This window comes from Gambusia affinis, linkage group LG01, assembly GCF_019740435.1.
Source record: "Gambusia affinis linkage group LG01, SWU_Gaff_1.0, whole genome shotgun sequence".
NCBI lineage: Eukaryota > Metazoa > Chordata > Actinopteri > Cyprinodontiformes > Poeciliidae > Gambusia > Gambusia affinis.
The window spans coordinates 37,872,466-38,449,181 of NC_057868.1; the positions used below are offsets into that span (position 1 = coordinate 37,872,466).

The 576,716-nt window shown below is 37.7% G+C and overlaps 33 protein-coding genes across 58 annotated transcripts; 14 read left to right on the forward strand and 19 right to left on the reverse strand.

Moving 5' to 3' along the window:
- Nucleotides 1-49,030: 49,030 nt before the first annotated feature.
- zfp64 (zinc finger protein 64 homolog (mouse)) lies at nt 49,031-54,589 on the forward strand. The gene is made up of 6 exons (XM_044120761.1): nt 49,031-49,323; nt 49,446-49,613; nt 49,695-49,841; nt 50,576-50,638; nt 50,732-50,983; nt 51,068-54,589. The coding sequence occupies exons 1-6, from the start codon at nt 49,302-49,304 to the stop codon at nt 52,399-52,401; spliced, it is 1,986 nt and encodes a 661-aa protein (XP_043976696.1). The 5' UTR covers nt 49,031-49,301; the 3' UTR covers nt 52,402-54,589.
- A 33,882-nt stretch (nt 54,590-88,471) lies between these two features.
- sall4 (spalt-like transcription factor 4) lies at nt 88,472-95,481 on the forward strand. 2 transcript variants are annotated; one of them, XM_044110751.1, is made up of 4 exons: nt 88,472-88,673; nt 90,589-93,024; nt 93,108-93,412; nt 93,498-95,481. In XM_044110751.1, exons 1-4 carry the CDS (start codon nt 88,607-88,609, stop codon nt 93,936-93,938), a joined length of 3,249 nt encoding a protein of 1,082 aa, XP_043966686.1. In that variant the 5' UTR covers nt 88,472-88,606; the 3' UTR covers nt 93,939-95,481. The 2 variants fall into 2 exon arrangements, with proteins under 2 accessions (XP_043966686.1, XP_043966694.1); XM_044110759.1 differs by having other exon boundaries at nt 88,666-88,966.
- A 2,224-nt stretch (nt 95,482-97,705) lies between these two features.
- Nucleotides 97,706-138,324, forward strand: LOC122832511 (probable phospholipid-transporting ATPase IIA). The gene is made up of 28 exons (XM_044119334.1): nt 97,706-97,927; nt 102,418-102,562; nt 104,771-104,884; nt 105,069-105,177; nt 106,049-106,107; nt 107,473-107,524; nt 108,456-108,550; nt 109,185-109,265; nt 110,342-110,417; nt 110,799-110,875; nt 111,231-111,391; nt 111,484-111,626; nt 112,767-112,879; nt 113,790-113,999; nt 116,469-116,630; nt 119,168-119,260; nt 119,388-119,471; nt 121,408-121,578; nt 122,786-122,884; nt 124,753-124,842; nt 125,111-125,255; nt 125,513-125,577; nt 127,296-127,451; nt 129,771-129,835; nt 129,990-130,098; nt 130,204-130,261; nt 133,573-133,776; nt 136,358-138,324. Exons 1-28 carry the CDS (start codon nt 97,860-97,862, stop codon nt 136,492-136,494), a joined length of 3,141 nt encoding a protein of 1,046 aa, XP_043975269.1. The 5' UTR covers nt 97,706-97,859; the 3' UTR covers nt 136,495-138,324.
- A 7,102-nt stretch (nt 138,325-145,426) lies between these two features.
- nfatc2a (nuclear factor of activated T cells 2a) lies at nt 145,427-172,033 on the forward strand. 3 transcript variants are annotated; one of them, XM_044120567.1, is made up of 10 exons: nt 145,427-145,753; nt 149,314-150,226; nt 150,306-150,474; nt 153,712-153,914; nt 153,999-154,171; nt 155,809-155,949; nt 159,338-159,393; nt 159,592-159,724; nt 159,804-160,517; nt 169,502-172,021. In XM_044120567.1, the coding sequence occupies exons 1-10, from the start codon at nt 145,696-145,698 to the stop codon at nt 169,555-169,557; spliced, it is 2,616 nt and encodes an 871-aa protein (XP_043976502.1). In that variant the 5' UTR covers nt 145,427-145,695; the 3' UTR covers nt 169,558-172,021. The 3 variants fall into 3 exon arrangements, with proteins under 3 accessions (XP_043976502.1, XP_043976493.1, XP_043976486.1); XM_044120558.1 differs by lacking the exon at nt 145,427-145,753 and adding an exon at nt 147,767-148,259 and having other exon boundaries at nt 159,804-160,511; nt 169,502-172,033; XM_044120551.1 differs by lacking the exon at nt 145,427-145,753 and adding an exon at nt 147,797-148,259.
- Nucleotides 172,034-195,891: 23,858 nt separating this feature from the next.
- On the forward strand, nt 195,892-212,027 carry kcng1 (potassium voltage-gated channel, subfamily G, member 1). The gene is made up of 3 exons (XM_044121853.1): nt 195,892-196,025; nt 206,392-207,231; nt 210,851-212,027. Exons 2-3 carry the CDS (start codon nt 206,449-206,451, stop codon nt 211,628-211,630), a joined length of 1,563 nt encoding a protein of 520 aa, XP_043977788.1. The 5' UTR covers nt 195,892-196,025; nt 206,392-206,448; the 3' UTR covers nt 211,631-212,027.
- Nucleotides 212,028-216,523: 4,496 nt separating this feature from the next.
- Nucleotides 216,524-252,874, forward strand: src (v-src avian sarcoma (Schmidt-Ruppin A-2) viral oncogene homolog). 4 transcript variants are annotated; one of them, XM_044123514.1, is made up of 14 exons: nt 216,533-216,913; nt 239,925-240,159; nt 240,239-240,335; nt 241,257-241,274; nt 241,856-241,954; nt 242,885-242,911; nt 243,417-243,520; nt 246,727-246,876; nt 246,955-247,110; nt 247,898-248,077; nt 248,177-248,253; nt 248,362-248,515; nt 250,183-250,314; nt 251,130-252,874. In XM_044123514.1, exons 2-14 carry the CDS (start codon nt 239,934-239,936, stop codon nt 251,336-251,338), a joined length of 1,629 nt encoding a protein of 542 aa, XP_043979449.1. In that variant the 5' UTR covers nt 216,533-216,913; nt 239,925-239,933; the 3' UTR covers nt 251,339-252,874. The 4 variants fall into 4 exon arrangements, with proteins under 4 accessions (XP_043979453.1, XP_043979449.1, XP_043979452.1 ...); XM_044123517.1 differs by lacking the exon at nt 242,885-242,911; XM_044123515.1 differs by lacking the exon at nt 241,257-241,274.
- Nucleotides 252,875-253,893: 1,019 nt separating this feature from the next.
- mical1 (microtubule associated monooxygenase, calponin and LIM domain containing 1) lies at nt 253,894-280,511 on the forward strand. Of its 3 annotated transcripts, none has more exons than XM_044123529.1 (25): nt 253,894-253,997; nt 257,370-257,423; nt 262,073-262,381; nt 264,152-264,359; nt 264,827-264,934; nt 265,038-265,133; nt 265,276-265,431; nt 266,739-266,839; nt 267,085-267,342; nt 268,075-268,190; nt 268,727-268,853; nt 269,098-269,173; nt 269,311-269,458; nt 269,837-270,012; nt 271,411-271,517; nt 271,706-271,768; nt 271,881-272,133; nt 274,452-274,519; nt 274,612-275,374; nt 276,129-276,244; nt 276,328-276,435; nt 277,067-277,160; nt 277,861-277,954; nt 278,143-278,216; nt 279,430-280,511. In XM_044123529.1, exons 3-25 carry the CDS (start codon nt 262,124-262,126, stop codon nt 279,621-279,623), a joined length of 3,762 nt encoding a protein of 1,253 aa, XP_043979464.1. In that variant the 5' UTR covers nt 253,894-253,997; nt 257,370-257,423; nt 262,073-262,123; the 3' UTR covers nt 279,624-280,511. The 3 variants fall into 3 exon arrangements, with proteins under 3 accessions (XP_043979464.1, XP_043979481.1, XP_043979472.1); XM_044123546.1 differs by having other exon boundaries at nt 253,901-254,011; XM_044123537.1 differs by lacking the exon at nt 253,894-253,997 and adding an exon at nt 255,177-255,310.
- A 5,506-nt stretch (nt 280,512-286,017) lies between these two features.
- On the forward strand, nt 286,018-298,194 carry camk1gb (calcium/calmodulin-dependent protein kinase IGb). The gene is made up of 13 exons (XM_044123558.1): nt 286,018-286,205; nt 287,795-287,897; nt 291,269-291,394; nt 291,479-291,553; nt 291,641-291,779; nt 292,376-292,499; nt 292,585-292,660; nt 293,418-293,530; nt 293,625-293,703; nt 293,791-293,878; nt 295,656-296,005; nt 296,652-296,738; nt 297,402-298,194. Exons 2-12 carry the CDS (start codon nt 287,812-287,814, stop codon nt 296,698-296,700), a joined length of 1,305 nt encoding a protein of 434 aa, XP_043979493.1. The 5' UTR covers nt 286,018-286,205; nt 287,795-287,811; the 3' UTR covers nt 296,701-296,738; nt 297,402-298,194.
- Nucleotides 298,195-304,266: 6,072 nt separating this feature from the next.
- On the forward strand, nt 304,267-310,662 carry taf8 (TAF8 RNA polymerase II, TATA box binding protein (TBP)-associated factor). The gene is made up of 8 exons (XM_044123572.1): nt 304,267-304,462; nt 304,742-304,895; nt 308,404-308,502; nt 308,589-308,651; nt 308,736-308,860; nt 308,968-309,115; nt 309,392-309,534; nt 309,992-310,662. Exons 1-8 carry the CDS (start codon nt 304,415-304,417, stop codon nt 310,130-310,132), a joined length of 921 nt encoding a protein of 306 aa, XP_043979507.1. The 5' UTR covers nt 304,267-304,414; the 3' UTR covers nt 310,133-310,662.
- Nucleotides 310,353-314,553, reverse strand: LOC122834972 (protein pitchfork-like). The gene is made up of 5 exons (XM_044123587.1): nt 314,273-314,553; nt 313,817-313,912; nt 311,554-311,684; nt 311,369-311,486; nt 310,353-310,535 (listed from the first exon to the last, which is right to left on the reverse strand). The coding sequence occupies exons 1-5, from the start codon at nt 314,429-314,431 to the stop codon at nt 310,470-310,472; spliced, it is 570 nt and encodes a 189-aa protein (XP_043979522.1). The 5' UTR covers nt 314,432-314,553; the 3' UTR covers nt 310,353-310,469.
- A 615-nt stretch (nt 314,554-315,168) lies between these two features.
- LOC122834979 (V-type proton ATPase subunit S1-like) lies at nt 315,169-321,795 on the reverse strand. Of its 3 annotated transcripts, none has more exons than XM_044123600.1 (10): nt 321,556-321,793; nt 320,201-320,321; nt 319,565-319,639; nt 319,290-319,483; nt 318,355-318,392; nt 318,176-318,261; nt 317,848-318,077; nt 317,725-317,757; nt 316,738-316,969; nt 315,169-316,111 (listed from the first exon to the last, which is right to left on the reverse strand). In XM_044123600.1, exons 1-10 carry the CDS (start codon nt 321,675-321,677, stop codon nt 315,899-315,901), a joined length of 1,344 nt encoding a protein of 447 aa, XP_043979535.1. In that variant the 5' UTR covers nt 321,678-321,793; the 3' UTR covers nt 315,169-315,898. The 3 variants fall into 3 exon arrangements, with proteins under 3 accessions (XP_043979535.1, XP_043979550.1, XP_043979542.1); XM_044123615.1 differs by having other exon boundaries at nt 315,174-316,111; nt 317,848-317,945; nt 321,556-321,795; XM_044123607.1 differs by having other exon boundaries at nt 315,175-316,111; nt 321,656-321,787.
- Nucleotides 321,796-323,784: 1,989 nt separating this feature from the next.
- On the forward strand, nt 323,785-334,991 carry gdi1 (GDP dissociation inhibitor 1). The gene is made up of 11 exons (XM_044123748.1): nt 323,785-324,109; nt 326,237-326,344; nt 326,446-326,545; nt 327,892-328,026; nt 328,132-328,330; nt 328,426-328,557; nt 329,708-329,807; nt 329,892-330,063; nt 330,845-330,989; nt 331,094-331,148; nt 332,752-334,991. Exons 1-11 carry the CDS (start codon nt 324,065-324,067, stop codon nt 332,902-332,904), a joined length of 1,344 nt encoding a protein of 447 aa, XP_043979683.1. The 5' UTR covers nt 323,785-324,064; the 3' UTR covers nt 332,905-334,991.
- Nucleotides 334,992-335,244: 253 nt separating this feature from the next.
- itih6 (inter-alpha-trypsin inhibitor heavy chain family member 6) lies at nt 335,245-348,691 on the reverse strand. 2 transcript variants are annotated; one of them, XM_044123638.1, is made up of 17 exons: nt 347,590-348,691; nt 347,076-347,111; nt 344,744-344,898; nt 343,610-343,720; nt 343,245-343,492; nt 341,997-342,166; nt 341,802-341,918; nt 341,515-341,686; nt 339,901-341,430; nt 339,462-339,491; nt 338,881-338,898; nt 338,746-338,793; nt 338,638-338,661; nt 338,463-338,507; nt 338,272-338,385; nt 337,059-337,442; nt 335,245-336,305 (listed from the first exon to the last, which is right to left on the reverse strand). In XM_044123638.1, exons 1-17 carry the CDS (start codon nt 347,695-347,697, stop codon nt 336,058-336,060), a joined length of 3,558 nt encoding a protein of 1,185 aa, XP_043979573.1. In that variant the 5' UTR covers nt 347,698-348,691; the 3' UTR covers nt 335,245-336,057. The 2 variants fall into 2 exon arrangements, with proteins under 2 accessions (XP_043979573.1, XP_043979561.1); XM_044123626.1 differs by having other exon boundaries at nt 338,463-338,558.
- Nucleotides 348,692-349,263: 572 nt separating this feature from the next.
- LOC122835012 (6-phosphofructo-2-kinase/fructose-2,6-bisphosphatase-like) lies at nt 349,264-429,971 on the reverse strand. Of its 6 annotated transcripts, XM_044123701.1 has the most exons (15): nt 363,661-364,129; nt 358,604-358,684; nt 357,801-357,926; nt 357,595-357,691; nt 357,118-357,184; nt 356,790-356,864; nt 355,769-355,825; nt 355,571-355,692; nt 354,961-355,168; nt 353,516-353,662; nt 352,635-352,739; nt 351,579-351,708; nt 351,416-351,478; nt 351,272-351,336; nt 349,271-349,785 (listed from the first exon to the last, which is right to left on the reverse strand). In XM_044123701.1, the coding sequence occupies exons 1-15, from the start codon at nt 363,680-363,682 to the stop codon at nt 349,726-349,728; spliced, it is 1,425 nt and encodes a 474-aa protein (XP_043979636.1). In that variant the 5' UTR covers nt 363,683-364,129; the 3' UTR covers nt 349,271-349,725. The 6 variants fall into 6 exon arrangements, with proteins under 6 accessions (XP_043979626.1, XP_043979636.1, XP_043979652.1 ...); XM_044123691.1 differs by lacking the exons at nt 358,604-358,684; nt 363,661-364,129 and adding an exon at nt 362,720-363,573 and having other exon boundaries at nt 349,264-349,785; XM_044123717.1 differs by lacking the exons at nt 358,604-358,684; nt 363,661-364,129 and adding an exon at nt 429,928-429,971.
- Nucleotides 367,414-371,086, forward strand: LOC122835120 (UDP-glucuronosyltransferase 2B17-like). Its single transcript, XM_044123880.1, has 2 exons — nt 367,414-367,643; nt 369,364-371,086. The coding sequence occupies exon 2, from the start codon at nt 369,366-369,368 to the stop codon at nt 370,953-370,955; it is 1,590 nt and encodes a 529-aa protein (XP_043979815.1). The 5' UTR covers nt 367,414-367,643; nt 369,364-369,365; the 3' UTR covers nt 370,956-371,086.
- Nucleotides 371,346-375,401, reverse strand: LOC122835077 (P2Y purinoceptor 1-like). Its single transcript, XM_044123812.1, has one exon. The coding sequence runs from the start codon at nt 374,159-374,161 to the stop codon at nt 373,175-373,177; it is 987 nt and encodes a 328-aa protein (XP_043979747.1). The 5' UTR covers nt 374,162-375,401; the 3' UTR covers nt 371,346-373,174.
- LOC122835002 (UDP-glucuronosyltransferase 2A2-like) lies at nt 380,297-392,341 on the forward strand. Of its 2 annotated transcripts, XM_044123654.1 has the most exons (3): nt 380,297-380,660; nt 382,962-384,375; nt 392,002-392,341. In XM_044123654.1, exons 2-3 carry the CDS (start codon nt 382,964-382,966, stop codon nt 392,180-392,182), a joined length of 1,593 nt encoding a protein of 530 aa, XP_043979589.1. In that variant the 5' UTR covers nt 380,297-380,660; nt 382,962-382,963; the 3' UTR covers nt 392,183-392,341. The 2 variants fall into 2 exon arrangements, with proteins under 2 accessions (XP_043979589.1, XP_043979600.1); XM_044123665.1 differs by lacking the exons at nt 380,297-380,660; nt 382,962-384,375 and adding an exon at nt 388,545-388,690 and having other exon boundaries at nt 390,588-392,341.
- On the forward strand, nt 396,291-404,988 carry LOC122835004 (UDP-glucuronosyltransferase 2B17-like). The gene is made up of 2 exons (XM_044123680.1): nt 396,291-396,548; nt 403,040-404,988. The coding sequence occupies exon 2, from the start codon at nt 403,042-403,044 to the stop codon at nt 404,632-404,634; it is 1,593 nt and encodes a 530-aa protein (XP_043979615.1). The 5' UTR covers nt 396,291-396,548; nt 403,040-403,041; the 3' UTR covers nt 404,635-404,988.
- On the reverse strand, nt 409,774-412,033 carry LOC122835084 (P2Y purinoceptor 1-like). The gene has a single exon (XM_044123826.1). The coding sequence runs from the start codon at nt 411,048-411,050 to the stop codon at nt 410,064-410,066; it is 987 nt and encodes a 328-aa protein (XP_043979761.1). The 5' UTR covers nt 411,051-412,033; the 3' UTR covers nt 409,774-410,063.
- LOC122835100 (P2Y purinoceptor 1-like) lies at nt 413,663-415,198 on the reverse strand. Its single transcript, XM_044123850.1, has one exon. The coding sequence runs from the start codon at nt 414,788-414,790 to the stop codon at nt 413,813-413,815; it is 978 nt and encodes a 325-aa protein (XP_043979785.1). The 5' UTR covers nt 414,791-415,198; the 3' UTR covers nt 413,663-413,812.
- LOC122835070 (P2Y purinoceptor 1-like) lies at nt 414,780-419,699 on the reverse strand. Its single transcript, XM_044123799.1, has 2 exons — nt 418,566-419,699; nt 414,780-414,857 (listed from the first exon to the last, which is right to left on the reverse strand). The coding sequence occupies exon 1, from the start codon at nt 419,575-419,577 to the stop codon at nt 418,576-418,578; it is 1,002 nt and encodes a 333-aa protein (XP_043979734.1). The 5' UTR covers nt 419,578-419,699; the 3' UTR covers nt 414,780-414,857; nt 418,566-418,575.
- On the reverse strand, nt 421,265-423,771 carry LOC122835091 (P2Y purinoceptor 1-like). The gene has a single exon (XM_044123837.1). It carries the CDS (start codon nt 423,601-423,603, stop codon nt 422,617-422,619), a length of 987 nt encoding a protein of 328 aa, XP_043979772.1. The 5' UTR covers nt 423,604-423,771; the 3' UTR covers nt 421,265-422,616.
- LOC122835113 (P2Y purinoceptor 1-like) lies at nt 425,406-426,973 on the reverse strand. The gene has a single exon (XM_044123872.1). The coding sequence runs from the start codon at nt 426,755-426,757 to the stop codon at nt 425,756-425,758; it is 1,002 nt and encodes a 333-aa protein (XP_043979807.1). The 5' UTR covers nt 426,758-426,973; the 3' UTR covers nt 425,406-425,755.
- A 2,223-nt stretch (nt 429,972-432,194) lies between the features above and the next one.
- Nucleotides 432,195-435,113, reverse strand: LOC122835108 (P2Y purinoceptor 1-like). The gene has a single exon (XM_044123863.1). It carries the CDS (start codon nt 434,887-434,889, stop codon nt 433,882-433,884), a length of 1,008 nt encoding a protein of 335 aa, XP_043979798.1. The 5' UTR covers nt 434,890-435,113; the 3' UTR covers nt 432,195-433,881.
- On the reverse strand, nt 434,573-442,283 carry LOC122835050 (P2Y purinoceptor 1-like). 4 transcript variants are annotated; one of them, XM_044123786.1, is made up of 4 exons: nt 441,642-442,283; nt 439,010-439,044; nt 438,851-438,938; nt 434,573-434,654 (listed from the first exon to the last, which is right to left on the reverse strand). In XM_044123786.1, exons 1-4 carry the CDS (start codon nt 442,068-442,070, stop codon nt 434,616-434,618), a joined length of 591 nt encoding a protein of 196 aa, XP_043979721.1. In that variant the 5' UTR covers nt 442,071-442,283; the 3' UTR covers nt 434,573-434,615. The 4 variants fall into 4 exon arrangements, with proteins under 4 accessions (XP_043979721.1, XP_043979704.1, XP_043979694.1 ...); XM_044123769.1 differs by lacking the exon at nt 434,573-434,654 and adding an exon at nt 438,037-438,391 and having other exon boundaries at nt 438,473-438,938; XM_044123777.1 differs by lacking the exon at nt 434,573-434,654 and having other exon boundaries at nt 438,039-438,938; nt 441,642-441,835; nt 442,206-442,263.
- Nucleotides 442,284-443,387: 1,104 nt separating this feature from the next.
- Nucleotides 443,388-445,798, reverse strand: LOC122835125 (P2Y purinoceptor 1-like). 2 transcript variants are annotated; one of them, XM_044123893.1, is made up of 2 exons: nt 444,737-445,798; nt 443,388-443,524 (listed from the first exon to the last, which is right to left on the reverse strand). In XM_044123893.1, the coding sequence occupies exon 1, from the start codon at nt 445,742-445,744 to the stop codon at nt 444,743-444,745; it is 1,002 nt and encodes a 333-aa protein (XP_043979828.1). In that variant the 5' UTR covers nt 445,745-445,798; the 3' UTR covers nt 443,388-443,524; nt 444,737-444,742. The 2 variants fall into 2 exon arrangements, with proteins under 2 accessions (XP_043979828.1, XP_043979835.1); XM_044123900.1 differs by having other exon boundaries at nt 443,404-443,524; nt 444,935-445,798.
- Nucleotides 445,799-446,884: 1,086 nt separating this feature from the next.
- On the reverse strand, nt 446,885-449,306 carry LOC122835136 (P2Y purinoceptor 1-like). Its single transcript, XM_044123914.1, has one exon. The coding sequence runs from the start codon at nt 448,980-448,982 to the stop codon at nt 447,990-447,992; it is 993 nt and encodes a 330-aa protein (XP_043979849.1). The 5' UTR covers nt 448,983-449,306; the 3' UTR covers nt 446,885-447,989.
- Nucleotides 449,307-451,238: 1,932 nt separating this feature from the next.
- si:dkey-78k11.9 (P2Y purinoceptor 1) lies at nt 451,239-453,444 on the reverse strand. The gene has a single exon (XM_044123925.1). The coding sequence runs from the start codon at nt 453,235-453,237 to the stop codon at nt 452,245-452,247; it is 993 nt and encodes a 330-aa protein (XP_043979860.1). The 5' UTR covers nt 453,238-453,444; the 3' UTR covers nt 451,239-452,244.
- Nucleotides 453,445-454,177: 733 nt separating this feature from the next.
- Nucleotides 454,178-463,669, reverse strand: ccn5 (cellular communication network factor 5). Its single transcript, XM_044140987.1, has 5 exons — nt 463,551-463,669; nt 461,857-462,073; nt 460,451-460,699; nt 457,758-457,861; nt 454,178-456,122 (listed from the first exon to the last, which is right to left on the reverse strand). Exons 1-5 carry the CDS (start codon nt 463,608-463,610, stop codon nt 455,835-455,837), a joined length of 918 nt encoding a protein of 305 aa, XP_043996922.1. The 5' UTR covers nt 463,611-463,669; the 3' UTR covers nt 454,178-455,834.
- Nucleotides 463,670-476,444: 12,775 nt separating this feature from the next.
- On the forward strand, nt 476,445-498,245 carry ada (adenosine deaminase). The gene is made up of 11 exons (XM_044123942.1): nt 476,445-476,650; nt 482,715-482,776; nt 486,149-486,271; nt 490,036-490,182; nt 490,264-490,379; nt 491,629-491,753; nt 493,319-493,390; nt 494,055-494,156; nt 494,587-494,654; nt 494,736-494,865; nt 496,808-498,245. The coding sequence occupies exons 1-11, from the start codon at nt 476,504-476,506 to the stop codon at nt 496,910-496,912; spliced, it is 1,197 nt and encodes a 398-aa protein (XP_043979877.1). The 5' UTR covers nt 476,445-476,503; the 3' UTR covers nt 496,913-498,245.
- Nucleotides 498,246-499,021: 776 nt separating this feature from the next.
- Nucleotides 499,022-529,051, reverse strand: pkig (protein kinase (cAMP-dependent, catalytic) inhibitor gamma). The gene is made up of 3 exons (XM_044123955.1): nt 528,668-529,051; nt 502,963-503,144; nt 499,022-499,670 (listed from the first exon to the last, which is right to left on the reverse strand). Exons 2-3 carry the CDS (start codon nt 503,114-503,116, stop codon nt 499,588-499,590), a joined length of 237 nt encoding a protein of 78 aa, XP_043979890.1. The 5' UTR covers nt 503,117-503,144; nt 528,668-529,051; the 3' UTR covers nt 499,022-499,587.
- Nucleotides 529,052-531,883: 2,832 nt separating this feature from the next.
- Nucleotides 531,884-538,057, reverse strand: ttpal (tocopherol (alpha) transfer protein-like). Of its 2 annotated transcripts, none has more exons than XM_044123975.1 (6): nt 537,940-538,057; nt 537,136-537,362; nt 535,685-535,928; nt 534,278-534,471; nt 534,079-534,189; nt 531,884-533,901 (listed from the first exon to the last, which is right to left on the reverse strand). In XM_044123975.1, exons 2-6 carry the CDS (start codon nt 537,343-537,345, stop codon nt 533,623-533,625), a joined length of 1,038 nt encoding a protein of 345 aa, XP_043979910.1. In that variant the 5' UTR covers nt 537,346-537,362; nt 537,940-538,057; the 3' UTR covers nt 531,884-533,622. The 2 variants fall into 2 exon arrangements, with proteins under 2 accessions (XP_043979910.1, XP_043979901.1); XM_044123966.1 differs by having other exon boundaries at nt 537,821-537,949.
- A 4,113-nt stretch (nt 538,058-542,170) lies between these two features.
- Nucleotides 542,171-572,566, reverse strand: hnf4a (hepatocyte nuclear factor 4, alpha). Of its 4 annotated transcripts, none has more exons than XM_044124005.1 (10): nt 572,426-572,566; nt 551,754-551,928; nt 551,571-551,665; nt 548,801-548,907; nt 548,573-548,728; nt 547,041-547,128; nt 546,813-546,965; nt 545,559-545,795; nt 544,626-544,748; nt 542,171-543,732 (listed from the first exon to the last, which is right to left on the reverse strand). In XM_044124005.1, exons 1-10 carry the CDS (start codon nt 572,472-572,474, stop codon nt 543,590-543,592), a joined length of 1,326 nt encoding a protein of 441 aa, XP_043979940.1. In that variant the 5' UTR covers nt 572,475-572,566; the 3' UTR covers nt 542,171-543,589. The 4 variants fall into 4 exon arrangements, with proteins under 4 accessions (XP_043979940.1, XP_043979924.1, XP_043979931.1 ...); XM_044123989.1 differs by lacking the exon at nt 572,426-572,566 and adding an exon at nt 554,945-555,119; XM_044123996.1 differs by lacking the exon at nt 572,426-572,566 and adding an exon at nt 553,153-553,446.
- Between the last annotated feature and the right edge of the window lie 4,150 nt (nt 572,567-576,716).

The following is a 576,716-nucleotide window of genomic DNA, read 5'->3' on the forward strand; positions in this document are numbered from 1 at the left end:
GAACCAGGGGCAAAACCTGGAAGCTAATTTTCAGAGACAGAGGATGAGCTGCTATGCAAAGATATCAGTCGCTAGTTACACTGAAAGTCTTTTTTGTCCATCCTTTTCCTTCACAATTATACATTATTTGGATACTCAAATATAGAATTCATATTAAAATACATAAATGTTTAGGGGTTCTAATGTGACAAAATGTTTAAAAAAAAGTGACCTCAAGCCCAACTTCCAGCTGTGTTACTGTGTCCCCAAATTGATTACATGTATTCCAAACAGACCTCTCACAATTCATAGCAACATAAAACTCATCATTCTGGCAGTGTCACATAACAGTTGTCCAAGCGGCCCTTTGAATTTTTGACAGATTTTCTGGCCGGACGATGTGCTCGTGTGAGAGGAATGTCGGTGTTTACAGAGGAGACAGGCGAAGCGTTCACCCACGGACAGGTCGGCCCTCGCCAGGCCCGCTCCACATCAGACGCCCGTCACTTCTGAAGCCAGCCGATCTGTCTGTTCTGTCTGGAATCTGTTTAGGTCACTCAGATGTAAATGTTTACACTCGACAAACGTCGGCTATGTTTTTTTTGTTTTTTTTTTATGATCCTGAAATATGCGTGTGCAGCTTTGAGTGCGTGGAAGGATGATGGCGCTTAATTTACCGTCATCAGCAGGAATGTGAGACCTGTCACAGACACCAAGTATTGGTTTTAAAGCTCGGCACCAGGTTTATCCTTTCAGCTGTGTGAGCTGGTTGTGGCTTCTCCCACTGTATGCTTGTTTGCAAATGCCAGGTAATGTTAAATATATTTGCAAGTATTTTTTTCAGTCAGTTTTCTCTTTTCCAAAATTGCAACGAACGTCTACAGATTGCTTCTGCTCTGATATCCAAGAGGGAGTATGATAATCATAATGGGAAGCTGGACATGTTGTTATTGCCTTTTTTTTCTTGGTGAAGGGAAGAGGGGCAATAACACCTTAAGGCTGAGCACTGCAGTTTCAATTTGTTAAAGCCATTGTCCTGAGCTCTTTTCAGCAGACATGCTATTTATCATTTAGGCGGCCGTTATTTTTAATGAGTCTGTTATCATTCATTTTAGGGCATCCCACCTTTCCTTGACACGGATAGTATTTCTTTTTATATAGGACATAGGATTTATGTCTCCTTCTCCTCTCAGCCTCCCGTCCTCGCTCCCCCAGCAGGGCTGGGAGCTGTCAGCTGGATGGCAGTGCAGGAGGCTGCAGCGGTGCACCGCCTCACACAGTCCTGCACCCTACAACCGCTTGGCTCACAGAGCTTACACCACAGCTTGCTGTGTTGTTTTTTTTTTTATACTTACACAGCAAAAGGTGTAGCCATATTATGGCTTAATCCTAATCTCAGTTTTGTCTTTGTTGAAATGGTGCCACTTATTCACAATTAAAAGAACACTGGGAATTTTGAATCCCTGTTCTTGGAGGATGTGCAGCAAGTTGCTTTTTTGTTATTATTGTCATTTTTGTAATGTGTTTTGGGCAAAAAACAAGCAGAAAGGGACCAAAATGAAAAACCACCAGAAGACAAATGAAAGACCAACAGGCAGAAGCAGTTGTAAATGCTCTACAAAAGCAAATCAAATAATTATTTAATACTGATGGAAAAGTGCTTATTCCATTGGCTGAACATTTCACTTATGACATGGGAAAAATGTCTTGTTACAAGTAAAATAATCCACCAATGGAACTAGAACTTTTTCATCAAAATTAAGAAATTACTGACATTAAAACAAGCTCCCAAATTTTGCTGGAAAGTTAGGTGTCAGTTAGTTTTGTCTTATTTCAAGTGTACTACGATATTTGCACTAGAAATTTGACAAAAATTAGTAGGTAAGATTTTGTGCTTTTGCCATGTGTTTCTGACCACATGAAATCAATGGAAGAAAATGTGAATTATACCAATAAATGTCATCTTTAACACCTGGCATGCAGAAAGCAAAGTTCCAGTGTGCTATGGAGAAGCCATTTTGGACTGTGGATGATTGGATGAAAACGGGACACTGTAATGAATCCTGAATTTCTATTGGCCAAGCAGAGGGTGCTGGAACGTTTGTTTGGTGCCATCCCAATGAAACATAAGGATTACAGCAATTTTCCACAGTCACTGATGGATGTCAGGTAAAGGAGCAGGGCAGATGGCAGTCATTACCTCTGCAGGAAGCGCACAGGTGGACAGTGAAACTTTAGACACTTTTCATTCCATCAATCAAAAGTAAATTTGGTGATGAGCTCATTTTTCAGGATTTTGCCATCAAAGAAAGAGCTCTAATACGTTTCTTCCGCTCTGGTCAGCAGTTGGGCTCTTAAGCAGATACTGCATGACAAAGCTCCATCCTGTACAGCTTATCTGTCAGCTGCAATGCATGAATATGGGAATCTGATTGATGAAGGGTATTGTTTTAACAAAATCCAAACTGGAAATAATTCAAACCTTGACAAAAGCCACCGAAGCAATGATTGTAATGGTTCTGTTTGTCATGAGTACAAATACTGTAGTTTTAATTCATTATCCACATCTGTTTTTCTTTAGTCAATCTGATAATTTCTTTTAAATTCATAGCAGTTATTGAATTCATTCAGCAGTTAAAAACAATTATTTTGTTCCACATTTGTGATTGTGGGTTTTGTGAATACTGTTTTCCTTTTGGTTGGTGCCCAAGTAAAACTTCTAAATAAATCATCAATCACAAATATTATATATATATATATATATATATATATATATATATATATATATATATATATATATATATATATATATATATATATATATATATGTTATTTATTTATTTTTTGAAAAACTTAAAACAGTGAATGTTCAAAATCTGTGAGCTGAAAACTGAAAATTTCTCACCAGCTAATAAATACAAAGCAATTAAAGAATGGAATTAGATGAGTTTATCTTTTCAATTCTTTTTTTGTCTATCTTTGCAAAATCCCTCAATGTTTGTTTTTGAGGGAAATAATGCCCTTTGAGTTGCTTTCATTACACTCATTAAAATAAATCAATTTCTAAACAGTCGTGAGAAAAAAATATCATCCATTATTCAGTACTTTGCTTTTAAAGGGAGCTATATTAACTACCCAATCTCCAGAGCAACACTTTGCTCAGTGCAGGTGGCATCTGTCTCAGTGTTTTCTGCTATATTTATGGTCTATGTGTGATGCAGTTTGGTCAGCATCTGCCACGTTGTTTACTAGATCGTTTTATGTGGACTTGTTGTTTAGGTGCCTCGTAATTTTGGATAAGACCACCTGTGATGCTCTTAAAGAGACACTGTGGTGGTTTCAGTGACTTCTGGTGGTAAAGTTATAAACTGTAACCAGTTTGGCAATTGCTGTGTTTTCACTAGATAAGAAATGCAATTTAAATCCCACATGAATACGTTTGTTCATGATAAGTCATTAAAAAACATGCTGCACCAGGATCCTCCAACTACTTCCTGCTGTCTTCTTATTCGTGCTTTGCACCAGTGGCAACATTTATTGACCATGCGACTGGTGTGATGTGAAAAAAGTGTTTCCATTCCAGTTTTGCAAAATAAGCCAATTTTGATTGTAGCACCGAAATGTTTCATCAAAAAAGAGTATTTTGAAAATTGCTGTGTTTCCATCAAGAAAATTTATTTTCCAAATCTCAAATTGCACAATTATTTGGTCAATGGAAACTATGTAAATAGCCAAAACAGTTTAAGGGGTCTGGTCATGTGTGTCCCAGAGGACGGTCAGAGAGTCTCCAGCTGCTTTCAGGAAACACTTCAGGCTGAGACTCCTTCACTTTCTGTCCACTCTGTCACTTAACTTCTAGTGTGTATTGCTGCTGCAATTCAGAGTAGAATTGCGAGGATTGTAAAAAAATTTAAAAAAAAATAAAAAAAATCACCAGAAAAATCATAATAAAAACATAGAGTAAAATTTAACCAATTTGACAAAATTATATGACATATTTTCCACATATTTTGTTGACTTCTAGTCTTGGATTCTCTTTTGTCTGTCCTACATGTAAACTTGTAAACTACTCTTTTCACATTTTGTTGTAGTAACCCCCAACTCTCTGCAAACAAATCCTAAATTTGAAACTGTTATTATCTCTCCTGTCTGATTTGGTCAGTTTTGGTTCTTACATAAACGTGTCACAGTATCATCCAGTGTGTGCACCTCTCAGTTTTGCTAAGAGCACCTGGGTAGAGGTGCCTGTCCTCCAAAGTGTCGATCCAGGCCATATGTACAGCTGGCAGCAAACTCCAACGGTAGGTGGAAGAATGTGCACTTGGCATCTTCCTCACATGCAAGTTTGCACACGGTTCCTGCAGCAGAAATGAGCCGACAGGTTTTGCACAGCAAGGTGCTTTCTGCTCTACTACACTTCTGGGTGGTGGTACCAGGAAGTCCACTCGGCGCCAGCACTCCTTTCCTCATGTGACATGACTATGTTCTAGTTTTCCCAGGTGATGCTTTGAGCAAAGACCTTAGATGCAAAGTGGGATAAAAGTAACAGACTGTGCCATGCGATAGGCACAGCGCCCTTCATTGAAAGTTATTGCCAGGCAGTCTAGGGTAATTCATCACTTTTTTTTTTAGGACAATACGAGGAAGCCCAGTCCAAGTACAGATGCATCATAGTTGCACAGTGAGCATTTTGTAACAAATAATGTTGTCATCAATTTTCATCTTTTGTTTAAACATATTAGTCTTTTGGACAAGATAGGTCATATTTCAGCAGGTTGATAAATTTTCTCCCCTCTCCTCTTCACAGAATGTGCACTTAATTAATTACACAACCTTTAATTGGACAGATTATTCCTAATGGTGGTACAGTGCTAAATGTACAAACTCTGAGAGGGCTCACAAGTAATTATTTTAATGCCACTTTCTCGGCTAGCCGCAATCAGTATATTTCAAGTAATTGGTATTTTTCACAGGCAAAGGTACAGATAGTTCAAATTAGACAAATTACCTTTACATTTCTGTGTTGCATTTTCTGCAGCTGATGCCTCATCTACTGCATCATTTCCATGCGCTGAGGCTGTGTGGCGTTAAGGGGCGTATGATCGCCCCCTGATATTTTACGATATCTGGCAGTATTACCTCCTGTTTAATTACCTCGGTAATGTGCATTGATGTACATGATGGATTTTTACGGAAGCTCACTTCTTAACTATCGGATGCGGCGACATGAGTGATCATCGCTGCTGAAAGTGGTGCTGTAAGATAAATTAATAATTGTGGCGGAGGAAGCAGGATACAATTAGCAAATGCATCTGCGGCCGGCTAAATAAGACAAACACGGACTCACTAACGTGCTGTTGTATCATTTTAACTGTAGATATTACAGAATAATCTTGTTCTTTTCTTATTTTAAAAGCTCCTCATAATATTTTATGTATGTAGCGCAGAAAATAAGTTGGCAAACAAACTTAATTTACCCCTGTGTGCCTTCTTACTCTACACCGCTGTGGAGGTGGAGCAATTTAGAGGAGAAAAAAAAAGAAAGTGAGAATGATAGCAGTGTTAAAACTTCACAGCTTGACTCTGAGATAAGGAGAGAGTGGCTGAACTAATGGCTGAGGCCGTGGTTTGCTGGTGCTGAGGCCTCAAAGTCGTATAATTCAAAGCATGTATGTCAGCCTTGTGCTCATTACCATGACTGATCGTACTGTCTACCAGTATCCTGCCCGCCTGGCACCCAGGACCTGCAGGTGGTACTTTATCTAATGTCCGTGTCAATTTTTCACAGATTTTTTTTTTTCTTTTGCTTCTAAGCTGTCTTAAATCAGCGCTTGGCAAGTAACAAAGGAGGGAGAAAAATAAAGGCATTAAAATGAACATCTGAATGCAGCTTCTGTTAGTTCAAGCTAAAGGCAAAAACAATGAAGCTTCACTGCGGCGCAGTACCCTTCTCAACTAGTCACACTCCTGGTACTTCTTCACATTACATTTAACTGCTTTATTAACCATATAATTGCACAAATTGATACTACAAAAAGAAATTTGCTTGATGAAAACCTGCCAATTTTGAAGTCACGTTTCTTTATGCTTTTGCACAACACTGGTCACGTGATCAACAGCCACTGGCAAAAACCACGAAGAAGATGACAGGAAGTCATAGGAGCATGATGGTTTGTTTCTGTTTTCTCTCAAACATTGTGCAGCTGACCCACCAGCATTCATAAAAAGTTGCGTGTCATTCCAACATGTTGAATCCGCAGCTCTAATGTAAAATCACTGACTACAATTTTATTTAAAAAACTGTAGCATAAACAAATCGCAGCATACCTAGCCGCTCTGAAGTATAAGGCCCTAGTTGCTGACATCTGTGATTTTAATTTAATTTCTTAATTAATGGAAACACTACAATAGTGAAATTGTGAGCTTTTTTAAAATAGAATGTCAATGTCAATTTTATTTACAAAGCATTTTAAAAACAGATATTAACTGCACCAAAGTGCTGTACAATATTCATAAAATACAGACAAACCACATAAGAATAAAACAAATTAAAACAGACACGGCAAGTAAACTACGACATAAGCACAATATAGTAAAGATTTGTAATGGAAACACACCTACTGTGTTTAAAAATATTTTATGTGACTGTCCAACATAAATTAGTGCAAAATTTTGAAGTGTAGAAATAATAATTTAACTTTTTTAAGACATAAAAAACTCTCTGCCCCCTCTAAGCTGCTATACCTAAATGACATCTATTCCCACCATTTGCCTTTTCAATTTGTAAATACAGTCTCCCTGTGTGAAATTTAATATCAGTACAAATATACCTTGTCTGTACAGGCCTGAGAGGCTTGATAGCAGATATCAAGCAGTATCATGAAGACCATGGAAGACAGCAGACGGGTCAGGGAGAAGGTTGAGGAGACATTTAGAGAAGGATCCAGTTGTAAAAATGTTTCCCAAACTCTGAAAGTCTCACAGAACAATCAGATAAGTGAAAATAAAGAATGAAACTCCTGCACGCGTACAAGACCTGGTCGTCAATAGACCAGGGAAGGAAAGCATTAATTAGGAGGAGCTGCAGAGACCAACAGTCTACAGGAAAAACACGTTTCCAAGACAACTAGGAGTTGTGGACTCCAAAACTCTGACCATTAGAGAAGCGGGAAAAGTACAAAGGCGTTGCTGAATGAAAACCATAAGATATTCAAGAGCTTAGAGCTAAAGCTAAGCTCCTCGACTTGAAAACGAATGTCCGTGGATGCTCTCCATCCAGGTGGGCTGATCCTGAACTGTTTGGCAAAGAAAAACAGTTCAAAGAAAATTTTTATATCCAGTTATGTGAGGCATATAAAGACTTTCCACTAAAAATGTTCAGCTATATTTCCTGAAAAAGGATGTCACACCTTCTTCGCGTAGAAACTTTTGGAAACAATGCATCACTTCATTTTCCCTGCACAGCTAATCACTACTTCAGGTTGGTCTATCTCGTAAAATCCTAATAAATTACATTGAAGTCTGTGGTTGTAAAGTGACAAAATGGAAAAAGGTTAAATCCTTTGAAGGCCACTGCATATCACTCGTGTATGAATTTTGAATACTTTTCAGTCACAGAAGAAAACACAATAGAAAGAAAATCCACTTCATTTTTAGATCAAGTTTCCAAACAGCACACTATTATTCCATTTTGACAAACGTCTTGGCTCAAAAATCATGCGTCACCGACTATCATTCGTCTCTCCCTGGTATTGATGCCCCCACCCATTTCTTCTTCTCCGTTTTTTTCTTCCTTTTCCCTCATTCTACCCCCTCTCTGTCTCTTGTCCTTCTCTTTTATTGCTTTGTACAGCAAAGCACCATTACTGATCCCTTCCAAAGCACAAACTAAAAATCTATCCCGTTGTCATTTGCCGCACCGTGCCATCTATCATCGGGGGTGCTTGGCAGCGTCTCCATACGAGAGAGGAGGTGCTGGAACAGGAGGCAGAGTCAAGGACTTTCACGCGCAACAAAAAACTTGTCACAATTATTTATGGCTCTTGCTGGGACACATAATAGGACACATCAAACTGCTGTTTTTTTGTGTGATGAGCGCCCTCACATCGCTGGCTCCCTTGTCGAAGTGGGTCACAGGCATCTCTTGCCTTACACATACAATTTCCAAGACAATGGCAGAGCACTTGGGGAAGTGACAGTGACAAATACTGGAGCCCCCACGGAAAGCTGGGCAGGCTGTTACATGAGTGATTGCGCCAATAATCATGCGGAGTCGTCACGTGTCTGTGGAGCAGGAGGGAGATGGGCAGCCGGGGTTGCAGGGGGTGGGAAGAGACACAAGGCGGAGTGTATGAGTGTGTGTGAATAGGATGAGGAGGAGCTAGTCGGGAGGTGGGGTAGAGGCAGGGGCTGCAAGCCTGTGTAGAGAAGTGTCTAACAGGTCCTGGCAAATCATTTTTTATTTCCTTATCATCCATCTCCCACTTCCTCCCCTCAGATGAGTTGCTGCTAAATGACTGTCACTTTGGACGGCGCTGTGATATGTTCTGCTGTTGCGCCCGTAATTGGGAAAGGGTCACCAGTGCCTGTTTCTCTGCGTGACCTTTCTTAAACTTGGCCGCCCAGGGAATTGGACAGAGGCTCAGATTAAATTACTTCTCCAGCGCCTCGGCCCTTCACCTTAAGTGCTGGCACTTGGCTCCAGTTCATGGGAAAGAGGCTCTGTGTTCTCGCTTCAGCACTTCAGGCACCAAGCACAGACTTGCCCAGTTTGCCAGCCTGAGTTAACAGGAAGGAGGCCTTTGGTCTGAGATGTACATATTGTGTTTAAATCTACCGGAGCAGTCACTGCATTCAAAGTGAAGGACCAGCTGGACTAAGATGTTATACAATGTACTGAATAGACAGCGACTTGCTCACTTCTGTTATATTACAAACACAACTTTTGAAGTATTTTACCAAGGTTTTAAGTGGTAGAATGACACAAAGTAGTAGTCTTTCAAGCCTTGACACTGATTCCTAATTGGAATTAGGTCTAGACTTGGACTGGGACACTCAAACTCGTGACTATTACGTTTTTTTTCTTCCAGGATTGCCCTATACTTAGCACCATGCATCAACTCTGACAGGTTTCCACCTCCCTGCCTATGAGAACATGATACTGCCACCACCCTGTTTCACTTTGGGGGGAAGTACACTTAAAAATCAAAAACTTTGAGCTAATTTGTTACAAACACACACCTGGCTGCCACACTTAGTTTTAAGCATTAGTAATAACTATAATAAATTTGTTTTCCTTTCAGTGTTGGTTCCTTCTGTAGGAAAACAACAATGCATAGCTGGATGGTAAATCATCATCCTGCTGTCAACAATAAACCCCCTCTCCTTCCTCCCGTCACCACTTAAACATGGCACATTGACCTGACACAGCGATGTGCGGAGAGAGGCAGCTATTCACTGCTCTGTTAGATATGATATAATGAGACGCACAGCTCTGAACGTCTGACAGAAGAAAAACCACCACGCAATTGTTCCTCCAAAATATTGCGGGGACGTCTAAATAAAAATGTCACATTTTGGCTCACTATCATGCAAATTAATGGCACATCTGGCTGTAAAATAGACATTACGTGAAATCAAATCATCTCAGAAGACATAAAAATGCTCTGATCAAGTGTTCGTCGTCCCCTTTGAGAACCTTCAACGGCTCGAATATCTCCTAAATTACTTTGGGTGTCAACAGACGGCAATCTGCAACAAGGCCATGTTTTCCTACATAATGACAACTGATAGCTGGTGTCAGACAGGTTATGCTTTTCAATTTGTGTCTGGCAATAATAACAATTACAGCTCATGCAAGTCCTCATTACCTTATGGTATGAATTGTGTTTGCTGTGCATATTTCCCAAAACACTGATATCCATACCCATCATCGCAGACAGTCAGCAGATAAGAGATCAGTAAACATGATATAAATGTTTTTTCTGTTTGACCCTTGAAACCAACCTCTCATTCCCTGCTTATGTAATATTGTCTTAAAGCTGTGGGCTCCATAATTTACATTGTGTAGATTTATTCAAAAAGTTCACTGAACCTGAAAGAAGATGAAATAAATATGCCACAGCACAGGCTTTGCTCTCCTGTTTGTGTAAAAGACATTATTGTTGTTGTGCTAATTATACCATGAGTCTTTATTTCAGCCTCTCTGCAGCTTACAACAATGGCAGTTTAATACAAGGTTCTTGGCAATGCGGGTTTCTGGAAAACAGGTGGTGTGACTTGAATTTCAGGAGCCGCCATGTTGATGCATCCGGCTTAACATTAGAAATTAAAGCATCTGATAGAAACCGAGAAGCTAAAGATTGAGGTTTTTATGTTTGAAGGCTGGGAACATTACAAAAAAAAGTATTTTTCGTTTAGTACCTAATGCAAACGTCTTAGAACACTTAAAATAAAGCTAAACTAACTTACAAGTAACTTTTCAGCATGAAATAGAAGCTTGATTTAAGTCAATAATTCATTAATATTTCTAAAACATACAAGTTATAAGTGAAATAATCTGTCATTGGAACAAGACATTTTAGCTTATTATGCAAGAAAACGCACATCCAGATCTTGACAGTAAGATGTAAAGAGCCTTTTCTTCCTTTGTGTGCTCATATTTTGTCACAAAGTATATTAACATGCATATTAGGGTCGTAAGTGAATTAAAAAGAAAATTATTGACCATAATTGTGACACATCTCAATACCTTTGTAAAGTGTTGTTTTAGTGTTGGGATGGACAGTAAACCTGTGTATGCTCTGTCACTTCTCTGTTGGTAGCTAGGACAAACAGCAAGCTACAAAATCCTCACAGCAGCAGCCTGATTTATGTCCTCTGACATATTTTGTCCCAAAATCCCCTTCTTGTAGGTAGAGTTTGTAACAGTAAATAAAGAGCTTTCAGCCTAGACAAATCAGAAGGGGAAAAGAGTGAACCAACCTGGTCGCATAAATATGCACCAGTTTGGTTTTCCTTTTAGATTCCTTTTAAATGAATCTAAAAGGAAAACCTTTTTAGATTCATTTTCAGCATCTAATCTATCAACACCCCATATCCTGACTCGGCCTCAGAAGACTTAAGAAAATGTCACACATTTTCACAGAATAGGAAAAATACTCATTTGTCCAAAATTATGTAGAAAGCAGCTGACTTATGACACTTTTGACAGTGAATTGAAAATGCTTCAACAGCTTTTATTAAAGGGTGTGCACATTTTTCCAACCAAGCTATTATACCTTTTTTTTTTTTACAATTCTTACAGATGATTTGTTATTTTTTATTTGAAATAACAAGGTAAATGTAACATGAAATGTGAAAAAAAAAATAAACAATTCATCATGATCTCATTTTATATCACAAAATCCTAATATTTTGTACAGTGTAACATCCACTGTACAGCTTAATTTCACAATACGCCTGCAGCAAGATTACTTTTAGGAATACCAGAAATTTAAACGCATAAATGTGATTTTTCTTCAATCGCTTTGGTAAAACCTTGTTTAAATGAGGGTAAACTGAATCCACACACCTTATTTGTGCAGCAGCTCAATTTGAGCTGAAAATCTCCCTTTGGAAAACCTTCATAAATCAAACAGGAGTTGAAAAGTCTTGTTTGTACAGTGTACGCCGTTTGCTGATGAACACATGTACATGAAGTGAATCAGCTTAAGTGACTTTTTAAACAAAACGGTACATGCTTGCTGGGTCTTGCTTCGGTGTCAACTGCATCTCAGAGATACCCTCTGAACTAGCAGACAGTGTTGTGTCTGAAAATTCATTTAAAAAGCTAGACCAAACACATCTGTGCTTACTCATATGTAGCCAGCTGCATTTCTAATTTATTCATGAGCTAGCTGCTTAAAGCTTTAGCAATGTTTGTACTGCTAGACAAAATAGTATTAAACCTTCCAATTACTGAGTATTGGTATAAACTTTGTTTTCAGTGAATTGTTGATCTTTCTGTAAACTGGTACAAGTTAGACGAATCAAGAAATGTTGCTGCTTATTTCTGGATTTGTCGAACACACTATGCTTCTTTTTCTCCTTTTTATATACATGATTTGGATGTTTCTTGTTTTACTGTACTTTTAGCTATAACCTGTGACCATGAGTCACCATGCAGTTCATATTGTTCTACAGCTCCTGTATGCAAAGAATCAAGTGGCCGATTACAATAATTTTTTTGGAAATGTTATAATAATCATTAATTAACACAACACTTTTCTCTCTGTATTTACTGTCATTCTACGACAGTTCAGAAACCTTTCTTATAGTATGAAATTTTGTCAATGATGAAATCTCTGTTTGTTCTAAACTTCACAGCTTAAATCTAAATCTGTATCTGTTCAATAAAAATGATCCGTCTCTGAAGCAGGAATAAGCTGCTCTGGTCCTAACCTTTCCAGCGTTCCCATGAGGAATACTGCCAACTGTTAATCTATGAGAAGATGATGTTCTAAAGTGGCAGACCGGCTTCAAAAGTGGGTCATTACAGCAACCGCACATCCGTAAACAGTAAAAGATGGTTGAGTTGAGGGTCATTGCTTCTGTCACCATGCTGCAGTCTTTTATTTTCCCTTCCTGGCATGAAGCCCTATAACTTGTTGGCCTCAGTATTGAGACTGTTTTCGCATACACAAAAAAAGACAGACAGGTTCCTGGGAGTTAATCAAAACTAAACCTTCCCTTACTAAATGTCTGTCATTCACCCGTTCTCCATCTCTCAAAGGTTTCCAGATATGGAGCTTGGAGGCTTTTGTTTAATTGTGCTATAAAAAGTGCTAACAGCACTGGTCACATGTCGCAGTGGTGGAGGAATTAGTGTGGATCACAATGTGCAGCTCTGACTGTTGGGAACAAAAAATGTGACCTTAAAATAGCTCTTCTTGAAGAGGGTTTAATGAAATTACTGTAAACTCTTGTGAGCAGAATCTGAGAAGAAGCTCATGTGACACATCTCAGTACCTTTGATTTACACACCAAATCAATGATTTACAGAATGCAGAGAGATTTATATTAGTCTTTATGGAAGAAGAATTTATACATAAATACATAAAACATCCTTTTGTGCCTGTTAAATTGTAGAATAAAACTTCTCAGACATCTGAGGAAACTGAGGAACCAAAATAATTATTGGGACATTGTAAAAGTATAGTGGTTTGGTGTTGTCTGCCCATAAAGCAGTTTTTTTTCTGGTTAAACATGAACAGGATAATACAAAGGAAGGTTGGTGCAGCTGATGAACACAACATTAATTTCTTGACTTGGACTGCAGTCTTAAAAAGTCCTTGGAAACTTCAGATGGGATTTATTTGACAGCAAAAAATAGACCTTTTACTTTGAATGCTTCTTGTTTTGTTTTTTTTGTTGTTGTTTTTTTATTGTAGCCTCTTAAATTACTTTGATGATGAATCATGGTTTAGGAGCTGTGTGACGGCCCTGCTGTGCGGTCCGGTTGGAATGTATGCTGTCAATTAACCTATCAATTAAGGTCCTCGAAGTGGGAGGTGCTTCCATCATCCGGCCACCTGGGTGGTATTTAAGGAGCGCCGTTCCATTTACGAAAGGCTCTCGTCCTCCGCAAGTTCGCCCACTGGTAGCGCGTCCCCAGAAGCAAGCCCGCCGCAGACAGCCATCCAGTCCAGCTTGGGTTGAGGTCCGGACTTCCTGGTGTGGAGGGACCGGGCATGGTCGCCCCATCCAAGCTGCCATTTGATTCCGACGCCTAGACATCTTTGACCTTTTTAAATAAATGCCTTTTATAGGCTTAAACACTGCCTGTTTTCCGTGTCCCCCCAGTTTTTTGTTGCGACCAGTCGAGCCGGGTCGTAACAAATGGGGGCTCGTCAAAAACTAAATTTACAAGTTTGTTTGTTTGACTACATGACGTGTTTCATTCATCTTGTTCCTATTTTTAGGAGTGAGCAGTGACATCACCGTTGTGGGTGGGGCACGGCTTTGTTAACCAGTTTGTTGTGAGCAGCTGTGGCATGTTTGGTTGAGTAATTCAATATGCAGGTGAGTGAAATGTTGTTTGGGGCTTGTGCATCAATGTTGGTCCTGTTTTAGTGACTGTGTCTCCTGCTAGGCTAAGTGGTGCTGTCGCTTTAGACTTCACCTGTTTGTTGTTTTGGTAGTGTCGTGGAGGTTTGCGGTTGGCGTTCACTGCGCAAGCAGTGATCTCGGGGGCAATCCGTGAGATTAATTTCTTACTGGTTTGGTGCTTAATAAACCCGCCGCCGATCCACGTGAAGAGCCAGGAATCAGTTAGGCAGGTGAGTCGTGTCAGGCAGGTAAAGTATAGTGGGGAGATGGTTGCTTTGGGCCCGTTGTGCACTTGTTTCAATTTGCTTTCACTTTACACTGTTTTTGCTGTTTAGCTTAGGTGTTTTTTCCTGTGGCGCTTGACTACAGTTTGGCTTAAAAATGGAGTTTGATCTCGATGGTTTTGTAGCTGAACCTTCTTTGGAGAAGTTTAGTGGTGCTACTAAAAACGATCTCATAGCTATTGCTGCTCAGTTTGAAGTACCTGTGGTTAAACAGGAGAAAAAGGAGATTATTAAAAGGCGACTGTATGCCGCATTGGTTGAGCAAAAGATTTTGCCACCTCCCGAACCAACCACCCAAAGTGAAGTTGGGGCGTCTAACGCTGAGGTGCGTAAAATGGAGTTGGAGTTGGAGATGCGTCGTTTGGAGCTCCGAGAGAAAGAGCTGCAGCATCAAGTTGAAATGCGCAAATTGGAATTGGAGGCAGCTGCCAGACGCGATTCTGTGCGCGTTTCTGTTGATCAGGCCGGCAGTTCTGCTGGGGCAGAGTTTGACATTAACAAATGTATTCGCTTGATTCCACCGTTTACTGAATTAGATGTAGATAAATATTTCATCTTGTTTGAACGTGTGGCAAAGACACTGAAGTGGCCTAAGGAGGTTTGGTCGCTGCTTTTGCAGTGCGTATTTACCGGAAAAGCGCAGGAAGCCTATGCCTCGCTGTCACCTGGTGACAGCTTAAATTATGACAAAGTGAAGAGTGCAGTCGAAAAAGCTTATGAACTTGTGCCTGAGGCATATAGACAAAAGTTTCGCCGCTATAAAAAAGCCGACTATCAAAGTTACACTGAATTAGGTCGTGTTAAAACTGCTTTATTTGATCGGTGGTGCTCTGCACAAGATGTTAAAAACTTCGATCAGCTCCGCGATCTCATTTTGTTGGAGGAATTTAAAAATGGCTTACCGGAAAATATAGCAACCTACATTAATGAACAGAAAGCTAAGAACATCTCAGAGGCTGCAGTGTTGGCAGACGAGTACGTGCTGACTCATAAGGATTATTCGAGTCCTGTGGTTTTTAAACAGCATTTTGGTCAAAATGTGAGCCACAGTGATCGGGTTGGTATCGCTAAGCAACTGGAGGTGAGACAGTTTAAAAATCCGCTGGTTCGCGATGATGAGCGGGTTTGTCATTTCTGTCACAGACGCGGACATATTAAAGCAGATTGTCATCGGCTGAAAGTTGAAACTAAAAAGTTTCAAACTGCTCCTAAAGGAGTAGGTTTGGTTGCGCCGGTGCGGAGTTCTTTGGAGGACACGAAGGAAGGTCGTTCTTCTGAAGTGGGTGTCTCATATTTGCCTTTCATTCGTGAGGGTTTTGTGTCACTGCCAAATGGCGAGGAAAAGTTGAGTAAAGATCCTGAGAGATACGGGAGCGTTTGACTCTTTCATTAGAGCTGACGTGTTGCCGTTCTCGGCTGAGTCTGAGACGGATGCCTGTGTCCCGATTCGGGGAATGGGATTAAATGTAATGTTTGTTCCGTTACATAAAGTGTCTCTAGAGTGCGAACTGTTTACTGGTGTCACACAATTGGCTTTGCGCCCTGCTTTGCCAATTGAGGCGTTTCTGTGATTTTGGGAAAGCGGTTTAGCTGGAACGCGTTTGTGGGCGGACACTGTGCCGTTGGATGGGCTGGTTACATCGGACCCCATTGACCAAGTCATTTCTCAGACTGATGAGAATAACGGAGAATTCGCAGATGTATTTACCGCATGCGCGGTTACTCGAGCCATGGCACGCGCTCAGAGCGAGAAAGAGGACAAATGTGCAAGGAAAATTAAATTGCCTTTGTCCAGTTTTCCTGTCTCTCAGTGAGTTCGTCACAGAGCAGCAAGCCGCTGTTTCTTTGAAGAATCTTTTTGATCAGGTTCGCTCGCCGAGTGAAATAATGGACTGTGCATGTGGATACTTCCTGCAGGACTCGTTGGTGAGGAAATGGTTACCACATGTTGACATTGTGGGGGAACCGGTGTTTCAGATAGTGGTTCCCATTAAACTTCGTTCCGCAGTGTTAAAAATTGCTCATGACGAGTCTGGCCATTCTGGTGTCGTGGGCGTATGACAGAGTTTTGAGACATTTTTTCTGGCCCCGTCTGAAAAAAGACGTTTCATCTTATGTTAAAATGTGTCATGTCTGCCAGGTTATTTCCAAGACTAATCAGGTTTTGAAACCGTTCCCTTTGAGCCCAATTATTGCCGCATCTGAGCCATTTGAGCATTTGATAATCGATTGCGTGGGCCCGTTACCCCGCTCAAAGGTTGGCTCATCATATCTGCTTACTGTGATGTGTCAAACTACACGTTACCCAGCAGCTTATCCATTACGTACAATAACAGCTAGGTCGGTGGTACGTGCACTCACTCAGTTCTTTTCGGTGTTTGGGATCCCTAAAGTAATACAGTCTGACCAAGGCACTAACTTTTCATCACATTTGTTCACTCAGGTTCTGAAACAGCTACGAGTGCGACACAATAAAGCGACAGCGTATCATCCAGAGAGTCAGGGGGTGTTAGAGCGCTTCCACCAGACTCTGAAGTCTCTCCTGCGCGCTTACTGTACAGAACTGGCGGGTGACTGGGAGGAAGGATTGCCTTGGCTGATGTTGGCCGCCAGGGAGGTAACCCAGGAAAGCACCGGGTTTAGTCCAAATGAATTGGTTTTTGCACACACCGTGAAGGGTCCATTGTCTGTGGTGGCGGACGGGCTGAAAGAGCCTGTTCCACCGAAAAACTTGGTGGATTATGTTAATGGTTTTAGAAGACGCTTGTATCTGGCACGGGAACTCGTTAAAGAGAAGTTGACTGTGGCGCAGAAAAAAATGAAAAGCTTGTTTGATCGGCGTGCGGAGGTGCGCACATTTCTGCCGGGTGATCAAGTGTTGGCTTTGTGTCCAATTGTGACTTCTCCTTTTCAGGCAAAATTCACTGGTCCATATACAGTTCTGGAGCGGGTTTCCGATCAGAATTATTTAATATCCATGCCAGAGCGGAGAAAGAAAACCCAGTTATGTCATGTCAACATATTAAAACCATATTACGCTCGTGATGATTTATTTCAGTCACAGTGTAATGTTGCCACGCCTGCATGTGCCGTAAACAATCTTGCTGGGAGAAGCGAGACTTTCAGCACCACGGACAGCGCACTGTCACCTGTGGGGGATGACAGTGACGTGAATGTGTTGGACAGCTCTCTGATTCATGGGCGTCTTAAAAATTCTGAAACTTTGGGCAAATTGGACACGTTGTTGGCTCACTTACCTGCAGGTCGTGCTAAACAGTTAGCAGAGTTGATAGGGGATTTTCCATGTCTATTTTCGGACACGCCTGGTCGCACACATTTGATCGAACACGATGTGGATGTGGGTGACGCTAAACCAATTAAGCAGCGGTTTTACAGGGTGAATCTGGAGAAGCGCAAGCACTTGGATGCTGAAGTGGATTATATGCTTCAACATGGGATTGCAGAACCAAGTATGTCGAGTTGGGCATCGCCATGTATTCTAGTCCCAAAGTCTGATAACACTCTACGTTTCTGCTCAGATTTTCGCAAGCTTAATGCTGTTACAAAACCAGATTGTTTCCCGTTGCCAAGAATGGATGATTGCGTCGACCAGGTGGGTTCTGCTAACTTCGTCAGTAAATTTGACCTTTTAAAGGGTTACTGGCAGGTGCCATTGACGAAGCGCGCACGTGAAGTGTCGGCATTTGTTACACCTACAGGCTTGTATTCTTACACTGTAATGCCGTTCGGTCTGAGAAATGCGCCGGCGACGTTTCAAAGACTAATGAATAGAGTGGTTGGTGACATGACTGGTTGTGCGGTTTATTTGGACGACGTGGTGGTGTACTCTGACACATGGGAGGAGCACGTGGAGCGCATCCGGGAGCTTTTCACTCGTTTGGCGGGGGCGAGGTTAACTGTCAACCTGGCCAAATGCGAGTTTGGAAGAGCGACTGTTACCTATTTAGGCCGTGTGGTTGGCCAAGGTGAGGTCCGCCCTGTTGCAGCAAAGGTTCAGGCGGTAGAGCAGTTTCCTGTTCCAGCTACAAAGAAGGAGCTAATGCGTTTTCTTGGGCTGGTGGGATATTACAGATGTTTTTGTCGAAACTTCTCATCTGTGGTGGTGCCGCTAACAAACTTGCTGCGCAAAGATGTAAAGTTTGAGTGGTCTACCCTTTGTCAACAGGCTTTTGAGCAGGTGAAAAGGCTCCTCTGTGCTGCTCCTGTATTGGCTGCACCACGTCTTAAACATCCTTTCCAACTTTACGTGGATGCCAGTCACGTGGGGGCTGGAGCTGTCCTTACACAGACTGATGATCTGGGTATTGGCAGGCCGGTGAGTTATTTTTCTAAAAAGTTTAATAAGCATCAGTTGAATTACTCCGTGATCGAGAAGGAGACGTTCGCCCTGATCTTAGCCCTAAAACATTTTGATGTTTATTTAAGTGGTGGCGCTAACATCGTGGTGTTTACAGATCATAATCCGCTGACGTTCCTGTCTTCCCTGAAATGTCCAAATCAGCGTTTGATTCGCTGGTCATTGTTCCTGCAGTCGTACAATCTGGATATTCATTACATTAAAGGAAAAGACAACGTCATAGCTGATGCGTTATCTCGCGCTCCACTCTTGTAGCACGTGTTGTTTTTTTGTGCTTGTTTTTGTCCCTGTTTCTTTTCTATGTGCCTTAAAGACGCTTCTGAGTGCACCAGTTGCTGGTCTAGAGAGTGAGCAGAGGGAGAAACCTGTACATTAAACAAATCCGGCTGAGTATAACGTGGGTAAGAGCAATATGTTAAGGGTGGCTGGGTTTACTGTACACGTTTGGTGAATTTGGCGCAGGGTTCCGTATAGAACCTGCTTTTTTATGGGCGGGGGTGTGACGGCCCTGCTGTGCGGTCTGGTTGGAATGTATGCTGTCAATTAACCTATCAATTAAGGTCCTCGAAGTGGGAGGTGCTTCCATCATCCGGCCACCTGGGTGGTATTTAAGGAGCGCCGTTCCATTTACGACAGGCTCTCGTCCTCCGCAAGTTCGCCCACTGGTAGCGCGTCCCCAGAAGCAAGCCCGCCGCAGACAGCCATCCAGTCCAGCTTGGGTTGGGGTCCGGACTTCCTGGTGTGGAGGGACCGGGCATGGTCGCCCCATCCAAGCTGCCATTTGATTCCGACGCCTAGACATCTTTGACCTTTTTAAATAAATGCCTTTTATAGGCTTAAACACTGCCTGTTTTCCGTGTCCCCCCAGTTTTTTGTTGCGACCAGTCGAGCCGGGTCGTAACAAGCTGTAAAATTCCCCATTGTACTATTCCAGCATTTGTCCTATCTTGCATATTTTTAGTCCCATATTTTAAGAGTTTTTCATCCTCTTCAGCAAATCTCTGAATTGTAAGTACAAAAATTCACAATGAGCTTAACCTCTAGAACCCGACGGACCCACTGGTGGGTCCGTCGGGTTCTAGAGGTTAATGCACAGTTTGTACGAATGGTTAGACTTCAAATATGGAACCTGTGAAAATGCTTTTCAAACATTTCCAGAATGAAAAATAAAAATAGCAATTCTGCTCATTTCTCATCTCCCTTATGTACGCGTTCTGTGATTTCTCCCATTGAGCTGGATTTCTCTGGTAGAATTTCAACTGGATCTATGCAGAAGGAGAAGTTGTGAACAATAACATCAATTTTCTGCCCTGTTTTAGAACTGTCTGTCTGTACTTTGGCAATGGCAGAGGAGCAAGTGAACAGAGGCCTTTAGTTCACGGTCTTCCAGATATTGAATAATTGAAGTCGAACCAAGAAAACCAAGAAAGCCATTTCATTGCTGGCAAGATGTTGTTCGGTTCGGTTCTTCTCTCTTTGCAGTGGGACGCGGTTGTTTACAACAGATGCAATTTCTGGTAAACTTCATAGTGTCGAACCGGTGCATTATATATGTGACAGCCAAATCTTAGCAATTGAGAAATTGGGTAAAATGAGAACCATTCATTCAAACTTCAACAGACTCTACACCTCACCTCCAGGAAGCAGCCGAGGGTCTGGAGTCCGGACCATCTGTATGACGCAAAGCACAAAACAAAGGGCTGGATTTTACCAGGCTATGTATTTTGTGTTGTTTAAAAAAACTTAAAGATATTTCAATATCTTGGTATTTAATCTTTACACAGAGAAAGGTGTGTAGAGCCCTAAAAAAATCACATTACCACAGTATTATTATATCTTATCCTGCCTTTCAGGCTTGAATTGGTGAGTCAACATGGCCTGTTCAGAGGTAATTTGTGCATAGCCTGACTGAAGTCTAGCATTAGTGGGTGCAACAGATCTTTAAAAGCTTAATTTTTAGAAACGTTCATCAGTCTATTACAAATAGATTCTGAAGGTTAGTCTGAAAGAGACATTTTTGAAGTCGTGCAAAATGATTCACTGAGTGAATGTTGAATGGAGTTTGAGGGATTTAACACATTCCTCCAGCGTCTTTCTTAATTCCAGATGACATCTTCTTGTGGAGGGGTTGCATTGCGCTGGCATCCGTGTGTGTCTGCTCCTTTTAAACGTCACCCGTGTGTGGCCACAGCCCCTCTTGACAATGACGTGGAGCGATGCTACCTCAAAAGCAGAAAGAGAGAGAGGGCAAGAGAGAAATCTGAGATGAATCACATCCCGTGGAGGGAAAATGTGTTAAATAGTACTCGGACACTGCAGCATGATAATTTTCTATCACAGCAGCCTATAAGTATCTGACAAGCCCTATGCTGACTCGGCAGTCTGTTACAAAATGGCAGGCGTGCCCTTTTATCTCGGTACATGTTTCACGGCAATTGGACAATCAGCCACTGCAGTGAAAATCCATAGTATCGATCGGCCTGTATCTTCTCTATAATTCTCCTGCAGGAAATCCCTGATGACAAATTATATCTGCACCAGTTTTTGATTGGTGCTTTGATGTAAGCGATCTCCAAGGGCAGACAGAGGAATTGGTTGAGGGTTTATTAACAGAGTCTAACCTGACTCTTCCTCGTCTCACACCTGCCCAAAGTCCGACCTTCTGTCAGACAGACTGCATGCAGCCAGTCAAAACCGCTTCAGTGACTCTGATTTTACAGCTGCGCACACAGGCCACCCAGCACCATCATCCCTGCAGAGAAACATGGGCCGACTGTTCAGAGGGACAGCAGGCTGTGAAGGTGACTGTCTGCCTGCTTTGTCTGGACCTCAACAGTTCATGCATACAGCTGTGTTAAAAGATGACAGCAGCAGGTTTAAAAAAGTAAGAAAACTTGAAATATTCTTCTGATAGTTTTTCAATTCCATACTCTGCACATTTTTTTAAAAGTGTTTTACTTTTACAGCAAGTAAGTAATGCTAGGCTGTTCAGAAATAGCAGTTTCCGTTTTTCCTAGTATTGCTGGGAGCATCCTTAAAGCTGCAGTACGTAACTTTAATACTTTTTTACATATTTGTTGAAACTGTCACTATGTTGTGACAGTACAGTACAAGACAGATAATCTGTGAAAAAACATAAAGCTCCTCTACACTCTCCCAGTGCTAACTAAAAATAACCAATCAGTAGTCAGGGGAGAGTCTTAGCACTGTCAATCATACTTGTGCACACGCTGCTCTCTGCTACGATACAACTTCCTGACAACAAAACCTGTTGAGAATGCTCAGGCTAATTAGCATGACCATGGTGAATAAACGGTTTTCCTGTAAAGGTAAATTGTTTCTCTGCCATAGAGATATGTAGCAGCAAGTACATGAGCATGATTGACAGCAATAATCCTGGCTCTGACTGATTGTTTTTGACTGGGAGCAGTGCATTTCTTCAAACACCAATAGTAGCTCAGGGAGGAGGTGGAGCTTGATCTTTTCTCAGAATATCTGTCTCATATTATACTGTGGTGATAGTTTTAACAAATACATAAGAAACCTTTTCTTTTTAATAACAGTTACATATTGCAACTTTAAAAAATTTAATTTGCTGTTTCCTACCAATATTTATGAGAACTTCTTCACATCAGTTGACCAACTTACGGCATGTTTTTGCCTCAGAAGCAGCTAAGACTGTGAATCATTTTGGGCACAAAATCCCCGCCCCCCCGTTTCCTTCTTGATCGTTTCTGTCTTTCATTCTGATTTAGACCATGTACCCTGACTTTTTTACAGGTCTATCCCAGTAATTTATCCCAGTAAATTTGCAGCCTTTTACTGTGCCTTCGTAAATTGTGCTGCAGTGTTAAGTTTCAATTTACAGTTAATGTAAGCAGTCATCTCATTCAGGCACAGCTCCCTTTGCATCTGCCATAATAACCCCGCTACAGTGGAGCTAGCCATCTCCTCCAATCTGCTGCCTGCGAACACAGAGTCGAGAGGTAGAAAAGGCAATGCAACTCAAATTAAATGTGATTGTGTTTTCAACTGATTCTAAACAAACACACACGCGGTTTCTCACTCTCTAATTTCAGCACTTGGTGTGTATAACGAGCCTTATCATTATGCTCTGTGTACTGCTGTACAGCTGATAACTGACCACAATGCACTGCTGAACACACACTGGAGTTTACACATCAAGAGTCCTCCTCTAATCCTGGCGGGGTACTTAGTGAGCATCGGAACTGGCGAAGAACTTTTCCGAAATCCACTGTCATAAATCCGATGATTTTTGAAAGGAGAAGAGGAGAGAGAAAGCCCTTTTATTGGGGAGTCGAGTGCGTGTTAGGGAAGGAGGGAGAGGGTGGATAATGTTGGACATAATCCAGTCTCTGACAGAGGAGGAGGGGGAGCCAGCATCGTTTACAGTGAGCCATATGCTCCCCTCCCCTCACACAGACATGAACTACAGCAAAGCAACCTTTTACGAGCCAGTCAGAGAGGGATAATCTTTCCCCTCGTAGCACAATGCAGGAGATTACATGGAGAACATGTCAGTCTGCACTGGATTTGCTAGACACTAGACCTCTTGTCCTTATCGATTTGCAGGCTGCTCATTCATGTTTTCACACGGGTCTCACAGCCGTAGGGGCCAAAAGCGAACGGTTGGGGAAGCAGACGTTCTCTTCTTTCTGCTCTCCTGGCCTCTTTTTCTTTTTTTGTATCACTGGGTGCTTTGCTTTGTGTGTGTCTGCGCGCTTGGAGCATTTACACATACATGATCACATCGGTGTCAGGGTAACACCTGCTCCCTGGAAAATGCATTTTGTAATCACAGGACAAGTTAACCTCGACACCACAGACTGCAGATGTTGTAGTCCCTGGTGCTGTTCTGTCGCTGTTGATTTGCTTTGGCACGACCACAATTGACGCCCTCATTTTTAGGGGTTACAGTTTTCCCAAAAGCTTTGCATTATTAATTTGTTATTACATTGCGCACCCTAATACAAATAACAGAAGCTACTGCAGTTTACACACTGCTGGACCCATGTGGTTAGGACTTATAGAAACAGCAATGCTTCCATGTGTGTGTTGTTCAAAATAATCCACAGCATTAGAATCAATAAATCTATGTTTTTATTTTAAAGTAGGATTACAGGAGATTTTGCTGATGTTTGAAAATGCAAATTAAGTTTAGGGTTGGGGACCACTGCTACCCAGAAATAGCTTAGTCTATTTTAACTATGGACAAAGCTGAGGAGATCAGCTCAGCGGAGAGAATCTGATGACAACAACTGGGTCTCCACAAATCTGGCATTTGTAGAAGAAAAATAGCTGCTGAATGAAATACTGAAAGCACCATGAACACATGGTGGCAGCAGGATCATGCTAGTCATAGTTGATGGGGAAATGGATAAAAATAAACACAGGCTAAACCTAAAATTAAAATATTTTAGGGTGTTTTCACACCAGATAGTCCAGTAAACTCAGTTTGATTTGGGACCAAAGTTACAACATTTGTCACAGTTTCAGCTGGTGTTGTTTCATTTCTCACTGTCCTGTGTCAAACAAGCCAAACCCTTTGAAAAACATGTTTATCCACTCGCCTCTGGTGGTGCTGAACCAAGAACTGCTGAAGGAAATTACACAAAAACCTCAGATCAACCAAAGCGCAACTAACTTCTTCACAAAATTAGTAGCGAATTCTAGTGGTTGTAGGATTTCCCTTGCCTTTGGTGAAGACAAGGGAATGGCCACGAGCCATTTCTCATGCGAGCATTAAACTTTCAAGGTTTTTTTCCTCGTATTTAACCAGAGTGCCCGGCCCTATAGTCCACTTCCTGCTTGTGGAGTGATCTTGGGTCCGCTTTCATCCACAAATGCATTTGAATTACAGTAGCGTTCACTTAAATCTATCTGAGACCTAGGTTTTTAGGCAGACCAGAATTTCCTTTTTTGGAATCCCCAAATTAATCAAACTTTCTTGGCAAATGAACAATGATTTGATTAAACAGGGTTATTGTGAATTCACCCTTATAACATAAAGAAGGCATAAGATGGTGACAAAAATTGTCTGTTAAGAAGAACATCTAAGTTACAGGTTTCTTACAAACTCAAGCCCTCAATTTCCAATGTCCTGCAAATTTTGGATGCATCGCTGCTCCAAACCAACTGAATTGGAAGTCTGAATTTCCCCACTGGCATTTCAGCAAGTTTTGCAAATACTTGGTCATTAACCATTCCATTTATTAAGGTGTTTTGGAGCAGGGATGCATTTAAAAGCTGCAACTTAAAGGGCTGGAGTTGCAGACTCCTGATCTAAAATCTCTCAAACTCTCCTTTCGTCTATAGATTCACAAAGCTGGTAAAGACATACTGCAAGTATGGTCTCAAGTGGCCTGTTACAAACAAATGCTTCAATTTTCAGATTTTAACTTGTAAAAGATTTGCAAGCCATGTATCTTTTTCTATCCAGTTGATAATTGTAGACTACTTTTGTTTTGGTCTACCATATAAAATCCAAATGAAACAAATTAAAGTTTGTAACTGGAAGGTGACAAAAGGCAAAAAGTGTCAATGGTTTCTGCAAGAACAATTCTTCAGTGTTGTAAATGCAAATGCAAATTTAGCTGGTTACCTCAGTCGCAGTGTAGCAGGGTTGTTAAAAGTTCAAAGAAGAAAGTTGCCACCTGAACCAATTAAACAACCCATAAAAACAGCAGAGCAGTGAAGTGAAAACAGAGGTTATCTTGTTACAGGGGGAAATGTAAAAGGGATGGGATATATTCGGAAGCACGAATACAGTCAATTCTTGGAATTTCAGACGCAGAAATAAAATAGTGAAGTCAGGGATTTGAGTGACTTTGACAGGGACCACATTGTGATGGCTTGACAAGTGCCTTGGAGCATTTCCAAAGATGTGTTAGGTGTTCCTGCTATGCAGGAGGTTAGTAGCTACCAAACAGGGATAAAGAAACGACAACTGGAGGAGAGACGTCAGGGTCATGAGCATGATAGGGTTTCTGATGTGTATTGGCAGAGTTAATGTGAAAAATTGATGAAAACGTTTACATTGGCCCCCACAGAGAAATGTCCCAGCAAAATTTAAATTAAAAGTAGACTTTTTTTTTCTAAAATGTCCAGGTTGAGATCATGCTGTTTCAATAATAGATGGATTTGACACTGTGTGGTGCAGGACTTCAGAAAATACAGAAGAACCTTCAGTGGAAGGTAACTAATGAGCATTTAGTCCTTTGTACACATCAGAGCAGCAGATTCTCATTTCTTTCAACAAATTGGAAAATATTTTGGACATGCCTGCTTTCTTACAATTCTTTGATTTGTATATGCTTATGTCACAAAATTAACTAAATGTATGGATGCACAATAGTCATTCCATATGAAACTAAATATCCTCATTTTATTGCTTGAGCCATTACAAACAAAAATGTTGAACTAGTTGTCAAAATATGTGAATTTACTATATTTCTCTGTCATTCTTTTCTGATGGCAGGTAACCCTCAGCTTTAACAACTGATAGTATTGTTACATTGGTCTCCACAGCTTTGCCCAAAGGGTTCTTCTTATATTTCTCGTAAATACTAAGTTACTACATTGCTTTTCTGCAACTCTGTGAACAAATTAGAATTGTAGCACATCTACTTCACTAAATGTGCAACTTACAGTAAGTTAGATTTTATTTTTAGCCTGCAACAAGGCAGTGTGTTGCACAATCTGACAAAGGATAAACTTGGAAGCAGCCTGTGTTGCGGCGCAGCTGCTGAAGGAGCCCAAACCTTCAGATTTTTCATTTTATAAACCTATTTATTTCTATAGGTCTGCTAGATACATGCTAAAAATTACTTGTAGCAAGCAAAACGTATTGCTTCCTTGCAACAAGCAGCACAGATACGTACAGGTACATTTTGGAGGTGTGCACCCGTTTGGCTTTTTCCAAACCCTAATATGGTGCATCTGGCCTCCTGTCTACTAATAGTTTGGCCTTAGGCATTTGGCCGTTTAGAATGTATAAAACACCCTTGTGGAATTTAACTTCAAAGAGTCAAAAACATAATTAGATAGATCAATAAGAAGAAAGAGGTTGATATGGTTCTTGGCCCTGAATGACAAAAGCTCTCTGTATTCTATGCAACTTTGAAGTGGGCAAATTAAGGACCACTGCATTGGACTTTGACAGGAGAGTCCGGTGGACTCACAAAGCCCATTTTAAGGAGCAGAAAACCAAAAGTCCTCACTCAAGCGTTCCTCGGTGATCAATATGCTAACTCGGGGAATGCTAAAATCGAGGCGGATGCTTGACAAAGATGGATAGATTTGCACCGTCCGTGAAATGTCACTGATTCAGTGGAGGATGTCACCTCAGGATCGCTCGGCTGTGTGATAAGCCTGACACATCAGCTCAGGGTGGAAAGTGGCGTTGTGCCACTCTCTCTCTTTCTCTCTCTCTCTCTTTTGCTGTCAGCGCAGACGGATGACAACGACCACCGCTGCTGCCGGTCCAGTGGGACCCAGGTAAAAATGAACACAATTAAAAAAATGGACGAGTTGCAATCTGTGGAGAAAAGTCAATGTGTGAGGTTTCGGGTGGTTAGCGGCGGAGTGGTCCCAGAAAAACAAAATCATTAATTTCAAGAGAGGCTTGTCAGTCTACATTTGATAGAAACACTCTGAGCTGAAGGAAAAAAAAAACTTCTCTCAGTATTTTCTGATTAACTGTGTCTGAGCAACTGTTTATTTGCAAAGTGGGTTTAAATTTCAGCTTGTTAAATTTCTGCAGGCGGACGCCCTAACAGTCAGATAGACCCAGACTGATGTACATCACTTTCAACTTCAGCACATCAGACACTCCCTGTCAGAGATTTTACTGATAATGGGAACAAAGCTCTGTCATTTTCCATAGATAATGTAATTGCCATCAGGGATGAAGCCATAAAGATGGCAATAAAGCTTTTAATTTTACTGCCTCCTCCAGAACTTGACCCTATGTGATGCCCATATTTCTTCATGCCCCAAGGCAGGTGCTCTGAGACTCGGCTCTCTATTTGTTCGAGATCAAAGGTCTCTCCAACAACAAGCAGCATTGACAGCGTGTTTTGGCATATGTTGGGTCCATCTATTGTACCACTGGGAAGGTGAGAGACTGAGAGCTTTCTAGCTTTCTGTTTTTTCTCCTCGCCCTGTCAGAGAGGCTTCTCCCCTGAGACTCCAGGCCAGTTTGTGTGGTCAAAACAAGAGTTACACTGGAGGGAAACCGCAAACAACACAACAGTACTTGAGATTGACCCATAGTTTGCCCTTATGTCAAATCCTCCACTCTTTTTCCTGTTCTGATTTTCCCTTTTGGCTGACTTTGAGCAATTTATTTTGTTTTGCTTTGTTTATTATACAGGGATTATATCTCAAGTTGTCTGCCAAACACTTTTGATTGTAATCCTGTTGCTTTCTGAAGGAAAAATACCAGAAGCTGACAGAAGACAAAGCACTATTCATGCCCAGGATCCTGGATAACAAATAGCCCAGGTCAAAGTCTGTCCTTTTATTTATAATCCTCACCAGGATGAAATATGAACGGTAGGATTGAGATGCATAACTTCAACCCCTATTTTTGAAGCAGGAAGCCCTCAGACACCAAAAATGATGAAAAGCTTTGGCTGAGAGATACACTATTAATAGACTCCTCTACCTGAAACTGTCACCGTGATCCCTGCTCCAAAAGCCCGGCCTCCAGACCAGGAGCACCTTTCAGGGACCTGGGAAGGACTTTCACATACACTCTAAAAAATACTCAGGGGCTTCATTTATAAAGCTTAAAATTAGTAAAGCTCGCGCTAAAAACAAAGGTTTGCAGCAAGAAAACATTTATCTGAGTTACTAACTTAAGTGTCAATAATAAAAACCAAAAAACCTTCAACTTATGAATTTGAAGATTGTTTTGACTCATTCTACAGAGAAGTCCAAAGGATGTTGAACTTATTTTCCAAATAAACCCCCAAAAATATACAAATAATAGGAAGATGGGGACTTCTTTTGCCGTCAGACTTGGTTAATGCCTTGTTTTGAAAAAGTGCTTTGTTTCATAACTGTTAACTGAATTGGAGAACAGAGATGCTTACTGCATATGATTAAAATTTAACTGAGAAATATTCTAACTGTGATGTAGCTCAGATACTATACGGAACCAATTTAGCTAGCTTGCTAACTACTTACATATTTTGTCTGTAAGTTTGATTTCTAAGCTATTTATAAGGCTTTGGAGTTGTAAATGGCATACTTTAATTCTAATAAACTGTATTGTATGAAGATGTACGTTTTGAATAATCAAGTAATAACATAAGAAATGTAATACAAATTTTATTAGACTAGTAGTCATCATAAAAACCTAAGAAATGTTAACCTAAACATTAACTCAAGAGCAGCCAAATTGTAAAAGTCAATGAATTTTCTAAAATTGTATGCTGAGGTGCATGCAGCAGCCACCTTACAGAAGGCACTCTCATCCCGACACCAGACTGGTTTATAATTGATAGCAGCAACTCAGCGTTGTGAAAGCAAAGCGTGGGCATGCAGAAATTTCACTTTGTGCTGATTCTGGACGTATAACTGCAAATCTGTAACAAAAGCCTTGAAGTGTTGTTGAGTCAAACAGAGGATGATAATAAAACAGGAGCAGGCTGCATTTTTCATGGCCAACTAATTAGCCATTTCCCCCCCCTCTCCTAAGAAGCACAATGAGAGCTCTTGCGTGTGTCACTGCCGTCTGCTGCGTTTGTTTGAAATATTTTTGGGGACAACTTTTTGGCATGTAAATCAGCCGGCAGTAAAGTTGTGTCAGAAGAAAAGTCACTGCCGGCAGCAACCACGTTCCACAAATGATCATTCATTACCAAAGACTATTTTTAAAGGAGGAATGGCAGCCTCTCTTTGTCAAATCTAACAAGGGAATAGCTTTCAGGTGCTTATACCGCTATAACTCATTTCAGTGACCTTTTGAGCAGGAATTAGGGCACTTTTATCCTTGCTCAGATGCTTGTTGGAGTCCATTAGCATTTTTAAAAAGTGCTGCAGAGTGTAAAGAAAACAGGGAATCTTCCATTAACGGCCCTTCTGAACTTTGAGTAAATTATGAATAATTGCACAATAAAGCACGGGTGCAGACTTCACCTTTAAAGCACCATCTACCACTCGCAAGTTTAATAATTTGTTTTGCTTTTTTCCCCCCCTGCTCTGCCTCTCTGTTTTGCACTCTATTTTATTCTAAAACCTAAGATCCATGACATCTCCAAGCACAAGCAGCAATCATGGGTTCATATTTCCGTGGCTTCGACTGTTCAGTGCCACTTTTATGATTATTCCTGCATTCAGCATGCTCCTCCTTCAGGGAAATTACAAACCCGACCACCTGATCCCAGCCGTGGTGAGTCCTCTTCTGTGCTAGCAGGCCAAATTAAACATCTGTATGAGATTGCGAAGAGAGACAGAACAAGCAGTCTTCCAAGCCGTTATCTGGTTTTTTTTTCTGCTTTTTTTGACGCTTCTAAATAATTCATAGATAAAACAAAACAAAAAAAAATACCTTGAGACATGCGCTACCCTGTGAGTTAATCCCTCAAAATGAAATAGAACTTTATCTCGGAGCTTAAATTGAAGCAATACTCTGATATTAAAGTGTGAAAGAGAACACAAACACTGCAACAAATTACAAAATACCAGGGGGACCAACAACAGTATTACAGAAGACAACCAAATACCGTTTCATTTCAGAGTCTGAGGCCAGCAGTTCAATATTATCATTATTGTCGATAAATTGTAACATGCAAGCTAGTTTGCGGTGAGCATCAAAGCACGCCCAGGCTGCCTTATCGGTTTATATTTTCCACGTCTGCAAAAAACGGAAACATGATGCAAGAACAGCAAAATTAAACAAAAGTTTAGTTGGAGACAACCGTGTAAATTTCTCTATATTCCTGATGCCTACTGCTGTCTGCCCCCCGTGTTGTATTACCGCTTCCTCTTGATCAAAAGCATTAATCTAAAAAAAGGCGATATCTGAGTGCTAATATCATCTTTATATAGCCATTACTTATTAATCTTTAAGTTCATTCTGAGGCCACTAAGTCATGTCACCTAGATGTCCTCTGAAGGCAAATGGCCCCGACACGCGGCATTGAATTACATGTTCCCCAGTTTACTGGAAAAGCAGGTCTTGGAGATAACAAGAAAGGTGATATTTACAGTAGCCTGCAGCTGTGTGTTGTGTCCTGCCAAATCACAGCTCAGGTAGGCAAAGTAGTGCATCCGTGTTGAGAGGTTTAATACTGCCAAAGACACACACAGAGTGGATGCAACAATAAGTCATAAATAGGTTTTTCTACACCAGCTTTGTCTACACTGTGCATTTAATGCTAAAGTTGATAGTAGCAGTGTAACAGTTCTAGGAACAAAACATGAATAGTGGCTGCGCTGCATTCAACTACCTCATTTCGTGGTCGAGTGACAAAGTGAATTTACTTTCAGTGCTGTTAAAATAAACACATAGACAAACAGGCAAAATAACCTGAGTTAATATGAAATTCAAACAATGACTTTCTTTATTTGAGGGAAAAGCAGCTATTCAAACCAAAATGCCCTTTATGTAAAAGTAGTTGCCCTATAAACTACCCTCGGTTTAGGTCATAACTCAGCATTTGAACTGGTTTTAAATTCACACTCTGACCAGCCCACTCAGTCTGGGGTAGTCCCTGTCGTATTATATAATTGAACTCCTGCAGGACTCTGGTGGAGAGCAGAATGTGTGATTTCATCCAGAAGAAGCAAAGCATCACACTACCACCAACCTCTATGTTTAACTTTTCTAAAAGTTCCACTTTGGCCTCGTCAGACCAGGAAAATATTTGCTCAAAAGTCTAGGGTTAATCTAATTTTTTTGGCAAATATCAGACAAATAACTAATAATAATAATAATAATAATTAATTAATTTCTTCTTTGCTGATTGTGTTGTTGCAGCCAGAATCACCCTGGTGGTAGTCTGGCCATTGTCTTCAGTGCTCTATCTGGGATTTCTCCCATTGAGTTTGATTTCTCCAACAGAATTTCAACAGGGCCAATCAACGAACAGGAGAAGCTGTGAATGATCACACTGCCGGTAGGTTTGCCAAAATCAACAAATACTTGAGTCTCAGTCTAAAGATGCCTATAATTGTCTATTTTAACAGTAAAGACACTAAATATACTTTAATATGCATTAATACATATAGTAGAAACCACCTTGGCTCTAAGATAACATCCACAATCTTCCTTATCTTTTAGGTACAGCCAATCACCATCAAAGAAAATGAATGGTACCTCTGGATTGAATGTTTTCAAACATCAGCCAATAGCATGTCAAACAGCACTGCATCTATCTATTTTAACTTCCCAAGCTGTATTTTCTTTCAAATACCTTAGACATGCTCGATGAAAAAAATCCTCAAACAAGCAGCAGTCTACTGTACTCAGAAACTGAAATATCTTCTTTTGATGTCTAATTTGAAGTACTGCAATATGTCATATTACTATTAGGTATTGTTACGAAGCTAAACTTTGAGGCGTGTTCTGATGCGTAACACAGTTAAATGAATCAACAATTTTTAACTCGTTCTTGCCATGTTTGATATTGTCAGTAGATAATCTAATTGCATTTAAACACCTCACGACATTATATTTCTGATCTTATCTTGCATAAAAGAGCATAAAATGACTGCAACTGTGTTTACAATTAAGGTTTCAGTGATGACTCATGATGTAGCAGTTTCTTAAATCAGCATCTTGTTATATGGTGAGATATTTTAACCACTACCAGAGTTAAGTGCAACGGGTTAGGAGGAAGGTTAACTCTAGGAAATGGGATTCAGCTGTACTGAGTTCATTGAATGATTGATTAAAAATTCCTGTTTTTATATTTAGTTAATCTGCAAAGTAACGGTAAAACATTTTCTTAATAGTCACAGTAGATGACATTTGACACGGTATCTGCTGAAATGATGAATGACTACACGATGCTCTGTTCCCAGCAGAAGCAGAGACAGCGGGCCAAACGAGCGAGGGCCCTTTATGGTTAATAAGTGTTTTGATTATCATATACAGGACTCGGGGAAACAGGTGCAGATGAAACAACTGGAACACATGGTGGAAGCCAGAAGCTCGGCACACCTGTTCCCTTCCTGCAGAAACAGCCTCGCAGTTGATCGTCTCTGGAGCACAAAATAGCTCCTATCTCTCTGTCTCACACCCATACACACATATACATACACTGAGAACAAATCTCTCCAATTCTATTGCGCAGAGATGGCGAACAGACATTTGTCCCTTTTAGGGCCAATAGCAATGGTGACAAATGAAAGGAGGACTCTTTCTCTACGCTGCTGGAAGATCTTAATGTATTTTCCTGTGCAGACGCAGCCCTCCACAGGGAAGGAGGAGAGGATAAGTAACTATAGGAGGTGGTAATGGTGTTGGGATCGGCTGGTGTTGTTTGCCCTAGCTGTATTGAAGCGGCAGTCCCTGAGGAGCCTGGCACAGGGAGCTGGGTTTGTCAACCTTGTCTGGGGGACTTAATATGAAAACAACACTAATGAGAACCATTTCCATTGCTCTGTTTATTTTCAGAGATGCATTGAGCGGGGCGTGCGCACGGCTCAGTGATCGCACGTTGCATTGCATTCATTACGGGGCCCTGGATGGGCTACTGATACATTACACACACACACTTATAATTGCATTTTTTTATTGTTCGCTGCTACTTTTAATGCCGCACTGAAGCAAAATGGGCTCCGTCTGACCAAACGCAATCACAAGGTTGTGCATCTGGCTGGCCTCCTTTATCCTTTCAGAAGATTCTGGCAAAAAGCTGGAAATTAGAAAGCATTTTATTTAATGGGAATTCTACTGGTGGAGCAAAAACATTAAATCTATAGATCCTATAGAGTCTGAAGAAGAATTCTCTTCATCAATAAATGACAAGCTTCAGCAGACAAGTATCATTTCCTCAAGCTAAATGAATCCTCCCGCGTCCATCTATTCACTCACAGACATGCCATTTTGAAAATCTCTCTAAAGTAACATTACTCCAGAGATTGAAACCACTATTTCATTGAGCAGAAAATTGCTATTGAATTTGGGGCTGAATAATTGGAAGCCATGTTCAAATGCAAGCCAGAGAAGAAGCCGGAGAGATATGTTTTATTGTCACACTCAAACCAATGACATTCTGAAGCTGAGCGGCACAAATGGTATGGGTATTGTTGGACGGGACATTGCTCTCCTTTTGTATATGAGCCATATCAAGCACGGAGCTTGAGGGCAATTTGGAAAGAATGCAATTCACTTTGAGTTGATCTAGGGCCATGAATGCCACGGAGAAATAAATATCAGCATTTTAAAGGAAAAGGTGTAAGTGTTCAGCAGGGAGCCTGCACTGTCTGTGTTTGTCTAAACATATTTTGAAGTCTTTTTATATGAAATCCAACATAAAATATGTTTACTGCATCTTGCAAAATTGTTTATAGTCGTGTTTCAACCACAAACTTTAATATATGATACTGGGAATCTCTGCGATAGACCAACACAACATTGTGCAAAATTATGAAGCTGAACAAAAAGGATTCACGACTTTCAAAAGTGTTTAAAATGTCTGCCAATTCTTCTAAGCTCAAACTTAGTCAGACTTTTGTATTCTTAAGTTTTGCCACAGAATCCATTTAAGTCAGAACTTCCCAGGCTAGAGGTTCTCGAAGTCTTTATAATGACTACTTTCTTGAGGAATATTACTTTTCTAGTACCATTATCATGACATGTATATCAAACAGTGGGATTTGGACCTTTTTGGTTTTGTGCTTTGTAATGTAGAACCAATTGAATAATGCTCCTAACCACTGACACTGTGACCGGTTGGACATTTCCGATCTTCAGACATTAGCTGCGTTTCCATTACAAATGTGCACAAAACTCTGTCAATATTCTGCTAATTGTCAAAAGAAAAACACATTTGTGCAATTGCGGATTTTCCATTAAATAAGAAACACAATTAAAATCACACGTGAACAAGGCACTTCACACTATAACTCATTAAAAAACATGACGCGGCATCATTCTTCCACTACTTCCTGCCGCCGCCTTCATGGCATTTAAACCACTCAAGTTTGTAGCTCAGGCTGTACGTTCAGAATCATTGACTTTAGATTCTATAACACACAGGTAAACTGTTTTCTACTTATTTTAATGGAATATTTATGAAAACAATTTTCAGAGCAGTACTATTTTGCTTCTATTTTACAATCATCTAGTACTTTGTTAATCTATCGCAAAATCCAATTCTAATAAAAATAGTATATTTCCATATTTTTGTTTTTGAGTATAAGTTGGATGTATTATTTTTTCCAAGAAAGAGAAAAACATTGCCTTTTTTACATGTTTATATTTTAAATATCTTCATTAATATCAAAGAGGAATTAAAGTCAAATTGCTGGTTTGTGAGCACAAACTTGCCAAATAAAGATGATTCTCATTCTGATTAGAAAATACATTGATATTTAAAGCTGTAATTTAGCATGTTGTAGTCTGTAAATATCAAAGCTAAATGAAATATTTTTACATAAAAGTGTTATCACTGTTACCTGTATCAAGTAGTATACTACAACTTTTAGCATGGCAAACAGGTCATCATTTAGTAAAGGAATAACTGCTTTAACTGCTCTCTATTTTCTGTTTTTTTATTATTTTTTTTGCTCTGATTTTGGTTTCACCATCTCCCCTCCTCAACCCCTCCTTTCATCTGGTGATCGTTTTGTGAACCTGTTATCCTGTCATTGGTTTCGAGACTCCAAATGACCCTCTGTTTCTGCAGAAGACTAATTCAACCCTCTCTTGGCCACTGGCAATACTGATGACCACCAGAAACACACACACCCACACATTTCCTTCACACACGCATAGACTCTCCATACAGATGCTCACAGCTACACATACGGGGACGACTGCTGTGCTCGCTGGTGTAATGTGCTTTGTTGTGTGAAGGTATCAATCAGAGGGGAGCAGATTATTAGAGTGTCTGAAAGAGATCAAACAATGTTGCCGTCTGCACCCACACATGGCTGATTTACAGGCAGGCTGATAAAGTACTGCAGCTCTCTGTCAGGGGCTACATGACGGCTCGCCGCGCTCTTAGGATAAATTATTGCAGAGGCCCGCAGTAATGTCTCCCCACCTAGCAACCAGCCAGCCCAGCCGCTGCCAGGGGAGCCCTGCTTCGTCTGCTGTAATGGCACTGTGTCCGGGGTCACTAGTTACTGTATCGTAGCAGGGTGGGAGGGATATATATATATGCACATACAAACACAAGCACACACACATGAATGCAAGCACACATGGTTTTGAGTACTGCTTCTCATTTGTCTCTACACCTGCCACGGGAAGCAATGCCAAAAGACACTCAGGGATGACTACAGGAGGACTGAGTGGACACGGGGGAGGCACTGATGTCTCGCTACAATTTTGCAGCAGAGCAACGTTTTGAAATACTGACACCAAGGTTCCAAATAAGATGGGGCTGAGAGAGCAAGGGGCGACAGAAGGGGGGTTGCCATTATCAAAACGAAAACTTGGCAAGAACAGCAGAGGAAGCCATTACGTCTGATCGCGCACGTGTGGTTGGCCGAAAGGCAACTCTGTAGACACATTATTCCATCCAATGCTCTGTCTAACTGTCCCCTTTCCTGGTAGTAGTATGCAGAGTTGCACAAAATAAGCCCTTGTTTCTGACAGATGCGTCACATGAACGTCTATATGTACTGAGGATTTTGTTGCAAAACACAAAATGCATGTGTGTCACACTTTGCTAAAGCATGAATACACATTCTAAACATTGTTGCGACAGACTTGAGCCACAAATTTCTTTGCATTTGTTACAAACTACTAGATTTGGGTTATATTTCCACTAGCTCTGCACATCTAAACACTGATTTTTCTAGTGCATTCTTCTGTGAACCACTAGACTGGCCATTGCCTTCCTATGCAATTCTGCCTGATTTTCATCTCCCTTCAGTGCTCTGTCTGAAATTTCTCCCAATGAAGCCGACGTGTTTGGACCAATTAGCAAACCGAAGAAGTTGTGAACGATATATAAATAATACATCTTCCTTTTGTACCATGACCTTTAAACCACTGTACAAAAGGCTGATTACGAACTATTGATGTAACCAGCCTTTTACATGGCACAGTTCACAATATAAACTACATGTTTTTAGTACCTTTTTATTCTAATTTTAACCAAGACAGGTTTTTATACTTGTAGCTGGGCTGTTTTTAACATTCACCAGTATATACAACTGTCAAGTTCAACAACTCACAGATTGCAAAGTACTAACAACATATGCATGATGGCAGGATTAGCTTTAGCTTTAAACATTCTCACCTTTAGAACCAGTAAAACATTCAAACACAATTTACACAAAGTCAGGATACAAACTGCAGCTTGTATAACTTAAAACGTAGCTTTAAAGAAGTATAAATCAAAACAGCGTCCGCGGCAACGCCCTGACTCCAGCTTTTTCTGTCTTTTCACATAGTTCAAAATGTAACAAAATGCAGTTTAACAACTGATGGAAACCCAGGTCTTGGTTGAAGTCACAGAATATTCTTTTCGCTTTCAGATGATGAATTAAAAGGTGCTTCACAAAATGTTAAAAGCTTGGAACATTATTTTATATCTATTTCATTTGGGCACATGAAAGATGAACACAAATGCATTGAATGCTTTTCAGATTTTTGTTACTCTTCCCATTTTGTGATGGGGCTCTGACAGAAAGTCCACCCAAATTTGCTTTAAATCCTGTGGTTCTAACATTAAAAAAATGTGAAAGGTTGAAGAGGGATAAATACTACTATAAATAGTTGAAAGCACTGTATCCATGTGGGGAGAAAAGGAGAAAATAAAAAGAGATACATGGACAGAAATCTGAATGAATAAGTTACCAGTCAGAAATGGATTTCACTTTAAGATGACACATAACTATTTCATATTCCGCTGAGTTTCTGGCTCTTTTATTTACTCAAGATGGATTTTTGTTTCTGTACACTGAGCAAGGTCAGAAAAACTAAAGACTACCCAAGAAATAGGCAGGAAAGACAGAGCTGCAAAAGGAGAGTAGACAAACCATCCTGAGATGCTAAAAGATAGATGCTGTCGATTGAGTGTAATGAATATTTTACTCCTCCTTTCTCCATTAGAGCTTTTCAGGACTGTCTCAGTTTATAAAAAAGGGAGGAAGGTATGAAATAAAAACACAAACAACTGAAAAATACATAATTTCACTCTCTCCTCAGCAGAGGTGGCACATGTGGTCAAAAGTTCAGAAAATGGCTTTGGCACACTGTCTGCCATTTCAGCAGTGACTGGGTGATTGCCTCCTCCCTGCCCCCCTCCTCTGTGTTATCTCACTCAAAGCAGTGCCATCCCTCCATTGTAATAACGCAGCTTCCCAGCAGCCCTTGGAATGACCTTTCTTTAATTAACTGCATCTTGATGAGCAGATCTACATAGAATGTGAAGGTTAATTAATGAAGTATCACTGCTTAGTCTTAAAACCATCACCTAGTGGATGACAGCCGGCTCACCACTCTCCATTTTACCCCTGATCTCATTAGCAATGGAGGACCAATGGACAGCTCAGCTCTGTCCAGCGGATCTCAAGTAAATTGTATCAAAGACGGGTCCTTTGATATGCTTCATACAGCTACGTACAACCATATTCTGAGGACACTTTCAATTATAAAAATACACACACACACACACACATCTTCGTGTCGCACAACGTGTCTGTGTTTTCCACCGAGGTATGAACCTACTAGAATCTCCATAAATAATTCAAATGAAGGTAAAATAATATTTCAATTAGGATCCATGTAATCTGTTTCCTGCAAACAAATACATGACGGATGGCGACGGATAATTTTTGTATTATTGCACAGCTTCATCTTGATAAGCCTTCGGTTTCCGTGTGATTTCATTTCAGGGTGCATTTCACCACAGCTTATCGCTGCAATTTGGAAAGAAGATCCACATTAGCAAATGTTGACTAACTGCTAAAAGTGGCCTTTTGTGGCAGTTCAAGCTGGTGAAGATGGATAGATGATGATGCTGGAAGGTCTATGATTACTGAACATTTCCCAAAACTGACTGAGCTCACACTCTCTTCTTCTTGTTTATCCTTTATCTGCCCATCAGTAGGGCAAGAGTGGAGCTTTCACCTTTCAGCACTTAGAGCACAAACCACAAGTGGACATGCAATATTATCCAACTAAATATCTCCTTCTATATGAGCCCACAAGTAAGCCATGTGGGCTCATGCAGATGTTTCAACATTTCAAAGCGTCTAGAAATGTTTTGTATGTTTTCCATCAATGATGGGAAACCATTCTGCCCAGGCTGACTCTACCACCATTTTTTATCACAGGTCCAAAGTTTCTTTATTTAACATTTGTATTTTAAAGGGGGTGTATTCTGTAAAGTCTACTGTTTTGAGTTTTTCATGATGTTGAACATGAATTGTGGCCTTGATTCTTAATCTCCTGTGGCAACCATTCACCTATGGATGGGTGAAATGAGTGCTGCCTTCGAGTCGCAGCTCCATCTAGGAACTGCAATTTCTAAGCTTCACAGAGCACCAGTGACTTCCCCGCTCCACTCCTTCAGACTAGCTAACAGCAATTAGCAAACTACCTGGTGGAACTGCGCATCTGCTCCGCTAATCATAGCAGCTACTTCTCAGAGGGACACTGGTAGAAATGCTACTAGGAGTGATGTTGTGATGACTTCATGAAGGCGAAGTTTCAGAAAGAGCAGGAGTTTTTAAAGAGACGAAGGCCCAATTTCAGGGTGTTCCATTTCTAAATCAAATTTCTTTTAAGTCATATTTGATATACATATATATATATATGATTTTTATAACAACTGAAGGTAACATAGTTGCGCCATGTGAATTCATGACCTAAAAAACTCACCCAGATTGTAATATTCACACCATGATGTGTCACAGGATAAAATGTTTTATGTTTATTTTGCAAATCATTTTAAAGTCTGATTTAGATGTAATGTAACTCATGAACATGTTATTTTGTTTTACAGAATTTTGCTTAAAGGTGCGGTGTGACGTAAATACTGACATCTGGTGGTTAATTTGGAAATAGAAGCAATTTACAATTAGATTCCTGTTTGTGAAATGGGTATAAACTACATTAAGCTTCATTTACAAGACAAATAACACATCAACATTGTTCCCTACTAACTACTTTTTCTATTTTTTATTTACTGCTTACTTCCTTGTTTTTGTTTCCTGGTCAGGGTCAGTTTTGTGTTGCCTGTGCAGATACCGTTTCAGTTATCTGCAACTGAAAAAAAGCTTAAATAAATTGTTATGTACACTCAAATATCTTTCTGACAGTTAGCCTTGTAGATTGCTTTTAGTCACCTTTAGCATCCTCCTCTCTAGGTCCTCATGCACTCTTCTTTGTCTAATTTGTTATTGTTGTTCAAGTTGTTTTAAACTTTTTAATTGGTTAGTTAAGTTTATCTAATCAACAACAGCACATAAGATAATGTTACATGGTAAAATATTGCAGCTGTTATTATTGAGATTCTAGACGAACAGATATGCATAAATAGCTATTTTCTTGCAGATTTACATGAATGGTATTTTCTTTTGTCGTTCCCATTTTGAAGTGTGGAAACCTGAAAACAGAAATGTATAGATGCCTGATTTATAAATCCAGAATCCAAAAAAGATCCGGTAGGAACAATATTGATAAATTAAATGTGATAGAATTACATTAACTTCTTTGTTAGTTACTGAATGAATGTACTCAAGCTAAAGTTTACATTTTATCAAACCATTGCAATAAAACATGAATTTATTTCTAAGCTTTTATATATCTACATCAAGGGTCTAAAAAGATTTGGAGGGCGGTTTATAAAGTACTTATTGATTGTATGCTTGTATCCTTCATTTTATTCCTCTTCACATCTCTCAGAATGATGTTCATGCTTTTTGATGCCGTAAAAGGATCCTATGAAAAATAAATTTGAATAGTTTATTCTCAAGTAATAAAACAGCATCACGAATGACTGGGGAGATCAGTTAGATACAAGCTGAAAATTTGTATTAAATAAATCTTTTTTCCCCCTATGAATGTTGCTTATTGTTGCACCATAACTATAAAATATCGGAAATTACTATTCCGCTTAGTCTATGGTGCTGTAAATATGTTTGTATACGCTGCCTGCAGTTTCAGTGACAGCTAAATACTTATCTGTGTGACTCTGTTTGCTGCTGCAGCAGCGCATAAACAGTAAATTTGCATGTAAATCTCCGTCAGGAGAGTCTCAGCTCTGAGAAATGTGACAGAGGTTTGTCGATGTAACCTTGTTCCAGCCCCAAAGTCACAGCATTAATGCATGGCCTGGCTGCTTGTTGCACAAAACAACTTTCACCAGACAGCAGAGTTTGACAGGCGCATGTTTGTGCTTATTATCCAATATCTGCAGGAGAGTAAAAAAATAAAGCATGAATGATGCACCCGGGCCATTTGGATACAGATAACCCACGAGCAGAAACCATCAGTCTCTTTGTGACTGTTGGTTCTACAAAGTTATTGATTCTTATCATTTATCAGCCACTTTCTGACAGCAGACGCACACGCTCAAACTGACGTGGCTGCCTACAATGACAAGCAAACAAAGAGTGATACCCCCCCAGCTGTCTCAGAGCTGTCTGTGTTGTTCTAGAACTACACACAAATGAATAAAACAGAACAGAACAGTCTCGACTTGTGTTATATCTAATACCTAATTTGTATTCAGATTGACAATGATTTCAGTGCCTCATTTATGGATCAAGTCGTGCAGGGAGACGAAGCAGCTCTCCATTTTGCTTCCCATAAATTGTTAAGACTTTGCCAGCCTAAACCCGATCCCTAATTGGTGTAGCAATTGCTACCAGTGATACAGTGTCACACCTTCAGTGACGACTGTCAGGTAAACTTTCCCGCACAGAGAGTTTTTTTTCTCTTCCTCTTCCGTTGAAGCGTCTATCTGATTTCCCTTTCAGCACCTGGAATGACACCCCACTAAAAGATGGCACAATACGCTCCCCGCACACAACGCTGTCACCAAAGACAATTCGGCAGAAGCGAGTGTTTTGAGAGTTTGAAACAAAATAGCTGGTGCAGCATTTCCCCATTTCCGTCTGAAATTCTTGACACCAGAGGATTTACAGTGAAGCGAAGCGAAGTGAAGTGAGGTGGGTGCTGTATGGAACGAGCTGTGGGGGCTGATTTAGTGATGGAGGGTGGGATGAGACAGAGGGTGTGGGGTGTGGGGGTGGGGAGGGTGTACCCTACACTCATGCTGACAGGGATCCTCCCTGTAGCGCGTGCTTTTTTTTCCCATTAGTTTCTTACTCACTCTCTTGCCCTCCAGACCCACAGAGTGAGGAAGATTTAAGTGGCCAGTCAAGTGAAATCCCCAAGGTTTGGCAGGTGTGAGGTCTGGCTTCATTATCTACAGACACCTCTGTCCAATTATGAGCCTTGCTCCCTCTGTGACGATGATGATGCCCTGTGTCTATGTAGGTGTGTGTATATGTGCATGCACATATACGTGTGTTTGGGGGGCATTTAAAAAAAAAAAAAACGGGCTCCCTAGTTACCTGTCTAAGTATCAAGATTTCCTCCTCCATCATGACATCACTGACAATTTCACAGGAGAAACGTGAGCACATTCCCATTCTCACATCACACACAACTTATCTCTTTAGATCTGTCCAAACCCCTAAATATTCAGCCCATGGCCTAATTTCCAGCTCTGCACTGCTGGGGAAAAGAGGCAGCACCTGAAACCTGATTCTGCAGCCACATTAAAGGACAGTTCTGGATGTTTGAAGTAAGGTTCCACAGAAAAGGAGGTGAGTAGTTAATATCTCGCCTGCTTTAGATAACTCTCTTGGTGTTTTAATTTTGTCTAAGTGGAGCTAACAGCTCATCTGAGAGGGGTCAGGACCAAAGTGATAGGGTTGCACTCAGAGAGTTAGCTAAGTATTGGCGAGACTGAGACCACTAATCATGTTGGGACACCAAAACCAAAAGTCATAAATGGATTTTTTGAGTTTATTTAGCTATCATGCTGTGAAAAAAATTTGTTTACACTCAAAATTAGGATTTTAGGTGAAAAGAAATCCATACAAACAGCTTTTCTTTGCAATTTGCAGCTTAATATGGAGCAGAATTGATGGTTTCATCATTTATGGGAATTCGTCCAGGTCCTGAAGAAGTCAGGTACCAACTCTGACTGTCAGACTGAAATTTGAAGTTTTGTTTTAGTTTTATCCCATACAGAACAGGCAAACTTTTAAAAGGTGTTCCACTTTGATATTATTCTTTTTAGAAGAGTGAGTTTTCTTTACAACTTGGATATCAAATTCATTCAGCATCTCTTTTTTGTTTTGTTGTTGTTGATGCACCCTTGAAGTAATTTTGGTCAGCATGTCAACCTGGAAAGGTTCAACACTGTTCCCTTCATTTGTGTTGGGTTTTGGTTTAAACTCTTTTCAAGCTGAAAAAAGTCAACTTCTTCTTATCTGTTTTTTTTTTATTGTTATTTTGGATCTAGGAATGATGTGTGGCTTTCTAAGCTCTTTTATAAGTCATATAAGTATGAGGGCCATAGTAGATGGAAAAAAAATTCTTAATTGCCCTACAAATCACAGGAATTTTTAGATTAGTTTCAGAAATTTTCTAGAAGAAACTTTGAAATTTCTGAGCTTGAAAAGCAGAAAACAAAAAGAAAACAGTTTTCACAGTGAAGGAGGAGTTCTGTTTTACTACTGCAAATGAAACCTGTGAATGTCTCATTAACCTCATGAACCTTAAAATTGCACAATTTGACATTTCAAAGCTAAATTTGCTTAATGGACACATGCAAATTTAAATAAAAACTCCCGTTTGGCAATAAAAAGTTTTGACGCTCCAATGAGGTGTTTATTAGGAGAATTGGTTTATTTTTCAAAACTGCAATGGAAACACTTTCTTCACATCACATGAATCATGTCATCAACAACCAAATGTTAGTACTGGAGGAAATGACAAAGAAGATGACAGGAAGTGGAATGAGGTTTTTTAATGACTTATCTCGTGAACAAGCTCATTCACATGTGTTTTTAATTGGATTTCTTTTATAATGAAAACATCAAAATCACAAAATTGTTTCTGTGACTTTAATGGATTACCAACAAAGTTTTGTTTACATTTCTAATAGAAATGCAGCTATACGTGGCTCAACTGAATTGTAAACAATGTTGAGGTTTATGAGGCTACTTTTGTTTGAAATGCTTCAAATTTGGTGAGAACAAGATGTCATCAGATTTATCTCAAAACTCTGAAATGGGGATTTTTGCTTAGCATTTCATAAATAAAATGTAGAAAAATTATGCAACAAAGTCTGTGATTTGTGAAAAATAATAATGCGATTGAAATAAAATGTTGCAAACTGATATTTATCTATTTTCTGCCTTGTTGAATCACTGTTGATAATTATGAGAATTAATGAATGTGATCAGCATCTGTTCATAGATAAATCACTAATCATGGAGTAATTAAAAATAAAATGCATCACACAGTTAGCCCTTTGCATTACTCAGTATCAAGTAGCAGCCCTCAGTTGCTTTAAGCCATGCAAGTGTGAAATCTGTAGCTTTAGAAGAAAAGTCTGTTGATTTGACACATTATGAATATGCAGAAGAAAGAAGAGGCATTATAGAACCAGGACACCAGGCATCCCAGTGGAGAAAGTTGAGGTAAAATAGAAAAATAGTCATTGTGTTCCTTTTAGACAATTATCCAATCCATATGTGCCAACGGATTAAAGTTTGCATAAACCGCAATGACGTTTTTGATTGGAGCTCTAAATGAGAAAAAAGCATTTTGGTCTTTGCCCGCCTTCAACTTGCCACATATTTCAGCTTTCAAGACCAACTATAATAGATTTATACCAAATGAAGAGATGAGAGGAGTCATGTAATGGAAGTAAGATATTAACAACTTTAACCTTTTAAAACCTTAAGAAAAAACTCAGAACTAGCCCTTTAACAGTCACTTCCAGCAGGAAGAATTAGGTCTGAGTGTAAAAACAAATGTGTGATCAAAAGTGTGCCGCTGCTTTTTTGATACATCTCTGTGGCTTTTCTATTTTGCTGACCCACTGATTCCAAAATGTCAGCTATTACAAACTGGAGCAGTGGCTGCTCTAGCTACTTTGAATATTCTCAGTCTCGTTTTCCAGCTTGATTTTGGACACCCCCTGCTGACACTAAAGGAAAAATACTACATTTCTGAAGGATCTTCCTTTTCAAGCACAGCTCTTGTTTTGGCAAAAGCAGGACAAGAACTTTTATTCTTTATGATTTTAATGCCCCCGAATTGGATTTTATGCCACAAAAGGGTTAAATTTCTGTCTTAATTTCTCTCCCAGCATGTATCTTTGGATTGAATCCGCTCCTCCTGAGGCTACGGCTCGCTTTATTCAGTGAAAGCCACATGTACTCTCTCTCTGGTTAGCCTGTACTCATCTGCAGCCCTATCATCTGCATCAGTTAGCACATACAAAGAGCAATGTGCTGATTTGCGTGTGAGCATGTGCCCCTTTTGTATGTGTGAGCACTTATGTGCTGTGTCTTTTTTTTAATGATAAAGTGGGACTGTCAGGAGGCTGTGACTGTTGCCAGACTTCAGCTCTGTGTTTATCTGATGCTAAGTCGGCAGCTGTTGACCAGAGGAATTCATACATGTGTATAATTCATCTTATGACTCAAAACAAATAGGGGATCATTTCTACTCGTTCATTTTTGTACTACACAAATACAAAAACTTTCCCTAAGTTGGCCACACAACGTGACGCACATTTTACATCTTTTAAATTATTGCCACTGTAGATTTAAAGGTTAGCATTAAACCCATTTATTTTCCACCTCTTAATGATAATAATATTTGGACTGGCACTGGTGAAATTAGCCTCTCCTGAAATGTAAAAAGGGGGGTGGAGGGATATATGAATTAATAATAAGTAGAATTACTCAAACTCTGCACACAACTACCCACAGCAGCACGGAGAGCCCTGCGCCCCAAGGTGACAAAACCTAAATATTTTATGTCTAAATATGATTTTTGGAGGTCTCACACCTGCAGTGTAACAATCCAGCTCAGATCTTTGCATCACATGGCTGAGCTTTAAGGCTAAAAGGAGACTTGGAATAAACATGTGGCTCTCATCCTGACAGAGACAAAACCTTTAGATCAGATTTTGCAGATAGCTCGAGAGCCTCCGTGGCTCTAAGTGAGTGGACTGTGTTGTTTGGGTGCCCTCAGGTGGAAGCCTGGTATAATTGCTGTTGACAACCTACAAGTCATTGTGCAATTAAAGCATCTGCCGCTCCTGTGTGGCAGCAGGCTGTGATGCCTTGTGACAGCTCGTGGCCATTAAGCAACTGTAAGCAGCTGGCGTGCCTCGGTGGGGGGAAATAATGTGACAGAGGCATTGCCCCCCCTATTGTTGCCCTTGTCTCATTGGGAAAAAGAAGGACATTACATCACTCACTGGAAACGCGGGTGTCCCGGTAAATGGGTTAAAGGTATGCCTTGGAATTGGACACAGCTTGATATCCAAAAGATACTTTCCTTTTGACGTCAATAACTAATTGGATCCTCTTGAATAATGTCAGAAGATGACTTGACTGGCTTTGGAAATGCTTAAGTTTCTTTTAATAAAAATTCTTCAACTCTCTTTGTGAAAGTTCCTTCAATTGTTTTCTCCTTTTTCTTGAAAACAGCGTTTCTCATTTTGTCACATTAAACTATAATGCATTTATTTGGATTTCATGTGACAGAAGTTGAAGGAGAATATTAATGCTTTTCAATCTTTTTAACAGAAATCTGACAAGTGTGCAGCGCATTTGTATTCAGCTTTCTATACTTCCAATGTTACTAGGGTGCTAAATGGGGTTCATCAGCTGCTTTGTGAAGGCCACGCAGGTATGTGAACAAACATTAGTGAACAATGGCATCATGAAGACTAAGGAAGACAGTAAAATAAAGTTGTGGAGAAGTTTAAAGCCATGTTAGATTATACGACAATACCCAAGCTTTCATTAACTCACAAACTCTCATTTTATCAAAGAGAGTTTGATGCAACTGTAACCAAGACATGGCCGTCCATCTAGAAACATGATGGTGTCCTATTGTTTTCAATCCCAGTTAAAATTCATCTGAGTTTGTTGTAGTGCTACAAGATGAGGAACAGTTCAAGGGGTGCATACTGTTGCAAGGCACTGTATCTTATTCCTACTTTGGGTTGTTGGTAAATGAGTCACAAACCAAAATTGAAACCAAAGGCACAGTTTTCCTGAAACTATTAAAATTCATCTAAACATTCAGCCTGCTCTCCACAGGCTGCGGTCGCCGCAGAAAAGGGGTGGGGACACGTCTTGAGTCTGACGGGGATTTACTGTATGTGCACAAGATTAGCAAATTCAGGACAGTATCGAATTATTTCTTTAATTAGCTCCTTTTCATGTCATTTCTGTGTCATCACATTTCAAAACTGCAAATAAAGCTATTCTTGTAACTTTGACACAAACAGTCCCATTGAGGTATCTGAATATAATAGTTGAGTATCCTTACGGAATCTTGTTCAAAGAAGACGATTATCAGCTTGTCACAGTCATGAAGGCAGGCCATGAAAGGCCACGCAGTGTGGGCGTGGGTGTGTGTGTAAGCCTTGTATGCATGTGTGTGGATCTCCTGTCTGTCTCGAGGATTTGCTGTTTCAGCAGGGAAGGAATCAGTCCTGTGCCTTTGCTGTTCGGGAAAGTCAGCGTAAGGAAATTCCTCAGCTTCACAGTGGCAATCAGGCAGTTAAGGAGCTGCCACTGAAAATGGAGCTGTGTGTCACTCACTTTCATGGCTTATTCACACCAGCACAACTGCTCCGGCATAAATAGAGGCCTTCTCATTCCCTCACCCCAACGATCCCAGTAAATTGTCTTTAGTTGAAAATGGCTGTTTGTTCAGCAAGGAGCCCAACAACTGCTGGTGTGTCTGAAGGCTTACACAAGAAATATCTTTACATTCCTGTAACAAGTGTTAAAGCTAGATTTAGCTAATTCAAGTTTACTTTTGAGCCAGTTGTTAAAATTTAATACACCACATAGTATACACATGGCTGCTAAGTGAAGTAAACATTTTTTCTTTGCCATATGAATCAGCAAGAATTTTCAATATTCAGTCCAGACATGAGATACTTTTGAAACTAGGTCAGAAAACATGTCATTTTGTGGTTAAACTATATTGCAGTGGATTATCAGTGGTAACAATAAATGAGTAAATAGAGCTATTTCCAATTTTTCTATGGCAGGTGAAATGATTTTTGCCTCATATCTTTTTTGATATATTATGCATTAGGATTGTGTGTGAATAATGCATCTTTATAACTGATTTTCCTTTGTCTTTGTCAAATATTCATCTCAGTGTTTACCTAGAAAACATAATGGACTGGTGATGTAACAATGAAGAGGTCTACAAGAAGGGACAGAGGAGACCTTACTTCTAGGGGAGGCTTAGGTATTTCAATGTTTGCAGCAAGATGCTGCAGATTTTCTATAATTTTGCTATAGATAATATGATATCTTCTTCCATTATTAGTTTGGGTAGCAGCATTAGACTAAACAAGCTAATATAAAAGCTGGTTTAAAAAAAAAAGAAAAAAGAAAAAAAGCTGTTCTGGGGACTTCTCTGCTACCTCTGGAGATAACTGTCCAAAAAAAAGGATTGTTCATGAAACAAAAAATATTATGAATAACTTAGAGCATCCTCTTTATGATATTGCTATGCAACAACAGTGTCTTCACTTTGACGGTTCTTTAGAATCTCAGTAATACATATTGCTATAAGAGATTCTTCCTGGCCACAGCTATCAGATTACAGCAACTCTTTGAGATAACTTATAATGTGAATTCTAAAATTATATTTTATATTTTATATATATATATATATATATATATATAGAAAGAAAGAAAGAAAGAAAGAAAGAAAGAAAGAAAGAAAGAAAGAAAGAAAGAAAGAAAGAAAGAAAGAAAGAAAGAAAGAAAGAAAGAAAGAAAGAAAGAAAGAAAGAAAGAAAGAAAGAAAGAAAGAAAGAAAGAAACTCTTTTTTCCCACAGCATTCAATGCAACATGGTATGTAACTTAGATGCGCAAGCCGCAAACTGTAGCGATAGTGTCGTAAAACCTCAAAGTGTCGGTGTGTTTGAAAGAGTGAACTGTTAATTTTATCGGTGGAAACTAATCTCCATGGAGCTCACAGTTGAAAATGTGCGGTTTTATTGATGGCCGTATTTTCATTTGAATCGCTTTTGTTTAACGCCAAAATGAAGCATTCGCTCGAACACAGCAGTCGAAAAATAAGTTGAGCTTTACCAAAACAACCTCGAAAATGGCAACATGCAACAACGAAGGTAAGACAAAGCAACTCCTAATCGGCACAGAGTTGTTGTTGGGTGACAGTACAACAAATATAAAATATATAATATATATAAATTCTGTGGTGAAGGCATTCTTTCCTATTTTCGTTATCTAGTAAATGCAGGATCCTGTGCTGCGGTGGAGGTGAACCCAGACATCCACATCTGCGGCTTCTGCAAACAGCAGTACAATAATTATGAGGTTTTTCTCGCCCATAAACAAAACGGATGTTCCCTTCCCTCTTCTCATACCGCGGTCAGCTCTGTATCAACTTCTCTTACAGGTTCCAGTTTTATACTTTAATGGAAACTCGCTTGAAATCAGCCGTTTCATGCACGTCTGACATGGTTTCCTCCATCCTTAGGTTCCAGCACAGAGTTTGTTCTTGAGGATGCTTATCAGGTCTGTGTGGTGAGAGGCGTCAAGAAGTCATTGACCAAAGCACAGAAAACTCCATCCAAGAAACTAAAACCTGCCCTGACTTCCAAAAGACACTCCTGCTGTTTCTCAGGTTGGTTCTGTAAAGTTACTGATCCTCAAACCATAAATACCGATCTGAACCAAACAGGTGTTTTAATGCCATGCAGAGAAGGAAATACATCAGCAATGACCTTTTAAAAAATTAATTGTTACTATTTATGAATGTAGGGAAGGTTTAAAGTTATATTCAGATTAGGAAAGTTAAATTCAGTTCATTTATGTAGTGTCTGGATAAGCATCTCTTGAACCTGGCTCAAGAGACTCTGCCGTGATTGCACGGATATGGGAGTACTTTATATGTAAATGAATAAATAAATATGTAGTTACACAGTAATAACTTCTAAAGTGGTTTCATCTAAGAGAGAAATGCATCGTAAGCAGATAAAAAGAGCACATTCACAGTTAAGTGCTTTAAAATCTCAGCCAATAGCTTTCTTTGAGAGACAAGGTAAATGCTAATCTCACAAAGTTTGCTATTCTACAGTGGTAAAGGTTCCTTCACCACATGAGTTGGCATGCACTGCCAGAAAGAACATTATTGCCTCATTTTTGGTGTGTAGAACCCCTCTGTATTACTAGAGCTGCATAGAAACAAATGTTTGCAACTATTACTAAATTAAAGCAAAGTTGGGAAAAAAGGTGTGAGCCAAAATTTGTTCACACCAATTGTTAGGTCAGAGAGAACATCTATTTTATTGTTTGCACAACGTTGTACTAAAAGCTTCTAAATAATTTGAGTGTTTGGCTTTTCTTCCACGTTTACAGGTTGCACTTTTAAGACACAGTATGGCCAAAAAGACATGGAGCGACATCTCAAGACTCACACCGGTAAGATAATCCCTTTTAATACTGAACGTTTTTGAGATGAGCTGCAGAAAAGCCCAAGGAGTTAGCCCACTTTGTTCTTCTCTCAATGAGCAGGTGAGAAGCCGTTTGAATGTGAGCTTTGCCACAAGCGCTTCAGCCGGCGTGACAAACTGAACATGCACAGCCGCTCCCACACGGGCGAGAGGCCTCACAAGTGCAAGCACTGCTCGTACGCAGCAGCGGATAGCAGCAGTTTGAAGAAGCACCTTCGGATCCACTACGACGAGCGGCCGTTCAAATGCCAGATCTGCCCTTACGCCAGCCGCAACTCTAGCCAACTCACTGTGCACCTCCGCTCTCACACCGGTAGCTTCCTTCAAATGCTAATTCAATGTTTACCTGGTTGACCTGGGGACACAACCCTCATTTATTTTCTCTTTCTCTTTCAAGGTGACGCACCTTTTCAGTGCCAGCAGTGCGACGCAAAGTTCAAAATCAACTCCGACCTGAAGAGGCACCTCCGCATTCACTCCGGGGAAAAGCCCTACAAATGTGACTTCTGTGAGTACCGCTGTGCTATGAAAGGAAACCTGAAGTCTCACACTCGCATCAAGCACGGCACTGAGAACTTGTTTCAGTGTGAACAGTGCGACTACAAGTCCGCCAGCAGGTCGGCTCTGCGGCAACACGCGAGGCAGCACCTGCCCGCTCGGCCCTTTCAGTGCTCCAAATGCACTTACTCATGCTCCAGCAAGGGGGCGCTCAAAGTCCATGAGCGGATCCACTCAGAGGAGCGCCCCTTCAGATGTGATTTGTGCAGTTTTGCCTCCAAGCGACTCAGCTGTCTGGTCACTCACAGAGAGCAGTGTCACTCGGATAAAGCAGAGAGAGGAAGAGTCAGGAATGCCGGCAGAGGTGGACGAAACTCTCCTAAACCTGTCAGCTCTCGATATCGGGCCAAACTGGATGCAGCCCGGGCCTTCCACTGTGATTTGTGCGATGCATCGTTTGTGAGGGAGGACTCGCTGCGCAGCCACAAGAAGCAGCATAGAGACGCCCAGGACATGGTGCATCTCCAGCTTTCCAGCTCAGCAGACATGGTCAACCTGGTTCCCGTTACAATGCCGCAAAGCAATGCTCAGATTGAAGTTCCCTTCCCATCTAGTTCAATGGTTTCATACAATAATGCACAGATTAAAATCATCGTCCCACAGCCTTTGGGTCAGCAAAGCACCTTAATCCCTGCTGATGGGGATGGAACAAGCAAAACGAAACTGGTCTTACTGGAGCCAGATAACCAAGACGTCGTTGTCAATCAATCTATGATCCAACAAGTCAACCTGCTGGCAGCTGTACAACCTCTCGGGTCGTCTTGTAGTACTGTCAGGGCCGAACCCCAGACTGTCCTGCTGACAAAGCTGAGCTCAGACAATAACACCCCTCAGGACTCCAGGAGCACACAGACTTTGATCACCTACAGCTCTGATCTGGAGGGCCTCAGCACCTTCATACCTGATGGGGGCACAGAACTAAGAGTCGTGACAAAAAAGAGCTCACCATTGGTGACAATAGCAACTCCACCGGACACGGTTGTCTCCAAGCCTGCTGAGCCTTGTCAAGAAGCTGGACTGGTGGTTCCAAACATTGGCATTGGTAGCCAGAACGTGGTCATCCAGGGCGTTCCACTGATCATGTGCACTCAGCCACAGCAGGGCGCGGTGGAGCAGCTCTCACCACACACACTCTACACAGATTCACACACACCTGGAAGCATGCTACAATGAGTGAAATGAAATGTACTTTACATTTTCAGTGAGAAGTTCACATAACTCATCATAGGAAGCAGGTTCTATATTATTTTGGAGCTTTTTATTATTTATTTGAACCTTTCATACAACATACGATGAAAGACTTTTTAAAAACAAGCATCGGGTGCAAAAATTAAAATTTGAATGCATTATGAATTATTCACATCATGCACCTCCAGTAAGATTTGATTAAATGTTGCTAAGCAAGTTTTTCTTTAACCAAATGCTTTTAGTTAACATCAACAAGCCTTTTTATTGAAGATTTGACCACTCTTTCACTTTAACTTTGCTTTGCTTTTAACCATTGTCAATAAATTTTTAATAGGTTCAGTGGGTGAGCCAATGGGAATTGGTCACCCATTATATCTACTTAAACATAGCCCGTCCTGATCTTTATTGTTGCCCTCAAACCTGTGCATGCTGCTGTTCTATGGCAGGTTTTATGGGATATGTAGAATAGCCAACTCCCCAAAGATGTTCCCAATCCAAGAAATATGGTCCCTCCAGGGTGACCTGGGTCTACCGCTGGGTCTTCTTCTAATAGGAATTCCCTAACCTCTCCAGGGAGGAGTCTGGGAGGCTTCCTAACCAGATGCCCAGTGGCTCGTCTCTACTCTGAGTCCCTCCTGGATGAAGGAGCGGCTCATCCTATTTCTAAGGGAAACCGCAGACACCCAGCGGAGGAAACTAATTTCAGACCCTTGTATCCATTTTCTCATTCTTTTTGTCATTACCTTAAGCTTGAGACTATAGATGAGGGCAGGAACGTAGATCAACTAGCAAATCGAGAGCTTCACCTTTCAGTTCAGCTCTCTTCACCCCAACAGACCGATACGTGTTCATGTCACTTCAGATACCACACTACTTTTCCTGTCGATCTCCCACTCCAATTTTCCCTTTTTTTGTGAACAAGTTAAACGGCACTACTTTGGGTAGGACCTCGCCTCCAACCTGTTGAAACACTCTATCCTTTTCCAGATCAGGAACATGGTCAAGGTGCTGATCTGCATCCTGGCTGCTTCACATTCTGCCTGATGCCTCCAAAACAGATTCCCTCAACATCTTGGCATTGCCTAGAAATGCTGTCAAGAAAGGTGACGAAGGGAAACCTTGGAGTCCAGCTCTCATTGGAAAAGTGTCCAGCTTACTGCCGATAATGCAGACCAAGATCTGACCCCGGTCATATTGTTACCCAATGCTCCCAAAGTACCACCCACAGGAAACCCTGAGGGACACAGTTGAACATGTTCTCCTATCCCACAAAATTTAATTCCTTTCAAAACTTTTTCCACAACTAAATGGATATTTACTCCTTAAAATTGAAACCTACTAACTCTGTTTGAAGAGAAATCTAAAATTAATAAACTTAATTGGAAAATGGAGGAAAAAAATGGTTCAAATAAAATTAATATAACAACTTGACCATGATGAGTGTAAGTTAACTTGTCACAGGAATTGCAGAATTAAGTGAAACTATACATAAGCTCTTTTAATTGTCTGGAAGAATTGGGGAAAACTGCTACAATATCAATACTGAAGCTGCTGTTGATTGCTGAGAAGTCTGACATATGAATGACATCACGCCAAGCTGAAAACATGGAGGTAGCTGCAGTGTAAAAACAACAAATGTTGCCAAGTATTTCTGGTCTAGTTTCTGGTGCTAATATTTTAGCTTTCTCCTATTTCAAGTGATCAACTTTTCTGTGAGATATAGAACGTTTTAGGTCAATAACTCTTGACTGTTGATTAAAACTATTAGTTCCACTGGCAGATTATTTTTTTAATTATCACAATATATTCTTTCCACATAAGTGAGAAATATCTTACAGTGGAGCTAGTAGTTTTGATAAATATTAAACAATTTATTGACTTGAAACAAGCTCCTACATGTTTTGGAAAAGTTACATATGACTTAGATTTGTCTTATTTCAAGTGTTCTAATATATTTGCACTAGAAACTAAAAATACTGGCTATGATTTTGTGTTTATTTTAGTGTGTAACTAGCAGGTAAAGTGTTACAGTTCCTCCAGTTGAAAGTTGCGTTTACAGGCAAAGTGAATGACATATACTGACAGGAGTGATGACGAACTGCAGCATTTGTTTACACAGTGTTTTCCTGCTCACTGATGAATACCAATTTCAATAAATTTGTGTTCATTTGAATTTAGTTTGCTTTTATTTATTTGAGATTCGTTTTAGCTGAGTAATGTCCTGTAAAGTGCTGAGGAGCAACGACTGGAACCTGAAATCAAATATGTCAGGCCCATGCATTTTTTAGTTTGTCCAAAAGGGGGCAGCAGAGTGTCAAGAGTAAAGGTTGAGGTTAACTTTGATATAATACGTTCTTTACTTACTTACTCTGTATGTGCATTTTTGTTGAAAAAATGCTTCCCAGTCCTCCGTCTGAATCAACAAATGTCAATTGTAAATAACATTAGTTCAACCATCAAGGTCTTTGATTCTAAAAGCCAAGCTGCTCCAGCAATAGATTTTTCAATAAAGTGCGTGTTTTGCTTGTTGCCATCTATTATTCTGGCCATTTTTACACACAGATGTCAGCCCTCTGTATTCGTAAGCAAAAGATGTTTCACCTGAATAGGAGGCTCCTGTGAATTGATTTCTTCGTTCCTCGTCTCTTGCATTCTGGCACTAATGGATCCACTGAAGCACGCTGCTGCATTTACAGGCTCAGCATGAGCACAAACTCAAGCAAAGTTACTTCCTGATGAAGATGTCTGTCAACACCAAGGGTTCACATCAGAGTTCGTTTGCTTTTGACAAATGGAAACATGATTGTGGCCCTTTAGTAGTTTCTGATTTAACTGGGAGTCCTTTCATCTTTTCTGTGGAATGATTATGGAGGGTTTTGAAGTGCATATTGGTAAAAGCCTGTGGAGGTGTGAGACAACTGTTCTGAATTGGATGTAAAGTTTCAAACGACAATACTGATAAAACTACAAACAGTGAAAATAGTTATTTAAAACTGCATGTTATGTTTAAATTAGGTGTGAAAGGTGTGAAAATTGCTAAATAAATCATAAAAACCTGGAACTAAAAATCCCAGGTTTTAGTTCCGTGAAGAACTGAGAACAAGAGGAATTAACACAACACTTTTTCATTTTGGGTAATGACTCTTACTAGCATTGTCCATTTTGACTTGGTAATATTTGCCCGTTCCTCTCTGCAAGAACACTCGAAATCTGCCAGGTTGCGAGGCCATATAATGCGCACAGCAACCAGTATTCTAATGATCTGGATGTATACTTTGTGTTGTAGTGAAAGATAGAGTGACCACACATTAGCTGACAGAAATCCTAGGTATAACTTTTCGACTGTGTCCGATCGTGCCGTGTGATGTCCAACAATGGGCACAAAATAATGGCTACAAGTCCAGTTAACTAATTTTAAAACCAGGCATTAATCAATGCTTTATTACAATCTACCTGCAATGCATGTGGCTCCAGTGTCAGTCCTGACTGAATGAAAATCATTCTAACTTATTTATGTCACGTTAACGAAGAACAGCTGAAAAGTTATCGGGTTTATCAACTGCGTAGCAATTTCGCTCCAACTATATTCTACATTCTTTGCACGAAATGTTTTATTAACATTAATGTTGTTTCCACATATCATCTCCAATGTCCGCTGTACTTCGGGTTGCCCGTGTCAGCTGTTTGGGATTCCCCTCAGAATGCAAAGAGAGGAATCCGCGCTTTCTGATTGGCTGTCTGTCACATTCAACAGGCTGCGTTAACCCCTGATTTAGATCGGAGCAGCCACGACAATCTACCGTAACACACCACACACTACAGGATGATCGGTTACAAAATCGCAAGCGACAATCTTAGAACGATCAACATTCTAAGATTGTCGTAAAAGAAAAATTGGGGCAAAAAATAGTGAGGTGTGAACTAACGTGTAGTGTGAATTATTTCATCAGGTAGTCGATGTGCCCATCTTCTTTATTTAAATCTCATGATTATTGAAGGGCAATATGGTATACAGACTTCATAATCTGCACTTCTTTGGTTGAATGCAGTATTTATTTCCACTTTGGCTTTATGTTGTTTAGGTTTTATTCAAGTACAGTTTTGTTAATGGAGACTGAGAATCCATTTTATTTTTGTTTTTGGTTGTTTTGTTTATTTTGTTTATCAGTTCCACTGTTAAGTGTTCTTTTGAAAATAAAGTGTTTCTATCTTTGGCAGGAAATCGCATGAATTATTATGTCATTTCCATTAAATCAGTGTAAAAAGGTCTTCAAACAATATTATCGTTTATCGCAATAATTTTTGAGACAATTAATTGCTCAGCAAAATTTGTTACTGTGACAGGCCTAGTTCCTCGTCATCTTCAAAGTTCTAGCAGAAGCCCACAGGTTGGGTTTGGTTTCGGCATTAACTGATATGTGGAACTCTTCATGATTCCTTCTACCTAAATCCTCAATTGCAGCTGAAGAAAAGCAGCTCTAAGGCATGATGGTGCCACCACCTTGCTTCACTGTGGGTATGGTGGGCAGTTTGGTGATGTTTTTACACCAAACTTACCTTGTGGGAAAAATTGTCTGAAAGGTCAGCCTTGCTTTCATTATATCCTAACACTGTTTTCCCACCATTGGGACTCTTCAAATGTAACTTTGCCAATTTTTTCGAGGCTTGGAGGTTTGTTTTTGTAAGAACAATCTTCCGTTTTTGCTATACAGTTGAAACATAAAATAAGTGGAATAATCTTGTGCAGCACTTAGCTGCAGAAGATGAACCAATTATTTACAATGGTCGATAATTATTTTTGTGATTGGATTTCTTTTTTCAAGGGTTTCGCATCGTTTTGAGGAATAAAAGAATCTGCCCCTCCTCATAACGATGAGTGTTTGGTAGAAAACGCATGGAGGGCTCTCTCCGGCGTATCTCTTTGATCTATTATCTAACATGCTTCCAGGCCATAATCCTGAGAGCTCGTCCCACCAACACACATCCCCCCCAATCCACTCATTTCCCTCTTCCACATGTGACATCAGGGTTGAAGTCGGTGCTCTTTCTGTGGGGGTTGGACCCCTGTAGAGTCTTTAAACCCCACTGTATGGCTGCAGTAGGAGCATGGCTGGATAATTATGGGAGTGTTCAGTCATATTGATTGTTTTCATACAGCAAAAGCCTCCTTTGCTATATCAGATAATCCTAAATTATGCCTCAGTTAAAGGGCCTGTCTTGCGGAAGGCAGCAGGAGTTTAAAAACAAACCTCTTTATACTGTATGGCACTTCTTCTGTTCCTTCCTTCCTGTGTTTGAGATGTCAGCCTTTGAATGGGGCCATAAACGTCCCTCCACCCCGCCACCCCAAAAAAAAAAAAAGCAATTTCCACTCACAGCTGCTTAAAGAAATCGTAAGTTGTGGAGTGCTTCTTTTAAGCAGATCCAGAGAGGAGTTTGTTGAGGAGAGAAACACCGACTCCAATGGAAAAGCCTTGATTTGTATCAAAACAGGCCGGTGGAATTAGAAAGTTGTCTCCTTTTATCATAGGCGTCTAATCAGCGACTTGGCGCATTTTTCTGCTTCTCTGCACTCCTCCAGGTGCAATCTGTCACTTACTTCAACAATACTTTACTGACCTTTGCTTTGTTTGCACACAATTTGCTATCCCATCAGCAAATGGCATTGAATGCCTTAATGAAATTACCTGATTGGCAGAGTATTGATATGGATTTCTGGGTGTTTTTTTTTCAATGCAGGCATCTTTTCGGCGTGACACTATTGACGTTTTGAGTGAGTTTAGATTTGTCAGAGCACTGCAGGCTTTTATCTTGTCTCTGGTCAATTCTTTTTGTCTGTGTGATAGAAATTCAAGATGATAGAGCTATTTGATCAGCAGTTTGCAGCCAGCTGACAAAAAGAAAACCTATGTAATTTGCCTTTCTGAATGCCATGTGATTATTTGCTGAGACATTATTAGTCTGCATGTGGGATCCATTGAATCACAGAGGGGCAGACTCTAACTTGAAGATAGCACTGATTTTGTGGAAGGTTTTATCTTTTCACTTACATGTTTTTGTTCTTTAATCATTGAAATATATATTTAAGATGTGAAAAAGTTCTAGAGACTGGGAAATTCTGACACCTGTGGACCTTTCTGTAAATAGTTTGAGCTACATATATGAACATTTTACTGAAGGTGTGCGACCCTGCATGTTTTATGTTTGTATTGATCTTATACCAAGTACAGGACCCGTAACGCCGATACCAATAATTCTTATTGAAGTTTGACCTTTTGGTGTTCTTGTGGTTTTTATTTTGAATTATTTTGTTCAAAACCTGAAACAGCATTCTACAAAATACTTTAAGAACATATTAACATGATTTATGTGCATTTTTATGAAATAGAGTGCAAAATATGATAATTTAAGAGCAAATAAAAACAAGTAGAGTTACAAAGTTCAATACAAAATAGAATAACATTTCTAGATGGAATCTGAAACTAAATGATCAACCTCAGCATGCTTATCATAATCTGATACTTACTATTGATATTATTGATATTTTGCATTGATCTGCTCACCTCTACATTTTACCTTCTGTGGACATGGATTTTAAAGTTTTCATTGTTTTTAATTTTTTGGAAATGATACAAACTAAAAATGTCTCTCGTGAAATTGTCTCATGTCAGGAAGTAGTTCACTGTTGTTTTCTTAAATATTAAAAGTTAATCTTTCAGGGAGCAGAAAAATAAGCAGGATTTCTGTGCTGATGGAGGAATGCTACAGTATCTGAAGCCACAGCTCGTATAATAACGGCCTTTATTCCCTTTATGACAATGTGGGTTTCACAGTTTAGCAGCGAGTGTGATCCTCTGAATGCAAATAAGCAGCTATCAGCTTTTGTGATTCGGTAACAAAGACTTTTTGGCCATTGTTTTCCTTGTCTTGTTTCTGTGCCACCAACTCTAAACAAATGCGTGTTTGCATGGTTTTGGCCGTGCACATGGTGCCGTGTATTGAAGGGAGAACAATTGCTCAATTGTTTTCACTTATTCCATATTTAGTAGGATGCAAGTTATGTTGGGAACTCCTGCTAAGTATGAGTCTTAGGCCATCACCTTTGGCTCTGTAGTGATGAGTTGTTGTTTTTTTTTCCTTCTTTTCATGCTCAGTTTTGTGACGGCTTTCGATCATTCCCACACGTCAGCATATTGCTTTGTGTGTCCTCCGAATGCACTCTCACAGTTTACAGAGCAGGCCTGTCATTTTTTGCAAGGTTTGGCTTTTTTTCTTATTGACCCAGCCACTAAAAAGAGAACTGACATAATTTAAAACCAAAACATAATTCAGATAAATAAGATTAAAAGTGAAATCTAAAAATGTTACATTTTTCAGGAAACTTGAGGAAAAACCTGTTACTTAGTTATTATTTATGATGGTGTTTTAGATAACCAAAATGTACTTAAGGTCACAAAGTAATGCTCACATATTTTCCATTGGTCCTGTAGTACTGAGGCAGGAAAGTAGCCCAGGCCATCATACTACCACCACCATGCTTGACTGTCATTATGAAGTTGTGTTTTTTAAAACCGCTGAAAACCCAAACACAGAAGGACTAAGAAAAAAAACATTCAACCTTGTAGCAGATTTTGGTTTTTGTAAGGTTTTATGAAAATGAAATATTAGGTATAATATAAAATTATTCTGCATAAAAATGGCAGTGTATGGACAAATATTCTAGAGATTGTAAAGGACCACCCATAAATTTGTAAAGACACTTCATGAGTTTTCTTCTCGATACATTTGGTACTCAGTCGAGGTTTTTCTAGTTGTGTTGGTTTGTGACCATGTGAGGGAAATGTTTATACAAATGTTCTATCCAAAAGGATTCCAAGAACAAATAAAGTTCAATGTCTAAGTTTGACTATAAAACAAGAAGAAAAGTCCACATTGTTTGAAATACTGATGTAATAAAACCACTGTGAGTCTTAAAAGGTTATACGTAGAAGATATAATGTGACAGACACCTTTAAAAACAAACACATTTGTGAATCCTTTCTCAAAGATTTTCTCAAATGTCCCTAGAACTTCTGAAGAAAGATTGGGATCATCAAGATGTTCTGATGGTGAATATTGATGGTCCATTTTGTTCTATTTGGTCAGCAATGGTTTGGCCTTTGGTCTCTTTCTTATTGTTGAATTATAAAAAGCCTACAGTGTTTTAGACGCATCTGATTCCTTTGTAGCCTTCTGGATAAATTGCTGATAAACTTTTGGGTTAATTCTCCTGGTCGGTCCTGAGAAGGTTCACCACTGCTCCGTGTTTTCTTCAATAAGAGCCAATAACCTGAGATTACTTTGTGATTTCTTTAGAGGCGACGACTGCAGCCAGAAGTTTTCTGAGGGGTTAAAGTCACACCTGCAGGCACACCAGTTCCTCCTTTTCCAACTCTACATAACGTCTCTGATAAACGGCCCTCAGTCCATAAACGTAGAGACGATAAAGTAGCAGCAGAATCCCATCTTGATATCTATTTGCACTGAACTTTCCTCCCAGTAACAACAACTTTTGTTTCTCCTGGGAAGGAGCCACGGCCCGCATCATCACACTGCCTCCACCAGAAGATCTTTGGAATTGGCAGAGAAGATTTGGCAAGAGGTAATGTGTGCAACCCACACACTGAGCTCTGCTTGTGACATGGAAGCAGCTGTTCCAACTGGGAAAACATTTAAAGGGAAAAAACATTTTTTTAATGATCTTTAGATTTAATCCATACTTTTTGTGCTAAACTTAGATAATCAAGACTCCAGGTTCACTCTAATACACAAGTTTTCTATAGAATTACAGTTGAAAAACCGACAATAATCCCGGCCAGAATATTTATTTTTCAATATTATGATATTTTAAGGAATCCAATTTTTCATACATTCTAACACATTTCCAAGGGCCTTTGGAAATGTTTTATCTGACCAAATATTACAAATATGTGTGATACATGTGACAAATATTGAAATTGATTCTAAAATTGATCAAGACAGGAGTTTCTTTTTACTTCATATTATAAATCAGTCAATGCTAAACCTAACTTCTGTGTCTAGATTAAAGTGGTTTCACAAGCGCTCTGAGCCGTGCACAATTTTGCAGATTCCACAAGTTTCGACAGATGGCTACAAGCAAGCAAACTGTTTTCTTTGTTCGCACATGCCTTATCCTAAAAAAACAAACATGATGGAAATCTGATCTTTACACATACAAGCCATTGTTCTGCGGGTGTGTATGGGGGAGCGCGTGCACACACATGCATGCATGCGTGCATTCTTAAGTCTGTGTTTACCTTTCTTCTTCCAAAGTGCTTTAATGCATAGAGATACTGCTGCCACATTAATTCTTGTTGAGGAGATAAAGAGGATTTGGAGCTGTCTGAAAGCACTTTGAGGAATGTGGGGTTTGTAATGATTGATGTTTTTTTCGTTGGTTGCTTAAAATTTTCTTTCTCTTTTTGCTTCCTTTTGTGGACTTTGGAACTTTTTCTTCTAGCTTTCCAAGAGTTTCCTCCAGCAGTTTTTTTTTTTTTTTTTTGCCCATAGAGGATTTTTATTATTGTTGATGAGTCACTTCAACAATGCTATCAGTCTTTGTTTTGTCACAGGGAAGGCTCTTGTTTTCATTTTGATACAAAGTTGTGTTTTCTCGAGAATGGAGCTGAATGAGGTTCAGAGATAACAGATAAAATTAAATCTTTAGAATGACATTGAGCTTAATTAATTAAACACGGCATAACTTAAAGAAAAGAAAAGAAAACGGGGCCTTCATCCCTCTTGAGTTTTCTTTAAAGTAGGCTCCCTTCCTGCCACCATAATGTCCACTCAGCCTCATGATCCAAGTCATAGCCTGTCCATATTTGATGTTTGTTTGACCCCATAAGGGCATGAACCCTGGCTGATCCTTCATCTGAGGACAAAGCTTATGTTTGCAGTGACATCATAAATGCCTGTGCAGAGACAACAATGGCTGATGATTTTCAGCGGGAGTCGGGCACACTGGACAGAGAAGTATCCCGAAACTTCCAGTGTCATGGAAAGTTTTACAGACAGGCGACCCACACCTTGGCCAAACAATGCCGAGTGCTCCGAAAATGAGAGATCAAATTGCCATGGTTGTTTTAGAGGCAGTGGCAGGGAGGAGGAAGAGGCAGAGGGGCGGGGGATGCAGGGATCATCCGGTTATAACACTAAAATGTTTCTATGAAGCTTTGTGACTGTTGGAGACAGTCAGAGATGGGCCACTGCTCCTTGGGGGGAAGAAAGACGCTTTGTTTTTACAGGCCGCCTGGAATGCGTCGAGGACTGTGGACATCTGCTTTATTAGCATATGTGAATGCACCCCCAACTATGAATCTGCTGGTGGTCTGATATTGGTGTCATACTGTCACTGATATCTGCAAAGACAGCAAGTTGAATGACCAGTTTGCAATTTTTTTTTTTTTTTTTTTTTTTTTGCACCATCCAGTTAATGTATTACCTCTTTATGTTAACTGTGTGACCTCAGCACAGGAAGCGCGCTTGGGGGAAATGCATGTCTTTGAATGCAACATGTTTTGTTTTTTCAGTTGCACTCACCAGAGATGATAAGTGGCTGTTTTTAGCCGCGCTCTCCTGGAGCTTATTGGTGTGAAAATACCTCTGAAGCATTCTCACACTCATTCTCGGGTCATTTCAGATGCATCCCACCCATGCACTCATACTGGCTCATGGATTACCATTTCCTTTGTTAGGATAATTGCATTATTGTGTCTCCTTTTACAAACAAAATCAAGCAGGGGGGATGTAAGCCTATGGGTGGATGTACAGTCACTTATGAATGAGATCTATTTTTTTAAAAATCATAAATTGAAAACAATTTTTATACGTTTTTTAGATGTTAACATTCCATAAATATGACTATTTGGCTTATTCTAATAAACTGTTTTGTGTTAATTTGATGTCAAGGAAATCAAAAAATTTACCATAAAATAGTTTTATTTTGCTTACCTGAAAAGTTTTTTTGTACTGCCAAGGAGAAGTCAAGCAGATTTCCTTCACAAGTGGAGCATTACGACTTTCACTCTAATGCTCCACTTGATATATAAATGCATAAAATATCCATATATCATGTTATATATATATATATATATATATATATATATATATATATATATATATATATATATATATATAGAGAGAGAGAGAGAGAGAGTATCATTTTTCCTGAAATAAGTGGGCTTATTTCAAATGCATTGGACATGGAGAAAAGACACCATGTTTTGGTGTTTTGGTGTCAGCCTGCAACACAACAATCGAAACAAAACAAATTGTTCTGCGAATGATGCACCATTTCTCACAAGCTGACAGATAAAGATCACGTGGCAAACTCCCCTGTAGACAGATATCCTCTATTAAATGCACCAGGCTCATGTAACCTAACACCTTTAAGGGAATGCACTCAATCAGGCCTATTGTTTCTGCTCACATACAGTCCCCTCTGAGATAAGTATGGCCTGGACATGATGATAAGAACAATGCCTTGAAAGCGTGGATGAAACCTTCAGTGTCAACACCTCCTTCTGCAGGATTCCCACCCAGATTTACAGCACCTTGAAAAGCATTCTTGTCTTATTTTGTTGTGTTGCAACAACAAATTAGTTTTATTAGGGTTTTATCTGGCAGAATTGTTCACCATTGTTAAATAAAAGAGAAATGATACATGGATTATTCACTTTGTACAAGTAAATTCCCAGAAAGTGATGCATATATCAATATTCATCCTCCTTTTGCAACAAATTGAATTAATCTCAGAAGAAATGAAGCCGTTCTTAACAGGTCAGGGATCAAGTTATGGATAACTTAAAATATTACACAAGGTTATGAAACATTATGCAAACCTACAAAGTATGGGACCTGTTTTAACTTTAGAGACTTATTCAGTTTAACTGACCTTAATTAAAATATTTTGACAAATTTGACTAAAGTTTTAGTCTTTTGATGTTTAACGCAGGAGGAGATAAACCCCCAGAAAGCATGCAGTAGTTTCAGTCGGAAAGTTTGAACACTTTGTTGTTTGTGAAAAAAAAATAATAATTATATCTCATGATCTCATGAAATCCCAATAAATGCACTGAAGTTTGTGCCTGTAATGTGATAAAATCTAATTAAGTTTAAGGGGTGAAAAACATTTCCATGTCACCGTATCTGAAAGCTCAGTTCAGACAAGCACCTGCAAAAGTGGTAAGGATTTACTTGTTAAATAAAAGTTTTCTGAATCTTTTCCTCTAATATCCCAGATTATGATTGGGATGATTTGTCTGGATATGATGAGATGAACCGGTGCCTGTGGTGTTTTTATTAGCAGCAGTCTAATGAGGACAGCTCCTCAATGGGCCACATAAATATTATGGCTCAGAGGATGTGAGTCAGGACAGGCAGAGTCCAGCTCACTGGGCCATTAGTCAAGTTGAAAGGAAGAAGAGGAAGCTGGTTTCAAGATTTGTCACCATCAGATCTCTGTGTTTCAGAAAGAGGGGGTGGTCTCTGCATGGCAAAGGAATGCGAGTTGTTGAAATGCCCCCCTCCTTCCACATATAAGAACAGTCACGAGACTGTGTGTGTAAAAGATCAGGTAAAAATACATTCGATCACTGTTTCTGTGTTGCTTGATTCTCAGGGTTATCAAGTGATCCCCGTTTTTTTCCTTCTTCTTCCTTTGTAATATTCCACTGGAACTGTAGTGCAAATCATCCCTTTCCACTGAAAACTGACATCATGTCTGACAAAACTCGTTTGCAGAAAACTATGCATTATGTACGTCTTGAACAACAGGTTCTGTCAGCAATGTGTCGAGCAACAGGTAAATCAGAAACTGACCCTTTTCTCTGTCGCCGGCTCACCCATGCTCTGATGGACCTGTTGTTTTATTGGTGACATCACTGGTGATGGGAGGCCGATAAATCCATCTGCGCCGGCAGAATGGTGCTAATCCTTGACAACTGCGCCCCTGTGACACCATATCCGTTGCACTGCTGGTTGTTTGATACAATAGACTCCCCTGCTTTGTCCTTGAAATTGTTTTAATTAGGCTCACAGATGGGGGCTGGGGACTGACTCAATAGGATTGACAGACTCACATGAGCATGATAGCACAGGCATGAAGATGGCAGATATGTTTGAAGAATAAAACTGGTTAAGGAAACAGATATGTGATAAATTCAGGGGTTTACGTCAGTGTGGTGGAGTTAGACAATCATCAGTTTCAGGAAGTCGGTTTTGGGAATTAATTACTCTACTTCCAAAGTTGTTGGAAAGTTTTCTAAAAACATCCCATCAGCTCAAATGTATTCAAAACAGAATTCAAAATTTATGACAGACATAATCAAATTTATTTTATATATTATTATATATTTATACATATTGATTTTATTGCACGGCTGAAATAGAGTTTTTCATATGTTTCCTGGTTCTGGTGTGATACTGTTTCCAAAGTTGCTGTGTTGCTGTGGGTCCCCGGGTCTAAAGTTGAGGAAATAAAGGAGATTTTGTGTAGCATCAAATCAATGCAATGCCCTCAAAGCATGTGTGTGTATGTTGCTTTATTGCTCTGCTGTACACAGTGTTATGCTGTACAACGCCTGGGTATGTTACTTTTCTTTGCTGTCACTGTCCTGTTTTATCGTTTTATTTTTCTATTTGAGGATGAACTGATCATTTAGCAATTCAATTCCAATGTTCTGTTAGTCAAATTAATCAGACAGGAAGGAATAGTGAAAGCTTCACTTTTAGTTTTAAGCACCCAGGATCCTGAGACGAGTGAAGCGTCTGCATAGCATAGTGACAGATTAAGTAATGTCATTAGTGGATAATTACTGTGACAATTCCACTGATTCTGTAGCAGTGGTGCAAACCATTCATGTTGTGTTAGAGCTCCTTATTTGACAGACTTTTTCCACTTTTCCAAAAGTGGGAGCCATATTTTTCATCTCCTCCAAAGCCATATAAATGACAGGCTTAGGATGTCACAGATCTGTGACATCACTGATTAAAGTTGGGAGAAATCACAGTTGGCAGTGAACTGTTGAAAAAACTCAGACTCCTATTGGAAAACATGCTAATCCCTGATATCCAACTACAGATAATTGTGTTTTTCTCTCTGGCAAGTAAGTGTAAAAAGCCTTAAGATAAATACAACATTTATTTCAGTAGTATAATCTTGATTATCTCTTCAAAATAAATGTAAAAAAATATCTTATTTTTAAAAAATGGAGTCACTAAGTTTCCATAACAGCAAATAAACACCATCTGCTGCACATAATTGATCACATGATTATTCTCTAATCATGTGATCATGAAAAATGGAGGCAGTAAAAACTAATAACATTAAACCATCACTAAATTTACTTAAAACAACTGTTTCTCTATGTTTTTACATTAATAAGGTTTATTTAGATTACAGGCTGGATTCATTTTATAAATTTATTGTGAGATTAGTACATGGGAATTAATTTGCGTACAAAGGCAGCTGATGGACAACAATGACAAACGTTTACCATTCACACTATCTACTACAAAAGAACATGGTGGTTCTTATCAAATGATAAAAATCATATTTTATTGTTCAAACACAGATATAATAAACTGCTTTGTGTCACTTAGTCCTCTGATGAATGTGAGCTATTTATGAAAAGTGTAACTTGTTTTTCTCTTCCTCTCGTTAAGCATGTCTCAAACGTTTTGGCATAACATTGATTATTTTTCAAGAAATCTATTACAACTTAAACCAACATCTTTAGGAATTAATTTGTTATATAAATGAAGTGATAGTATTAAATCAAAATTTTGCCAACAATAATATCACATAAAATGTTGGCGTCTTACTTTGGCTGTTAGTAGAAATGAATAGTTTTGACATATAAGCTGCCAAAAAGGTTACAAAACACAAAACCCCCCCGAGACAAATTTTCCTCAAATGTCACTTGCAGAAAATTTTCACAAAACCCTAAAACCTGTTTGGCCTGCTGTCTAAACAAATTGAATGTAGGTGTGTTTGAGTGTGTGTTAACAAGTAAATGTAACTGCTGTCCCACCACACAGCCCTGGTGGCAAAAGCGTCAAATCCCAGACTTGATCCGAGATCCCGGGGAATCATGTGATCTCTAAAATACAGCTAGAATCCAGTTCTGTTGTCTGACTCACTTTGGACAGTCCGAATATTTGTGGCTCAATTTGGAGAGTAAGTGTTTATTGGAGAGCAGAACTGAATTTACAGAGTGGGGGGAAGTGGGGAAAACTTGCATTGGCTATTTATGTAAATACTCACACCCCCTTCCAAATTCTGCTCTCCCAAGTCAAACACCCTTCCCCCCATGCTCTGCTCCTCTCCTCTTCGTCCCATGGGAGGAGGGGTAGAGGAGAGAGAGGTAGAGATCCCAACCATCTGAATCCCTTTTTAACTAAGTGGTCAGGGAAGAGTAAGAGCAATTATTCCACCATGATTCATTCCTTTTCAGTATCACTGGAGTGCTATGAGGGATTAGAAGCATCTTCACTTTGATTACAAAAACTAAAATCATGTTCTGTATATCAGAAAATACCCAAACAGGTGTTTCCTAATGTAGTGTAAGCTCTATTGCCATATGTAATAATATATCTTAAAAAATAATGAAAATTAGTCTAATCCAAGAGCATGTTCATGTTAAATCATCTGGAAAATAAACTGATTTCAACATCTTTATTATGCAAGATAGAGCAGTCATTAACAGCTGCAGGGAGTACAAATACTTTTTTTAAACTTAAGTCAAAGTGTGACTGTAAAAGTAAACAGAAGAAGGAAAGGAAGCACATACAGTATCTAAGAGTTTTAATACTTTGCTTCAACAGATTTAATGTAATTTTATGTGACACACCAACCCAAAGTGGAACATTATTGCATTGTGTTATGTTTATTTAATTACTTGTGCTAGTTTTATTGTTATTGAATTTGTTTGAATTATTGTTCTGTCTTTGTTGTTCTGCAGCCTTGACAAATCTCACCCAATAGGAGACAAATTAACTTATATTATCATGTTATTGTTAATGTGATGATTTTCACATTTAATTAACTAACTAAAATCTGAATTAACTTTTCTCTAATACCTCTAAATAAAATTCTGTGATACCAGATCACCTCGTTATGACCTGTGTGTAATTCCATCTCACCCTGGAGGCCAGCCTCAGAGGTTGTCTTAGAGAACATCAGTCAACACAGCATCATGAACACCAGGGTGGAGATGGTTAAAGCCAGATTAGTTTATAGCATAACATCCCACTCTTTGGACATCACACAGAGGATTGTGTAATCCACAATTGAAAATAGAAATACCTTGAGGAAGCATGAGGAGCAAAGATCAGAGAAGTAGCCAGAAGGCTCGACGTATCTTTGGAGGAGCTGCAAAATTCCACAAAACATGGCGGTGACAGCATTATGCTTGAGGAATGCTTTTCTTCAGGAAAGCAGATCACTAGAAGATTAAAACTGCTGCAGGCTTTCCAAGATGTGAGACATGAGAACTTATTTACGTGTCAGAATGGCCTAGTCAAAGACTTAATGTCCATTCACTCTAACTGAGACTGAGCTTTTTTCAAGGGGTATGAATGTTTTTCAAGGTACTGTATTTCTCTGAAAATAAATAGTTGATGAAGTTCATAAGTCAGGCTAATGCTACACGTATTTTCTGGAAATTAGAGCACAAATCCAAAACCCAAATAGGGCTTTATGAACTCCTCGTGTTTCTTGGACTAAATTCATCGTTTCTTCCATTTTCAGTCCACAAATAAACAGAAAAAAAGAGCCAATCAAAGTTCAAAAAGACACTTAATCCTGTTTTCTCATTCTGAGAACAACAATATCTATCACTTACTATTTAGGGCAGTTTCCTGCCACTATAAACAGACGCTTAATGATGAAAAATACAGCTGCAGACATTTGAACAGAATAGCCTACAATTAAGTAAGATTAATAACAGCGTGCAGTGATGAAGCCCCTATTGGTGGTGGCTCCCTCAGGCAAAAGTTCTGTGAGAAAAACACTGTTTGTTTGTTTTCACCTTTCATAGTTAGCCTGATTGTAAGAAATGCAGGAGCATTAGTATTCTCATCTGAATGTAATTTGAGGAGTCCAAACCCCCCATTTGTTACCTTTTATCTTCAAATCTCTATAAATAAATAAAAAAGGAGGCCGGCTGCTCATATCTGTTTCTTGTTTTTTTTTTTTTTTTTTACATAGCCAGCATGTGGATGATGCGCGACTGGTTATGAGGGAACAACTCACTCCTGTTCATTTCCTTTGACTATTCCAAACCCCATCTGAAGATTGTGGAGTGATGATTGCTCCTGGGAGCAATGTAAGCCTTGTTTCTTTTAAAAGTGGCATTAAATGGAGCTTATCCCCCTCCCCTACTACTAATTCTTTCACCATTTCCTCTGAAACTGGACACTGCCATCACGTATCATCCAGCAACACCTTTTTTAGGAAGTGACTGGAGCATGCAGCGAGAGCTTTGACACGTCTTTTAAATGGGGACACAATGAGCATAAGACAAATCTCCAGCCGAGTATCTGTGTGGTGGCTAAGGTTTTCCCACACTCATAGGAGCTGTCATGGTCATTTGTTTAACTTTTTAAGATGGGATTGAGAGTGCTCGGGTGGAGAAACCAAACACATTCTCAAATCTGTGTAAAGATAGATGCATGTTCTCTTTCACCTCCACCAACTCTGGAAGACAAATAAATCTCTAGTGTTTTTTCCTTTTATAGGGCGCCTTTTATTATCAGTTTACAATAATAACTCTCAAGTCTGCTTTTAGTTGTCATAATAACTTTTTTGGCTGCGGTGAAAGCCCCAAAATATTTCATGCTTTACCTTATCAACGCCAATATTATGTTACAAAAAGATCAGTTCCAGCTTTCGTGCCTGCAGGATTTTCATATCTTAGCCAGTAAAGAATTTAACCCTTAATAATTTTTCAATTTCTTTTCCTATCTCTTGAAAGAGAGTCATGCTTTTGGGATGTTATTTGTCTGTTTTTGAGTGTAGGTCAGGATTCCAGACAGGTCTGTCCAGATCCCAAACTCAGACCTCTGCCATGCTTCAGTGTTTGCAGAATGTAGTTTTACAGCATTACTTTAAATAAAGGATGGAAGAGAATAAATGAGAGTGCTGCCAAAAAGTAAGTAAATGCTTTCCTTATCTTTACTTATGTTTAACTGTCTTCAAAAATTTAAGAAAGAGGTCTCAAAGACTCCTCCTTGATAGCAACCGTTAAGCTAACAGCTAATGTTCAGTGCTTGCTCTTCTCTAAAAGCATCTTTGCATGCCTCAGCTGATGTAGTTAGCTTAGCATCCTGAGACAGTTAGCTTTAGCCTCCTGTTTACTGTACCAAAACGCATGTTGTATATATTTTCTTACTCCCAGTGTCTGCATTTAAATTTTTTTTCTTAGCTATTTGTCTTAGCAGTATAGTTATTAGCTTTTATTTTTTCAATCTCCCCTGATACTTGTACGATGGCTAACAATGTGTTGTTTGCATAAACAGTAAGCTATGTATCTCAGCTGATGAGCAGTTACTGTTTGTCTGTTATTTGATGTATTTCAATGACTCCAACAAATATTCTTCACTAATCTCCTGAACAAGTATTTTTTAAGTCTACATGTCAAAGCCAGTCCCAGATTTATCATCTCAAACTGTGTGGATCTGTGTCGTGTTAGCGGGCAGATTCTCTGTGCTGTCACGCAGACGGCTGTCAGCTGAATGCTTCTGTGAGATAAGTCCAGGCCAAGCCTTTCATCCTCTGGACATTTGGACGGAGACGCAGACAGGTCAGGGTTAATGACAGGGTGTCATTGCACCTTTAATGTACTATGTGTTGAGTAAAGAGTGTTTACTTAGCCACATATGGAAAATGGTTTTAAACTGACGGGAAAAGCTGCTGCACACCTATCCAAAGAAGGATGAGAATATTGTTTGACAATCAAAAGATAATCTCATATGTCTTCCAACGTACGCCACTTTCAAGGTGCTGATATTATGTATACTCAGCGTTTCCTCTTGCCTGTGCAGCGTGTCATTTGGAGGAAGTTTGACTGTAAGGGAATACTTGTTAAACCAGAAGAATGCACTTTAATTTGTCAAAGAGATCTGAGCTGACAACTTTAGTAAAGTCCACTATAACAACCTTTCAGGGCCCCTGACCTAGGGAGGGAGTGACCCCTGACCTTATTTGGGCCTCTTTTATGAGGACTTTTTTTTGGGCTCCAGCCAGATGGCTGAACTATCAAAGGGTTTTTTTATGAGAAAAATCTGCAGGCAAGAACAGAGAAGTATATTTATCTCATTGTGTGCCGGACCCAGCCTCTCCAGCTTCCGACTATGGGTGGATGGAGGAAGAATGGAAGTACAGAAGGGAGTCCATCAAAAATAAATAAACCAAAAATCACTAATTTGTGTCAAATTTCAGTATTATTTCTCATTAATAATGTCAAATTTGGCAATGAAGCGTAAAACTTACAATGTGATCTAATTAGATTTTTTCCAGAGTGCTTTGACTCAGCTGTCTGAACAAAATAAAAATTCTTGTTGTCTCTACATTATCAGCAGCTTTCTATTGACTCAGTCCTCCATCCTCCACCAGCATCAGCAAACAAGAAAAAAGAACAATATTGATTTTATGTCTCGACAACTCAAAAGCAGCTGTGCGTAACTCGACAGCCAAATGAAATGGACGATCTACCGCTGCTCTTCTGTCTTCTGGCTTTTTTACAATATTGCACAACCGTTGAGTGAATAGATGTCAAAGCGCCAAACTGTACCTGGCCTGATGGTCGATTGAGATCACGGATTGGACACAAATCAGTGGAAATGTTCGTGTTTGGGAAAGGGAAGAGTTGTGTGTCCCAGGGTCACTATAACTTGCTGGGCTCACATCAGTCAGGTGACATATTTATGAGTGATGGGTGTTGTTGAATTGTTTCTGCAGAAACATTTAAGGCCTCTCTACAGACCCTTACAAGACAGAAATAAGCAATAAAAGTAAATATTAGAATGTTTGATGCAGACCTGTGTGTGTTTCTGCATAAATTAACAAACAAAAATCACATAACTCTTAAGAGCTAAACTTGTGAGCTTGTGTTTTAGCCCAGTCAGCAGTTTTTGTCCCGTACTAACACGAAGAGTCACACAGCTGTTGGAAGCATTACCTGTTTTGTTGTTCTCCTCAGCTCAGCTGCTCCCTGTGAGCCCACTCATCATGCAACTTCCGCATAAATAGGAGCAAAATAATTTCCAGGCGGACGTTCTGCATGAGTGGAGAGGAGATGCACTAAAGTTTAAAGTGACTGTGGCACCAGATAAATTACATGCAAGCATGTAAAATGGTATAACCATCGAGAACTGTCCCAAAAGCCAAAAAAAGAGACAGTGATCAATTATTTCTGTGGATTTGTAGCTTTTGAAGCAACATCTAATCCTTCGCAACTTGGGCAACACGAGCTGTCACTGGTGAGGTTGTATTTAAGGTGGCCATTCCTTCTCCTGATTGTATTCAGAAGTTGAGGAAGATCTAAAGTAACTGGAAGCAGTTAGAATAAAAGGGGCTTAGCATGTTTGGGGTTAATAGAAAAGATGAAATGGAGAGTACTGGCAGATTTTATCTTTAATAATTTGGGAACAATTTCATTGATGATTATTTGATGAGACTAAAATATGAAGTTTAAGTTTTGGAGATGATAGGGATTGTTTTCCCCTTCAACTTAAAGATGCTATCCAGTACCCTGTTTTTTTTTAATCAGAAATTCACGTGTATTCTCTTACAAATCAAGAGAATATAAAGTGCTAATTTTAACTGCATAATTTAAAAAAAAATGTGTTTGTTTTTATTTGTACTTGTGAAAGAAAGCTAATTCTGCTTTGTTGGTTCTTTGGGTTAATGACATCACAAGAGGCACATGAATAGGACTAGGAAAACAGTTGTTGGTGGTAAATATTATGGGAAATGAGACTCATTTTACAGATTATAACAGATTCTGCAGGAATTCTCAGAGTTTGATCTCTGATCCGGAGCGCACTGTAAGTCAGTCCGAAACCAGTCTGCACATTATCTTATGAAACATTTAGAGATAACTGACTGGTACATTGCAAGACCTTTACAAAAACATTCAAGTAATGTCAACATATTTGGGGGGTTTTTCAGCTAAAATGCTGAAATCTTACATGTTAATTATATCATATGTTTTTTGTTGAAAATTAAATTAAATTCATAAGGTCAAATACTCAGATTGAGGAACTTGTCTTTCACCTGCTTTTATCTTTGGGTGTCTGCAAAATTTTCCCATTTTGTTTGATGAGTCTTTTTGTAATTTGCATTGCGTTTATTAATTTTGTTTATTCTTCCATAGAAAGAGAAGCAATTTATTTGTTCAGGCATGAAATTTTGCCAAGCTTAGTTGACATTTTGCATAAAATTACACCACTAACCGTCAAAAATGATCTTAGATTAGGATCAGAAACGACTGCACTGTAAAATTTGCAATGTTATTTGCTTGGACATTGCAAGCAAATGTAATATGAGGAATTTGCTCACTTTTCCTTGTTCCATGTCTTATCTAGATATCCGACATGGGCTCTTTAGACACGAAGTGAGAATCCCTGCCTTTATGCCGTCAGGTTTCATTCCAGTCTGCCAAGTTTTTTTTCTGTAGAAAATTTTTTCTGAAATCCATCAAGGGTTCTCAAACATTTACATTTAAAGACCTAAAAAAAATTAATTTAGCAAAAAATAAATAAATAAATAAACATATGCCAATTAAAAAGTTAAGATAAATAACAATTTTAATAATCCAGTTGACTGCTTTACACTTTGTGTAATGTCATCAGATCCATATAAAAATTTGTTTTTGGGGGGATAGATTTCTATTGATTTCATAATATTTTACATGAAAATAGCATTACTGCAGATAGAAAATTATATCTTATGAGACAAATTTTACTGAAAAATGAATTGTAACTTTAAATAGCAACATGCAGCACACCTGTGGATAAATATCTGTCCATTTGAAACTGAACAGAGGCGCTTAGAACAAATACACAATATTAAAAGCAGGTTAGTTGAAATAAGCTGATAGAAGCAAAAACTTAAACTTGGTTGTTGTGCATGTGCAAAGTCAGCGTCATGTTTGCTTTCCCTCGCAGGACAGCCGCTCAGCACGTGGACACGCCGTCACACACACACACACACACCCGCATTCAAAAATACTGATCCGCATGCGTGCGTGCTCCACATAGCTGCCTCCACCCACTTTCATTCACAAAGAGCAGCGTGGTGAGGGGAAGAAGGCGGAGCTGAAGTTAACCCAAACTTGTTTGAGTCATGAACACACCAGGCAGCTGCTGTGGGCTGCAGAGGGTGACACAACCCAAACAAAATCTCTCACAACAGTTTCCGTTTCCCAGTTTTTTCCTTTGACTTGTGTACCTTGCAAATGGTGAGGAACCAAGAGTAAATGAGGAAGATTTTCCTTTGCTCTGTCCTGCAGTTTTCCCTTTAAATCTGAAGTCTCGAGCACAAAGGGCTCTGAGTGCAGGCCGGCCCACCCTGCAGATGGCCAGGGGATCAGAGGTTGTCAGCACGCTTAAACGAGCCAAGAGTCGAGGCTTCAGCCCTGCGGGGGAGGACAGAGCATGAATGGGGTATTTCCACTGGCCTCTATAGCCCCCCACAGGGCATTTGTAAAATGATTTGTGGCAAATTTGTTTAATCAATATGGATGTAGGGCTTTGGATGCCTTGAAGTTTGAAGTCTTTCTTTTCTCCCTTACCTTCTTTTGCTTCAAAATGCATCAGCGGTCACAAGATTCAGGGACCACATGTTTTTTTGTGTGCATACGTGTGTGGGCGTGTGTGTCGGTGTGTTGGGGTGTGCGAGTACAGTGCTGAGTACGAGAGAGAGAAAGAAACTTATTGATCCGGTCTGGGTTTTGTGAAGAGCAAGCAAGTAATACAGGTTTGGTCTCTGCACAGCAAAGAGTTGCTGCCTAAAATGTTTATTGGATTTCTGGTGCGAAGGAGCCGCTGACTTCTGCTGCAATTGCTTAACTATTTTTATCTGACTGAAAGGAGTGTAGATAAGAAGTGTTTTCTGCATACACTGTAAAGCTAAATAAAGTGGCTTGAGAGTAGACGTGACATTTGCAAGATCTTGTATCTTGCAAAAATATATATATTTTATGTTGTTAAGACACATAAAAGGACTGTGTCCTGTGTAAAAGTGGCTTTTCCAATTCTTCCGAGGCTACTGCCCACAGGGAATCAAAAGACAAAGGAACCATAGGGTTCTTCTTTTTGTCCAGCCTATGATTTACAGTGCCACCCCCAGCCACACACCCAACCCTATTTACTGCCAAACACACATGCACAGACCTAAACTTTTGCACAAACCAGAGACAAAGAGGACTGAAGTGTTCTTCGTATTCATTCTAATGATTATTTTTAAGATATATTTCTGAAATGCAGCAGTACAAGTGAAGTTGGAGCTCTGAAATCTGAATTTCTGGGCTTCTTGGTGAAAAAGCTGGAGCAAAATGGTTAAATTCAGCCTCAGAGAACTGACTGCATCAAAGGTACTGATCCTGAAACCTAACTTGTAAACCTTCTTCATTGTAAATTACAGATAATTCCAAAAAAAGTTAGTTTGTGTCAAAATTCAAAATTTAATCACTCAGCTTTTTGCCTCTGTGTCGTAATGCAATGCTAATTACAGCCAGTCTGGTCAGTGGAAATGAGCAGAACCCACCAGTTTTCCAACCCACAGCTGGAACGTGGTCAGTTTGGGCGTGACGTCATTCTGAAGCTTCACATCTCCACTTCAAAGGTGGCTGGAATGCTGAAATATGGGCATTTCCCACAACCTTACTGACACAGAAACATATGGTTTGCCTACACCCTGACAATCCAACTGAAAAGTGGACAATCACACACACACAAAAAAAATAAAACAGCTAAGGAATTTTCATATCAGTCTGTTTCCTCAGAATAGGCATAATTCTGGTTTTTATTCGTGGTCAGAAATGCCCCTTTTAATTGATTCCAGGATACAATGATTAAGCAAGATAACAATTGAATATTTTTTTTAATTTTGAATGGTATTGTGCCCATGCAGTGACAAAATAATACATGCAACCTTGAATGTTTACATAATCATTAAAGTTGGGTAAATGTTTCTTTACCAAGGGGTGCTCTTTGACATCAATAGACATCTGTTTTATGTCTGATTCTATATTTATTAACTCTTATCAGAAATGGTTGAGTTAATTTAAATTAGCATAACCCCTGATTTTTCAATATTGTTACCTTCCTAAAATTATGGCCTAAGTAATTTTTTTGCCAAAAAGAATTTTTCTTTTAACCAAAAACGTCTTTTGGTAAAAAAAAAAAAAAAAGAAAAAAAAGAATGACTTTAGGAAGGTGACAATATGATTTAAGTTCCAGAAGCTTAATATTAGCTTACTTTATCCATTGTAAAACCAGTTCATATGTTCATTTGGGATGACTGCTCTTTTGTAGCACATGGTTGTGTCAACGTGTCAATTTATTGTTTTTTTTAAACAAAAGTTTGAGAATTTAGACATTTTCCTCCTTTTTCTTAATTTCTTCAAGCTTGTTCTGTGAACCAGTACAATTGCCAGTGTGACAAATCTCATCATGATACCACCAACATTGTAGTTGGCAGTTTGAATGACAATAGGTCTGAAAGTCTCAAGGAGTGAAGATTATTTGACTTAAATGTGTTGGTCATTCTGTCCAAGGAGCTCAGTGTTTTTCTTGACCATGATAATTTATTTTCTAGAAGGTTTTCCATGTGAGTAGCTGCAAATTCCAGTCGAATTTGATAGTGTTGATTTTGGAAATCAACACTATCAAACTGTGTTGATAGTGTGACTTCATTGCTTTGAAGTCACAGTTGGCACCTGTGACTTCAAAGCAATGGTTTACTTTTGACTGTGTCAACAGTGACACAGTCAACAGTATCACTGTTGACTGTGACACTGGAGTTCCAGTATCTTCCAGCTCATCTTAAATTTGGTGGCTCCTGGATGGTTCGTCAAAATCCTGTCCAATTAAGTTTCTTTTGTAGTTGACAGTTTGGGTAAGATGGTTTAAACCATTATTGCTGGATGCCACAACAAGATAACTTACCCAAACGAGGATCCAAACTGGTTTGTGATTGGACGAAGCTTGACCCAAACTTCAACCCAATTAAAACTTTATAGATTAGGTTAAAGGTCAGGTTTGTGTCAGAAAAGCAACCAATTAAAAAAAAATAAGCCAAGAAGAAGATTAAATTATGCCAGAATCTTGTCAATTGATACAATATATGCTGGCGGGTTTTTCAGGAACATTGAACCAAATGTTATTGAGTATATGCATATTTTTGACCTTGTTTGTATAATTTTAGCTGATATAGAATGTGGAAATATTGTATTGTGAAAACGTATATTGCATAACTTTCTACACTGGAAACGAAATTGTTCAAATGCTTCAGTTAAAATCCAAAATTAATAAGACAGGCATATTCAAGATGAATGAACTTCTAAGTTTTTTTTTTATCATTTTTCAAGCCTTAAAATATCTCAATCTCTGCTATTATAAACCTAGGCATCCATGCAGAAATTTTGTCCAGTTCTTTTAAAATCATGTGTCTCTTTATTCTGCATTTAATATCCCAGAGCCAGGGCAGATGCTGACTTTTATTCCCATTCAGTCTCTCATCCACTTAGCTTTAATGAAAGGCAACCAGGTCAGAAAACAACCAGAACAACCCATAAGACTAAATGTTAAGGTAGCAGATGTGGTTGTGGAGAGGGTAGCCACTTGTTACCCCCTAAAAAGGTTTGACTATTGTTCAGTAGAGCAGCCTAGGTTGTTACTATAACAACCACAATACACTCTTACCCATGCCGGTACTTATAGAAATACTTACTCTTTAAGCTGAATTAACTGGAAACCAGACAACACTCCAAGAAATATTTCCAAATCTTCATCTTTAAAGGTTTTCCGTCTAGACAGAGTGATTTATGAATTTCCTCCTGTATAATCAAACGCTCGTCAATACCTTCATGTCTCACTGCTGTTGCTGTTAGTGCCTGCTGTAAACCTACATTAAAACTCCTGAAAACCCTCCAGGTGTCTTTTTGTCACGAGCCCCACATGAACCAAAGCATTTACCATCAAGTGTCATATGCTGCATGGTTCCTTTTGTGTTCAGAAAAGCTGTCTCTTTTAACACCAAAGGGCACCATTCATGGCTTTATGGTAATGTTAATAAAAAGATTTAGGGGACGTAGTAAAATATTACAAAGCATTTACACATTTTGGCACACCGTCAATACAGACACGTCTCTGCTCCTTCCTTTTGGTAAACATATATACAAATATATCCAGTTGAAAATATATATTAACATACACCAAATGGCTGAGTTTGAATTATCTAAATTATTTATTTTTGATAAATGCCAAAAATTAGAATATTTTTTGTGATTTTAATTTTTTTAATTTTTTATTTTTACAAGTTTTATTTAATTGAACAGTTTACGTACTTTTGGTGGTTATCAGGGATGAAGGTATTTTAAAGTGCATGGCTTGGTGGTAGCTTTGATCAAGCACACATTTCTGTATTAATTTATTTCTTTATCTGTGTTATGATATTTTCCTCATTATTATTTTTCATTTGCTGTATGTGAAAATATATTATAATAAAAATAAAAGCTTCAAACATAATGAATCTATATGTGTGCCACTTGGTGATTTGAGTTACTCAAACAAATGTTTCAATAACATTAATAATGCATAATTTTCATAGTCAGTGGTTTTACTTATTCCTGTATTTTTCTGTGGAACATTTCTCCAAATCATTCAACTACATTCGCCCATTCGTGGATTTTTTTGGTAGTAGAGCATATCTAAAATATTCAAAAGAAACTGCAGCTAGTGAAGTTAAAATATTTAGAGGCAATGCTAACTGACAAGCTAGTGCAGTGTTCTCATATATGGCTCAAATATTGTCCTACAGTCATAAAATAAAAAATACAAACACTTTAGGAGGAGAAATGAAGGAATGAAGAGGATAAACAACCAGAAAAGTACAAACACACATGCACAAAATAACTTTAATCTGTTATGTAATGTCGCCAGTCACATCTGTATGCAAGAAGTTTGTTTTTTGGAAGAAAGGTTAAATAATGATGACGATAATCCTACAATGAGATAGTATGCTAAATCCAAAAGCTAAACATGATGTGTTGGTTTTCAACAAACAAGCATTAAAACATCAAACATACATAGAAGGTTTTTGTTGTCTAAGTCTCACACAAGACTTAGTGTAAAGTTACAAAGCAAACTCATAACATATTGGGGGCTTTCTTGTTGTTGTTTTATTATTATTATTATATTCCACTGGCAAACTATAATAACGCTAATATGCGATCCATGTCACACAAATGATTATGCATACATGATAAAAATAGCATAATGATTTAATGGTTTTTATGGTAGTTAGAACACCATCAAAACGTGAACAAAACTTGAACAATTCTGTTTCCAACCTTGATTATAATCCCAGCTGGTTATTTCTGATATCAATAATCCATCATCACTTGATGATGATTCCTACAAATGGCTACCTTCCTAAAATAATAGCCTAAGTAACTTTTAGCCAAAAGTGATTTATCATTATTATTATTTATTTTTTTTTTGCCTATATCATCTATTGGCACAAAAAGGTTGGTGAAACTTGTAACAAAAACACTTTAGCCAAAAAATGACTTAGGTCGTTATTTTAAGAAGGTGCCAGTATACTCTCATGAATTACAAGCTAACTTAGTTGAAATCAAAAGACATATGTAATTCTCCAGGTGTTCCTGGTATACATAACAAATGCTATTACACACAGATGTTCAGAAAATGGTTCATGAATCAAACCTTAGCATCTGTTTAGCTTTCACTCACCAACAACAAAACGCTGCAGTTGGCAGTTTGCTGTTGTATAAGTGTTACATTCTCATAAGCTAATTAGAAGTGGGAGAGGAGGCCTGATATCCTGCAGCCCCCTCTGCTCAGCACTTCCCACCCTGTAAATGTTTATGGCCCTGACCCAGATTGCATCTCAGATTTGAGGGATTGGCCCCCTGTTGACTCACAGCTTGATGGGGACTACCGAGCTCTCTCTATCTCTTTGTTTATTGTGTCTCAAATTCTTCCAGTTTGACCTCCGCTGCAACCCCCACATTAAAAAGAAAAAAAAGTATCTGCTTCTCATCACAGAGGATTGCAAATTAATAAAAATGTAAACTTTTGCACTAAATAGTGACTGAAAGCACATTCCTTGCTGGGATTTCCTTTCTCTCTAATGTGTGACTTTAACTCTCCAGCTTCGTTATTGCCCAGGATCATCATACGCTTCTTGAGTGCGTGGCTGATTACAAGTGAGAGTGAGAAGTAGACACAGTGGGGTTCCCTTCATACAGTGAGTCCTTTTTCCCCCCAACACTCTATTGTTTATTGATGGAGGCAGTTGTCATAGTCGTGCAATAACAAAAGCCCGACTATTGCTGTGTTTACCTCTGCACAGGAACTACTGGGCAATTTTCCATTAAATTACAGCCATGTGTGGGCCGGTGATCTCTCCCCTCACCCGCCTGCCACCACACCAGAGACACACACAATCATGCTTGTCACACACTCAAGAGTGCAGGAGGGACATTACACTGCTGCCATGGCCATAAACCTAGACCTAAAAAGAAAACAGGACTAATCAGTAACTTTCTTTGTCAGGGCCTTCATCTGCAAGGAAAATGACCAAAAAAAGAGAAGGAAATGCAATAATGTGACAGTGATTAGCCCCTGAAACTAAATGTGAGGGTTTCATGACCAGAGCAGAAGTTGTTTGTGGAATACTTTGGCACATAAATTCCTCAAGCACCAACCCCCATCCCCACAGCCGCTGGTGTGAGACAAATAAGCACCCATCTTTCTATCACAGGCAGAGTCCATTATACTTCCTGCTTCAACCAGGTGTTACAGCCATTTCCGGCTGAACTCTTTAAATGCAAATGATTCTGTTAAATTTCATCCTTGGCATAACTTATCATTTGTGCTGTGAAATTTATGCTCACTGACATTTTCTGGGGACATTTCTTTAAGATAATGCAGTGCAACTCTTTCCCAAATCTGTAATTTGGAAATTTATTAACATAAATATAAAAGGACGTTTATATTTTCTTTCTGACCAGTTCCTTCACATTTTTAATTTTGTAACATCACTATTAGAAAAAGTCTTTTTTGTGTTTGCTTGAACTTTTTAATCTTTCTAATTGAGCATAACAGCTAATCAATGCAGCTTGAAATAGAATAAAAATATTATTCACTATCCCATCATGGAAAGATTCAGATGTAACAGCAGCATCAGGGCATACAGGTTCACACACAGATTAAAAAGGTAATACAAATTTATTAAAACAATCAAAAAACTAACAACATAATACAATAAGGATAAGAATAGAACATAGAAATATTGCAAAGTTGTCAGAAATAGCAGAGTCCAATCAAAGGCATGTGTAACTGAGTAGGAACGTTTGTTTTTATTATTCACATAATGTGCGCTGTGCAAACAACAAAGATGTGTAAATAAAAGCAGAAATCTTGTTTTGAATGAGTGAAACTGTCCAAACAGTCAGGATGTGAACACTTACTGAGTTTGTTGGCTACAGAGTCATAAAAGGATTTCCTTTAATTCATTTTTGTGCACATAGGATATAATGAATATGTACATTTTTGCTGGATATAATATTTTTGCATATCAGATAATGGACTTCAGATAAGCCAGATATTCACTTTTGCCTCAAGCTGAAAATAGAAGATTTATTTTAATGTGTCCATTGTGTACTTCTGGATTAAAGCTGGTAGGCACAGAGTGTTTGCCCACTTTTGGGTTTTTTATATTTCTTTATGTGATTAAAGAAATATAAAGACAGACAATTATCACCTAAGTAAATAAAAAAAAGCAGTTTGAAAATGTGACATAATTGATTAGGCTGTAGAATCAAGAGATTAGAATCTGTCTGACAACAGGAAGTAGGTTAAAATATTGAAAAAGCAACACACCAGTTTCAACAACCCACTGTCTGTACCAACTTATCCTGTGGGCTGTGGAGGGGTGAGGGTCTGAACGATGGGGGGATGGGGAGGCACATGGACAACTCATCCAGGAGTCCAGGAGGAAAGAGACTGCAAACAAAAAACATCTCAAATTTGCTAAAACTAAAAAACAGGAGATTTGAGAAAATATTCCATTCACTGATAAAAACAAAACAAAATGAATGAATGGACGGATAGTTGGTAATAATCTACAATAACTTTATATGTATGTAAAGCCAGGAAGGCATTCAGAACCTGCATCTCAAACACTACAAACATCAGATTTTTTTGTTTGCCTCAAAACAAACTAATTTCAGTAAAGTAAAAATGTAAAATCAGAAAAATGCTTCAAAGCTACACCTGAACAGGCAGGATCCACTGTACACTTTTTAAACTTCTTGATTATTCTTTTCCTCTCTGTAAGTAATTTGACTTTATCCACAGTATTGAATGCAAGGGGGAAAATCTTTCTTCCCATTATGTAAAATTTACACTAATTCTGTGCAAACCTAACAATATGCAAGCAATTGCTTTTGTTAGAGCTCTTTGTGCAACATTTCATGTCATATATTACTTAAAGTCTGTCTGAGCTGTTGCTATATGCTTCAGGGTGCATGTATCTAATTAACAATATTTACACAGCAGAAGTACATCTAATACCTTTCAACTTTGACGCCACCAAACAAAAGAACAATATGAATGTTGCTGAAAAGGAGCATACTGGGAAGGGTGTGTTCTGATCAATAATAAAACAGTCTGACACTGTCGTAATTGCAGTCAGGTGGCATACTTGTATTTTCTAGGTAATGTCATGTCTAGATGATTGAAACCAAAGGGGTGGTGTAGAAAATTACTGTATAATCTTGAGAGTGCAGTCGTAGAAATAAGCACATTGATTGCAAACGATCAAAACCTCTGGTGAAATGACAAATATGAATGAAAAAAAATCCCAGTCAGTTCAAGGAACAAGAAAGGTCAACTCAGATGTTTTCATTTGTGTTTGTCTATCTTCAGCGCTGCTTACCCTTTGTACAGGAATAAAGGCTTACCTTGAAAAAGCCTTTTCCTTTGTACTTTGTATAAATTTGATGATGTTATTCATGGGTACAATGTGGAATGTCCTGAAGGACTCTTGAAGAATGTGATTGGGGCATAAAATAATAAAACAAGAAGCACATCAAATAGAAATAGGGTATTTCTGGTGTCATTGTTCTAAGAAGGTATGAACCTGGCTTTGCATTAAGCAAAGGTCTAATCTTAAATATCATGTCATCAACTGCAATAGAAAATTCATTATAATTAAAAGAAACAAAGGCTTAAAACATCAGTTTGTGTGTAAATAATCCATATAATGAGTTTCAGTTTGTGAATTGAATTACTGAAATAAATGAAGTGTTCAATAATATTCTAATTTATTAATCATAGCTGTCTTCTGTTTTCAACAAACTCTCACTCTGGTTCAGCTGACAATGTTTTTATGTGGAGCAGTTTACTAAATTGATAAGTCAAATCTTTTTTGGAGGACATGGGAGATGATTCATTCCTTTTTTTTGGTACCTGATATTTTACAATACAATTCCAATTTTTTCTATGAGGACAGAGTCCTTAAAAATGCTTTCTGCTTTTCTAAACATAGTGCTTTGCCTTTGATTGTCATATATTTTAATAACTGATGCTTCAGCTGCTCTTTGTTTGGAGTTGGCAGATCTATGGAATAATTTGCACAGCCTATAATATTTTGATACTTAAGCAGAATCACATTACAACAGAAGTCAATTCCCAAAAGTTCTTAGAAATTCCCAGTGGAATGCAGTAATCGCAAAAACCATAAAGTATATTGTAATCTGATATTGTAAGGTCATAATAAAAGCATGAACTATATCCTGATAATATATAATATTGTATAAAATATTAGAAAAAGATATAAAATAATTTATTTGATGCTTTTGCCTAATTAACATTTCTTGTCTCTCCATCATCTATACATAACAACAGTGAATCGCATTTTTGTTACCAGAGACTATAAGTTTTGTCTTAATTACTAAATGTCTTAGAGAGATAAATGTTTCAGCTCTTGACATTTTATTACATGAGAACCTCATCGTGTGGATCACATATTTGATTTTGCATCAGATTGATTCACCTGTATCACATGTCAGCTTAGACTTTGCAGCTTCCTCTGCAAAGGTTAGACTTTCCTTTTCAGAGGATAGGTTAGACTTTCCTCTGCAAAGAAGAGGAAAGTCTTCTTTGCAGAAGAATCTGTTTCTTACTCAACTGATTCTAGCCTCCATATTGCATTATTACTTCCAAAGTGGCTTATTGCTTATTACTCATGAATGTTTAAATCTTAGCTTAAAGAACCCATTTGTTAAGATCTATATACTTCTATATATACTCTTCTAAATAAAGATTTAGAAGAGTCAGTGACATCAAAGAAAAAATAAGGATGACTAAAACCAAAACTATTCCCAGAAATCCTGCTTGTTTTGTCATCTGCACTGATTTTCACACTGATGTTAAATTGCTCATCCTTCCTTATGCCTTTCATCTTTTATTGAGTCCTAAAGAGACACATGCTCAATTCCCCAATTCCTCAGCAAGTGCCGGGGTCCTATTGTTCATCCGTTGAGAGGACCTGATCGTAAAGTCAGACACACATGACACACGAGAGAAGGTCCAAATGTCACTGCAAACAAGGAATCAAAAGGATGGGGGTTATTGTTACTGGGTGGCTTTCAAGTAAAACTTTAATTGTTAAAAGAATGACAGCATCAACAACAAAACAATATATATAAATGTATGTTACTGACAAGTTAAAAAAGTCCAAAAAGTGGGTCTGGAAGTCAATCGTTTCCAAGTTGATCTCAGCGTTAAAATAGAAAGCTGTAACTTTATTTTTTTTTCTAGTCACTATATTGAGTTCATTATTATTATTTTATCTGTAATTACCCAATTTCCAAAAGAGGTAGCTGCTCTCACAGCTGACATCCGGTCTGGTTCCCACAACTGCAGCTTTACGACTGTGCACAGTTTGACTTGTTTGGGCTGAACACAGAAGAAACACTTTATTCAAGTGTAGCTTCTTATTGGGGCAATAAACTGTCTAGACAGCACTCCCCTCTTTTTCACCTTCAGCCAGACCCTCAAAGAACATTTGTTTATCTGAATATATTGGCATGTCTTTGTCTCCTGCTTATCGACAGTGGTTTCATGTCACATGTGCTTAGGCATTTCAAGTTTTGAAAAAGGCCAATCTCTCATATGCGTGAGATTCCCTGAACTGTACATACAGAAGTTCATTTCAGGTCATACTCTTGGCCACGATGTTTTACATTCCTCTGAATGGCACATTTCTCTCCGACTTGGTCAATCCAGCTTCATAATTGTCTTGTGTTTAAATGCAAAATCCAAATATCCAAATCAAATCTCACATACCAAATTCAGAGGCAGTGTCTAATATTCTCCAGTTAGCCGCAACAACTTAAAGATTTTTGACAGGGATGGACTAATTTATCTGCATCGATTTACTTAATTTTGGGAAATCAGTGATCGGGAGATCTTATTGTCCAATCTTACCTACCTTGCCAAAGGTCAAAAAATAAACCAATATCCCCTTTTGCTCTGCTGTGAGAGAGGTCTGACTGACAGACTGGCCCACCAGATCATGTCTGCACTTTTGGAGTTAACAATAGTTGCCCCACTGCTACCAACTCTGCAACTTTCTTGCTATGTTTAATGACATTTCAGACAAAAGAAATTGCTTATCAGGCTTTATAAAGATTGATGATCGGCGATCATATAGAAAATTGCAATTGTTGCACCCCTAAATTCTGATTTTGAAAGGTGTAAAACAACAGGATCCTAACAGTTAAAGTTTGTGATTTATTAAAAGCCACCCCTAAATAAACTATTGTCTTTGCACAATTCTTTGTGATCTGCATTCAAAAGTTGTTTAAAGCCTTCCGGTTGAACGATGTTTTGGAAAATACTTCTCCATAATAGCACTCCCTTCTCTCCTATTACCTTTTTACATTTCATTTCGCTTCAGTGAGCCTTCCTGTCTCCACAGTTTTAAAAGCTTGGTGAGAAAATCCCAAAGCAAAAAAGAAATAAATTCTGTTTAAAAACTATCATTGAGAAACCAAAAAGATATATGATCACCTTTTGCTCTGTTTGCACTGAACTCATCAGGATTTTTAGCTTATAGTTCTTGAAATGTGACTGCTGGTAGGTTGTCTTGCTTACTGTCCTATGCATGAGGTGCTACATTAATAACGGCACCCCTCTCTTTGTTGTTTCTCCCTGGTGTTTTGCAGTGAACTTCCTGGAATGCTTTAGGCACACAAACTGAGCCAACAATGTGAATGTAAAGCAGGGCCAACAGAATTTATCCAACCTCCATTTCTGTAGAACAAAGCAGCATGAAGTCAGACTTAAACTGAATTAACAGGAACAGATAACTCACCAAACACAATCAGAGCTGCAGCATACTTGCTTGTTTGTATTTACATATGAATTTCTATATAACCAATGAAATGACAAAGTATAAAGGAGTTGCATATGAGTTCTAATGATTTTAACATAAGCGGTATCTTATAGATAAACATCTTGTTTATGCAAATGTAGTTTTGGCACATTTTTTTCCATAAACCTTCTTTGACTAGATGATTGGAACTATATGTAGTAATGCCTTGAGAAACTATTCATTGAAACTATTCAATGCAAATTCTGCCCATTCTTCTTTCCCAAATTGCTCAACATCATTTAGATTAGATTGATGTCATCTGCCATTTGTTTTCAAATCTTGTCACATTATCATATGGATTAAAGACTGAACTTTAACTGATGATTCTTAGAAATCAATACACACGTTGATCTAGACTATTTTATTTTAGCTCTGGATGAATGTTCTGGGTCATTGTCCTGCTAGAAGTTGAACCTCCACCTCTATCTCAAGTCTTTTGTACTCTCTAGCATGTTTTATCTCAGTATTATCATGCCACCTTGGTCATGTATCTGTAGGTTTTAAATGGTATATTCTTTGTATTTTTACTTTGTAGAACTGCTGAATTTCTACTAACAGGTGGACTTTGGATACTAATTTAGTGACTTCTGAGAGCTGTGGATTTCAATTCTGAGTAAACTCCCTCAATACTAATTAGCAGCAGTTTTTAGATTTTGGCAACTATAACTGTGTTAGTCTATCAAATAAAATCCCAGTAAATTAAACTTTGATGTGGTAATGCAATATATAAAAAGATTCATCCTCTGTATCATAGAAGACGCTTTTTGTCACACTGTAATTGTAATTTAAATGTTTGTATTTGAGCAATATTTTCATATTTTATTTAATATACATACCATATTATATATTGTGCATATCCATTATTAGCTGAGTTTAGCATGAGTACTTCAGGATGCAACTGTTGTGTCACGTTTCAGTGAGAAACTGCTCCTCGTGTGAAAGCCTTTAACACGAGGAGCAGCCCCTCGCGAGCCCCCACAAATTGGGTGATAATTTTAGTTGCGTTAGGGGAAGGAGTAATGTCCACTTTTAAGTGCTGTAAGTTGAAGACCATTTAAAATGAAGAGACTCGGCTGGCCTGTGTTACAGTAGCCTACATATTTCATGAAGGAGGAAAAACAAGAGCAGAAGTTGGATATTATTAACCCTGCCTCCATCCCTCCGCCCGGCCACTAGCGTGCCTCCCCACGCCCCCTTCGGCCACACCGCTCCGCTCATCAATAGGGAGCGGATTTGAATAATGTGTGAGCGCTTGGACTGGAGCCAATCAGCTGTCGGGGGCCTGCGATAAATCGCAATGCATTATTGATAATAATAATCACGTTGACATGCGCATTTCTACTGGAGGGGGGTTAATTTTTCCAAGGCGAAGAATTTGTAGAAGAAGCGGAGGAAAATTGCCTGCGACTCTTTGCTCCTGATGGTTGCACCATGTCGAGGCGCAAGCAAGCCAAGCCGCAGCACATCAACTCTGACGAGCCCGGCTCAGTGGGAACTGGTGAGTTTTACACGCGAGATAAGCGGAGGAAACTGGGGCACCAAACTCGCTCCTTTTATGAACGAGTCCCACTGTCTTTCTTTTCCAAGCTCAAAGAGTTGGATTTGTTTCTTTAAAAAAAGAAAGAAAGAAAAAAACGTCGTCCTGTCTCACTGTGACCTGTTGCTGGTGCTTTGACTTGGTCGAGGTTGGCCTAAACTTAGCCGCGGTCGTGGGAAGAGTCTCGTTGGAAAATAATTTTGAACACATACAGGCACGCACACAGGTGTCTCGCGACTTCAAAATGCAGCATTGTAAGTTTTTACTCTTTGAAGCGGCCGACTTAAGTCGCTTGCTTGTAACTTTTTGTGTAGCTCAGTGCAACCGCATCTCATTTAAGTTAAAATTGTAACGTTAATTTGAGTCAGATTAATGTGCTTGTGAAATATTAATCCTCTTATTTTTCGTTCGTTTTATGTTTTTTAATTATCCAATTAGATTGCAAATTCTGACTTTTTTAAAGAATATTTGCAGTTTTAGTAATCTAAAATCTGTCATTGATTTCTTTTTTAAGGGGGTTACTGCGCATTTTTGCCCTTCCTCATTGCTTTTAACAGTTCCCCACGGTTGTGGTTTTGTAAGCTTATTATTCAGCTGTAGCCATGCATTTTACACAATTATTATTGAATTTTACTTGTTTCCAAATATGTTTCATGCCCATATTTCAGACAAAGGTATCCAAAAACTATATGAAATGTGACTGGTGTAAGCTGACCTATAGGCAATAAATCCCCCAGTTTAATGCATGACTGTTTCCTTTAGTACATATGCGGAGAGGTGGGGGATGGAGCAGCAGTCGCCTTTTTTGTGGAGACTGGGTGGGGGTGCGTTTTTTTTTTTTCTTCGGTGTTGCCATATGCAATCGCACTTATTACTTTTTTTTTTAGATTTGTGAAACTGAAGTTAAGATAAGATGGATAAGATGAGGTTTGTTGCAACAGAATGTCGCGTTACAGGAAGATTTGCGTGTTGGCTCCCATTCATTTTGAGTCTGACCTCGTGTCAGATCCCAGTAAAGGTGATCAGATACAGGTCATGCGCCGTCAACTGCTGAACTGCTGCTTCTTTCTCGTAAATGTGGTTTATAATAGATAAGTATTCGTTTCATTCAAAGATTGCCACACACGCTTGTACATACTGTCAATTCGCAGGTGTTTTCGCCGCTTAGGTTAAGAGCGGTCTAACTGTATAATGTGGGAAACCACACTCACTACTCCCTCTTGGACCTTTTTTTTTTTTTCTCTTTTTTTTTTTGTGACACCGCTTCAGTGCCTCCTGGTGAGCAATTAACAAGGCCAAAAGTTTCAGTGGGCAAATTCAAACAGGTGGTTTGCCTTCTTTCTTTGGGAGCATTTGCATTTAACAATGCACCCAGTTGTGAAATGGCCTCTCAGTCAACAGATAAATTAAAATGCACCCTTTAAGAAACAATCATTCTGTCCTTGTGTGTAAAGAAGTAGTTAATGAGGTTGTAAATACATTCTTGCATTGTTTTATATATATATTTTTTGTAGAACATAAAATAAGTGGTTTTAATTTTTAGCATTAGAAGTGAGCCCAAACATTTTTTTTTCTTTCTTTAAGTAATTTTAATTTAATAAACGGGGAAGGGAACTAAGTGAGAACAACCTCCTGCTTCTTTGTCTTTTGGGCTTTGTTTTGTCAAAGGTGGATGATTGCCCTCTGCTGGCCCTGTGGACACTTGGCAAATATGCTTTAACTGCTGTGATGTTACAACATTTTAACTTCGATTTTGAGATTTTGTTTTTTGGTGTTTTTTGTAATTATTGCCCTTTTTTTAAATGAAAATTTGTTTAGTTATCAAACAAGGCTATATAAAGTGCATTCATGTAAATCTCATGTTTTCTACTTAAAGGTATTCCTCGAGATGATCAAGCTGAAGATGCAGAAAATGATGTAAAAAGGCTAAGGATGGAAGGAATCAAAGTCTGCAAAAAGTGTTGTGCAGAATACTTTGATGAAGCAGAGTTTCTCGAGCATGAAAAAACTTGCACTAAAAGTCAGCACGTTGTCATCATGAAAGAGGGAGATTACACTGAGGTGCCTGAGGAATATTCACAAGGGTCTCCTGAAGGCCTGAACAGTGACCATGATGATGGTCAGTCAAGCAATCATTCCAATGCAGACCAACTTGAACGGGCGGAGGAGGAGTCGAGCATGAATGCAGAGGACTCTGCACAGCAGGATCAAGAAGAGATGTCTAATAGTCCTGAGAGAGCGTTCCAGCCTTCACCTAAAATCCAGGATTCAAATGTCACTCTTCACACCTTGCCTGATACTAAAGTGGCTGTCTCCCAGCATTCTTCAAATGCACCCCAAGCCTTGCCACAGGATGTTTTTCAAGCTATCCCCATCATCTTGGAGCAGCTAGTGTGCCTTCAGCAACAGCAGTTACAGCAAATCCAGCTCACTGAACAGATTAGAATCCAGGTTGCCATGATGACCCCACAGGGTCTGCAGCCATCAGTGGGTGCAGCAATGGATCCCCTCAAAGCTCTGGGTGCACACTTGTCTCAACAGCTGTCTGCAGCAGCAGCTCTGATAGGCAAAAGGACTGGCAGTCAGAGCCTTTCCATGGAGTCAGTAAAGCAAGGTAAATTACCTCTTCCCACTGGAATTCCTAACTCTCTGAGTGCAGGTTTGGGATCGTCGGCCTCTAAAACAGACATTTTGAAAGGTGTTCCGGATCTGGGGAGCCGTTTACAACCACTGCTGCCCCAGTCTCCAGGTGTCATGAGTTTCCCTAGCAACTTTAATGGTATCCAACCAGGGATTGACCCTTCTAAAAAGCTGAAAGCAAAGATGCTAACCCTCCCATCAGAAGCAAAGAATGGGGAATTATTGTTCAAGCACAAATGTAAATACTGTGGAAAAACCTTTGGCAACGACAGTGCCCTCCAGATTCACCTCCGTTCTCACACTGGAGAGAGACCTTTCAAGTGTAATATCTGTGGAAACCGCTTTACAACCAAAGGAAACCTCAAAGTGCATTTCCAGAGACATAAAGATAAATATCCTAACATCAGTATGAATCCCCATCCTGTACCAGAGCATCTCGACAGTATCCCCACCAGCAGTGGCATTCCTTTTGGTATGTCTGTGCCCATCGATGAGTCAAATCTGACAGAAACTAAACCTGTCATAAGTCATCCAGCTGCTGGGTTCAATCCACAGTCAATACCAGGATTCAAACCCATGTTTGATGGCTTTGGGAGGGACCCGTTCTCTCAAAAGCCCTCCCCATCAACGAGTGATAGTTCCCCATCCGTTTCCACAGTGTTTGTACGAGACCCGGGGCTTGATCCAAATCACAAGGAGGCTAAAGAAATGCTTGGTGCATTCCATCACATGAATGGTGGTGCCCTTCCAGGAGAATCAAGCTCTGGAACAGCAAAACTTCAGCAAATGGTTGATGGACTGGAAAAGAGGACCAATGATCCCAATGAGTGTGTGATCTGCCACAGGGTGCTCAGTTGTCAGAGCTCTCTTAAGATGCATTACCGCACACACACTGGTGAAAGGCCATACAAGTGCAAGATCTGTGGCCGTGCGTTCTCAACAAAGGGTAACCTCAAGGCTCACTATGGAGTGCATAGAGCCAACACTCCACTCAAAATGCAACACTCATGTCCCATCTGCCAGAAGAAGTTCACAAATGCTGTAGTTCTGCAGCAGCACATTCGTATGCACATGGGCGGGCAAATCCCCAACACTCCTATGCCAGAAAGCCAGTATGAAGCAACAGAAGCAATGGAGCCATCCCTACCAGAGGAGAAGTCTGTGGACAACAGTGGTGTTGAAGGAACCATGGAAGGTCATGAACCAGAGCTTCACTCCCAGAAGCTGACCGACTCCTTAAACTCTCTCCCATCTGCCACTGAAGAACATCCGCAAAAGCTTGCAGCCCCTTTACCGTTCTCCAGCCTAGATGTTCTGAAGAATCTCACCTCTGCCCTCGTCCTGAAACGACAGAGCAGCACCGCTTCAGAAAGCGAGGGAACACCCAAAGGCTCGCCGCCAATTCAGAAAGAGCAGGAGTATCAGAATGGCCGAAGCCCAGCCATATCTGACTCAGCCGTGTCATTTCACTCCTCTTCCCCAATGAACATCAGCAGCAAGTCCCCTGAGTCAGCAGGTGATGAATTTACTCACGCTCTGACCAAACAAGAACCTGATGGACCACAAGATGGAGGCGAGTCAAGTGGAGCCCTTGACCTCACCGCTTCTAGCAGCTTTAATACCAAAGTGATTAAAGAAGAACCTGGTGTCCCGTTTACAAATGGGGACTATGGTGAGTTTTATCTATGTTTAAATGTTGAAAGCTGTCAAATAACAGTGCATTGATCTAATTTGTCCTGTCTTTTGCATTCACAGCTCCCAGCAACATGCCTTTTATGAAGATTCCTCCAAGTTTGGGCAGCCTAGAAATGAAGATTCCACCTGAAAATTCTCTGGGCCCTCATGGATTATTCAGCTCCCAAATGGCTCCGGGAACAGCTGTACCCTCCTCTATCTCCACGGCACCTCGGAGATCCACCAAACAGCATATATGTAACGCCTGTGGCAAGAACTTCTCATCGGCCAGTGCTTTACAGATTCACGAGCGTACGCATACTGGGGAGAAGCCATTTGCTTGCAACATCTGCGGCAGGGCTTTCACCACAAAGGGAAACCTGAAAGTAAGTCTTTCGAAGGTTTGTGGGAATTGCTGAGGTCAATTTTGGGTATCGGCTTTTGACTAGGTTATTTATTCTCTTTTTAAAGGTACATATTGGCACCCACATGTGGAACAATTCATCTCGCCGTGGCCAGCGTCTTTCCCTGGACAATCCCATGGCAATGGCAATGGCAATGGGCTCTGAGGCTAAGATTCTCCCTGAAATGTTACAGGCACCCAAAGAGCTGGGTGCTCCACAGATGAGCTTTGACCCATCTATCTGGAACCAGTACGCTGCTGCTGCCTTCACTGGTGGCTTGACCATGAAGACCAATGAAATTTCTGTCATTCAAGGAGGTGGCATCCCGCTGCCTGGGAGCCCTGCCGGGGGGCCACTGATTGGCTCTACCGGAGGCCTCTTGAAGATGGATGGATCTCACTCTGGCTTGCCCGGTGCAATGGCTGAAATAGAAAAGAACAGTTCAGAAAGTGTGCCAAAGTCACAGTTTCCACATTTCATGGAGGAGGGCAAAATTGCAGTTAATTAGACTTTTTTAAAATGAGCAGGTAATCCCTTCCCACCCATCTTCAATTTGCAAATGTTTCCCTTTATATTTGAATGAGGTACAATCAATGTTCAGAAAAAAAAACCTTGAAGAATTCCATCTGGATTGGCTTGAGAGATTATTTTCTTTTACATTTAATTTAGACATTCTCTCCCCTCCTAATCTAAATGATTCTTGAGTGTTAACCTTAACTTGATTTATTACTACTGTAGGATCTTTTTATTTTATTTTACATGAACACATATGCGGGTATTTTCTCATGTGACTTTTATTTGTTTTGCTGTTTATCCAGAAGTTTGAATGTATGACTTACTTGAAACTTGCTTTAACTCAGATTGTCTCCTTGAGAACCTCTTGAAGGATTACGACTTTTGTAGGAAAAGTTAAAGGACATGAATTTTAAGGACCCCAGTCTGACCGGGCAGGGCATGGTCTCAGTGTTTAGAATTAATACTATGGCTAACTATATGTATCATTTAGGACTACTTTCCCTTCTGTTGTGTGCCATAGGTTTTACGACATTGTACATTTTTCTAGTGATAATTGTCATTAACTTTTTCTCATTGTGAAGGGCCTTTGATCAGATTGGCTTTCATCTAAAAAAGTCAAACTTCTACAGTTTCAGATTGTAGATTATAAATGCATTTTTATTGTATTGGTGCCAAGATACCGATGTTGATTCATATATCCAAGTGCCTGATCTGATCTGAATTAAACCGGCATTTTAAGGCACTGTTGGATTATTACAAATACTCTTGGACTGAAAGAAATGGTGTTTCCCGGTGTAGTGTGGCATACATTTCATAATATTTTCATAGTTTACTCAAGTTGGTTTTCACCCACATACTCGTCTCTGAAAGTTACATTGGCACATTTAGTAGGCTGAGCTCAGAAGGCCGTCTTACGCATAGTGTTGTCATGCCTGCACTTTATTTCAGGTTCTGCTTATACATTTCACTGCGCTTGTAATTGAATGAAGAGGTGACAAATTGTCATTTTTGTTGACCTTTCTTTCTGCAATGATCCAAACTAACGGTCAATATTTCCTCTTTTCTTCTTTGGTCTTATCAGTTTGTAGCAGAATTTATTTATTTATGATACGAAATGCTTGAGTTTAGGGGTAAAAGTTTCTACCTCATTTCGATATTCGTTGTCCCTCAGTGCCCCTCACACTCAATGCAACGTTCTGTATATTTTCTTTCTGTGTATGCTATGGAAATCTTCACTCTCACCCTGCTGAGTTGAACAGTAATGAATGTATCACTGGACACTTTACACAACTCAGCCTGGTCCGAGTACTTTGTAGGCTCCTGCTGTTCATTCCTTTATCGATATGCATTTGCCAAGTTGTGCCTTTCTTTAAGTAAACCAAGTCAAACCTGTTCTCAAGTTGCTTCCACAGTTCAAGCAACGTGGAGCCAATTTGGTCCTGTTTACAGTGTAAATGTGTGTTTTTCTTTCAGTTTCTTTGATCTAAATGTTTTCTGATTTTTGAAGAATAAAATCAGGGTGACTTTTTTTGACACTTTTTCTGTCATCTTTTTTTCCAAAACTAGCTAACCTGGGTTGTAGTTACTTTTCTAGTTTGCCATGCAAGCACAAGAATTCAGCTGAGCTTTAGGTTAATTTTTGACTCCAACAATGTCCAACATTCACATAAATCCCTAATTTACATCAACTCACCTTCAGCAGACTCTATAGTGAAATTCTTTCTCCTAATTCTCATTTCCCACCATCATTAATCCAGTGGCATTTTGCATTCTCAACGAAAACCCATTTGCATCCACAACCGAAGCATGCAATCCATTTTGTGTCAACTGTACATTGGCCACTTCCTCTCCAGTTTTAAATGAGGCAATCATTTGCATAATTGACCTTAAAGGAACCAAGCAATTCTTGTGGAGAGCGCTTACAGGAAGGGAGACTTTAGAAATGATGTAGTCTGTACAAACACCAAATCAGTTCAGATGTCAAGAGCTGAAGAAATTTTCCGTTTACTGTATATCTTGCTTTTGGGAGATGGATTGCTGTTTTTGACATGGGCAATACAGATTGCAAAGCCTTGTTTAAAAAAAAAAGTCAACCATGATGTGTAAAGAAAAGTACACATAAGATGAAGAATGACCAGGTGTCATGCATAGTTGAAACACTATACAGGATGGAATCATGAAAGCCAAGGCTGATTTCCATAGTGGTGGCTTCCTAAATCATGATAACAAAGACTAGTTCACCTCTGCAAATGTTGCAACACTGAGGCCAAAGTGGTGGCATGCAAATTTAATTATTGTAGGCATTACTCATTATACAAATGGTGCATTTTGCAACAAAAGTGTACAACCACCCAATGTTTGATTTACATTAATAAATGTTTGCACCTGTTGCTTTGTGGATTTATAATTAATGCTGAGGGGTTCAACACACCCAGCCACCTTCAGGTCACAGATCCAGGTGAGTTATGGGAAGCCTTGTGATCACTGAATATTGAAACTTTGCCATAGTAACTTTTCACTTACTATTAATCCACCGACATATTCTAGGAATTTTCAATTACAGAATATTCATCCTCTAACTTTGTTCACATTTTGTCATGTTACACCCACAAATGTAATTTTATGTGTTGAACTAACACAAAGCAGTGTACAATTATGAAGAGGAATGAAAATTATCCATAGTTGAAGGTCTCTGAGTCAGAAGAGTTTAACTTTTACAGCTGCATGTCTATTTACACACATACAGGGAATGTTGCCCATTCTTCTCTGCATGACATGTTAAGCTCAGTCCAATAGTGCAGAAAGAATTTGTGAACAGAAATTCCAAAGCATTATTTGAATTTAGTGTACATTTTGAACTAAATCCTTTCATGATACCTCTGACTCCATGTTTAGGGCTTTTATATCACTGGAAGGTGAACACTGACAGTCTCATGTCTTGTTTTCTTTATTTTTTTAGCCTGTAACAGGTTTTCTTCCAAGGGGCACTATTTCACATTTTAATAACCTTATTAATTTTGACCATCTTCTTTCATCATTGTTGTGTCATTTTGAAACTGACACAACTATTTACCTTTGGGAGACAACAGTGTTAAAAATGTTTATGTTTGGCAAAAAGTTTGATTCTGAAGCCTATTTTTTACACAGCAAATTGTCAGCTAGACTTTTTATGACTTTCTTTCAATTATGTTTTTTCTTGCAATCTTAGTCATTTCTTTATTTTATTGAATGAATTAACATCTGCAGCCATCCTGGTCCAGGTAGGAATTTAATAACTGTCTTCTAAACCATTTAACTGTAGCTCTGCCTTTACAGTCTTTTTCAATAAATTAGAATATGTGTTCCAGTGAGGCTTGTTTGACAGATTAAAAGTACCTTTAGAAAATAGCAACTTTTAAGCAGATATTATTCTTACATTAAGGCCACATTGAAGCATGTTTTATGCTTTTTTTTTTATAGGATGTAATATTCAACTCTTAAATGCCATGCTTTCATTACCGTAATCAGAAAAGGCATAATTAACAGAAATAAAGGCTTGAAAACATCAGTGGCCGGCCACCATTGATGCTGCCACTACCATGTTTCACAAAGATGTATCCAAAGTGAGGTAGTCTTTATTTTTTAACAAAAACAACATAAAAACATAAAACATAAAAAATACTAACCAGTATAAGTTACTAGTTTGTGTTTGTTTATTCTTTATAAGCTAATCATGTTAAAATAGCATTATAAATATAGTTACGTCCTCTGTCCGCCCGGTTGTTTGTCCCCAAACATCCGGGCTGTCTCTATCCCCAGCACCGCCACCCTACGCGGTGTCCTGAGTGACAGCTAGCAGCCTCCGCCCAGGCTAGAACCGCTACAACCAGGTTGACTTCTTCCAGCGCCTACCCGCTACCGGGAAGCCGCAGGAATGACCGACAGTATCCCCCTTCAACCGGTGCGGCGACAGAAGAGACACGACAGTAAAAACAGGAATGGGTAAGGGCGTTGGACAGCTCCGTAATGTTAATGTTATGGGGTTTTTTTTCTTTTTTTTACTTGTCGGGTTCTGCTGTTGTACCGTAAATTGTTTACACCTCCGCGTTGACATTGTGTCCGAGACCTATCTGAATCTATGCTAGTTTTTCTTGTCTTTTAGTGGTTTAAAATGGCTAAAAGAGTCATTCATGCTTACATTTAACATGTCGCTATTCATTGTTGCACTTTAACAGCTAGCGTTAGCTAAGCTCCATGAGAGACATCCTTGTTCCGGGGTGCAGCGCTTGTAGCAAGTGCATTTGACGCCTATGTCAATATTTGCTTAGCTAACATCACTTCAGACTTGCTAAAGAGCAAAAAACAGGAATAATTCGTTAAAAAATAGTCTTCAGTTCACAATTCATCAGAGCTATTCTTTATCAGATTATTCATTGTTGTAGCTAATCTAAAAAGGGCAGGCCCCATTACTGATGATGGAGAAGCAGGAGGCAGTGCTGACATGCTTCCCACAGACTGATGAGGCTGTCATGGTGATGTATATCTGTGAATTAATCTGAAAATACAAAGACTTTGTATTAATTCAGTGAATGGCTGATCTGTAAATGAAAAGGCTTGTTCAGCCTGGTGCATCAGGCTAGCTACCCACACAAACAATGACGGGGAGGTTTACCATGGTGTCAATATGTTAGGCTGATATTTTCCACAATTTTTCAAAATCAGCTTTTATTTGTAGAGCGAAAAAGAAATGAGGTGCTTTGAACATAAAAAAAAAGCATTTGATCGTTTTCCATTTGTAAACATGTATGAAGAGTTTCTTATTTTTCAGCTTTCTTGCCATTTTGTATTTCTTAAAGGACACAAATCTAATAATACTCAATAAATTCAGTCCTTTTTGACCTAATATTAACCTTAAATGATAGGCCCTTGCTTCATATTTGATATATGGAATATCTGCTTTTGGCTTTCCTGATTTCTTGATGTTGACATTCAGCATAGAAACAACCTTAAACTATGATTTTTGCCTTGGCCACCCCTATGTGGGTAACTCATAAATGCAGGACATGTACTATGAAATACTTTAAAAACCCAAATGGTAAAATAACATAAACTCCAACAGAATATAGACATAAATCTGAAGACTGTGAATTAGTAGAAGTCACTATATGATGTGTCTGTCATCTAAAACATAAAGATTATTTAATTCAGTTAAAAAATGCAAAATGAAATTAAATATTGTAACTCATATTATCGAAGTTTCTTCAAACAGTTGTAGATGATGGTGGTGGTGGACAGAAAGGACTTCCTGTAACGGTCAGTCTTACAGCCATTGTAAGTAAAACTCTGATCAAAGACTGTTCTTGCCTAACAGTTTGATGACTGCCAAAAATCAGCTTTTCAACTCTCTCTTACAGTTTATTTTTCACTATCAGTGCCGTTTGTCCTGTAATGTGTGATTTGTCCTCATTCATGTGCTAAACAATGCAGTCAGAGCTGCTCTGCTCGACAAACGTGTTGACTCCATTTTGAAACTGCCCATCTATCTCTATCTGCAGTAACTTCTGTAAAAGCTACATGTTACACCTGGTAAAGGCATTGTTTTAACCTCTTAACTATCATGATGACACTCTTGGTCCTCATGGACATGCAAGTGTTTTGAAGGGGACAGTTAAGAGTTTAGCCAGTGAGTCATCCTGCTAACTGATTGTAAGTTTATCTTTTAACAGCAGAATTTTGTTGATGTGATAAAATGTGTCCTAGCATGGTGATAAGTACACAACAAAGAAGCCAGTTCTCCACTTGAATACTGACTGTCATTCAAATGAAGCTTTAAATTATTTGTTTTTCTGTGTATATGTTTAAGTTATTTATTATAAGCTGTTATCTGTAAATTCAGTTTCAGGGAGTTTATGGCCTTGTTTTGTTATGATACATTGACAAACATAGAGTAACTATTATCAAAAGTGTTGGTGAGGCAATACAGCATTGTAGGTTATAATACATTTCAATTCAGTTTTCGAGGCACTAAAAAATTTTTATTAAATGATGGATTCAATTTCAGTTTATTCTGACTGGTCAAAACATTTTCTAAGGAAACCCATCAGATTGCATGAATCCACTGACTTGCCGCACTCACTCCTGGATGAATTTGTAGCGACGGGACAATTGTGTTTTGTCATTGGTTGCAATCCCTCATACTGAGCATGCATGTAGAGAGAGTGGAGAGAAAAGATTCCCTTTTAACAGGAAGAAACCTAGACTTCTTCAAAAGAAAAAGTCTGGCTTATGACTTAAACTTTAGGTTAGTTAGGCAAGGATTTCAATGATTTCCTGAAAAAAAAGCATTTCATAGGAATGTTTAACATCTTTAGATGTGATGCTCAACTTGTTCTGTTTCTCCTTTTGGAATGTTAGCATTTCATAACATTAATTGCATTTTTCTGGCTGATCACCGATTACAGATCTTTAAAAAGCCTGACCTGCAGATTCCAATTTTGATTGAAATCAAAATCGGATTTTGTTCTTGTCTGAAATGTTGCTAAATATAGCAAGAAACTCACTGAATTGACAACAGTGGAGTGACCATTGTTAACTAAACATGTGCAGACATGACCAGGTGTCTGTCAGTCAAACTTCTCTCACTGCAGAGCCAAAGAGGACAGTGATTGATTTTTAGACCTTTGGCAAGGCAGATATGAAATAAAGGAAATCGGCACTAATAAATCGGTTGGCATGTAAATTGGTTCACACCTCTGCACATAGCCTTTATTTGCTAAACATTTGGTAGAAAATTTGTCAGTACTTTAAGATTAAGAGCTACATCGCAGTGCATCACAGTCATTCATATTTTATAGTCTGATATCTCACAAGATGTTACTTCAACTAAGACTTGCAAGCTCGGGTCATAATCTTTGTTGTGATAGTGTTGGAAATGACCTTACTTCTGAGATAAGGTTAATATTTATTTACATGGCTCTTAGCTCTGTTCAGTGCTGCTCCTTCTCCATGTGTCCGGGTGGAATAAGGTACATATTACAAACAGTGGAGCATTTACGGTGAGAGTTTCTCTGAATTGTAAATGATGATGTGAACACTTCCAAGTTTGTTAGCCTAAAAATAAATAAATTTTTGTATTAGTTAACCAAATCTCCCAGGGAAACATTCAGAAACTTCTGAGAAGTAATCCCTGGTTTCCTGTTTTCCCTGGGGAAGAAATATGATGTGGCACAGAAACTTGTTTTTCCTAACTATTGACCGCAAGGACCGGACAAGGACTTATAGGTGTGTTTCAACTGCAGGACCCTTTTCCTGGAACCAGAGTTGTTTTGTTGGGCTATTATTAACAAAACTGCTGTGTTTTCAGGGGTCAAAACAAATTACAAGCAGTAAAAACTTACCCCATAAACGGTGGTTGTAAGAAAATCCTACTTTTCATTTACAATCATCTCTTGAGTAGAGTTTTATGGAACCAGAACGAGGAGCGTTTTGAAATGGTTGAATCTTTCAGTGTCATAATTCAGTCATATCAGTTTGACCTCATTGGTTTAATGGGATGGGTGTTAACATTTTTCAAATAATTACAAAATGTGGCTGTACTAAAATGTTGTTTCCTCTTTTCAGTCACTTTAACACAGTTTTCAAAGGAACCTTTAGATCCTATTTACATAATAGCTGGTTCTTTGAGTCAGGACAGGAAAAAACCTTTTCTGTCCTATCGTCACCAAAGTAAATATGCAGAGTTGACTAAACGTTACTGAGACTTTAACATGAACCGTATGTTTGGTCAGATGAGATGAGCTTTTCTGCAACAAACACTTTAGTTAGGTCTGACATAAAACAAGGGAGGAACATGTGGAAAAAATAAAAGAAATTCTCTTAATCAACCGTCTTCATAACCATCTCTGTCTACATATCTAAATTCAAAAGCAAACCTTTAAGTTAAGTTAGCATAAGAGGTAATATTATTAGAGGTGATTGTGCAAAGAAGAATTCTTCATGAAATGAAAAGGAACATGAACAATCTTGAACATTATCTTCATCAGACTGTTAAACAACAACAGTTTCTTCAACCAGAGGTTTCTCTAGACTCATTGTAATACAGGCTGCTACAGGAAATCCTTCTTGACCACAACCATCAGTAGTTGCCTTTTGAATTAATAAAGTATTTTTGAATTGATTAAAATAATGCAGGACTCCGGACATTCTAAGGAGACTGTAGAAAGTAGATTGATCAAAGATCCCTTTCTTTGTGCTGTGACCTTGTGAAATGTTACAGGAAAAGTCTAAGAGCTCTCCTATTTGCTGACGAGAATTTTACGAACAGCAGGCAATGATTGTTTCTTTTCTGAATTCTTTCCTCCACTGAGAAAATTTTCTGAAATTAAAGATCAGATTTTTCTTATTTTTTCAGGGAGAGATTGCGATAAGTGTGGAAGATTGCTTTTTAAAAATATATATATCATGTCTTTTCCTCCCTCTCTTGTTGCTTTCAGATGCTGCCCATGGTCAAGTTGCTGCGGCATGGGGGACTTCCGTCCCCGCACCGTGTGGCTCGGCCACCCAGAGAAGAGGGACCAGCGGTACCCAAAGAATGTCATTAACAACCAGAAGTACAACTTCTTCACCTTCCTTCCAGGGGTTAGTGTCAGTCAAAGGTCGCCTCTTCACCTTTCCTCTGTTTTAACTCGCCCACCTCCTTCAGGCAGACATGAGTTTACTGTCAACTTGTTGGACATGTTTTAAAAGAATTTGTAGTCCTTAAATGTGCTCCATCTTTTTTTAGCTTTTCTTGGAGATTTTACTGGACATTTCAGCCACTCATATGCTCACTTTGGTCACATCAGAGCAGCAGATGTATGATTATTTTTTATTTTCAGTGTTTCAGGATTTTTAAATACCTATGAAGATAACTCTTAAACCTTTTTAGGACCTGTAAAATATTTAGTAATGCTGCAAAGAATAATGGTTGAATCTTTATGTCGCCTAGTACAGCTGGTAGTTAACTCTGTAGTCATGGCTTAGCTTACGCTCCAGTTTAGATAGATAAAACCTAAAATAAGAATTTTTCATTAAGACTGCACTAAACCTTTAATCTCTTGTTCTGTTTTTAATTAATTGTCATTTAAATAATAAACTTGAGTGCAGCGTTTGTGTTGCATGTAGTTTTCTCAGAGGAAAGCTCAATAAATCCTCCTTTAGCAAACACCTGGTGTTGATAGAGAGGCCTATTAGTTTGCATTAGCCATATTTGGACATGTGGACTTGGACTCCTATGTCTAAGTCTATGAGCTGTGTTTTGGATTATGGCATTTTCCTTCCCTGATTTGCATATTCTCATTTGCTTTCTGGGCATCAAGTTGTCTTAAGATATTTTTTTTCTGTGTGTTAATGCCGACTGAAATTGAAAGTAGCTCAGATTTGTTTGGGAAGCAAGAGACAAGAGCAAGAAGTTTTTGCATTGCAAATCAAGATGCTTTTTTGTTTACTCTGTCTCATGTCAAGATGTTGTTTCCTCCGGAAAATATGGCAAGCTTTATGCTGGTTGCTGCGCTGCCGGCTCTACCAGTCAACATCTCTGGAAATGCCATGAAGCAGCAGCATGAAGGCACAAGTTTTCTCCTAGTTGTAATCTTGCACAGAGGTGGTAATGAAAGTGGGCAAAGCTGGAGTCTGTGTGTTAAATTTAGGATCACACACTGGGGGATGAAATGCAGATATTTCCAGATTGCTACATGCTTATCAACCCACAAAGAGCATGATCTGGTTCAAAATCTGTGAAAATGTGGAAAATTAAACACATTTAGATGCATATTGCTACTAAATTACTAATATTGTTGTTTTGATTTCTGCTATTATGTCTGGATATGAAGTCGTATTCAACTAATTCAGTTCACTTAGGGAACCAGACAAGAAAAAAAAAAACCTTCTTACAAATATATAAAAGTCATTTATTGGCTATTCATGCTGTTTTTGCTGCCATTATACTTCTGTTTTATTGACACAGTGGCTTAATCAACCAGTGGGTTTGAGTGATGGGTCTCTGCTGCTTTATTTCGTGGGCCAGAAGTTGAAAAGTGTGAGAGCAACTTTGGGACATATTTTAAATTAGAATTCTTTATAATATGTACGTCTTTGACATATTTATAGATTTATTTTGAAAGTGTCACATGACTGGAATAAAGGGTTAGACCTCATTACTTTAATTTACTAATGTAAGCATTTTGAGGTACAATTGCATAAGTAGAGTAACCGATTTCCAGCTGGAGAATGGAATAGACCACTTATCCTTCCATTGTTACTCATCTGTGATTGGTCAAATACTAATCAATCTAAACAAACAAATTCACAACTACAACGTACTATAAACAAAAGTGACATTTTTCAGTTTAAGTCTAAACAAACAACAAACCAACAGCTTTTTATTTTAACCCAATTTTGAAAATGAAATTGATGCATAAATCTTCACCATCTTCTGTTGTGTTCAAAGCTACTACCGCTATCAAAGAACCCACAGCATGCCTATTCTCTACTACAAGTCAGAGCTCAAATTAAATTGGCATCGCCAGGAAAAGCCTGATTGTAAAACATGCTGTGGAAATCTTTTTAAAAAGGAAGGAAAAAAGTCACTTTTTAATAAGAGAGATTATGGTATTTTGGAGTAGAATTTGACTAGTTTTTGTAATGTTTCAAGTAAGCAAGTAAATATTTCTCACTATGATTCTGAAGCTGAGGTTTTTAAGATTCTTGTGAAAAAATTCAAGCGTCTGCAGTGACAAAAGAAGCGACTGTGATTTAGTAGATGTTAAGTGTTTCACACGGTTCCTTCTCTCTGCTCTGTGTCCTCAGGTGCTGTTTAATCAGTTTAAGTACTTCTTTAACTTGTACTTTTTGCTACTGGCCTGCTCTCAATTTGTCGAGGAGTTGCGCCTAGGTGCCCTCCACACCTACTGGGTCCCTTTGGTATGTTGCATTCCAACAAATGTTAATCATTGTAGTCCCTCCACTTCATTTCCTCACACATTATTTGTGTTTGCTGCATTTTTCTGGTTAGTTTATATTGTTTAAGCTGCTCTGCTCTTCATTGAATTTTGAAAAAAAAAAGTTTATTCTCCCTCTAATTGTGGCATTTCCCTCTCCTGTCCAGGGTCTTGTTTTGTTTATCACCATCACGAGGGAGGCAATTGAAGAGATAAGGTGCTACCTTCGGGACAAAGAAGTAAACTCTCAAGTTTACAGCAAGCTTTCTAAAAGAGGTGAGAAGGAAGCCTAAACAGCTCAGCTTATGTTTGTCTGTGCTGATATCTGTCTGTTATTTGTTCCCCTGGATCAGTGCCTTCCACTAACTGTAGGAGGTTGGTCCTATTAAAACTTATTGGGGCTAGGGGAAATGGTGGGTAATTCAAAGCAGAGATTTAAAAGTGTACATAAGGGGCCTTGGAATAAAGTGGTAGCAGCAATAAAAAGCAGGGGACCTCTTGTGGTTTCCATCACTTTGCCCCTTTGATGTGGCAGCTTGTTTTAGCCATAAACACAATGACTGGTTGCCTCCATGATGGCAACCCCTGCGCATAATTTGTGGTTTTATAGAAATTTTATGGTGTCAGTACTTTGTTAACACAGGAAGAAACATTGTTGAGATTTTTCCAAGTTTCGTTAAATCCAAAGTTTAGGAACATGAATAGATGCAAGATATATATAAAAAATGAAATTTTATTAAAGCGGTACTTTTTTATCAGGTTTTTTTTGTTGTTTTTAATGTTCAAAGCACTCATGTGAAGTCCTGCGAGTCCAAATGCATAACAATATTAATGCACTTTAATGTCTTACATATGCAAAGCCAAGAGGTCACAGCACGGTTCAAGGGTCAGTGATCTCCTCCAAACAATTTTGCCTGTTCATTCCAAGTGGAATGAGAGAAAAAGGCTCAACCCCCCCCACACAACATTCTTTCAAATCTGCATGGAGAGCTTCTTTGGCATGCAGGACACCAGTTCACCCAGAGGATACTTTCATGTCTGAATGATATTTGATAAAGTAAAACCAATCTGCAGACCAATCTGCAGACTTTCAAGGTGTTGCTGTATATAATAAACTTCCTCCTCTTACTTTTGTTCTGCTTTACAGGCACAGTGAAAGTTAAAAGCAGTGGCATTCAAGTGGGTGACCTCATAATCGTGGAGAAGGTTTGTTGGAGATTGTTTGTTGAAGGTTTGGATGAACATCTGTGAATAGTTGGGGCCCATCAGGACCGTTGAGTCACCGTTTATGTGACGGCCAATAACAAGCCGGGTTGTTAATCATCTGCGCCCCACTGGTGACTGAAGGGGAAGGAGTTAGTAAAGATTTTGTAATCTTGTGATCAATTCTGAGCCCCAGCCTGTCAAATCTTAATACTTACATAAGAGATGTGAACCTAAAATGGCTCTAATGAGGTTTGAGTACAAATTCAATTTAGTTAGATTGATGTTAATTTCTTAGTTTTTTATTTTATTTCGGACATCATTTATGATTTGTTTTCTTTTTGCCAAAGCGTCAGAAAAGGGTTCTCTCAACTAGCTTCCATTCCAAGTCTTTTAATTCAGTTATTTCAATTTGTAGATTGAGAAACATCACCTATGATTTGGAAGTCAATATGGTGTCAAAACGGCAAACCTTGTGATTATAGTAAATTAATAAGCGTTGTTGAAAGAAATTTGTCCTCAGACATCTGAGTAGCCTGCGGATATTTTGAAAATTAATTTGCTCAATGGAAATACTGCAATTTTGAAAAAACTTTTGTTTTTTGATTAAAGGTTTTGGTGATAGGATGAGGTGTTTTATGCTGCCTGTTTATTTCGCAAAACTCTAATGGAAACTCTTTTTTTGCATCACGAGTCACATGATCAACAACCGGATGTTGCCACTGGCGCAAACCATAAAGAAAAAGACAACAGGAAGTAGTTGAAGTTTCTTATTTAATGGAAACACCTCTATTGTGAAATTGTGTTTTTTTTTTGACAGAAGTGTAATATTCACAAAGCTTTTCTAATGGAAACCCAGCTATAAATTTGACAGTTGTCCAGCAAAGAGGTCCCGTCCAGAAAGAGGTTATTGCTGAAGAGTGTTGTATCCAAGCTTTATGATGTAAAGTTAAGTGGAAGGAATAAGTTGTACCAGCAACAGTGACAACCTTTAGAAGATTGGGAAGCAAAGATCAGCCAAGAATTAATTAATTTAGGGTTTTAAATTTTCACCATAATGAAGTCTGACATTGAACATACTGAAACATTTTGTAGTTTGTTTTTTTTGGCATATGTAACATTTAAAATTGTAATCCAACTCCTGAATTGTTTGACAAAGCAGTCCAGATGAACCTATTGTGTGTAGTGTAAAAGGCTGAGTGAAGGGTGATTTTTCTGGAAGACTTATGACTGACTGTCTGTTGCTAATGTGGCACACGCAGAGCTTAAAGTCTTGTTTGTCTTTAGTTAAAGGGAAAAGTGGAGGGATGGAGAAGAAAAAGTAAAGTGATATTGAATTCTTGTTTTTCTTTCTGCCTTTCTTTCTAGAACCAACGTGTCCCCGCTGACATGATCTTTCTGAGGACTTCTGAGAGAAATGGTAAACATCTGCTGGTCATCCTACCAGTTAGCCACAACACCCCGACTTAGCTGTCTGGACTGGGAAATGATGTGTTTAAAAAAAAAAAAAAAGGTACAGAGGTGCCAGGATTAACCTGGAGGCACGACAGGAAGCCTAAATGGAGCTAAAGTCTTACTGAATTTTTAGTAGGTTGATAAAGTAATGGGCCAACTAGACAAAACAATGTACCATCTGCAATGTCTTGCCTCACTTAATTTTTGTCTTTCAAATGAGGAGGTAATGAAAAGGAAAATCAAGGGATGCACAAGATGAAATGCAAACAGACAACAAGAGTCAGGCGAGGAGGATGCGTCACCGGCTCATCTGAATAATCAAATATGGATAAGAACAAGCTCCGTCAGTGATGACAAATGTACTGAAGGACAAAACATTCTTTATTTAAAAAAAAAAAACAAAAAAAAAAAAACACTTGCGGCACACAATCTGTATTCTTTTTCTTCTGACGAAGCTAACTGGCTCTGTTTGAAGGGCTTCATGTCTGTTGCATCTTCCTGTTCCAGGAAAAAACAAACTTTGTTTTACTGGAAATAGTTGCTGGTTATCTCTCTTCCATGTGGAGGCCGTTAGGTCAATTATGAAGGGCCTAAGCCATGGTTGAGAGTTTTGGGCAGGATGACGCATGCATGTTAGAGGAGGGGGATGGGTTCTGGATGCCTTTCCTTTCCCTGCCAATAATAATGGGTAGCTCTCACACTTAACTGGTGCAAGAATTATATTATTTATAAGTTTGCATCTTGAAAGTTAATAATCAATATGAGATTTGGTCAGTGTGGAGTTTTTTCAGTAGTTTTTCTTGTAAAGTGAGGCCAGAGATATTTCTGCTTTGACTAAATGTCTATGTATGGTCGCCCTCTAGAGGTGAGTTTGTTTAATATTGCATCTCTTCCAGGATCCTGCTTCCTGCGAACTGACCAGCTGGATGGAGAGACAGACTGGAAACTGCGCCTCCCTGTGGCCTGCACGCAGAGGCTGCCAACTGCCGCAGTGAGTGAGAAGAACACTGGAGAAAAAGTCGAGGATTATGCCTTTGTTTAGTCTCGTCCTTACCTAGCTGATGAACACAGGACTCATTGTGAATCCAGATTGTTTTCTCAGTGCAGCAGCAGGTCTGTCATTACAACAAGAGTGGTCATTTGGGTCAAGAGTAGGATGGCTGGCTCTTCAAATGACCCCATAACTAAAAGCCCGGACTCACCTCAGGCCTTTACTTACAGGAAGGTTTTCAGTGTTTGACTCAAGATTTTTCAATTCTGAAAATAGTCGAAGCAAGCTTGGTTTTGGTGAGTTGCAGGTAATTCTAGAAACAGATGATTTTATAGACATTTTCCTTTTAGATATCAGCTCTGGCCTGATGGTGCTTACTCACATCATGATAGCTTGAAAGTGATAATGATCACTTTTGATCAAATTGTAAAAGGCTAATTAGTGTTGCTGGAAATTGAAGTAGTTTTGTTGTTTGATCAATTCGGTACACAGTCTTTAGAAAAATACGTTGGACATTTTTGCTATTTTTTTTTTGTCTCCATATATTTAAGCAAGTTTAGCAGGAGTGTAAAATAGAAAATAAGGCACGAGTCAAACTGTCTTCAGATGTTGAACCTTCTTTGTTTTCTCGCAGGACCTTCTTCAGATCAGATCGTTTGTGTATGCAGAAGAACCAAACATTGATATTCATAACTTTATTGGAACTTTCACCAGGGTAAGTCTGTTCTTAATGTTTGCTTACTTGATTGTAATTTTATTTAGATATTAGTCACTCTAACAATTTTAATTTAATCTCTTTTTACCTAATGGATCAATAAACATTTTGTGACTTGACAGATATAGTTCCATCCTTTAGTAAACTCCTGTGGTGGGGACTGTTAGCTAAACTAACTTTAAAGCACTAATCACAAACATTATTTCCGCTAATGTAAGATTTTTATACAAACATGGCATTTAACGGAAGCTAATGCTAAAGCATGAATTCAACCATGTTGATATCCAGCATTGTGTCAGTGACACAATATATGTTACAACATAGTGTATCAGACTCATTAGGATTAAATTATTACTGCACATCCTACCTTTAGAGTTTGAGTTTTAGGAAGGGATTTTTTTTTAACAGATCAGAAGTTGTAAATTAATGCTTTAAAATTAATTTAGCAAAGTGCGCTTAACATTTTCAAAGTTAGCAAAACCTCTAAAGTGCTAAATGAAAACTTTGCTCCAATATTAGTTCATTAGCAGGTCAGCAGAAGTGTACTGGTAAACTCACATCTTGCTCCTACTGATAATGTTTTTTATCCTAAGCAGCCTGCTGAAGTGTTGTGCTAATGCTAGCTTGTTATGCTTTGATTTGATACGAGTTATTAATAGATCTACTCAAGATATATTTGGTTGGAGTTAATTTTGTGCAGACAACACTTAAAGATAAAGGTATTGACCTACTTCATAAAACTTAAAAATATCTGCTTCTGTCTGGTCACATGACACAAACACACAGGGAACTGCAGCAGTCAATACACCCTTTTAGAGGAATCTATAGGAATTGAGTTGAGTCTGGGATTTTTACAAAATCTTAATAAAGCTTTGTTACAGTTCAATTGCATTATAAAAGTAGAATAGGATTTTATTTGTTAGTTTAATTCCATTTGTCATCTATTTTTGTTATCTTTTGTGAACCATAAATTAAAGTAAAGAAGAGCATTACTGAAGATGTTTTTGTAAGCTCTTTGTTTTATATTTTAGAATGACTTGAGTATTCCCTCACCATTTTTTGCTGAACCTTTCCAGGAAGATGGAGACCCCCCAGTTAACGAAAGTCTCAGCATTGAGAATACCCTGTGGGCCAGCACAGTTGTTGCTTCTGGTAAATGTCTGACTCATATTACACCAATAAAACTGTTTTTCAGGAAATTAACTTGCTACTTCTGGGACTGTTGATCTGATATTTTGTGAAAAATTACTGAGACAGAGCTTTGTTCATTTATAAATCGCTCAGTGAAACTTAAGTAGAATTGTTAAAAGTGTTTTTTTTCTCTCCTGCAGGAGAGTAAATCCTCCTTAACCCGCTTTAACATGTGTTACCCATTATGCAATTGGAAATCTGACTTTCTTCATTTTAGAAAAGTCTATTCATGTCAGGATTATAGGTCTGGAAAGCATCTTTCTGACATATTATGGTTGATGCTGGAGCTTTAGTCTACTGACCTGGGGCACTTTTTGGCCTTTTTGTCTCCCCTCACCCCAGGCACGGTGGTGGGGGTTGTGATTTACACAGGCAAGGAGCTGCGGAGCGTCATGAACACCTCCAACCCGCGACACAAGGTACAGTAGGGTGCCATAAGTGGAGTACGACTTGAGAACAACTTATAAACCTTACTGATATTCCGACTGTCAATTACAGACTTAGAACTGCATTTAAGTCTGCATTTAAGTTTTCACACCCCTTGAGCTTTTTCTCACATTGCAACCACAAACATTCTTAAAACTTATCATGCTTCTTTCACTTCACAACAATGCTAAACTTGCTTTAATCTATGAAGTAAAATAAAGTTTGTGGTTGTAACATATCAAAATGGAAACAAAGTTTCAGGATTATGGATACCTTTACAAAACACTGCTTTACAGATGCATAAGTTTTTTTATGATCCTTAAAGTTTGTTTCTTTTTCTCCTGTCAGGTGGGTTTGTTTGACCTGGAGGTGAACTGTTTGACCAAGATCTTGTTTGGGGCGCTCGTCGTTGTGTCACTGGTCATGGTGGCCCTTCAGCACTTTGCTGGCCGTTGGTACCTCCAGATCTTCCGCTTCTTACTCCTCTTCTCCCACATTGTGCCCATCAGGTCCAAAATAATATTATCTGAAATATTCTTTATGTAATTTAGTGGTTTTATAATAAGCTTATCATCCTTTTTTAACATTTTTTTTAATACAGTTTGCGCGTTAACCTGGACATGGGAAAGATGGTTTTCAGCTGGATGATCAAAAAAGACTCCAAGATTCCAGGGACGGTGGTGAGGGCCAGCACCATACCGGAGCAGCTCGGACGGATCTCCTACCTGCTTACTGACAAAACAGGTTCCACTGCACTACATACTCTTTGTTCTCTCAGCAAAAGATTTACTGAGGCCAACAAGTCGAGCTCTAGAATGGGAGCTTATGGTAAATGAGTTTAGTGTTTTCCTTCCCTGGGGGCGATGCTCTGTGGTGGGGTTTCTGCTACCTATTGAAACCTTAAACCATAAAACGAGACCCCAAAGTCTCTCATCCATACACACATTTACAGCCCAGCAGCCTTTACCACTGCACTTCCTCAGGCGTGAGGTGTTGTACGTCAGATTTACAGCCCTCATGGCCAATAAAATGATCGGCCATTTCCACGTCCAGAGCGCGATTAGGCCAGCAGGGTCCGCGGGTCAGGCTAATGTATGTGCATGGCCCCTCAAGTCTTTTTGATATACTAGCAGAAAATGCTTTTAAAGTAAGCGTGAGGATTCAGAGGTTGTGTGTCGTGTCAAGGGCTTCTGGCTTTCAGTTACCACATGTCAGCTGCAAAATCTGCTTCAGATAACTTGTTTGTTAATCTAAAGCCATCAAAAATCCCAAGGATCAATTTGACTTGGCTTCCTGTGTAGAAATGCTTTTTTGTCATTTCTACACAGAAATGACACTTGAACTGTAACACAATTGAGATAGGCATGAAAAATCAGTTAAGAATAGAAAATTACATTTCGACAGCAATGTCTATTTAATTTTGTAAAAGTTACATTATTTATCTTTCTTGTGTCGCTTTAGGGTTTAAATGTAATATTTCAGACAAAAGAATTTTGTTTTTTAAGTTTTAGATTGCTCAGGTGACAAAGCATTAAAACAAGTATTTATGTTTTTACAAACACAAGAAAGGTATCGGAGCTCACAAAGTTTATTTTAAAGAATAAGGTGCTGGAATTTGAGAAATTCAAGCTTCATATATTTTGATTTGGAAATGATCTGGATAAGATTAAGCGCCCTAAAAAGCTGTGATAAAGTCCTTTTAACAAATTGTTGAATAAGAATCCGACTTCAGTGTTGTGTTTTCTTATGATTTTTAAAATGATCTGATGAAAAAACTCAAAAAATAACCCAATTTAAGGTTCATACTTTGTGAAATGTAGAACTCTTGGTCTGGAAATAGAAAATAGAAAACATGTACTAACTCTGTTCTTTTCTTTTTACCAGGCACCCTTACCCAAAATGAAATGGTGTTCAGGCGTCTCCATCTTGGAACCGTGGCTTATGGGATGGACTCGATGGATGAAGTACAGAGCCATGTGTTCAGCGCATACACACAGGTCAGAAAATACAGAAACTAGAAAATAAAAAAGTCAAGAACAGGTTGGGAAAGGACGAGAGGAGAAAAAAAAACATGCAGCATTGTGGAGAGGAACTTTTGAGTTTGGGATTATTGTTTGGTTGAATGCTTCCTAATTTCATATGACACTCTTTGTCCTCTTGACACCAGAGGTTAGTGAAGCAGGAAACAGGATCAGCCCACAAGCGAAGCGCTGACAGGACTTCTTTAATGACACCATCATTAACCCTTGGCGCACACAGACTTCTAAAAATAGCAGCGTCACAATGCAAAAGCAAATCATTCATATTTACTCTACACATCTGGTTATGTTTATCGTCTATCAAAGCAGTGACTGAAAGATCCTTACTCTTCTTGGTCCTCTTTTAGAAAATCCTTGACAGGAAATTAAGACTCCATCTTCAAGAGAAGGTTTATATGAAAAAGTATAGGGTCACTGGGAAAAATCCTCTTTTGTAGGGTTTAACTGGTTTCTTTATGCCCTTGTTTTAAAATTTCTAGTAAGATTTATTAAGTGAAAATTCTGAGAAAAATGTTTAAATTCTGAGGAAAACGTCTGAATTCTGATATAAATCTGAGAGGTTAGAATTCTGAAAAAAAAAGATCAGAATTGTGAGATTAAAGTCAGAATTGTGAGTCACAATTTTCTTTTTTTTTTTTTTGAGTGACTCTAATCCTCTTCTATGAAAACTGTTTACTTCATGCCCTTATCTTGAAATGTCTATAAAGACTTTTTGATAATTTCCAATGCAGCGGTGTTGACCATCTATGACAGTCGCATCGGCACTCCAGCTTATTTTCATAATCAAACAGCCGGAAACCTTGCTCTTAATTTTACAACAGACTTATTTTGTTATTTTAATAACAGTGCATTCTGCATTTGTCCCCAGCCCACCCATGACCTTCCGGCCTCCAGGGCTCCAGCAGCCACCAAGGTCCGAAAGACCATCAGCAGCAGAGTTCACGAGGCTGTGAAAGCCATCGCCCTGGTGCACAACGTGACGCCCGTATACGAAGCCAACGGTGTGACCGACCAGGCTGAGGCAGAGCAGCACTACGAAGACACATGCAGGGTGTACCAGGCGTCCAGCCCAGACGAGGTACAATCTTCTTCCTACTGCTGCACTGAGAAAATTCTGTTTTTGCACCCCTCTTCATTAAGAGGGGGAAATTATTATTATTTTCTTTTACAGTTAAATCAAGCTTTTAGAGCTATAAATCATAGCTCTAAAAGAAAAACTGTAATATACTGTAACTTGAGGCAAGGATTTAAGACAATTTTGCCAAAATGTGTAAAATGTATTTCGCGTACAATAAATATTTTGCTAATTATTCTGAACAATACATGAAGAACTCTTTACAGTGGGCCCCTTCGCGGTTCTGTATTCATGAATATTTTAGTGGAATATAATTTAAAAAATTTTAATTTTTGAAGAAAATTAGTTTCTGTATTGTTTTGTAACACATATCTAAAATCTTTGAAAGGAAATGCACAAATACTGTGTAACGCAAACCTGCTTTACATGGTATTATCTGGTGTTTTCAAATTTCTAATTTCAATTTCCTCTGCGCCAACCGGCTCTCTCTCCAAGAGCGGAGATAGGGACACGGTGGATGCCATCTTCTTTAGTAGTTTCATGACAGTTTCCACTGCGCATATTAAGGCATGTTTGTTGTTTTCACCATTAAAATAAGCAGTTCTGACCATGTTTTTATAGGGTTTTGAATAGCACATTTCTTCAACAAGGCGGTTCAAAACGCTTTACACCATAAAAAAAATAAATAAAACAGTAACCAATCATAAAACAAACAATAAACATTTAATTTAGTCAAATGCCATCGGGTTAGGTTTATATCAAGAAATTATATCAATCAAGTTATTATGAATCAAAGGCAGTTACAAATAGGTGGGTTTTTAGCCTTAAATTAAAGGTACTCAGTGTTTCAACCGTTTTTCAGTTTTCTGGAAGTTTGTTCCAGATTTCTGGTGCATCGAAGCTAAATGTTATTTCTCCGTGTTTGGTTCTGGGGATACAGAGTAAACCGGAACCAGAACACCTGAGTGGTCTGGAAGGTTGATGATACATAAAGCCTATTCTCTGAGCTACAGGGAGCCAGTGTAAGGACTTTAGAACTGGGTAATGCTCTTTATCTTCCTGGTTTTAGTCGGAACGCCTGCAGCAGTGTTTTGGATCAGCTGTAGCTGTCTGATTTGCAGTAATTAATGTAACTATAGATAAACACATGGATGAGTTTCTCTAGATCTTCTTTAATCCTGGAAATGTTCTTCAGGTGATAGAAGGCCAACTTTGTAATTATCTTTACATGGCTCTAATGTTCATCACTACACCCAGATTTTGTTCCTCATCTCCAGTTTCTATCTTTGATAACTGAATCTGCATGTTGACTCTAGATCATTCCTTTTCAGGTCCAAAGATAATAACTCCCACTTACTTATTGACATAGGATTTCTTTCCTTTTTAAATACATTTTTCAATGTGAGATTATGCCACCATAATAAAAGATTTGTTTATTATTTATCTTGTTATACGTTGCTACCAGGACGGTTAGTAATTGTGGAGTTTTTGTTATCATTTATAGAATAATCAGATTTATATGCACTGATAATTCAAGATGTGTTGTGTGTGATTCATGTCAGCGTGGAGTCAGCATTGCAGTTTCCTTTGCCACTGATTAAAAAAACAATCCCAGCCATCTGGTTTTTGAGTCAGGCTGACTAGTTTGAACGATTTTTCGGTCCAGCTAGAAGCGAACAGCTAACCTCAATGTTGGAGGTGCCTTTGTGGCAGATGCGAAATCCAAGAATGCTCCCACGGCCAGTATTTCTAGACTATGACTAAGCAGATATCTTCTTAACTCCCTGGACGATCAGTCTTGTGTTAGTCAGAGCTGAGCTGTTGTTAAAGGGCCGCTGGCCAGGCCTTGTTTGACTTCCTGACACACATTTGCAGTAGAAATAAGCTTGAAACAATATGTATTTTTGTTTCTTGGTGTCATAACATGAAAACCAGAAACCTGCTGTTCTTCACTCGTCTGTATCTGCCCATCGTCGCCCATTTTTCCTGCCAGAGGACTGACGGTGACTTGGATGTGCCATTTGGCGGCTGGCCTGATAGTTATTGTGAAACGTATTTCCCCCCAAAGCCCCTCTCATGCTGCCATTGTATTAATGGATGATGTGTCCTTCAGAAAGAATTGAGCACAACTAAGGTTTTCTCTTCATAAATGGACATCAGTCAATAACCTTAAGTGCTGAACAGGATTGCATTATTGATTGATTCTTTCAGTGCTCACAATTCTTTGTCCAAAAATGAATTTAATTGCTTTTCATCAGTCTTAAAAAAATAGAGTATATGTTGACATAAGGGGTTTATTGTGAGGTTTAAAAATCTGAGCAGAGGTTAATGATCACAGATTATCTCCATTCTGTTTTATTTATAATATAATAAACTAAATTATCAGCTGATGGATAAGAAATGCAGCAAATTCATATTTCTTTTATGTACTAAGTCTATTATTTGAAAGCTTTTTCACTGTGATGTTGGTAGGTGTCGCTGGTGCAGTGGACAGAGAGTGTTGGGCTGACTCTGGTGGGAAGAGACCAATCCTCCATGCAACTACGGACCCCTACTGGTCAAATTCTGAACTTCACCATCCTCCAGATATTTCCCTTCACCTACGAGAGCAAAAGAATGGGGATTATAGTGCGAGTGAGTGTGAAGATGATATTGATATTGCTGTTCATTTTACTTTCTGATGTTACTTTTGAAGAATGTTATATATTTTGTTGTTATTTAAAATAGGAAAAACAAAGTTAAATTTTGTCCTTAAACAGAGAAAACTACAATCTGTTGTTTATCTTAAAAAATAACAAGAACAATGATGATGTCAAGTGTTTTCACTTGACAGAAAAAAGTATTTTTTAATCCTTTAAAATTTTACTTTGCAGAGTCGCAAGTGAGAAATAGAACAATTATAGAAAATCCATCATTTCACCAATAAGTAAAAAATTTATGTTTTTTATGTGTAAGTAGTGTTAAAAATATAGAGTCTTGTACTTTCTAATTTTCTAGCAAAAACAAAAGAGAAATTTGTACAAAGTGAAGGGCTCTTCTTGTGAATTTATTTTATTTGGGGTTTTATTCATAAGACATTATTTTTTTTCCCTTTTTTTTTCCATTTAGCGTGTTCAATTGAAACTATTACTTAGGAAACCAATATCACAATCTGGTCAACACTATATGAGCCCAGGACTATCTACACTAGGGGTCTCAAACTCCAGACCTCGAGGGCCGCAGTCCTGCAGTTTTTAGATGTGCCACAGGTACAAAACACTGGAATGAAATGGCTTAATTACCTCCACCATGTGTAGATCAGTTCTCCAGAGCCTTAATTATTCTATTCAGGCGTGGTGCAGCAGAGGCATATCTAAAAGTTGCAGGACTGCGGCCCTCGAGGACTGGAGTTTGAGACCCCTGATCTACAAAGTCCACTGTCACATCCTGAAATGTGACAGGAAGCTGTAATACTCGAGGAGGAAATAATAACAGAGTCATCTGAGTCCATCTTTTTGCTGTTTTTTTTTTTTTTTTTTGTGTTTGTTTTTGTAAAATAAATGCTGTGCTGGTGTAATTGAAAGCTACAACAGTCAGCCACTATTTCACTGGCATTGCTAGCAGGTGTCACTGATATGTAAGGAAGAATCACTTAATAGACCCGTAAGTAGAAGGTAAGCATTTGAAAGTTGTAGACAGCAAACATTGCCACAGTTTTTTTTTTTTTCTGAACATATTTCAGACATCCTTGAAAAAAAAAATACATTTACCTAAATTATTTTTGTTTTTAAATTTCATTTTGATCTGCAGTGTTTATTTTCAATATACAATTGAGAATTATATGGAATATAATTGCTCCTAAATGGCTGACAGTAACTAGACTTCCCTTGATGTTTAGTCTAAGTATAACTAAATTTCTAGGCATTTATTGAATCACAGTGTACATGGGACAATGTACCTTATAAAAGGACATAATTATATGTATGCATGTTTGCATTGAGTTGTATTTAATCTGATAAATGACATTTGCGTGTTTCAGACGTAAAGCTCTAATGGTTGTTGTAATTTGAAGCATTTCAAATTCAGAAAAACAATAATCTTTGCTACTTATATGCTAAATAAAAGTTATTAGCTGTGGCCTAAACCATTTTTGTTCCTGGGGGAAAAAAAGGAAAGAAAAACATTGTGGAATTTAAAGAATCAAAGCTCCCTAATTTCTATCTTTAGAAAAAAAGAAACAAGAAGAACAACCCCAGAATAGAGGTTTCTATCAGCCTGGCCCTGTTTTTAAAAGAAACGTTGGCATATGTGATCAAACTGACTGGAACTGGAGTCCATTAACCTGTCCTGTGTCGACACATATCACCATGACGTGTGTGTGCGTGTTGGCGTGTGTGTGTGCGCACTAAGGGCCCCTGTTGATGCACGCTACTGGAACAAATACATATTAAGATGCAAAAATTAATTTGGCCAAAAAATACAGACATATAGTTAAGGGAAACCTTTATTTTACTTTTATGATTAGAAACAGGTTTCTAAATCAAGTTTTAAGAGCCACAGACTGCAGACCTCGTCTGCACTAGACATTACTGTGGCTATGAAAAATGAGAAACTGAAAAATATGTAAATTTGTGAGTGTCTCTTTGCTAGTCCACATACTAACTATATTTCCAAGGGATTGCTTTCAAAACCTTCTAGTTTTCCCTTTGCCCTCCCCCTAATTTTCAAAGCAGTTGGGACACCCCGCCCTTTAGAAAAATATTGTTATAGGCTAAGGATTAAATTTCTTCTGTCTGCAAATAAAAAACCTAATAAATGACAGGTCTATTGGCTTTTTTATTATTATTTTTGATGTCAAAATAGTAGGTTGTTGGCTGTTGTTTTGCAGCTAATTGCTACTTGACACAGGGCCAGAATATAAAAACAGAATAACAGAAGCGTTTTGTCTGAGAAAATATTCACCTTTTGTCCTGTGACTCACTCTGGTGACTAACATCATTTTTGTTGGCTGATCTCTCCCTCAGGAAGCCTGAGAGCTTTAAACTTGACTTGATTTCCTGATAAAAGTGACATTAAATCCATCACAATTACCAAATACATCCTGCATTTCCAAACAACACAGACATGCAGAGCTCACGTTGCTCAGGAAAACGTGTCCTGCAAAAATCAAGTCTTTATCCGGACTTTTTCAGGACGAATCGACAGGAGAGATAACTTTCTACATGAAGGGTGCTGATGTGGTGATGGCAGGCATTGTGCAGTACAACGACTGGCTGGAAGAGGAGGTAAATGTCCTTTTTATTTTTTGAGTATTCATGACAGACATGGTGTTATTTTTGCTAGAAAGTCCTCTTACACTGAGACAGGCTTAGTAAGTTGCTGAACCCGAATGTTCTTGTCTGCTTTTCCTAGTGTGGAAACATGGCGAGGGAAGGCCTGAGGGTCCTTGTGGTCTCCAAGAAGTCGCTGACGGAGGAACAGTATCTGGATTTTGAGGTAAGTATACACTTATAAGATTAAACCACAGCAAGGCAGAGCCGGGGGTTGGGTCTCAGAGGGACTTTCTGCTAAAAGACGAAGGATTTGTTTGACCCAAGTCGAAGGAAGCCTGCAGAGCTTTAAGTCGGTGCTCCAGAAAACTTAAGTGCTCCAGGCACATCAGCTGACGGACACTACGGATACAGATTGATATTTTGCCCTGACAAGTAAAGCCTTTAAATGTCAAAGTGTGTTATTTGGTAATCAGACTAACCTCTGACCCCTATTGGAGCCGCATCCACCCCGTCCTCCCACACAAGTACACACACACATACAAGGCCCCTCTCATTGTTTCAGCAGGGCAGGGCCGGGCCTTCTCCCCTGCAGTTGTTAGCCCCAGGCGCATTTCTGAAGAGTATAATTGAGTGAGCAGAACTGGTGGGCAGCAGTGAGTCACCATCTGAGTCACACACAGAGTTTGTGTTCCTCTGTGAGTCATGGCCAGATTGTTTTTGCTTTATTTCACTTGCAATTTGCCCTGGAGCTGGAGCGTTAAAGATGGGCGTTGACCGATTGATCATGTCTGCTCCGAGTGTATGGATTTGGAGCACTGTAGTTTTCACAATTATGCGACGGCAAGTTCAAAAATGTACATTTCTGCTGTAAATATGTTTACTATTAGGATTAAAGAATGGGGGTCAGTTTGCAGACACGTATAATGGTGGGGTTCCTGTTCAGTCTGGAAAAGTTTGACATTTTATTAGGATTCTCTAAGTCTGGATCAGATTAATGTAGAATTAATTTCCTGCTACATTTAAATGGTAAACAGCCTGTACTTGTAAAGCGTTTTATCAAGTCAGAGGACTCCAAAGCACCTCACACTACATTCAGTCATCCATCAATCCCTTTATTGGTCCATCCATCCATGGATTTGTCTATTCCTTTCTTTATTCATCATCCATTTCTCTGTTTATCATCCATCCATCACTTTATCTGTTCATCCATCTATTCCTCTCTCTGTCTATCTGCCCATCCATTCTTTTGTCGGTCCATCTACTCATCCGTCCATCCTTCTCTTTGTCCATCTGTCCAGCCTTCCCTTTGTCTGTCTGTCCCTCCATTCAAGCCATCTATCTATCATCCATCATCTCTTTTTGTCCATCTATCTATCTGTCCATCAATCATGTGTTTGTTCAATCGTCCGGCCGTCTAATTGTCCACCCATCCCTTTGTCAGTCAGTTCATCCTTCCCTATGTCCGTCCATCCATCTAGCCATGCGTCCTTTTCTCTTCCTTTTGTATATCTGGCATGTTTACTCTCACAGAAACAGGAGCGTTACTCTCTCTTTTCAACTCTCTCTCAAACATCAAATCCAGGTTTGTTCTTTTTTTTAACGCTGATAGCATCAAAGCTTATCAACATCTCCTGACTTTTCCTGTTTCTCCGCCTCATTGGCAAAACTAGTGGCTCCTCTCCAAACACACTTACAGTGTTATAGTTTTAACCTTACAGTAGCAGCTACTATTTTGATTCTCAGCCAAGATTGTAGAGGTGGGTCCCTGCAAGGGAGGGAGGTGGCAAAGTGTGGGGGTGGGGGTGTGTCTGAAACTTTGCTGTACAAAGTTGTTTGGCAATGTGGGAAAATCAAGTATCTTCAAAGTATAATTTTTTTGTATAGACTAAGTAAATACATCAATTACCTTGACCTCTCCACTTGGACATGTATAATGTAAAAACACCTGACTTAAGTTATCTGTCGTTGTGGTAACAGTTTATTTTTCTCTTCATTCTTTTGAACCCTTTTTGTTGCAGACTAACATTTCCTCTTCCTTTTCTTTGCCTTTAACAATATTATGCTCTTGTCACTGCTTGCAATGAATCACACTGTTTTTTTTGTTTGTGTTTTTATATCCACCCACGTGTGATAGCTCCATTGTTTGTGCTTCTCCCCAGGCGCGGTACGTTCAGGCTAAACTCAGTGTTCATGACCGCTCCCTGAAAGTAGCCACAGTGATCGAGAGCCTGGAGATGGAGATGGAGTTGTTGTGTCTGACGGGGGTGGAGGACCAGCTCCAGACCGACGTCAGACCCACCCTGGAGATCCTCCGCAATGCAGGCATCAGGGTGTGTGGGGCTTTTCAGCTTACAGTGGTATTAAAGCATCGCCATAAAAAGTAAAGAAGCAGACATTTGATTTGCATCTTATCTGGTTGCCTCCATAAATTTTCAGTGAATTGAATTATATTGTTTTCACCATTAGTTTGAATTATTTCAATGAATTCAAAGCAAATGTATTTTTGAAACACAGCAAGAAGACAATTCACAGGGCTTCAATAAATAACAAAAATATTAACGACGTAGTTAAGGCAAAGTCATACTACAGTCTAAAATTAAAATCCTTTCAACTAATATTATAAATGGAATAAAAGCAGCTCTAAACAAAGGGATGTTTTTCCTTAAGAAACTCAGGGTTTCAGCAGTTTTGCAGTTCTATGGAATGGAAGTTTGTTCCAGATTAGATTAGAGGAGTATAAAAACTGAATGTTGCTTATCCAGGTTTAATTCTGATTTTAAATATTACGCTAGTATCTAAATTAAGTAAGTTCATCATACTTGAACTGCATTATCTAAATAGTTCTTTGTCATATGAATAAAGCATAGTTAATGCTTATTTTCTTATCAGTCACTCTAAGATTTTGCAATCTTTTTTGATTTTTTTTTTAAAAATCATTATTCTTTTTTCACTGATTTTGTGGGGCTATTTTACAAATATTTCCGAGGAATTTTGCAGTCTTTATTCTTCTTTAAACCCCTTCCAAAATCTATGTGGATTGGACACAAAACATTTTTATCCTTCAGCTAATATCAGCCACAAATTATAAATTTGACCTCAAGTAAGGCAGAGACAGCAGTATAGTAGAAGTAAGAAATACCGCTACCTGCAGATGGAAGTTAACAGTCACTAAAAGCCAAATTTTTTTTACAGATTTTGCGACAAACTTGCGATAAACGCACAATTATGAATTAGCATGAAAAAATGTTAGCATCTATTTATTTGTGCATGAACTTCCGCAATCAGGGAATGGCGAAAAACTGGAGGAACTGACTTCAGTTTCAGTAGTCAGATTTTTTGAAACACACTTAACTTAGATAACAAAAAAATTCTGATTTTGTCACTTTTGGCTGTAGCTATAATGAGTCTAAGCTATATAATATATATATTTTGATCCTATTCTGTAGTTTGTATTTATCTAATTGTATCAGTGATTATTAAGTGATCTGTTCAAGCATCAGGTTTCCTCAGACGTGGTTTCTTCTGGTTTCTAATCAGGTTTGGATGCTGACGGGAGACAAGCTGGAAACTGCCACATGCACCGCTAAGAACGCCCACTTGATCACCCGCAACCAGGACATCCACATCTTCAGACAAGTAAGTGCATGACAAGGACGCATATGCCTTAAGTGCATATGCAGCAACATTGCGATGCAGTTCCTGTCAGGACAGCTTTGACAGCTTCTTTAGACGCTCGTCATCCAATCATTGTCCACTCCCTCTGACCAACACAGTTTCGCTAGTGGTCAAAGAGCCCCATGCAGCGCTGCATGGAGCTAAAGCCAGCATCCGCAGCTGAATAAATCACCTCCCACCAGTGAAAGCATCCAAAAACCACTGTCACAGAGAACAAACAGGCCTTCCCTCAAGCAGAAAGGAGAAACCAGCTGGACCACTCCCAGAGGGAACATGCAAAGGGTTCACTTCCTAATTTGTTTTGCAGGTTTCAGGCTCTCGGGCAGCTTTGATAGACCCCCTCTCTGCCTTCCTCTCTGGAGCAGTGCCAGAGCAGAAGGAGCCCCTGCCATGTGGGAAGGTTACAGCTTGCGTACAACTGTGGTTACTGGAAGAGAATAACAATGGCTGGCACAAGTTGAAAACCTCAGTCCCAGTGGATCGGGGAGTGCTGACTGGGCCTGCAACACATGCATCTGGATTGGCTTCCTGGTGGCCACCAATGGCCCAATCTGAATTGACGTATGAATAGTCAGCAGTTGAAGGATGTTCATGCCAGAGCAAGGCTCCTGCTGACAGATTAACGCCATGCCTTGTTTCTGCTGCACTTTTGGAGTTTATATTCAAAGTTGTTTTAGGAATTTGTCGTATAGCATACCTTTTCTTCCCAATTTTTTACTTACTTTTAAAAGCGGAAGTCAAATATTGCACACATTAAATGGCAAACCTTTGTTTGTCAGGCCCTGGTATGTTGTCTCTCATTAATGTATTCTAGACCAGTGTTTCCTAACCCTGGTCCTGGAGGCACACTGCCCTGCATGTTTTAGGTATTTCCTTGCTTCAGTCCAGCAGATTTCAATTGATGACTGATTAACAGGCATTTGTTGAACTGCAGTCAGTTTAATCAGGCACATCAAAGCCGGGAAACCTCTAAAACATGTAGGACATTGTGCCTTGAGGACCAGGGTTAGGAAACACAGTTTTAGACATACATCCCACTTCTGAATATGGATCGCTTCTAAGCTTATAAATTATGAAATTGTATCTATAACTTATACATATGGGCCTTAACGATGTATTTTTCACTACAAAAACAATGTCGTGTCATGCATTTTTGTGCAGTTTCTGAAGCAAATATCTTGGTATTCTGAAATAAGACAAAACTAACTTATATGTAACTTTTCAGCAAGATACACAAGCTTGTTTTAAGTCAATGTTCCTTAATATTGATTTTAAAAAGTACTAGTTTCACCTATGGAACGTGGAACCAGTACTTATCCAGTACTTATCCACCAATAATAAAAAATTATTTACTTAAAACAAGTCCCTGTATCTCTTGAAAAGTTACTTTTAAGTTAGCTAGGTCACATTTCAAGTGTACTAAGATATTTGCACTAGAAACTAGAGAAAAAAAATGCTTGATAAGATTGAAGTAGACATGGACTGTGTGGCAGAAGTAGATCTGTTATGATGGCTTGTTTCAGCTGGCATTCCTGCTCATGAAAAGGGATTCTGCTATGTTTAACATTTAGAAACTTTTTGATAGATTATTTTTTTATGTCGCATCTATCAGGTTTTGTTGCAGAATTTCTAAGTCAGTTATTAAGTTTCTCCGGCATTTCCATACACTACAGGTGCTGCCATTCTTCTGCCTGATAAGCACCAAACAGACAAAGGCTCACAGATTGCCATCTCTGTTAGGTTTCCTCTTATGCACATTGTCTGTGCGTTGCATGTGTGAGGACATATACATATGCGTTAATTTATAAATGTGGTTGACCTTGCCACAGGTGACGACAAGAGGGGAAGCCCACCTGGAGCTCAACGCTTTCAGGAGAAAACATGACTGCGCTCTGGTGATATCGGGGGACTCGCTCGAAGTAAGCTGGCTCTCGCCTGTCTAATTCACATCCCACTGTCTTATCTGCCTTTATGAAACTGTGACATGTTTTCAGTGTGATGCGTGATAATATCACATCCACTGAAGCCTTTCTGGATGTGGCCTCCGTGGTCATAGACACTTTCTAAACCGCATCTGGAGTTTAACTGTAACTTGGGTAAAGGCATCCGAGAGCCACAGCTCACATCAGTTAAATGTGGTGGCTTGAGGTGCTCACCTGTCCGCTTTTTTTTTTCTTCCTTTGGCAGGTTTGTCTGAAATATTACGAGTATGAGTTCATGGAGCTTGCGTGTCAGTGTCCCGCTGTGGTTTGCTGCCGATGCACCCCTACTCAGAAGGCGCAGATAGTCCGGCTGCTGCAGGAGCGAACAGGCAAACTCACCTGCGCAGTGGGTGAGTAATAACGATCCCATCCAGTCTATCTCTGTCAACCTCAAGACCTTAAATGTCTCAACCACAAACTGCTGTAACCATTTCACATCACTTCTAACAATTGCAAGGCTGCATTTGTGGAGTTTTTTTTGCATTTATTTTATTTCTGTGACCGAGTCATCTTGTAATCCAGCTAAATTAAGATTAAGGGCATGTCTTGGTTGGTTCTGGTGAGTGATGTGAATCCTGACACCTCCATGACTTTTTTTCTCTCCCAGGGGACGGAGGAAACGATGTCAGCATGATCCAGGAAGCCGACTGTGGCGTGGGAGTGGAGGGAAAAGTAAGACTCTGTCCATCTCGTCGCCTCTCATCGACGTGACGCACCGACAGATATCGCGCTTCCTGTAAAGATATCTCCCACATCCAGAGAGTTGAGGCCGAACTTGCACACAGATTATTCCCTTTATGAGGATCTATTGTCCAAGCAGAGGAAGCAAAGATGACAGGAAGGTTTTAGTGTTTTGGGGAGTCTCTTGGCAGCCTCTTCCAGAGTTTTCGTTGATCATGACCCTGCATCCGCTGTGGATGGAAACTTTAAGCAGAACTTGTGTTCAAAAATTAATTGCAATGATTATTAAAGAATAATCATTGCAAAATCAAACAACATCTTTACAAAATGGCAGAAGCACATGCTGCTTTTAACAAAACAGGTTTTAGTGTTTACAGATATCACCAATTAGATGTTGTGATATTCAAGGCATTTTTAATTTATTTTTATCCTGATGATTGTGTTTCTGCTGTGATTATATTGAAGTTCAGTTATATTGGCTGTGTTACAGATTAGTTTTATGGCCCAAACCAGAATTATTTGCTTGCTGATGGTTGGGTCAGGGTTAGGCTTTTGTGGTATGTTTAATAAGCCTGCAGCACATACAGCACAGAGAAAATCAAACAAGAATGAATGATGTAAAGTTTGATTAAAGATGCAGGATATAACTCTTATAAAAAATTATTTTTACATATTTGTTAAAACTGTGTCCATGTTGTGACAGTGTAATATAAAATGGATAAGAAAAGATCAAACTACTCCAAGTAGTCCCTGGTCTATTATTGCTGTCTGAAGAAATGCACCGCTCCTACCAAAAACAGCCAATCAAAGCCAAGAGGAGGTTCTTAACGCTGTCAATCAACCTTGTGCGTTGGTGCCCATGCTAACTAGCCTAGTTAGCCCATGCAGCTTCTTCCTGCTGCACTGCAGAGAGCAAGGCGTCACATAAAGGGTGATTGAATGCGCCAAGACCCTCCTACATGCTCTGATTGTTTTTTTTCCAGTTAGAAAAAAAAAACTGATTATATGTCAAATACTATACTGTCATGACATGGACACCTTGAACAAATATGTAACTGCGGTATGCAACTCTTCTGAGAGTCACATACTGCAGCTTACTTGTTATAGTCTAAATCATGGGTGGGCAACTCCAGGCCTCGAGGGCCGGTGTCCTGCAACTTTTAGATGAGTCAAATCATGAGGTCATTAGCAGGACTCTGGATGATCTGACTGCACTTGGGAGGTGATTCAGCTGTTGGATTCAAGTGTGTTGGACCAGGGAGACATCTAAGAGTTGCAGGACACCGGCCCTCGAGGACCAGGAGTGCCCACCCCTGGTCTAAATGGAAGAGTATAATAGATAAATAGAAGAAAGTAAGTAGGGTACATAAGTTAATCATACTGTAACAAGCATAGCGTACTGCATCCCAGATGATTTGGAACTGACTCACTCTGCGGTTACAACAAGCAACAAGATTGAGCGGGAAGACATTAAACAAAAGCTAAAAATGAGAGAAGTTACACTGTTTACTCAAATTATGGTCTGAAAACGACACCAGTAAAATTGTAATTAAAATATATCAGGTTTACTTCAGGCTCTGGCCTGTAATTAAAGTTAATTGGTCGGTTCAGAATTGGCTCAGACACAGTGTCTATAGGGCTGGATTTCTTAGGCCCGATCTAAAGGTTTAACTCTTCGTATTCTCACAGGACTCTCCTTTTTTCTGCAGGAAGGAAAGCAAGCCTCCCTGGCCGCCGACTTCTCCGTGACTCAGTTCAAACATTTGGGTCGACTCCTCATGGTCCACGGTCGGAACAGCTACAAGCGATCCGCTGCCCTCAGCCAGTTTGTCATCCACAGAAGCTTGTGCATCAGCACCATGCAGGTAGCGCTGAAACATTGAAGCATTTTTGTTCTTTTTCTGAGGATTCTAGAAAACATTTTAACCTCTGAATACAATGGGTTGGAAAAAATTATGCAATCACTTGAATTTTTTCACATTAGAACCACAAATTTCACAGTAATTTATTTTTTGGGATTTGATTTATTATGGTTAACGAACAAAAGTTCTTATTTGTGAAATGGAAATAATGTAGTACAGTTTTCTTCTGGTCTTTATTTTAACAACAGCCACTTATCACTCCATAAGGTTGTAATGGGTCCCATTTACAGTTTTACAGACCATGTAGTGGGTACAGTAACATGTGATGTGAAGGAAGCTGCTCCAGCCAAGTGGGACCAAACTGAACTGTTTACCCTACATGTGAAATAATACACTGCAAAAACACAAAATCTTAAGAGTGTTTTTGGTTTAGTTTCTAGTGCAAATATCTTAATACACTTGAAATAACACAGAATTAACTTTTTAGCAAGATATAGGTGCTTGTTTTAAGTTAACAATTCCTTAATATAGATTTTTTTTAAACTAGCTTCACTGGCAGATTATTTCACATATAGAAGATATCAGTGGAAGTAGTACTATATTTTTTAACCAATATTAAGAAATTATTTACTTAAAACAAGCTCCTATTACTTGCTGAGAAGTTACTTAAAAGTTTGTTTTGTCTTATTTCAAGTGTGCTAAGATATTTGCACTAGAAAGTGGACCAAAAGTACTTGGTAAGAGAGGGGACTGCTTTTCTCAGCAGATATAGGAAAGCTGGTTAAAGTCTTAGGAAGATGGATAGAGCTTACTATGGTGCAATTTATTTATTTATTTAAATTTTTAAACGGAAAAGATTAAACGAAAACGGGCCTCAATTTGCAGAACAGGGGAAAAAACACAAAGATATCCAACATCTCATGATATAAATATGCACTGTAGACATACAGACACAACACTTTACACTTAACAGTGATTGCAAAGGAAGATGTTTAATAACAGATGAGTATTCCTAAAAAGTGCCAGTAGGCTGCCATGTAGAAAAAAATATTTGCAGGGTAACAGTTTTTAAAGACTTATATAGTGGTGGGCATTTATTGCATCATTTTCTTTTCACAATACAATTTTGGTTTATTGTTGTCATGATAAATTCCAATTAATGTGTAAAAAAACCCTAAAATTGTATTTTTGGGACTGTTTAGGTGTATCAATAAATATCAATACATTTGAAAATATGATTAAATGTGTGCATTTCAGGTGATACAAATTACACTTTTTTTATCTGACTCGTGTCCTAAATGGGTTATGATTGCTGTGCCATGCAGAAACAGCCATACATACCTTTAAAAAAGTAATAAATAAATAGTTCTTAAAGTTATTTGTATCATTATCACAGTAGTATCACAAAATATCATGATAAAACTTTAAGTTCATATCACCCGCACCGAGCTGGTAATGGCAAGTGTTGGTTTTGTAACAGACCTAGCTGAGCGAGTGACCATTTCCAATGCTGGAAGCAATGCTGGTTTGGAAGCCGCAAAAGAATACAAATGCACACCAGACTTTTTCAATTTCTGTTTGTATATATGAAAAACAAAGTATGATTTTTCTTCTGATTCAAAATTGCCTGCTTGGCCTTGACACATATAATCTCAATAGAAGACAGTGAAGTTTGTGGTTGTTCGGACAGAGCGTCGGCCTTTGCAAGGCGTGTAAATAGAAATCTTGTCTGTCCAAAAATAAATCTGCATACCTACAGACAGACAGGCAAATGTCTCTGGGCATTTGGGAAGGTGGGGTGGGCGATGACTCAGAGGACGCAGGCAGTGGTGCCCTTCTGAGACAGCATTCCCATGTCCCAGTCCAAACTCAGCCCCCAATCTGGAGGGACATCCCATGACTCACTGGACCATGGACTTTATGGCTTTTAGGAGGCTTTTCTCCACCTCCCTCAGATTAAAAATGACCACAGATGGAAGCTGAATTTTTGGTTGGCAGCTTATGTACTGGAATCATTCATCTCCCAAGTTTAACTGAGAGGCTTGAATCGGTTAGTGTTCATTAGTTCCCTGCAGCTGTGGTGGGGTGAGGTACAAAATGTATACACCTGCTTCTGAAAGCTCATTGTGCTCCCATCTGATTTAGTTTTTACAAAGCTGTCTAAATGTTATGAAACACACTTCTTTTCATTTGTATGTTAAAAATAGCTCAGGAAATGTTCTCACATTCCTGTTCCCAACTCACTGCCATTTAGCAAACATTAAGTGAAATAAAAGAAATACAACTGAGTATTTGTTTTCTGCTTTTTCTCTGTTTCTGCAGGCCGTTTTCTCCTCTGTTTTCTACTTTGCTTCAGTCCCGCTCTACCAGGGATTTCTGGTTATTGGGTGAGACACAAGCTCTCGGAGTACTGATGACTTATTAACAGAATATTTAGCTGACTTTGTTCCCTGGAATTTTCTCTCTTTTAAACCCAAAAGGAAATTGGAGAAGAGGAAAAAGTGAAATTATGATACATGTTTTGTAAATCTTCTATTGCAGTTACTCCACCATCTACACCATGTTCCCCGTCTTCTCCTTGGTATTGGATAAGGATGTTAAGTCGGAGGTTGCCATGCTTTACCCAGAGTTGTATAAAGATCTGTTGAAGGTATTGATGAGTAACACTCTTCAAGTGTTGCTATGCAACTTCGTATTGTTGATGACACAGAAACAAAAGAGAAATACTCTTTTTCTTCTTTTTTTACTTCCACAGGGCCGACCGCTGTCTTTCAAGACTTTTCTAATTTGGGTCCTTATAAGTATATATCAAGGTAAGATTTAATAGTTTGATGACTTGATTTTCTATGAAAATCCTCACTGAAGTTTTTTACATTTTATTACACTATAATTAGCAGTGCACTGATCCACTTTTTTTTTTATTTTTTTTATTTCCGATACAATAAAGATACCTGAAGTTTAGGATGGACTGATACGATATGGTACTGATATTGATATTGGATTGGTACATCTCTAATTACAACTACAAGATCCATTGTCTTTTGTAGTGCGTCTCTGCCAGTGTCACACATCAATATTTAAGCATTACTACTGACTCTTGATTTGATTTTAGTCTGTACTTTGACTGGACCATTCTAACACATGAATATATGCTTTGAGTTTGACTCATGGTTTAGGGGAGGATGGCTTTGTCTTAGTAGGTTTGCTCAAACATGGAAAGAGTACAAAAATAATGTACTCAAGTAAATGTACTTGAGTAATGTGCTCAAGGAATGAACTTGATTCAAGTAATGTACTTGTATTTAAGTAAAATTGACAAGCATTTCACTTAAATACAAAGAAAGTTACTCAAAGAAAAGTAAGAAATACCTCATTAAAGTAAAATTTACTTAGTCACCTTTTTTTTCTTTATACTAACCAATCCAAATGAGTAATGATATATTTTTTTGTATTTTTATTCATTAACTGATATGATTTCAGATGTAACTGAGTGAAATACTTTACTCAAATCAAACTGAAGTAAAAATTCAGGTTTTATAAACAACTTGAAGAAAAGGCAAAGTACAGACAGGTTGTACTTAACTACAGTAATGTGGGTAAATGTAACAAGTTACTTTCCACCCCTGGGTTTTCTGTAGAGGTCTCCAATATATGAAATGAGAATTTTGCCACAGTAAAAGTGACAAAGCGATTAATTTATCCTTGCGGTCTTTGTAGTAACATATCTGTCACTGCCAACACAGACACCAATATTGGTCCAGCAATGAAACTTACCCATTAATAAACTTAAGTACATCAGTGTGTATAATTGGAGCACAAATTAATACACAAGCAAGTTTTCAAAAAGAAATGATGTTTATCCTTTCCCTAATGGAACCAACAGTGAAAAAACAATAGTTGGACAACAAAGGTAATGATCCGAATCAAACTGTCAGCATTGGGGGTTTTATTATGATCATTTTATTTTCTCAGTGACAATAAACAAAGCAATAAATGCTCCTCCCTAGTTTGCGGTTGTGCCCTACTCTGAAAGACGGCTCAAACAGAGCTGAGTGAGATGTTCAAAGAGTAGAGTTTTGTTTTAGGATTTAACGCCGCTTTAAACTTTTCTACAGCTTTCTCCATTCATCGGGTTTCTTCCTCACTGGGCAAGAGACATTTATTTATGGTGCATATTTAGGTAGTGAGACAATCCAGAAAACTTAACATGATGGAAACATGGGACTACAGAGTGAAATAAAATAATGATATTTTAGTTCATATTAATGTTCTTACTGGTTTGCAAGCAGTGGCTTTTTGTTTCAAACGTCTGGTTGTTGATAACATCTGGTTATCAATTTTTAACCAAATTGCAGAAAGTTTGGTTTGTGGAAAGTTCAATGATGCAATTTTTGCTGTTTTTAATTAATAATTGAATTGAATTTCCACAAAAGACTAACACTAAATATACCAATAATATTTTTTTTGTGATTTTCTTGAAAACTGAGATTTTTTCTGTACCTTTTCCTCTACTATCCTTTTCAACTTATCGTAGAAAAAACCCGAGTCCGTTTAGGTTTTTTTTATATACAAAAGGTCAGGTAACATTTCTGACTTTAAAGTTCTATTTAGCTTGAATAAGGCCAAAAATGGCTCCTTGGAGAATAAAAGTACACACTTTGACTCCATAAGGTGACTTCTCAGTACAGTTGTTTGCTGTGAATTTATTTAGGGCTTTCAGAGTAAACAGGGATGAATACATTGGCACGCAGCAGTTTTCAGGTTTATAATTTTATGAATTGAAAGCCATATATAATATCCCTTTTTCTGTAGCTTTGTTACTCTAACAGAAACTTGAGGAGAATAATTTTAATTTATCATGTACATGTGGAAGGTTTCTTGGACTACGTGTATTTATGCAGTTGCGTTTTGGTGTTTTAAAAACATCAGACAGTAGAAAATGTCGACGTTCAGGTAGGTTGAGGATGTTCCTACCAGACGGCTGCATCGCTCTACCTTAATCACACATCACTCTTTAACAGCCCACGCACTTTAAAAGCAGAGGGAAGTTTCCGACATGCACCGTTGGCCATGAAAAGCTGTTTACCGTCGCATAATGAGCTACACCCTGAAACTTTTTATCTATTTCTAACAAAACAGGAGTTTCCCTTTTTACCAGTGGGCTTAAGCTTGTTTGCAAATCATTGCTGCGTGTGTTGCTTTCACTTTGTCTCCTGTGTTTTTCCAACGTACAGCATATATTTGAAAATGAGGGAAGAAATTGTCTTTTTCAGTGAACTGGAACTATGCATTTTGAATTAAATATTACAATTGCTTGAATAGAGCAAAGTGAATATCAGAAAAAAAATTCAGCCCTACTTGTGATTTGATTTGCATCATTTTAAAGTAGCTTCTTCGTTAGAATAAATTATAGATGCATTTTCTGTTTTCCCCATTTTTATTCCTGCTGGGCATGTTTACATATTTTAAAGTGTTATATTAGTGCTTTTACAAAACCAATTTGCAAATGTAGACACTGTTTTTATATGTAAATAAAATCTGATTACATAATGCATTTTGGGTCAAAATGTCAGACCTTCTGCGGACCTCTACCTCATATGTAATTAAGAAACTTTATCTAAATCTGAGTTTCTGCTGTTTGATGTCTTTTAACATCAATGTTCAGGAACCTAAAAGCTGCTTTTGCTCCAGATAATTATTCAAATACAGCTTGATCTGGAATGCTGTCTGCCAATCAGAAAGCTCTACTATAGACATAATTTTACAAAAACAAAATGCAAAATATATTGCCACTAACATTGATATCAGTTGATATTAGTCATGTTTTTTTTTAACATATTGGTATTGGTTCCATAAATAGAGCTGGGTTGATATGAACAACTAATATTTATTTTGATATCGTTGCCATCTGTTACTTGCCGCTTTTTTTCCCCAAAGATGATAAAACGTTTAAGTGGTAAATATCAGTTATCAGCCGTAACAGATTTGTAAATCGGCCCAAATGTTCCTTTTTAGTAGTAATGCATCCCTCCTTTTAGTGAGTAGGACCTTAAGCAGCAGCATCCCCAGAACATGAAAAGCAAAAAGCATTGTTTTATTTGTTCTGTTCTGTTCTCATCCACAGGGAGCATCATCATGTACGGAGCCATGCTGCTCTTCGAGTCCGAGTTTGTCCACATTGTCGCCATTTCCTTCACCTCCCTGATTCTGACCGAGCTGCTGATGGTGGCCCTGACCGTTCAGACGTGGCACTGGCTCATGATAGTTGGCGAGCTCCTGAGTTTGGCGTGCTACATTGCTTCACTCGTGTTCCTGCACGAATTCATAGGTGAGTAATGTCCTCATCGCTCCTGACTTGAGCTACTTTAAAAATGGATCGTTGTGTTCCAGAAAACAAAACAAAAGTCTAATATAATTTCACTCCAGACTGAATTGTGTTTTTCTGCTTTGGCCGGCCTTGAAATAGGACGTCAGCATGCAGCGGTATGAGGGGGTGGAGGGTTTGGTTTTTAACGTGTCTCCTGTGTGCAGTAAACTGTGAATGTATTGACAATATGACCCGGCGTGTCTCAGGCATTCTGTAGCATCAAAGAGGAAATGCCACCAGTTTGGTTGGCTGTGTTTTGAAAAAAATGCTATATAAATGCATTGCAGAAGCAAAATGACCATTTACATATATGTATTTTGGGGAATAATCTCCCTTTATTTTGTTGTTTGTTGCCAAACTGTTAAGCATCTATTTACACCGGCCACCACAAAATAATCCAGTTTTGCTTTTTCCCCATATTAAGAGTCCTGTAATAGTGAATGCCCTGACCAAAAGCTCTCCAGGTTTTTATTTTCAGCTTTATGTGAGGCGTGGAGTTCCATTTTCAGCCTGCAATCTCGACCACTGAGGAGCATGACTGGCATGTGGTCAAGTTTACCCTTTCTGGGCTTTTTTTTCTTCTTCTCTGTTTTCTTCCCTCTTCAAGTCGGACTGAAATAGACTTTAGATGCTGTTTTGTTGCATGTGCAGTTTATACATTTCAACTGAGCTTTTTCCAACATTTCTTTCCCTTCCTTGCATATTAAGCTGTCTGGGTCAATGTCGTTCCCACTCTGGGAGATTCCAAGGAAAAATAATAAAGACAAGAAGTTATTGTTAGTTAATTATGAACATGCTCAGCAGTAAATGTTGCGCATGTCTTATTGAGATAATTATGTTTTGAAACCCTCATCGCCCTAATTAATGTCAGTGAGGCGAAATGCACAACATACCCAGAGCTTAGTGTGGACAAACTATTCTTACTTTACTTACTTGTAAGCTAATTACATTACCAGACGTCATTTTGTTAGTTTGCTTTTAGGCCTTTTAATGTGATCAGCTTGTGTAAAAGGATTTGTGAACCTTACTTTGTGGTAAATGTAAATTACTGTACGACACATGCTGGGCATTATTATTATGTCTACTCATTTTTACTTTTTTATCAATTGCTCTTAACAATTATTCACAGTTCAAAACATATGTCATGGATTTAAGGGGTTTTTTTCTACAGAAAATGCTACTGAAACCCATTGAAAACCTCATTATTATTCCACCAAATATTGATTTCTGAAAACTTCCTGAGTTAGAACTCAGGAAGAGTATTGTTCTTTCTAAATGAAAATGAACTTGTCCTCTTGCATTATTTGAGAAAGCACTGCATCTTTTTTATTATTTTGACCATTTGTCACTTCCTGCAAATAATTGCAAAATCTATGCTTGGAATTTCAGTAGTTCTTGTCAGTAGTTCATAGAATAAGAGTGCAATGTTCATTTTACTCAAACATTTACCTATAAAAAGTAAAATCAGAGAAACTTATTATTTAAAGTGGTCTCTTAATTTTTTCCAGATTTTTTTTTTAAAGGACTTGTGGTCTTTATTTGCAGAAGTTCAGACGGAAAATGAGGACAGAAAGAGGTCAGAGTGCAAAAAACAACTTTTAGAAAATGTGATAATAGAGAAAATGCTAAATTCCTGAGTCCTTTAATTCAAAGCTTTGTTTAGAGTTGCCTTTTTTCTGAATTACAGTCATTTCCTCCTAATTAAAGTATCCAAACTGTTTTCATCTTTTATCTATTACCTGTCACTTTATTTGCTGAAGTTGTTGGCGTGTAGAACGATAAATAGAGGCGGTGGTTACCAGTGATGTCAGTAACGCGTTAATTTGTAACGCGTTACTGACGTCGGACCACTTTTTTCAGTAACGAGTAATATAACGCGTTGCTATTTCAAATCGAGTAGTCAGACTACAGTTACTTATCAAAATCACTGTGCGTTACTATCTTTTGTTATTTAATCGTATTTCCTCTACTCGTCTTGTCGAGTGACCGACGTCTCTATGCGACAGAAATGTAAACAATGGAGTGAGATGCGCATTTTGTTAAAGTTACTTTTAGTGTAACTTAGTTACTTTCCAAATCAAGTAGTCAGTAATCTAACTAAGTTACTTTTTCAAGGAGTAATCAGTAGTCCGATTAAAGTTACTTTTTCAAAGTAACTATGCCAACACTGGTGGTTACTGACTTCCGGTGAATAAAGACTCGGTCTCCCTATATGTTCACATACTGACCATACCATGGTTTCCATTGTGCTTCCAACTGTGTTACCAAAGAGACTCTTAAGCTCACGTTTGCTGTCACGGTTAAGGAACATCCTCAGCCTACCTGATAAGCAAACAATCTTAGCCGGATGGGGGGTCAAATGAAGCCTGGTGGCCCGCCAGGCTTGTAATAAAAAAACTGATACTTGCCTTTATATTTTAACATGAAGAAAAACTGAGAGGTCTAATGTAAACTTTTAGTGTTTCATGAGTATTGATGAAATCTTTACCACTCAGAATTGCTGCTCTTCGTCAGTCTAACTTTGACTCTTCCTCTGTAACAGACGTGTACTTCATCACCACGGTGTCGTTCCTGTGGAAGGTGACCGCCATCACGCTGGTCAGCTGTCTGCCTCTGTACATCCTCAAGTACCTGCGCAGACGCTTCTCTCCACCCAGTTACTCCAAGTTGACCTCCTAAAAAATATAAAATAATAGAACAAACTCTCCGGCCACGTTTCTTGAAAAGAGGAATCTCACATCTTCACCTCTACCAGGGATCCAAAGACACATTTACTCCTTTGTAAATTCTGAAAAGCTCTTTGATGGGACAAATAGTTTACTGAGAGTGATAAAGCAGTGTTAATTGCTCTGTGGTGTGTTTGATGCATGGCTGATTGATGGGGTTCTCTGTGTAGTAAGCTCCTGCAGTAAGATTAAACTGACCTGATTCAACCAGTTTTATGAAACATATTTATTATCAGTGATCAATTCTGCATTTAAAATGTTTTCAGGACAAAAATAGAAACATCCACACGCCACGAGACAAATGAAAGCTGAACGGGACCCATTCTGTTTCATAATGTTCCCAGGAAAGGAGCAAGAAAAGTTGGCATCTGGCTCCAAATTCCTGCCGAAGCAACACGCCTACTTATTTGGAGAAAAAGTGAGATTGACGTAGATTTCTCTTAGGAGTTGATTCACGTTCTCCTCAAAGAGCAACTCGTAATTCAAGGTTTAAAAGTCTAAAAGTGAAACGGTTTTACAACATGGGCTTTGCTAAATTGAGACATGATAAACTAGTGTATTCGCTGATGCGTCACCCCCAAAGCTACAGCTCAGCACGACGGAGGTGGCATTGCCTCCTTTTTTAGCACGACCTCTGGTGTCTGATGTTAAATCTGTCTTGCCGTCTTTGTTTGGACTGTGACTTGTTGGTGTTTGTGGAGAGTGGTCCGAACGCCGGCGAGCCTCTCCGCCGACGAGCCTCTCCGCCGACGTGCACCCTGGCGGAGGGCTACACACAACCTCTAATGTGGCGGGCCGACTGCGGCCGCGCACTCAGCCCTGCATGATGAATCAAAGCCATAGCTGAAAATATACTCTAGTGACTGAGTCGCTGTCCTTTGGGGTCCCACACTGCAAAAACACAAAATCTCACCAATCATTTTTTTTCTTCTCTGGTTTCTAGTGCAAATGTTTTAGAACACTACAAATAAACAAAACTAACTTGCTAGTAACCTTTCAGCAAGATATGAGCATGTTTTACGTCATCAATTCCTTAATTTTAATGAAAAAATACTAGTTCCACTGGAAGATTGTTTCACTTAGAACATGGTGTTATAGGTGAAATAAGTATTTAATCAATATTAAGGAATTATTGACTTGACAGACTCACATATTTTGCTGAAAATCTACTTCTAAGTTAGTTTTGTCTTATTTCAAGTATCAAGGTTGTTGCACTAGAAGCTGCACAAAAATGCTTTGTGGGATTTTGTTTTTGCAGTTCATCTACTTTAACATCTGTGAATTAACAAAAGGGATCAAGTAAAGAAACAATTACTAATACTGCACTTTAACAGAAACTAATGTGATGCGAAGCACCTCAGATTCATTTCACTCATGTCGTGATGAACTGTAAATATTTCCCACCTATCAGTAACATGGCCACACATCGTTTATCATGTATTTATTTTGCGTATTTAAAAAAAAAGGGGAACTAAGCATGAAACTTTGTACAAACTGTGCCATCTTGAGTCTTTATTTTGCTATGTAGGACTGGATTTTTTATTATTTGTACTAAAACCTGAATTCTTTAATCTGTTTGCACATTTTTAACTTCTCTGGAATATTTTTATGTTAAAGTGTAAAGCATTAAATGATGCTGAAAATGGTTTGCTTGTACATGCAAGGCTTATGTTTTATTTAAATTTGTTTGCACTCAAGGGAACGGAACAAAAACAAACAAAAAAAACTGAAATGTGCTGATGTCAATATTGTGATCATTAATAAATGTGGGTTTTTTTCTTGCTGTTTTTGTGGATGATTTGATCTTTTATTTATTTTTTTTATTTTGCAATTATTTAGGTAAATCACATTTCAGTAAAACAATATATCAATATTCAGGTTGGATTTAGCTCGTCATTGTGAGACGGATGGAAATGAGGAATAATTTCAAAAGTTGTATATATTTTTAAGGCTTTGTAATAATTTATTTCTGGGGTGTCCAAACTTTTTGTCACCTGAGCCAAAATTGTTAAGTTGCTAAGAACTAAAAAATGGGCCTAAAACTGTAATACTTTTTACAATTCAAAACATTAAATCGTAGGAGTTATCGGATTTGTTTATTTTTTACTTACAATAAACTAAGCATGCAATATTTTAGTTAAAAATAATAAAGCTTTCAGTTGTTTTACAGGGATGGGGTATGTAAATTGTTGTACATCCCAAACTTAAGAATGATTGGGCTTGTTTACATTAATAAAAGAAAGCCAATTATTTAAAAGTAACAAAAAAAAATTTGCATTTACTGTAGTCTATTCTAAGCAATTAGACCAGGATCTATTCTAGTCTTTATTTGAAACTGTATCTTGCTGTATTTGTTCATTCATTCATTACAAGCCAATCTGGGAGCTCCAGAATCTGCTGAGTAGATTCTCTTTTGCAATGAAATCAAGAAGAAAGTAGAAATCCTGATTACTTTCAATTTCCATCCCTCCATCCATTTTCTAACACCCTTTTCCCCAGTGGGGTCGGGACGGGTACTGGTTCGTATCTCCAGTTAACGTTCTGGGCGAAAGGCAGGGTTCACCCTGGACAGGTCGCCAGTCTGTCGCAATTATTTTCAATTTATTTGCAATAATTTTATCCTCATTAAGTATAAAAAAACCTCCATCTGCATAACAAATGTTTCATTTGAACAATGAATTTCCAGTAAGAAATTTCTACATTCACCCAAACCTTGTAGAGAATGATTAAGGTCCTTGAATGTTTTTTTTTGTTTGTTTGTTTTTATCTCACCCAGATCCATTTAGCTACCATTGGTAACCATGAGTAAACCTGGTAGCTTCACACCATACTTTAACTAGTTTGGTGTCTTGTTAATGAATGAGAGAAGAATGGAGCAGGGGATCCATCGGTGGATTGGCATGAGTGTTGTGGTGAAAAGGAGAGCTGAGCCAACAAGTTTAAATGAGCTTTCCACCATCCAGCTAGAATTACCGAAGCTGTTTGAGGTTCTTCTTAGTAAGAAACATTTAACCAAACATTAGTGATGCATGTGTGGATTAAAGAAAATTCACAATAAATTTAAAGTTTGGTCTAAAAACCTTTAGAGTTGTAATCATTCCACCTCAGTTTAGATTCAGCTGAGTCTAGAAAAGAACCACATATTTGACAGATCATAAGGCCAGAAGCATGCTATGGGAAGGTTATGAGGAAATATTTCTTTTCTGAACTTCTCCACAATGATTGCGTCCCGCAGCCAAGTTTGAGCTGACACCATGTCAATAACAGTTCTTGTGCAGTAGCTGCTCCTTTTAATCTGATTCCACTTCAGTTTGTGATGAGGTGTTAGTTACAGATGACGGTGGAGCAGAACGAGGAGCCTGGATGTTTGGCTTTCTCTCACCAGAGGAGGGAGGCACCGGTGCCAAGAGACTTGTTCTGAATCAGCTTCAACACTTAGGCTGTGCATTTCTTAAATTTACTGTGAGCTATAAAATACTATTAATATTTTATTTTGTTTTATGTTAATAGAAAATCTCTCTATTAAACTTGTGGTTGGAGAGAAAAGTGCTGATGCTTGCATTGCTTTTTTAGCCAGGAGAGGATTGAGGTTCAGTTTGATTTACAGCCATAAAACCTCCTCTTTTTTCTATGCACTCAAAATATTTCCTGTTTTCTTTAATACTACAGACTGTCCTCTTTGCTTCCCTTTCTTCCACTGATGAAATGCATGTTTTCATCAATAACAGACTCTGCAGAAGTAAATCAGTCCATGAAAATAAGAATGTCACTTCTTATTTCAACAGAGCTGGCCTCTAACATCAAAATTCTGTTGTTTTTTTTCTTGTATTGAGGGCAGCTATGCAGCCCTGGGTGGTTCAGTGCCATCAGTCTGGTTCAAGTCAAAGTGATTTCTGCAATTTACTTTCCTTTTTACATGCATATGGGGTTTGAACTTCAAATAAAAACAGATTACGTTTTTTTTGTAGCATATTTAGTCTAATTATCGCAATCTCGGTGCATTTTATCTCCAGCACTTTAAGAGGGGAATCTATTTTTCCAGCTTGGAAACATCACACATCAGGTTTTCAGTAGAACAGCATGAAAAAGAGAGGCAGATTATCGTGAAGCTGCTTCACATCGCACCACCCACTGTCACAACAGCCAGAGTGCATGGAAACATGTTGCTAAAACCAAAGGCTTCCACCGTTTTCACTGAAAAAATCCTAAAGCATTTTTAATCCTGAGCTCATCTTGACCTGACCAGAGTAAAGGAGGGAAATTAACATAAAGGAAACAGTCAACACTGTTGAAGTCTGCCTCTAAACCTGCAGAAAGAGAAAAAAACAATGACTGAAGAGGTCAAACACGGTAACAGCTGTCAAACATGGCGGTGGATCCTGCAGAGGTTTTGTTTGCCTACAAGTTTGTGTTATGCCAGGACCTTGTTGATGCCTACAAACGGTCTGTCCAGATATTAGAGGCAGATGTGTGTGTAATATGACACTATGTGAATTAAAGAAAAAAAGAGAATAAAATCCAATTTGGGTACTTAATATCCATCCAATATTCAACTGCTTTATTAAAATTATTGTGTTCCATTCTGAAAGACATTGGAGTTATTGATCTTAAATGCAATTCTCAAAAGATTTGAAAAGGTGGTTGCCATCAAACACGGGGTCACCTGGGTCAGGGAAGCCCTGGTGGGAGGACCTAATGAGAGGAACGTGTTTGAACACATGTATGATCCAAACGCCCTCTCAACGCAGCCTGCATAGATGCAGAAAGATGTTTTGACATAACAGAAACCGCTGAAGAGAGATGTGGAATGACACCAAATAACGAACAAGCCGCTGCAAACGAATTGTTTACTACACAGTCTTATTGCTCTGTGTAAACATTGGATTTTAGCAGTGACAAGCCCTTCACAAAGCATGAACACACACCCTCCTCTGGCTCTATTTATAGCTCAATGGGCCTGGAATGCTTTGATTTGTCTTAACACCCACGAGTCTTAAAAAAGCACTGGGAATGTGCTTCCCTCCCTGTCCCTATGATCCCAGATGATACTAGTTAATGCCTCCAAGCCCAATTTAACAAAGCCGCCCATAGCACTTAAAGACGGCCTGGATTAGATCCATCTTTTTCCCCCTCGATTTGAGTAAAAGAGAACACGGGTGTGTTGAGATTGTGGAGCCTGAAACGCAGGCGGTTGTTATGAATATAGTTGTAATGGGAGGGGTCAGTTTTGCTTTAAGCTGAAATGCTGAATAGGGTTATTTTAGTTTGTTTTGACTACCAAATATAGCCTCTGTGCATCCACTCTGAACTGATTATACATACAGAGTGATGGTGCAGTTTTGAAATACAGCAAGACTGAAATGGGAACCTGAAAACGACCCAATGAAGAAAACAGTGTTGACAAGTGGAGGTGGTTCAATTTCATGGGTTTGTACCCACCAAGGAACACCCTATTATTTTGTGTACCACGACACTGAAACTAAACTACAAACATTCTGGATCTTGTTAAATAAAAAAGAAGGTCCTCTTGGCTAAGGATGCAAGCACTTTCTATGTTGGTGGAACCTATTAGTGCATTAATAAAATTTGGAAAAAGAAGAGACACATTTTCCAGAGATCTCAACTTGTGGCAGGAAGGAAATAGATTCCTCATTGCACAATTACGTGCCACCGCCGCCCAAACTAAGACCATGTCAGCAAGTCCAAGCTGCCACCATAATGCCCTCTGATGAACTATTCAGAAGTATGTGAAAATAATTTGTATTTTATACAATGTAACACTTGTTTCAAATGCATTTAAAACAATGCCTTAAAACAACAAAGTGTCAACTTCTACTCAATGCAGTTATGCAACATTGATTCTTAGGTTATTTCTGATACTCGGGGTTATTCTGGATCTCCTTCTCCTATAGTTCTTAAACTGCACACAAGTTAAAAACTACAGTAGAAAAAGAGTCAGTCTCTGTCATTTCTACAGTTTGCCATCCATCCACTTTGGTCCATCTGGGGTCTTAAATGTGCTTCATAAACACATTGACTGACTTATTTCTCACTAACTCATTCTAGCTCACAGGTGGTAAACTCTGGTTCTCAAGGGCTCATATCCTGCAACTTTGAGACATTTTCTGCTTCAGCGTGGTTTAATTGAGTAATTAGGAATGAGAAAATGCTGCTAAAATACTTCAGACCAAATCGGATAAGACCGCTAGACAATGAGATCTCAGAGGACCCATGTTCTCCACAGACGACCTCTGAAGAAGGGATGTCAAGCTCTTTTTTATTGTAGGCCATATCATGATCATGGATATTCTCAAATGGCTGTTTGTCCCCAAATGTATTGATAAAACCACAAACTGCCAAAATATGAATAAATAGCTGTTTCAGGATTCGATAAGTGCTTCTTAACATTAATATATCAAACATCTTTCCACATTGATGATCTGGCTGTATACAGATAAAAACAGATTTCATTTGATTGATTGAAATATAGTTAAAGAAACATCTGTTATCTTGAGGGTTCTAGTTACGTGTCCGTAAAGAGTCTAGAGGGTCATTTTAAAAGCCATGTCGGTCCTCATTTGGCCCCCAGACCCTGAGTTTGACATATGCTATAAGGAATACAAATTACTGATATATTTTTTTCTGTCTTTATTGTTTATTTGAAAGTGTTAAATATAAGCAAATAATAAACACTAGAACATTTATAGCATTGGTTAACTTGCAATGCACTTCCTCTTTAAGATGTTAATGAATACAATGAGATCATTTATGAACCCACTTGTTCTCAATTAAATTTTTTTACTAATTACATGTGTCATTTCCTGTAAATGTCAATGTTGATTCACAATATTTGTGTCTGTTTGTGGAGACGTACCAACAGACTTTTCTCTTTAATGCTGAAATGAAATCTAAGATTAGACCAGAAAGCATCACATTTAAAAGTTGACTCTTCTCTTTGTCTCTTGAATTTCTCTCCATGTGAAAGTGGGTCCTTTTCATATCAAGCTTCCACTCATAGGATTTACAATCCTTGTTCCTCCTGAAGAAGTGAAACGGGGCAGAGCTTTGACCCAGACGGGTCTACCCCAATGAACTGTTTTACAGTGATGGAAAATCCAACATGGGATGTCTGAAAAGGCAAAACCTCGACCGTCTGGACACCAGCAATTTTCCTTTCTCAAGGGTGATCATTTTACTCATTCATCATTTGAGTTGCATAAGTGCTCTATAACTGTGGAGGAGTTTCCATCTGGTAGACTCGGCTGCTGCGAGGTTCTCCCCAACATTTCGGGCTCCGGCCCCTGTGGTTTACAGGCTGACTGCTGCAGCCCTGTTCGCAGGCTCCCCTCGCTCGGACTAATCCATGCCTCAGTCTGACACAGATCCTCTGATTGCTTCCTTCAGTTCACACAGAAAAACCTGGGACTGAGAAAACAGACGTAAACTCAGGATCAGCCGCCGTGGTTAAAGTTTTGACAAAACAGATACGGAGATTACTTCCAGTTCTGCTTGTGCGGTTGAGGCTGGGCTATACATGTTAGTGAGCCATTGTTTAGCTGCTTTTCTAGAATTGTCTGTTCTGGAAGCTGGATATAAAAGTAAAACCACATCAATATGTGATAACCTTCCCGTTAAAATAACAGAAACAAATCAAAAACAGAGCTGTTCATCTGTAGACACATGCAGTGCCCTTCAAAATGATTCAGACAGACAGACAGATAGACACATAGACAGATAGATAGATAGATAGATAGATAGATAGACAGACAGACAGACAGACAGACAGACAGACAGACAGACAGACAGACAGACAGACAGACAGACAGACAGATAGATAGATAGATAGATAGATAGATAGATAGATAGATAGATAGATAGATAGATAGATAGATAGATAGATAGATAGATAGACAGACAGACATCAATAATGTTCTCTTGTGAACCCAAGGTCTTCAAAGAATAATAGTTGTATTTATACAGAGATATAAATCACACGAAGGTTCACTTTGTTTATTAATTAGATGATTTATGAAAAAAAAAATTTATTTTGGGGTATCAAAGTAAAAGGGGTCTGAAAACAATGTACACAATATTGCAGAATTGTATGTGTAAATGTGTAATATTCCTTTAATTTCAGAATAATGTGTTGTTCTGGATTCTATGTACCTGATTAGGTGGAAAATGAAAAGAAATGTTACTTTAGGTGTGTTTGTTTGCAGCACTAAGGCAGCTACATTTCTTGTCAAATCCGGCAAAACCTCCAATTCAATCGGAAATGCCTTCATTCCCATTGAAAGTCGCATTATACAACATTTTTTATGTGTCCTCTTCCTGGCTGGGGTCAGGTCTTGTTCAGGTTTTATTCCAGTCCAGTATTAAGATGATTTCCAACACGGTCATGGAAAAAAACATAAGTTTTTCCTTGAATGGAAACAATCCAAAGCTTGTTGGTCAGGCTTTACTTTTATTCAACATTTCAGTTCTGTTTGGACTTTTACATTCACAAAGGAAAAAAAGGAAGGAAAAGAACTCCTAAAACTTTGTGATGATTTTATATCGTACGTTCCGTAATCAAACTTCTTTTTTATTCTCTTTCCTTCAGTGTCCTCCTAACAGTAATTTCTTCATCTCCTACAATGAAGTTCTTGTGTGCTACTGTCTGAGAGAAGCCACAGAAATGCCTTGGCGCGGGAGCAGGAGACGTCATGGATTCCTGAGTGTGGGGCTTTGCAGGAAAGCCCTGAGTCTCGGACATGGACCGGCTCCAGGTTTCCATGGCAAACGCGCACAAACAGGAGGAAACACTGAGGGAATCCCGTTATTTTACAGCATGGGAGCATTATAAACACCCAGAGCGAGGAAGGAAGCCGCTCTCGATGCTTAAGTAATCCTCACAGAGCTCGAGGAAAGGGGGGACCTCAGAGCAGAACCGCTACTGAAGCCGAAGCGGACGCACGCTCTTTAATTCTGAAAGGGAGTTTTGCGCCGCTTTAAGATTTTTAAACAATAAACAAAGATTTTTCTTTCTCTCCTCGCAACATCTAGCCGAAGAACCTCTTCTGTGCTATGCTTTTTCAAGGAGAGTAATTTTTACTGCTTATATATACTTTTTTTTTTTTTTAGTATTGTTCCCTTTTTCCGCTTTCTTCTCCAGATGTTTAGAGAGAATTGGAGGCTGGCGCAGTACCACATGATGAGGTCCATGGATCAAGGTACTGCTGAAGTGTTGTGATTATCTGGTAATCAATCAATTTGATTTTTTTTTTATTGTAAATGCAGCTTAGCATGACTGAAGTGATGAACTGGAACTTGTTTTGTATGAACATTTTATGGCTTAAAGACAGATTTTCTGCTTTTAACTAACTTTGGAGATAAATTTCGTTTTTAATTGTGCTTGTATTTGCACAAAATGCTTCAAAATAAACCAACATCAATATAAATGAGAATATTAAATATGAGTATATTCATAGATATGAGTTATTGCTGACAGAGCACATACCTCTGCAGCCATGAGTGTTAGGGGTGTAGCTGCGCGTTGTTGCGTCGTGCGTAAATCCGGGGATACCCCGAGGAGAACCCGAGATTCTCCTTTGTCAACAAGGATCGTCTGACTAAGAAATCCAATCCAGACGCAGACATTAATGTTTGGAAAAGTTATGAAACTGAAAAGTTTTAAGGTTACGACTATATTTGTGGGTTGTAATACCCTTACAGATGCCTTTTTAGTTTTGCAACAGATGAATGACACGCGATAAGCTCCGCTGATAGCCGCTGCAACGCGTCAGACACCCGGGGGCAGCACCAGGCCGAGCGTCGAAAGGCGCAGATCGCTCCTCTGGTGACCAGAGGTGTTAATTCGTTTCCTGGTGTTCTGTGTCGAGCAGAGTTCAATCGTTCAACCTTTTGCCCACCAGCCTGAATCTGCCGTCAAAGTCCTTGCGCATCTAGACGATGTTTTATAACTGCAAAGGGATGGTGCATTCAAGTACACCTTGCACATAATCAATTTAAGAAGAGCTCTTAAATGGTTTGATCGACTTTTATTACCAAATCTCAACAAGGTCTCAATCAAGCTTTTTAATATTCTTGATCATTTTCAGGCAGTTTTAATGCTGTAGATTGGCTTAATTAAATAAAATCTGAAACATCAATCAGTTCTATGATTTAAAAAAAAAAATCTTTTTAAAAATTGCTTTTTTACTGTAAAAGTAAAATATAAAAATTTAATCAGAGTTATCAGAAAACTCCCATTTAAGAAATCCTATATAAATATTAAATGAAAGCACATATAAATTGAGCAAGCCAATATTTTTGTTGCATTTCTTTTTACTATGAAGATTTATGTGGTTCTATTTTGGCACAGTTACCATGTCAACAAAGCTTAAATTTTATTTAGGATGAAAAAATATCACAACATAAGAAGTAAATCAGCAGATCGCATTATATTTTCAGTAATATTCAGTGTTTATGTTTCAGGCACAAGGTGTCCATTCTAAATCAATAAAGCAACACTAATGGCAACAATAGTTGTCCATGCTCAGTTCTTTGTTTTAAAATTTTGCTTAAAGCGCTGTAGATTACAAACATGTTAAGAGTTATTATGCAGTATTTCAAGTGTAACTGATTTTAAACAGTGACCTGAATAGACAGTATAATCGCTGTTTTAGATATATTTGATCATTTAATAAAACCTAAAATCTCAAAGTGCTTCACATGAGAACCCATTGGTATGGGGAACCATTCTCTATGAATGCAGAAGCCCTCTGATAGAATACAATGAGCTCTCCAAGTCAATAAAATACAATTTACATGCACTCAAAAGCAAACAGGAAGTCATATGTCAAAACTTGTGGAAATTTAGTTGGAAGCCAGGCAGCAGCATTTGGATTAAAATGTAAAGTTTTACTTCAACAACATGTGAGAAGTCCATTGTGATAACCCAATAGTGGAGAAAAACAAAAGTATGAATAATTATTTCCAGCTTCCTGCTTGTAGAGCTTAGTTTGGTAATATTTTTCAAGGTTATAGTAAGATTAGAGCAAGATATATATCACATATTATAGCTAAGAGTGTTACGTAAGATGTGCTGAATACCATTCAATTAATTTTTCTTATTTGAAATGATGTTTAATAATTTTAAGGCGTTTTAATGTAGAGTCCCCCAATGTTCGGCTTACTTTGAATGCACCATCTCTTTAAATATTACCGTAAATCACAGAATAGACGCGCATTTCGACGGGGAGGGGGAAGTCGGCGCGACACAACACCTGTTTGCACTTTTGCTCTTTGCTACTCGACGCATCTTCTGAGGCGGGGGTGGCGTGATAGGGGCCTCGGTGATGCACTGAAACTTAAAAAAAAAAAAACCTCACACTCTGTTGCTCAGTCAGTAAATAGACCCGCCTTCCTTCTGAAAATAACCGCGGAGAACTGAAACAGGAAACTTGTGCGCTGCTTCACCTTTTTCCAGCTCACCCGATGCGGGATTTGACGCTCAAACACCAAATTGGCATCGGCCGCGCACATCCCTAGCTCTGCTCCCGGAGGAGTCGGTAGATAATTTAAAAGAAATATAAATCAGACAAATGACCACCTTCTACGACGAAAGAGATCTGGAGGAAGACCTCAGTCGAGCCAATTGCCCTGATGAGGATTTGCAGTTTGAGTACTTGTTTGAATATGAACCGCCTTGCAGTGACTTTTCAGGAGGAGATCAAGGTTTGTCCGATGGTTTTTGTTGACCTGAACTGACCTCAGCTTTTTCTGGGGTTGTTTTGCTTGTGACTGATTATCATATGGCCTGTAAAGAATGTTCATTAAAATATAAAAATAGACCAGGAAGCAAATTTGACACGCTTGTTGTTGATGTGGGGTCAGATAAGAAGCCATGTGAGAGAAAATACCAGAAAGTTCTCGTGCTTTCAGCTGATAAGTACACATACATGTATTCAGTTTTTTTGCTTAGTTGGAGAGGAGGAAATATTGTATTTTTTGGTTTTTCAGAAAAATAGTCTGTTTTGGAAAATATATAATATTTGGAAAGCATGTATTACATCTTCCTCACTGCTCTCTTTTTTCTCCATCACTATAATCCTCCCATCCTGACATTTAGCATCTTATTCACAAAGATTAAGTATCAGCTGGCCAAATTTACTATTAGCAAGCAGAGTCTGAATGCACACATTAAATTTATTAGTTACTATGGATGGCATAAGGCAGGCAAGCTATTACTCATTAAGGCAGCAACTAACATTCTCTTAGGAACCGATTCATTATTAGATAAAAAAATGGGCACAACTGCAGATTTTTCATTTAATCACTTAAGCTTATTTCGTACAATATTAGTAAAAATACAACAAAACAAATATTTCAATTCCTTAATAAGAAAGTAAACATTTTATATTCTAAACGGCAATAACTCAGCATGCCTTTAGTGTTTGCTTGATCATTCGAGATTAGTTGAAGCTTAAACTATGCCACTTGCATTTTGCATTTATCTTATCTGCATAATGTATAGATTTTTTTATACTTTTATATAATTTTTGGATTAATTACTGCTCTGAGCTTGTTGTTCTTTGAGCAATTGACCTTTTATTGAGTCTGTAATATGATTAGTTGACAATGTCAAGAATTGATTCACCACCATAAATTGTTTCAACCCTATTGCATATTTTAATACTGCAGTTAAGATTAAAAGTTAATAAATTGTACAGCTCTCATCCGATATTTGTTTCTGCTTGTTCTTAATATCTTGTGATCCTTTTTTCTCCAGATGACCCTGGCCTTGCCACTCACAAGGTCCTCAGTCCTGAATCTGAGCAGGTTTTCCCTTTGGATGAGCACTACAGGATCAAGTCCTGCAACTCTCCTTACTCCAACCTCAACCCCGAAGTTCTCTCAGGGTACGAAAACCAGGAGGCCAGAAACTACCTGGACAACACCCGGCCCCCAGGTCTGGCCCTGAGCCCCCGGATCGAGATCACCCCATCCCGAGAGCACTACAGTCATGGCCGGGACTCGCTGCCGAACCAGCACCTGAACCTCAGCCCCAGACCCACCCTCACTGTGCCCGGCCATGAGAGCCTCGCCTACCGTGAGCCCCAGTGCCTGAGTCCTGCCAGCAGCAACTCCTCCACCAGCTGGCACTCTGAGAGCTACTCTCCCTGGGCGTCCCCCTGTGTTTCACCCAGTAGCGGCCCAAATCCAGCAGATCTTTGCCCCCGCATGCAGAACATCCACACCGGTTCACCGCGCACCTCCCCGGGCACCTCCCCTCACACCAGCCTCGGAGAAGACGGCGGCCTGGGAGCACGCTCGCCCTCGCCCCGACCGCGCTCCACCTCCCCGCAGGGCAAACGCACCTACGAAATGTACCGGAATCCGGGGCTGATACCTGGGCAGCGGTCCCGCAGTCCGTCCCCGCACAGCGGCCAGGAGAACCCCAACATGGGAGCTCATTTCACACACGCCGGCCTTGTTGAGGGCGTGAATGGATTTGGCAGCAGTCAGCCAGGCATGGTGCCCACCAAAATAGTCAAGACCTCCAACCAACTTTATGCTTTAATCCCAGAGAATCATGGAGACGGGAACTACTGTGATCAGGACATTAAAACCAAACCTGCTGCAGAGCCTTTCTATGTCATCCCATCAATCTGGCCCAAGCCGCTGGTTCCCAATCTCTGCAGGTAAGTTGGTGAAAAACCAGGAACCTTTGGAGCTCATGTCTTTCAACATGAATAACTAATCATCCTTGTCCATTTGCAGCCTCCCATTGGCTACAGCCCCGCCACTGGAGTGGCCTCTTCCCAGTCGCACAGACCAGTATGAGCTCCACATTGAGGTGCAGCCCAAGCCGCACCACAGGGCTCACTATGAGACAGAGGGAAGCAGGGGCGCAGTTAAAGCCCCCACAGGAGGACATCCTGTGGTGCAGGTATGTCCCAAAGCTTGAGTACATCAATACAACTCCGTTAAGCAGAAAATATTCAGAGTGAAAGTGTTTGTTTTATTTTTATTTTGCTTTATGTAGTGCTCTTATTTGAAGTAAAAGGACAATTATTTTTTAGATTTTTATTTCAGATTCAACCTGTAATTTAAAAATCAAACAGTTCTTTGAGCAAAGCCTTATCATGGAGACCAGAGAACACATCAGACTACCATTTGGCCCTCAATGCATCTTGGGATAGGGTGGGCAACAAAGGACACACCAGACCCGACCTTCAGGTCTCTGTGTTTGTGGAGGGCCCTTCAAATTTGGAAAGCCATCCTCGCCCTGGTGTAACGAGTCTTAAATGCAACCGGGATGCAGCCCCTGAATTTGTACACAACCATGGCAACCTAAACTGGCAGCTTGGACAAGGAGAGCATTTATCGGGGAAGAAACCAAGAGACTCAAGGTCTCTCTGGAAGAGCTGCTGAGGTCCATCCCAGGGGGAAGATTTTGTTGACTTTACCTTCAATAGTCATGCACTCCACAAGGTTGGCCACCATGCAAGAGTCACAAGATTGTTGAATTGTTGAAAGAAAGCCTTAAAAGTTTCTGTTCCCTGTAGTTTACCATTAGTAGAGGATATAGCAAACATGTGGAAGAAGGTGTTCTGTTCCGTTGTGAGTAAAATTAAATTTAACAACTTGAGCAGGAAAATTACCAGTGCACGTCACCTTGAACACATGGGCCCCAACATTAAACATGGTGGCACTATTATGCTGTGATGATGCCTGTATTCATCAGGGAAGAGTTCAAAGGAGGTTCACCTTCCAGAAGGATAATTATCCCTAAACCTACAGTCAGAGCTTAAATGCAATACCTAGATCAAAGCTTATTTATGTGTTAAATTGGCCTAGTCAAAGACCAGACCAGAAGTCTTATTGTTTACAGTTAGTTTTTATTCAGTCTGACTAAGCCGGAGCTATTTTAAATGAAGAGCAGGCAAAGGTTTCAGTCTGTAAATGTTGAAAGCTGGTAGAGACATAAACTGTAAAAGATGTGCTGCTTATCACAGCTGGAGGATTCTACCCAGTGTCGGGTCAGGAGGGCTGGGTATAAATGCAAAAAAAATTCAATGTTTCCCTCCACTTTGCTGCCATGTGTTATTCCTTGGTCTAAAATCTAAAAGAATTAACTGAAGTTTGTTTCTAACTTGCCAAATTGTGAACAAATTTAAAGGAGTTTAATCTTTTTTTCAACTTGCACAACTCTTTAGTTCAGTGTGTTTTTACTTCCTACTTCATGATGTTGTGTGTGTTTGTGTTTATTGACCTATATGAGCAATGTGCGACTCAGGCAGCGTTGCTGTGACAACTCGTTATGCATCAGTGTTGCCCAGCTGTATGAAAACACAAGATGCCATTTCTCACTTCCTTAAACAAATCATAGATGGACACTCTAACCTCAGATACACAGGATGACACATAGTAACCAACTCAGGACAACCCTCACGACTGAACCAAGAGTCTGTGTTTCTCACTGACCTGAATTCTGCTTTTTTTTCTGCTTTCCGGCCTAAAATAGCTGTCTGTGTTGCATCCTCGTCTCAGGGTTTTAACCACACACACACACACAGATCTGTGTTTATGTAGTTCTGAGTTCCTCTTCCACACTGTTTCATTTACTGTGCAGCTCTTGTATTAGGAAGCAAAGTTGAGGTACTGGAAAGCTGTCAAGGCATGAGAAAATAAAAAAAGAAGAAAAATACAGAAACAGTTCCTGTCGTTAGGGTAATTGCAGTTCAAGAGGAAAGAAAAAGTTTGCTTAATGTCGGTCACGGTCCTAATGCTGAAGGAAAACACAAATTGGTTGTGGCACAGTTTCAGCCGGCCGTAGTGGCCATAAATAGCTTCAGCTTCCTTCTTCTTTGCGTTTCTGTGGCAACTTTTCTATACTGTTTTGCTCCTTTTCCATTTTCTGCCCAGTCCCTGAAGAACTCGCCTGAGGTCAGAGCTGCCAGGTTTGCCAGGACAGCCGGACCTGACTATCCGTGCCCGCACACTTTGCCTAAACTTTCCTTTACCTCTCTTCCACTCCTTCTGCTGCCTTTTTCTCTGAGCAGTCCACTTTACTTTTCCTCCACTCACTCACTGCTGTGACTCTACTCCTGCCGCTGCCATGCCAACCGGCCGACTCCTCACGCCGTCCTTGGTGTTTGCAGTTCACTCCTGCACGCCGTGTTGTGTGTCCACCTGGAGATGGAGGGAATGCGCACTTTCACGTTGCCATAGTTTCTGCAGACACTGAACCCCTCTTTGAAGTTTCATGGTTACAACCACCAAAGCAAATGGTAGTTTGGAGAGATTGTTTCTAAAATTAAGAGAACTTGAAATAAAACTTTTCTTTTTGGTTTGATGAAATTTTCTTGTAAGGCAGCTTTGCTCCAACATGTAGAATCTAGTTCACTCATTCATTCTGCAGCAAGGGTCATGCTCTATGCAGTTTGCACAAAAACAGCATTCTGATGCAAGTTCACACTTTGTGGTTTTTGCAGGTTTCCTCAGAAAATACTCATGTTAAAAGTAGCATCTTTGTCAGTACATTGTTCTCTACTTTACCAAGTCTGCAACTTAGGCATGGTTATGATAATGTTTATGATCTTGTTACATCTGCCATCCAGTGTAAATAACTTAAATGTAAGATTGGAGTCAAAGTACACATGCAAGTGTAATTTCTCGCTATTCTTAAATTTTAATAAGCATCGCAACATGAATAATTTAGGTAAAAGAACAGGTAGTGATCAGGTACAGATTAAATGCATTGATTAACAAATCCCTAATTAGAGGCAAAAGCATGAATTATAGCAGCCTAACACAATGCAATAACATCAGATCAGTTTAAAAGGGTTGTAAGCAGTCACCTCATACCAAATACCAAGCATGGTGGTCGATGGATGGTGGTTTGAGCTTGTTTTTCAGTGACAGGACTTCAAAGTCTCATTATCCAGTAAATTGTGAGGCCATCTGGCAGCTGCAGTTAGATGCAAAATTGGCCATCAAGAAGTCACTAATATCAAACATGACAACAGATCTGCTTCTCTTTATTGATAAAGGCTTGCTATCTCATCATAAGAGGGAAAGGAACAATTAAGCCCAGATGTTTTCCTGTTACTGTTAAGTTTCATCAGTTAACAGAAGAAGGGGCAATGGTTCATTGCTGACTGTGTGTGTTTTGTGTCTGTAGTTGCACGGCTACAGAGGCAAAGATCCAGTTGGCCTCCAGATTTTTATTGGTACCGCAGATGATCGCATCCTGAAGCCTCACGCCTTTTATCAAGTTCACCGGATCACCGGCAAGACGGTCACCACCAACAGCTATGAGAGGATCATCAACGGCACCAAAGTCTTGGAGATCCCATTGGAGCCAAAGAACAACATGAAAGCCATGTGAGATGAACCCAACAATATCAGTGTAAAAATGCCTCCCCCAGGTCTGCTCACAATGCCGTTGTTTCATTTTTCCTCCCACAGAATCGACTGCGCTGGCATCCTGAAGCTCAGGAACGCCGACATCGAGCTGAGGAAAGGCGAGACGGATGTTGGTCGGAAAAACACCCGGGTCCGACTTGTGTTTCGCGTGCACATATTTCAGCCTGGAGGTCAGGACGTCTGTCTGCAAGTGGCCTCGCATCCCATCGAGTGTTGTAAGTTATCAATAAATGTATTATTTATACTTTTTATGGGTTTTCTGCTGGTTATTAAAGCCTGCCCAGTGAGGTATAGCTAAAACTTAAAGTAAACCTCATCACCGACATTCAGATGAAGTTGGATTGGGGCTGATAGCCCAGAATCCTGAGAGTAAAACGCCTCTTTATGCAACCAGGGCTGCCTTCCATCTGCAGGTACCTGTTTGTATTTACTCAGTTCTGAAGTCTGTGTTTGAGTACATTAATGCATGTGTACACAGAGTTATTAAGGTGCTGGATGTAATCTCAACTCAAACAAAAGGTCCCCTTATCCACCTTTGATCAACAACTTGTCAGGTGTGATGAATTGCCTGCGATATGCTTCTGTTGCTGACAAAAGTCATGACTCAAAAATTTCTTTGCACTGCTTGCGTCTCATTTTGTAGAACAATTGTTACAATACTGTGTTTGCTGCAAAACATATGAGGAGTGATGGAGCTGCATGAGTCTCTTCTTTAGTCAACTTCAGACCACCTTCTTCTTTGTACCTTTTTTCACTGAGATTGCTTGTAGCTTCTCTGCAGATTTTGTTTATTTGCTAAATAATGTGAGGAAAATCCTACTACAGCCACTGAATATTTTTATATCAGATTAATCAAGTACTCTGTAAGAGATAGTGACATAAACAAAATGCACTACTTATGAGTATTAGCTTGGGGAACGGGCCTTTTCAACTTTTAAGATTTGTTTTTCATTTAAGCTGAACATAATATTTTTACATTAACTGTAGAAATTGTTTTAAGAGGATTTATTTTATTCTCACTGAACAACAAGACTGTGTCAGAAGTTAAATATAAAGAATATATAGTTTCTAAACTAGAACCTAAGCTAGCCCTAACTAAGCTAACTTAAAAACTACTAACTTATCAGACTTACAAACAAAATGCACTTCTGCAGATTTTTGCTTATGTTTTTTTTTTAAAGATTTTTATTTTTTTCATTTGAGTTGTACAAACTATTTGTGACATTAATTGCACAAATACTGCTAAAAGAATGTATTTTTCCTCACTGGGTAACCATGACTGTTAGAGGTTCAATATAAAGAATATAAAGTTAGGCAAGTGTTTTTGTGCAGCGTCTTTAGACTTTTTAAAAAGACTTTCTGTAGCCCCTTCCCATAAAACAGCTTAACATCTAAACTGTTCACATCTAAGCTGTAGTGACTCCACAAGTTGTGATTTGACTCATTTAAATTGCCAGCAGTAAGATGGCTTTGATTATTGAATGACTCAGCAGAATCTCTTTATTGTAAAGCCCCACCATTTCTGGGTAAATCTGTAGTTGTCCCCTCGTTAGAAACCAGCATTGAACATGTTAAAATACAGCCATTCAGATCACTAAAGAAAGAGTATTTTAATCAGTAGTTGATGCTTAGATTAGTTTATAGTACACTGCATATTAGTGTGGTCAAAATTAATAAAATAAAAATGCTTTCTTCAGATGTGCTCTCATGTTTGATCTGTCCACAGACATGAATGATATTTAATATGCAATCATATAAATCAGGGAAGCAAAGAAAATCCTCCCACTGGAGAAAGTGACTGTAGTGGAAAGGCAGTAAAAGTTCCACACCACCCCTCTGTGTGTCCCTGCAGCTCAGCGTTCTGCACACGAGCTTCCCATGGTGGAGAAGCAGGATATGGACAGCTGCTCCGTCCTGGGCGGCCAGCAGATGATCCTGACTGGGCAGAACTTCAGCTCCGACTCAAAGGTCATCTTTCTGGAGAAGAGTCACAGTGAGTGTCCGAGAACACCAGCTCCGTGGCGGAGTCTGTAAAATCTTTACAGCCCTTCTCTGTGCTAGTTACACAACGTTGTGTCACAGTAACGCCGCAACCAGCAAGCATAATTAACGAGTCATTGTGTTTGTGCAATAAGTTCCTCGCTGTTGCATTTCTTTTCATACCCGTCGTTGTGTAAAGAATAGCATCAGTTATTTGCATGTTCATGAAGATTACGCTGCAGCCTCATTTCCTATTACCCTTCAATGACTTCCATGATATTTTATCTCTCAAAGGGGCCTTTTGTTGCACGGTTCATGATTCTGTGTAATGTAAAACCCGCCATGCACATTTCTGATAAAAAGGATTTCAGTTGGTTTTTATGAGCAAGGAGGATCAGTTGTAATGTCATTGTTCCCTTTACTCTAACAAGCAGCAGCATATGGTTTGAACTTTGTTTAGAATTTGGTTTCCTTGTTTCTGCTTGCATTGCTCTGGGCTGTATCTCTATTTAGCACAGTCTGTTTACCTCTAGGTGATTATAGAACAATTTGCAGGTCTGAACAGGAGTTTACATACTGTATGTTGATCATTGTTTGATTGTCAAATTAAAGTTGGTAGTGTTTTTACAATATATTTGACATGTTCTTGTTTAAAAGCACATAATTTTCTATGGTTTTAGTTGTAAATCAAGTAAGAGTTTGATAAGCAGGTTTAAATTGATGGATTTATTCCAGACTCTCTCAAACCTAAATCCTACCCAAGCAAGTTGTACTTTGGTTGTCAACTTTTTGTACCCATAATCAAGCTTTTGAAAGAGTCCTGGCTCGAAAGCTATGAATAAGCAGAACTCATAGTTTATTGAAATTATGTTGTCAAGTGATGTAATTCCATATAGCTTCCAAGGAAACAATTTCACCCAGAAAGAAATCCAAGAAACATCTTCCAACCAAAAGCTCCTCCACTGGAAATCAATTGGATGAATGACAAATAGGCTGACATGTTACGTGTACACATTCATTCATTTTGTTGACTATGCTTAATACATTTTTAATTTTTGCAACAAACCGAAATGACTTGAGAGGACTCTGACATCTAGTCAAAGTGATACCAGTAGCTTGTCAAAAGGCATGCAGTTTAGTTGCAACTTCTTACTGGAAAGTGAACCAAAATGTCAGGTGGGTGTATTCATAATTTGAGCCCGTTGTGTTTTATAGAATTAATCAATCGTGCAGTTTCTTGTTGTAAAACATTTTTGCAATTAGTTGCAGATTTTTTATTCATACCTAGAAAAAGTAGTCCTCAGTGAACACCCAAATTAATATGACATCCATCCTCATAATAAGTCTACGTATACTTCTGATTTTATTTTTTGATTATTTTAGTTTATCAGATTGCTGTGGCATGTTTTTATTATTTTTTTTGTCTGTTGGTTCTTTTACATTCAGTAACTTTTCAGCAAACCTTATGTCCTACTTACTGTTTTTCTCTTGTCTGGGAATCCCTTGTCCTATTTTGCAAGAATCCACAGAAATTGTGAGAGGAAATCAGAAGAGAAAGCTTACAGAGAGGGATTACCTTTGTTTTGGAGACTTTCTCTATGACACAAAGTTCTGAACAAGTCCAGCTGTGAAATCCTTCTGAATGAGTGACAGCTGCATCTGGCTGGAGCTCCCCTGACTCTTGTCTTTGGATGGAGAGAGCTTTATATGGGAAATAACTACATTCTGAGCCAAGCCAAAGCAACTCAGTCTCTTTCTCCAGGTCCGTCAGCCCTCCTCCCATCAGAGGTAATTGTTAGTGGAGGAGGGAAGGATCGGGGTCTCCCTTAGAGAAGAACTGCAACAGAACGTAAACAATTCCCAAAGCCAACAGAGCAGTAGGGTCATAACATTTTGCAGAAGAAATGGAGAAAGTTTCTCATAATAAAAAAAAAAGACCAAGACAAAAAAGTTGGCAGTGTGTGTGGAATCCCCCTCTCTTGCTGACTCATTTAATCCATGTGTTTTCAATCTGTAGCTTGAGGGTTTCCCACCTAAACCTGCAACACTTCTGTGTGTTTGCACTCAAATGCACCACTTGTTTTATAGATTAAATCTCCTGTGTAAAATCAACTGTTACTACATTAAAGCCTGCTAGCAAAATTTTTCTTTTTTGCTAGCTCACGTTGGCAGCAAACAAACACATCTTCTTTAGTCATATTGCTGAATGAGTGTGTTTCAGATTACCTACAAATTCTGCTTCTAAGTGTTCTGGTTGGTGGGACAGGAAGTGGTTTCATCTATATTTTATCTACAAGCACAAGCTGCATCTTCAAGCGAACGTTTAACCAAAACAATATGCAGGTTTTAATGGAGGATTTTATTTATTAAGGGAAAAGAAAAAGCTTTCCAAACCAACTTGGTCCTCTGTGGAAAAAGTAATTGTCCCATAAACTTAAAAACTGGTTGTCCCACCCCTGCAAGCAGCAACTACCATCAAATCTTTACAAAAAACTGGCAATTAGTCTCACTATGGAGCCATTTTGGCCAATTTTTCTCTGCAGAATAGTTTTAATTTGACCACATCAAGGGGGTTTTCCAGCGTCAATGATTTTTTGATCTTTTTGAGATGTTTGGAGGTGGATTTGCTGGTGTGCTTTAGATCCTTGTCCAGCTGTACAAGATTGAGCTTCAGGTCACAAACTGATGGCCAGGCTCTTCCTTCCCAAACTATCGCCACCATTTTTGATTCCTGGAATGACTTTCTTATAGTTTTATGGAAGACATAAATTCTTCTTTAATCTCAACAGTCCACAGACTGCCATTTAGATCATCTAGATTATTTTTGGGAAATGTGTTTCTTCTTAGTGGTTTTTACTTCAGACCTCCCACAAGGACGTTATTGTCGCATCACGTTTAATGTTAATCATCTAACCTGAGTTTAGATGTCGTTTGGATTATTTTATTACCTCACCTAGTTAATTTGGCAAACCAACCAACCCAGGGGAGGAACACCACTGTTATATATTTTGTTAATTTGTTGGTAATTCACTGTGGTCCACTGGACTCCCCAAGGGGTGGAAAGAACTTTGTAATCATTTCCAGACTGAAAAATGTCAATGGAATTGTCTTGAATTTTCATAGATTAGGGCATAAAGTGTTTTCAAAAATGTGTCATTTAATGACATAACAAGAAGGGGAAGCCCTTTTTTTCATATGTGGCCATATTAGTTTTGATATCTTTGTCAAACTGATTTTTTTTGTATTTATTTGGTTATTTGTGACTTATGTGTAATATTAATTTGATCTGGAACAATTAAAAGTGATCAAAGAAGCAAATGTATTTTTTTCCCACCACTGTAGAACCACTTTTCAGAAAACAAACCTCTCAAACTCTCTTTTTACTTTCTCTTCTGTCCCAGATGGTCAGCAACTCTGGGAAATGGAAGCAACAGTGGACAAAGACAAGAGCCAACCTGTACGTATCAAACATCTGTTAAATAAATAATTTCTCCGCCTATGGGACATTTTCTGTTGGAGCTCAGCTTAAATATGCTTGGCATTTAAAGGGATAGTGCACAATTTATGAACCATCTGGATTTATGCTAAAGAAAGAGACTAATAGACTCGTCTACCGTTGATAAAACATTAACAGTATTTAAAAATTATTTTGCAGAGCATGCTGTTCGTGGAAGTGCCATCTTACCATGATACATCCATTTGCCAACCTGTCAAAGTGAACTTCTATGTTATTAATGGCAAACGGAAGCGCAGTCAACCTCAGCATTTCACCTTCAACCCACTGACATGTAAGGATCTGGGGCTTTGGGGTCTTTTCTTGTTTTGAAGACATTTCTTTGTCTCATTTGTTTTTTCTTTATCTTTCAGCTCCTGCTATAAAGACAGAACCTCTAGATGACTATGAAGCACAAAATATGGGCTTTGGTATTCCTCAGATCTTGGGCTTATCGCCTCACTCCTACTACCACAACCCTCGCGGCATCCTTCACCCAGACAATGGCCTAATGTCCGGCATGGCTTCCTGTCAGCGTTTCAGCCCCAACCTTCCAAACCAAGACGCGCGTTTCCAGCAGCAAAGCCCGGCTATTGTCTACTCTCGAGGTGGGAAGAGCCTCAGTAGCAGCCCAGGCACGTGGCACGCCAGCGGGGTCATGCCTGACCCCCACCGGTCGGTGCTGGTCCACACAGGCTCACCAGCTCAGTCTGTAGGTCCCATCAGTTCAGGCCAGCACCCATCTATCATCCAGTTCTCCCCTACCAACCACCAGCTGCTCAGGGCTGGAGACGCGGAGACTCTCCCTCCTCCTCAGCCTGATAACCAGCAGATCCTTTTCTGCGATGACTACCCTCCGCAGGCTGGATCCCACTCACCTGGACACCCCCAAGCCCAGGCAGCGGTGACCCACCAGCAGCCATGTCCCACCGTCATCCAGCAGCAGCAGCAGCCGTTTGGGCAGAAGGAGCCCCAAAAGGTACGGGTGTCACCCGGGACACAGCCGATGGAGGTTACCGAAGACGAACAGAGGAGGGTGACAGTCAAGGAGGAGAACTTGGACCAGGCCTACCTAGATGATGGTGAGTGTAAGTTATTGCTTTTACGCTCCCTCTAGGGTTGCACATTACTGCCAGAAAAACAAAGTGTGTCATGTCTGTCGATATCATTAATTATTGATCAGTTTTTTGTTTTAAATATTTAAAATACTACCAACCTGGTGGCGTGATCTTTCTTGTTTCATCCAGTTTTCCATGCTGTTGTTTATTTTTAAGCAGTTATAAGACAAGGTGGCAAAACCTAAAACTCCCACTGCACCAGTTATGCAACAAATTGTTGCTAGGTAACCAAAGAGTGAGCGACTTAGTTGATGCCACCCACCTACCTTTGTTGGCTGTGAGAGGTTGAGCAACTTTAATCTGCCTACATCCCCCAGAATGCTGTGTGGCTCTGAATCAGAATTCAGTGAAATTATTGAAAATTTTATTGATATTGATTATAGATTGATTGTCCAGCCTTTTGCTCCCTGTGAGTGTTGTAATGAGTAGCTCAAGTGAAAATGATGCAAGCGGACAAAGTGTCTGAAAGAAATGGATGATAAGAACCAGAAGCAGCGACATGAGTTCTCTTAAGAACAATTCAAGGATATTTACAGTATCTGCGCCATCTGTCGCTCCAATCTCTGCTCCATAGTATCCTCTGAACAAAGCCAAAAAAAAACAACCTGTTAAATCAATCCATCCAAAGTGGAAATAATGGCGGGTTTGAGTCATATGTTTATACTTACGCTTGTCAACCCTGTTTCCCTCTGACTGAATTAATGTCTGGCCACATCCAGCAGCAGGCAGAAGGTGGAGCCTTTCCTGGTTTTGGTGTTAAAGGTTCATTATCTTTGAAAGTAAAGTGTCAGGCTCTGAAAAGCAGCACACCATCTACTTTATTGCTCAGTTGAGATGGAAAGTGTTTTAGTAGGAAGACATATCAATCTCAGTCAAAATGAGAAACCAAAGCAGATAGATCAGGGTAGGATTATAAAATACTTTAAACATTCAATTCAATGTCAAAGATACTTTATTAATCTAATAGGAAAATTAAATGTTGTAACTCAATTTTCCGTTAAAGAGTGGTTGTACGTTCTGATGGCTGTGGATAGGTAGCAGTCTGTGTTACATTGATTGTAAATAGGCATCTGACTGAAGACACTGGTTTTGCAAAACAGCCTCGTGAAAAGGATGCTTAGGGTTGTTGAAGCATGTTCTGCATGGTTACGTAAGAAGAACTGCAACTTGACGGAAGACTGGCAAGCCATGTAGGTTCTGTCATAAGTGAGCAGAAGGAAGTCCTCTGGAAAGATGCAAGAGGGGAAACACCAATGATAAATTAGTTGAAGAAGAATGATGGAATTATACTGAAGGAAATCAGTTGAAGGCTGCAAAAAACTCAAGTAGCCATTCAGAGCTACGATGGATGGTTTAGATCAAATCAAATTAAGCTCTAGGCCTAAATCTAATTTTTGGCAAGTCTTGAAAACTCCCCATTCATTACAAATCTTGCAATTTTGTAAAGAAATGTTTGTATGTAAATATATAAAACTGGCATAATAAAACACACTTTTTGTTTCTATGATGTATTAAATCAGGAAGTTGAGTCAATCACACTTTTTGAAACTATTTAACATCTTTGTCCCCCGTTGAAATTATATTTTTTTTGTTGTCCACAAATAATTCTAACATCTGCTGTTATTGATGTTTGTGGATGCTGAGTGCTAAAACATATTTAAGTAACACTTTTCGTTTTTGGTTGCCATCCTCCACTGATCACTCTGCTGGTTGCACCGGTTCGCCTGACACCAAAACACATCAGGTCAGGAAATTCTTTTACTTTTCTAGCCAAAGACTGAGCCATTGGGAGAAAAAAAGTGTCACTCTGCTGACCGCCTGGACATGTTGACACTGTTATGAAGTGAAAAACAACTTCCATGGCAACCATTGTCAAACAGTGGAACGTGCTGCCTGGGAGAACTGGGGAAAGCCTCTCTGTTTGTTATAGTTGGCCCGGATTTCTCCTTGGCCTTACGCCCCTCTGTCCTGTGGGGGAGCCCACCAGAGAATTAGCTTTTTTTCCGACCACAGGATTCTGCCAATCTGGCACAAGAAATTCTTATTTGCAGCTGCTGCCCTCTCAAAATCCAGGCCGTTCCCTGTAAGATAGCGGGGAGGGCGGAGGGTGGTTTGCAGTAAAAGGGAAGGAGCTGTGTGTATTTGTGTGTTTCAGTGGAAAAAATGAAACGGCATTAAAAAAAAAAAAAGAAAGAAAGCCAGCAGTGGAATTTGTATTTTTTGGATGGGGCTTGCAGGGCTTTCCTCCACAGTAAACAGCAACAGAACTGTGAGCCTGTGAATTAACAAGGAGTTGGAGAAACCGTAAAACTGGGTCTCCCATTTGATCTTTCCATCTAATTTTCCAAAGCCTCAATTCCTTCCGTTTGACTAAATTCATAAAACATTTACACCTGTCCTGGAGAACTCTGGAAAACTACTTCTTAAAACAGCAGCCATAATCAACAGGGCAAATAACTATTAAACACATCAATATACTCATAATCTTTGCACGAGTATATTGGTACCGATCACAGCAATATACTCATACAAAGATTAAGCTGTGTAGTTAAGTATGACACAGGGAAATAATTATTAAACACGCTTGCTGAAACATGTGTAATACTTTTTTTTATATTATTTTGAGTCATTCTTCAGATTTTTTGTTGCTTTCATATACTTGTAATGGGATTCAGTTGTGTGGGCCGGTCGTTGCAGCTGCTATATTTTCTTGCTCTGAAACCAGCTCAGAATTTCCTTGGCTCCATTTGGGATAATTGTCTTGTTAAAAAAACAAATCCCAGGACATTTCTCCAGTTCCAGTCTGTCAGAACCATGTGCTAAAACACCACGATGACCCTGGTCATGTATGCTGCTGTAGGGGGGTTGTAAGAATTTTTCTTCTGAAAAAATGATGAACCAAAACTATAAACCCAGTATTTCATGGGTTTATCATGGGGTCTGCTGTTAGCCTTAAAAATGTCTTTTCTTCAGGAGTGGAGTCTTGCGCAGTTAGCATGTAGAGCTAAAATGATGTACTCTCTTTTGCTCTTGGCCAACGCTTTTGATTAATCTTTTCACTTTTCTGTCAAAAACCTGGAGAGAAGAACCTGATTATGGTTATGATTATAGTTGCTCTGGATTTCCATATTATTGCCCAAATGAAATACTAAGATGTTTATGCATAGGTCAGTACCCACTGCCATAATTTTTTTTTGTCTTATATCAGTTTCTACTAATAGGGTTTAGATCTACATCCTACATGCACACTCATTTAATCTGTTTACATTTTATTTTGTTCAAGTGTTTCACTTTGTGACTTAAATATTGATTTTCTGACTAATTTGGTTTCATTTTGTGTGAATTTCATGTTAACAGGCCCATTAGAAATCTATTTACTGAAAATACTTGTCTTCCTTGCAGTAGGATGACAGTATATAGGTGCAGCCATCCAGATGGCTGCACCTTATCTGTCAGTGCTGCTTTAATGAGAAAGATAAGAGGGACTTCCCAATATCAAAAACAATAATCAGAAAAATCCCCTTCTGTTTGGCCAGAAGGTATCAAGGTTTGATCCTAGAACCATCAAAGACGTTTTCACCAAAGTGAAATTGTCAACATTGCTCATCAAGACAAGTGTCACAGCCTTTAGTCATTTTAGAAAGAGAAAAAAAAAGACAGCAGAGATGCCACATCCTGGTACCGTCACAATAGTGTGGTCGAAAAACTGTCACTTCTCCTTTGAGCCTGATTGTGATTCTTAAGTGTTAAAAAGTTTGGTTTTTCGTTCTGAACCTGTTTCTCCCCACGTCTCCCACTCAGGGGGTGTTTTACCTGCAGCCCCCGCGTCGGTTCCCATGCCTTCAGCTGCTTCTCAGAACAGACCACATGGTTAGCAGCATTTGTTACAATTGGTTGCCAAAATAAAACATTTAGAAGCCTGACTTCCCTTTACATTATTAATTCAAGGATGTCTGGCATTGACAAGAAAAAAATGGGATAATTGACAGGTTGCCAAGGCTGGGAGTGACAGGGGTTTAGTGGGTGTGGAATAAAGCCAGGAGGCGGTGGAGCAGGTGAAATCGTTCCAGCAAGTGGAGATCAGGGCAGAAAGATAAAGCACACAGCAACAGTCCGGCAGGCCGACATTAGTCTCACCTCACTTCCGTCCCATTTGGACGGTTTTCTCAGCTACATATCACAGTCGGACTTAGATTGGTGACAATCCCACCCACCGGTGCACACATGCTTTCAGGCACACTGTGAATTAGTTCTCATAGCTTTTCTTCTTGCTGTGAAAAGTTCATTTCTTCTAAGACTTTGCTATTGATATTGCAGCTGGGCTAGCTGTTGATTCTGTGGAGGAAAATGGCAAAATTGTTGGATTTCATCCAGTTTTGTTCCGTTTGGTTTTGATCTTGCTGCAAAATTATAACCTCAAATTAAAGAAGTAAGAATGTAGCAGTTAAAACAAGAAAATTTATTACATTTTCCACTTTAACAGAGCTCCTTCAGTGCTGCTGCGTCCTAGATGCACAACGTTTCCGCTATCACAGATCCTTCTTCCCAGTAGCTGTAAAGTTTTATAACCATGAGTTCTAGTGACTCTGCTGTTATTTGCATGTCCATCTTCTTGTAAATAGTCTGTTATCCACATATATACATGCACATTTTTCTTTTCTAAATGAACCTGCTCAATACTTCTAATCTGAGCATGTAATTTTTAATAACTGCACAGTATAATTTGTCTGATGTTGTAAATGCGTCCTTACTGTACAGTCTTTTATTTTTATATATATTTTACCTTTTGTGTGAATATGCATGCTCCCCCTTCTTCAACACCTTAGTTTTGTGGGACGATAAAGAATATTTTCATTCTTCGGTTAAGATATTAAATATACTGTAACTCTTTATAGCTAAGATTATTTTAGATCTATTCCATCTAGTTTATTTATATGGTGCCAGTTTGGAACAAGTGTTCAACAAGACAGAAAGGTTGTTGAATGTCAGTTGATCACCTTGTGAGGTTTTATTTCTGATAGAAAATATTTCAAAAATAAAGAATCAAATTAAGTTGCTACTGCTGAGAGCTTAAGAAAAGTACGGCTTATCAGAGCTGATTAGTCTGAATACTGACCTAAAATCTCCTCTATTAATGAGTAACATGTTGTTATTTCTGAAGGAAATCTGAGGAAAATTAAAACTGTAAATTTATAAAATAAGCTTTTTCTGTGTTTCACATTTGCTTTCCTATGAAGCTACAATCTTGTTTAAACAGATCTATGTACAGACCATACAGTTGAAGGAACATAAACAGACAGCAGCAGCGTTCGGTTTAAACTCTGCCCTTTAGATGTCGACACCAGATTTGTGGTTTTACTGTCCTTTATCTCTACTTTTCTCTCCTTTAGTTTCAGCGCTCGGCCACCTTCACCACTGCCTCATGAAGCTTTCTCAGATTGATCCAGTCATACTTGACCTATAAATCTGCCACACATTCTAATAGCGCAGCATGTAGCTTGAAAACCTGCACACACACACACACACTCCAGCTTGTGCCAGGCAGTAGACAGCAACTGAGTCGGCTTCTGTCCAGGGTGTCCTTCTCTACCCAGCCTTGGTTTGTAAACAGCGCAGCTATTTGGTTCATAACCCAGGAGCCAGACACTCGCCTATTGAACAGAGCAGCATTCCCCCTGGCTTCCCTCAAATAGTCGGTCCGTGCCAACTGTTCATTAGGCCCAGTAAAGCCCCACTGTGTGCTGCCCGTCTGCAGCGGTCCTGTTGCTTCTCGAAGGCCCGCTTCACACTCAGGAAAAAAATCCTGTGGCCCGGCTGCGGAGATGAAAGTTCCTTTAAGGCATTGGGTGTCACAGGGAATTCCACCCTGCTCTAAAATAAACAGGGATGCTGATGTTGTGACGACAGCAGAGCGCCCAGTTTGGCTGTCACTACAGTCTCTGAGATTCTCGGATGCTGCTGGTGTTATAAAGTGAGCTCTGTGTTCGGTTTCCCATCTGCAAAAGATCAGCAAACCAAGGAGATGCTGAAGGACAGCAAGACTAATATTAGCCTGGTGAATGGAGCCTTCATTAGTTTTTTTTTAAAAGACGATTTTTGTTGTTATATTTTACTTCATACTTGAAGTTGTGCTTGTATTGAATACCTATAAGCAACCAGAGCAACATTTGTTTTGAAAGTTAAATATTATAATATTAAAGTCAAGCTAACAGTCATTCAGACCAGATCCTGGACTGTTCAAAGTATTTAAATCCCAAGTCTAAAAGACTTCAAACTCCACTCAGACATATTTGTTAACTGTTGTGATGGTACAATATGAGTAATAATCTGAAAAGATCGATATCTGTGCTACTATTGCTGTTTGACGAAATGTACTGCAGAAATGCTCCCAGTAGGAAACAGCCAATCAGAGCCAGGAGAAGTGTCTTAGCGCTCAGAACAACTAAATAGTGGTTTTATAAAAAGTTAAGACATTCAAAAAGTGAATTATTAAATGTGACCGGTTTAGAGTTTGATTGGCATTTCTAGCTGACAGTAGAGTGAAGTAGTTAGAGTCCACAAAGTTTGACCGTTTCATGTATTTTAATTGTGAAAAGAGGTTTAACAAAACAAATGTTTCAAAGTGTAAAAATGATAAATATCGCATTGCATAAAACACAACTACTGAATGAGCAGAATTTTGTAAAAGTTGGATGGTTCAACTTTTACAAACTATGGGGAAAGAGAAACATTAATTGTAGCATAAAGGACAAAATACTAGAAAATGAAAGTTTTAAGCAGTTTTATATGGCAGACGTTTCCTCTCCGATGGTCTGTGTTACGGTTGGGTTGATTCTAGCTGAAATCAACCCTATATATTTTTAAAATATGGATAAGAGGCTCTGTAGGGTTAGGTAGCTACTGGAAACAGCATTTTCTTTCCCAGAATAAAACTTGTTTCATGAAATGCAAATTTCACAGCATTCTCCTGCCACTGTGACAGATCAGTTTGCGTCAGTGTTAATAGTTGCACTCTTTGCCTCTTCAATATGGAAATCAGGACTTTAAATAGATCCCACACAAGCTAGTTCAATTCCTCTGCCTTGAAAAAAAATGAAAGCAGTGAGTGAAATGACTCAGTGTTGCACCCTTATAGCTTTGAATTTTAACAAAATGACTCATCTCTATCATAACCAAAATTTACATCAGATGAGAAAAATCAATGTTTTTCTATTGCACATGAGGCTAAAACTATACAACCTGTAAAAGAAGTGGAAGTTGTAACGTCAGTGTTGGCATTTCTGGCATTGCTTTTGAGCATAAAATTCCCATTTTAGAAACATTTTCAGCGGACATAGACTAACATCAACTGGTTAGAGAGACTTTTTTCAATCGTTTGTCAAAGTTTGTGAAACTGGATTTTAAATTATTTAATTTAATTATCTGATATATTTTGGGGGGCCGTAATAAACCAAACCCAAGTGTGTCCTTATGAGCATCTTGAGAGGCATTTGTTGATTAAAATAATCTGGTCCTTTAATGAACAAATTAAAAACAGCAGTGAATCTAAGTTGAGTAGTTTTGTTATTTTAACTACATAAGTGGAGTGATTATTTGATCAGAGCTTTTGCTAGTTTGTGTTTTGTACCAGAATAATATCAAATATAGATTAAAAAACTACTTCTTATGGATCTCTTCCTTAATACTTATTGAATTTGTATTACAGTCAAAAAGTGCATCGCAGCTGCATGCTGTTGAAATGGTGGGAAAAAAATCTGATTACATTTTTAGATCTATCAACCACAGCCAATCAAGAGAAAAACAATGCATTTTATGTATGTTTACATATTAAACCTTCATGAAATATATAAAATTAATATATCCCATATTTTCCTATGGACTTATATTGTTATGACATAAATCCAAAATCTGAATACAGGAATATATTGGTAGCTTACACAAACTATTCATACTGAAAATGTTCTATGCTTATATGTTAAATGCCGACAGGAGATGGCAATTATGTCTCTTATTTTGCAATATTGGTCATCTTTAAAGTTGCGAATTTATAAATTAGTATATCTTCAAACACATGAGGATGAAGATTTATTAAGTATATATAAGCTGTTCCTATTGCAAATGTTACATATATCCTGTTTCAGTATGGGAATTGCTGGTCTGCATTTTAACAATTCAGCTGCCGGTGTGCAAATGTTGCTCATCTCTATGGTTACAAAATCAGGATATGCGTTTATTATGGCTCCAGTTCCTGCCAAAAAGCCTTTTTGGCCCATTTTGAAATACTTGTATTACTCATCTGACCTAATGAGTTTTCCAAAGTAAACTGGGAGCATTGGCACCAGTCTCGCATATCTGAAAACACAGATGGCTTTGAAACGTCAGAGATCGGCACAGACGGCACGGGATGGCATGTGACGCATTGTTGGCATTCTTTGTTGCTCAATCCAGAACTACCTGAGCAGGCAAACTGTCTGAGGAAGGAAGAGTGGTGTGTTGCAGGTTGTTCCCCTTTCCTGTTCTCTTTCTTCTGTGGAAGACGTAGGTTAATTTTACCAACAAAAACACATGACAAAAAAATCCCCCTGAAATAAGAAAACCATGTAGTTGTTTGTTGGCATGTGCCCTATACAAGATCAGCCCGCCCCCACACACAATCACACCCACACACACACATGTCGTGGCCCTATTTTTAGAACTGCAACACTATAAAACTTTCCATTTCAACCCCCTTCCTCTTGTGTTGATGCATTTGTAATCGGCTGAGCAACAGCTGGTTGCCTCCAGAGGTTCCTCAACGTAAACGCAGCTTTTGTTTCGTCTGAACTGAACCGTCAGACTGGATTACTTGTCTGGCAGCATATTTCAAGGATGAAATAATTTTATGCTGTCCAAGGGGACTTGTTTTGAAGTCAATTACCTAAGATAACATTTTCCTGTCTTTATTTGCTTTGCAGTGAATGAAATCATCAGAAAGGATCTGACAGGGGTTCAGGCCAGAGGTCAGACATAGACAAGAGAGCGAAGCAGGAAGCGATGGCCTATTCCTCTTCCTGTGCTACCCACAGACAAACAGACACGCATCAATGCAATCATCTACTCTCCAGCAAGGTGGCACTCATCCCCCTACAGTCTGATCTTCTGGTCATTGTTTTCCTTTAAACATAGAGTCTGGAACATCAGCTCCTGGTTGCCGTGTTTGCTTTGGATGGTTTCCTGCAATAAACACTTTGTAAACAGAGGAGCTCATTTTACCAGTAACATCTGCCACCTATCCCCACGAGGGATTACTGAGAAAACACAGGGACATGCACCTTATTTTGATGAAAATCTTTACAAGTATAACCTCAGAAACCATCTAAAAAGAGAAACGAGTGGAATAAAGGGAATAATTCCTTAAACACGTCCGTAAAACAGCTTTATCCGCTCTGTTCCGGCAATAAACTCACACCTCTTGCCTTATGATAGCAAAGATCTGGTTTGTAGCATTCAGCTGTTTCACCAAAAATGTCTAACAGGTTATTGCGAAACCAAAGAATAAAGCACAAATCAATGTTCTCTTGCGACTTGTTATATTTTTCAGCCCAGCCTTACTTGCACAAGGTTTGTCTATAAGTTTCTTTCTGTTGCTTTTCCAAAGCGTTTATGCTCATCTCATTTTAAGTGCAGTTTTGTGCTGGAAGACAAACGCACACAGCCTTAAACAATCTGTAAATGAACCATGGTGACACTGCCTGTTATGCACTGTTTTCAAATAGAGAGGTTGATGTTATGGCTTCTTATATCATTTGAGTCATGAGAGTAAACTGAATATTTTATGCTTGTTTTGGAATAGTAATTGTTACAATAACTTGAAATAATGCAATATTACATATATCTCTGCACATATCAAGAGCCAAAAGTGCCACAATCCAACAAATAACTTTTAAACATTAATCTATGCAATCATTTAAATACAATTGCAATAACTACATTAAATAAATAAGTAAGCATTAATAATGGTTTTAATTTATGGTAAAATTCTATGTAATTATTCAGTATGTTTTTTTTACAAGTTTGCACCATTAATCCAGACAGCAGTTTTTTTGCCACTAGTCCTGCTAAATAAACTCATTTAGACAGGTTATAATTTTCTAAAAATATCTACAACAGAAAATATGTAAATTTTAATAATCACCTTTTCGTTATGCTGCCAGAAACATGTCATTACATCTATATTTTAAATATACTACTTGGTTCTTTGGCTAACGTGAGTCCAGCTAAGGGTTTCCACGACCCTGCAATAAATGATCTGATTGGATAACCTGGACAGCAACTCAGCTGCAGACCAATCATATTGTCTGTAGCAAAATCATTCTCTATGGCAACGCAAAACTGAAAACAATGAAACGTAAATAAAAACAAACAAATTCTATACGCTTTCTACTTGTAATTAAAATTGATTTAAATTATTTATACATTTAATAAGTATTTGTATTTATATATATATATGTTTATGTATACATTTTGCTGATTATATTTATTATTTATTTGGATTGTGGCATTTTTCAGTCCTTGATATTCACGTGCTCTATTCTGGTCTTGTAATTTTCTTTGTGAAATAAAATAAATTTGGGCATCTTTCTTTTTTTTTCACAGTAATCTCTGTGGTTTTGTCCACAGTCTAAAGACAAAAAAACTGTGTATATTGCTCTGTGTATTTGTTGCTTCTCTTTGCAGTTATAATCATTGTACTAAAAGCTGCCTATGCAAAGCTTCCTGCTTTCAAATGTAAAGAGTGTGCGTATTGTTATTATCATTATCTGTAAGCAACAGCATCATGTTAAGGGGGTAGTGCTGCAAGACTCAGTCGCACAGTAACAGTTTGTTTTTATGATATTTTATTTTTTGGAACATCATATTTTACTAAGTTACAACAGGAGAAAAGTGTGAGGTATGTTACTGTCACATGGAAAATGTCAGTACAATGAACACTCCAAGGTGAAATAGAAGACATTGTCTTTGATATGTTCCATATTGAAGGTCATCACAGTAGAATGTAATATTATTACATTTAAAATTTGATATTTAACATTTCTCATTGAGCCAGTGGAGCACAAATGTATTTGACTTTTAATGAATGTAATCTGTATTAAAGTTCCCCCCTTTTCTGTAAATAATAGATGCATTTTTATCAATGTGTCCAGAGCCTGAAACAGGAGCTATATGCTGTTTTTATATCATTTATCTATAATAGAGTTTAGTTATGATTTTGTTCTTAATTCCCTGAATTATCATCAATCCATCCAAAATAGTTTCTTTTGTTTTTATTATTTCACAGTATTGAAACTTTTACTAACTGATGGATTATTAATGCTGTACTATTTCATTTTTTTGTAGATGTCTTTATGTTTATGTTGAAGTGTGACTTTTCGTGTCTCTTCAAAAGCCTCTTCTTATGGTATTTTTGTATTATTAAAAGAAGCAATAAATAATAACTCATACATGCTAATAAGGTGTTTTCATTGTTTCTAGCATGCTGCTCTCATGAACACCTTCAACTTGAATTGGTATGAAGCTTTCTTCTCTGGTAAAAAGAAATATATATATATAAAAAATACTTCAAGTATGGAAAAGAGGGAGAATATTTGTATATCCAAGATGTAATCATGACTTTATTTTCAAAAATTTTACCTCTTAATTCAGGAAAATAAAATAAAAGTACATTTCTAACAGATTTTAAGTCAGAAAAATAAACTGCTATCAATTAATCAAATGGGCTACAATACTACACCAGTTTCATTAAATATTGCAACTCTACTGGTAAGCAAAGCCTAATTCCACAGTTTAGTTCCTTTGAAGTCCCCTTTGAATGGTAAACACAGCATTTTTCTGATTACTTATCGGAATCCACGGTGGAAAAATATTTTGAACATCAAAAGCCATAACCCAAAAAATACAAGAAGTTTTGAAAACATTATGAATTAAGCATTAATTATTGTTATTAACCCATCCAGTCTACCTATCTGCAGCAGCACCTGGGCAAAAGGTAGGACACAACCTGGACAGGTCATCAGTATGTCACATAACTACAGAGACAATCAGCCATGCACACGCACACACACACCCATGCACCCCACACACACTCAGTGTTAATTGGATTGACCAGTGAACCAGAAGGTAACTGGTTAAAATCCATCACATGCAAATTTCAATCTGAAAGAGCCACCCGGATTTGAACCCGGAACCTTCTTGTTGCAAGACAATATGGCTAAGAAGTATTTACCACAGGACGACTAACTCTTACTACAAAATGCTGGATCACCAGAGTGGTAATACTTTACTGGTTCCTGGTGTTTATCTCTATCTCTGTGCTCCCAAAAAAATGAAAATACTGGAGCGTTTCAAAGAATCTCTAAGAAAAGAGAAACCTTACCTGAATCTTATATCTGATTCTGACGCTCGTCATTTGTGTGCCCAAAGCGTGGAGGCTCTCTGGAAAGACCAATTAACCTAGCAGTCATGTTTTTTTGGAATGTGGGAGGATGTTGGAGTATCTGCAGGGTGCAGGGAGAACGCAAACTACATGAAGAAAGACTTGAATCCAGGACCTTCATACCGAAAGGTAAAGCTGCTGCTGAATTGCCCACCAAGCAGCTCCAGAATCTTGGCTGTTTGAACAAAACATAAATGTATAATTTATCTTTGACTTGTTTAGATCTATTGCATAACATCTCAATCAGATCTCTGGCTCTTATATGACAAAGTGTTGACTGTATACTGCCTGGCTCAAAAAAAGGTCACACACGCTAAGATTTGTTGACCCACATTTCCTTTTGATTAAAGCACACATTCGCCGTACCATTGTTACGATAAGCTTCTGCAACGTCACAATATTTAATTCCATCAACTGTTGCTTTAATTTTTCACCAAGATATTGTACTGATGACGAAAAAGTCCAACCAATGTGCAAAACATTCTCCAGAGCATTCCAAAGATTCTCTATGGGGTTAAAATCTGAATTCTTGTAAAAATTATCTGAATGTCTAGACTTTTTCAAGATTATAATGCCGAGCTTCTAAAGGCTCAAATTGTAAGAAAGTGGTTCAAGGAGCATGAGACGCTGGGCATCACCTTGACTGTCTTCTTATCCTGATTCACCCATTATCCTGGAAGAGGAAGAATCTAGATTCATGAGATAACATGACCTTCTTCCATCATTCTAAAGTCCAACCAAATGTTTAAATGATCACAGACCATGATCACTCAAGGTTTTGTCTGACCACATTTCTTCCTCAAAGATGATGGTTGCCAGCTACACTTCCAGTCTTTGCTAATGCGTTGGACAGTTCTCAACCCAGGTTTAGTCATTTCAGCAATCTTCTTCAGTGTTTTGTTTGGCTTCATCTTTTTCACAACCACAGGATGTGTCCTTCCTGTGGTTGGGGTCAAATACTTGTTGCTAGATGGAAGACAGTCTTTTTTTTGATCAGGCAGTGTAAAAGTACAAGGCGACTTAAACTTAAAACATCCATTTGTCCTTTTCCACAGGGTGGTGCATATTTCCAGTGGCTAATACGCTGGACAGGCCGCTGTAGTCCATCACAGTGACCCATTCAGTTGCTTTACATTATATGTTATTTATACTTGGAACATTCAGATTATAGGCTAACCATCTAATGTTTGGTTTAAAACCGCTGTCTAATATTTGTTTTTAAACATGAAAATATCCTGAAAATGGATGTAAACTTTGCATCCTAGAACTTTCTGAAGATATGCACATCTCTGGGTGTAAAGCAGAGCCGGCTGAAAGGTGCCTCTTCTCTCTCTGTAGTGCACATTAACAGGAAAATTATTGGAGCAGACGGTGACTCATTCGAGCAGTTCCCTCCTGCTCCGAGACACCAGCAGATGTACTCATGGGAGGCCTAATCTGTTTGTTTATAATTCATGCAACATGGTAATAATCAGACCTTTAATCTCCAAATGTTGTGTGCTGTTGACATGGACACACGTGGTCGTGAACTGAACACAGACAGCCTCAGATCTCCCCCCCTAAACATCATTGAGTGGAGACCTCACATGGCCACCGGCTACGGTTGCCAAGGAAACGGCTTGTTTGGTGCAGTGTCCCGTGTCAGAAGGAGGGCTCTGTGAATGAACCCTGTGTTCAGGAAGTCTCTGGTTATGACATCATCGTTTTGGGTGAAAAAGCACCAAGTGGGCGTCGCCAGCGCCGCTCACACAGATATGCCTTGATGACTCATTCGGCCTTTAGCGGCGCTGTGGTGTAATGGTTTTGGAGTGCACACAGATTCTCTGCGTGAAATCGGACAAGAATGAAAGTGAGTGACTTTCATTCAGATCCCTTCTGTGTCACTTACAACAACAACAACAAAAACAATCCGCAGGATGAAAAACAAATACACACGCACATACACACACACAGGAACTCCAAAGTAACAGATCCTGCAGGAAACAGAACAGTAGTTTTCCTCTGACGACTGAACATCAGTTTCTCAGAGGCATGAGTCAGTTTCATTGCCTTCTGGTGGGTAAACACTTTCCACACTCACCAGATGGAGCATAAAACTCTAATCCGAATAAACGCAATAATTAAGTCTAATGTTTGTTTTAAAACTGCTGTTTCCATTCTTACCACATGATATACCTTTCAGATGTCTTTTTTCAAGCAATAAACTCAGAAACAGCCTTTAACCTGCTACTATACAGGTTCAACACACATGTGAGAATGTGGGGTTCAGTTTGTGACGGATTAAAGTCAGATTGTAGAAATACTGAATGCAGAGAGCTGCCATGGTGAAGCGGTGAGTTCTGCCGACGGCCTGCAGAGGGAGACAAGAACATGTGAATGAGAGTCAGCAGCACAGGGAGCTGTTGAGCAGAACTCCACAAGAATCAGGAGACTGCTAATGAAGTAAGTAGGAAACACAAGAGCTCAGTCTGAGGTATAATGGGAACACTGAGTACTTTTCTTTTTATCCACTGGGCTGGAAAATTCAGACACATTACAGAACTGAGAGGGAATCTAACAATGGACAGATTAGAAAAGTCCTTTCTGGCCTTTATAAAACATTTTAACATTTCAATGACTTTAATGGATTTGACAGCTTAAAATATATACTAATCAATCATTTGTTTTGTTTGATACCATCCATTCAAACATCCATCCCCTTCTCACTGATCTTCAAAACTATTCACTCCTCTCTTTTTGAATCCCATCTTGATTAAGCATCATCTGTAAATGCTTTCTCCAGAGTCTAAATCTTTTTTTTCTCCAATCTAAAGTGGTTTTCAATGAGCCCTAAAACATTCCCCCAGATCTTCTTTACTAATTTTATGCTACAAAACACTGTGACTTTTTAGTAACACAGTAAAAAGCAGTGGTTCTATTCCAAGCCACCTTTTGATGATGGAAACTTTTCCGTCAATTTCTTGTGGGATTCCCCAAAGTTATAGTCTTGGTCCTTATGGGCTCTATTTAAAAAATAAAACCATGATGCCTCATTTTGTTGTTACACAGATAACTTGCAGATTTACCCTACACTCAAGCGTAAATCTATGACTTCTCTGAAGGCTTTACTAGATTGCTTGGAAGACTGTAATGTATAGATGACTTTAAACTTTTTTAATCTAACAGAACAGAAAACTGAGGTAATTGTGTTTAGTCGCTGTGACCCTCACAACTTCAGCCTTTTAGAAATTTGTAAAAAATAATAATAAATAATAAAAAAGCCTTTTTTAGAGACCTAGGACAGATTTTTGACATTAATTTAACTTTTGATTGGCAGGTGAAATAAGCTTGTTCATTTAATCTCTGTCTACTTGCAAAAGTTAAGCTATTCCTCAGTTTCTGAAACCTTTAGAGAGCTATTAATGGATTCATCTCATCTTTGCTTGACTATTGTAATACTCGTTATTAAGTGTTACTGTCAGTGGTTAATTGACTACAACTGGTCCAAAACACTATGTCTGTAAGCATTACAATACTCTGTACAGAATTTGAAGTAATATTCTTTGCAGGTTCTCGTTTTTTCTGGGTTTTTTTGACAACAAAAGAGTAACCTTCCACAAGCTTGCCTTTTTTTCTCAGTGACCTCTCAGAATGCAGGAGCTAACAAAAGAAAGTTTGCTGATGAAAAGACGACCAAAGCTTTGATACAACCATCCCTGAATCAAAAAGGTCAGCTGTGTCCAGTCTAAATGACCACAGCCCAGGAAGATGACCTCAATTCCAGTCTAGGGCTTTAGAAGTTTGATTTCACAGAATATCAAAAATTACATCAGTGTTGCTCTTCGGCCTCCTCTTCATGCCACCTTTGAAGTTCTCAGCTTTGACTTCATCTGCCTTTCAAACACCTTCTGGATCAGAAGTCTGTGTGTTTTGAATTCAGCTCACCAAAATACAGTTATATCAAAAAAACCTAGAATATCTAATTGCACACAGGTTGAGGTTTGGAGGACTTTCTTACTGTTAGTTGTAATGATAAGCCACATTATACCAATTATACCAGACTAATAAAATACATTTTAATACAGAGATGTGTGATTAATGAAAACTAGATATTTAATATTTGCTGAAATGTTGTTTTCTTTTTATTATGGAATAAAATTCCAGTAAGTAGAACATATAGTCTATTGCACATGTGTCAAACTTAAGGCCCGTGGGCCAAATCTGGCCCGCCATAAACTTTTATGAAAATAATATGTTTAAATACTATTTTATCAATCAAATGAAAGCAGTTTTCAACAGAAGATTACAGCCATGGGGGAAAAAAAGATTTTTCTCAGAATTTACCAGAATTATTCTGACTTTAATCTTCTGAGATCAAAAGTCAGAAACCTGAGAAAGAAAAGTAAATCTTTTTTCTCAGGATTATGACTTTTGATCTCAGAAGCTTAAAGACAGATTTTTTTTTTCAGTGCCTAATTACATCAATGTGAAATGATGTTCAGTATTACTGAACTTTAAGAAGGACTCGTTGAGTGCAGAAGCGGAGATTCATTCAAATTTTAGGGGTTTGTTAATGAGATGAACCAAAGCGTTTTACCACAACAGGCCCTTTGAGGACATTCATAATCCTGTGAACCAAAATAAAAGTGAGTTTGACACCACTGCTCTAACGTATTTAATATGACTTCAGTCTACCCCACTATGACCTTTCCAGGCTTAAGTAACATTTTACCTCTTTACAAACAAACCCTCCTATGGACTTGGTGCCACTCCTCATCTAATCAATGAGTCAAACTCTTCAAATCATCTGCAGCAATCGCTCAAGCATCAGGGATATACGTGAAATTGTTTTTTGTCTGAAATAATCAGAACCCTTAAACTTTTCCACACTTTTGTCACATTAAAACCACAAATTTCCTGTATTATTTTGACCAGCATGAAGCACTTAATTATTGTGGAGATTAATAGAAATGCTGCAGTTTTTCTATTTCTAATGAAAAGTTTGCTCTTCTACTCTTCGATATGGTTTGGATTTCACTAAAATTCAAGAATGTCCAAAATAAAAGTTCAGGATCATTTACAAATCATTTGAAATGAAAAGCTTCTAGTTGTTAATTTACTACTAGGAAAAAGTTAAGTTGGAAGAAGAATATGATTCTTAATGAACTGTGAAACTTTAAGTGCACAAATAGATGACCCTAAAGTCTGAGTACAAGAGGAGCTAAAGATTGGAACAAGTTGTTTAAGTTGCTGAAGACTTTTTATCACCAGGTGGTGAAATCCCACTCTCTTGTTTTAAGGTGAGCGGTGACATCAGCGGTGCAGTGGACCTGCTGCTCATTAAATCAGAGGAAACAGGCTCCACCGGTAAATACAGCAGCCGCCCACCAACAGTACAAGCAACAACTGCTCCATGGATCATTTCTGTGCTTCTATGCTTCCCACCGTCAGAAATGTCAAAGGTCTTCTGTTTGCATATTCCCCTGACAGAGGAATAATTGGGAAAATATATATAAACCTAGATTTATATAAGACACAACTTCAATTATAAATGCATTACTATGTATTTTATGTAACTTTGTAGGTCATTTATGCAGTAAAGCTGTTTGTCTGAAAAGTAGTTATGAAACACAAAGATTCATAAAAGATACCAGAGCAAGATTCGGGTTGTTTTTCTGCACAAACAGGTTTCAGTCTGCTTGCCTCATTTCGTTACTTCACTTTGTTCTGATATTTCTTGTTTCCCACATTTGACTTCAAGTCCCCACCAGTGGGTGGGAATTTGTTTCGTCTGTTAAAAGTAAGCAGATGTGTGGGTGAAGGGTAAGGTAGTCAACGAGGTTGTGAACACAATGTCATATTTATAAGACTCCAACATCACCGCCACCCCCACCTCTAACCAGTACCACTGGTTAAATGCACGATGTGAGCTGTGACAACTTTAAAGCTACAATACACAGACAACCTTAAGAGAACTGGGTAACGATCCCTTGATCTTACATTTTGAAAATTATTATAAACATACTTTTACAGGAAATGATAAACTCAAACAAGTTGGCAAATAGGAAAAGAGAAAAAAGTACATTGAACACTTCACACCTGTCTATTAGTGGGTTAGCATTCTCCTGTGGAAAGTAATTGCAAATTCTTTGCAGAAAATTACAGCTATGCAATTACTTTATTATTATGTAGTAGTCTACATAATAATAAATTAATTGTGTAGAAGAAATTTTTCTATAGAATCTGTGTCAAGACTTGAAAATTGATGTTTCAAGTCTCTCTCTTGCTAAGTTTGAACTATTTTGCAAGACATAATGAGCAAAAACATCAGTCTGCAGATTAATAAGTTGGCAGATAAATACCTCCAAAATCTTTTGCCTGGAAATTCATTGTCTGGAAATACAAGACACTGGCTGAAGGAGGTTGAATACAAATGCACGCCACACTTTTCAGATTACTAATACAAATATGAAAAAGTTAAAAACATCTCTTGATGGTCTTTCACATGAAATTAAAACAAATATTTTGAAGTTTGTAACATGAGAAAATATGAAGAGTTTCAAAGGCAGTAAAGACTGTTGTCAGCACCTGTCATAAAGCATTTAAAGTAAATTTAATTTAACGTGTTTCATGTTGCTTCTTATAATGGGATGATACCTCACTGCGTCACAGGATGTCTAAAGATTAATGCTTGAAGTCTTAATGGAAGAGAAAGTGTTGACCTCATGGAGCAGCAACTAACATAATTTCCTCTCTTTTATTTACCTTTTAGTAACACATTACAGTGCAGAGCTCTACAATAAAGTAGATTCCTTTTTAGCTTGTTCCATCTTCTCTGTAACTGTTTTATAATATTTACTTCTTTACAGCTAATTGTTTTTTGTCTGAAGTTGACAGTTACATCATTCACTGCTGTTTGTTTTTAATTCAGCTTTTGCTCTCTAATTGTCATCAAAGTGTGAGTGAGCACTTTAGTGGTAAAAGCATTAAGTGCTGCCAGTAATTCAAAAGACAATGACTCTCATATTTCACTTGAGATTATTTAAAGCGATGCTTCCAAGGTGAGAGAAAACGGTCTTTTTCGTTTCATTTTAGAAATGACACTCTTTGGCAAACACCTTCATTCTGTCTCTTTCTGTTTCAGTTGCCACTCATATGGGGAATGCACAGACAAGTATGCAGAAGCAAAGAATAATATAAAATGTGTTACTTTCTTCATTTGCAAGTTTGATGCTAGTTGCAGTCTCTCGTGTTTCTGTTCTGTTGAAGATTTATGAAAGTGAAATTCTGTCATCTACTCCCTGATGATTCTGACACTGAAGATTTTTATCTCCTTCCGAGCTGCAGAAGATGCTGTGCAATCCAGATGTGTTTGAACAAGATGAAACCAGGAGCTTCTGAGGTTTTAGCAAACAAAACTCTTCATGATTTCATTTATTCACAATTAATTGTGGGTTTATGGTTTAATTTAGCTTAATCAGACTGTTAATACTTTTATTTTTACGTTGCACAATCTCTGTAGACCATCAAAAGTTCTTGGTTCTCTTGTGTCCCCATTTTTCTTCAGCTCACCCCACAAAGTTCTGCATATGATTCATACTGATTCAACTAATTTAATTGCTTTAAAAGCCAAACTTGGTAAACATTTTAATTCAAACATATGAAGATAAGAGATACAAACCAAACTGGACTTTGGTCTGAATGCAATATTTTATATTTATTTTTGCAGAACTTGTTCATTCCTCTCAAGATTCTAAGTAGCATACTGACTTTCAAATAGCGTAAACTCTTTTTTTCATTCAAATAATTGTCCTAATCTGTCTTTTGAGAGGAAAAAAGTAGCAACGAGTGAAATATCCAATCTACCAAGTGAAGAGGCAACAGCCAAAATGTTGTTAATTAATCACGGCATGAAGTCTAAGACATAATGTGCAACCAACTGAGAGTGTTTAATTGCATTAATATTATGAAACCACCAGGCTGTAAAGTTCAGATTTAGAAACATATATATCACAGATTTCTTCTTTTTTTTTTAACGCTGAGTCATGGTAAATATTTATGTAATGCCTGTCATTATTCCAATACATAAAAAAGACATAAACACATCTTCAGTTTTTTCTTCTGATCTAATGGATGTTTCCCAGAGATGATAATTACCCAAGAAACATCACAGAAACACAAGATCCTAAAGAATACAAAGCAGAGTGGATCACGGATTGGTTTTAGAAGGAAGCTGTTTTCCACACCTATAATCAAAGTCTTGATAATCAGCATAGCTGCTGAATTATAATACTGACAGGAGTTATTGACTTATAAAGCAAAGTAGATTTAGGGAGAAACAGAAAATAGGATTGGCATTTTTGAGTTTTTCATTCTGTAATTCACCTTTTTTCATTATTTAGCATTCACTTCTTGTGAAACATAATCACAAAACACAGACGCCCCTGAAAGAAGCCTGAAAAATAAAAAGAAGCATGCCGCCTGATGGAGCTAATGAGGCTCGTCTAATTGGGTATTCAGTTATTCTAAGCCCTTTAACAAACAGGTCATGCTCAGTGTTCCTCCTGGAGGGAATGGTTAATCATCCTAGATACAGTGGGTCTAATTAAAAATATCCACCATGGGGTAAAATAATGCAAAGCTCAGCTTGACTGGATTTCACACTATAAAAGATCACTACAAGAGAAATATGTAAAACTTTCTGTTTAGTTTTTTTTTATTTAATAAACATTTCTCCCCCACACCCCTTTTTTTTTAATTTTTTCACATTGCAATAAATACATCTTTACATACAGCACACAACCTCTGACTCATGTTTCAATTCTTACATAGCAACAATGTGGTATCCATGGAAACTGAATTAAACTTCAGACAAAGGATATTTATATCATATCATCAGTAGCAGAATGCAATCATTCTTTAAATAGTAATGATTTCCTCTACTAAGAGCTGATATTTTTGATTTGCAGTTTGAGGTTCTCCAACATGCTCTTACATTTTGCCACTTAATCACAAAACAATTGCAAAGTGTTTTTTTAAATGGAGAAACCTTTATAGTGCATGCACCCTTTTAGTTTCTTTCTTTCTTCTGGGGCAAAATGTTCCGGTTGTAAATCTCAAAAACCTCTCTCTTTTAAATATATTCCTGGCAAATGAGAACAAATAATTTTAAACACATGAATAATCAAAAGGATAGTTTTGTTTATCAAAAGGACATTTGTGACAGAACTTCAGGAACATAGATAATACCTTTTTTAAAAGTGAATAACAAATCAGTTCAAAATGGGCAACACATTTCTAACCCATATTTTAACCAGTGGTGGGGAGAGTATTCAAATATTTTACTCAAGAAAAGTTTTTACTTTCACTGAACTTTCACTGCTTTTAAAAAACTGATGCACAGTTTATGTTTGTCATTTCACAACTCTTGCAGTTGTCAGATGGTGCAGTTTTCACAGTCATGAGTCTTGCTGCTGTCCTCAAAGCCAAAAGTCATCAGCAGCTCCCTGCCAGCAGGATGACTCCTAAAACCTGGCTGCACAGTTGGAGTTCACACATTCCTAATTTCCTAGCAGAAAATATTTTTTTTCTTACAAAAATTGCTGAATGAAAAATGAAAACTAGAAGTTACCATTCTCAGTTAGGATCAATAAGGATTCACAATTTTTTCAGATGAATAATGAGAGAAGTTTTTATGGCTTTCTTCAGATGATGATGTCACGACTTTGTGAGGCTCTGATAGGGTAAGCACAACATTTGAGTTAATTACGGTTTTATACTGTGAATGTATTCTAAGGCAGCATCTCAAACTCACTTATTTTTGTGTGAAAACGAAATTGGTCAATCAAGACAACCGGAAGAGAGTTATGGATCTCCTTAGGTATAGTTTCCAGCTGCCTGGAGTTGAAGCATGTCCTGAACTATAAGCAGCATGGGAATATCCAGCCATCAGACCTTTCAGGAAGGTGACACGTCCCAGACATGAACATGGTTTTATGTGACAAATGTATTTTTTTAATCCCTAAAAGCAAAAATATTTTTTAAAAAGTGTCATTATCCACAGTGAAACAAGTCCACCAAATAAATAGGAAATAGTTATATTACCTATGAGGAATAGAAATAGTAAACTTAAAAATTTGAAGAACACTTAAAGCGTTTCTATCAGTATTCTGGAATTCAGCAAATATAAATAATTTTAGGAATCCTTAATGTTTTAGTCTGATTTAATGTCAGACGGTGAGAAAAAAAAAGGATTATTTATTTGCATACAGTGTAAATATGTCTTCAACTCTACAGGAATGTAGTTCAACTGAATAATTGACACAAAGAACCTGCAGGGAATGTGGAGAGTTTTTATATCTAGAGAGAAATGTACTGGTTACGGTATTTCAGTTTGAGACTGCTGAAACATTGGTGTGTATCTGCATATTAAAGCTTTGCAAATTAATTATGCTTTTTTTTATTTACATATTTTTTATGCTTTTTCATCATGAACATGAAACCCTCATACAGAAAAACACCCAGACTGGAGTCTGAACCCAAGATCTTCAGTGTTAGCAGCTGTCATGAAGACAAACAATGATAAAAATAAACTTTCTATCACTTTATAATTTATTGAATATCATGTTATATGTTTGACCTTACATACATTTTCAAGATGTATGATTTAGAGAAAATCAGCAGTAGATTTAAGCTTGTGTTGCCAGTTTTTGTAGTATTAAAGTTCAGCTGTTTGTTGGATAATCACTTCAACCTGGGAAAAAAAATATTAAATAAGACATTAAAAGAAGAGAAAAGGGGATATGTATGGCTTTTTTATATTCAGTAAATTAGAATATATGACCGAGAAAGTTTCATTTGTCTCAAAATGTCTTTAGAAAATAACCTTTAAGCAGCTATTATTATAAAGGTCACATTTCTGTTTGTAAAAATAGTTATGGGTTAGATGTAATTTAAAATGTTATGTTTTCATTAACTGTAACCAGAATGTCATCATAATTAACACAAATAAAGACAAATAAAGCATCCATCTGTGTGCAATTAATCTATAATATGTGTTTCACTTGTTTTAGGAAGTTTCTAAAAACAAATGGACTTCTTGTCTGAAATTCAGACTTAACATTAGAAGCTCAATATAAGAAAGCAGATTGATCTTCAAACTAAATATCTTGAGGTAATGAAGCAAAGACGGTTAAACTACTTGCACAATCAAAAGCAAAAATTTTCATTCTGCAGCAGCTGAAGGATCACAGAAATGTTAACCATGGGCCTGAGACCTTGAGCTATTTTTAGAAACTCTTCCATGTGAACCCCTGACATCCGAACGTGAGAATCTGCACAAAGAGCCTTTGTTATTACTGCACTGCTGCTGTTTCCTGCCTTGTTTTGAGGAAGGAGGTGATTTCTGTCACCTAAAGCTGCAGCTTTCTAACAGTAACATGTCAGCTGGATGTTTTGTTTGTTTGTTTGTTTTTCTTGCTTTTTTATAAGATGATTTAATGAAACAGTAGTTGAAATTGTCTATTATTATTCTTACCTTCATTTCATGAAAAAAATCATGCTTGTGACATATTTTTGGTTTCTTCTGCTATTTTTTTCTTTTAATTTGCTTTGCTTTGATTGTCAGCTTGTAATGTTTTGGTTTGGTAAACACTTTATATTTAGACCAAAGTAAAATCATAAATGAAACATAAATCCTGACAGTCAGACTGCTGCAGGAAGAAACTACAGAAAGGAAGAAGAATCAAGGTCTTTAGAAAATTGTGTTTTAAATGTTTCCAACATGCCTAGGAAACCATCTCAAGGTATTTAGAACTGAGAGTATTTGTTAATATCTGATAGTGTTTGATGTACACAGACATTAATAAACCCCATTTGTCAAGGACAAAGGGTAATAAAATGTTGGAAATCTACAACCTTGCTCTGAAAAGCAAAATTATGAGAAATCTAATTTAGCTGTAAGCTTTGCCTGGATTTACTGCCATAGGTTGAGACGGATTTCTGCAAAACCTTTTACTGACTATCATGCAGATGTTTACGTGAACTGCATAAGGCGCTCACTAAAAGCAGTAAAAAGAGTCTTATTATGACTTCACTCCACCTTATGTTCATGCTGTATTTCTGAGCTTATATCTATTTCCCCTCAGAGCTCCAGATCTGATCTGCCCTGATACCGTTTTTTTTTTTGTTTTGTTTTGTTTTTTTTTAACGGCAAAATCAAAGAGCGTCAGAAAAAGAAAGCAATAATGCAGAAGTCTTCACGCCTTCGAGCTTGCAGCCCTGGTGTCAAGAGACAGAGGTGTGCTCGGTCATACAGGAAAGATAAGGAGCTGCAGGTCTGCTCCAAAACTGTGACTAATCTCCTGAACTTCAGTCTCAAAACAAGCTATTTCAAGCTCGCTTGACATAAAATACCTGTCAGCTTTTACAGCTACTGAATAGTGAATAACTGTATATTGATTTCAACTTGATTTGCTTCTCATTAATTGTAGATAAACAGTCATAATCAATGAGATGAATCATCTCTTCCAGTTAGACTCATTTGTCAGATTGAACTTCCTTTAAGCAGGTGCTAAATGTGCTTTTTATAAAGCCCACATTTCTGTATCTAAATATACTTTTTTTTAAATCATTTTGTTGTTACATTCTAAGCTTAAATGTTGTTTTCTTCAGCTAAAATAGGAAAATAATCCTAAGTACCAGAAATAAAGGATGAAAAAGTCTGTGAAATTTAGATGTATAATATGCAGCTCAATTCATATAATATTTTATATGAATTGAGGTATTCATGTATCATATGAATATAATATATTATGTGAAAATATAACATATTATTCATATAAAATATTAGATTATATAATATGTTATATGATATATATATAGCTCAAAACGAATTCAGCTATATGAGTAGCTCAATTTATGTAATATATTATATGAATTGAGCTACTGTTGAAAACAGCCTTCAGACATTTCTGTTTAACAAAATATTTGGTTAATTTTCTTGGATATTGGTTTAATCTAATTAATTTAATTATTTTTAGCCATTACAATTGCTTAAGACATAAAGGGCATCTTAAATAAAATCTATTATTATTACTACTGAAATAAATTAACTTTTGAGGAAGGTTCTAATTTACTGAATGTGTCTTTATGTAAAAATGTACCAGAAAATTACCTTACAAAGAACAAAAAAATTGAGACAGTTACATTTCCAACTAAACAAGCGCACACTTTGTCCTTTTGTCAAGCAAACTCAATTGCTCTAAGTTATGCATCTTACTGAACTAAGTTTTAAAAGATACTTTTGAAGTGATAAATTAGAGTTGTGGGTTTGCCGTTGTCCTACTCTTTCCATTTTCAAGGCATGAATTGAACAGCTCTTAATGAGACGTTCAAAGCTCGGGAAATTGTGTCATAATCTATATCACACTGTAGTGGTCCATAACATAAAATCCCAATAAAATACATTGAAGAATACATTGACGTTTTGTTTACTTTGGGTCTTAATACATTAGCAAGGTATTATCTATTAAAAAAAAAAATCTATTTCTTTTAGATGCAGCCTTTCCTCAGGTTCTCCATTTTCAGACGCACTGGCTGTTCCTCGTAATGTGTTAATATATGTTAAATATGGGCTGTGATGTTGCTTAGTGAACCAAGTGAGAATACTACAGCGTTGATCCTCGCTGCTGGGATCTGTGGATGTGACCTACAACTAAAAGACCCATTAAAAGCTGATCTAAACGCTCTGAAATCATCTCAGTTTGAGTCAGCTCCTTACTGCCCATTATGTGGACCTTCATGTTTTCATATTGCTGCATAATTTGCTTTGAGTGAGGAGTGGGAAAAGTGATCTTCTTTTTTAGGAATGATCACACCACAGATGGACCAGTCCACCTGCCAAAGGAGGTCTCTAAATAGATTCCTGAGTAACTAAGGGTAGAATTGGTTGAGCATCCAGGTGGGAAATTTGACATTTAAAGGGCTTCAGGCTGAGCTATAAAGTTTCAAAAGAATCAATTTGGCTACAAGAACTCACTGAAAATATGACAAACCCGACTATGATTATTTTCCTCTAATATCTGACATCAGATGGGTTGTTTTTAGTATCTCCCGTAGAGCTTCAATGTATTTTGAGGTTGTCAGTGTGGCACTGATTGCACGGCTTTTAAAGTGGAAGAAAATAATATATATATTATTTTAAACCAATATTTAGTTATTTGCAGTGAATCTGTCTAGTTTTTTCTGTACGTGGAGCATGATGTTGGAAACATTTTGACCTGGCAGCTGTCAGAAATAGGCTTAAGTCACAGACACCTCCCACTCATTTCCACGCCGTCACCCACCGTGTTCTAACTTCTCTGCTTTGTAACTCTTGCTTTACAGAACAGGCAGTTCTGGGAAAGAGCTTTTGCCCCTTACAGATTTCTGTTTTTCACACCTACATCATCATTTTTTAAATACCAGACAAAGGCAACCTTAAAAGGTACAACAGGTAGTTTTTAAATTATGATTTTATCTGTAATTAGGGGAAAAATGTTACAAACTAAACCTAATAATTGGCTATGACACTTTTCGTTTTCGTATAGATCCTTTTAATAAATCAGGATAACATTATTATTTCAGTAACTCACATGTAAATTAGACAAAGACCAATATTTTAGCACCTTTGTTTTTCTTTTAATCATAGTGTTATTCTGCTAACAGCTAATGAAACACATACAGCAGATCAATATCAGAAAGGAAAAAAGAGAAGCAAAACCTTTTCAAATTACCAGCTGTTTCCATCGACCATAAAATTGGTAAATTGCAATTATGAAAACGAATTTGCTTAGTGGAAACACGGCAATTTAGAAAAAAACTCACTGTTTTTGATCAAACGTTTTTGCACTAGGATGAGGTGGATTTTCAAAACTATTACAATAATGTGCAAGGAAACACATTTTTCCATCACAACACGTCGTGTTATAAACAATTGGATGTTACAATAGACATTGTGACATTGTAACTGAAAAGACAAGGAAGACAACAGGACGTGGTAGGAAGATAATGATGTTTTTTAATGACTCATTGCGTGAACAAACGTATTCATGTGTGATTTTAGTTGCATTTCTTACTTAATAGAAGCACCACAACTGCTAAGTTATGTTTTTTGACATTACTGGAATATCAACAACGTGTGTCCATTTGTAATGGGAACACAGATACTGATCCTCATTCACACTCATAAGAAATCCTGACATTTGCACTTCCACTAGTTCAGCTGCAGAGGATTAGGACTGATCTCACAGTAAAACAGACACACCTGGTGCCGTTTCTTCCAGTTCTCTTTCTTCCTTGCCTGTGGACCAATAGCATACTTGCTATTGAGTTTTCTCAACAAAAAAATGCTGACTACATAAAATGTGTCACATGACTTCAGGTTTATTCTATTTGTTTGTCATTTAAATGCATGCGAAACTTGAATCCAAGAGAAAAATGGCACCGTTTGGTCTCAAATAGGCTGATGCAACTGAATCACTTTAGACTGTCTTCACTCATTTACATAGTTACAGCTATGTCAACACCTCACCCCTGCTAAAGGTGTGTGAAAATTCTTAGAATAACTTCATCTTCTGTTGCAGGAAAAGAATGTGAAGTTATCAAAAATACTGCAAAGTCGACACTTTTTAATGTACTTTTACTGCAATTTTCCATTTCAAATGTTATTGTTTACCAAACTTCACGACAATAGTGATAAACATTTATAAAGACGGTTTCATATTTATGACAGGTGTTGTGTCAGTCTTATGTCCACCCCTTCAATTAAATGTTACTGTATAACAGTAGGTAGATTTCCAGACTCATGAATATCAGCACAGATATGATTTAGCTGAATTTCATGCTCCGGATGTTTTTCCTGTTTTGAACAGTGGCTCAGAAATTTGTGTCACGTTGTATTTATACAAAAGAGGAAAAGGCAGTCATAAATTACTAAATGTATTCAAGCACACAATCAAAATTAAAGTAAGGAGAGATGTTTTGGTGACATTTATGTAATAGGTGCAGTAAGTAGGTCATTAAGAACATTATTCTCCAATGGATTTACTCTTTAAGGTTTGATTTCCATATGAAGCGCTTTTTAGAATCAGCTCTCTGCTGCTCCTTCCTGGCACAGGGTCACATAATAGGAAAATTAGATGATCCATCTTTTTTATCCTCCTACACTCCTCTTCCCAGATAATTAGTCTTCATACAGCAGAGATTGCACCTATACTGGAACTCTGAGCAATTTCTCAAGTATATTATCACTTCAGGTCAAAAACAGTCATTAAAAAACTGCATAATGAACATAATCCTCATTACTATTAAGACATTTGTCTAAATTATTTTAGAAATTAGTTTCAACAGCAGCTGACATGCTCAGAGGTTTTCAGCACAAAGGAAGCCATTTTGGTTCCTCTGATGACAATGGCACATTAGAGAGCAGCAGCTGTTAAACTAATGCAATAATGGAGTGAAAGAGACTGTTTGACTGTTAGAATGGAAATAAAGAACTTATTCAGACAATCCCTCCCACAGTGTACCCGCCCCCTGTGACTCTTTCCATGGTTGAAACTGTAGAGCCTTAAAGTGGTTGAATGGCTTTTTTTCTACTTAAATCTTTCTCACTGCAGCGCTGAAATGTCTGTGTATCAGTTCAGGATTAAAATAATGGTTGGAGCAATTTGAAAGCCACATGCTTTTAGAAAATCAATGGTAAACTCTTGAAACTTTGTGGGTATGTCTTTGTGTTAAATGTGGTTACAAGTTTTTGTTTTTTTTCCCCACAGACTGAGTGAGTCAGAGTCTGAGTGCTCCTGTCCATCTGATCGATAAACCTTTAATCCGTTCATTCAACCACTGATCAACTTTAAGAGAGATGATCTAGTTTAGAAGAAGCTTACTAAAAATTTCACTTCAACATTTTAGTTCTTCACTACCCAGACGTCTTTGCAGAGGAAGTTTGATTTGACACAGTCTGGAGGTTGCCTCACTGAACAGCAGTTATACATGGTGATGGAGAGTAGCTTTTTTAAAATAATATTATTAATGATTTGCTGTAGCAGTGACAGAAAGAAACTTAGGATTTTCCTGGAAATGCTCGTGAGAAATGACCAAAAATGATCAAAAAGGGTTCAGAAATGTCTAAATTTGCCTCCAGTAATCTTCCAATTATAAAAACCATTAACAGAAAATGCAGTTTATTGTCTAACATGAGCTACAAGAGTTTCTAAAAATTGGTTCGCATACATTTGCGTGACTGGTAATAGCTTAGCATTTTTCTGTTTCAGGAAAAGACATGTTTCAAAAAAATGATTTTAACCTCAGTGTCAGAAGTTTTTAAGTAGAAGTATAATGTAAAACCAATTTTTAACATAATATTTTAATACCATACCTGGAGTGTTGCTTTATTCCTTTCATGCATTTTGGAGAAACACTTTAGTCTAGACCAAGATGGGTGCATCTTGGTCTCACCGGACCTTTTCCACAAAGATCCTCCTCAGAGCTGCAGTTTCCAAGCTGAGTTTCTACCTCACAGATTTCTCATCCCCACTCAGCTCCTGTAGACTAGCCAGCAGCAATTAGCAAACACCTGGTGATACTACACATTAGTTGAGCTCATCATACTAGCTACGTCTCAGTCCAACGCTGGTAAAACATTGTTAAAGGCTTAAGCAGGAGCTTCTTAAAGAGACAGAGGCCCATTTTCAATTCTGAAGTCAAATTTGTTCTAAGTCCTGTTTGATATTTACAGCATTTTTCTAAATTAAACTTACATACCCCGCGTTTCTGTAGTAAATGTGTGCAAAACTTTGTTGATATTCAATTAATGTGTGACTTGAGGGATGTAAAAATATCTTTCTTGTCAAGAAGTGAAGTTAGCGGGGGCAGATGCAGTGGACCCAGGTGAAATGATGAAAATGCTGATTTTAATGATGTTGTCAGAAATTTTAAAAAAGCCTAAAGTCCAGGCAGCCCTGAAAAGAGCAGAATGCTAAGGCTCAATACTGGTAGCAACTGGTAACTAAACAGACAGCTGACAACAAGACAAATAAGTTTCAGCAGCTCTGACAAAGAACAAGGAACACAGGTGGCATTAGAGGGTAATCAGGGAACGAGACACAGCTGTGAACAATCAAGGGGTAGCCAGGACAGCAGGGAGACTTAATTAACTGAAAAGGACACAAAACCTAACTTAACACTGAGAAAAACACAAAACCTTACATTTCCATTGCAATTTTGTGAAATACACTGATTTAGAAATTTTAAAAGACCACCTCATCCTAATGCAAAAAATGTTAACTGCCATGTTTCTATTAAGAAAAATTATTTTCAATATTCCACATTATGCAATTATAATGTCAATGGGACTTGATTGTGCTATAAAATGGAACAATGTGCCTGGAAAACACATAATACAGGCCCTTTAATATTCTGACACTGAAATGAGAGAAAGCTCGAAGACAAACAGATTGTTTGCCGTTCCCAAAATATGCCAGCTCATTCATCTGTTGTAGCCTTGATAGTGCTGCATTTTATTCTCTGAAAGAAAATCATTTTGATTACAAATGTTCTCTGATATGTGTGTTTTAGTGGTTTCTTTTATGATCTTCAATATATTGTGTGCAACACTAAACCTTTTTTTTTTTGCATAAATGCACTGCCATCTACCTCTTTTATTTATAACCTCAATGTAAGACAGTGCTTTAGTGAATCTGTTGAAAGGTCTATCTTTTTATCTTCACTGCAGTTTAGAGATAAAAGGTGCCTTTGAAAGCGAACTTGGCTGTTGAGCACAGGGGGATGAAAGTGTCTTAAAAAAGGGGGTGGAATTTTCTCCAGACAGAGCACAAGAGAAGCAGAAGAATCAGTGACTGCAAGATCCTCTCATGAAATGATGAAAAACCAACAAACTGAAACAGTAATTAGTAATCAGGACTCAACAGGTGACAACCTGCAGGCACAATCACTGATGAAAAGACCTCTGGAGAAATGCATGCTTTGCTTTCCTAGTTTCATTCTTCTTTGTCTGATATTCAGATGAATTTATGTTTTAAATCTGCCAGAGGTTTCACCAGATTGGGCTGAGAAAGCACAGCATGCCTGAATCCTGGCTTTCTGCGTTTGGATCAGGATGAAGAATTGCAAAGACAGCAAGGTGTTGTTATTTGTAGTATTTCTGAACACCTTTAGACTTTTTGTTTGTGTGCACTCTTATCTTAGCTTGCCTGTCAAAGAGAAGTCATAAGAAAACGTTATTTTTCCAGCTCATTATAATTGTTTTCAGACACTAACAAGTCCTGAAACGGATAAATAAACGACCATAAAACCAGATAATATCAATAAATATATAAGCATATTATAATATAAACAAAGAAAAAAATTAATTAGAGTTGTTGCACTATTTTTGTGTGAATCACACTTGAATTTGTTTATTGATCTGACTTAAATTCAGGAAAAAGTGGCTTTCTGTGATATGAACGTGTTATAGCACGAATCACCGCATCAATAATATCTGTCTCTGAATAGCCTTTGGTCAACCCACTTTCAATTTGTCTTGCCAGGCTAGAGAAGGTCAGTCGATCCTTCTGACCTGGTTCTCCGATCTGTCCAAGAATCTTGAAATCTTTGCGCCACATTGAATTTTCTGAAAATGTTGGAGTCACGTTTATCTGTGAGAGTCTTTTTCTGTCCATTACACCCTGGGCCTCTTTTTCTTTCTGATGTAGTGACAATCTTAGTGCCTCTATTTCTTTTTGCAGCCTTTCCTGGTCATCAGATTGAGTTTCTACTCTAGGTGACTGTTCAACAGACTTTACTTTATTTATTGTGTCCCAGATGCCGAGATATTCTGACATGCCTTCATCTTCAAGGCTAGCCAGTTCCTCCCGCTCAAGATATTTGATGATATATGAAATTAGTTGACTGCGTGTTTTACTAGTCAAAGGTTCTCTTCCAGGTGCTGAGAGTTTCAGTATGATGCATACTTCAATCAGCTGCTCAACTGTCAAGTTAAACAATGCTCCTTTTATCTCCAGCTGAAGATTTTCCAAATCCGACTCCATAATTTTTTTGTTTTGTTTTGGGATTTCAGAAACAACAGGATGGGGCCGAACTGCCTTCAATTGACTGGTGTTGATCTCTAGTGGTCAGTGCACACTTCAGGATACAAACTGTCAACTGCTGGCTTAAGACCTCCACGGTGTTTTCTGCAATCTGGGTTGTTTTGGGATGATCAGCAGGAGGGTTCCACAGGAATTTTGGGAATGGTCCTCTGCCAAACGGATCCCAGCGGTGCCTCCAAAATGTTAGCCTTATAAAAGGATAAATGTAAGAGAAGAAATGACCACGATGAAATCAGCGCGCTTTCACTTACTCTTGTATTGAGCATAGAGAAGAAGAACATAGAAATCTCTTTTCTTACGATTCTCAACCTAACTACATGTCATTTATAACATTTTTTAGACAAAATCAAGGATTTCACATTACAGTTATTTAACAGTATTTAAACATTTCACTCTGACTTATTTAACTGATGTTTTTATGACACAGTCAGAACTAAATTAATAATTAAAAAAAAATAGAAATATTTCCAACCGAAATTATGAAAAATAATATATTGCTTGCTTTACAAAAATCACAAGTTATTATTCCAATTTAAACAAATCAAACTACTGGATGCCGAATGGAACCGGAGGCCTTCTACCGTTAACAACAGAGCTAAGTTAGGTAGCCAAACATTCTTTGCACATCACATTAAAGCAATATAAACTAAATACATACAAATTCACACGTACAGGGTTAATATTCATCCACATGTCATTCTCCTGAGAGTTAAATCCCATTTCCTACCTTATAAAAGGATAAATGTAAGAGAAGAAATGACCACGATGAAATCAGCGCGCTTTCACTTACTCTTGTATTGAGCATAGAGAAGAGCGCACTAGTGCCCCTAGTGGACGCTTGATTATGGCGCCAACACACCCCTCTTCCAGACAAAGGACCCGACTACATTCCTTGCACAAGCCAAGCCAAACTAAATTAATGCAAATAATCAAAACAATTAGATCTAATATTAACAAGATCAACTGAGTATTATTAACAAGATCAACTGAGTATTATACCTTGTAACAAACGGACCTCTTTGTCTTGTAAGGTGTCTCTTTTTTGGAAATAAAGAAAAATATAAACAATCATATGATAGGTTTATGCCAATAAGACACAAAAAATCCCAGATATTGCAAAATCTGAGGACTGCTCAAATGCAGTTGGTAGGTCTGTCGCCTTGCAGCAGGAAGTTCTTTGGTTTGAATCCTGGTCTGCAGTCTTTCTGCATGGAGTCTGAACAGATTGTGAACATAACATTCATTTTCTATCCCAAACTCCAAATCTGACAACAAAAATAAAAAATAAAAATTGGAGAGGAGTCATGATGTTGTCATCCCTGGGACGTCGACCTCATGCATCACTGCATAACGCAACTGAAAAAAGAAAGTATTGATCGCAATGTCTCCAGCCTGAATGTGAGCTCATACAATTGAGGTTTATCTAGTGATTTGAGTGGAGAGGAGGAGGAAGTCAGGAAAAAGGTCCTGGCTGTAGGTTAAAGAGCAGCTCAGACCGTTTCAGACTGTAACATTCTGGACGGATTCATCCATCCAACCTGCTTATCCATGCAGTCTCATCAGGGGAGGATGAGCAGAAATGTCAAAAACTCTGTATTTTATCAGCTTTTCCATGTTAAGCTGTCAATCCAAACATGCAGCTTTGAATGAGAACACGAATAAATATGATAATCATTTAGTTCTGTGTTACAGTTTACACATCATGTCCATATATTTCATTCACCTTGATATAACAGCAGTGTCTGAGAACCCAAGTAAAGTTTTTGTGATTTTTTTTTTTCACCTCAAGGTTCCTGTTCTATTTTTGCAGCCTAATGTTATAATGATGGAGCTCCTTTCTTTTGTGAGTATTATCACAATCATCAGTTCCCTTGAGTCACCCAGCAAACAGCGGCTCTGTTCCGAATCTCAACAACCCCGCACAGGAACTGCTCTTGACCTTTCCTTCCCTTCATGTCTCTTTGTGAAAACGGCCATAAGCAGCTGACAGGGGAGGGAGACTGCGCCAACAGTTTTTAGAAAGAAAAAAAAAGAAAATGAAAAATTGTGCAAATTTAGGTCTTTTCACTGCACCATTTTGGGTCATTACTGAACTGATGTGAAAATAATTTGTTGAAATTGACCTGCCATGTGCAGATGTGTGTCCATTTTCAATTCAGAAAGAAATAACATACTTTACAAAACATGTTGAGGGTTTTTTTTGTTGTTGCTTTTCATACTTTCTGTACAGACTATAAATAAAATTCACACATATTCATGTAATTTGTGAACATTAGGAACATAAAAAATAGATATTAACATTTGTAGCATTGTAGAACATTTCCTCTTCATCATCACCATCATTGTACCTCATGATAGCATTTCCCACCACTTCTCTAAATTTGGACACCCTGCTGAGTCTCAGGCACCCCACAGCAGCCTTTCCCTCCTCCTCTTCCTCCCTCGCCTTCAGTCGAGTAACCCACTTGACAAACATAAACCTTCACGTGAATTTACCAGCAACAGATGCAGATTATTCCCATTTAAAGGTGAACAGGAAGAACAAGATATGCGGTTGCCATGGAATTCTCTCAAAAGCTTTTGGCAAACTGGCACATCCCACTTCTGATGTCAGCAGATAGAGAAGGAAGCATGGAGAGAGGGAGGGAGCAGGGTGAGGAAGGAGTTCAGAGAAAAGAGCGAGAGACAAGGGAGAAGGAGAAGGGGTGAGGGAGCGAACGAGGGAGGGAACGAGGGAGGCAGCCTGTTGCTCCTGATCATCAAACAGCCTCTTCGTACTCCACAAGCTCCAGCGCCTGTGTTGAGATGGAGCAGAGTTGAAGCAAGAAGGAAACACAATTCTTCATCTTCATGTTTCTTGAGCAAGGATACAAGAGCAAAGTAAGTATCTTTTCACTAAAAGATAAAGTAACTATGGTTTTTAAACTTTATTTTTCATAATGCAGTTTCTTTTAAGGAACTTTGTCCTTGGAGGAGTTTTGTCACAACTTAAAAATCACACTGCAGCGTGGATATTTCCACAGCTATCTGGATGAGGGAAAAGAGAGCACTTGTTACCTGAGAGCTCCAGGGACGATGTGCAGAAATTTTCCCCATTTTTTGACACCAACTGGTGCGGTGCTGCAGGAGAAACACGGAGCAGAGCAAACGTTTCCTGCGAAGTGAGCTTCTGATTCAGAAAAGGCATTATTTGTCTTTCACAGATTACAGTGATTTGCATGCTGGATACTCTGCATGTACACCATGGTAACAAGGCTGTGGCCACATTGCAGAGTGTTATGATCTGTAAACATTTGCTAATATCTGAGAGACAGAGTCCGGCTTGGACACTAGATACTCTGCATCATTGTCTGGATGGTCATTTGATATCACATTCACTCCTCAAAATCTAATTATTTTTTGAATGAGAATTGATGAGGGAGAAACTTTCACAGCACTGAGTCCTCAAACAGCAAAACCTGGCCGATGTTTCGAGTCCATCCATCATTTCCAAGCACAGACCATGCTCTCACTTTTAAGATGATGGTAGATTATGGCATGTAATGTGATTATATGTCCGCAGCTCTGATGCACGGCCCGAGTCTTTGGGGTCAGTGATATATGATATGTAATACATCAAAGGCTCTCCTTCCTTCAGGTAATTGTGACCATAATGAGATGAACTAATGACTTTTTTCCTGCTCTAATAGAGTCTGTCTGATTCTCTTCCACCAAAAGGAAACCATAAAGTAATTAAAGTATGCTGTTCTTAGGTGCCATTTTAATGTAATGTTCAGCGTCCTCTGCACTCATTGGGATTCCTGGTTCAAAGGTGTAAAACACCTGAACAATTTATAATAATCTAACATTTCTTTAAATAAACGTTTTCACTTATTCTGTTTTATTTTTAGCAAAATGCACTTATTAATTCCTCAAAAATACATGTAACTGAAGCATTTTTTTAATTTCTGCTATTCTTTTTTAGGTGAATCAGAATGTCTTAAGAACTAGTTTAGCTAGTGATTTCTGACTTGCATCACCTGATGTTTTAAATATTAAATGACACAAAACCCCTTTTATTTCAGCAACGCTTCAAAATGAGGATGACAAGAGAACATGGCTTTCAAATCAGGTGCTGGTTTTAAAAAGTCAGGAAAATAAACTACCAGCTAATTGGTTGGTCTCAAGTCTCATAACAACCAGCAGATGCCATCTGCCTGCCAACATGTTATCTTTTCTCTCCAACAATCAATCAAATGAAACAAAAATTTAGCTTCTTTGCATCAAACACTTCAGGTTGATATGGAAAAAAATGAAAAACCAATTAGAAAAGCACTTCATAACCACCAAGTTAGAGGATCTGTGATGCTGTGGGTTTGTTCCTCTTAATGTAATCACATAATGTGTAAATTTGGATTGTCTGGAGGTACAGTCTAAAGAGGAACGGTCAAAGATCCCTCTCTCTGGATGCCCCAATTAGTGAAATGTTGTAGAAAAAGACAAAGGGCTGTAATGTGATTCTACAGCAGCAAGATTGCTTAAAACTTTGCAGTTTATATTTTTAGTTTATATGTTTATTAAAAGCAGTTTTACAGTTAAATACCTGCATTCAACATTTTTCAATCGGAGATTGTGTTACTGCGATAAAAGGTTAATTTAAAAAAGAAAAGAACTTTTTACCTGATGTGTTGATATGTGTGGAGGTTGAGGTTCAAAGTGAGTTAAAATGCATGAATGAATGTAAATCTAGTAGACTTCAGCTCTATCTTCACTTATATACAGACTGTGGTGGATTAATATTAATATTTGTGTGAAAATGTTGAGACATGCAAAATATTTTGTCAGTTTTTATTTTAATGCTTAGCATCAAACCAGGATAGGATGAGTGTTTTACTCCACTTCTTGATCTTCTTCAATTTGACTTCACATCCATCACTGCTGCTCAAAGGAAAGCCCTGTGGCTGTTTGTCAGCTCCATTCATTCCATCTCATCAACCAGAGCACTTTTTCACTCTCTGTGTTTTAGTGTTAAAAGTTTTTTTCTTTTTTTTTTTTTTTTTTTTTTTCAAATCAGTCTGGAATCAACCATTGCCCGGGTCAATTCAGCCCACAGAGACCGAGCGAAGATCCTTTCAAACCTGGCAGACAGGGTAGGGTTTCCGCTGCAGGAGGATGCGCCCAAGCCGATCCTCCGAGACATTTATCAACGTCTCCTCGACAAAAAAACTTGTTCACATAGCCCTGAGGCAGTTAGGTGGTCGCATGACTGCTGCCCTCACAGGATAAAAAGACATCAAAAAGATGAAAAATGATGCACACAGTCAATACAGAGAACTTAATGTTATGCAATCTTTATATAATCTAGTTAGATGAGCACTCACAAACAGTGAGAGTGTGCAATCATCCACTCAGGAAAGAAAAATGCCTGGGATGGAAAAAAAAAAAAGTAATATGGTTATCGGCTAAATCTGAGGTATTGATGTAAAGTTAGGATGTTGCTGCAATGTTTTTTCAGACAGGGGATAATATGGAGCAGCAGTGCTGAAATGTTTGGATTTGTTGGAGCAAGGACAGACAGAGCTGGCAGACAAACTGCAGAAACAAAGTGATGGAGGTGTGATATTTCTGCTGGCTCTTTTCTCTAAACAGTCACATCCAATTAAAAAGTTTTTTTGTCTTGTTTTTGAATAACAGATAAATTTTTTACTTCCTTCCCTGATCAAATGTGTGTAAGCCTAAGTCTCTGTTGTTATATTAATTTCAATGACTGAAAGTGAGAAATATGCAAATTGATCCAGTAGATTGCCAGAATTTGGCAGCAGAGGGATGATGTTATGTTTCGAATGCTGGAAGAGACATTGATGCACAAAATGTCCTCCCACGGCAAAAATAATGATGGCAAATGCTGTGGTTTGAATTTGAGTTCATGATGTCAGGATTTATATGCACAGGAAGTCTGGAGATTTTTCTAAGTATTGTAGCTTGGAGACTTAACAAACCGGCATCCTGGTGGGATTTCAAAGTTTTATGGAGAATCCAGGCTTGGAATTTATCTCAGAGAGAAATGTCCAATTGAGACAAAAACTTTTATTTGAAACTGAAAAGTTTCTTTAGGCAGATTGGTCCATTTCTGGTTCTGTTCTGTACAACATTGTAGTTTTGTTGCTTTCTAAGTTCTGATTCTGATTGTGCAAGCTTCACCTTTCTTCATGTTATCAGTTTTTTTAATAGAGTCTTTAAATGTGCTAGTACAGTGTAGCAATCGAGATATTATTCCTAATACAATGTTTGTCACATCACTCAGTGTATAAGTCTTCTCAACCAAAAAAAATTAAAAATAATAGTAATATTTTAAGATAATGCAATTGATAAGGTGAATGGAAGTGGAGAGAAAATACTTAGTGTTGAAGAGAAAATAAGGTGTCTACTACTAATAATTATCAAAAGAAAACATTTACTAGTTGATTTATGCTCACAAACAACATTGCAGTTGCCTTCTTGGTCCAGCAGTTGAAGATGCTTGAGCTTCGGTTGTAGAGTTGCCATGAGGTTTATTGTATCCTCGTACCTCAGGTTTTAAGTTATTCCTTCACTTTAATCCAAGATTTCAGTTGTTTTATAGTCTTGGATTAAAAGTGTTTCCAGCAGAAATATAATTTTTGAAAATTAGGAGAAATTCCTCTTCATTTTTTCGACGGCACTCCGACATGTTTCCAGTACTGATGACTGCTGCAGTAAATCATTACATCTACTTTTTAGTGTATCAACAATGTGATTTTGTTAAGAAAACAATGTATGACATGTTTAATGTAAAAGATCTCCAGAAAATGAGGCTTCAAACAATATGTCGTCATACAGACTTTTCTGTTTTAGTTGGTATGACACAAAAGGCCAGGCTAGATTATTCATTTATATTTTCCAAGACTTTTATGCTTTTATATCTAAAATATGAGGAAATTTGTCCTTTAAGATCCTTTAACATTTGTGGTGCTGAAACTAAGTGTATAATAGAAAGAAATATAGAGAAGAACAGCCATTAGTGCTAACATAGATCATTACTGAAAAACATTATCTCCTGAGAAGCAAAGAGCAACCCACAGCAGTGGACCACAGACTTGTGGAGAAGATTATAACCCCAAAGCTTGCACTCCTTCCAGGGTTTTCTGTTTGCATTAATACCACCCACTTCCTACTGTTTACAACTATTCCTATAGGAATTACTGTAAGAAAAGGTCTCTGGTTCAGATTTGCCTCTGGCGTGCCTGACTGTTTCAGTGTTTAACCAGATTTTAGACGGAGACAAAGGAAGAATGAGACGGCCAGGTCTTGGCAGCTTTTGTGGTACATTTCTGGAAGCACCAGGCTTTTACGGTCCATTAGAAAACAGTGAGCTATTAAAGGAATAGGGAGAATTGGTTGTTGTAAAAATGGGCATTGTGCAAGCGAAATGGTCTTCAAGAACATGATAGATCTCAATTGTCAGGTGACATCTGTCATTCGGAAGAACACCTCAGTACCTTGTGGTTTCAAGCAAACAAAATGGAAGAAAATAACACAATACTTTTCAGTCTGAACAGCTCAGGCTAGTGGGAGTTTTGTGTGTCCAGAAACACTGACAAAAAGTCTGTTACTCATGAATTTACCATGTGTCTGTAATTCACAGAATGAGTCAAGCTGAATTGCAAATCCCTGATTCAGAGACAGATTGATCAAATCTGTCTCACATAACGCTTCCTTCAATACTGTATGCAGACAAGAACTACAAATAGATGCAACTAATAAAGCAATAAAGGTCTCTCAGGAGAACATGTTGCCACTCAACATATGTTCTTTCTATAAACACAAGTCTGATACAATCTCAACTATTTTTTAGCTTCTAGATTCACAGTTTTTCTTTTAATTTAACAGCGGCAGTTAACATTATCTCGCCCCTCAGCAGATATGGACGCTCCTCAAATTCTGCTGTGGATGGAATTGTGGGAAACGCGGTTCAGTCAGGAGGCAGAGACTCACAGGCCGGTGACTCACCAGGCAATCTGGAGAACATGCCCTGTGGCTTAGCTGCGATAACGCTGGCACCGAAAGAGGCCAGACCTCAGCCGATCTGGTGGGGAGAACAGCCTTCATCTCTCCATCCGAGAGAGAGAGAAAGAGAGACTCCGTCGCCCCCTCCTGAGGATGCATCAGAGCCGCGGCGGTGCAGAGAAAAGAGTTTAGAAATCGTTTCTGCGTCTGTGAAGAAACAAAAGCACAATCACTTTAAAGACAAAGTGAGAGATCAAGCAGGCCTCGGGGGGTTAAGTGTGATTTAATCCAGTTGGGGGGGAAGCTGAAATAGACTCCATCACATCTACTCTATAGCGGTGGGTTGTAGGTGTATGAATGACCTCTTCCACACAAAAGCAGGGAGTGTGAGAAATGTGAAAAAAGAAAGAATTTACATAGTTTTATTTCTGGAGTTTATTTTTTTTCCAACTGCAAAAATTGGCTGATTTTATAATCTGTATTTGCAAAGAAAATAATAAAAAATATGGTGATAATCCCATGGATTTCATGCACTGATGAAATAAGTTAGTTTGTGAAAACACATGGAAATTTAGAAAAGTTTGGATTTTATGTGATAGATTGATACAAAAGACTGGCGACCTGTCCAGGGTGTACCCCGCCTCTCGCCCGGGACGCAGCTGGAGAGGAACCAGCAACCCTCCTGACCCCATTTAGGGAAGAAGGGTGTAAAGAAAATGGATGGATGGATGGATGGATTGATACAAAACCAAAAGGACAGCATAAAACACATAAAATCGAAAAAGTGGTGCATTCATTTGTATTCAACAATGAGCACTGTTCAAAGTAAAAGCGTTTTCTCAATCAATCAATCAATCAATCAATCAATCAATCAATCAATCAATCAATCAATCAAGTTTATTTGTGCAGCACATTTCATCAACAAGGAAGTTCAATGTCCATAAAAAGTCCTAAAAACACAAAAATAAAAAGTCACAAAAACAACAGAGTCACCAATTGAGAAACGTGTAACAAAAATTACTTTTTGTTAAGTGCCTCATCAAAATCATCAATACACATCAAATATGTTGGTAAATCTTTCAAGTACTACAGTTCGGTGTATTCAAAATACTGGTACTCAAACATTTAAGGAGGTATTTTTCTATTATTATTGTGGAGAATTGATCTTTCAAAAATAATTAGCCGACTCACTAAAATGTGTTCATGTAGAGAACTTAATTTTTTTATGATAAGTTCTACCAACAAACAGCAGAAACATTTTTAGAGCATGTGGTGAAGATGTTGTCTGAAGCTGGTGAGGAACAATCCTCATCCATGTTAGAAAACAAAACCTCAAACTGTCATGAGCTGAGGAAGAACCCAGTCCTCAGAATCACATCATACTTTGTAGTTTGACACAAAAGCCCATGTGAAATTGACTCATGATACCACAACTTAAGTGTTTGATCGTAATGAACATAAAAGATTTTTGGGGAAAAGGGAAAGTTGTAACACCGACCATCCCAACTGTTAAGTATGGGTTTGAGACAATCATAATGGACATTTTATTGCAGGATAGACTGGTACAGTAGTTCAAAACTACATTTGATAAGAAAAAAACATTACTTGGAAATGTTGAAACAACATCTCAAGATGTCAGGAAGTTAAAATTAGTCCACAAATACATCTTTCAAATGAAAAATGTGATAAGCATACTGCTGGAATAAATCTGATCCAAAATCTACGGTGGCTAAAAATCTGTAAGTAGAGCTAAAAACAAGCACTAAAAAAAAATTAAAACAGGTGAACTAACTTTATTTGTTACAAGTAATCAAATTAAGTTCACCCAAGTAAATATATTACCGTAAGTCTAATAAGTTGTCATGTTAAACTTACTTCTTTTCATGATGTGTAATAAATCAGCTCCATTTTTTATTATTACTGTTAGCGCCATCCTGTTTTTTTTCAGTGTGGGTGTGTGTGCATGTGTGTGTGTGTGCGTGTGTGTGTGTGTGTGTGTGAAAGAAAGAGAGAGAGAGAGAGAGAGAATTGTGGCCTGGAAACCATAATCAGTTACACATATTTTACCAGGTGGATGTGCCAAATCTCCAGAAAACTATTGTAAGAAATTTGCAGAATGATGCTCAAAACATTTTGCCTTCTCCTTTACTATTATGCACAACTTTGTGTTGGTCTAGCACAAGAATCTTTATTACAAAATGTTCATATTTGTGGTTTTAATGTTAGAAAACATGAAAAAGTTGTGCTGGTATTTGCTCCCATCAAGATTTTCCACATCAAACAATTTATAGACAAACAGATGGTAGTATTATGTTTTTCTTTCTTCTTCAGATTCTCATTTAGCAGCAAGAATTCACTCTCAGTGTAAAAATTCAAATGAAGCAGAGAAGAGCTCAGTGAACAACATCTGGTTTCGTGGGTGGAAGATCCTGCTGGCTGTAATCAGTATGGCAAACAAAAGCTGACAGTGCAGGTGCCTAATAACCACTCTGTCGACACACCCACTTCCCCATTTTAGAAACTAAGACCTTCCTCCTAAACCCAAACTGGCATTGCAGCATTGACAGTTTAATCTCTGACAGACTAACCTGCCTCCCCCTAAATTACTGTAATTGATTCAATTAGTGTGTACATTGGGCCAGGAGTTCCTTCTTAAAACGATTATGCACAGTAAAAAAAATGCTCTTTTTTCTTCCCTTTTCCTTCTTAAGTTCTCTTACCTCTAAAGAAGAAAAAGCGTTAAAATATTGAGTTAAATATTGAGTCTCTCAGCTCAACACCTAAAAAATTAAACAGGCTACTCAGGGGATTTGGTAAATATAGTTTCCTTGTAGCATACAGAAAATAGTTAAATCAGTGAATTATCTAACCCTCAGAGGAACATCATTATTTATAATTCCCAGGCAGCAGTGAGTAACAGATGTTTATGCACACTGCAGGGGGATGAAACCGTTAACTCTCGATGCCTGCTGTATCTGTCAGTGACCGTGTTTAATGATTCATAAATGTCATATTTCCTGCTTCAGATGGTGAGAAAGACTTGAAGGGATGTTTTCAGTGCCACTTGTTAGCCTGTTTGAAGAATCTGCTGACATTCAGAGAGCGCTGCAAAAAGTATTTTAAACTCTTGATCATGTTATATCCTGCAATAACTTGAAGGAATAATCCTTTTTTTAAAAAGAATTAGCTGCTTACTTGGATAATCTTTGTCACAGTAGACCTGAATTGCTGTTAAATGTACAAATATTTTCAGACTAACACACTTTCAGGTTTCTTTGATTGAATATACTTTTCTGTTTTTTGTTTCATTTGTATTGTTAGTTTTCAGCATAACTGGAAAAAAATTATTGCTTGTCATGTTGTTCTTTCTAATATGCGAAGTTTTTATGTGGTGCACAGTTTCTCAAACTCATTCTCAACTCAACCTATTTGCACATCATCAAATCACAGTCCATGCACAATTTACATGCACAATTTTATTTTTTTCTGATTGCATCCAAAAACAGAAGCAATTTGAATAATTTTGCTGCCTGCAAAAGGTCAGAAATCTTAATATTTCCATATAGTTTAACTTCTTATCCTTGACTTCCAGTCTTCAGTAAAAATAATAACTCCTGCATGTAAATCTGCCATTAACACAACAAAACTGTGTCAGTCTACCATGGCAAATAAAGAAACACTATTAAAAAATAAACCGAATACTGATTATTATTACAGTTTGAGCAAGGAAAAAAACATAACGTCCCTGGTTATACACCACGGCTGTGTTTCTAAAGGTTTGGTCTTAAGTGCATTTATCCCCCTTTCAGGAGTTTAATCAAACTTTAAATAAATTAACAAAGTCCGTATTCTATATAATTCTATATAATTCTGACATCTTATTATATCTATCTATCTATCCATCTATCTATCTATCTATTAATTGGACTATCAATCAGATTAATTTACTACATTGGTGTTGAAAACTGGTTTTGAGTGGGAAGTATTCTTTTTAATTTATGAAAAGGTTGGGTATGAAAAGACTAAAAGTGTAATAGTTTAACAGCATTGTTATTTAATTCTTTTATACATAAATGAGGGAACTGCACTGGTGTATTCTGGTAAAGAGGAAGCTGAGCCACAATGGCGAGTTCTTGACTTACCAGATCATCTTCATACTAACCTTCAGCTGTGAGCTGAAATTTGCTTTTTGCATGGCTTGTTTGGGTCAAGGTGATGAAGTTGTAATCTCAGGTGTTTGACATCCTGGCTGCCTCCCTTTGTAAGTTTACCAGTTGCATCCAAATGCGAGGAGAAACCAGGAAAAACCAAAACACATTGGAGGAAATCCAGTTGAATTTCCAAAAGATTGTTTACAGTGTCACTGGGGAGAGGTGGGTCTGAGTTTCTTACCTAGATTGGTTACCCTAGCAACCTGATCTAATCTGGTTGCACTATGTGTAATAACTGAGCTTTGAGTTGGCCTTGGTGAGAAAGTTTCTAGCTTTTTTTTCTCAGTGAGGCTTGGCCTTCGTTCTGACCTGTTGATGCATTCATTCATCATCCATTTGACTGAAAAAGCAAACAGTCTATTGGTTTCTGGCAATAAAAACAAAATCTGCATCATGTGATATGATCTCAAAGATTTCTTGTTATTTGACGTGCTGATTTTCAATAAACAGAAGTTTCACATTTCAAATTTTTTACATAAATCTGTCTAGTTAAAAAGAACCAATCAGAGCCAGGAGGAGTGTCTTAGCGCCGTCAATTACACGTGTGTACATGCTGCTTGATGTGCTAGTGGCAGAGAAACAATTTACTGTTACAGGAAGCTACTGGTGAGGATACATAAGCTTCATTGACAGCGGTAAGACCCTCCTCCTGGCTGTGATTGTTTGTTTCTAGAAAGCACTGGGAGTACTGGGAAAAGGCAGAAGAGCTTGATTTATTCACAGATTATCTGTCTTGTGCTTTACTGACACAACATAGTGACAGTTTCAACACATAAGTAAAAAAGATACATACCTCAGCTATAATTATTTATTGGTATTTGAATACCAATGAATAATATTCAGCTATACTGAGTACTCAATATAGCTGAATATATTGTTCAGCTATATTGATTCATCGAGGAATCAATGCCATTCATTGATGATGTACTTAAAGTATTCATCATCAACAAATGAGGAATCTGAACATGCCCCACAATAGGTTGTACTTTGAGAAGAATTGTCAGAGTAACCAAATATTTTCTCTCTTTCAGTCTGTGAGGGTGAGATTGCGCTGATGGGAGGTTGAGCACAGGGATGTGACAGTAAAGATGACCCTGCTGGCGGGTGATGGTTCTGACTATGACTACAGTGCTCTAAGCTGTGCCTCTGATACTTCCCTTAATCAACCTCCACAACAAGAAGCAGAGGCTCAGAAGGGAGCCTTCTACAAAAGGGCCCAGCTCGCCCTGGAGCGCACCACCGTCCCTGACAACACCGCTTTGTCTGGCACCCGGAAGATCCACGCCATCATTAATGTGGGTGGCCTGCGCTACCAGATGCCCTGGACCACTTTAGAGGATTTCCCTCTGTCCCGCCTGGGCCAGCTGCACCTCTGCAGCAGCTTTGATGAGATTATGCGCATCTGTGATGACTACGACGTTGCACACAATGAGTTCTTCTTTGACCGCAGCCCCTGTGCCTTCAGGACCATCCTGACTTTCTTGAGGGCGGGTAAGCTGCGTTCCCTCAGGGAGATGTGCGCTCTCTCGTTCAGAGAGGAGCTCCTCTACTGGGGCGTCCCAGAGGAGAGCCTGGAATGGTGCTGTCGCCGCCGCATGCTGCAGCGTGTGGAGGAGTTTGAAGCCATGGAGAGAGCAGAAGAAGAGGATGAACTTTTGGAGGACCTGTTGGATTCGGAGAACGGGCACAAGGAGCGCATGGCTGAGTCCAGAATGAATTGGTGCATGAACAAACTGAGAGACATGGTGGAGAGGCCTCGCTCCGGCCTGCCAGGGAAGATCTTTGCTTGTTTATCAGTGTTATTTGTTACCATCACAGCCATCAACCTCTCCATCAGTACCATGCCAGCTATGAGAGAAGAGGAGGAGGCGGTGAGTAAAAGAGCATTTCACATATAAAAGCAGTTTTATTTAAACAAATACAGCAAAGACGCAGGAACAAAACAACATATAGCCCCCTTTATGGACATGAATGTCATTTTATTTTGGGGCTTTTATTAAAGCATCTGAGCAATTCTGGTTGCAGAATAATTGTAATTTGGAGAGTAAATATAAGTGGAACTGCTGTGTAAACAGTCCTGACCCACTTCAAAATAAAATGATAATCAAACAATTCTTCACGGTCAATAATCAAAATTTCAACACGGATGTCAAATTTACTTCAACTGGAAGTTTACAAAACAGCACTATAGAATTTATCCAGAAAAAATATATATATTTAGGGGAAGCTAAACATTTTTAACATGCAAAACAACAAATTAGCTTAACTATTGGAATTAGTGGAAGTGTGTCCACCACTGAAAACAGGTTTTGCTACAATCATTAATAATGGTATTCCAGCAGCATTTCCTGGATTATTACTGATCAGTATTGGCAATTTTTTATCTTTTTTGAGCGGCAGTTTTATTGCTTAAAAGGAAAATTCAATTTGAACTCTGAGGTAAGAGTGGTCTGGTATCCAGCCTGAGTTATTGAAAAAGTCTTCAGTAAGTATTCATGTTGAGGAATGTTTAGATAAAACAGAAAAAATTGTTAACAGTAAGAAATGTGAAAAAATAAAGAAATTCTTAATGATTTTCTCTTCATGTTGCTTAACATTTATCTTTATGAGGAGAAGCTTTGTATTTGATCTGTAAAAATAAAACTTCTATTTCCAAGCTACCTTGTCATTCCCTTTAAAGAAAACACAAAAACAAGCAAGCCATGAAACTTTTCTGGTGGTTTACATGTTATTCCTACAAACATATAGCAAGTTGCAGGAATAACATCAGTGCTTTTCACATGTCAACATTCTCCCCACCTTCGTCTCCTGAGAAAACTTCATAAGCTCCTCTTCCTCAGCCTTAACTCATTGGAAAATAAAAAGATGTTCTTGGAAAGAATGTGATCCCAAAGGTAGCAAGTGTTGCTCTAGCATGTTTTTCTGCATTAATGCTACAACCATAGAAGTGTAAAGAAACTTTGCTGGAGGCATTGTCAGTCCCAGATCTTTCTGGCTTCTTGTTTAGGCCAGGAATCTCTGGGAACATTTGTGATTTTAACTCTGCATTATAGAGACTCACAATGTTTCCCAAAACTTAGTCTGGATGGTTGTGTTGGGTTTTTGATGCAGTGCTGTCGTACGGATCACAGATCAGTTGATCAAACCGGAGATCTCAGTGGATTACTCCAAAAGTCGTTTCTGAAATTCTTCATCATTCCTCAAAGGTTTAGTGAGGATTTTTACAAAATGTTAAAAGTTTTCATTGAAGGAATATTTTTTAAAGAATTTGATGATTGAAAAATACATTCTCAGGAAGTTATCCAGATTTTTTACCCTCCGCTCTTCAAAATCTTTAACTATCCTCAATCCTGTTTGTACAAAAATTATTGAAAAATCAATTGCAGGTCTAAAGTGCAATTTTCCTTAACTTTTTTTTTTATGTGCATATAAAAACAGTTTTAAATAGGTATTAAGTTTAAAAATGTTTATTAAAGTTTCTTTCAGACTCAAAATTTTGAACTTTTTAGTGTTAAACTGCAGAAAATGATGAAATGTTATGATGTTAAAATCTTCTCTATTACACATTTCTAAACCAAGCCCAATCCCTGTTGATGAAAATGAATTAGAAGAATTCTTGGGATGTAATTGAGTTAAAAAATTTAGTTTGAGCCAACAGGCCTCCCTTGTAGTCACGCCTCATTTTTCTTCATATGTCTCTGCAAGACTGCTTAATTAAAAGTGGCAACAATCTGATTGTAACAGACTGCTTCTGGTTCCTGTCTGCCAGAGAAAGTTTTCAGCGGGTTTACTCAACATTTCCTGCAATTCTGCAGTATTTCCATTATGATATCATGATATAAGCATTCCCAGTCTGTGGCATATTTACAACTTTAACCTTTCTGTTCCCTTCAAATGGTTCAACACGTTTCAACTCAGCATGACATGGACAAACCCCTGTTTTGTGTTTACCTACTTAATTTGGACATTTAGGCAAATTATACATTATTTTGTGTCTAAAACACGATTATAAAAAATCCAGGTATTTGAAATAAGATCTCTCTTAGTCCTTGATTAAGGTCCCAGTGGAACCAAGGGGTATTTCAAGGACTGGACTTGTTTCTGTAAATGTTTCTCTTGGCAAAACAGTTGAAATGAAGCCATATTGGATGGGGAAAGTTACGACACAAAATGTCATGGACATTTTTAGAGGTGTTCCACTGATGTCACTTCCCACACTTGACTGGGTCATTCTCAAGATTTCTGTAAGTGAAGTCTGCAGCCTGAATTGACCCAAATCCGGTTTCTTGGGGGTTAGGGTTTCTTGCGTGGTCGTGACACATATACTACTTGTGTGTGATCTCTTGTCTGAACTGCAAACAAACTGAAATTGTCCCGCGCAGCAGAGGAGGGCGCGATAGCAGTAACCCATAGATGTTTTTTCGCCAACCGCCATAATAAGAAGACGTGTGCAGCGTTTGCGGAAGTAAATGTGGATGGTAATGGTGAAGCTTATCTTACAATTTGTAAGTTGTTGTCCGACCCGTGCCAGCACACTAACAGCTTAATCTTCATTATCGTCCACCATGGTTTTTGTTTTTCTTACGGTCGCGGGTGTCAGGGCGCAGAATAGTGACGTTTATCGAGTATCAATGACGTTCAGGTCGGCTGAATGCGACCTGGTAGTACAGATTCAGGGGGGCGTGCTCCGGTGGCGTAGAGGCTAGCGCGCCCCACGCTTGGAGGCCTTCAGTCCTCGACGCGGCCGTCGCGGGTTCGATTCCCGGACCCGACGACATTTGCCGCATGTCTTCTCCCTTCTCCTTCCCCCTTTCCTGTCAGCCTACTATGATAAAAGGGACACTAGAGCCCACAAAAAGGACCCCCTGGTGGGGGGAAAAGAAAAAAAAAAAAAAAAAGTACAGATTCAGGTCACATCCGAAAAGATCAGGTACGTATCGGATATCAAAAATTAGATCTGTGTTTTTCAGACTGTCTTGGGGGGATCGGAATTGGGTCACTTCCGGCTCCAGTGCGAATGGAGCCTTATTGCATGTTTGAAATGATAATGGTGCATAGGAAGTTGGATTTCCTGATTCCTAATCAGAGAAGTTGACAAGAACTGGAATGATACCTGAAGTCAGATTACTAACTCGGAAAGTCAGCAATCTGACAGCAATCTGTTCTGTAGTGTGAACAGGTTTGTATTAAAGAACTCCACAGCAACAGCAATGACTTGTATAAAGAGTCTGTTGTAACACAATCATAGGTAAGTTAAGGAAGGGGATATACATATTTTAAGAAAAGACTATAAATTAATACAAAATATATGAAAACAGGGGAAAAACCATACCAAAAATATAAATCAACAAAAAAAAGCAATACATTGCTTATGCAGATGCATCCTGTTCTATTTAGTTTCATGCTGATGTGGCTCCCTCTAGTGACTGCAACATGCTGATGGCCACAGTGAAATTTTTTTAAATTTATTTTATTAAATTTTTTTTACAGGGCACATGTTCCAAGATGTGCTACAACATCTTCATAGTGGAGACCGTATGTGTGGCCTGGTTCTCCTTGGAGTTCACCCTGCGCTTCATTCAGGACCGCAGCAAGCTGACCTTCTTCAGAAAGCCTCTGAACCTCATCGACGTGGTGGCCATCCTGCCCTACTACATCACCCTGCTGGTGGACGGTTCGTCCAAGGGGGAGAAGCGCCTTGGCTCCGGCAGCAGCTACTTGGACAAAGTGGGCTTGGTGCTACGTGTCCTCAGAGCGCTGCGCATCCTCTACGTGATGCGGCTGGCTCGCCATTCGCTGGGCCTGCAGACTCTTGGCCTGACGGCGAGGCGCTGCACACGAGAGTTTGGACTGCTCCTCCTTTTTCTGTGTGTGGCGATTGCTTTGTATTCACCCCTTCTGTACCTGATTGAGAATGAAATGGCTGCCACACAGGAGTTCACAAGCATCCCCGCGACCTATTGGTGGGCTGTGATCACTATGACAACTGTTGGTTATGGGGACATGGTGCCAAGGAGCATCCCGGGTCAAGTGGTAGCTCTCAGCAGCATTCTGAGTGGCATCCTCCTGATGGCATTCCCCGTCACCTCCATCTTTCATACCTTCTCCAGATCATATGTGGAGCTGAAGCAGGAGCAGCAGAGGATCCTGCAGAGGAGGACACACTTCCTACTGCGTAGCCGCATGGCTGGCCTGGGCAGCAATCTCTCCTTAGAAAGTGACATCCTTTTTCCCATAGGGCCACCTGAAACCAGAGAAATGAACAACTGAGACTGCAGTAGATGAAGACGACATGTGGATGTCTAATTACAAGAACAGGGCAGAGGGAAAGAAGATTAATATCATGCATTGGACTTTTTTGCTTTTATCACATTGCAACAACAAACTTAATCTGCAGTATGTAACTTTTGTAAGAAAAAATGTTTGGTTTTTTTACATATTTTTTAAAACTCACCATGTCGTGACAGTGTAATATGAAAAAGATCGTCTGTGAAAAGATTGATCTTATCCATCTTCATGAGCTAGCTCTATGAGCTAGCAATGCCCTAAACAAATGCACTGCTCCCAACCAAAAACAACCAATCAGAGCCAGGAGGAGGATCTTAGCCCTGTCAATCATTCCATGTACTCGCTTCTCACTGAGAAACAACTTACCTTTCATCTGCCTTCATCGGCAGCCATGCCTGAGCATTCTAAACAGGCTATGCTAGCTGCACAGGTGGGAGGATGAGCATCGCTGCACTCGATTGTGAATGACAGCGCTAAGTCCCGCCTTCTGGCTTTGATTGGTTGTTTCTGGACAAAAGTAAAGGAGCTCAATTTTCTTTCACATATTATCTGTCGCATACCATACTGAGACGACATAATGAGAGTTTCAATAAATATGTAAGAAAAAGAAAAGAGAAAGTTACATATTTCTGCATGAAGTGTATTAAAAATTGGATTTTCAGTGGTAGTCCAACAAAATGTAGTGCATAGTTCTGATATGGAAGAAAAATATGCATATTTTATTTTATTTCTCTACCTAAAAACATGTGAAAGGTGTGGCATTAATTTGTATTTAGCCTTGTTTGTTCTGATACCCCTAAATAAACTCCAATGCAACTAAATACTTTCAGTTTAAATAACCCCACTTCACAACAAATGATTGACGCTCCTGAAATACATATATTGTAATTTAATTAATTTTAACGGCATTCTAGCTTATAATTTCACACCCTTTAATAGAAACAGCATTCTCAGCATCTCCATGAGATCAGGATCTAGGTTTATGTTTGGCCCAGGAAATTTGTACAAGCATACATTTTTTTAACAGTGCCTGTTTTTTTTTAGACTTCTTTAAATCTTATCCTTAAAGTAATGCAGTCTTCTTTCTAACACTTTTAGTTTCACTTCAGCAGTCGGGAGGAGTCCAAACTAAATATCTGAAACACAACAAACCTCCTTCAAAATGCTGGGTCATGATTTTCCAATCATGTGTGCATGATGTGAGATTGTTTCCAATCTCAGTAACTAAATGTGGTAGTGAATATTCAAATGTCCAGATATGTCAGAAAGGCAGGCTGTCAAACCAGACCTAATTTTTCTTTTTACAACTGCACAAACTTAAATCAATTCAAATCCATTTTTTACAATAAGATTATTGAGACAGACTGAAATTTAAATACAAATATTCCAAATCAATCCTAGTTATAAAAGAAGTACAATTTCAGTTTGTAACAACAATTGGTAAAAAGTTAGACTCTAAAATTGTGTAATTTTGTCTCAGCATAAATACGTTTGTTCTGCCTCAGACATTGTGGGATATCAGAGTAAAAGGCCTTCAATTCAAAAGAATGCCACAATTATCAGATTTGTACTTGCCAAAGGTGTTGAAAATATTTTATTGTGTGTGTTCCACTTCACAATTACGTACTACTTTGTGTTGGTCTATTTTGCAAAGTTTCAATAAAATACACAGAGGTTTGTAGCTGTAAATTTAGAAAGGCGCTGTTGGTGGATTATGTGGAGACAAAACAAAAATCAAAAGAATGCTTTTCCTTCAGGAAAATCAGGTACTTGTGTAGCATGAAAGCGCCTGGCAAAAAGTAAAAACATCAAAGCATCTATGACACATTTCTGTTTAACAGCTGAAGACTTTGCAAAGCATTGAAAATAAGTCAAAGCCATTTTATTCATTTAAAAAGTAGATACAAAGATTCTGCTCGAGATCAAGCTGAATAAACAATTAGCTGCATGTGTCTAATTATGCAACTAATTAGTTAGTCACATTATAGGGAGCTTTTGCATCTAGTTTACTAAAAGCAATAGGAGGTTTTTGAATGAATGGTCCATCCATCTCTCCCCACACACACAACCAAATACACACCAACTCTCCTGATGGTGTGTATTCTGGTGATTCGATTCCATATATTTTTGAGAAAACTAAGAATTCATTTTTTTAAAAGAAAAAAACACAGAAATTTCAAAATTCAATAAAGAGCATTGGTAATGTTTCTTTAGGCAACCATTACTTTTTCCGATTGTAAAATCTAATGGATTTGAGAATCCATGGTGCAGATTGTCTCAGTGTAACTCAGCAGAAGCTGCTGTGTTAAAAGGCACAAGAGCAAAGGACAGAAGAATATAGATGGCCATATTATGTCATTTACACACAAACAGGCTGCTTCTCAGGTGATTAAAAGTTTATGAATATAGATATCATTCTCTAAAAATAATTTAAAAAAAAACCTATAACCTTAGTAAAGAGTAGTTCTGTTGGGAAAGTTTCTCCATGTGGTGTGGACGGCTTCTTGAAGGTTTCACATTTTACAAAATCTGAATCTGGAGCTTGCTTTCATCCGGGGGTGTGGCCTGGGGTCCATTTGTGGCCCTTGGATTGATTTTATTTTACCCCCCACCAACTCCAGTTCAAAAAAAAGATATAATTTTAAAATGTTAAGTCTACAAAGCTTTCATCTTTTTACAACCAAACCTTTATAAAAAGCAGAACCACGTTTATCCAGAGATTTTACTGAAAAGCCGAGTTTCCTGCATCCGGTTCAACTTTTGTGTAATTTATTAAACTCAGCTTAATATGGCCAGTGTTTTGAAAGAAAATAATCCAGATTTTTGTTTTTATAGCTAAGAACAAATTTGCTCAAATGAGCACAAAAGAAATTGAAAAAGGATTTTCAAATTTTGAAAATTGAAAGTTTTTGCAAACGAGCAATCCTTTTCACGTTTTGTACCTACAAACAGAAACAAAGAAAATTTGACTTAATGATTTTGACCCACATGACAAAATTTTTGGAGACCCCTGCTTTTGTCAAATCTGGGGGTTTTTTTCCCTTCCAAAGAATATCACAACTGAATATGTGGCTAGTCCAGGATTGGTTGTGCACATAAAAAATAATTATGAAGGACACAAAAAGTGGGTAAGAACAAAACCTTTTTCCAAAAAAAGCAACGCATTCCAGTAAAATGAATGATGCTACAGCTATATGAAGTCCATGCAAAGTGTAAGCGTTTTAGCCAGACTAGTTATCAGTGTTAAAATATTAAAATACGCTCTTGTGTAACATAAAGAGCATTGGTAATGTTTCTTTAGGCAACCATTACTTTTTCCGATTGTAAAATCTAATGGATTTGAGAATCCATGGTGCAGATTGTCTCAGTGTAACTCAGCAGAAGCTGCTGTGTGTTTATCATAAATCCTAAAGCCGTAACATATTTACTGTCCAAGCTAAAACAGTTCAACACTTAATCCACTGAGTGTTTCCTGAGTGACTGTGAAAACTCTCAAAGTTTATTATACTCTGCTCTCCAGCACAGTCAGCATCTACTTATTAATTATGTTGTGGTAATTGTCCTTCGTCCTCTCAGCGATGCTTCACTTCTGAAGATTATTGTCTCTAAAATTACTGCTGTGGTTGTGAATAGCTGTTTATAAATGAGTTCCCCCCCTGGACGTGGATTACGCTGGGGGTTTGTCTTTTTGTGTATAATGCTGTCTGATTGCTTCTCATTCTGAAACATTTGCAGATCTGAATACAAAGTCTGGGTGTCCAGGATGTGCCTGTGTTTGGATACGAAACAAATAGTCAGGAAAATGTAATGTCTGCTCAATTTTCAAAACTCATTAAAGAATAAGAAACAACAAGTGATAAGGGAATTTTTGATGACTGATATTTCTTCACCTCAGAGATTCATGCAGGACAAACATGGAAACATCACATCTAGGAAACATTGCTGCAGGAGTTTATAGAATTTTATTTTTAAAATAAATTTTTAAGAAATCAGTTAAATCTATGTTATAAATGTCAAATTTAGAGTTTGACAATAGTTGTGATTCAGGATAGGCAAAGTAGAATAAACAATGTGTGAAGTTACAAAGCTTATTATCAGTTCCAGTACACATTATTTTAAAAATTTACTGAAAAGTTAAGAAAAAATCTCCCTCAAAAAGAAGAAAACAGAACAAACAATACAATCACTCCCAAATCCTGACACTGTGAAAGCATACAGAATATATCATCAAATAGATTTAATTTTTTACAGGTTTGTTTAAAACTTACACACTTTGGAGTAATAAGAATATTGATACATAGTAGTTTAAAAAATCCACTGGAAAATTTTATACATTTTTGACAAAATGTACGTTTATTGCTATCCACATAAATATTTGGCGCTAGAAATCTGTGATTGTTTAAGTTTTTATCAGTTTATTCCATTCAGATGATGTTTTCCCATTTGAACAGTAGAGGGCAGCATTGTTCTAAATAATTCCTTTTGAACAAAGCAAAGATATAAGAAATTTCATTTTTTTCTGTAATTGGGAGACTTTTTAGTCCATACCAGCCTTTATTTTTAGCTTTCCAGTAGATTACACGGAATTGAAGAATTGTTTTAAAATTTCTTTAATAAATTATTAAATGGTAAATGTTGTGTTTAGTCTTGAAAATGCAGACACTGGGTGAATCACGGTCTGACTTCAGGCGCAGGTTGGGACCTGCAGCCTCAGGTTAGGAGGCGCTCATCAGAAACACCATTCAGCCAAATCACAGAAAACCTGTGCGTAATTCCCCTCTGACCAATCAGAGCCTGAGAATGCACACGAGCCCCGCCCCTAGCCCCGCCCCTGCACATCCCAGTGTTTTGATCCCGGTTTGTTTCTGTGTTGTTGCTGCAGAGGATCACAGAGTCGCTCGGCTTTTTCCACGGATCTCTGTGGGCCACGCTTGTCCACCTTCTTGTTTTCTGTCTGTTGAGTTAGAAATAAAAAATAAAAATAAAAAAAGATCTCTCCTCAGCTCCGGAGGGTTTCCCCATCATGACCTCACCGGACCGCCGCCGCTCCTCTTCACCGGGATTCCTCATCGCTCCTCAGTGAGCCTGGCTTCATTTTGGCACCTCCTCGCTCCTCTTCAGTCCGCTGATTGTATAAAATAATTATATTATATTTCTGGATCTGTGAGCTCAAAGTGTCGCTGAACAGATCATTGATGTTTTGACGCCAAATTTGTACCTCCAGAAGAGAGAAGAGACTAAATCTCCAGCAGCCTGTTCTTCAGGGTGAGTAGCAAAAACTTGTTTTTCTTTTTTCACAGACTTCAGACAGAACTTCATGAAAAATGAATGAGATCTCAGATGCATCAGTCCCAGCTTTGTGTCTTGAATCTTATCTTATCTGCTCACTGTTGCGGTTTTTTTCTTGCTCTAACAGTAAGTTGTTGAAGCAATGCCAGCTGCTCCATCATTTCTGGTCCTTAGGAAATACGTTGCATACTTTTCATACCTCCATGCTGCACATTATGAGGCAATCACACCACACCTTACTGGATTCCAGCAGCAGTGACAATTAATTAACTTTAATAAAACTTCATTCAAAGACTAGAACAGTATTCCAATATGAACACTATAAGAGAATGATATGGAGAACTTAATTAATTTGGCAATTTCAGAGGCGGATTTAGTTGGACCTAGAAGAGTCCATTCTTAGTTTCATTTTTCACTGGCCTTATTTAACCTTGACCTGTACTTGTTGCTCTTTCACAGGTTTGTTTAACAAATACACTCTTTACAAAATATTGTTTCTAGCCATGTGTTTCATAAACAGTGTTGTTTTCTTTTTACATTTTATCTGAAGCTGTGAATAAAAGTAGCTTCTGAAAATATATGAAACATGACAACGACTGTGTTCATTTTCTTGGAAGTACCAGCATTTAGATATTGTGATTTACTATTGTAACTAGAGTTTATTCCTATCGTTTACCATCTGAATTTCATATGTTTTGTGCATTATTTTTTTTAAGACATCAACTATTATTTTTCTTAAAGTTTATGCAAGTAAAGGTTTTGTTTGCCAGAATGGATCAAATACATTTTATATGTGAAATTCAGTAGTTGTTAGTTTTTGAAAAAGCAGGTCTTACAAATATGTTTTGGATCTTACAGTGCATTAAGTATATTGGAGTCAATTTCCAGTTTGAGCTTCTAAACAGAAACGTGTCTGTTGTAATTGTGAAATTAAATAATAGATGCACCGAGAAGTAATTCTGCTATATTCCTTTTAAAACGTCTTTGATAAGTAACCGGCCAATCAGACTAAAGAGAGTGATTTTTATTTTATTTTTTTTATTTTTTTACTGATCTGTTATTGTATCATGTGAAGGGTTATTAAATCAAGCTAACAAAACTGTGATGATGCTGTGACTGAGAAAAGAAGACTCAAAGCTAGCTATTTTCAGTTTCAGGTGTTTTAAAATGAAGTCAGCAGAGTCTATTTAAAAGGAAACTGTAATTTTCTGTGACGGGTGTGTCTGCTGTTCATTTAGGCTGTAAGAGAGAGAGAAAGAGAGAGGGAGAAAGAGAGAGAGAGGTGTTCAGCAGACACCAGGAAGGCCATATGGAGGAAAGCATAGGGGCTTTGTGTTTTTCCTTCAGGCTTTTAGCTTTTGTCTTGCTTGTCAACTGTGCTTTTTTTAGTCATTCACTGAAAATTGATCAATCAGATTTTTTCATCTCAAGCATAATTTTTCTAGTATTATTGGTCATTATTAAGATATAATAACTGTATCTTCAAACCCATAATACACACTGCTGGGGCTCCTTAAATCTGATTAAAAAGTGTATTTCAAAAAGAAGCGATATGTATTAGTCAGATATCTCCCTAACATGCATTTTAATGCCTGTATCTTTTTATTTGCTAAATTGGCCTAAATCTAACATTTTTCTGTTTTAAAACCTGAAGGGCAGCAACGCATGAAAATTCACTGGTCATTTTTCATCAAACATTTTGTTTAACAGAAGAACTTTGATCAGAATCAGTTTTCTATATTTGCCAGCAGTCACTAAATTATTTTTTATAAGCTTTTAAAAAATAATGTATGAAAATGTTTAGGGTAGAGATAGTAATGGGGTTGAACGTAGTATGCTAAAGACAATTCTAAACTGTTGTGTAAGTTTGGTTTTGTTTTATATCATATATTTTTAGATCTTAATCTTATTCTTAAGGAGAAAACTGAATAAGCTAAAATTTAAAAATGACATACAGTATAGATTTCTAAAACATGCGTTTCTTCTGCTGACATATATTCACTAGTCGTTTTTTAAAAAAGGAGTATCAAACAAAATTCTGCTCCTGCTTTAGAATTATTCAAAAATGTTTTTGACCAATTTTGCAGAAAATTTGTAATGAACTCACAATTATGCATTAGCAAGGAAAAAAAAGCAAAAGGACTGGAGGCATTGATGTAATTCTGCAGTAAACAGACAAAAATGTTTTGAATTAATTGATAATATTATATTTTATATCTCTAGAGTTTAGAGAGCCACATAAAAAGCTATGGTGGGCTGGATTTGGCCTCCAGGCCTCAAGTTTGACTGTAGTTTAGATTAACTTGATCTGGTGTATTTTCGGGGCCCCGTGCGGCGGAGCACCTTTACCTCAAGGTTAGGACGGCCTCTGGAGATGCTGACTGTACAAGCCACGGTTTCCGTTCCCACAACCCCACACACTTTAACCGACACGCTTCAGGATTAGCGTCTCCCACTCAGCATGGCTCAAATGTCCAAATATTGACTGTCTGTGGTGAAACTAATAATAGAAAAGACTGGATGTGCCAGCGAGAGCCTCAAACCAACTGGACCACAGCATTTTTGCCTGATCTTGAATAATAATTCAGTCAATTCCTCCTCCTGCTTACAGTATACACATCAGGCCTGAATCGATGCCAGACTACTGATCCAGGATCTGCCTTCATTACTGAAGATAATTCAAACAGGTTCAGCGTCTAGACAAGTTGTTCCTCTCAGACACTTAAGTAGTGGCCTCCCTGTTCATGGCGACGTCGAACTGTCTGCATTTTTGCCATCCTGACATTGAAATATAACGCCTGGCATACACACGCACACTCACACCCACACGCTCAAAGCCTGCTGTGCCTCTATATCAGTGTGTTGCCACAGCTTTTTGATCTGCCTTAAACCTAAATATTGCACATAAACCCCCGGCTTGTTTTTTTTCCTCTCGCTGTAATCCGTTCTGAAATCTGAAACCCTTTTTTCCAGAAACTTGTGACGAAGCGCCATTAAGTGAGTTTTCATGGAAATAAAAATGCTAATACTCATAATCATCAGGAGTGCAAACCACTAATCCTCCAGATTCTGCCAGAAGGGGTTTGTGCTCTATTTTTTTTTTTTTTTTTCGTTTTTTATACATTTTCCTGAAAGAATTAAAATGTTATGCAGCAACAAAAAAAAACAAACCTAAACACTGGTTTCCCTTGTTTTTGGCATTACAGAAACTGATGCTTCTGCAAACACAGATTCAACAGACCATCCCTAATTATTTCTCTCTGCTGCTGTGTATATATTTTTTTCTAAATTGCTAATTGATGCCACTTTAAGGACCCTCCTGCAGTGTTAGTGGTGCAGCCAGCTGATGCTGAGCAGAAGCAGCATGAAAAGGTTCATTGCATTTCCTCAACTGTCAGACTTCAACTCCGCAGAGGGGACCTAATGCTCCCTGGAATCCCATGAATGCATCCCAGAGAAAGCCAAATATGTTTGTGTCAGCTCCAATGAGGTTGCTGGAAAGTGCCTCTTGAGGTTCAAATTCCTGCTAATTGGCAGCGTGGCCAGGCACAGGCGCCTTTGTTCGCTAATACAGGAGGTTTCTGTGTGTGTCAGGCTGATACACTGAGCCTGGCATCAATGAACTGTTTGTTTTTTTTTGGGGGGGGGGGCGTTTTCTGAGCTTGCCGCTCCGGGAGCATCGATATCGGCTTTAGGACAGGTCACTTCCACTTTTTTAAAACTTCCTTTGAACGGCTTTTCTCAGGGATTGCAAAGGAAGGATTCAGGGTGGTCCACAACTCTAGATTGCATGGCTAAAGGGAATCTTTCGAGTCAAATTCAATAAGCTGCTTTTAACCGCAATGAAGCAAAAATGTGCAGGCAAGTTAAAGAGGCTGCAGTCGAGCTTGCAGCTTGATGACTTCATTTAATTTTGTGGGTGTCCCATTTTCCTTTAGGACCAGTGCGGATGCACTGACACTGAGCTGTGAAGATGAAATTTTAATTTTTATGATATCATAAAGAATACAGTCATGGTAAAAAGATATTGCGCGCTCTTCAATTGCAGGGTTTTAGAAATTATTTAGTCTTCTACAGTTATTTCAATTTAACATGAAGTGTAGAGAAATACACAGATTTATCATCATTATATATTAAATGAAGACAAAAAGCTTGGCCTTTCTGCATAAAGTAGATTTAGGAGAATAAGTAGCAGCTAATTAAATAAAATAGAATAATATACTTGATCTTCCCTAGTGGGGAAATTCAAATCTCACAGCGGTATGTGGATGTACGTGAGAGCATGCATATTAACGGAAAAGTGAAAAAATCTAAAAATAAAAACAGATCAAATTTGCACAGTAAAATATGACTGTGCAGGTATTATAAAATATATGTTTGTCCCGATCCAATATGGACAAATCGGTCCAAAATAAGTATTGGATTGTATCTAAAGTCTCAGATAAAAGAAGACTGATAGAATCACTCTACATCATCATTTCATTGGTTGATAATAAATGACTCAGTTGTTCTCATATCTATTGTTAATGTTCTCTGAGTAATATCACTTCACCAAGCAACATGCAACACAATATTGCACCACTAATTGTTGTCTTGTCAGCTCCTTTCACACGAGCAATCAATCTTTGTAGCTCCTCCAAAGTTAACATGGAGCTGACAGTAGATTTTGGCTGCTTCTCTGCTTAATGTTGCCTTTGCCTAGTCTGCCTACCAACAGACATCTCAGATTTTAGTTTTAAGAAATAAAAAAATGCTCATTTTTGTTCCATTTTACAGTTATGTAGAACTTTGTGTTGATTTTTCCCAGAAAGCTCAATAAAACACATTGCGTTTCTAATTTAACACATCTACGCTGCAAAAACACAGAATCTTACCGGTTAATTTTAGTTCATTTTCCAGTACAGATATTTTAATACATGTTAAATAAAACAGAAATAGCTTACAATGAACATTTCATCAAGATATTTATTGTTTTATGTCAATAATTCCTTAATAATGATGGAAAAAGTGCCATTTCCAATAGCAGATTACTTCACTAATCAGATATCTTTCTTGTGTTACTTGTAAGATAGTTTTGTCTAATTTTAAGTGTGCTAAGATATTTACACTAGAAACTAAATAAGAATACTTGGTCAAATTTTGTGTGTTTTTGCAGTGTAAACATCTATAGTTTCATCATTTTGTAAAAACTAGAATGGGTTTCCAAACTATGTTCTGGCAAAGTCAACTATTTTGGGTTTAGTGTGATGAATACTTTTCCAAGGTACTGTAAAGTTTGGCCTGAATTGGCTCATCTATGCAGTGAAGGCATGTTTTAAAATGAGTTCACATGTTTTCAACAATAATGTGAGACTGGGAAAGTCAAACAGAAAACTTGTACATCTGGTTATTGTTGCTAAAGATGATTCAACAAGCCACTGTAGTTAGCCTGTCACGCTTGGTTTTCAGTTTTGTCTTTGTCTTTGCTTAGTAAATAAGGGCCGTTTGGATTCTGTTGTATTTTTGAACGCTTGAGGTTTGTCTGTGGTGGACACCAGATTATTACGCCCTAATAAATACGACGTTAAGAATCTGAATATGCGGGCTCTTCCTTTTTACGATAACTGTAAATATAATCCACTGGAACAGAAACAAAAACAGCAGCTCACAAATTACAGGAATTGTAAATGAGTCTTTACTGTAGCAGCAGCTGTAGAAATTGGAGCTTGCCTTTTGTTTTTCTAAAAAAAAACATGATCCTCATTTGGTTTCAGAGCTCGAAAGAAAGCCGCGTTGTGATTCCAGCACCGATCTCCTTCAGTTCCCTGCTGACTCGGTGTAAAGGCACTCTGAGCAGGGGAATGTCAGAAACGGATCATGTATCCAAAAATGGGACATGAGATTTGCGATTGCGCCCTGCTGACTCAGGCTTTTGAATTTTTTATGTTGCAGACACGAAACGTCTGTCGCTCTGGCCCAGATTTGGTGCTAATTAGTGTCCGGCTTGGTACGCGGGCATATGGTTGAGCATGGGAATGCTGCTGCCACCTGTTCTCACATCGCTCCCGTCCTGTTGCTCTGTTTCTCTGTTTCTGTTTGAAATGGAAGCCTCAGCCGCCTAGTTTGGCTCTTTTTCACTTCTTTGTTGCTTCGTGAGCTCTTTGCTTTACTTTTCATTCGAGATGCTCCAATCTGATATATAATATCCGTATCGGCTTTGGAATTGAAAAAAGCTTCTAGATGAGGTATTGGTGACAATGTGCCCGATTCAGATCGACGCACATCTAATTAAATATTTAGCAATAAATTTAGAATTCCTACTTGAACTCTCTGAACCATTTGAAAGAAGGTTATTCGCAATATATTTTTACTAGATGTGCACCGATTGCAGTTTTCTGGGCGATCTTTAAGGACCCAGTGGGTCAGTCTGTCAGTCAAACAGACTGACCCAGACTGACCCATGGTCATGGATAGTTGGGTTCTCACTGCAGAGCCCAACTGTCTGAGGGGACAGTTGTTGATTTTTAGAGTTTTGTAGTACCAGATAAGATCTACTTCACATGTAAGTATCAGCTGATCTCTTAAAATTAAAGAAATTGAGACTGATTTATCGGTGCACCCCTAAGTTTTACTTGTTTGGCTGAGATAGTCAACCTATTGCTTTGTCAGTTTCAGTTTCCTTACTATTTGTTTGAAATTGGCTGACTGAACAAATTAAAGTTGTGTTCTTTTTACATGTTTGGCCAGGTTTCTGAAGCTATTGGTGCATTACTGTGCTGTACTTGTGCAGAGTTATCAAGTATTTTATTTTGAAACCAGGTTGCTGTGTATTACAGACTTTTGCTCAGGTCCCTCTTGAAAATGAGATCTAGATCTCAGTGGGGGTTTGCCTGGTTAAATAAAGGAAATAAGAAGAAATAATAATAAATACATTTGTAATTCAGTTCATTAATGTTTGTGTTTAAAAAAAAGAAACGCTTTGCGTAAAGTCATCACTGTTTTTCTGTATCGAACCGGTATTGGCTGATACTAAACCTCAGATATCTTTATCTGTATTCTGAAGTTAAAAAAGTGAATCAGTGCATACTTCTCTGCGGCCCTGTTAACTGAGAGTTTCTGAATTTCACTCTGTTTGACACAGATTTAGAGACGGTTTCCGCCCCAAAGATGACCGCTGCATAATAAAGGCGGCTGAATAGTCTGGATGCATAGTCCATTCACTCTGAAATATTCCTCCAAGCTCTCAATCTCTTGACCATTTGAATGGAGCACCAGATAGTGTAGATGCAGACAAACAGAGGATGGCTTGTATCCTCCCAGGATCCCCTGGCCACTTCCTGTCCCTCTGCTCTGGGAACGGGCCAGGGTGACACAGGCCACCCATCTCCCGCTCAATCCACCCACTGTTGCCTCAGTGGAAAAGCGATCCCTCTCGCCCCCTTATTCTCGTCGCTCTGCTTGTATTTTCTTGTGACAGGAAAAGAGTCTTTGGCTTTTAGAGAAGATGCCTCTGTGTGTGTGGCTTTGTGTAGGCGCAGCTGTGCGTTTAAAACGTGCCGGTCTCCATCCTCTGAGAATCACCGCAGTGTACATGGGATGGAGAGAAGGTTTTAGTGGAAATTGGGGATTCTTTTAGACTGAACCTCTGGTCCAAATAAATCTACTTATTCCACCAACGTCAGATGGGACACGAAATGTGTCATTCCCTCTGACAGTACAGTGGAAAAATACAAAATCTTACCACGTATTTTTGTCCAGTTTCTAGTGCAAATATCTTTGTATACTTGAAATAAGACAAAACAAACTTACAAGTAACTTTTCAGCAAGAAATATGAGCTTGTTATCAGTCAATAATTCATTAATATTTATGGGAAAAGTCGTAGTTTCAGTGACAGAATATTTCACTTAGAACATATCTAGTACTTTTTCATCACTTTTAAAGAATTGTTTAATTAAAATAAGCTCCTATATTCTTCTGAAAAGTTACTTGTAAGTTAGTTTTGTCTTGCAAGTGTCCTATGACATTTGCACGAAAAACTAAACCAAAAAGATGATGTATTTTTGCACTGTGGGCCCAAATCTTTTAATTTTTCCAGATTTTTTTATTTTTTTGGAACCTGTTAGCATGGTAGCTGTTTGAAAAATTTTTATTGAACAAAATGTGGAAATTAGTAATTTATTCCACCTACAAACCCAAAACTTTAGTTTGTGTTGCCTTTTTGAAATCAAATGTCTTCTCTTGCTTTTGCATTAGAGTGGCTTTGTGCAACGTAAAGTTTGACCTCAGCAAACTGCAGCATGTCTGTGTGTCAGTCCTTTTCTGGCAGCTGAAACGTTTTCAGGAAGTGGCGGCTCTGTCCTCTCTTCAGGCCGTGACCCCTGGTATCTCACCCATCCGTGCTGATGTCAGACTCCGATGAGATACAGAGCAGAGGCGTGGCCACCAGCTCTCAGCTCTGCACTGATTGCCTCGCAGTCGGCGTCTGGTTCAGTGCTCTGCTGCCCCACCGACCTGCATTTGAATATTGAAATCAGGGCGCCCTGTGAACAAAGGGGTGGTTTAAATAAAATGGAGGAAATTACTGCAGTGTCGGGGGGCCTCGCCCTCCAATCTGCTATGGAAATGTCACGACAGGAAGCAGTTATGTTTTGATGATGAAGCGTGACATGGACATATTTTGTGTCTGCTTGGTTTATTTGTCTATCTCCAAGGAAGGATGATTTTTTTATGATCTTTTGTTTCACTTTCAGTTTAGAAACATAATATTGATCTCTAATTGTTGTTAATCTTTCCTCTTTGTGATGCAGTTGGAAGCACTAATGTTTATAAAATGCTTTATAGAAATAAGGTGCAGGGGTTTTTAATTCTGCACTAAGTTTGCATGTTCTCTCTGTACATGCAGAGGTTTTCACTGGGTACTCCGGTTTTCTCCCACAGTCCAAAAACATGACTGGTGTCTTATTGGTCTCTTTAAATTGTTCTTAGGTAAGAGTGTGTGGTGTGTATGGTTGTTTGTCCTGTGTGCCTCTGTGTGTTTTCACACCTGAAACTAGACCAAAAATAATTAGTAAGACTTTGTGCTTTTGCACTGTACTCCCAAATATTTTCATTTATCCAGTTTTTCTTATATTTTCATTGAAAGAGCCTGTTGGCATGGTCATTTAAAAAAGGTTACACATTTCATTGTTGAGCAAAATGTGAAAATTAGTCATTTATCCAGAGTTTCAGTCCAATAGACTTTGATTGGGGACCAAAATTGCAACATTTGTTACATTTTCAGCTGGCGTGGTTCGCTTTCACAAACCAAACTAAAATGTATGCAAGAATGGAATGGCGTCAGATGTTAGCGTTTGAAGGATTTCTCTTTTTTCCTTGTAAAATTAACACCACAAACCATTTCTCTGCTTTGTTACTTAAATATGCCATGAAAATCAACTTGACCTGACTTGACTAACACTCCAGTAACACTCCAGGTCTTACTGGACCTGCATACCTCTGGAACAGTTGCTACTGTTCTGCAACTTTTAGACGCATCCCTTCTCCAACAAACTTGAATGAAAAGGCTGCATTCCATTCTTGGCGGGTCAGCAAAAACCTGGTGATGAACCCTTCATGTGAATCAGGTGTGTTGGAGCATGGATGCATCTAAAAGTTGCAGGTTAGTGGAACTTGCCAGAACTGTATGATGGAAACTTTGTTTCCTGCTTTAAACCTAAAGAATCCCCAGTGAAGACGGGGCTCCTCATTACTTGAGGTGTTTTCAAAGACACAGAATGGGAGTAAGAACTGATGAGCAGGCACAATGCAGCACCCTCCACACACCCTTTAATTCAATTTTGATAATAAACAACGTGAGCTAGAATGTTTTCACAGCAGTTTGAACAACCACAGAGCATGCACCGCGGCAGCGCCCGAGCAGGATGCCAACCCAGACGGACGGTTGTCTATACCTGCTTCCCCAAACGCATTTCTGCTCCGGGCTGTGGGAGCAGGAGTGAGGTTTAAACTCGCCTCATTCCCAGCCCTGCATTCCAGAGCCGTGACTGGGCCCAGCAACACCAGCGAGCCTCGGACTGCCTCAAGAACACCTGGTTCATTTTACATGCAGATGAAGTTATGTTTAGCGTACCTATATATGTATGTCTGTCTGCGTATTTTATGTAAAGTCCCTGGGGACGGAGGGTGTTGTATTTCAGCACTGTCGGGATTCCTCATCCTGCATGGCAGTGCTGACGAGAAGCTAAACGGTACAAGTGCTGGAAAAGCTTTAACTCACTGAAGTGTGAGGCATATTCCAGTCTCCGTGGAATCGAGTGGATCAAATGCAGCCTCTTTGAAATGTGAAGAGAAGGGGTGAACTTAAGGCTTTGCTTGTACAGTACTCCAGTTCACTGCGAGGAAGCAACAACACACAGCCCTGTGTGATGCTGGAAGAGATCTAAAGTGCCTTTTTGATCTAGCCTCTGCCAGTTTTTTGGACCTTTTCATTTCCCTGATGCTTGAGCGTCTTTTCCCCCAGCTAAAGTGATATACTGCTGACACTTGAACGGATGAAAGCTTTTTTCTTTTCCATTTTGTCTGAAAAAAAAAGGGATTGGAGGAAAAAAAATAAGGGGAAGAGTGTAAGGATGGAGATAGACTATGAAGGACTAATCTAGGGGGTGAGGGGTCGTGGAAGGAATGGACTCAAAGCTCTTGAGGATTATCTTCTACTTCTTCTCCCTCCCCCATTTCAGAGGCTCATAACTGGAACTGATGATTTCACGTGCTCCTAATGATCACAGATCAGGATTCGGGGAAGAAGGGATATAAAGGTTAGGGAGGGACTCCATGCCAAAACTAACACAACTTCAATATTTGTCTGCAGGAATACTCACACAGTACTGCTGAGATCCTAGTGCATGCTTCGTATGTTTCTTGTCCTGAATCCAAAGTTCAGAAGATTTCATGAGTGACAGGAAAACTACACGCACAATCTTACCAAGTGATTTTGCTCTAGTTTCTAGTGAAACTGTCTTGGTACACTTGAAATAAGACAAAACCAACTCACAAGTATATTTTTAGCAAGATATTTTAGCTAGGTCTAAGTCAGTAATTCCTTAATTTTGATGAAAAATTTATTGTTCCATCAGTGCATTATTTCACTTATAATATGGGAAAAATGTCTTGCCATAAGCAAAATAACATGCCAATGGAATAAATTACTTTTTTGTGCTTTAAAAGCAGGGTAACACTTCAGAAAACATCAGACAGTGGAAATTCTTAAATGCAAAGGAAATCTGAGTACGAATCTCCTTCTGTTGTCTGTCACAAGAATAAACCAAAGTCTGTTCTGGATGGAAGGAGAAATGGGGCTTCAAACTCTATTTTTTCACAAACACAAAAAAATCCATTTTTTTGCATATAGAGATTTAACAAATCTGTGATCATTAAAGCATGATTCTCCTTTTCATGCTTGCCTCAGTCTTGTTTGTTCCTAAAGCCAGACCAAATATGAAAATACTATTAGTATTATCCAACGTTCAAATTATTTTTAAGTGGTCTCACAGTTCTATCTCTGTAAGATGATCAAATGCAGTTAAGTTAGAAACCACTGAATTATAAGCTACCAATCTTCAGCATGACCAGCCTTGAATTAACATGTCATTTTCTTAGACACCACAGGGGGCGCTCATCGATCAGGTCCATTGGTTGGACCAGCAGAAAAGCAATAGAAAACTCATTTGGGGGGCAAAAAACATGTTTTCTTGTTGTCGTTTTGTTGTACTCCCTATTCCTGCTAGTCAGCAACGCAACTTGTTGTTTTCAGTTTTTTCTACTTCTCATTAAAGATAAATTGTTGGAGTTCAGCTTCATGTTTTGACTCTTCTGTAAAAAAAATAAATAAAAAAGGTTTATTGATTTTACTGACTGCATTTCACCAGGAATGAAATACCATAATACTATGTCTTTCAACTGATTTTCTCAATTTTGTTTTTGAATGAAAACCCGCTGCTGTTGTGATGTTATTGATCTAATTTACCTCCAGCCTCTGGCAAGTGCCAATTTCAAGATGACATGCGAACATGAGCTCAACCATGACACATAAACGGTAGACATAAACCGACCTCGCTTGTATGCTGACCTCACCCAGCCTGGAAATCTGCATTAGGGATTGTTCTGGATAAGGGCGGTTACCTGTTTAACTGAAGTAGTGATGTAATCCTTAAAAACCCTAATTTTGAGGTGTTAAAAGCAGAAACGTGAAGAGTGACGTTTTGAGCATGTTGACCTACTCAGCTTAATGGAATGGGTGGGAAAGATAAAGAAAACAAAGTGTAGCCCAGAAGCCATTTGAAGCCATTGGAATAATTTTTGTTTGGAGCTGATGCAGGTGGACACTTTCTATAGTTTTGTACTTTTGAGTTTTGTCAATAACTAATTTAAATCGTATTAAATGGAAAATGTTAGCTAAACCACAACGTAATCTTATTTTATAGATCCTTCTTTCACTTTTGTTTTAAAATCATAGCAAGTTGGGCCACAAATATCACTTTGGTACTTCTATTGATTAACCTTGATTAAATACAGCCAATGTTTTCCAAGTAAGTTCTTGTTTTTATGGTTGGGAGCAGACTAAAAGCAATTTCTCTCAATTATACAACTTGACTTAATCTTAAACTCCTTCAATAATTTGCTGTTTTCTACATTGTTTCCTTAAAATACAGCATTTCTTGGATAATTTGATCACAGTACAATAATTTGTACTATACTCATTACTTTCAACGTGCCGATTTTGGCTAAAAGTTTGGTCACATGTGCTCAGCAGAAAGCGACACCACCCTCCATCTGAAATGGCCCAGATATTTTCTTTCTGAGCCTCAATCCCAAAATAATTTGATACATGTCACATTCAGATTAGGAGCAGGGGATGACAGAAAATCTGTGAACCTGCAGTAGTTGCCAGAAGCATTTATTTGGATGAGAACAAAAAAAAAAAAAAAACTCCCAGTTAACCCTGGGGTTAGGATACCGCATCCAGCTGCTTGGCTTTTCAAATTATTTTAATGCTTGCTTCACTGTGGCGTTTGGCAAACTAAAGGTGATTAAGAAAAAGCTCTGGATCACTTTTGTTTGTTGTATACCGCTGCATAGAAATTTACTGTGCACACACGCTTCCACACAGTGAAAGGGATAGGAGCTCACAGACCAGGATTCTGTGATAGAAGCCAAAGATCCTCAGGCTCCGTAAAGTAAATGAGTAAACATGATGTAATTTTTAAAAATTGGAAACTCCCTTTGACCTATCAGAAAATATTTGCAGGTGATTTCACCTTGCCTCCGGTTCTCTGTCTATTCCCCCTCCATCTCTGTTCCTGAATGCCTCTAGGAAGTGTCAGACGTCCCACATATTTCACAAAGCCTCCACTAATCTTGCCTTTTTCTTCATCAGATCGGTATGCAGTGCTCTCTGAGAGTTTTGGCCCAGAAAGTGTGGGCGCGTGCGTGCGTGGGTGGGTGTGTGTGTGGCTATCTTACATCTGTGCAATTTGTTGGTTTGTGGAATGCTTGGAATCACCTCCATGGCAACAGTGGGACCGTGCGAGTGCGTGTGTGTGCCGCAGTAAATATTGACTTCACCTCCTCCCCATCTTTGTGCTGCCAGTGTTCAGCCTTTGCACACACTTCATCCAGGATGCAGTCCTGGCACTGGGGGAGGTGGGGGAATGTTTACCTGCAGACCTCCAAACATGGAGGAACTTTCTGATTCTTCTTCCATTATTTGCTTTTTGCTGTGATACATCATCTTCATAACATTCTGATACTCAGTGTTATAAAAAACATAGTTACCAGAGTTCTTGATTCAGATTGTAGCATTTTTATTGCATTGTATTTTAGGGTGTTTTCACTCCTGACAGTCCAGTAGACTCAACATTTATCACATTTTCAGCTGGTGCGGTTTGCTTTACACTTTGAAACAATCCAAGTTTATTTATAATTAATTTATAATTTCTAAGCATCAGAGTTTGATTGCGCATTCACGCCTCCCCAAATAAACTGGACTTTCAAGACAAATTGAGATTAAAGCAGGCTAAACATGACAAGAAGATTATCAAACAAATGTTGGTATCAGATGAGGAGAAAATAAATAAAAACAAGAGTTATTAAATGATTGCAATTAAAACCAACTCTGCCCCATATTAAGAACTAATTGAACTTTAGAACCAGTTTCTCCAGCAGCAACAGCCCTGAAGTGTTACTGGTAATCTGTCTTCTACTTTGCAGAGAAGGAATTTGAGTCCCATTCTTATTTTCACTATTGTTTCAATTCAATGAATGGTTTTCAGGCATGAATGGCTAGTTGAAGGTCACGCCACATCATCTCAGTTGAATTTCAACCCAGATTATAGCTGGGCCACTCCAAAACTCTAATTTTGTCTTTTCGTAGCCATTCAGGGGTGGACTTACTGGTAAGATTGAAATAACTGAACCACACCAGATCCTTAAGGATTTTCTGGTAGAGAGCAGAACAAATTTGTTAATCAATTACAGAAAGTTCTCTAGATCTTGAAGGATTAGAGTAGTAAATGAGTAAAGTTTATTTAAAAAACGTTCAGACATAAAAGTCGCAAAGTATTGTACATTATAAATCACATATATAAAAACATAGCAGTCTGGGAGAACAGAATAGTTTTTTGTTTAAAAAAAAAACATAAGCAGCAAAATGAAGCTGTAACGGAAAAATTACCCTACAGTTTTGGAGCCACTGACTGAAAGGCCCTTAATTTTTAACTAAGTATGTGGAACAACCAGGAGATTCTGCAGTTGCAAAATGTTTGGTTAAAAACTGACACAAGTAAGATTTAACTAAAAGTCTGACTGTTGCATTCAGAATAGCTTGCAGACATAAGAAATTATAATGAGGAGTTGAGTGTAACTCTTTGATTTTACACTGGGCAAAAGGAGAAAACTTTCTGACTGGTTTTAAGATGCAGATGCCTGGCAGCTAATATCTCAAAGTCTCTCTTTTATTTGGGTTTAAAACCAGACAATTACTGTAAAGAAATCCACTAATCTGAGATAAACATTGCACAAGGGTGAACAGCTTAACCACCTGGTCTGGTTTAAAATAAAGATACAATTGTATATCAGCATAAATGTGATAAGAAATATCATTAAAAAATTAGCAATGTTAGCAAATTGAGGAATGTAAAAAGAAAATCATAATGGGCCCAGAACCAACCCCTGTGGAACTACACAGATTAGAGGAGCAGAGACTCAGGTCTGTCTTGTTGCAGAATTTCTTGTCAGATACATAAGAAGATAACCAGCCCAATGGAGAGGCAGCAACACCATCAACACTGAGCATTTTACATCAGCAACCATTAATGGTTCCTTCTGAACTTTTATTAAAGAAGTCTCATTGGAATGCTGCTTTAGAAATACAGACTGAACAAAGCGAATCAGAGATCCGTAACTGAGTCAGCCAGAATCTGAGCTGAGTTTCTACAACTTTATCGAGCATTTTACTCTGAAAATCCAACTTGGAGAGGCACTGAAGTTGCAAATCACACCAGCATCAAGATTATGTTTCTTCAAACTTTTCTAAAAACAGGAGTTGAGTTCTTGTGTCCTATTTCAAGTTTTAGGCAGGAACCTTGATTCTGAAGGTCAGACAGTAATCATGTGGAAATCAAGTGAAATTAAGCCAGTTAATTTAAAATAATCACAATTAATGCATAGTTTGAGTTGACAGAGGACTTTGTTGGTTTAACTAAAAATTCATTTAATAGAAACAATCCTCTAGTGATTGGTTTTCTACCACAGAGTAAAAGCAGAAGGGATTTTCTTCCACAGGACTGTATGAATCCAAATAGGAACTGTGGAAAGGTGGTGCTCTTGTGGAAACACAACTAAACATCTATTTGTTTAGTTGCTACTGTTGAGAAACCAGGTGAAAAACCTTGTGTTTGCTTAGAACCAGGAACTAACCCACCTAAACGGTTGTTCATGCTTCATATGGTTCAGTACATGCGTCTGCTGAGGCTCGCGGCAGCTGCTGTTGTTCGCCACAGTTGGACCGGTCTTCCCTCTCTTGCCTTTTCAGCATCCGTGTTGCTTAACGGGCCACAGATGGAATTTCATTGCTGCGTTTGGTGAACACGATTAGGGAATAGATGTTGATAATCTGTACAGAACTAGCGGGGTTGGATTATGGTACAATTGGCGGCAAGTGACGCAGGAGCCAAAGCCTTTCCACTCCCTCCTCCCCTTGCAATAATCACATAGGGGGCATTAAGTTGACAGAAGACATCTATCAGGCTGCCTTCAGACTCGCATGGATGTTTTCACACTGGGCAAACTCTCTGTACATGCATGCAAACTCTCTGATCCCTTGTACATGTTCTCTGATAAATCACATTTACCACCAATACTACAACCAATTTTAAATAAGTACAGTGTGTCTCCCAATATGTTATCCACTACATGGGAACAATGTGTTATGCATGCGCAATCCGATGTCTGCTGATGCAAATGCAATAAAAACACGATAGTATCTTCCTGTGGTCTGGCAGCTGCTGTTCGCTGAGCTCACTTATGTGGACTAGGTTGACATTCATCTGGCTCTGATGTGCACTATGTGACATGTCCAGAGCAGTGGTCACATTCAGAATCAGGTCGTTTTGCTTTTAACCAGTGCTCTGGACTGAAATGACCACCTTTAAACTGCTCAAGCCACTAATGTCAGCATCAGAAGAACTGTTGGTCATGAAAATCTGCAAGACATCTCAGATCATGAAACTTGAGCATTTATTATTTATTAGGTTGCAAAAGCTTGAACATATTACCAGAGATAAGTGCTATCCAGTTGCATAAGAAATCAGTGCCTTAAAGGCATTTATAGACTCCTCAAACTCGTGTATTAGATGGTGCTCCTGTTTCAGCACACATAATTTGTGTCAAATTCCAGTTTTAAAGCCTTGGAAAGTGCCGTTTTAAACATGTCTTAACTTTTACCACCTGATGTGATGATTGCAGCTGTGGTTTTGTACAACACCACCAGCATGAGACGGAAACATGTCTACAGTGGAATACTACCTTTGGAATACCAGAAAAAAAAAATTGTTGTGATCTACTAAATCAGTACAGTAGCCCTGCAGTATTCATTGGGGGTTATGGACCACAGCCATCCACGAATACTTGAGACACCCTCTTAAAACACTAATAACAGCCTGTTTAAAAGTTTAAACACAACACATACTTTAATATGCATTATTATGCACAGTGGAAACCACCTTAGCATTACTGCTACTGTCTTGAATAGAATATATTCAAGAATAGTGCAAATGAATTGTTTACATTTTCTAACAAGTAAGAATCCAATAAATGGGAAATTTTCTTTAAGCAAATTGTTAGACATTTGATCATTACATGCATTACATGTCCAGTCATAAGCAATAGCTTATCAATGTACAAGAAAGCATTTTGTTTCAACAGCGTATTTCGATAACGCTCCAGCACCATCTTACCACACTGCAACATTCAAAATATGATCTCAGCTGAGTCAGCCTGCAATAGAGTTTTGGAAACTTTTGTTACACATAGAAAACCCCGCAACCAAATAATACAATTATTGAATGTCACGAACATTGTTGAGACGCTTAACTCACCTCGATATCTTGGATGCTTGAAACTTAAAGAAACTGACAACATACTTTCTGAGCCTACGTTTACACAAGACTGAAGTCTGGTATTTTCACATGTTGATTGGGTAAACGTTACATGTTTAAATCAGTTGTAGTTGTCATGCCAGGCCACCGTACAGCGCTGTGATTTTAGCATCTCTTCACTGCAAAAGCACAAAGTCTTACCAAGTAATTTTGGTCTAATTTCTAGTGCAAAGGACCAGCATTGAAATAAGACTAAACTAACTTAGAATAAAATTTTCAACAAGATATAAGAGCTTATTTCAAGTCAGTAATTCTTAAAATTTATTTTTTTTTAATTTAAAAAAAGTTCTAGTTCCTTTGGCATATTATAACAAGACATTTTTCCAATGTCTTGAAATAAAAAAGTTTTTCTCTTAGAACAGGCCTCAAGAAGTGTCACTCGGATGACTGGAGATGTGTAAATGTAAATATTACAGTTTTATTGAAAACTGTAAAAAAAAAAAAAAACTTAATATGTATTTAGAGGGCTTGAAATTTCATCTCAGATGATCAAATACATTCTTATGAATAATAAGAAAAAAATAAATGAATTTCCACACTTTCGATGCCTATACGCATATACTATTCAGAACAGGAGTGCATCAAAGATCAGACCTTCATTTTGTCATTGTTTTCACCAAAATACAGTTTTAAATGTAAAAGTCTCCCTTTTCCATTCTGCATTATAGTCTGCAAACATCTCATTAAAATTGCATACACAACATCCTGAAGAAAAAAATCCTTACTATGTTGTTTTCATCTTTTCTCACGATGTTTTCATCTGTTCATCTTTCATCTTTTTATTCTCCACAAAAGATGAAAAGATTTTCTAAGGGATCAAAATCATAATTTACTTCATAAAAAAGTTGTCCTATATGAAAACAGTCCTTTGTCACAATCTTGTTCACTTATTCATAATCCTGTTAACGACTGAAGGACACCCAATCCTGTTCTTAAATTTCAATAAAAGGATACTATTCAGAAACTGTGATTGTTTTCACATGAAAACACAGATAAGCAGCATACCGTGTAGGGAAGCAGCCCTGGCAGCTACGTTAAAAGACTATTCCCATTTCCCGAAAGCTCAAGAGACATGAAGGATTTGGAATTCATTTCCAGATCTTATGCATAATTAAGCTAATCGTAACCCTTCCACCCTCCCATCCAGCTACATCCCCCAGAAATGCCCATGGGATTTTCATGCTGCTGCTTTTTACAGTAACTCAGTCCTGTGAGCTCAGAATTGATCTCTCATTATCATTAACTCTGCAGATAATAATACCTCTAGATACTTTGGTCTATGACATGAACCTAGACTGCTAATTTTTATGTTGTTTTTTTTTCTTATTCCCTCCCATGCCGTCCAGACATATTTCCATGCAGCCTGCAAGCCACAGGCCCGTTTCTGTGCAGCCTGCTGAGAGCCGACAAAAGATGGCTTTGTTGGAAATGGAGAGCGAAGAAAGACCAAAGACTCACTTAACTCTCTGTTCATGTTTTATTTGATCTGGTCCAAGTTGCATGGAGCCTTGGCCTTTTGGGTAAAGCAAGTGATTCTCTAATCTTTTTATTTCTTTTTTCACATCAGATTTGGTTTTGCTGTTTTAATCCCGAAGGTATATCCACCGGCACATCTCCATTTGTCTTCACCTTCTAACACTCGGCCCGCATAATGTGACTTTAAGCACCATTTGAGGACTATTAAGGTGACAACCCCTCTAGTGAATGCTGTGCCTGTGAGGAACGGTCGTGGCTTTCTAATAATTGACGGCTCCAGAGGAGAGAAGTGGTTCGCCCGCTCTGCTATGCATCAGACGGCTTATTAAGCATGCAACAATTCTGCTTGGGGAGAGCGCAAAAACACACAAAGAGCAGCTCTCTGAACCACCCGATATCTTTGTGTCTGCTCTCTTGATACTGTGTGTTAACCTGTTAACCCTCACCTCTCTTTTTTTTGCAGACATGCCCAAAGGGGATATGTATATCTACTGTCCTTCCTCATTAACTCCTCATGTCATGTCCCCCCTCACTGAAGTCAACCCAAACACCTCTGTTGCTTTTGTTTGTTTTTTTGCTTTTCTTTTTTCTGCAGTTCTTTGCAAAAGAACATTCATTTATAGTCCTGTGTGTGTGTGTTTTTTTGGTTTGTCTTTTCACTTTTGTTTTTATATTACAAGAAGCCACAATGTATTTCACTGGAGTTATGTGTACAAAGACATTCATAGATGTTAAGTGAAAAGGGACGTTGGAGTTAATGCTGCGTTCCAGTTTCCTCTGAAGTCAAAAAACTCGGAGTTCAGTTTGACGACACACCAACAGCATTCTGGTTGACAAAGTCGGAGAAGTAGGGATTTCAATATGGCGTCATCTTGAAATGATAAATTGGCCTTACAAGTTGTAACTAGGGGTAGTGTGAGTTTCTCCCAATTTCAGAGTGGGAAATCTGAGGACTTCTGAGGGTGTTCCAGTTGATTTTTCCAATGAGGAAGTTGGAATTTCTCAGTTCTGACTACAAATGAAATGCACCACAATGCTTGGCTAACATGGAGGGAAACCTTAGAAGTTGCAAAAGACTTGAAAGAGGAGCACAGGTTCACCATCCGGCTATACAATCACCTTAAACATAGAGCCAAACTACAACTGAACCAAAGATCATGTAAGTTTTAAACTGAAATTGAACAACAATCTCTATCTGTTCTAAATAAGCAAGAGATATTCTACAAAGCTGGTAGAGACAAAGAGATAAGAGGTGGTTCTTCAAAGTGTTAACTCAGGGGGGTTGAAAACAAATGCACAACACACTTCTTAGAACAAAAATGTTGAAAATCATGCATCTTTATTCTTTCCACTTCCCAGTTATCCCCCACTTTGTTTTAGCTCCATGCACTTACACGTTGCATCACTTTACCTTATATTACCCATGCTGTCATTTCCTCAGCAGACCATTATAAAAAAGGAGTTGCAGTTATGAGTAACCATTCGTGTCTGAAAAGAAGTAGTGACAGATTCATCTGTTTTGCTTTGCCTTTTATAGCCAGATATTTTCCGCCATATGTCATAGGTCCATCGCCCTGAGTGATTTAATCTCAGCCAGACAGAGTAATGTTGTTTCGCTCCTTTAGATGCAGAACCTTTGCTTGTAAACTCATGAGTCCAAAGACACCATTGGTGTGTCGGAAAGATGCATTTCTCCATAAGCAACAAGAGCTGTGCAGCAGATGTGAGCAGAAAGCTGGGCTGCTTGACATGACACACATTAACCTTTATCTTCATCTGCTTATCAGGACTCTCCAACCCCCTCCACAGTCACAATACATTTATTTTCTTTAAATTAGCACTAACAAGTAGAACCCCCAAGGCTATTTCTATTTAACTAGAAGTCGATGCATTCCCTAAATTAGGCTTGGCTTACTGCATTGTTTTCATTGTAATGAGAAAAGCTTTAAAAATGGGCAAAAAAAGCAATACAGTCCAAAACTACTGAATCCAAAACACCTATAAAGGCCATTAGTGATTCATCATCCATTAGCAACTGAAGAGCTGCTATTAAGAAAAAGGCATAATGTTTCAAGTATTTTTTTTTTTTTGTCTAATTGGTAATTCACTGTTAAGTTAAATACAGGTCATCTTACAATTAGGTCTCCTTCTCTTCTGATCTTTAGGGAGCGCTTCAAAACTCCTGTCGTCAGAGCAATATAAAATGGAAATATCTTTATTTTTGTTTTTATTTATTTTGTCTACATAGCTAAATTTGATGAAAACTAATCTTACTATGTCAGTTTAAACACAAAAAGTAAACTTGTCATCTCTTGTATGTGTTTAGCTTTCAAATATGATAGTAAAAATGTTGGAAATGTGACCTTTTTAGCTCCCATCAAATCACATCTTGGACATATAATTTGAAACTGAGGCATAATTAGCCAAGCTGATGACAAAAAACACCTTTCAACCATATTTAGACATGAATTGACATCATACAATCACCTATTGTCTTCCAAATTCAGTCCGGAGTAACAAGTCCACTAATCCTGGGTAATCCCTAGACATTCCCAGGGCAGAAGCAAATATTGATCATCCAGCATGCTCTGCTGGATGATCTTTGCAATTTCCATCCAGGAGTTTTTATCCATTTGACAATTTTGTGGGTATTTTGCAAAAAAAAAATCTTACAAATGTACGGAATTCCCCTCCATGTCAGAGAAACACTTCTCAAAAATATTTGTGTCGCCTGTATGGATACAAAACAGCACAGTGGAAGCGAACTGGTTGAAACAACATATAAATCATACAACACACCGCTTACAGTTCTGTGGAAGATAGTTCAACAAAGTGTTGAGAAGGGGACACCCTTTTGGCATATTGTTTGACGCATATCTTTGAACAAAACGGCACAATTTTTGTCACGCAACTTTGTGAATGAGGACTGATTTGAATGCTTCAGGTGAAGCATGGGCGAGCCTTAAGGCTGAGTGGCACCACTCTGCAGAGGAAGCTAACTGTAGCTGCTTCTATTCAGAATCTTACTTTTTGGGGTCACAATCCTAGTGGAGGGGTGGAGCATAAAAGTACTGAGAATTCAAAAGTTTTACGTTTTGGCTCTTCTTTTTCCTTATTATGGCACTCTTGAGAATTGTCCATGTAACTGCAGAGGCTCAACCCATATATCTATGCTTTACTCTTCTGTTATTCATAAACAAGACACCACAATATTTGAAATTCTTCACTTAGGATCTCAGGACTTAAGGTGCAGATTTTCCCTAATGCAGGATGTATTTATGTGAACATCTTTTAACAACTTCACCTTTCCCGTCATTTTTGAGTATATACTGTATGTTGCTTTAGGGAATCTCTGAGTCAAGTAAGAAGAAAATGAACGTAGCAACAGTTCTTTTGACTGCACATCTATGTACATGCGGCAGTCCAGAGATCTGCGCTTGCAGTTGTCTATGGCAAATATTGTCTGTGTTTGCTCTGCTGGTTGGAGTGGAATGAGAGGGGATTTCATATTTGTCTTGACACCAAAGAGTGGCAGCTGCTCTTCAGTCTGTGGGGAAAGTTTTATGATAGTGTTGTGTGTGTGTGCGTGTGCGTGTGTGTGTGTGTGTGCCTTTGTGGATAAAATGGGAGATTCCAGATCTTCTCTCAATTCTGCGTCTGGCTTTGTCGTAGTCAGAAGACCCTAAATGGATTATATGAACAATCCAACAAGAAAGCTAGACTGTTTGATGCCAAATTATGTGTAATTTTTACTTTACAGTACATTTTACAGCCGTTTATTCCCAAACTGCCTTCTCACTGAGTCTTTTATGCTCTGCAGGTCTTGGCCATGGGGGGATCCAAGAGTAAGCCCAAAGACGCTGCCCAGCGAAACCGCAGCCTCGACAGTAACATCAGCTCAGGGGGAGGGGCTGGCAGTATCCACCACAATTCGGCTCAACAGTCAGTGACGCCCAACCGCAGCCCAATTGTGGACACGGATCCACAATTAGTGACCAATAATGCTGGACTCGTTCTGTTTGGAGGTGTGGACAATAACAGAATAACTCCAACAGGTGAGATGTCTTAGACTTTGGTGTTTTACAGCATCATTTAGCACCTAATTAAAGTCCAATTATCTGTTTTTTGCATAAGGTGTGACAGCATTTGTGGCCTTATATGACTACGAGTCTCGAACAGAGACAGATCTGTCTTTCAAAAAGGGGGAGCGTCTCCAGATACTAAATAACACGTAAGAAACACAAAGAAACATTAACAATACATTATGACCTTATTGCATTCTTACTCCTTTTCCCTTTGAAATCCTTCTACAAAGCTTTCAATTATATTAGATTAAAATATGTCCCATGCTATTTTCATTAAATTTCTGACTATCTAGTCCAGTGCCTTGGCACACCTTTGCAATGACATAGTGATTGTGAAATGATATATGAAATATGGTTTATTATTCCTAAGAGCTGGGCATTCAGCAAGACCTACTTATTTACTGAGTGGAGTGCTAACCTGTGTAAAGGGGAGGGTCATGCTTGTTTTTTCACTTGTGGATTATCAATAGAGGTGCAGTGAACCATGTACAGTGTACACAATCCTGTTCACCCAATAAATTGCTGACCTAGAAGGCAGAAGCTTCGAACAATAGTGGATTACAGCTGCGTCTGGCGCCTTGAACCAAAACGTAACTGGATCATCGAGTTTGAGTTCACAGAATAACTTAATTAATTAGATTAGTAAGCAAGTTTGTTAAAAAAATGAATAATGCGCAACTATCCAGTTTTCTTGTTAGTTTTGTTATTACTAGAAGATGTCAAGCTCTTCCCTAGCTAGCTAACTTGTAAGCTAGCTAGTTGACTAGGTAGTTTATAAGCCATGAACCATAACTAATTTACAAATTATGAAATTTGAGTTTGCAAAAGTTTGGAAAGCATTCAGGAGGCATCCAGAGGCATTACTTTATTTTTTTAAATAATGCTTGTGCATTCTTCTTCTGCATTTTTTCCTTCGGTCCTGATTATTCAGTAGGAAAAGTGTTTGATACGTCACACTGCTCTGTGATATTAGCCTTGCTGCTCCTAACTTGCTCTAATCTTTTCCACTTTTTTCCCCTTCATTCTTTTTTCTCATTTTTGCATCATGAACCATTATTTGTTTATAGGAGGAAGATAAACTGCAGGTTTGTTAAGCTTTTTGAATTTACACTGAACGTCTGACCTCGTTCATTTGTCACGTCGTAGACCACATCCTTTGTAATACCACTTCATCACATAACTCTGCCCTTGGCCCAGAAACCCTTGTTACAGTAATCCAGGGGAGCTGATGCAAAGCCTTGCAGCACTATCACTGCCATAGGTCAGCTAGAGGTAATGAGAGTGAACCTTGTTTTGGCCCAAATTCTCTAAGTAAAGATATTGCTGCAAAGCTGCAGCAACCCAGTCTCTGACGAATCATACAGGAACTGCATCCTCCTCTATTTCATACCCACATGAATGCATGACTGTATGGTTTTATAGCTTCAAACTAGTGTTTGTTTTTAATTTAACAGTAGAGCGACCACGGCTTATGTTTATCAAGCTTCTCTAGGGCCAAGAGCTCAACCATGTCTAAATGTAGCTTCCTTTGAGTTTACCAGTGTGACCAAAAATGACAGTGTCGCTTTGATTCATGCTTTTAGAGACTTGATAAACCTAAAATGGATTTTTGTGTATCTGATGTGTGATGAGCCTTGGTTTAAGTCTTATCATTTTATCTGTGCAGGGAAGGGGACTGGTGGCTGGCGAACTCCCTGACCACCGGAAAGAGCGGTTATATCCCCAGCAATTATGTGGCTCCATCTGACTCCATCCAGGCAGAAGAGTAAACCCCTTCATTTATTTTTTCTACATGTTCTGTTTTATCTGTGTCTTACGAAGAGCGATGATGATCCACTCCCTTATTCTAAAAGGTTTTCTCTCTTGGAGCTTTATGTTATTTTGAAATTACTTTTTGAAGAAAAGGTCTGAGATTTTGAGAAGTTAAAACATTGTTATTGGTTAGCTTAGCATAGCTTGGACCGCTACATCAAATAGCTTGATGCTCTTGAAAACTGATGAAATCTTGCAACCCATACCTCTTAAACCAACTATGAATATACAAACAACAGCTTGGCAAAGAGCTAAATTATTTCCAGAATGTGTTTACAGTAGACTTCTGGTATTCCACCATTAAAGCCTTGGTGGTTAATCGTTTTGGGGTTTGTTTTGTTTTGTTTTTTTTGTGCCCATACTAAAAAGCCTTGCAGTACTGTAGCACTGCTTATTCTCGTTATGGTTTATTCAAAGGCAGTGCAAATTATTGCCATAAATGTGTGTTTTTATAATTCTCCACCTCATTACTTGGAGTGTTTGTGACTCCTACAGCATATTAAAATAATGAGCACATGATTTTTAAGTTCCCAGCACTTTATAAACAACATTGGTTTTTTTATATATTTTTTTTTATTCTTCATATAATAGATGTTTTGGGGTAGAATTATTACACCTTTAACATGCTAGCTACCGTTAGCTCAATCTGCAGTTATAAGCTATTTCTTTCTGCTTCTCTGCTTTGATGCAAAGATGTTTTTGGGACATTCCTGTGTTGACTCTTCAGCTTTATCTTGCTAAAACAATTATTCCAAAATACCTTAACTTAAACTTTAAACTGTGTGGTTGCTTAGCATTTTCTGAATTTGCATGCCTCATAATGCATGAGCTAACCTTCAGCTGTAACTACCTCCTTTCTCACTTTTCCCTTCTGCTTCACCAGTGATCTCAAACTGAATCTAGATTCCAGGTAAGCAGCTTTTACTGGAGAAAGAAATATCGAATGAATATCAGGGTTTCCAATTCATAAGTGCAGATTTATGTGGGTAGAACAGACTTTATTTTCTCTGCTGCCTTTCGTCTCTTTACTCATACTCTCCACTCCGCTTCACTTTTTCCCCAAACTGATTGCTTTTTAACACTTTGAAATCAATCAAATGAGTAATCGCTTCGAAACAGACTTGTTGCTTTGTTACTTTGAAATGAAGTAAAGCATCAAACCTTACAAAAAAAACTAATAAATTACTAACTAATGAATTAAATATGTGGAAAAAATAAGAAACTTGTTACTTTTCCAATGCTTGTGGAAAGGCGACATGTTTGGCATCTAACTTTCAAGCTTAATTTAAGAGAGAGAAAATAAACTTTTTTAGTCTACAAGAGGTATTCATAAATTGACGCTCTAATTCCCACATATGTTCTGCACCCTGATGTTTTGGATTTCTGTATTTGTCTTTTTTATTTGTACTTTCTAGATGGTTCTTTGCCAAAATCACACGCCGTGATTCAGAAAGGATGCTGCTAGCTTTAGAAAACCGAAGAGGGACTTTCGTGGTGAGAGAGAGTGAGACCACCAAAGGTCAGTGCTTCACCTTTCCCATTCAGTCTGTTGAGTTACGACTGCAAAATTAAAACAGTGATTTAAATTCCCAGAGATTCCTACTACCTATCTTAAATTGTGTTTTGTGCTCTTGGATTGTAAATATATAGTCTTTTTACAAAACTAAGTTAAATTTTAGTAAAAAGAATAAATAAATACTAAGGCAAAAACACTAAAATAGGCTGCCACCAATTAAAATGAAATGTATGAAGTAAAATATTAAAGATTATGAAAACATAACATTTTAAAATCATTCTGATTTTATATCAGAAGCACTATATGAAAAACTGCAATATATATTTGCTTTTACATAGCAGATGGGTACCAATTAATTGAACTGGCTTGCTGGAAAGCCAAACTTTTAACTGTTCTGGAATATTCAGGTATTTTTTTACACAATGCCAAGATGGAAAAACACCAATGATCTTAAAAAAAGCATCTGTGAAAAGTTGTCAAGTCAAATTATTCAAAACGTTTAACAAAATTATTGACAATTGGAAAACTTTGCAGAGAGGCTCCACTCTCAAAATCTCTTCTTTCTAAAAAGGACCTGTACAACAGTTTGTGATTGTAAAGGTTCATCTGAACAGCAAATTATGACATTTAGTTTCCCTTTGGAATAAATATATTATATTTGACTTGAACTGAACTGAATAAAAAATATTAAAGATAATTATTTCTCTCGTTGTGTGTATTTTAGAAAGATAAAAATAGTTTATCAGAGTCTTTTATTAGTGAGGCCTTTGTCTTATCAAATACCAGGTATGTTGAGGACGATAAAGAGCCAGTGGCCATAATAATCTCCCTTCCTACTAAATATTTTGAAGTAAAAATAAACAGCTTGTGGACCTGTGGAGCAGTATTTTTTCTCAGGTACTGATTAACAGAACCAGGTACAAATTCCTTTAATGCAGAGTTTTAGTGGACATGTGCCCTCTTCCACATGTTCAGTCTGGTAAAATCTTGTAAATAGTAGCAGAAAAAATGTGGAAAAATTTTATTTAATTCATTTATTAACACTAGTTCCTATATATTATCACCTCTATAAATATGTCGAGATTCAGAGGGACATTTACAGCATAACAAGCACTCACATTTGGAAAGACAAAAAGAACATACTTTGTTTGTCTTTATAACCCAGTAAATGGCTACAAGACAGTAGGTATTTCTCCAAACGTGTCCATGTCTGCAGTCAAAACAATAAATAAAAGTCTTAGACAAAATGGCAGGTAGGAACTGACGTGTTTTGCCACCATTCAAAGTGAGGAGGAAGGAATAAGAGCAAAGAAGCGTTTTTGTGATAACATCATGTAAATAAACACTTCTCAGACTTTTAACTCTAACTATGTGCTTTAATTAGATTATGCCTGTCTGTAGCAAACTCCCAACATCGTATGTAAAAACAAAGATAAAAAATATGGAGAAGCACCCTTTAAGAATGGTGGAGGATGTGTTATGCTGTGGGCTTGTCATTAATTATTTTAATTTCAATAGATTTAAAATAAAAATCTGAGAACCTAATCAAGAGAAAAAATGGTTCACAAGTCACAAACAACCTTCTTACATCAACGTATCAACAGCATGACATACCCAAAGGTTTTGGAAAATAAATAATAATGCAATTTTCTTCTCTAAATAAAAGGGGGTGGGAATTCTGTAGCTACAATAAAAGATTAATGTCTTTTATAGCATTTGTACATCAATACTGAAGTTGTCAATAAGTGTGGAGGACTGTGTACTTATAAAATGTTCAGACTTCAACATGAATCTCAGTTTGAACTCTGTGCAGAGAGGAAATAAAGGAAACTTTAAGCAACAAGGCATGTCCCCCCCGCTGTTCACTGCACTCCCTGCTGCGTTCTTGTAAAGGCATTTGTACAGAAGAAAACCCATCAGGTGGCAGGGGAAAGGTTGGATGTGACGCTCCTGTACAGCAACGGGGCTCCTGATAGGCAGATGCTGCACCCATAGATACAGGCACTGAGATGAGATCAGGTTGAGCATAAATTAAAAAGGGATGTAAAAAGGGATTCAAATGATCAACCTTCTTTTAACCTTCGTTATAATCAGCTGTTTCAGTCCTCAGCAGTCCATGGTTTGAGGAGAGAAAATGAGACAAAAGGAAGGAGGCTGATTAGAATCGATAGGGAAGAACTGGTTGGATGAGGGAAAAACACAGAATTTAGGTCAGTGTGGAGCTGAAGCTAAGAATTGTACAACCACAAGCCACATCATCCAGTTCAAACATAGAGGAAGTGGGGGAAGTGGCCTTGGGCTGCTCGCTGTTTCACTTTTAGTTGTGTGCGCTACGACTACTCCCTCTGGTGGTGAAATCAAAACATTGCACGGTGTGAAATTTTGGGCATTTTTAGTGCTGCCGATCGATTAAAAAATTCAGATTAATCACACTCAAGTGCTGTGATTAATCACAAATAATCCTTATGCCTAACTTTGTGAGCAGCAAGTTTTGAAAAAAAAAAAAAATGTTTTATTGTCTCAAACCAAACTGAAGATTCTCAGTTTTTGAGGTCTTTATATTCCAAATATTTCAGCTGCCTGAAAAGTTTGGTTCCTCCTCCGGAATATGGGAAATAATTATTTTTTTCAAAAGCTCAGTGTTTATTCCTCTCATCATGGGTGACAAATCCTGTGGATTTGGAAACAGTTGCTCATATTTGCCAAAGTTGCATGGAGGAACCAAATATTTCACCTGTCTGAAATAATCTGTCCCCATTCCATACCATGAGAACCATGTTTATTTTTTTATTATTATTATTTTATTTATTTATTTTAGAGTTTTGTTGTGGTTGTTTTTTTTAACAACAGCTGTCGATTTACACTGAAAGTTACAACCTTGACAGAATTATGTGAGTCGCTTTATGGAGAAATCCATCAGAAGCCCAGTGAAAATTGTCAGATTCACCTCTCCGGCTCCAGAACGTTCTCCTGATACAGGGGGAACAGAATTTCATACAACACCTCGTAATTTGGTCATGTGAAATTTTGAGCTTGTATATGTAGACGTGCTTCATTAAATTCTCACAGACATTTTTCACCTTTCGCTGTCTTTTGTGTGTGTCTAGTCCTAGATAACCCTCCGCGGTACAGTTGCTTTTTGATCACGCATTTAAATGTACAGACTAATCTTAAGCGTTAACTTTAACTTGCCTATTTTTTCCTTCCAGGTGCTTACTGTCTGTCAGTGTTGGACTGTGACAACACCAGAGGGCTCAACGTGAAACACTACAAGATTAGGAAGCTGGACAGCGGGGGCTTCTACATCACATCCCGCACACCTTTCGCCACCCTGCAGCAGCTCGTCAATCATTACCGCAGTGAGTTCAGTGAGAAGGTTTCCCATTATCAACTAAAGCAGTTTATTATTTTAAAAAAACTCTCTGTGTTCTCCTCAGAGCACGCCGATGGGCTGTGTCACACTTTGACGGACGTTTGTCCCGTACTGAAGCCTCAGACTCAGGGCTTATCCAAGGATGCCTGGGAGATCCCGAGAGAGTCGCTTCGCCTGGAGGTCAAGATGGGACAGGGCTGCTTCGGAGAGGTCTGGAGAGGTAGGTCATGCAACATATTTCCTGTTTTTCTATAATAAAGATACCTGATTCTCTTTTTTCCTCTGGTACATTTTTTAAAAAATTAGCAACCTGACATCTGCTGTAAACATAAATTAATCTTTCTTTCATCATTACTGTATAAACACAATCTGACACTGGAAATGTATAAAATTCCATTTTTAATTTGAGAACATTTACTGTTATTATTATATATTGTTATTACTACCATTATTAGTGGAATAGAATAGGAACAGTTCTTGAAGTGTTAAAAACAGCATATAAAAAAATAAGATTGTACGGAGAGAAGAGGAGTGGGGAGAGAATACACCCCTGGGGAGCACCGGACCTGATTGTTCTTGTGCTTGTTGCTAAATGCTACTGAAATTTAAGTGAAAGTGAAACTTTATTATAGAGGCAAAACATTTTTAAAAAGTAAAAAAATAAAACCCACAGCATCACAAATTTACATCAAGGCTAAAATACCAATGATTCAACAAGTTTGAATAAAACCAAACTGAGTTTTGACCAGATTAAACTTATTAAATATAAAGGTTGCACAGTCATTTATTTCCCTTAAATATTAAATAATTTAACTAAATTTGAATAGTAAATCTGGAAACCAGAGAGAAGGATGGAAATTTTGTGCAAAAATGTTTTCAACCTCTATGAAAGTAATTTTTATTAAAGTCTGCTCTTGACAATAAGGAAATTTTTTGCCCTCCTGTTATCTTTCTAACTCCTGAGTTGTTACAGAAGTGTCACTGATAGTGGATCTGCTTTTCATCAGGAACGTGGAACGGCACCACACAGGTGGCGATCAAGACGCTGAAGCCCGGCACCATGTCCCCCGAGGCGTTCCTGCAGGAAGCTCAGGTCATGAAGAAACTGAGACACGAGAAGCTGGTTCAGCTGTACGCCGTGGTTTCTGAGGAGCCCATCTACATTGTAACAGAGTTCATGGACCAAGGTCAGCATGCTAACATTTTAGACCCTATAACTGAATTTCTCCCTGAAATTTTCTTACAGTTACAGTTGTTTAAAGATTAACAAACTCCTCTACAAACAGGCAGCTTATTGGAGTTTCTGAAGGGACAGTATAGTGCAATGCTCCGCCTCCCTCAGCTGGTGGACTTTGCCTCTCAGGTCAGAATACTTTCTTACCATTAGCTTGAGATGCTATACCTTTTTTGGGGTTTTTTTTGTTGTTGTTGTTTTTTGTAATAAACCCTAAATGTTGCCACCTTTCATCAGATTGCTTCAGGGATGGCCTACGTAGAGAGGATGAACTACGTTCATAGAGATCTCCGAGCCGCTAACATCCTGGTTGGAGATAATCTGGTTTGCAAAGTGGCTGATTTTGGTTTGGCTCGCCTGATTGAGGATAACGAATATACAGCCAGGCAAGGTGAGTAGCAAAAGTCCTTAGCCTCATAACTGGTGGTGCCACCTTTAAATCCCAGTGAAGTCTTTCACATTGCTGTGGAGGAATTTTGACCCACTTTTCTCTAGAGAATTACAGGGTTTTCTAGCATGAACACCTGTTTAATGTCACACTACAACATCTCAATCAGATTTAAAGGGAACCTATCATGTAAATTTTATAATTTCCATGTTTTTGTTCTTAAATTTGATTTGCTGCTGCTTCTAAAAACAGCCTAAGCGCTTTAAAAAAACATACACCTGATTTTTGGGAATAAGTCAATGTTTTTTGATGTCTTAAAAATGAGCTGTTTCAAAAACCTTATGAACATAACTTCAAGTTCATCTAGTTTCCAATGCTCACTTACAGGCAGAAACTGCAGGAAGTTACAGATAGGAGGAGATAACTGGAGCCAAACACAAATGTCTGGCAGAAACTTACTGTAAATAATGGCTTGACTCACCCAGAGTGATGGAAAGAGGAACTTATTTTGTGTTAAACACAGTCATTTATTTCTTCAACCCATAAATACAGCCTAAAACTATAACATAAAAAAAAATATTTTAGTAATGACAACAGTGATTGCTTTAAAATGTTTGTAAAATTTCCAATTGTTCTTTTTTCTACTAGAAGCTCCATATAAAAACTACTTATCTCAGAAAAGTTCAAAAATGTGTGTTTTTCACACTATTTTTATGCTTTCTTTACAAAAATAAAATTAAAGTTAAAGTGATTTGATGACATGATGAGGGTGCTATCTAGACAACTTTGAATAAAATATATTAGAAATTTAGAAATTTATCAACATTGATGTACATAGGTTCACACAAAAAAAGTATAAAGTCTACATAAAAAACAAGAGAAAAGATTTAAGTTTGGACTTTGAACTTCCTGTAGAAGAGTCTATTGGTTCTTAATTTTCTGTCTCTGTGTCCCAATCATGAGATAAGCATTAGGTAGTAGAAAGAAAAATATTTTCTGTAATATACCGCACAATCCTTTCTAGATTTAGCTGTTTAATCCATTTTCAGACACTGAAATTCCCTCATTTTCAAGTTTCTGTGAAAATACGTTTGCAGTGCACCTGCTGCATGTCCTTGCTCGGTTTGAATGAGTCATAGTCTGTTTCTAGATTCGTTTAACTGGAGCGATGACTGGTGAAGATGGAGCGGTAGATAAATGCTCAGCCAGAATGAAATGGCCGTTGTTCTGACCTAAACCTCTGATTGCTGCCTGCAGCTACTCTGAAAGCTGTGGGTGGTGATACAACTGGTTTTCTCTTTAAGACAAGCAGCTGGGTCACATGTAAACATCCTGAGGCTGTTTTTGCTACAGAAACTAGCAAAGAAGAACATGGAAATTAATTCATGTTGTTGCTTTCCATTGTTCTTTACTCTCCTAATCCTTTCCTGGAACAGCATTCTTTAAAAATCATGAACAACGTATCACAAATCACCTGTAGCTGACATTTGATGTTTTTAAAACTTTGTTATATGTATTGCTAACTGGTACAGCAAGTCAGATTCTTCAACTCTTGTTGACCTCATTTATTATTCATCTCTAATTCCACATAGTTGTAGATTAGATTTTGTAAGGCAGCTCTGTACAAGTCATTGATTTCCTGAAATGCTAACCAACTTGTTTTCCTGCAGGCGCCAAGTTTCCCATTAAGTGGACGGCTCCTGAGGCGGCGCTCTACGGACGATTCACCATTAAATCTGACGTCTGGTCATTTGGGATCCTGCTGGTTGAACTGGCCACCAAAGGTCGCGTGCCCTACCCAGGCAAGGCTCTTTTTCTCAGACCTCGTTTCATGACATTAATACATATTCTCATCAAGTATGACAAACAGTCAGGTTAAGGAGAAAGTACACCCTCTTCCAACTATAAGTAGAAATGCTCTGTTCTTTATCAAGTCCCAATAAATTTACAACACAATAGATTTCACCAGATACTAATGAGAATTTTTTTAGCTGTTTTGTTTCTAATGCTCCATTGTATGTGTGATCCAAAACTTAAAAGGTTTCACATGTTTGCCTTATTAAATGAAAGACTTCCCATTTGCTCATTTGAAAATAATTTGCTAAAAGGAGAAGGATTTAGCTCACTACTTCTTTGAAATGTTCTTATTTATTTTTGCCAAGTTTGAAAAATTTATTAAAAGCAGTAAAGGTCACTGGACAGATGTGTCCCAGATGTATTATTGTTAAAATAGAATACACTTTATTGATCCATAGGGGAAAGTTGCTTATTTGTTGACAAGTTAATTCATCCAAAGTATAAATTATGTAAAATTTATAAAAGAAAACAAAAGAAAGAGACTAAAATACTTGTGCGTTACCTAATATTTTCCCTAGTAAGATTTGATTTTGTCCTGTTCACTTTATTGAAAAGTAAAAACCCTTCAGGGCCAGATTCAAATCATTCCTTAATTCCAGTCTAGGACCGGACAAAATCAGTCAAGGGTCCTCAAATGGCCCATGAGTCGCAATTTGGGCACCATTTTTATACTTAAAGGTGTAGTAGAGAAAGTGGGTGTACTTTCCTTTTTTTCACTGTGCAGAATGATGAACTCTTAAGGTGTGGTTTGTCGTCCCAGGCATGGTGAACAGAGAGGTTCTGGATCAGGTGGAGCGCGGCTACAGGATGCCGTGTCCGTCTGAATGTCCTGCTTCTCTCCATGAACTGATGCTGAACTGCTGGAGGAAGGAGCCCGAGGAGAGGCCCACCTTCGAGTACCTGCAGGGCTTCCTGGAGGATTACTTCACCTCCACTGAGCCTCAGTACCAGCCTGGGGATAACCTGTGACCAGACTGTTTGGATATGCAAAAATGGACTGGCGCATGGACATGCATGTGTGGGAATAAAGGGGCAGAGATCAGCATAAATCTGGGTATAATCACTGACTGATTTTGTTTTTATCTCAAAGTCATTAACTTTTTTCATACATTTTTATCCAGAGAATCTAAAAACAAATTGCTAAATAATTGTTTAATTGCTTTCTCTGATTTTTATGGAACATGATCAGTGAGTCAAAGTTGGGAAGTATTGTTCTGCTGGTACGTTTTTCAGTCAGACATACATTTTTACCACATTTTCTTTCAGATCCAATTTGAAACAAGCTCAGACTAACTTCCTTTTATTGAGCCTACAATAATTTCTTGTGACGTTGTGGATCTGGTTTATTTTGAACTTGTTTCACCCTGATCAACTGGAAATGTGTCATGGCTCCCATGGGGTTTCTGGTCAGAAAAGGTCAACTCAGGATGGGGAAAAACAAAACTAATCTGCTGCAAACATTTTTGTGCCAATGAAAATCTATTTTGTACTCTATTTTTTTTTCTATTTTTGGTACTTTTATTATAACAAAAAAAACTGACATTGTTGCTCTGAAAGGGTGATCCCTGCTCCTTCTGTGTATAGATTGTAATGTGCTGAGTTTTCAAATTTATTTTAAGTCTCCTTTCATTTTAAGATTTGTCCTTTATTCAGCACTGCTATGTTTTTTTTTCTTAGTGCAATCTTGAGCACAATTTTACACTGGAGATGTTTTGTTTTTTTGTTTTTGTTTTATTTTTTGGGGGGGAGAGGGGCAAATGAGCAACAGGAGTGTGTTCACTGTGGTAATGCCCCTCTATCACCTGCAGCGGGCAGACCATTGTGGATTCCTGTTTACTCACACTGTGAGCATGTACAGAAAATAAAAATTGGCATTTTGAAACTTAATTGTAAATATCTTTGATGCTAATAATTTGTATATATCAACTTTTCTTATTTATTCATTTTAAATTAACCCAATTTTTTAATTTTTCTTTCAGCACATGTGCATACTTCTTCTTGTTTATGGTATTTTTATGGGAGAAATAAAAACGCATATGAAAATTTCATTACAAGTATTTTGGAGCATATTTCAGAGAAACTGACCTGAATATTTTCTCAATGACTGATTGAAGAGGTGAGTTTGTGACTCATTTAAACATCAGTACTACAGATTTTTGAAGAAACTGAGCGTTGCTGACCTTCCTCTCCATCTTGTTGCCTGTTCAGCATGCTGACTAACAATAAATCGTTTGACATTGCTTCCGATTTGTGCTCCCATTTAATGTTTATTTGTAAAGCAAAAAATGCACGTATGCACTGTTTGTGTCTTCTGTGGGGGTTTTTAGGTCTCCTTCCTGCCTGTGCAGATATTTTTTTTAAAAAAATCTGCAGGTTTCCTACATATACCGTATTCTTTTTCTACCATATTCTGCTAGTATTTTCACATAAACATCTCTTTGTGAAACTCTACCCTATACTGTTCAAAACTGAAACGTAAATTTGAATAAAATTTGTACATTGGCAGAACTGTTGTTCTTTTCTCTTGTTTATTTTAGAGCTAAAATGTATTTTAACTGAGGTTAGGCATGACTATGAAGATCACAACTGGGAAACCACTATAAACACAGACCTTTTTGTTGTTGTTGTTGTTTTTAGCTTTTAAAATAAAAAGGAGAAAGATTAAGCAATTTGCTCCAGCCTTAAAAAACAAGCCACAACCTGAGAACAAGGGAACAGAGATCTTTCTTAAGTCAGAATAGAAATTTCCTAATCACTATTTTATAAATATATATATATTTAATAATACCCTTGATTACATGTAGAACTGAATGCACACGTCAGCTTTAGCCTGAACCAGAACAGGTTGAACTGAACAGCATAGAACAAACAAGTGGGGGAAAAAATTCTCAATATAAAGAGCAACCTCATCCATGCCAGACAATGAAAACAGGCAATAAACCAGGAAGTGCAGCATCAACCTCTCCCAAACACCAGTTCTGCATGTTTGGTCTGAACAAAGAAGTTAACAATGGTGAGCATGAACACAGAAACTGACATCCATCAACATCCAAACTGTAATAAAAGAAACTAAAACAAACTTCTGACTCACAGCTTTAAACTTAAAGTATAGCTACATGTAAACTGTAAGTCAAACCATACACAAACAAACCAATAATAGATGAGGGCAGTTTCAGAAATCCTGCTTTTGTGAGCCTATATACAGCCTAAAATATAACAAAAACACATAATAATCACACCATACATACCTGCTAAATGCTCAAATTAACAACTTTAAGTCTATAAATCTAAGCTTATAAAGTAAATATTATCACTTGTGAATCTGACAACAGTTTCATTTGTGTTATATTATTGTTATTACACATATTATCAATAGTTATACAGAATAAACATGACAAGAGGTTTAGTTTATAAAGGAAAATTTTTGCACCTGGTAAAGGTAAACCGCAATGTAGAATTAGTTTTAATTTCCTGTTTGAGTTGGCGTGCTTTTGTCTTGAAGGGACAACTTCCTGTTTAACTGTTAGCACTAAGGCAGCTTAATTCCAATCAAAAGACAGAAAATAAGTTTGATCGGAGTTTATGAAATGCATCTTGTCATTAGTACCCCCTTCGATAGAGGTACAAGGTATGTTTATAAAGGTATGATATAAATAAGTACATGTCTTAAATATTGTGTGTTTTAAACTGTGCATTTGTTTAATAATATGCCCAAACTAAAGTTAATTTACGTTGTAAATGTTATTTTAAGTTAAGTCAACATTCTTCATCCTTCATTCCTAGAATTTATATGATGCACAGTGGTTTCTGATCGACGTAAGCGCTTATTGAACAAATAAGGCACAAGGATAACTAAAAGTTAGACTGTTAACCTGATGTGTAGCATGCTAGCTGCGACGATTAATCACTATGGCAACGGATGTGCTCCTGCTTTGATTTCCGGAAAGTTCCAGTTTAATCCTCTATCTTAGTTTTGTGAAACAGCCTTGTTTCACAAAAACAAGGCTGTCTTTTCTGGTTATTAAATAAAAACATCAAAAACAAATGTAGAATCTTAAACTAATTTATGTCCAAAGAAACTTTAAGAAAGACAAATAAATATTCAAGAATAAGAGTTTTGTTATATTTGCATGGCAGCAGAATGAGAGGTACAGTATAAATGATCAAATGTTTTTAATATAAACAGAATTTTCCCATTTTGTTAGGATTTTGATTCAATTGGGATGTGAAGAGATAAATTTGAATCTGTGAAAACACCCAAAATCATTCAGATGTCGGGCAGATTTAAATAAAATGTCAATCAACCATGAAGTTTGCTTCTAGAAGGAAATGAGACAAATGATGATGAGCTATGTAAAAGGACTATAAATTTTTTAATGAATATCTGATTTTTTTTTTTTTTTTTTAAAAGAAGACCAGAGTCGGTTTCATAATCTCTAAAAAGTATGTTTTCAGTTTTTCTCTTTCTTGCTTTAGAACCCGTTCATGGAAGATTTCTTACATTTACTGGTTTTCTTAAATAGAAGACTTTTCAAGCTAATTTGAAAAATGAACTGAGTTCAATTCAGTGTTTCAGAATTAGGATTAATTAAAATGTATAGCTTGAATTTAAATTACTTTTTTTTGTAAAATGTCTCGAGATATTTGTGAATTTTCCCTATTTAAATAAATATCGTTTTATCTGTGATATTGCACTTAGGGAGGGTTTTTAACTATAAAGAATATACCTAATCCCTTTCAACAACTCCCTACCGTTAGCTCGTGACGTGTACCTTGCCAGAAAGTCCCGGAAGTTGGTGCTTTTTCATTTGCAGCGAGGGGCGCGAGGTGAGATGTGCTCTGTTCTGTTTACCTGTGCGTATCAGGGGAGGTCGGAACGAGAGAAAATCAAACAAACGTGGGAATCGGTATATAGCTTCACAAAAGCTCGCTTCAGACCAGGTAATTAAATTAAAGTATGCTAATCGCATTTTAAATGTGTGCCGGTTTCTTTTGGTTACTTTATTTAACTATGATGTTCATTGCTACTTAACTAAATATTCCTTGAGTCGTTTTATTGAGCCACCACGGTCACATAGCGTTTGTGTCCACTTCGTAATTTGTGAATATATTAACTTGTTATATTAATTACAAGTTTACATAAACACGAAAGTGTTTGAATGTTCTTTCAAAATCTGGCAGCTCTTACTAGGTAACATGCTGAGACTACAGCCTGCTTTGATACTACAGACACCTTTTACCGGTACTCATCAGCGTCATATTGTTATGAGCCCAAACATTTCAAAGCTTGAATTTAAAATATCTCAGAAGAAACACGGCTTGATGACTTCAGAAACTGACATCTTTTTTTTCCTCATGTTCTTTTTCCTCATCTCTCTCATCTTCCCTGTTAAAATCTCTTCCTCTTTGTGTTTTCTGTGAAGAGGGGGGTTGATTGTTTGAGCAACTCGTGCAATAAGGTGGGCCAAGCCCCCTGCAGCTCAACCCACTTGCTGTAGGGGAAATGATGTCAGTTCACATTGAATTTCTTGTAGTTTCTGCCTCATCTTGTTTATTTCTGCCTTCACAAACTTTTTCCTTAAACACAAGTAAAATGATAGTGATGACTTGCATGATTATGTGTCAACACAGTCACCCACAGCTCTATGTTTAATGCAGCTGTGTTTCAACATGCAAAGCTTTGTGGTTTTCTGCAGCTGCATGTCTCAAATTTGTTCAAACAACAAACTGCAGGTCGAGTATAAATACCCCACCCTTCTTGGGAATCTTGTGTTATTTTTAGGCTTTGACAGCCTGTCTTGTCTTCACAGACCACTTCATGGTTAATTAAGGAAGCTGTCTCCCTTTGTAGCTTGCTGCAACACTGATATAAAAGAGAAATGTTTTCTGGTCAAAGATGGCCCATTTGGTTGCTGTTCTCAGTACTGTCCACATAGTATCTGTTCAAGTATTGTGCTTTATTGTTTGTTGTTTGTACAGTCACCCTGGCACGTTTGCTTTAAAGCTGTTTCATTTGTTCTTTTTAGCGTGCAGTCTCTTGATTGTTAAAAAGGCATCCAGGGAAGCTTACAAAATAACATACTAACAGTCTATTTTTATTCCAGATTAATCACTTTTAATTCTGATATACAGGAAGGAAGTGCCTTTTTTAAGCTATGCCATAAGTGAAACATGCTTTGTCATATTCTTCACTTCAAGGAAATGTCTCCAGGCAATAATTAACAAGAATGTGGTGAATAATTTGGCATTCAGTGTTGCTTTCCCTGAACTTTCTTTCAAATTCTTTGTTGTTGTGTTATTGTAACGAACTGTGTTTCATTTGCACAGCTGCGGAAGAAGTGTGACTGTCAGTTTAACATATTTTAATGAGGAAGTGGTAATTTTGCGTTTGTTACAGGAAATGTCAACCAACTGAATTTTACATTTCAAGCGTTCATGTGCTGTGTTTCATGCTACCATATGGAAAATGCAAAGCATTGTAAATGTGGGCAAAACTGTTTAAACAATTCTTTCCTTGCTATGAATGTTGCTGCTCAGTTTTACAAATAGCATACTGCAGGTGTTTGCTCTAGTTCCTTAAGCAGCCCACCTGTGATCTCTCTTATTCTTATCTTTGTTTTGTCAGGAATCACTAAAGTGAAGTAAAATTATCTTGAGAGAGTTTTATCAGCTGTTTTGCTCTACAAGGTGGTGAGAAAAGCTGCACAGGAACTTTGTGGTTAATAATGTTGCCCTACTTCAGGGATCTAGGTTCAAAACTGTGCTGTGGCATTTCTGTTTGTTTTCTCTGGGTACTCTGACTTCCTCCCACAACCCACAGAGGTATTTTGGGTTAACTGCTAAATTTAAACTTGTTTTACATGGAAAGATGATTTTAAGACCCTGATGCCCCTTATTATCTATTTAAAGTTTTATTGTTATGAACAACTGACCATTTTGAAAGTTGATCAGTGTTTTTAGAGACATCTAATCACTAATCTCTGACTTTCTGTTTCCTCAGGACAATAGAGAAACATTGACGTGTCCAATTAGACCGCCTCATTCTACTGGACAGGTATGTGGGATACACCAAAGCTCTCTTTTGGGTCCTTTTTTACTATACTCTCATTGTTTAATAACATCTTCATTACCTTTTATGCAGTTAATTGTCATCTGCACCGCTGTGTTTTTTCCCTAACAATTTTTACCGGTTTAGAAATGTTTCAAAATTGACAAGGTTGGTGTAAAAAATGCACTTAAGATTGTTTCTCATGTGATTATAGTAATGCACTGATCGGATGTATTAATAACAACAAAACAAATCCATAATCTGTTGGGTCCAAATCTCTGCAGCAAGATTCTCAGCTTTAACAGCTCTCTCATATTAATATCTTTGCTCTACCTCTTTATTTTAGAATTAATTTTAAAACTCTTAACTTTGATTTTCAGGACCATGAATTGTTATGCTCTGCCAACTAAAGCCTTCATATACCAGTATCTGATATTAAAATTGATGTTATAGCCGTTAACCAATATTTAACAATAACTTTCATATTTTATTTCTTTCCCTGCCCTTTTGTGAAAAAATGAATACACCACTGACATTGCTTCTCTGCATCAGTTAAACACACCTCATGACCAAACATTCCCCTCTTTAACATTGATTATATCATCCCAGTTTCACTTACAGGACAAATACCGATAATGTTTAGCTAACGCTAAGATCGACTGATACTGATAATGCTGGTACATCCCGCATCTATAGTTCCTTTTTTTGTCTTCTTGATAATATTTTATTTTCCTGCTCTCTTTGTGAACTTCTTTGTGGTTTCTATCTGTGCTAGACATATAAATAAACTTACTAAATATAATGTGACATAGAGGCCCACTTCTTTTAGCCACTGGCCACTTTGTTGGACTGTGGCCCAAATTTATCTTGCCACCATCCACTGGAGGGAAGAGGAGGAGGAGGCAAAAAAATGTGCAAAGCCTGCTGTTACAAAAATGCAGTAGAGTGACATCTTGCAGTTGCCAAGTCTCCATGATGACATTTAGGATGCTGCCTACATGCCAACCAGTTTTTTGGGAGCTACACCCAAAAACAAACCCTTTGTCCTACGTTCACGAGTTGCTATGTATTGCTAGGCCTTTAAGATGAGACTGATGTCGAGTTTTTCAACAAAAGACACTGTAGCTGGTTTTAGACTTCAAAAAGAAATGTATTTTAGGAAAAGCTCCTTGTTTCCGTTGTTTATGTATGTCATGTTAAAACACTAGCAACACAGTCGGCAACAACTTCTTTTTCAAATAAAATGCATATCCATATTATTTCTTGTGATGGCCTGATGAACATGGAAGCAGATATAAATAATAGATTTTACTGCAGAATCTGGTTTTGTGTCGACATCAGACTGTGCATCTCTTCACAGTTGGCAGTTAAAATACTCCCCCACGTTCCTCCTAAGTGAAAACTTGTGACTCGATTTACTTCACTTTAAAAACTGTCACATGGTCAAACTTTCAGCTGATCACTCTGAGTCTTGTTCACATCTTTTCCCTGATCACTAATAGATCTGGGAGAGATCTGATTGTAACTGACCAGAAACTGATCAGTGCCATGCAGGCTAAAAATTATCTGATTCTAGTCACTGCCTAATTTACTGGTGCACCTATTTTTGGTGACATTCTGAAAATATTCATAAAATAACTTATTTGTTTTGCAGAGATCAAAGTCAGTACATCTCTGCTGAGATGTACTGACTCTATATTATGATACAGGGTTTCTATTGTGTTAATTTGTCTAGAAAGTAGGAATCAGTTGTATTCAGCTACTTCTTTTCTGGAAAACAGCACAGATTGGGAAGAGAAAGCAATGTTGCAGCTGTTTACGGAAGGTTATCTTAACTGAAAGCTTTCAACTTGATGCAGAAGAAAAGCCTGTATCATTTTGCTGTCCCGTAACTCAGACTACAACTTTAAGTGGATTGAAATTGTATTAATTTTATCAATGCTGCTTAATCATAGTGCCTGCAGTGTTCTGGAACTGTGAATCTTATCGGGTGACCTCTGCAGGAAATGATCTTTAATCGGTTTCATTAACTGTCTACATCATCAGTTGTTCATCTGGCTCTGATCAAGTGGGTTGATTTTTGCCTTGGATAATATTCCACTATGATTAAATCAGCTGAGTAGATCCAGCTACATCTTATTTCAGTGATTAAAACATTTGTAGTCAGGATACTGTCCCACCACTGGTTAAATTGGGATTTTTTTAAATGAACATTAATTGTGTTTTTTGGGGGGGTTTTTTTTGTTTTTGTTTTTTTCTTTTTAAGAGTTGTTTGCTGCAAATTAGATTTTTGGGATCACAATGGTCATCACTGATAAACATATGCTTTGGTTTGGTGTTTTCTAAAAAAAGTGTAAAGTAAATACAAAATGAGAACACAGAACTAAATAAAGTGGGACGTTGTGTGAAAAGGTTTTTGCTCCATTAGGTACCTTCTGTTTTTAGATAAACACATTTTAGTGTCAGACAAAGCTTATCTGACTAAATACAAAATGTGGTTTCAAATATGAATTTCTTGTTTCAAGAAAAATATTTCTTCAAACCGATTTAGCTCCGTTTCTCCCCTCTAAATTTTTAGATTGTTTAAACTATTTCGCAAGCTGCAAAAAGACCTAGTCAATGCTAATCCTGTAGTTTCAAGGAACCACTCAAACGTAACCCAACTGATGACTAAAGTAGTTGAAAGGCTCTGAAAAAGTACACCATCATGGCTCGATGGAAAGAAATTGAAGAACAGATGAGAAACAAAGTCATTGCTGTTTAGCAGTCTGGAAAGGATGACAAAGCTGTTGACTGTGGGACTTCAGTGAGCAACTGTTTTTATGCACTTGATGAGGCCAAAGAGTTTAAGGAAAATATTCTGTTCATTGATAAAACAAGGAGAAGCTTTACAGAATTAGTGCGTCGTGTTTCATGGGGCATAAAATCAACCATTTGAGTGAAATGCCATCATGCCTACAGTCAGACATTGTGGTGTTCGTGTGATGGTCTGGAACTGCTTTGCTGCATAAGAACATGATGATTTGAAGCGATTAATGAAAATATTAGTTATCTCTAGTGGAAAAATCCTGAAGGACAATGTCCGACCATTGTTTTGTGACCTTAAACTCAAGCACACTTGGATTGGGTTTGGACAATAATTCAAAGCAAGCTGGCAAGTCCACCCCTAATTGACCAAATGAAAAGCAAATGTAGGTATTGGAGTAGATGTAAATGTGATTAAGATGCAGCATCATTCAACCCCAGTGGAGAAAAATCCTCCACTGGGGCCGAATGAAAACAATTCTGCAGAAAAGTGTGGACCAAAACTCTTCCACAGTTATTTTAAACACTTAGTGGCAGCTGTAGTTGACAGTAGCACAATGGGTTACTAGGTTTATCCATCCATCCATTTTCTAACACCCATGTCCCTAGTGGGATCAGAGGGGTGCGGTGCTGATCTCCAGCCAACGTTTCGGGCGAGAGGCGGGGTCACCCTGCACAGGTCGCCAGTCTGTCCAGGGTTACTAGGTTTATAGGGAAGTTACTTTTTTTGCACAGTGCTAGGTTGCTTTGACATTATAGTTAGTTTGTTCAAAAACAAATAATAAAGCAAAATCAGGAGAAATATGTAAGGAGGTAATTATGTTTTACAAGACTTTAGGTGTATAAAGTAAAGATGCATCAGTCAACATGACAGTGATCTTTGATATGTTTATCATATTTTTTTAAATAGGTAGGTGATCAATTCTTTTGAAACTTTGAGGCCTGCTTTCTCACTAATATTGTTTGTAGAGTGCCAACATTCAATGGCCTTATCTTCTTCATGTATTTTTAGTTTTTGTTTGTGTTTGTTATAATTATAAAGCCTATAATCCACACATGATAGTTATTCCTGGTTTTGTTGTGGCTGGTGACATTTATTAATATCTTCTGTCATTTCTCTACAAAAACCATCAAGGACCTTTTGTGAGCTGAGTAATAGCTTTGTCTCATAAAGGGAAATAATCTTCAAACCAAGCCACTTTGTCAAAGAACCTGCAAAAAACTGTTTTGTTTGTGTGTTAAAGTCTTATAAATCAAATCAAGAATCAATGAAAATCAGAATTGGCAGATCAGACCTCCAAAGAATAATGGAAATCTGTATCAGCCAGATGTAACCTCATATGGTCATGTTTAAAAATAATTTTAACATTTACACACCCCTGTTAATAAAAATAAAGCTAAAACAAGTGTAGGCCTGTTAAGACACATGGAAAAAATTTTATATTACTAACTCATACTCACTAATTCTGACACGTCCTCAAGCTGTGTATGAGAATGACACATAAGGCGTAGGCAGGTTGTTCATTTGCAAAGTGGTCATAAATAAAAGACACATGACCAGCCAGAGAAATAGCAGAGGGGAAGTTTTTGTGTGACTCAGACGACCTGGTTGCTTCAAGCCATCAGCGTTTAAACGTTTGGACTATAATTAAGGGACCATGTGGTGGGAACTTCCCATTACACAGCAGGTAGAAAATCCTAATGACTGGATCACCTTTATGGGTCCAAACAACAAAGAGTTGGACTTTGCTACCCCTCTGATTGCTTACAGTAAACGTTTTCTCACAGTAGATTTTTTTTTTCTTTCCTTGTGGCAGGTGATAATTCCATGATATTACTTCCTTCCACAGTTCAGTTAAAACTCCAGCGACTGAACAGATCTCAATCTCCCGATCCCAGCCATGGCAAGCAAGGAACCTGCGAATTCCTCTCATGCCACGTTTGACCTCTTTGTCCAAGCCAAGACTTGTCAGGAAGTAAAGAAGCACTTCACAGAACTCTGCAGACAACTGCAACTTGATCCCAAGGATTACAGTAACTTCTACACGAAGCTGAAGGACAGGCTGAACTACTGGAAGGCCAAAGCTGTGTGGACCAAGTTAGACAAAAGAGCCTCTCAAGAAGTTTACGAGCAAGGAAAAGTCTGCGCCCAGAACAAGGTGCAGTACTATTACACTTCTTGGTCTTTCCATTACAAGTTTAGGAGCTGATTTTAACAGCAACGTTAGTATCTGCAGTGGTTAATGTTTTTTTTTTCATGTTCCAAGGAATCTGTAAATCAGGTTTAGCTTGATACTGATATCTAACGTGTATTTATCTGCTGCTGAACAGGCACAATATCTTTCATACTAAAAATGTTATAAAAGATTTTCCATGCTTTCTTTCAGAACAGTCATTGACACAATGGAATTGTACCTCAATTTTGTACAATAACTTTAAGGTTTGAACAAAATTAAACTCCCCATTTGTTTATTAAACTCCCCGATATGATTTACCATATTGTGAATAAAGCAACAGAGAGGAAGTATAGATAAATCAGTCTAATAATCAGGAAAATAAATAGCTTGAATGATGAATTCTTTTCTTTCAATAAACAATTTCTATCACAAATGTAAAGAAACCGAGAGATTATGTTTGGAATTAAGATTTACTGAACACCAATAGAGAAGTTACACTTCAGCTAAGGATTACAAGAGAAAAATAAGATTTATGTTAATTAAGAAAAATATTTTTAATCACACCAGATCATGCATATTAATGATTTATTAAAGTAAAAAGAGATATTCAAGGAAAGGTAAAAGCAAATTATTTTAATGTTATTTAACAAATTAGTTGTTGCAGGATGATGGGGAGGTTATGAACGAGTAGTTGAGCATTTAAATGTTTAATATGTAATTTTTTTTAAGAGTTGCTGATCCCTTATCGCTGTAAAGACGGAGGCTTTGCAGACTTATTTCAACTTGAAATACCGAACATTTAAAAAATAAAGAAGACAAACAGCATTAATCTTTATGGAGAATACAAAAACAGATTGAAAACAAGGTTATTATCCAACTCTTATATGTTTACCTGGAACTAGGTTAGATATGACTGATTTTATTTTTGAAGAATGTTGACCTGGAAACATAGCTGACGTGCAGAAAAAAGAAAACAAAAAATAGATTCATACTCTTAACTTTTTCTTTTTCTTATTAAAACCAAATCTGGAGAAGGAGATGTGACCCTCGGACCCACTTTGGTAAAGATTTATTTGGTTCTGTTTTCTGTCGGAGTCTAAGAACTCCAACAATGAAACATTAATCAACAGTCTGATGTAACGACTGCAAAATGTAATGTTTCAGTTGTTGACTTTGTATTTTTGTATTTTTCTGATATGAAACACTTTGAAATGCCTTGCTGCTGGAAGGTGCTATACAAATAAAATTTGATTTGATTTGATTGGAACAACACACTGATAGTCAGAGCTCAGTGGGAGGAGTTATCACAAGGTCGAAAAGCACCAGAAATGATAATAAACCATCTTTTTTAGACTAAAGCAACCAAAAACTTAAATAATATGCTACTGTTTAATAACTGAAAGTTTTGTAACACTGAATTTCAAATGTATAATTATTCTGATAAATAAGCAAACCTAACCTTTCAAAGTTTAACACGTTTATGTTTAAAATTAGGATTTACTTAAGATGTTGGCACAGTCACATTACATCTAGACGACTTTTAGATAGACCAGCTTATTTAAGATCATAAAACATTTGTATTTTAAAGGTTAACTGTACTAAACCTGCAAGTTCAGTGAGGACATTTTTAAAATGAGGTGAAAGGTCAAATAGACCTGCAATTTCACTACAAAATATGTTTTCCCTCAATTACTTTGTGTGTTGTGACTTTATGTTTCTGAATGGTTTTTTTTTTTCTGTTCTTTCTCTCAGTGTCTGGTGTTGGGCGCGGGACCATGTGGGCTGAGGACGGCCATCGAACTGTCCATGCTGGGAGCTCAGGTGGTGCTGCTGGAGAAGAGGGAGGAGTTCACCAGGAACAACGTCCTCCACCTGTGGCCCTTCACCATCTGTGACCTCCGAGAGCTCGGCGCCAAAAAGTTCTATGGCAAATTCTGCGCTGGTTCCCTGGATCACATCAGTAAGAAACTTTGACAGAATTAGAAATACGATTGCTTGTTTGAACTGAAAATTTGTTTGAAGTAAGAAGTCACACTGCAAAATCAGAAAGTCTTACTAAGTATTTTTGTCTAGTTTCTAGTGCAACTATCTTAGTACACTATGGATAGTCTTCAGGAAGATATAGGAGCTTGTTTCAAGTAAATAATTCCTTAATATTGATCTAAATGTACTTTCACTACTATCAGATTATTGTACTTGTAACAAGGTAAAAATGTCTTGCTATAAGTGAAATAATTTGCCAGTGGAACTAGCCCTTTTTTCAGCAATATTAAGGTTCTGTATCTTGGTGAGTTAGTTTTGTCTTATTTCAAGTGTATTAAGATTGGCATTGGAAACTACTCCAAAAATGCTTGGTAAGATTTTGTGTTTTTGCAGCGCACTCATCCAAACTTCTAGTTAAACATGAACTTTTTGTTTTATTTTCAGGCATCCGTCAGTTGCAGCTGATCCTGCTGAAAGTGTGTCTCATCCTCGGGGTGGAGGTCCACACCGGAGTGGAGTACAAGGGTCTTATTGAGCCCTCTGCTGAAAAAGGTACCTCATTCAGCAAAATATGTGACAGCGATGCGTTTGCTAAAGATCAAAGAATCAGATGTAGTTGAAGTAAATACAGCTCATATCTGATGTTTCTGTATAGGTTGGATGGCCAAACTACAGCCTCCGTCTCATCCTGCTGCAGCCTTCCAGTTTGATGTTTTCATCTCTGCAGGGGGAGGCAAGTTCATCCCTCAGGGTACGGAAAAAAAGTCATCACTTTATTTCACATTGTTCTAGTTTAAACAGGACTATTAGCTTAAAACACAAAAGTTCACTAGTATTATTTTTACAATAAGTAAATTCACATTGACCCTTTTTTCTTCTTTTCTGTTTGTCAGGTTTTAAGCACAAGGAGCTGAGAGGAAAACTGGCTATTGGCATCACAGCCAATTTTGTTAACAGGAACACGGCTGCTGAGGCCCAAGTACCAGAGATCAGCGGGGTGGCCCGGATATACAACCAGAAGTTCTTCCAAGACCTGCTCAACGAGACGGGTATCATTCCGATTAAAATGTGTGCTGATGGTTGTTTAGAGAACCAATTTTTAAAAGATGTGACTGTTGCACAAGGTGTTTACATCCTGTGTCACAGTTTTATGCTGCCTCACAAGTAACACCTGCAGCACAAAACACAATAAATAAAGGTCAAACTGGTTAAAAATATATGTTAACTTTTTTTTTAAATTTTAAAATGAGCTGCAACATTTAGGTGAAAGTTAGGAATCAGCAGGGTTTCCTAATTTCTTTGCTGTGTGGCCAGACTAAAAACTTACAACACTAGACGATAATTACGCATGTTATGCATTAAAAGCCCATAAAGCACATTTTCAATTTGTGGCATAAGTATTTAATTTTGACATTTCAAGAGAAAATGTTAACAATAAAGCTGTGGTAGTTTTAGATATTTTTAAAAGGTGTCATTTTGTCCTGAAGAGACAAGTAATCTGAAAAAGTCAACCTCCTCTGATTCCTCTCTGTGGTCAAACTGCCATCTGCAGAAATGCATCCATCCGAAACAACCAATCAGAGCCAGGAGGAATGTCACAATTTCAAGATTGCCGGATTGCTGCAGCTATGATAATGGCAGCTATGATAATGGCAGAGAAACAACTTTATGTTGCCTTAAAACTTTTTATCTGCTGTCATCGGTGGCCATGGTAACAAGCCTGCACATTTATGGCAAACTCTGCCTTGGAGGGAGGAGCTGTAGTATAGCAGAGAGCAAAAGAGAGGGGTGAGCAGCGCGTACACGAGCATGAACAGTGCTAAAGCCCTCCTTTTGGCTTTGATTGGTTGTTGTTGTTTTTTTTTCATAGATAGTGACAGTTTTAACATGTCTGTAAAAAAACATAAAACTTACTTACTATAGCTATAATAGTGTATTTTTGTAGTCTACTTGTCCAACTAATAATATCTGCTGAATTATGTTTTTCCTGTCAGAATATAAAACTTTTTAAATTATGTCAACTATACAAAACCTGACCATAACAAAAAGCCTGCAATTTATAAAATCCTAGCCACATGGTAGCTATAATAAAAAATTATTTGCAATCAATGCTCTGTGTAAATACAGATTAGGAGATTTGCCAATCCTCCTTTTTTCAGGGCCTTCTATTGAACTTTAATCTTTCAGTGCATCCTGCTATTTGCTCTCCTGTCTAGAATTAGTTTAACAAGCACAAAACTGTAAATAAACTAGCCGCTGCAATTGGAAAACTATAAATCTTTCTGATTTGTTATGTCTTCACTGGCATTCTGTTCCTCTAAACCCACTTTTCTCCCTCCTTGTTCTTCTTTTCCAGATATTGATTTAGAGAATATTGTGTACTACAAAGATGACACCCACTACTTTGTCATGACAGCCAAGAGGAAGAGCTTGCTGAAGAGGGGGGTCATTAAACAGGTGAGAACAACACATCCATTACCAAGAAAAATGTGTGTCTTCTTGGCTGCAGCTCTGGCCTAGAAAGAAAACATTCGAATCAGATAAACACAACAGCTGTGCTTGGGTTTCTGAGTGAACAGAAGCTGCTAATCAGGTCTTTCTTCCTGCAGAAAGCTCAAGGCTGACACAGTAAACAAAGTAGAAAGAATGTCATTGTTCATGTCATGAATCATCGGACACAATCTTTCACTTTCTGTCATCAGGACTACAGTGATGCAGATCAGCTGCTGGCACCTGCAAACGTAGATCACGTGGCCTTGTGTCTTTATGCTCACGATGCGGCATACTTCTCCACTGGAGGCAAGCTGCCGGACCTGCAGTTTGTTCTGAGTCCGGCCGGTCAACGTGACGTGGCCATGTTCGACTTCACCTGCATGCACCGCGCCGAGCACGCCTCGCTGGTCCGAGACAGGAGGGGCAAGAAGCTCCTACTAGCTCTTGTTGGAGACTGTCTGGTGGAGGTAATGGACTGAACTTAAGAGTCGTTCGTCTTGTTCTTTGGGAACCAGTCTGATAACAGAAATGTAGGGCGGCTGCATTGTTAATCGGCGAGCCGATGAACCTGTTTAATTTTAGAATCTCAAATGACAATAGAAACGGGATTCAGCTTTAATTTTGCAGTCACACTGAAAATAATGCAGAAGTTTGAAAATCTAATTTACAGCTAATTGTTAGACAATAACACAGCTGTTTACTTTAATTAAAATGTGATTAGATGAGTTAAAAAAATATTCTCCATTCATAATGACAGTCGTAAAAAATATTTTGGGTTATATGAATTTTTGATTAATGTTCTTATAGTGCCGATAATAATATGCTCTTTCTTTGTGCAAATTAGATTTTGTTCACTACTAACTACCAAAACCATCTCTATAAGAAAAAGTATAATTTATTTCAGTTCTAGAGGTAATATATTAAAAGCCAACAGTAAATGAATGGATTCCAACATTGTATTTATTTATGCATCAAATAATATATGTTTCACCTTCTTGGTGACTAAACAGCATCAAAAAACATGTTTGCTGATTCATTTACCAACCAAAGAATCAAAAGTCTTTCATTTTGATCCAGTTAATGAATAGAAAAACATAAACTGCAGCTTTTTCTGTGAAAAATATGGAATATTTAATATAATAGAAGGTCCTATTTGTGTATTCTTATCTTAAAGTTTTTCATTTGTCTTCATTCTGCAGCCGTTTTGGCCTTTGGGAACAGGCATCGCCCGAGGGTTCTTGGCTTCGTTTGACACAGCGTGGACGGTGAGGAGCTGGGGGATGGGGGTCCAACACATGACCGTCATTGCTGAGAGGTAGGTGAATCTGATAAAAGCCGAAAAACTGCAAGAGATTTGCACATTTAAACTACTTATAATCATACATGTATGTCTTCATGATGCTTTTCTATCACTTCCTTAGATGACTGGGGCCCTAAAGAAGCATATTACAAATGGGAATGTTTTTCAAGAGCAGTGTTTGTGTTTATGGGAGAATGATTGCTGTGTCATGTAGTCACAGTTGTATAGTAAACGAAAAAATATGTAATGGCTCTTATTGTTACTTTATAGTACCACAAAATATTGTGATAAAACCTTTAAATCTGTAAATCCCACCCCTATTAAGCAACAATGTTCTCAATGCAACATAATACTGAAGAGCTATAAGATGATTAACAAAATGTTGTGTTATTGTACAGAATGTGTAACATCTATTGAAAAGTAATTCAACTAAATTCAGTTCAGTTTATATATAATCCAATCAAATACACAGCCAATGAATGTATTGTAATTTTGGTGTTTTGGCTTTGACTTTAATTATTCTGCTTTAATTTCTTTTTTAAAAAATCCAGAGAAAGTATGTACCAGCTGCTCTCCCAGACCACAACTGAAAACATCAGCAAGAAGTACCTTCTGTACAGCATCGACCCGAAAACACGCTACCAGAGAATCAACCTGTCTGCCATTCATACTCGCCAGGTTAGCATGCTTATCTGTTGTTTGCTCAACTGAGACTGAGGTCAGAGTCTCTCCAGCTGTCAGGGATAATTTAGAAAGTTTACTGTTGAAAGAAAATCTTAGAGGCAGCAGTACATTTGCTTTAAGTTGGTCAAAATGAACAAATTGCATTTAATTTGTGAAAATATGACACATTTAAAAGCGGTTTGTGAACTTTTACTTTACTTAAAAAATTATTCCTGGCATTTTCCACCACTTTATTCAGGTGCAGCACCTATATGATGAGAAAAGCCATTCATTAACCATAAAGCTGAAGGAAAATCGGGCTCACATGCGTCAAGGTAAGTTTCTATAAATTTGATCACAATGACAACAGTTAGTAGTTCCTCTTTAAATAAGTCAAGCCTTATTTTTTGTAGATAACGAATGTCATGTTTAGTGATTTACTGGGACTGATTGCAATGTTTTGCTTCCTCAGATTCAATGAGTGGTTTTAACGAGTTGTTGAGATGGTGCCAGAACAATACCAGAGGGTACGACAACGTGAACATTAAGGACTTCAACCAGTCCTGGAACTCCGGCCTCGCATTGTGCGCTCTTATCCACAACTTCAGACCTCATCTGATGTGAGTTGCAATCTTTGTGGGAGTGATTGGGTTGTTATGATCCAAGCATGGCCATTCCGCCACCAAATTCTCTGATAATCGGTCCAAGATGTCAGTAGCTCAGTATCTAACATGCAAAGATAGTCTGAATTAAGTGAGATGGTTTAGCATTTTATTTTGGAGCAAAATTGACTAAATTGCTGAAAAAGGATCTAAAACAACTGCTGATTAAGCACTACGCAAAAGAAATTGCATGAAAAGTAATTTCTGCTGAAAAAAAATGTGTAATAATATCAAAATGTCATCTGTGAAAATGTATGATCATAGGTTTTAAATGTGTGGATGTTCCTTTAATTCTAATCTGATGATGTAAATGTTTGAATGATCTTTCGCCCAAAGTGACATTTCCTCCCTGGATGAGGCGAACAGAGTTCACAACAACCAGCTGGCGTTCAGTGTGATCCATAAGGAGCTGGGAATCCCTCCGGTCATGTCTCCCAGTAGTCAGATTGACAAGCTGTCCATGGTTCTCTACCTCACCCAAATCAAAAATGCTGTCACTTTGCCACCAAAAGGTAAATAATTTAACTCGGGTATTTTTATATTCTAGAAATTTAAATCTGAAAATTATCTCCGTTCCAATTGAGACCGTGGAGGTGCATTTTTATAAATTTGAAAATCCTTATCCCTGTTTCCTTCCAGTGGCAAAATTGTAATGAAAATTTAAAATGCTGATATGTGAGTTAGGTGTATTTCCATTTGCTGGTTTGAAGCAAATCAATCAGTCTGCATAATTTCTGCAGACTAAATTCCAATTTAATTTAATGATTCTTAAACGTCCACAAATCTGTCTGTATTATTTTTACTATTTTCTCTGTCTGTTCAATGACAGTAGGAATAAATTTGAAGATTTAATTAAATGCAGTTACTGCATGCGTTTTAGTGATACAAATTACACTTCTTTTTGTGACTTATGTCTTAACAAAGCATATTACAAATAGAAATGTTTTTAGTTTATAGGGCTAAGAGAAGAATTAAATAGTTCTTATTATCATCTTTATCATTATCACAATTGTACCACAAAATATCATGACATGTAATCAGTAGTCTTTATGAAGGCCGTAAGTGTTCCTCTTCATGTAAAGGCCGTAAAACTAGTTTTCATTCGCTGTGAGATGGTAAGTCAAGTCGAATTATTGAAATAAATTAACTTATTCAGATTTATTGAGGTGCAGTTGTGCTTCTGAAGACGGTTGCTTAGACACCACACTGCATTTGCATCACCTTAATATGAGTCAGGTGTTTTTCCTACAAAATGCATTCAGTGGCACTGTCTCTTTAAGACCAGGGTACCCATAATTCACTGGGCTTAAGTAGCTTGTGACGAGCTCAGAGCCAGCCTGTACTGGTTGTGTTGCTCTCCTGCACTGAGCCAGCCCAGCAGCAGGCGGAGCAAGCAGTGGACTTTTCGGGCTCTGGTGGGGGGGCAGCATCTCTTCCAGGGCAGATATTCCCTCCACTGTCAGCAGCAGAGGTATTTTCACACCAGGATGGTAAAGCAGCGTAGACTCAGTCGACTGGTGGTGGTGGTGAATGAGCTGAAGTGAAGTGGGCGTGTTAGACGCTCTCCTCTGCTTTGCTGCTGAGCAATGCGCAGGCAGGAGGGAGCAGTCGGTCTCCTGTAACCTCATCTGAATGAGAGAAGAGGGGGAGCATTGGTGATACTGGGGATGAAGAGTTTTGGTTTGGTTTGACAAGTTGAAATCTGCTGCTGTGACGGCACAGAAATTAGAAGCAATAATCTAATAGGATGCAGCTTACCTTTTTGAAGCATTAAAAGAGAAAATACGGCATCAGAATTTATCAAGTAAAATTGTAAATGGGGAAATGGTGAGTATTCAGGTGAAATCTGCATCAATTTGTTTCTTCTTTTCTTTCTTTCTGACATTTCTTCCCTTTTCTGTTGACGACAGAACCTGCAGGGCCCCAGCCACCGACCACATCTCTGAGTCTCTCTAGGACACAGTCAGCTGTCTTTTTCCTGAGCAAGCTGAAGCACCTCTCACTGCAAAGACAAAAGGTAAGCCCACTGAGTTAGGGATTACACAGCCTGCAGAAATATCTGATCAGGATGTTTCAGACACTCTTACTTGCTGGTCTGAAGAAACAGATGTGTAGTCTCCTTGTTTGGTTTATATTTTGGGACTTTTAAGGTTCATAATATTGCTTTTTGAGGTCCTTGGATAGGATTCTCTGTTTTTGTTGCAGGAAAGAAGGGCGACTCTGAAACGAGGTGCAAAAGCTGAGAAAATCATGGAAGATGAGAAAACTGTGAGTTTTATTTGGTTCTTCACTTGTAACTTTCAGTGTTTAGTAAAGCCAAAAGACATCACTGTCTTTCCGTACCTTTTATTTACTGATTCTTCCGTTTGACTTTCCTCAGACGTCAGTGCTACTTGCGTCTCCTGAAGTGAATCCAGTTCCTCCCGCTGCGGCCGCCGCCTCTCCACCACCGGAACCAGAACCAGCTGAGACTGTGGCGACCGACAACGAGCAGTGCTACTTCTGTGGGACAATGATGTACGCTGTGGAGCGCATCAGTGCTGAGGGGAGGTTCTTCCATCGGAGCTGCTTCACCTGCCACAGCTGTAGCATCACCCTCAGATTAGGAGGATATGTCTTCGACAAGAACAGCGGTGAGTTAAGCATTGGTTGCGTCTGAAATGGCTTCAATCCAAAATACTTTAGATTTATTCCATATGTCAAATAAATCAGTCGTATCTCTTTTGTAAATCTCATTAAGGCGAGTCCATATGAAGTGTTTATGCAGATAGAAAAGCAACCTGTGCAGCTTCAAGTGCCCACCCTCCTCTCAAAGTGCAGGTTTGCTCATGCACTTTGGTCGATATTTTTTAAAACTATGATTACGATTAAAGACAGTGAATACATCCATATCCTGCATAGTTGTTGAATGCAGGATTAAGTGGTGATTAAACATTTTCTACTTGCACTTAAAAGCCAGAGATGAAAGATGCAAAGAGCTGTCAGCCCTAGTTTGTCAGAGCAGATGGAGCTGGAAAGTGGATGGGTAATTGTTTCTTTGTATGCGTTTTTTTTTTGTTTTTTTTCTTTTTTTTTCTCCAAAGAGTTTTTGTGGCGCGTATTTTTGGCGACAGTAGGCAGACAGGAAGGAGGGGGAGGAGAGGGGGGAAGACATGCGGCAAAGGTCGCCGGGACCGGGAGTCGAACCCGCGACGTCCGCGTCGAGGACTAGGGCCTCCAAACGTGCTAACCCCCTGCGCCACCACAGCACGCCCCTGTATGCGTTTAAATATAAAATCTTCTCAGTACTGCCAGTCTTTAAAGTGCCTTTAAATCTACACCAGGATCACTCCTAGGAGAGTTTGCTTTTTAATGATTTGGTTTCGTTAGTTTAGCATTCCTTACCAATTTTTTTATTATTTTTGCAGTAAATTATTTTACATTTTTACTATAAAGAGGTTTAAGAAGAAACATTTTATTTCTCTATATTGTAGAGCTACTATGTCAGTCTATTTTGTCACTGAGGTTTTTCCACACCTTTTTACAGTTATGCTATTGCCATGAAAAATGCCTCTGCAAGACAAAAACGCTCCCTGGATTTGTTCAGAGGTTTCTGAACCTCAATAGCAGCATTAAATAATCCAGTTGAAGAGACTTTTGCTTTTATTTCAACAGAGCACTTTATTATTGTGACCTTGTCAAACTGTGATATTGATTGTGATATTTAAAGATTTCAGCTGAAAATTTTAAATTTTTCTAGGCCCCTTGTAAATGGATATTATGATCTTATTGAGCTGCTGAATCACTTCTCCTCTTTTCCTCATTTAGATTAAAAATTAAGCAGCAAAATACTCTTAAGCTGATAGCAACTAAGATGGCAAAGGGGGGCTTGGATTATTGTAGTTAACATACTGTTGAGATGGAACAAAAAAAATGAGGAATTGGGAACCACAGACTAGTTTAACCCTGAATGGAGTTATCTGACACTTTGTACGTGGGTCAGTATCAATCTAAGCCCCATTTGGTTGAGAAATGCTTGATTTTTAAATCCTGCATGTATTCAGGATTTCCACCTGCTTGATTTGTGATTCATAAAAGCCCAGAGAGGGTTTCATCTTTGTGGGTTTGTACCGAATGTTTTGTTTAAGAGGCTTTGGACTGCCTGACGGGTAGATTTCCTTTTAAAATGCTGTCTAAAAAAATTCACAGCCTCCTTCGGTCTCACAGCAACCAGTACAGCTGAACGTTGGCACAATATTTCTTTTATGAGGCAGAGATTTGCATATCAAAAATAGCAGCATACCATCAATCATGATGGTGAGCCCACTGTGACCCGGGCAATTTTGGAATATGACTTTTAAAGCCCAGAGGTGGGAAGAGTACCTGGAGATTGTACTTATATAAGAGTAGCACTACTTCAAAATATTTTTACTCAAGTAAAAGTAAAAAAAATAAAAAATTGGGTAAAAAGTCTACTCATGTGCTGAGTGAGTGATCAAATTATGAATCATTTAATATTTAAAAATTACCTAATCAGGTGAACCTAAATGTAAAGTTAAGTGGAAATTTTGGTGTTTTAGGGACAAAAGTTTATATTCATTTAAGTAAAAAAAAAAATCAGGCAAAATAAATTTTTTACAAATCAATTTTTTTAAGATAAAGTTTATGATATTGACAAAACTGCAAGTACATGGTAAATTTTGGTTAATACAAGTTTATCCTTCGTTAAGTGGGTAGAGAAAACTGAAATTTAAATCAAGTAAGAGTAGCAATATTTCATAATAAAATTACTGAAATAAAAAGTACAGCGTAGCAAAAATACTCCTAAAATGCATTCTTTCAAAAAAAAGTCACTCTGGCAAATGTAATTGGTTACTACCAAACTATGGTAAAGCCTTTACATGGAATAAAATTTTTTGTTTGCTGATATTTTTAACATGTGAACACTTCTTTACCTCTTCTCTTCCCACAGGGAGATTCTACTGCGAGATGCACTCTGAAGATTTGTTGTTTTCTAGTGATGTTGAAGCGTCCTGTGAGGTGGGTCACTGACCAAACAGACTGGAGGGATTCTCTCGGTTTATTGTCGGTGCAGTGGTCTGTACATTTCACTCATAACTTTGTTTATTTAGGACATCAACGAAGATGAAGACAACGGAGTTTCCAGTGAGAGCTATACGCTGTCTCCATCAGATGAGGAGTATTTCCTCAAACCAGAGAGTGTCTCCTCTGCTGTCACACATTCAGATGACCAAGAAGAACCGGATCAGATTATTCATCAGTCCAAAGGAAACTTCCAAGAACCACTGAACACGAGCACTTTTCCAGATCCTGCATCTAAACCTGAGATATTGGAGCCCACTCAAGATGAGCCGGTGCCTTTTCCCGTTCCAAAGCCACGCCTGTCCCGTCAGACGACCCCCACATGCGAGCCCTCGCCACCAGTGGCGAAACCTCGCAAAGTCATCTTGACTCCCCAGACACCTTTTGTTGAAGCGGCTCCAGAGGAAACTTCTAAAGCAGGACCAGATGTCTCTCTCAAACCACTGCGAAAGCTTCAGCTGTCCATCGAGGAGCGGAACGAGCTGGGGAATCTGCAGAGCTTCAGCGCAGACTCGGACTCCGAAACCCAAGGCGGGTCGTCCTCCTGCTCGTCTTCCTCCGCAAACGCAGGTGGGCCTCCTAAACAAGAGGGCCAGGATGGACAAGAAGAAGAGGGCTACTGGAGCGGGAGCACAGCTAGTCTCATCCGTGAGAAGAAGAACCGTCACTGCTTCAAGAAAAAAGAGATGCCGAGCGGGCAGAACCGAGTCCGGTCCAAGTTTTCCCCCTGGAATCTGTCCTCGCCGAGGATCAGCAGAGACTGCCGACTCACCGTCCATCCAGGCAGAGTCGGTATGTGGATCCCTGATCTTCTGTTAAGGGGGGAAAACATAGTTTACTCAATATTCAGTGAGAACATTGTTTTTGAAATCTTAGAACCGTTATGGCTCCTTTGAAATTCTTGGAAAAGCTCAAACACTCTGCTAAAGTCTTCCAAAACTTTGTACTCTTTGACAGCTTATTTCTCCTTCAAACGTCAACCTAGAAACTTAATTAAACTTTTGAACAAGTCACAACATGATAAGCCATCTTCAAATGATTCAATTTTTTCATATCCCTTATAGTTTTTTTTCTAAAATCCAAAGTTTTAATCCAATTTATGAGATTCTTCAACTGCCACAGTGCAAAAATAGCACTTTCTCAAGTTTTGTTTTCTCACAAAATGTTGCTGTCTGTACATATTTCACTCTATGGAAATAATTGTTACATCTAAACATAGCTATGGGCGTCTGCGTCGAGGACATATAAACGACTTTGCAATAGTTCTTATGTTTTTCTTTCAAACAGTTGCGGAGTGCAGATATGTCACACCTCTTCATATTTGTCTCTTCTGTTATTTTAGATCTGTCTCTCTTCAGCTTTTTTCTGGTCTTTCTATCTTTAGCTGTTTTTTTGTTTTTTTTGTCTTCAACTTTGTTTAGTTTTGTCTCTCTTCAGCATCTTCCAATCTGTTCTTTCAGCAAACTAGTATTCTCATGGATGATTAGCAAGAAACAGCATATTTTTTTTCTAATTTATCTAAATTTTAACTCTTCTCTTAAAACAGAGACAACCTTCCATCACGTTCATAGCACTTCAGAGGACGGTGTTGATGATGATGACGACGATGATGATGAGGACTATGATATGTTTGATGAACAGGAAGACTTATTTGACATGAAGGTAAAGGTGTGAAGATTTCGTATTTATAACAGGAAATCCAATGAATGTTATTCATGTGTTGAATGTCGTCTCTCTCCCTGCAGTTGGAGCCGTCTGACCCAGTCCAGGCAAAAAAGTTTGAGCTGAGGAGGATGAAGACTCTGCAGAGGCGAGCCAAGATGAGTGTAATGGATCGCTTCTGCAAAGCTCAGGTTAGAACGAAAGTCAAATATCATCAACATATCTGTTGACTTAATGTGCATAGACCTGGTGTTGAAATGCATCCTGGGTAATCTGAGCAACTCTTCTCTATATATTTTGCAGAACTAGCAGGTTTTTGTCAATTTTGTTTCATCCACATGTTTATTTAATTTAACCTAGTAGAACTGAACCTTTTCTTCAAAATCTGGACGATGCAGGACATTTTTAGGTTCATCTTAATAAACTAAAATATCTTCCAGTTCAAAAAGTGAAACTTGTATAGATTTGTTACTTATAGAGTAAAAAGTTTTAATGCTTCTATGTGTTTTTTTTATTAGCTTTAATTATTTTCCATAAATTTTGTCAAACTTTTGGGATTTTGCAGCAAAGGAGTAGAAAAGGTTAAATACTGGTTTTCTATTATAAATGTAAATGAATAGCCTTTATAATATCTTTGAATGTTGTTACTGAAGCAGCTGTGGCTGGTTAATGACTAAAAGCCCTCTCTATGCTGGTTTTACTACATCACTGTGGTAATGTTTACATAACGTCTGTTTGTTTTTTGTTTTCTCTAACCTCAATGAACCTGAAAAAACATTAAATATGGGGTCTACTAATGTAAAATAAAATATTATTTTCCAGTCAATCCAGCGTCGACTGGAGGAGATTGAAGTCTCTTACAAGGAGCTGGAAGAGAAAGGTGTGAAGCTGGAGAGAAGTCTGCGCAGGCAACCCAGTAAGTCTTTTATTTGTTTTTTGATCTAATACTTATTGCAGTTTATTGTTGTGCAGTTTTTAATTTGTTGAATTTCTGCTTTAACACAAAATCCTCAATCAATTCTCTACTCGTCTGTTCTATGGCCATTATGAACCCATTACCTTTACCCATTTATTATACAACAGAATCAATATTATATTTTGATAAAGGCTTTTTTTATTTTGTCAAGGTTATTTGTTTTTACTTTTATGCAAGTTTAATTTTCCCAAATAAATTCCATAAAAGTCTGATTCAACTGATGCTGCTGTAAGGGGAAAAATATCTATATTTTTCTTCAAACCTGGTGCTAAAATCCATCCTGAATTTAATTGCAGTTTAATTTCCCTTTGGGATCAGGAAAGTATTTTTGAATTGAAATTTGATTGTGAGTGTCTGTGCATTCATTCCTAAGGTTGTTACCATGCAGCTGAACACAGTCACAGTTTCTTACATTGAAATAACAAAAAAAGCAGCTTTACTCCATTTGCATATTTAGAAGGAAAATGTTTCTATTATCATTTTGTAAGTCAGCTAAATGTAAAATACAAGTCTTTTTGAGCGTTCCCATGTCAAATTTCAAATGGTTCTCTGATTCTTGATCAAACTCATCTTCCACTTTTTTAATTTAAAAAATAAAGCCTAAATGATTCACAATCTGTTTGTTTTCGCCCTCGTCCAGACGACAACGATTCCTCTGAAACGATTGAAGAATGGATCCAGCTGGTCCATGAAAAGAACGCCTTGGTCTCGGAGGAGTCGGATCTCATGGTGGAGTAAGTCGAAGTGTATCAGGAAACGAGTGCAGCCATGTAGTTAATAACAGTAGACCTTTGAGCAGCGGTGGTCACTGTTTGCTCTCTCCATGGCAGCACTGCGCCTTCATGCTGCCTGTTTAATGACCTGCAGCATCAGCAGGATGTGCTGCAGACACGGCTGAGCTGTAGTTTGTTTTTCCCCTCAGGTCCCGACAGCTGGAACTGGAGGACAAGCGCAGCACGTTGGAGCTGGAGTACAGGAAGTTAATGGAGATGAAAGGTGGGTGGTTCCGTCTGCAGAAACTCTGACCTCGCTCTGAATGCCACGAAAAGATACAAAAACTCAACTTATAAACATCCAACACTGCAGTGTTTTGTTTGCGTGCTGTTTTTCTCCATTCTAAACATCTTGCATTAATGAAAAATATCTAATTCTGTTGTTTTTTTGCATGATTTACTTAATCAGCCCATTTCTTTGTACAATTAGCTACTTGTTTACAGAAGAGAAATTACCATCTGAATGAAATGAAGGCAGAGCCCAGCATCTCCTCTAAATCTGTGATGGGTTTTAAAGTCAGTCCCTCCAGATTTTTTGATTCCACATTCACAGAAATTTGCACAAAATCCACAGATCCTCACACTTTTAATGTTTATGTAAAATTAAAGATTCAAGGATTTCTTTTTCTTCTTTTTTTACCATTTTGCACTTACATGCAGTAGGAAATTTGAGCTCGGGTTCCAGATCAAGAAGTCTAACAAATAATGGAGTACCGTACTCTATATGACATATGTGTGTAAATAAGTAAAAAAATTATGTTTTCTTAAAGTAACATGTCTAATTAAGTGCAGCTTGAGTTCAGCAGTCTGACAGCACTAGAAATTGAGTTTAGTGTGAATTTTCCGCAAAAAATGTGAAAACTATTGGGTTTAAGTAACTACTTACTCCCACCTGCAGGTGGCAGTATTCGATCACACTGCTGCCTCAGCCTCTAATATGATGGGTAATAAAAATCAAGATATTTAGTCTTAGAATAAAAATAATTTTCTTTTTTCCTAATTTTTTTTTCTTCTATATTTAGGTTTTAAAAGGGATTTAATGAGTTAAAAATATTTCTAAAGTAGCACCGCAAAAATGGGGTTTTTTGAAATCACAAATTTCAAAAACTAATATTGAAATCCTGGATGGATTGATTGTACATTTAACACTGAAGTATGTTTTTTCAGTAGAGATGCACCGATCCAATATTAATATCTGTATCGGTCCATAGGGACGGTCTGTATCAGTGTATAGGGGCGAAAGACTAATCAAACCATCGATTAGTCGATTTCTCAATATTGATATTGAGAAAAAAATCTAGATTAGGCATCATGGACAAAGTGAATCGGTGCATTCTTATATTTTTAGCACAGAAAAATATCACTAGTTTAAAAGTAATTATGTTTTTATGTCATTTTTATGTCTGTTCGTTGTTGTTTTTTTCCATTTTGAACAGATAAGACACCAGAGCAAGAGGAAGAAGAAAACCAGATCTTTCAGCAGATTCTTGAAGTGGTGGAGATGATGGACTCTCTAGTGACATTTTTGGATGAGAAGCGGCAGAAAGAAATGAGCGAAAACGAAGAAGCTCTCTCCATCAAAGAGGCCAAAAGACACTCCAAGGCGGGAGCTCAAGTTCAGTGGGCTTAAAACATTTTGCACACACACAGAGACACACACAGGCCGGATGAACCTGCACAGACTCCAGGTGACTCTTTTTTTATGTGTGAGATTCAAACTTGGAACCTGAACAGTTAAATTTTGGAAAGCCAAAGATGAGACGACATCATTGTTGGAGGCAGCAGACTGCCAGCGATTCCCTCAGAGAAAGAAAAACTCGAGGTTGTGTGGATATCCTGATGTCCACAAGTCCTGGCAACAGACTTTATTTGAAAACTGATGTTTACACGTCTGTGAAGCGATCACCCAGAGACCTACCTGCTTTAGTGTCATAAACCTGAAGTTGAGATAAATCAGAGATTAGAAACCTGCAGAAGAACCTTCAGATGAACACAAGAGGGATTCTGTTGGTTTATTGTTTATAAATGATTTTAACTGTATGTTTAATTACCACTGGACAAAACTCTCATCCAGGATATCTAGATTCTGTTTTCTATGTTTGCATACATGATATACACGAGTGGGACCTACAGTTAACAGAATGAGGGATTCAAAGTTTGAGATTCTTTTTATATTCAGTTTTGTTTTCATCTGTTACTGTTGATGGATTTTGTAGCATTTTCAGCTTTTCGCCGTGTTCTGTCTTCACAGCAGGCTGGTTTGATAATCTCAGGGCTCGGCCGTTGAGTTGTGCAGGGTCTTATGTGGATTGTTTGGATGTAAACTGGAGAGGAAAATCATTCAGAATGAGACCGGTTGGTTGGACTTTAATGCCTTCATTCATCATTTGCAAATGAAAGAAATTGAGACTGAAACGGATCAGTTAATAGAAGCCTTACGCCATATTTATCAACCTGCTGCCATTTTGTGCCATTTGAACCCCTTCACAGTATATCAAATAAAAATAGCACACTTTGAGTCTTTGTTTTTAATACTTTCTTCCCACGCAGTAAATGTCATGCTTTAGAGATTCTGGCTCAACTGCTTCTAGTTTGTGAGCTGGTTTTAATCTTGATAATTTAAAATAAACAGAAATGTGACACTGGATATTTTCATTTATCTGTGATTCATGTTGCACTTTTCTAGATTTGAAAGTAGTTATCTAAACGATTCCTCTTCTATCAATAAGGTTTATTTGCAAAATACAATGTACAGAAAACAAATCAAGCAAGAACATATTAAATGGCTTTAATACAACTAATATTACCAGAATGTTTCTGTGAATTCAACAGAAAAAAAAATGGCCTCAGAATTATTCAGGCCATTCATGACAAGAGTCTTCATAGGGTTGGAGCAATTAATCATGATTGATTATTAAAGTAATCGATTAATAATTTTATTACTCAAAAAAAGGCCGTTTGCAGAAAGAAAAACTAATTTAGTTCAGTAATTAAGCAAAAATAGACTAAAAATTATATAGATTTAGCATTTAGGATTAAAAATTGGTTCTAAGGATATTTCAATATGTAAATTAGTACCAATATCAATATAAGCTTTTTTTCCACTAAAGTTTTGAGACTTTTGGGTAGAAAAAGGAAAAACCCTACCCTGAAACAGACAGAAACAAGATAAAAATAAATATCAGTTGTTCATATCAGTCCAGTTTTATTTATTGGACTGATACCAATATGTTAAAAAATGACTAATATCGGCCAATACCGATGTTAGTCACGATATATTGTGCACTTATAATTGGTTTCAGCTGCTCATCTTTTAATAACTTCTTAAATTTGACCTTTACATGTATAATATGCAAAAAAGGCTCCAAAATTGACTAAAATACTCTTTAGGTTTGAGTCTGGAAAACTGCATTTTTAATTAATAACGGATGTTTAGGAATGTTGCTTTATTATGAAGATTATCTCTCAAAATCAAAATAATTGTACTGTTATTAGTGAAAGAAATTGTTGCACCTTTGCTGTATTTTTACAACTATTATTAGTATGAGACATTTAGAAATTTTTTTAAATCCTCTTTTCCACTCAGCCTTTTTATTTTCTTGATGTGTCTGTCTTACAGTTTAAGGCATCTGTCATTTACATTTGAAATGTAAACAATTAATTCTGTGAAATAATGAGCTGAATCCCTTCCTGTGAACGATTGACCCGGCTCTGCAGGATCCTTCATTGTTACGTCAGCTGGGAAAAGATCCAACCCTCTGCCTGCAACTCTAAACAGGATTAAATGCTGTTAGAAAAAGAGTTAAATAATGATTAACACCTATTTTAAAAATGTATACAATGAAGAATCTTTTCTTACTCAAGTCTTGAATTAAGTTTTCTACACAACTAATGCACATGTTGAAGAGTTTTATCTGGGTTAAAAGAGGAAACTGTTCCAAATTAATTAAAATATCTAATATGTGGGCAGCAAAAACAAGAGGTTTTAATTTTACCTCTGAAATAACTTACTGTTAATTCAACAAAAGCACATTTGCTGACTAACTGCGGTTATTTCTGGCACCTCCTGACCTTTAAAGCCGCCCTGAACGTTTGGACCTTCTAAATAAAAGTGCATAATTGCAGAGCACCCACTTGCTTCCAAATAAAAATTGTTGTATAACCTCGTAATATTTTAACAAACCAATGTTTTTTTTCCCCAACAGATATCAAACTAGCAGTGTGTGCAGCTGCCACATGCTCTCTACTCTCCTGTCTTTAATCCAGGTTATATGAGCATGGATTAAATTAACACCCAGATGAACACAAAGTAGTTTAATTAACCCACCTTCTGGTTCCTTCATGTCAACAGTCAAGCATGCAGTAACAATGAAAAATGTTACAATCTCTCGCCGTCGTTTTATCATTTCAGGAACAATTTAAATTATATAAGGCCTTTGATCCGTTTAGCGAAATCCTGTTGAGCATTAATTTAGTCACCGGGAATCTAAAGAGCTGCAGGTGATTTACATCACAGAAATGACATAATGAAAGGTGAGTCTTAGATAACGGCTGGTGGGGATTAAAGTGCTGTTGGTAGGACGGCGCTGCTCTAGTCAGACGTTTAAATAACAAAACAGTGGCAAATTGTACTCAGAAAATTAAATGTTTGATATTTCCATTTAGTTTAACTGAAATGAAACTTTTGTTTTTACATTGTGGAATAACTACAGAAGAAAAACACAACAGAATGCTAATAGTTTGTTTTCAACTTGGCAACTAATAAATGGTACATTATCTCAAATAAAACTGCTAGTCAGTGACATTTCTGTTGAACCCTGAGTAATACTGTCTGATTCAAAATGCTTCACATTTCACTTGTTTTGATATTTTTAGCACTTTTGCAACATGAATTAGAAAACCTTTGGAGTATTTTTTTTAAGGATTTTTCATTTTCAGCTTGATTTTCTCAGGAGGTTTTCTAAAGAGCTTTGATTCAAACGTCAACTTGACTGGAGGAACCGACATCGTTCACAGTTTGTCCAGAAACACATTTATAATTAAACATCAGAAAACCAAGATCAATTTCTGATATTGTTATTTAGCTGGGACATTTTCTGTCACTGTTACCCACTGAGTAAATGGCAAAAAGAAATTGGTGTGAGGCAAAACAACATTTTCACAGGAGCTTTATTTCTGAATTTTTATGCAGAAACATGCGTGTTTTGTTTTCTTACTTACCTGTAGTTTATAGACTATTTTCAGCTGAAAAACTTATGAAAGCTCCTGTCCTGATGACATGATGGCTCCTATTTTCACAGTAAAAAATATAAATCACTTGAAATACCTAAAATAGCAGATGACCACAATAACCTCTTGAGCCAGTATCCATGGCAACATAAAGGCGATAATCAGTTTGTTCATATTCTGTCTCTCTTTGTGCCAGATGGATTCACCTCAGGCAGCTGAGTCCATCAGAATCCCTTTGTTTGATTTTGCCACCAGGAGCTTTTTTAAACATCTTAAACATAAATGAAAACAATAACATAATAACATAATATCCAGGATATAATTACAGACGTTTGGGGAATTTTATAGATCCAACTTCTGCAAGTTTTCTTTTCCAGCCTAACACAGGAGCGCTTGATAACAATGACTAAAATTGAAAGAAAAAAATTATTATTACAACAACAAATGCAGGATTTTAACAGCATTTCTTCTTTTTTCTTCAGAATTTGCACTTGATGTCCACAAAGAATGACCCTAAGGCACTAGTAGCATCTTTATTGATCTGTTTTGTTTTGTTTTTGAGTTTTCTGTCTCAAAAAAAAAGAATACTCATCCTTTCTTATTTTTCTTTGTTTTAAATCCAGAAAAAAAACATAGTGCCACCACTATGTGGCTGTAATTTTAAAGCAAATAAAAAATTTACTTTAAAATTACAGCACATTTCCTAAAGTGGATATTTGTCTACATTTTTAAGTTTTTTTCTGCATTTTCTTTGCTTCTTCTGTCTCAGAAAAAAAGAATATTCATCCTTTTTTAATTTTTCTTTATTTTAAATCCTGAAAAATAAACTTAATGATGGTTCTTTAAAAATTAAAATACATTTCCGAAGCTTGATATTTGTCTAATTTTATAAGTTTGTTGTTTGCATTTTTTGTTTTGCACAAAAATAGAATATTCATCCTTGTTTTACATTTTCTTTATTTTAAATCCACAGTGGTTGTGTCCTAAAGTGGACATTTGTCTAAATTTATAAGTGGAACTTTTTTCAAAATGTTATGTGACATTTGCGGCTCTAAATTGGTTTTATTTGTTTTTCCTGAGAACAAAGTGACTCTTAAAGGTTGCAGATCCCTGGCCTGAAAGAAATCTGCTGGGTCTGCTGTGAATAATCCCAGTTTCCAATAAAGAGATTAGAAATAACCTCATAATTGTTCCCAGTCTGAGCATTAAACATGTCATTGCTGATAAATTCCCATCTAGCTGCAGCATTACCTCATGTCTTATATGGAAAACGTAAGAGCAGACTTATGTTGTTGCTTCTGAATTTCAGATTTTTACTTAAACATTATTGTTTTATCATGTGGTAAAATTAAAACCAAACGAGAGCATAGTTTGTATTTACCACTTGCCAAAGCAGCACATCTGCATGTACTCAGGATCTCTCTTCTCAGATGCATTATTTAATTTAAACCCAATAAAGACTTATTGTATTTTGCACAGACAGTGCTAATGTTTACCAGCTGTAATTAAGTGACCAGAGGGGACCATCTGCATGGTCTGCACAACATGTCCTCTGTCCCCGCTGCACGCCTGTTCGTACAGCAAGTGGCAAGAGCACCTGACGCAGATTAAAACATAAGCCTGTTAAAGGTTACCCTCATGTCGAGTGGTGTGCAGCATACCGCAATAATCCAAAGCCCTGCAGCTAAAGGATGCCTGCTGACCTACTATACATTATCTGTGAAAGTGATATCAACCCCAGAGGCTGTGAAGAAACCATTTGTACCCATAAAATAATGGATCTGATTCCACTAGGATGGTGAAATTAAAAAGTTTTGATACTGAAGGACCAAAATGACAATAATTCATATAAGTAACCAAAATAATTAACTAAATGAGCCAACCAAATTAGGTTTTTTTTTTGTTGTTTTTTTTTTCCAATATTAAACTTATAAAACTTTAACAAAAGCTGCAGGTGTGTGTCTCTGGTGAATTTTGGGCTAAAACATATTTGCTCCCCAACGCAAAGTTCACACCTGAAATTGGCTGCTAACAGATGTGCAATTATACAACCATACATCTTTGAAAAGCAATAGTAGGACCTCCTGCACAACCAACAAGAATGCAGCAAGTAGTTACTGGATTGTAAGCCAACAACAAAACACTTGTTTTTACTGAAGTCACTGTACGGTGCATACAGCAGTAAAACCAGCTGTTGAAACGTGTTGGAGCTCTGCTTGGGTTGCTGGGTGACAGGCGGGGCTTGGCTGTAACTCAACAATGAGGTTCTTGAAATGACTCATAGTTCTGCTTTTGAATGTGTAAACTTTTAGCTCACCTCTCTCAGTTTCACCCGTTCAGAAGACTTTGATGTGAATACTAGGGCTGGTTACCTAAGGCTAGTTAGCATAGCCACCGATGGGAGCAGAAAAACAGTTTTCCTGTAATGATGAGCTGTTTCTCCACTTTTACTACACTCACCAGGTTCATGAGGATGATTGACAGCGCTAAGCCCGGCCCCTGGCTCTGATTGATTGTTTTTGGTTGCAAGGCGCAGTTCTTCAATAGCAGCCCAGAGAGAGTATGGAGGATATCGGTCTTTTCACAGATCATCTGTCACATATTTTACTGTCACGTGGTGGAAAATGTTTTAAAAAAATAATGTTTTTATTTTTTTTATCTCATCTTGTCGCTTTATACTTTATTTAATAATTAAGCTATTTGTGTAAAATTCCCAACTCTTTAAAGAGTTGCTATTATTATTTTTATTCTCCTTTTGCTGCAGGGCTGTTCCGCTGCTGCAGGCAGATGAATGATGCGGCTGCAGGTGATCCGCTCTCAGTCTGAATGAGAAGCCCCGCCCCCTCCTGCTTCTGTCCACGGGGATGCAATAATCCCCGACGTGACAACGGCTATTTGAGCGCTGCTACACTCAGTAATCTTTCCAGACCCCGCTGAGTTTTTGGTAGGACAGTCGCAGCTTTTTACCGTGCAAAGCATCTCGGTGAGTCTCAGCTGTTTGATGTCTCATTTGTATTATGCGAACAGCTTGTTTAGATTAATAATTGACAATGTCTTCTATTTATTGTTGTGCTTTTTTCTTTTTTCTGTTATGGGTTCAAACCTGAGCTGAATGTCTGATGATTCATTTGTGTCGCAGATTTTATTTTATTTTTTCCGCGGATGCTGCAGCCTCTTCGGCTCCTCTGTTGGTGCATGAATGCATCATCCAGTCTCAGATAGCAGAGAGTATTTTCTCTTTTCAGTCACGACAGAATAACAGTAACAGAAATTAAACAGGAGAAGAAATGATCTCTTTTTTTAAAACTGCAACTTGTTGCATGTTTTTGACTTTTAGAAATCACTTGTTTCCTTGGTTTTGTTGTTTTTGCTGCATCGTCTGCAGTCATGTAAGGAAATGAAAACTGGATCTACTCTAAAACTCTCATTAATTTCAATGTTAAAGTTTAATTCATTTAAATGAACTTATTGAGACACTCAATAAGAAGAAACTAGGCTTCACTAATAAATTCTGCAGCCGATTTTTGGACCATCTCACTCAGTGTGAGGTTGATCCAAATGTACGTCATCTTTGCTTTTATAAACACGTAGTACCATTATAAAATATAAATCTGTGCAGTGTAACCAGTTATTTAGATAATTTCCCTCATGGGCTGTTTTATTTTTTGTTTGTTTGTTTCACCTAAAATAATAGTCTAAGTAATTTTTTGTCAAAAGGGATTTATTTTATTTGGTATAAATTTTTTTTGTTTGCCTAAATTAAAGAAGAGGTGGTGTTTTGTTTTGTTTTTGTTTCTTATCAGACAAAAACACTTCAGGCAAAAACAAATTCATTTATTTGTTTATGTATTTCAGGCAGACAATAAAAACAGCAAATAATAAAACAAACCATGCCAACTGACATGGAATTTTACACGACTTGTTCAAAAAGAAACAGGTAGAAGATACAATATTTTATAATTTTCTGACTTAGGTTATTAATTTTAGGATGGTGATGATATGTTTCATTCCTGTATGTTTCATTAGGCCTTAAGGTATTTCAGGGTGTCACCTGTGAGACGGTCAGGCCTCCAGATCAGGAGTTTCTAATCCCTTATATAAGAGGAAAGAGGACAAGAAACCAAAGTGGGTAACCTGCTCATTAAAAGTTCTCTAATCCTTCTTGGAACCTCCAGTTTTAATGGCTTCTCCCCGAACTCGGTTTTAATCCTTCCAGGTCTTGATCTGGTTATTTCCACAGGATCTGATTTTATTCCCATCAGTCGGTTTTGCTTTATTCACTTTGTGAAGTTGATGCACAGATGTGGTCTGAATAAACTGGCTTCTGATCAGATTATTGGGCGAAACCTTAGTCAGCTGCTGTCAGACAGCCTGAGCTGTGCGGCAGACATATCAACCTTCACAACTGCTTCGTCATGCCTGCGCCCTGCAGTAATCCCACATGACTGTCTGGACGTATGATTATTATATCACCATGGAGGAGTCGGCACGCTGAGCAGCAGCACTTTGACATCCGTGGAGCTTCGGTGTGCGCTGACCTCTCGGCTTGTGTCTTCTGTTTCCCTCTGAAAGAAATCCCAGCCGCTGACATGGGGCGCCAGGAGGGCGACTACGTGTGGAAGAAGAACACGGAAAACATCCAGGAGATTTTTGAATGCATAGAAGAGTTGGGATCGTAAGTACTTCGCTCATCTGTCTCTCGCTTGTTGTTTGAAATGTTCTGCACAGCTGGAGGTGGAGCAGATTAGTGGTTTGATTGGATTGACCTAAGGAGGCCTGTTTCGTTAAAGTTTTAATTTCCTGATGGAGTCTGTCTAATGAAGCAGAGACAAAGTTCATTCACTAAAACTGGGACCTGCCTATTGGTATTTTTCTTAAAACTTAGTAAAAAAAAAAACAGAGATCTGCTGCTCAAACAATCTTTCTTTTCATAAAGAAAATCTAAAGCTTCAAATGTCTCATATTAGCAAAATTAGGGGCAAAATTTACATTTTCATTCATGAATAAAACAGAAATAATGCAGCTTGAGCATAAAAAATACATGTACAACTCATGATAAAATTAAGTGACCACTTTTAATCATCAGTTCATCTGATTTCACTCTTTATATGAACTACTGACAACATGTCTCTGAAATCACAAGCAAAAATTTAGCATTAATTTCCAGAACATGAGAAAGAGTCACAATAAAGATGCAGCGCTTTCAGACCTCAAATAATGTAAAGACAACAGGTTTATATTCAGTTAGGAACAACAATACTAATATTTTAACCCAGGAAGAGTTCAGAAATCAGAGGTGCAGTGGCCTCTTCATTTTTTCCAGAACTGAATCTACTTTAGATTATTTTTTCTGTATGTTCCACATGTCACCTGTACAAACTTTTTTACTTTTTGTCAAATTCTCATTTCCATAAATGATCCTAAATGTGAAAAACTGACCTTTAAAAAAATATTTATGTAAATGTGAATATATTAGATGCTCCTGACATGAACAGTGGTCTTCTAATCAGTGTGTGGTGATAAGAAATATAAATTCAGTATTTAAATATGAAAAAAGACACTAAAATATAAAGCATTGGCTGAAGTCATTGCTCTGTAACCTGTTGCTCCACTCTGTGCAGACGGTTCTTAATCTCATCTGCTGGCCTGATTTCTTTCCCATCAGAGGTGATAATCAGCAAGTTGAGCATCTTAAAACCAACAGATATAAAAAAATAAAAATCTAATGTGCTGCCAAACTGAAAGCACAATCTTGTAGAGAATGCTGTCGAGGGATTTTGAGCTGCGAGGATCAGCAGTGATTAGTCTGTTTTCCCTGCAGGGAATGGTGTGTGACTCAGTTAGTCAAAAGCAATTACATTTATTTCCCTGAACAGCTTGAAAAAGAGGCTCAGGGTTTTGGTTATGTGGGCGAAGATTTATGGAAACCATAACGTGCTAAACGTTTTTTTATTGGTTCGCTAAAATTGTCTCTATGGAAGTTCACGGTCATTCTAGTGGTTGACCCACTTTCAAGAGAAATGTAGCTTCCTTTTGTTTGTTTTGTTAGTTTGCTGAGAAAAAAGATAAATTGTTAAAATTGTAGTACACACTTCAGCAATAATGTCAACTATGATTCACTGGAATTCATTGTGGCGTACCACAAGGTTGTGTCGTCAGCTCTGAACCTTTTTTTGTTGTTACACATAAATTATTATTAATCCGAAATTTATTAGTTGCAGATGATGGAGCAGTCAAAAAGAAAACGTTTGACATGAATAAACAAACAAAAAATTACAGCAAATTTTATAAAAATTATATCGTCAGCATCCTAAAATAATGGCCTATGTCATTTTATTTTATTTTTTGCCAAAAGTTATATATATTTGCCTAAATCATCTTTTGTGCAAAAGAAAATTACTCTAGGAAGATGATGACATTAAAATGCACCAAAAACTTGTGGAGAAAAAATTCAAAAATATGGTTTGATTGTCATTGTGAGATTTGACTATCCTAAATCTCTGTTTCCTTTTTGTTTTATTTAAAAAATCTTATATAGACTGTAAAAATGTTTAAGTGTATTAAAATACTTCTGCCTTTGCTTTTTGGGTGTTATTTGTGAATAAAAATAAATATGACATACATTGGTTCGACTAAATAAACTCAAATCTTCTGTTGTGCTGAAGGAGGTGTGGACTCTCTGGAGAGCCAGCTTGATGAAGAGGCTCTTATTGATTTTGTCTCTAATGGTGCCTGAATATTTCTAGCTGCTTGGTAATAAAAACAGTCCAGATCAGCTGTGACCTTTTTTTTTTTCCGTCTATATGAAAAGTGTGTCACCTTCTGGGCAGATGGCGGCTTTATGATATCCTGTCTGCCTGAAAACCTTGACACCTGTCCGTGACCCGGCCCGCTCAGCGTCTGCTCCTTAAGACGCCCCGCCGCCGCACATGCTCACCGTCTGACCTTTGGAGCCCTCGGCTGGCCACGGTTTCCGTTGCGTCAGGGATAAACGCTCTAATCCACCTGGAGGAACAACTATTCCCAGACTGCAGCTGAAGATAGCATGGGAACAGAACACAATAACAAGCTTCTGGCAGGCGAATAGTTAAGCTGCAGAGTTGATCAGAGCTTAATCTTATGATAACACACTTTTTTATTAGCTCCAAGAAACTCAGATCTGGACGTTTTTATTCCTAGAAGAGACATTAAAGAGAATAAATGAAACATTTCCTTTCTTTGTAACGCAAAAAACATACAAATAAATTGGTTATTCAATCAAATATTTTGAAACTACGGGATTGGGTTAATTTAAAAATTTTATTATTTATGTTTACATTATTACCAACTAATTTGCAAAAGTGTTTTTTTTGTATTTTGTCTTTTAAAACTAAAACTGTGTGAACTACTTTAAGCAAATGTGCATTTAAGTGAATTATGGAGTAAAATTATGGAATAATAATTTATTATTAATAAAGACTTGAAAAAATGCTTTACTTTAAATGAATCCAAAATAATTTTTAAGAAAAAAAAAATATTGTTTCCAACTTATATTCTTGACTGCAGCAAAAGAAAAACATAAATTTTTAATTATTAAAAAAGGTTTTTCTTCTTCCTGCTTTCTTTTCACTCATTTAGAGTAAATTGAATAAGAGAATGTGTTTGCATATGATAAAATTTGTTAAATTGAGTGAATAAACCTATTGATTGATTATTGATATGTTAAACTGAAAATAACTGCTGCAGTGCTTTGCAAATCTTCTCACATTTTGTCTTGTTTACTACCACAACCAACCACAAAATTTAAAAATACATACTTTCTTTCATTTCTCAAGTACGCACTGCCTTTAGTTGGTCTGTCACAAAAAAGGTTAAAAATAATTTTCTACTGACTCATCTGAAGCTGCTGAAGCATTAAATTATCACAACCTACAAATGAATGTGTTTAATTAACTTTCTAGCAGACGAACGGGAGAGCAGGTTAATGATTATGTGACTGTCTCATAAAGGAAGAACTCATTTCCTCCACCGCTGATTGTCTTGATGTCATTTGTGTGTCATCAACAGAGGCGCGTTCTCTGAGGTCTACATGGTGAGAGAGCGGAAGACCGGGAAGATGTTCGCCATGAAGTGTGTGAAGAAGAAAAAGAAGAGGGACCTCAACCTGGAGAACGAGATTGCTGTGCTGAGAAAGTAATTACTGTTTTATTAACCGTTCCTCAGCTGGAAGAGAGTTAAAAATGTCTCATAAAATCCTGTTTGTGTTTTTTCAAACAGAATCCAACACGAGAATGTTATAGGGATGGAAGATTTCTACGAAAGTCGGACTCATTACTACCTCATCATGCATCTGTGAGTTTTCCGTTTGTGTGAGAATCTAATCAGAGCTGCCAGTGATGGTGGTGATTGAATCTTACCGGAGTGGATTTTCTGTTTCAGGGTTTCGGGCGGTGAGCTGTTCGACCGTATTCTGGACCGCGGCGTTTATTCAGAGAAAGACGCCAGCAGGGTGATCCAGCAGGTTCTGGAAGCCGTCAGCTTCCTGCATCAAAACGGCATCGTGCATCGAGACCTCAAGGTGAAAAATCACATCCATATTTTATTCCCCTTTTAATTCAATAAACCAGAGTTGAGCTGTAACTTTATTATTATTTTTTTTATTTACTTTAATGAGTTAGTTTTTTTTTCCTATGCTGTACTTTTTACTTTTATTTGAGTAACTTTATCATAAAGTATTTCTACCCTTACTTGAGTAATGTTTCTGGATTTTCTACCCACTGAATGAAAAACAAACTTATTTACCCAAAATTCACCACACACCTGAAGTTTTTCTTAAAGTTTTGTACATTTTTATTGAAAGAAACTGTTTTGGAAACATTTTCTTTTGCCTGATTTTGTTATATTTTCTTACTTATATGAATTATTGATATATTGGCCCTTAAAATACCAAAATTTCCACTTAACTTTATATTTTGGTCCACCTGATGATGCAATTTTAAATATTAAATGATTGATAATTTGACTTTTTTACCAAATACTTGTTGATTAATCAATTAATCATCAGAATTATCATAAATAAATATCATAAATAATCATTAGTTGCAGCTCTAATTAGCCTTATAGCTACTTTAGGATGTTGGGATGAACAGATTTTGTGTGTTTATTCCCTCACAGCCAGAGAACATCCTCTATTACAGCCAGGACGAAGACTCCAAGATCATGATCAGTGACTTTGGCCTGTCAAAGATGGCCGATAACGGCATCATGTCCACAGCGTGCGGCACCCCAGGTTATGTAGGTAAGGAAAAGCTCTATAGAAAATGATCAGATACTAGAAATGTGACACAATATAAATTATTTTAACATTTTCTTTTCTCTCTCAGCTCCTGAAGTTTTAGCACAGAAGCCCTACAGCAAGGCAGTCGACTGCTGGTCCATTGGAGTTATCACATACATCCTGTAAGTATCAATTAAAAATCGATTTTCACATAAAAGGCTGCTTGATCCACCTGTGATCTATTTTCCTAAATACTAAAAGTAGTGATTAATTGATGAAGAATGCCTTTAGGAGGCGAGCATATGTAAATAAAATAAACATATGTTAATAGTAGGTGAACAATAGCACCCCCTAGTGGAAACGTACCTTCATGGAGCCGATATGCGGATTCAAATAGTAAAATTAGGAACACTGATTAACATATTTGATATGTATTGATCAGAGAGAGTAGTAACTAGTTATATTTAATCGTTTACATTTAATTTAATAACTGTTTTGAAAAAAATTTACTTTTAGGAGTATTTTATTTTACTGTTTTGTTTGTACGTATTGTTAATGTTACTTGAGACTGATTTGGAAATGTTATCTTTTGCCAGATTTTATTTTTCTTTGCTACTTACATGAATTGACATTAAAATACAAAAACATCCACTTAACTCTATATTTTGGTCCATCTGATGATGTCATTTTTAAATATTAAATGAGCATACTTTTCACTCAATACTTTTTTTTACTCTTACTTGAGTAAAAATACATTGAAGTAGTGCTGCTCCTACTTGAGAATAGTTTTTGAGTACTATTTCTTGTTTCACAACTTGGTGACTTTCTATGATGTATAACACTTTTAATCCATTTGTTGCTGAAAGATTATATATAAATAAACTTAAATTAAATTGAAAACATTCAATTAAATAACTAAATGCCCATTTTTCATTGCAGACTCTGTGGCTATCCTCCTTTTTATGAAGAAAGTGAGACAAGACTCTTTTCCAAGATCATGAAGGCTCAGTATGAGTTTGACTCACCATTTTGGGATAACATATCAGAATCTGGTAATTACATTCCCTTTTCATGCACACAACTCTCTCTTTATAGTGTTTTCTTGTCTTTTTTTCAATAAAGTAAGTGTCCCATTTTCCTCTGCAGCCAAGGATTTCATCCGTAATATGATGCAGAAGAACCCCAGCATGCGCTACACCACAGAGCAAGCTCTCAGACACCCCTGGTGAGTTGCACTCATTTGTTTCAGGTAATGGCCTAATCTCCATCTTGGAATAAATCTAAGCTTTCCATTGCGTTGTCCGTTCTCAAGGATAATCGGAAAGACGGCTCGGAGCCAAGACATCTACTACTCCGTCAGCTCTCAGATCCAGAAGAACTTCGCCCAGTCCAAGTGGAAGGTCAGTTTGCTCTCATTTCCTGGATTTAATGTGATGTAACCTGAAGTTGCAGTTTGGAGTCCATTAATCAGGTGTGCACCTAAATCCTTCCTGATTAAGGCCAGTTAAATAAGATGGGCTTATGGAAAAGTCACTATCTGATGATGAGGTACCAAACCAAATTGGATTGGTCCCCAATAGAAATTAGCTTAAAACATCTGCCAAGTTTATTTGTGTCGCACATTTCAGTTCATCATTAAAACCTCACCAACTACAACATTTTAATTTGTCAAAATGAAGAAAATACACATAAAATATGTAGATTATATTATTGTTCTCTAAACAGGTTGCAAATTAGTGTTTTTGTTTTGCATTAGTTTAATATTGACAAAGTTTTGTGTATATTCATAATAGAAACTCAGCTAATGTTCCGCTAACGTAGAAAATATTTTCAATTTCTTTTTTTCCATTAAATAAGAAATGCAAAAACATGCCATAAACTTCTAACTACTGCTTCTTGTTGTCTTCTTCTTCCTGGTTTGTTGATCATACGACTCATGAAATGTGATAAAAGTGTTTTTTTTTTGTTTTTGTTTTTTTACTTTTTATTTTCAGTAACAGTTTTATATCAACACATAAACATGTCCACCCCTGTCACAATTCACATCTTATTTATGCAGATCATTCCGGACATTTAACCCACACCAAGGAAGCTGGTCGTACAAATCCAGCTCTGCCAAAAGTCATCCAGGGAATGTTGATGAAGGAAACAGTCCAGCCGAGAAACATCTCCCTCAGATAGACATTGGACCCGTTAAGAGGCACTTATATTCATTAACATCCACGGATATATATAATACAATAATTACTGTGACAGGGACAGCAATAAACATAATGAGAATACAAACTAAAGCAGTAAAAGTACACAAAAAAAATTAATACAAAATACATTTGAAAGAAACACAAACAGACAAATAGAGGTGTCAAGGTTACAGTATGAAATTAGTTATAGGTCTCCACTTTGTTTCAAGGATCTCCATCTTGAGTTGCAGCCTTGATGTCGTTTTTTCCATAATATAGACTTTTCTAATTCTCTCTCTCCACTGTGTAATACTGGGAGGCTGTGGCCTCAACCAAGCATATGTTATACATTTTTTTGCAATCAGAAGCAAAACTTTGATGATAAAAGTGTTTTTATTGCAAAATATACCAATTTTGAAACAGTCAAAATAAGAATACGTCATAAAGCAAATTTATTTTCCAAATGTTAAATTATATAGTCAATGTAAACGTAGCTAGCGTAACGACTTTAAGGGAGGAGTAAATTCACGCCAGAAAAATTAGGAGATTTCTGAGTTTTAAATGGAGAAAATTTACTAGAAAAAACATAGAAATGTTGAGATTAATCTCAAATTTTCAAAAAATAAATGGAACTTTGAGTTTCAAAAGTTTAACATTTGCTAAAGAAAAATGTTATTTTCCAAAAGTCAAAAATTTTCAGAGTTTGAAACTCCAAGAAAAAGAAAATCCATATTTTTTCTTGAAAACTTATGAGATTAATCTTAGAAACTTGAGTATTTCTCCAGAAACGTTTCCACTTTTCAATCTCAGATTTATTTTGTTTTTTCTAGAAAATATCTATTAACCTAATTTTTTTTTCTTTCAATTTTTTGGACTTTTCAGATTCAGTATTTTTATCTTGCTTTGCTGATTTAAAACGTTCTGAACAAAATATTTGAAACGTTGTCTTGATCAGAGGCATGAAAGTGACGCCTGCTTTTCCTTGTTCTCCACACAGCAAGCCTTCAACGCCACTGTAGCCATCAATCACATGAAGAAGCTGCAGCTGGCGCACACAGAGCTGGCCCTGCGGCAGACCAGCGTCCCAGACATCAAAGTGATCGATGTGTCTTCGCCAACAAAGAGCCGCAAACATCCGGATCCGGAAAAGCCAGAGATCAAGAAAGAAGACATCAACAGCAACATGAGTGAGACGCAGCACATGTCTTTGCCCCAGAGCCCCGTCGATCTGAAGAACCACTTCCACCCACTGAAGGCCAGTCAGAGCCAGAACGCCGGGCAGCACACGCCCACCATGGCCGAGCAGGGGAAGCACGTGTACCACTCAGAGCCCGCCAACCTGAACGGGTAGGCGTCAGAGTCCAGTCAGGAATCTGGACTGTGTGACAAATGCAAACATCTCCAAAAAAAAGAGCAGGCGTACATTTCTGCCAAACAAAAAATATATATTCTAGAAAAAACTTGGAAATTTTTTAGTTTGAAAAGTTGAAAATTTGCTACAAGAAACTCTGACAATTTAGATTAATATCAGAAATTTATTAGAAAAAAAAAATCCTGAGTTTGAAAAGTCAAACATTTGCTTAAAGATTATCAGCAATCTTTTTGAAAAACTCTTGGAAATTTCCGAGGTGCAAAGGCTTAAAAAACTCAGAAACTTTTTGATTAATCTCAGAATTAAAAAAAAATACATGTTAGTTGTTTCAAGAAGAGCTTCAAAAGTCACAAATCTGTGTTGACTATTCTCGACTTTTGAAATTTCTGCGTTTTTTCTAAAGAAATTAACCCCAAATTTTCAAGTTTTCAAAGTCAAAATTTTCTTCTTTTTTTCTAGAATATTTCTGAGATTCATCTTAAAATTTCAGAGTTGTCTTTGGCAGAAATTTACTACACCGTTTTTTTTTTTTGTTTTTTTTTTTATTTTTTGTTTTTTTATCTGCATTGGTCTTAAACACATCTGATGTACAGTAATGTTTCTCTCTGCTTTTTTTTTTAGATATGCTAAAAACCGGAATGTACAGACCGGAGTTTGCTCTATCATGTGAAAACTGGATGAAGTTTTAATGGGTTAAAACTTTTTTTGGTAAGTAGAAAATCAAATGCAATATAAATTATCTTGCACTCTTTCACATTTTGTCACTTTACAAGCAGCATACAGTACATAATATATTTTGTTAGTATTTTATGTGAAGAGTCCACACAAAGTTGTCAAATTTTTCATATAATAAATCTAAAAAGATATTTATCATCAAGAATCAATATTTTCTAAAGCTCACCGAGTGTAGGCTTTGACTGGACCATTCTAACACCTAATCAAGCTTTGAGCTAAAGCACAACAACAAACACTAAACTCTGACCTCTGGCTATACTTAGCTCCTGGAAGCTGACCTTCCACCCAAATTTAAAATCTTGGATCTCATTTGCTTTTTCCGCACCTTTGTAAATATATTTGAATTTTATTGGCCATATCCAATTTCTTTAGGTTGTAAGTTCAGGTACAATTTGAGCTTTTGAAATGCTATCAGCTGCTCCCAGGTGTAAAAAAAAAAAAAAAAAAAGTGCATTGTTGCCATGGTTACACTTCATAACGGCTGTCTGAAACAACTCAGAGCAACACAGAGTGAATGAAAGCCTGATAAAATACACAAATTTGAGGTTATAAAGTGACAAAATGTGCATGAATACTCCTGCATCTCAGTTCCAGCTCATAGCAAAGACGAAACTCTTGTGTTTCTGCCCCCTGCAGGTCAGTGCTGCTGTTTTGACTCGATGTGACGCCGTCTTGTGTCAGCAGCTCCTCTCTGCTCAGAGTCAGAGGAGGTTGACCCCCAGTGGACCCGACCAGTCCGCACCATCAGTCTGTGGGGCTTCTTGTCGGAAAGAGTGCCAATAAAAACTCAAACACTCACATGAAACGTCCAAACATTTATCTAAGACACACATTGCAGACGTTGAGTTTCAAAGGACAGGATGGTGGATTGGAAAAGAGAGTTTCTGATCTTTTTAAGGAAAGTCCACTTGATACCTTTTCGTGTTTGTTTGCAGCTTTTTTTCAAAGGATCATTTGAGATCTGAAAAGCACAGACAGGAAGGAGACGATAACCTTTACCCACTTTTGTAAATAAATAAAAACCCACATTGTAAATAAATCATTTTTAAAAAGTGCTCACAGCTTCTAGTAAGCAGCACTGATGTAAAATTAGTTCTTTATTCTTCCTGTAAATGTTTTTCTTTGCCTGCTGAAGCGAATAAATCACATTTAATATGAATGTTGCAAGTATGATTAAAAATTGCCAATGAATAGCTCTTGCATGCCATCAGTGATTTAAAACCTAAATGTTTATTAATTGCTTAGTTAAAGCACACTTTGTAATGTGAATTTTTTTTATGTTATTTTATTCAGTTTGGTGCGGTTTTGTTGATCTTGTTTGCAGTATATTCTGAATAAATCTGGTTGGCTCAGAAATAAAAGCTAAATGTGAAAATTGTCACTCATCTACTTGAACTTGTGAGTCAATAAAATATTCATTTACCAAAAATGTTTCTCAAGTTGTTTTCTGTTGTTTTAACAGAGATATTTTTAAAAATAACTACAGGAATAAAAATATATATATTAATAAAAATAAATAATAAAAGAATTTAAAAATCTACATATAAAACATAAAATGAAATGTCTGAAATAGGCTAATTCTGACCTGTTGAAATTATTTTCAGCATTTTTACTGACTAAAGTAAGCACTGATTAAAGTGCTCAGAAGGTTTTGCTACATATAATTTGACTCAGGTATAATAAAAATTGTAAAATAGGCCAAAAAAAATTTTAGAAAATCTAGCAGTGAAGATTTCATCATCCCCTAAAACAATGAATAGAGAGGAGTGTTTTGTATATTAGGTATAAAAAGTCAGCAAGAATATTTTTTAAACTAGGTTAAAAAAAAATAAAGACTGGCCTAAAAAATACCTGAACTTTTTTATTAGAGCATTTATATATGACTGACTGATCAAAACTGCAAATAAATGTTTTTCTCACTGTATTCTCCTATTTTCAGAAACTCTTCAGGGATATTCAAACGTTTTTACCTTTGACCTGATATAGTGTCTCCAATTAAACTAACCTGAAAGCCAATTAGCTGGCAACACTTCATTAGATCAGATTACATTTAAGTGGATTAACAAGAGAGTGTATTTAGAGCGGCAGGTTTTAAACAGCGTGAATTACACTCAGCATAAAGCACATTTTCAAAAGCTGCAACAAAGAAAATCCCTAATTCAATGTATGTAAGTTTAACCAACTATATTTTATACATTGTTCCACTTGTCTGCATTTGGTCTATATCTAAAGAAAACTCTTGGATTAAAAACAAATCACCCTTTCATTTTTAAAATGAAATAAACATTCTAGTCAGGTTGTTAGTAATAAATTTTATTTACAGCAGAATAAATAGGACATCCTGCCCTTTTTCATCCAAACCTTCACTGAAAAGCCTCCTCACATCTGGACCCATTTCCTCACCTCACCTAAAAGAGCGGCTTGGTGAAGTCCAGTGGGAAGACAGACTGTCCATTCAAGCGCAGAAACGCAGCAAATTGGGGAAAAGGTCTCCAAACAGGCTCAACCTTTTCCCAGCAGCTGCCAACTCAAATGCCCAGAATCCAAAGTGACTTTGTAGAGGAACATTTCGGACAATGTAATCACAGAGAGATTACCACAGCGTCTTTGGAAAGCCTTGTGTTTATTCAGCAAAAACAAACCAAAATGTGCAATATTACCAATGCTCACATCAGGGTGCCAAGGGCTAACCATGGTAAAAAATAAAAAAGATAAACTGGTGAGAGGTTATCCTTACATAGAAACAAATTCCCAAATTTAAGTAGGAAATCAGGGAACTTTAATGGCTTTTGCTGTGTAATTTTCTCCCTGATGGATGCTCATACACTGCAAAAACACAAAATCTTACAGGGTTTCCCAAAGCAAACTTGCTTTTGAGTTAAATGATTTTTACATTTGGCAGGAAATTTTAAAATATCTCTAGGTAATTATGTGTTACTCAAAGAATTATCAACAATACCTAAACACCAACTACAGTCTTTTTAAAAAAAAAAAAAAAACAGGCAACATTAAAATAAATAAATAAGCAATTCTTAGTCTGGTGGGAGTATAAGTTACACTTTCTAGTATAACTAATATAGATAGTTATACTAGACCAAAAATACTTGGTAAGTTTTTGTGTTTTTGCAATCTCCTACAGTGGTCCAGAAGTGCAAACCACTTTAACAAACCATTAAAAACAACAAATTGAAAAACATAGTAACTGAAAAATACGACATTAACAAAACAGCAGAGGTAAATCTCAGTGAGAAACCTGACATCATTGATTGGATGATATAATTTGTCATTTTAGAACCGAAAATTATTTTTCTTTTAGTATTATTCTTTTTGTTTTTTTAGATAGATAGACCAATTACTTTGATATTCATTTGACATCAAAGTAATAATTGTGGTATTATTTGTTCTGGATAGACTTTTGTTTGCTTTTGAGGATAATAAAAAAAGGCTTTTGATGATGTAGTGAGCATGGTGGACAGCTTGTGGATCGTTGATGAGGCAGAGAGTCATTGCCTTCAAGATGATCTGAACGAAACAATATGGCGGTAGGAGTTTGCCCTGGAATTATGTGAATTGTGCTCTGCCTTGCCTGAAGGTGTTGGCAGGGCTCTTCTAATATTCAAATGGCACAAGCAGCGTAGCTTCGGTCAACCTGCCCCATGGCAACTGTACCTACAATCCAGTAGCTTGCCATCATCAGTGTGTGAATGTGTGTGTGAATGGAAATGACTGATTTCATTGTAAGACGTCTTAAAGAATTCTTTGAGGGTTGAAAAGTGCTATATGAGTCTGATATCATTTCATTTGCTAATGTTGGTCCCCTGCAGCAACAGCATGCAAAATAAGCGAATGCACACAAAAAGTTCTGTGCTTTTGATTTCGACCCTATCCTTAACAAATTTCGGAATGCTGCAAATGGGAAAGTATCCAACATGCTTCCCTAGAGAAAGCAGATATACTTCTGCTTGGGTTTGAAGCAAGATATCCTGATCCCATGGTTTCATATTTAAAATCTGATACAGTCAGGAAAGCAGTAAAGGTAAAAATCCAAGAGATTGCTACTATGGAGAGTAAATGCAGCCAGGTGCATGGCCATTGATGCTAATCCAGGAGTTCATAGGCTAGTCCCAAAGTCCATGCACTTTGGATATTGATGGATATGAGATGTATTGGAAAATTTTATAATGTGCTCCTCACTCCTCTTATGCTTTAGGTATATCTGCATGGTCTTATCATGAGATTGGTTAAGCTGCTTTCAAGGCTTATGCAGTGTCATAAAGCAGCAGGGGAGAGCTCCTTGATCCTGGAGACTCTCTAAGTGTTACTTCCCAAACCTTATCTGTCCTCTTTAGTATGAAAGATCAACCCCCTATCCTTAACAACAGACGAATGACAGGACCATCTGTGTTGGGCTCCACAGAATCCCTGGTACATCAGAGTCAGGGATTCACACCTATAGTCCAATCAAGTCTCTCTTTTCTGACCAGAACCTATGAAAGGAAGCCAGATCCACTGTTACTCAGAGCAGACTTGACAGACTCCTTTGACTGTATTTCTGTTCTCACATTGCAATGTTTTAATACATTTTTCCAGACTCTTGTTAAAGTATTTTTTTCCACAACAGGAATAGGAGATACACTACTCTGTAGTGCTGTTTGATCCCTACATCTAGAAAGTTTCGTATTCCTTAACATTCCAGGGGTAAAAGAAACACAAGGAATGGTACAATCACTTCCTCTAAGCAATGCATAGTTTCAGTCTTCTTTCTAGTCATGGTAATAAACCATCATGCAAAATAGTGTTTTTTGTATTTTTTGATGAGTTTAAGTGACTCTGTGTATCTGTATTACTGGAAAGATACAGATTGAATTTTCTTTCAAGGTGACGTTATTGTTCTTTATCCTAATCTTTTAAAAAGTTCTTTTTGTATGTTCTTTCCACCTTGTTGACATTGTCAATCGATATGACAACTTTGACCACAGAATTTGTTTTTATTTACACTCTTGCATGAAACTTGCTATATTGACACGGTTATTTCCCAGCAATTGTAGAAGTTCTTTTCAAAATCTGACAAAAAACACATTCATTGGAATAATTGAATAAGACTGCATGTAGAGTCGAATTTTAAACCCAGGAGAGTTGCAAGAAAGACAATTACCTCAGTATATGCTGTGTCTGCTCTACCACTGACCCATAAGTCACTTAGAAATTTAAATATTTAATTTATAAGGTATTTTCTGACTGGATCACTGAAAAGACAAAAGATAGACATTGGCCATCACTGTGGCTTAAAATCCAACTGGACTAAAAGCTACCGTGCAAAGCGTGCATCATCTGTTGTACAGATGTTGATTCAGCCCTAATGTGTGTTCTGTGTCCGTTTCACTGAGTGTGCATGACACATGGCCCGGTGTGACAAAGAGCAGACACATTTCCCAACTATCGCGTGCAGCAAGATCTGGGTCGAAGGGTATGGAGTTTGAGGCAAAGATTGCATGCACACGTGAACATACACACACACACGAACACCGCAGTCTCTTACCGAGTCAGATGGGTTGCAGGAGTGCAAGAGTCAGAGCAGCGCAGGACTGCATGATTCAAAGGTTTGTGTAGCACCTTATCTGGCCGTGGAACTTATCTGTCTGTGTTCAATAAGGGGTATTCCTTGTATAACCAAACAATCTTTGTCAGTCAATACGTGGGAGGGACTATTCTCAGCTACACATACTTTGATTGGACATTGTTCAAGCTCACCTGAGGAGGAGTATGTGCATAGTTACAACTCACCCAATGCAAATCAACCACACATGTTATTCAGTTTGTATCAGTATTGATGGATATGCCAAAACCCTATTGTCAGAGATTGCCCACACACCAAGCTGTTTACTGTATCTGCTTTGGCGCAAATGTGATGTCACATGCTCAGCATCATGTACAAGGAGTGTTTCACTTCTTGCTCTACAACTGCATGCCCTTTGACACAAACAAGTGTGAATCTCTTAAAAAAATGACTGCAGTACCTCATGAATATGCATCAAATCTGAGGGCGTTGACGTGGCTCTTCTAGCCCTTAAATTGCAGGATTTTCTCTTGCCTTTCCACCATCAAGATTGAGCCAAACAGTTTGGGACAATCAAGACTTTGGTACATACATCAAGGTGAGTTGCTTCTAAAACACGGTGAACATTTTCAGGACTATTTTCTCAGACAAAACAGGTTTGTACATTGTTTTTCTTGATTTTTTTTTCAACAGGGTCATCAAATCCAAATATGGAAAGCATGAGTGACATCATCCCTTTTGCCAAGGATCTGCTGAGCCAGAAGCCTACCCGCAGCATGTTGAAGATCTACATGCTTGGCTCCACTCTGGCTGTCCTTGGAATGGTTGGCGGAATGGTGGAGATGATTTTCTTGCCCTTTGAGGAGGATCGCACCATAGAGGAAAAACTAGAGCAACTTCTCATTGAAAACAAGAAACAGAAAAATGTCCCAACAGCTGACACTACCGCTGTTCATACTGAAGCTGAAGACGTGATGGCAGTTGTAGTGTCTGAGGTGAAGGTCAAACATCTGGGAACTGCTTTGCAAAGAAGCTCAGCCAACCGTTTGCACGCATCTTAAGGAAACCCTTCGTACCTAGAAATGGACTCTGCAGACAGGGTTGTTGATGGCAGTAGTGATAAACCCTATCACCACATTAAACTGATCCCTTTTCCTGCATTATTTATTTCTTATGTGGCTAAAAATGTAGTTTGCCCTTGTTGTTGACAAAACAAAATACGGTGAACTTTTAGACTGAAAAACTGCAGGATGCAGTAATGTACAGCTGCTGGGCAGCAGATTCTAATAAATGACTTGTTCTGGATGTTCAAGGAAGAATTTTTACATGTTTTGTAAAGTAATAAACAGCTTTTCTTGTGCAAGCAAAATTCTACATATGACTTTTATAACTATGTGGGGTAATTCAAATAAATTCATCATAAAATGTAAGCAAAATATAAAATAATTTGTAAAATTCTAATTTAAAGCAAAAAAAACCCAAAACTGATCCTAATTGATTAAATAGTCTCATAAACTGGAAAGTTTCACAAATCAATAATGTTTTTTGTCCTGACTTAAGTGAGCAGAATCTGCACATCTCAGGTTTTGGGGATTTGTTCACAGGAGCGTAGATACACAATGTATAAAAATTCAGAGTATTATTTAACCCCAAAACTGTTCCGTGACATAATATGAGACATCAATTCCTCTACAAACATGAAAGCAGCACATTAATTTGAGAACTATTGTGATGATCCATCTTCCCGGTGATGGCCTGAATTATTTTAAGCACACATAAAGATACAAGATGTAAACAAAATCTCAATTTAAATTTTAAATAAATAAAACAATAATGAAACGGATGGAATTAAAATAGTGCAAAAACCAGACTCTCGGTTTGTTTTTCATGGTAGTAGATGTGTCGTTTAACAAATTACCACTTGATGGCAGTGTTAAGTAAAACTGCAGGTGGATTCAACTTCCGCCCAAGTAGCGGAAACGACGTCATTAAACCGCACTATGTTTACTATCGGTGGCTACGCGCTAATCTAACGAGTAAAATACATTTACACAATTATTTAGCTAAGGAAAGAAAGTTAAAGTGAGTGCAGATGGGGGATTCCTCGGCAGCATCGGGGACGTCGCTGAATTCAAGCGGGGTAAGAGTCGCTTTCTTCGGTCACGGAAGAGAATGTAACCGTGTTTAAGCTAGGTAGTTTTAGCTCGCAGTCACACAGCAGGTATATTTCTTCAATGTCTTACATATTAAGAAAGATTAGTTGGAAGTCATAAATATATTTACAAATTACTGCGCTGTGTTATGAGCATTATGTTCGGATAACTTCCTTTTTGGTAATATCTACATATGTTTTGATAAATATATAGCAAACTAAAGTTAAAGGCTTTATTCAGGCTCTAATTCCTCTGTGCTCTGTCAGCGGGGAGCTAAAGCAGCCTCCAGCCCAGCAGAGAACTACCAACTGGCCCGGCGGCGGACCCTGCAGGTTGTTGTCAGCGCCCTGCTCACCGAGAGCGGCTTCGAGAGCGCCGAGAAGGCCGCCGTGGAGACGCTAACGGAGATGATGCAGAGCTGTACGTATGATTCACTGGAAGATTTAAAATACTCTAAAGATCGTAAAACTTTAATGCGGAAACTTGAAATGGTGGCCGTCCCTAAAATAATCATCAAAATAGAGCACTTAAAAATGGGATGATTGAGAACCTGTCTTTTACTTCTCATTAGTAAGTAAAGAATAATCTTCTTGGGCAATATTGCCAAAACTGATATCACGACATCCATCCATCCATCCATTTTCTGAACACCCTTCGTCCCTAATGGGATCGGGAGGGTTGCTGGTGCCTATCTCCAGCTGCGTCCCGGGCGAGAGGCGGGGTACACCCTGGACAGGTCGCCAGTCTGCCGCAGGATATCACGACATATAAAATATATATTTATATATAAAAATCACACAATGCTTTTTGTGCATCAAAGAAAATATATAAATATGTATATATATAAATATGTATATATATATATATATATATATACAGCACCAGGGCCAGACAAGATCCATGCCTACTGGCTAAAGAAACTGACTGCCCTACATGAGCGACTGGCAGACCAAATGAACCAGCTGCTACAGAACGGGAACCACCCTGAATGGTTAACTGAAGGGCGCACAATCCTGATCCAGAAGGATCCAACAAAGGGCCCGGTCCCATCTAACTACCGACCAATAACCTGTCTCTCCACAACCTGGAAGCTCATGTCAGGCATCATAGCGGCTAAGATAAGCAAACACATGGATCAATACATGAGCACGACACAGAAGGGCATCGGGGTAAATAGCAGAGGAGCCAAACACCAACTCCTTGTAGACCACACAGTTGCCAGAGACTGCAAAACCCGACACACCAACCTGTGCACGGCTTGGATTGATTACACGAAAGCCTATGACTCAATGCCACACACTTGGATCATCGAATGCTTAGAGATGTACAACATCAACAGGACCTTGAGAGCCTTCATTGCAAACTCAATGCGGATGTGGAAGACCACCCTTGAAGCCAACTGCAAGCCACTTGCACAAGTATCCATCAAATGTGGCATATACCAAGGAGATGCGCTGTCCCCGCTACTGTTCTGCATAGGCCTGAACCCCCTCAGCCAAATCATCAACAAGACTGGCTACGGATACCGACTCAAGAATGGAGCCAACATCAGCCACCTCCTCTACATGGATGACATCAAGCTGTACGCCAAGAGCGAGCGAGACATAGACTCACTGATCCACACCACCAGGATATACAGCACGGACATCGGGATGTCATTGGACTAGAGAAGTGTGGTCGGATGGTTACAAAGAGAGGAAGGTCATCCGCACAGAAGGGATCTCACTCCCAGAAGGAACAATAGCAGACATAGAGGAAGGTTACAAATACCTGGGAATATCACAAGCAAATGGCAACCTTGATGAGATCACAAGAAAAAGAGCCACAACCAAATACCTTCAACGAATAAGACAAGTCCTGAGAAGCCAGCTCAATGGCAAGAACAAGATCCGTGCAATAAACAGCTATGCCCTACCAGTAATCAGATACCCTGCAGGAATAATTAGCTGGCCAAAGGAGGAGATACAGGCCACAGATGTTAAGACCCGGAAACTACTAACAATGGAGGGTTCCACCCCAAATCCAGCACCCTGAGACTCTACACGAACCGCAAAGAAGGAGGCAGAGGACTAGTGAGTGTGAGAACCACTATCCAAGACGAGACATCCAAGATCCATAGATACATCAGGGACAAAGCCTCAACAGACAATGTGCTCAGTGAATGTCTCAAACAATGGGGAACAGAAGCTGAGGTGCCGGAGGAACCATCATGGGAGGACAAGCCCCTGCATGGGATGTACCACCGCAAATAACCAAGTGGCTGACATCAGAAAATCCTACCAATGGCTGGAAAAAGCTGGACTGAAGGACAGCACAGAGGCCCTCATCATGGCCCAGGAACAGGCCCTAAACACCAGAGCAATTGAGGCCCAGATCTACCACACCAGACAAGACCCAAGGTGTAGGTTGTGCAAGGAGGCCCCTGAGACAGTCCAACACATAACAGCAGGGTGCAAGGTACTGGCAGGGAAAGAATACATGGAACGACACAACCAAGTGGCAGGCATAGTGTACAGAAACATCTGTGCAGAATATGGACTGGAACCCCAAGATCAAAGTGGGAAACACCCCCGAAGGTAGTGGAGAATGACCGAGCTAAGATCCTGTGGGACTTCCAGATCCAGACAGACAAAATGGTGAGGGCGAACCAACCAGACATAGTCGTGGTGGATAAACAACAGAGGAAAGCCGTTGTGGTGGATGTGGCAATACCAAGTGACTGCAACATCAGGAAAAAGGAGCATGAGAAACTAGAGAAATACCAGGGCCTAAGGGAGGAACTGGAGAGGGCCTGGAAGGTGAAGACCACAGTGGTGCCTGTGGTCATCGGGACCCTCGGGGCAGTCACCCCCAAACTGGAACAGTGGCTACAACAGATCCCAGGAACAACATCAGACATCTCAGTCCAGAAATGTGCAGTCCTAGGCACAGCCAAGATACTGCGCAGAACCCTCAAGCTCCCAGGCCTCTGGTAGAGGACCCGAGCTAAGAGGAAGAAGAATCACCACCCGCGGTGGGTGAGAAGGGAATTTTATATATATATAAGTGTAAACTACTTTTGATCAGCTACCAAGTGTAAATTAAAATACTTAAATCAAAAAATGAGACAAACTGCTGTGGTTCATCAGAACTTTATTTTATGAAATATTGAAAAGTGTTTTCCACTCACATAACTTTAAGAACTCAAACATGTGCAAAATTAAGAATCTTTATTTTAATATAAAAGGAAATGTTAATTTTAAAAATGCTCAACAACAAAATACAACAAATAGAAAACCCTGGAAAAAGTAAAAGCTTGTGCTCACTTCCTATTGATCAGGAATTTTGTTAATTTTTATTTCTACCGTCTAACACGAACATCGCCATAAGATATTCGTGTTAGTCATTACCATAAGTCAAAGCCTGTCAAATGACTACTTATGTTTCTGGTTAATCTTCCAGAAGGATAAAGAAGTACATATTACATCTTATGTTGATTTATTTTTATTTATTATTATTCTTATTTAAAATCAATTCTAAAAAAGTACATAAAATTATGTGTTTTTTTTTTTGTTTGTTTTTTTTACAGATGTTTTGTTCTGGGATTTTAAATTGTTTTATGCAGTTTTGAATGAAAATGTAATTTAAAGCATTTTTCAGTAAGAGTTTGTGTTGACAGTACTTCAGTATGTTCTCCACTGCAATTTATTTAAATAAAAAAATGCTTTTTGTGACGAATTTTCTCATGTAATTATAAAAAATGAATAAATTTTCTTATTGAAAACATAGAAAAATGTTTTAAACATTTCATTAAAATGCAGGTGTGATTTAAGAAATTGCAATTCTGTATTCACTTTTCTGTACCAAACTGTTTTATAATTCTATATTATTACTTCCCTTTTGTTGTGTAAAAAAAATAAATAAATATTTGTCTTTTTTTTCCTCCAAGACTTAACTGAAATCGGTCGATGTGCTAAAACGTACTGTGAACACACAGCCAGGAGCGTCCCGACGTTGTCGGACACCGTGGTGACCCTCATTGAAATGGGTGAGATCAGAAATCCACTACTGACGGCATGCGTTTTCTGTTGCTGCCAACAGACTCAAATCTGATAAAATTCAAACTGTTTGTAGGTTTCAACGTCGACACGCTGCCTGTGTACGCCAAGCGATCTCAGAGGATGGTCATAACTGCCCGTAAGGAAGTTTTCTGCCCCTCATTTATGTTCCCTGTGTGCTTTCCAAACTCCTAACTTTTTTATTTTCATTTCTGGATTCCAGCTCCAGTGACGAACGCGCCGGTGACTCCTAAATCTTTGTCTGCTGGACAAAAGCGGACGCATCCGTCTCACATTCCCGGCCATTTCCCGGAGTTCCCCGACCCTCACACCTACATCAAAACACCCGTGAGCCATAAAACCAGTTTTAGAAAACAAATCCTTGAAAATCAAACGAGCTTACTGGTTTCTCTGAAGGTAACTGCTGATTACATTTGAACTTTTACGTCCTTCAGACATTTCGAGAGCCTGTGTCGGACTACCAGGTAGTGAGAGAAAAAGCTGCCACCCAGAGGAGAGATGTGGAACGAGCACTGACACGTTTCATGGCCAAAACCGGAGAAACCCAAAGCCTCTTCAAAGACGACATCTCTGCCTTTCCCTGTGAGTGACGTCATTGTAAAACTGGTTATTATATAGTGTAAACTTCCACAGTATCTGTACTAGAGACGACCCTAGAACTCACCTCCTTCCACCTCCTTGTTCGTTGAAATTAATTGTTTCTCAATAAGGTTTTAAGTAGAAAAAGGAACATTTTAAATCAATTCAGCTGTTTTTCTGTATCAGATTGGTATTTACTGATACTAAACCTAAAATATCAGTATCAGAAGTGAAATAAATGTATTAGTGTATCACTAATATGTATATAACTGATTTCAGTGATCGCTGCCCGGCCGAGCACCATCCCATACCTCAATGCCCTCCTTCCTTCAGAGCTGGAACTACAGACTCTGGAGGAGACGGACTCGTCAGAGCAGGACGACCAGACAGACAGCGAGAACGCAGCAGGGAATGTTATCGCTGTAAGTCCTTACAGCTGGAGTCTAATGCCATTTTTCAATGATTTTAGTACTCAGAGGAATTTTTGTGGGGATTTTTCTTCAGAAAATGTAGTTTTTCTTACTAATCTTACCAATATTAATCTTGTCTTTCTGAACTCACACAATCTAGAAATTACCCACAGATTAGCGCTGGGTAGTGTGGCTTAAAATGAAGTTTTAATTTTTTATCATGTCAGATATTTTTTGATTTTTATTTCTTATTTTTGCTCACTTTCTTTTCTAAAAAAGAAGAAAATATTTTTAATAAGTGGTGTTTATTTCAGTCATTCTTTCTATGAGTTGTACGACTGAAAATCTTTAATTACAAGAATATAATCATAATATTATTAATAGTATAAAAAATCTTTTTAGTGGGTTATTTTACTAGTTTGATACAGGAGCGGACATATTTTAACGTAAAACTCTCTTTGCATCTGAGGATGATCCGAGTGCTGACAAAGAGAACTCCGTGCTGCCCCCTGGTGGCGTGGTTCCATCAACCAAGGCCAGCGAAGACAACGTGATCGACAACCCGTATCTCCGGCCTGTCAAGAAACCCAAAGTGAGGAGGAAGAAATGACCTTGCTCTAATGATGAACTCTTTTGTTGCGGCTCAGTGGGGAAGACGTTTTCTCTTCTCAGAGACGAAACTTAAAACCTGCTGTGAGAGCAGGAAGCAGCCGCTCACTGATAGACACTGTTTTTCTATGTTTTCTGTACACACCCACTTCATATTTGGATTTGTATGCAACAAATGTTCCACGTTACTTCCGCACGCTTTTTGTACAAATGCAAAAAGCAAGTGTGGGTTTTTTTTATTAACTCTTACAGTATCTGCTAGGTGAGGATTTCTGCAGCTTCAGGCGACTCCTCATGGCATCCATGTTGTTTTGCGATTTCATGCCTCAGCTGTAGAGTTAAAAATACAGTCTCAGATAGGCCAGTTTTCCCCTGTGCCTAATGAACCCATAGTCGTTGGGTACCTGAGAGAAGGAAAGTAAAACAGAAGCTGACTTTCAGTTGCTGCATGTACAGTTTATACATTTGTTGTTTTTGTTTCTTCATTCATAGTGTGTGATTGTATTTTAAATATAATGACTTGGCAAAGTAGTGGAGCTTTTTTTTTCCTTTAAAGTTTGTTTTGTAAAACCTCAAATTTCTTTGGATTTTATTTAAATCCAAAGAGATTTGGAAAGTGGGATCAAAATGATACGTTGTATTTTTAACTATTTTAAAAATAATGTGCAATTTAGGGCTGCCACTACTGATTATTCTGATGATAAACTGGATTAAAAAAATGGCACATTCTGCTGATTTACACTTAAACCATTCTATACAGTATCATAAATAAAATAGAAGGTGCCAATAAACAAATTTAATTTTTAAAGAAGAAAAACATTTTATTGCCTAAAATGCATTGATAGCATTTATTTAGTGTTTGCTTGATTTGAAGCAAAGGATGCATATGCAGCTAAAAATACTTGTAAAATAAAAAATAATCAGTACAGTGTTGATTAATTTTTGGATTAAGTGATTAATAATTAGGGGAAGGTGCTTAAAAGGAGATTTTAAAGGAGAATTTGGTTTGGTTGCATTAAATATTATTTACAGGTGTCAGCATAAACGAGGCTGAAACATCCCATTCACACTTTTCAGGAAATCAGCCATGTTTCATTTCCTTCCTGATCTGACATATTTGATACTTTGTGTTAATCTATTACATAAAAGCCCATATAAGAAGCAGTGAAGTTTGTGGTGTTAATGTGAAAAAGTTCAAGAGGTATAGGTATATATTTTGTTTTTTGGTGTCACTCACCGTCACTTTGACAGCCTTCTTGTCCAGCCGCGGCAGTTTGGACCAGTCCGGTTTCCCGAAGCACGTGGGCCAGATCACCTTCCTGTTTCTTTTTGTGATGTGTTCGTATATCCCAGGGCTGAGTCAGGAAGAAACGGCCATTAGCTCAGTTCCACACAGCGGCGTATTTATGGATCGACTCTCACCCTGGGCTGTTGCTGGCGGTGTTTTTCGGCATTTTGAATTTATATTCATAAGAACCGAACGGAGCTCTACCGTGGAAAGGAACTCTGGATTTGCTCTGATCCCTCTGGTACTGCTGAGGTGATGGAGTCAACTGGAAAAATCAAAAAATGAATTCAAGGATTATGGATCAATCCATAAAGCTGAATTAAATCAAAGCCAAGGGTCAAACGTATAAAATATAGGTCAATATTTTAAAGGTGCAGTACCTTGTAAAATTGACTTTTTTGAGCTTTACGTCATGTTATAATGTTATTCCCTAATCAAAAGCATTGCTTTTGATTGCTTTGATTCTTTCATGCAAATTTGAGAAATATCCATGGTTAATCTCCATGGCAACCATTCAGCTGTGTAAAACGCCAGGGTGAACCTAGCCCCACCTTTGAGGCACAGCGCCTCCTCAGCATTGCAGACCAATCCTACTCTCCCATGACTCCACCACTCAGCTCCTTCAGACTAGCCAGCAATAATTGGCAAACACCTGGTGGAACTGGAAACAAGTACCTTGGTGGAACTTTATTAACCCTTTAACAGTGTTAAAGGGTTAATAAAGGAGGGATGTTATAATGACTTCCTGAAGGCGGAGTTTCAGAAAGAAGGGAGTTTTTAGAGACAGACGCCCAATTTCATTGCGTTAAATTACGAAGTAAAATTTCTTTTCAGTTCTATTTGATATAGACGCCATTTTTATAACAACTGAAGTTAACAGTTACTTGATTGTGCCATTTTATAGCACAAAACGACTGTGCCCCTTTAAGTGCACAGTTCTCTAAATCCCATTCCTTTGTTCAAAACCAATACCACCAGACAAGAACCTGAAAGATAAACAATTACTTTTGTGTTTGTTCTGGGAGCAGCTGTGGACAATCTGAATGATTGGAGGTTAGACTCTTAGAAAAATACTCTTTAGTTAGAGGCTTATTCCAAATCTTTGTAATACAGACTGCTACAGAAGCTATTTCCATCAGCAAGAGCTATTAATTAATATAAGCTACAGGAATATTTAATTTCCCTTTGGGAAAAAAAAAAAAAAGTATTTTTGACTTTGATTTCTGTCTCTTATAATGTTTGCATTACATAATGAAGAAATTATTTGATTTTAGCATTTTCATTGTCTGTTTAAACTAACACCAGGGACTAAAATTGTAGATCCATAATCTTCAATCCCCATGAATGCACATGCATCATATTTGTAAAGTCAGATAGATTCTTGAATATTTAGTATTCTGGGACATTATCTGTAACTTAATTCTGATCACCACTGCATCAAGCAGTGTAACTTGAATCGGTATTACACAAGATAAAAGACATAAAGAACAGAAACCCATAAGGTAATCTCAGGTCAGCAAAGTGAAAACACACACATGTTCTCTATTAAACTGAGTCAACCTCTCCATGTGATTTAGTGAGGGAAAAAATCCAACTCACTGAGCCAAAGATAAGAAAACCCACTGAACTCTGAGCTTCAACAAACTTTATCAGGTTGCGTTTGTGCAGGGCGACCATCAGTGCTGCTCGAGAAATAAAATAGTTCAGTGTGAAGGATGTTGGTCTTGAAATCTGAGTAAACTGAGGAAAGATATGCTGCTGAGAAGGTGAAGCGTGTTTTTTTTCCCAGCAGAAGAATTCAACAGATCACTTTACACAAGTTAGTCGTTTAAACGATGCAGTTTATACGACCTCATCTTTCCTTATCAAAATGGAAAATATATACCTCAGAATCAAAGAAAAATCCACTGAAGTGTTAGCTTGCACATTAAAACAATAAAATGATCCGTGCAAAGAAATATTACATCAATTAGAAGAATCTTCTAGATCAAAATCACATCATTTATTAAAACATCACTGTGATTTACTGCTTAATTCAAGTTTTAATTCATTATGAAATGATTGATTCCACATTAATTTGCCACCCAGATAGAATCAGTCTTGCTTTATGAAATTTTGTTTGTTAAGCAGGTAAAACAAAAAATATATGCCTTTAATCTTTTGCTATTTCACTGAAAAAAATAACCATGTTTTTGGCGCTTGAACACCATTGTCTTCCAGCACTACAAAGAAAGGTCTACAGGTTTTTATCAAATTACTTTTTTTTATTTTTTATTAAATAGCTGTATTTTATAACTATATGCTATCACAGTTTCTTTCTTTTGATAAATGTTGACTGGTGTTTCCGTCGATATCTTAAGAGTTAACAACCGCTTTGAGATGTAGTATAAACAATACCTTGGAAGATGGAAAACGAGTGTCAGTCCGGGCAGAGAGAACATATCCCTTGTAGCTCTCAGGTCTGGTTTCTAGATTGTAAACAATGGAGCGAAACTGTTAAAAGAAAGAAAACAGCGGTCCTCTTAAAATAAATCATATTGTAGTCTCACATCTAAATCTCTCATCTCCATTTATTTATTTATATATATTACATCTTTCACATATACAAAAGATTCAGATCTACTCATTGGGGTTTTATCATCTGTACAATCCACAAAAAATGTGGAATTTAATAATAAACAAAGCGGGGAATAGGCTAATTTCCGTTTTTTTCTTTTTTCTTTCCAGTACTTTTAGATTAGGCTATCCTCTCAACTAAAAAAAGTTAATAAATAAAAAGTACAACATAAAATGGGCACGGTATCGCAGATTAAAAAAATTAAAAAGGGAGTAATTTGTGATCAATTTATTCACCTCGTCGTTGTAATAGCAGCCCGGTCCGAGATGAGGCGGTTTCCGAGCTTCTTCTTTTTTCAATTGGTTTCCTAATCGGTCTTCTGGAAAATAGAGGGGGTAAATTCTCCTGTCCTGTGAGCTTCCGAATCTAACTCGACGATAAACCGGTTTTGACATTTTAGAGGCAAACTGTCAACAAGGCGAGTAAAACTAGCTTAAATGTTTAGGGCCATTACTATAGTAACAGGGACGTCGCCATAGTTACACAACGCCGAAGTTGTGTAAAGTTCTGGAAGAGTTTTAACGTTCAAATGTTGCGAACGGCTATGCTGCAAGTCCAGACAGTAACTTCGACTAGGTAAAGAACCACTGTATGCAGAAAAAACCCCAAACATATTTCCGTTAGAAAACCTCAAAGTTTTGAGATTATCAAAAATTTTTCAAGATAAATAAAATAAAACTTCAAGTCAAAACCTTTCTATAAAAAACTAGATTTTTCTACATCAGTCACAAAATGTCTGAGCAGCAAAAGTCGAAAACTTTGCGAGAAAAAAACGCAAATGTCAAGATTAATTTCAAAATGTTTTTTTTGATCTTCATAAGTCTAAAATTTTCAGCCTTTGAAGCTCACATTTTTTTCTAGGAAATTTCAACATTTAATTTAAACTGAATTTTTTTTGGAAAATATTTGACAATGGAGTGCTCAAATTTATGACATTAATCTCAAAATTTGAGTTTTTTTCTCTCAAACTTTTGACTTCTGGAGTTCAGAATTTTTTTTTCTTTTATCTCTTTTATCTACCATGGTCCTGATATGCACATTAACAATAGCTCTAAAACAAAATACATACATACACATTATATAATATTATAAATTATCACATTACACACACACACACACACCCATAGATATATTCAAACATTTCCACAACTGTTTAATCCATTTATTTTTATTCACAATTTTAAGTCAAATTCCAAAATATTTTATTGATTCCAAGGGGAAATTAATTCATTTTCAAGAGTTAATGTAGATGTTAAATTACAGGCAATTTACAGTACATGTAGTAGCATTTGCACATCAAAAGTTTTGATAAATATTCAATGAGGCACAAAATGGCTTGGCTGATAACCATTAGGCTTGCAAGGCAAAGTAAACAGAGTAATTTGTTTTTCTTTACAAATAAATTACAGTCTAAGCGAACATCGTATAACAGTGATAAACTGATGTGGCTGAACCCTGACAAGTGAAAAATAGATATTTTACACAGCCACCTTTGTTTTGCTTTACTAGTGATATATGATTAAAAAAGCAAGATTTGAGGTCTGTATTGTTCCAGCCAGCATTCAGCGAACACATGCATTTTGGCAATAAAGGCATTCTCAGGTAAGAGTGCAAATTGCTTGTTTCAGGCACACTTTTCTTTAGCACATAGACATTAAATCAAATTTTACAACTTATAGATTTTAGGACATTAAAATATGGAGAAAAAAAAGGAATGTGTTTTACTCTTAAAACATCTTCCAGGGAATTGCTAAAGAAAACTGAACAAAAGCATCTGTGTCTATAGAGGTCCAGACGTAGAAGCAACATGGCAGCTTCATTAGGGACTGAAAGACACTGGAGTGCATCTTTGGAAGAATGCTTTAATCGGACTGAGGGACTGAGATCGATGGACCTTTGGGGTCGTCAAACCGGTCCATTGTGTTTAGCTGCATGATCATATGCAAGCCGTACACAAAAATGAGCAGCATGAGCAGTGAGCTGATGAGGCCCATCCAAATCCCAGCCGTAAAGAAACCAGCGCAGTCGCTGGCGTAAGAAAAGTTTGTTCCATTGGACAAACCGAAACCCTGAATCTGCACCGGAAAAAAAAAGAAAACATAAAATATTATTAAATTATATGTTTCTCAAAATCATAATTTCCTTAAACTAATCATTAAAATTAGCACTTGAGGCATTCATACGAGGTTAGAACAGTATTTTTCAAAGTGGGGGCGCTAGAGGTCGCTGTGGAGCATCAGAAAGTTAAATAAAAATAAATAAAAAATTTAATCCCATACATTTTTTAATCTTATAACTTTTGCTTTCTATTATTCAATCATTTTAAAATATAAAACATTATTAAAAATAATTTACTTAAATTTTTGTTTCTGATTGGCTGACAGTCAAATAAACCAAACTGCTTTGCTCCTCAACAAGACATTAAAAAGTTTATGACAAAAAAAAGCTGTGAAATAGAACTGATGGAATAAAGTAAAATATTAATATAACTAATAAAAAGAACTGTACATACTTCCTTAAGATCAAACGTTTGATACAAGTTTCCGTCACAGAACTCATAGCCAATTAAAATCAGAAAGTGTGAGGCAGCATTTATGCTAAATGAATGTAAAAATTACTGAATAGTGAATAAAAAAAAAACATTCTAAAAGTTTATGTTTCTTTACATATTTTGTAGCATTATGCGGAAAACAGCTATTACCTGGAACTCAACAAAATTCAGCTTCCACTGAGTGGAGTCTTGGTTGGCAGGGACTAGCAGGATGTCTCTGAAGCTGCTGACATACTGGCAGTGGAAAGAATACTCCGCAGGCGCGTAGATCCCATGACTGCCAACAAAAGACGCGTTCTGACCAGATGAACGCACCTGAACAGAGTCCAGGGTGAACCAGTTTCGAGCAGAAACTGGATAGAACCGCTGACTCATTGTAAAACTGCCAAGAAGCAGGAGAAGAAAAGAAAGTTACTCGAAAACGTATTGAGAAATGAGGAATTGATTCCAACAAATGAAAAAAGTATCAAGATTATATTAGTATAGAAATCTGAAAAGTTTAGTTTCAGAAATTATGGAGAAATATCAGTAATTTTTATTGATGCATTATTTATTTACCTGCTATCAATATTAAGAAATTTTTTCTTGCATTTTCACTGAGGAAAGTTACAAAAAATGTTCTTACCAAGTTTCTGGCATTTAGCAAATAGAAATAAATTTGGTAATTCTAACTAAGGTAAAAGAAGAAAAGTTCAGTCTGATTCAACTACAGACACTGAGGAAAAAAATTTGTTTGTGTCTTTTTTCAGTGCATGTAAATATCTGACTTAAACTGTATAATAACTATAAGAAACTTTGATAGTATAAAGTCCTAAAATGTCTCATTATTATTGTTTTGTTTGGATAAATAAAATACTATTGGACTGTACTGGGTGAACCACTATAGTTTGCAAAAACACAAAACAAACTGAAAGAGCAGTTAAAAAACAAAATATAGTTTTACAATATATTATGTCTACTAATCTAATCAGGTTTAAAGTCTATATTAAATACATGCAGCCTTAATTTTCCATACAGCTTTAAAAAGTTATTTTTAGATGGTTACTTTCCATATTTCAGACTTTAGAAAAGTCAACCGATGACTGTCATTCAAAACATTGCTCAAGTAAGTATTTAGTGTGCAGCTTGTTGCCTTACCTCAGAGTGTAGTTCACATAGGTGAGCACAAGCCTACAGGTCGGGGAAAAGCAATACATTTAAATAACTTTATAATCTAGAATAATAAACCAATCATCTTTAAACTGAAAAATGCTGTCTTACTCTGAATTGGTGCTGTTACACATGGATCCTGATAATGATGCGTTTTCTTTAGCAAGGTCGATGAACCCTGAAGAGCCTGGAGGGCTGATGAAGAGATTCTGAGCCCACAGCATAATGCAGGGAACATTAGACGTATTAGTAAATATTATAGGTGCTTTAACATCAGCTGTAGGGGCTTGTAACAAGGTCCGGCCCACTTGCTTGTTTAACAAAGATGACATTGAAATCGCCTGAAAATTAAAACAAAGGTCAGTGAGTAACTTCTACTAAAAAATCCAGAGCATGTCCAAACTTTAACTATTTATGCTTCTGACAACTGAGGTCTTACTTGTGATGGCTGCAGCCCTGTGTATACTGCAGTGTATGAAACATCTTTGGCCTTCAGGGAACTCAGAACTTTCCCTATAATCTCATCTGGTGACCAAAAAAAACAGAGAGTTTTATCCATTATGCTGAAATCAATCCATAATTCTGTACTTAAACAGATAACCAGTATTTTAAACTTACCATTGTTAGAAAGAACTTCCTTGCAAGATTTGAGTGAGCTGCAAAACAATAAAGAATTGGTAAATCTCTGCGTTTCCATTACAAATGTGAGCAAATCTGTCAATGTTCTGTTGATGTTGAAAAAACACAATTTTGAAATCAGAAGAAATGTCTGCGTTTTATTCAGGCACTGCGGAGACAAGCAATAAGCAATAAATCAACTAATCACATGACAAATTAAAATAAGCTCAATAATTTCCATTTGCATGATTTGTTGTTTATCTCTTTTCTTTCTCTTTCTATCAAAAACTGGTTGTCAAAAGTCTTCATTCTGGTGCTTTGGTCTCAACTAGCCATTTTTTTAAAGGACAATTTTGTTTACAAAGTCTTCATAATTTATTTTAATTGTCATTTCTGTTGTTTTAATTAATTTATTTTCAATATTCAAAACATCTTCCAGTTCGAGCGATAAACATTCATTACAATTTAATGCTAATTGATCTTTGAGAATGTGTTCTTGCATTCTTATACCATTACTTGAAAATGGCCTCAAAACAACAATACTGTCATTTATCATAATGACTTCTGTAATGGTTTATCGTCTAGAAAAATTATTGTGACAGGTTTTCATTTGTGGCATTTTGGGGAAATTGTAGTCAAATTTTACAGAAGAGCTATGGATTCAACATGTTCAAAAGACAGCCTTTTATGAACTATCACTTCCTGTCGTCTTCTTCATCGTTTCCACCAGCAGTACATCTAATTCAATGCGGCTAAAAAAAAACACCTCATCCTACTACAAAATGTTTTTGGTGAAAAACTTCAGTTTTCTCCAAACTCTAGTTTATATTAAGAGAATTTATCTTTACAATTTTAATTTACGCATTTTTATGGTTAATAGGATCGCAGCTGGTGATTATGAATGGAAATTCACAGAAAAACCAAAAGAATCTCACTTGCAACTGTAAGGCAGATTGATGATCAGTAAATTGTTGATCGATGTGTTGAGGCTCAGATGAGACAGAGTGTCTGGATCAACCAGCAGGGGGGCAGCGCCGAGTTTCTGCTGCAGCAAGGTGGGAATGGAAGACTCTCCTGTCCACTCCAGAGCAGGAAAACTCACTGATGAGGAAGAGGACTGGAGTGCAGCCTGTAAAAAAGTGATTGGAAAGAGTTTTAATATTATACAGCTTAATTACCAGCTCATAATGAGTGCCCAAAATAAACCCACCTCAAGGTTCCTAAAGACACTTTCCTGCTTGTTTCCAAACACTCCACCAAACAGGGTGAAGTCATCTTTGCTTAACTAAACATAAAAGAATAAACATATTTAGTTAGAAAAAGCAACAAAATTATCAAAATAAGTTAAGTAAGAATCAACACAATAACCAAACTCCAAAAAGCCCAGAACAATGAAAGCAGGAACTGTGCAAAGGGAAGTACAGTAAAAGCTCAGAGTCACGCCAGAATGAGAAGTCTGTTCCAGCGTCTCCGGCTTTTTCTCCTGATACAGTAAGACTGGTGCTTTTTGTTTAACATTTAGTGCAGAGAAAGAGGCTGGGTTTTAATTTACCCGCTTGCCAATTTGTACAAAAAAGGTATTGTGTGCCATGCGATGTCTCAACACGCCAGGAAGTCCAATAATAATACCCGCTGTGATAACTAATGGTTTAAAATAACAATTATATTTGTGTTTTTTTTAAATTACAATTTATCTCCATTATTTGTCTTTACGTACCAACAAAAATAAAAATGATACTTAGTGAATGCAAACTGTCTTAATAGAGGAAGGATGTTAGCCTCAGCTTTCACAAACCTCAGCTAACTTGTGTTAGCAAAAGCTAACTAATGTGTACGATGCTCTGACCTTGTCCTGCAGGAACAGGAGCACAGTGTTGGAGCCAGAGCCAAACACAGGCGTGAGGTAGGCGGCCAGCTCCTCCATGGATGTTATGTGTCCGGCCGGTGGAGAGGTCAAAGATGGCAAACTTAAAATGACAACAACAGAAACTAAATACTAATTCTTCAACTTACTTACTTACTAAAACATTAAGAACAGTCATCACAGCAAGTTACCGGTTTATCCATGAGTCAATACATTTTCAATTAAAGTATTTTCATTAGGCTGTTAGACATGTCTGCTATCACAAAAGAATAAATTCATTTACTTATCTACAGCGTCTATTTGTGAGCATATCACATGAGTGATGATTAAGCCAACACCTGAAATATTCTTTTTATTTCTTAATCCAGATTTTAGTTTTAAGGAATTCAGATGATAATTTAAACAAATACATAATATAATTTCTTAATTTTGTTGCTAAATAAGCCACTGATTTGATACATGAGCACCCAAAAATAAAATCAAGTTTTAGTTTTGAACAATAATGTTTAGAAACATAAATGCAAAGCCTTTTTTATTTCAAGGCAGATTATTCTTTATTACTGTTTTTAATCGTAGAAATATCATATTCTACTCTAAAAAAAAGTGACATCAAGGCTAAATAAAGGGATTGCAAAATGCAAGTAAATTACCTTTATATCACTAACTAAAATCACATATTATTCAACAAAAGTCATAAGCTGAATGTTTCATGGCAATTAAAAAAAATAAAAAATTACACATATAATAGTGAACGTCTTTGTACATTTTGGTCACACTATTTCAAAGTCTTTAATGATCCAAAATTTTACATTTTTAACCTAAACTCAACATCATAGTATCAACTAAAAGCTAGTTTAGTGTTCTCTCAGAGGAAATAGTTTGCTTTGAAATGTAACTCTTTAGAAAAATGTTGCCAACATTCCTTAAAATGCCAACTAATCAGCTCGATTATTCAGCCTCTTGTCATGTCATTGACCCACAATCACACAAAACACGAGTTGCAGTTTTAAGAAAAATATGTGCGTATTTTTACATTGGAAATTTAAGTTTTATTATTAGTTATGCTGGACGTCTGTTTGTGAAAATAAATACGACACTATATTTAATAACGCCCACAGGTGCATAGTGGAATAAACTCTTTATAGTTTCTTTAAAAAAAAAAACAACCTAAGAAGACAGAAAAATGTCCATCTTTTCTTCACGTTTGTGTTGTTTTAGAAATCCTAGACATTAAAAAACTACGTAGCTACTTGTGTTAGCTATAGCATGTAAGACCAGACTTCAAATATGCCTTGCTACGTAAATTTAAAAACGAAAAAGAAAAGAAAATTAAATACCTTTTAGTAGACCACATAAGAAGTGGCACTTGTGCCGTGCTGCCCCCTGAAGCTAAAAAGGCGGCGAAAAATAATATAAAAGACATTATTGATCCTTTACCGAAGTTCCTGGATTCTGCCATTTTGATTCTCCTTTCCGCACAGCCGCGCGTCACGTGACTCTAACCAGCTGACAGTCATGTGCGCAGATCCAAAGAAAGAACTTCCTGCTTCTTTCATTCAACCGGAGCAGCTCAACATTCACTCCCAATGCAGCGGAAGGCTGCACCCCTTACCGTTTTGTTCTGTTTTTAGTTGAAATTAAAGATTAAGAAAGGTTTTAATTTACCCAACATGGTATCGCTGAACATATTAGCTCCCTTCCCGCCCGCTATAATGTTAAAAATACATCATAATGTTGCAATCTGTAATAAAACACCTGCTATTGTTCTTAATAACGCTTGAAAATGTGTTTAAAGTGAGCTGATTAAAAAGTGAAGGTTCACCTGGCAGCTGTCCATGGTGCTGACACTACCTAAAATCATGACAATTTACCACCACAGCTTTTATATGCCTAGATGTTCACACATAGCGATATAAAATTCCGAAAACAAATATTACAAAGAAAGTAATTGCATATACAAATAAAACTATATAATGCCTTTTGTTATATTTATAAACCCCAACGTGTTTTCAGTCTGAGAAAACCAACTCCAATCCACCCAGCTGTGGCGGCGGAGGGATACCACTGCGCGCATCCACGCAGGCAACTCTGGACCTAAAACTGGGAAGGAAGGATGGAAAATACTCAGAAACAAGCTTTGCTCCCAGGATAAACTGATAAAATCTGAACAGAAATGTTTAACTAAACTTTAGATGAGAAGAAGTCAACTCAAAGTGGGCTTTCACTCCGGCCCCATTGTGTTGTTAGATGGTCAAGAGCATAGGCATAGAAAGGTAGACGCCGCATAAGCATCCGGATTGTACATCAACGTCGCCGCCATATTGGGAGTGTCATTTATAGCGAGATTTACCCAAAAAGATTAAAAAAAGGAATTTTTAATGAAACAGTTTGTAATAATGAATGAAGAAAATTATATTGATAGTAATAATAACAAATCTAATTATTTTATATACAAAACAATACTGGGAAGTTCTCATCTATGTTATCTATAGTATATGAAGATCTAATTCAGTGTTTTTCAAAGTGAGGGTCACGGCCCTCTGGAGGGCCAGCAGGGAGGCAAAGGGGGACTTAAAAATTTGGGAGAAGATGTGTAAAAATGTTTTAAATATTACACATTTTACATACGATTTCTATGATTGTTGTAGATTTTTAAAATTATATTCAATGTCAGATTTAAAAAGTCAGAATATATTACTTGATAAAAAAAATTCTACCACAGAACCAGAGGTGGACAGAGTACCCAGAAATTGTACTCAAGTAAGAGTAGCACTACTTCAACATATTTATACTCAAGTAAAAGTAAAAGTAGTCATCCAAGAAATACTCAAGAAAGAGTAAAAAAAAAGTATTTGGTAAAACGTCTACTCAAGTAACTGATACAATTATCAATCATTTAATATTTAAAATTGCATAATCAAAGCAACCAAAATATTAGTTTACGTAGAAATTTAGGTATTTTAATGAAAATAATTCATATGAGTAACTAAAAAATCAAATCAGGCAAAGTAAAAACTTTCCAAATAATTTTCTTTGAAACTTTATCAAAAACCTGCAAGTGTGCCTTTGATGGATTTTTACAAAACATTTTTGTTCTAGAAGGTAGAGAATCCTGAAATTTGACTCGGTTAAGAGTAATAATAAAGTTACTCAAGCAAAAGTACAAAGTAAAGCATAGTAAAAATACTTTTTCAAAAATGCTACTCAAGTAAATGTAACTAGTTTTCTACCCATCTCTGAATAGAACTAGTTGCCAACTAAAATCAGAAGGTATGTGGCAGCATTTATGTGAAATGAATGTAATAATTACTGAACAGTAAATAAAAGTGATAAGAAAAACATACAATTCAATGTTTCTTTATATATTTTGTCTAATCAACATTTGGACTATACAAAACATATATTGTACAGAACTTAATTCAGCAAAATCATTTGAAACGTAAATGTTGCTTTCCAAAGCGAACGCTCCACTCACAATATGGCGGACGCGCTGACGCATCGTCTGTGCTTCGCTACATCTATGGGAAGATGGGAGAGAGAGGAGGATGCGCACTATTTCCCGACGCGCAGTGACATTGTTCTCTATCGCTCCACGGACAGGGCCATCTTTGGTCGTCTCCGCCGGTGACAGTGTGGGTTGTATTCCCCATTGATCATTAATGCCCAATGATTAATAAATAACACGTACCGCTGAAGAGCCTTTTAAAGCAGCCACGCCTGAGAGAAAACACAGGAATTTTATTTCTCAGCTTTTTTTTGTGGACCCACTGGCATTATTTCCTTCAGCACCCCTTCATTTCCCAAGGCTGATAAAAGAGGGCGAGACGGGAGAGGCGGTGATACAACATGGATGAGGAATATGATGTGATCGTTTTGGGCACCGGACTCACAGTGAGTAGAGACAAATAAAAACAGAGTTTATGAACTTTTCAAATGATTTCCCCCCCTCCACACACAGAGACAGAGATAAGGCCTGCTATCGTTTCTGGAGCAAAAGCCTCAGCTGCAATTGTGCGCTGTGACATCAGATAATAGTGTTTGTCTTTGCGCATTAGAAATATCGCTAAATAAAACTACAATTGAGCTTCTCGCCTGTCGCCAAGGAACAGGCAGATCTCAGAGTCAGCTGGGTGATTTTTAAATATTTTTATTATTATTTCGGCTGCAGACTGTGCTCAGTGTTGTGTTACGCCCTGTAGCATCTTTTAGGCGTAACCCTTCAGTGTGTCATGGTTCTCTTTGCATAGACAGGCCTCCATCCTGGGGTTGGCGCAGGCCTTATGGCACAGCTTTTTATTCACGGCTTTACTTTCCCTAAACACGCACTGCGACAGAAAACACGCCGGCCAGGAAGATGTTTCATATTCATCATGTTTGTATTTGCAGCTATAACAGCAAATATTTGGGTAGGTTTAATGTGTCACACGCCTCTCCAACAGTTGTTTATATAATAATAATAATAATAATAATAATAATAATAATAATAATAATAATAATAATAATTATTATTATTATTATTATTATTATTATTATATAATAGTAATACATTTAATAAAGAAAATAAAAAATATTTAAAAAAGCGATTTAATAAGATGTGATTAGAGTTAATTCACTTAATAATCACGGTATCTAAAACATATTTTATAAAATTATTACTAATATTACTACAACTTTCTCTGGATCATGATAACGTTCAAATTCAATTTAATGTGTTTGTAACTTATTAGTTAAAAAATTTTCAAATAGTTATTTATTGATAGTGATGGTTCTTCTGTAGCAGTCTGTATTACAGTGAATTTGAAGAAGCCTCTGACTGAAGACACTGTTTTTTCTAATATGGTCAGAGTTGTCCATAATTTCATTTACTTTATGTAAAAAATATCCCTTTCCTTAATTATTTAAAACATGAATAAAGACCCAATATTTTGTGTTACCTTGTTGGTTTTTTAATTTACTTACTAGTTATTTTCAATAATAATAAAAGTTATTTTCCTATTCACTTATTCTTTTTCATGTATCTGTTAAAAAAATACATGCTTTGATTTTTGAACAATTTGTGTCTGAAAATGATCAAACTGATTTCATAATTTTATGTAAAATCTTCTAACCGTATGTAAAAAAATACCCATTTGTTAAATCATTTATAGCATAAATAATTCAACTATCCATTATATCTTACCTGTAACAACTCCATGGTCAGTTACATTTTTTAGTTATTTACTAGTTATTTTAATAATAATGATACTTACTTCTCTATTTACTTATTAATATATATTTTGTATGTGACATTTTCAATTTTTTGACAATTTTGAGTTTGGAAATGATGAAAATTGACATCATTTTATTGAGTTAAAAGATGGATGGATGAACCTTATTTGCAGCCATTTTTCTAATTGCACCCACCAAAATTATTACAAACATTGGAGAGTCAAGGAAAAGGGGTGAAGTTTAACGATTAGATTATTAGTTACTGGTCAACAGAAAATGTAAGGAGGTCATGAAACACAAAAGAAATGTGTAAAGCAGCAATAAAATAACTAAATATACATACAACAACTTCTTTTGTAAACTTGTCCTGTGCCAGCAGGGTGACTAAACAATTGCAAAGTAATTTTATACTTTGGATCAACTCTGATCCCATTTTTCTACAGTAGATTTAGAGCAGAATATAGAAATCTCTTGTGGTGTGTTTGAAATAATTTGTGGTTAGTGTGAGGCGTCCCATGACGGTCAGCTTCTTTTTGGATGTAAAGATTTAGACTGAAACACAAAATAATGTAGGAGTGAAATAATTATGGTTATGGCTATCGTCATTATTTTTGATTTTGAAGACAAATTCTATGATTTATTTTTGATATTGAACATCAAAATGCATTTTTATAGAAGTTTGCACTAACAGTGCAGCAGTTGTGTTCTTGTTGTGATGGAGCACTTTCTATAAACCTGTTAGCTTTGGTTAGTTGATTTCCGGTTGTTTGTTTTCTGAATGTTTTCTGGGTGTTCAAATGTTTCATGCAGGAATGCATTCTGTCTGGGATCATGTCTGTGAATGGGAAAAAGGTTCTGCACATGGACAGGAACCCTTACTACGGTGGGGAAAGCTCTTCCATTACACCGCTGGAAGAGGTACAGCGGACAACAAATCATATTTAAAGAATTATTTTATCATATTTTTGTTAATTCCTAAGAGTTAATTGAATTTGCTTTTTCTCTTTCGTGTCCTGCAGCTTTACAAGCGCTTTACTCTCCCTGATAGCCCACCGGAGTCAATGGGCAGAGGAAGGGACTGGAACGTTGATCTCATCCCCAAGTTCCTCATGGCCAATGGTCAGTATCAGCTTAAATATACTGCATTAAACTTTTCCACATTTTGTCACGTCACAGGCAACAAACTTTATAGTTCTTATTGGGATTTCCAACTAAAAGAAGCACAATAATGGTTACGTGAACATTCATATATTTAAACGGTCCAGTCAAAGTCCAGACCGAAATCCAATTAAGAATGTGAAATTTGATGTCTCCATCCAATTTGTCTGACAGCGAATTATTGTGAAATTAAATGAAAATATGTTTAAAGTTGGTAAGGACACACCCGAAAATACTTCCAACTGTAACTGCAATGAAAAATGGTCCATGAATGTAGAACTGTCATATTAATATGTTTTCCTGGACAATAAATTGTCCCAGAAGTTAATAAATTAAGCAATGATGTTGTTGTTTTGGGGCTATTTTCATGTAATATAATGGCAATGGCATAATAATGCAAGAAGAGATTCTCAAACATCAATAAATTTTAAAAATAATGAACACTTAACACTAGAACTGAAAAACATTTTAAATTTCCAAAACAAATAAACAAAACAACTCAAACAACAAATAAAATTAATTATGAAGTGTCTGTAAACAAAATCATCCTTCAAAAAATGGGTTTGTTGAGACCAAAGGACCAGACTGAAGACTTTTATCACCGAGTTTTTGGTAGAATGAGAAAAACGATAAATCATGCAACTGGAAATAATTGAGCTCGTTTTACTTTATCATGAGATTTATTGATTTATTGCTTATTGCGACAGGCCTGTTCAGTTCATGTCACAGTTTTCAGCTCTGTCATCCATTTGAAAACCATTCTTCACTTACTTCCTATTTCAAAATCATGTGGTGTTTTGGGTTGGTTGTTCTGCTTAAAATCTCATTAAATACTGTGAGGTTTCCTGTTAGCCAAGGGATAATATACGTTTCAAAGTCACTGCAGAACCTTAAATATCATAAAGATAAGATAAAATAAGATGTTTAGAAGTATTTTTGGTCTAGTTTCTTAGTGCACTTGAAATAAGTGAAAAGTAGCTCAAAAGCAACATTCAAGGTAAATATTGGAATTAGATTTGAATAAATAATTCCTTAAAAATTAATTTAAAAAAAGTACTATTTCCACTAGAAGATTATTTTACTGAAAACAAGACATTTTTCTCATGTTGTAAGTGAAATAATCTACCAGTAGAACTAACACTTTTTAATCAATATTAAGAAATATTTGCTGAAAAGTTACTTGTATGCCAATTTTCTTTTGTTTCAAGTGTACTGAGATATTTGCCGTTGAAATTAAGCCAAAAATACTTGGTAAAATTTTGTGTTTTTGCAGTGAAAGACTCAAAGAACGAGTGTGTGTATTTTAGGTCAGCTTGTGAAGATGCTGCTATACACAGAAGTGACTCGGTACCTGGACTTTAAAGTGGTGGAGGGAAGCTTCGTCTACAAAGGAGGAAAAATCTACAAGGTGCCGTCAACCGAGACAGAGGCGCTTGCTTCCAGTAAGACTCACAAAACTCCTCGGATACAAATACACAAAGAGCTGCTCTCCTATTTAATAGTTCCTTGTTAAATTTTGAGATAAATCATCTTATTTTAACATCTAGATCTGATGGGAATGTTTGAGAAGAGAAGGTTTCGGAAGTTTTTGGTCTTTGTGGCCAATTTTGACGAGAACGACCCCAAGACCTTTGAGGGTGTTGACCCTAAAACCACCACCATGAGGGACGTCTACAAGAAGTTTGACCTGGGCCAGGACGTCATCGACTTTACTGGACACGCCCTGGCCCTCTACAGGACAGATGAGTAAGAGTGGGGAAAAAAGAAATTTGACACAAAAGTACAAATATTTCAGGAATTTAATGTAAAGATTTACTTGATTATCTTATATCCGCATCCAGCTATCTTGACGTTCCCTGTTTGGAGACGATCAATCGTATCAAACTGTACAGCGAATCTCTGGCGCGTTATGGAAAGAGCCCCTACCTCTACCCGCTGTACGGTCTGGGGGAGCTGCCGCAGGGATTTGCCAGGTTTTTAAATAATTTCTCATTAATTAGTCAAACTTTCTGTACAGAGGAGATAAAAGCTTGCTCATCTTTTATTGCATTTGCATAATTTCACTTTTAACATTGGTTTAAAATCAAGCCTTTAGTTTGAGTACATTTATTCGGGAAAGAAACACTGTTATGTAAAGAAGTTATTTTTAACAAGTCACCAGTTGCACAGTTATTGTTCCCCTCCTCGCCTGTGGTGGCGCTGCACCAAGAATTATTGAAGGAAACGACATAAAAGCCTCAGAAGAAGAAACTAAACACGCTTTCCTCCTTCACGAAATGTAAACAAAACTGGAGTAGCGATTTTACTGGTTTCTCTTTTGTCGCTGGTAAAAAGACTATGAGCCATTTCTCCAGCTAGCAATAGACTTACACGTTTGTTTTTGTTGTATTTACCCAGAATGCCATGTGCTGTAGTCCACTTCCTGCTTTTGGAGCAATCTCCGGTTCTCTTGGTGCTTACAAATGCATTCAAACTGCGACAACTGAACCAAGACCAAGGTTTTTAGGCAAACTAGAGTTCACAATTTTGGTCCCAATCAGAGGTCGATCACTCATTCACACCTCCCCAAATGAACCGGACTTTTCAGACAAACGGACCGGAGTTTGACTGAAGCAGACTAAACAGGGTTGGTGGGGGTACAGCGATTGAAGATTGAAGCTTTTGGCTACAAATACTCTAGAAAAAAATAATAAATGTGCAGAAAGTACTCAAGATCCACTGTTTGATACAGCAGAGGATATATAATACAATGGGACTTTTTTTTATTATTTCAGCAGTTCTGAAAACTTTGCTCTTACAGAAAATACTGAAAATAGTTTCTTTAACACATTAGTTATTCAAAACATTTGGCCACTCAACACAGACATGGTTACCTAGAAAAATAATCAGATTTCATGTCTGAGCTGCTTAATCCTTTTCATTCATACAGAAAACCAGTGGAATATAAGTTTGTCGAAAACAGTTAACTTAATTTTTTCTTTATTAATTAATCTACCTAGAGCGAAGGATGTGTGAAATTATGCTTCTGCAGTAACATAAGAGTTAATTGTTTTAATTTATGTCTGTAAACAACAGTAAAGGTGAAAAAAAAAATTATTTAATTTGATTTAATTCGTCTGCTAGACTGAGCGCAATCTACGGAGGAACCTACATGCTGAACAAGCCTGTGGATGAGATCGTAATGGATGGTGGCAAAGTGATTGGAGTGAAGTCAGAAGGCGAGGTATGACAGCTGGGGTGTGTTATTATTTATGTAATAATAATAAGTGTCTTTAAACGTGCTGGACGAATTTCCCTCCTGCTGCAGGTGGCTCGGTGCAAGCAGCTCATCTGTGACCCCAGCTACATCCCGGACCGCGTCCGTAAGGCGGGCCAGGTGATCCGTGTCATCTGCATCCTGAGCCACCCAATCAAGAACACCAACGACGCCAACTCCTGCCAGATCATCATCCCTCAGAATCAGGTCAACCGCAACTCTGGTGAGCACTTTTCAACTGGAGGACCTGATTACGTTTACATATTTAGCAGAAACCGATTCTTTGATGTCATCTTAAAATACAGCTAAAACGCTGTAATGTTGCATTATGTAATAATGTAATAAAGTCAAGTTTTAAAATGTATTAAAACATCAGTAAAACTGCATTATGTAATAATAGGCGTAAAATGTGATGAGACACATTTTGAATTGTTTTGCTATGAGCAACATGTTGATTAATACCAAGGGTTCTGACTGAGTTTGAAAAGGCGACTCAATGACCAAAGGTTTGGCATTTATTGACAGAAGTTTCAATTTTTAATTATTCGGATCTTTATTAGCAGATCAGTATAAAAACCCCAGAAGAAGAATTAGTATAAACACAGTTTGTGATCATTTATTACATTATCATTTCTAAAAAAGAGCTACCTGCACATTTTGTAATAATTAGTGGAAAATATAGTAATGTTACATATGTGACAAAGTATTGCAAAATGCATACAAGGATTTTATTATATTTTGTGTAATAACATTTTATTACAATTTTAAGTCTGGTTTCATTTGCTCTCCTGTCACAATTTAGCTGCTTACCTAATGGCATTACCAATACATTATGTTTCAAACTTGAACTTATTTTAAGCTATATTCAATGTGTTCAGCCAAAATGGAGGCACCCTTGTTAAAAAAGTCTGAGTTTGGGATAATATATGAATGTTTAAGTGGACAAATGACCTAAACCATTTCTAAAGGGATTCTGATTGACTTTTTTTTTTTTAAATGACCAGATATCTACGTCTGCATGATCTCTTACGCTCACAACGTGGCGGCCCAGGGGAAGTACATAGCCATCGTCAGCACCACAGTGGAGACCAGCGAACCCGAGGCTGAGATCGAACCGGCCTTGGAGCTCCTGGAGCCCATCGATCAAAAGTCAGTGACGTCTGTCGACACTTTGTGCTTCTATGCTTTAACAACCAGGCATCTGTAGAAAATGTTTTGCGAAAATATAGTATTTACTCTTTCTTTTTCCTCAGGTTTGTGGCTATTAGTGACCTTTATGAGCCCACAGACGACGGCACTGAGAGCCAGGTAAGATTATTTCCCTCATATATGTTGTTTTTGGTTAATATGCTAATTAAACAAAAGATTTTTATTGTGAAATCTTCAACATTCATGTATTTATGTTCAAATTATTACATTACATTCATATCTTAGTGAATATTCTCTTCGAATTCACATTGTTAAAAGGGGAAGTAAAATGTAAATTTCACATTTTGTACATTTTTGTACTTCCATTTGGGTTTCTACGGCTTCTAAAAACAGCCTAAGTGCTAAGTTAATGCTTTTTGGTGTCTGGAAGATGATCTGTTTCAAAAACTTTTGGAATGTAACGTCACAAATCAGCAGGCACTGCCCGTTACCTAGCAACCTCAACGGAACCCAACCTGTGACCCAGCAACCCAAGCAGATTTCCAGCACTTTCAGTCAGCTGGTTTTACCACTATATGCACTGTACAATGGCTACTGGAAAAGACAAGTATTCTGTTGTTGGCTTATCATTCAGAAGCTCTTGTTGCATTCTTGTTGGTTGTGCTGTAGGCTCTACTAATGCTTTTCAATGTATATTTGTGCATTTCATTATTGAAAAATAATAAAATAATAATTATTTATAAATAATGAGATAATAATGAGAAAATAATGAAATAATTTTTGTGCAAAACATTAGATAAACATGTTCTGTATATCGCGCAGACCTCTTCAATGAAGCACAATAGGTCACTTTTAAACTAAAAGGGATCAAATATTTTGCATTGCAGACTTCTGCAACTGCACAATCTATTTCCACTGCCAGCTGAACAGTGTGCTGGAGTTTCCCCTTTTTTCTAATATTTTATCATGCAAATGATTTCAAAAGCAAAAGTAAAAATGCAAAACAAAACTGCTTCTTAGACACCAGCATTTTGTCAAAACTGCTTTCAGCTCCAAACAAAGCTGCTGCCTCAGTCTCAGTGCTAAGCTAGTGCTGCGTTAGCACCAGTTCATTTGCTTAAGCTGCTTAAGCGTTGTTTCTTAATGTTTTTGATGTGTTAGTGTGTCTACAAACACTCTTTATGCGGGTCTAAATTATTATTAGCTCAAATGAACAGAAAATAGGCCTGGATGTCCTGCTGTTTGGGCTAATTAAAGTATTTGTAAATAAATCAATAACAATATATATCGTTATAGAGTTGTGATCAAGTAAAATTAACTAGTTACTACCCAACTCTGTATATAAACATAATTAAACAACAGCTAAATTTAAGATTTAAAAGATTTAAGGGCAAATTTTTTTTCTCATCACCTCTACAAGTTTCTGAGGCCCCCACAGTGGGCACTGGCCGTTACCTAGCAACCCCAGCAAAGCCCAGGCCGTTACCTAGCAACCCAACTGAAGTAAATGCAAATAGTTACCGCCCAACTCGAGCAATGACTACTTTGTAGAAGCAGATTTTTGTGTTATATGAGATCTAAGCACTGTATCTTGCAGCTCTGTCACTTTCTGCCTTAAAATGTACAATAGCAATAGTTTTATTTGAAATTTAGAAGAAATGCTGTCAGAAACTCAAAAGAAAAAAAAAAGTCGCAACTATTTTTGACAATCAGAGATGAAATGATAGATAAATTGTCATCGATTCTCACTGTTTTCTTCCAGGTCTTCGCCTCGAGTTCCTACGATGCCACGACTCACTTTGAGACCACTTGCAACGACATCAAGGACATCTACAAGCGCATGACCGGGACCGACTTTGACTTTGAGAACATGAAGCGCAAACAGAACGACGTGTTTGGGGAGGACGAGCAGTGAGGGCGGTCTGAGGGATTTCTGGGAGCAGAAAAAAGAAGCGAAGGCGGAAAAGGAGCCGAGAGACGGCGTCTGCCTCCTTTTCTTTTCTCTTCCTCCCTCTCTCCACTCTCGATGAAATTTGCTCACAAACAAAAACACATACATGCTTTTCAAACACTCCCTTCCTCTGACACAGAAAAGCAGGGTTGAGTAGGTCTTTCTTTCAGTTGTGAAATATACAGTATAACCATAACTTTAGCTTCGTCATTAGGGGTGAGTTTTTGACTTGTTGCAGATTTTCAGAACATCTCAGTCCGTTTTTGTCCGTCATTCTCATATCAGGCTTTAGCTGTTTGGCAGGTCTGAGCTTAACGTAAAATCCTCTTGCAGGGTCACATCCAGTTGGCATGCATGCATCTTTTACACAGTAGTTATTGTACATAGACTGGATCAACTCAGCGGTTTAAAGACCGGACCGCTCCTGTCAACCCTGCTTTCACTCCCCGTCTTTTACCTGCGTGACTTAAAACAGACGCCGCTACTTTTTTGGCGAAAACTTAAATGTGATCCAAACAGGCATATAAATGGGCTGTTCTGTCAACTGGTAGTGCTCACTTTTGCAACGCTGTTGTGTTCTCAGTGCAAGCAAGAAAGTTCATCAGTGGCTATACCTGTCACCCTCCAACCCCTCTACATAAAAAAATAAAAAAACAAAAAACACTTTTCTTTGTCTCAGTTATGTAACAACAGTCTTGAAACTGAATAGTTTACTTTCTAACTTGTTAAATTATTAAAGAGTTTATTTCTATATAATGGGTGCACATTTCACTGGCTGAAGTTATGACGTTTACAGAGCAGTGGTAGAAACTGTGGTCTTCAAATTGAACTTTTAAAAAAAAGGGAATTCGTGGAAAACAAAGACCAGATGTTGGTTGGTGAGTCTTTTCTGGGGAAATCCCTTATATTCCTATTTCACTCCAGAGAAGTGAAATAGGAATAGATTTGAATGTGGCATGGAGGAAAGACTAAATGTTGGGAATGTTGTTGGGTTTCTTTGCGGGGTTTTAAAGATGAAGACTGAAATTTCAGCTCTAGGTGGAACCACCCCGTCTTATCTCGGTTGTTTGACCCCCTTGTATTTGACGTCGTTCCCTTTCTAGATGTGAGGTGGAAGGAGGACTTTGTAGCGTAGATGCAGTCACATGTGCGACCCATTCTGAACGAACCAAGTTGCTTTTATTTAGCCTTAATGTCCGATCGGTCTCTGACGCATGGACTCCTTCAGAAAAATCGACTGCTTTGTTTTAACTCAGAACGTTGTTGCAGGTCAGTGTTGTGCCAAAATTGGTCTTTTCTGTTATTGGCGACGATTCAAGTTCACATCAGCAGAGAGTGCAGAGTTGAAGGAAAATCGTTTTGTTTCATGCCAGTTTAAGGGTTTTATCATGCAACTAAGAGGAAACAGACAGGTTGCTGCTGTCATTTGCTAAAAAAGCGGCTTCATCTCAATTTATCTAATCTCATGTCTGTTACTTATCCTTACAATCTATTTATTTAAATTCTTGCTGACGTCAAATGCTGACTCATTTTAAAATTGTTTTGTTGCTCTAATTTGTTTGTTTATTTGCTGTGTCATATGTTATGTTTACCTTTTTAAGTGATCATTCCATGATTTAATGTTACGTCGTTAGCGTTCCTCTGACATGTTCTGGTGGAAGGAAAACTCAACCTCAGCCTTGAATTCACACTGTGCACCGTTTGGCTTCATGTGTGAAACTTTACCTGAAGAAAACTGGAATATTGTTTACCTGTTGTTCCCCCTCTCTCTCTCCTTGCCATCCTCTCCTTTTTTATTTGCTGAGAACAGAAGCCTTGTGTGGTGTTGCTGTTTTTATTTTTATCCAGTATGGCCTTTGAAAACCACTATCAACAACATCCCTCGAAAATTGACAAAAGAAATAGTCCAGGCTGAGTAGTAGAAAACTTCCTGTCCTTGTTTGATCACTAGTATGTGAACAATACCTAACGTCTTGTGTAACAAATAAAACCAATTAAACTATGAAATGAAATGATAGAAAAATAAAAAGCACATGGCAAACCTGGAAAAACTGCCTCAAATTTCTTTTTCATTTTCTGGGAAGAATATAATTTCACATACATACAAGACCTTTTACACTTGGACTGAACAGCTTACAGTGATGCATTTTTTAAAATTACGTATGATTTAGACAGAAAGTAATCCTATGGCGTATTAGAACCATTGTAGATAAAAAAAATGGAGTAAATTTCTGACAAAAAAACCCCCCAACATTTTTGAGATTAAACTCAGAAACCTTTTCTTAAAAAAAAAAAAAAAAAAAAAAGGAAATTTCTATTTGAAAAGTGGAAAAATTGACAGAAAAAAAACTACAAAATTTTGAGGGGTTAATCTCAGAAATTTTCTTGAAAAAATAAACAAGGTCAAAAATTTCAAAAATCTAAAATTTTCGACTTGGAAATTTTCAGAGTTTCAAAACTGGAAATATCTGAGGTTTGTTTCTATCATATTTTTGACTTTCAAACTTTTTTTCCCCAAAAATTTCTGGACTTCTAGCAAATTTCAAACTTTACAAACTCAGAAATTTCCTTTTGTTTTCTAGAAAATGTATGAGATATTTTTTTGTTTCACACAATTATCTCAGAATAATCTAAAAAAATTCCAACTTTTCAAACTAATTATCAGCTAGAATTCTTTTCTAGCAGAAATGTACTTTGTTTTCTTTCTATCTGCAATAGACCTATTGTGCCATTATAAAAGAACGACATATAAGATCATTCCAATAAATAACTTTCAAAGCGGCAGCATAAATAGATGATCTGTTGTTGCCATGCAACCAGAAGCACACAGAGTCTCTGTGACAGACACAAAAACAATCCAGGGAGAGATAAAGAGCCTCTTTCAGTTCTGTATTTCAGTAACTGTAGATTTTAACTATTATTTTCCTAACTTCTTCTTTCTGGCCCCAAGCTGCGCCACCCAGCCCTTCCTGTTTCACAACCACCTCTGTGTCTGTCGTTTTTATCCAGCAGACTCTCAGTCAGCTTCGTCCTTTGTGTGGGTCCTGGTACCTGAGCCGTGCTGTGGGCAAGCAACAGGTGGAGCTGAGTTGGGTATATAACCCACTTCAGCTTGGGTTACATATTGTTCACCACATAACTCTCATAGGAGTGACTCAGCAGTCTCTCGACCTCCGCCTTAGGAACCACCCAGCATTTGCCCAGGTGGCGCTTTTGCACTGAGTCTTTCACCGTCTTGTCCTGTAAAGTCACGTCCATCTGCTGTGCTGCCCACCTCAGGATTCCCCTCGCTTGAACCCCGTCTTTGTTTTTGGGGTGACGATCAGTCGTCACAGTTACAGTCATGTCAGAGTGCTGAAACTGGCCTGCAGGTAGATAAAGAGGAGCAATAATTAACTATAACTACATTTACTCACCATAAAATTATAATCCATGGTTTTAAGATTCTAGTAAACTGGTTGACAAAAGACAAGTCAAATAAAAAAGTCCTTGTTAATTTACTCTATCAGTTTCTTCATCATGCTAAGTAAGTTTTTATTTTTCATAACTCACACTGATTTTTGCAGTGGACTATTAGGGCCAGGCAAAGAAAAATAAAAAATAAAATTAGTAAAATTATCAGAATAAAGTCAGAACATTATGACTTTAGTCTGGTAATACTACAATTGTATTCTCATAATAACATGATCTCATATTATTACAACTTTATTTTGGTAATGCTACAACCTTATCCTTATATTACTACTGCAACTTTATGCAGGTAATCTGTATAAAGTTTGAATAAAGTCTAAATATTATGACTTTATTCTCACATTTGTCTGTTTTTAATTAACCGGGCCCAAATTTCATTCATAAGACATTTTTCTCATGTTATAAGTGAAATAATCTGCCAGTGGAACAGGTACTGACCAAAAATACTTGGAAAGATTTTGTGTTTTTGTAGTGAAAATTAATTGTTAAATATATATATATTTTTTAAGTTAAAACATAATCCTGGATGTATTCCTGACCAGCTATTTTTCACCAAGAAGCAATAAAGACTCTGCAACTCAACACACTCGATACAAGGTAAGATTTTACGATCTCCTACTTTAAGACAAAAACATCTGGCAGCTTACCCAGAAGGCCTTGGGTCGACCTTGACAGCCCTCTTCCATCTGTGATGTAAAACCCCAGGTGGGCCATCTGCAGGTGATTGGGGTGTTTGTAGTGATGAAACAGCACCAGGAAGCGCACACCTTTCGCCAGCTCGACCCAGCAGCTCTGATGGTTGTCCATGGTAACAGTCACGCCCTGCCTGGTCACAGATCCCTGCTGATTGGTGGGGAGGATCTCCCGTCCTTCTCCATCCACTACCACCCCATCCAGCGTCAAGGTGATCATGATGTCAGCCGAACTGCCAGCCGGTAATGAGATGGTGAGCCGGTCGAAGTACGTTCGGGAACGGCCTTCTGCTCCAGGCTTTGGGGGAGCCCCCATCAGGTGACCGTCCACAATGATACCTGGAAGAGCAAGACGCACACTCTGTAAGCTCCAAAATAGACACTAGGAGGTGCTAGAGCCCTTCTGAAATTTGTTATTATTTTCAGTGTTTTGTGTGCAACTCAAGAGAGCATATTAGAAATAGGTAAATGCACATAATGCACTTCAAGAAGTGCCTTTAAAAAAATCTCATAATCCTAAGGAAGCTGGTGGTTCTGTGTGACTCACAAGGTGCCTCTTTTTTCCACTGAAGCCCCAAAATGTCTGTGTACGCCACTGCATTTTGCATTTAAGATAAAAAACTTTGTCTATAAATATGTGCTACCCTGAATTCAACTAGCCTAACTTTAGCTTTACCTGGTTCAAACTCTAAGAAAAAAGTATATAAAGACTCTTACAAAGCACCTCCTTATGTCTAAATATTAATGTTAAGTCCAGGAGAAAGGGATGAGCTTTTTCACATAAAATAGAGTAAAATAGAAAATATATTATTGATTCCCAAAGGGAAATTGCTTACATGCTAAAAGCTACTCCAACCTAAGTGTTAAATATTGGTGCATGCAAGAAAAAAATAACTGTACACAATATAAAGTTTATAAAAATACATGCATGTAAGTGTGATATTGAACACATGTTGAACTATTTTTTAGCTGCAGATGCATCCTTTGCTTCAATTGATTAAGCGTTCACAAAAGGAATGCATTTTAGGCTTAGAATCTTTTTATTATATATTTCTAACTGTGTATAAAATATGCTCAGTGGTTTAATGAAAAATCTGCAGAGTCTACAAATTATTACTCGATTAATGGTTAGAATTGTCAAATGTTAGCATTTAAATCGAATGCTTGCCTCGCTCTGGATCCTCCAGAAGTCTGAGAACGTCATTGGCTCTGCCGTCCACAGTGAAACACAGATCCTGGTGCAACTTTGGAAGTTGGACCACAAAATGAGGATCTCCATCCACTACAACAGAGAATCCAGCAGCTAAATAAAGCCAGACATCACAACTTTGTGATTTAAAATAATAAATAAATCCTGACCTGACGAGGAGAAGAGCCTCACAGAGTTGAGTCTGGATTGAGGTTCTAAAAGGACAAGACATTCAACTAAAGGACAGTCCTCCTCACTCCCAAGCACTGAAACCAATGACAGGACTAGACATGTATTGCAGAGAACAACACTGCTGCAAATTACACTCTCCTTCGAAATACTCACCAAATGAATCACTGCTGTCATCCCCTGAGAAAACACCGGAACGTTTTTAACGTGAAACATCAGATGTTTATTTTGTTTTACCGAATCAAAAAAAACAAACTAACTTACAGGTGTCGTAGCTGATATCGTAGTCATAATTATATGTTGCATCGTAATCTGGCAAAGAGAAGGAGTCATTAAAAAAAATCACTTTTATTGCTTATGTGAAGAGATTTTGTTTTAATGAAGAGTTGTTACCCGTACCTGTAACAAGATTCAGATCTATTCAAAAGGAAAAAAGCAGAAATTAGTTCAATTCTCGATCCCAAGCAGGTTTTCCAAATTAGAAATGGGTTTATAAAACCTGAGTGAAGTTGGCTTCTCCACCTTCTTCAAATTAAACAAATTGATTTGTGCTTTGTTTGTGCTGCTCTCATTTTAAAGATATTAATAAACGTTTCCAGAGGTCATCAAAGATCAACTAGCCCAGCTTTATTTACAAAATAAAAAAATATGGTGTTAATCAACAGAGATACATTTATGCAGCAAATTTTTATTACAATTTTAAGATTTTAATATAAAAATTTTACAGCTACAGTTTTGGAAGCACAGTTGTTAGATGCCAATTTTTTAAATTTTGTAAATGTGGGGCGGATGGCGGACCTTTGATGACCCCTAAAACATTTATTAATACCTTTAAAACAATAGCGGCACAACAAATTGTAACATAAATGTTTGACACCAATTTTGTCTGACTAGAAGAAAGCAGGAGGAGCCAACTTCCCTCAGGTGATGAACAATAAAATAAAAAGAACAAAACAGATTAGGAGACAAATAAAATGTACCTTCTTCACTTTGAATGGAGGTAGAGACATCTAGGGGAGAAAGACAGAGGATTTATTTTGAATTAAAATATGAAAACCAGCACTCACTCCATCCATTCATTCATAATGATTCTTTGATTTGATTGAATTTTATTTGTTGGGAAGCCAGAAAAACGGCAGACAGTAGCAGAGTTTTCATTACCAATGTTTGCAAAACTCTGTCAGCAGTTCGCTAATGTCGAAAAAGCACAATTACCCCAATTGCGGCGTTTTTATTAAATAAGAAACACACCTACAATCATACATGTGATACGTTTGCACCAGTGGCATCATCTGGTTTTTGATCAGCGTTTCCGAGTTTTTTTAGTTTTTTTTTTAAATTGTTGTGTTTCCATTATTATCAAAATATTAAGTTACGCAATGACATGGTAAATGGAAACGCAGCTACTGTGTTTCTTACCCAGAAGTCCAGCTGCTTCCCACAGTCCTGGTCCATCTGTAACACCGGGCATCGGAGCAAAGGTTCCCAACACCAGGGTGGCAACGCTCACGTCAACATCCAGATTTGAGTTGTTGTGTCCAACATCCGGCGGTGAGGCTGGGGTGGGCGAGCGCAGTGTTGCTACAGGAGTAGTGTCGGACTGATGAAGTTCTGGGGCAGATTTGGTGCGGTTCTCCTCCTCTGAAAATGGCCCTGATGTTTTCCCAGGACTGGTTCTCCTTGCTCCTGGTGCAGGGTCGGTTCTGGATGAAGTGAGGTGTGGTGAAGTGCTGGTATCCAATGTTTGCTTAGCTGTTGACGTTGGGATAGTGGTCGTTTTGCCGGGAGCAGGAGGCTGTGCGGTTTTTAGAGCATTTAAAAGAGAAGTGGATAACTTTGGAGAACGAACGGGTGTTTTTGGATCATCCTGGGAGGCAGCAGGTTTTTTTCCAGAGATTGTTGCTGGAGCAGTTTTGATGGGACTGGGACTTGGGTTTATGGCAGTTTTTTTGGCTGGTGGAGCCTTTGTTTTAGCCAGAGACACTGGAAAAGGCTTAGTTTTCTGTTTATTTGCAGGTTGTTGAGGTGGGTGTGGTTTGGCTAACCTAAGGCTGGGCTTTCTGGGAACTCTAGCGGTTAGCATGTCGATGGGGTGCGCTGTTGTTGTTGTTGCTGTGGTGGTGGTAGTGCCAGTAGTTGTGGGTTTCACAGTGGTCAATGCCTGAGCTGCTTCTTCTGCATCTGGCTTTACAACAACCAAAGAAGTGACTGGGGTCACAAAGTTATATTTGAGGGAGAGGTTGGTGGCTTTGTCTGCCAGTAACCTTTGAGTTGCAGGGTCAGTTGCATTGAGTTTGGCCAGTAGTAGCTCTTTGATGGTGAAATATGCCCAGAGACGACGCACAAAGTTGGACACTCCTTCCAACTCTCTTGAACAATTTAAAAAACTTGCGCTCCCATTTTCTTTTGCACTGGAAATAAGCACATTATCTTCCAGGCTTATGTTTTGCTTTGAATCAGTTGCTGAGACTGATACCTTTAAGTCTTTGACTCCAGGTTTTACCCTTCCTGCCACAACTAACTCCGAGCCTTGGAAGTAGTTTGGGAACAGGGTGTTGGTGACGTCAAACGCCTGATCGTCCATGTAGGAAAGCTGGATGTCTGACAGCAAAGGGTTGGCCACTTCATCATAGAAACCCTTCAGCTGCAAAGCTGCGTCTGCTTCCTCATACACCATCCTGGCCACACCTCGGTTCTCCAAAGCCAGGCGTTTTAGGAGAAGGAAGTCTGCATCATCGCCAAAGGCAATGCCAAACAGAGTAACTGAGCCCAACGCCTTCTTGGCGTTAATGAGGATGGTGTCACCAGATGTCACTCCAGTGGTTGCTTCCCCATCTGTCAGAAAGATAACCAGAGGAACCCTTTGGGATGCAAGGCGGCTGGAAGATCCAGAGGATGAAGGGTTAACAAGCTGGGCAGCAGATAGAAGAGCTGCGTTGATATTTGTCCCTGATAAAACAGTAAAGTCAACATAATCAGTTTTATTGGCAGAAACAGCATACATTTGATGCAAAGGATCAAATTTCAACTCACATCCCTCCGCATTAATTCTCCTCACAAACTCTTTGGCATCTCTCACATTCTGCCGAGTTGCTCGCACTGTTCGACCTTTCTTCCAAGTGTGAACCTTATCTGAGAAGGTGATGATGTTAAAGTGGTCTCCTTCTCTAAGGTCTCCAAGGATGGTATTCATCGCCTGCTTGGTCTACTGACAGAAATCAATGGTGTTATTGACCCACTTTTGTCTGAAACAGAAAAAACAGCAAGTGAAGCTGTTTTAGAGAAAGTATTTCATCTTCCAGATGATTTCTCCTCTTTACCTGCTTTATCTTGGTGCCTATCATGGACCCACTGACATCTATGACAAATATAATATCCTTGGGGACCACTGGAAGCCCTCTTGGTGCAAAATAATGCACAAAGTAGCCATCATACACCTAACGGGCGTGAGAAGTTAAAGATTTAGAGAGATTTAAGTGACTTTGACAAACCAGAAGTGAAACGATGCAGCTGACCTGAACGTCACCCAAGAGGTCTTTGAGCTCCACATCATACTGAATGATGAAGTCTGCATTTAACCCTTTGGAGGATACGCTGGTTTGCTGCTGTACAGTTGGGCTGTAGTAAATTCTAGCACAACTATCGCTCTGCTCAACCTGAGTGGAGGCAGGAGGGCTGGAGTCACCTGAAGGAAAGCAGTGCTTCATCAGGCATATTGATAGAACACCATTAAATGCACAAACAGAAGCAGAAAGTGACAAAGGAATGTGATGAAAATCTTTATCTTGGTCTAATTTTATCTATTTTGCTCAAAGAGAGCTTGAATTTTTTCCCTCTGGAATCGAAAGCTTATTTTTGAAGAAAAAACGTGGAAAGCAGATATTCGAGCGATGATGATTGGCAAACTGAGCTCCTAAAGACTTAAACTGCTCGCTCTCAGCAGACAAACGTGGAAAGATTTATTTTCAAACGATTACTGAGTTGCGAGTTCAAGTTGTTAATTCTGACTTTTCCCTCTTTTTTCCCCTTCTTCAGTTTGCTCAGCTATCTACTGTGAAATGGATTTTTTAAGTCTATCTTATATACATTGTTTGGTTTTACTGACTGTTTTTCTTACTAATATTTCACTTAAAATACTTTTGTAAAAAGTAATCCATGTTCAACTGATTTAGTTGCTGAGATTATACACAGGTCTATAGTGAAGTGCATCTCGTATAGATTTTAAGTGTTACATTTCAGGTAATAATAAAACAAGCTAGTCTTTTCTAGGTGCTAAAATTGTTTAATTTCAACCTGAAGTGTACAAAAAACAAAGGATTTTTGTTGTTTGTTAAAGAGAAAGTAAATGTTTTGATTCAGATGTCATACTAACTGGACTGGAAAACCTGTAAAACAAAATACAGCAGCAATAACTACATGAACTTTAGCAGCTAACATGCTAATTGAGATAAGTAATATCTAAAATCATTTCACATTTTAAAGGGCGATCTTAACATTTTCTGGAAAGGATCTATAGTCAAAGCTGGTGACATTTTGCCTTGGAATAGGTCAGAGTTCCTGATTGTCAATTAATTAACTGCATTATTATATATTTATTACTACCTGGGATATATATAAAAAGTTTCCTATCTTTTTATGATGTCTGAATTTCCAGAATTTTGGAATTTATTCTGAAACACAGTGGACACTTCGCAACGTACCAGTGATATCAAAATAGTATTCAGTGATTTCTCTGTTTTAAGTCATACTTCCTGGCGTCTTACCCTGGGCAGAGTTTGACAGCAGTCGACTCGTCTTGAGAGGAAGAGCTTTGATGAAACTGATTCCCGTTCTTTCATGTATGCTGACGTCCAACGTGAGGTTCTGCACCGGTTGCCCGGTCCTCAGACCCAAACTGAGCTCGTAGCGGCCGAGTCGACGAGGCAACAATTCCTCGTAGTTCAGGACGAAAGACATCCGAGTTCCCGACGGTACGCTCACTGCTACACGAAACTTCTCAATTTCCCTTTCTCTGCAATGACAAAACAAATAAGGCAAGTAAAAAGTTCAGGTAGTTTTTAAGAAGTTCTACAAAACCAAAGATGTAAAGAAAATTTCTTTGCTCACAAGAGGTTTTAAAAATACTAACTTGGTGGCGACAAGTCCGGCTGTTTTCCCTTGCTTTTTAGCGGCGTCGTAAATTTTCCTGGCTGCTGCTCTTTCCTTCACTTGGGCAACATACACCTTACCATTGGAAGCACTGGTGGGATAGAGGGAAGAGGAGAAAGAAGCAGTTCTTTGTGTGACATACAGTAGCCAGATTATGTTACTTTTAGTGGACTGAAGAGAGTTTTGAGAGAGATTTACTTTATTTTGCCTCTTGTTTAGTAAAGCAAACGTTCATGCCTTATGAAAGGGGTTGGGGGCTTTAAATGGAAAAAAACAACCTTGAGGAACTTTGATCTTCTCAGGTTGATCTATAAATACTCTCAGCTATAAAAGACTGAAGATCTATGATGTCATGAGACAGGATGTCACTTTAAGGTCATGACTTTTAAGTAAATATTTCTAATGAGCAAAAAAATGCAACTAAAATAAACTGGGTCGTATTTGACACAGAGCAGAAATCACATAAGCGGAGAGTGGAAAGTGTGGGTGCCGGGTGTATTTGTGGATGTGGCTGGCTTAGTGGCTGAGGAAATGACTGAACATCACACAGAACACAGACTTCTTAGTTTCATACACAAAAACGCCAAAGAACCAACTTAATACGTCTGCCACACTTATTTCCCTCAGGGTATCTGGAGATAGGACTGTTTTGGTTTTGCATGTATAAAAATATGAGAAAAAAGCTCACACATACTTAAAAATATTGACTCCACATCCAAAGTCTACATCCACCTATGCATGTAGTATACAGTAGATGTAGGCTTGTGTAGAGTAAGTGTATGAAAACTGGCAGGCTGCCTCAGTAAACGATGTGGGGAGAAAAAAGGGGCGACTGGGCCAACCTCTGTCATTTTCTCTGTTAACTTTCTGATTTCCATTTACAAAGCCTGGTATTCATTCAGCGTCTGGTTTCCCCTCCTCCTGACCTGCTTCCGCTCCCAAATCCAGCAAAGCCCACTTGTTTGTTTTAGTTATATGTAGCATTTTTAAATAGAACAGATGCCAGGCGTTTTAGTAATGGAATTAAAGTTCTTTACGTCATTTATCCAAACGTTTATCTGAAGAGTAGGAGCTCAAACATGCAGATGAAATGAATTTCTTTTGGTTTTCTTACATGGTAAAGTTGGAGATGAAAGCTGACGAGGGCAGGTCCACCTCAAACGCTGCCTCTTTAGTGATGGGCAGCTGGTTCCACACCGAACTCTGGATGGTTGTGACAGCGTAACGAGACACAACCGAACACCTGACATGGTAGTCTGTGACCTTCAGCTGGTGGCACAAAAAACACACATGACAACAGAAAAACTGAAAGTAAAGTAGGATTAGTTTTTTTACATTTAGTTATTTGAATGTAAAACAATATTCTGAGCCAATGTATTTGAAAAACAACGATGCATTTAGTGTCTTGTAAAAGTATTGTGAGGTCTAAAATATATTTCTATGTTAGAACTAAAATTGTTTGGGACTTTTTATATAACAGATTAGCAATAAGTAGTAAATTGGAAAGTGAAATGAAAACTTGCTTTTTAACAAATAAAATTTTAAAAGTGTTGTATTCCTCCTGACTTTTACACCCCTAAATAAGTCTGAGAACAACCAACTTTCTCTAGAAGTCTTAGATTATAAAATATTACCCCAGGTTTTAAAAGCCGTACATAATACTGGCTAATCCATATTGTGAAAACAGAAACAGAACGTGACCCTGGGATGCTCAGATATTGGGAAATGATTCCTGAATGAACTGAATAGGAAGGCTAAGACCAGGCTAGCACAACTGCAAACCCAACAAGTCCTGGTAACTGACCTGAACTACAACCAGATCTAAATCTTCAGAGAACTGATTTGGTCATCATTTGAAAATTAATAACTACCGAGACAGACAAGGTCATCCACCTTCATAGAGCTCCAGACGTCATGTGACCAAGTTTGTTTATGTCGCCATATTGGCAGGAGGCAGCAGAGAAATCGATGAAAAGAATGGATGGCAGCACTCAACTTTCGGAAAGCGATACACATTGATAACCCACTAAACCTCACAGAATACATATCAGTGATCCATATTAAGCTCTTTCTGTGCTTTTTAAAACAACTGTTCAATATCTAATCAAATTTCCCTCGCACTAAACTGGAAATTCCCTGAAGACTGGATTGTTTTGTTGATACTAGCTCTGGCAGTTAAACGCCTTGGTTTTGTACAATGCCATGGAGAAACATTTTTCTCCACAAATCTGATCTTTGTGGTGCCAAGAAGAAGTCCATAGAAAGTCATGTGGATAGAGCCAGAAACCCAGTTAGAGACTACAAATGGTGACGAGGTTCACATCCCATCAGTTCCAGTCACCAGAACTGGAATCCAGTGGTCAAATTAAAGTCCAGGCCAAAATCCAATCTGCAGAAAGACTCAAACAGTGATGGTCAAAACACTCTCCAACAAATCTGACTAAGTGCAAGTATTATAATTTTTTTTTTTTTTTTGCAAAGATGATTGGGCAAAATGTTGATGATTAGATTGAGGAATGCTGCATCTTTCATGTGTCTCTGCCAAAACGTACTCAGTATAACCTGACTGCATGTCAGGACCCCACAGTCTGACATTTGATTTAGGTGTGCTGGGCCATCCTCAGGTCCATAATCCCAGTAAGATGCATAAAGATCTGTGGTTGTAACCAAATCTGAAAAAGTCTGAGGAGTTTTAGTAATCTTGCAAGTGAAATGTTAAGTTTGGCACCTTGCATTACCAGCAGTTGGTTAGGTTTGACGTGGAGTTGCATTTTTAGTTTCTTATAGAGTATAAAGTAATTATGTGGCTTGTGGGTTTACTCTTTAAAACAAAATGTGTGACATTGCCCTTGTTTTCCCACTGAGCAGTTACCTTGGTATTTTTAGTAAAACAACTTAGATTTTCCCAATTTTGCAATCCTGTACTAAAATTATACTTTTTTTCCCATGCTTTTCTTCTTCTATTTATTCTTCTATTTATTTATTTATCTCCATAAAGTAGATTTTAGACACAAATATGAACTCTGTTCAGATACAGATCTTTGTGGAGCTATTTTAGTAAGTGAGTAAGCAGAAAGGAAGCAGTGTTGTTATCTAAAACTAACTGTGCCAGTCTGAGACGTATCACTTTGGTGCCCTTCCCTTGTTTACTTATGGGACGTTGGCGCCTGATCTGGTTAGTGCGGGCCACATGAGTCCATTACAAGGCGACATGAAGGAGGAGGACAGCCACTCCAGGCCTCCACCTCACTGGTATTTAAGAACGCTGTGGTTTGTGCTGCACAGAAAGGATTACTGTGTGTTCCTAGGAAATTTCTTAGTTAGCCCTGGTAAAAGCCACAGCGGCATGGCTCAATGTACCCAGAAACGTCTCTTTATGTCTTTAAAGATTGGACCTCCAGGTTAATTTGGTGTTATGTGTAGCAGTAAACTCAGTTAAAACTTACCACTGGTTTTGCTGGTTTGCTTTGACGTTTTGTTCTCTGGAAAAGAGCAAACAAAAACATCATCAGGTTTCTAGTGTTATACATTTGTGGGAATCACTGCTTTGGCCATTGTTTGATGCTGAACTGCACAATAAATTATGGTAGGTCAAAACTGGGTTAATTCTGCCACCAATCTGAGCAAATGAGGGTTGGGTCAAGATCTTATGTCAAAACAGGTTGAATTAGCCATTCATGAATGAATGAATGAAGGGAAAGTGGAACTGGAAATAAATGCTCTCACTGTACACAGGATTGCATGCTCTGCCTCCTGTTAATTCTGCACACAAGTCCGTGCTGTGTCAGTCCATTACCAAATATCCTGTGCATTGGTGGGACTTTAAACATAAACAACCTGCAGGGTGGAAACCCTTCACAGGGAAAATATTATGCAACCTATGCGAGATAAATTACTCCTTTACTTACTAAGTCTGGGCGTGTTCCAGAAAGGTGCATATAAAATTAAATATATCCTTACCTGGAATTGTGAATTCCTCCTAAGGTGCGTCTTAAAATCCCCCGATAATCCTTCTTGAACGCAGTAATAAACGCAAAGAAGAAAACACTGAATCCTCAAAACCCTCATGCTTGCAACAATTCAACCTTTAGATTAAAATCGAAGAAAAACGTCCCGTGATCTCACGTTGGGCGCATTTTACACAAGGTACAGGCAGGAATAATTTTAGCTCCGATCCATGTGAGAGCGCCCTAAAAATGAGATCTGATGAAGAGTTACACCTGCGATAGGTGAGAGCAAAAGAAAAGCAGGAAAGTTCACACTTCAGAGGAAGGTTTGCGCTTCAGAGGAAGGTTTGCGCTTCAGAGGGAGGTTTGCGCTTCAGAGGGAGGTTTGCGCTTCAGAGGGAGGTTTGCGCTTTAGAGGGAGGTTTGCGCTTTAGAGGGAGGTTTGCGCCAGTCCTGATGCGCGGTTTGCGCGCAGCTCGGGTTCACACATACTGCCACCGAGATCGGAGAGAAATGAGGGGTGAATGGCACCCGGCTCCAAGGTTTGGATGAAAACGCCTCCGTCTCCTCCCCTTCCACTGCTGGTTTTTAAAAAAACTAAATAAATAAATCCGTTCAGCAGTGGTTGAGATCCACTGAAGTTTGCGAATGTATTTTCTCACCTCACATTTAGTCAGATAAATAAATATCTGACTCTGATAGATTCTGTACAGTAGGTTCCCAAAAAGCACCAACTCAACTCTCCTACTGACCCAACATGGATTAACTGCTATAGAGAATGGATGGATTAGAAAATGAAAAAATTTTGTCTCCATTTGTATTCAGCGAAAAACCTCGAGAACGGCCATCATTGTCACTTATTTAAAAACCTAATACGGTGAATTTTGACAACTTCGTGAATTATCGTAATGTCACATAAATTTTTAAATGTTTGGAAGGTCAAAATCCAACAGGTGCTTCGTAATATGATAACGTACGAGGAAATGAGCACATTTCACCCAAAAAACTCAGATTCATTTTTAAAATGTTCTAGATGAAACAAGGACATTTCTGAGTTTGAAAAGTTGACAATCTGCAAGAAAAAACTAAGACATTTTCTAGAAAAAATATTGAAATTTCAGATTTTCAAAACTCTTTTTCTTGATATTAATAAATTTTTTCTGTGAGATTAACTAAAAAAAAAAATCCTGAGTTCTTTGTTACAAATATAACATTTTCGGGGCTTAGACATTTCCTGTATTTTCTGGAAAATTCTTATCAAATTAACAAGTCAGAGTCTTTTTCTCTAAAATTTTTTGACTTATAGAGCTTAAAAAATTCCATTTTTTTTCTAGAAAGTTTCTGATTTTAATTTTAAAAACTTTTTTTTGTGTTTTTCTAGAAATTCCCAGTTTTTTTCTAGAAAATTTCTTAACAATTTAAACATTTGAGAGATTTTTTTTCTTTCAAATTTTGTCCTAGTTCTTTCTAGAAAATGTGTGATTTTAATCTCAATATGTCTGGCAATGACGTGCTGTTGTAGCTACAGTTACATCCAGCCATGATAGTGATGACAGATGCTCATTTTCCAGAAAGATAAAAATCCTAAACAAAATAATACATGTGTCATGTCAGTATGGACTAGTCAAAGTCCAAACATAATCTAATAATTCACACATAAAAAACAAACATGTAAATAAATAAATTATGCGGAAGGTTTTGGCTTTAATGTGACAAAATCTAAACCATTTGAGAGTCTGAATACTTTTCCAAGCTACTGAATGTTTACAAAAAATTCTTCATTCCATTTATTTTCTGTATATATTTATGTATAACTGCATGTTCTGTTGTTATTTATTCAGTGAGGAGTTAAAGTGTCTGTGGTGCTGATTTCATGATCTGAAGAGTATCTCCATGAAAGGTTTAACCTCCACCTGTTTGTGATGCGTTCAATAGAATCAGAAACCTCAACTACACAGATAAGACAGGAACTATCCACAGCTGTAGGTTTTTTTTCTTCTCTGGTCTGGATTAACACCTTCCATCTCCTCCAGTTCTTCTGTGTTGATCCATTTCTCTTCTGTTTACCATCAGAAAACATTTATGTGACTCTCTAAAATTTATTGTGACCTATGAAAATAGCTGTAGTCCATTTCTCCCAGATATGACTTTAGTTGTGGTCGGGAACTGTCTGGAGAGCTTCCTCTGTCTTTCTGCTGATGCTCACATTCTGCAAACAAAGAGAAACAAAAATTAAATTCCTACTGGCTGCTACTAATATTTTCCAAGCATGATAGGGCCACGACTGGAAACCTGGTAGAAATTGTTTTTGCTCATTGAAACCAGATTTTTTAAATTAAGGATACATAAGAGGTTTTCCCTCAAAACACAAAGAAGTTCACATATGAACCTTTAAGTAAATGTAGATTTATAAATGTTCCATTTTTTTTTATGTTATAGAGAAGTATAAAGGTTGGAAAAATGCTCCTCTAAAATTAATCTCTAACTAAAATAATGTTACTCCAAAGCTGTAATTTCAATGTTGATTTCAATCATTGTTGAAACACAACATTCGGTTGCGATTCTGTTTAAATTACTTGGTTACATTTTATTTTACACAGGAAACCTCTAATCTGTGACAAAGTTCATGTGAAAACTTCAGACATTTTTTATTCCTGTGAATATAAAAAAGTCAGGTACAAAAAAAAGCAACCTCAAAATCAACAGAAATTTTTGCTTTATCAATAGTTTTATCCTTAGTCAGATTGCATTTATGTTCAAATCACCTTATACTCAGAAATTTCCTTGTTTTAGTTTAAAAAAATCCTGAGTTTTTTCTGGTAAATTTTTGACTTTTAGAGCTGAGAAATGTCTTGTGTTATTTTGTTTTTCCTGTGAAATTGTTTATGTTTGGTTTTGTCTTTTCTCAGTTTTGTCTTGTTCAGTCACTCTCCCTATTGTTGATGTAGTTCTCCTTCTGGACACTAAATGTCCTCAGTTACCAACATTTTTCCATCTTCCTGTTTCACTTTCACTCACTATTTCTCTCAATATATATTCTGAGAGATGACCTATTATGCTTCCTTGATCAAGTTAGGATAAATTTAATACATGTTCAATACAATTTTAGCATAAATTATTCTTTTAGACAGGACAATTCTTCCTGTTGAGTTCCTTTCCATTTCAATCTAAATAAGTTGCTGCTGCACTTCAATGTTGACACTCATACATGTAAACATACGCAATTATACAACAGTACATCTTTGAAAAGTAAAAGTGGAGCCTCCTGCACAACCAACAAGTTGTTTCTAAATGGTAAGTCAACAACAAAACATTTATCTTTTCCAGCCGCCATTGTAAAATGGCAGTAAAACCAGCTGAATAAACGTGCTGGAACTCAGCTTGGGTTGCTAGGTAATGGGCTGGAGTTGCTAGGTAACAGGCAGTTCCTACTGATATGTGAAGTTACATTCCAGATGTTTCTGAAACAGTTCATTTCCAAGCACTAAAAACCATTAATTCATTATCAAAAACCTGTCGGGGTGTGTTTTTAATCGCTTTAGATGTTTTTAGAAGCAGCAGAAACCCAAATGGAAGTACAAAAACATGCAAAATGTGATTTTTTTTAGAACACGTCCCCAGTAATCTTTATGTTTATAGAACAGGACAAATCTTCGATCCACTTCAGAGAGAAAATATTCGCCTGTGGATCTTACCACTGGCCTCTCTCTGTGTGTGTTGACAGCTTCGATATTGAGAAAAAACGACTCAACCTTACATCCTGGCAGGAAAGACAAAAACAAAAGTGTCAAGAAAGCATTCAGAGATCAGCTATTAAAGATGCATAATTTACTGCTTACCGTAAGCTACAGGAGTGAGTTTGAGCACCGTGTGGAGGGGACACCTAACATAAGGCAGCTCATCTTCACAGGTGATTGGAAACAATGTTTGAGCATTTAGAGCTGAACATTTTGTGGTGATAATAAGAAGGAAGGTGAATCAGTGCATCTCTTTTTTTAATACCTGCAGGTTTGTCTAGGAAGTAGGACAGCAGGCAGCGCATTATGGCTTGGTGGCAGATGACCAGGACGTTTTCCTGCCTCTCCAGCTCCATGATGACCGGCTCCAGACGATGAACAAGATCCTCATAGGACTTTGTCATAAAGACAAATCAAACGAATATTAGCTTTCATTCCTAAACTTTGAACCACGTGGGTTTCTGTGGCCCTCCAGTCTCTAAAATGACACATAAAAGAACCTTAAAGATTACATTTGGTTGTTTAAGTATCATTTTTATCATTCAATAAAAGCTATTTTATTATCAATTTAGAACACTGAATAAAAGAGAATGCAGCTTCAACCTCAAAAAAACATTTTAATTGGTCATAAATAATCAAATTATGTTTATTAATGTTAAGTTATTGAGGAAAACAAGGTTTGATAAACTTCATTAAATTACTTGTGACCTATTCACACTTTTTTGTGTTGAAGGTGAATTTTCTGATTTCAGTTAATGTTCCTAGAAGTACTCAGTGAATGCAGATATAGCTACTTATTAATCTTTTAACAATTTGTTAATGGGTTTTATCAAAAGAAAAATAAAACTGGAAAAAAAAGAAAAAAATACAATGTCAAATTCTTCAATTCTTATAGATATGTTCAATGTTTGAAAGAACAGCTTTTAATTTACACATTAATTTGTTTAAATATTTGAATATTTACAAATACTGGTGCTAAAATTCTATTAAAATGTGTTTAACTATTCAACACTTTCCATAACATTCTGCCTGTAAAGTAGGCAAATATATCATCTTAAAACCACATCTTGATTATAATAATGTATGATAAGATACACATTTCTCTTAATTTAACAATTCTACATGAATAGTGTTTTTACTTAAGATACTTATTATTTTATTATTACTATTAAATTTACCTTACCTGTTAGTCCAGTTGGAAGAAAAGTAACTCAAAAGTTAACACAAGTCAGTTTGGAAATCCAAATGTTAGAAGTGATAGATCATTAAATGTAAACATAAAGTTAAAAGAAAGTCGTCGTCTAATGAAAGCAGCTCTTACCTCGCCCTTTGGGTAACGGTAACGATATTTCTCCTGGTCTCTCATCGCAAACTCATCGGGAAAGTTCTCCTGAATCTCCTCATATGTTAACTCCTCACAAACACCCTGAGAAAGAACAAGAATAAAATGTTAATTTATACTGAGAGTCTAAAACTGTTTTTATAGAAAACATTTTATGAACAAGCTTAGGGAATCTTTACGCTCCAAGCATCATATTTAAAATGTGGCAAGAGAAAAGTGCAGCTTCACCTGCCTTAAAAAGTCAGCATGAGTGAATGCTGACTTTTTTGATTAGTCCTATTGAACTAATCAATAGGACTGAAATATTTTTGTGTTTGTAATACCTTTAACACAAAATGTAACCTTTAATTTAATCTCCATTTGGAATCAATAAAGTATTTTTTTAATTGAATTTGATTTGAATTTGTAAATGAGATAAAAGCTTAAAAGGATCATTTTAATACTGTAAAAAGAGTATTAAACAATTCCCACTGAAATGACTGTAACTAAAGCATTTTTCTAATTTATACTACTTCACTAATTTTGAGTGTCCAGAAAATTTAGATCAATATCCCATTATTTCCTGTTTTTCTAGGTTATGAATATCATTTGACTTGTTCATTTTCTGCCACTTTTCAAAATGGGAAAGACAAGAAAACCATTTTAACCGGATAATATTTGTGTTGATTTTCCTGGGTGTAAACCTGACCACATCAGACTCAGATAAATAAAGAAAATATTTAGAACAGTTTGAACTAATAAGGCTGGACAGGGAACCGGTTTATCTGTCTCTCACTTACAGGAACGTGTTTAAGGAGGTAAAGAAACATCACCAGATCTGCAAACAACTATTTATGTGTGTAAAAGTGTTTTAACCTCACAGCATCGATCTCATTGAGAGCTTTCCACTGTTCGTACTGGACGCCCAGAGCCTCTGCAGTCTGGATGGTCCTCTTCATGTGGCTCGTCCACACCTTCAGGTCCTTGATGTTCTGACCTCTGATAAACTTCGCCAAGGCATCAGCATACTGTAGGAAAGATACATTTTTATGTTGTTGTTGAGAATGGAAAATGCATTTTTCAGAATTAAGGCTTGTTTTTAAAATAAACCAAAATCTAATTTCATTTGTGTTAGCAATTACAAGTTCTATTTCAATAATCTTGGTATTGAAATAAAGTTAACACTTAGAGACTCAATCAGAAGTGTAAGAATCACTGCTGCAGTTTCAGAGAAAATGAGGACTGAATATACAAAAATTTCCACTGTTTTTTTTACCCTAGCCAGAATTTTCTTTGCAGTATACAGGATATAAATATTTTAGAAATACCATAAATAACGCTGCAAACTGTTGGATACCCTAAATCAACCTGTCACTGTAACTTGTACAAAGATTGATGCAGCTGAGGAAATTTACAATAGTTTTAGTAAAAAACTAAGCATGAAATCCAAATAATTTTAGTCTAGTTTCTAGTATAAATATCATAGTACTATTGAAATACCCTAACCCTAAACCTGAGTTAAAATTAACTGTTCATCAAGATCTAGGAGCTTGTTTTAAGTCAATAATTTCTTAATATTTACTTTAATTTACTTATTCCATTGGTGGATTAAGTAACCTATAACATAGGACAAATGTCTTGTTATAAATTATATAATCTGCCAATATTAAAGAACTATTCACTTAAAAAGCTCCTACATATTTATGAAAAGTTACTTGTAAGTTAGTTTTGTCTTATTTCAAGTGTACTAAAATATTTGCTCTAAAAACTGGACCAAACATCCTTGGTAGGATTTAGTGTTTTGCCGTTGGTACAGGTTGACACCATCAACAAAACTGGGGATTTTCTGTGTTTTTATTAATTATTACATGTTTTTACTTATTAATTTTGGTTTTCAAATACATTTATGTTTTACCTAAATATAATAAAACAATAAAAGATTTATATATTTGACTCCAATTCAAGTATATTTTTTGGAAATCCAGAATAAAAAAAAAATTAAAAAGACAATAAATTTAGGCACATTTACTGAAAGAAATATATCTAAAACCATTTTGGCACTAGCATAGCTCCGTACAATGTCTTTTTGATGAGTGTCTCTAGTCACTGATATCTTGGGCCTAAACTCAAAAGTTTCCTGCTCTACTTAAAAAAAATGCCTTTTCTTTAGCTTCTAGACAAGATTCTCACGTTTCCATGGAAACCAAATATATGTTTATGTTTAAAAGAGGGGAGTTGCAGTAATCAGGGTTGGTAAAAGAAAGTAAAAAATCTGCCCCCACTACCAGGGCAGTGGGGCTTAAACAGTTTTAAAATCTAAGCTCACCTTTAGTCCTCGCGGTGATAAACCCGAATCTCCGCCGATCCGACCCAGCAGGTTGAGTTCACTCTCTCCGTGGCGGCTCAGGTAAATGGTTCTCGGTGTGACGTGGATGTTCATGAGGTAGTAGACGATCCGGCACTGGATGTGATCCTGGACTCGGTTCACCAAGAACCTACTGCCCACGTCAAAGATCTTTATATAGGAGAGTTTCCTAGTCAAAATAAGGAAATATGGACATATTTTATAAACAATTACTTAAATATTTAATCCGTTCACCTTTTTCAAAATATTACCAAGTATTTTTGGTCTGGTTTCTAGTAAAAATATCTTATTACACTTGAAATAAGACAAAACAACTACTTTTCCAAAGCAACGCCATCCTTCACATTCAGAGGAACAAAGACAATGAGTTAAGAGACAAATCTTTTTGTTTCAGATTGTATATATTGAGATGTTGTGTTATTGCAGGGACAATTTCAAGATAGCTGGTCCTTGAGTGTTTGCTAAATGGGGTAAGTGGTCCTGCTGGGTCTGAAAAAGTTTGAGAAACATCAAAAATACTTGGTAGGATTTTGTGTTTTTGCAATGTTGCGACACAAGTGTTGCTCAGTACTTGTCTTTCTCATCGTCTATTGACGTGTAGCTCGCCTTGTAGCACTCAATGCGCTGGATGAAGTCCGACATGGCCTCTTCTATGTCACGGTCGATATAATCTGGGCTGCCAAATTTTACTTGCTGTAAAAAAATTGCTTTTAGACTTTAATTAAAATCCCCACTTCTAACAAGTATGGATATTTTGTGTGTGCCTCACCTTGATATTCTCGGTTATTATGTCTGGGTCATCACAGATTGATTCTACAAAGAACACCTGTAAATGAGGAATAATTTCAACATTTCTTTGTAATTTCAGTACATTGAAGTCAATATTTACATTATGAAAAGGTCTCCTTGTAGACTTCTTGCTTTTATTCCAGTCTTGCACTTTGGAAATATTTTATAAGATCAAACTTATTTGAATAATTACCCAAGGTTATCCTGAGTAAATTTTAAACATTTATTTTCAAGTGATAATTTAATTTATTAAGGGAGAACATCCTACTGAAACAAGGAACAAACTGAGAGTCAAATCATTTCCTGCAAATTTTTCTGTTAAGAAAACAGAACTGATATTTCTGAGGTCATTTAGCTTTCAGTTACATGTAGTTGGACCTGTGCCTTCATTGTCTCTTCAGTCCCAAAATTGTTTTTCTCAAAAGCTTTGGGGCTCATCAAAATGTTTTTTCTCTGGTAATGTGATTGGACTTTTCTTCTTTTCAATCAGCTGTTGCTTTCAATGTGTAAATCGCCACTGATGCAATTTTTGCTCAGTTTTTGTTATCACTTTTATTGATGAATGTAAAAGTTTTTTTTACTGTTTTATGTTTTCTTTATTTTGCTGAAGTAGCAAAGCATTAAAAATGCCATTTTACTCTTTCAGGACTGACAGATGTCAAGGACTTGTTTCACATTTCTCCTATTAGTTTACTTCAAGTGTTTTCTTTTCCAGGATAATTACAATAATGCTATTGTATTAAATAATTAAATTATTTAAAATCATATTAAAAATTAGTGCTTTGATATACAAAAATATACAAAATTAAGGTAGTAAAGGCATATTCATTGTTTAAGCAGTACATACTGCCTTATTTGACAGAAAATAACATTTATCTAATGAGTAGCAAACAAATGATTAGTAAATTCAACAATATTCCAAATAAAAATGTTAAAACTGTTTTTTTTTATGTTAAGAAGTAGAAATATCAGTAGAGTTTAAAAATCACTTCATCACTTACCTTATAGCCTTTTTCTTTTGCAAAACTGTTGATGACGGCTCTCCTCTCTCTTGTGGTGTTAGTAGCATCAAACACCTGCAGGACATGTTTCCATCATTATCAATACTTTTAAAACACATATTTTTTAGTACTTCAGATAAAATAAATACCATCTGAAACACCTAGATCAGCCAGTAAGATCCACAAATAATGACAAACTCTCTTAAGTTTGTGAATAGCTGCCAAAAAAGTCTGAATGTTTTGTTTCACTTTATTGTTTTTCCTCCACAACAATAAAATCACGCTGGACAGTAATTAGAAGGGAAGTTTTAATGATCCATTTTCTTACGGCTACTTGTCCATGTTCTTTTGTGAAGTAGACAGCAACGTCTTTGAGCGCAGCTGAAGCGCAGGCCCTGAGAGAGAAAAGGCACACTTGAATGGGCAGCAATGAAAAAATATCCCCTAAAAGGAAGTATAATAATTTAAATTATCCTCCATCAACCTGCTGATACAAACGACACACTCTCAGTGTTCTTAAGGCATTGTAATCATGTTGTGGCAGAAATATGAAGCTGTATTTCATCAGAAAAAGAAAATACTCAGAGATAGGGGAATAATGTTGGTGCTGAACAAACATGGTCTAACAACAGAGCCTTGAGGAACACCACATGGGATGTTAGTTTGCCCGGATTTATGATTTCCCAGTTAGCCAAGAGAGCTGAGCCAGTTTAGATCACAAATATGATCAAATGCTGAAAAGTAAAAGAAAAGTCAAAGCAATTGTGATTCCTTTTTCATGAGCTTTCATGAGCTTTGCACTCACTTGCGGATCCTCATTGCCTCTTCGTTGTCAGGTTTAAAAAACTCAAAGTTCTTGTAGGTCTTGACTGCTTCTCTGCGGTACTGGCCCACATTAAAAACTGGTGGAAATTCAAAGAAAATATCTAGGTTTGAAAATGCACCATTCAATTAATTGTTATATTAATTAATAAAATAAATAAATATAAGAATTTAAAAGTTCACACTGACCTTTTGTAGGAACCCCGATCCAGTTTAGATAGCGGGTGAGCTTCTTGGAGATGTATGTCTTCCCTCTGGCAGGTAATCCCACCATCACAATCACCGTTGGGGAGTTGCAGAACTGAGGTACAGACGCTGATGGGAAAACGTACACCGAAAAACACAGAGAGGATGTAATTCTGGACTGGGTCACTGATTAAATATTCAGGAAATCAACATCCGTTAGGTACAATCCAGCTCGGTAGGGTTCAGTGTTGTTAGTGTCATTGGATAGTTAACTTCATTAAAAGAGCAAGAGTTACACAAGGAAACTCACATTTCTCCAAAGCAAATCTGGATTTTAGTGAAAACTCTTAATATCAGATATCAAATGCTTTGCTTCAAACTCAGATTTAATAATAAGGAAAAATAAAACCTGATCTTCAAATCACTTGTTTTTGTTATCCAAACATGATGGAGCTGGGTAAAATGTGTCACTCCTTTAGGTTCAAAAGATACCAGAGATTTACAAGCAGAAAGGTAGAAGAATGAGTTTATGGACCCTTTGCACGTGACGTCATGATCTGCCCTCTCTGCCATGTCGGACGTCAAAACAACCAATGCGCTTCTTTAAAGCCTGTCATACATTGAAATTAAAGCCACAATATTGTTCCAGTTTCTTCTTGCTTACTTTTGATAGCCTGGTTTACCTCAACATGTGTTTCTAACCTGTATTCAGAAACATCAGCGTTCAACACCAAATAAAATGAAAGTAGAGCAAACAGAAGTACTGGAATCTCACTTCAAAACTAAAGTTTTTTCACAGGACTTACATCCTCTCCTACGATTCAAGTTATATCCCATCCATGGCACCCAGATCTTCAGCAGAGGGGTCTGTGTGAGGGTTTTATGCTCTGTGGACATGGTACAGTGAACGAGTGAACGGCCTAGGTGCACTGTTCTGTGTGCTTTCCTGAAACTACATGGAGATCAGAAGATCAGCTGACTGTTGCTAAGGGAAAACACTTGGCGAATGGGAGACGTAGAGGATCTGAGGCCAGACTGCTTATCTGCCTTACAATCTGTTTCATTATTTAAAAAGCCTTATAAGAGCTGTCAAAGTCTCTTCTTTGACCTCAGACAGCAATAAATCATTTCTAATTATTCCTAATCTTTAATACTGTAAACTGCTGTGAGAGCAACATGTCCTAAGTTACACAAGAAAGAACTGCTCATGAATTCAGATGAGCACATTTGGCTTTGTTTATATGGAAAATTCCTTCAAACTACCACTAGAGGGCAGGTTACACTTTTATTTTAAAATAAGAAATGACCTTGCCAAGTTTTATATATATAAATTTGTGTGTGTGTGTGTGTGTGTGTGTAGGGGTGTTCTTGTATATGCTTCATACAGAGGACCTGTTATACCATGTTCACCCACAAATTGAGGTCATTGTGGAAAGGGAGCACCTTTTCCTACTCTGTACTTTCAAGCAGTTCTACTGCTCTCTACCAGTTAGATTTAGAAGGATGGTGTGAATTATATTTTAGTTAATTAGGGTTGGGAATAAATTAGTAATGGTTAGGGTAAGAGAAAATGTCTGGGTTGGGTATAAACCCAGACATTTATGCCTGTACGTCATGAATGAATGACATCCATTAATTTACTAAAATGAATGATCATCAATTCAAAGCATTCAGTTTGTATAGAAGTACAAGGATATGCGTGTGTGTGTGTGTGTGTGTTCTTGTATATGCTACATATACAAAAAAAAGTTGTGTTTTACCACTTTCACCCACAAACTGAGGTCATTGTAGAAAGTGAAGTTCCTCTGCTACTGCTTGGGGTTAGGAACAGATTCATAATAGATACTGTTAGTGATAATATCTAGGTTAGTCATCCTTGCAGTTATTTAATTAATCAATGGAAAGTCTGCCGTTTGATGGAAGTATAAGGATATGTAAGCGTGTGTGTGGTGCATGTTTTTTTTGTTTTTTTTTAACAGAACCACAGGTTCTTTTTTCTCTTCAACTTTCATACTTTCCTCGGCAAAGCCGGGTGTTTGAGGAAACAAATTTGGGTCAAATCACTAAAGTGGGTAAGAACCTAAAACAAGTGGAAGCAGGTTTAAAGTGACTTACACTGTTACAACTGAATGAATCAGAAGATTTCTGCCTGTTTAAATGCATACAATTTATTTAAATATGCAGCTATAATCAATCAGATGAGTCTTTAGTTTGGCTCTTCTCTTACTGAGCTGATGAGAAATTTTTTTCAGCTACTTATCTGGATATCTTTTAGCACCTACGTTTAGCGTGTTCCTCAATCGTAATCTGTAATCTATGGTTTTAAAATTCCACTGTCTGCTCGTACGTCTACTGTGAATGCTGAACCACCATAATGTCATCACTGCTCAGAATCTGTCAAACGGAAGAAACAACCAACAGGTGGTTTTAGAAATTCATGCAATTGTCAAGAATGTGTAAGTTTTACTTGTGCAAATGTAAATATGGGCTTCTCGACACACACAAAAAGTCATTCCCTCCTTTGTTTGATTGCTATGATTGGAAGAAAGATGCTTTTTATACCCTTTTATCAATCAAGCACAGAAACCACTGAATTTTGACACATTTACATTAATGTTGAACACATACAACCATTTTTTTTCTAGTCTTTACTGCAAGCTGAGATCGTTGAGTATGACTAACATTGACAACTACGTCCTACGTCTCATGTTAAAAATACTCAAACACAAAAACGGGAAATTTCCTTTCTTATTACAGGATTATTGTACCACCTCTTAAAGTCGCTGATAATATTTTGAACATTTTGAATCACACAAGTTTTTAGTTATTTTCCGTTGTTTGTTTGAGCTTCCTCTCTACTGGACAAAAACACATTTCTGTCTCAAGTTCCAACTTTTAAAAATACTACTGATGACTGGCTGATCTGACGAATGTGAAGTCAGACTTGTACAGATTAAAGTTTCTGGGTTGGAGGTTGTAAAAAGATGCTTAGCTTATGTTTTGTTGTTTTGTTGGGCTTAGTTTCTTTTTAATCCCACTTTTAAAGCAATGTTTCTTATTCATTTTTAATATGTTCTCAATGACTCTGAGAGTTGAAGCACATGGAAAAATTTTATGTTTCAAAGGAAGATTTACACAATTGTTAAATATTTTTGCTGTTCTTAAGATTTATTCAAGTTTACTCAGACTAGAAAAAGTCATCTGACGCTTGTCTTGCAGATGGATTTGGTCACGTAGTAGGCTAACTTCATGTAGAAACGACATTCAAACTTCATTTTGTAGATACGTCCGTGATCTCTTTTAAAGTGAAGACAGCACATCGATATGAATTATGGTTTGTCCACAACTTCTTTCTAAGCGACCCAAAGTTTTTAATTTTTTGAAAAATCAGAGTGTAAATGCTGCTCCGCTAGAGTGAGAGTCAGAGTGACATTTTGACCCCAAATCATTTTTTAACTCGCCCTCACGCTCACAAATATTGCATGATTGGTATGAAACTCGGTCATGACATTGATACGCATGCCTGCTCCGGTCAAATGTTTTCAAAAATTATCTAGCGCTTACGGTTTTCTTATTATTTTCTCCCAGAGCAGGGAGAGCTGCTTAGGACTACAAATACGCATCACTGTAGTTCTAACTAGTAGTTCAGTTAAAACAGAGGAGGACTGAGCTGGCCTTTAGAACTACTTGCTGCTATGGGATGTATATAACTCATTTAACTCAGTCACTGTTACACATGGGTTGAGTTTGGCCCTTTGAAATGAAGCTTACTGAAAATTTCTAAATAAAAGCCCTTGAAAATTTTTACATCAGGTAATTGCTCTTTTCGGCTTTATGTGACTGGTTTATCCAAAGCACTCTTACACATTGGATTAGTGTGGGCATTTAATATGAAGCTTACTGCAAATTTCAAAATAAAAGCCTCAATATGCCCTGGCGGTGCAATGATATCATTCTGCATTATCTGTTTCTCTCAGATTAGCCTTTTAGCTTAAATAAGCTATTACCTATTTTTCAGACTTATTAGCCATGTTTAGTATACTTAATGGAGTAAGTAAATGACAGTAAACATTCTAATGATACCCCACATGCTACTGAAAGTATTTATGCTTACATTAGCATATTTGCTCTTTTTTTTTTTAGCTAATACACTTTATCATACTGAATGTTGCATGTCAAGCTTACTTAACATTCTTGTGATTCTCCACATGCTATTGATTACATTGCAGCTTTCTTTAGCATTGATGCTAATTTTTAGCATCAGAATGTTGGGTCCAAACCCATGGGCACACTTTGGCAGGCCCCAGTTAAATTTCTTCAGGAATTTTCTAGTTCTGAATTAAAATCTAAAGGGCAGGAAGTACCTGTGTGTTCTGCTTATGAACTGCACGTAACGTTCTTTGGTATTTAACCCTTCAAGAGTTCAACCAATCCAAATGTGAACAACAACAACAAAGACTTTCATCATCATCTTTTCCTTCCCCTTTTATACAGTGGCTACAGCTGCAAATTGAGGAAAATCCATGTATTGCAATGAATCTTTTCCTGTTTTTTTAACCTCGCAAAAGAAACCTTAAGCTTTGGAGACTTGGACGATCTCAAGCGTCATCCACCCCTTAAATATTTTCTCTTAAAGTGCATTAGGGTGTTTATTACATGTCATCAAGGTAACTATGGAGAAAATGGTGAAATTTTGATTAAATTGATTATCTATGATGGACATCTGTTAACTTTCTCTGTTATTCATGCTTCTTTGAAGTCTCTACAGTAAAACAAATGGAGCCGTCATGCTCCATCGATTTATGAAGCATGACGGCACAGATGTTTTTTAAACTCTGCTGAACCCAGTCGGCCTGACCACACTAAGGTGTTACACAGTAATAGATAACTGTGCAATGACATGCTCCCTAGAAAGGGCTCACCTGCACTGTCACACCTGCGGCGCCTTACATATTCCAGTTGGGAAGGTTCCATTCTTTCTAACGCTTCCAGTGAAACAACCAGTGCACCATCACAATCACAAACAGGATCATGTGGCAGCACAGATCTTTTTAAAGACACAGACGCCCCCTGCCAATGCATTCTCAAGCCAAGCCCCGTCCTCTGTAAGCCATCACTTTCTGCGGCCTGCAGGACATATGATAGCAGCACGTGGGCTTGTCCTTTAATGTTTGCCACGGCCAAAGTTCACAATGTACACACATTGCTGGGAGAAGCAGTACTCAAAGGGAACACTGCAGAAAAGGCAAAGGGCAATGAGACGTTGACTGTTATCTCAGATTAAAACAATCAGACTGTCTGGATTTCCACTGAAAAGGAAGCCTACACAGTCTTTAGAGGTGTTCCTTTTGACAATTTGGCAAGTGCCATGCAAAAGACTTCCCATCCCTTGACCTTAATATTTTCTCACATGGTACCCACCAACTTCAATGTATTTTTTTAGGGTCTCTGTGCTTTCAAATCCAAAGAGTTACTCATGCTCTGTCTATCCTAAACAACGTAAGGCCCTGAAAATAATCCTTGTAGGGATTTTTATTGTAGAAATTACATATAGACATTTATTGCCTCTAAAATGATTAATAAAAACAGATAACTTGTAAGTCCATGGGGAGTTACATAACCTCCTGTGGCAAAGTTATTGCTAACTCTTTGTGTTACCACCCAGCCATTTTTTGATAATAACTTAACAGCTTAAGTTATTACCATTTCAAAAATCTTCCTATTGTTAAATCACATTCGACAGGCACTGTACTGTTATCTAGCTATTCCAGCAAAGCTCCAGCACATTTGTTCAGCAGGTTTTACCGCCGTTTGCTCTATACAATGGCTGCTGGAAAAGACAAATGTTTTGTTGTTGACTTACCATTCAGAAACCACAGCTGCATTCTTGTCAGTTGTGCAGGAGGCTCCACTTCTGCTTTTCAAAGATGTACAGTTGTGTAATTGCACAGCTGTTTTCATGTGCAAGTGTAAACACTGAGTTGGGGGTGGGGGCCTGGGACCTATTATCGGGCAATTGTAATCCACCCCCACCCACGTATATTGGTGATCTTGGGACACAATTTTCTTGCATAATTTTCCTTCCAATTACTCACTTATCTGTTGCATAAAATCTCATAAAATACATTAGTTGGTGATTGTGACATGACAAAGTGCTAAAACCTTCAGAAATATTTCCATTTGTTAACGCTCTTCCACAAATGTAGATATCTGTATTCTAATCTCAGGAGATAACCATCATGTGATTTACTGTACTTTTTTATCTTTTGCTTGCATCAGCGGGGCTGCACAGTGGCGTAGTTGGTAGAGCTGTTGCCTTGCAGCAAGAAGGTCCTGGGTTCGATTCCCGGCCCGGGGTCTTTCTGCATGGAGTTTGCATGCGCTCCCTGTGCATGCGTGGGTTCTCTCCGGGTTCTCTGGCTTCCTCCCACAGTCCAAAAACATGACTGTCAGGTTAATTGATCTCTCTAAATTCTCCCTACGTGTGAGTGTGTGTGTGAATGGTTGTGTGTCCTGTATCTCTCTGTGTTGCCCTGCGACAGACTGGTAACCTGTCCAGGATGGACCCAGCCTCTCGCCCGGAACGTAGCTGGAGATTGGCACCAGCAACCCCTTTAGGGACAAGGGTGAACAGAAAATGGATGGAAGGATTGCTGATGCTCTGCTTGCATCAGCAAACAGAGCAGGTTGTGTAACACGTGTAGTTAATACAGAATCTAAACTATGAATGATTGAGCCCCGATAGTTAAAGTGTGACACCTCTCTTAACATCTAAAATGCTTGGTTTCCATTCAATAATAAGAAATTCTAACTTTAGGTTCTATTTTCTTATGCAATAGTTAAAACTAGGTGGTGTAAAGGAATGTAAGAAAGTAGAGTTTCTGTTTCCCAGGGAAAGCTATAACTTGATGCAGCTTCCCAGCAGCAGGCAGAGCTGTGGGGAAGATTGCTTGTGACATGTTAAAACAAGCTTTCAAAAGATTCAAATAAAAATGGATTATATTCTCATTGCTTATTTAACAGAAAATTCCAAAACAAAGCCAGCAGCCCTGAGCAGTTTCTGGTGCAGAGCCAATAAATCTATAAAGTTACAGCATCAGCCTTCGTGGATTGGGGATATTTGTCTAGCACACCTGCCAGATGTTTCCAGATATGGACCCAGGGATTTTGGAAGCAAAAGTTACATTTAAAATATACTACTGCTTAACTGGCTTTGCATGGTAATGCCAATGAGGCTTTTATCTTAAGTCACATGATTTAAAAGATAACTAGATTCATGAGAACAAGCTGACGTTTATTACGGAGTATTAGGGTGACACTTAGAAATAAAAAAATAATAATATTAGGACTATATTCTCACTCTATCCTTTATTCTAAGGGTAGAGTGCCTACTTCGGATTGGGGGGTGTCCTGCCCCAATGGCGGAGTTGAAGTATCTCGGGATGCTCTTGATTTACCAGTCGATCTACGTTCCCACCCTCATCAATGACCCAAAACTCATGACCGAAAGAACAAGATCGCGGATACAAGCGGCCGAATTGAGTTTTCTTCGCAGGGTGTCTGGGCTCTCCTTTAGAGATAGGGTGAGAAGCTCAGTCATCCGGGAGCCGCTGCTCCTCCACGTCGAGAGGGGCCAGTTGAGGTGACTCGGCCATCTGGTCAGGATGCCTCCTGGACGCCTCTCTGGTGACGTGTTCCTGGCACGACCCACAAGGAGGAGGCCTGGGGAAGACCCAGGACACGCTGGAGGGACTATGTTTCTCCGCTGGCCTGGGAATGCCTTGGGATTCCCCCGGAGGAGCTGGAACAAGTGGCTGGGAGAGGGAAGTCTGGGCCTCCTTACTTAGGCTGCTATCCCTGCGACCTGACCCCGGAAAAGCAGAAGAAGATGGATGTAATCAATGAAACGTAATCAATTGCAAATTTATTGACGGAATCTGACTTGATGTTGTGTTTTTAATGTTGATTCTATGTTGCATTGTATATTTGTGTTGGATTTGATGTAAAGCACTTTGAAATGCCTTGCTTGCTGCTGAAATGTGCTATACAAATAAAGTTTGATTGATTTGATTGATTGGATGGATGGATGGATATAATTATAACATTATAAGAATAAAAGTGGTAGTATTATGATGCTTACGTTACTGATTTAATATTATGGCTTTATTCTCAAAATATGACTTTCTCATATCACGACTTTATTCTCACATTGTTTTTATTTTATTCTCGCAACATGACTTCATTCTCATGACATCAACATGACTTCATTCTCATGACATCAACATGACTTTATTCTCGTAATTTTATTTATTTTCTTAGTATGGCCATAATACTCTGTCGTACAAGTTGAACTGAGTTTCTTATTTTTGCATGTTTGCTGTAGAGTAGAGGTCAGCAATTTGGCAACTTAGCCTGTTTGCAGTTCATGCAAAGCAAACAGCAACCTCTGCAACTGCCCAAAAGATTGGAAAAGCTTGAGGAAATGTTGTGGTCTATTTTGTCCGTGCTGTTAGCCCCGTTAGGAGATTTCAGATTCTCAAAGTGCATGTGTGGGTTCTAACTGGCTGCTATTGATTCCCCCAACAGTCCAAAAACCTGTATGGTTTTGGTTGAGATTGTATTTATCTCAGAGGTCAGGACTTCTTGTTCCCATTAAACACACAAGTAGTTACAAAATGCAGCTGGTGCCAGCAACAACTGGAGGCTTTAGATTTTTGGGGTCAATTGCTTTTTAAATATCCATTTTCTTTGATAAATTAAATAATCTTTTTCAAAGGCATTTCTTGGTTTTATCTCAGGTTGTCTTGATCTGATATTGAAGTTATTTTAATTATCTGAAATATTTAAGTGTGACAGAAAAGCAAAACAGAGGTAATTCATATGCAAACAGATATAAATGCAAATTAATCATTAATATGACTTCTTGGTCACTTTGTGGTAAATAGAAATATTAAGCTGGATTTTCCATTTTATAAATGTTTTGCTTTTGCTTATTAACCAGTCATGTTTACTCATTTTATAATTGGTAATTGCATGATGTTTTTAGGATGTTTATGTTTTTATGATGTAAAGCACTCTGAACAACCTTGTTGCTGAAATGTGCTATACAATAAATTTGAACTTGATTATTCACAGTACAATTTTAACTTTGACACTTGAGACAATCAGTTTCGCTTTAGATTAGTGAAGAAACACTCATCTTCGTTTTAAAAGACGTCAACCAGTCTTGACTATGATGTCAGTTCGACAATCATGTTCAATTAATTAGAATGAGGCTCATTTTTATATTAAAAGTACCTTTTGAAAATTGAAGCTAGTAAACTTTTCAATACGGCTACATTAATGTATGAAAACAGTTGTTAAAGTCTGATTTAATATTCAAATTGCGAATAAGTTTTTATTAATTGTAAGTGGAAACATCCTCATAATTAATAAGAATAAAGGCTGCCAAACATCCATCTAGTTCCTGAATTAAATTGACTTTTCAATAATATTCTGATTTATTGAACAGGTTTGTAAATTAAGCTTTACTCTTAGAGAAAAATGATTTTTGACCCTGCAAATGTTAAATTTATTGATGCATTTGAGCAAGACTGCACAAAAATGGAAAAGCAAACAGGAGAGAACAGTTTTATATTTGCACTTTAGAGAGGGTTTGGTGGGGGCTAGTTAAAATATGCTTACATGCAGTACCAGCCTACTGGGCAGGTTTATTTAGGAACATGAAGTTATATATTCACTTGCATTCACCCTACAGCTGAATGACGGTTGCATGACAAGGGCAGACATTTTATTGCCTGTAGTTTGGATAAGAATTGAAAGAAACAGAAACTACCAAGGCTGAAGGTGAGAATCAGTTTTATCAACCTATCAGATTTTATCTTACTGCAGATAATATTGCATTTCATCATTTCAAAGATAAATGTTGTAACATTTAATAAGACACTGATTCATTTTTTTTTTTACTGGCATGCTGTACTTTCCCCTCAGACTTGTGCTCATTTCAGTATTGAAGGAGCGCAGGCCGCTGCCTACACCTTTGATGTCTTTGTGTTTCACTTCGTAAAACCAATCACGCATGTGGTTATGTATGTCCTGCATTATCAAACTTGAAAGCAAACTTTCCAACTTGATGATATACGATTTGTTTTTATCTGCATCTGTATTTGGGTCTGTGAATCTTTATTTCCTCATTTCTGTCTGCCTTGAGAACATTTTGTGCTGCACATATAGCTTGTACATGTGGCTGCGGCAAACGTGCACACACACTCACACAGAAACCAAAGTGCAATGAAACATAAACAAGACCATCTTATTATGTTGCTGATTACAGGATGTGGCACACATAAAACCAACCAAGCAGAGAATAGTTGTAACAGAGTTGAGACAAAAACAAGAAAAGGTCCAAAGTACACAACAAGCAGTAACTGGTGATTGTAATCTTTCACATTCAGTAGAGAGATCTGTTGATTTAATTGGAGGAGTTGTCTGGACTGCTGGAAAATCTGCTAAAATAACAAAAACATTACCTAGCAGGTAGGAATTTTATAAAAAGTACCCTGAGATATTTTTGTTAGTTTAAAATATGTTAAAGATTTGCTGTTGTATCAACGTTCCAAGCCAGTCAGATCTTCTGGTTCAGGTCTACTCTATCTCTCAACAGTCAGAAGTAAACATTGAGGGCTTCAAGGGCTTATTTACGCTCCGCTAGTCTTCAACAAACTTCCAGAAAACTGCAGTATTTTTTCCAACTTGTCATCGTTTTCTCTTACTTTGCTACTATAACTTAATGCTTTTTGCTGGTTTGTCATTTTGTTTTCCTTCTAATCATGTAAATGATTTTGAATTGCCTTGTTGCTGGAAATATATGAGATAAAATTGTCTTGCCTAAAGTAACAAAGTAGCTGGAGACTATAAATCAGTACCACCACTTTTTAGCTTTTAAATTGCCTGTGTTTCAGACATGTTGGTCCTTATCATTTAAAACTGAGTACATCGTAAAAACCTTTTGAAAAACACACAAATAAACATAACTTTCCAAGCTGAAAAAGAAATAAAAAACATTTAAAACATGGAAACTTGGTCCCATGGATCTAAATTTATAGTATTTTTTGGGGATCAGATGTAATATAATGTAAATTCACATATAAATGGAGTTTATAAGACGACATGTTTAAGTATAATTCTGGACAAAAAACTTATTTGGAGGCTTCATATTCAATATATTACAAATACAATTTCAAAAAACTATTGGAATATAGTTTAAAATAAAATATTTAGGTCTGTTAACATTTCAACATTCTAAAGAGAGAAGTAAAGTAAATATAAAAGTATTTCAGCTATTGGGGTGAAACTGGAATGAACTGAATGATGATCTCAAATTATGAGCTATTTTAACTGTTAGGTAGATACATACAGATGTATAAGTATTGTGTAAAGATATGTATGTGATGTGAGTATTTTTTTTATTACCAGTTTATAAAAAAGCATTTTATTAAATTTTTTGTAATGTAAATTTACCAAAATTAAGTTAATCTGAATCTGACATTATGTGTCTGTTTTACAGAAATGAGTCCAGTTCTGGTGATCCTACTCTTGTCTGCATCGCTGCTGTCTACTGGTGACGGTGGAAAAGTGTTGGTTTTCCCAGTGGATGGGAGTCACTGGCTGAACATGAAAATCCTTTTGGAGGCGTTACATTCTCGGGGACATGAGATAACGGTGTTCCGCTCCTCAACCAGCTGGTACATTTCTGAATTTTCCCCCCTTTACACGTCCATTACGGTTAACCAGGAGCAGCCCCAAAACATCGAGAGCCAAGAAGTCATGACGTCCTTCCTGCAGAAGTCTCTGGAAATCCGTCGGGATGAAGGAACATTATGGGCTTTTTTTCAGTTTTATAGGAATTTGTTTGATTTGTTTGGAGAAAATCAGAAGGGTGTAGCAAAGATGGTCACCAGCACCTTTGAGAATGGGACTCTGCTAAGGCAGCTAAATGAAACTGGATATGATCTTTTTCTGACGGACCCTGCGTTCCCAGGAGGCGTGCTGCTGGCACACTATCTCAAGCTTCCTTTGGTGTTGAATGTACGCTGGATTCCTGGTGGAGAGGGTCACTTTGCTATCGCTCCTTCTCCACTGTCCTACATTCCTGCTGTGTTCTCCCGTTTCTCTGACAAAATGCACTTTTTACAAAGACTCAACAATATTATCTTTCAGGGCATGTTGGTCTACATGTACTACTATGTCGCAAATCCACCATTCCAGGTTGTATGTGATAAATATTTTGGAGATGACGTGAATACCTTGTCTCTGATACAGGCTGCAGATCTCTGGTTAATGCGAGTTGATTTTACCTTTGAGTTTCCTCGCCCCACCATGCCCAACGTCATCTACATTGGAGGCTTCCAAGGAAAACCATCCAAGCCTTTGTCATCGGATTTAGAGGAGTTTGTGCAGAGCTCTGGTGAACATGGAGTAATTGTGATGACTCTTGGCACTCTGCTGAGTGACCTTGGACCTGAGGTGTCAGAAACCTTCGCAGCAGCATTTGCCAGCCTCCCTCAAAAGGTTTTGTGGAGACATATTGGTAAACAACCAGCTGCTTTAGGGAACAACACTATGCTGGTTGAATGGTTGCCTCAAAACGACGTCCTTGGCCATCCTAAAACCAAAGTTTTCATCACACATGGAGGCACCAATGGCATCTACGAGGCCATCTACCACGGCGTACCAGTTCTAGGCATTCCACTTATCTTTGACCAGTATGACAACATCATCCGTCTGAAGGCACGAGGTGTGGCTGAGATAGTCGACGTGACCAAAATGACTGTTGACTCTCTGAAAAGTTCTCTGAAGTCCATTTTAGACCCAAAAAATTCCTACAAGCAGAATATGGTCAAACTATCACAGCTTCATCATGATAAACCAATGAAACCTATTGACAGTGCTGTGTTCTGGATCGAGTATGTCATGAGGCATCGGGGTGCGCCACACTTGCGCTCCGAGTCCTATAAGATGCCCTGGTATTCCTACCACTGCCTGGATGTGATGGCATTCTGTTTAGCAATTGTGTTACTTTTCATTTTGTTGATCTGGGTTTCCTGTAGAACCTGCTTTAGCAGTTTGATAAGAAACAGGAAGTCTAAGGTTGAATAGAGGGAGTGATAATACATTTTGTTGTAGGTGATCAAGAGCAGGAATTTACAAAGTGTCACCATTTAAATTTTCTTGAGATCACTGTTTTAAACCACACAATATGTCCTCTAAATAATATGGTGAAAAACGTTTTTAACTCAAATACCACAGCATATACCTGATGAGACCATTTTTGATACTGCAGTAACAAACATTTACTATTACTACTAGTAATTACTACTGATCAGAAGATCAGCAATTTTTTTTGGTGCGATGGAAACATTGAATTGGAATTGGTAATTTTCCATTACCCGTCAATGTCTGCTATGAACCAAAAGCAGAAAAACATGAGCAAAGAGCACCAACACTACTGCATATCACATTTATTATTATTATTATAGCAAAATACAAAAAAATGAAAAAGGGATTGACTAGTTTTATTGTTGTAATGTGTCTTTCAATATGACACTTGAAAATCTTAGAACTTACTCAGGTGGTCGTTGTTACAAAGAACATAAGATAGTCGTTGTTGCTAATTTTATTGCCGAATGCTTTTACACAGACATGCTGTGCGGTTAAACTGTAAATAACGTAAAAACAAAACATCAATACTTAGTATTGTAATATTCAATAAACAATCTCAAACATAGTTGTAAGAGCTAGGATTGACTTGACTAACTGGTTACAAGGCGAAGTTTACACAGCTAGCATTTGGCTAATTAGCTCTAGCAAATTTACCGACCTCACGCTTCGAACAGATAACAAAAAGTCATATCTGCCCACAACTAACAGCATTAATAAAACTCTCCACGTTGGGCAACGTGGTGAGTTGCCCAACGTGGTTTATGGTATATTCAGCTTTTTAGCTTCAGTTAACCGTATGACAGTCTCAGTGCATTACTGGCCTGCCATAAGTTTCTTCTCTCGTTTTACCGCCCCTCCTGTCCCAAATGCAAAGCAACTACAGCGCCCCCTAGTGGAATGGGAGGAGTGAATCCAACAGTCGTTATGAAAGGTTTAAGAACCGCTGCACTGTGGATGAATTATTTCTGAATGTCTGTAAATAACAACAGTCACTGACTAGTGCTGCCTAAACAATCAAAGACTGCACTAGTTTTTGCTCAGTTGCAAAATACATGTCTACGGACTTTGATTCTTTAAAGAGAGAGCAAAGGATTGGAAAATAATATGCAACAAAACTTCCAAATTTAGTAAATTTCCATATCAACAATGACTACTATCTTCCCAAAGGTCATATGAGAATCTTCTAGTTTAGCCATGTGCTTCCACATGGCTAAACTAAGAAATCTGTATATAATTCATTATTTAAATATTACGAGACCATAACTTAAATATTGTTTGAGTTGATTAATTTGGTTAAAAAGGCAGTTTTTAATTCTCAACAGAATGAACAGAATGAATACTTTCAAAGGTTTGAAAGTCCAACATGAATCTATTGCTGCTAGTGCAGAAAACATTAGTAAAGCAGAAGTTGGTAACAGGAAATAATGTGTTTTGCATTATCAGATGGGAACAGCTGCTTGACATCACAACAAGCATTGTTTAAAATAGTGTGCTCTTGTTTTAGAAACACTTATAGTTCCTGGAAGAAAATAAACAACAAATTCTATTTCTACACAGCTATAATTTCCAGTCAGGGTGTGCATGACTACTTTATCTGGAGGAAGAAGAGGTGAAGGCAGAGTTTTAGCTCATATTCGGGATGTGACACAGTGACACTGACAGCAGTTCATGTGCTATCTTCAATTTCATTTACTAACTAACGTGTTAAATGAGATCATACTGTTCGAAAAGTAAAGCTGTCATGAGCTGGAAAAGTATAAACGTTATTCTTTGCTTTCAGATATGAATATGAATGTTGGTCCTATTTCCTTAAATTATTAGTCACACCTGGTTTGCCATCTAAAGAAAAAATACTTTGCTTCTAATGAACTGGCAAAAAAGTTCTGGTACCTGCAACATTTCTAGAGAAATGCTGCTTCTTATAGCAACTGAAACCGTGCCGTTTATACATTGTACAAGGTTATTATTCTAAAGTAATAGGATTCTCATTATTATTCAATTAATATTCTAGTAAACACTGAAACCGATTTGACTTCATTTCAAATCTATTACTTTCATTCTTTGCATCTGACAACATAAGAAAAATTGAATCAAAACAAAAATTTTACAGAAATGTACAAAATATCACTTATTATATTGAATAAAAAAGATAAATATCACACTTCATCTGGTTCACTCGGTGCAACCGGCACAGAGCAGAAATTTGACGTAAACAATCGACTGAACATCTGTTGACCTCCCTGCAGCTGCTCCCTGAGGTGAGCCCCCATGTCTTCATAAACGTGGAGGTAAACCAGCGGGTTGAGAGCGCTGTTCAGGCTGACAAGACCACGACTTGCCTGACGCACACTGAAAAGTGCAGAATCCCAATCAGGGCAAATTCCCTGATTAATCAGAACTCTGGAATACATGCTGAGGTTCTTGAAGACATGGTAGGGTGCATAACAAAGCAAGAAGAGAAGAATCAAAATTACCAACAGCTTCAAGCTCCGTCGTTTCAGGTCCTTGTCAATCGTTTTTGAGCGGCAGACAACCAGAGTCACGTGTCCGTAGCTCCAAATGGTGATAAGGAATGGGATGCAAAATCCAAATGACGTCCATATGATGGAGTAATTCAGGTAACTCTTCATATGTTCATTTGAGGTACTGTCAAAACATTTTTTTCCCCCAAATGTTTTTGGGTAGAACATGTCTGGAAAACTTTGCGCACCCACTAGAATCCAAACAATGAGGGAAATAACCACAGAGTGAGTCGTAGTTAATCTCCCCATCGTTCTCATGGGATGGACGATGGACAGGTACCTGTACACACTTATACAGGTGAGGAACCCGATGCTGCAGTACAGATTCAGGTTGAAGCAGAATCTTGTTACCAAGCAGAATCCTTCTCCAAAGATCCATTTGTTTCCTTTAATGTGATACACGATCAGAAAGGGGAGAGTGAGCAGATACAAAATGTCTGCTAGTCCAAGGTTTAGGACAAAGATGTTGATATTTCCCAGTTTCCTCCAGCTGCGCCTCAAAGAGTTCAATCCCCATCCATTAGCAATCAGTCCAACAATAAACACCAAGATGTGAAGAATAGGCAGTATTGTATGTTCAAATAATTTCTTATCTGGTTGACGACAACCGGTGTTGTTCATTTTGTCTTCCAGAAACAAGTGATCTCAGCCCTTCTCCTGCTCACAGATGAAAATAAACCGAAAGGAAACCTGCCGTGAATAACTTCCTTTTTGAAGCCCTGCCTAGTTGTAGGCAGAGTTATCTGTGCATGTGGGAAAAAAACAAAACAAAAAAAAAAACTACAACATTCTGTCCACACCTATCTGGAGAGTCTTGTTATCTCAGTTTCAATTCCCCGTTTTTTATAATGAATGAGATCTGGATATGAAGTGACAAGGAAGTTGAAAAGAATGCAGTTCATAGTTAGAAATGAAGTTATTCTAATACAAAAAAATTACAGGAACATTATTTCATTAGGGCAAAAAAGGTTCTCAAAAAAAAAAAAAAAAACACAGTAAGGAGCTTCTTCTTTGTTTTTGAAGAGATCCAATGCTATACTGCTTCAATACTTTATGTTCCAAAGATTTTCAGTTCAAAGGTTAGAAATTGTTTTGTCACTCTGCAGTAGAGATTGCTTGTTTTAAACATATTTTTTTCCATTAATCTGGTTTGTTTATAATAATTGCAGCTTGAGGCCTTGTCAGGGGGGTATCCATGTAATACTGAGCAATACTTTGTGTTTAAACCGAACTAAACCAATTTAAATCTCACGTTAATTCATGAGATTTGTTTTTGACCTTTCTTCCAGTTGGATTGAGTGTTTAGTGCCATCTGGTGGCGATGGAAATCATTACACTAATCTGGTGTTTACATGTACATTTGTTGATTTTTAAGCAGTTATTAATTAAACAAACTGTCCTCAGACATATAATTATTTATATTTATATGCATCCACATGTTTTTGCCCAAGAAAACCAGATTCTGTTGTGAATGCAATGCGGGTTTTACATTTGGCAAAATGGAGAAGTAGAGAGAGGGATTCTACCACCTACTGACAACATGATGTTGGTTATGCTTGAATTGTTGGATCAAAAACTCAAGCATAAAGGCGACTTCAATCAGAAGAAATACTGTGATTACTTATTGACAGCTGGTAAGATGTCATGGAAACATCAAGGAGGTAGCCAGCAGAAAAATACCAGAAAATACAAAGTCTACACAGCTCTTGGGTTTGCTGTGAAGGCAAGATGGTGTGAAATTTTCATCCATTCCGATAAGCTAAAACATAAGCAATATTGTCACAAATTTTGAATAAAAACGTCTTAATAAAAAGGAATACGCTAATGAAGGTCAATAGTAACCAAAAACACAATTTCTACTCATGCAAAAGGGATTTTTTGGACAAAAATGTGAAGAGTAGACAGTATTGTATATTCAAAAAACATACATCACTGTATTATCCTTTAAAGTATTCCATCAAAAATAAAGACTATTAGGAACAATAAAATTAGTTAAATCTTTAACATGCTTTTTGGCAACATAGCTGAAAAAAATGCAAACATCTTTGACTTCAAACCTTAATAGAAAATAAAATAAAATCACCTGAGATTGACCAATTGGTAGAAGTACACATAATTCAATATGTGTCCTACTAGATTTAGTTTAAAAAATATATGTTCCATAAATCATTTATCATGCATTTAACTGTGTAAAAACAGAACACATTTCCTGATTACCAAAATAAAAACAACTGCTACCTTAATATCATTTTTAGCTGCGTAAATATGTATGCAAGTCTTCTGTCGGCCATAATGTTTAAAGTATTTTCGTAGTTGCAATGCCGCATGAAGTCTTGTCTATTCAGAAAGTGGATCTGTGTCTCTTTCTCACCAGCTTTGCCCTGAACCGATAACAGGGTTTATACAGAAATCCTAGAGTTGAATTTACTACTTTTTACAACCTCTGTAATGTTTTTACTACCCACACAAAATCGAGCCGATTAATCGGTGCTGATTTCCTTAGTTTTGGGAGATCGACCGATATTTACAAATGAAGCCGATCTTATCCTGCTCTTTTCTACTTCAGTAAAGGTATAAAAATCAGCCAGTGTGCTCTTCTGCTCTACAATGAGAGGTTTGACCGATGGGTCGGTCCACCAGGTCACATCTCCAGGTTTGCAGGTAATGATAGTCATCCCACTGTTACCAACTCAACAACTTTCTTGGCTATATTTAGTGACATTTCAAACAAACAAACAAACAAAAAAAAAACAGTATTGGCTAAAATTGAAATGGGCAGGTCAGACTTCTCAAAGATTGGTAATCTGCGAGAAAACAGTAATCGGTGCACTGAGCCATGTAAGACAAAAGTTACCTGAATTAGGGTGACCAGATTTGGGTTTCTGAAAAGGAGGACACTTTTTTTGTTGACGAGAGACAATAAAAATATTGTGTCTCGTTACTGACCAGTATGGAAAGCAAAGCTGCCTTCTGCTGCAGTGACGGCTGCACTGTCTGACTTTGTCACAAAGAAATCTGTGACTTTAGCCGAAGAGCTTTCGCCTCTGGCTGCTTTCGCGTGCTTTGCTGAATTCACGTGCACTTGCAGGTCGTTGGCACCTTTATTTGCCACAGACACATTAGTGCCTGCCTTACATGTCAAACACTCCGCCTCATAGGGATCACGACCTTGACGAAAGCACGGGAATCTTTTCTTTAATTCCTCCGTAAACGTACACTTTCGTTTAAGCATTTTTGCCGGCGGACACACATGTGCTACCGCCTGTCACACTTAAGGTTTAACTAGTCTAGCGGCTGGTGTACAAGTCAACTCAGCTATCTTTACTTTTCCCACACACTCGCACACATAATGCAACATGATTGGATTTGGGGAGAAGGGCGGGACTAATTTGCCATACAAAGAAACCTGGAATGGAGTAGTGGAACGGATTGGCAATGTAATCACAATGCACTGTAAGCTATGTAATGTGTTTTGAGGCAGTTGACCAAAATCCCGGACGATTTTTAAATTTCCCCCGGACATTTTTTTAGGTCTGAAAAGTAGAACATGTCTGGGAAAAAGAGGACGTCTGGTCACCCTTCTTGAATCTACCCGACATCCTTACAGACTCTCCACAGCCAATCGGCCTGTACGTCCTCTCAGCGTGCCCGTTCTCCACAGCCCCCTGCCGATGCAGCCACTCCTTCTGCTGGTGTGCCTCAGCATCAGGGATCTAGAGATCTGGGTGATTTTCAGAGGAACCAGCTTTGGTAGCTCTTCAGAACTGCGCTGTTCCATGCTGTTCGACTCATCCACTGCCGTCGGGTGAACCCTCTCAGGGGATTTCGTCTTCTCCTTCGCCATAGGCTGGCTCTACCACTCTCCCCAAGGCTCCTTCGTCGCCACCGCCTGCCAGGCCCTCGCCAGAGGTTTCATCCAGACCTTCTGCTGGGAGACCGTCACCATTTTGGAACGGTTCCGGAACCTCAGGTTTTTCCCTTGTAAGCCAGTGGGGTGGTTTACGAGATTGAACTTTTTGTGTTCGACTCTATCCCTCCGTCCAGCGCCCCTGTCCCCACCCTTTTTGGGAGTCTGGTAGCAGCCGTTAAGGGGGGGTACTGTCGTGATCTGCTCCTGTTTATTTTACCAGTTTTGTCTTCTTTACCCCTTGTTTCTGTGTGACTTTCATTGATCGCCATCAGCTGTTTTCTGTTTGTTCATTATCTCCCGCCTATAAACTCAGATTTGACAATAAGGAAAATAAGACCTCAGACAGCAATAAATCATGTCTAATTATTTCTAATATTTTATACTGGAAACTGTGTGTGTGAGAGAGAAATGTGTCCTACTAGTTGAGCAAGTAACACAAGAAGGAACTTCTCATGAATTTAGATGAGCACATTTGGCTTTGTTTATATGGGAAATTCCTTCAACCCACCACTAGAGGGCAGGTTACACTTTTATTTTAAAATCAGAAATGGCCTTGCCAAGTTTATATATATATGAATTTGTGTGTGTGTGTGTGCATGTTCTTGTATATGCGTCATACAGAGGACCTGTTATACCATGTTCACCCACAAATTGAGGTCATTGTGGAAAGTGAGCACCTTTTCCTAGTCTGTCCTTTCAAGCAGTTCTACTGCTCTCTACCAGTTAGATTTAGAGGAATTTCTTTAAAATAACAAATTGCCTTGCCAAGTTATATATATGTGTGTGTGTGTGTATGAGGATGCAGAAAGGGCAATGAGAAGTTGACAGTTATCTTAGATTACAACAATCAGACTGTCTGGATTTCCATTGAAAATAAAGCCTACACAGTCTTTAGAGTTAAAACATTAACTATAAGGACTCTAAAGAATTAAAATATATATTTTTTTAAACTGCAGCTTGGAAGCTGAAATATCAAGGTGCAATGCTACTCGACACACTATTGGCTGGTATTTGCAAAGCAACCAATCCAGAAGTGCCATTATTTTCTTTGACATTGGCTGTACCCTCTACAGTTGAAATAAGTGACACTGTGGATCTCCACTGTGTGTGTTAATGCATATTGAGATGTAGTTGTTATTTGAATTATTAAAGGGGACTGCATTTTGGTACTTTTCAATCTTTCATTTACAGCAAACAGAGGAGGTTGGGAAATATGTTTAGTTAATACAGAATCTAAACTATGAATGATTGAGCCCCATAGTTAAAGTGTGATGCTTCTCTTAGCATTCTCAATAAAGTAGCATCGACCTGATCTAAATTTTGTGTGGTTCCTATTCAATAAAGTAATAGGAAAATGTAACTTTAGGCTCTATTTTCTTATGCAATAGTTAATCACTAGGTGATGTAAAGGAATGTAAATGTCATCTTCAGGATAAGAAATCAGAGTTTTTGTTTTCCAGGGAAAACCAAAATTTGATGTAGCTTCCCAGCAGCAGGCAGAGCTGTGGGGAAGATTGCTTGTGACATGTTAAAACAAGCTTCCAAAGAACTCAAATACAATGGATCACATTCTCATTGCTCATTTAACAGAAAATTCCAAAACATCCAGCAGGTCTGAGCAGTTTCTGGTGCTGATTCATCAGCAGATACAATAAATCTATAAAGTTAGTGTATGACCGTAAGATTTTATTCTCATATCTTTATGACATTATTCTCATATTATATTGACCTTATTCTCATACGCATTTATTTTTGTGGCATTCTTGTAATTTTAGGATTTTATTCTTGCAATATTGTGATTTTATTTGCATGTTAGTTTTTGTTGTGCAACTATTCTAATAATTTTTCCTTGTTTTATAATTGATAACTGTCTGAGGTTTTTTTATGTTTATATAATGTAAAACATTTTGAACTGCCTTGTTGCTGATATTGAAGATATTGTGATAATGTGAAATCACAATAACTTCAAGTTCAAATACAAAACATTTGAACTTGATTATTCACAGTATAGATTCAACTCTGTCGTTAACCCTGGAGACAGTCAGTTTCACTTTAGGTGAGTGAAGAAACATTCATCTTTTTACTTCCTACATTGGATTCTGACAACACCATGCAACTTCAAGGGATGTAACATGCATAATACTGATTTGAATAAAATAAAACGTATTTTAAAATAAAATAAAACTTATATCCTAATATAAGATGTGAATATCCTAATTTGCTATATTAGGATATTCATTTATCACCTTGACCTGTTTGGTTTACTTTAACGCACTGTACCAACAATTAATGTTTTAAAAGACGTCAACCAGTCTTGACTATGATGTCAGTTCGACAATCATGTTCAATTAATTAGAATGAGGCTCATTTTTATATTAAAAGTACCTTTTGAAAATTGAAGCTAGTAAACTTTTCAATACGGCTACATTAATGTATGAAAACAGTTGTTATTTGGGTCTATGAATCTTTTTTTCTCATTTCTGTCTGGCTTGTCTGCCTAGTGAACATTTTGTGCTGCGCGTATAGCTTGTACATGTGGCTGCAGCAAACGTGCACACACACTCACACAGACACCAAAGTGCAATGAAACATAAACAAGACCATCTTATTATGTTGCTGTCTACAGGATGTGGCAAAGGTAAAACCAACCAAGCAGAGAATAGTTGTAACAGAGATAAGAACGAGAAAAGGTCCAAAGTACACAACAAGTAGTACACAACACACTGCACATTATGTGTGTGGTTTCAACAAGCACGAGTCTTTGTAGGACATTTTGGCCAAGCAGGTATATCTACTGTGGTGAATATGTTTTGACTTAGTGATAAAGTTCCTGAATTAAATTGACTTTTCAATAATATTCTGATTTATTGAACAGGTTTGTAACTTAAGCTTTACTTTTAGACAAAAATAATTTTTGACCCGGTGAATGTTAAATTTATTGATTTATTTGAGCAAGACTGCACAAAAATGGCAAAGCAAACAGGAGAGAACAGTTTTATATTTGCACTTTAGAGAGGGTTTGGTGGGGGCTAGTTAAAATATGCTTACATGCAGTACCAGCCTACTGGGCAGGTTTATTTAGGAACATGAAGTTATATATTCACTTGCATTCACCCTACAGCTGAATGACGGTTGCATGACAAGGGCAGACATTTTATTGCCTGTAGTTTGGATAAGAATTGAAAGAAACAGAAACTACCAAGGCTGAAGGTGAGAATCAGTTTTATCAACCTATCAGATTTTATCTTACTGCAGATAATATTGCATTTCATCATTTCAAAGATAAATGTAACATTTAATAAGACACTGATTCATTTTCTTTACTGGCATGCTACTTGTGCTCAAAAGCAACACAATCCACATTTTGGTTAGTCAAATGCTCTTTAATCAATTGCCTACAGATTGAGTTATAGCCCTCGAGTAAGAAGTGGTTGTTTGATGCATTCTGCAGGAAATGTGCAGTGTGAACTGCACATTTCACACTGCACATTGTGTGTGTGGTTTTCAACAAGCACGAGTCTTTGTAGGACATTTTGGCCAAGCAGGTATATCTACTGTGGTTTACCCAAACAGAACTTTGTCTCGTTTTGTAGCTTTGCAGCTGTTCAGATAACCAGCTTGAAATCTGTCTGCATTATTTAACTGACTATGTACTTATGTATAAAAATTGATTTTATGCTGCTAAGCTCCTTGAGATGGTGCTGTGAGTGGACACAATATAAACAAATAAATGATTTTTATATAATTTGCCTGTGTTTCCGACATGTTGGTCCATATGATTTAAAATTGAGTACATCCTAAAAACTTTATGTAAAACACACAATCATAACTATTCAAGCTGAAAATAAATAAAAAAAACGCATTTAAAACATGGAAAGTTGGTCTAATGTTTCCAGAAGCCTGAAGTGAGTGAGTGTCACTCGTAGCTCTTATTATTCTATATATTGACTCAAACACCACATTAAGATGTACATTGACTGAATTGAAATCAAAATTTAAACATCTAAAGCACTAAATTAGAAAAAGAAACTAAATTTATGGTATTTTCTGCTAATCAGATTTGGAGTAATGTAAATTTCCATATAAGTGGAGTTTATAAGACAAACATTTAAGTATAATTCTGGACAACAAACTTAGCTGGAGACCTCAAAATAATTGCAAAAATCTATTGGAATATTGTTAAAAATATCTAAAACCTCTCCTTGGGCTGGAACCTTATCATGGTGGAAGGGTTTGAGTGCCCCAAAGATCCTAGGAGCTATGCTGTCTGGGGCTTCATGCCCCTGGTAAGGTCATCCAAGGCAGGCAGGTCCTAGGTGAGGGACCAGACAAAGCGGAGCCCAAAGACACCAATGAACAGCAACTTTGGACTTCATGTTCCCTCGCCCGGACGCGGGTCACTGGGGCCCAACTCTGGAGCCAGGCCTGAGAGTTCCTTCTCTGGGTCAGGGGGGGTGTCACGAATGAGGGAAGAAGGGAGCGGGAGACTGACAGGCGGATTGATGCAGCGTCTGCCATCAAGCGCGCGCTGTACTGGTCTGTCGTGGTAGAGAGAAAGCTGGGCCAAAAAGCGAAGCCTTCGATTTACCAGTCGATCTACATTCCCACCCTCATCTATGACCCAAAGCTCATGACAGAAAGAATGAGATCACGGTTAAAAGCGGCCAAAATGGGTTTTCTCTGTAGTCTCCGTGTCTGGGCTCTCCCTTAGAGATAGAATGAGAAGCTCAGTCATCCGGGAGGGACTCAGAGTAGAGCCGCTGCTCCTTCACATCGAGAGGAGCCAGTTGAGGTGGCTCGGGCATCTGGTCAGGATGCCTCCTCGACGCCTTCCTGGTGAGGTGTTCCGGGCACATCCCACCAGGAGGAGGCCCCAGGGAAGACCCAGGACACGCTGGAGGAACTATGTCTCTCAGCTGGCCTGGGAATGCCTTGGGATTCCCACAGAGGAGCTGGAACAAGTGGCTGGGGAGAGGGAAGTCTGGGCCTCCCTTCTGAAGCTGCTACCCCCATGACCCGACCCTGGATGAGCGGAAAAAGATGGATGGATGGATGGATGGATGGATGGATGGATGGATGGATGGATGGATGGATGGATGGATGGATGGATGGATGGATGGATATTTAAAAATTTCGGCTTGTTAATAATGTGTTTCAGTTATTTGTGTGAAACTGTGGAATGTATTAAATGATGATCTCAAATTATGTGCTTTAGTGCACTTTAACTGTTATTGTAAAGATATGTATGCAAGGTGAGTATGTGTACAGATGTGTGTACATGCATATTTAAATAGAAATCAGTGTACGTATTTGTGCTTGCATGCATGTATATGGACAGTTGCTGCCAAGTCTATGACTAAGTTACACTCTAGCCTATTCCTTTACTGGAAATTTATTGGTTTGCAAAATAGCATTTCATTTTAATTTATTTTCTTTTGTTTTCATTTTTTGTAATGTAAATTTACCAAAATTAAGTTAATCTGAATCTGACATTATGCGTCTGTTTTACAGAAATGAGTCCAGTTCTGGTGATCCTACTCTTGTCTGCATCGCTGCTGTCTACTGGTGACGGTGGAAAAGTGTTGGTTTTCCCAGTGGATGGGAGTCACTGGCTGAACATGAAAATCCTTTTGGAGGCGTTACATTCTCGGGGACATGAGATAACGGTGTTCCGCTCCTCAACCAGCTGGTACATTTCTGAATTTTCCCCCATTTACACGTCCATTACGGTTACCCAGGAGCAGCCAGAAAGTATCGAGAGCCAAGAAGTCATGACGTCCTTCCTGCAGAGGTCTCTGGAAATCCGTCGAAATGAAGGAACATTATGGGCTTTCTTTCAGTTTTACAGGAATGTGTTTAATTTTTTTCAAGGTGCAGGAAAGAAGGGTGTCGCAAAGATGATCACCAGCATCTTTGAGAATGGGACTCTGCTAAGGCAGCTAAATGAAACTGGATATGATATTTTACTGACAGACCCCAGGTACCCAGGAGGCGTGCTGCTGGCACACTATCTCAAGCTTCCTTTGGTGTTGAATGTACGCTGGATTCCTGGTGGAGAGGGTCACTTTGCTATCGCTCCTTCTCCACTGTCCTACATTCCTGCTGTGTTCTCCCATTTCTCTGACAAAATGCACTTTTTACAAAGACTCAACAATATTATCTTCCAGGGCATGTTGGTCTACTTGTACTACTATATTTCTGCTCCAAATTACCAGGCTATATGTGATAAATATTTTGGAGATGACGTGAATATCTTGTCTCTGATACAGGCTGCGGATCTCTGGTTAATGCGAGTTGATTTTACCTTTGAGTTTCCTCGCCCCACCATGCCCAACGTCATCTACATTGGAGGCTTCCAAGGAAAACCATCCAAGCCTTTGTCATCGGATTTAGAGGAGTTTGTGCAGAGCTCTGGTGAACATGGAGTAATTGTGATGACTCTTGGCACTCTGCTGAGTGACCTTGGACCTGAGGTGTCAGAAACCTTCGCAGCAGCATTTGCCAGCCTCCCTCAGAAGGTTTTGTGGAGACATATTGGTAAACAACCAGCTGCTTTAGGGAACAACACTATGCTGGTTGAATGGTTGCCTCAAAACGACATCCTTGGCCATCCTAAAACCAAAGTTTTCATTACACATGGAGGCACCAATGGCATCTACGAGGCCATCTACCATGAGGTACCAGTTCTAGGCATTCCACTTATCTTTGACCAGTATGACAACATCATCCGTCTGAAGGCACGAGGTGTGGCTGAGATAGTCGATGTGACCAAAATGACTGTTGACTCTCTGAAAAGTTCTCTGAAGTCCATTTTAGACCCAGAAAATCCCTACAAGCAGAATATGGTCAAACTATCACAGCTTCATCATGATAAACCAATGAAACCCATTGACAGTGCTGTGTTCTGGATCGAGTATGTCATGAGGCATCGGGTCTATAAGATGCCCTACCTGGATGTGATGGCATTCTGTTTAGCAATTGTGTTACTTTTCATTTTGTTGATCTGGGTTTCCTGTAGAATCTGCTTTAGCAGTTTGATAAGAAACAGAAAGTCTAAGATTGAATAGGGGGAGTGATGATACATTTTGTTAAAGGTAATCAAGAGCAGGAATTTACAAAGTGTCACCATTTAAATTTTCTTGAGATCACTGTTTTAAACCATACAATATGTCCTCTAAATAATATGGTGAAAAACGTTTTTAACTCAATAAATACCACAGCATATACCTGATGAGACCATTTTGATACTGCAGTAAAAAACATTTTGAAACTACTATTACTACTAGTAATTACTACTGATCGGAAGATCAGCAATTTTTTTTGGTGCGATGGAAACATTGAATTGGATACATAACCCATTATCCGGGTCTGTCTGCTGTCAACCAAAAGCAGAAAAACATGAGCAAAGACAGCACCAACACCACTGCATATCACATTTAATATTATTATTATTATAGCAAAATACTAAAAAATGAAAAAGGGATCGACTAGTTCATTGATCGCCATTAGATGTTTTCAGTTTGTTGATTATCTCCAGCCTATAAACTCAGATTTGACAATAAGGAAAATAAGACCTCAGACAGCAATAAATCATGTCTAATTATTTCTAATATATTATACTGTAAACTGTGTGTGTGATAGAGAAATGAGTCCTACTAGTTGAGCAAGTAACACAAGAAGGAACTTAGATGAGCACATTTGGCTTTGTTTATATGGGAAATTCCTTCAACCCACCACTAGAGGGCAGGGTTACACTTTTATTTTAAAATAACAAATTGCCTTGCCAAGTTATATATATATGTGTGTGTGTGTGTTTGTATGAGGATGCAGAAAGGGCAATGAGACGTTGACTGTTATCTTCCAGAACTCTCAGGAGTTCTGCTAAATGCCGCTTCTCCTCCCAAACGAGGAGAAGCGGCATTTAGCATCTATGCACCAAAAATCTGGAACAAACTTCCAGAAAACTGTAAAACAGCTGAAACACTGACTTCCTTTAAATCTCAACTAAAAACCCACTTGTTTAGAGTTGTATTTGAAACGTAATAAATTGCAAATTTATTGATGTTGTGTTTTTATTGTTGATTCTATGTTGCATTGTATTTTGTGTTTGATTTGATGTAAAGCACTTTGAAATGCCTTGCTGCTGAAATGTGCTATACAAATAAGGTTTGATTGATTGATTGATTAGATTACAACAATCAGACTGTCTGGATTTCCATTGAAAATAAAGCCTACACAGTCTTTAGAGTTAAAACATTAACTATAAAGACTCTAAAGAATTAAAATATATTTTTTTAAAACTGCAGCTTGGAAGATGAAATATCAAGGTGCAATGCTACTCGACACACTATTGGCTGGTATTTGCAAAGCAACCAATCCAGAAGTGCCATTATTTTCTTTGACATTGGCTGTACCCTCTACAGTTGAAATAAGTGACACTGTGGATCTCCACTGTGTGTGTTAATGCATATTGAGATGTATTTGTTATTTCAATTATTAAAGGGTACTGCATTTTTGTACTTTTCAATCTTTCATTTACAGCAAACAGAGGAGGTTGGGAAATATGTTTAGTTAATACAGAATCTAAACTATGAATGATTGAGCCCCATAGTTAAAGTGTGATGCTTCTCTTAGCATTCTCAATAAAGTGGCATCGACCTGATCTAAATTTTGCGTGGTTCCCTTTCAATAAAGTAATAGAAAAATGTAACTTTAGGCTCTATTTTCTTATGCAATAGTTAATCACTTGGTGATGTAAAGGAATGTAAATGTCATCTTCAGGATAAGAAAGCAGTTTCTGTTTTCCAGGAAAAGCCATAATTTGATGTAGCTTCCCAGAAACAGGCAGAGAAGCAGAGAGGCTGACTCTGCCTCACATTAATACAATCAGACTGCGTGGATATCCACTGAACAGGAAGCCTACACAGTCTACATTGTTTAGACTGTTCCTTTTGACCATCAGCAAGGTCAAAAGGAAAAGGCGTGTTGCTTTTGACAACATGGTAAGTGCCTTACAAAAGTCTTCCCATCACTTAACATTTTGTGACATGGTAGCCACCAACTTCAATGTATATTTTTTGGGTCCCTGTGCTTTAAAATCCAAAGAGTTACTCATGCTTACCAACATGGACAACCAACATCTAGTTTTATCAGAACAAAAATCAAGTGAAGCTCCTAGTAATTTATAAATTATGGACTACTTATTCTTTTGAACACAGGGAACCAATATGTGGTTTTATACTTTTACCTTTTTGTCTATTTTTTGTTTTGTTTTGTTTGCATTTCCTTCTAATTCATGCAAAGCACTTTGCACTGCATGTTGCTGTTCAACAAGGCAATTGAACAGTAACCTCCTGTGCCGGCCTACTGGGCAGAGTCAAGAGACTGTTATCTCTCTACAGGAGATCTTTTTAAGTAATCTTAAAAAGATTACTTTTTAATCTTCCTGCACACAGAGCAGGTTGGGAAATACGTGTAGTTAATACAGAATTGAAACTATGAATGATTGAGCCCGATAGTTAAAGTGTGATGCTTCTCTAAACATCCTCTAGAAGTTACATCAACCTGACCTAAATACAAACTGTGTGGTTTCCATTCAGTATAATAATAGGAAATTTTAACTTTAGGGGTTTTTTTCTTATGCAATAGTTAATCACTAGGTGATGTAAAGGAATGTAAATGTCATCTTCAGGATAAGAAATCAGAGTTTTTGGTTTCCAGGGAAAACCAAAATTTGATGTAGCTTCCCAGCAGCAGGCAGAGCTGTGGGGAAGATTGCTTGTGACATTTTAAAACAAGCTTCCAAAGAACTCAAATACAATGGATCACATTCTCATTGCTCATTTAACAGAAAATTCCAAAACATCCAGCAGGTCTGAGCAGTTTCTGGTGCTGATTCATCAGCAGATACAATAAATCTATAAAGTTACTGTATGACCGTAAGATTTTATTCTCACATCTCTATGACATTATTCTCATATTGTTATGACATTATTCTAATATTATATTGACCTTATTCTCATACGAATTTATTTTTGTGGCATTCTTGTAATTTTAGGATTTTATTCTTGCAATATTGTGATTTTATTTGCATGTTAGTTTTTGTTGTGCAACTATTCTAATAATTTTTACTTGTTTTATAATTGATAACTGTCTGAGGTTTTTTTATGTTTATATAATGTAAAACATTTTGAACTGCCTTGTTGCTGATATTGAAGTTATTGTGATAATGTGAAATCACAATAACTTCAAGTTCAAATACAAAACATTTGAACTTGATTATTCACAGTATAGATTCAACTCTGTCGTTAACCCTGGAGACAGTCAGTTTCACTTTAGGTCAGAGAAGAAACATTCATCTTTTTACTTCCTACATTGGATTCTGACAACACCATGCAACTTCAAGGGATGTAACATGCATAATACTGATTTGAATAAAATAAAACGTATTTTAAAATAAAATAAAACTTATATCCTAATATAAGATGTGAATATCCTAATTTTCTATATTAGGATATTTATTTATCACCTTGACCTGTTTGGTTTACTTTAACGCAACTATACCAACAATTAATGTTTTAAAAGACGTCAACCAGTCTTGACTATGATGTCAGTTCGACAATCATGTTCAATTAATTAGAATGAGGCTCATTTTTATATTAAAAGTAACTTTTGAAAATTGAAGCTAGTAAACTTTTCAATACGACTATATTAATGTATGAAAACAGTTGTTAAAGTCTAATTTAATATTCAAATTGTGAATAAGTTTTCATTAATTGTAAGTGGAAATATCCTCATAATTAATAAGAATAAAGGCTGCCAGACATCCATCTAGTATGTTTTGACTTAGTGATAAAGTTCCTGAATTAAATTGACTTTTCAATAATATTCTGATTTATTGAACAGGTTTGTAACTTAAGCTTTACTTTTAGACAAAAATAATTTTTGACCCGGTGAATGTTAAATTTATTGATTTATTTGAGCAAGACTGCACAAAAATGGAAAAGCAAACAGGAGAGAACAGTTTTATATTTGCACTTTAGAGAGGATTTGGTGGGGGCTAGTTAAAGTATGGTTATATGCAGTACCAGCCTACTGGGCAGGTTTATTTAGGAACATGAAGTTATATATTCACTTGCATTCACCCTACAGCTGAATGACGGTTGCATGACAAGGGCAGACATTTTATTGCCTGTAGTTTGGATAAGAATTGAAAGAAACAGAAACTACCAAGGCTGAAGGTGAGAATCAGTTTTAACAACCTATCAGATTTTATCTTACTGCAGATAATATTGCATTTCATCATTTCAAAGATAAATGTTGTAACATTTAATAAGAGACTGATTCATTTTTTTTTACTGGCATGCTGTACTTTCCCCTCAGAATTGTACTCATTTCAGTATGAAGGAGCGGAGGCCGCTGCCTACACGTTTTCTTTCACTTCGTAAAACCAATCACGCATGTGGTTATGTATGTCCTGCATTATCAAACTTGAAAGCAAACTTTCCAACTTGATGATGCACGATTTGTTTTTATCTGCATCTGTATTTGGGTCTGTGAATCTTTTTTTCTCATTTCTGTCTGGCTTGTCTGCCTAGTTAACATTTTGTGCTGTGCATATAGCTTGTACATGTGGCTGCGGCAAACGTGCACACACACTCACACAGACACCAAAGTGCAATGAAACATAAACAAGACCATCTTATTATGTTGCTGTCTACAGGATGTGGCAAAGGTAAAACCAACCAAGCAGAGAATAGTTGTAACAGAGATAAGAACGAGAAAAGGTCCAAAGTACACAACAAGTAGTAACTGGTGATTGCAATCGTTCATATTCAGCAGCGAGATATGTTGATTTAATTGGAGGAGTTGTCTGGACTGCTGAAAAATCTGCTAAAATAATTTAAACATGTAAATCACTTTGAGTTGCCTTGTTGCTGACACAAACAAAATAGACTTGCCTTAAAGTAGCAAAGCAGTTGAATCCATCAAACCAAATTACTTCTATTTTTTTCCCTGAAATGTTGTTATAATTAGGCTTACACCTTCACAACCGATTTCACCTTTGTCTTCTCAATTTTTTCTCAGTATTGTCAAGATGTTTTCTAGGAAAAGTGGGGTTAATTTTTGAATAAATAATGAATAAACTTTAAGGGGTTTGAAGCAAAACATATTTTCAAACACAAAAGATCAAGTATAAAACTAAATAACTTGGGGAATAAAAAGAAATTGCATAGAAGCTTGTGAAAGGTAAATTTTACACCACCAATTTTTTTAAACTATTATTTTATTTGCAAAGTGGCATAAATACTGAAAACAATTAACATACTTCTCTTCGTTCCAATCAAAAGCAACACAATCCACATTTTGGTTAGTCAAATGCTCTTTAATCAATTGCCTACAGATTGAGTTATAGCCCTTGAGTAAGAAGTGGGTGTTTGATGCATTCTGCAGGAAATGTGCAGTGTGAACTGCACATTTCACACTGTTTTCAACAAGCACAAGTCTTTGTAGGACATTTTGGCCAAGCAGGTATATCTACTGTGGTTTACCCAAACAGAACTTTGTCTCGTTTTGTAGCTTTGCAGCTGTTCAGATAACCAGCTTGAAATCTGTCTGCATTATTTAACTGACTATGTACTTATGTATAAAAATTGATTTTATGCTGCTAAGCTCCTTGAGATGGTGCTGTGAGTGGGCACAATATAAATAAATTTTTATATAACTTGCCTGTGTTTCCTTGTTAATATTTCAATATAATAAAAAGTAAAGTAAAATATAAATGTGTTTAAGTTATTGGTGTGAAACTGTGGAATGAATTAAATGATGATCTAAAATTATGTGCTTTAGTGCGCTTTAACTGTTATTGTAAAGATATGTATGGAAGGTGAGTACAGATGTGTATACGTGCATATTTAAATAAAAATCAGTGTATGGGTACTTGCATGCATGTATATGGACAGTTGCTGCTAAGTCTATGAATAAGGTACACTCTAGCCTGTTCCTTTACTGGTAATTTATTGGTTTGCAAAATAGCATGTTATTTTAATTTATTTTATTTTATTTTATTTTTTGTAATGTTGTAAATTTACCAAAATTAAGTTAATCTGAATCTGACATTATGCGTCTGTTTTACAGAAATGAGTCCAGTTCTGGTGATCCTACTCTTGTCTGCATCGCTGCTGTCTACTGGTGACGGTGGAAAAGTGTTGGTTTTCCCAGTGGATGGGAGTCACTGGCTGAACATGAAAATCCTTTTGGAGGCGTTACATTCTCGGGGACATGAGATAACGGTGTTCCGCTCCTCAACCAGCTGGTACATTTCTGAATTTTCCCCCCTTTACACGTCCATTACGGTTAACCAGGAGCAGCCAGAAAATAACGAAAGCAAAGAAGTCATGGCGTCCTTCCTGCAGAGGTCTCTGGAAATCCGTCGAAATGAAGGAACATTATGGGCTTTCTTTCAGTTTTATAGGAATGTGTTTAATTTTTTTCAAGGTGCAGGAAAGAAGGGAGTAGCAAAGATGATCACCAGCATCTTTGAGAATGGGACTCTGCTAAGGCAGCTAAATGAAACTGGATATGATATTTTACTGACAGACCCCAGGTACCCAGGAGGCGTGCTGCTGGCACACTATCTCAAGCTTCCTTTGGTGTTGAATGTACGCTGGATTCCTGGTGGAGAGGGTCACTTTGCTATCGCTCCTTCTCCACTGTCCTACATTCCTGCTGTGTTCTCCCATTTCTCTGACAAAATGCACTTTTTACAAAGACTCAACAATATTATCTTCCAGGGCATGTTGGTCTACTTGTACTCCTATATTTCTGCTCCAAAATACCAGGCTATATGTGATAAATATTTTGGAGATCACGTGAATACCTTGTCTCTGATACAGGCTGCAGATCTCTGGTTAATGCGGGTTGATTTTACCTTTGAGTTTCCTCGCCCCACCATGCCCAACGTCATCTACATTGGAGGCTTTCAAGGAAAACCATCCAAGCCTTTGTCATCGGATTTAGAGGAGTTTGTGCAGAGCTCTGGTGAACATGGAGTAATTGTGATGACTCTTGGCACTCTGCTGAGTGACCTTGGACCTGAGGTGTCAGAAACCTTCACAGCAGCATTTGCCAGCCTCCCTCAGAAGGTTTTGTGGAGACATATTGGTAAACAACCAGCTGCTTTAGGGAACAACACTATGCTGGTTGAATGGTTGCCTCAAAACGACGTCCTTGGCCATCCTAAAACCAAAGTTTTCATTACACATGGAGGCACCAATGGCATCTACGAGGCCATCTACCACGGCGTACCAGTTCTAGGCATTCCACTTATCTTTGACCAGTACGACAACATCATCCGTCTGAAGGCACGACGTGTGGCTGAGATAGTCGACGTGACCAAAATGACTGTTGACTCTCTGAAAAGTTCTCTGGAGTCCATTTTGGACCCAGAAAATCCCTACAAGCAGAATATGGTCAAACTATCACAGCTTCATCATGATAAACCAATGAAACCCATTGACAGTGCTGTGTTCTGGATCGAGTATGTCATGAGGCATCGGGGTGCGCCACACTTGCGCTCCGAGTCCTATAAGATGCCCTGGTATTCCTACCACTGCCTGGATGTGATGGCATTCTGTTTAGCAATTGTGTTACTTTTCATTTTGTTGATCTGGGTTTCCTGTAGAATCTGCTTTAGCAGTTTGATAAGAAACAGGAAGTCTAAGGTTGAATAGAGGGAGTGATGATACATTTTGTTGTAGGTGATCAAGAGCAGGAATTTACAAAGTGTCACCATTTAAATTTTCTTGAGATCACTGTTTTAAACCACACAATATGTCCTCTAAATAATATGGTGAAAAACGTTTTTAACTCAATAAATACCACAGCATATACCTGATGAGACCATTTTGATACTGCAGTAAAAAACATTTACTATTACTACTAGTATTTACTACTGATCAGAAGATCAGCAATTTTTTTTGGTGCGATGGAAACATTGAATTGGATACATAACCCATTATCCGGGTCTGTCTGCTATGAACCAAAAGCAGAAAAATATGAGCAAAGACAGCACCAACACTACTGCATATCACATTTAATATTATTATTATTATAGCAAAATACTAAAAAATGAAAAAGGGATCGACTAGTTCATTGATCGCCATTAGATGTTTTCAGTTTGTTGATTATCTCCAGCCTATAAACTCAGATTTGACAATAAGGAAAATAAGACCTCAGACAGCAATAAATCATGTCTAATTATTTCTAATATTTCATACTGGAAACTGTGTGTGTGAGAGAGAAATGTGTCCTACTAGTTGAGCAAGTAACACAAGAAGGAACTTAGATGAGCACATTTGGCTTTGTTTATATGGGAAATTCCTTCAACCCACCACTAGAGGGCAGGTTACACTTTTATTTTAAAATAAGAAATGGCCTTGCCAAGTTTATATATATATGAATTTGTGTGTGTGTGTGTGTGTGTGTGTGTGTGTGTGTGTGTGTGTGTGTGTGTGTGTGTGTGCATGTTCTTGTATATGCGTCATACAGAGGACCTGTTATACCATGTTCACCCACAAATTGAGGTCATTGTGGAAAGTGAGCACCTTTTCCTAGTCTGTACTTTCAAGCAGTTCTACTGCTCTCTACCAGTTAGATTTAGAGGAATTTCTTTAAAATAACAAATTGCCTTGCCAAGTTATATATATGTGTGTGTGTGTGTGTGTGTGTGTATGAGGATGCAGAAAGGGCAATGAGACGTTGACTGTTATCTTAGATTACAACAATCAGACTGTCTGGATTTCCATTGAAAATAAAGCCTACACAGTCTTTAAAGTTAAAACATTAACTATAAAGACTCTAAAGAATTACAATATTTTTTTTTTAAACTGCAGCTTGGAAGCTGAAATATCAAGGTGCAATGCTACTCGACACACTATTGGCTGGTATTTGCAAAGCAACCAATCCAGAAGTGCCATTATTTTCTTTGACATTGGCTGTACCCTCTACAGCTGAAATAAGTGACACTGTGGATCTCCACTGTGTGTGTTAATGCATATTGAGATGTATTTGTTATTTGAATTATTAAAGGGGACTGCATTTTTGTACTTTTCAATCTTTCATTTACAGCAAACAGAGGAGGTTGGGAAATATGTTTAGTTAATACAGAATCTAAAGTATGAATGATTGAGCCCCATAGTTAAAGTGTGATGCTTCTCTTAGCATTCTCAATAAAGTGGCATCGACCTGATCTAAATTTTGTGTGGTTCCCATTCAATAAAGTAATAGAAAAATGTAACTTTAGGCTCTATTTTCTTATGCAATAGTTAATCACTTGGTGATGTAAAGGAATGTAAATGTCATCTTCAGGATAAGAAAGCAGTTTCTGTTTTCCAGGAAAAGCCATAATTTGATGTAGCTTCCCAGAAACAGGCAGAGAAGCAGAGAGGCTGACGCTGCTTCACATTAATACAATCAGACTGCGTGGATATCCACTGAACAGGAAGCCTACACAGTCTACATTGTTTAGACTGTTCCTTTTGACCATCAGCAAGGTCAAAAGGAAAAGCCGTGTTGCTTTTGACAACATGGCAAGTGCCTTACAAAAGTCTTCCCATCACTTAACATTTTGTGACATGGTAGCCACCAACTTCAATGTATATTTTTTGGGTCCCTGTGCTTTAGAGTCCAAAGAGTTACTCATGCTTACCAACATGGACAACCAACATCTAGTTTTATCAGAACAAAAATCAAGTGAAGCTCCTAGTAATTTATAAAGGATGGACTACTTATTCTTTTGAACACAGAGAACCAAGATGTGGTTTTATACTTTTACCTTTTTGTCTATTTTTTGTTTTGTTTGCATTTCCTTCTAATTCATGCAAAGCACTTTGCACTGCAAGTTGCTGTTCAACAAGGCAATTGAACAGTAACCTCCTGTGCCGGCCTATTGGGCAGAGTCAAGAGACTGTTATCTCTCTACAGGAGATCTTTTTAAGTAATCTTAAAAAGATTACTTTTTAATCTTCCTGCAAACAGAGCAGGTTGGGAAATACGTGTAGTTAATACAGAATCGAAACTATGAATGATTGAGCCCGATAGTTAAAATGTGATGCTTCTCTAAACATCCTCTAGAAGTTACATCAACCTGATCTAAATACAAACTGTGTGGTTTCCATTCAGTATAATAATAGGAAATTTTAACTTTAGGGTTTTTTTTCTTATGCAATAGTTAATCACTAGGTGATGTAAAGGAATGTAAATGTCATCTTCAGGATAAGAAATCAGAGTTTTTGTTTTCCAGGGAAAACCAAAATTTGATGTAGCTTCCCAGCAGCAGGCAGAGCTGTGGGGAAGATTGCTTGTGACATGTTAAAACAAGCTTTCAAAGAACTCAAATACAATGGATCACATTCTCATTGCTCATTTAACAGAAAATTCCAAAACATGCCAGCAGGTCTGAGCAGTTTCTGGTGCTGATTCATCAGCAGATACAATAAATCTATAAAGTTACTGTATGACCGTAAGATTTTATTCTCATATCTCTATGACATTATTCTCATATTGTTATGACATTATTCTCATATTGTTATGACATTATTCTAATATTATATTGACCTTATTCTCATACGAATTTATTTTTGTGGCATTCTTGTAATTTTAGGATTTTATTCTTGCAATATTGTGATTTTATTTGCATGTTAGTTTTTGTTGTGCAACTATTCTAATAATTTTTACTTGTTTTATAATTGATAACTGTCTGAGGTTTTTTTATGTTTATATAATGTAAAACATTTTGAACTGCCTTGTTGCTGATATTGAAGTTATTGTGATAATGTGAAATCACAATAACTTCAAGTTCAAATACAAAACATTTGAACTTGATTATTCACAGTATAGATTCAACTCTGTCGTTAACCCTGGAGACAGTCAGTTTCACTTTAAGTGAGTGAAGAAACATTCATCTTTTTACTTCCTACATTGGATTCTGACAACACCATGCAACTTCAAGGGATGTAACATACATAATACTGATTTGAATAAAATAAAACGTATTTTAAAATAAAATAAAACTTATATCCTAATATAAGATGTGAATATCCTAATTTGCTATATTAGAATATTCATTTATCACCTTGACCTGTTTGGTTTACTTAAACGCAACTGTACCAACAATTAATGTTTTAAAAGACGTCAACCAGTCTTGACTATGATGTCAGTGTGACAATCATGTTCAATTAATTAGAATGAGGCTCATTTTTATATTAAAAGTACCTATTGAAAATTGAAGCTAGTAAACTTTTCAATACGGCTACATTAATGTATGAAAACAGTTGTTATTTGGGTCTATGAATCTTTTTTTCTCATTTCTGTCTGGCTTGTCTGCCTAGTGAATATTTTGTGCTGCGCATATAGCTTGTACATGTGGCTGCAGCAAACGTGCACACACACTCACACAGACACCAAAGTGCAATGAAACATAAACAAGACCATCTTATTATGTTGCTGTTTACAAGATGTGGCAAAGGTAAAACCAACCAAGCAGAGAATAGTTGTAACAGAGATAAGAACGAGAAAAGGTCCAAAGTACACAACAAGTAGTACAAAACACACTGCACATTATGTGTGTGGTTTCAACAAGCACGAGTCTTTGTAGGACATTTTGGCCAAGCAGGTATATCTACTGTGGTGAATATGTTTTGACTTAGTGATAAAGTTCCTGAATTAAATTGACTTTTCAATAATATTCTGATTTATTGAACAGGTTTGTAAATTAAGGTTTACTTTTAGACAAAAATAATTTTTGACCCTGTGAATGTTAAATTTATTGATTTATTTAAGCAAGACTGCACAAAAATGGCAAAGCAAACAGGAGAGAACAGTTTTATATTTGCACTTTAGAGAGGGTTTGGTGGGGGCTAGTTAAAATATGCTTACATGCAGTACCAGCCTACTGGGCAGGTTTATTTAGGAACATGAAGTTATATATTCACTTGCATTCACCCAGCAGCTGAATGACGGTTGCATGACAAGGGCAGACATTTTATTGCCTGTAGTTTGGATAAGAATTGAAAGAAACAGAAACTACCAAGGCTGAAGGTGAGAATCAGTTTTATCAACCTATCAGATTTTATCTTACTGCAGATAATATTGCGTTTCATCATTTCAAAGATAAATGTAACATTTAATAAGACACTGATTCATTTTCTTTACTGGCATGCTACTTGTGCTCAAAAGCAACACAATCCACATTTTGGTTAGTCAAATGCTCTTTAATCAATTGCCTGCTACAGATTGAGTTATAGCCCTCGAGTAAGAAGTGGTTGTTTGATGCATTCTGCAGGAAATGTGCAGTGTGAACTTTCACACTGCACATTGTGTGTGTGGTTTTCAACAAGCACGAGTCTTTGTAGGACATTTTGGCCAAGCAGGTATATCTACTGTGGTTTACCCAAACAGAACTTTGTCTCGTTTTGTAGCTTTGCAGCTGTTCAGATAACCAGCTTGAAATCTGTCTGCATTATTTAACTGACTATGTACTTATGTATAAAAATTGATTTTATGCTGCTAAGCTCCTTGAGATGGTGCTGTGAGTGGGCACAATATAAATAAACTAGAAAATTCCTGAAGAAATTTAACTGGGGCCTGCCAAAGTGTGCCCGTCGGTTTGGACCCAGCGTTCTGATGCTAAGAATTACCATCAATGCTAAAGAAAGCTGCAATGTAATCAATAGCATGTGGAGAATCACAAGAATGTTAAGTAAGCTGGACATGCAACATTCAGTATGATAAAGTAAGTGTATTAGCTAAAATGAGCAAATATGCTAATGTAAGCATAAATACTTTCAGTAGCATGTGGGGTATCATTAGAATGTTTACTGTCATTTACTTACTCCATTAAGTATACTAAACATGGCTAATAATTCTTAAAAATAGAAAATAGCTTATTTAAGCTAAAAGGCTAATGCTAATGAACTGCCTTGCTGCGCAAGGCAGTTCCCTAACCTCGGATAAACAGATAATGCAGAATGATATCATTGCACCGCCTCCGTGATGCACTATCAGAAGGGCATTTTGAGGCTTTTATTTTGAAATTTGCAGTAAGCTTCATATTAAATGCCCACACTAATCCAATGTGTAAGAGTGCTTTGGATAAACCAGTCACATAAAGCCAAAAGAGCAATTACATGATGTAAAAATTCCCAAGGCTTTTATTTTGAAATTTTGTTAAGCTTCATTTGAAAGGGTCAAAGTCATCCCATGTGTAACAGTCATTGGATTAAATCAGTCATATAACGCTCAAAAAAGCAATGACCTGATGTAAAAATTTTCAAGGGCTTTTATTTTGAAATTTTCAGTAAGCTTCATTTCAAAGGGCTAGACTCATCCCATGTGTAACAGTGACAGGGTTAAATGAGTTATATACAGCCCATAGCAGCAAGTTTTTCTAAAGGCCAGCTCAGTCCTCCTCTGTTTTAACTGAACTACTAGTTAGAACTACAGTGATGCGTAGTTGTAGTCCTCAGCAGCTCTCCCTGCTCTGGGTTCCGTTGCCATGGTAAATAATCCTCTCTGCCAGCTGTGAGTGAGACATCCAGGGGGAGACAATTCTCTGTTTGAGCCAGCCAGTTTGACTAAAAAAAGCATTGCAAAAAACTGTTTCCCGTTCGAGAACCGTAATACATATTCGAAAACCGTTTGAAGCATATGAGAGGGCTATTTGTCGTCTCACATAGTCCCGCCATTCATATCTCTACCTCACTCACAGTATTAACAGCGATGAGATAAAAAAAGTGTGTGCCAAGGTCTGAAATTTTTCAGAAATACATGGAAGTGAATCAGTGAGATCTGTCTGCTACCCTGGCGCATGACTTTGCTCTGAAGCACCTGAGAGAAAACTGTAAGCGCTAGATAATTTTTGAAAACATTTGACCGGAGCAGGCACGCGTATCCATGTCATGACCAAGTTTGATACCAATCATGCAATATTTGTGAGCGTGAGGGCGAGTTAAAAAATGATTTGGGGTCAAAATGTCGCTCTGACTCTCACTCTAGCGGAGCGGCCTTCACACTCTGATTTTTCCAAAATCAAAAACTTTGGGTAGAAAGAAGTTGTGGACAAACCATAATACATATTGACGTGCTGTCTTCACTTTAAAAGAGATCACGGACGTATCTACAAAATGAAGTTTGAATGGCGTTTCTACATGAAGTTATGACGACACAGAAAATCCTCAAAAATAGGGTATTTTCAGGATTTACTGGTTACCTCATCCCCTTGACGAGACCTGGTGAGCTCGTTAGTGATTTTGGGGTCGTTTTTTGCTTTTTACGTCGCCATGGTAACTCCAAAGCCCACCAAAAGTAATAGCACACCTCCGGGATCGAGCCGCGTTTTGATACCACTTTTGTGGGTGGGCTCATGCCAGTCTGACCGCATTAATGTCCATGGATGAAGAAGTTAAGAATAATAAAGAGACATTCTATTGGGTGTAGAACAATAGGTGCCTGCCATGCAATGCATGGAGGCAGTGACTGACTTGCTTCGCAAGTCAGTCACTGCTCTCCTTATGCATTGCTATGGGCAGGCCCCAATAAATGATTTTTATATAATTTGCCTGTGTTTCCGACATGTTGGTCCATATGATTTAAAATTGAGTACATCCTAAAAACTTTATGTAAAACACACAATCATAACTATTCAAGCTGAAAATAAATAAAAAAAACCACTTGGAAAGTTGGTCCAATGTTTCCAGAAGCCTGAAGTGAGTGAGTGTCACTCGTAGCTCTTATTATTCTATATATTGACTCAAACACCACATTAAGATGTACATTGACTGAATTGAAATCAAAATTTAAACATCTAAAGCACTAAATTAGAAAAAGAAACTAAATTTATGGTATTTTCTGCTAATCAGATTTGGAGTAATGTAAATTTCCATATAAGTGGAGTTTATAAGACAAACATTTAAGTATAATTCTGGACAACAAACTTAGCTGGAGACCTCAAAATAATTGCAAAAATCTATTGGAATATTGTTAAAAATATCTAAAACCTCTCCTTGGGCTGGCACCTTATCATGGTGGAAGGGTTTGAGTGCCCCAAAGATCCTAGGAGCTATGCTGTCTGGGGCTTCATGCCCCTGGTAAGGTCATCCAAGGCAGGCAGGTCCTAGGTGAGGGACCAGACAAAGCGGATCACTGGGTCCCAACTCTGGAGCCAGGCCTGGACGTGGGGCACGATTGCGAGCACCTGGTGGCCGGGCTTTTACCCATGGAGCCTGGCTGGGCTCAGCCCGAAGAGGAAACATGGATTCCCCCTCCCTTGGTCCACCACCTATGAGAGGGGCCAAAGCGGTCGGGTACAGTGTGTGATGGGTGGTGGGCGGCCGAGGGAGGGGACCCTGGTGGTCCGATCCCCGGTTGCAGAAGCTGGCTCTTGGGACGTGGAATGTCACCTCTCTGGTGGAGAAGGATCCGGAGCTAGTGTGTGAGGTCGAGAGGTTCCGGCTAGAAATAGTTGGTCTCACCTCGACGCATGGCTCTGGTTCTGGAACCAGTCTCCTTGAGAGGGGCTGCACATACTTACACTCTGGAGTTGCCCACGGTGAGAGGCATTGGGCAGGAGTGGGCCTACTTGTTGCTCCCCATCTCGGCGCCTGTCCGTTGGGGTTTACAACGGTGAACGAGAGGGTAGCCTCCCTCCTCCTACGGGTGGAGGGACGGGTCCTGACTGTTGTTTGTGCTTACGGGCTGAACGACAGTTCAGATTACCCACCCTTCTTGGAGTCCTTAGAGGGTGTACTGGAGAGTGCCCCTCCTGGGGACTCCCTGGTTCTGCTGGGGGACTTCAACGCTCACATGGGCAGTGACAGTGAGGCCTGGAGGGCCATGGTTGGGAGGAATGGCCCACCTGATCTGAACTTGAGCGGTGTTCTGTTGTTGGACTTCTGTGCTCGTCACGGATTGTCCATAACGAACACAATGTTCAGGCATAAGGGTGTCCATATGTGCACTTGGCACCAGGACACCCTAGGCCGCAGGGTGACCTTCGATAATCGACTCTGTCATCGTTTCATCGGATCTGTGGCCATATGTCTTGGACACTCGAGTGAAGAGAGGTGTGGAGCTGTCCACTGATCACTACCTGGTGGTGATTTGGCTCCGCTGGTGGGGGAGGATGCAGGTCAGACCTGGCAGGCCCAAACCTGTTGTGAGGGTCTGCTGGGAACGTCTGGCGGAATCCCCTGTGAGACGGAGCTTTAACTCCTGTCTCTGCCTCCATTGTTGAGGTGGCCTATTGGAGCTGTGGCTGCAAGGTTGTCGGTGCCTGTCACGGCGGCAACCCTCAAACCTGCTGGTGGACACCTTTGGTGAGGGATGCTGTCAGGCTGAAGAAGAAGTCCTATCGGGCCCTTTTGGCCTGTGGGACTCCGGAAGCAGCTGATGGGTACCGGCGGGTGAAACGGCATGTGGCTCAGGTGGTTGCTGAGGCAAAAACTTGGGTGTGGGAGGAGTTTGGAGAGGCCATGGATGCTTCGAGGCAATTCTGGTCCATCATCCAGTGTCTCAGGAGGGGGAATCAGTGCAGCACTAACACTGTCTATAGTGGGGATGATGTGCTGCTGACCTCAACTTGGGACGTTGTGGGCCTGTGGGGAGAATACTTTGAAGACCTCCTCAATCCCACCAAGATGCCTTCAATTGAGGAAGCTGAGCCTGGGGACTCTGGGTTTGGCTCTCCAAACTCCAGGGTCGAGGTCACCGAGGTGGTTAAAAAGCTCCTCTGTGGCAGGGCCCCAGGGGTGGATGAGATCCGCCCAGAGTTACGTAAGGTTCTGGATGTTGTAGGGTTGTGTTGGCTGGCGCGACTCTGCAATAGTGCATGGACATCGGGAGCAGTTCCTCTGGATTGGCAGACTGGGGTGGGAGATCGGAGGCTGTGCTCTAATTACAGAGGGGGGTCACACTCTTAAACCTGCCTGGGAAGGACCATTCAGGGGTCCTGGAGAGGAGGGTCCGTCGAATAGTCGAACCTCAGATTCAGGAAGAGCAGTGAGGTTTTCATCCTGGTCGTGGAACACTGGACCAGCTCTAGACCCTCAGCAGGGTCCTGGAGGGTGCATGGGAGTTCGCCCAAACAGTCTACATATGTTTTGTAGACTTGGAGAAGGCGTTTGATCCTGTCCCTCAGGGAGCCCTGTGGGGGGTTCTCCGGAAGTATGGGGTACTGTGCCCTCTGTTACGGGCTGTCAGGTCGATGTCCCTTTGTCATCGATTCTGTTCATTACTTTTATGGACAGAATTTCTAGGCGCAGCCCAGGTGTTGAGGGGATCCGTTTTGTTGGCCTTATGATTGCATCTCTGCTTTTTGCGGACAATGTGGTCCTTTTGGCTTCATCAAGTCGTGACCTGCAGCTCTTGCTGGAGCGGTTTGCAGCTAAGAGTGAAGCGGCCAGAATAAGGATCATGCCTCCAAATCCGAGGCCATGGTCTTGAGCCGGAAAAGAGTAGAGTTCCTTCTCTGGGTCAGGGGGGGTGTCACGAATGAGGGAAGAAGGGAGCGGGAGATTGACAGGCGGATTGATGCAGCGTCTGCCATCAAGCGTGCGTTGTACTGGTCTGTCGTGGTAGAGAGAAAGCTGGGCCAAAAAGCGAAGCCTTCGATTTACCTGTCGATCTACGTTCCCACCCTCATCTATGACCCAAAGCTCATGACAAAAAGAATGAGATCGCGGTTAAAAGCGGCCAAAATTGGTTTTCTCTGTAGTCTCCGTGTCTGGGCTCTCCCTTAGAGATAGAATGAGAAGCTCAGTCATCCGGGAGGGACTCAGAGTAGAGCCGCTGCTCCTTCACATCGAGAGGAGCCAGTTGAGGTGGCTCGGGCATCTGGTCAGGATGCCTCCTGGATGCCTTCCTGGTGAGGTGTTCCGGGCACATCCCACCAGGAGGAGGCCCCAGGGAAGACCCAGGACACGCTGGAGGGACTATGTCTCTCAGCTGGCCTGGGAATGCCTTGGGATTCCCACAGAGGAGCTGGAACAAGTGGCTGGGGAGAGGGAAGTCTGGGCCTCCCTTCTGAAGCTGCTACCCCCATGACCTGACCCTGGATAAGCGGAAAAAGATGGATGGATGGATGGATGGATGGATGGATGGATGGATGGATGGATGGATGGATGGATGGATGAGTGATGGATGGATATTTAAAAATTTCGGCTTGTTAATAATGTGTTTCAGTTATTTGTGTGAAACTGTGGAATGTATTAAATGATGATCTCAAATTATGTGCTTTAGTGCACTTTAACTGTTATTGTAAAGATATGTATGCAAGGTGAGTATGTGTACAGATGTGTGTACATGCATATTTAAATAGAAATCAGTGTACGTATTTGTGCTTGCATGCATGTATATGGACAGTTGCTGCTAAGTCTATGACTAAGTTACACTCTAGCCTGTTCCTTTACTGGTAATTTATTGGTTTGCAAAATAGTATTTCATTTTAATTTATTTTCTTTTGTTTTCTTTTTTTGTAATGTAAATTTACCAAAATTAAATTAATCTGAATCTGAGATTATGCGTCTGTTTTACAGAAATGAGTCCAGTTCTGGTGATCCTACTCTTGTCTGCATCGCTGCTGTCTACTGGTGACGGTGGAAAAGTGTTGGTTTTCCCAGTGGATGGGAGTCACTGGCTGAACATGAAAATCCTTTTGGAGGCGTTACATTCTCGGGGACATGAGATAACGGTGTTCCGCTTCTCAACCAGCTGGTACATTTCTGAATTTTCCCCCCTTTACACGTCCATTACGGTTACCCAGGAGCAGCCAGAAAGTATCGAGAGCAAAGAAGTCATGGCATCCTTCCTGCAGAGGTCTATAGAAATCCGTCGAAATGAAGGAACATTATGGGCTTTCTTTCAGTTTTACAGGAATCTGTTCAATTTATTTCAAGGTGCAGGAAAGAAGGGTGCAGTGAAAATGGTCACCAGCATCTTTGAGAATGGGACTCTGCTAAGGCAGCTAAATGAAACTGGATATGATATTTTACTGACAGACCCCGAGTACCCAGGAGGCGTGCTGCTGGCACACTATCTCAAGCTTCCTTTGGTGTTGAATGTACGCTGGATTCCTGGTGGAGAGGGTCACTTTGCTATCGCTCCTTCTCCACTGTCCTACATTCCTGCTGTGTTCTCCCGTTTCTCTGACAAAATGCACTTTTTACAAAGACTCAACAATATTATCTTCCAGGGCATGTTGGTCTACTTGTACTACTATATTTCTGCTCCAAAATACCAGGCTATATGTGATAAATATTTTGGAGATGACGTGAATACCTTGTCTCTGATACAGGCTGCAGATCTCTGGTTAATGCGAGTTGATTTTACCTTTGAGTTTCCTCGCCCCACCATGCCCAACGTCATCTACATTGGAGGCTTCCAAGGAAAACCATCCAAGCCTTTGTCATCGGATTTAGAGGAGTTTGTGCAGAGCTCTGGTGAACATGGAGTAATTGTGATGACTCTTGGCACTCTGCTGAGTGACCTTGGACCTGAGGTGTCAGAAACCTTCGCAGCAGCATTTTCCAGCCTCCCTCAAAAGGTTTTGTGGAGACATATTGGTAAACAACCAGCTGCTTTAGGGAACAACACTATGCTGGTTGAATGGTTGCCTCAAAACGACATCCTTGGCCATCCTAAAACCAAAGTTTTCATCACACATGGAGGCACCAATGGCATCTACGAGGCCATCTACCACGGCGTACCAGTTCTAGGCATTCCACTTATCTTGGACCAGTACGACAACATCATCCGTCTGAAGGCACGACATGTGGCTGAGATAGTCGATGTGACCAAAATGACTGTTGACTCTCTGAAAAGTGCTCTGAAGTCCATTTTAGACCCAGAAAATCCCTACAAGCAGAATATGGTCAAACTATCACAGCTTCATCATGATAAACCAATGAAACCCATTGACAGTGCTGTGTTCTGGATCGAGTATGTCATGAGGCATCGGGGTGCGCCACACTTGCGCTCCGAGTCCTATAAGATGCCCTGGTATTCCTACCACTGCCTGGATGTGATGGCATTCTGTTTAGCAATTGTGTTACTTTTCATTTTGTTGATCTGGGTTTCCTGTAGAATCTGCTTTAGCAGTTTGATAAGAAACAGGAAGTCTAAGATTGAATAGGGGGAGTGATGATACATTTTGTTAAAGGTAATCAAGAGCAGGAATTTACAAAGTGTCACCATTTAAATTTTCTTGAGATCACTGTTTTAAACCACACAATATGTCCTCTAAATAATATGGTGAAAAACGTTTTTAACTCAATAAATACCACAGCATACACCTGATGAGACCATTTTTGATACTGCAGTAACAAACATTCTGAAACTACTATTACTACTAGTATTTTTTTTTTTTTTTGGTTGGATGGAAACATTGAATTGGATACATAACCCATTACCTGGGTCAATGTCTGCTATGAACCAAAAGCAGAAAAACATGAGCAAAGACAGTACCAACACTACTTCATATTATTATTATTATTATTATTATTATTATTATTATTATTATTATTATTATTATTGTAGCAAAATACTAAAAAATGAAAAAGGGATTGACTAGTTTTATTGTTGTAATGTGTCTTTCAATATGACACTTGAAAATCTTAGAACTTACTCAGGTGATCGTTGTTTTGAAAGTTTTAAGAACCGCTGCACTGTGTGGATGAAATATATGGAAGTAAATATGTGCCATCAGAATTTGAATTAAAAATGCCTCTGAAATTTGAATGCTGTATATTAGTGCTTACTTTTTCAGTATTAAAATAAATTCAGAATATATTTTTAACCTAAAAATAATTCAGTGTCATTATTTGTACATGGTTGCAATTTTCATTTATTAAAAAATTTCACATTCCTAATTCAAAGTGATCAAATTTTCAATATACATATTTTTCACTGTTTAAATTTTCAGTGTTAAAAAAATTCAGCATATAAAAAAAATTTAACTTTTCAAAATTTAAATGCAATATTTTCGGTGTCCTCCAATTCAACTTGCTCAAATTCGCCGTCTCAAATTCAGCGTCTAAAAATTCGCTGTAAAAATGGCCAAGGTTACTTCAGGTCACAGACATTAGCAATGGATGTCCGAGTCCAACATCCACCTAATCACGTGACACAACCGTCATATTGAAGAAATACCAGCATCACCCAGGCTGGCGACCATGGAAATGACATAAACCCAACGGTGAGTTTAATGCTTTCATATTTCTATAGTATATTTTATTTTGTGCATGAAGTTTGATACATTATCTTAAAGCCTGGTTTAAACACGGGTTTGGGCCGTTGTTAATCTTACACCGTGTAGTGCCGGCATATTACATTTTGCTACCTCCTAGCACCCGCCAGACCCTCCCCGCTGTCCCACGTCCAATTTCCTGTTTTATTTAAATTTATTTAAACAAACAGAATACTTTGTGTTGCAGTGGTTGTCTAAAACACAGTAATGTAAAGCAAAATGCTGATCATGTTACCACAGAGGTGAATTTTAGTGCTTTTATGGTAGACATGTTAGAGAACAAAAATGTTCTAAATTTGTAATTTGTTTGTTTTTTTCTTTACTCAATAGAAACCCATTAGGTACATTTGTACATTGTTGTAGTGCTTTACATTACTTGAATTATAAGAATCAGAAAAAGTTTTGTAATTTTTGTAAAAAGTTATGTAATTTATTTTCTAATACTTCAAGCATATATGAACTCATCTAAGTACATTCAATAAAATTTTGTATAAAAAACAATTTCAGTTTCATATTTAAAACTGCCTGTACAAACAGTACTGACTCAGAGAAATGAAATATCTACTCTGAACATTGTGTTATTCTAGTTCCTCTAGTTTTGAATTTGACAAAACTAGAGAAATTAGAGTAACAGCAACGTTGTCGCAATAATGAGTAATACATATGATCACATTTAAACATATGTATCGAACTTGTGATCTGACAAAAATCAGAAAATTGAATTGATTCTACATTTCAACAAAACTGTTTTGTTTTAACAAAGCTGATTCACAAACAAAGAACTGCTACAGCTTAAATGTAGATTTTTTATTTTTTTTAACAGGTCAATCACTCAAAGCAAGCCAAAGCCAGACTGCGTAGAGGAAATGCATGCTACAAAATCCTCACTGAAAGAGTTGTAATTCCAGTAGTGACAAGGAATTCTTAGTGTTTTGTAGCATGTGGTGTAGTTTCCACGAACAATCTCCACAGACAGACTTGCTGGCAGATTTTCCCATCCAGTCCAGAATTTCATCATGTCTCCTCTTCCTCCACTCCGTGGTCTTTCAGTTAGTAAATTAAGTAAGTGGCTTGCAGATTCAACAATAGCATCCTGACTACCCTGTAGTCACAAAATATATAAAAGACAAAATAGCAGTTGAAAAAGGATTAGTTAAAAAGAAATTTACACTTCATGAGAATGATCACTTTTACTCAGGAAAGCTCTGTGCTGTAGGGTTCCCACCTTTCAGAAATTAAAATAAGGATGCATGCTACGACCCATGTCACCCTTCTTTCATATGGTGGGATGGCCGGTGTAGTGATAGAAAGTATTTGGTAAAAAGTCTACTCAAGTACTGAGTAACTGATCATAACACCTGATATAATGTTCAAAATTTCTCAGACAGCAAGAAATAAAGTTACGTGCAAATATGTATGTGAATGCTGGTTCCAGATCAAATTTACCATGGGGGCCAGAAGTCAATGTTTTTTATGGGGTTATTTGCAAAAGGATGAAACAAAAAACAGATATATTAAATGAGCAACCTGTAGTCCAGAACTACAGGTTGAAGATCCCTGATCTAGCAGATGGAAAGTGTCATTCTATTTCACTAGAGAAACTAAAACTGCAGTACCATGAGTTTTAAAGAATAAAGAGACAGTATAATTTCTTCAGTTTCCCTCTTAATTTTTTTTTAAAAATTGCTAGCATTCATCCTCACTGACACTGTTCAGCCTGGCATGTGTATCTTTGCTAGGTTGAGGACGTTTTAAAAAGACGCAGGTTGAGAGCGGCTCACCACAACTGCTAAGCCTGTCACCCTTCTTTTATATGGTGATAGTTATTGCAATGCTTTTGCACCGCTGGACTCAGGTGCTTCTTTTGCACCTGAGTCCAGCGGCGCAAAAGAGGCTTAGTGTCTCTAGGCAACCGTGACATCATCAATGGTCCAAAGCGTTCTGGGGTCCTTACTAGCTCCCGCCACATTAGCTGAGCTTAACATGTCTTGTGTTTTATTTTTGTAATTATTGTTACACTAAATGTTTATATGCGTGTGATAGGCGTTACTGTCGGACATACAGAAATACCGAACAAATCGCGTCTCGTATACGGGGCGATTCTGTATTTTACGAAAGGGATGGCAATCCTACTGTGCTCTTCTCTCATTAAAATTATAGAAACTATATAAAACACAAATAAATCTACAATTTATAAGATTAACAACGGCCCAAACCCGTGTTTAAACCAGGCTTTAAGATAATGTATCAAACTTCATGCACAAAATAAAATATACTATAGAAATATGAAAGCATTAAACTCACCGTTGGGTTTGCGTTCGCCTCCATGGTCGCCAGCCTGGGTGATGCTGGTATTTCTTCAATATGACGGTTGTGTCACGTGATTAGGTGGATGTTGGACTCGGACATCCATTGCTAATGTCTGTGACCTGAAGTAACCTTGGCCATTTTTACAGCGAATTTTTAGACGCTGAATTTGAGACGGCGAATTTGAGCAAGTTGAATTGGAGGACACCGAAAATATTGCATTTGAATTTTGAAAAGTTGAATTTTTTTTATATGCTGAATTTTTTAACACTGAAAATTTAAACAGTGAAAAATATGTATATTGAAAATTTGATCACTTTGAAATAGGAATGTGAATTTTTTTAATAAATGAAAATTGCAACCATGTACAAAAAATGACACTGAATTTTTTTTTTCATGTACAAATAATGACACTGAATTATTTTTAGGTTAAAAATATATTCTGAATTTATTTTAATACTGAAAAAGTAAGCACTAATATACAGCATTCAAATTTCAGAGGCATTTTTAATTCAAATTCTGATGGCACATATTTACTTCCATAGTATTATTTCTGAATGTCTCAAACTGTAAATAACAACAGTCACTGACTAGTGCTGCCTAAACAATCAAAGACTGCACTAGTTTTTGCTCAGTTGCAAAATACATGTCTACGGACTTTGACTCTTTAAAGAGAGAGCAAAGGATTGGAAAATAATATGCAACAAAACTTCCAAATTCAGTAAATTTCCATATCAACAATGAGTACTATCTAATTATTGGGTGATGTGAATTCCCAAAGGTCACATGAGAATCTTCATCATGGCTTGGAAAAAGAGTTTTCTGTAGTGCTGCCACATGGCTAAACTAAGAAATCTGTATATATTTAATCATTTATGTAAATTGTTTGAGATGATTAATTTGGTTAAAAAGGCAGTTTTTAATTCTCAACAGAATGAACAGAATGAATACTTTCAAAGGTTTGAGAGTCCAACATGAATCTATTGCTGCTAGTGCAGAAAACATTAGTAAAGCAGAAGTTGGTAACAGGAAATAATGTGTTTTGCATTATCAGATGGAAACAGCTGCTTGACATCACAATAAGCATTGATTAAAATAGTGTGTTCTTGTTTTAGAAACACTTATAGTTCCTGGAAGAAAATAAACAACAAATTCTATTTCTACACTGCTATAATTTCCAGTCAGGGTGTGCATGACTACTTTATCTGGAGGAAGAAGAGGTGAAGGCAGAGTTTTAGCTCATATTTGGGATGTGACACAGTGACACTGACAGCAGTTCATGTGCTATCTTCAATTTCATTTACTAACTAACGTGTTAAATGAGATCATACTGTTCGAAAAGTAAAGCTGTCATGAGCTGGAAAAGTATAAACGTTATTCTTTGCTTTCAGATATGAATATGAATGTTGGTCCTATTTCCTTAAATTATTAGTCACACCAGGTTTGCCATCTAAAGAAAAAATACTTTGCTTCTAACGAACTGGCAAAAAAGTTCTGGTACCTGCAACATTTCTAGAGAAATGCTGCTTCTTGTATAGAGGGGGCTCAAACTCCAGTCCTCGAGGGCCGCTGTCCTGCAGTTTTTAGATGTGCCACAGGTATAAAAACGCTGCAATGAAATGGCTTAATCACCTCCTCCTTGTACAGATCAGTTCTCCACAGCCTTGCTAATGACCTAATTATCGTATTCAGGTGTGGTGCAGCAGAAGCACATCTAAAAGTTGCAGGACTGCGGCCCTCGAGGACTGGAGTTTGAGACCCCTGATGTATAGCAACTGAAACCGTGCTGTTTATACATTGTACAAGGTTTTATTATTGTAAAATAATAGGATTCTCATTATTATTCAATTAATATTCTAGTAAAACACTGAAACCAATTTGACTTCATTTCAAATCTATTACTTTCATTCTTTGCATCTGACAACATAAGAAAAAATAAATCAAAGCATAAAAATCTTTACAGAAATGTACAAAATATCAATTACTATATTGAATAAAACAGATAAATATCACACTTCATCTGGTTCACTCGGTGCAACCCGCACAGAGCTGGAATTTGACTTAAACAATCGACTGAACATCTGTTGACCTCCCTGCAGCTGCTCCCTGAGGTGAGCCCCCATGTCTTCATAAACGTGGAGGTAAACCAGCGGGTTGAGAGCGCTGTTCAGGCTGACAAGACCACGACTTGCCTGACGCATTATAAAGATTCTAGAATCCCAATCAGGGCAAATTCCCTGATTAATCAGAACTCTGGAATACATGCTGAGGTTCTTGAAGACATGGTAGGGTGCATAACAAAGCAAGAAGAGAAGAATCAAAATTACCAACAGCTTCAAGCTCCGTCGTTTCAGGTCCTTGTCAATCGTTTTTGAGCGGCAGACAACCAGAGTCACGTGTCCGTAGCTCCAAATGGTGATAAGGAATGGGATGCAAAATCCAAATGACGTCCATATGATGGAGTAATTCAGGTAACTCTTCATATGTTCATTTGAGGTACTGTCAAAACATTTTTTTCGTCCAAATGTTTTTGGGTAGAACATGTCTGGAAAACTTTGCGCACCCACTAGAATCCAAACAATGAGGGAAATAACCACAGAGTGAGTCGTAGTTAATCTCCCCATCGTTCTCATGGGATGGACGATGGACAGGTACCTGTACACACTTATACAGGTGAGGAACCCGATGCTGCAGTACAGATTCAGGTTGAAGCAGAATCTTGTTACCAAGCAGAATCCTTCTCCAAAGATCCATTTGTTTCCTTTAATGTGGTACACGATCAGAAAGGGGAGAGTGAGCAGATACAAAATGTCTGCTAGTCCAAGGTTTAGGACAAAGATGTTGATATTTCCCAGTTTCCTCCAGCTGCGCCTCAAAGAGTTCAATCCCCATCCATTAGCAATCAGTCCAACAATAAACACCAAGATGTGAAGAATAGGCAGTATTGTATGTTCAAATAATTTCTTATCTGGTGGACGACAACTGGTTTTGTTCATTTTGTCTTCCAGAAACAAGTGATCTCAGCCCTTCACCTGCTCACAGATGAAAATAAACCGAAAGGAAACCTGCCGTAAATAACTTCCTTTTTGAAGCCCTGCCTAGTTGTAGGCAGAGTTATCTGTGCATGTAAAAAAAAAACCAAACAAACAAAAAAAAAACCTACAACATCCTGTCCACACCTATCTGGAGAGTCTTGTTATCTCAGTTTCAATTCCCTGTTTTTTTATAATGAATGAGGTCTGGATATGAAATGACAAGGAAGTTGAAAAGAATGCAGTTCATAGTTAGAAATGAAGTTATTCTAATACAAAAAAATTACAGGAACATTATTTCATTAGGGCAAAAAAGGTTCTCAAAAAAACAAAAAAATAAACACAGTAAGGAGTTTCTTCTTTGTTTTTGAAGAGATCCAATGCTATACTGCTTCAATACTTTATGTTCCAAAGATTTTCAGTTCAAAGGTTAGAAATTGTTTTGTCACTCTGCAGTAGAGATTGCTTGTTTTAAACATATATTTTTTTCCTTTTATGTGGTTTGTTTATAATAATTGCAGCTTGAGGCCTTGTCAGGGGGGTATCCATGTAATACTGAGCAATACTTTGTGTTTAAACCGAACTGAAACCAATTTAAATCTCACGTTAATTCATGAGATTTGTTTTTGACCTTTCTTCCAGTTGGATTGAGTGTTTAGTGCCATCTGGTGGCGATGGAAATCATTACACTAATCTGGTGTTTACATGTACATTTGTTGATTTTTAAGCAGTTATTAATTAAACAAACTGTCCTCAGACATATAATTATTTATATTTATATGCATCCACATGTTTTTGCCCAAGAAAACCAGATTCTGTTGTGAATGCAATGCGGGTTTTACATTTGGCAAAATGGAGAAGTAGAGAGAGGGATTCTACCACCTACTGACAACATGATGTTGGTTATGCTTGAATTGTTGGATCAAAAACTCAAGCATAAAGGCGCCTGCAATCAGAAGAAAATACTGTGATTACTTGACAGCTGGTAAGATGTCATGGAAACATCAAGCAGGTAGCCAGCAGAAAAATACCAGAAAATACAAAGTCTACACAGCTCTTGGGTTTGCTGTGAAGGCAAGATGGTGTGAAATTTTAACCCATTCCGATAAGCTAAAACATAAGCAATATTGTCACAAATTTTGAATAAAAATTTCTTAATAAAAAGGAATACGCTAATGAAGGTCAATAGTAACCAAAAACACAATTTCTACTCATGCAAAAGGGATTTTTTGGACAAAAATGACTAATTATGCTTTAAAGTGTTCCATCAAAATAAAGACTATTAGGAACAATAATAGTAGTTTCTGTACATTTTAAATATGCTTTTTGGCAACATAGCTGAAAATAATGCAACCACCTTTAACTTTAAACCTTAATAGAAAACAAAATAAAAACACCTGAGATTGACCATTTGCAATTTTGAATAGTTAAATATGTGTACTACTAGATTTAGTCTAAAAATATATGTTCCATAAATCATTTTTTATGAGTTTATCCATGAAAAAACAGAAAGCATTTCCTGATTACCAAAATAAAAACAACTATAATCTGAATATAAGTATTTTAGCTGCGTAAATATGAAATGCAAGTCTTCTGTCATCCAATATGTTTAAGTTTGTTTTGAAGTCGCAACGCTGCATGAAGTCTCGTCCAATCAGAAAGTGAATCTGTGTCTCTTTCTCACTGGCTTTGCTCTGAACCAATAACAAAGCCAAGCAGTCTGCAGCACGATCCTCTCTAGACACTGGGCTGGTGTTAAAGGGTGAAGAAAAAGGAGTTGCATAACCTGTTCAAATGGCTGCACATGCCCTGTTGGATTACTATCTTTTGTGTCAGTTTCAGTATTGAATTAAAGAGACTAATTTCCTGTTGTAGAGGCACTCCCTCTGCGACAGACTGGCGACCTGTCCAGGGTGAACCCGCCTCTCGCCCGGGACGAAGCTGGAGAGGAACCAGCAACCCTCCCGACCCCATTAGGGAAGAAGGGTGTATAGAAAATGGATGGATGGATGGATGGAGGCACTCCCTGAGTTAACTTGTTCGTGCAGAAATGCCTTTCAGTAGAGCAAAAATCCAGACAGTCTCAAATTCTCTTCCGTGTTTATGATTTTTCCCTATGACTTTTCTGGAAAAACTGATGTTTTTGCATGTCTAAACATATCCAGAGCTGTACTCTGACCTGTATATGAATTCGTAAGGTTTTGTAATATGTGCATGGTGTTAATAAACATTTTCCCTGAAGAGGCTTGAATAAGTTCATGTTTCACTACACTGGTTTCCAACTAACACACTGAATGGGAGGAGTTGCTGCACAAGAAATGAAAACCAAAACATTTTTTGGGCGTAGAAGGAATTATGTTTTATGTGTTTTTTTCTTTTCCAATCAATAAAAGCATAACTTTTATTACAAACAACATTTTGTACTTCTATCACAATGTGTTCGATGTTAAACATTTGCAGGTGGCAAAAAAGAAGTAGAAGAAAAAATATGAAAGGGAACAAAAACTTTTTCAGAGATACATATGTAATGTTGATACTGTGTGAACAAGAAAAAAATACATTCAGCACAACGAATAAGAAAAGAGACTGCAGATTTTACACTAACAGTAAAACTGAAACTGGTTAGACTTGATTTGATTATGAATGTTTTAGAATCTGGAATCGAAAGCGTACAGAAGTGTGAAAGACTTTCACTCATGATATGGTTAAAAACATACGAGCTATTGTCATATAATATTTTCAGCTTCTTGCTCAGTCTGAGGTACAGGTAAAGAGCTAGATTTCAGCTTGAAACAGTAATTGAACATCTGCCTGAACTGACCACCCATATCCTCATTTACATGCAAGTAAACCAGCGGGTTAAGAGCGCTGTTCAGGCTCACAAGACCACGACTTGCCTGACGCATTATAAAGATTCTAGAATCCCAATCAGGGCAAATTCCCTGATTAATCAGAACTCTGGAATACATGCTGAGGTTCTTGAAGATATGGTAGGGTGTATAGCAAAACAAGAAGAGAAGAATCAATATGACTAAAAGTTTTAAGAGTTGTTGTTTCACATTCTTGTCAATCGTTTTTGATCGGCAGATAACAACAGTCACATGTCCATAGCAGCCCACAATGATGGCGAAAGGGATGCAGAATCCAAAAAATGTCCATCCGATGATGTAATCCAGGTAACTCTCAGAATATTCATAAGAGGTTGTGGCAAAGCATTTTGTTCCATTTCTAAATGTTTTTTCGTAGAACATGTCTGGAGAACTTTGAGCACACACAAGAATCCAAACGACGACTGAGATGACCACAGAGTGAGTCGTAGTTAATCTCCCCATCGTTCTCATGGGATGGACGATGGACAGGTACCTGTACACACTTATACAAGTGAGGAACCCGATGCTGCAGTACAGATTCAGGTTGAAGCAGAATCTTGTTACCAAGCAGAATCCTTCTCCAAAGATCCATATGTTCCCTTTAATGTGATACACGATGAGAAAGGGGAGAGTGAGCAGATACAAAATGTCTGCTAGTCCAAGGTTTAGGACAAAGATGTTGATATTTCCCAGTTTCTTCCAGTTGTGCCGCAAAGAGTTCAATCCCCATCCATTAGCAATCAGACCAACAATAAACACCAAGATGTGAAGAGTAGGCAGAATTGTATGTTCAAATAATTTCTTATCTGGGTGAGGACAACCGGTGTTGTTCATTTTGTCTTCCAGAAACAAGTGATCTCAGCCCTTCTCCCCTGAAGCTCCGCTCACAGAAGAATGCAAGCTGAAAGAAAACACACCGTAAATAACTTTCTCAGCCCCGCCTAGTCCTGGCAGATTTGGATGTGCATGTAATATCCTGTCCAGATCTGTCTAGTGTATGCTTGTTGTTATTACAGTTGTTGAGCAGACTTTATTCTTTTGAAAGTGAAAGAAATTAAAAAAATACAAATTATTAAACATGAATGGAGGCCAATGCAGAGAAACTGTTGAGTAAATACTGTATACCACAAAAATGCATTATTTTGTTTTGGTTCGTAACATTTAATAGTAACCGACTAGAGCTACAGGTTTTTCAGCAATAAAAAATCTGAAACAAGATTCTAAGCACCAGTAGCTAAAGGCTGCATTTCCACCCAGTCTCCAGTTAAAGGAAGAAAAAAAAATCTCACTTTGTCATGTACAAATATGTTCTTCTGTTGTAGTTGTACATGCCTACACATGCCTAAACAGTGACCAGTCAAACCATTCTGGATGTCAAAGTGACGTCACGGGGCGTACTGTCCCAATTCTCTGATTTTTGCACACTTGTAACCTGCAAACTCAAACGTTTATGTGCACTTCAACTGAGTCCACACTTCATCGAGGTGCGTAGGGTACTGTCTGAGTATTGGGACCGGGTCGTGGAAACACGCACACACACGTGTGCACACGCACGCACTTATATACTCTCATAAGTTTAAGGAAATGACACATCAGGAGTTTAGATAGAGGGCGGAGCTTAGATAGAGGCTAGAAAAGGAATCAGAAACTGTTGCCAGGCAAATTTTCTGTGTTCTCCCATAAGAAAACCTGCCGATGGATCAGCAGGTAGCTCCAGCTGTATTTTGGTCGTAGTAAATGGGACTGATGATTTCAACTCACTGACTCTTCTTAACCTCATACATTACATCTCCAACCAAGCTGGAGAAAGGATAATCTCCAACATGCTATAAAATTACACAGTCACAAATTAACAGCAATAATTTGGGTTATTTAGCCTAACAGAGAAAACAATGGAGGTTTCTTTTCCAGTCATATTATCATGTTATTCATTCACTGTTAAACGTCACAGTTTCAAACTAAATATTTATTTAGCAAACTAAGTGTTTATAGCTTACAAACTAGATATTAAACTCTGAATTAGCTAGATATTTAGTTTTAACTAGCTAAATATTAAGTCTATGCATATTGTGTGCAGAGCTAACTGAAACTGACTGACTGAGCAGCTAGATATAAAAACTGTTAGACGTACAGAGAACCTGGAGATCCATGGATCAGATGTTGGGGTGGCTGAGCCACAGCAGAGGAATTTTGTCAAATTTCAATATATTTCAATGGGGCTGAAATTTGCACAGAAGCGGAAATATTTTAAAAAGTACAACAGCAAAATTTAGCAAAAGATGCAGCAGAAATCTCCAGAAGAAGCAGAATGTTTGGATATATGAGTTAGTAAAATTCGTTAGAGTTAGCAGAAGTGGTTAAAGACCGAAAAACGTAAACAGGATCTTAATAAGTGAGAATGCACTAATGCACTGATAAAAAATAATTAAGATCCACCCTCCAGACATTTTTTCGCAGAAAGTGGTATGGATGAATGGTGGAAAAAAACGTGTTTCACTGTAAAAATGGTTTGTGGTGTGTTTTGTTGCAACCGGAAGTGTGAAATAAAGTTCAGTGGAGTTTGAAAACAGAATACCGACACTGTTTGAACAGTTGATTTTTTTTTTTTCTTTTTTAGGGGTGATTTTATTGTAATCCATAGGGGGGCCCAGAAAATCTTTGGGAACCACTGAAGTAATGAACCTTTGTGTAAAGCAATAAGCTGGAAAGGCTCTCCAATAACTTAGAAGAAATAAGGGAAACTGTTTAGTGAAACTTAAGCTAATGTTTGAATATAATCTGTTAAAAGTGTGGAGTAGAGCTGGGCCATCTGAAGCCAGGGTTCGAGGAGTGAAGAGTGTAAACCGGGTTTCATTTGACACACAGGGGTCAAATGAAACCCGGCTTTGATACTTGTTTCGTCTTGCTGAAAACCACAACTGACAACAGACCATGCCTGCATTCCATGCGAAAACCGACACTCTTCATTTTGAGTGTCGGTTTTCAAAATAAAAGCGTGATGAGACGTGTTGCTTCATGGCATCACACATCAGAGGAGTATTTGCCTTCAGCAGTGGCCGAAACAAAAGGGACCTTTTATAGTTCATGTGTATTAATGAACTTGATGATGGCACTCATCAAAATGTGATGTTTGTTACCGGTTTTCTCAATTGTTGATTATGGTATATTTTGTGACTTTATATTTGTGTGATTTTTATTGTGTAAAGCACTTTGAAACGGCGTTGTTGCTGAAATGTGCTTCACAAATAAACTTGATTAAAATGGAGCCAGAAAGAAGAAAAGATCTGACATCTGGGAAGACTTTGAGATGATCGCTCACAAGATTCTCAAATAAAAACAATTAACCCCTTCACCTCCAAAGTTATCACCTTCTTGAGATTTCCACTATTTCTTTGTTCTGCAAAATTATATCAGTCTTGCACAGCTTTAAGTCTGCTGAAGAAACAGACTTAAAGCTGTTGGAAGAGTAAAATTCTGGCCTGATGAGTAAAAATATAAGGGATCAGATCAGAGAGCCAATAGAAATCCAAGAAAACGAGAATTTTTGAAGCATTTTAGTTTTTCAGGAGGCAAATCAAAACTCAAAGAATTCATGTCTGCCCCAACAAGCACCGCACTCCGAATACATTTAAACAAATTTCTATTGTCAAATCAGTTGATGACAAAAGAAAACAGCCACTGACAGTCAACATATACCAGGATTGGCTACTAATAATTTAAAAACTAAAAAAGATTAGTTAAATAGGATTTAATTGACGCTCCTGTCCTGTATCTGAGTGACAAGACTGCCACAGTCTCAACAGCAGATGTCGCTAGTGAGAAATGAATGAACCACCAGGTAATGAACCTTTGGGCAAAGCAATGGGCTGGGAAGCTTCATTGCTTTACGAGGCTTCATTTGGACATCACTAGAGTGGAGTAAAAGAAATGATGTGGAGGTGCTAAGATACAATGTCTTCTCTGTGTCCTCTCCGAGGTCTTTGGACAAATACGCCCCCCAGGGTCTAGACACCATTTACAGGGTCCGACAAAAGGCCATGAAAAAGTGTGGGAAATTGTTTGCACATAATTCGCCACAGTGTGTGCAAACACAATGTGGGAAAGACATTTCTGAAACTGCTGGTTGTGTTTAAGCAACAGAATCGCCTATTTTATTCATATTATTCCGAAAAAAAGTTGGGATGCAAGACAGAATTCTTTTCTCTCAAAGAAAACACCCAGGTCGAGCTAAAACGTAGAAAAATCTTGCCGATTGTCGTGATCAAAAATCAAAGATTGGTGGCAAAGAGAAGTAACAGAAGAAAAATGCAAAGGGAGAAATACTTTTTCAAACAGCTGCATTCATCATTTTGATTGTGTGAGGATGAGAACAAAAAATAAAAATAAATTCAAATGGGTAAAAATGGACTGTATATTGAACTGGATTCACCATCCTCACATATTTATCCATTATTCCAAAAAAGCAGTGAAAACAGTGACAATAGTATGATTTAGAACTTAATGATGATTTTCTTTTTAGTATGTAGCAACAATGGTCAACAGGTTAGAAGAATACAAAACGTGCAAAACTGAACAACAACTGACATGGTAAGTTTAACAAAACACCTACCTGCTGTATGTCAAACAGCACTTTCAGCTTCTTGCTCGGTCTTTGGTACAGACACAAAGCTGGATTCCACCTTGAAACAGCAGCTGAAAATCTGTCGAAAACTCTGCAGCAGTTGTTTGAACTGATCAACCATTTCCTCGTATACGTACAGGTAAACCAGCGGGTTGAGAGCACTATTCAGACTCACAAGACCACGGCTTGCCTGACGGGCATTGAAGACTACAGAGTTCCATTTGGGGCACCTTCCCTGACTAATCTGAACTCTGGAATACAGGCTGAGGTTCTTGAAAATGTGGTAGGGTGCATAACAAAATGAGAAGAGAAGAATCAAAAAACCCATCAGTTTTAAGATTTGTCGTTTCCGGTCCCTGTTCATCGTATCTGAGTGGCAGACAACAGCGATCATGTGTCCATAGCAGCTCAAAATCACAACGAAAGGGATGCAGAATCCAAAGAATGACCAGCTGATGCTGTAGTTCAGGTATTCCGTAACGTGTTTCAAATCAGTTGTTTCAAAACATCGTGTAGTGTTTTTCTCTGACTGTTTGGGGTAGAACAGGTCTGGAAAACTTTCAACACTTGCCAGAATCCAAATCAGGACTGAGATGACAATAGAGTGAGTAATAGTGAGCTTCCCCACAGTTTTGATTGGGTAGACAACCGCCAGGTACCGGTACACACTTATACATGTGAGGAATCCAATGCTGCAGTATAAATTCAGGTTGAAGCAGAATCTTGTTACCAAGCAGAATCCTTCCCCAAAGATCCATTCAGTCTTGTTAAAGTAGTACATGATGAGAAAGGGGTGAGTGAGGAGATTCAACATGTCTGCTAGTCCAAGGTTAAGAACAAGAATGTTAATAATCCGACGGTTGTTCCAGTTGTGCAGCAAAGACTTCAGTCCCCATATGTTCAGGACCAATCCAACAAGAAATACCAAAATGTAAAGACAAGGGACAATTATATGTTCAAATAATGCTATATCAGAAGGAGTGCAGTCAGATGCATTCATTTTGTCTTTCAGACACAAACCAGTTCAGCCCTTCACCTCCGAGGCTCTGCATACAAAATGAAGATGGAGTCCATGAAAACGTAACTTCCTCCTTGAACACAAGCTTAGCTGTAATCACAATTATCAACTTTCTTAAAAATGACCACAAGGCCCCTTCCTGTCAGTTGTATTTGTTTTGTCTTCCAGAAACAAATCCAGTCCGTCCTTCTCTTCTGAGGCGGTGCTCAAAAAGTGAAGAAAGAATGAAGTAAAACAACCTGAATAACTTCTTTCTCGAACATCAGTTCGAGAAGGAAGAAGAGCTTTGATTTGTGGAGAAGAGCTTTGATTTCCATATACTGACTCTGGTTGGACAACTAAATTTGGCATCCAGCCCAACATGCTGCTTCCACATAAGGTCTCGCACAGAAAAGAGAAACAGACACAAGTTTATTCTCAGCTTTAACCAGACAATAAGCAGCTGCCTGTAGTTAATCAAAGGTAAACTTAGTGAACTTTATGTAACTGGTTTGTATATAACCAGAATTTCTTAAGTCTAAGTGATGGAAAACAGCAATGCTGAGTTTTTGAATGCAGAAATCTCTTGTTCACAGTTCATACTGCTAAAAGTATTTAGTCTGGTCACTGGGCATGACAATAAGCAAATTCCACTGGTGTCATAGTAAGCAATGAGACACCAGTTACATTCAAAGTGCAATAATTTAGAGATATGCTCTACAATAGCAAAATAATAAACTAACAAGACATCAGCTGGTTTTCTCTTCAGCAAGTTTTAGACGAAGATGGAATTATCGGTATGTTTGGTATGTATTTACGAGATCAAAGTACCAAGGAACAAACATCGACTGGAACGCAACCTGAATTTGAAACTCAGAAAGTCAACACAACCAAGATAAAAATACAGCAGGCATGTTGAACAAAACAGGCAATTGCGTTGGTGATTATTGTTCTAATGTTACTAATGAAAACATTTGTCTTTTGGCCGTTGCATCATGCTATAATAAATACCACTGTATAATTTGCTGTGAGTAACAGTCGCAGTAAATTGTTAAAGTTAACATACTTTGCTACTGTGGTGCTGACAGTTAAATACGGCAAATGCTGAAAACTATTTCATCTTTTCATGCTGTGAAGACAATTATTTCACAAAATACATTCAAATATAATGTATTTTATTTATTTTCTGTTAAAAGATCACACACACACACACACACACACACACACGCCTACATGCACGTGTAGATACAAATCTTCATGTCAGCCACTTTAACCAGTAAAGGTTGATGTAAGAATATTCTGCAAATGAACTATGAAAAAAGACCTCAAGCTAAGAATTAATATGGCAGAAACTATGAAGCATGAATTACTGAAATATATTTTTACTCAAGTAAAAGTAATTACTATTTACCTAGGAAATTACTCAAAGTGAGAGTAAAAAAACATTTGGTAAAAAGGCCTATTCAAGTACTAAGTAACTGACGAGAACACCTGATTTAATACTTTAAAATAAAATCAGGGAGACAAAAAGTATTATGGCAGAAACTATGAAGTAGTTTCATCATATTTATGTGCAAACTTTAGTATTTTAAAGACGAAAATGAAAAAAAACTTTTTCAAATAATTTATTCAATGTAACACAGATTAAAGTATTTCCACTGACAACATAGTGTTTAGTGCATCTTTTTGACGCTACAATATCTCAGAAAAGTTTTACTCAAGTAAGACGAGTGCTACTTCATAGTAGTATTATTCAAGCAAAAGTAAAAAGTATTTTTCCAAATTGTTACCGAAGTAAATGGAACAAAGTAAAAGTTATTAGATACTACCTACTTCTACTGAAAACAAAAGGTAAATACCTAAGAACTGTGACAGCTCAAACATCCTGGCTCAGCAAAGTCAATTCCAGGTAGCGACGTCAGAGCAGCTGAGCAGGACAACTGATATGTGTGGGTGTGCATGTGTGTGTAAAACAGATCATGTATTACGAGAACACATAATCTGTTATTCCCGTACAGAACGACGATACGGTAAACTAGAACTACTTTACCTTGATTTCAACAAGAGTCGACATGTAGAAATGAAACAGAAACATGGTCAGTTTCACAGAAAACTACCTGCTGTCATAAACTTTTTGCTCAGTCTGTGGTCCAGCCTCAAAGCTGGATTTCAGGTTGAACGACTGACTGAAAATCTGTCGACATCCCTGCAGCAGCAGCCTGAACAGATTGAAGTTCTTGAAAACATGGTAAGGTACATAACAAAGAGAGAGGGGAAAAAAAACCATCAGCTTAAAAATTTGTTGCTTTGAGACATTTTTCATCGTATCTGAGCGGCAGATAAGAGTCACGTGTCCATAGCAGCCCACAATGATGGCGAAAGGGATGCAGAATCCAAAGAACGTCCAGCTGAGGCTGAAAGCTAAAGTATGTTAACGTAACATCTTAACTATTGACTATAATGTTTCCCACAATCAAGTGTTTAGTACTGAAGAACATGTTTGTCTTTGTTAATGCCTCATGCAGCTGACATCCTTATTTAATCACATTTAACTGTAGATAATGCTAACTCTAAATGAATACACTTTAAACAAGACAAATTCAATAATAGTACTGTGTTTGTTACAACTGCCTTATTATATTTTTAAAAATGAACTTTTTTTTATTTTTTGAAGTTGCAGTCATGATAAAACTGTCTTATTTTGGCAAACTATCTGTAAATAAGTAGAAAGTTGTGCAGTAAATGCTTTCCCCATCTGTTAGCTACAAACAATACATACCAAAAAGTAAAAAGCAGGCAGTACTTTGTTCAGATAATTTATTATCTAATGCACAGCTGGTTTTATTCATTTTAATTTTGACTCCTAAACAAGTAGGTTCAACTCCTGTCCTCTCAGGTGAAACTCATTTGCAAGGGAGAATAGTTTCGCTTAATTTCTTATTTAATTCTTAATTTTCTAGAATCTCTGAAAGTAAACAAGTTAACAAAATAAAAGCATAGAGAATGGACCAAAAAATTTCACTCAGTTTAAAAAGAAGTAAATCATAAAGCACTTTCAGCTTCTTTCTCAGTCTGTGGTACTGACTCAGAGCTGGATTTCAGCTTGAAACAACTGAACATCTGTTGCAGCAGCTGCCTGACCTGAGCACCCACATCCTCAGAAACACACAGATAAACCAGTGGGTTAACAGCACTATTCAGGCTCACAAGACCAAAACTTATATGACGCGATTTCAAGACTACATTGTTCCACGTGGTACGTTTGTCCCACTTAGTCAGAACCCTGGAATACAGATTGAGGTTCTTGAAAACATGGAAGGGTGCATAACAAAAAGAGAATATAAGAATCAAAAAAACCAACAGCTTTAAGATTTGCTGTTTCTGGTTCTTTTTCATCATATTTGAGCGGCAGACAACAACAATCACATGTCCATAGCAGCCCACAATGACGATGAAAGGGATGCAGAATCCGATGAACGTCCAGCAGAGGCTGTAGTCCAGGTACTCCTCAACATTTTCCCAATCAGTTGTATCATAACACGCTCCAGAGTTCACTGAATGTTTGGGGAATGACATATCTGGAAAACTTATGACACTCGCCAGAATCCACATCACAACAGAGATGACCACAGAGTGAGTCATAGTTAATCTCCCCATCACTTTGACTGGATGGACGATGGACAGGTACCGGTACACACTGATACATGTGAGGAATCCAATGCTGCCGTATAAATTCAAGTTGAAGCAGAATCTTGTTACCTTGCAGAATCCGTCTCCAAAGGTCCATTTATTCTTGTTAATGTAGTACACAATCAGAAAGGGGTGAGTTAGCAGATACAACATGTCTGCTACTCCAAGGTTAAGAACAAGGATGTTAATAATCCTAAGTTTCTTCCAGTTGTGCACCAAACACTTCATTCCACATAAATTCAGGACCAATCCAACAACAAAAACCAAGATGTAGAGAGCAGTCAGGAATGTATCTACAGATTCTTTCTTATCCAGTTTAGTAATGTTGGCTGTATTCATTTTGGCTTCCAGAAACAAGTCCCGTCTGTCCTTCTCTTCTGAGGCTCCGCTCACCAAATAAGGATAGGATGTAGGAAAACAAGCTGGCTTCGTCTTTGAACACCAGTGAGGCTGCAGACAAGCCCAACAGCCTTTCTGTTAAAGGCAGCGTAATACTGCAGAAAGTACCTGAACTCTAAGAGGGCGTAAACTTTAATTCCCAGAAGATAAGTCCAGTTTCACAACCTCAGTATGGCTTCCAGCCCAAAATTTTAACAGCTCATGCTGCTTCCAGAAAACAGCTGAGATATAAAAGAAAGACAAAAAAAAAAAAATCAATGAATGATAAGTCATTTTCAGATGTCTTAAAAAAAATCTGAATTTTTGACATCAACTTTTCCTGCATTAAAAATTACGGCTTAAAAATCCAAGTATAAGTGAAACATTTGATAATGTGTTTCAGTGTGACACGATGTACATTAAAACATCTTTTGTAAAACCGTGTTTGAATAGATAAAAGACACAGAAATCTATTAACAGCTCATCCTACTAAAAGTAATTAGTCTGGTTACTGAGCATTACAGGCAAATTACACTGATTTTCTAGCAAGCAGTGTGACATCAGAGATCTGACCTACAACAGGAATATAATAAACTAACTACAAATTTGCTGATTTCCCTTTCAATGCCTTACTTCTTGCCTCTCTCCCAAAAGGATACATTTGTGCAGTGAATGACTAATAGTTGCCATGTGAATGTCTGCATTTCGTCCAGGGGCCTCTGGGCTCCATCTCTGATCAGTGCTCTCCTTGTTTGGGCTGTAAGTTTAGGTTGACGGTTTAGTCTTGGCAGGTTTACAGGTGTGTCGTACTCTGTCCATCAGAGCATGAGAAATCTTTTTATAAGCTAAGCCTGTTTTAAACTTCTCCACAGCTTTTTATCTGACCCATCTGGTGTGTTCCTTGGACTTCATCATGCTGTTTGCGCCCCAATATTCTCTTCGCCAACCTCTGAAGCCGTGACAGAGTAGCTGTATTTGTGCTGAGATTAGACTACAAACAAGTGGACTCTGTTCAGACTAGCAGCTGTCAGGAAAATTCGGAAGGTAATTATTTGCGCTCATAAAAGTGGGCTGAATACATCTGAACACTGCACTTTTCAGTTTTTTATTAGCAAAAATGTTTTGAATCATCTATCATTTTCTTTCTGCTGCACAATTGCATACTGTCTTGTGTTACTCTTTGTTGTGATGTAAGAAAATATGGGAAAGTTCAAGTTGTGAGAATACTTTTGTAAGCCACTGTGTAATTTGAACAGACTGCCAACAAAGCACGCTCTCCAGGAAAACTGTTGCCTCTACATGTAAGTAGAAGAACTTGTCTATACATGTAAGGAAAGAAAGAAGAGGAGTTACAAACAGTCGATAGTAGGAGTGCAGCCTGCGTTTACTGTAATGCTGCCCTCTTTAAAAGGCTGGAAATGCTGATAAGAGACGGAGGAAAAACAACACAGCCTTCAGTTACAATTGGCCTGAGTGCAGTGCTCTCCAGAGCGACCTGTGACCTTTTATTAGCAATTGCATCCAACTGTATACATCTCCATTCACAACAGGAAGTAAACAAGAACATCAGTAATAAAACTCAACATCATATGAGGCACTCTGACTGAGAACAAGCAAACTCTTTATGGAAACTACAAGTACCAGTACGTAATGGAAATCTAAGGACATCATGAAGGAGAATCTCCAGCAATTAGTTTGTGACCTTATACATAAATACACCCCAATTATGCAGCAGGACAAAAATCCAAGTTCACAAAGTATGATTATTTTTTTTACTGTCATAATAACAGACCTTTTGAAGTCTAAATACTAAATATAATAAAGAAATTAGAGTATTTATTGTCATATTCTGAGTTAAATCTTGCTAAATCCCTTTCAATGCAGCCACAATGTAAGAAATGTTTAGAGAAGTAATCTTTTACACACAGGATAAGGTTTCTTTCTCTTTCAATACATGAAAGCATCATTTGAAACTTGCATTTTGTTTTTACTCAAGATATTTATTATTATGTGCATTTTTATTATCTCTAGCATCTATGGGAAAGACAAATTAGATGAATACAAAACGCAATGAGCAGAACTTTCACTCAACATGGTCAATTAAAAGAACATGTCATAAAGCACATTCAGCTTCATCCTCAGTGTGTGGTACAGAACAGGATTTCAGCTTGGAACAGCAACTGAACATCTGTTTACATCGCAGCTGCAGCTGGCTGAACTGGGCCTTCATTTCCTCACTAAAATACATGTAAATCAGAGGATTGAGAGCACTGTTCAGGCTCACCAGACCACGACTTACATGACGCAGAGTAAAGACTTCATCATACCACGAGGGGCACGGTGGGTGCTTAAAACCCAGATATTTGGCATAGACGCTGAGGTTCTTGAACACAAGGTAAGGGGTGTAACAAAGCAAGAAGAGAAGAGACAAAACAACCAAAGGTTTTAAGATTTTTCGCTTATGGTTCTTATTCATCATATTTGAGCGGTGGATGACAAGAGCCACATGTCCATAGCAGCCCACAATGATGGCGAAAGGGATGCAGAATCCAAAGATTGTCCAGATGAGGTTGTATATAAAGTATCCCTCGATGTGTGCTTCATCAGTGGCAGGAAGACATTTGTCAGTGTTGTTCCCTGATTGTTTGGGGTAGATTATGTCTGAAAGACTTCCAACACTCACCAGAATCCACACCAGGACAGAGATGACCACAGAGTGAGTCTTAGATAATTTTCTCATCACTCTGATTGGCTGGACGATGGCCAGGTACCGGTACACACTGATACTGGTGATGAATCCGATGCTGCCGTATAAATTCAGTTTAAAGCAGAATCTTGTTACCTTGCAGAAAGGTTCTCCAAAGGTCCATGTAATCTTATTAAAGTAGTACACAATCAGAAAGGGGCGAGTGAGCAAAAACAACAGGTTCGTTAGTCCGAGGTTCAGAAAAAAGATGTTAATAATCCGAAGTTTCTTCCAGTTATTCACCAAGCAAATCAATCCACAAGCATTCAGGATCAATCCAACAGCAAATGTAAAGACGTAAAAAATAGGGAGTACATTGTTATCAGCCAGTAATTCCTCATCCACTGTGTTACAGTTGTGTGTACTCATTTTGCCTTCCAGAAACAAGTCCCGTCTGTTCTTCTCTTCTGACGCTCCGCTCACAAAATAAGGAAGAAAGCAACCTAAATAGCTTCGTCTTTGAATAACAGTTAAGCCACAGACAAGCCCAACAGCCTTTCTGACAAAAGCAGCATAATAGCACAGAAAATACCTGAACTCTAAGAGGGCGTTAACTTTGATTCCAAGAACATGTCTGGTTTCACAACTTAAGTATGGCTTCCAGCCCAAACTTTTAACCAATCATGCTGCTTCCACAAAACGACTAGCACATAAAAGAAAGAGACACAAATAATTGAATGATACGTCATTTTCAGATGCCTTAGGATATCAGAATTTCTGACCAACTTCCCCTGCATTAAAATTTCCAGCTTAAAAATCAGAGTACAAGTGAAGAGTTCAATAATGTGTTTGTGTGCATTCATGACACCCTATTTCTTAATAAATCATTGCCACACAATGTACTTTAAAACCTCTTCCAGCAAAAACTTTGGTGTTGTAATACATAAAACTTGTTAAACCCCATATTATGAAGCCATACCCAAACAAAATTAAAGGGAAGAATGATTCAGGAATTATTATTAAAAGACAAAAATGCAAATCCAGCATAACCCTAGGAGAAGCTGCAACCCAGGGAAAAATGACCAAACCAGTTGTTGGGTTGGGAAGGAAATCACTTTTTGACACCATTTTAATGAAAACATTCTTTGAAAATTGCATTTTGTCTTTACTCAGGATATATTTGTGTTTTACTACATTTTATTATTATGTGTTTGATGATCACAATTTGACTGTGGCAATAAAGAAAGAACAGAAAAAATAGATAAAAAAAAGATAAATACTTTTTCAAAAATCTATAACTTTCACCATGTGTGGATAGGAACAAAAAACAACAATGAATTCAATAAAATGTATTAAAAAGACTTTCATACTTCTCAAATTATTACTCCAGTACAGCAGTGATAGTGAAACTGGTTTTATTTAACTTCTTATGTAAATGTTAATTTTCTAGCTTGCAGCAGAACGAGTTAGACGCATTCAAAGAATGCTGAACTGAACAAAAATTTCACTCAAGACATGGTCAGCTAAAAAAAAAAAAAAAAACATGTCATAAAGCACATTCAGCTTCATCCTCAGTGTGTGGTACAGAACTGGATTTCATCTTGGAGTCGCTGAAATCCAGCTGTTTACATCGCAACAGTAAACAACTGAACATCTGTTTACATCACCGCTGCAGCTGGCTGACCTGGGCCTTCATTTCCTCATTAAAATACATGTAAATCAGAGGATTGAGAGCACTGTTCAGGCTCACCAGACCACGACTTACATGACGCAGAGTAAAGACTTCATCATACCACGAGGGGCACGGTGGGTACTTAAAACCCAGATATTTGGCATAGACGCTGAGGTTCTTGATTTTTGCCAAAAGTGATTTTTTTCTCTCTAAAACAACTGTTGGAAAGATAAAGGTGGGGACTTTTTTGTGTGCCAAAATCACTTTTTTCAAAACTGGACTTAGGCCATTATTTTAAGGAAGGTGACAAAATTCTTACTGTGTTGCATCTTGGGTTGAGAGACCAAATCCTTTTCTTTCAAAGAACAAGTCCATGCATGCCTAAAATCTCCCAAAACATTGTATGAAATGTGTTGTCAACTGTTAAAGTGAACTTTGGGCCACAATTCCTGTCATAATGTGTTGCACAAATTCAACACTAATATTCATTCACCAGTAGAAACAGCACTGTGATATGAGAATGACAGCATCATCAATTATCTCTCTTCAAAAGAAACTAAGGTTTTTGTAGAGATTTGACTACAATATCCAAGGCAAGTCTAGTTTGCATAGTTCATTTAGTTTGTGTCCCATTCTACGTGGTCACGTGCGTGGCCGTCTCACAAACACAAGCTTCCTGTTAGCTAAATACAGCATAATGGAAGTACTGATACAACTTCTACACCTTGAAGCCTGTCTGCTACACAGTCTTAGCTAGACAAATCAATATGCAGTGTTTACTGTATCTGTCATACACTAAAGATTTTATTTTAGCAGAAAAGGTTTTGGACTAAACTGTTACTCGTGTTAGCCCCTCTAGCACCAAGTACAGCTGGTCAATCAACCATCGCTGGGTTCAGGGAATAATAATATTTATTTATTAACCATATGTATTTCTAATAACCCTGAAATAAATATCAAGCCTGGAAACTTGATATCATAACGGACTGAATGTTATGATTTTTTTAACATAATCTTTGCTCGTCTTGCGGGGCGCAGGTGGTTGCCACGGTAACAGGTGTGCTTAAACTACAAAGAGAGAGAGAGTAAAAAGGTAGGAGTGGTATTGAGTTAATCACCTGTTCGGGTTATTTTACCTTTGTTTACCTTTGCTGTGGCTCATTACAGCTGCTGTAGTTTCTAAACGTTGGACTAATTACCTCGTTCGTTTGTGAGTTTACGTCATTCACAACAAACATCAAATACAACAAATAGATTTCATAAAATTTTAACAAACAAATTGCTGCTACCGCGGTTATTATGTGAAATTAAATTAATTATATCAACTTCAGAAGATTTGCTTTTACCTTAACAGAGCTGTTTGGTTCCTCCTATCAGTCTGTAGCTTCTCATATTGAGGTCATCAAACCGAATTTCAGATCCACCATAACTGACTGACACCTGCTGGCCTCAGGTTTGCAACCAGCTTGTGACTGAGAAACCAGTAACTAGTGATGGGCTATCTGAAGCCAGGCTTCGAGGCTTGTACCGAGTAATAAGGGGGCGTGTCCGATGAAGCCCCGCTTCGAGGCTTGTGTAGTCTTGTTGAAAACCACGTGACTGGCAACAAACGAGGCCTCGTGTAACCTTCTTGTTGGTTGTCACCTAATGTGTTATGAACATAAACAATGTGACTCCACACAACTGGTCCACAGCTCCACCAGCGCTCCTCAGAACTCTGGTTTTTATTTTTTATTTTTAGGTGTGATCGTATAGATTTTAAACAATAACACAGTTAACAGTTCCTCGGAACAAAACATTCTTATTCTTCACGTCAAACAGTAAAATAACTGATAATAACAATAAAGCAACTGCCATAGCAGTTACATTCACAAAACGATTTATTTATTTATTTTCCTAAATATATATATATATATATTGAACTCACCTAATGTGTTATGAACAGAAACAATGTGACTCCACACAACTGGTCCACAGCTGAAAAAAAACAAAAGACGCAGTTAGCGTTGTGACCGGTTGTCAGCCACAAACACCAACTGGCGCTGCTCTCACTCATAGGGTCATATTTTTCCAGTCCAACCACAAGAAAACTTTATAAATTATATTTCTAAATATTAAATAATCTCTCAGTATTTTGTTAATTGTTGAACTAGAAAAATATGACCCTAAATAAAAAAAATTGCAAAGAGCTGCCTCTCTTGCACCTACCTCCACCAGCTCTCCTCAGAACTCTGGTGGGGGAAGCCGAGAGAGCGCCTGAAGGACCCGCTGCGTGCAGTCACTCATCACACCACTAGGTGGCTCCAAACACATAAATCGAAAATCCCATTCCAAACACACACACACACAATTATTATTATTATTTTTATTTTATTTTATTTTTTTTAGCAAAATTCACATACACACTCATACACACGTTTCTCTCTGTTACACTCGCAAAGCCTGGGTCACGTGACTGCTTCATTTTGCGTGTCGGTTTTCAAAATAAAAGCGTGATGAGCCGCTGCTTGATCGCATGAGTGGAGTATTTGTCTTCATAAGTGGCCGAAATAAAAGGAACCTTTTATAGTTCATGTGTATTAATGATTTTGATGATGGAACTCGTCAAAATGTAATGTTTGTTACTAGTTTTCTCAATGGTAGATTATGGTATATTTTGTGACTTTATATTTATGTGTATAATATTATAGGGAATATTCACTCACAAGATTCTTAAATAACAATAATTAAACCTTTCGCTTCCAAAATTCTCACCTTCTTGAAATTTCCTCTATTTCTTTGTTCTGCAAAAATATATCAGTCTTGCACAGCAGAAACAGACTTAAAGCTGTTGGAAAAGTAAAATTCTGGCTGATGAGTAAAAATATAAGGGATCAGATCAGAGCCAACTAGGAATCCAAGAAAAATTATTTTTGAAGAATTTTAATTTTTCAGGAGGCAAATCAAAACTCAAAAAATACCGTCTGCCCCAACAAGCACTGCACTCCGAGTACACTAAAACACATGTCTATTGTCAAATCAGTCAATGACAGAAGAAAACAGCCACTGTAAACATATACCAGGATTGACTACAAATTATTTTAATAACTAAAAAAAGATTAGTTGAATATAATTTATTTGACTCTCCCGTTACTAAACATGAGTTTGACAAAAACCTTTGTGACAATATTGCATTTACTAATTGTTTTTAAATATGTCTATCAGAGTGACAAGGCCACAGTTTCAACAGCAGATGTCACTAGTGAGAAATGAATGAAGCATCGAGTAATGGAAGATTCATTGCTTCATGAGGGTTCATTTGGCCATCACTACTTCCTCCCACACGATGACATAAACCTCTTAGTTCCTCTGTCCATTGTAGTAGCTGATATATTGTGAAAATCCGGTAGAAATAATGCAGTAATTGAGTCATGTTTACATAGAAACAATGCGCCGCGATGCTTTGTTTGTGAGACTTGCGTTCAAGTCTCGCAAACAGAGACTTGTTTGTGGGCGGAGCTTGGTAAGGTCCATAATATGTGTCTAACAGCTTATGTCCTTTCCACACAGTTGTGTGGACAGCTGTGTGTGTGGACTTGCATTTGATACATTGTAAGGACCATTTTCTCAACACACACTACATCGTGGGAACCTGATTTTTGCGTGTTTTTGGGTTCCAGCCTCTCTTATGCTTGGACATTCCTTTCCAAGCATACTGCTCCTCCAGTCACTAGGACCGGTTTTCCTCAAGTATTTTCTGTCGTAGAGATTATACGGTTTTTTTTCGCAACCATTTTACTGGAAATGAAATGCTATGGAGAATCTGATATTTAATAATTTGTCTATACAAACCACTGCAGTGATCATTCTACGGCCTGATTAATAGAACTGATTACTAAAATGAGCAGCAACAACTTCAAATTTAAGTTGTTGCTGCTCATTTTATGGTTTTAAGTCTTGAAACAATTTCCAAGTTCAATATATTGACTCCCTATTGATTTATATGAACACTACTGCCACCTACTGACTGAAGGTTTGTTTATCAGTCAAGCATGACTGATGAACATAATCAGTTTGAATTATGTTTTAGTTCTCTCCCTGCTAGCAATAACAACCTTTTCAGCATGTCGATGTTCTTCTTAGGCCTTCTAACGAGCCATCATTTGATCCAGGTGCGTTAAACCAGGGAGAGAACTAAAACATGAAGGACTCTGGCCCTCGAGGACCCACTTTGGGCACCACTGCTTTAGCCTGCGAACTGTCAGGACTCTGGGTTTTTGGATTTGGTTTTGCTTTGTCATCTTATTTATTATTATGTTTGATCTCCCTTTAAGTTATCCCTCCATGGTCATTTTATTTTTATTATTTGAGGTTATTTATTGTGGTTATTGTCTTGTTATTGCTTTTCTTATTTCAGCTCTCCTGTAGTGTTTCTAGTAATGTTTATTTCATCACTCTAGGTTCAGTTACTCTTACATGTCTGAGTTTAGGTATACCTTTCTTTAGTGGTTCCAGTTAAGTTATTAAGTCATTCTAGCTCCCACCATAGTGTTTGTAGTTTTCTTATGGCATCACTTTAAATTAATTAGTCTTTTTTGTCTGAATCTATGTCCATCTTTCTTTAACAATTCTAGTTGGGTTATTTCTTTGCTTAGTCCTTCTAGTTAATGTAGCTCTACGTTCCTGAGTTGTTATTGTTAGCCTTGCTTCTGTTTAGGTTTGTTTATGTTTTCCTTCATGTCTTTTTCTCTTCTAGTTTATCAGGTTTCCTTTAGTCTTAGTGTTTCTTTAGTATTAGAAATACTTTCAGCTCCCTTTTATTCCCCAGAATATCTACTTAGCCTTCTTGTGCCGTCATCTCCCCGCCCCTCAGCGAACTCCTGTCCCAACTACTCATTCCTGCAATCTATTATCTCATCTAGCGAGGTCCATTGTTCCGTTTGCTACCTCCCAGCATCTAAGCTCCTCTATCTCAGTCACAACTTACCAGTCTGTCTCATCACTGCTTGTCACTCTACTTGCCATTACCCTTGTTACCCTCGTGTCTCCAGTTTACTTTTGTTTTGGATTTCCTTGTACCTTTGGATTTTGCGAATTGATTTTCTTCATTAAAATATCCACAATATACTACATCTATTTCCTGCTGCGTTTGGGTTTACTCCTCCACCACATTATGACACAAACTTTTCTTCTCTTCAGCAGTTTTAGTTCCTCTTTTGGGTCATTCATCTGCTTCCTTATCAGCACCATCTCCCCTCTCAGAAACTACATGTCAGCAAACAGGGTTAAGCTCTGATCAACTTTACTGAGGTTACAAGTAATTTCTGATTCACAAACACATGATTATTGATGATTCTTCTTCTTCTGATTCTTCTTTTCCTAACGTTTCACATAGTATCATCCTCAACACACATCATTGATCTTTGATTACAGTTACATTTTTATATCATTTGAAATTCATTGTCAAAATCACATCCATAACTTCTTTAGATTCTCCAATTAAGCATCAAAACAACATTAACACGAGTATTAATTCAATTACTTAAAGTGTTTAGACTTCATTCTTTAAAACTTTCTGCAGGATGGAAACGTACTTCCTATTTTTACAGGAAGTCTGCTGTTTCTTTTTCATGGCTTGACAACTCTCTCTCGGCCAATTTTTTATGATTAAATACAAAAAGAAATAGAATTAAAGCAAAATTTTCATGAAACAAAACAGAAAAGCACAATCATAGGGATCTTATTGAAGTTTGATTCTATTGTAGGTCTAGATGTTACTTTATATAATTAATTTTACAGGTAATTTCATGTGTTGTTACTGCTAAACCAAAATGTCCAACATGGGATGATCTCAAGCTACCTTGATAAAATGTAATTATTTATTACAATTTAACTTAAAACACTACTTGCTGTCATAAATCATTTCCACTTCTTGCTCAGCCTGTGGTACCGGCACAGAGCTGGATTTCGACTTGAGACGATGACTGAAAATCTGGTGCCCCCCCCTCAGCAGCTGCCTGAACTGGGAAACCATTTCCTCGTACAGACACAGGTAAACCAGCGGGTTAAGAGCATTGTGCAGGCTCACAAGACCACGGCTCACCTGGCGCGCAATAAAGACTCCAGAATCCCATTGTGGGCATGTTCCCTGCTTACGCAGAACTCTGGAATACAGGCTGAGGTTCTTGAAAATATGGTAGGGTGCATAACAAAGCGAGAAGAGCAGAATCAGTAGAGCCATCAGTTTTAAGATTTGTCGTTTCTGGTCTTTTTTCATCATATTTGAACGGCAGATAACAACAGTCACATGTCCATAGCAGCCTACAATGGTGACAAAAGGGATGCAGAATCCAAAGATTGTCCATGCGATGGTGTAATCCAGGTAACTCTCAAAATGTTCATTAGAGGTGGTGTCAAAGCATTTTGATCCGTTTGGATATGTTTTTGGGTAGAACATGTCTGGAAGACTTTGAACACTCACCAGAATCCAAACTATGGCTGAGATGACCACAGAGTGAGTCGTAGTTAATTTCCCCATTAGTCTCGTTGGATGAACAACCGCCAGGTACCGGTAGACACTTATACAGGTGAGGAACCCGATGCTGCCGTATAAATTCAGGTTGAAGCAGAATCTTGTTACCTTGCAGAATCCTTCTCCAAAGATCCATTTGTTTCCTTGAAGGTAGTACACAATGAGAAAGGGGAGAGTCAGCAGGTACAACATGTCTGCTAGTCCAAGGTTTAGAACAAGAACATTAATACTCCAAAGTTTCTTCCAGTTGTGCAGCAAAGACTTCATTCCCCACACATTCAGGATCAAACCAACGACAAACACCAAGATGTAGAGAGTAGGCAGGATTGTATGTTCAAATAATTTCTTATTGGGTCGAGTGCAGGTGGATGTATTCATTTTGTCTTCCAGATCCAAGTCAGTTCAGCTCTTCTCTCCGCTGAGGCTCTGCTTGCAAAATGAAGATGAAGCAGACGAAAACAACTTAACTTCCTCCTTGAATTCAAGCTTAGCTATGACCAAACTACCAGTTTAAATAAAAATGACCACAATACCCTTTCCTGTCAAACGTTTAATTAGCAGGTTGCACTTTATTGAAAGTCCTAATGGACAACTGCAGTGAAACTGGCAATAAGACTGAAACATATGGTGAGGATAGCTTACCAATAAATTTATTATTTAATAAAGTCCCCGCCTCTCTGACCACTTGCCTGTCCAAGCAAACTCCTCCTCCAGCCACTAGGACCAGTATTTCTCAATTATTTTCTGTCATCCATTTATTTCACAACCATTTTGCTCCTTGAAATGAAATGGTATAGAGATCTCATATTTAATAATTTGTCTATGCAATGATCATTCTATGACCTCATTGATAGAACAGATTGTTAAAATGAGCAGCAACAACTTCAAATTCAAGTTGTTGCTGCTCATTTTATAATTTTAAGTCTTGAAACAATTTCCAAGTTCAATATATTAACTAGTGATTAATTTGATCACTGCTGCCACCTGGTGCTTATCAGGTTTGTTTATCAGTCAAACATGACTGATGAACATAATTAGTTTGAATTAAAATGCTTAGTCTGTTCTGATTGGTTGCTGCCTTCCTAATTTAAGTTAAATGTTGGTTAAATGGTAAATGGAGTAAAGTTATATAGTGCTTTTCCAGTCATTTTGACCACTCAAAACATATTTCATTCATATACACCTCTAAAAATAATTTCAGTCTTTTTTGTGTCCTGGACTTTGAACTGATTATAATGTGATTATAAAAAGTAAGTAGCCTATATCTTATTTGATGGCGTTGTGAAGGATCTTGATTTTGGATAAGGGAGCTCTGGGCCAAAAAACAGTTGAGAACTCTTCATCTATTTATTGAAATATTTTGTGTTTATTAAAACATTGAACCAGTGCATAAATTGGTGACAGAGCATTTTGTATATAATTTAAATAACGTCTCAACTTTAAACACCTTTTTAGACAATTTCTGTGTTTCCTGTGTGTCTTTAAATGCAATCATAGATATTCTGATAACCAGCTTGTAACAGCTCTCTTTCACTCAGCCTCTGTATCTTGTACTGCAAATACACAAAATCGTACCCAGCATTTTTGTGTCTTCTCTAATTTAGTTTTTTTTTTTTCCAAATGCACTAACGTACAAGTAACTTTTTAGCAAGATATGCAAGTTCCAGCCATTCACCATCACTGCTGAGGGATCACGACTGTCCCTTAACATTAGCATCTCCCTCAATGACAAGCCTTTTTTTTCTGGTTAAAAATGTGAACTTTTTGGACACAACAACATGAAAGCTGTTTTGAGGCGTGGTATTCAAACCAAAGAACAATACGTATGCTGGTTAATTATGGTGGTAGTGTCGTTTCTTGGGTTTTATTGCAACTGACTCATTAGCTCATCCGCAGGTTAAAATCCGACGTAAACATTCATATACTGAATGTTTTAGTTCAACATATGAACTAAAACAAAAGATATAAGTCCATCCAGAAAATAAATGGTTTAAACAACCAATAAAAGTGGCATTCAAATAATGTGGGCATTGAAACCCAAGACGGAAACGTGAAAACCTTCTTGTTGAAGCTTCAAAGATACAACAGGATGTGGCAAGTTTTCTTAAACCACACACTTATCTTTATTGGAACATGGGTGTGTCTATTACACAGCTATCAACTCAAACTTTCTGAAAATGGAAGTTTATTCACATTTTTATTTTTATTTCAAGTATAAATAAAATAGGACAAAGACCACAAATGAAAACATAGTCATATTTATAAACATGAATATGAAATCAAAGATTAATTTGAAGCCTTTTCATGGTGGACTGATTATGCACAGTAAAACTTTTGTTTTAACTAACATTTTAACTGCAAACACTTGAATTTGTTGTGGATTTCCTCTCGTTCTGAGAGGATCCAATGTACCAGCAGGAACAATAACCAATTCTAGTAGATGTAAATTTTGGTACATAGAACAAATAACTTACAGATGTGATGTAATGTTTATGACAAAACAGCATAAAACCAGCTAATACATTCTTTTATAATATAAGGAATTCTTTTAACATCTTATTTAGACTCCGGTTTAAATTTCTGGCGTTCAGCATAGTCTATGCAAAACTAATCTTGAATGTGAAGCCTAGGTTGGTTTTTAAGAGTGTAGTTCACTAAAGACATGCTTAATATAATTATTTTCTTATCTTGCGTGTAAACTAACCAACATGGTTTCCTGGAAAAATTCACCATGAACTTTATAAACCACACATTTTTCTTTTTTTGGAACATGGGTGTGTCTATTGCACAGCTATCAACTCAAACTTTCTGAACATGAAAGTTTGTTCGCATTTTTATTTCAAATATAAATAAAATAGGACAAAGATCAAGAATTCACATGTAGTCATATTTATAAACATAGTTTATAGGATTAATTTGAAACCTTTTCATGTTGGACTGATTATGCACAGTAAAACATTTATTTATTTTTTTTACTATAAACACTTGAATTTGTTGTGGATTTCCTCTCATTCTGAGAAGGTCTAATTTACAGCAGCAAAAATAACCTCAGCATGATGCTACCACCACCATGCTTAACAACTTTTTTCTTCAATACAATGGTGAAAATAAAAATATAAGGGAAAAATGTTAAAAAGAAAAGTTTTAATGTGAGTTTTGTTGTTATACATGCAATTGTAGTAGATGTAATGAAACAAATATATTCCAGACAAAAAAAATAGTCTATTTGGTATGTAATGTTTCTGACAAAACCACATAAAACCAGCCAATACATTCTTTAATAATATAATAAATTTTTTTTACATCTTATTTAGACTTCAATTTAAATTTCTATGATGTTCAGCATAGTCTACGCAAAACTAATCTTGTATGTGGAGCTTAGGTTGCTTTTTAACAGTGTGATTCACTAAAGACATGCTTGATATTATTATTAAGCATGACTTTAAACTAACCAACATGGTTTCCTGAAAAAATTTATAATAAACTTTATAAAACAGGAAGTATGCAGTGTTCATACAAAAACAAAGATACACTTCGTCAGTAGGAAGAAATGGTGTGGAAGGTTGGAAGAACTGCGGTCATCATTTTGGATGAAAAGCCTTTTAATGAACTATAAACCAGCAAAAGTATTTTATTCTCTGAACTTTCAAAAACTTTATATTTTTTTACAATGAATGGGTTAAAAAGAGGTTGCATATTGAAATTGATTTCACCATTTTGACATCACATTATTTGTTACAATTTATCTCATGACAAAACACTACTTGCTGTCATAAATCATTTCCACTTCTTGCTCAGCCTGTGGTACCGGCACGGAGCTGGATTTCGACTTGAAACGACGAATGAAAATCTGGTGCCCCCCCCTCAGCAGCTGCCTGAACTGAGAAACCATTTCCTCATGTAGACACAGGTAAACCAGTGGGTTAAGAGCATTGTGCAAGCTCACAAGACCACGGCTCACCTGGCGCGCAATAAAGACTCCAGAATCCCATTGTGGGCATGTTCCCTGCTTACGCAGAACTCTGGAATACAGGCTGAGGTTCTTGAAAATATGATAGGGTGCATAACAAAGCGAGAAGAGAAGAATCAGTAGAGCCATCAGTTTTAAGATTTGTCGTTTCTGGTCTTTTTTCATCATATTTGAACGGCAGATAACAACAGTCACATGTCCATAGCAGCCTACAATGGTGACAAAAGGGATGCAGAATCCAAAGATTGTCCATGCGATGGTGTAATCCAGGTAACTATTAATATGTTCATTAGAGGTGGTGTCAAAGCATTTTGATCCGTTTGGATATGTTTTTGGGTAGAACATGTCTGGAAGACTTTGAACACTCACCAGAATCCAAACTATGGCTGAGATGACCACAGAGTGAGTCGTAGTTAATTTCCCCAACGTTCTCATTGGATGGACGATGGACAGGTACCTGTACACACTTATACAGGTGAGGAACCCGATGCTGCCGTATAAATTCAGGTTGAAGCAGAATCTTGTTACCTTGCAGAATCCATCTCCAAAGATCCATTTGTTTCCTTGAAGGTAGTACACAATGAGAAAGGGGAGAGTCAGCAGGTACAACATGTCTGCTAGTCCAAGGTTTAGAACCAGAATGTTAATGTGCCGAAGTTTCTTCCAGTTGTGCAGCAAAGACTTCATTCCCCACACATTCAGGACCAATCCAATAAGAGACACCGAAATATAAAGAGCAGGCAGGACTGTATGTTCAAATAATTTCTTATTGGGTCTAGTGCAGGTGGATGTATTCATTTTGCCTCCCTGAAACAAATTAGTTCAGTTCTTCTCCTTTGAGGTTCTGCTCACAAAATGACGGTGGAGTCGACGAAGCAACTTAAATAACTTCCTCTTTAAACTCACATTCAGCTGTAGCTAAATTTATCAGCTCAAATAAAAACAACCACAAGACCCTTTCCGCAGGGCTCTTCCTGTCAAGAATTGTAAGATATCAAGATATCTTTTTATAGCATAACCTACAAGCCTTTTTGCAAACATTCATGTTAGATAAAGCTGATAAATAAACCAAAATGAATACCTAAGAACTCACATAGGTAACCTAATGCACATCTGCAGTGAAACTGACAATAAAACTGAAACACATGCTAAGAATAATTGACCAATAGGGTCTCAGTCTCACAATGTTTCACAAAGAGAAAATTAAATAAAATGTAGTCAGGGTTATGGAGGTTGATGAGGCAGCTCATAAAACGCCTGGATTGAGACAAACTGCCTCAAAGTTTTCGTGTGCCGTTATTCACAACATATCTGTTCAAACAAACCAGCGTGATCAGCTATCTGCTATGTAGATCACATTCTTGTGATATATTATAGTAGCTACAGCAAAAACGTTAGCAGGATCTGACACTTTTAGCAGGAGCTAACGCAAAATCTAAATTTCCCCCTTTTGGTTAAAACTGAAAAGGCTAAATGTTACTTCCTGCACATTAATTATTATTATTAAGTAGGATCTAGCAAGTCATCTACCCAGAATACATTGCAACATAAATAGCAATGGAGATGCATGTGTGACAATATTCTACCAAATAAAAACTAAACAACCTACAATATTTTCATTGTGTTTACAGCAGAAATAAATGTTGGGCTTTGCCCTTTAAGGTTATCACTAGCGGATTTATCCCTTCATGCACATTAAAACAACAAGCACTAGATAAGAACTTAAAAGGAGAAGATGTGCAGTGCTAGCAGAATCTGCCCATGTTCAGTCTACCAGACATACATCCTGGATGACGAGCCTTTTTCTCCCTGCTTGAAGGGATTCCTTGTTGTGAATAATTACTCAGTGGACATCTTTGATGTCAAGCAATAGCTTGTGTAGACAATAGGCTTGCTGGTTAGCCCCTGACCAAACCCCTCAGTGTTATTACTAGAAACATAGTGACATTTGGTTAAGTATGAAACAGGCTTTTAATGCCGAAAAAAGATTACATGTTACAAGCCATGCAAGTCATACAAATGGAAGAGATAAAGAGTGACATTCACTGCGCTCGCGTCACTATGCAGGGTCACAAACACCACTTTTCTTGCAGCATTAGGCGCAGCCTGATCAAATTAAAGTCGGACGTTTTCTCTGCAGCCGAAGCATCTCTGTGTTTGTGGATGACAATGGATTTTTCCCGCTATTGAGAGAACATTTCTGAAAATAAATAGTAAAGTTTTTTCTAACTTTACCATCAGACAAACAAGTGTCTGTTGAAAAGAAATATTCTTGCCCATAATTTGGTAGTTAGAGGCCGCAGTTCCACCCTCCTCCTTACCACGGGCGCAGTGTCCTAACAACATGGAGGCAGAGGCACTGAGAATCGGTTCAGTCATTATTAGACCAAGGGTAGCCAGACTAATTTATTTTTCTATATTGTTACCTAAATACTATTGTTGAATGCACAAGCATTATTAAAAGGGCACGTGGGACATCAAGAATAAAGGGGGCAGGGGTTCAAGCACCCCTCAGCCCCTGCACGCCAACCCCCTCCCACTACTTGCTTGGAACTGATCAGTTCCAGTTATGACAACAAACTAACTGCTGTCATAAAGCACTTTCAGCTTCTTGCTCAGCCTGAGGTACCGGCAGAGAGCCGGATTTCATCTCGAACCGACGACTGACCATCTGATGACATCTCTGCAGCAGCTGCCTGAACTGGGAAACCATTTCCTCGTACAGACACAGGTAAACCAGCGGGTTAAGAGCATTGTGCAGGCTCACAAGACCACGGCTCACCTGGCGGGCAATAAAAACTCCAGAATCCCATTTGGGGCATGTTCTCTGCTTAATCAGGACTCTGGAATACAGGCTGATGTTCTTGAAAATATGATAGGGTGCATAACAAAGCGAGAAGAGCAGAATCAGTAGAGCCATCAGTTTTAAGATTTGTCGTTTCTGGTCTTTTTTAATCATATTTGAACGGCAGATAACAACAGTCACATGTCCATAGCAGCCTACAATGGTGACAAAAGGGATCCAGAATCCAAAGATTGTCCATACGATGGTGTAATCCAGGTAACTACTAATATTTTCATAGGAGGTGGTGTCAAAGCATTTTGATCCGTTTGGATATGTTTTTGGGTAGAACATGTCTGGAAGACTGTGAACACTCACCAGAATCCAAACTATGGCTGAGATGACCACAGAGTGGATTGTAGTTAATCTCCCCCTCGTTCTGATTGGGTGGACAACAGCCAGGTACCGGTAGACACTTATACAGGTGAGGAACCCGATGCTGCCGTATAGATTCAGGTTGTAGCAGAATCTTGTTACCTTGCAGAATCTGTCTCCAAACATCCATTTGTTTCCTTTAAGGCGATACACGATGAGAAAGGGGAGAGTCAGCAGGTACATAATGTCTGCTAGTCCAAGGTTAAGAACAAAAATGTTAATGTGCTGAAATTTCTTCCAGTTGTGCAACAAAGACTTCATTCCCCACACATTCAGGACCAATCCAATAACAAATACTGAGATGTAAAGAGCAGGCAGGACTCTATGTTCAAATAAGTCCTTATCCGGGGGAGAACAGTTGATTTTATTCATTTTGTTTTCCAGAAACAAGTTAGTTCAGTTTTTCTCCTCAGTTCTGCTCACTAAAAGAATTTAAATAATTTGCTCCTTTAACTCAAACTTAGCTGCAACCAAATTTATCAGTTCAAATAAAAACAACCACAAGACCTTTTCCTCTGGGCTTTTCCTGTCAGAAATTGTAGGTATGTCTTTTCATGAAGGGTTGCAAGACTTCATTATTTTTTAAAGTCAAAAGTCGAGTCTATGTCGACTATTTGCAGTGACATCATAGCAACATACGCGAAAATACGTCACAGCAAATTACAGACAAATATTGACAAACAAAAAATGCAAGTACGAAGTCTACTATGCAGAATTAAACATCCGAAGCAGGTGTAAGAGCCAAATTGTTACACACAATTATGGATTTGAAATATCATTAAATAAATTTATTATGTTCGGATCTCGTTTAATTAGTTAAATCAGCAGGATGTTCCGCTGCGGGACGAACCGTCATGAAGACTGCGGCAGGGCAGAGGTCGGCTCTATCAGTTCATCAGAATGCAGCTTGAACTTGTTTTCCAGATGTGGTCAAACAGTATTTTTATAAGGACTTAAAACTGCCAGAATAAAAGCTTCAACATGCACAGTGAAATATTTTATTGTTACTTAGGACATCCTTCAAGACACGGCATTGTACAGCTTTACAGAAATTTCTCCTTTTCTTTTAGTAAATACAATTTTTCAGTTAAATTAAACTAAAATAAGATAAGAACAAGGATATTAAAAACAAAATCTCTGTATATTAAAAGTTTAGCAGGACCGGGGTGACCCCTTAAGAAGTTTTGGAGCCGTCCCGTTCTTCCAAACAGAGCTGGTGCTCAGAGAGGATCCCCACCCTGAAACTCCTTCCCTCCTGCCTCACCCGGAGAGCCAGGCCGCCGCTGCTGGGACCTCTGTCCGTGGAGCGCTGGCTCCTTCGTCCAAAGAGGCGCAGGTGATTCTTCTTCGTGGCTGTGTCCTTGGCGCGCCACCTGCAGCTCCGGATGTTTTTCTATTCGCTGCCGCCATTCGGATCACAGCCAGGGGATGGATCTGCCTGCGCCTGCTCACCAGCAAGTTTCTGGAGGTCCATACGGCGTCTTTGATGGTGGCTAGGGTGAGCCATTTTCGCCATTTTCCGGTGGCTCACCCCATACAGCTGTAGCTGTGCATTGAGGACCTCCCTTTCCCCACAGCAGCGCTGCAGTCCCACAGCAGGTGCCTCACCGACTCCGGTGCGCCACAACCGGGTCTGGGGCAGATGGACGTCGCGGACATGCCGCGGGAGTGCATAACGGCTCTGACCGGGAGGATTCCATGAGCCACCATCCATGACAGGTCCTGGAGTCTGTTTGGAAGGAGAGGATGGCTCACGTTGCGCCAAACTGTGATGGCGTCTCCGTACAGGACAGGAGGCCGCGCACTGGAGTCACTGGTTCCCGGTCCTGCACAACAGAAATAATAAAACGATGATTAGTTAAAATCTTGCGCTCTTCTCCTTCCAGTTTAAAATGTTCTAAAAATTTCAACATGCACGGTGACGCTGACCAATTGGACGGATGAAAAGCCGGACATTATGCCGCATGGGCTAACTACTGCGCCAGGCAAAGCCTCTGTTCCGGTAGCCTTTGCTTACGTTTGCAGAACCACTTTGGTAAATTCTTTAAATTTTTATACAATATACAAACTTTTTATACATCTTCTTAGAGAAATCAGTTTTGTCACATAATTGCTACTAGCGGAGTAAGTCACTGAAGAGTAAAACGTCGACTAGTCCACTAGTAGACCAGTTGGTGAAACCCATTTTAAAGCTAATCTGGCCTCATTCCACATTCCTTGAAATGAAGCTTGATTCTTAAACTCATATTTCCACTGAACTGTGGATTATTTGTAATTTGTTTTATTGGTATTTGTTGTATTTTACTTTAAATAATTTAGTTTTCCTTTCATTTATCCCTTTCATTTAGTTGTATGTTGCAAATCTAGTCAGTTTGTTGGCTCAAGTATTTTTTGTTAATAAATTCCAACATTTTGGAGAAAAATGGTGTTTATTCTGTATATGTGTGAAGTTTGAGAATAACAGTGTGAGTTCATTCTTTCACCCACTTCCCAAGACAGGTATTTAGGTCACGCCCATTTCTACAGAAAAATAACTTGTCTTCAACTTGTTGGTTTCAGTAAATCTTTAACCTTGAACACACTTGGATTTTGTAGCAGGCAATGAATCCTGCAGGCAACCCAACCCAGCTTTAACATCTGGAAAAAAAGGAATATAACAGAGAATTTAGAGTAGTAAATATAAATTACTGGTATTTGAATAGCGCTTTATCAAGTCCAGAGTCATTCATAAAATCATTCATAAAAACTGGAATATGTTTAGTCTGAATGTTGTTGCATTATATTACAGTGTGTATTCATAATGAACATTCGAATGAAAGAATAAATGTGTATGGGTATAATTTTGATCATGTGTGGATGAATATAAACAAAAAACTTATTCAACCAAAAGTGTTCAAAAGAGACTTTCTCCATTCCCACATTATATTATCTCCTATTGCAGCAGGGACAGTTTGATTAAATAATCAAGAAGATGGAAGAATACAAAGTGAAAAGAACATCACAACGATTTCCGTCATGACAGTCACCAAAAAACAGACCTTCTCTTAAAAAGAACTGGCAGCTTCTTCCTCACTCTGTGACACCGGCGAAGTACTGGATCTGGACTTGAGCAAACGTCTGAAAGGCTGTGAACCTTGATACAACAGCTGCTTCATCTGAAGACTCATATCCTTATTTACATTTAAGTAAACCAGGGGGTTCAGAGCACTGTTCAGGCTCACGAGACCGCGACTTGCCTGATGTGCAATGAAAACTTCAGAATTCCACGTGGGGCAAATCTCCCTGGTAAACTGAACTCTGGAATACAGGTTGAGGTTCCTGAAAACATGGTAGGGCGCATAACAAAGTGAGAAGAGAAGAAGCAATAAAACCATCAGTTTTAAGATTTGTTGTTTCCGATTCTTCTTCACCGTTTTTGAGCGGCAGACAACAAGAGTCACGTGTCCATAGCAGCCCACGGTGACGACGAACGGGATAAAGAACCCAATGAACGTCCAGCTGAGGCTGTAGTGCAGGTATTTCTCCACATTTTTCAAATCAGTTGTATCATAACATTGTCCAGTCATGTTCTCTGAATGTTTGGGGAACATCATGTCTGGAATACTTTGAGCACTTACAGAAATCCACACCAGGACTGAGATGACTACAGAGTGAGTTGAAGTCAGCCTCCCCTTTACTCTCATTGGATGGACAATGCCCAGGTATCGGTACGCACTTATACAGGTGAGGAATCCGATGCTGCCGTATAAATTCAGTTTAAAACAGAATCTTGTCATCTTGCAGAAAGGTTCTCCAAAGATCCATTTGCTTTCGTTGAGATAGTACACAATCAGAAAGGGGAGAGTCAGCAGATACAACATGTCTGCTAGTCCAAGGTTAAGAACAAGAATGTTAATAATCCGAAGTTTCTTCCAGTTGTGCAGCAAAGATTTAATTCCCCAGACATTCAGCAGCAGTCCGACAACAAATACAAAAATGTAAAGAGCAGACAGAATTTTATGTTCAAATAAGTCCTTATGTCTGGTTACGCAGTTGGTTGTATTCATTTTGTCTTCCAGAAGAAAGTCGGTTCTGCCTTTCTCCTCTGAGGTGCTGCTCAAGTGAATGAAAGCAACCTGAATGACTTCGTTCTTGAATTTCTGTCAAGCCGTAAACTAAACACCCTTTGTGAGGTAAGTGTCATGTCATTACATGCATAGCTTTGAGCAGGTTTGAAGTTGCAGGTAAAATACCAGAACTTTGTTTGGGCAAAAATGGATTCCAGGATTCAGATTAAAGATTATGCAAATTTTACATTATGACTGCATGAAGAGGGGTCATGCTGTGGTGGCGTAGGGGATAGCACAACCCACATTTGGAGGCCTTGAGTCCTCGATGCGGGTTCGATTCCTGGACCTGACCGACATTTGCCACGTCTTCCCTCCTCTCCTTCCCCCTTTCCTGTCAGCCTGCTGTCATATAAGGAACACTAGAGCCCACAAAAGACCCCCTGGAGGGGAAAAAAATAAAATAAAATAATGACTGCATGAAGAGAACGGCAAACAATCAGAAATCTATGAGTGATCAATCGTTTTTAGACGTATGGAGAAATCAGAATTTCTGAGGTCCAAATCGGAGAAACAAAATTCAAAATCCCAACATAGAAATTCAGCTCCTCTTTATCAAACACAACCTCGATTCTCCAGCCACACTATTACATATGACAAAGATAGTTAGAGATCCTGTGATAAAGTATTGATTAGCACTCAAGTCGGCTGAGCGACATGCAGACTCAGTTGCCATAGCAACTGATCACAACACCAACAAAAACATCCCTTCACACAAAGAACAGAGAATTAGAGAATCCACTAGAGAACTATGTGTTTAGGGTTGATGTTTATTTTGTAGTTAAGTGAAAGTTGTGGTAGATACTGGTGCTATTAGCTAAGCTAACACAGGGAGGTTGAATAGCTAATTTAAACATTACTGATGATTCATCAGATATTATCTAAGTGCTTACTACTAAATTGGATTAATGAGAAGTCTCCCACTTTAACTCAGTGATGTAAAAGATTTTTTTAAGATATTGCCACTAGAAGCTCAGTACAAGATTGAGAAACAATGATGATGGATTTATGAATATTTACCATACCATACCAACTTTATTTATGAAGCATTTTATACACCAACAGGACCAAAGTGCCATACACAATCATAAAATACAATGCAATTATAAAATAGAAAATATCAAATATAAAATACATATTAAAATATATATAATGACCTCTAGTGGAAATCTGCTCCGAATCTACAATATATTATCCAAGACATTATGGTGTGGTGGGGATATCGAGGGGTTACTTAAAAGTAGAGAAAGGAAATGTGTATTTTTATCACAGCCTTTTTAATTTTGCATGTAAGCACAAAAATGTCTCTAAGACTCATTAACTGATCAGGAAACCAGTTTATATTACTTTTTCATTTTAGTAAATAAAACTATAATTTGAAAACATCAGTTTTCATCAAGTCAAAAACAACCTTTCATTGCAATCTTTAATGTTAAACCTTTGAGTGTGACAAATAAGAAATATACAAGCAGACAAATACTTTTTCAAACGATGGTATTTAGAATTTTTTCCAAATGTGAATATGAACAAAGAAGATAATAAATCAAAAAAGGTTAAAAACAACAGACTGCACAATTAATCATTTTCATAGTATATTAGTATCTGTTATTTGAACTAGATCTACTTCAATAAACAATAAATCAATTCATCGCATGATAAATGAAAACAAGCTTGTTCATTTTTATTTGCTTGATTTCAATTTTTCCTTTTTTCTCTCGCTTTTTATATCAAAACTGTATGACAACTTTGGTCTAAACTAGCCCTTTAATTTAAGGACAATTTTGTTTACAGAGACTTCATAATTCAATATATTTGTTGCTTTGGTTAATAATTTTAAAATGTCTTCCAGTTCCAGTGTTAAATGTTCATTAGAATTTAAAGCTTATTGACCTTTGAGGATGTGTTCTTGCACTATTATGTCATTACCATTATATTATTTGGAAATTGTCTCAAAACAAAAATGTTATCGTTTATCAGAACAACCTCTGGGAAAATTTACCATCCAGCAAAATGTTGTCATGGTGACAGGCCTAACTCCAACAGCAACAGTTAAAATGTTTACCTCCATTACTTGTTAATTAGGAATTTTCTAGAATCAACCAGTTGGAACAACACAAACCAAACAGAGCATCAAAAAAAGTCATCTCCTCACATGATTAACAACAACAAAAAAACACACCTGCTATCATAGAGGAGTTTCAGCTTCTTGCTCAGTCTGTGGTACCGGTACAGACCTGGACTCTGACAAACAATTGAAACTCTGTGAACATCTCTGCAGCAGCTGTCTGAACTGGACACCCATATCCTCGTTTACATGCAGGTAAACCAGAGGGTTAAGAGCATTGTGCAGGCTCACAAGACCACGACTTGCCTGACGGGCAATAAAGACTCCAGAGTCCCACTTAGGGCATTGATTCTCTGTACTCATGATTCTGGAATACAGACTGAGGTTCTTGAGAACATGGTAGGGTGCATAACAAATTGAAAAGAGAAGAATCATAAAAACCATCAACTTCAAGAATCGTTTTTTCCGGTCCTTCTTCATTTTATTTGAGCGGCAGACGACAACAGTCACATGTCCATAGCAGCACACAATGATGGCGAAAGGGATGCAGAATCCAAAGACTGTCCAGGTGAGGCTGTAATCCAGGTAACTCTTAATATGTTCATCAGAGGTGGTGTCAAAGCATTTTGATCCGTTTGGATATGTTTTTTGGTAGAACATGTCTGGAAGGCTTTGAACACTCACCAGAATCCAAACCACGACTGAGACGACCACAGAGTGAGTCGTAGTTAATTTCCCCATTGATCTCATTGGATGGACAACAGCCAGGTACCGGTAGACACTTATACAGGTGAGGAACCCGATGCTGCCATATAAATTCAAGTTGAAACTGAATCTTGTTACCTTGCAGAATCCTTCTCCAAAGATCCATTTGTTTCCTTGAAGGTAGTACACAATGAGAAAGGGGAGAGTCAGCAGGTACAACATGTCTGCTAGTCCCAGGTTGAGAACCAGAATGTTCATACGCCGAAGATTCTTCCAGTTATGCAGCAAAGACTTCATTCCCCACACATTCAGGACCAATCCAACAATAAACACCAAGATGTAAAGAGTAGGCAGGACTGTATGTTCGAAAAATTTCTTATCCGGTTGAGGACAGTGAGTTTTATTCATTTTGTCTGCAGAAACAAGTCAGTTCAGCCTTTCTGCTCTGTGCCTTCGCTCACAAAGTGAAAGTAGAGTGAATGAAAACAATCATAAACAACTTACTCCTTGAAAGTAACTTCTAGTTAAGTTAGGTAATATGTTGTGTGGAGCCGGTCCAAAAGTTTCAAAAGTCAAAAACTTGTAGCTATCTCTACGTTTTAATAGCATAAGCTAATCACCTCTTCAACTGTGGCAACCTCTGCAACCGCAGCGATTCCTAGGAAACAAGTCAGGTTTTAGGTATGCAGTTGGCATTTGGCCATGCATTTACTGGAACAGAGAAAGGCAAGTGCAGACAAAGCAGTGAATCATCAATTATTTTTACATGCATGACCTTGTTGCGTAATTCGTTTTACAAACTCAAACTGTGGTTATTGTTCCTCAAAAGGATCAATCTTTTTTTTTAATTGAGTATCTTCAAAATGTGTGTTGCAGCATCAAAATGATTTCAAATATGTATTTAAAGAAGTACTTCATGAAAGGAGCAAATCAAAGTTGTTGAGTCACATGATGATCGCTATGCATAAGAAATGTATTTGAAATTAGATAAATAAAAGAAAATTTCACTGGCAGATTGTTAATACACTTTTAAAGAACTGAATGTCGAAATAAATCAGAAGTATTAAAGCATTTTCACATTTATTCAACCAAGTTGCACATTTTTAATTTTTCTTTTAACAGAACTGTTTTATTTTAGCATAAATTACACATTATATGGAGAAAAGGTTTTAAAATTCTTTGATTTAAAGCCACTAAAAAAAAAAAAAGTCATAGAAAAATGAAGTAAATCTACTGTATATACTAGCATTTTGATGCATAACCAAACTGAGCAGTAGTTTAATTCTTAATTTTGGGAAGTGAATAAATTCAGTCTGTGTTGTTCCAGCTTCCAAATATTGAATCAACAGTATAGGGTGACAGTTTACAGCCCAGCCTGTTTCTGGTAAACTTCATAGCATAAAACTTTAGTGGCTGTGTAAAATTTAAAACTTCAACAGCATTCACGCCTCTGAAAAGCAATTATTTCTCAATAGGCCAGAGCACAGAGCCTCTGTACAACTGTAATGTTTCATGCATTTATTCTAGTTTGTCACATTGAAAATGTCAGTTGTGGTTTTTTGACATGCACCACCTCAGAAGAGCACACTCACATTTTTTTCCATTGTTGTAAGTGTAATGACAGTAAATGAGGAGACTATCGCAGCTCAAATAAAACCATTGCAAGAACTGCGAGAAGAGACACGCTGAAGGTTCACATCCTTTGTAACCAGCGCATTAAAGGTGTGAATGGTTATCTTATCTGCAGGCTGCAGATTTCACTGTGACCACAATCTGCATTCACACCTTTGCTTCTCAGTCACTGCCGTTATAAAGATTTTTATATATTTTTTTTGAACAGAGTTGTGAAACCGAGAAACAGAGGTACAATCCTATTTTCAAAGACTACAAGGGAAAATGTGATGCGTCAGTTGCAAAAAACGGTTATTAAAGTGATTTCTTCTTTCAGAGCCTGGTTCTGGAGCCAGGGCTGCTGGTTGAAAACCTCCCTGTGACCTTAAAGCCCCATCAATAGAAAGCATGGATTAATTTTTTAAAGACTTTTCTTATCTGCTTGTGCTGAATTTTAAACCCGATGTTTGGATTTTCCGTTTTTCTTTCATGGCCTGGAACTCAGAAATGCACAACTGTGGGAAAATAGCTGGATTTGTCAGAGTCAGCTGTATGTTTGTGTGTGAGTCATTTGGAAAATGTTCAAATGACAATCTGTAAAGCTGAAGCAGGGTTGTTTTTATATCATGGATTGATAATATCACCAAGTATATAATGGTCGTTTCTAGCAGTTATTACAGCTAGAAACGACTGATCAGGCCCTTCGGAAACACATAAAGATAATTACAAAATCAGCCTTTTATCACCAGAAGAACATTTAAAAGATTAAGGACTGCAAAAACACACTCTCCTACCAAGTATTTATGTCTAGTTTCAGGTACAAGTAGCTTAGTACACTTGAACTAAGACAAAACCAACTTAACAATAACTTATCAGCAAGATAAAGGAGCTTTTTTAAGTAAATGATTCCTTCATATTGATGAAAAAGTTATAGTTCTATTGGAAGATTATTTCACTTGTCTTGTCATGAGGAAATTTATCTGCCAATAGAACTATAACATTTTATTTACTTAAAACAAGCTCCTTTATCTTGCTGAAAATACACCTGTTAGTTTTATCTTATTTCAACTGCAATATGATATGTGCACTAGAAATGAGATTAAAATACTATTGGTGGTTTGCAGGTAATGTTCCAGCATGATCATGAGAAACTCATCCAGGGGTTTATCTTTAGTTGCATTTATCTTTGCTGAAGTGTCTTCTTGTCTCTGCCTGAAAGCATCAGAAATGATGCTGCTTACATTTTCTCTAAAAGTAGGAAAGCAATGGATTTCAACTCTAAAGTCCTCACACCGGATCATGATCCCTCAGAGAACAGATGTCGAAATGCTTTTGTTGGTTTATAAATCACTGAACAGCTTAGCACCACAATAATGTTTTTGTGGTTGTTTCAACCTTCCACACCTCTCAAGTCTTCTGGGCTTCTCCTTTACATCAAAGCTTAAACCTCGTTTGTTCAGAGCTGCCTTCCATTTATGGCTGTTTTAGTCAAAATTAATTTTTTTTCATTGTTTTTTTTACTTATTTTGCTTTTGCAATGTGACATTTTTATCATGTAAATTGCTTTGAACTGCTTTGTTGCTGAAATGTAAACTTAACTTAATCTTCAGGACGCTGACATTTGAAAACATGGAAATGAATTCTGTCTTTTTCTGACTTTTTCAAGACATTCCTGCATATCTGTGTAATCTTCAGTGTAATCAGTGTAATCTTCACCAATACTCAGTGATAGTACCAGGATGTTAAAATTGAGATAGTACCAGAGCAGTTGACATCCTCTCTGTTTCCTGTGGAAAGTATTAATTATATTTCTAAAATACTTGAATGTCCTCCAGTGGGTTGCAAATGTCTTTTATGTGCAACAGATTTGATTCAGCCACTTTATTTCAAACCTTCTGCACCCTGTTTTTAACACATCAGTTAAGCTTTTCACTTGAATAAGCAATGCATTTAACACTGCCACCACAAACCACACACAATCTAGTAAATATTTTTTTTATATATAATGTGTAATTTCCATAGAAACATATAATAAACACAATTTAAACCCATAGCTACATCAGGAATTAGCTTGTGTATTCCTGAATGTGCTTGAGAAAAGAGTTTGGGTGTTTGCAGAGAGCTGATTTGCAGCTTGCCGAGTCCGATGGCACAACTGCCTGAGCTGAGCAGAGATATCCTCGTCTACATGGAGATAAACCAGAGGGTTGAGAGCGCCGTTCAGGCAAACCAGACCGCGACATATGCGTTGAGCGATGTAGACTCCGTTAAACCATTTGTGGCATATTCCCTGTTTGGAAAGAACTCTTGACCAGAGGTTGAAGTTTTTGAGGACATGGTAGGGGATGTAGCAGATGGAGAAGAGAAGAATCAAGATGATTAATAGTTTTATGCTTCTTTGCTTCAGAACTTTGTCAACGTTATCCTTGCAGCAGAGGAGGACAATCACATGTCCGTAGCAGGCCACCGTGATGAGAGACGGGATGCAGAATCCAATGATTGTCCAGATGAAGCTGTACTGCATGTAGACCTCAACATACTCACTCATGGTTGTGTCAACACATTTTAAAGTCATGTTTTCTGAGTGTTTGGGGAAGAACATGTCTGGTAGACTTTGAAGGCTCACTAAAGTCCAAACAATGGCTGAGATGATAACCGAATGAGTCACAGTTATTCTCCCCATCACTTTCATCGGATGGACGATGGCCAGGTAACGGTACACGCTGATACAGGTGAGAAACCCGATGCTGCAGTATAAATTCAAGTTGAAGCAGAACCTTGTCACTTTGCAAAAAGCTTCTCCAAAGATCCATCTTCTCTTGTTAAGGTAGTAAGCGACCTGAAAAGGAAGCGTGAGCAGATACAAAATATCTGCAATTCCCAGGTTGAGGATGAAGACATTGACGTTCCCCAGTTTCCTCCAGTTGCGCCACAAAGAGTTAAGTCCCCATCCGTTCGCTATGAGTCCGAAAACGAACACCAAGATGAAGACAGGAGGCAGGAAATTCAGTGGAAAGGTAAAGTTGACGTTAGGACAAGATGTGGGATCCATTATTCGTTGTCAGGGATGAGGAGAGTTCCTCCTCTTGGTGCCAGTGTTCAGCTCTTAGACAAACAGAAATACACTGCACATGGTCTAGACGCTTCCTGTTTTATAGCGTTCATGGTGGGGATTTTTTTCAGGAAACCACATTGGTTGAATCATGCATGAGATATGAAAATGTTCAAGAAAGTGAAACAAACTGTATCAAAAAGTAAACTCAGCTCCACAGGCAAGATTAGTTTTTCACACATTATGTTTAACATCATATGGAAATTGTCTAAATGTGATGTTAAAGATTTCTGTCCTTTTTGTGAATTATTAAATCAGGTTTTTTTGTGTGTGTGTGGTTTGTTTTTAACAGAAAATCACTTACTGATTATTTCTTCATTTTTAAGGCAATAAAAGCCTCATTTTATTTCATTTTATTTTGCAGATTTAGCTCTTAAATTGCATTGAAGACTGAAGATTATAAAGATGTAAAGTCAAATGGCAGCTTTAGTGTCTGAGAATACTGTACCAACTGTGAAACAAGGTGGTGGTAGCATCATCCTGAGGGTCTTTTTTGCTTTGGACCTTCAGATAATTAGAGAAAATACACAAAAAAATCAACTTTCTTTACTAAAATATTGGTTTGAAAAACTATGCACAACCAGTCCAACATGAAAAGGCCTCAAATGAATCCTTAATTAATTCTGTTCATGCCCATTATGACTACAAGTGAACTTCTGGTAGCTGCCCTAATTTCTTTATATTTAAAATATAAATTAAAAGCAGAACAAAATGTTTCAAAACAGAGTTTACCACCTTCTGTTATGTTTTTGAGGCTTCAACAAGAAAAGATTTTATTAGTAATCTTAAATTGAATGTTCTGTCCAATGCTCTGCATCTGCAGTACGCAGTTCCGACCACTAGATGTCAGAACATGCTGAAAGGTTTGGGCTTTAAACCTCCTTGTCTGAAGGTAAATAAATAGGCAGCACAGGATGATTACAGCTATCATTTCAGACACAAACTGTTTTAGCAGGATTGAAAGTTGACAGAAGGAGCAGCTCTGACATGCAAAAGCAATTTGTTTCACAATCTACGATCTTGTTACTTTCCACAACCAGTACAAAGTAGTAAAATATGTTAAAAATACCACAAATTTCATTAGGAATTCAATTCAAAACTTGTAAAAACATAAAATTTATTTAGAAAAAAACTCCATGACGCGGGATATAAAAATATTCATTTGAAGAAAAGCTTCTGTCTAGAAAATATTTACATTATACACAAAAAAATAACAAAGTGCAACATCAATAAACTGCTATTACAACTTTAAAACTGTACATTTTAGAGGTTGCAGAAAAAAATTTAATCAATGTTCAGTTATTCTTTAAAGTACACTATGAACAAATAATGTACATGTACTAGAATCTATTTACATGTTAGCTCCAAAAGATGCTGCTCAGCTATTCAAACAAGCATTTAAAATATGTATTACTTTAAATTAGGTCAAAGGTCAGGTTTACAAGAAAATAAATCAATTTCTTTTCCCTCTTCTTAGTCAAACTGTTTCAATTCACCTTATATCCAAATAAGCTGCTGGTCACTCCTTCCAACTCAACGTTTAAGCTCACATGTAAAAATGGCTGCAAATAGATGCGCAATTATGCTTCATTATTACCTTTGAAAAGCAGAAGTGGAGCCTCCTGCACAACCAACAAGAATCCAGTAAGTGGTTTCTGGATGGTAAATCAACAACAAAACAATTGTCTTTCCAGCAGCCATTGTACAGTCAAACAGCCAAACAAGCTGGAGCTTGGCTGGGGTTGCTAGGTAATGGGCAGAGTTCCATTGGGGTTGCTAGTTAACGAACAGAGTTCTGCTGTGTTGCAAGGTAATGTGAGTAGAGACCCAAATGTAAGTACAAAAACATGGTCACTGCAGAAACACAAAATATCAAAATAAGTAATTTTTGTCTAATTTCTAGTACAAATATCTTAGTAAGTTTGAAATGAGACAAAACAAACTTATGAGTAAATTTTCTGCAAACTATGGGAGCTCATTTTAAGTCAGTAATTTCTTAATATTGATGAAAATGTTCTAGTTCAATTGCCAGATTATTTCATTTACAACAAAACATTTTTCCCATATTAAAACTGAAATAATCTGCCAATGGAATTTGCACGTTTTCATCAATATTAAAGAATTATTTACTTTAAACAACCTCCTATATCTTGCAGAAAATTTACTTATAAGTAATTTTTGTCTTATTTCAAGTTGCACGAGAAACTAAACAAGAGTAGTTGGCAAGATTTTGTATTTTTGCAGTGCAAAATGTGAATTTTGCAGAACAGCTCCTATTTAAGAGAATGCTTTTGAACTAAAGTTGCTTAAATTGTGAATGAAAATGAGCACACAAATGCTTTAAAAGATGCCAGAGCTTCTAGAAGCTTTCAAGAGAGTGCAGAGTTTATCAATGTGTATAAATCAACATTCGTTCAGGTCAGTCACAGTTTCCTCTGATCATTTTCATCCTCATTTGATCCTCATTTACATTGAACCTTGTGATGTTTTTCACCAGTCAGCCTATCAGATCAGTCGTCCGATTCTCCACAGACCAATCAGGGCCTGTGTGCCCAGAGAGCCGGGTTTGTGTAAGGCGCGTAGGGACAGTTGTTGTGACAGACGCAGGAGTGGATCATCATGACGGCTTTCTGCAGGAGTCTTCCCGTAGAGCAGCGGAAGGTCACCTGAGCGGTGGAGGTTTGGTGCGGCGTGCAGCATCGAGAGTCGCTGCACTGGCCACAGTACCGCAGCTGATAGGCTTGAATGCTGAAGCAGCCATGATGCACAAGTCGGATGGGACCTGGTGACCTGTAGCTGGCTTTGCACCATCCCTGCTGTCCCCTCTGGGAAATCAAAAATATAGGTAAATTAGAAAGCTTTTTGCAGATTAAAGCTTCTGCAAATTTTGCTGGACGACAAATTGTCCCACAAGTTATTGCAATAAATGATAATATTGTTGTTTTGAGGCCATTTTCAAGAAATACGTCAATGGCAAAATATTGCAAAAACACATTTTTAAATATTGATCAACTTTAAATTCTAATGAACATTTAACACTGGACCTGGAAGACATTTTAAATATCCAAAATAAATGAAACAACAGAAACAGCAAACAAAATGAATTATGAAGTCTCTGAAAACAATATTTTCCTTCAAAAAAAGGGATAAATCAGGTTCTGTCATCCAGTTTTTGGCTTCTATCACTGTCTAAGTCTGGATTTACTTCGGTTTTCTTCTGGTGCAGCTTTATGACTCATGTCTCATGTTAATGAACTAAAAGTCGAATAAAATGCAACATAACCATTCAGACCATCAACACTTTGGATGTTGTTAGTTATACATCAGTTTTACGATGTAGGAAGTTGCACAAATCAGATTTTTTTAAGAAAGAAAAGATCATAATTGGGCAATGAAAAAGTTGGATTTGAGTCACATTTGCTTGCTGTGTGAATAGTTCCTTCTTAGTTTAGAGCAGGATTTCTAGAAATGGAGATGAAGATAATGGTGCTTCTAACTCTAAGAAAATACATGCAAATACTACGATTATCCATCACATTATGCCTGCAGGGAAGCTCAAAACGGATCCCAAAAGTATTCTGAAAGACAAACAAACAGCTAATTGTCATTTAGAACTGCAGTCCCTTCGGTGCCAAGAGAAACAAGAAGCAAGTGACGACATGAATCTTAATCTCATTGCAGAAACTTGGACAATTGGAGGAAATCCACTTCCATAGAAGATCTTTGGTGAGCTCTGCGTAACCTACCAGCTGAGTTCCTCAGTAAAATTGTAATAATGCTGTTTTAAATACAAAAGGCGGCCATAACAAACACTAATTTGATTTAAATTTATTTTTCAGTTCATGCACTACATTCTGTTAACCTTTGGAAATGCAACATTTGTAAACAATTGCCCAGTTAGGGAATTTAGTAAACATAGTCCCTCCTTGCTGCATCTATAATTTAGCTAAAAATGGAGAAAGATAATGATTATGATAAAGACTCTGTGGTTCAGAGGCAAGCACTGAAACCTTGTGGTGAGTAAAAAACATCTGTGGTGAGAGAGGAAAAAATGTTTTCTGTTTTGGAGGAAAAAGTTTGTCCACTGCTGCGTGGTAAATCCCTACTGCTTTCCATCTCTTTGCAGAAGCAGAAGGAGATGTAATTAAACTTTTAGCACCGTCTAATTTTACTTACAGGCAGCAGCTTAAATATAAAAAACACCACAGTCTCTGATAAGTTAATGTAATTATCTGAATGACTGAAAATTGAAGACTGAACAAATTTCTATTTCTAGTTTCATATTTATAAACTGCTGCACAGCAAAACACGTTTTATGACATAAAAGTTTATATTTTGCTTGTGCAATTCAAAAATACAATATAAACAAGTTATTTTAGTATCTGTTCTTTCATTTATTTTTTTAATAATCACACTTCCTAATGCTAATTGCTCAGAGCTCATCTCCATTTGCAGCTTGCAGGCAGGGTTTTGGTTTGAGACCCGCAGCTGGAGGCTGGCAGGACCAGCTGTTTCAGGACAGGAGCTCCTGGCATCGTTGACCCCGACCTGGCTGGATTCATGGCTGGAAGAGAAACAGAAACAAACAATGAGTTGGAGAAATCTGCAGCATGAGGATAGATAGATAGATAGATAGATAGCGTGGCAGCAAGACAGATAGAACGTTGGGATAAATAGATAAGATATTAGACACAGTGGCAACACCATGGGGGGCAGAAGACAGACAGGCCAGACCCCACAGAGAATCATGATCATGTAAAAAAAAGAGGCATACAGAGTCTTCTTCTTCAATAAAGACATAAAGGTAAAATCCAATAAATAAATAAATTAAAAAAATATATAAATCTATTTTTTCATCTAGAATATGTGTAATATATGTAATATTTTTATATATATTGTATTTATTTTAAAAATATCAGACAGACAGACAGACAGACAGACAGACAGACAGACAGACAGACAGACAGACAGACAGACAGACAGACAGACAGACAGATAGAAATTATATTCTAATTTTTGACATGTACCTGTACGGACCTCCCTCCACTCCAAGCCACCCAGGAGAAAAGCAGCTGCAGGAAATATTCCAGGATATAATGTAATGCTTTATAAGAATGCAGCTGTGGATGTTTTTGTGAAAGTAGGAAACTTTGACTGGTAGAGAGACGTTTTTAAACCAAAACCATGTGTCTCATAGCTGGACTCTGAGAGTCTCATTTTGGTCAGACTTTGTGATTTAATGCAAAAATTAACTGGTGAAAGTGAACGTTTATTGTCTGTTTGCCTTCATTCATTCTTCTAAGTTTAAAGAGCCACATTTTAAAATCTCTCAATGTGTTTAATTCTTGTACTATAAAAAACTCCATTCCTTTTCAAAACTGACTCAAAATCATGTTTTTCAAGCACAATAACAAAATGTTCCTTGGTTGTTTCCATATGGAAGTGTTGCTCACTGCAGCGGGGAAACTGGCTTCTTTTTCCCAACACCAGCCTCATGCACAAACACTCACTCCCCTTTTTTTAACAGAGTAACGTAATCTTCACGCGTTTAAACCTTCCCCAGCTGCGGTTTTTGTTATGAAACGAGGAAACATGGTGAGTGACAAAATGAAATGTTCTGAACCCCCCAAAAAGAGGAAAAAATGTGTTTTATATTTGGCCTTTTGGAATTTTCCTTTGGCCGGACACGCCCTGGTTTAAGGCGAAAACACTCCAGTAAAAACTTCCAGACATCGACAGAGCTCATAAAGCGGACTGAACGATTATTTTACACATTTGCTAACCGATCGACAGAAATGAAGCCACACGAACCCAAACACTGGAAACTATGCTGTCAGTTTCCAGAATAAAAACTTTGTGATTTTAGAAACGGCTAAAACCACAGCCAGCAGACGGCTTATGTTAGCTTAAAGTCTGGAAATGGGGGCAGAAAATCCTTCCTGCTGGACGACTAAAGCTCATTAATTAGCACATTTCATGTGTTTAATCTTTCTAAGTGTCAAAACTGGTTCTTTGTCATCATATTCAGCTTTCCGGTTTCTTTCTCCACATCTTAAAATAATTTAAACAGATGCTAATCCTAACATGAAGGACAAGTTGAAACCCTGAGCATTAATTATTTTATTATGTGATAGACCAAAATAAAATTGTGGATAATTGTGAAAGTATAAAGTGTGGCTTGGACTTGTATTCAACTGAGTTTTTATCCCACATCATAATCCTTCTACTGCCATGTTTTATCATGGAGAGTGTTTTTTATGGTTATGTGAAGTGTTTCCTCAGTTAGATGAATGACTGTGGATTCTTTCCATTTTCAGAAGGAGGACTGAAAACCACAACATGAAATGTTTTAGACAATAAAGTCAGAACTGGATGCTGCTTCCTGCTGCCTTTTCAAACAGCTTTTTATTTTGTTTCGCAGAAGATTTTGTTGGATTGTTTCTGCTTTTAGTCATGTTCTATTTAGCAATGTTAGAAAAAAAAGATAAAAAGAAAGAAAGGATGAGAGGAAGGAGGAGAGAAACAAAGAACAAAAAGGAAAATAGAAAGAGAATTATATAAAAATTACAAAATAATAGAAAAAAGAAAAAAAGAAGGACATAAAGTACAAAAAAGAGAAAAGAAAGAATAAAAAGGAGGATTTAATGACTTAAAGAAAGGAAAAAGACAGAAATAATGGTAAAGAACAAAATAAAGAAGGAAACTGGTTCAGACAGAAAGAAAGGAAGAAAGAAGAAAAAGAAAACAAGAAAGAAACAAAAATAGAAATAAGCAGAAAAAGTAACAGAAAGATACAGAAGGAGAAAAAGAAAACCTTTTATCTTTTCTATATCTCTGTTCCTTCATTAATTCTTTTTATAACGAATCTCTAAAACCTTTTTACTAATAAACTGGATTTTATTTATGGAGATCAGAGTAAATGGAGCAGAACTTATTTTCTTTCATTTTCTCGTCTCTTGACATTTACACGCCCCTTTGTGTCAGTCAAACACAAAAATTCACAAAAATTAAATGTTTTTCTATAAATAAAGGGAATTTGAATAATTCTGCAACCTCTTTGAACTTCCAGAATGGTTTGTTTTCAGTTTATTATAAATGTTTTCCTGGATTTGATCCAATGTGTGTTCATCCATCCCATCCAGGCGTCTCTTACCTGTCATGGCGTCTTGAATCACGGTGTTCTCCAGGTTTTCACACACCCATTCCCTGCAGCACTTCCCCGGTAAGCGGACGAACTGCGGGCTGGGACAGTCTGGAGTGGGAAGACGGCCCGTCAGCGGACAGGCCGACACGCAGCTCACCCCTCCGCCTCGGCAGTGGCAGTAAGAGTCGCAGGATGCCTGGAACGACTGGCCGTTGAGGTACGTGATGCCGTTCACCTTGCAGCTCAGATCCTCGTCACCTGCAGACAAAACATCAGGAAGGGACCTATTATCAAAATTCATATTTAGCATGATTTTGTACTTACATTTGGGTCTCAACTGCTACCAAAAACAGCCAACGTGTTTATAAAAACACCCTGCTGTTTGTTTGGCACTAAGTTAATGAGCTGTTACAAAAACAGCTACCTGTCTATGTGACGTACAATGGCTGCTGGAAAAGTCTTTTGTTGTTTACTTACCATCCATAAACCACTTGCTGCATTTTTGTTGTGCAGAAGTCTCCACTTCTACTTTTCAAAGATGTACGGTTTGTAATTTTACAGCCATGCGTGTCAATATCTGATGAAATTACGCTTTGCATGGCTTGGTTGATTTGCTTCTAACCAGTAAATGGAAATCAGCCTAATTCGCATGTTGCTTTTTGAAACATCTTTTAAAAATTGCTCAAACTTTGCAACACAATTGCCTGGAAACATGACCAGCAATAATCAGACAGCTGGTGCTTATGAAAAACAAGGTCCTTTATCTTTCACCAGTAGCTGCATTTACTACAAAGTTGAGCAAATTGTATAGCAATACATTTGCTTAAAGGAAACACACCAATTTTGTAAAATAAAAAGAAAAGAAGAGAAGAGAAGAGAAACGAAACAAGCAAGCAAAAAAATTAACACATTGTGGGTTTTGCATTAATTGCATCTTTTTTCAACATTAGCAAAATATCAGCAAAGTTTTGCACCAGTCATGTAATCAGCAACCCTTTACTACTGATGGAGAAGACAAAGAAGACAACAGGAAGTGGTGGGAGGATAATAGAGCATCATTTTTGATGACTTATTTAGTTAACAAACCTGTTCAAGTGTGATCCTAAATGTGTTCCTTATTTAATCAAAATACCCCAATTGTGAAATTGTGTTTTTCAACATTATCAGAATAACAGCAACGTTTAGCTAATGTAAACTCAGCTAGTGCAATCCATTACCCTCAAAGGACAGTCTTTAAACAAAACGTGCCAACAGGAGCATGGAAATAGAAATAAAAAAACATTTAGTCTTCCTGGAATATCACTGCCACCCCTCACTTGTTTCCTCCCAGCTGCTCAGACTAAACATTCACTGTCTGTGTTGCTCACTCATGCAGATTTGGTCTGTCATTCCTCCCAAGTGTGCCTTCCACTCACCGACACACTCGCCAGGGTCTCCAGGGAAGCTGGCGCTGAAGTCACACTGCAGTCCTTTCTGCCTGTCGCAGGGCAGCATCTCTGAGCACGACTCGCCTCGCTGCCGAGCGCACACCTGGCAGCACCTGCAGCCGTCCGGCACCAGAGGGACGCCCGCAGCGCACTGAGGGACAGAAGCAGGGCAGAGGCAGGGCCTGTTGCACAGCTGGCACAGAACCTGAAAAAAAAAACACGAAAAATAGTGCGGAGGTCCGAGAATGAAACATGCAAAGGATGAAAACAAACAGAAAGCTCCTCCAAAGGAAAAATATAGAAATATTCAGGGTATTCACAATATTCACAGTTGGAGGGAACATTTAAGGGCTCTACGACGTTGTATTGAAGCAAAAATGGATTAAATTGTTGCCACAAAAAACCAAACCCTAACCCAAAATTTTAGATTAAAATCAGAATTTTGTTTTTACAAAAACAAGAATATTTCAGAACTGTACAGTGGAACATTTGTGAGAATAAAAGTCAGAAATGTTTAGATTAAACCCAGAAATTTTCTAGAAAGAAGAAGGTCATTTCTGACCTCCAGAAATAAAAGTATGTTGTATTTCTGTAAATGTTTTGGCTTTTGGTCCATTCCTACTAAAGTCTGACCTGAAAAGTCCAAGGTTTCCCAACAGCCTTGGTCCCAAAATCCAATATGGCTGCCCTGCTTTTATAAAACATAATTATTCCTGTAGCAAAGTAATACTTTATACTGTGTTCATGTTAAAAAAATACTTTGTTTTCAGCTTTTAACAAGAATTATTCTTATTTCTGTGTGGAAGAAGTTCAACTTTGACTCTCCAGCAGATTTTTCTGTCACATTTCCACTTGTTTAAAACTATTAAAATATTATTCTGAGTTTATGTGGACAGGTTTTGGAAAGGCTCCTTTATTTCCACAGAGTTATGTAATGTTTTATTGTAAAAACAGATTCTGATGTCTTTCCTATTCTGGAGAGTATTAAAAAAAGATCAAACTTTTATCCCAATCATTGATTAAATGTCCCAAAAGATTCCGATCAACAATTTAATCAGAACAAATATTTTTTTACCATTTGATTTTTTTATCTACATGATAAATTAATTCAAATTGAGTCTAAATGTTTCTACTTTTGAAATCTTTACTAAGATTTGTGGATGATGTCATCTAACAGAACAATGAGGACATTTTTAATACTGGAAGTCAAAGATTAAAGTTTATTGAAAAATATTTTTGTTTCCATATCAAAAAATATGAATCGACACCAGGCTGTATGTTTAGTAGGCAAATATTTTGTGCTTTTTTTATTTACCTCATAATAAACTAAAAGCATTTACAATGTTTCCATGCTAATAATCTGCTAAAAGTTTACATTTAAAGTTAGGGTGTTGTTGATTTTGTTTGAAAATCAAATACTCATCCATGATAAAAAATAATCAGCAGATATATAAATTCTAAATTAATTTTTAATAATATTTATATTCAATTTCAGTGAAATACTCACCGGACTCTTAAAACAAACATCAATCAAATTAATACATGAATCAAATCTCCATCTTGGTTCTTTTCTGCATTTTCAGGTTTATAATTTAAAAGAAAAATCACAGAAATTTGACCTGATTGTTTTGAGAAATCAGTTGATTTTAAGTTATAAGTGGATGAGTGTGAGCAGGCCTCACCTGTGTGGCCACACAGAGCAGCGCAGCCAGAGTAATCCCACAGCGATCCAGTGGGTCCATTGTGGTCCTGGTTCCGCTCGGTGTTTCCCGCTGTGTGATGGATGGGAGCCGTTCGCTGAGCGCTCGTTCTCATGCCTGCTGACATTTATAAAGTCTGGCCTCTGATGTCACTGCTGCGTAAACAACCTCTGGTCCGGCACCAGAAATGTTTCACATTCCTCCTCCTGCTGCCCATTTCCACCTCCACACACACACACACACACACACACGCACACACCTACACACACACACACACACACACACACACACCCACACACGCACACACACACACACACACACACACACACTCGCAGACACACCTCCACCCTGAGATTTTTCCTTTCTTTCCTCATGCACTTGGAGATTTCAGAGCTTCACTGGAGGAAAAAATACACCAGCTAACTGGTTTCCTAAGTAACAACCAGGCTTTCATGGCGACAGATGTGATTCAAGTTGAATCTATCTTCCAGATGTTTTCACAAGAAGCCGACGTGCATTTTTGATAAGTGACAGATGTGTGGAACCATTAAAGGGGCAGAATTATGTGTTTTCCAGGCACATTATGTCATTTTATAGCACAATCAAGTATCTAAATTCAGTTGTAAAAAATAAATATTGCTGTCTGAGACAAAATGCTATTTACAGATAAGAGACTGCTTAAAATTAACTCTGATTTTACTTCTTATAGGTTTATGTTTTAATAAAATAAACATTGTTCTTTTATTCTATGAACTATCGACAGCATGTCTCAGAAATTCCAAGCAAAACTTTTGCATTTATTTGCCGAAAATGAGAAAAGGTCAAAATAACAAATAGATGCAGCAATTTCAGAGAACAAATAATGCAAAGAAAACAAGTTCATATTCATTTAGAAACAACAGTTCTAATGTTTTAACTCAGAAATCAATATCTGGTGGAATAACCAGGAGGTTTTCAATGGGTTCAGTGCAGTGGACTCTTAATGTTTTACAGAACTGTGTCTCAAATACAACTTGAAAGAAATTTGACTTTGTGATTTAACGTCTTGAAATTGGACCTTAATTCCTGTCTTCAAGAAGTTAACATAGTATTTACTGGAAAATTACGCCTTACAAGATGAGAAATGCTAAAACAGACACATAGGTAAAGGCAGTTTGGGCCATAAATGCTACCAACTGCTCAACCATGCAACTCTAAATAAGAATCTGAACTAATTAAAAGTTTTGGGAGTTGTAATAAAAAAGAAAAACGTCTAAATGTTGTGTCTTAATACCTATTTCAGCTCCATTGCTTAATTTATTTCCAGCCACAGGATGTCTAGACGAACAGAAGAAAGAATTCAGCTTCTAAATCGATCCATCCATTATGAGGCAGGATTTCAAAGTAACATTAGATTCCTGAATATCAGGATCAGCCATGTTTCCCAGCGCTGGGCGGGCTGGAAACCAATCCAGCGAGTTATAAATAGACGCAGACAGACAGTGAGATAGATGAACATGTTAGCGTAGCAGCAGGATGGACTCCAGGTGGCCGGGAACCAGGGATGTACTGTAAAAACTCAAATTCAGCTTTCACATTCCTGGACTCAGCCGCATGTTTTCCGTCCACTCTGTGAATGACCGAGGCTGGAAGGATTGCATTGTAATGGATAATAGCTGTTAAACAGTTTATTCCAAAGAACTGAGGTAAAAATGAGACGTTTTCTTTAGTGAATTAGCAGTGATGCCATTTTTCAGAATGAAAAACCAGCAAAGAGTCGAATGGAAATTAGATCCACTGGTTCTAATCAAGACAGAAGAACAAGACAACACAAAAACAGACGGGGACATTTCTACGACAACGTATACTGATCAAAAAACTTAAAATTAGAATTAAAATATTACAAGAATAAAGTCAAAATTATGAGAATAATGTCAAAGGTTTCAGAACAAAGTCAGAAAATATTACGAGAATACATTTATTGTATTGCAAGAATAAAGTCATAATAATAAGAATAAAGCCAATATTTTGAGAGTAAATTCGTTATTTTATTAAAACAATAATATCATAATAATGAGAATAGAGTCTATTTTAAGAATAAAGTCATGTTATTACCAGAATACAGTAATATTATGACTCTACTAACGTAATACTTTGACTATTCTCACATTATTTCAACTTAATTGTTATAATGAAGCCTAGGCGTAAATTCAAGCTGGAAGACTCTTTTAGCCCCACCTGCATCATCCAGCCGGAACTTCCGGCTCATCACCGTTGATTGCTCAACGCCGGACCAAGACTCGTTACGTCCAATCACCGTCCAAGCCCCAGCTGATAAGGACCGCCATCCATGGCGTCGTGCGCTTTCCAGCTGAGCTCAACCCACCTCCACCCCTTCACCTCCACTCGCTCAGCATCAGGCCACATCCTTCATCGCCTCCACCACCAGTGCCGGGTCCCGGGGGATGACGTTCCTCTCAGCATATGGAATGCTCATCAAGCCCATCGCAAAGTTTGCGATGATCAATGTCCTTAGCCGGGGCCCGAGCGCCAAAGATTTAAATCATAGTGTCATTAAACTTTTCTAATGGTTACCCCTTTGTCTGTCTGAGTCTCTACAGATTGAAATACTATGACCTAATTCTTGTAACATTATGACTTTATTTCCGTTATTTTATTTTTTAAGGTTTTTTTGTGGTCCATTTGGTTGACTTTATTTGGTTGAATCAGGACATCGCCTGATTATGAGTTGGTGTAAACATTATTTGAACCTATAAAAAAAGATGTTTTGAATTCCTTGCTGATTTATTAATGCAAAAACATAAGAAATATATCCTTTCGCTTGTAAATGTTACAGATTCAGTTACAATCCAGGTGCTGAAAGCAGAACTAACCCTTCAAAATTCATGAGCCCAAATGTCTAACACATGTTTGGACACAAATCTGTCTGAAAGCACCAACATGCTGAACTTAAAAATGTTGGAGGACTTTGTGTTGCTTCACAGTGAAATCAGACACTAACCAGGATTTCAACAAGGATGAAAATATAATAAAACCTTTGACAATTTCAAAAGTTAGAGGCCAATTTGTTCACTTGACAGCTGAAACTGAATCCAAACATCTCCAGACTGAAGTGTCAACCCAAGACCTGAACAGATTTCCATCAAATTTTCTTCAATTTATCGTCTTAGCAGGGCGCATACTGCCAAATACCTGTCAGGTTTGATCCAGTAGTTGTTTTTTTTTGCTCTTCAGGAGCAATTTTTAGCAGATTGAGGAGAGCTATCCTTTAAAGCTGCCCTGAGCTACTATTGCCATCTGAAGAAATGCAAACTCCAGACCAAAAACAACCATTCATAGTCTGGAGGCGGGTCTTAGTGTTGTCAATCAACCTTGTGTATGTACTGACAGATGTGCTAACAGTGGAGAAGGAAACAATTTTTCTGCCATCACACTGAAAATGATTTGAGCGTTTTGTTAACATACAAAGTCAATGTGGACAGGCGTTGAGGGCCCAATGTGGACCCAATGAGGGCACAATGTGGGCGCAATGCAGGCACAATGTGGGCGCAATGCGGGCCCAATGTGGGCGCAATGCGGGCAGGTTCCAGGCGGGTTGAGGGTGCCTTCAGGCGTGTTTCGCACATCCGTGTTTCTGCACGGTTGAAGTGTTTTGAGCATTTGACTTGTGACAACCAATCAGACATATTGGCCTGTAGTTGGGTCCTGCCAGCAGATGCAGGAACCGATGCGTCTTAGCAGGTCATCAAACTGGGCTTGGGTGAGACAAAAACACAGCTGATGGCAACCCTCATCAGTGCCCAGCTAGCTTGTAAAACTTACAACACCTTCGAATTATTTGGTGCATCCAAACACGCATCCGACACCCACAATCTGTTGATTCCAGTAAGTAAAACCTAGGCACTCAATATTTCATCCGCCATTGTTCAAAGTAACCGGGAGAAGAAAAAAACTAAGAGGCTCCAACACACGACGGCCGTTACCTGCTGAAACTGAACACAAAATGTTCAGCAGTCATCTGAACCGCCATGATGATTGCAGAAACTTTCACTACATAGCAATTTGGATGCATTTGACATGCAAAACGCGTGAACCATAAGTCCTGGCTCTGATTGGTTGTTTTGAGTTAGCACTGGCAGAGCTAGGAGAAACCAGAGAAGATTGATTTTTTTTGACAGATTATCTGCCTCAAAACATACCTTCACGACATTGTGCCAGTTTCACAAAGTATGTGAAAAAATATATATTTTATTAAAGTTAAATACTTCAGCTTTAATGCAGAAATGTCAGATCTGGAGACCATTTGAAGCAGGTGGAAGTTTTTTCTGTTTAATGAGTGTCACCTCTTCTAAAAATGCCAAATATTAGTGGTAACACAAACTAATTATCTTTTAATTACCAGGCTTTGCTTTCTGTTTAGTTTTATAGTAAATAGGACCACATCTGTCTGCTGATGTTTACTCAGAAATCTGCTTTTATTTTTATTAAACTTGGCTAAACATAGCAAGAAGGAGTGATTTAAATCCTCCTCTTGAAAATGGATTAAATGTTTTTCATTCTTTTAGTCGAGCCCAAAAGAATTAGCTAAACGGATAATAATGTGCCAAACCCTTTAAAGTTTTAAAGCTACAATTAAAATGTCCTTTCCCATAAAAAACAGACCTACTTATTGATTTAATTAGAATACTGGGTCATTTATTGTTGCTTTTGAAAAAAATAAAATAAAATAAAATAAATAGGTTTTTGCCAGTTTAAGCTGCAGTGTGAATTTCCTTTTTTATGTTTAGAAAAAAAAACATTCGATTCTCCTGTATGGAAACCAGTAAATATATTCCACACTAGACAATAAAAAGACAAGACTTCAGCATCGTTAGTTACATAAAAATGTAAGAAAAGTAAACAAAGAAAAAAAAATTAACAATGGAACAAAAATAATCTGTAAGTTTCCCTGAAGTGCTGGTAGCTGCTGTGAGTCAAATTATAGGAAAAACTGTGAAGATTCAGAAATAATACAAAAATCCTTTAACTAACCCTTTCATAAAACCAGCAATGTTGACATTTCTTCATTTTTCGTCTGCAACCTTACGCTGCTCCATTTGTGGAAAACAAGCCCAGTTCACTTTGTTCTTAGTCTGAAAATGTGTTTTTGTCTGCTGACCATTTCTGACCTCGACAAACCCAGACAAAGTTTGCCTGTTCCAGTGTGCGGCTCTGACTGGTGCCAGGAGTGACTCAGAATAAGCAGCCGCTACAACCCACATCTTCTTCCAGGACAATACTTGACACACGCTGAATAAAATGCAGAGTAGCTCCCGGTGCAGGTGCTGCTGGTTGCTGTCTGAGGTTTTTAGTTCCACTTGTTGCTGAAAGTTTCCCGACACAAAAACGTAATCCTTCCCTGCTGGATGAGTCAGGTAGAAAAAAAAATAATGTGAGATGTTTTCTTATGATTTTCATGGTCAGGCTGGCTTTTGCTTCCAGTAAAGTAGAGGAATGATCCATCATTTACTGGTCGTTACTGATCAGTTCCGCCTGAAAACGGGTTTGGAGGAAGTTGAATTCCCATTTTCATCCAAGTGACCATGTTTTTGTACTTACATTTGGGTCTCTACTGCCCCACAAATTACCTCACAACCCCAGCAGAACTCTGCCCGTTACCTAGCAACCCCAGCTGAACACTGCCCTTTACCTAGCAACGCCAGCAGAACTCTGCCCGTTACCTAGCAACCCCAGCTGAACACTGCCTTTTACCTAGCAACGCCAGCAGAACTCTGCCCGTTACCAAGCAACCCCAGAGGAACTCTGCCCGTTACCTAGCAACCCCAGGCAAGTTTGATCAGGTTGTTTTACTTTTGTATTAGCCACTTCAGCTTTTCAAAGATGTACGGCTGTATAATTGCTCATCTGTTTGCAGCCATTTTCATGTGAAAGTACAAAAGTTGACTTGGGGGCGTGGCCATCAGCAGTATATTTGGATTTAAAGTGACAAGATGTCCTAAAACAACTCATTTTGAAAGGAGCTCATAATAGGCAGAAGTGAGCAGACTAAAAATTTATCATATCAGAATGATTTTCTGCATTGTTATGATTTAAAATCTCACAATTATGACTTTCTATCTATGGCCAAAATCTAGAAGTGAGCCCTGATTTAAAGCAGCCTCACCTTTCAGCCAGAGACTAAATGCAGTAATCACAGAAATGCCACAAGCTGAAAGTCGAAAAACGTTCTGGCACAGACATGACAAACCGCAAAGTGGAAACTGTAACAGCAAGGAATTTGGAGATTTGATTCGGAACGATAACATGACTAATGTGTCAAGATGTGGTCCAGATGTGAGCCGCTGGTGGGAAACACACACACACACCAACACACACAGACCTAACATGGAGGCTTCCAAAAGGGATTTTTCATACGGCTGCCAAAATGTTTTCCATAAAAATTACACCTGGATTCCAGTCATTCCTGCCCGACGTGTGAAAGTCCCACGGTGTTGCCAGGGAAACACCCGGAGCGGATGATACGGACACCATCCTGTCCAAAGGTTGCCTCTTGACCTTCACAGGTGAAAGATCGCTTCCTGTGTCAACAGATCCCATTCACTCCTAGTGACAGCTGCAGAGATGAACACATTGGTGAAGGTGGCGAGACAAATGTCTAAATAAGATCAGCTGCAGAAATAACTGACACAGACGTGTCCAAACTTTTTGTCGCAAATCAAACACTCCCAAAATCAAGCAAATAAAGAAGCTCAATTTTTATTTTTTTTTTTAACAGATATATCAAAGAAGTCCAAACCTTGAAAAGGACTTTAATAGCAGTGTATTAGGGCCATTTTAGATAGGAAAAAAATTCACAGGGTACATTTCCACCAAAAAACTCAGAAATTTAGTATCCAGCTTCACTTTACCTAGACGACAACTCTAAGACTCAAAGGCTGTTCACACTGCAGCCCAAAGTGACCCAATTCCGATTTTTTGTCAAATTGGATTTTTTTTATGCGATCTGTATGTGTTTTCCAATGTGAACTGCAAACGACCTGAAAGTGTCCCGCATGCGCAGTAGAGGGCGCAATTACGACACATAGGGAGCGTGCTCAGTGTTTTGCCAATTGCCACAACAACAAAAAAAGTGCTCAGTGTTTGCGGAAGTAAATATGGATGCTAACGTTGGAGCATAGCTTCTGATTTTGAAATTGTTGTCCGACCAGAGCCAGCACATTAACAACTTAATCCTTATCATAGTCCGCCATGGTTGTTATTTTTCTTCCTGCTCGGGCGTGTCAGGACGCAGAATAGTGACGTTTGTCAAGTATCAATGACGTTTCAGTCGACCTGGATATTAGGTCACATTTGAATCGGATACGTATCAGATACCCAAGTGTCCGGGTCGCACTCGAAAAAAACTTGACCTGTGTTGTTCAGTTTGTCGTGAAAAGATCAGATAAAGATCGCATTTCACAAAAAAATAAATAAATCTGAATTGGGTCACTTCAGGATGCAGTGTGAATGCAGCCTCCTCAGCTTCTTTTATTTATGGGAATTAGTTTGGCAGCATTAACGCTTCATTACTCACTGCTGGCCTGGACTGAACTTATAAAGCTAACTCAGATATTTTGCTGTCTCTCTGGGCAGGTTTCTGAAGTGTTTGTGCAGAGCTTATTGAAGCGGCAGAGAGTGAAAATATCCTGAGTTTGTTGACACACCTAAACCAACAGCGAATCCATTTCTAGCTCCACTTACTAAAAATAAAACCAAACAAATAAACAAGAAACAACCGGTCAATTGAAGAGCAAAGCTCAAGCTGTGCAGAGTAAACAGTGAGAGAGTTTTCAGCAGAGACAGGTGCCAACTTCACTTACAGGAGAGTCAAAATTCACAGACACCGCAGAGATCTGAGGCAAAGGAAGGTCACTTTAATCACAAACACGGATCAAAATAAAAAAATATTCAAGATCAAATGAAGGAGAAGCCTGCAAAATACAGCTTCAGTAAATTATTCTTCAGATTTCATCCCACATGCATCACCGGCATATTCAAAAATCTTCCAGCAACAACAAAAACAGTGATTTGATTTTACAGAAAATTGAGTTTGAATGAGTGCAGATGTGAGATAAACAGTGTGAGAAACGAAGAACCGAATTGCGGGTGGAGAAACACTTCAGCGGCTGAATGCGTGGGAAAGTCAGAAAGCAGTTGTGCTTTCAGTGTAGCTTTTGTGAGACAGAATGAAAGATGATATTATCCATCCACAAAGCTTGAACGGTGACTTTTGTCTGGATCAGAGTTCTGTGAGAGAAAAAAGGAGAAAAAGAAATGTTTATCTTGTTTAACTAAGAGGAGGTTCACATTGGGAGCTGTAATCAAACTATTTTCTATCCGGTTTTATGAATAAAATGTTATTATTTTCTGCAAGAATACTAATTTATGTAAAAAATTTAATTTAGGTTTAGATAGGGCGCCCGCTGGCAGTAAACTTTAATATAACATGAAAGTTTTAATATATTTCAGTTTTAGGGTTCAGGATGTTTTTGATCCTGGTTTAATGTTGTGTTTAAGCCTCACACGTTGTTTACTTCTAAAAGTACAAAATCCTAGTGGACATTGGACCATATTATCTGTAGATGTAAATAAAAGAGAACTTAAGCAGGATCTTATATTTATTTCACTTAAAACAAATATATCTCATGTATTATCACACCAATATTTTTATTGTTTTATTTTTTTAAGTCTCTGGTTATGCCCTGGTAAACCTTTTCCGACAATATTTTTTTCCTTCCACTCAACTTTCCATTAGTGTGATAGAAGACAACATTCCTCTTTTTAACATTCCTGTTAAAATGGATTTCTGCATTTAGAAATCCAATTTAGCTGTTGATCTTTGAGAAGGCAAACTTACATTACTATTCCATCCATCCATCCATCCATCCATCCATCCATCCATCCATCCATCCATCCATTCATTTTCTACCACCTTTGTCCCTAGGGGGGTCAGGAGGGCTGCTGGCCGGGGTCACCCTGGAAAGGTCACCAGTCTGTCACAGGGCAATACAGAGACACACAGGACAAACAACCATACACACACACACACACACACACACACACACACACACACCTAGGGAGAATTTAGAAAGACTAATTAACCTGACAGTCATGTTTTTGGACTGTGGGAGGAAGCCGGAGAACCTGGAGAGAACCCACCATGCACAGGGAGAACATGCAAACTCCATGCAGAAAGACGCCGGGCCGGGAATCGAATCAAGGCAACGGTGCTACCAAATGCACCACTGTGCCAATATCAATATATTATTATACAATATTATTGTTTATTTGAATAACTATCTTCCAGCAAAATTTATAATGACATGCATAATCACTGTGTAATAAATCTATGTAGAATACCAATCTCTTCTTTTTAAACAGAGCCACAAAAACAAGTAAACTTTTCAATGATATTCTGATTTATTTACTTGTTTTTATAAATTCAGAAGCCAACAAACGGATAAACTTCAAATATGAAAAACAAAAATAAACTGGTATGAAACATGTCAGAGAAGCATATAAAAGTTATCAGAAAGTAAACATTGAATAGTCACCCAAATTTGATCAGCTCCATGATAAATTTCTTTACTTTTTTACTTCAAAATGCCTTAGAAACATGTCTGAAAAAATCAAGAAAACAACTGCAAATAGTCAAGTCACAAAATAGAACAGAATAATAATAATAATAATAATAATAATAATAATAATAATAATAATAATAATAATAATAATAATAATAATAATAATAATAATAATAATAATAATAATAATAATAATAATAATAATCCATTTTATCTATAAATCCCTTTATAAGTACATTGAGAGCTCAGATTTATAAATGCATAACTTAGTAATAAATTAATAATAAATGTATAAATCTCAAAGGGCTCATACAGTTTGTTTCATCGCCTTGACAAAATGGGTGGATATTTGGCGCCACCTGCTGGAGGATCGTAAAATAAATTTTCCTGTTGTGGTTTAATCAGCACTTCCTTCAGAAATCTAAACCCCTAAATTAGTTTACTAGAGAAACTGTTCTCAAATTAATTTCCCACAAATAAAAACATTTATTTGCTGGTTGCTGTGGAGTTTTGGGGAAAAGAAAGTAGTTATGTTCTCTTTAAAATATAAAAAGAACGTAAATTACTGGTTTTCTTATTATTTTGACATTTTAATTATTATTTTAAACGTTGCAAATATTTTGCAATTTCCACCTCTATGTGTGCGTGAATCGTGCTGAGACTTCCTCCATTTTCGCATGCAGCACTTCCTCCGTAAACGTGATCTTATCTTGTTTTGGCGAGTTAAAATGACACCGGATGTCTTAAGTTTGGTAGAGCCTCAGCTGTTTGCTCACTAATGAGCAACTAATGGATGTTTGTGCAGCGGATAAACAATCATGCGGGGAGGAAAAATGTGTTTTTTCCATTACTAATGTACTAATGTGAGCATCTATTGTAAATAAACAGGTTTAGCTTTAGCATTGAGTCAGTGGTGCAATAAACACAGGAGTCTGGGAGTTTTCCAACAGGTTGCTTCATTTCTTATATTCCTGTAAATCCTTGAATGATTTATTTCTCTGTATTAGTTTCTGCTTTTGCATAAAAAAGGACAGAAAAACAAACAACTTCACAAGCTATTAAGTTTAAGATGTGTTGTCTTTATTTTAGCTTTGAAGTTTGCTAAAAACTCTCCAAATGTGTGTTTTTTATTCTTACAATATATCTATACATTTATATAATTTTTAAAGACTTACATTTTTTAGAATATTTTTTTAAATATAATATTTTTAATGAGATGAGTTTGTTTTAGCTTTGACTTTTTCTAAAAACCCCACAAGCGTGTATTTTTAAATATATTTTTAATATCATCTTTTAAATTAAAGTGTTTGTTTTTTAAGAATTGTTAAAATAAATACATAAATGACTAAATAAATGAAAACTATCCAACCTTCTGTGATGCATTGCCATGCTAGGTTGTATCTGACAGTGGTACACCAACCAAACTGTCAACCTCAGAGGTAAAACCCAGACGTTGAAAAAATAGAAAATAAAAAAATAACGTTAGAGGTTTTGGTTAGGCCTGGATTGGAGCAGCTGCTTTGTGAAACCACCAACAGCCCACAGAGCTGCAGAGGAGTCCTGGAAGCCTCTGCTAAAAGTAGAGCACAGACTTTTATTTTTTCACTCTAAGCATAGCTTTCATAACTTTACTGAGCAAAAACATGAAAAAAATAAAGTATAGAAAAGTAACATTTCTAGATATTACTAACTAAATGTTGCTGTTCCTTTGTTTTTGTTCTGTTTTTATAAAAGCCACATAAACCTGATGAGCCAAAACAGAAATGGTGTTTGGCAAAGTGACTATAGAACATTTTTTACCATGCAATGACGTGACATAAATAAAATGAGGTTTCAGGGATGTTGCCGTTCTGCTTTTTTGATGTGTGTGTTGATAAAACATTGCAGAAATCTTCCTGGACCGCTGGAACATTTTAATGAAAAAGGGAGGAAAAGTCTGAAGCTGAGAGTTTCTGTTTACCCTCAGAAGTGACTTCAGTGGAATCTGATCATAGAAAACCTGCTGAGGGTGATAAATTTATACGTTTGGAGCTGGAATTTTAAACAAAGTAAGCCAAGAAAGAGATTCTTACGGCCCTTAGATTCACATTTAACATGAAAGTGGAATGAGGAAGGACAGCCAAATACGCTGATGTGGTCAGTTTTACAGCTGCATCAGTCATTTAAACTGCTGCACAGGCAGATTTTATTTATTTTAGTGCTATTTTAACATTATTCTTAACAATAAAGATATTTTCGCAATACTCTACAGAGCAAAGAGAATAAAGAAAAACAAAATCAGGCAAAATATTTTTTCCAAATCAGTTTCTTTCAATAAGAAACTGCAGGTTTGTGTCTGTGTCTGGTGGATTTTTGGTTAAGACGTGTTTGTTTTTCATTCATAAAGTCCAGAAATGTAAGTCAAATAAGAGTAGAAATACTTTATAATAAAATTACTCAAGTAGATGGAAATTATTCAAATATGAGCTAACAAGTACTTTGTAAAAAGTCTGCTCAAATAAAAGCAGCACTACTTCAAAATGTTTTTACTCATGTAAAAGTAAAAAAGGTAGTCATCCAAGAAAAATTACTCAAGTAAGAGACAAAAAGTATTTGGTGAAAAGTCTCAAGTACTGAGTAACTTATCAAATGATTGATCATATAATATCTTAATATTTCACTTAATATTTCATCAGTAGAGGCAACAAAATATAAAGTGAAGTGGAACTTTTTAGCATTTTAAGAATCAAATTGACAATAATTCAAGTAAGTAACAAAATCAGGCACAAGAAATTGTTTCTTTCAATAAAAAATAACATTAACTGCAGGTGTGTGTCTGTGTCTGGTGAATCTTTGGTTCAGTGGAGAATCCAGAAATGTTAATCAAGTAACATTTCTTGAGTAGTGAATGATACTTTAAAATAAAAAAGTAAAAAGTACAGCGTAACAAAAATACTCCTAAAAGTACTTATTTTTTCCAAATTGAGGAAACGTAGCCGCTTCCCAACTCTGGATTAAAGTTATAAAATCTTTCACTGCGAATAAAAGCGTTGGGACCAGTTTGGTGACCTGGTTCATTTGATTAATTGGCCTTACTGTAAAGCTCTCATCACATGGGTAGAAAGCTGCTGCCATCCCGGGCCGCTAATCCTTCCGTACCCAACCTAAATGTGACGGAGCGCCGTGCAGCCTGTTGCTTCGCCCTGCACAACATCTTCCCCGGCCTCTCGCCGCTGTTATCTGCAGAGCGCACTGTGCTTGAGTGTGTGCGTGCTTTTTTTTTTTTTTTTTTTTTTTTTTTTTTCAGTTTGCAGAATAAAGGCGTGTCTCTGCGTCATGCATATAATAGCGCGACGAGCCGCGATAGGCTTCGGCTCTCCGCTGCTCATCAGCTCAGTGCGCACCAGTAAACCCACCGGCTACCGCGGGCTCCCGACCATGGCCGAGCGCTCCCCACATTCAGAGGTGTTCAACAAGCCCAAGGTAAGCAAGCAAGCCGGAGAACACGGCGGCTCAAAGTGCTGTTTACGGCACTGCTGCTGCCGCCGGTACAGTAAGTACAGTGAGGCTGAAAGTACAGGGAGTACAAGCGAGAGAACATCCACAGCGGTGAGGTGTTTCTGAGCCAATTAGGAAGGAGGAAAATCTAGAACTTCGCTTTGGTTGGCATGGAAACCTGTTTTAAACCAGGAAGTCCGTCTTGCTTCTTTTACGGGTGTGTTGGTGTTACTAACCACAGGTGTTGCTAATCAAGAAACGCAGCAAAACTCAAATCCCTACACATTTTGGTGGTAACTAGATACTTTTACTCAAAATGTACTTTTTACTTTTATTCGCGCATGAAGCATCGCTATTGAGTAAAATGTCTGTATTTTCTACCCACTGAATGAATGGCAAACATGTTTTAGGCCCCTCCCCCCAAAAAAGAAAGAAAACTACACACAACAGTTTTTGTTTAAATTTCTTAATATTTTTATTGAAAAAAACTAATTTGGAATGGAAAGCCTTTTTTTTTACTTAGCCTATATCAATTATTGTCATTAAAATACCAAAAATTTCACTTAACTATATTTTAGTCCATCTCATATGTAATTTTAAATATTAAATGATTGATCATTTTACTTAGTACGTTTGTAGACTGTTTACTTTTACTTGAGTAAAAAACTTTCAAGTAGTGCAAGTCAACGACCCAACTTTTTTGGGTTGTTGACACGTTTACTCGCTAATAAGGTTAAAATAAATAGCTTTAACTGGCACTAGGAAAAGGCTTCCCATTTAAATGTTTATTGTCACATTTTCTTAATCACTTGTGCCCTTTGAATCAGAGTCCTGACTGAACATGGACCTGTTCTAACAGCTGATAAGCTGACAACAAAGGGCTGAGTCAGAGTGAAAGATGGGTTGTGAGAAAATGACAGAGATCAGCTCTGCATGTCTGCTGAAGCAGAGAGCTCAAAGAGTGAAGGCAGAGTGCTGGCTGAGATAACCTCATTACATATTAATATGCTGCTGCAGAGCTGATAGTGGCACCGGAGTCACTGTGCACTTCACACAGCAACCTTCACGGGTTCAAGATGCAAACTTATTGTGCTGATTCTGTTTTTGGAGTTTTGCATCACCTTCATGAGGTTAATGAGTTCAATCAATCATCTATGTCCTGAAAACTAACATCTCAGTTTCACTTATTTTAGTTTGGCCCTATAATGTAAGCTAAATATTCAACTTACAAATGAGATATTATACTTTGTAATCTAACTACTTTGCTACCAAGCTAAATATATAGAGTGAAATATTTGACTTGCATACTAAATACAATCCAAACCAAAATGAGTGAAACTGAGTGTTACGTCCCCAGGGCAGTCTAGGGGTTTTGGGAGGGGAGCTGTAACAATGGATAAACCCAGGAAAAAATGAGGAGACAAAAACCAGGAGGGTAAGGTTAAAAGGTTTATTATTTTAAGGGGGATGGGAAGACAACTCCAAAAGTGAAAGAAAGAGAACCTAAAAGGGAAAAAAAAAAGAGGGAGAATGACAACCAAACCAGGGTTTCCAGCAGAAGAATCCTCCGACACCGGTATCACCAAGCTGCAGCACACATGCTGCCCAATTGGCCAAGAGGCCCCGAACCTCAGTTTCCCAGCTAGCTTTATACTCTGCTGATCAGGAGGCAGAGTGAAACCAGCTGGGCCTGCTTAACCTGCCGGAGCTCAGCAGCAACCTAATTGGGGGGGGAACTCCCACATGCAGCCACCACTGCATGTAACACTGAGCTATTTAGTTTGGTAGCTAACTACTGTAATTAGTTTGTCTGCAAAGAGCTCAAGATTGGAGCTAAATATGTAGCTTTCCAATATTTAGCTGCTTGATAACTAAATATTTAGTCTGCAGCTACAGCTTACTAAATAAATCTGCTAACTAAGGTTTGGAGCAAAGTATTTAGTTTGGAGCTAAATAGTTAGCTAGTAGGCTAACTATTTAGCTTACAAACTAAATATTATAGTTTGTAACCTAACTAAATATTTAGTTCAGAGTTAAACTAAATAGTAAATATTTGATTTGCTTTGGAGCTAACTTTTTAGTTTGTAAACTAAATATTTAGCACTAAGCTAAATATTTAGGTTAGAGTTGAATATTTATTTTATTTCTTAAATAATTAGTTTGAAACTGTAACATTTAAGAAAGTTTGTAGGTTTGACTGTGAAAACTTACAGTCTCCAATTTCTTTATTACCCACAAAGTTTCTCAAAATCCACACGGTACTCAGATACAACTCAAAAAGCTGCCATATGTCAAAAACAAACTCAGAAGTAGTCTGACCATCTGATTTGTGTCTTATGTAACAACAAAATGCATTTTGAAACGTAAAATTTTCAGCAAACAAAGAAGGACGCAATGCTACATCGCTGCTAACTTTGTTGGGACTCTTGCATAATTTGTCTGAGACAATCGAAGAGGCTTTTAAAGTTCTAATGTAATCAAAAGAACTCTAATTAAACTATTTAATTCATCATGATACATGTAATGGTCTTAATTATGGAGGGCGTTAAATTTTTCTTTTTTTAGTTGAGTCTCTTTCTTTGCGGTCAGTTGACAAATTCAGATCATGTCCCAGTGGATGAGTCAACATGTGCTGCACAGTTTGTGCAACATTTTATTAGGTTTATCCATCACTTCTGCGACATGTGAGTGAAAATCAAAAACAATTTCACACAGCAGAATGAAATGATGCAGCTGTTGCATCATTTCATCCCTACGAATGGCTTCACACCCAAACTTACAGTCTACCATGAATTGGCTTATTTAAGAAATCTGAATTAGAACCAAAAGACTAAAAGCTGTCTGAAATTTCATGCATTAAATGATCCACAAATTTGATTTCTGGGAAATTTCTGCACAAAATTGTTTGAAAAAAATCTTCATATCCTTTTAGCTTTTTCCCTCTATATCATGTGGGAACCACAAACTTTTAGTTGTTTATTAAATTTCTATGTGACAGACCAACACAGACCCTCCTAGTGATGAAAAGATACAAACTCTTGCCATAGTAAAACACGGTGGTGGTAGCATTATGCTCTGATGTTGATTGTGGTCAATAATGAGAAAAGCTTCTAGAGAAATTAATACTATTACAAGTGGCTAATTTTTGTCCAAGTTATTCAATTTTCTTAAAACAAAGTAAAAATGGTGAGTTTCTGTTTATGGCACAGCTGGATCACATTAAAAGTGTTTTTAGCAAAAATAGGCGTGAATAAAAAAGCTGCATGAGGGAGGGTCATAAATCAGAATCTCCTCAGTTCATCTGAGCTTCCTCTTTGGCTTCATACGCTGATATAAAACTTTTCTCTTGCAAAACATTTTCAGTGTCACAAGATTAATCTAAAATGGCCGCAACATCCTGCAGGGTGAACTGAAGGAACAGCCACAAGATTTCCTGAAATAGATATCGAGTAGAGAAGCATTTCATCATCTGTGAACAGCTCTGAAGCTTCAACAGTTAAAAACTTTTATGAAAAATGATTGTTAATAAAAAGAAAAGCTAGAAAACACATATGAACTAGAGAGCAGATTGATTAATTTGTGCAGATGGAGGTCTAATTTTATAACTGAAACAGTTTTTCTCAACAAATAGGTAACAAACAGAGCAAAGGTATATGAGAGTTAAGCTAGCATGATAAAAAAATAGATCTTTAAAAATATATTGAAACTATATACAATTTTGTATTATTTTTACAGTTTGTACACAAACAATAGGTTGGGTTTAGTGTTTGTTATTTTCATATAATTAAAATGATGTGATGCAGTTAAATGCCACTCTGCATTTCAAAATCCAAATCAGTTAAAATCAGCAGCCATAATAAGAGTGGTATAGTTTAAGCTACTTAAAAATGATGCTAATGTTACACAGATGGAGTGTTTTAAAAATGATACATGTTGGCTTGGTGGCTCCCAAATTAAAATGTTCCCAGGGTCCCAAAAGTAACCTTTGACCTATCTGGTTTTGTGCCTGATAGGAGCTCTGGGTTTGTCCCAGTCTCTCCTCTTCCAGGTTACACTTCATTGTAGATTTAAAAAAAGAAAAGAAAAAAAGAGTAAATTTCTGCCAAAAAAAAACTCAGAAATTTTGAGATTAATCTTAAACATTTTCTTTAAAGAAAATCTACTTTTGAAACTGAAAAATGTTCTTGGGTTTTCTGAAAAACGTCTGAGATTAATTTCCAAATGGTTTCCAGCACATATTCAACATTTGGCGCTCAGTGAAAATTTTTGAGATGAATGTCAAAATTTAGTTTTTTTTTTTCTAGCAAATTTTCAACTTTTGAAACTGTAAATTTTCTGAGCTTAATCTCAACATTTCTGAGGTTTTTCGAGCAAATGTATGACATTTGGAGCTCAGAAGTCTTTCAAACAAATTTTGCTTACAGAATGATTATGTGCAAAAAAAAAAAAATGTAATAAACAAGTATTGTATAGCCTATAGAGCTATGCTAACCTGCTAAAGGAACCTTTAAAGCAGGAGTCCCCAAAGTGGGTCCTCGAGGGCCGGCATCCTGCATGTTTTAGTTCTCTCTCTGGTTTAACGCACGTGGATCAAATGATGGTTTGTTAGAAGGCCTAAGAAAAACATTGACAAGCTGAAAAGGTTTTTGGTACCACCAAGGAGAGAACTAAAACATGCAGGATGCCGGCCCTCGACCGTGGCTTTCACTGAGTCAAGACGGCAGCACTGGTTCTTATGTCAACAGCTTCAGGAAACTGTAAAACAGGACAACTGCCTCAAAGTAAAAAGCTTTGACAGACAGAAACAACTTATGCGTTTTACATGTAAGGGCAGAAAAAGTGCAAAAAATGTCGACGAGACGGATTTTAGAACTCACTCTTCAGCAAATTAATGTGGGAAATTGACTTGCTTATCTTGACCTCAGAGAGGCAACTCAGACAAGGATATTCCCTAAACATTGTAAACACAACCATAAGTTCAATACATTCATAATGTAATAACATTTTCCATTACAAGTACAAAAGACCACCTGAACCTTTTATTGCAAGGCAACAGTGTAAATATCTTGAAATAAGACTAAACTAGCTAACAGGTAACGTTTAAGCACGATATGAACTTGTTTACAGTCGATAATTCCTTAATATTGATGAAACCGTACGATCTACGTTGGCAAATTATTTAACTTTTATTCATGTTTTGTTATAAGTGAAATAACCTGTCAATGAAGTAAGTTGGTTGTCATCAATATTATGAAATTATTTACTTAAAACAAGCTTCAATATTTTGCTGAAAAGTTACCTGTAAGTTAGGTTTGTCTTATTTCAGGTGTACTAAGGCATTTGAACTATTAAAATTACTTCATAAGATTTTGTGTTTTTGCAGTGTAGCTATTATTCAAATGTTTGGGAATATAAAGTCTGATATGCAGAATGCTTTTATTTACATTTCATCAGTCTCTGCCAGGTCATTATTGGGGAAAATAATGTGAAATATCTTCATAAGTTGGTAATGGTTTGTTCACATCCAAGGAAAACAACACATGCTTTGTTTTACTGCAGCTTTTTTATTATTTCTGCCTGATTCTTGTTTCTTAAAACTCAAAATTATGTAACCCAGCTGTGTTTCCAGTCCAAAGCAACACATGCCAAGCTGTTAAGCATTAAGGAGTCCAATTTGAATCATGTGAAATTTTTCCTGGCCTGCTCTTGAGCTTTAGGTCATGACGAGCCTCTTGCTTTGCTCTTTCTTAATCGGAGCAACTTATCTAACTCGTTGAGGGAGGAGTTTAGATTCTTCCATTTCATCTGCTGGCATAAATCACAGCTTCCAGCAACAGAGGGGGAGCCAGGCCGGCCGTTCCTGTTTGCCCCCTGCGGCACCCCCGGCTCTGTTCGCCACTGGTTGCCAACCATGTGCTCTGTTTGCACAATGAGCTGCAGCCAAAGCACAACCTCAGCTACACTGCTCTGTTTGGTCCAGGAAGATGTGGCAACATTCATGTGTGTGAGAAATTAACATTGATTGATTGATTGGCTTCGTCATCCACAGATCGAGCTGCATGTTCATCTTGATGGAGCCATCAGAGTGCAGACCATTCTAGATGTTGCCAAGTAGGTGGATTTGCTTTTTTTATTTTCCTTGCATGCTAACATGTTAATGCTCTTTCTTCTGATTTTTTTATTCTATCTGTCTGTCTGTCTGTCTGTCTGTCTAATAAATTTGTTAAATAAATACCAATAACAAGCAGGTGCAAAAACATAAATAAATATGTTTCTTTATCTCTTTATTTAACAAATAAAGCTCTACAAAACACTCCAACATCCAAAAAACCCCCCTCGAAATTTTAGCAAGTATTTTTCATCTAGTTTCTAGCACAAATATCTTATTACAACTTAAAATAAGACAAAAGTAACTTTTTATTAAGAAGTAACAGCTTGGTTTAAGTTAATAAGTCCTTAAAATTTTATAAAAAAAGTGCTGGTTCCACAAGCACACTGCAAAAACATAAAGTCTTACCAAGTATTTTTATTTGGTTTCTGGTGCCAGTATTTTAGTACACTTAAAATAAATCAAAAATATCTTTTTAGAAGCTATAGGACCTTGTTTTACGTAAGTAATTTCGTAGTATTGATGAAATATTACTACTTCCACTGGCAGATTATTTCACATATAACATGGGGAAAATGTCTTGTTAGAAGTGTAATAATCTGCCATTTAAGTTAGAAATTAAAATAATAAGGAATTATTTGCTTAAAAAAGCTCTTATATCTAAAGTTACTTTGAAGTATTTTTATTTAATTTCATGTGTGCTAAGATGTTTGCCCCAGAAATACCTGGTAAGATTTTGTGTTTTTCTTGGATGCAATCCTAATTGTGTGGTTGATTTTATTACATCAGGGTTTCTGCTGGCACCAAAGTAGAGCTGTTGCGTAATGAAATATGAACCTGTGTTTGTGTGACCTTTGACCTTCTGGATTATGTACAACTGAACGTGAGCGTGTGAGTTCTGAGTACACAGCGATGAAGTGAGTTGATTGCCGTATCGCTGATGAGTAACAAATGATTATCACAACATAACACAGGAATTTACGCCATTCAGTCGTAACATTCTGAACTTTGACAAGTGAAATAAATTTATGATTTTGGTATCTCAGGTCAAAAGTAAACATCTCCAGTTCTCAGTGTTGTTGTGTTAGAAGCAACCTAAGGATTTAAGTGGGTTTCACAGGGAACAAGACTGCAACATTTGTTGCATTTTCAGCTGCTGCTGTTCGTTTTCACACTGCACTGTGTCAAACAAATCAAACTATTAAAAATCTGTTCCCCTCCTCACCTGTGGGGGCGCTGCACCTAGAACCACTAAAGGAAGGAACACAAAAACCTCTGCAGAAGAAACGGAGAGCAACTTCTTTCTTCAGGAAGTGTAAACAAAAATGGAGTAGTGTCAGAGTTTCAGGATTTCTCTTTAATATTTGGTAAACAGTCATGAGCCATTTCTCGTGCTAGCCTTTGTTTTGGTTGTTTTTACCCAGAATGCCCTGCGCTGTAGTCCACTTCCTGCTTTTGGAACCATCTCCAGTCTGATTGGCGTTCACATACGCATTCAAACTGCACTAGTGTTCACGGCAATCAAACTGAGGTTTTTGAGTGGACCAAAGTTCGTTTTTTGGTCCTAATCAGAGTTTGATTGCGCATTCACACTTACCCAAACGAATCGGACTTTCTAGAAAAATCGACTACAGTTCGATTAAAGCAGACTGGACATGGCTGGTGTGAATGATGCACCAACCAACAAAACTGGTCATTTGTTTTGCTGCATTTACCAGTATTTATTTTGGCACTGGTATTTCATACTTCATTGAAACCAAATGGGATGTGGTCTACCACAGCGATATGTAGTTGTAGCCAAAAGGGTGTTGGTGTTGGTCTGAATCGTGGCAGTAGGTCCTGAGATGAAAAAGATCTTTCAGTCTAAAGAAAGAATCTTAAGTAGCTAGGAAAGATAGCTTTCCTAGCCATGAAAAGATTCTGGCAAACAGTCAGACATTACAGAAAGGGGAAGCTGTCAACGTCGTTTGCAGCAACTCTGATCTCTTGGAATCCATTCTGGTGGTGAACGGATATCAATCGAAGAGCTTCAAAACCCAGCCGACTGCATCTTGTAACAGAAGGAGTTCAGTACAAGTTTCTCTCCATTTACAGCCAGAAATGAAAATCATTTCCAGAGAGAGCTAAAAATTATATCTTTGAGAGGCGAAAAAGTGAAAAGGGGCTTCTGCTTCTTGGTTGGAAGCCTTCCAGATTTATCCCAGTGGGTTTGTTTTCAGAGGGAGGAGGTCTAGCTAGGGGAAGAGTGAGTTATGGTGGAAAGGTTGTATCTTACAGCTGGATTTGGAAAGGCCAAATATCCCACAGACGAGTAAAGTGGTGAGAAAAGGAGGTCTGTTGACCTCTGCTCAGACTTCTTCCTCCAAATCCCAATGGGAAGCGCTCCAAAAAGCAGAACGAGGGTTGAAAATCCATATTCGAGAATTCTTTCTGTAGGAAATAGTTTCTAATTTTATATACTTTCTAAACTTAAAAAGTACAGCTATATACATATCATCATGGAAATAAAGAAAACTGAATGGTTGCCTCATTTTGAGTTAAAGCAAAAATTCACATTCTGCGTGTTTTTATACTTTCATTTGAGTCTCAACTTCTAAAAACAAAAATAAACACCCAGCCAATTTTTGGGATATAAGTTAATGCTTTTTTGTTAAGTCACATTCAACGGTCATTGAGCACAGCATAGCCCCGTTACCTAGCAACCCACGCTGAGCTCCAGCATATTTGGTCAGCTGAAGAGGTGAACAGAGTAGCAAAAAACTGTACTAAAGTAAAAGTAGTAATACTTAAACATATTTTTACACAAGTAAAAGTAAAAAGAAATTACTCAAGTAAGAAATAAACAAGTACTGAGTAACTGTTCAAATGATCAATCATTTAATATTTAAAAATTACATAATCAGAGGAAGCAAAATATAAAGTTAATTGGAAATTTTGCTATTTTAAGGACCAAAATGACAATAATGGTAACAAAAAATAACAAAATCAGGCAAAAGAAAATGTTTCTAAATCAGTTTCTTACAATAAATACCTTAAAGTTTGACAAAAACTGCAGCTGTGTGTCTGTTTCTGGTGAACTTTTGTTTGTTTTTCATTCAGTGGGTAGAGAAGTAATTGTTTATGTAACTTCAATAATAAGTTACTTTAGCAATATATCTAACGCAATACTTCCTAATAAAATTACTCGAGTATAAAAAGTAATTTAAAAAAAAAGAAAGTCATTCAAGTAAATGTAATTGAGTAAATGGTACCTCAGATATCGGTATCGGAAGTAAGTAAAAGTACATAGGTGCGCCGCCAAAATAGAGTACCTGTTTTCATTTTTTAACATCTTTTAACAATGTCTTCCATTTTTCCGTCTTGTATCCATCCAGGAGACGAGGTATCTCCCTCCCTGCAAACACAGCCGAGGAACTGAAGGAGAAGATCATCATTCCCGAGCCTGCCACTCTCACAAAATTTTTGGCAAAATTTGAGGAGTACATGCACGTGATTGCGTAAGTATCGGCACAGCAGATTCTTATATTGCATAACTGTGGAGGGAGTTTCCTTACAGGAGGTGCAAAGTGTGATAGCGGGGTCAGAGTTCACCTTGAGAGCTGAAGTCCAGGTTTTTATAACTGCAATTATGTGGCATCCAAAGTCTTTAAAGAAGGCTAGGTGTGATTGATGGAATTGGTATTTAAAGCACAGGAAGATTATGCAATGTAACTCTGCCCCACAGCAGGGGGGCAGAGTTTAAATTCCAGACATGTAGAACAGAAACACGGCATTATTGAGATCAAGTGTCACTTTGGCAACCAACCAGAAAAAGGATAATAAACTTATTCAGGAGAGCTTTTCATGTGTCACTCTGGCTTATTTTTAATTCTGAACTCTGAAGAACAGACCAAATACAGTCCAAAGCCGCCGGTGTCGCACAATCTTTTGTCGCCACCATACATTTTGACCTTAGGAGGCGCTGTTGCAGTTTTACACCATACTTTGCCATACTTCAGCTAAAGGAAACATAAAGGGAAAAAAAAGCTGAACAGAGGATAAAAAGTGACATCTTACCGCTGTGTTTACAGAATATAACTGCTCTCATCACATGTTGTCAACATACTGTAACGTATAGTAAAATATAAGTTACTATTGACCCTTTGCACGTGACCCTTTGCATGCACGCTCTCCAGAAATCTGCACGCTCCGCCATGATGGACGGCAAAATGACCAATACGCTCCAGTATAGGTTGTTTGTTGAAAACAAACATTTGTAAACTAATATTGCTTTTATTTAGTTGATTTCACTTTTAAAATGGTCACAGAGTTGCTGCGCGGTCGGCTGCACAAACAGACAAGGATAGAAACCACACTTGTCACTTTAATGAAAAATACTGAGGCGATGGATGGCAGCTGTCACTCATAACGACTGACAGCCCAATGTGTAATCGCGGATTTGCTGATTTTTACAAGGTAATAATACTAGCGTCCATATACTTAATAAGTAAGTATGGCTAGAAAAATATCAAATATCGCATTATGGAGAAAGTACGCATCTAACCATTGGTAACCATGGAGACAATGCCGCATCGTCATGTAGCCTAGCATGCTTGGAAAAAATAGTTAGCATTTCCAAGGCAGCTGCGGTGTAAGGAGAATCACTGTTTATGACATAGTGATGTAAATCATGTGGTGTGAATTCAGGAAAAATCGGTAATTTGACCAACACTTCAGGAGGGAGGAGGTTCGGGTCGGTTTCTAAGCTAAGCTATTTGTAAATTCCGCCGTCTATGAGTCTCAACCAGGTGTGTTACGTTCACAGACAAATTATCTCAACTCGAATAAGGAGAAGCCATGAATAAATTGGGGAAAACAACTTTGGAAAACAATTTCAGAAGCTCTCTTCATTACTCCTGGTATTCTGACAGAACACCGTCCCTCACTTCCGACGTCCATCATGGCGCCTTCATTGATTAAGTGGACTTGTTGCATAGGGTCAATATATTAATTCTCTGTTTACAGAGCATTACGAAGTATTCTGTGACAAATTATATTTCCATAGTTGCAATATTAGCAGTAAGTTGTTGATTGTTGGACTGTTTCTTTATCTTTCGAGGAATGACAAAGTATGGTTATAAAACTGCGACATCACCTCCTGTAGTTACAGAATATGGTGCAGTGGGTTGGACTGCGGTGCAGCCGTACCTTTCTTCTGTGCAGCTCGAACATTAGGGAACTTGCTGGCTGGGTTTAGCTCTTGCAGGGCAGTAGTGTGGCTCTGTGTAACAGGAGCATGCTGCAGAGCAAAAGTCATTCAGGTGGGCAGCATTCACTGTAAACGCTGGAAGCGTTTTGTTCTGTGACACGTAGCAAAATGAGTCCTGTGTGACAATAAACGAGACAGAGAAGAATTTCTGAAGGATAAAATCCTCATAACCACATTGTCATTGGACAACAAATTTTGTTGGGCAATAAATTGTTCCAGAACTTATTGTGATAAATGGTAATATTGTTGTTTTGAGACAATTTTCAAGTAATACAATAGTAAAAATGTCATAATAATGCAAGAACACATTATCAAAGATCAATAAACACTGTTCTACTATTTTTACTCTATCTTTTACTAAACTGAAGTCTACTAAACTATTTGCACTAGAAATTAGACTAAAAATACTTGAAGTTTTGTGTTTTGCTGTTTCTGCTCCACTACTGACCAGCATTGTTGATCTAATGCTTACAGGCCTGTGCAAATTTGACATGTGCTTTATAGTTAACTAATAAGTTAAAATTTTGTCAGTTTGAACAAAACAAGTTAACCAGAAACCGTTTGATACAATCGCACCAGCTGCACTTGAACTATACCAGATCAGCTCTCTTTTGATCTCAATATTTCACTGTCAGTATTTTTGCACAGTTCGTGTTCTTATCACACATCCGCAGACAAAATTTAATTCCTGTCAGGCTGTGGTTTTCAAGATCCTTTTTTACTAAATTAAACATGCAGTAAGAAAACAAACAGGAAGCACAGCAATATCTCGTAACGACTCGCATAAAGATGATGCAATAAAAAGAAGAGAACATGAAGAGAATCTAAAGTAATTTGAATGTAGAAATGAATTTTTCCTCATACAGTGCTTGTAAATAAAAGTGCTCAACAAGCAAATCAAGCTGATAAATGGGTCAAACATAGAAAAATCCACGTTTGACCCATTTATCCCATTTGTTATTCTTGATCAGAACAAACAAGAATCACAGTCGACCAGCCGACATTTTTTGGACTGGAAGGCTGCCATGTCCAGACTGGGAGTGTAAAAGAGCATCTTGTGGCATCATAGAAACTATAAAGATTATAAAATAATGTCATGAACCAGTTCTTCTGCATCTTTGAGGAAATGATTCCCCTAAATGTAGATGTTATAGAAGTGAACAAAGTCTGCGATTGAGGTTTGTTTGACACATGATGCACAGAAATGCCCTGATCAAAACCAACTCCAAGATTCCTGACATAAATGTATAATCGGCTTGTGAGAAAACAAGTTTAACTTCAACCTGAATTTAAAAACAAGACAGTGTACAGTACAAAACAAAGATCAGTCTTTTTTATTGTAGTTTTGCTTCTGCAGGCTTTCTGAAAGTTTTTCAGGAACGTCTTACTCCTTATTACCAAGAAGTAAAGACATTTGGTTTGGTCTGTCACTACAGATAAAGTACAGCACCTCTGATAACATAACTGCTAGAAAAGAGGTGTAAAAAACACCTGTTGGAAAGAATAAAATTAAATAAATGTATGTAGGAAGAAATTACAAATTAGTTCCACTAAAATAAAACAATTTTGACTGTTTTCTCTGAAGATTAAAGTCAGAAATTTGAGATTGATATTTGAATTTTGAGATTTATGTCTGAATTCTGAGATTATTGTAAGTCTTTTTTTCAGTGGCACTAATCCTCTTCCTGTATCCAGTTGCTCTTTGTACCGCCTTGTTGCTGAAATTTGCTATACAAATTAACTTGATTGATCGATTAATTGATTGATATTCAACCCTACCTCCGTAACTTTTAGCTGAGATATAAAGTTGAACAAATAACATTTAATAGTTCACGATAAACAAAAGTACTACTGATGAAAATCTGAAAACTCAGCCATAAAATATGTTGCGGTACACAGCATGATTTTTATCACATCAGCATTTCTGTTGCTCAATTTTTATTTTGCGGCTGCAAAAAAAACAATTACTGATTGTTAATGAATGAAAGCGTTTTATTGCTTTTTCCATTTCAGCGGTGACAAAGACGCCATAAAGAGGATCGCTTACGAGTTTGTTGAGGACAAAGCCAAGGAAGGAGTCATTTACGTTGAGGTCAGGTACAGCCCACATTTCCTCGCCAACTGTGATGTTGGCAAACCCATTCCTTGGAACCAGACAGAGTGAGTGTTTTTATTCATTTATGTCATTATTTTCTGGCTGTGGTGGGGTGATTTACATTTGTTTTGTGTTTTTGTGGACAGAGGAGACTTGAGCCCGGATGAGGTGGTGCGTCTGGTTAACGAGGGCCTCAGTGAGGGAGAGAGGGCCTTCAATATCAAAGCCAGGTCCATTCTATGCTGCATGCGCCACATGCCAAGTAATGACCTGTTCATGCTCGTGTCTGCCAAAACACGCTTGTGAGATATGGGTCCTGTGTGCTAACGTCTTGTGTCATCGAAGCTCTGCCTCGGTTGTTCTTTCAAAGAATGGTTTATGGTTTTAAGGTTTGGAAATTTAAAAAAATCTTTTCCAGAACAAAATGGGGTTTTAATGAGAACTCCAGGAAAGGTCCAATGCCTATTAGTTAGGGCGGAGATAGCTGTGGAACATAATGGTTGCTAGCATGGGATTTTTTTCCTGACATAATTTGCTGTAAAAGTAAAGTAAAAAAAATAAAAGGATGAAGTCAAAATAATACAAGGATAAAGTCGGAGTAATTCTTGAGAATAAAGTCTGAATAATTTGACACAGTTAAGTCGCATTTAAGTGTATTTTCCACCTTACAAAGTATGGAGAGGAGGATTAAATCTATTCTAAAATAAAGCAAAAGATAAAATATCTGAAAATCTAGAACAAAATCCTGCAGCTTTAATCAGAAAAGAATCATTTTCCAACCTGTGGAAGCTTATTCCTCTGATTTTGTGTTGCTGCAGCAGCTGGTGTTACTGTGTTAGCATCAAGCAGCACTGACGGTAACATGAACTGCAGTAACATGAGCTGCTCTGCTCCAGCAACTGTTTCCATGCAAACCAAATTATCTTCACATGCAAAATAAATGTGAATATGTTTTAAATAAACGCAACGTTAAACATTATGCAGATATCCTAGGTGGAAATAAGATTATGTTTTGTTTTAGAAATATGTTATAATTAGAAAATGTGGATGAGTTACAGATTATTCTGATTTATTTCAGGTTTTATAGCAGTAAATATGTGATTTAAAGCAGCCAAGCAACAAATTAGTTGAATATTTTTGAGATCTCCCCTTGCAGAGTTACATGAGCGCTCATATCTCATGTCTCCGCAGTAAATATGAGACGGCGGCACATAAGCCTTGCGCCAGCAAAATCAGATTTTGACTTTTCCAAGTTAAGCTCAAGAATCCAACTGGTGGCTGAGCTTCAAATTTTCTGCACAGACCTGATAAGAATCCATCTCAAAACCTAAAGCAAATCATAAAAAACTAGTCATAATGTTCAATTCTGCAGCCTGCGTGTTGATTCATGTTTTTCTAGGCTCAGGATTTCCTTGGATTTATTCAGATGTCTCATTTCTTTTGCACACTGCACACATTGTGTTCAGTTAGCAGGCCTAAAATGTCGTAATGGAAGTTTGAACTCGTTCCAGGCTGGTCCATTGAAGTGGTGGAGCTGTGTAAGAAGTATCGGCATGATGGCGTGGTGGCCATCGATCTGGCAGGTGATGAGTCGATGAACCTGGAAGCAAACCCAGAACACAGGACGGCCTACAAGGTGAGCATGGAAAACCATGAAGATGTTAAAAACACTCCAGTCTTGGCCAAAATCATAGAAAAACAGCAGAATTAGACAACAAACATCTTTCTGAACGTCTTAACTTGAAAGTGAGTTTCCTCTTTCACTACAATTCTTTCAGAAACTACACAGGAATAACTTTTTCTGGACATGTCTCCGCATGCACTACAAAAACACAATGTCTTACTGCATATTTTTGGTGTAGTTTCTAGAGCAACTATTTTAGTACCCCTGAAATTAGGTCAACCTAACTTTACAGCAATATATAAGAACTTGTGTTAAATCAATAATTCCTTAAAGAAATACTTTAAAATCTCATGGCACACTGCAAAAACATAATATCTTACCAACTATTTTTGGTCTAGTTTTTAGTGGAAATATCTTGAAATAAGATAAAACTAACTTACAAGTAATTTTTCAACAAGATATAGCTGCTTGTTGTAAGTAAATTATTCCTTAATATTTATGAAAATTCTGGTTCTATTGGCAGATTATTTCACTTTTAATGTGTGAAAAAATATCTTGTTCAATCTCCAGTTTGTCCAGTTTTTTTTTGCTTTTCTGTTCTTGTTCTTCCAGTTTAATAAATTTAGGTTTTCATTCATGCCAACATTTCTTTCTGCGCTGAAGCATGAAGAAGTTTGTTTACCTGTGAAAAGCTTTGGATCGACGCATTTTACATGAACCGCCCACACGGACCTTATCTGTAGAGATCTGTACTGATGAATGAAATGGAAACCTTATTCAGAAGAGAAAGAGCAGAGTCTTCTCCGAAAGCAAGTTTTATCATCTGCGGTTTATGATCTCAGATAGAAATGTGCTGACTAAGCAGAAGTGGGCAAAGTTCCCAAAGATTGTACTCAAGTAAGAGCAGCGTTTCTGCAACATGTTTTTACTCAAGTAAAAGTAAAAAGTAGCTGCCCAAGAGTAAAAAAGAATTTGGTAAAACCTTTACTCAGGAACTGAGTAACTGATCAAATTATCAACCGTTTTATATTTTAAAATTACATCATCAGATGAACCAAAATTTTACGTTAAGTGGAAATTTTGGCATTTAAGGAACAAAATGACAATAATACAATCAGCAACAAAATAATTATTTGCAAATCAGTTTCTTTCAATAAAAAACTTATGAAACTTTAACAAATACTATGGGTGTGTCTGTCGGGTGAATTTTTGTTCAAATATGTTTGATTTTCATTGAGTGGGTAGTGAATCCAGAAAAATACTCAAGTAAAAGTAAAAAGTACAGCATAGTAAAAATGTTACTCAAGTAAATGTAATTGAGTTAATGTAAGTAGTTACTGCTATAAGCACAAAATGTTGACAATCCTGAAATAAAACCAGATGACATAAACATGGTGGCTGTTTTATGTCTTCAGTTTTATGTGAAGTTTTGTTGTGATTTTTTTTTTTAAGTGAGCTGGGAAAGTTGCAAAACGTTGCTCCAGTGAGAACAAAACAAAGCGTTGCAGATGTGAAAGCCAGATGTTTGGCCGCGCTGCTTTGTTTCTCATATGTTCCTTGATGGATGTCGTTCCCAGGAGGCCCTTCGATGTGGGATTCACCGCACGGTTCACGCAGGAGAGGTGGGCCCGGCGTCGGTGGTGAAGGAGGTGAGCCGCTCGACGGTAACGGCTCAGAGGTTTGGCCGTCACGTCTGACATCATAACCGCTCTTAAATGTGTGTAAACAAAACCCTGAAGCCACAACAATAGAGATGAGGGCGAAGAGCCAAGCAAACAAGCAGAGCAGAGTTTTGTGTCGACTGATTGGAGGTCAGTGGAAGAACAAGCTGGGAAGAACAATAGAAGCGATTGACTGAATGTGTTTTGTTTCAACAATGAGGAAGCTGGTCAACAACACAGGGAGCCGATTCTGAACCTGCAGAAGAAGTTTAAACTGTCCTGACGTGTGAATATCGCAACAAAGAGGCAACATGGAGGCAATGAAGAAAGGGGAAAATTTCCAAAGCAAAACTCACCTGCTGTGAGGCGGCGAAGATAAAACTGGGAGTAAATGAAACATACAGCTGAAACCAAATATTCTGTTTCTCTACTTGACAGAATAATCAGAGGGGCTTTTTTAATCACTTTCTTCAAATTCAGACATTTGTGCCTTTAAATAATTTAAGGAAAGCTCTGATGATCATGTCATGCCTTTATGAGCTTCCTTTAAAGGGGAAGCTGGTATCAGAATTTCACTTTTTCTGGGGTTAAATTTACTGGAGATTTTGTTGTTTCTTAACTTTTTTTTTCCCGTATCTGTTTGGTGTTTTAGGCTGTTGAAGAGCTGAAGGCCGAACGAGTTGGACACGGCTACAACACGCTTCAGGACCCAGCCCTGTACAGAAAACTGCTAGAACAAAACATGCACTTTGAGGTAAACAACCAACTTCACAACCTTTCCATCATAACAAAGTTTTATTCTCTTGTATTTATGATGGCATATTATGGCTGCACTAAGAATTTTTTTTATAAAATTGCAAGAATAAAGTCATAATATTTTGAGAATAGAGCTGTAATTAAAAAATAAAGCCATAATAATTCAAGAATAACATTATAATGTGATAGTCATAATATTTTGAGAATAATGTCGTAATATTATCACCATATTCTCAAATTATTTTGTCTTTATTCTCATAATTGTATTTTTTCTTTGTGTGGCCCAAATACTTTATATTATAGAAGCATCCTGAAAGTATTTCCTGCTGATTATTAAGTTTTAGTCAGTTTAGTGGTGAACTCCACATGGGAGTGGAGATATTCTGCCCTCTAGTGGACATGAGTTGAATGAAATGTTCTCCTTGCAGATGTGTCCTATTTCCAGTAAGCTGACAGGTGCCTGCAACTCAGACTTTACCCAACACCCCATCATAACGTGAGTTTTTTTCCCCCTCACATTGAAGTATAGATTAAAACAAAAAGGTTCATGAAACTGGGATTTATTTTGCTTCTGCAGGTTCAGAAAGGACAAGGCTAACTACTCCCTGAACACAGACGACCCTCTGATCTTCAACTCCAACCTGCTACTGGACTACAGCGTTGTGCACCAACACATGGGATTCACGGAGGAGGAGTTCAAACGGCTGGTGAGATCAAATGCAGTTTAATAATAGCATCAGATCAGAGGGAGAAGCCAATTAAATGAGGCTAGAAAGGAGAACACGGCGTCTATTTGCCTTTTATCGCTGATTATTTGTAAGAGAACAAAGCCGTACTCTGAAAAATATATCAACTTAGTTCTGTTTAACAATTCAAGTCCTTTTATGCAGCATAAACTCTTAATTCCACTAAGAGAAACAACAAAGCAGGTTTGCATGAAACATGGCCTTGCATAAGACCGTAGAGAACAAAAACTGGCATTTGGATTTCCACAGTCGAGTCACTTCAAAGCCTGAACAGCTCAACCTTAACGTAACAGATTTGCTCACCAGTTCCATTAAAGGTCAGTGATTATATTAAATACCAACATGTAAATAAATTAACATCAACGGACTGTTTCCTGACTAATACTGATAATATTTGCACTCCAGTTCTGTAAAGTGGCCAAAACAATTCAAGGGTTTTGCAGATATTTATTTCTGCACAAGTCATTTCAGGTCTAACTGCAGCAATTCATTAAAGTTAAGGTCTAAACTTTTACTGACCACCTGCATTAATTCACTTTTGTTGTACATTTGCAGCATTTTAGTTTGTTTTATTTTAACCAGAGATATATCAAATGATTTGATTTATTGTAAAATCTCTTCCTTGCATAGTCTGAAGAGTAGAAATTATAGTTGCTTAATAAAAACATGAAGATTGATTTATTTAAAGAAGTAATTATCAAAATGTTTAGGAGAGTTATATAGTCTAGAAATTGATCTTGGACTTTTACAATATCACCACCTGCTGGTTTGATTAGTTTTATCCTTGTAGTGTTTATAAAAAAATGAATTGAAACAGTTGAAATGTTAAATAGCTGCAGTGATTAGCACAAGAAAAATTGTAATCACAAAATTTTAATTATATTTGTAATTTGGCTGTAACAGAACCTGAACTGCTAAAACAAGCAGAATATGAACCACTTAGTCTGCAGCGTGTATGGAAAGCTTGAAGTGCCATAATTCAATAGCCTAATTTAAATAATGTGAACATTTTTTAGAGAACTGGAGATGTATAAATCAAATTATTGAATGTAACTTTATCTTGAATAAAAAGAAAATGCATTTAATTTTTTTATATACAAAATATATATATTAGTTGTTTCTAGTTTGCACTTGGAGGAGAGAGAAAAGGAGATTGATTTTTTTTTTCAAATGAGTTGTATCATATTATACATGTTATGACATGGTGACAATTTAAACAAATATGTAAAACAATATTTTTGATAAAACTAACATACTGCCTGTCACAGTAAATAACGTTGCCAAATGATAAATTGACCCAGGACTGCGACAAATGGTAATATTCATGTTTTGAGACAATTTTCAAGTTATTAAGGAGAATAATTATTTATCTTAAAGATCAATAAACTTTAAATTATGATGAATATTTAAACATTGGAACTGGAAGACATTTGAAATATTCAAAATAAACAAACAAAACAGCAGAAACAACAAATAAAATAAATTCTGAAGTCTCTGTAAACAAAATCCTCTTTGAAAAAAAGGATAGTTGAGACCAAAACACAAGACGGAAGATCAGTTTTAGTAGAAAGAGAGAGAAAAGAGAAAAATGATAAATCAAGCAAATGAAAATGGTTGAGTTTGTTTTAGTTTATCATGTGATTAATTGATTAATTGATTTATTGTGACAGGCCTAACTGCAGCTTTCACATACTGAGGCCAGTAGAGTCTGAAAATGAGCTTTTCAGACAAACCCTGCTGTTTCTATTGAACTGCTCACACTGACTTATAATCACTTAATCAATGCATTTGATTAGAAAAAGAGCAGAAGAAGCTGAAATCCATTTCCTCTCATCATCCTGAGCCAAGCAGGAGGGAACGCTCAGCGCTTACTGAATGGGAACTTTGTCGTTTTGTCTCATAGAACATCAACTCTGCAAAGTCGAGCTTCCTCCCAGAGGAGGAGAAAGAGGAGCTTCTCCGCAAACTGTACGACGCGTACGGGATGATACGGAGCACCGCCCTCTGAAACACCATCTGACCTCTTGACCAGCTCCCAACGACACAAAGAAAAGTGGTTTCACTGCTGTGTGAACCGACACGAAGCCTGGAGAACATCAGGCACGCTGGTTACCGCTTCACTTCCCCTCGTCACCCGGTTTCATCTCAAGACGTTCTTACATACCTCCACAGTTTTTATCCACATGAGGCTACATTCCTCTGGAAGGTGCAGAAACATCCGAGGGTTGTCGTTTCATCATCTCATCTTGAGTTTACATGTTTTTGTTATGAAGACGAGCTTTAAAATGCAGTTATTCAATATTCATAAACATATGCAGCCTATAGACGCCGGCTTGTTTTTTGTTGTTTACATCCTATAGAGGTAAATTGTAGATGATGGGAAAACGAATTGATTTAAGAGCAGAATATGAGAAAACGCATGCGCACAAGCAGTCGATGTGCTTTTTGTTCTCCACTTGAAACGAACCTGGGACCAGATGCACGAAACATTTATGAAAATATAGATGATACAGTTTTCCAAATATTAGTGGGAGATGTAATGCAGACACATTAACTTTATTCCCACTTCCATCTTTAATTCTGGGAAGATGTAAATCACTCACATAAATAATGTTTTTGCACTAATGAATAAACACAACTGGTGCCAAACTGGAAGAAAGCATAGCAAATTATTCTTCAGAGGTAAAAAATAAAAAATTCGATTAATGACAATCTACGTCTCCTGCTTTTTCTGCATCAGATGACTAAACGGTTTATTGAATTTGTCATCCAGTTTTACTAAGAGACTATTAGAAATTATGAAAAACTAACAGCAGCACAAGAGGAAAAAACAACAAACTTCAGATATTTATTCTTTTAAGACGCTTTAGCAAAATGCTGGAAGACGAGTCTGAGTGAAACACGAGACTTAAAATGCTTAGAACTAATGAGAAAAAAAATATTTTAATTTCTTTTCTTTTTCTTTTAAGATTTTTTTTATTCAGTTTCATCAGGTTTTAGTCATTTTTTGTTCAGTTTCTCATTCACAAAAGAAAAGATGCTCGTTGCTTTCCTCCCCCCCATGTTTCTGCATCTGGCCCCTGGAGAAAAAGCGGGTGAAAAGAGCTCCATACCAAAAGTGCAGTCTTATGTGTGTCCGCTAGGTGGCACTGCGATGTCACCGAAGCGGAAAAAGCACAGCCTCTCTTATGTGTTTTTTTTTTTTTTTTTTTTACTTTTCTTTTGATGTTAATATTTAAAAATATTTTCATTTCACTAGAACAAAAAAAGCCCTTATTTGTAGCTCTTATATATATATAAAAAAAAAATCTGCTATTACAATAAAAGCCATTTAAGAGACAGTTTTGTTCTACTTTTGAAATCTTTTCACATCTGATTGCTAAAATTCACACTTCTTCAGCAAAGAATTGCATGGTGGTGTATTAGAGCCATTATAGACATAAAAAAGGTAAATTTCTATTAAAAAACCCAAAAATTGGGATCATTCTTGGAAATTTTATAGAAAAAAAAATTCTGAGCTTCAAAAGTTGAAAATGTTTTACATTTTCTAGAAAATGAGCTTGAAAAGTTAAGTTGCTTGAGAAAACTATAATATATATATATATATATATATATATATATATATATATATATATATAGAGAGAGAGAGATCTTATAGCTATATGTAGATAGTATATATAGATGTATAGAAAACAATTTCTGAATTTTTTCTAAACATTTTGGGGATTTAAGTGTGAAAAGTAAAAAAAAATTCTAGAAAAAAATTTTCTTAACTTTAAATATCAAACATTTTTGACTTTAGAAACTCAACATTTCTCTGTTTTTTCTAGCAAATCTCAGTTTTTTGGTGGAAATTTACTTGTTTTGTTGACCTACAATGTCCCTAATATACCGTTGTACAAACCTCAGTTTCTTTATTGTGCATAGCGATAAAAAGAACACGGCAGCCATGCTGGATGGAAATGTCAACACCATCCTCATGTACGCAACAAGCTGTGTTCAGGAATATTTATGGATCTAATTAACTCGGCCTTTTACTGCTCCCAGATCTGCAGCTTTCAGTAGCCCACTGATTCCTAATGTAAGAACGTAATTATCTCTTAGAAACATACAAATGTTACAGTAATTCATCAGTGTTTTATTACACAAAGAATAGTTCTATCACAAAGTTATCACTTAACATTTAGCAATAAATATGAAGTCTTTACTTGACAGTAAAATGGAGACGATACTAGAAAAAAAAAAGGAACAAGAGAGTCACAAACGCACACAGACGTGAAAAGAGAACGACAAACGGATGATAATGAATCCATGACACAGTTCCATTCTAGGCCGGAGCGTTGCCTTTAGTTATAAATAATTTTGTTTAGCTCAGTTCTTCTCCTCAGGCATTAATCCAAAGTTTCTGCGCTTCCTCATCCTGTCAGGAAATACAAATGACTTTCAGAGTAAAAAGCAAAGGATCCCATTTTCCACTTCCACTCCATTCTCTTAGCCATGTTACTATCTGGTCCGGTAAAAAAGAAGAAAGAAGAAAGAAGTGGGCGGCATTTGGGACGAGGGAAGCTCCAAACAGGCCGGCAGTGAGTGAAAGTGTCCTCAGCTCCAGAAAGGACGGCTAACCTTCCACCTCTTCATTTCCCTCTCTGCGTTTCTTTACGCCGCTTTTGTCTCCTGCTGCCTTTAGGACGGGCCCCCGCCGCCCTGGGCGTCTTGGCTTGTGGAGCCCTCGGCCTCCGGCGCTGGGGAGGCCCCCGGGTCTCCTTCTGCCGAGACAAAAATGATATCAGGACACATTCAGGGAGAAAAGTGACAATTCTGTTAAACAAAAAAATTCTTAGAGCAACTAGAGCTGAAACGATTAATCATGATGAATGCGATTAATCATGATTAATCAATTATTGTAATAAGCGTCAACTAATTTAGTAATTTATTGATTGTTGACCGGAGCATAAAGATTGAAGAAAAGGTTACTTATTCAAAGAACAACATACACAAAGCAGTAATTAAGCCAAAACTGCACAAAATATCTTATTAATCATATTTAATCAATTATTGAAATAACTGCCAACTAATTTAGTAATCGATTAATTGTTATTGGAGCATACAGGCTAAAAAAGGTCACTTACTCAAAGAACAACATACTAAAAACAGTAATTAAGCCACAACTGTACAAAATATGATTAATCAAATTAATCATGAGTAATGGATTATTGAAATAATCGTCAATTAATTTATTAATCAATTGTTAACTGGAGAATACAGACTGAAAAGGTAATTTACTGAAAGCAGTAATTAATCTAAAACTGTACAAAACATATGACTAATTGATTTCTTTTTTCTTTTCATTTCTTTATTTTATTAATCAATTAATCATCAGAAAAATTCATTAAACGTCAGAGTAACATATTACTTAGATAGTGATCAAGCCTTAGCAGTGACATAAAGCCAGCCTGACACGAGTTTGTTTCCCAAGACGTCCTTCTCTCACCAGAGTCGGTCTTATCTCTGCAGGTCATAGGTCACTGTTTTACCACTAAAAGGGAAGTCATTTCCCAGTAATACAGTGAAAAACAGTGAAAAAGTGCATCAGAGCAGAAAGATTTGAGTAATATGAAAGGGAACCAGACACCATTATGAAGAATAATTGAGGGCTGTGTCTGCTGCTGCTGTTCCGGCTCATTTAACACAGAAATCCCACAGCTGAGAAACCAAACACCTGCGTGAGCAACTCGTTACTGGTGTCTACAGCTCCAGGATCAGCTGCTCACCTGCACACTTTCTATTATTAGGGCACAAAAGAACTGTAATGATCATGAAGAAAATGACGGTTATAAATTTGGGACTGGCACAAACTAAAAGCCTATGTCTAATGGTGGACAATTAAAGTTTAGCCCAAAGCTAGCCACAGCAGGAAGTGGTACTTTCTGGATTTAAATAGGACTCTTAGAGTCAAATTAATTCAAATTCAGGTTTACTTTATTGCAGGGATATGAGGAACCACCAAGAAGAAAAATATTAGATAAATAAAGGATATATTTCTATAGCCAGAAGATTAAGACACTCATTTGGGGCTAATGAGTTCAGAGCTATTTTTTTTTTTTCTTTTAAAATGTTTACCACACTTAGCTTCCTCTAAATTAATTTACTTATAATTTATGTGGCTGTTTTGTAAACTTTCACTTAAATAAAGTTCATCATTTGCGTTAAAGTATTAGTTCCAGCTATAAAGGATTCTTCAATCAACTAAATATTTATTATTATTATTGTTCAGGCTCTTATTTTGAAGTGGGTGAAAACCTCTTCCTTCGCCTCACGTCCTCCATTCTAAAAACAGAAAATTATGTTTATTTTATTCCCAGAATGCATCAGTCTAAAAGCCATTGATCAGCCATGATCAACTAAGCAAAATCAGCAGCAAAGCTAGCAATAAATAGCTAGCATAAAACTGAAACTATAAGTTTCTGAAGCACAAACAGCACATAGGTAGGTGTGCAGTAACAAATTTCCCCCTGTTGGGGGCGTGATACTATATATTAAAAACATGTTGAGTAATTGACACATGGTGGGTATGAACATGGATGAATTTAGCACTTTAGCATTAGCTTGTGCTAAATACAATGTAGGTATTAGCAAAACTAATGGTTACGATTAGCTGGTCTTGCTTTTCAGCTAGCAGTGGACACCACTGATTATTCCTGATTTAGTCATTTAAGTATAAATGTTTTGGGTCAGGTGAATAACTTTACCATTCACACATCCATGTTGGATTTAAAATGATCAATAATCAAGATTTTTGAATGATTCTGACCACAGCAATATTAAACATTAAAGGCTGAGCAAGTAATTTAATGAACTTTAATAATTCTGAGAGAAGAGTGAACCAATATCTACATCTGAATTGGTTCAAAAACGGTGTAATTTCTCTTAACATTCTAAGGAATATTTACCCAAATATTAAAAGGAGTGTTATATAAATTAACACATTTATATTAGTGATTTGTGTTTAAAAATCCATAGGATCATCATTCCACCTTGGAAAAAAACAAAAACAAATGAATTATTAATTCATACTGCAGAGTATGTGAAAACATCTTCAATTCTTGATTTTATCCTTTATTATTGTGCTGTAGATACACAACAATCTGCCTGATCTCCTCACTGAAAACACAGAGCTCAAATAATCTGTCACTTTCTGGAGGAAAAAAGGCTTTTAGACATAAAACCTGTCAACATCCTGAATACTGCTGGTCACACAGACACAAATACATCATCTTTACTCTGTTGCAAAACACTGCAGGCACATTATTATGCTGCAGTCTGGTGCCGACGCTCAACATTTCTGAGTTCTACCCATAATTTAATTTTATGAAAGAGTGTGTGCCTTGTGATTAACGTGGAAAAGGCTATAATAAGAACTCTGATCTTTATTTTTTTAAATAAATGTTGTGATTTTCCAGAACTACTCCTGCAGGGGATTTAAAGACTGTACACACTGCAGTTAAAATGGAAGGAGGCCTTTTCAGACGTAAAAAATGATTAATTATTGCTACAGGTACGATAAAAAACAACTTAGCCACTAATATGCAAAATTTTATTTAACTGTAAGAAAAATTAGAGCACTGTGCAAAAAATTGGTCTGTTTTTAAAAAAAAAAGAAAATGTCTTGCAGATACTTTTGGTTTTGCAGGAGTCAGGTTAGGAGATGTTGACTATTTTAAAACATAAGGTATCATGCCATTACCATGATATTACTTGAAAATGGTCTCAAAAACAACATTATTGTTTGTCCCAAAAATGTCTGGGATAATCTGTCATCCAGTAAAATGTGACAGTGACAGGCCTAATAAAAAGCCACTATACATAATGCTACCTGTTTAAAGGTGACTGCATGACATTAAGTTCTAGTATCTTCCAGATTTTCCCATTTCTATTTTTATTTAAACAAACTGAGACCCTGTGAAAAACCGGTTTACTTTCCGTTTCCAGCTTCATCTCCTCAGCTGTAAGTAAAACCGTCCTTCCTGGCGTTGGACGCACATCTCCGGTTCCACCCACCTGCAGCCTTCAGATCCATCTCTGCCATGTCTTTGGTGAGCTCACTCGTGCTCGCCGTGGCCGCCCCCTCCCCTGTGATGTCGGGCACGGCGTTCCGGCGGCCTGTGCGGTCACAGTTGATGAAATCCGAGTACGACGTCTCCACGTCCATCATCTGTCCATGACCAGCGCTCTCATTACACCTGAGGGAGAGAGAGAGAGTCAGGCAGGCAGAGCGCTCAAAAGAAACACGTTTCTACTCGTCTGCTACTGCTTCTTAAACCAGCGCTGTCCAAACTGTGGTCTGGGGGCCATTTGTGGCCCATGGAGGACTCTGTGTGGCCCCCCTACCTCAATTTAAATTCAAAAATACTTTATTGATCCCAAAGGAAAATTAAATGTTATTTTAACTCATATTAATTAAAAATATTCAGAGTTATTGTAGATAATGATGGCTGTTGGGAGGATAAATCTCCTGTAGCTGTCTGTATTACAGCAAAAAGAAGAAGCCTCTGACTGAAGATGGATGGTCAGGGTTTTCCGTCCATTTTTTGATTTTATTATGATAAAAACATCTTAAAAAATATGTAGTACAAAAAACAACTTTTCTGCTTTGACCTTCATTTAGGACCACAAATTTCTTTCACTCAAAACCCGAGAAACCTAAAAAAAGTCTGAAACTGTGGGCATGTTAGCATCTCCAATGATGTTCATTTTTACTTTAGTTTATTATTGGCACAAAACGTTTGTCTTAAAATACTTTTTGCGGCCCCATAGGTGGATTCAACGTTTTGATTTTGGCAAAATATTTGGACAGAGGAGAAAACGAGTTACTGGAGAGAAAGTTCAATATTTAAGAAGCAACTCTGGATCTTTAGGGTGAAAAAGAGAAAAGCAGAGGAGAAAGAATCAATAAGAAAAAAGGAGAGAACCTCTTAATCATTGTTCTTCCTCTTTCTGAAGCGAGACTAATGGAAGCACTGACATCTTTCCTAAATGCTTGACCTAATTACATCAGGATAAAGGGCCTGCACTTGTTCAGTCCAACCCTTCTCAGAGTCCATTTGTCTCTCCAAAGATACTTACACAGCATTTAAAAAGGAGGAGTGGATAAACTCCTGTCAATAAGGAAATCCAGAGTAGGAGCCTCTGACAGCCAGCTGAGGTGGGGCCAGAGGGAAATATAAATCAAAGAAACCCCATTAGCAATTCACTCCTCATCTGTTTCCTGCTTTCACTCCATTTTCAAATGGGTCTTGGATCCGGCCAAGCCAGGAAACCGTTTCCTCGAAGAAAAAGGACAAGAAAGAACCTGCTGCAGGGAGTTAAATGAACGGAGAAAAGCAGCAACAAAAAGAAAAGGTTAGAAAAAGGAGGCAGAAGCTCTCGGACGTCGTCACAACTGCAAAAGGTTTCCCTGGAGAGATCTACGTATGTGAGGCGTAATTACAGCAACAGCTGAGCGACGAGAGCCAAATCACAAGAAGAAGAAAAGCACATGACATCACACTGACCTGGGGTTGCACACTTCAACTCTTTCACTGAAACTCACATTTTATGTTTTTCCATTGACATTACAAGTGAGCAATTTGACATTTCAGAAATGAGTTTGCTTAATTTGAACACACCACTTTAGAAAAAACTCAAGTCTTTTGGTAAAAATTAGGAACTGAATTTGGCTTATTTCGCAAAACTGTAATGGATTTTTTATTTTTTGCATCACTTGAGTCACATGATCAACAACCGGGAGTTACCATTGGCGCAAAGCACAAAGAAGACGACAGAAAACAACTCAATGCTTACACTCGCATGTGAAAATTGCTGCAAACCGCATCTTTGAAAAGCAGAAGTAGAGCATTCTGCACAACCAACGAGAATGCAGCATGAGGTTTCTTGATGGTAAATCAACAAAAAAAACCAACTTGTTTTTTCCAGCAGCCATTGTACAGCACATACAGCTTTAAAACCAGCTGACCAAAAGTGCTGGAACTCTGCTTGGGTTGCTAGGTAACGGTAAATCTTACAGAAAGACTCTGAGTTCCTTTAAATCTAAACTAAAAAGCCATCTGTTTTGCTTTTCAACCATAATGAAAACATTTTGATGTCCAGCAATGATCTTTTATGACTTTGTATCATGTTTTTATGACATAAAGCACTTTGAAATGCCTTGCTGCTGAAATGTGCTATACTAATAAACTTGACTGACTTATTCTTGTACAGTTTACATCTGTGGTCTGTTTAAAAATAAAAAGCAAGCCGTCAGACTGTGGGACGCCAGCAGCTGATGCCGAGTGAGGAACTGAGGTCCTGTATGTAAGAGTGAAACCTCTGGAAATGTCACCGTATTCTGAACTGATGGCGTTTCCTCCCAACTGCTCCTGCAAGCCATCATCTGTTCCCAGCCGCAGACGGTGGTATGATCCACGGATAACACTGTGGTCTTAAAAAGCAGGCGGCGCAATGTTTACTGAGCCAAAAATCAGCAGGAGGCTTTGACTGAAAGACCCTTCCACAACCTGAGGGGTGAAACAGACAAAGATAAAACCAGCACCGTTTTCCACCGGAGAACAGAACGGCACGATTTTCTCTTGATTGAATCAGATCAGCAGGGAAAACAAAAAAACTGCACTATTTCAGCCATTTTGTTTACAAAACAACCAGAGGTGAAATTTAAAATTTCTTAATTTTCTATTTAAGTCAACCAGTCAAAGTCAGAAAAGACAGAAAAAAACTAAACTAATGTCAGAATCTTATACCTGAGTAAGAAGATTTAATATAAAATCGATAACTTTGTGTTTTTATTATACAAATAACATTTCCCAGATGCCGTTTTGGTCACTTTTCAAAACAGGAAAGACGAGAGAACGTGCCATAAATCAGAAAATTACTTCAAGAAAGTAGCTGCTCACCTAAACATGCCTATATCTATAGTCGGAGCAACAACTAAAAGTTTACAGCAACTTCAACTGTGACAAACACAAACCAACAAAACTTCAACTTCACTTTGGCACCAACCGTAGTGAACAGGGTGGAAAGAGAATTTAAAAAAAAAAACAGAGAGAAATCTAAAGAGCTCTTTGTGAGATTTGTTATAATTGATGCCAGAAGACTGTTTGGGAAGAATGCCAGGAAAAAAGGCTTTTTCTACTGACCAAATTTAACATGACTGCAGGGCAAATAAAAGAGTGAACATTGGGGAATAGACGGTTTTTCTTTCGGATGGTTTGCATCTCATCAAACCAGTGGAACACAAAGATTTAGACGGACCGGAGTTCGCTTTTTTGGTCCACATCAGAGTTATTACACATTCACACCTCCCGAAGCAAACTGGGCTTTCTAGGCAAACAAAATAGAGCTTGATTAAACTGGACTAAACAGAGCCAACTGATGGAAAAAAAATTATGGAAAAGACATCTTTGTTTTGCAAAGAAATGTCTCTCCAAGCAGTAAATGACTTTCTTTAGCAGCAGCTGTTGTCAGGCACTGGGAAAGCTTTAAGGAAAAAAAGGTTTAATTCAGGGCCCAGGAAGTTGTCACTAAAGACCAAAAAGGCCTGAAAGTTGTTTCTGGCTAGCATTCAATCAATTCTTCTGCACAAACCAGCATATAAAACCCAAGTTGGAATTAAGGGTTTAAATGCCAAGTGTAATTGGGCTTCTTCTTGGTCAATGAAAGCCTCCAGGACTCAGAGAAACGCAAATAATATCAACAATGTTTGACATTTTGATTCCATTTCCTGCTACATAAAATCGTCAATTTGAAATCCCACTAGAACAGTTAAAGAGTGATTTCTCCATCAGCCGTAATGTTTTGCAGAGAGGTTTGTGACAGCGCTTCACTGCACTGGTTCGTCTCCACTCGCCTGGTTGTTAAGTGGATTATGGGACTCCCGTCTAATTGCCATTTGTTTGTCTAATTAGTTGCCTGCACATGTGGATCGATTCCAACTCCAAGATCATTAACATGGTTTCCATGATGATGATGATGGTGGTGGAGATGGTGATGTTTCTTCAGCTGCAGTTCCTCTTGGTCTCAGCTGCGGTGGCGGGACGTTAATGGTGTTGTGTTGCAGAGGAAAAAACTGATTTTATTCCCAGTAATCATGAAGGGAACTGTGATGATGAAGTTGTTATTGTGTCTCGATCCTCACCTGGTTGTTAATGTCGTTTTGGTCCACCTGCTGCTATTTAAATAATGTCACAGAAAACAAAAGTAAATCTCATGACATGTCAAACTGAAGGCGCAGGGGCCAAATCTGGCCCGCTGTAGCTCTTTATGTGGCCCTCTGGACTCTAAAGGTGTCGAACTTGATTTCATTTTGGGCTGAATGAAGATCATGAATGTTCTTAAAGGGCCGGTAAATGAGTTTTGGCCAGAATGTATCGCTAAACTCATCCAAGAACAGTTAAAATATAAATAAATTCTTAAAAGTAAGTTATTTCACTCCCCCCAGGATTTTGCAACTATTTTTGGGATTTTTTGCAAAAATAAATCAATTTTTAAAAAAAAGTGTTTATGGTAATAATTTTTTAATATTTGCACTTATGTATGATAGGAAATATGACTTTTTATTATTCGCCGTATCATTGAGGATTATAAATCATCCTTAAATCAGTATGAAATACTGCCACCTGCAGGTGGGAGTAAGAAGTCACTTGGATCCAATATTTTTCACCATTGTTGCCAAAAATCTTCAATAAGCTCAATTATTTATTAGTGTGAAAAAATACAGGGATTTGATCATTTTTACGTGAATGAATGACCTGTAGGTGGCAGTATTTCTTACTTTTAATTCTCACTGATCAGGTTTACTTGATTTATAATCCATAATGATACAGCGAATAATTAAAAGTCTCATTTCCCATCATACATAAGTGCAAATATTTCTAAATTATTACCACAAACACTTTGATTTATTTACTTTTTTTCAAAAAGTCCCCTAACAGTCACAAAATCCTGGAGGGAATGAAAGGATGTTCAATATTATTTAATTTTAAGAATTCATTTATATGTTAACACGTCGTTTATAGATCTTATCAATGCATTCTGCTACTACCGGCCCTTTAAGAACATTCATTTTAAAGTTTAAAGGAATTATAAACAAAACAACCAGATTTTATCTAATTAAATCCACACCATTGCTTTCTTACATTCAAACATCATAAAGGTAGAAACGATATTCTGTCTTTAAATGTTTAATAAGCTGAGCCTTTCACATTTATGTCTGCCTACATTTAATTTACCATATCCAATTATGTGAAAAGCCCCCGGGAGTTTACAAGGAGAAACACGACAGCTGCAACTGGAAACCCCACCACCAGACAAATGTCACCGGTGTGGTTTTCACAGACAATAATAAGCCAATCCTCAAAGGTAAACTCAACGCAGCTCAGCTTATTGGCTGATCTGCGCTCAGCCTCCCTCTTTTACACATCTCTCCTCCCTGACCTCAAAAACCTTTAAAAATCTGTTAATCCCTGTAATTTGGAATTAAGAAGTCATCCTGATCATTTTTGGCTGCAAGAGAGTGAGAGAGAGCAATACTTTAAGCACATAAGAAGTCTGAGCCGAGAGGTTTTCTCTCCTATGCTATTTTTAACTGTGCTAGCCAGGCTAGCCGCTAATGTAGCATGCTAAAGACCTCAAAACATGGTAAAAATCTATTTTTATTGTGAAATCTCTTACAAAGCACTTTATGTTGACACTATTTTGTTCTTTTCAAAACTGACCATATTCAGTTTCAACGGATTAAAGCTTTACATACATCAGAAATTGATCACAAAATTCTGTATTGCCAGAAATGCTGGCAGCAGAATCAGAGTGCCTTTCCTGTCATTGTAAAGAAGCACAACAAAAGTAAAGTTCAGTACAGCCTGTTGGGAGAAAACAAAACCAGACAGAGAAGGGAAGAGGTATGCCTGAGGCCACAGCCCTTCAATAGATGAAAATGACAATATTTGGAGGATATAATCAGGAAGAAAGAACAAATCTCACACCGTGTCCAAACAGAGATAATGTGGGGGTTGCAAGAAAAACCTCTGCACATATAAAGCAACATATAAACAACATAAGCAGGACTAATAATTGTTTTCTGGCTTTAAATTTCAGCACTTGGTTCATGTTACAGTTTTTGTTTTCATTTTTTGTTTGCTGCTGAAAAATGAAACTGGTATTTTCCTTGGTGGGAACTTCATACCGTCTTGTCCCTGTTAAACACTGAAGGAAAGTGGAGCAGCGACACCATTCAGAAAGCTTTCTGACGCGACACGTTTGAACCGAGACATCGACCAACACTTTCAAGGTGACAATAAACAGCGGAGCTTGTGGCGCAGAGATAACCAGGAACAAAAAGCCTTTGGGTTCACTGGGAAATGAGTCAGAGCACCTTCCCCCATTAGAGACTCAGGCTCACTTCTGTCCCATTGGAGCCTTTTAAGCCTGATTTGTGTGTAATAAACTTGTATTATCTGCAATAAGCCGCGCTGCGACCGGCTTCTTTGTCGATTCGGCTGTCCATTACAGCCGTCCGCCCAAACGATTTTAGGTCCGTCGACTATTTTTGCAGCGATTATTATAGAGGCAGGAATTATCCACGTGGATGAGAGTCACCTGCAGCTGAAATTTTCCACTCGTCCTTCATTTGATTTATAATACGTAGCTGACACAGTGTATTTATTTCTTTAAAGGCGAAAAGCACAAACATTTGTCAATCTCTAAAATTAAACAATTAACTTTTAGTTTGATGTTTTAAGTATTTAAATAAACTTTTATCATCCAGTTTTTGGTAGAAAAAAAAAGAGGAGAAAAACAATAAATTATGCAAATGGAAATTTTTAAACTTGTTTTAATTTTTCCATGTGATTAATTGATTAATTGATTTATTGCTTGTTGCGATAGAAATAGCACCGATCCACCTTTTTCACTTCCAGCACCAATATCTGTGGTTTAGTATTGGCTGATACTAATCCGATACAGAAAAACAGAACAGAACTGACTAAGAACACAGATGTAAATATAATGAATTACAAACTTATTTGATGACTTTAAATGGACAATAACTTCAACATGACTTTAATTTGTTCTGTCAGTGTAATTAGGAGTATAATAGTAAATATAAAGTAAATAAAGAACTGAAACTAACTAAAATAATTTGTCAAATGTGTAAAAAATAAAAAATAAAAGCCTTCTTTCAAAAGATTTTAAAAGTAAAATTAGGAATATTAAATACAATGTAAAATAAATAAAACATGATCGCTCAGAGCTCAAAACATAGAATTGGACTGACTAGATAAACCCTTATGGATCGGGTACATTGTCACCTATACTAGATCTAGAATATTTCCAATATCAGGATTGATACAGATATTAATACTGGATCGGTGCATCTCTAATCATCGTCACATATTTCTCCTCATGACATTTCATACAGCATTTACTGTCGACTGAAGCACAATTTACACTGTAAAAATGTCAACGACTCTCTGAAACGACGCAGTAAAGTGTGCAGAACCACTTTCTTACCAAAGAGAACGCAGTCGCCTCTTCAGCTCCCAGGCAGACCCAAACTACTTCACACAAATTCATGCAAATCCATTCCTCTTGCAGCGCCAAGTGTTACACTCGTGTTCGCTGCCTCTCAAACCTCCGTCAGAAGACGCAGTGACGGTTTGGTCGACAGCTAGCTGTATTTCCTCACCGGGATTAGCATTGTTGTCTCTCTCCGGCCTTCATGAATAAATAAGAACCTGGACTGCTCAGCTGCACCTTGTATATTTGCCCCACATCCTTCCTCTTCTTCTGGGATCCAGGCTGGGTGTAAAGACCTAATTTTCCCTGACGAATTGCACCTTTGCACACAGCTCTTTTCCTCTGAAGTTTTAGGCCTCTTTATGCAGGAACAGTGAAAACTTCTGAAAGTAAAATAATAATAAAAAGGATCTTTCTCCTCTATTCACCATTGTAAAACCTTTGAGTATAAAATTTCTCTCTGCTGTCAGACATCCAGGACTTTCGGTGATACCAGCTGATGGGATTTGTAATTTTTCTTCCTCTTCTCACTCTGCAGAAATCCTGAAAGTACTTTCACATAATTGCCATCCTAGACGAACACACTTGGCTCTCACACACCAAGGAACACGAGATGAGAAGCCTAACCAATACCATCAGCATCAGCTAAAGTGGGGTTAGCTCATGAATTACAAAACCAGCAACAAAAAAAAAACTCTTCAGAAACATTTGACCACAAAAAAACAAGCCTGGATAATTACTGTATGCCTGATTATCTTCCAGCTATTCGACCCAAACTGAAGCAATAAGTAGCTTCTGATTTCTTAAACAACCGTGTTGAAAAACATCCCATAATTGTGGAGAAAATAATCGATCTGTGTAAGAAGGATAAAATTGCGGCGTCAAGCAGATAAAGCAAAATCCAACAAAACCAGTCAGATGAAAACCCTCCATCACAGATAACAAGGTGTGGTTTGGGCAGATGAAGCAGCAAAACACTTTGCTGCTCCATAAGCCACACTCTCTACACAACACTAGTAATCTACCAGCTTTAATGGTCAACATTGTTATGAACATTAAGGAACGTCCGGTTTTAATGACTTTATATAGCTGGACTGTGCAGCTATAAACTGGAGAAACATGGAAAGTAGTAATAATATCCGAACCGTTGGGAGGGGAAAGAAGATCAAGCAGAAGGCGAAGCTTTATTTCCCATCTCTGCAAAGACGCAATTTGCTCGTTTTAAATCTGAATAACAGGCAGTGAGCTGGAGTTTCTGCTTTGTAGATTTGGTTGCGAGTAAAACAAAAAACAGTTTCCACAAGTCTGAGCTATGAGGGCATCTCAGTGTTACACAGAGGAGAGTAGAGAACTCAAGAATTGTGTCGTATTTAAGTTCTAACGTACCTACATTGTTTATAAGTTAGAAAGGAATGAGTTGAGAGCTAGTTGTAAGGTTGTGGCTTCTTTACTGTTGTCGTAGCAACTCCATAGCAACTGCCTGGCTCGGTACCGGTTCGCTTGCAGCAGCACCAGATTTAGCTGATTTTAGCCACTCAACCGCTAACATTCAGTTAAGTTAGTTCACTCACTCATTCATTCTTTGGTTACCTAGCAACTCACTCATTCTTTGGTCACCTAGCAACAACCTGTTGAGTAACTGGTGCAGCAGCAGTTCAGATTTTGCCACAGTGTCTCATAACTGCTTACGAATAAAAAAAACAATAAAAAACTTTAGATAAAACTGGAAAAGTAACGTTTGCTAGTTTTTTGTATATTTAAAACAAAAAACTATAATTATCAATCTCAACTGACATGAAGCGCTTATATTTTCCCAGCTATATTGCCCAGCCCTATATTAACCACCATAAAGCTTACGTCATAAATATAAGGGCAGCACAATGTATCAAAAATTTGTGCAAAAGACTGCAATAGACAATAGCTAATTTAGCATTTACAACATATTCAGGCTCGTTATGCCAGGAAAATACTTGGTGATACCTGTTTAAAGCAACAGAAAAATGTTTTAGAAAGGCGATGAGTAACAACAATTAAGCTGCGTTATTGTTTAAGTGTCTCATTGCCAGAATAAAACTTTGTTGCCATAAAAATAACAAATCCTCAGTTTCTGGGATCTGTGTTTGCAATGAATCCAAAGCAGAAACACATCACCATCAATAGATATTAGTTAAATTACTGCAAGTTATCTCAGGTTTTTCTTATATCATTCTGTTTTTACAAACATCAGTTTCATCAAAGGATTCATAATATAAACGATCAGTATCCGTTTAAAGCACAAAGCCTGAAATCCATGTTATGTTCTATGCAGCCAGTAGATTTCCTCTTCAACTGGCCGGCCTGAGAGCTGCTTGGCTGTAACTGGGCCTGAGCTCAGCTCCACCGGTTGCCAGGAGACCTCCCAGGGATCAAAACGTTCCAGGAAGTGGAGCTAATCTTGACTGCTGCCTCACGCTGAAAGCTGCATTCTCATCTGATGCCAATAAAAAAATAAAAAAAAAAACAGTAAATACCGCAATCACGGAAGTTTATATGACTGTTTATTTGAAACGACAAACAGCAACCAGCTGCACCAGAAAACGCAAATCTGACTCGGTACTGCTTTGCATTTTTAAATGCTTCCTTGACCATGTTAGGAAAAGTCCATCTAAATCATTATTAGATAATTACATTTTAGTCTGATAGTTCTGCCCGTTTCGAGCTGTTTTAGGGCATCTTTTCACTTTAAATCCAAATAATCTGCTGCTGACCACGCCCCCAACTCAACATTCACACTCGCGCATGAAAATGACTCCAAACAGATGTACAACTGCCCAGCTTTGAAAAGCACAACTGGTTCCTCCTGCACAACAAACAAGAAAGCAGCAAAAAGTTTCTGGATGGTAAGTCAACAACAAAACACCTGCCTTTTCCAGCATCCAAAGTACAGCGGTAAAACTAGCTGACCAAATGTGCTGGTGCTCTGTTTGGGCTGCTGGATAATGGGCTGGGCTTTGTTGAGGTTGCTACAGTGCCTGCTGATTTATGACGTTACATTCAGGAGGTTTTCACTGCAAAAACACAAAATCTTACCAGGTAATTTTGGTCTAGTTTGTAGTGCAAATATCTTATTACACATGAAATAAAACAAACTAACTTAAAAGTAACTTTAAGTAAATAATTCCTTAATATTGATGAAAAACTACTTGCTCTATTGCCAGATAAATCAATATAAATGTATTATTATATTTTAAACAATCTGCATCAATATTAAGGAATTCTTTACCTAAAGAAGCTTCTATTTCTTGTGAAAAAAGTTGCTTGTAAGTCAGTTTAGTCTTATTCCATATTTGCTAAAATATTTGCTCTAGGAACTAGACAAAAAATACTTGGTAGGATTTTGTGTTTTTGCAGTGAAACGGTACATTTTCCAGTCACCAAAAAACAAGTGGGTGCTTCTTTAGAGGCAGTAGAAATGTTTAAAAAGTTGAAAAATGTCCAAAATGTGAATACTGCACAACAGGTCCCCCTTTAAAAACTGCGTGTTTGATACACTCTTTTCAACTTAAAAACACTGGAGCCTAAAATAAACCAGCCACAAAAACAAACAAACACACTTAGTTTCTGTTAAGCAGATAAAATGCCTCTTCCGTTCAACAGATGGTCGGGTCACGTAGTAAACACCTCAGAGATAGACAGACAATGCTCCTACTGCAAAAAGCTGGCAACAGCTGGGCCGATCAATGGCAGCTGACGTTAGCTTCACATGATACAGAAACACACGGACAGACGGAAAGGTCAAGTTACAGGAGGAAATGTGTGTGAGAGTGTATGTGTGCCAGACTCCAAATAAGTTGTGATCAATTCAGGCAGCAGACGAGCAGACATACGAGACCGAACCAGACAACGGGCAACAGGGAATTCCTCGTTCACTCCGTGTGTGTGTGTGGGTGTGTGTGTGTGTGTGTGTGACAGGTGTGATTGATTCTCATTAACCACACTTGATTCACGGCTGAGTCACAAACAGGTGCCTCAACTGGACTCAGAGACACACGTTCCAACTCCAATTTCTACTTCAACCTTGAGCAACTAGTGTGTGTTTGGAGTTTCTACAGAAACAAAGTCGTCTGCATCAAACAGAGAATCAAACAACTTCAAAGTTTGGGCAATAAAAGAGACGAACGATCACAGAGTCACAGTTAATCTTTTGTTTTCTTATGAATGTGATGGAATTTATGTCGGTTGTAAACACTTTCTTTATAAGAGTCAGAAGAAGGAAGTGGAGAGGCTGTAAGAGAACATCCCAGTGGAAAATATTCAGACTCTGCTTTATGTCCGGAGTTAAGAGAGCGCTAGACTGGGAGGGGGAAGGACTGTTCCTTTTACTGCAGCCGCCTCCAAACGTTTTGTCAAGTGGGCCAAGAAAATTAAAAATATAAAATCACAACTTTTTGTTCTGATTTTGAAGGTTGTTTTTCTTTTTTGCCAACTCAACAACAAACTAAATGTGCAGAATAATATTTTTTTAAGGAAAGGAATGTTATCTAAAATGTATTTTGCCAAGTTTAGTAACTTGGATAAAAGCTGATTTGGGAGTAAAGTTGACTTTTCAGTGAACGACTCTGGTTATAAATAGGCAAATACTTTGTGTTGAACTTGGGATTTTATATTGTAAAAAGATTGTCGGTAATAATTAGATAAAAACAAACATCACCATCTACTTCAAACACCAGTGACAGTTGGGCCAAATTTTTATTATTCTTGAACTGCATTTGGCGGCCACAGAAATTCAGTAAAAGGTCCACAAATAGCCCACGGGCCTCACTTTGGGTACCCCATTGTTATACTGCTTGGTAATGACATAACAGGGAATAATCTGCTAATGGCATGTAATTATAAAAGGTATTACACATTATAGTAGCAGCTTTGATAGAATAACTGAAAAAAACCATTTGAAAATATATATTTCCTCAAAAAAAAAAAGACTTTAGACTTCCAATAGAGTTTAGCTGCTAAGATAGCTACATGGCAACAACTCCCTCACTCACTCCTTGGTTACCTAGCAACGGCCTGTTGAAGAGCAGTTTAAGGGTTAGCCTCATTGTAACTGGATAAAACAGGAAAGGTCACACCAGCAGTTAGAATTTCAGAGATTTAAAACTGAAAAAATTAATTTTTAATATTGATAAACTGAATTTTATTTTATATTTATTCACAGTAAAATGCGGATAACAAATATTAGGGCTGCACAATGTATAGGCCTGTCGCAATAAATCGATTAATCGCATGACAAAATTAAAACAAGCTCAATAATTTCCATTTGAATGATTCAGTTTTCTCTTTCTACCAAAAACTGGATGACAAAAGTCTTCAGTCATTTTTTAAGAACAGTTTTGTTTCCAGAGACTTCATAGTTAATTGCATTTTGTACATCTAAAATGTCTTCCAGTTCCTTTGCTAAATATTCACTAGAATTGAAAGTTTATCCAAAGAGTTTTTGCATTATCATGCCGCCATTATTAATATATCACTTGAAAATGGTCTTAAAACACCAACATTATCATTTACCGTGATAAATTCTGGGGCAATTTATCATCCAGTAAAATTGGTTAATGATTCAAAACATTTTTCAAAAATGCAACAAAACTAATTTCACTGCACAATATCAAAAGTGAAGCAGCTTATTCAATATTTACCTCTTTATGCCAGTAAAAGAACTGGTGATTCTTGTTGTTTACAGTAGAAGGAAAATGTTTTTTTAAAAAGGGCATTAAGTAACTACAACTAAGCAGTTTCATTGTCAAAATGTTGAATTTGATATGACACGTTTTTCAGCCAAGTCGTCCAGCTGTACCGCTGCAGTTAGGAAGGCAAACAGACAAAAATACCAAAACCCTGATCCTAAGCATTTGCCTTAATTATCCCAATCAGCTGTTTATTCAGGGTATCTCTGCCTCTGTGGTGCTTTCTCTATCTCTGCAACACAGAGGCTTTCTGGATCGCTGCAGCGCCAGTCTGTGTTTTTCCTCCCACGGTCCAATCCATCTCGTCTCGTTTTGCTGCAGCGTTCCCATTTACGTCCGCACATTTAGCGACACGAGACCTCGGCAGGAAGCAGGTGCTTTGTTTGCGTGCCTTGTTTATGCCCTCATCTTTTCCCAGGCTATCTGCGCAGACACTGGAGGCCAGCGAAGACACAATGAGGCAAGGACAAGCTGGAGATGAGGACGAGGAGGAGAGGAGACGAGAAGAGAGGATGGGGAAAGGTCAGAAAGCACATGAGGAGAAGGAAGTGATGGGGGGAAAAAAGAAGAGTTGAGGATGAGGGCGGCAGAGGAGGAATGCATGTTTATTGTGCTTGCTAAATATGGACATATTCCTTCACAGGCTCCAATGTTTGCCTTACTTTTTTAAGCGCTCCATAAACAAAATTTCCTCCTTCAGCATCGGAGCAGCACTGGGTTATTAAGGCAGCTTGGAGCAGAACATGTAATTAGATTGTGGCCTACCGCTCTCAGCTACAACCTGCTTCTGTAGCAGCTTTTTGTTTTTCAATCTCCAACCACAACTCCAATGTAAAAAAAAAAAAACAAACAAAAAAACAAAAAACTTCTGCTGCGTTTCCGCAGAGCAAATGCTCCGTCGCATTTTTCTCCCAAAAATGGAGTCAGTGGAGGATGGAGGCGTCATGTGACATGAATGTGACCCTCACTCACAAGCAAATAAAAACAAAAAAGAAAAAACGAGCAGAAGCAAGCAGTATGGATCCTGCTGGACCTTAGAAGATCAATATTCATGACAAACTGGAACAGGTTCCAAACTGGGCAGGAAGAGTCCAGTGGAGGGATTAAAGTGGCAAAGTATCAAAATTATCCAATAAATTCAAGCTAAAAGCACATGTAAACGTAAATATGCAAACTGGATACATTTAAACATGATATATTAACTGTTTTACACACTTACAAGAGTGCTACTTAAGCTGATTGAGACCAATTAGCAATATTATATCAAATCAGTGGATGAAGCACTAAATCCATTAGAAAACAGTTGATTAAAGAGGCTTTGACATAATTAGTGTCGTGTAAATGTGTTTTTTTTCCACAAACATTAAGTTCTAACATGTCCCTTTACCAAAGGTTCGATGATGAGATTCCCATACAATTAATTATCCACCAATAACCAGTCTAAGGAGAAAACATTGCTAACTCAACCTGATTTTTAAAGTTGAATGTATTTAGAGTGTAATCAAATTAACTGTATTAAGAAATAAATGGAAAAAAATTTTTTAAACAATTAGTCAGTTTGAAACTAATGTATTTACTGGGAAATACAGAGGTCAAATAAATAAAATCATAGTTTGTTAACAAGAACATTACTTTTGTGATTAGTTAGAGCCAAATAAAAGTAATTTTTGCTGTTGAAGTGAATAAATTCCAGTTTATCACTGATGTTGAATGTGCAGTGTGAAGCAGCATAATCAAAAAGCAAATGTTCATCAACGAGTTTAAATCAGCCAAGTAAAAAAATTTTCAGTTAAATGTGTAAAAACTAAAATGTCCAACGTTTTAGCATCTTGTACAGATGGTACTAGTTGCCAAACTATTAATATAATTCAGGATGGATCAAGGCAGCCATGTTTACACCAAATACTGATCTTAACTTCAAAATTTTGCAGATGAAACAGCGACTCATTAGAGTAGACAAAACTTTAAAAATCTGTCACGGGATGTGCTGTGGTGGCGCAGGGGTTAAGCACAACCCACATAAGGAGGCCTTAGTCCTCGACGCGGCCGTCACAGGTTCGATTCCCGGCCTGGCAACCTTTGCCACATGTCTTCCCCCTTCTCTCGTTACCCACTGTCCTGTCAATTAACTATCAAATAAAGGAGCCAATAAAATCTTTAAAAAAAAATCTGTCACTAAGCTACGTTTTCATTACAAATGTGGGCAAAACTTTATTAAAATTCCACTAATGTTGTAAAAATTGGAATTTGAAATGCAATTAAAAATCACATGTGAATAGCTTTGTTCCTGCGATTATTTGTTAAAAACATGGCACACCATCTTCCTACCACAACTTCCTGTGATCTTCTTTGGCGTTTCTGCCAGTAGTAAGATCCGGTTGTTTATGTTGTGACTTCTGTGGTGTGCATTTGTTCAAATTTGGTGCTTAAGCAAATTTAAATACTTAATCTATTATATCCAAATCCATTTGTGTAAATATCGTTTTAATTCAACAATCAACTGAAAATGCATAAAAACATATTTGACAACAAAATTGCTGCAAATTTTTTTTTTTTTTTTATTTGACAACATTGACTCAAACAATAAATGCATTACAAGAACATCCCCATTTATGCGTCAATATTATGATTTTTACTGAACTCAAAATAAAGTGAATGAAAAAGAACTTATTTACAGACAAAATTTTTTTTTCAAAATCCAAACTGTGCCTCCGATCATAACTGATTAAGAGAAAAGTGATGAAATTGCTGGTTGACTGACAGAAGAGTTTTAAATCAAACTGGCAGTGAAGCAGACATAACAAAACTCTGATCTGCTGTCAAATGACGGAGAACCATTTTGCCCTTTTTTCTTTTTAGCTGTCCTGGATGTTTCCGTCTCGCTGCGTTCACAGCTCACCGACTTCACCTCTTTGATTGCGACACGTGGAGCTTTAAATGTGCCGATCCATCTAAAATAATTAAAGCTCATTTTAATTTTTCATGAGGAGAGTCGGCCATCAAATCAGCTTTTCAATAACCTGTTGGGCTAAAATGGGACAAGCTGGTTCACTTTGATGACAACCCATTCATAATAGAGAAGTCTTGATTAAAATTTCCCTTGCACAACAGATTTAAAATGACTGTGTGAATTCATTCAATCAACCTACAGAGACTGCTAGTCTGATGCAGAAAAACTGGAAAATTTGTTTTTATTTGGTGAAACCATCCAGCAATCCTGCAGCCTATCCCAGCTTAAAATACTGTTTACAGAACCAAGTCTAGGCAGGAGTTGGAAACCAAAACTTGAAATTCCCTTCAGGTTATGACGCACACAATCCCTCTGGGCGTAATATATGTTTTCATCTTTACCAGGAAGAAAAGGGGATTGTGGTGTGTTTAATTTTAGTTTATTATCACACAGTTTGACAGAGTAAAAACAATGTAGATTTGCAGCAGAGTAGATTCCTCGCTCCATATATGGTTCAGGGCACTGTGACCCTGCTGGACCTTCAGGGAGAGCTGTATTTGGGATTGAGGTTGCCAAAGAAACAGCCTGCTGATCCCAAATTGGTCAAAGCTGATGGATGGTTTCTTAAGGGGACCTTTGAACGCAAAATTCACATTTTAAATGTTTTTGTACTTCCATTTGGGTTCCTACTGCTTCTAAAAAAAAAAAAAAAAACAACCCAAGCGCTCCAAAAAGTCTACCAAGCTATTTTCTGGCAGCTATTAATGTTAGTCCTCCGTTACCTAGCAACCCTAGCCTTACCCAGCCCATTAGCTGCCAATCTAACCAGAACTCCAGCACCCTTGGTCAGCTGGTTTTAATGCTTTAGGCACTGAACAATGGCTGCTGGAAAAGACAAGAGTTTTGCTGTTGACCACTTACTGTATTCTTGTTAGTTGTGCAGGAGGCTCCACTTCTGCTTTTCAAAAATGTACAGTTGTAAAATTACGCATGTGTTTGCTACAACGTCTTGTAAGGGCCATTGACCAGGTTCAACTGTGTGCAATTATTATTATTGCACTTTTAGGTATTGTCTGCATTTGAACTATTAAAATAGGTAGTAGTGTGTTTGCAAACTTTAGCTATTCGCAGTAGCTTCTAAACTCTTTGAATAACGGGGATCCACTCGACATCTCATCTTTCCCCTCATTGATGCATTGTACCACTCTGACTCAGCAATCATTTAAAATTAAATAAAAAATAAACTTTAAATGCTACATAAGGCGGGATGACCATTATCACAATAATTCATCTAGGACGATGTTGCATCGATGAGACTTGGACCTTTTCATTTTTTCCCCCTGAGGGGAAATGTGTGGTTCTCTGCCAGATAAATGCACACTGTGTTCACCAGGTAGCCTCTAACTGCTTCTGTCAGCTGTTTGGCAAGGAGCAGGTAGAGAGCTGAGAGATTTTCTGAGGTTTTCTGGTGGAAACAGCTGCAGCTGCCAAAAACGGTGTTAGAGGAGCAGTGAAAATGACTCATAGCAGTTCTAATATAAGAGGACAGCTGTGTTGAGGCTTGCCATGAAGCTAAGGGAAGCTGTGAATTTGAGAAGTTATTATGTGTGGGACTCATTATTACATACAATCTATTTTACATTGGTTTCACCTGGTCAGATCCAGATAAAGCACCACTTTAAAATCGCTTCTTTTAAAGATTTAATGCTTTAATTCATAAAGGTGAACTATTATGCTTCTTGAACAGGTTAGGATTGGTTTATGGGCTATTCAAAAGATATTTATTACATCCTCTGTAGAAAATAATTCTCAGAATATAAGATTTTCTGGCTATTTTCAGCTCCTTTCAGAATGAACCGCTTTAGGGCTTCTGTCACTTTAAATCCAGATAAGCTGCTGCTGGCCACGCCCCCAACTCAACGTTTACGTTCGCACATTAAAATGGCTGAAAGTTATTAGGACCTTTGTAAATAAGACGATCAATTATCCCAGAAGTTATTGCAATAAACTTTAATCTTGTTGTTTTGAGACCATTTTCGAGAAATATAATATGTATAATAATGCAAGAATACATTCTCAAAGATCAAACTTTAAAATCTGATGAATATTTAACATTGGAACAGGAAGGAATTTTAAAAATCCCAAATAAACAAACAAAACAGAAAAAACACACAAAATGAACCATGATATCTGTGATTAGAAATGTCCTAAAGACGCCTCATCCAGTTTTAGGTACAGAAAAAAGAAAGAGGAGGAAACCAATAAAATATTTAAATTGAAGCTTTTGAGTTTGTTTTTGATTTATTAAATGTTTAATCAGTACTTTATTCTTCTTTTTTGCGACAGGCCCACTCTGGACGCCCAGGTCCATCTAAATCTTTTTTGAACTGTTGACTGCTCAGATCGGCTCCGGTGGCCCAACATGCCCTCCTGCTGGCTAAGCTGCTGTAGTGCCAATCATTGATTGTGTTCATCTACCTTTTGAGTGATTTTCTCAGCAAGGGATGGAGCCCAACTCACACAATGTGTGAGACTGAAGCAGGTCGCAGCAGTCATTGCTCTGCTCTTTGGGAGATTTCCTGAAAGCTCAGAGCTCCAGGTATGAGCAGAGTACAAATTCAACTCAGATCGATCAGATTCATTCCAAGACTGACACGTTTTGATCCAATCACATTGATAATAAGTCGGCCCTAATTATAAAGCAACACGATTCATTTCAGTTGGTATAATGACAAAGGAAGCCAAGTCGACGTTGCAGCATAATCCTAAAAACAAACGTGTGGCAACAAGTACATTTATCTGAATTGCACATTCCAGAAAGAACATTCTGTCACAGTTAGCCTTTTTCCTGTTGTCCTTTTAGACAACTTCAGGGAAAACCAAAAAAACTAATTGATATTACAACCTGCAGTTCAGTGAGCGTGAAGGGAAGAGAGTCAGTTTAAATCTGAGGTTCTCGACAGGAAAAAGGTGGAATAATTGGGCCTCTCTCCATAAGCAATAACTCAGTTAATAGAAGGACGACCTAAATCATTTTCATTTGCATGACTTAACGTTGTTCTCTATCTACCAAAAACTGCATGATGAAATTCTTCCATCTGGTGCTTTGGTGTCAATTAACTCTTTTTATGAACATTAATTTCGTTTACAGAGACTTTATAATTCATTTTATTTTTTGTTTCTGTTTGTTTATTTTGGATATTTAAAACGTCTTTCAGTTCCAGTGATAAATGTTCGTTACACTGCAAAAACACAACATCTTACCAAATATTTTATATTGCAAATATCTTAGTCCACTCGAAATAAGACAAAACTAACTTACATGTACCGGTAACTTTTTTCTGCCAGACTAAATTTAACTTATAACAATTATAATTTAATTTGTCTGCCAAATAAACAAGTACTTTTTCATCAATATTAAGGAGTCATTAATTAAAACAAGACTCTTGCTGAAAAGTTGCTTTTAATTATTTTTGTCTTATTTCAAGTGTGCACAGATATTTACATCAGAAACTAAACCAACATTACTCTGTAAGATTTTGTGTATTTGCTGTGTAGCATTTAAAGTTTATTGATCTTTGAGAATGTATTGTTGCATTTTTATGCCATTACTACAATTATATTACTTGAAAATGGTCTCAAATCAACCATATTATCGATTATCGCAATAAATTCTGGGACAATTTGTCATCCAGCAAAATTTGTTACTGTGACAGGCTACAAACAAGTTATTTCACATATGCAACAAACCACACGTATTAGGTAATGCAGCAAAATTTACGCAAATCCTACTCAAAGGCTGCAGAAATAATCCCATATTAGCATGACTTGATGTCATGCTATGCTATGCAGACACACTGTCTGCAACGAGGAAGGTTTATTCACCTCAACATGAAAAACTCTTTCCAAGAGGATACATTTCTGATGAGTTCAGCTTCTATTTATTTCATGAATTAGATACATTATAATCTCTAGGGCTGAGACGATTAATCGTGATTAATCGATTGTTGAACCAATTTATAAATTGATTAATCATTTACTGGAGGATACAGACTGAGAAAAAAAAGGCCATTTGTTGAAAGAACACACAAACAGCAGCAATAAAGCCAAAACTTTACATAAAACACATACATTTTAGATTTAAGACACAAAAACGTCTGAAACCTCCTTTAAACCAGCAATATGTTTTAGCTTCATCTGCAACCTGATGGATTTTCTAGTGAAAACATTCATGAAAGAGTTGAATTATGCAGCCAAAATGTAGAACATGAGGCAGATTCTTGGTCTGCAGCAGAACAGATTGACTGGATCTTTCCATCTGTCACATGAGACAGTTAAGGCCGGGGCGATGGCGCTCATTTTCTCCTTATGGGGAAGTTGGGAAGCTAAAAGCTGAGACGCTCAGAGGCTCCACCAATAAAAAAAATTTAAAAAAGCAGAACATGTCATTGGAGAGAGGTTAAGACAGTTGAACTGACAAATCCCCCAAGAGCAAAGTATGTACACATCAGAGCAATGATTATACAGAGCGAAGCGGACGGAAATAGACCGAGGAGCAAAAGCACAAGCATTAAAACTCTGCTTCACCATTGTGTGTGCACATAATGTTTCACTCTTAAATACGCTCTTCGGGTTGTGACGGAAATCTACAAGGCATTTGAGCTAATTTTTGAGAATGGATGGCTATATTTAGCTAAAGATTGTCATGTTCTGTCCCCAGCGCAGGAAAAAAAAAAGTGGCTGCTAAGATTTCCATTTAAGGGCAGAATAACCAGCAATAAACCAACAGGACACGGTGGGGAGCAGTGACAGGAAAACAACCTGATGACCAGTAAGGAACCAACAGACACACATTAAACTGTCCTCTCAGTTTGTGGTTCTAGTTTCAAGCGTTTTGCAGATCGAGTAAAATGCGTTTCAGAGCTGCAGATGATCGCAACAGCACCGCTGTGACCCGATTAGTCAGTATCTAACCGCTTTCTGACAAAAAAAAAATGGCATCACAGTTTAAGGGGATACTAACGAAAAGAACCCGAGGACAAGATTTCATGACTGTCAAATCATCAGCGTGTGTAATCTCATTGGGAGAGGCTGAGCCGTTCCTCCTGCCTGAATGCCTGCCGCCGCGTTTTGAATCGACTGAAGGAGGCTCTGCAGGGCTCAGTCCAAGGTCAGCAGGGCTCAGTCCAAGGTCAGCAGGGCTCAGTCCAAGGTCAGCAGGGCACGAGCGTCTCTTTGGTGGCAGGGTTGTTTCTGGCCGCGCTCCAGCACCCTTAGCCATTTTGACAGACAACAGTCTATGTTTGGTAACGACCAAAGAGATGAGGTGAAGCAGCGCAGAGCTGCTCCACAGAAAAGCACATCTGACCTCAGAGAGAACAAGCTGTGCCAAATTTAATCTTAAATTCATCTGGTGACCTAATCCCCTCTGACATGTAATCTTTCTGCTAAGCAAAAAGGTAATATCTGCCCTGAACTGGAAATAAATTGACCTAGGGATATAAAAATAGAGCGAAATAAAAATGGGTTTAAACATAAATATTTTCGGAAAGTAGATTTTTTTTTTTTTTACTGGATTATTTTTGCTATTTAGAAGCCTTCTCACTTTGGCTATTCAATATATTTATGTAATAAATCCATAAATTAATAAATAATAGCATAATCTAGAAACTGTTTGCTTTCCGTTACTCCTACTCGTAAGTAGTTGCTTATTAACAGATTTATATTAAATTTTAAAATATTTTTAAAAACTAAACATGGTAGCAGAGTTATAATAATGCTAGAATTTTAAACTCTGTAATAATAAGAAGAAATACTGAAGCACCTTTTACAAGCATAAGGTTATTTTAAATAAAAAAATAGAAAAGTACACCCAATAAAGTGACAATATTTATTATTCAGCATGATGATTGTTAATAATACTGTAGTTCAAGACGTAACTTTTGGTTTTAAAACAACAATTATCTGAATTCTCAGATTGAAAATTCATCACACAAAGTGACTTTAGCAATAATAATAATCATAATGATAGTTTGAAATATTAGTTCAAACTGTTACAGATTAATCTTGTAAACTCTAAAAGTCAATTTCTAAAATTCTAAAAATTAGATTGGATTCATCTTCTTGCACTGAAAACGGTTTGATTGATTTTATCCAACGAAAAGCAACAGATTAATATGGAATTACCGTATTTTCCAGACTATAAGACGCACTTTAATTTTATCAAAAAGCGGCGGTACGCCTTATAATCCGGATATATTGCTATATGTTGTTCTGGAGTAAAACAGACACTTTTAGTGAATTTATATGGATTAATTCTGGTTGGGCTTACGGACCTTAAAGCGATTTTGTGAGGGTTCATCACGGCGCTGTCAAAATGTTTTAGTTGCATTATGACTTTGACTGACTGACTTATCTGACTGTTTTGTTTCACTTAATGTGGATATATATATATATAAAGATAGAAAATAGATCATTTCTTAACAGTGCGCCTTATAATTCAGTGCGCTCTATAGTACATAAAATACGGTAAAAGAATTGTACAGCAACACTTAGGAATGGGATTTTAAAACTAAAAGTTTCATAACACTTAAAAATATTCTATTTTTAAAGTTTTTTCCGGCTACATGGATCATAGTTCTGCCCCTCCTCCACCTGTTGCTGGGCACTGCTAGTCAGAGGGCTACTACATTTTCACCGACATGCAACAAATATTAACGCTGCCATTTGGAAACAGTCCCTGTTCAATAAACCCAACCAGTCACGGGTTCCCGAAGCGTCGCTGTCATTCTTATTAAAATATAATAATGTGTATAAACTACAGTTGTCACTCTATGAATACCGTGACTGTTAATTAGCAAACAGCAAGCTCTCCAATTAGCAGCCATAACCCAACAAATTACCCATTCAGAGTGTTAAATATTGATAAATAATAAATAAAATAATAAATTGTATTAGGATTTAAAAATGCCTTCAGAGAGTTTATATTTCCAGATTTTTTTTATTTGGCAGTGAAGTGTTTGTTGTTGACTCATTAAAACATGTATTTTGTTTGGGAAGTTCCCTCATTAAGAGGAAAACTTTACATTAAATCAGTTTCAGACCTGCTTATTAACCTAGTTTGGCTTCTTCATGTTGTATTTTTAATCGTTGGCCTAGAAACAGTAGTTCCTTTTGTCTTTCACACACAGGAAAAAAAGAAAACTATGCCAAATATGTACGTGTGTGTAGAGTTTTAAAACATTTCATTAAGCCTTTGCCTTTTAGGAAAAGCTGCATCTCCGTTTCCCAGCACCTGTGCAACAGTTAACCGACTGTTCTGGTGTAGGACAACAGAGCAAAGCCGTGTTATTTCTGCCTCGTCACAAACACCGCTCATATTTAGGTAGCTCAGTGCGCCTGACGCTCTGGGAGTTCTTCTTTGTCTCAGTCAACAGTGAAACAAGCCACCACAGGCAGGCAAGGAGCCAGTGTTTATTTCCACCAGTACATGCCCAGTAACACTGGCACTTGCCCACCATCACACACACACACACACATTCTCACAAAGTGGGGGGTCCTGCTGCTGCTGCGCCTTAATCACATTCACCATCCAGCTCCTGAATTGTTGTTGTTATCCTCTGATAACGGCAAACATCTACGAATAAAAGTTATGGAAAAACAGATCTCTGCTTTATCGTGGCAAAGTTTAATTTACAAAACAGGAATGGTTGATTATTGTGTAATAAAATAAATACAAAGATAGATGGATGGAGGGAATAACAATTGGATGTGGTTTGGATGGATGGTTGGATGCATGGACAGACGGACGGATGTGATTGGATGGATGTGTTTGGAGGATGTGATTGGATGGATGTGTTTGGACAGATGTGTGATTGGATGGATGTGTTTGGACAGATGTGTGGTTGGATGTATGTTTGGATGGATGTGTGGTTGGATGTATGTGTTTGGACAGATGTGTGGTTGGATGGATGTGTGATTGGATGGATGCGTTTGGACAGATGTGTGGTTGGATGTATGTTTGGATGGATGTGTTTGGATGGATGTGTTTGGATGGATGTGTGATTGGATGGATGTGTTTGGACAGATGTGTGTTTGGATGGATGTGTGGTTGGATGTATGTGTTTGGACAGATGTGTGGTTGGTTGGATGTATGTTTGGATGGATGTGTGGTTGGATGTATGTTTGGATGGATGTGTTTGGATGGATGTGTGATTGGATGGATGTGTTTGGACAGATGTGTGTTTGGATGGATGTTTGGATGGATGTGTGATTGGATGTATTTGGACGGATGTGTGGATGGATGCGTTTGGATGGATGTGTGGATGGATGCGTTTGGATGGATGTGTGATTGGACGGATGTGTGATTGGATGGATGTGATTGGACAGATGTGTGGTTGGATGTGTGATTGGATGGATGCGTTTGGACAGATGTGTGGTTGGATGTTTGGACGGATGTGTGGTTGGATGTGTGATTGGATGGATGCGTTTGGACGGATGTGTGGTTGGACGTGTGATTGGATGGATGTGTTTGGACGGATGTGTGGTTGGATGTGTGATTGGATGGATGCGTTTGGACGGATGTGTGGTTGGATGTATTTGGACAGATGTGTGTTTGGACGGATGTGTGGTTGGACGTGTGATTGGATGGATGTGTTTGGACAGATGTGTGGTTGGATGTTTGGACGGATGTGTGGTTGGATGTGTGATTGGATGGATGCGTTTGGACGGATGTGTGGTTGGACGTGTGATTGGATGGATGTGTTTGGACAGATGTGTGGTTGGATGTTTGGACGGATGTGTGGTTGGATGTGTGATTGGATGGATGCGTTTGGACGGATGTGTGGTTGGACGTGTGATTGGATGGATGTGTTTGGACAGATGTGTGGTTGGATGGGTGTGTTTGGATGGGTGTGTGGTTGGACGCAGAGCTCTGATAACAGCCTTCCCCCACACCGAAGCCTCCCAGCCCAAACCTTCTCCGGAGCTCCGCGCTTTAGAGGAGCCGTGAACTCCACCACCTGACCGCGGCATGCAGCGCGCTGCCGCGGGTCATCTGGAGTCAGGAAACCGAAGTTGGTGTGGGTTTACGGGATAGGGGGAGGGGAGAATGGACGGCAGCGTGGTGCATTGACGGAAAAGAATGAGGCTAGTTGATGAGAAAAGGAAGAGGAGGCTTTCAAAGCGCTCATGTGTAGGAGGAACAGGCATGCCAGGCTTTTTAAAACGGAACCCACACAAAACACAAGCGCTCACATTAATGGATCCACTCGATCACCTTCGACAGAAACGCGTAAATATGATCAGGAAAGATGAGGTAGCTGACCCAGAGGAGAGGCTGGTCGTTTGTATGCAGCGTGCGTTTCAGATGTTATTGTCTCCGGCTGACTGGAGGCTCGGGCTGGCTCGGAAAATGCCTTAGTAAAATCAAAGTGGACGCGCTTGATTCGTGACTCCGCAGCTCCCTGCGGATGGATGTCCACTTCTCACATAAACACATAAACATTTCATTTTTCCTCGCTGCACTCACCTTGGTCGGGTCGCCTCCTGTTATCCACTTGTTACAATGGAAATTTAACACCATGGATCTCCAGTTAAGTTTCCTGGCAGTCGGACAAAATCACAATAGCTCCCCCCGAAGAGAAGGGCCGAAACCAGGGAGCGCGGCGGTTCGGAACCTCCGGTGGCGGAGGAGGAAGAAAGCGTCTGGGGAGATTTTCTCTCTCTCTCTCTTTCTCTCAGGAAAGCATCGGTGAGAAACGAGGAAAGCTTGTGCCTTCAAACAGCTGTTTTTCCAAAATGGAGTTTAGTCTTGTGTGAGCCAATCAGAGCGAGGCTGTGGAGGCTCCCGCTCCTCCTGTGGGCTGGAGCCAAATCCACGCCACGCAACGATGAAACGCACTCCGTTTATTCTGGTGGAGAGGAGGGGGAGCCTTTGTTATATCTTTTATGTCTCTAAAGCTTTTTTCAGGCAGACATCAAAACATGAAGCGGTGACATAAAACTCCGAGCAGGGAACCCCGTCAGGTTCCGCAGTCTGGAAAAGTGGGAATTAGAAATATCACGATTGGATATTTATTCAAAAACAAACTGTAATTTTACGACGGGGTATAAGGGAAATTATAGTCGGAGAAAAAGGAGGACATTATTTTCCAAAACACAGAATTTTTTTAGATTAATCTCAGAAATTTTCTTGTTTCTTATGAAAATTTCTGAAAATAAACTAAATATTTCTCAGAAATATTCTACAAAAAACAAGGACATTTATGAGAAAGAAAAATATTGAGATTAATATCAGAAATGTTCTTGTGCTTGGACAAGAAAACTTCTGAGCTCCAAAAGTGAAAAATTAATTTTAAAAAAACTCTGAAATTTTGAGATTAATCAAAACAAATCCTACAAACCACAAGGAAATTTCTGAGCTCCAAAAGTCAAAAGATTGCTATAAATAAATCTGAAACTTAAAGGAAAACCATAGAAATTCTTGAGACATAAACGTGGAAATTCCTGAACCATTATAGAACATATTTCCTGTTCCATTGTCTAAAAATTGCATCTATCCATCAATCTGTACAATCAAGTCATCAAGCCTTTTTTCCACCCATCCATCATGTGACATTATCAGCAGATGTCATTTACTACCGTTTGTCATACAGTCTCCAATACTCAAACAAGTGATAAACATTACAATTTTGTCAATTCCCATCATCAATCCACATTTTAGTAAGTTAATCAGTGTCCAGCCTAAATCTCCCAGGAGTGTGAACAATTTTAGGCTTAAGTGTACCTATTTGATGATGTATTAATAGACAAAACATCTTGGTGAATAATATTGGAGTCAGAGAGTGGGAAAATGTTGAGTCACTGCTTACACTGCCTTTTTTCATCAGTCAAACTGAAATGCAAACAACAATCTCAGCCTTGAATAAACAGTCCCTGTGCATAAAAATTCTTGAACCGTGGCAGAACCTTCTGATGGGATCTCGTTTTTCTGTACCTTTTTGTGTTAGCACATTGAACTGAAACGTTCAGGTTTGGAAGGAAAATTTACAACTTAAATGCAGTGAGAGTGAATAAAAGTTTGTGGGGCTATTAGAACAAAAAAACCCTAGTCATATGAGAAGAGAAAAAAAACTCATTTATGATATGTAAACTGTACAAAGAGATGATAGAGGGATATAAATATTCCATCAATAGATCTCTAAACACCATAAAAGTCAAACTGTTACAGAAAACCATGCGCGTTATCACAAAACCAATTCAGAGCAATAAAATCTAATATGCTACAAGTTATTTAGTCTTTTATTGGTATGTCAACGGAAAAGTGGAACAAAAATATGAATCTGCAAACAAACCAAGCCTTCATTTACCTGTTCTTGCAAATTTTGATTACAACACTAATGCTAGCTATACTAATGCTAACTATATGAATTTATTGGATTAAAACTAAACCAAGATGAACCACTGAAAAAACAAAGCACTTCATGATTTGATAGTTTGTAGAAACTCTTTTTAGGAACAATCATCCTTGTGTACATGTTGCTTAATGTGCTAATGGTAAAGAAACAACTCATAGTTACAGGAAAACCGTTTATCTTCCATGCTAACTAGCCTGAGCATTTTGACAGGTTCTGGGATCCGAAATAAGATGTAGCATATAAGTTATGTACTGCAGTCTTAAAAGCAAAAATTGCTTTTTTTTAGCATGAAACTGCTGTTCATAAATGCTCCTTTCTGATTTAAGCCTACACACCATTACTATTTCCCGCAGCAGCTGCACTTCCAATGCAAATTGGAATTACGAAGATAATTCCCGGGGGAAAAAAAACCTCAAATTTTTTCATAAAAAAGAATTTGCATGCTAGGATAAGGTATTTTTTTGGCTGTCTCACTGCACAAGTGAAATTGTATCTTTCGACATTAGCTGAAGATTGACAAAGTTTTGTGCACATTCGTAACGGTTATGACTCATTAGCTTTACCACTTTTGACACACGTTCATTAAAAATCGGCACCAAGCTTCACAAGTCCAGTTGCTGTAAAATTTGCCCAAATTATTAGCTTTTCTAAACTGTGACTGATTGGAAGCGCTCAATTATTTTGCATCTAAATCTTTATTATTGATGCTGGGTTGTTTGTCTCCATGTTTTCCCTGATACGGGCTGGCAACCTCTCCATGGTGAACCCTGCTTCATGTCCTTTGACTGTTGGGATATTCTCCAGCTCACCCCTTGCAACAATAAACAAGATTATGAGTCTGCAGAAGCTAGAAACAAAAGGATGGATGAATGAGCTCCACTTCATCTGTACAAGTGATATATTTCCAAGGTTCTGTAACGTGCTTAGGTGCAACTTTGCAAGACTAAGCAATGTTGTCATGTCCTTTTTAGAGAGAAAAAGGCTTTACACTGGCAGTCCCTCTAGCACAGCCGTTTTTGCTAATTGCACTGTCATAAAACGTAACATTTAACATTTGAAACCAGGCCTAAGAGGGAGCTTTCGGTGTTTTGTACTCTGAGTATCACACAGTCTGTCCTTAGAGTAAACCTACTTGGACATCCAGTCCCAGAAGACGAGAGAACCTCTTCTGGCACTGGCTTTGTGATTTCTTCACAGACCCAAGGAACCACTTTGGGAAACTCAGCTGAGGACACATGCAGCTATGTTGTGAAAATACCAACAGCTTCCCTTGGGGCTGCAGCATACCCCATCATTTGCCAACAACAGCACAAACAAGACACAAATAGCACTTTCTGTATAATAGCTTTACTGTCTTAACAGTTAACAATAAATACCCTGCAATACAGTACAGCTCAGTCACAGACATGCTGGAAATATAAAAAATAAAAGACTGAAGAGAAGCACTCAGCAGATGCAAGATGAACAATGCAATATTATTGCACTTTTAAGTACAATTTGGCAAATCAGATCTCAATAGTCATGTGACTTAACAGATTAAGACTGCATGATAAGACAAATAAACCTAAAATATGCTAATATGACTATATAAGGCAATTACCAAAATTAGAAAAATAAACAAGCCCAAATACTAAACTCTAAACCCTAAACATTCAACTGAACTAGCAGTCACTTACGTTTTATTTCAAACACTCTGGACGATAACACACATATTGCTTTGGTGCAAACAAGTGTGGCATAAAAAAATAAATTTAAGGCAATGTTTTCAATGGCTACACATAAAAAAACATATTCAGCTTCGTGGTTATAAACTGAAACGTAACACTGACAGACAGGAGCTAAAAAATAAAATTCATTGACCAGTTTTTGCTCGACTGACAAAAATGGAAAATACTTTACTTTTTCTTAGTCATTGAATGCAACAGAACTTTAAACTCCAACCATTTTTGGTTTATAAATGCACCAGTTAAGAGGACTTTTAAGAGATTCCTAGAAATAAGACTAGGATTTGTCTTAGTCTTATTTTCTTAGTCTAAGTGTTTATAGTCCTTCCAGAAAACAAAAAAACTGACTTGGTCAAAATGAAAAAGAAAATCAGAATTGGCCAGAAAAAAACTAGATTGATGCTTTTCGAAGAAATTTAAATTAGTTGTAGAATTTCTAATCATCTGAACATAATTAGATAGGAAATATGGAATTTTAGGAAGCAAACTTCCAAAAAATGGCCATGAAAATGTTTTTAATTTCACTTATTATTTAGAGTCAGCTGCCGGTAAATATACTCCATCTAGAGTGAGTTTTAGTAACGGAGAAAAATCCAATTAACATTTTAATTGAGTTTCCTGGTGTTTTCCATCAGTAAGATGCTTGCATCTTGATTATATTTATATTTTAAAGTAAATGCACACCTTTTCTCTATCTAAATGGTAAAGTAAAGCCAAATCTGTGTTTTGGTAAATTTCTTGCATTGCAAAAACATTGTTCTCATTTCTAGTGCAAATATCTTAATAAAATAAGTTTTCATCAAGATATAGAAGCTTGTTTTAAGTCAAAATTTCCTTAAAATTGATAAAAAATTGATTGTTGCATTTGCAGATTATTTCACTCAAAATGTGGGAATAATGTTTTGTTATAAGTGAAGTAATCTGCCAGTGGAACTAATATTTTTTTAATCTATATTAAGAAATTATTGACTTAAAACAAGCTCCTATAGCTTGACAAAAAGATACTTATAAGTTAGTTTACTGAGGTATTTGCACTAGAAACTAGAACAAAGCTACTTGGTAGGATTTTGTGTTTTTGTAATGTGCGAGATCATTAAATAAACAAGTACTCTCCAAGCACACAACTATCAGTGAAGATAATAAGATGAAGAGTGAACACACCGAATGAGCTGCCTTGGAGCAATGCCTGAATGCTGGACTTCCTCTAAAATTGAGCAAATTTTAAATAGTGTAGTGCTGTTTAGTTAGTAAAATAAATCATGTGGAGTATTGGCAACTTGCCCTATAAAAGTTTCTGCTCATGTTTCAGATGAAACAGAAGAAGTCCTGTGGCTGTGTGAGCGTCAGTAGCAGTAGTAAAGTTGAGAGCGCAACGCCCTGAAGCCGTCCTCCTCCCGCCCTCCTGCCTGCTCCCCTTCACACAGCATGGAGTCTGGGAGCACCACGCCCTCTAGTGGATCCGGCTGGCAGAACTCCACCACAAAATCCTCCTCGCAGTCCAGCAGCAGCCTCGACCAGGCGCTCATGTCCAGCCGGCCGGCGGTGCCGCCGTATTCCTCTGGCAGAACCGACGGCGGGATGTTCCGGTGCAGAGAGCGCAAGTCGGAGCCGTGCAGAACGTACTGTCCAAAGGGACAGAGAAGACGATTTCACTGACTCTAATCAATATTTCATCTCATAAAAGCAGCAGCTGCAGGTTGTTTTCACACTAACACAGAGGATTCTATCCAATGAAACCCTCTACCCCTATTTATATAGTTACAGAGAACAGAAAAAGATAATTCAGGGACAACGGTTACCCTCTCTGCCATCTTCTCCTTCAGGAAAGGCTTGATTATAGCGAAGATGCCTTTGAAAATCCGGGGCTCGTTAATTATGTTAACGGCCTTGATTCTGATGGGAAAGCCATCCTGTTGATTAAAAGCAGAGACCACAATCAGAACTCATTCAAAACATCTTTAGTCAAAATTAAACACATCGTATTCTACGATATCTCACCTGGAGGATGCTCACAATTTTTTTGGCAAGAAAGGGACCTGGATTGGAGGCTTGCGACATTCCCACCCCAGTGTAGTCGGCTAGGATGACCAACCCGTTCACCTGCGTTTCCTCCGGCTGGATCAGCTTCTCCAGGGTCAGATAAAGGGCCCGCACGTTGTCCACAAACGGATAGTCGTTTGGCTTCCATTTTCCTGGGAGAAAATCCATAAACAAAATTTGATGACATAAAGGTTGTGGATTACAAATATTCTTAAGGGTGCATTCACACCAGCCCTGTTTATTCTGCTTTAATCTGACTCCAGTTCGTTTGTTTAGAAGGTCTGGTTTGTTTGAGGAGGTGTGAAAGCACAATCAAACTCTGATTTGGACAACAATAACAACAACAAAACAAAACAAACAAAAAAACTCTGGTCAGCCTAAAAACCTCAATCTTAGTTCATTTGAATTCTGGTGGGCTTTCAATGCAGTGTGAATGCATGCGGACCAGAGACAGCTCCAAAAGCAGGAAGCTAACTATAGCACAAGGTATTTTGGTAACTATATTGCTCTCTGTTCTGTGGGTCAGTGAAGGTGTTGTGACCCAGAGAGTGAAGAAAAGCTTTGCTGTGGCGCACTGCAGCCGCTGTGATTTTTAAACCTTTAATAAAACTGGACTCTTCATATAACAATCATCAAATAGGATGAAATATTTTATAAAGCATAGGAGCCATTGTTCAATTTTAACAACGGAAAGTATGTACAATTAAATTGACCAATCTTAAAGAGAAAATTGCTTAATTCTCACTTGCTTGTTGACAGAACTGACAGAAACCAAACTATTTACATATTCATATCCAGAGACAATACATTTCAAAACATTAGCAATTTTCTCAGTTTTAATTTAAGCCGTATTTTATAGAAATCGGGTAAGAAAAAAGGACGCTTACGACCATTTTTGTGACATATTTGCGCTCAACCCACATTGGAATAGTATGGTTTTGCTAACATGACTCAACGACTCACAGTAATGGCGCCTGCAGGAGCGCGGAGCTACAGTTAGCAGCTAACAGGTGACGTCCAAACCAGTCAAGTATATCAACGGAGAAATCCTACAACTGCTAAAATCTGACTCTACTCCATTTTTGTTTACATTTTGTGAAGAAGAAAGTTGCGCTGGTCTTCTTCAGAGGTTTTGTATTGATTCCTTCAGTAGTTGTTGGTGCAGCGCCCCCACAGGCGAAGAGGGAAACAGTTTATTCAATTAGTTTGAGTTTTTTGACGACGCAGTGTGATTGGTTCCCAGTAGAACCAAGTCTACTGGACTATAAGGGAGGACTAAGGTAGATCTGCTTAAAATTTGTTTTGGAGTTACTTATTAGTTGCAGAACTGCTGATATCTTAATCGAGGCAAATAAAGAGACGGACCTGGCCGGAGGAAGAGGATGTATCTGCCGTTGGGATCGGGCCTCGGCAGGACCGTGAGGAAACCCAGGTCCAGGACATGTTTGACCGTGGATGGCTTCAGGTCCTGGAAGACCTCCGGCCAGGTTTTACGGCCAGCGTGATAATTCAGCAGCAGCTGAAGAGCGCGGTCGTAGTCGAACTTCCTGGCCCGCAGGAAGCGCAGGAGGAAGGCGTCGTCCAGTCGGGTTCTGAGATTGGGATGTTCCTGTAAAGAAAATAAATTCACTAAATAAAACACCTAGTTGAGAGGCACTGCAAAGTAATTCCTACTTCTTGATTTTAAAAAAAAAAAATGGAGTCATTACAGCCACAGATTTTAAGAAATTTCATAAGAATTTTTTTTTATGAGAAACCAAGAAAAAGTAATACATTGTTATATTTCAAAATATCAATTCTGGGGCCTTGCGTACACATAGCAGGGACTTTATAAAACAAATATCTCCACCACATATTTTATAAAAAAATAACACTGTAAACAATATAGGAACAATTTCATCCAAATGAAACCACAAAATTCAAGATTTTGCTGAACAATAAATTGTTATGTCATTGCGATAAACATTAATAATAATGAATTTGAAACACCAATAAACCTCAAATTAGTAAAGAACTCTTAACATTGAAACTGGAAAATTTTTTAAATTTAAATAAACACAACCAAAATAATAAATAAAAACTACTTACAACTGAAACCATAAATAAAATTACGAATTATGATGTTGCTGTAAACAAAATTTCCCTTCAAAAATCATGAACCATCAGAATGGAAATTATTGATCTCATTTTAAAATGACATGCAATTAACTGCTTACTGCGACAGGCCTACCCCCTTTGTGTTGTTTTAAACATACCAAACAAAGCTAAAACCTGCTGAAACTGCACTTTGTTTTTAGAAATAATATTTTTTAGTGATGTTAAATTGAGTTTTTATGTGGATGAAGGGCCAAAACACCCAAAGCAGTAGTTTCTTTTAGGATGTTCTTAACAGCAAACATGAAGATCTCATTTTAATTCCAAATCTATAAATAGGAAGCAGAAGCACAGATAAAAAGTCCAGCACATCCTTGCTATTTAACAGCTTATTAAATCAGCTATAGCAGAAGTAACATGAAATAAATTGGCAGATGTGTTTATATTGGTTGAACGAGTTTGAACAAAGCTTTACTTTAACGGAAATGGTTTCCCTTAAGACTTTGAGATCAAAAGGGTATTGAAAACCTTCCTCTACTTACAAGATAAAGACAAAAATCAGATTATTAAATAGAATATTATGGTTCTGAACTAAAGATGGCAAACCAAGCCCAAATAATCATACCTGAATAATAGGGAAAATTAATCTGTGCTGATTCATTTTTGTAATAGTTGACTTGTTCACAGTATTTATTATCATAAAAGCTTAAAAGTAAGAAAACCTTAAGAATCATGTCTCTCAGTGCTTGGACATCTCGTAGGCGCCACTCGGGCTTCTCCTGGAGCTCTTCCCGTGCTTTGGCCACCAGTTCAGGGGTCAAGGTGCAGGAATACATGGGTGGAGGTGGGCCAGGGAACCAGCTGTGTCCTGCAGCTGTTGCACGGTCCGCCTGGGGAGGACTGAGGCTGACGGACTCATGCTGATCGGCCATTTACTGACTGAGAGAATCTGGGGAAAAAAAGAGACATAAAGGAAACATCTGTGAAAACACAAAGACATAAGCAGAAATACTTCCAGCTAAGTAGCATACTTCCACTGGTTAATTAGTAAATCTGATCTTTTCAAGTCAATCTAGCTAAATTAACAGCGGAAACAGGTAATTTATTTCTAATATAACATAGACAAACAGCACTTTGTGATTTATTTATCACAAAAGACTATGTTCGGCATAAAAATTAAAATATGGTGCGTTCAGGAGCATCGATGTTTGCATATAAACCACTTCATCTTTGCTAATTTATAAACTGCGGCTATTACTAAACTGTTTCAAGCCTCTAACGCAACGATATGATCAAAATATAATTTTATTTGTTCTGCTAACCCAGAACCGACGGAACCTATGCGGCGGAACCTGGTTCAGGCAAAAAGAAATTTGCATACTGATCCAAAATGAGCCAAATAATTACCTCCTGCATGAGACAGTGGTCTACCTAACAAGCTCCGCTGGGAAAAAAATATAAACATTAACAGGAGGGAGGTAAAGACTTTTAAAAAACCAGCAACTAAGTCAAAAATCACAACTGACCTGTCGGTACAAAATCCTTTTTTTCCGGGTTTTGTAAACGGGGTTCTCCCATTGGCCCTTTTGCATCACGTGACGCTCTGCTAAAGCGCAGCGTCTGTTGCTCTGATGTGTTCGGGGTCTGTCGGAAACAAACTCACATAGACATTTTCATGCTTTATGCCCATTTAAAAGCATATCTCGTTGCATTCAAAAATTAACTATACTAACTCAACATCCCATCGTCTTCTACCTGCAGAGTATAGCAGATAAGGCAGGCTAAATATGTAAATAAAGAGCAATATGTGTGTGTCCTTATGACTATAACTCATTATTAATTATTATTGGGGCCTGCCCATAGCAATGCATAAGGAGAGCACTGCCTCCATGCATTGCATGGCAGGCACCTATTGTTCTACACCCAATAGAACGCCTCTTTAATATGTATTATTTATTATTCTTCCGTTACCGTTAATGCGGCTCTTCCCGCTGCGAGCCCACCACAAAAGTGGTATCAAAACGTGCGGCTCGATCCCGGGAGGTGTGCTATTACTTTTGGTGGGATTTGGAGTTACCATGGCGACGTAAAAAGCAAAAAACGACCCCAAAATCACTAACGAGCTCACCAGGTGCAACTCTGGTCGTCAAGGGGATGAGGCAACCAGTAAATCCTGAAAATACCCTATTTTTGAGGATTTTCTGTGTTCTCATAACTTCATGTAGAAACGCCATTCAAACTTCATTTTGTAGATACCGTGATCTCTTTTAAAGTGAAGAAAGCACATCGATATGAATTATGGTTTGTCCACAACTTCTTTCTAAGCGACCCAAAGTTTTTGATTTTTTGACAAATCAGAGTGTAAATGCTGCTCCGCTAGAGTGAGAGTCAGAGTGACATTTTGACCTCAAATCATTTTTTAACTCGCCCTCACGCTCACAAATACTGCATGATTGGTATGAAACTCGGTCATGACATTGATACGCATGCCTGCTCCGGTCAAATGTTTTCAAAAATTATCTAGCGCTTACGGTTTTCTCTCCAGGTGCTTCAGAGCAAAGTCATGCACCAGGGTATCTGACAGATCTCACTGATTCACTTCCACGTATTTCTGAAAAATTTCAGACCTTGGCACACACCTTTTTTTTTTATCTCATCGCTGTTAATACTGTGAGTGAGGTAGAGATATGAATTGCAGGACTATCGGAGACGACAAATAGCCCTCTCATACGCTTCAAACGGTTTTCGAATATGTATTACGGTTCCCGAACAGGAAAGAGTTGTTTGCAATGCTTTTTTAGTCAAACTGGCTGGCTCAAACAGAGAATTGTCTCCCCCTGGATGTCTCACTCACAGCTGGCAGAGAGGATTATTTACCATAGCAACGGAACCCAGAGCAGGGAGAGCTGCTTAGGACTACAAATACGCATCACTGTAGTTCTAACTAGTAGTTCAGTTAAAACAGAGGAGGACTGAGCTGGCCTTTAGAACAACTTCCTACTATGGGCTGTATATAACTCATTTAACTCAGTCACTGTTACACATGGGATGAGTCTAGCCCTTTGAAATGAAGCTTACTGAAAATTTCAAAATAAAAGCCCTTGAAATTTTTTACATCAGGTAATTGCTTTTTTGAGCTTCATATGACTGATTTAATCCAATGACTGTTACACATGGGATGACTTTGACCCTTTCAAATGAAGCTAAACAAAAATTTCTAAATAAAAGCCTTGGCAATTTTTACATCATGTAATTGCTCTCTTCGGCTTTATGTGACTGGTTTATCCAAAGCACTCTTACACATTGGATTAGTGTGGGCATTTAATATGAAGCTTACTGCCAATTTCAAAATAAAAGCCTCAATATGCCCCGGCGGTGCAATGATATCATTCTGCATTATCTGTTTCTCTCAGATTAGCCTTTTAGCTTAAATAAGCTATTACCTATTTTTCAGACTTATTAGCCATGTTTAGTATACTTAATGGAGTAAGTAAATGACAGTAAACATTCTAATGATACCCCACATGCTACTGAAAGTATTTATGCTTACATTAGCATATTTGCTCATTTTTTTTTAGCTAATACACTTTATCATACTGAATGTTGCATGTCTAGCTTACTTAACATTCTTGTGATTCTCCACATGCTATTGATTACATTGCAGCTTTCTTTAGCATTGATGCTAATTTTTAGCATCAGAATGTTGGGTCCAAACCGACGGGCACACTTTGGCAGGCCCCAGTTAAATTTCTTCAGGAATTTTCTAGTTGTTGTATGTTGTAGTGCAGGGGTGTCAAACTCCAGTCCTCAAGGGCCGCTGTCCTGCAACCTTTAGATGTGCCTCTGCTGCACCACACCTGAATAGAATAATTAGGTCATTAAGGCTCTGGAGAACTGATCTACTCAAGGAGGTAATTAAGCCATTTCATTCCAGTGTTTTGTACCTGTGGCACATCTAAAAACTGCAGGACAGTGGCCCTTGAGGACTGGAGTTTGACACCTGTGTTGTAGTGCTTTTAGCATGGATTTTATTACAGTTTGAGATTTTTTGGTTTTTGCAGTTGGGCAGGAAAATGCCAAATGGCGCCATTTAATGAGTGTGAGGCGCGTGCGCCATGCGGGATAGAAATCTTTGGCGAAGTTTCGATTACGGTTGGTACAGGTGTGAAAAAACCCCAACCAAACTTAGATTCTTTGGTCAAATAGGTGCATGGAATCCATTACAAAGGTCACTAAGAAGGTAATAATTAAATTATTCAATTTATGAAAATAACATTGCAATGATGACAGGAACTGACAAACCAGCAACATGACTTTTTGAAAAGTGATGATTTCATTCTGAGTTGTTAAAGGGTTTTCCCTGAAACCTGCACCCATCCTGTTGTCTTCTATCCTTTTGTCCTCCAGGAATCCTCCTTGATCATCTTGTTTTTGTCTCTTATTTTGCCCTTCATCAACTGATGGAAAAGCCATTCATAGCCCCCTACTCCCACTGATGACTTGCTGACCTTAAGTTTTCTGGAGGAAATCCTGGAAGTGTACCCAGGTGAGCAGGTAAAGCAGACGCTTTCTTATCCAGTTCTGAATTTTGACATGAAACTTTCTCAGCAGTCTTCTGCAAGAAATGCTTTAAATATTTTTGCTGTTATTTACGAGAGATTTACAAGTGAGTTTTTGAGAAGTGATAATTTCATTGTGAGTTGTTAAATGGTTTGACCTGAAACCTGGACCAATCCTATTGACCTCCACCCTTCTGTCCTTCAGGAATCTTCCTGGATGATCTTGGTTTTGTCTCCAATTTCACCCCTCATCCACAAATGGACAAGGCCTTTATTGCCCCGCCATCAACGGATTGAAAGAAAATGGCTTGAAACACTTGTTAAAATGAACTCAGTTTTTTTTCCGTCAACCAAAAACCAATATGGTGTTTTGGGTTCAACTAACTTTTCTTTTTTTTTTTTGAGACTTCATAATTCATCCGTTTATTTTAGATATTTAAAATGTCTCCCAGTTTCAGTGTTAAATGCTGGTTAGCAGCTGTTTGTCCCACAAAAATCACTGCTTTAAACCTGACATCGTATCAGGTTTGTGTTCACTTTTGGGAGTATTTTAAACTTGACATTTTTATAATCTGCCTAGTACTTTTTGATCAACAGTCAATAATTTCTGAATTTAAACAAGCTTCTTTATCTCTAAAAAGTTACTTGAGTTTTGTCCTATTTCAAGTGTACTAAGATATTTGCCCTAGATATACTAAGCAAAAATACTTTTGCGTCATGTTTGCCAATGTCTGGCTTAAGTTGTTCCACCTCACCATATTATACTGGTGATCACCAATCACAACTAATTCAAATTTATTTTAAAATATTACAAAACCTACAGACTAGATTATTTGAATTTTCTGAAAAAATACAACTTGTTGGCATATAGGACAAAAAATGTGAAATGACTTGTTTACATGCCGTCTGCAGCAAAGTGAAAGAGCTGTTTTTAGTTTTCATGTTTGTTTTATAGTTTTACTGTATCTTGGAGATATAAAATCAGAACACAGCCTCAGCAGGTTAGCTTTATTTCTCACTGGCATGTAAAAATTTATCTTTGAAGTTAGTGTTGGTGCTATCTGTAATGATTTTACGACACTTTATCTGTTTATCAGTGACCAAGCAAGACTGCCACGTTGGAAGCCATCCTCCCCCGTTCAGTAAACGCTTTATTTATGACCTCGTCAAATAAAAATAATCAGCAGGGAATGCGACGTAAAAATAGACGATAAGATTTATTCAGTAATTTTCACATTGTAAGGTAAACCTTTCCTGGTTTGTAAGGCAGTACAGGTTACAAGGCACATTTCATCAGTTAGACAAAACTAAACAAAAATACAACATATATATATTTACTTTTTTTCTGTTTTTTTGTAAAACCAACACATTGCAGGGAAACTGTGTGCCAAGCTTGGTCATCTCGGGTCTAAATTTACAAAATCCTTTTTCGATTTGTCTAATGTGAATATGCATGTAGCAGTGCATAAATAAAAAAAATATATATTTTTTAAAGAAACCTAAAAGGGCTGTCCTTTAGCTTCTAGGTTCGTATTTATCACCAATAAACAGAACCATGCTACATTAAATGTATGAAAATGTAAGGCTTGTTGTAACATTCGTAAAATACTCGCATGATCACGTTGCTGCATAAAACATGAGCCTCGCTGCACTACAAAATCATAATCTTACCAAGTTTTTTGTTAGTTTTTAGTTCAAATATCTTAGTACACTCGAAATAAGACAAAACTAACTAAACATATTTAAAGTAACTTATTTTGATTCAGTTATTCTTGAATATTGATGTAATGTACTGGCTCCACTAGCAGATTATTTCACTTATAACACGGAGAAAATGTCTTGTAAATGAAATAATGGGGTAGTAAGTAAGTAATTAAGCTGAAAAGTTACTTTTGTGTTATCTTGTCTCATTTTAAGTGTGCTAAGATATTTACTAAAAACTAGACCAAAAGTACTTGGTAAGATTTTGTTGTTTTTTTTGCAGTGAACTATCATGATTATTATTTTGGAAATTATTCACAGCAAAAACACCAAATCTCAAAGTATTTCTGATTTCTTTTCTAATGCAAATATCTTATCTTTGTTTTATTTCAAGTGTACTAACTTGAACGTAACTTTTCAGCAAGATATAAAAGCTTATTTAAAAATCAATAATTCATTAATATTGATGAAAATTCTGTTTCACTGACATATTATTTCACTTGAAAAATTTATTTTCATAAGTTAACAAAAACCTGCTAGTTGAACTACTACTTTTTCATCAATACTTAGGAATTAACTTAAACTCCTGAAGGATTACTTGTAAGTTTTTAAGCATCATAAAATGTTTGCAGTAAAAATAGTCAAAAAAAATACTTGGTAAGAGTTGGTGTTTTTGCGCAATGTTACCCGAGAACGAGGTACGTTTGCAGCACTGGAAAATTACAATGCAGGTAGATTTATCTGAGCTGTGGAGCTCAACTGCAGCTGCGTTTTATATACAAATATGTCCCTGAAGGCTATTTATAAGGAGCTTGAAATTACATCATATTTATTTAGCGACTTTGAATTTGACAGCATGTTAATGCAGACTGTGTATAATATAAAAAACCAGAAAGAAGGAGGATTCAAGCTTTTGTTATATGGCCTCTTGTTTCGTGATGGTCGGCTGAGGGATGGAGGTCGGCTGCTTGGGCACCGTTGCTATGACGCCCTGAGGCATTTTGTAATGTTCTGATCCAGAGGCGGTGGGCGGGGACGGGATCGGGGTTTCAGGAGTGGCTGGAATGAAAAATGCGAAAGAGACGGTTAGAGGCAGAACTACACGGAAAGAGGAAATTTCTCAGCGCATTCAACATGCTAAGAAAGGATGAAATAAGCCAGATTAGTTTCCGTGGAGAATTTAAAGGATTTGCCTGGTTTTCTTCCTGCTCCACAAGAAACTGAGTGACGAAAAAGTGGCAATGTGTCTGAATTTTAATTATTTCTATATTACTAACATAGAACTTCCACAGCCAAGCAAAATTGTGTAAAAATCCTTAAATGCTTGTTTCAGGGCAGATTGCTTAATATGGAAGAGGATTACAGCCGCTAATCTGACTTTAGTCCCATAATTCTGACTTTTTTCCCCTCAGAATTTTGACTTTAATCTTTTAAATCTTAAAGTCACAGTTTAGAAGATTTAAGTCAGAATTTTGATTTTAGACAGAATTCTGAGATTAAAATCAAAATTCTGAGAAAAAGTAAATCATTTTTTCCCTGGTGGCCCTAATCTTCTTCCATAGCTACAAAGGCCTTCATGCAACTTAAAATAGTTTACATTTCAACACAGTGTAACTGTAGTAAATACTGCATAAATAAGAAGTGAGATAAAAAAGGATATACATTTTCTCGTTCTTAAAAATCTTAACTATGGCATTCAACAACAGCAGATAGTATGTCTCCAGTAGCTTTACAAATCTAAACACTGAATATTCTTCATTGCAAAATAGTTTAATTTGATCTGTCAGAGACTGAACTTGGCAACCCCTTTGTATTGTAGTTCTGGTTTTATATTTTAGTTAATTGTCATGCACTGGAAGGTCAAATAACAGTTATATTAAAGTTGTAATATCAATTGCAAGTACATACTTCAGTAGAGGTTACAATTCCTGAATTAATTTTCATAAACTTACAGATTTGACCGTTGTGGATTGGCGTTGGCATGTTGCTGGTTACTATGACGTTGCTACTGAGATGCTCCTGGACCAGATGAGGGTGCAGAGAGTGCGGCGCATGTGGAGCTTCGTTAGCCGAACCTTAGAGAATTAGATTTATAGTCATTATGCAGCAAGTAGTCCAATGAAAATAACAAGACCGCTCTTCTTAGGGCCTTTATTAACAAACTAACAAAACACATAAGATCACCGTGTGATCTGGGGAGGAGGAAGAAACTGCATTATTGATAAATCATTAAGATAAAGAACAAAATACAATTAACAGGAAAAAAAGACATTTTGCTTCAAAACTCAGAGAATCCAGGTTTGCTTTGTACAACAACACATTAGGGCCATTGTAGATAGAAATGGGGGAGGAAGGAATAAATCGACTGATATTAATCAAAATTGTTCCAAACAAACCTTGGACATTTCTGAGTTTGAAAAGTTAAACATTCCCTAGAAAAAACTTGGAAACTTTGAGGGTAATCTGAGAAATTTTCTAAAAATAAATAAATAAATGAAATCTGAGCCTGATTGTCAAATTTGTTACAAGAAATCAGAAATTTTGAGATTAATTTCTGTTTCTGTTTAAAAATTTTATAGACTAATCTGAAATTTTGAGATTAATCTTTGAAACTTTCTAGGAAAAACAAGGAAATTTCTGAGCTTGAAAAGTCAACATTGTTGGAAAAAAGTCAAATTTTGCGATCTTTAAAATTTTCTAGAAAAAGAGTTTGAGTTTCAAAAGTCAGACATTTTATACATTTCAAGATCAGAAACTAATGAGGGTGCAGGAGTTATAGAAAACGTCTGAGATTTTTGGTGGAAATTTTCCCATATTTTCCTTATCTACAACAAGCCTAATGCGCTGCTGCAGTTTTTTTTTAAAGACCTTTAGAGAGCTCTTACCTCCGAGGAGCATTTCTTGCAGCAGATTGTCGATCTTGGCCATGCCGAAGAGTTTTACAAACTGGATCTGCTCGATCATCTGCCAGGTGATGCTCTGTAGCGTCGGCAGCAGCAGGAGGAGCTCCCCGAAGCGGCCCCGGGAGTCGTACTGCCGGTCGTTGATGTAGTCCTCCAGGCTGACCTGGACCTGGTACCGCATCCGCTTGATCTTACCCGGGTCACTCAGGCCTTTTGCATCTGAGGGCAAAGAAAAAAAACAGGAAGTTTTGAGCTGCATCTCTGTGCAGAAGAATGCTGAGTTCATGCATAAATACCAAAATCTTATCAAGTATTTTTCTTTGAATGTAATTTCTAGGGCAAATATGTTTTATTTAAATAGGATAAATCTAATTTACAATCAATGTTTCAGCAAGATATACAGGACCTTGTTTTAAAAAAAAAAGAAAAATCTTAATATTGATAAAGTATTAGTTCTCCTTACAGATTATTTCACTTATAACAAGAGATGTTATAAGTGAAATAATTTGAAAGTGGAACAAGTAATTTTTTAATTACTTGAGGAATTAACTCAAAACAGGTTCCTATGTCTTGCTGCAAAGTTACTTATAAATTAGTTTTATTCTATTTCAAGTGCACAAAGATATTTGCACTTTAAACTAGACCAAAAGTACTTTGTGTGATTTTGTGTTTTTGGATTATATTTGGTCTAGTTCCTTGTGAAAATCTCTAATGCTTAAATTAGGACAAAACTAACTTACATGTAATGTTTCAACAAGATATTGGAGTTTGTTTTGAATTAATTCCTCAATATTGAGTAACAATTACTACACTTACAATATAGAAAAACTGTCTTGTTAAAGTGTAATGAACTGCCAGGACAACTTATATCTTTTTATCAATATTAAGAAATTATTTACCTAAATATAGAAATAGAAGCTTGTTTTAACTCAATAAGTTTTCAATATTGATAATATTCTACTTCCACTGGCAGATTATTCCACTTACAAGACATTTTTCAGGTTTTATCTGAAATAGTCTGTCAATGCAACAAATACCTTTTCATCAACATTCAAGAATTACTAAATTAAAGCAAGCTCTTATATTTTTCTGAAAAGGTACCTGAGTTAGTTTTGTTGTATTTTAAATGCACTAAGATATTTGCACTAAAACCCAAACAAAAATACTTGGTAAGACTTTGTGTTTTTGCAGTGTGGCTGTTTGAATTCAAAGAGGATTTTGAAAATCCAGACACACCTGGGTCGAAGAAAACGATGGCCTTTAGGCAGGCGTATTCGTTGTCGTCTATCTGGAGCTCTTGAAAGGGAAGCACCAGCTCATCCAGGATCCTCACTGCTACCCTTCCCACCTCCAACTCTGGACAGTTTCTGGGAATAATGTGATCATTTCCTGCAAATAAAGCACATTTTTATCAAATTCCAGAACCTACTTAGGATACAACATTATGACTTGTGCCTGTTTTACCTAATAAGAGGATGTCTTTGTAGAGCATGGACCTCTTGGCTGCACCAAGCAACAGATGCTCTCCTGCATGAGCTCGCAGCAGCGCCACCTACAACAAAGTCAAGTTAAATCAGTTAATGGTGTTTCTGGAAGTTTTAGGAATGCATCCGTTCCTGAAGGTTTCTCACATGAGCGCAAAAAAACAACAAAACCGACCCATCCTCTCGCCATCCACCCTCCACCAGCAAATCAGTTACTAAGACCCGGTGATCACACTGTTAATGATTGTGGACGTTTTTGGAGGAGGGATGTGACTTTAAAAACCAAAGTCATCATATTCTAACTGGGGATTAAAACACATTAACTATTCTGGTTGAAAAGTTGAAGAGTTTTTTTGAGAGGAGGTTTGCTTTTTCTTGGAGATTTGTCTTGTACTCCTTTTTTTCCCCACACTGCTAAAACACAAAATCCTTTTGGGTCTAGTTTCTCCTGCAAATATCTTAGTAGACTTCAAATTAGAAAGCAAGTTTTCAGCAAGATATAGGCATTGTTTTGAGTAAATCATTTCTAAAGTTTATCAACCGGTTGGCTCACATCTACAGGTGCTTTATATTGGCTTGTAATCTGTTCTTCCTCCATAAAATCCCAGTTGGTGCACTGCACAATCAAAATCTTACCAATTATTATTGTCTAGAGTCTAGAGCAAGTATCTCAGTACACTTTAAATAAGACAAAACTAACTTGGAAGAAGCTTTTCAGCAAGACATAGGAGCTTGTTTTAAGTCAGTAATATCTTAATATTGATTTAAAAATGACTCATTCCATTATTATCTCATTTATAATATGGGACAAATGTGAAACAATAAGTGAAACAATCTGCCTGTGGAAATAATACTTTTCAAAATCAATATTAAGGAATCATTTACTGAAAATAATCTGATGTATCTTGCTGAAAAGTTGTAACTTAGATATTTACAATTGAATGCAACTGCCATTGTAAATGGAGTAAACGTTTTGCCAAAAAATTTTCCTAGATAATTTTCTAGAAAAAAAACAACAAGAAAATTTGAGTTTTTTGTAGCAAACTTTTAACTTTTTGGTCTCAAACCTTCAAATCTTGATAAAATCTGAAATTACTCTCAAATATTTTTTAGCAAAATTTTAAACTTTGCTAAAAAAAAACCAAACAATAAAAATCTGGAAGAAAGACTCAAATTTTGAACTTAATCTCACATTTTTTGACTTGTGGAGCTCTGAAATTTCTACGTTTTTCTAGAAAATTTCTGAGATTAATGTTTAAGTTTAAGTAAGTGGAAATGTGCTACTCCTTTTTTTCCATCTTCAATTGTCCTAATATGCCCTCATAGATATTCGCACTAGAAACTAGACCCAAAGTACTTGCTAAGACTTCATGCTTTTGAAGTGCACCAACTGGGGTTTTATGGAGGAAGAAGAGATTACAGCCAGTAGAAAAGTCTCCCATGTTGCAGATGTGAGCTAACTGGGTGATAAGTGACCAGACTGGCTGAACTCTGCGAGTGAATGAGCCTCACCTGGTCGTCCAGGGGAAGGTCGCAGAAAGCTGGGATGTACTTGGCCCACTCCACCAGAACCAGCAGCTGCTGCTTCATGGACTCACAGACGTCCGTGATGGCGGCGATCTTTTTGGTCCTGATGTCGCCGTTCAGTATGGGCGCAGGCGACGTGATCTGCACAGAGACACACAGATTCGTCACTATTGATCAGTAACAGCCAGGTGTTGGATTTATGCTGGGAGTTACCTGTCTTGATAGAACATCTGCCTGAATGAGTGCGTTGATAGATGGTAGACTGCTGTCTTCGTAGCTGGACCGCCTGGTGCTGATTCGGTCTCTCTCGTTCTGTACAGCTAAAGAAAAACACAGATTTGTACAGTTAAAGTAGAACAGAGTGCTTTGGGTTTGTAGATGCACTGCAAAACAACACAAAATCTAAGTATTTTTGTCTAGTTTCTAGGGCAGATATTAGTACTGTTACGGCTCTGTTGCAGGTGCTTTTGTCTGTCTTTGTGCTCCTCCTCTTTGCAAGTGTTGCTGGTCAGTTGATTTGGAGCACAGAGTATTTAAGCCTGACTGTTTCCACCTTCTGGGTCGCCTTTGGCGTCCACTCTGCTGCTTGATGCTTGTGGTTCTCTGCTGTCGGCCTCAGCTCCCCTCCTTTTGCACGTTTGAGTTTCTTTGTTTTTGGACTTTAACACTTCCATATGCACTCATACACCACATCCAAGCATTTGCATTACACCACTGATACTGGCATCCACAATCCATTGTTGTTTTTGTTAATAAATATTGCTTTTTATGCACTATAACCACTGCGTGGTCTCCCGTTTATGTTATGACCTTGAGCCAGCCGTAACAGTATGCTTGAAATAAGACAAAACCAACTTTTCAGCAAGACGTGGGAGTTTATTTAAGGTAAGTAATTCCTCAACATTGATGACAACGTACTAGTTCCACTGCAGATTATTTAATTTATAAAGTGGGAAAATGTCTTGTGGGATAATCTGCCAGTGCAAAATGGTCCTATTGATTTATAGGACCATATTGTATTTATTTTGGAAGCTTGACCATACGTCAAGATTTTAAAATTAACTCTGACAGTTATCTGGAAAAAGCTAGAGATAATAATCTTTCCAGTTTGGAGTCACACTGCAGCGGCTTAAGGAGCTTTTTATTAAGACGGATAGCAAAAATTTAAATGGGTAAAAATAAAAGTGGCATCAGTTGCTTCTAAGCCAGAGTTGTTCACCAAACAAGTAAAAAAAAAAAATCAGCCAAACTTGATGCTTACGTTCATCAGCAGAAGTTAATTGGGTGAAAAGTCAAATTCCGACTTTTCAGGTTTTAACTGAAAGAAACCAACATTTAGCCATTTTGAAATATCCAACAAACCATGCTGTAGTTTTAAAAATGATGTAATGTGAAGTTCCTACAGAAACATACAGCTGGCTTTCTTGTGTCTAATTAATTTAATTGCAATAATCTGGCCTAATAGGGATTAATATACACTGTAAAAACAGAATCTTACCAAATATTCTTGGTCAAGTTTCTAGTGCAAACATCTTGGTAGATTTGAAATAAGACAAAACTAACTTAATAGTAACTTTTCAGCAAAATGTAGGAGGAATTTTAGATCAATTTCTTTATCTTGATTAAAAAGTTCCACAGGCAATGTTATCAAAAACAAGCAATGTTTTCAATTTTAAGCGAAATAATTTTTACAGTTAAAGTAATACTTTATCAATATTGAGAAATTATTGACTTGAACAATATTCCTGCTGAAAAGGTAGTTGTAAGTTAATTTTGTCTTATTTAAAGTGTACAAAGATATTTGTACTAGAAAGTAGACAAGAATACTTGGTAAGATTTTGTCTTTTTGCAGTGTACAGCTGAGAAATGCGTCTTAAAACAAAACCCTGAGGGACTCTGAATGAAAAGGCTAAAAAAAAAATAGAAGTTTCTGGGATTTTCACCAGATCATGAAGCCTGTGGCTCATCTAAAAGTTGTTGGTTTGATTTCAGACTCGTCTTGGTGAACTAATGTGGCTCAAAGTGCCTTGAGGAGTCAGTATTAGATCAGTTCACTCTGTTTAGTGGAGCTCAGTATCAAAGCCAGAGGTAATGTACAATAAAACTGGGGCTGTCAATTCTCTCGTTTGTCTTGTCACACCTTGAGCGTTTTTTAAAGTCTTGACTGAAAATGAAAGAAAATACAATCTGCTTCACAAAAAACACTAAATCTTACCAGATACAGCACATTTGAAATAAGATAAAACTACCTTTACAAGGTCTATTTCAGCAAAATATGGAAGCTTGTTTAAAAGTCAATAATTCCTTAATATTGACAAATAAGTACTGGTTACATTGGCAGGTCATTTGACTTATGACACATGGGCAAAATCTCTTGTTATAAGTGAAATGGTGACAATAGTTTCTTAAGTCAATGAAGTGTTGACTTAAAACAAGCACCTTTATCTTGTTGAAAAGTTGCTTATAAGTTAGTTTTGTCTTTTTGAAGATATTTGCACTAGAAACTAGACTGCTAAGAAATGCTTGGTAAGATTGTGTGTTTTTGCTGGGTAATCTGGAACTGGTCAATATGTGGTCTTGTTTAATCACAAGATCCTGTTTAAAACTGATTTTCCTTTTTTGCACGCAGGTTGAGATAAAACTGACAGAAAAAAAACGGAAGTGTTGATTTGTTTTGTTTTTTTGCCTAAGGCTGATTGTGGAGACACTGCAAAGAAAAATGAGTCTTCTGAGGTTATTATGTTTATCAGTATATGACCATTATTGCCTGGAAATGTTTGCTCAGCATAAGCTGGTCGGAGACTCCGCTGCTCTGCAGAGTGAACATTAACAAAGCCGTACTCTCTTGGGTGTTGCAACACCCAGAGACGAGTCGGATCAATGCTGCAGAGATGGCTCTGATTTGCTGATTCTGATGAAAATTTTGCTTTTGATTTCTTCAGTTTAGTCAGACGCAAGATTTAGTCATTTTAAATGGTCATACCTTCCTTCTTCATGCCAGCTCTGAAGCATTTCTTCAGTCTGCAGTATCTGCATTGGTTTCTCTTGTCTTTGTCTACAATGCACTGCCTGTTAAACCTGAAAAGCAGATATTTGTTTGGGTTTTACTAGTGATGCCAGAGTTTCAAACGCAACATTAATGTTTCTCTAATTTCACCATTCTCACCTGCATGAGTACATGTGGTTCTTGCGGACGCTGCGCCTGAAGAAGCCCTTGCAGCCATCGCAGCTGGACGCCCCGTAGTGCTTCCCCGTCGCTCTGTCACCACATATGGCGCACAAGCTGCCTGCTGCCAGGTGGCCCGTGGCGTTCATGTTGGCGCTTTCAGCAGGCGAGGAATCTAAGACGGGCAGAAAACTTGCGTCATTAACTTTTGGATGTATTCTGTAACAAGGTGACCTAATGCCAAAAGCCTGTGGAAATATGTTCACTGCAAAAACACCAAATCTTACTAAGTATTTTTTTGTGCAGTTTCTGGTGCAGTGCACTTGAAATAAGACAAAACTAGCCGAAAAGTAACTTTTTAGCAAGATATAGAGCTTGTTTTAGGTAAGTAATTTGTTATAATTCCTTAAAAGTTCTTTAAGGAATTATACTTCATCAATATTAAAGAGTTATTGATGTAAAACAAGCGCCCATTTCTAGTTTTCTCTTATTTCAAGGGTATCAAGATGTTTGCACCAGAAACTAGACCAAAAATACTTGATAGGATTTTCTCTTGTTTGCATGGTTTGATCACAGTGTTCCTTAAAAGGCATGAAAGGCCAGACAAAAAAAACCCATTGGCTCCACTGTTTCTAATCAAAAACAACAATCCAGAGCGCCTGGGAGTCTTTTACCTTCCTGAGTGATTCAGTTAGTCAACAGAAGATAATTGATGTTGGTTTGATTTCCTCTGAGGAGATAATCACTGGAGACAGTTTTCTCTTTAGCTACAGTAACAGTCATGAGGCGAAATCAATCACTGAGAAGTTATGTTGAAAACTTTGGTGTAGAGAAAAACATCTTCATAAAAAGTTGCCCTATTGGTTTCAGTTTCTTGTCTTTAACTCTCTTTGGGAATTTTAGAATCAGGATCCAAGCCTGTTGTCATGGGAGACTGCCTGCACAAATAGGTCCGTGTCAGTTTAAGGACGAATCGAAGAACTTCATCCCTTTCTCTCCAGCTTGAACAGTGTGGGAACAGACGGTTTGTAACAAGAGAAGGGCGATCATGATACTCCGGCTACTGCTTCATCTCAGGGTGAATATCAATCCGACGTTACGGGAGTCACACCGAGTCACGGTGCAAGCTGGAACAGGTCAGAGCCGCTCGCACAGCCCTGACCTCCGTGTGCTTTAGGAGTATGGCGATCTCATAAAAGCAAAGCTCTTAATGTTTTACTATTGCACCCCGAGGTGATAAAAGAGCGCCGCTGCAACAGGGTCATCCCATGCGAGCGAAGGGGGCAGATGGACAAATGACCCCGCATTATCACCTCCTGCCAAAACTCGCCTCTGAACAAAGTTTTAAATCAGTAAAAGTTTCAAAGTTCAATGCCAGAGCTGCATATATGAGACTCACCTGCACCCAAGGGGAGCACTTGCATGTTTTCGAACTCCAGCGTGGTGTAGGCCGGGTCCAGAGCCTCGCTGTAGTCTGCCATGTCCATGTCTACCACCAGTTTGGGCAAAGGAAGTCTCAACTACCTGACAGTGGGGCAGAAAGACTTGTCCAAGAAGCTAATGCCCCCCTCCTCCTTTCTTTTCTCACACCTCTAATTTTGCCCCCTCCCTTGGTGGCTTTAGGCCTAGCCCCGCCTAGAAACAGAACCGGTCTTAGTCCTGGCTTGGCGTGATGAAGACCCGCCGCTGTCAGAACGGAGAGCAGTGACTGAGAGCAGTCCTGCTGCACCGCCAACCATCGGAGAGGTGGAGTGACTCCTCGGTTGATGGTTAACTAAACGCTCCAGAGGTGAATCACAGGGTTGCCTATTTTTTTCCCCCTTTTTTTAAGCAGAGATAGTAACTTCAATATCAGCCACCTCTGCATAATTTTTCTTCAGGAGTGGGATAAACAATCTCGTTACGGTGCAAAATCTTACCAAGTATTTTTGTCTGGATTCTAGTGCAAATATCATATTTTGTTTTATTTCAGGAGCAGTGGCTTACAACTTGCTTTTCACTGCAAAAATACAAAATCTCACCAAGTATTTTTGGTCAAGTTTCTAGAGCAAATACACTTGAAATAAGATAAAACTAACTTTTCAGCATAAGTAGTTTTGTTTTAAGTCAATATTTCCTTAATACCGTGTGAAAATGTTCTAGTTATCAGCAGATTATTTCATTATTAAGACATTTTTTCCATGTCATTAGTGCAATTATCTGCCAACAGAACTGGACATTTTCATCAATATTAAGGAATTATTGACTGAAAACAAACTCCTATATCCAGCTGAAAATGTACTTAGTTCGAGTGTACAAAGATATTTTCACTAAAAACTAAATTTACTTCATAAGGATTTGTGTTTTTGCAGGTGGGAAGCAGTAATTTGGGATTTGCTTAAAATTAAGCATAGTTATGTTTTCTAAATAAGATACTGATATATAGGGTCACATTCATTTAATTAGTGTGTCAATTAGGGACGTTGTAAATTAATATTTTAATAATTGAGTAATCTATAGATTATTTTTACGATTAATCGAGTAACCGGATAAAAAAAATTTATAAAATAAAATATTGGTAAATCTTGCATAACAGTGGAGTTGCTATCAGATATCGATATCAGTCCAATTTTTTATATTTGAGCATCTCTAACAGTTACTTTTTTGGAGTTTCGAAAATTAACCAGTAACAATAATAGCTCACTTTCTAAGTTAACCTGAAGAAAAGCTATACAAATTATATTCAATTTAATAATAAAGAGGCATGCTCACAAATACGCTTATAAAAATGTCTATACTCCAGCTTTAAGTTTATGTATTCATCTTCAGTCAGCTTAATAGATGAATTCTGCCCCATACCTGTCAAGCTGTAGGTTTGAGAATACAGGCGAACGAACGAACGTAAAATGGCGGCGGAGAGGAACTAGACCAGGGGACAGACGAACGTAAGTCTGGGCGGGAAAGACGAACGAACAAACGTAATATGGGGTTGGGGAAACACGACCGGTAGATCAGGGGACAAACAATAACAATACGGAATATTTACGGCCCCTTCACACTCAGAAACTCATCTACCAGCCATGAACCACCAATATGATTTCCGCCACCTGTTTGTTCAGACCGGGATATGAAATGTACTGTGCGGTTCGTCCGTAAAGTTACATTTACACTGTAAGCATCAGCCGCCCGCCATGTTCAGTCTATCTGCTCACCTGTATAAATCCTCCCGCCGCTCGCTCTGAACCGGCAGCTCCCGGAGGAGAAAGGCTGCCGTACTCCAGGCATCGCGCCAGTCACTTTAGGGATGTCTGTTGGTCCCCAAAACCGATGAAAACCCGGCATTATCATAAATCAATAAAATCCCCACGGGCCGAACTTGAAAACGGGACGTTATGCCGCTAACACTTAGCTTTCGTCAACAACTCAGAGGCGGAAGTGAGAGTCAAATCAATTGAGGAATTGTTTCAGCCCTAGTGTCAATCAATTAAAAGATTTAATCAGGTTAATCATACTTTAGCTCAACTCTGTTATCTTGAAATGAAAAAAGGGGTCTCGTCTTAAAATGCAACAAAAAATGTTTCCCTTTTTCAAACCAAACATCTCACTTTTCAAGTTTTTACATTCAGGACAGTTTAAAATAAGTCATTTTGTTTCATTAGTTTCTTTGGCAGATTATTTAACTCATAAAAATATATTTTTCCCATGTTATAAGAGAAATAATCTGCCAGTGAAACTGACAAAATAGTAGAAATGCAATAAGAGACACAAATAAAAAATAAATCAAATCCTTCAAGATAAAAAAATAAACAACTTATTGCATAAAAATTTAATAACATAGCAGTTGGTGTCGAGTTGATCATTTGTAGCAAAAGATGCATCTGCAGCTAAAATAAATACTGTCAATTATAATCTGGTAATTGTTTCTTGGATTAATAATTGGATAGCAAAAACCAACATTGCAGCAAATGCAACTTTGATATGGATCCAGCTTTGCTAGAAACCGTATTAGGTTTTTGTTCATTCAATTTGAACTTTTTATGAAAATACCTCAAAATGAGCTTTTCACCCTGCCATTTGAACAAAAACAAAAAAAGAATCACAAAATCTTACCTCGTTTCTGTGGATTTCTTTATTAGTTTTGAGATTTAAAAAAGGCGCTCAGTAGGAGATTTTTAATTTTTTAATTTTTTTTTTTACAGAATTTGAACAATCCATCCATTTTCTGTTCACCCTTGCCCCTAATGGGGTCGGGAGTGTTGCTGGTGCCAATCTCCAGCTACGTTCCGGGCGAGAGGCTGGGTCCATCCTGGACAGGTTACCAGTCTGTCGCAGGGCAACACAGAAAACAGACAGGACAAACAACCATTCACACACACACTCACACCTAGGGAGAATTTAGAGAATCCAATTAACTTGACAGTCATGTTTTTGGACTGTGGGAGGAAGCCGGAGAACCCGGAGAGAACCCACCATGCACAGGGAGAACATGCAAACTCCATGCAGAAAGACCCCGGGCCGGGAATCGAACCCAGGACCTGCAAGGTAACAGTGCTACCAGCTGCGCCACTGTGCAGCCTCAAATTTGAACCAGGTGAAGCTAAAAATGCCACTTGATGAGTTTTGGGTGGAACATGCTTACATCTGAAATGCAAAAATATTTTTGTTTTTTACAGTTTTGGTTTAATCACTGCACTGACAATGTTGTTGACATTTTTAAAGTTTATATACTCCACTTAATGATTAACCGATTATTAAATTACATAAGGATTATTTCAATAATCGATTAATCATGATTAATTGTTTTAGCCTTAACATGAGGTTGTTCTGTTTCCTATAATAGAAATGTATTCATTTTATTTGAAAATTGTCTTTAGCTCTTACCAGATAATAAAATAAAATGCAATATATTATTTCTGACTAATTAGGTGGATTTATTGTAATTATTTTGCACTTCAACTAAATAAAATGACCTCAGTCCTGAGTTCATTCTGCCATAATTAACTGGGGTAATTATTCTGCTTGTAGCAAAGTGACGCCTTTGTGTAAAAGCTTTCTTTGTGAAAGTACAAGTTTCACGTGAGCTTGATCCAAATGACCTGAATTTTTTTTTTATAAATGCAGCTGATTCTCTGTGAAACATGCAATCCTGACTGATTAACAGATTTATGAAATTCCCCCCAGAATGCTGAAAAAAAGTAATATTTATATCACATTTATCCAAGGACAGGGTAAAATAAATCCTCTACCTGAATGTAATCAAGGAAACAACAAAAACAAAGTTATATTTGTGTGTTTTATTTTTGTTTGAATAGCAAATTTAAAAGTTTATTTTGAGGAAGAATTCACAAAAAGTCAAAATTGAATGAACAAAAAGACAACCTGGTTTCTAGCAAAACTGAATCAAAGTTGTATGTGCTGGTTTTTAAATTTAAAAATAATTTATTTTGTTTTAAATGAACTAGTTTAGTTCAGATTTTGGTTCCATTCATCTATGGATGAAATTTTCATTCAGTTAAAAAAAAAAAAATTCAATGAGGCTTTTTCACTAATTTATAATCAATTTGTTGCAATCCTATGAAGATATTAGAAGCTGATTTACATCAATTTAATTTCGATCCAAGAGAAAACACTGCAGTCACAATGGTTGAAATTATATCCAAAAACATTTACTCAAAATCTCTCAAAACTCTTTACATCCCAGTTAAAATCCCAGAATTTTGCAATTTAAAAATAATACAATATTAAAAAGAAGGATTTCATAAAATGTTCACCCTTAATTTTTCATATTATATTTTTTAGTGTATGTGATACACTGTCTTGAGTTGTTACCAGTAAACAAAGGTATCAGTCAGCACAGAGGTAGAAAACAATTGCAGAGCATTTTTGCATCCTTTGGTAACATAAGCCTTTTCTTACGAAGAAAAAATCCAAGCATTTTTGCTTCTGTGATAGAGGAAAATGTGCACATTAAAGAACATTATATTTTAAATGAAGCATGGTGGAGGTGGCAGCATGCTGTGGGGTTAGTAATATTATTCAAATTTATGCATTTATTTTTTATGGAGATTAAGTAGTGAACTGTTTTCCCGTCCATTTGATGTCCATACCCTCTCATTCTTGCAGCAAGACACACAAAGCAAACAGCCATACATTCTTTAGAGACCAGCAGAGCAAACGGGAGAACATGCAAACCCCAAGTCAGGATTCCACAACCTTCTTGCTTCAAAGCAAAAGTAATACCATCATGGAGCATGGTGTAGAACTTTCTTCAGAAACAAACGAACGTAAGATGGGGTTGGAGAGGAGGAAATAGACCAGGGGACAAACGTAAGAACAATACAGAATATTTACGGCACCTTCACATTCAGAAACTCATCTAACAGCCAACGTACCGCCAATATGATTTCTGCCACCCATTTGTTCAGACCGGGAAGATATGAAATTTATTGTGCGGTTTGTCCATAAAGTTACATTTGCACTGTAAGCATCAACTACTCAGTCACCTGCCATGTTCAGTCTATCTGCTCACCTGTATAAATACTCCTGCAGCGCTCACTCTTCCCGCCGCTCGCTCTGAACCAGCAGCTCCCGGAAGAGACAAGCTGCCGTACTCTGGGCATCACGCCAGTCACTTTAAGGATGCTTATTGGTCCCCCAAAAACAATGAAAATCCAATTGATAGAATTGATATCATCAATCAATAAAATCCCCACGGGCCAAACTTTAAAATTGGACATTATGCTGCTAACATTTAGCTTTTGTCAACAACTCAGAGGTGGAAGTCAGAGCTCCGCGCAACGCAAATAATGTTCCAGCCGGAACACGGTGCGCTAAATAATAAAACATGAGTTAACGAAACTTCGAGGCAGGTAAATTTTCCTTGAGAAATTTTAATAATTGAGGCATCGTTTCAGCCCTACTTGAGATTAAAATCAAAATTCAGATTTTGCTGGGGTTTTTTCCATTGATCCTTTAGTAGAAAGTTGAAGATTATTTTCAAGCATCACTTTGGATCCGAGCTTATTTGAGTTGTTAGGATCATACATCACATAAGGAGACATTTGATGCCTACTGTAGCTGCAATTGTGGTAAAAAAAAACCTCTCATAGAACCAGTAAGTGAATATCATGGACCCAGAGTTGGCAGACTTTTCCTGGAAAACATGATGTGAAAGGCTTTTTACATGACTTTTTCCACACAGTACCATAAATCGGATTGTTTTGCGAAGTGGCCGCCTCTTCCATGTCTCAAAGCAAACAGTAGTCTTGTATTTGAAGAGAAAGTGCCAGCACAAACCAACAGGTCAACGATCGTAGGTTCATCCAGACCTGTGAGGCTGTTTAAGCCCCATATAGGATGACTTGTTAACCATGCCCTTAAATTACACTGAAAACTCATAAATATATTTTTTTCCTGCCTGCAAGCAAACATAGTAACATTCCTTGAGGGCTGTTCATGATTCTGACATGATTTGATTAAATATTGACAAACGCCACCCTTACAGTAATCCACTCAAGATGAAAATGGGATTTGGTTGGGAAGAAACTCCCCTTTATCTCCTTTGTGCCATTACTGATTTAGATTAAAAACCTTTACAGAAAGAAGAGCATGTAGCAATGGAAACACCCAAGATTAAAAAACAGATTATTAGCCTGGTCTCCGTGCGTCGGCCGCAGCTCGATCAGAGCGTACTGTTTCGCTTGCGTGTACAGAGGTCATCGGTTACAACACCGCTCCGCGTTCGATCCGTGCTGCTCTTCTGCTCTGGTCATATTTGTTCAAGAAGTGCGCTGATTATTTCAAAGCAGGGAGCGCGTGATGGTGGGGAGGGAGATGCAGGAATCACTGTGCTGCTATGAATGAGTCACTAACTGCAAATCTTATCTTCCGAGTCATTAAAGTGCTTCTATCACTGCTCCCATCTTAAAGTTCAGCAAAGTCCTCAAGGAACAGTCATATACTGAACTATAAAGTATAATCTGTAAGGTTACAGCTTTCTGAATCGTAAACTGACAAACTGTTCTCATGGGTTTGATAAAGCAGCTCAAAAAATATCTGTGACTTATCAGAATGTTGCTTTGGAAGTTTTTGTTTCAACATGTTTCAACAATGGAAACCTGGTTTTTAAATTCTGAAAATGTCAGCAACAGGCTTTTCATTGTAGTTTATTTTTATTTTGCTGACTTTTTGTCTAATTCAGTTACTTTTAATTAGTTTTTAGAGTGTTTGCTTTTTACTTGAATATTTATTTTTAGGTTTTCAGAGACAAGCAAAAAATAAATAAATAAAATTAAAAAATAAAGCAGACAAAAAGAAGTGCAAAAAAGAAGAAAACAATTTCAGCAGTTCAAAGTGCTTTACATCATAAAACACAAAAATCAACAATTGAATCATTAAATTTTTCCAAGTCATTACACACCAAAATGTTGGTCAGTGTTTTATTTATTACGGTACAAAAGCAGCTCTAAACAGATGGTTTAAGTCTAGATTTAAATGTTTACATCGATTGGACAACTGACTGGCGTTTTCTCTCAACTTTTCCAACTAACTGTCCTGTCAGTTATAGAAAGTTTTTCTCAATTTGTTTTAGTTTTTCTGTTTTAGTCGACTATAAAAACCTTGAATTGCAGGTTTTTATTGAGATAAAAACAATGTTTTAGCACATGTTTGCACAGATACAGTATTTTATAAACACCCTCAATCTTTCCTTCAACAGGCCACTGATGAAGTCTGTAAAGCAATATCGGCTAATAAGTAGATAAGGAAAGGTCAGTGTTTTCTTATTAGTTAATGACCAAGGAAGAAGGCCAGGGTCAAGCTAGCAAATTTCTATTTGCTAGCTTGCTAAAGTTGGCATTAGCTATAGCATTAGAACTTCTCTACAGTTTATTTATATCCAAAAATGACATAAAATAAATTGTTTACAAAATATTATAAGCTGTAAAGAGTAATTAGTTAATATGTAGGCGTTTGAAATGTAGGCGTTTCAAACTAGTTATATTCATTTCATTCATATTTAGTTTTCTGTTTTGAAGGTACAAAACCGCTACAAGTTCCACAACTCCAGTCCATGAGAGTTTGTGTCCTATAACTTGCTGATGTGTCTCTGATCCAACACACAAGAATCAAACGACTGAATTACCTCCTCAGTTCTACAGAGTCCTGCTAATGATCTGATTATTTGGCAAGGCACGAGAGTTATTCCGGTGATCAGGACACCCGCACCACCAGAGGGCCCCCAAGAGCATAAAACAAGCACAACAACAACAAAAAAAAGAATTAAACTGAATCGTGCAAACTAAATGGTATTACACATTGAGAGACAATAGTTTAACACAGCTAACATAGTTTGTACACAAATAGGTTAATTTCTTCCTGCTGCTGCCACTGTCAGGAAAATACACGATATTAAACGTGCTAACTTGTTTGCTGTAAATGTAGTATTTATCAGCTGAAGTTATTTTCAAATATTTAAAATAGTGTGGCACCCTTAAATATCACTCTACATTTTAAAATATATTTTTGTTATTCCTGTTAGGTTAAAACTAATTTCCATTTTAACACTAGTACAATGCAAGCTAATTAAAAATGAGGCTAATTAAAGGTTTGTTGCATATTTAGTGTAACCTAGGAATAATGAAGTGTCTGTTGCTGACCTGTTGGTATGAGGGGGGCCTTAACAGAAAATCTACTTTGGGCCCTAGAAAGGTTTGGGCCGGCCCTGGACTCAGGAGTGATGAAGCAGAGATTCATCTAAAAGTTGCTGATCGACAATCCTTGAGGCCTCTACTTAAAGTATTTTTGTTTGTGTTTGTAGCAAAACATTTTTACATCACGCAATAAAACCTGTTTTCTCTGCATAGTTTGTTTTAATACTTTCTGTTACTCATTACATTTTCAGATGATGGCAGAAAAAAATGTGGCATCAGGGTTTTCTTCGCTTCTGTGGTTTGAGATGATATTAAATGGTTGCCTTGGAGAAATATGAAGGGCCAGACACAGCTGCCGTATAATCAGTCACCCAAACTCCTGCCCCGGGGCTAAAAGTCAAAGGATCGCCGAGACCTGATGTAACACTTGTATGATTCTCCCCTTTGAAACTTCAAACTCCAGTTTGTGAGCAAAGTCCTGTCTATCTTCTGAATAGGAATCTCCGACCACTGACCAAACTCCATTTGTAACCACTGCCTATTTGTACCTTCTCCTCAATGACTAGTTTTCATTTCCCCCAAGTCCGATCTCAAAGGCAAGTGGCCGGGGAAGAAGCAAAACGGTAAAAATGAACAAGGCAGCAGTTGGAGGGAGAAAAAGACGACTGCTGTGGCTTGGAGGATACGAGGAATATACTCTGTCTTATTTTGGGGATTGTTGCTGAGAGATCTGCAACACGGTGGAAATGTGAGGCGCATTGAGGAGCGTGTTGATTATGATAAGAGTGAAACAGGGAGACAATATGCTGCCTGCAGCAGATTTGAGGCCGGCAGAAAGAGGGAGATGGAGGAGATAGGTGAGTAGAGCGTCATGGCAAAGACCTTGTCAACAGATAACTATCTGCAAATAAGCCAGCTTATGCAAGCCCCTGTGACTCGGCGGTGGATAGCAATTCATTTGTGCCAGTGGAGGATTGTCTGATGTGCTGTGATTTACACTAATGAATGAAAATTATTTTGAAACGGAATATTTCCTTTTATGTTTCACAGCTTTACTTTTGCATAATTCAACATATAAGAAAAAAAGACACTTTTTTTGGTTTTAAAGATTTTACATAAAAGTTGGGTTGAAATTTTTTTCTTTTATTTCTTCAACTAATTTTGAATTATATTTCTAAAAATATTTGAAGCAGTTTAAAATAATTGGTTAACATCCCATCTTGTTTTTGTCATTTTGTTGTTACTTATTTGTGAAAGAGTAAAGGAAAAAAGTCATGCCTATTTAAATGTGAATGTTTTCACAGCGTAACCTGCTTACATCTTAAAAATACACTTATTTAAAAAAAAAACGTGATTTATTCAAATTTTAAATGTAAATTGAACTTATAAAGTAAGAATCAGTGTCCATATCAGTGCATTTCTGAACACTAACTAAGAAAAAATAATTTTTAATCACTCAGTTGTTTAAGTATCTCTCTAAGCTAGGTTCAACCTTGAAACATATTTTCTGAGTGTAAAACTCACTCCAGCCTGTTTGGTCTTGTTTCATGTCCAGTCACAGTAAGAAAAAAAATAACAAAACCCCAAGTAGCCTCTGTGCAGCAAATAAGTAAACAATTGCATCAATAAACACGAAGAGCCATGCTTGACGTAAATCAATCACAGTGCCTGATAAAGCTCGATAATCATTAACTCTGTTTTGCTGAGAATTCATTTTGACTGGTGTGCTAATCCCCTCTGTCAGCAGCTCCGCTCTGAGTAGCTTTTTATCTGGATGGCTCCTTCAGCCGATCAATAGACATCTTAACCTCCTTAGCTTGAAAAACAAGACATGTCAACTACTTTTAGTGCGATTTCTAAACATCAAACCTGATTATCAACTGTACAGAAACATGTTTTCTGTATTAAAGAGGGTTTAAACGGGTCGACGTTAACATAAATTTGTAGCGCATCAGTAAATTTTGAACGAGAAGCTAACGCTGCTACGTCATGCAACTCGGCTAAATGAGTAGTGTTATTAATGTCACACTTAAGGAGCTTGCCAAGTGTTTATATTTCAAATCAGAATTACATAAGGTGCATTTAGCGTCCCACAACGGACTTCGTTTGGGCCGTTGCTCTTTCCAGTTCTGATACGGCTCCACCGCCATGTTGGTTTCTGTATCAACCTGGTCGGACGCCCTCTGCTGGTCGGCGGCCAAACTACAACACTAAAACAAAGTAACGGACACTATTCGTTAAAGCTGTACTATGCTGTACCTTTAATTAAATAATACATAATTAATATGTTTTTTTAAACATATTTGTTAAAATTTTCTCATATTAACATGTCGTGTCAGCATTTTATGACAAATAATCTGAGAAAAGCTCTATCTTCTTCGCCGTCTGAAGAAATGCATCACTCCACACCAAAACCAACCACTCAGAGCCAGGAAGAGGCTCTAAACGTACAACAAGTTGTATAAAACGCTGCCAATCAACCTCATGTAATCACTATTAAGTGCTTATAACTTAATGTTACAGGAAAATCATTTACCTACCGCCATCGCCGACCATGCTAACTAGGCTAACAGGCTTTGCTAGCTGTAGTATACCTGAAAGCAATGGTGGAAAGAGCAGGAGCATGAGGATGATTGACAGCGCTAAGACCCTCCTCCTTTCTCTGATTAGATGATTCTAGTTAGCACTGCAAGAAGGCAGAAAGCTATATTTTTTATTTTTTTTCCCCCACAGATTTTGTTACAGGGATGGTTGTGCCAAAATCTAGTGATAAAACCCAGTAATAAACTGTTAATATTTCAATAAATGGCTGCTTTTGCATGTCATTTACTTCTTAGAGTTAAATAACATTGAAAATCTTTTCATATTTATGTAATTCTGCAGTATACAGATAAAAATTACTTTGATCAAATCAGTTTTGCAATTATGTAGGCAAAACAAGGATGATGTTGAAACTCTTGAGAATTCCATTCATTGCTGAACTAAAGAACTATTTTACTGTTTTTTAAATGAAAAATAAGACTGAACTTAAAGTGGGCAATCCTTTGCTGATTTTTGATCCATTTTGCATCAGTGCCATCTTAAATTGACAAACCTCAGTATGCAAGCTGGTACTGAATTTTTGTTTGTTTTTGTGGAGCCTGAAGTGGAAAAAAGAAATTAAAATGGCAAATTCGTATCTCTTTTTTGTTATTCTTGTGCCCATTCTATATATTTATAAACAGCTGTGAAAACATGGCCACAAATTACTTCTTTGATGCATTTTTCTCAAACTGTCATGTAAAACAAATTTTTTAAAAGATAAAGTTAAACAAATTTTGATAGAAGTTTGAAAAGAATGCACTTTATATTACACTATGTTATTTAATATAATATAGTGTAACATACGATCTTTTATATTTACATTTACACCGCTGAAGTTGATAATCACTAAATTTCGCAAAAAATGTTCCATTTTTCTTTTAAGTGCATCTGCACTGTTCTTAAAAATAGTGCTCGCTGCTGCCATCGTGTGGACAAAAAGCAACATTCCGCCTTAATTCATCAGGGTCAAGTTCAGCACGTCTTCCAATTTTTTTCACTGCAAAAACACAAAATCTTACCAACTATTTTTAGTCTAGTTTCCAGTGCAAATATCTTAGTACATTTGAAATAACTTACAATTAACTTTTAAACAAGATATAGGAGCTTTATTTTAAAACAATAATCAATAATATTGGTGAAAATATACTTGTTCCATTAGCAGATTCATTCACTTACAGTATGGAAAAAAAAATCTTGCAATAAGTGGAATAATCTGCCACTGGAAATATAACTTTTTTATGAATACTAAGGACTTATTTACTTACAATAACCTCCTCTTGCTAAAAAAGTTCCTTGAAAGTTAGTTTTGTCTTATTTCAAGTGTAGTGAGATATTTGCACTAAGAAACTAGACCAAAAATATATGGTAAAATTTTGTGTCTTAAAAGTCCAAGTTGGTTTTCATGCAAATTATTCATAAACCAGAATCAACTCTGGACATAATGTAGAGTAGAAAAAGGATTTGTAGTTTTTATGATCTCTGATCCAGAGAATAAAAAAGGCTTGTGCGACCTCGACGGTCTACACAAAGACAGCTAATGAGCCGATAACTGACAGCAAACATTGGCTCAGCAACAACAAAAATGCAGCAAAAATATATCAGGAATATTCTTTTTAAATGCGTTTTAATTTCTGCAATCTGCATTAAGACCACGTCACTTTCCACTTGCTGTTTAAAGATCCAAACTGGGGTCCTGAACTCAATATTTGGGACTCACCTGAGAATCAAGACATTCTCCTTTCTCTCAAAACAACACAGCAAAAACACCAAACCTTTCATTCTCTCAGGGCTCTGTTTTAAGACATGTCTTATCTCAGATGTAAAAATGCAAATGCAGTAAATCTTAAAACATATTTTTGTCTAGTTTCTGGTGCAAATATCTTAGTACATTTGAAGTAAGACAAAACTAATGTGGGGGAAGCATTAAATATAACTATAAGGTATATTTTGCTGAAAAGTCGCCTGTAAGTTAGTTTCGGCTCAGTTCTACTCTATTAAGATGTTTGCTTTAGAAACTAAAAAATATTTGGTAAAATTTGGTGTTTTTGCAGTGAATCCTTACTCTTCTGCAGAAACAAATCCGCCTGCCTTCAGCTGCTTTTCCGTCTCCACAGAGCTTTCTGTTCTCTGCTCACCAATGCCCAGATAAACCGCACACCCAACTATCTCCTCCCTTACCTGGGTCATGGAAACGGAGCGTCCCATCCTGACAGTACATCCCTGTGAAGGCCGAGCTCTGACAGCGAGCCGGCGCGCTGATCGACGGCCCATGAGCCTCGGCGGCTCTCTCGGGCCCAGCCAGGCTGAGGCAGTGCCGCCACTGCTGGGGCACTGCAGCTGACTGTGAGGCCACACAGGGATTATCCCCTAATGCCTGTCACAATGAGATTTGATTGGAGTCCTGAACTCCCTGATTAATAGTTTAACAATGTAAAAATACCTCAGAATGAGCAGCGAGGAGCTAATATTTAGTGGGGAGTTGATAAATGTTTTTGTTTTCAGACGTTGCGTCTTTGCATCAGTATTACTTGTTTTGAGAGAACAAGTTATGCCTTGTTCTTAAAGATTAGATCAGATCTTCACAGTGAAGGAGATGTTAGTTTTACAAGCTATCAAGGGTATCCTGGATTTGAACGCTCTCCGCATGAAGATTTCAATTTTCTCATGGTACTCCAGCTTCATTGTGCAAACCAAGTACATAGAAAGATCAATGCACTTTGTTAAAATGTAAAAAAAACATAAATTTTTGGTGCCTTTTAGTATTAGCATCACTCACATTACATGTCGATTGGTACAAGAATGAAAAACATTCTTGAAAATGTTGTCACACTCTCTGAAGTCAGTTTTGCATATCGTTTCCTTTCTGAGTTTGATTTGCAGCCACACTCCTGCTGATAAGTATTATACCGCCAGAAAGTCACAGAGTGTTTATGTTCTGCAAAAACATCACATCCTACCAAATGTTTTTGGTCTAGTTGAACAAGTAACATTTTCAGCAAGATAAAAGAGCTTGTTTAAGGTAAAAAAATGTTAAATATCAATTAAATAAAAAAAGACAAGTCCCACTGGCAGATTATTACACTTTTAACAAGATGTTTTTTTTCCCATATTACAGGTGAAACTTGTATTTTTCTAAAGAATTATTTTACCTTAAACAAGCTCTTCTATGTTTTTATGCTAGCTTTTAACCTTTAACCAAACTCAGCACATTTTACAATGTTGAATAGTTTTATTTCTGGTTAATATGTTTGATTATTATAAAGTGAGAATGTGTGGACCATGTCTAGCCTGTTTTTGCTAACGTGCACCAAAACAAAATTTCTCCTTCTGGGATAGTAAAAAACTGAAAAGAATAATTACTAGAAACACGGTGGAGTCAGAAAATAACATAAAAACTATGATTTTTAAATTTCTGTGAGTATCTGTGAGTATCCTCTGTATATTGTTGTAAGAAAATGCCTGACTTATTTTTCACTTATGGAAAAAAGTTTAGTTTTTCAGTTTTAATTATCTTTTTTAATGCACTTTACATTTTTCTGTTCAGTAATACTTTCATTTAACTTCTACATAGATGGTGCTAATAATAATAAAATAAAACGTTAATGTTGAAAGTAGATTTTCTGCTCAGTTTTGCTTAGGTAAATAGGTTTTTTTCCCCCAAGGGATTTATAAGAACACTGACTTTTAGTTTGCATTATTTAGGCTTCTTTTTCTGTTATCCTATAAACAGACCATCCTGTATTATTTTTAGCCTCAGTACTTTCTGTTGAATACTCAGACGCTGCGTTTCAGTTTTGTAGGCAAACAGAAACGAGCCTATCTACCGGCTGTTGTCCTGTTTACACTCCTTACTGGGAGTTTGTCCTTTACTGAGGCCGTTGAGCTATTAACGCCATGTGTTCGACACCAACAGTGTTTCTTCAATGAGCTTCCACTTACTGTGTAACGACAGAGGCTATGGAGGAATGAAATAGCGACAAATGTTTTGATAAAATGGCTAAAAATTGTGAAAAATTATTTGTGTCTTCTGATATTAATATCAGATCAGAGGAGTAAATTAAAAACCCAAGATTGCAGTTTTCAGATGATCATGTCAATTATTAAGGAGAAAAAGTTAGCCTAGCTTAGCTCTTTGTTAAAATGTATATATTAAATTGTGCTAAATCATGAATTAACTTTGATTATGCACATTTCTGTAAAGCTGAGTTGAATTTATTCAGCCACATTCAGAATGACTGACCTATAGGATAAACAGGAAGTATTATTTTACTGTTGTAGACAAAAAACAAAACATGGCAAAAAATGATTTTACACAAAATTATTCTAAAACAATCCTAAACTGTTTTAAACAAATGATAAACACTGAAAAGCAACAAAGACGTGATAAATGATTCAATGTTCAGCCTTTAACAGCAGCGTTAAAGTCAGTTAATTCAAAAAACGGTGTAACTTAATGTAAAGAAGTTTTGCAGAATTTGATTATTTTTTGTTTTTAAAGTTTTTCTCAGATGCTTTAGTAAATTTCATCACAATTAACATTCACACAACAGCTGGAGCATTTCTTAAAACAATTAGTACAAACTGCTAAAACAGCAAAAGTGAGTCACTTTCTCAAAATAGATAGTTCACATTTCAAAAGCAGATATTTCTATCAGAGTTCAGAGTGTCAGTATAATCAAAACAAAAAGCCCTGATTCCAGATTTATGAACAAATGTGAAATGTTTTAGTTATGCTTTCATTATGATCTTTCATTTCGGAGTTTCTATTAAAAAAAGTGAGATACTGTTGACACTACTTGAAAATGATTTAGACAACACAATAAACAAATTGCTCAGTCATTTGAAATTTACAAATAAAGCAAATGCAAAACTCTAAAAATATATTTTCACTGCAGATGTTTTTTTGCAGTTACTGTGTTTACATCATGCAACAAGCATAAGAAAATAAAACTGTATAAATGAAAGCTAAAGGTCACCTGAGAGAGAAAATGTTCAATTCGGGAGATGAACAAATGCATAAACTTGATCAATTTCAACAACTACTTCAACATTTTTGTTTTGTAACGACTCAAGCAATGAAATGAGGACGTCTAGTTTACATGACTGTTCAGCATTTATACGCATGGTGTGTTATAAAACAGCTGAGAATTATTATGAAAATTTTAATTTGGATCAAAAAATCAGCAAATCAAACTCAGTATGGTTAAAAAGAAAAACTGAAAAAAACTAATTGAATGTGTTGGAATGGCCCTGTCAAAGTCCAGACTCAGGTCTGATTGAAATGCTGAGTCGTGACTTTAAACAACCTAAAGCACCTGAACAGTTATTAGGATTTGGGGCCGACTGCTTTCCCACACTGGGTCAGTTGGGTTTGGATTCCTTTTTTCCGCTTATGCAGGAAATGATCATGCAATAACTGCTTTTAATATTCACCCAGATTAACTTTTAAAAATACAAAAATGAGTTTGATGATATAAAATGAATGAATGCGACAAAAAAAAAAGCAAAATCACAAGAAATCTGCAATCTTGAGTACCTTTTCACAAGAAAAAGTAAATTCAGTCCTGTTTTTAAAGTGTTTTCTTTCTTTATAAAGTTAAATACAATCTGTGTTTCGACTTGTTGGGGGAAAGAAATTCCAGTGAGTCTGGGCCAAAAGGAGCTTAAAGCCCACAGCTGCCAAAGAATGCATTTGTAATATAAACAACCTGGTTTTGGAGGATTTGACCAGCATTCAGTAAACTGTAAACAAATCCGTCCAGAAAGTATTGCCGCTGCACTCTAAAACATTTCATTTTACTTAATATGACACAACTAATTTCTAAACAACAAATTTTCTCACCGTTCAGATCAGCGTCTCTTCCTGTTTTAAACATTTATCAAATAAATTCAGTCGTTTCAACCATTTCTTCCTCAGTGAGACCAAGTATAATAAATAAGATCTGTTTCTGTGAGAGAGAATTAAAACTGGATTTAGCATTTTGGCTGTTTGAAAAACCAATCTTTGTTTGTTTACTGGTCAAAATAAACTGGAGTCTCTGGGTTAGTGGTGGTCTTTGTGTTCTTCTTTGCAATGCGAGTTTTTCTTCCTAACTACTTCTTCATCCCAACAGCAAAGAAGGAAATTTTACTGTTTTTTAATGATGATTAATATTAATCATGTAACTCTGATATGATGCTTTCATGTTTGGGGTGAATCAAACAGACTACCCGTGGCAGAAACAGAGCTTTTTGAAGGGGACTTGTTATAAAAAAAATCACATTTTGCACATTTTTGTACAAAATCCAGGCAGTTTTTGGCAATAAGTTTATGCTTTTTGGTGTCTGGAAAATGAGCTGTTGCAAAAACATTATGAATGTAACATCACAAATCAGCAGGCACTGTGCCGTTACCTAGCAACCCCAGTGAAGCCCAGCCCGTTCCCTAGCAACTCAAACTGAGCTCCAGGAAATTTGGTGAGATGGTTTTACTGCTGTACAACGGCTGCTGGACAAGAAGAGTTTTTTTGGTGGCTCACCATCCAGAAGAAACTTGCTGCATTTGTGTTGGATGTGCAGGAGGCTCTACTTATGCTTTTCAAAGATGTATGGTTGTATTTTTGCCGTTTGCAGCCATTTTGGTATGTCTGTTTATAATTAAATATGATTAAATGTCTCTGTTTTTCCAAAATCCTCTTTTATGATGAAGCTAAAGTTTCCATTTAATCTGGAAATCAACATTTCCAGACCTGTAGAATCAGTCTTCCATTTCAAAGACTGGAGGAAAAGTGGTGAGGCACAGAATCCACAATGCTTGAAGAAATAATCTGGAAAGACGATGCAAGTCAGCCACAACCAAGTATAGAGGGTATAGAAATTAACACACTCCTCATCATTCTTAAATTTTCTTTTTAAAATGTAATTTTCAAATTTTCTAAGAAACTAGATTTTGGTTTTTGATGATCTGGAAGATGTAATCATTAAAACTACCGGAAATACGGCTTTGAAATATTTCACTCTGTGGATCTAGATGATATATTCACTGAGTTCCACTTTCTAAAATGAGTTACAAAACAATTTTGAACTTTTATTTAATAATTTTTAGTTGTACATCTATATCTTCTGATCCATCGTCTCTTTCAGTTTTTTATTTGCCTGATTTAACACTCAGTTATTTCTTTTCTTGCTGTAAAAGACACCGAGCGGCAACATGAATTATTATCAATAATAATTATCATAATTATCTGAAACAATTCTCTCATCACACATTTTAATGTTTCTTGTTTCTAACATATTTTTTTCCCTCATAAATATCTGATTTTATTATCTGATGATGATTTTCTGTTATTTCTGGCTGCCACTAATTATGCCAAATTTCTGCTAGCATTAACTTTGCAGCCACACAGTAAGATTATGTAACTGTGATAAAAGTTATGCAGTACAGATCCAGCAGTGTTGCATAATGTCAAACTGCAGTACTCAATACTGAAACCACTGGCTAAGTTGGTCTAAAATCTAAATTTATAACTCTTTAACAATATTTAAACCTGAACTGTTCTGTTAAACTCACAGATTATTGGAGGGATAATTGAGTAATAATAATAAATAAAAACACAATTTTAAGTAAAGTGAGAATGCACACAACTGTCTCACCAAGATCATCTTAGGATGCTAATAAGATCGAAAAAAATACTGTCTGTATTTTTACAAAGAGGTGCAGAAACTTCTTTGTATTTACCAGTAAATTCTTGCAAATTTTACAACCCTGGCAGCAGGATAATTACACTGTGATCAAGAAAAATATGCAGCAGAGTATGATCAAGATTTCTCGTTAAAATGAGATTTTGTATATTTCCCCACATGCCAGTGAATGTTTGTAGACGGATTTGGAGATTGTAGAGACTATTGACTGGTGTTAGTGTGAAATAAATCTAATTACAGAATCCCACATTCAGAAATAAATCAGCTTTCTGTGCCCCCTTTATTTCTGTCCAGGGTTTTATGAAAATGCATCGATTTGCATCTGTACATCCCACTGTAACATGCAAATCAGTGAATGAATGACCACAGGTGGGCAGCTAAAACTCTCACCAACTGAAGCTACAAACTGGACCGGCTTTCACTGGAACAATGACATCACCGCTAAGAAACAGGGATAAGGGAGGAAGGATGAGAGCGATCAGGATCTGTTCAAACTTTCTCTTTCTTTCTCTCCGTTTCATCATCTCTGAAACCTTCGTGACCGTCTCGCTCTCCCATTGCCTACATTTTTAACAACCTCCATCTCTCTGACACACCTCCTGGATTCCAGCCGTGTGAAAAAGCCAGCCACATATGGCGGACATATTTATGAATTTTCTCAGAGTCAAAAAACACAGAAAATAATGGCTGCAACAACGGAAACACTTGAACAATCCCAAAACAAAGAAAAACACATTTTTGTTCCTTTTTAAAGCGTGTAAACAGACAGTGGGTACTCACCAAATAGAGGTTCCATACTTGAACTGACTTGAGTGTTTACATTGACCATGTCGTCACTTATTTCCTCTGGAGCGTAAAAATGTAAAGATCCAGCTTTGTCCTCCTTTTATAGTATGAGATGTAAAAAATGTGTGAGTTTGGCCCAAACGTGCCGTAGTGTGGGAAGGGTGTCGTTAGTGCAAGGTAAGGCCGGCGTTGCTGCTGTTATCTTATTGATTTTCCTAATCTGGGCAAATGTGGGTGGGGAGGTTAAACAGTAACCAGGCTCTTATGGACACCAATCCATATAGCAGCTCTGTAACTATAGCAACATGATGATAGAAACTCAAATAGAAAAGAAAAAAAAGTTATGATGTGCTTTCTCTCTCTCTCTCTTTGTCTCTGTTTCTTGTTTCTGCAGAATAAGAGTTAGAAAGAGGGATGGAGACGATTCGAAATCTAAAGTCAAACAGCAGAGAAACTGGGTGGGGAAGGACGGGGAGGAGTGGAGAATTTGCAGAGGGTGGCAGCACTCAGAGCGAGTGGTGGGTGATGTTGTTGACTTTGGTTTGACTGATGGGGAAAAGTGATTTACTGCTCAGCTGCTGGAGTTTAAGACCCAAACGGATGAAAGTGAAAGTTAAAAATCTAAAGCAGGGGAGTCTAATAGTTCCGATAAAATGTTAAACGAAAATATTGCAGTTTTCTCTACGTTCAGTTGAATCTTTTCACAGTTATGTAATTTGGTTTGGTTTTTAATTAGAGTTTAACACCTGTTTTCTAAAGCATCTGAAAAACCAAAGGAGTTCAAATTATTTAGTTCTTTATGCTAAGCTAACTAAAGATGCTACAAGCGCATAGAAAGCAGCTTTGTGACTCAGTTATGAAATAAAGACTTTTATTGCTACAAATTTTATTTAAAAATGACCAAGAATCATTGGCTGCTAAATAACTCTTTTTTTTCTTTTTTTTTTTTTTTTAAGCAAAGTTGGGTCTTGTGTACACATTTCAATTTTTCTAAATTTATCAGGTTTGAACCAATATCTTTAATGAATTTCACAGTGAATTTATATGACAGTCGGTAACAATTTAATGCAAAATTGTATAAAATTGTACAAAAGGAAGTGTGGCTTGGATATTTATTCAGTTTCCTTTATTTTGATAATACTAAATAAAGCTGCTTTTCAACTTGAAATAGAAACAAACACAGAGTCCACCTGTGAGTAACTTAATCTGTGTATTTACAGCTGCTCCATGAAGGCCTCAGAGGGTTTTTTAGGGAATATTAATGAAGAAACACATCAGATTTCTCAGGATTAGGTCATAAAACAATATTGAAGGCTCTGAATCTCAGTTTAATCCATCATCTGGAAATTAAACAAATATGTCCCAACCCTTGTTAGCTTTTCGGGAGCTGCAGAGATCAGCTGCTCAGGTGGAAAAATCTGTTAACAAGACAAGTATTAGTCATGACTCCACAAATCCAGCAATTATGACAATAAAACAAAGCAGCTGCTGGAAAGAAAACCATCAGAAGTCACATTTAAGTTTTTCTACAGTCAGGTAGAAGAAAGTGTTGCAGTTGGATGAGACTAAAATGTTTTCATTTGTTCATTTTTCTGGTGGAAAACTATCACTTCACATTGCTCTAAACACGCCATCACCATTATAAAACACGGTAGTGGCAGTGTCAAGCTGTGGAGCTGCTTTTACTTTGTAGAAACAGTGAAAATGGATGAAGCTAAAACATGTTAGAGGCTTTAAAAGAATTGAAAATGATGCAACTTGCAAGAGCTACTGTATTAGAAGGGTTTAGACTGGCCTAGTTAAAGTCCAGACATAAATCAAGTAAAGAATCTTCAGCGATAAGTGCAAACTGAGGTTTCAAAATGTAGAAAACCACCTTTCCTTTACTTAGTCTTGAATTCTTACATCAAATCCCAGTGAAAATGGACAAAATGTGAAGATGTGTGTGAGCACGTTTACAGGGCGCTCTGTTTTTCAGATGTTTCCTGTTTGTGCTCACAAATTACGAGCGTAACTAATACTCTCCTCTTTTATGACCATAAAAGCTGCATTAGTGTCTCGTTTTATGGTGGAGAAAGTCTCCGATGGGTAAATCGGGAGACGTAATGAGGTGAAATGCAGGCCAGAAAATTTCCTGCAGCAGCATTGAACAAATACGACTTGCCAACAACATGTTACCAGCCTGCATGATGCTGTGAATCATCACTAATTTATGACTTAATTAATGGCCAGTCAGTCACACAGAAGAATGAATTATATTGTTTAATCGTGGGAGTAACGCGCACAACGAAACGAAAATATTTCACTTGTCAAACTGAAGTTATAATCAGTAGCTCGCCTCAGATACAGTTTTTATTTGTCAAGAAACTTTTACTTTTCTAATTAAAACTCGTCATTTGGTTTGTTAAAAATAGTATTTTCTCACTGCAGTCTGAAGAACCAACAGCAATGTTTGTGTAAAACATTCATCAGGTGATGCTTTCTCCTCACGCCGTTGCCATGGTTACTGCCTCAACTTTCTATGCTAACGTTCAGCTCAGTAAAAACACATAATTCAAAGTGATGTGCCTCCGTCTTTGATCCTTTGTTAAGGTATTGAGTTCTGAATATTAGTTCCTCCCTCCAGTTTCCCTCTGAAACGTGAGCTTGTGTTTGTGTGAAAAGTAAACACGCTCTGCTGAATGTTGTAAAGCCGTTGCTGTATTTTCTACTTCCTCTGTCACTGCTGGGGTTTTAAATAGCAACACATGATTCATTGTTCAATAGCTTGCAGAACAAACTGCAGTATGAATGTGTGAACACATCAGCTTTATGTTACTATGGAGGAATTTTGGTCCAATTCTCCTCATAATTCATCTATTATTTATAACTGTATTTATTATTTTATTTATTTGTTCTGTTTTGTATTTATATCTTGATGATGGCTGTGGTTTGTACAAATCAAGGTTTTAAGTTTTGCAGGTTTTGATGAGTTTAAATTTTTGGGTTTTCCTTCAGATTTTTAATTTTTTTTATGTTTCATTAATTTTAACTATTTGCTTGATTGTTATTTTTTTTTTGGGGAGAAAGTTTAGTTTCAATTTAGTTGTAGTATTTTCTATAATTGTCCAGGCCATAGAGGAGGACAGAGAACCCACAAATTATACTCTGGAAAAAGTAGCACTACTTCAACGTAATTTTACTCAAGTAAAAGTAAAAAGTTACAGTCCAAAATATTATTCAAGTAAGACTAAAAAAAGTATTTTGTAAAAAAGTCTATAAAAGTACTAAGTAACTGATGAAATTATCCATCATTCAATATTTAAAAATTACATAATCAGATGGACCAAAATATAAATATAAATGTAGTTAAGTGGAGATTTTTGTATTTTAAGGAGCAAGGATTTTTATTTATTTCAAACATGATAGAAGTATAAAATCACACACCTGAACAAGAACAAGAAAATGACATATTTTATACTACAATAATCTTAAAATGCTTGAAAAGGAGTAGGAAGAAGTAAGAAACTTAAAAATAAGTTTACTCAAGTAAAAGTAAAGTACATCTTGATAAAAATACTGCTAAAAGTACATCCTTTCAAAAAAAGTCACTCAAGTAAATGGACTAGAGTAACTATTTATTATATGAGTGAATATTTAAGTAGATCTTTATGTCTATAAATTGAATCCAGGCTTTTAAAATGTTGATTTTTAGAAGGCGAAGCTGATGGAAATATTGTCTCTTTTGTTCATTTCCCGTGAGGGATTTTTTAATGAATGTCATAAAAAGCATTGTGAACTTGTTGCAACCTGCATTGAATCTGGCAGCCAGAAGAGGAGCAGAGCGTTGTGCAGCAGCTGGTGCGGTTCTCACACGGAGACTTTACCTCAACGTCATCAAGTCAGAACCCATGAAGGCTGAAACTGAGAGGCCCAATCTAAACATCAACTAAAAGCTTGAATGAAACTATAAATTATCTTTTTTTGCAGATTGGGTAAATTTATTTCTCTGCACAAATCCATCATGTAGAAAGTGACAGATGTCTGTACTGACAGTTTTATCAAGTAGAGTTGCCTTGTTGCAGAACTAAACTAGACTCTTTGTTGGTTTAGTTTGTTGACAATTTTTAAATTTTGCTCAAAAAAGTAGTTTTTATTTTCTTGTAGAGTGGTGACTTTGTAACTGTTGAGATAATTTCTAGTTATTTTTTAATCTAGGTTTTTCCTGCATTTTTAATTTCAATAACTTAATGGCAAAATCTAATCTGTTCTGCATCTTTACAAGTCACTCAGTGGCAATTTATAA

What these genes read in the sequence shown, in the direction of transcription:
- gdi1 (XM_044123748.1), top strand. Translation starts at nt 324,065, where the DNA reads ATGGATGAGGAATATGATGTGATCGTTTTGGGCACCGGACTCACA. An exon ending in GCCCTCTACAGGACAGATGA is followed by an intron (nt 328,331 to 328,425) that starts GTAAGAGTGGGG and finishes ATCCGCATCCAG; the next exon opens with CTATCTTGACGTTCCCTGTT. An exon ending in CTGGAGCCCATCGATCAAAA is followed by an intron (nt 330,990 to 331,093) that starts GTCAGTGACGTC and finishes CTTTTTCCTCAG; the next exon opens with GTTTGTGGCTATTAGTGACC.
- LOC122835113 (XM_044123872.1), bottom strand. Translation starts at nt 426,757, where the DNA reads ATGAGTACACACAACTGTAACACAGTGGATGAGGAATTACTGGCTGAT.
- LOC122835120 (XM_044123880.1), top strand. Translation starts at nt 369,366, where the DNA reads ATGAGTCCAGTTCTGGTGATCCTACTCTTGTCTGCATCGCTGCTGTCT.
- ada (XM_044123942.1), top strand. Translation starts at nt 476,504, where the DNA reads ATGCATATAATAGCGCGACGAGCCGCGATAGGCTTCGGCTCTCCGCTG. An exon ending in ACCATTCTAGATGTTGCCAA is followed by an intron (nt 482,777 to 486,148) that starts GTAGGTGGATTT and finishes GTATCCATCCAG; the next exon opens with GAGACGAGGTATCTCCCTCC. An exon ending in ATTCCTTGGAACCAGACAGA is followed by an intron (nt 490,183 to 490,263) that starts GTGAGTGTTTTT and finishes TTTTGTGGACAG; the next exon opens with AGGAGACTTGAGCCCGGATG.
- zfp64 (XM_044120761.1), top strand. Translation starts at nt 49,302, where the DNA reads ATGGCAACATGCAACAACGAAG. An exon ending in GGCAACATGCAACAACGAAG is followed by an intron (nt 49,324 to 49,445) that starts GTAAGACAAAGC and finishes TTCGTTATCTAG; the next exon opens with TAAATGCAGGATCCTGTGCT. An exon ending in GCACCTCCGCTCTCACACCG is followed by an intron (nt 50,984 to 51,067) that starts GTAGCTTCCTTC and finishes TTCTCTTTCAAG; the next exon opens with GTGACGCACCTTTTCAGTGC.
- itih6 (XM_044123626.1), bottom strand. Translation starts at nt 347,697, where the DNA reads ATGAGGGTTTTGAGGATTCAGTGTTTTCTTCTTTGCGTTTATTACTGC. An exon ending in GGAGGAATTCACAATTCCAG is followed by an intron (nt 347,112 to 347,589) that starts GTAAGGATATAT and finishes GCTCTTTTCCAG; the next exon opens with AGAACAAAACGTCAAAGCAA. An exon ending in GGAAGCAGCTGGACTTCTGG is followed by an intron (nt 339,492 to 339,900) that starts GTAAGAAACACA and finishes TTTCTCCCCTAG; the next exon opens with ATGTCTCTACCTCCATTCAA.
- LOC122835100 (XM_044123850.1), bottom strand. Translation starts at nt 414,790, where the DNA reads ATGAACAACACCGGTTGTCCTCACCCAGATAAGAAATTATTTGAACAT.
- nfatc2a (XM_044120551.1), top strand. Translation starts at nt 148,127, where the DNA reads ATGACCACCTTCTACGACGAAAGAGATCTGGAGGAAGACCTCAGTCGA. An exon ending in CTCGCATCCCATCGAGTGTT is followed by an intron (nt 154,172 to 155,808) that starts GTAAGTTATCAA and finishes GTGTCCCTGCAG; the next exon opens with CTCAGCGTTCTGCACACGAG. An exon ending in ACAAAGACAAGAGCCAACCT is followed by an intron (nt 159,394 to 159,591) that starts GTACGTATCAAA and finishes ATTATTTTGCAG; the next exon opens with AGCATGCTGTTCGTGGAAGT.
- mical1 (XM_044123529.1), top strand. Translation starts at nt 262,124, where the DNA reads ATGGCAAGCAAGGAACCTGCGAATTCCTCTCATGCCACGTTTGACCTC. An exon ending in AGAGGGGGGTCATTAAACAG is followed by an intron (nt 266,840 to 267,084) that starts GTGAGAACAACA and finishes TTCTGTCATCAG; the next exon opens with GACTACAGTGATGCAGATCA. An exon ending in TCATGGAAGATGAGAAAACT is followed by an intron (nt 271,769 to 271,880) that starts GTGAGTTTTATT and finishes GACTTTCCTCAG; the next exon opens with ACGTCAGTGCTACTTGCGTC.
- pkig (XM_044123955.1), bottom strand. Translation starts at nt 503,116, where the DNA reads ATGATGGACGTGGAGACGTCGTACTCGGATTTCATCAACTGTGACCGC. An exon ending in GATGGATCTGAAGGCTGCAG is followed by an intron (nt 499,671 to 502,962) that starts GTGGGTGGAACC and finishes TTGTCTCGGCAG; the next exon opens with AAGGAGACCCGGGGGCCTCC.
- kcng1 (XM_044121853.1), top strand. Translation starts at nt 206,449, where the DNA reads ATGACCCTGCTGGCGGGTGATGGTTCTGACTATGACTACAGTGCTCTA. An exon ending in TGAGAGAAGAGGAGGAGGCG is followed by an intron (nt 207,232 to 210,850) that starts GTGAGTAAAAGA and finishes TTTTTTTTACAG; the next exon opens with GGCACATGTTCCAAGATGTG.
- ttpal (XM_044123975.1), bottom strand. Translation starts at nt 537,345, where the DNA reads ATGGCCGATCAGCATGAGTCCGTCAGCCTCAGTCCTCCCCAGGCGGAC. An exon ending in CATCCTCTTCCTCCGGCCAG is followed by an intron (nt 534,472 to 535,684) that starts GTCCGTCTCTTT and finishes ATTTTCTCCCAG; the next exon opens with GAAAATGGAAGCCAAACGAC. An exon ending in AAATTGTGAGCATCCTCCAG is followed by an intron (nt 534,190 to 534,277) that starts GTGAGATATCGT and finishes TTTAATCAACAG; the next exon opens with GATGGCTTTCCCATCAGAAT.
- LOC122835108 (XM_044123863.1), bottom strand. Translation starts at nt 434,889, where the DNA reads ATGAATACATCCACCTGCACTCGACCCAATAAGAAATTATTTGAACAT.
- LOC122835077 (XM_044123812.1), bottom strand. Translation starts at nt 374,161, where the DNA reads ATGAACAACACCGGTTGTCGTCAACCAGATAAGAAATTATTTGAACAT.
- sall4 (XM_044110751.1), top strand. Translation starts at nt 88,607, where the DNA reads ATGTCGAGGCGCAAGCAAGCCAAGCCGCAGCACATCAACTCTGACGAG. An exon ending in GCCCGGCTCAGTGGGAACTG is followed by an intron (nt 88,674 to 90,588) that starts GTGAGTTTTACA and finishes TTCTACTTAAAG; the next exon opens with GTATTCCTCGAGATGATCAA. An exon ending in GTTTACAAATGGGGACTATG is followed by an intron (nt 93,025 to 93,107) that starts GTGAGTTTTATC and finishes TTGCATTCACAG; the next exon opens with CTCCCAGCAACATGCCTTTT.
- LOC122832511 (XM_044119334.1), top strand. Translation starts at nt 97,860, where the DNA reads ATGACCGACAGTATCCCCCTTCAACCGGTGCGGCGACAGAAGAGACAC. An exon ending in ACACCTACTGGGTCCCTTTG is followed by an intron (nt 104,885 to 105,068) that starts GTATGTTGCATT and finishes TCTCCTGTCCAG; the next exon opens with GGTCTTGTTTTGTTTATCAC. An exon ending in CAGGGATTTCTGGTTATTGG is followed by an intron (nt 129,836 to 129,989) that starts GTGAGACACAAG and finishes CTTCTATTGCAG; the next exon opens with TTACTCCACCATCTACACCA.
- LOC122835002 (XM_044123654.1), top strand. Translation starts at nt 382,964, where the DNA reads ATGAGTCCAGTTCTGGTGATCCTACTCTTGTCTGCATCGCTGCTGTCT. An exon ending in TGGATCGAGTATGTCATGAG is followed by an intron (nt 384,376 to 392,001) that starts GCATCGGGTCTA and finishes GTATGTCATGAG; the next exon opens with GCATCGGGGTGCGCCACACT.
- LOC122835136 (XM_044123914.1), bottom strand. Translation starts at nt 448,982, where the DNA reads ATGAATAAAACTCACTGTCCTCAACCGGATAAGAAATTTTTCGAACAT.
- LOC122835012 (XM_044123691.1), bottom strand. Translation starts at nt 362,879, where the DNA reads ATGCATTGGCAGGGGGCGTCTGTGTCTTTAAAAAGATCTGTGCTGCCA. An exon ending in GAGGCAATGAGGATCCGCAA is followed by an intron (nt 357,185 to 357,594) that starts GTGAGTGCAAAG and finishes TTTCTCTCTCAG; the next exon opens with GGCCTGCGCTTCAGCTGCGC. An exon ending in CTTCCTAGACAAACCTGCAG is followed by an intron (nt 351,479 to 351,578) that starts GTATTAAAAAAA and finishes TCACCTGTGAAG; the next exon opens with ATGAGCTGCCTTATGTTAGG.
- camk1gb (XM_044123558.1), top strand. Translation starts at nt 287,812, where the DNA reads ATGGGGCGCCAGGAGGGCGACTACGTGTGGAAGAAGAACACGGAAAAC. An exon ending in TGCATAGAAGAGTTGGGATC is followed by an intron (nt 287,898 to 291,268) that starts GTAAGTACTTCG and finishes TGTCATCAACAG; the next exon opens with AGGCGCGTTCTCTGAGGTCT. An exon ending in CGGCACCCCAGGTTATGTAG is followed by an intron (nt 292,500 to 292,584) that starts GTAAGGAAAAGC and finishes TTTCTCTCTCAG; the next exon opens with CTCCTGAAGTTTTAGCACAG.
- src (XM_044123514.1), top strand. Translation starts at nt 239,934, where the DNA reads ATGGGGGGATCCAAGAGTAAGCCCAAAGACGCTGCCCAGCGAAACCGC. An exon ending in CTTCGGAGAGGTCTGGAGAG is followed by an intron (nt 247,111 to 247,897) that starts GTAGGTCATGCA and finishes GCTTTTCATCAG; the next exon opens with GAACGTGGAACGGCACCACA. An exon ending in CGAATATACAGCCAGGCAAG is followed by an intron (nt 248,516 to 250,182) that starts GTGAGTAGCAAA and finishes GTTTTCCTGCAG; the next exon opens with GCGCCAAGTTTCCCATTAAG.
- LOC122835084 (XM_044123826.1), bottom strand. Translation starts at nt 411,050, where the DNA reads ATGAACAAAACCAGTTGTCGTCCACCAGATAAGAAATTATTTGAACAT.
- LOC122835004 (XM_044123680.1), top strand. Translation starts at nt 403,042, where the DNA reads ATGAGTCCAGTTCTGGTGATCCTACTCTTGTCTGCATCGCTGCTGTCT.
- LOC122835070 (XM_044123799.1), bottom strand. Translation starts at nt 419,577, where the DNA reads ATGAATGCATCTGACTGCACTCCTTCTGATATAGCATTATTTGAACAT.
- LOC122834972 (XM_044123587.1), bottom strand. Translation starts at nt 314,431, where the DNA reads ATGTCAAAACCGGTTTATCGTCGAGTTAGATTCGGAAGCTCACAGGAC. An exon ending in CTCGTTTTCCATCTTCCAAG is followed by an intron (nt 311,685 to 313,816) that starts GTATTGTTTATA and finishes TGATTTTTCCAG; the next exon opens with TTGACTCCATCACCTCAGCA. An exon ending in ACCGCCAGCAACAGCCCAGG is followed by an intron (nt 311,487 to 311,553) that starts GTGAGAGTCGAT and finishes TTCCTGACTCAG; the next exon opens with CCCTGGGATATACGAACACA.
- si:dkey-78k11.9 (XM_044123925.1), bottom strand. Translation starts at nt 453,237, where the DNA reads ATGGATCCCACATCTTGTCCTAACGTCAACTTTACCTTTCCACTGAAT.
- taf8 (XM_044123572.1), top strand. Translation starts at nt 304,415, where the DNA reads ATGGGGGATTCCTCGGCAGCATCGGGGACGTCGCTGAATTCAAGCGGG. An exon ending in AACGGAGATGATGCAGAGCT is followed by an intron (nt 304,896 to 308,403) that starts GTACGTATGATT and finishes TTTTCCTCCAAG; the next exon opens with ACTTAACTGAAATCGGTCGA. An exon ending in GAGGATGGTCATAACTGCCC is followed by an intron (nt 308,652 to 308,735) that starts GTAAGGAAGTTT and finishes TCTGGATTCCAG; the next exon opens with CTCCAGTGACGAACGCGCCG.
- LOC122835125 (XM_044123893.1), bottom strand. Translation starts at nt 445,744, where the DNA reads ATGAATACAACCAACTGCGTAACCAGACATAAGGACTTATTTGAACAT.
- LOC122835050 (XM_044123759.1), bottom strand. Translation starts at nt 442,070, where the DNA reads ATGAATAAAATCAACTGTTCTCCCCCGGATAAGGACTTATTTGAACAT. An exon ending in CAGCCATAGTTTGGATTCTG is followed by an intron (nt 439,045 to 441,641) that starts GTGAGTGTTCAC and finishes ACTACCTTCAAG; the next exon opens with GAAACAAATGGATCTTTGGA. An exon ending in TTGGAGATGGATTCTGCAAG is followed by an intron (nt 438,939 to 439,009) that starts GTAACAAGATTC and finishes AAGTGTGTACAG; the next exon opens with GTACCTGTCCATCGTCCATC.
- hnf4a (XM_044123989.1), bottom strand. Translation starts at nt 555,080, where the DNA reads ATGATAATGCCGGGTTTTCATCGGTTTTGGGGACCAACAGACATCCCT. An exon ending in AGCTGGCATGAAGAAGGAAG is followed by an intron (nt 548,908 to 551,570) that starts GTATGACCATTT and finishes GTTTTTCTTTAG; the next exon opens with CTGTACAGAACGAGAGAGAC. An exon ending in CAGATGTTCTATCAAGACAG is followed by an intron (nt 548,729 to 548,800) that starts GTAACTCCCAGC and finishes GTCTCTGTGCAG; the next exon opens with ATCACGTCGCCTGCGCCCAT.
- LOC122835091 (XM_044123837.1), bottom strand. Translation starts at nt 423,603, where the DNA reads ATGAATACAGCCAACATTACTAAACTGGATAAGAAAGAATCTGTAGAT.
- LOC122834979 (XM_044123600.1), bottom strand. Translation starts at nt 321,677, where the DNA reads ATGGCAGAATCCAGGAACTTCGGTAAAGGATCAATAATGTCTTTTATA. An exon ending in GTGTCTTTAGGAACCTTGAG is followed by an intron (nt 319,484 to 319,564) that starts GTGGGTTTATTT and finishes ACTTTTTTACAG; the next exon opens with GCTGCACTCCAGTCCTCTTC. An exon ending in GGAAGTTCTTTCTAACAATG is followed by an intron (nt 318,262 to 318,354) that starts GTAAGTTTAAAA and finishes TTTGGTCACCAG; the next exon opens with ATGAGATTATAGGGAAAGTT.
- ccn5 (XM_044140987.1), bottom strand. Translation starts at nt 463,610, where the DNA reads ATGGACCCACTGGATCGCTGTGGGATTACTCTGGCTGCGCTGCTCTGT. An exon ending in AGACCCTGGCGAGTGTGTCG is followed by an intron (nt 460,700 to 461,856) that starts GTGAGTGGAAGG and finishes TTTTGTCTGCAG; the next exon opens with GTGACGAGGATCTGAGCTGC. An exon ending in CTCAAACCAAAACCCTGCCT is followed by an intron (nt 456,123 to 457,757) that starts GCAAGCTGCAAA and finishes TTGATTTCCCAG; the next exon opens with AGGGGACAGCAGGGATGGTG.